The sequence below is a fragment of the Sciurus carolinensis genome, chromosome 13 (genome assembly GCF_902686445.1).
Source record: "Sciurus carolinensis chromosome 13, mSciCar1.2, whole genome shotgun sequence".
NCBI lineage: Eukaryota > Metazoa > Chordata > Mammalia > Rodentia > Sciuridae > Sciurus > Sciurus carolinensis.
The window spans coordinates 501,666-1,056,091 of NC_062225.1; the positions used below are offsets into that span (position 1 = coordinate 501,666).

The window sequence follows — 554,426 nt, forward strand, 5'->3', positions numbered from 1 at the left end:
CCTCCCCTGCAGGGCCTCCCCTGGAGACCCCATGGCCAGCACAGGGCAGAGGGCACTTCCTTTTTCTTTTTGTACCCGATTTTTTTCTCACCCCTGCTCATTTCTTGGCTTTTTGGACAATGTCACCCAGCATCTCTAACCTGAGGTGTCCCAGGCGTTCCGTGGGTGTTGGTTAATGAAACCACTGAGCAAACTGGACTTGCAGAGCGGATCCGGCCACCCAGCAGGCCTCGCCCGCCGTGAGTCCACCACGTAGGTGCAGGCTGGAGGTACCCTGGAGGGCATCTATTCCAGGGCCTTCAAATTTGAGTAATATTTACAGCTGCTTTAAACAGGAAGGAAAAAAAAAGACTCATGAAACCCCCCATGAAACCCCCCAGACGATGCTTGTTGGCTTGAGTCTCTTGTTCACCAGTTTGAGAAAAACTCACATAAGAAAGTCTTACTCCATGAAAACGCTGTGACTTTTTCCTGCAAGTCAGAAGACTTGTCCTTAGAAGTGGATGAGGAAAACTTTCTTGAGATCACCATCGCGATGAAATCAGGAAATTAAAAATCGCTCTTGGAACTCAGCTTGCTGCAGGCCCCCAGGGGTCCCCCCGGCTGTCCTTTTACCCAGGCTTCCTGGGGCAGAGGGCCTGGCGTCCGAGCTCAGCTCTGCCCGGGTGTGGCCTGGGCCGCTGGCCTTGGCAGGGGCAGCAAGCACAGCTTCTTACACCCCTACACCATCCCAGCTCCAGATCACAGCGTGGTTTTCCCTTTTCACTCAGTGATTCTGTCCCACGGACCACAGAACGCTGCTCTAAGAGAGCGGGATGCTTGGGAGGGGAAGAGGAGCCACAGTCTCCCAGTTCCTCCTGCCCTTGTTGACCTTACCTGTCTGGCTCCCACCTCTCTCAGCAGCAGACTAGCTAATGGTTGTTACTCCCAGGCTCCCCATGCCCTGGGCTGCAGCTTAAGCTGCTGCAAGACTCCAAAAAAGAATTCTCAAACCAACCAGCCTTTGAGCTCTTGGAATGGGAAGGCCAGGCTAAGTCAGGGTATCTGGAAAGGCCTGGTGGCCACGTAGCTGACAGCAGTCTCCCCAGACCTAGAGTCCAGGAGGCCTCCTGTCTGGTCTCAAGGTAAGTCGCACCTCCCCAGAAGGTCAGCCTGACCGTGGTGATCCTGCAGAACAACTGCCTGCAGCCTTCACTGCAGCTGGGGGTGGGGGCCGTGGGCTGCCCCTGGGCACTAGGAGGGCCGTGAGTGCCTGTGGGGTATGCATGCCCACTGAACCCTCCGCCCTTCCTACCCCAGCACAGGCTCCCCCTCGCAACGGCTAAGGCATAGATCAGTTTGATGGAATCAGAGGCGTCCAGCTAGCCGGATATGTCTGCAAGGGGGTTTCTAGAAAAGATTAGCATTCGAATCAGTAGAGTGAAAAAGATCTGCTCTCACAATGTGGGCATCGTCCAGTTGTCCAGGGCCAGAGGGAACAGAAAAGCAGAGGACTCCTCTTCTTAGCTGGGACGTGCGTCGTCTGCCTTGGCGTCTGGGTCCCTGATGTCTGGACTGCAGGACTTACGCTAACACCAAGTTCTCAGGTCCCTGGTTCTTGTGCCTTTGGTCTTGGACTGAATCTCCAGGGTCTCCTTGCACTCTCGCTATACATACGTGTGTTGTGTGTTAAGACGCTCACGCCTGGGCTGCCTCTCTGGAGAACCTTGACTAACAGGACCCCAGGGCGCCCCTGCACGACCCCCCCGGAGCTTACTCCCTGGACTGGGCAGAAAGCAAACCCTGGCTTACCTGCTGCCCTTTTGCATGTTCAGGGACTTGGGTGTCTTAGTTAACCACCTCCCCCAAGGATGATTTCTCCCCTTCAGTCCAGTTTGCATCATTGATTGTTATTGATTGATTGATGGATGGCGGTGCTGGGGATTGAGCCAGGCAAGCGTGCTACTGCTGAGCCACATCCCCGCCCCCGGCACGATTTGCCTCAGAGGGGAGCTTCAGTCGCTGTCTGACCTCAAGCACTCTCTCTGGCTGTGCTCTTACAGGACAGGTAGCAGGAGCAGGCTGGTGGCCTGGACAGACAGTCAGGGGCAGATAAGCGGCTGGCCGGAGGCTCCCAGCTAGGTCCAGTCTCAGAGCCTGCGACCTTCCCACCTCCCACAGAAGCACTCGGTGCAGGCCGGGGACACAGGGTTCCTTCGCAAAGGAGTGGTAAGCCGCGTCTGTGAGGACGATCCGGATTTGGGGTTGCGGGAGCTGCCTCTGAGCGGGGGGCCTGTCTCCTGGAAGTCCCCAGGAGGGGTGCAGCACAGCATTCGGTGACAGGTAGTGTCTGCCTGTGAGAAGCTTGTGTGGCCTGACGGCGGGGGCTGACCTCAGAGCCATGACACGCCTCTGTCAGTGCCCCGCCCCTGTCTCCGCCCCGCTGGCCCCCGGTTCAGCCGTTCCCTCCCCAGGGGCGAGCCCAGAATCCATCTCTCCTGAGTCTCAGCCGCAGGTCACCAGCAACCCGGCAGCTTGCGCCCCACCTGCACTGGGCCCTGCCGTGTCCTAGGCCTGTGGACAGCACCCACCCCGCTGCGTCCCCTCAGGCCACCCCTCTAAGGCTCGCCAGGGCCTATTGCCCCTGAGCACAGACCCACGTCCCTGTTGTCCCCACCTCACCACCACTCCTGCCAAGCCCCCTTTGAGGGGTCTCGGGCCCTTGCTGGTCCTCTCCCAATACACCACACAGGTCAGGGAGGATCCGAGTCCCGAGTTCTCCCTCTGAAAACATCACCAGTGGATCGCGTGGCTGTGACAGCCGTGTGTATCCCGTAGACCCACATCTGGGTGTCAGTGTCAGCAGGTGTTAATACCGGGCTCAAAGGCCTCGTGGCCACAAAGTGGAAGAATCACCATGTTCCGTGGAGCAGTCGGAGAGGTGGCTTCAACTCCGCCCCAGACCGCGGCTAACGCGCCTTCGAGATGACTGTCGAGTCAGTGAGGCAGCGGTGCGTGGCCTGGACGTGCAGGAAGCCGTAAAACCACAGTAATTTGCTGGAAATTACTGGACCAAAATGCTTTTTGCTCCTAACACTTTGATTTAGGTGGTTTGTTTGTTTATACCAAAAGGCAAACAGACTCTTGTAAGTGGAAAAAGACAGTGTTATTGACACCATCAAGACAGAATTTTAGAAAACACTGACTTGCTTTCTAATCGTTTTATTGACTTGTGTTTTTTCCACAGCAAAACCTGGTAAGCCTCCGTGGAGCAGGCGGCCGTTCGCTGGCCTGCCTGTGCCACGGCCCCTTCACCTAGGAAATGAGGCTGCCCTGCGTGACGCCTGCACCCTGGCCCCCCGAAGGTAGGTGGCATGAGTGGCACACTGATTCCCAAAGGCATGGTTCCTGGGCCAGGGGCAGTCACGTGACCTCAGCCCGGCCAATCAGAGCTTTCTGTAGGAGCTGTCTCTTTGGAACAGGGAAAGCATCCCTGTTTCCTTTCTGGTTACTCTGTAAGGATATAAAGCTGGGATTGCTCATGTTCATGTCCCCTACACGATGAAGGAGCCAGAACAGCCAGCAAGGAGACCAGAATAGGAAGAGTTGTAGCAAAGCATAAACCCTGATCCAGCCAAACCTGAGGCCACTCTCTGCCTCCCCTCTCTGCAGTCTCTCCCCCTGAGCCATGTATTTCCCTGTGTGCCTTGGCCACTTTGAAGAGGTTTGACTGGTACATCTTGTAGGCAGAAGCTGTCTCTAGGATGGATTTGTGTCCTGGGCACCTAGGGTGAGCACAGGGAGGGTTTAATGAAGACCTGCTGGTGGATTATGTGAGACCATTATCTGAACCAAAGTTCACTGGTTCGTTTCCTCAACATCTCCAGTGCAGGCATGCAAATGCCCCGGAGCAGACCCACGTCACATGCGGGCATCTCCCAGACCCGAGTGGTGTTCCCGGGCCAGGGGCGTGGATATGTGTGCGGGCACACGCACACACACACAATCAAGTGCTACTTTCTGAAACAGAGAAATTCTTCAAAGATGGAATCGCCCCAAGCCAAGCTCCTTGGGGGATACATCTCGCATCGTGTCCAAGACGGGAAGAGACAGCAGCTGGTTTTGTTCCAGGGGCTGCGCTTTGTGTTGTGATGCATTTCCTTTCATTCGCTTCCCAGGAAACCCATCGGATCCACGTTACTGCCCGTTGTGCAGAGGGAGCTGGAGGAGCAGTGGGTCAAGGCCAGGCATCTGTGACCCCGCCCGGCCCCAGGCTCCTAGTACCAGGCTGCCTCCTTGTGGACCGTCGGTGCTCCGACAGTCCTGTCGGAAGCAAGCCAGGCCACGGCCACTGGTTTCTGGGATCATTAAAGGTGCTTGGCTGGGTATCCAAGATGGGCCAACCCATCTTCTCGGGGCTCACTTGCTTGGAGGCAGAGGACCCCTGTTCATGGGCGGAAGACAGCTCTGGTGACCTTGGGACTCGTTAGCTGAGCTCGGACAGGAAGGCAGCATCAGGTATGGCGGGAAGACCAGGTCATAAAGGGTCAGAGGGCAGAGGCTAAGATGGAGGGCCAGAGGGCCCAGTGGTTTGACGAAGCCCTAACCGCAGCCTAGGGCTGTGTGGGCCCCTGACAGTGTCCCTCTTGTTGCTGGGGGCCATGGAGCCTCACTGATCCTATCCTGAGCACAGCACAACTGCTCAGTAACTGAGATTTATAGCGCAGTGGCAGAAGAAGTGGCCTTCAACGCACCACCCGCCCCTCAACCTCACAAAATACCCAGGGAGAGGAAGAAAATAACCAGATCTTGCAGCAACTCTGAAAACCAAGGCCAGGCTCTTGGTGCGCCGATGACCTGCCAGTAGACGCCAGGCAACACAGCGTCATGAGAGACACCCAGGCCACAGTGCCTGCCCAGCCCCGCCTCCAACGCTGGCTGTGGGAAGCAGGTTGGGCCCTTCTGTCCAGTTCCGTCCCTGGCAGGGGAAACAGAGCTGGCATCTAACTGACCCCATGTCCCTTGGGTGCCCCGTGCGCTCTGTGCACGTGTTACCAATGTGCGCTTCCTCTCCTTCACACCCCAGTTTCGGGAGGCGAGGCCCCAGGTGCAGGAAACGTGGTGGTGGGTGAGGGCTGCGTGTGAGTTGGGGATAGAACCGGGGAAGCAAGTTGCACAGAGCACATCCCAGAACCCAGCTCCAGGCACAGAGAACAGTCTGGAGAGCCCCACAGGAGCCTGCAGGAATTCAGCAAGGGACGCTCTATCGCCCAGAGGAGCAGGAAGGGACAGACAGGGCGTCCCGGGGCTGCCACGTTCCTGCAGATCCCTTGGCAAAGGGAGGATCAGACATGGAGCGAAGAAATCAAGCAGCAGATGTTGGAGAGAAAGCAAGCACCACACAAAACCTGGCCAAGAGCCACCGCCCTCAGAGGCTCTGTGATGACACGCGTGTGCTGGATGTGAGTGAAGAGAAACGGAGGGAGATTCACACAAACAGCGATGAATGGGGGACACGGTCTTGGGAAGGATCGGAAAACCTCCAAGGACCAGAAGAAAACGCCAAGGAAGAGACCACGATCCCATGTTGGCCACTGGCAAGCGGCATGTTCCACACGCTGCAGGTGCACCCCACCTCCCAGCTGGCACTGACCGAGCTGGCCACTGACCACCCCACTATTAAACCCAGCCGGCCAACCCTGGGCGACTGACACAGGTCACAACCGCGGGCTCTGTTGACGTGCGCCATTGCTACACTTCTTCACCATGAAGCTTTGCTTTGATCATAGGCGACTGTGGGAGTTTCCAGGGGTGAGTCAGACATGCAGCCAGGCCACAGACAGCGGTGCCACCGGCCCTGCGGGCAGCCGAGTCCCTGCCTGGAATAAGCCTCTGTTCCCACGCAGACAAGCTCCTGTCTCCTCCATGACAGACAGGCTCCAAAGAATCAACCTGAGATGGGGCTGCTTGGTCCTCCGAGGACGGGTGTTTGATAGGACCTCGGTGTTCATAGCTGCCTCTGGGACATCACTACAGACCCCGTGGACAGGAATATATGAACTACTCTGTGCCCGTAAAACTTATAACCTAAATGAAATGGACCCATTCCTTGGAGGGCGGTCTACTCACACAAAAGGAAACAGACCATCTGAACAGGTCTTTAGCAAGTGAAGAAACTGAACCAATAAGTACTAAGCTACCAAGACCAGGAGTGCCCAGTCCAAATGGGTTTATCGGTGAATTCTACCAAATATTTAAGGAAAAAATTATACCAATTTTCTATAATCTCTTCACAAGACAGAAGTAGAGGGAATATTTTCTAACTCAGTCTGCGAGGCCAGAATCAATGTAATAACAAAAACATTAAAAGAAAATAAAACTATAAACTAATACCTCCCATTAATATAGATGCAAAGATCCTCCACAAAATATTAACTAATTGAATTTAATAAAGTATGAAAATATTATACATCATGGCCATAGCATGTATGCAACGCTAATTTAACATTCAAAAGTCACTTAATGCAATCCATTACATCAACACGCTAAAGAAGAAAAAGGACGTGATTCCATCAGTAGATGAGGAAAAAGCATTTCACAAATTTCAACACCTATTCATGGTAAGACCTCTCAGCAAAATAGGAATAAAGGGGAACTTCCTCAATTTGATAAAAGACATGTACAAGCACCATACAATTATATCACACTTAATGTGAGAAACCACTGGTATCACCTACCAACCCCATACAACCATCATACGGAAGAGGGAAGCTTTTCTTAGGATCAGAAACAAGGTAAGGATGTCTCTTCTACTCTTTTTCCATACTGTACTGGAAGTTCCAGATGATTCAACAAGACAAGAAATATAAATACAAGAGGTATACATAGTGGGAAGGAAGAAATAAAACTGTCTTTGTTTGCAGACTACAGGAGCATCTACAAATAAAATCCAAAAGAATAACAAAAAAAAATCTCCTGGGACTAATAAGTGATGGTATCAAGGTTGCAGGATATGAAGTTCATATATAAAAGTCAGTAGCTTTCCTTTATACTGGTAATGAACAAAAGAAATCTGAAATCAAAAACATTACTATTTGCATTAGCACTCCCCCAAAATGAAATCCTTAGGTATAAACCTATAAAAATACGTACAGGATCTATATAAGCAAAGCTACAAAATTCCAATTAAAGATATCAAATAGCCAGGTGTGGTGGCACATGCCTGTAATCCCAGTGGCTCGGGAGGCTGAGGCAGGAGAATTGCAGGTTCAAAGCCAGCCTCAGCAAAAGTGAGGTGCTGCTAAGCAACTTGGTGAGACCTGTCTCTAAATAAATACAAAATAGGGCTGGGGATGTGGCTCAGTGGTCAAGTGCCCCTGAGTTCAATCCCTGGCACCCCCCAATGTATATATGTTATATATACACATCAAAGAACTAAGCACACGGAGAGATGGTCCATGCTCATGGGTAGAAAGACCCCATTGTTAAGATGTCAGTTCTTCCCAACTTGACCTATAGACTAATGCAATTCAAAAATTTGAGCAAGTTACTTTGGACATTAACAAACTAATTCTAAAGTTTTTATGGAGGGGTAAAAATCCAGAAGAACCAACTCAACACTGAAGAAGAAAGTCAAAAGACTGACCCTACACAACTTGAGGAATTAAAGTAAGGCTACAGTGATCAAAACAGTGTAAAAATGATAAAAAAGAATCGGAAAATAGAGCGATGACTAGAATACAGAGACCAAAGGTAGGCACCTGAGCGTGGCTATGCGTGTTAAGTGAAGGAGCAAGGGCAATATAATGGAGTAAACCCCGTCCGTTCGACTAATAGTGCTGGGACAACAAAAAACTTAATCTAGATACAGATTTCGGTCTTTCATGAGAGTTAACTTCTAATGGATCGTAGATCAAAATGTAAAGTGCAAAATCATAAACTCCTGTAACGTGGGGGAAAGGCTCTGTGGCCTTGGGAATGGCGATGACTCTTTAGTTACAACACCAAATGTGTACTCCATGGAAGAAAGAGTAAGTTGGGCTTCCTTAAAGCTAAAACATTCTGCTTTGTGAAAATCCACGTCGCGAGAACAAGAAGCCAAGCCACAGACCGAGGGAGAGTATTTGCCAAAGACATGTCTGATGAAAGACATAAAGAATGCTTAATATGCAGCAGTCAGAAAATAAACAAGCTGATTGAAAATTAGGAGGAGACCTGAGCAGATGCCTGGCCACAGGACATCCACGGAGGGTCAGTAAGTGGGTGAGAAGATGCACAACGTCATGTCCCCAGGGGACTGCGGTTGCAACACGGGGAGGCTCTGCTGCCCCATCCAGCACACCCACGGGCGCTGGCCAGGACCAGCTCCCCTTCACTGCCAGCCGGATTCCAGGGGGCTCACACTTGGGGGACGGGGATGAAGAGGTGGAGCGCAGAGGACTGTAGGGCAGAGAAACTACCCCACGAGATTCACTGAGATTCACTGATAATGATTCATGTTCAATGACACGGTTCTCAAACCCCGAGCATACACAGCCCAGGAGCCACCCCTACCATAGGTGTCGGCACTTGGGCCACGACGTGACGATGCAGGCTTACCTGTTGTACCGCGGGCCACCGTGGCGAGGGAAGTCTGGCCGGGGGAGAGGCGGGGGCGGCAGGAGGCGGGGAAATCTCTGCTTTCTCTTCAAGTGCTGGGTGCACCTGAAACTGCTTAAAGGAGACAAAGTGTGTCTGCGTGTTTTATGTAAACGACAATCGACTTTTAAAAATTTCTGAAGAGTTTTTTAGTTGTCAGCAGAGCTTTATTCATTCTTTTTTTTTTTTTTTAATTTTATTTTTATGCAGTGAGAATCGAACCCGGTGCCTCTCACGTGATGGGAAGCGCTCTACCACTGAGCCCTGACCCGGCCCCAAGAGTCAAGTCTCAGCAGAGGTGAGGTAGGGGCTGGGGCACTGCATGATCAGGTAAATACAGGGTAGGCCCGGTCTGCCCAGCGGCTTCCCTCGGTGGGCTTGACCACTGCATGATCAGGTAAATACAGGGTAGGCCCGGTCTGCCCAGCAACTTCCCTCGGTGGGCTTGACTCTGCTCCGTGACCTCGCCCTGCACGATGCCCCTGTCGGGCCCTCTCCCTGCCAGGGTGTCATGGGTGCTGCTGCAGAGCCTGACCCCGAGGTCGGTCCCTGTGCTGCCACTCATCCCAGTGGCTGTGGCCCTCCTCGTCCTCCGGCCTGCAGCGTTTCCAGGTGTGCGCCCTTGGCCCTGAGGTCGCGTTTGGGGCCCAGGGCTCCCTGCTGGGCTCTCACCCTCCCACGCCTGGCTGCCGTCTCAGTGAGCAGGAGCAGAGTGACGAGTGACCATGGCTCACAGGCCCCCAGGCCTCCCGCCTTCCCATGGGTGGTGGTGCGTGTGTATGTGTGTGCACACGTGTGCAGGGAACCGATACCCTCCGGCCCTGCCCTTGTGCACACCCCTCTCTGCCCTCCAGTGCTGACCTGCGCTAGGACAGCAGACAGCCTCCCTCTCAGCGCCATCTTGGTCCTGTGCTTCAGGATGTCTAGGTGGGAGGGACCACTCAGCTTGGTCACTTGGAAATAGAGGTAAGAGGGAGAGGGGGTGGGGGCAGGGCAAGAACGGGAGGAAAGCGTTTGCAGGCTTCCCACAGACGGCCCTGCCAGGTGGCTCAGGATGGCAGTGGTCAAGCTGGTGTGGCCTCCAGGAGGGCCTCACAGGGCAGCCTCCCAAACACAGCACTCTGTGCCTCTGTGCCCCCGGCCTCCGTTCTTCTTGCTTGGCCTTCAGGGACAGCAGTGACTTGGTGCTGCTTTCTGTGACTGCGAGCCCCGCAGGCTTCTCAGGCTGGGAGCTGGCTCTGGCTCCTGGCAGGGGGAGACGGTGCTGTGTGGGGAAGGCACTGCCTCCTCGGGCGCAGACCTGCAGACAGCCAGAGGCCCACACTGGCCTGACCACTGTGCAGAGTCCCCCGAGGGCGGCCGGTGACGTGGGCAGCTGGGCCTGGCCGGGGCCTGCGGGCAGAGTGGGTCCAGGAAGTGCCCCTGGGTCCATGTTTCGTCCCTGGTGAGCAGAGCTGCTGGTGCTGAGCTGTTCCCCGTCAGTCCTTCCTGTAGGATGTCCTGCCTCTCGGGCCCGGAGCTGTGCAGGCGGCCGCCATGGACTGGACCTCTGAGACTCTGAGCCAGAATAACCCTTTTCTCCTCCACAATCTTCCCGTCAGGTCTTTTGGTCACAGTGACAAAAAAGCTGGTGGAAACACCTGCCCTGCCGGGAGGCCGCAGGGCAACGGTCAGAGGCCCTGGCTTCCTTCTTTCTGGCCCGTTCTGTCAAAGTCCCTCTTCCCACCCTCCACCACTCCAGAGCAGTGGGAGCCAAGGGGGCTGCAGAGAAAGGGGTGACCCAGGCCGCGAAGCTCCAGAGCTTCCAGGGACCCCCTGGGCCGTGAGGCCGTGAACCCAGGCTCCCAGACGGCTCTCCCGGGACAGCAGGGCAGTGCCACGCACGCTGGGATGGGCGATGCACGTTGGGAGCAGTCAGATTCCTGGGCCAGGGATCCAGTGAGCTGCCCCGACCCACCACGCTCCTCAGAGATGCAGAGGGTGCTCCCCCACCACGCTCCTCAAGTGCAGCCAGTGCTCCCCCCCATGCTCCCTCAGGTGCAGCAGGTGCTCCACCCACCACGCTCCTCAGAGATGCAGAGGGTGCTCCCCCACCACGCTCCTCAGAGATGCAGAGGGTGCTCCCCCCACCACGCTCCTCAGAGATGCAGAGGGTGCTCCCCCACCACGCTCCTCAGAGATGCAGAGGGTGCTCCCCCCACCACGCTCCTCAGAGATGCAGAGGGTGCTCCCCCACCACGCTCCTCAGAGATGCAGAGGGTGCTCCCCCACCACGCTCCTCAGAGATGCAGAGGGTGCTCCCCCACCACGCTCCTCAGAGATGCAGAGGGTGCTCCCCACCATGCTCCCTCAGAGATGCAGAGGGTGCACCCCCACCACGCTCCTCAGAGATGAAGAGGGTGCTCCCCCACCACGCTCCTCAAGTGCAGCCAGTGCTCCCCCCCACGCTCCCTCAGGTGCAGCAGGTGCTCCGCCCACCACGCTCCCTCAGAGATGCAGAGGGTGCTCCCCCACCACGCTCTCTCAGGTGATGCCGGTGCTCCCCCCCATGCTCCCTCAGGTGCAACAGGTGCTCCCCGCACCATGCTCCCTCAGAGATGAAGAGGGTGCTCCCCCAACACGCTCCTCAGGTGCAGCCGGTGCTCCCCCCATGCTCCATCAGGTGCAGCAGGTGCTCCCCCACCACGCTCCCTGAGGTGCAGCAGGTGCTCCCCCACCGCGCTCCTCAGATATGCAGAGGGTGCACCCCACCACACTCCCTCAGGTGCAGCAGGTGCTCCCACACCATGCTCCCTCAGGTACAGCAGGTGCTCCCTCCCACGCTCACTCAGGTGCAGCAGGTGCTCCCCCACCACGCTCCCTCAGGTGCAGCAGGTGCTCCCCCACCACGCTCCTCAGAGATGCAGAGGGTGCTACCCACCACGCTCCTCAGAGATGCAGAGGGTGCTCCCCACCACACTCCCTCAGGTGCAGCAGGTGCTCCCACACCACGCTCCCTCCGGTGCAGCAGGTGCTCCCCTACCACGCTCCCTCAGGTGCAGCAGGTGCTCCCCCACCACGCTCCTCAAAGATGCAGAGGCTGCTCCCCCACCACACTCCTCAGAGATGCAGAGGGTGCTCCCCTACCACACTCCCTCAGGTGCATCAGGTGCTCCTCCCACCACACTCCTTCAGGTGCAGCAGGTACTCCCCTCACCACGCTCCCTCAGGTGCAGCAGGCTCCCCCCCCATGCTCCCTGAGGTGCAGCAGGTGCTGCCCCACCACGCTCCTTAGAGATGCAGAGGGTGCTCCCCCACCACGCTCCTCAGAGATGCAGAGGGTGCTCCCCTACCACACTCCCTCAGGTGCATCAGGTGCTCCTCCCACCACACTCCTTCAGGTGCAGCAGGTACTCCCCTCACCACGCTCCCTCAGGTGCAGCAGGCTCCCCCCCCATGCTCCCTGAGGTGCAGCAGGTGCTGCCCCACCACGCTCCTTAGAGATGCAGAGGGTGCTCCCCCACCACGCTCCTCAGAGATGCAGAGGGTGCTCCCCTCCACACTCCCTTAGGTTCAGCAGGTGCTCCCACCCACGCTCCCTCAGGTGCAGCAGGTGCTCCCCCACCACGCTCCCTCAGGTGCAACAGGTGCTCTGGTCCGTGCCTCCCCAGGCCTGCCAGACTTGCCCTACTCCACCTCTGCTGCATAGCTCTCCCCTGTGGTGATGGCCACGGGAGCCTGGGCACTGTGGTCCCGGTGATCTGGCGAGCCTGCAACTCCAGTGCCCGCCGCCTGCGCCCACACCTCGCCGCTCTCTTCCACGCAGCTTTCCCGGGATCTGCTCGTCCTTCCCCCTCCCCTACCTTTATTTCCCGCCTACATTGATACCCGTGTCCCTGAACAGAGGAACGGGCAGTCAACGCAGGTCTGGCAGTGCCTCCCTCTTCAGTGCAGACCCGGCAGTCCCGGGAGCGGACAGGACCTCCGGGGGCACCTGGGTGGCTTCGGAGCCCAGGCAGGTCTGGCGCGGCAGCAGGGCTCCAACAGCCCACGGTCCAGAGTCAGCGCTAGTGGCCCGTCGTGTGGGGAGCGTGGCTTGACTGGGGTCGGAGCAGAGGCCCAGCCTCCTGGGCCACCTGGGCAGACTCGGCATCCCTGACCTTGTGAGCGAGCTCTGGACTGGCGTCCAGCTCGCCCTTTACGGTCAGAGCTCTCCAGGCCTGGGTGCCCTGGTGCTGGAAGGAGCAGTTTATAAAAATCCCTGTTACGTGGAACTCTAAAGGATTGGGCAGGGGAGGGGTTCCTAAGAGGGTGGGAGACAGCAGGACTCTCTCAGCAATAGAGTGTTGGTGGGGCTCCTGTAAGGGGAACTTCCGCCCAGCGCGGGCGGAGCTCAGGGAAAGCACTAGCTCCTGCAAGGTCCCGGGTTCACCCCAGCACAAACCCAGCAGCAGGCGAGGTCTCAGGCAGGATTCTCTCTCCTTCTCTCTCTCTCTCTCTCTCTCTCTCTAAGTCAATTTTCTCTCAAAGTCAATCTGTCTCTCTCAAAGTCAATTTTCTTTATTTTAGTGTTTTAACTCTTAATAAAAAAAAAAAAAAAAAAAAAAGAAAGAAAAAAGAGCAGGAACCAAGAGAAAAAGCACCCATAAGCTGCTATGCTTTGAATCACAGCAGGATCTCAAAAAATTCCTCTTTTGGACTGCTTCGATTCTGGCTCGCAGAGTTAACGCCACCTAGTTCATAGTCTATCCTTTCCTAACCTTATAACTGCTTATAAAGATACATCGTTTTAAAAACACATAGTGTTACACCCGCATCATAGAATATACTACCGGCAAAAGGAGCAAGCTATTGGTACCATGTGGACTTCAAGGGCAACCTGGCCCATGGAAAGAGCCAATCTCCACGGTCACATGCCTCGTTATCCCAATTTTACAGCATCTCAAAAATGGCAAAACTGCAGACTCGTGCAGCCGGGGCGTGCAGTAGCAAGGGATTCTTTGTGAGACAGTGTGCTCTTGGCTCTGGTGGTGGTTACAGGGATTTGTGTCTGGGAGACAGTGGTGTAGACGTGCACACCCAAGTTAACACGTGCAAAAGTCCACAGAATCTGAGCAATTTCCACGACCTGGTGAGAGTTGTAAGAATGCCAGTTCCCTGGTTTTCATATTCTACTACAGATGCATGAGATTTTGCCACTGGGGAAAACTGAATGAAGGGCACACTCTTTACTGAACTATTTGGGAAACTTCCTCTGAATATATAATTATTCCAAAATTAAAAATCAAAAAAATAGGGGCTGGGGAGATAGCTCAGTTAGTGAGTGCTTGCCTTGTAAGCTCAAGGCCCTGGGTTTGATCCCCAGTACCGTAAAAAAAAAAAAAAAAAAAAAAAAAAAAAAGAATTAAAGAAATAGAGTTCTGGGCTGGGAAGATAGCTCAGTTGGTAGAGTGCTTGCCTTGCAAACACAAAGCCCTGGGTTCGATCCCCAGCACCGCAAAAAAAAAAAAAAAAAAAAAAAAAAAAAAAAAAAAGAAATAGAGTTCTTTTTTAAATCTAAACGGAAAAATCTATATACTTTGGTAACCTTCTCTTTCCAGATCAGTATCTCTGGTCTTATATCATTCTTTTAACACCAAAATAGGACAGTAGATAAATCATTTATCCACTTATGTTTGTGTGTTTGATTTTGGTCCTGGGGATTGAACCCGGGGGCACTTAGCCACTGGGCCACATCCCCCGCCCTTTTTATTTCATTTTTTATTTTGAGACAGGTTCTCACTAAGTTGCTCAGGGCCAAAGTCGCTGAGGCTGGCTTTGAATTTGGATGCTCCTGAGCTGCTGGGATTACAGTCGTGTGCCACAGTGCCCGGCTAGCTACACGTCTTGATGAGCTTCCAGATTGTTTTCAGTGTCAAAAGAAGACCACGGTCAACACGAATGTTGATAGATGCTGCTGTTGGTGACACTCTGCACGGCTGCTTTGATTTCCGGCGTTTCCTGCAGCGGGGTGCAGGCTCCAGGGGCGTGTACAGGGCGGGCCTGAACACGGCCCAGGTGCACTGTCTCAGGCTCTGGGCTCTGCCTGGAGGAGAAGCCTCACTGTCCTGGCACGCTCTTCCCCCTGGCCCTGCACGAGCCGTGGGTGAAAGCGTTTCTGGTCTTGCTCTACTTTGATCTGCTCAGGAGGCGAGAATTCCGATCTCTCTGTGGCCCCCAGCGTCATGGCTCCTGTGAGCTGCGTTGTCTTGGCTCTGCCCCTCACCTGTCACTGAGCACCAGCCCTAAGATGCCAGGGGTTGTTGAGCTGCTTTGCCTCCCGTCCTCAGCACACAGGTTCTGGGGTTCACTCAAGTATTCTGAGAAAGGCGGTGTTAGCGTTTGAATCTGGGATGTCTTGAGAACCCGTGTTCCCCGGAGGTGAGGGGGCAGAGGCCCGGGGTGGGGAGGCTTGGGGTCACTGGTTGTCTTAGCTTTCCCGCTGCAGTGACTTAAATGATCTGAGCAGCACAATCGCAGAGGAGGAAGAGTTTTTTTCAGAGGTCACTGTCCACAGAAGGCCAGCTCCATTCCTCGGGGCTCCAGGTAAGGCAGGGCATCGTGGTGGAAGAGGGTGGCAGAGGGAGGCAGCTCGCTGGATGGTCAGGAAGCAGAGACCCCACTTGCCAGATTCAACTCTGTACCCAAAGCCACGCCCCCATGACCACTCCCTCCAGCCACACCCAGAGCCTCCAGCTGCCTGAGTTAATCCCGTCAGGGGATCATTCACTGATCAGTCTAAGACTCACCACCCAATCATTTCTCCTCTGAACTTCCTGCATTGCTTTTGGGGGACACCTCACATCCAAACCACAACACTGGTGCTGCCCATGAGGCAGAGTGTACCCCAGCCCGCCCTCTTTCCCTCCTTGCTCCCTGGCTGCAAGGCAGGTGGCTTCGCTCCCCTGCTCCCTGCCCTCAAGTGCTGCCTGGCCAACGCCTGGAGCAACCCCACCCTGCTCATGGACTGAAACTTCCACAGCTGGGCCAGACAAACCTTTCTTCTTTATAAGTTGCTTATCACAGACATTCGTTATAGTAATGAAAAACGAACACAGATAAATAGGTGAATACTGTTTTCTATTTAACCGTTTATCTTTTTCTTATGGACTTACAGACAATTTTGCTACAATGGTGTTATGGGGCGCAACTTAAGAACAGACTGACCACCACTGAGAAGTCCAAATTTGAGAGTCTTTATTAAGCTGGCCAGCTGACTGACTCACACAACACCCCAAAAATGGCTATTGGGAGAACAGCCCCAACCACAGGGTTGTAGGGGTTCTTATACCAAAAATCACATCAATCATAAGTGTCTGTTGCTATGATTCAAAATTACAAACTAACATCATGAGATCATCAACAGAGGGGGAAGTGGGTCAAAATGACCCTTACCTAGGTACTTAGGAGTCAAAAGAGAGCAATTTTTCTTTACATAGGAATTATCATTCTGTATTGTTAAACATGTCACACTAAGTAACTGATGATGGGCACAGAGGCGGGGTGTTCCCATGGGAGAAGCTTATGTCCTACATAACATGGAGTCTCAGAGCAAAATGGAGTCTGTTTAGTCATTTCCCTTAGAGTCTGGCCTATAACATTCTCATGGAGCCAGATCTGTCAGCCCATCACAATGGGAATATCAGTATTAATTCTTTGTACTGCAAATACTCACTCCCGTTGTTTATCTTTTAAAAGATTTGCCGATCCTTTCATTATGTATAATTACAATGCACAATTGTAATTAGAATGCATGGAAAAGTATCTATTTGCTTACTGAGAAGGCAATAGGATCACAGGGTACCGGTAGGCAACCTGTGGGTAGGCCGTGCTCGGAAGAGCACTCTTCCTCCCCGCTGCCTCTGCGCCTGCCTCTGGTCCCCAGCACCTGTTGGATGGTTGGATTCTTTTGGAATTTTCTGGCTCTTCTTCGCTTACTCAAATTTATGTCACCAAATCTGTTCATGGCGTCCTCTGTATTTCAGAACATGCCCAGATGCTCAACAAGCCCGTCGCTGACCCTTAAGACCTCTCCCGCCTGGCCGTTGCCGATGGCTCCCTGTGTGTCTCCTGACGCGTCCCTGTCTTCACTGTGTCACTGGCTCCCTGTGTGTCTCCTGACACGTCCCTGTCTTCACTGTGTCACTGGCTCCCTGTGTGTCTCCTGACACGTCCCTGTCTTCACTGTGTCACTGGCTCCCTGTGTGTCTCCTGACACGTCCCTGTCTTCACTGTGTCACTGTGCGTTAGCCAGGCCCAGTACTGCCCTGCGCGGATCCTCGCTGGTTTCCCAGCAGGTCCTCAGGGTCAGCCTGGGTGGGCTCAGGACCTCAGCCAACACACTCTGCTCCTGTCCCAAGTCTAAGTCCACCGTCAGTCCCGGGGTCCTTGTCACCCGAGAGCCAGCAGATGGTCCACTTCCAAATCCCTGGGACCGCTCCTGGCACCAGCTGTCCTTCGGTTCCCATCCTGAGATGGAGCAGGGCACAGAGAGGGTCTTCGTGTTTACGAGGGCCGTGCAGACGGCGTGAGGAAGGCAGGGCCGCGGCCTCCCAGGCCCGGGCACGTTGCCCCCTCAGAGTTGCTGTGGAACTGCAGACCGAATCGAGGGGGCTGTGTCCACTGGTGGTTGATGTGTGAGGGCTGCTCCCACCAAGGGCACTCCACTGCCAGGGCAGTCCCCAGGGAACCTGGTCAGCAAACAGCCCTTCCAGCAGCTGTGGATGGGTGTGTCCGCCCAGGGCGGCCACGGGGAGCGCGTGGCCCGAGGCAAGGCCTCTGGGTCTGTGTCACCAGAAGGCCAGTCCCTGCTGCCTCATACCTACAGCATCTCCTCCTGTGCCTTGGGGACTCTGGAACTCGTCTCCGCACACCCCTCTGTAACTTCTGCGGAGCCTCAGGAGGGTAGATAGGGCTCCTGGGACCTCTTGTTCCCGACATGTCCATCACCCATCATTCCTTTGGCCCCCACTGCTCAAGGGCATGGGACTCTCTGGCACGGTGCCACAGTGTCCTCGAGAAAGAGGGGACGGAGCTCCTGGGCTCAGTCCTCCCCGCTCACGCCATCTCCGTGTGTGCTGTCCAGTCAGCAGCCATGCCCAGGAAGGGGAACGTTAGTTTAAATGAATGCAAACTCTTGCTTCCAGGGGCGTTTCTGTGTGTGTGTGTGTGTGTGTGTGTGTGTGTGTGTGTGTGTAGTTGCTGCCCTTCCTTGGGACTCTTGAAAAGAGAAGGGAGTCGGTCACACAGTGACTTTCTAAGTGTCTGTGAGAATCCAATTCCTCTTGATCATGCTGGAAGCTCTTGAAATGGGTGAAGCACACTGGATCTTCTTGTTATGCAGCCCGCACGTCTTCACCAAATGGAGCTGTTTACAATCCCCACCAGACAGGACCTGCTCCGGCAGGCGGAAGGCTGAGGAAGGGGGCCTGGTCTTATCCCGTGGCTGTTGGGAGGGCACATCAGCTAGGAACCAACTGGGCTGGGAGGCTGGGGGTGGTGGGGCTCTGGGTCCTGGCCCAGCTAGGGGGCGTCTGGCACAGCCTCAGGACGGGTCTCTCGGGTCTCTCGGGACTGAGTCACCTCGCTGAGCTGCGGGTTTCCTTCTCTTTCTGCTCTTGCACCGGGGTGGGGATGCGGGACTCAGAATTCAGAGATGATAGGCAGAGGAGATGAAAGGAGCAGAAAAGACCCGCCTCCCCACCCGGTGGCTTTGCTCCTAGGAGGAGGCCATCGTGAGGGAAAGCGTCCATGAGACCCTGCTCGCTCCTGCTACTGAAGGCCGAGGCGCACAGGCTCCTCAAAATGCCCGGTGCCTCTCGCGTGGGTGTGTGCGTGTGTGTACACGGTGCTGGGGCTCAGACCCAGGGACTCAAGTGTGTGAGCAAACGCTCTGCTTCATCCCCAGCCCTCACAGTATCTTTTAGCTATAAAGATAACATTTGATCAGTCTGGGAAACGTGGAAAATATAGACAAATAGGAAGAAAAGGAGAAAAATCGGTCCTAACCAGAGATAAGCACCGTGTCCACATCCTTCTGGTTTGGTGTACACACGCCCACTTTTTATTATTCTAACTTAATCGGGAATATACCATAGACACATTTTTGTCCTTTTTTTCTTTTTACATTCCACCTTGAGTACATTTCTATTGCATTAAAATCATTTTAAATGTCTCTTACACCAGCACATAATCTTCTGTCTTAAAAACGCACTGTGATTTATCTACCACCCCCCAGGGGCGACGTTGAACAATTCTCTTCCTCTCTTGTGAATATCCCGGCAGTGACAATCAGTGGCATCTGCTTCTGTGGCTTCCTAAGATGGAACTCCAGGTGGAAGGGCAGAGACCTCCGGAAGTACTGGGTGCCTGGACTCCGCCCACTAACCTGCACCTATAGACCAGCCACGCTCTTTCCTACCAGAAGCGGCATCCCACACAAATCAAAGGAGACCCCTTCCTAGTGTCCTGACTCGTGAGGTGGTTGTGAGAGTGTCACTTACCCATTCGTCATTTTTCAGCTCCAGACTCACCCTTTACGCCTGCTCCATCAAAGCAGGGCTGGGACCTTCGACTACTCTTCCTTCCCCAGTGAGGCACTGCAGGAGCACAGTTCTGCTCTGGGGTCCAGGGCCCTGCTTTCTAAGCAGTGGCTTCTCTGCCCCAGGCTCTGGTGGCACGCAGAGGCTGGCAGCGTCCCTGGCACCCAGTGGCAGTTTTGCAGTGCAGAGGCTCCAGCAACTCCTATGTGCCGCTTGCCCAGCTCTTGGGGCTGGTCTCCAGCAGGTTCTGCAGGCCCAGACCTCAGCAACTCTGCTGTCCTGCTGTCCACGGAGCCTGAGTTGTGGCTGCTCCGTGCATGTCTGCCATTCCTATGCGCTTGGGAATGATCTTTGCTTTTTACTAGTGCATCCCTTGTGGCTCAAACCATTAATTTAACTAACTCTTAGTATTAAACTTTCCCTGTTCAAATCACTGTGTGGTTTCTCTCTTCTGCTTGGACCCAGACTGATCCAGAGCCCTAAGTTCAAAGATCTCTCCCACGGGGTATTCCTCTTTTCCACTTAGCACCAGGGGCATCTGGGACAATCTCCAGCCACGACCTTGGGTGGTTAGTGACCTTGTGCACAAATAAGGATCGTTTATTTCCCCTTTCCTGTTATTATCAAAAGCCACCAGCAGTGAACCTGCCCAATTTGTCCAGTGTATTAAAACATCAAGGATAACCACGATTCTGCTCTGTTCAGTGTAAAAGAATCCCTTGGTTAGTAAGTCATAATAAACTCCTGCTTCTCTGCTTGCTGGACTTCACACACCTGCTTCAAGATCCAGACCACGAGCTGCTGTTACCAGTGGTCCTGAAGTTCTCTTCCTGACCCTGTGGTGCTTGGCCGTTGGCCCTGAGCCAGGCTGGCCCTGCATCTGCCACCCTCCTGTGGACTCCTGTTGAGAGGGCACAGTGTCCATTTCACTTTTATGCTGACTCACAGTAAGTGGTAACTGACGGAGGCTACGTCAGCAACGGCTCACGTCCTGAAATCCTCACTCCTTTTCCACTGGTAAACATGCCTGGGAACACTGCCACCTGGTAAAGTCACCTGGAGGCAGGTGGTTTTCAGACTTCTCTCTCATCAGAGGCCTGGGGAGGACCCACAGGATGGTTCTCATCCAGCTGGTCTGGGGCGGGGATTCCAAATCCACAGTTTTAGCAGGACCCTGGGCAAAGCCGAAGCTGCTGGCCGGGACCACACTTGGGACCATGAGGCTAGCGCACGGCTGTCCACCTGGAACGCCCACATCCACTCTGCAGTCCTGAGATGCACCCCGGCTCCTACAGCTCCCACCCCAGGGCACCACCTGTCACCGTCCCAGAGCCCCGGACGCTTCCACGTACCTTCCGGGTTCTCTTAATCTTAATTTTACACCCAGGTCACAAACCCCTGGGGCACTAGTGGCGCCAGGTGTCCTGCTGTCAGGTTTGACCCTCTCAGGGCTGGACGGGATAGTTTCTGCCCCCCTGCCTGCCTGAACGTGGGCTGAGGTGCCAGCCGGGCAGCACCAGGACTGTCCTGCCATGCCAGCTGCCGTGGGCTTCGGCTGGCATGGCCCACCTGCTCCTGGCGCCTTCCGCTCTCACGGTCTGGACGCAGCCACCGCACCTCCGCCCTCCCACAGACCTGCTGGCCAGCAGATCTTCCAGGGCCCTGAACCCTCGCCCCGCTGCTCTTGGGGCCTTTCTGCCAGCTACCCCAGAGGGCAAGCCTGTTCCTGGTGGGGTCGCCCAGGAGGTCCCTTCTCAGGCCTTCCCCTGGGAGCACGGCTCTCCAGGGGGAGAGCGAGTGGCCCAGGCTCTCTTCTCAGGGAGGATGGCAGGATGCAGGCTTCAGGGAGTCGGGGCAGCTGTCAGCCTGGGTTGGGTTGTGGGTGTAGCCCCTGCTCCCACTCTGCATTCCTGTGTGACTCAGGCAAGTTGCTCACTGTCTCTGGAGGCTTGGGAAATCCCAGGCCTCTGGTGGAGACACAGCAAGAAGGCCACGTAGGGCTCTTTCCACCAGCCTGGTGCACAGCGTCGCTGTTGGTTACTACAGTGGCGTTCGGATCGACCGATGTCCACTTGAGTTTGCGTTCTGTCGTCAGAACCACAGCACAGGTCTGCAGTTAGCAGGAAAGTGGGGTGGCTGGGGAGCACAGAGCCGTCTGAGGGTCGGGGGACAAATCAAATTTAGGGGAAACGGTGCGACAGTTTTGCACCCACTGTTTTAGATGATCCTTAGAGTAAAGGAAGCCACGGAGCTGCCACAGGTGGGAAGGGGGTGCAGGGAGGCCAAGCCACTGCCCAGGGAGCATAGCCGGGGTGGACCCTAGATCAGAAGGCTGTGCCAACAGAGCTCCCCAGCCCCTGCTGGAAGCCAGGGCAGAAGGAAGCTCGAGGTGAAGGGTACCTGGGCAAGACCCAAGGGACTCAGAAAGGAGAGGGCTGGTCTCAGGGGATACTGTCCCCTGTGGGCTGCCCCTGGGGGCTCCCCTGGAGCCTGCGACAGAGGCCAAGTCCCTAAGCCCGCACAACCCTGTGCCCTGGAAATCATATCCAAGCCTGCCTGCCTGGGACGCATACCAACTGTTTCTCAAGACTGGCTGCAACTGGACTTGTCACTTCACTGAGGCAAAGGCTAGTGGCCTAATGAGAAGTGCCTGGGTTTGTGTCTAGCCAGCTCACCAGCTCTGCCACTAACCAGCTTTGCCACTAACCAGTCCTGCCACTAACCAGTCCTGCCACTAACCAGCTCTGCCACTAACCAGTCCTGCCACTAACCAGCTTTGCCACTAACCAGTCCTGCCACTAACCAGTCCTGCCACTTACCAGCCCTGCCACTAACCAGCTCTGTCACTAACCAGACCTGTCACTAACAAGACCTGTCACTAACAAGACCTGCCATTAACCAGCTCTGTCACTAACCAGCTCTGCCACTAACCAGTCCTGCCACTAACCAGACCTGTCACTACTAGCCCTGCCACTAACCAGTCCTGTCACTAACCAGTCCTGCCTCTAACCAATCCTGCCACTAACCAGCTCTGCCACTAACCAGTCCTGCCACTTACCAGCCCTGCCACTAACCAGACTTGCCACTAACCAGACTTGCCACTAACCAGACCTGCCACTAACCAGACCTGCCACTTACGAGACCTGCCACTAACCAGCCCTGTCACTAACCAGCCCTGCCACTTACGAGACCTGCCACTTACCAGACCTGCCACTAACCAGCTCTGTCTCTAACCAGTCCTGCCATTAACCAGACTTGCCACTAACCAACTCTGTCACTAACCAGACCTGCCACTAAGCAGCTCTGTCACTAAACAGTCCTGCCACCAACCAGCTCAGTCACTAACCAGACCTGCCGCTAACAAGACCTGCCATTAACCAGCTCTGTCACTAACCAGCTCTGCCACTAACCAGTCCTGTCACTAACCAGTCCTGCCTCTAACCAATCCTGCCACTAACCAGCTCTGCCACTAACCAGTCCTGCCACTAACCAGTCCTGCCACTAACCAGCCCTGTCACTACCAGTCCTGCCACTAACCAGCCCTGACTCTAACCAGTCCTGCCACTAACCAGCCCTGACTCTAACCAGTCCTGCCACTAACCAGCCCTGTCACTACCAGCCCTGGGGCCTGGAGCAAGCCACTGAGCTGTCTGCCTCAGCCTCCTCGTCTGCAGAGTGGGGAGAGGACAGTATTCACCTCCTGGGACTCTCTTGACATGATGGGTTGTATCTGAGAGGCCTCAGCACGGAGTCTGACCACAGGACGCACAGATCAGCGTGTCCAGCGGGTCAGCCTCTCCTCGGCCTGGACCTCGAGGAGTCATTGCTGTCCCTGGGCAGCAGCAGCCTCCTCTGCAGGGACAGCAGAGCCCTTGGCTAGAGCTCTCAGACGTCCTCCGCTCCTGACATCCGTGGCCAGCTGTGGGGCTCCCGACCACCCTTGGAGACATGCTACACTATCCCATTTCCCAGCGGGGACACTGAGGCTCGGAGGTGAGGGGTGTGGGTCACAGGACTGTGGTGAATCAAGTCCAGGAAACAGGGGTCTTTCTTCACTGTCCCATGATAAATCCTGTGGGTAAAAGGGCTCCCCAAGGCCTGGCCTGGGGGCAGGAGCTCGCCAGGAAAGGACCCGTGCCAGGACCCTGTGCCAGGTGCTGCCTGCCTCTCCCCACCTCCTCCTCCAGCTCAGGACTCCATGGGGCCCTTCCCTCTGTGCCCTGAGGGATGGGTTCTGGACTCCGTGGACACCCGGATCTGCGATGGCCACGTCCCTTATCTAAAATGGCACAGTGTTCCATAGGCCCTACACACGTCCTCCGGGTGGCTCACCAGACTAATGTGAGGTAAGCTGCATGACACGGCGGGGAGCCTGTGCAGGTCTGTGCCGAGGCGACTTCCTTCCAAACAGTCTACCCGGTCACTGGGGGCTGTGGATGGAGCCGCGGAGACGCGGCCCGTGTCTCTTTCCCTCTCTGCACTCAAGGGCAACACCTGGCTGTCAGATAAAACAGGCGGCCCCTGAAGCACAGCCTCTCCTTGGGCGATCCTTCCACCTGGAAGGCTCTGGACCTCCACTCCACTCATTCACGTAAGAATCGCAACGGTTTTTATCTCCCAAGGGTGGAGGCTGCGTGAGGAGGAGCCTGGGGCACTCGGCAGGAGCCATGTCTGTCTCTGCAGATCTTCCCACCACTGCGTGTTGCTTCTCCGGCTGAGCCGTGTCCGAAGCCCGAGCCGTCTTCAGCTCTGTGGTTTCTCCTTTCGTTGTCCGTGCACGTGTCTTATCTGCCCGTCTTTGTTACTTTCTAGCTCTTTGACCTTGGTCGCGCTGCGAGGCTGAGATGCAGCAATGCTTATAAAAAGCGCTCAGCATGGCGCCCGCATGGCGCTCAGTGGACAGCAGCGTTCATCTCGGCGACATCGTCAATCTCTGTTATCACAGCCCCAAACGCCACTGGCCTCCTGGTTGTGTCCCCAGCACCCGGTTTGGCAACAAAACTCTGCTCGCCCGTGAGTGCTCCCCACAGACTTGGCCCTGGCATCAACTGCTGTAGCGGTGTGGAGCCCACCCCGGCCGGGACCCCGCACGGAGCTGGCAAGGCACCGTCAGAGGCCGCCTGTGGCTGCTGCCTCAAACCCCTGGCGCTGCCCGCACGACGGAGAGTCCCACCCTGCCTTGCAGACCAGGCAGAGAGCTCTGGCCACGGAGCACATGGCTGCAAAGGCAGGTCCAGGCGGGGCCTGAAGACCCTGGTCCTGGATGCGTGGGCCTCCATAACCATGACCATAAGTCAGGCAGTTTAAAAAAATGGATTCTGTCTTAGTTCTGTAGGCCAGAACTCCAAAATAAGGTGCTGGTTACTGCTGAGGTTCTGAGGGAGGATCTGTTCAGGCCCCCGTGCAGCTGCTGGTGATGGACTGGGGCCTGAGGGCGTTGCTCCAACCTGCCCCCCTCAAACGGGGCCTCTTCCCTATGCGTCTTCCCCCCACTCCTCCCCTCCCCCTCCCCTCCTCCCCCTCCCCTCCTCCCCCTCCCCTCCCCCTCCCCTCCTCCTCCTCCTCCTTCTTCTTCTTCTTCTTCTTCTTCTTCTCTCTCTCTCTCTCTCTCTCTCTCGCAGCTGGGGATCAAACATGGAACCTCATGCATGCTAGGCGAGCTCTCTACCATTAAGCTACACCCAGGTCCTCCTTCCTCTTCCTGTAGGGACACCAATCTCAGGAATTAGGGCCCAGCCCAGCCTAATCACCTTAATTACATTTCAAAACACTCTATTTCCAAATAAGTTCACATTCTGGGGTTCTGGTGGGTGTGTATTTGCAGGGGAGGTGAGTCAACCCACTCACTCCCTTGCCTCCCAACCCACCAGTGGGGTTGCTGCTGTCCGTGGGTTATGACCCCAGACCCTCTCAGGGGAGAGAGAGATACATGGTCTACAGGCTGAGACTGGACTTAGGTTTAATTGGGGCATCTTTGTTAGGCTGGAACGTCATGTTCTAACTGACCCAGTAAAGAAGGGAGGGCAGAGAGAGGTACTAGGGACAAAGCAATAAAAGAAACATGGTGTGATGTACTTGGTCTTGGCCTCAGACGTTCCCACACAAACCTCCCAGTGCCGACCGAAAGGCCCGGGTGGTCTTTGAGAACATGATGAATAGTACTGAGGGATGGGTTTTGGTTTTGTTTTTGGCACCAGGAATTGAATCCAGGGGTACTTAACCACTGAGCCACATCCCCAGCCCTTTTAAATTTTTATTTAGAAACAGGGTCTCTCACTAGGTTGCTGAGGCTCTTTGAACTTATGATCCTCCTGCCTCAGCCTCCCAAGCCACTGGGATTACAGGCATGGGTCCCCACACCCAGCTAGGGATGGCTTTTAAGCTCCCAAAGGCAGAGGTAGAGGCAGCCTCCTGAAGACCGCCTCCCTCTGACACCTGGCAGATTCTGCTTTGGGGTAGCTAGTTCCGGGTTCACAGATGGCACCTTCTCCCTGCACCTTCATGGAGGGAGGGGGAGTTGAAGGGGTCCCCTGGGCTTTCTTTAAAGGGCTCCACTCTCATGACCTGACACCATCAGCCTGGGGGGAGGTTGCAGCATGAACCTGTGGGGACAGAGATGCTCAGACCACAGCAGGCAGCCCTGGGGTAAAATGAACAGGGGGTCTCGGCTTGCAAGACGACTGATCACTGGGTGTTTGAGATGCTGCCTGAATGTTTGAGGCTCAGAGCAAAGGCCTCTGACCCCCGCGCTTCCTGACCCAGACCTCATTTCAAGCACCCCACCTGCTACCCAGGGCAGCATGCTCATAGTTTTGATTATTGCCTCAGCGTGGGGCAAAAAAAAACCAAAAAAAAACCAAAAACCAGTCACCCTAGCCTGAGAATGGGTCAGCCCTTCGTCCACGTCCACAGCTGAGCACCCGGGTGGTGCCAGCTCTGGGCCTTGACAGGGCTGCAGGGGTGCGTGTTGCCCCACCCCAGGGAGCTCTGTCTCACAAATGTCTGGCCACAGTGGGGACTAGCCAAGGGGTCTCGGAGGAAGGACAGACATGTGCGTGCGTGGCTGGAGGTCCAGAGACTTCTAGAAGAAAGTCAGCCCGTCCAGGAAGAAGACACAACGCGTTGGCCTGGTAGGGAAAGGTAGGCGAACTCCCGCAGCCAGACGCCGCAGAGATGGGGCAGAGCCGCGCCAGCTTCACCAGGAGGAGGAGCTAGGGGCCTGCCCAGCCCGCAGGGGAGAGGCCAGGAACCGACCTTGGGCCTGGCCTGGGGAAGGCTGGGGGCAGAGAGGAGGGGCGGCTGGGGACAGAGAGGAGGGGCGGCTGGGGACAGAGAGGAGGGAAGGCCGGGGGCAGGCACACAGGCCTGGCTCTGCCACCCCACACCCTTGCTGCTGCTTCCTGGACACGGGGTCCCTCCTCCCCGGGCTGCTCCTCACCCTGGACCTTCCCTGTGTTTCTGGCACGTTGTGGACTCGACTGATAGGCCCTGAATTGATCCCAAGTGTGTCCCATCAGCTCAGGTCCCTTCCAGCACCGAGTCCCCAGTCCCGCCCCACAGGGCCACCTGAACCTCGGTGATAAAACCACAGTGCATTGACCGTGGGGGCAGGACCCCTTGGCAGGGCTGGTTGGAAAGCAGATCTCAGGCTGCACCCCGCAGGGTTATCTTTTGACTTTCATGGGTCCTGGGCTTGTCTACATTTTACCATTTTACCACGGCATTGCTTTAAAAGAACGCGGTCCAGGCCTTCTCACTCTGACGTCTCCACGACCTTCTCACTCTGCCCGTGCCTCCCGTGCCTGGCCTGCCACCCTGGGCGCTAGCACAGGGAGGGGAGCACACTGTCACACAGACAGCACCTAGAGGAAGAGAAGATCATGTTTTCAGAAGTGATCCCAAACACAAAAGAGCAAGAGCAGGTCCCGGGAGGCAGCCTTGGGGATCCCGGGGCCAGGCAAGCCTACGGCACCCCAGGGGACGGTGGGTGGTGGGGCTGCCGTTGGTAGGAACGTCTCTGGAGTGGGAGGTAGAGGCAGAACAGAGGTGGAGGGACCAGACACGCCCCCGGCGATGTCAGGCTTGGCTGGGACCCTGGGGCACAGGGCCCTCAAAGAGGCACAGGAGGGCTGGGGAGATAGCTCAGCTGGTAGAGTGTTTGCCTCGAAAGCACAAGGCCCTGAGTTCGATCCCCCGTACCGCAAAAAAAAAAAAAAAAAAAAAAAAAAAAGAGGCACAGGAGAGCTTGGGATCCACCCCCAGCAACGTCGCCCACGCACAGACATAACCCACACTTGCACAATCCTGTGGGGTTAGCGAAGGTGCGTGGAGGCCAGGTCCCCTCTCCCCTCCAGGGCTGCTTCCTGTTCTCTGGAAAGGGGATGCGGCCTGTCCCTCGTCCCCTGCAGTCCCCTTCTCCTGACCAGCCTGGAACACCCAGCAGCTCTGAGGGCACATCAGAGTCAGCAAGCTGGCCAGGACCCAACCCTGAGCCCAGGCTCCTATGTCCATGCACACTCCAGAGCGCCCTGGCGGCACTGCCCACTGTGTCATTGGGCCTTGGTGGTCCCCAGTCACCCACTTTAATAAGCCCTAAAGTAAAAACGTGAGAAGCAGCTTTCTGGGCATTTTCTCTGGGCCCTGGAGCTGGGTTCACATCATTCTCCTCTGAGGCCAACTATCCAGAGCACAGCTCTTCAGTGCAGGGTCAGCCAGCACCCAGCACATCTGCAGGGCCTCCTGGGCAGGGTCAGCTAGCACCCAGCACAGCAGCACGGCCTCCTGGGTGGGGTCAGCCAGCACCCAGCACATCTGCAGGGCCCTCCTGGGTGGGGTCAGTTAGCACCCAGCATATCTGCAGGGCCCTCCTGGGTGGGGTCAGCCAGCACCCAGCACATCTGCAGGGCCCTCCTGGGTGGGGTCAGTTAGCACCCAGCACAGCAGCACGGCCTCCTGGGTGGGGTCAGCCAGCACCCAGCACATCTGCAGGGCCCTCCTGGGTGGGGTCAGCCAGCACCCAGCATATCTGCAGGGCCCTCCTGGGTGGGGTCAGCCAGCACCCAGCATATCTGCAGGGCCCTCCTGGGTGGGGTCAGCCAGCACCCAACACATCTGCAGGGCATCCTGGGTGGGGTCAACCACACCCAGCACATCTGCAGGGCCTCCTGGGTGGGGTCATTTAGCACCCAGCACTTCTGCAGGGCCCTCCTGGGTGGGGTCAGCCAGCACCCAACACATCTGCAGGGCATCCTGGGTGGGGTCAACCACACCCAGCACATTTGCAGGGCCTCCTGGGTGGGGTCAGTTAGCACCCAGCACATCTGCAGGGCCCTCCTGGGTGGGGTCAGTTAGCACCCAGCACATCTGCAGGGCTCTCCTGGGTGGGGTCAGCCAGCACCCAGCACATCTGCAGGGCCTCCTGGGCGGGGTCAACCAGCACCCAGCACAGCAACAGGGCCTCCTGGGCAGGGTCAACCAGCACTCAGCACATCTGCAGGGCCCTCCTGGGCGGGGTCAGCCAGCACCCAGCACAGCAGCAGGGCCCTCCTGGGCGGGGTCAGCCAGCACCCAGCACATCTGCAGGGCCTCCTGGGTGGGGTCAGCCAGCACCCAGCACATCTGCAGGGCCCTCCTGGGCGGGGTCAGCCAGCACCCAGCACAGCAGCATGGCCTCCTGGGTGGGGTCAGCCAGTACCCAGCACATCTGCAGGCCCTCCTGGGTGGGGTCAGCCAGCACCCAGCACAGCAGCAGGGCCTCCTGGGTGGGGTCAGCCAGCACCCAGCACATCTGCAGGGCCCTCCTGGGTGGGGTCAGCCAGCACCCAGCACATCTGCAGGGCCCTCCTGGGTGGGGTCAGCCAGCACCCAGCACAGCAGCAGGGCATCCTGGGTGGGGTCAGTTAGCACCCAGCATAGCAGCAGGGCCCTCCTGGGCGGGGTCAGCCAGCACTCAGCATAGCAGCAGGGCCTCCTGGGTGGGCTCAGCCAGCACCCAGCACATCTGCAGGCCCTCCTGGGTGGGGTCAGTTAGCACCCAGCACAGCAGCAGGGCCTCCTGGGCGGGGTCAGCCAGCACCCAGCACTTCTGCAGGGCCCTCCTGGGCGGGGTCAGTTAGCACCCAGCACAGCAGCAGGGCCCTCCTGGGTGGGGTCAGTTAGCACCCAGCACATCTGCAGGGCCCTCCTGGGCGGGGTCAGCCAGCACCCAGCACAGCAGCAGGGCCCTCCTGGGTGGGGTCAGTTAGCACCCAGCACATCTGCAGGGCCCTCCTGGGCGGGGTCAGCCAGCACCCAGCACAGCAGCAGGGCCCTCCTGGGTGGGCTCAGCCAGCACAACAGCAAGGCCTCCCAGGTTTGGCCACACAGCACCCACATCAGTTCCACCATAAACTAGAGTTTATGGTGGCCACTCACCCAGCTCCACAGAAGCATGTAGAGAAGGAAGAAGCTGCAATTGATTCCAAATTAAATTAACTAGAAAAAGCTGAAACCCTAGCTCTCTCATCTAGCAGTCAGAGAAAAACCAGAATTCAAGCTTCACACACTCAGCTGGCTCAGTCTCAGTGTTGACCTTGTCTTTGAAATAACCATTTAACTAAATCAATTAAAAGATAAAAGCAAAAGATGATTTTGTAAAATAACGGTCCCTGGTTATTGAATGGAAAGTATATAAACAGCAGTGTAAATAAACGTGCTTATGTGAAATACATACTCACACTGGTATTTATGTGTGATATTGTGCTATATAAAATATCTTTTCTGAATCATGTATGTAGGTGCTACTCATGTTTATTCTGTACACACACACACACACACACACACAGGTTCTGGACCTGTACACTCTCTTCACTTAGTAACCTAGACTTTCCTTTCTGTGTTGCTGGGCGGGAGCCCAGGGCCTCTGCCAGAGCCACACCCTCAGCCCTCAGGTCCCTGAGGATGCTGTCACTTTGCTTCTGTGGCTGGGAAGCACTGAGACTCAGGGAGCGATTCCTCTGTCCACCTGGTGCCACCTGCACCCCGGTCCCCCCTGTTCACCTCACTGAGTTTTAGCTTATCATGTAAACAGCCTGTGGAGATGGCCATTTTGTGGATAAGCACACGGAGATTCTGAGTGCTAGTTGATTACTAATTCCTCAGGGATGAACTCTTCTTTCTGGAGAAACCTCAGTCCCCTCTCGAAGGCAGGGCGCGACAGGTTTCCTCTGGTCTGGACCCTGGCTGCACCAGGTTTGCAGAGAAAGGCTTGTTTTTCCAGACTTCTCAGCCAGTTCTGCTGAACAATGGTGTTGCAGAGAAGTGTGAACTTCCTGGAGTTTCTCAGTGGGCTGCTACCCATCCACACCCTCCGGGCCTGGGGAAGGAGGGTGAGCTGGGAGGGTTTTGTGGGATAATAGAGGAGCCCTCGGATGGTTGCCATGGGGGCTGCAGTCGCTCTGGAAGGATGCAGGAAGCTCCAGAGGCTGGGGCAGGAGCAGGCTGGGGGAGAAGCCGCATCGCTCTGCTCTGGGCTTGATACGTGCTCCGGGGAAACACGGTTCTCTTCTGGGGGCTGCCAAACTGGGGGAACGTAAGCCTGGGACCATCTTGTCTTTGGCCTTCTGTGTGGCCAGTGTAAATATCAGACAGGCAGAGAGAGAAGAGGAAAGGAGATAACCAAGGCGATTTGGGTGAAGTATTCCAGAGTAAAGAGACAGGCAAGCCCTGCGAGCTTGCCTCACGTTTTCATTTATTCAGCAAGGTTATATGGAATGCCTGTCAGATGCCTGCCAAGCGCCACGAGCGAGGAACCAGAAACCAAAGAGACCCCACCACGTTTCCCCAGTCCACTGGGATTGAAGGATGTGCGAGCAGAGACCAGCCGTTGCGGCCCTGCGTGTTCCAAGAGCAACACTCCTGGAGAAGCCAGTGGAGAGTGGACGGGGTTTGCTCTAGACAGGGTCTCATGCAATGTGCCAGAGGCCAGCGAGATGAGAGAAGCATCCTCCTGGCCCTGAGCATGGCCAGGATAAGGCCCAGGTGGACGCTGCGTGCCGTGTGACCTGGGACAGGGTCATGGTGGCAAGCAGTCCCTGGAGCCTCTCACTGAGCCCTCGGCAGTCTCAGGAAGTAGGAAGGGCACAGGCCATCCGTCTTCACAGCTGGAACAGAAACCTGAAGCTCGGGGAGGTTGCGCCTGGCTGATCTTAGGAAGCCTGGCCCGGAGGGGCCAGGGTAGGGCCCGCCTGGGACCCCAGGCAGGCCTCGCTGCACAGTCTTCTCCGAGACCTTGTTTGTGGCGGCAGCGTCCAGGCCTGCCCCTGCCCCACCTGCCTGCTTCCTGCGGGTGCTGTGACGGCCGAGCCACGTGTGCGTCCGGCTGTGACAGAGGGGCCGGCTTCTCCTGCAGCAGGCCTTTGTTAGATCAGAGGTGGTGAGTGATGACACACGTCCGTCCCCTCGTCCCCTGGATTCCAGGTCATGCTGAGACTCCTACCTCGTCCTCACTCTTTCCCACTTTACATCTTCCGTCCTGACTGCCTCCCTGTGGACGTAAACCTGCAGCACCGGAGGAGACAGGAGACTCCCAGAAGCAACTGGTCAGCTCCCACAGCGGCATGAGGTCAAATCTTGTAACAGAGAACATACAGAGAGGGTGGGTGGGTGGGTGGCTGGGTGGGTGGACCGACGGATGGACAGACAGAGAGAGAGAACGACCCTCTAGTGGCCTTTCTTCTCTGGTTGATACATTCTATGTACTTCTACTGACTACATGTCCCTCTGTCCCCGCTCAGAGGAAAAGGATGTCAAATTTAGTCTTTCTCATTCTTATTTTTGTTCTGTGTGTTTGTCCATGAAGAACACACAATACTGATTCCTGGATCCTCATTTACTTTAATGATCAATTAAACAATGGCCCAAGCCCCTGCTTCCTTGACTATGATTCCCAGCTCATTCTAGCCCCACAGAGTATCTTCTGAAGTAGTCTCAGGGGTCCCAGAGGAAGTCCTCACATGAACCCACATACCCTTCTGTCCACTAAGGTTCACTGCAGCATAGCAGCACCTTCCTGTCTTGTTCCTAAGATGAGGAGAGCGTTACCACAGCCACTACCAGTGGTGCCCTCAAAGATCACAAGCATTGTGCCAAAGAAGTCACCTCTCTAGCTCCTGGCTCACTTGACCCTGTGCCCAAGTCAATTTGGGTCCCACCTGCAGAGATTGAGGAAGCCCTTTCCTCTGTCCCCAATACCACACATCTTTACCTCAGTCCCAAAGCAGCCCAGCTGGTGGTGCCCAGGGTCCCCACGCAGTCCCTCACTGAATAGGCCCTTCCACTTGTTCCCACGAGCCCCAGGCTTGTGAGCAACACGCCTCCGTCCACCAAACCCCACCCCACCCCATCAGCACGCAGGAGGCAACCTCTCAGGCAGAGACCCTTCTCCGACCGACCGTCCACTGCCAGACGCCACCTGCACACACTCACACCTTATTAAAGAGAACCAGAGAGACGGACGGAGGGGAGGCTGGAGTCCCCAGCTGCAGGGGCTCTTCCCAGCGGGCTCCTCAGGCTGGGTCCACGTGACAGCAATGCCCACCTCTTCCCCAGGAACGACGTGCGCACAGGCTCTCCACCTGGAGGGAAGGACAGTCGTCCTGGTCATCTTGGTCAAGTCGCAGTTGTGTTCCCACCAGGGTCCCCTGTGAAGTGAGGTGCTGGGTGAACCCAACCGGACCCCGCCCTGAGTGGGCGGCCAGAGCTTGGGCTCCAGCCCCAGGCTTCTTCCGACTCTCGGGCGATGGCTCACTCCTTCACCCCACGCGGGTGCCTTCCCTGAGAATTCCAGACCCGCCCCCACAGCTGCCCCCATTGCTCAGAGGCCGGGCCTGCCTTCCCACCACCGGCTCCTGGACCCCAGCTCTGCTTCCTGCTCTTGGGTTCTTGCGGCTCCTCTGGGCTCTGGGCAGGGCGGTGCCTCTCTGAGTCTAACTGGCCCCCAGCCTGACGGTATGGACCCCTCGGTCCATGCTGGTCTGGTGGTCTTGAGGACTTGGACCACCTCATTCAACGGCCTCACCCAGTACCCGTTTGATAGGAGGTGGCCCTGACAGCTGGACCATCCCTCACCGACGTCTCTCAGCAGTGGCCTGGCCAGGGACACACATTTATTTCTCAGGACTCTTCCTTGCAAGCACTAGAGGCTCACCCTGTGCCCAAAGGAGGGATGTGCTGGGGACACTTAGGTAACACAGGAAAGGCAGCAAGGTCACCAGCCAGAGTTGGGAACCGAGGAGAACTCTGCCATCATCCCTCCCTTCTCTCCTGTCTGCGTGTCGACTTAAATTCCTCCGATCCTGGTGATCTTCCACACGAGTAGGACAGGGAGAGCAACAGCCTCGGAGTCAGACCTTCCCCTCTGAGCGGGATTCTTACAGTTCCCGGCTGCAACTGGGAAACTCCCGGGGACGGGATCTGGTGGACTTGCCTGAGTCAGATACCCACCAGCCATGGCCAGAGACGCGTCAACAGCCAGACTGGACCACTCCGGCCCCCCCTCGGACATCCAGTTGAGCCCTTGAGCCCCACCCTCAGACATCTAGGCTTGACCTCTGCCCTTAAACACTTGGGTCCTTCCCCCCGAGTCAGGCAACCACGCTATGCAATACATACCTCATTGTGATGACCACTGACCGTGGCAGGGACCACTGACCATGGCTTAAATAGCAGACGGAATAAAGAAGTGTCCCATTCCTGTCTGCCTGAGAGTCGGCCTCCTGGTGTCCAGGCTTCTGCACACGGCCCTGAGCAGCGGGAATGGGGTTGGTGGCCTCTGGCATTGCCCACGCAGACCCTTCCGTCGACCTCTGTTCTGCTCCACCGTTTCATCTCCACCACTTCCCCTAACACAGGAGGGGAAGTCTGCAGTGTGTTTGGGTGGTAGGGGTCCCTCTGTCTCCTGGCTGCTCGGTACAACCCGCTCTCCAACCTGCTGGGCAGACTCCAAAGCTCCCGCTCACCCAGATCCAAGAGCAGGGGCCGTGCAGCCGGCCCGCACGAGGCTGCTCCCAGGCCGCCTTGCTGGGTGGCTCCTGCTCTCCTGGCTCAGAGCCAGGCGCCACCCTGTGGAAGGCGCACTGAAAACGTCAGTCTCCTGGCTCAGCTGGGTCTGGAGAGGCCCTGTGGCCTCAGGGGACCAGAGGCCAGTGCAGCTGGGAGGGTCCTGAGGCGCCTCAACAGGAGGCAAGATGTGGGTCAGGTGACGTTCAGAGGTACCCCGGCCAGGGCCAGGGTGCAAGGATTAGTTTGTTCCTCCTTTCCTGCCCACACACTTGAGGTGCCCCAGTTGTCAGTGCCCATGTGTGGGTTTTCTAGGTGTTAGAGACCCAGCGAGCACCTGAGACATGGTCTGAAGCCTGTCTGTCTCAGGCCAACTCGGGCACCACGGGCTTTTCACTGTCCTCCTCCCCTCCTCCTCCTCCTCCTCCCTTACTCCTCCTCTCCCTCCTCCTCCTTCTCCCCTCCTCTTCCTTCCTCTTCTCTCCCTCCTCCTCCCCTCTCATCCTCCTCCTTCCCTCTCCTCCTCCTCCTCCCTCTTCTCTCCTCCTCTTGCCCCTCCTCCTTGGCAGGTGGCATGATGTTATTTCAAGGAAGTCCAGAGCTATGGGATGGGGAAGTTGGTAGGAGCTAAAATTCCCCAAAGAAGAAATCCACATGGCCAATCAGCAGAGAGAGACCTCCACCAAACACAATGGGTAATGCAAATGAAATATAATAAAATATGTGGGTGAGTGTTGAGGTTTTGTGAGGACTGACACTTGTGGGGGTCCTCCAAGCTGTAACCTCAACATTAAATATGAATGTGAACATTTTCGGGAATGAGAACAGAAATCACAACAAATGACACATTTTAAAAAGCTGAAAACTACTACCAATGTCACTAATGCCAATAAAAATAGCACAGTAGTTCTGTCTAATAGTCCTTTAACACACGTCCCCTACACTTTCTGGTTTTGTGTGTTTTCATCCTATCTTCCTTTGACAGGAATCTTGTATTGCCATTTGCCTGTGGAGATGGGACTATAATGCAGCATTGCATCCTAGTGTGTTGGCATTTCTCGTTACTTAGAGTTGGAGTCATGACGCACGTGACTCCACAGGTGGATTAGCTGTCCCTTTTTCATTGTAGTTTTGTTTTGCACCCACGACCTTACAGAAGCTAGGCTCTACCACAGCCCACCTCCGCCCTGACCTGCTCTTTGTAATTCACTACGGGTCTGTATTTCATACACTCAGGAATGCTATATATTCCATATCATGCCCATCAAGAAAGCAAAGAGAAGCTACAGTGTATTTGCAATGGCCTGCACTACATTTGGAATATGTTCCTGAAAGAGGAGAACCGTTCTGATCAGGCACTGATGAGAAGCAACCTCCACCCAGACTGTCCAGGTCTGACCGCTGGGAGAACAGTCACCCAGGAGACTCGGGCTCTTAGATTTCAATCCTGCTTTCTCTTCCACTTTCCCATCAGTTCAGGGACAAGGCTGCGGGACACGATCATGTCAGGATGCCGTCTTTAGCTCTGCAGCTTTGTGTCATGAAGCTGGGTGAGTCTGGCCCCTCTGGCCACTCAGATGACGGTCAGCACAGTGAGAAGTGTGTCGCAGAGTTTAAACAACAGCTTAGTTGCAAATTTTAATTAAAATGTTCTACTTTTGCACATGTCACGTACACATATAATCACGTGACCATACAGCGGGGGTCTCAGCCAGGGCCTTAACTAAGCACCTAAAGCTTTACCTTCATCTCTGAGTGTACCTGGACCTTACGCTGAGTTTCTGTGTTGATGTTCATGTTCAAGGCAAAGGTCCGTTTGCCATCAAAATTCTTCATTTGGCCCTGAGTGGACCAACACAGTCAGTTCTTCCAACAGAGTGGATCAGATCTCTTCATATTTTTGTGCATTTCCAGTTGGAACATTGAAAGCCCTTAGGATCGTGTTGTACAAAGAATGCGAACACGTGAGCCCTAGGGCCACACGCAGGGCGGCCACTCAGGAAGCGGGTGCCCCACACATCAGCACAGGGTACCTTCCCACCAGGCCATGATCCCGCCGCTGTTTCCCAGCCCCACTCCCCCCCAGGGTACCCGGAGTTAAATTCCAGGGGATTATTCATCGTATGGTGAGACCCACACCACTATGCGAAGTACATTCAATTTTCAAAAATTGAGGCAACATTTTTAAAAACTTTTTTGTGAATATTATTTAGCATTAGACATCAAAAACCCTAAAAAATAAAAAAAGTGCACACCCCCAAACATTCAGTTTCTGGGAGTTTATCCTGACAAAATCATCATATACTAAAATAAATAGCTACTGATATGTTCATTGCTAGGTTATTTTTATTTATTTTTTATTTTTTTGTGGTGCTGGGGATTGAACCCAAGGCCTCGTGCTTGTGAGGCGAGCACTCTACCAACTGAGCTATCTCCCCAGCCCTAGGTTATTTTTTAATTGGTAGAATTTGGAAATAGAGTCAGATGTGTGGTACATACCTATAATCCCAGTGATTTGGGAGGCTAAGGAAGGAGGACTGGAAGTTCAAGGCCTCAGCAATTTAGTGAGACTGTGTCTCAAAATGGGGTTGTGGCTCAGAGGCAAAATGACCCCTGAGTTCAACCTCCTATACCTCTCCCAGGGTGAGAAAAAAGAAACAGAAAGAAGAAGGAAAGAGGTTAAAAATAAGGATGAGGACGTAGCTCAGAGAGAGATGCTTGCCTAGCATCTGCAAGGCCTTGGGTTCAACCCCCAGTGCCACCAAAATCAAGTAAAACACATAAAAAATGGAGCTGCCCCCAGGTCTACTGGTAGGACCCGATTAACTGAATCCCAACAGAGTCAGGAACTAAACAACACACGGATCGAGATGGCAACGTAAAGGATTGTGCGAGGTCTGCTACAGGAGAAAAAGCAAATGCTCCTGAGGACATGAACGAAAATCCGAGTGAATGACAACAGGGAACCCGCGCTTGGATAGAAGGATGAAGCCCGGCTGCCGCCAGTTCTCAGTCACTCTACAGATTCAGCTCCATTCCGACTGAAAGTAGCAATCAGAATGTTCTGAAGTGACGTGACTCCAAAGCCTTCCAAAAGTACAGCCGGCAAGAGTCACCAAAAAGGCTGGGAAGTGAAGCACCACACCCACTAAGCGGCAAGACGCGTTCCTACGCACACCGTGCCAACGCGCCAGGAGCTCCTGAGAGGAGGTTCAGAAGGGAGCCCAGGCACAGAGGCTGAAGTTAGGAGCAGAGTGCAGGCCAGGGGCCTTCAGACCAGGGAGAGGCGGCCTCAGGACAGCCAGCTGACGTCTACACTAAAACAGATCCCAAGGGCATGAAAACAGAACCACAAAAGCAGGAAACTTGAGGGGATTTAAGAACATCTAAAACCTAAAAAAAAAAAAAGAAAAGAAAAATCGTGCGACTTTAGGGTGGGAAAGGCCCGTGCAGAACACCCCCTTGTAATCCCTATAATCATGCAAATACAACCACAGGGAGTTCCGACAGGAAGAGATGCCACAGACGGTCTGAAGAGGGAGACGACAAGCTGAGACGTCCCAGAGCCCCTGACGGACAAGCAGCTCGCTCTCCGTGTTCAAGCGTCACCCGTAAGTCAAGGGGGGCCAGACCAACGAGAACGGGTACCCACAGTCACAGAGCGTGGCGTCGCATCGTGACGAGGTTCTGCAGAGGCAGACCCTGTACCACCACCTTCTCCGCTGCCAGTGTGAGGATGGGCAGGGTTGGCACAGCCCCACCACGGCCCGGACGCAGGGCCTCCTCAGCCAGAGAGTCCCTCGCGCCCTTCTCCGTGGATCCGTCCCCTCCCCTGACGCCTGGGACCACAGACGCCCTCCTGGCCACGGCGGCCATGTCGCTCTAGTGTCACAAGGTGGGGTCCCGAGGGAGACGCTCACGGAGGCCCTTGAGCTCGCTCATCTATGGCCACTCCTCCCAGACGCTTGTTCCTTCCCCTGCTGTCTGGCGTCGCTTGGAGGGGGACGGGAGAGGAGGCCCCAGGGACTGAAGTGGAGCACCTTACCGTCCAGACGAGGGTGACCGTCAGAAGGAGCCCCTCTACTAGTACGACTCTAATGCTCTAATAAAGGCACACGAAGAAGTCACTTGTACCTGTAGAGACCCGCCAGGGGACTTTTCGGAAGTCGTCGTACCACTGTGCATGCCCGCCCTGGTGCTTCTGCTGTCGCCATGCGTGCCTGAGCTGGAGGAGCCCCGTGGTCTGGAAGGCTGAGTTCATTCCCTGGCCCGAGTTTTCCAGGGTCAAGGACAACGCAGAGGCCCCGTGGGCAGATTCTGAGAGCAACAGTTGCACTGAGAGACAGAGAGAGACAGAGAGAGGGAGAGACAAAAAGAGAGAAAGAGAGAGAGAGAGAGCGCTGCTTTGGAGGTTTCGTCCATGGGGATTGGCCTGCCGCTTGGGGGCCTGTACGGAGGCCGCACTTCAGGGTAGAGCAAGTGGCAAGACAAGGCCCTCACACGAGGCAGGACGCAAAACAGGGGAGCAAGGGCTGGCTCCTGCTGTCCCCCCGGGCAGCCCCCGTGGCCCTAGGAGCCCCAGACCCTCCCTCAGGCTCGACACCACTCTGGGAACAAGCCTCTTAACACAGGGGCCTGCAGGGGACAGTCTGGACCCGCAGCAGCGGCTGAGCTCCAGCTTCTCCCGCTCCTGCCAGAACCTAGGGCAGACTTCTGACTTCTCCCCTGTGTGCAGAGACGCCTTGGGGTCCCCGATTCCATTGCCCTAATGGCGGATGAGGCCAAGCACCTCTCCACGCACTTTTTGTGTTGCCGTCTGTATTTTCCCCGGCGAAACGCCTGTTCAAGCGTGACAGGATCTAAGGACCTGGTCTTCTTTCTCGGTCGGGTCTGGGTCTCTCTGGGTCGACTGATTTTGACTGCTGGACTCACCATCTCTGCCAGGCTGATGAGTCTGGCTGTGTGCTACGCGTTGGCTTAGCCCATCTTTCCGCTGTCATGACAGGACACCACAGACTGGCTCCCTTGTTTGAAAAGAAAAAGCGTTTCTCGGAGCTCTGGAAGTTGGGCAGCCCAAGGCTGAGGGGCCACATCTGGGGCAGGGCTTCCTGTGGCGTGGTAACAGCAAGGGCATCGCCTGCTTAGAGCAAGGGGACGGGCCAGAGGAAGCAGAGGGAGCCAGGTTCCTGTGGCTGACCCTCCTGGCTGCCCCGCCTCCCAAAGCAGCGACATGCAGGTAAATTTCCACATGCCTTCCAGAGGGGCCACTCAAGCCAGAGCAGAGCTGTGATGTTATTGTGGGTGCTCAGTTTTTAAGGTGTTAGAATTATCCACCCCCCAGCTCCCACCGCTGCTGCCCAAGCACATTTAAGTTGCTTAGGATCAGGTTGAGCCTTTTGAGGCTGCTTGATTTCAAATTTTAAGGCAGGTCAATGTCTCGTTTAGGACTAATTTAACCTCACAAGTAAGAAGTCCTGAGACTCTGTGAGACACTTTGTGTGTAAGAGGTCTCTCTGTTTCGGCTGGTGTGAAGATGACCAGCCCTGTGTGGGCTCCAAGAGCTTTGTGGCCTCCTGGAATTTCACTGTGCGCCTGCTCAGGACGGAATCAGTTCCCCTAAAGACGCTGCCCTCTGAGGTCCCTTCCTGCTGGCACTCCATCCCGCAGGCTCTACCACCTTAGTTTCCCTGAGCCCTGGATTATTATTATTATTTAACTATATTTTTAGTTGTAGATGGACACATTACCTTTATTTTACTTACTTTTATGTGGTGCTGAGGATTGAACGCAGTGCCTCACGTGTGCAAGGCAAGCACTCTACCCCTGAGCCACAACCCTGACCCTCTGAGCCCTGGCTTCTGCCTCCCCGATTCTGTGGTTGCTGGGCTCTGGGTTCTCCACCTGCTTTGGGATAGAGAGTGGGACATTATAAGACTCCTTATTTATTTTTCCCTGGTTTTCTAGTTGTTTACAATAGAAGGGCATTTCCTGTGGCAATTAATGCTTCATGGATGAAAACAGAAGTTTTAGTCCTGTTTTCCATTTGGCCCAGTTTGTCTGGTAACCCCACCCCCATGAGCCAATCAGGTAGGACAGAGTCACAATTCCTAAGGTTGGAATGTGGGAGAATCAGTTCCCAGTAAAAAACGAAGAGCTCTTTCAGAAGTGGGAAGGGCGGGCGTGGGGGTGGCAGAAACAGAAGAGATGCCTGGTTAACAGGAGTCCACACGAAAAGGATCTCAGCGTGAAGCAAGACACAGGGCTGGAGGAGCCCCGTGGTCTGGAAGGCTGAGTTCATTCCCTGGACCGAGTTTTCCAGGGTCAAGGACAACGCAGAGGCCCCGCGTGCAGATTCTAAGAGCAACAGTTGCACTGAGAGACAGAGAGAGACAGAGAGAGGGAGAGACAGAGAGAGAGAGAGAGAGAGAAACAGAGAGAGAGAGAGAGAGAGAGAGAGAGCGAGCTGCAAGAAGCATCACGCTGTCCTCCTCCCCCTGCCCCTGCCCGTCAGCCCTGGGCTGTGGAACGAGCCCTCTCCCACCTCTTGAGAGAGATCTGGGGCTGGTCCACCCTTCCAGACGTCCACACCTTTTAACCCCATGAAGAGTTTTATTTTGCTAATTGAAATGTTTAGTTCTGTGCAACAGTCAGACCTAATTCCATGTGAAGCCGAGTGCTCGGGAAGGAAGCTGCAAGGGTCCATCTGCGTCTTCTGTCTTCCCCAGGCCCTCTTGAACCTCAGGCCCCATCCCGGGACGGCTGCGAGCACCTTCTGACCTCTCCAGGGAGTGGAGGGAGGGCCTGGGGTGGTCTCAGGAGGTCCCCGGGCTGCCTGCTCTCGGGGCCTGGCTTTGCTGCTCTCTCTGCTCAGTCACCGTCCAGAACTTTTACTGCAGGGCCTTGTTTTAACTCCATCACCTCGAGTGAGGTATGGTGAGGCCAGACGCACACCAAGAGGGAGAAACAAGTGTTATGGTGTTGTTCTCCTCCCAGATCCCTGGGGAGGCCACAGCGCGTGCCAGGTCACAGACCGAGGGAGAAAGGGAGGCGTCTGGCAAACAGCACACTTGTGGTTTGGGAGGGCAAGAAAGCGGAGGAGCGGCAGGGCTCAGGACCCGCTAAGTGAGGACTCCAGGGGCTCTGGCAGGGCTGCCTCCTGCGTCTGGTCCTTGACCCTAGGGCGTCCAGGGTGGCTGCACAGTGGCCTGAAGCGTGAGAGCCTGATAAGAAGGGAACTAACCAGCCTCCAGCCAGGACCTTGAAATGGAGTCAAGCAGCATTAAAACCCCACGTCCGGGTGTGCTGTGGCCCCTGGAGACCCCTTGCCGCGGAGGACGCCAGGGTGTGCGAGGTCTGCCTCCCGCCTTGCTCTGGCATGTGCGCAGACACACCTTCCACCACACTGGAGGGCTCTTTCCGGCCTTCTCTGCCGAGGTCTGAGGACACCTCGCTCTTCCGGAAGCCCGCTTGGGCAGAATTCCTTTAGAGAAGGCTCACACGAGGTCTCTCCTGTGCCTGTCACATCTGCCGCTGGTTCATACATGGCATGAGCATCAGCAAAAGAGAACAGGCCCCGAGAGGACCAGAGAGGTCCCAGGCTGCAGGAGGGTGGGAAGCACGGCCAAGCTGAGGGTGAGGACAAAGCTCGCCTGTGTACCAGAGGTCCATGCAGGCCCACCACGGGGTGAGCTCCAGGCTCCCGACTGGAGGGCAAAATCGAAGGGGCACCACGAAATTCAGTGGTCAAGATAAATACTATTTAATGCGATATTCTTAAAGTACATTAAAATGTTTATATTGGGTATAAAATTTCCCTTTTGCCTGAGCCGCACGGCCAGGTGGGGCTCCCGCAGCAGCAACCTCCAGCTCTCCAGCCCTTCAGCGGAGGCTTGAAGAGACTAAGGCCAGCGGTGAGGCCTGGGGAGCTCGGTCGCGGGAGGACCATGCGCCCGCGGCGAACAGAGCTAGAGGGACAACTGGGGACCCATCGTGGCGATGAGGGTGTGGGCAGCGCCCGGATGGTGTAGGGACTCTGGAATCGACCAGGGAGACCCAAGCCTAGGGTTGTTCCTTGGCCTGTGGGGGCGGATGGAGCGGCCGGGTCTGGGTACCGGCAGCCGGTCCCTCCCGAGGCTGCGCATTATCCGCTGGGGATGACAGAACCCCATCACGACAGGTGCGGATGGACTCCCGAGGACCCTGTCCGCGACACCGAGGGCTGGTGCCGGGGCGCGAGGACCCGCCGGACTCCGCGGGGGCCGGGGCGACGGGGCGGGGCGGGGCCGCGGCGCTACCCGCGCGCCGCCCAATCGCCGCGGGCCCGGAGCCCCGGGGGCTGGGGCGCCGCCGGACGTGCCGCGGCTGCGCCGACTGCGCCAGCGCCGGGCGGGCAGGGCGCGCTCAGTCTGGCGGCGGCGGCCGTGCGCGCACTGACGTGCCGAGCGCCGCTCCGCCCGCACCGAGCCGCGCCGCCACCGGGCCGCGCCGCCGCCCGCCATGGTGTCGTGGATCATCTCCAGGCTGGTGGTGTAAGTGCCTTCGCCCCCGCCGCCCGGCCGCGCGCCCCCGCAGCGCCGGCCCGCCGCGCTATTAATACCCGGCGCCGCTAAATTTAGCAGGTGGGGAAGCTGCCCGGGCGCCTGCGGCCGGCGGGGTCGCCGGGCCGGGGCGCGGGGCTCCGGGCTGCGCCTCGCCGCGCCCCGGCCGCTTTGTTCCCGGCGGACAGATTGGCAGAGGCCCCGAGGGGCGCGCCGCGGTGACACGCGTCCCCGCGGGGACAGATGCTGGGGTCGCTGGGCGCCCGCCGGCGCCACGCTTTTGTCGGGTGGAAAGGACCGACGAAGCCAGAGGGGCGCTGCCCGGAGGGTCCGCGCGGAGACTGGGGAGACGGAGACGGAGGCGGGGCCCTCCAGGTCGAAAAATCCTCCTTTTTAGGTTTCTCAGATCGACAGCGGCGAAGGCAGGCGGGACACAGGAGGACGCTATGGATGGGGTAGACACCTGCGTCCCCAGGTCTGATTTCCACGCAGGGGGTTGGGAGCCGGGGCAGGCATCTTCAGGAATGCTCGGGAAATTTCCAGGTGACAGACAGCCCCCAGGGCGGTGGCAATGACACCTCGAGCAGGAGAGGAGCAGGAGAGCAGAGTCATCTGGGGCGAGGCCCGTGAAGTCCTTGGGGATGGGCGGGGGACGTTTTTATCCTAACCTTCCCGCCTGGGGCAGGACAGATGTGCCTGCCACCTGCTCAGGGGAGCCAGGGCTGGCATGGGTCTGGGGTGGCCTGAGGGGAACCGGCCTGGGCCTTTTCTTTGTCTGAGCAAGAGGGGACCGCAGGATTGTGCCTCATCACTCCCAGGGTTCGACATATTCCTCTTCCCTTTCTTCCCTGATTTCCAGAGCAGCAGAAGCCCTTCCCAGCATTGTCTCCCAGCACCCTGCTGCTGCCTGCCAAAGCTGGTGCCCTGGCCCTGCCCCTGGTCAGTCCAGGAAGGCCCCTCCACAGCTGTCGCCAACGGTTAGGGCTTGGGCTGTTCCTTGAGAGGGCATGTTAAATATTTAGAAGATTACTGCGGGCAGAGCGAGCATGAATAACCCAGGAAAGCACCCCAGCGCCACGCCTCAGGCCGGACCAAAGCCCTTCTTGCCTTCAGGGTGCACTGTGATCTTTGCTTTTACCAGTGGCTTCGGGAGGGAAGGGTGGGGCCGGAGAGGATAGTGGGACTGACTGGTGCTCTCTATAGGTCCACTGGGCTGGGGTGAGGCTGGTCCAGGGACACATGATCACCTCAGTTTTATTAACACACCCTGCCCCCAAAGGGGGCAGTTGAGCAGAGTGAAAAGCAGAAGCAAGGATTTGGGAAGGCGTCTCAATGACTTTCTAAAACAATTACACTCTGCAGAACCGGACTTCAGAGAATTTGAATGACCCTGAGTACTGCCCCTCGGGTCAACATGCAGCCTGTAGCCCAGGGGAGAGTTGGAAGGATTTGGGTTGTTGGTCCCACGGTCAACTCCAAAAGGTCAAGACGGATATCACCTATCCCCCAGGCCCGATTCACCATTTAAGCCCAACATGAAGTACGAATTTTTAGCATCCCTTTTAACAAGCAGTAACACCTGTCTTACCTGAGTAATGCCTGTTTGTTGCAGGGTAATTAGAAAATACAGATGAGTAGACTGGAGGTCATGCACAATGGCACCACAGAGATAACTAATAATAATTTTGGGAGGCATATTCTTTAAGAAGTTTGCCCTTATGCATATATGCCCACGTGTTAACTTTACAGTTCAAGGGAATGGGTGATTAACCCAGTGCTCTGTATACCTAGAGGAATCTTAGGCAGGGGACGGATATTGTGTTTGTACTGAGAAAACCCTTGGCTCAAATCCCATTTCTGCCTCTTGCCTGTGGTCCGGGGTCACAGCCTGGATCACGACAGAGCTCAGTTCACAAGCAGATTAACCTCATGTTGCAGTGATTTCAGTGACACATGATGTGTGGATTCCCAGCAGCCCGGTCAATGGTGACCTGAGTCAATGGTGACTCCTCCTGTCCTCCTGAGTACACCACCAGAGGGTGGAAGAACTCTGGAAGGGGCTCTTCCCACTGGACTCCCTGAGACATGGTGGCCCTAGTATGTGGGCTCTGGGCTCCAAGCCCTGGTTTAACTGCTAATGGAACCACTGGTCTAGTCCGCCCAGCTTCTCTGTCAGGCTGGCACGGGAAGGAATGTCCCTTGCTCAGAGACAGCTGAGCAGGTGAGGAGCACAGGCTCCATGCCCCCTCCACTTGGAGCCCGTGGTGGGTGGGCGTGCTGAACTGCACTCTCTCCAGCTCCTGGGCCCCTGGCAGGAGGGCAACCTGTGATTTTGTCTCTAGATCCCATTTCCTGTAAGCAGTCTTTTCAAGGTTGTGTGAACCTTTGTCACATCAAAGAACATTAAGGAAGCCCCATCCCTGTTCTGAGGATGGAGAGGGAGGGCCTTCCTGCCTTTGTGGTCCTAGGCATCCCCCCAGGGCAGACAGCCGCACTGGCCGAGTGTCGGAGGGCAGCAGTTGTGGCTTGTTTCCCTCTTCAGCCCCGGCCCCTCCCAGGGCTATTTTTGAGGCACCTGTGCCACCCAGCAAAGGTTGGTTGCCTTAAAGAGATCAGAGGCTCTCGGGATAAGCAGGGACACCCCTGGTGCTGTCCCCTGCAGGTGGGTCCCTGGGCAGGCACTGTGACAGGCCCGTGCCCACTGGGCAAAGCTCCTGGCGTGGCATCAGTCTGCGATTCTCCTTTCTGGCCAGCTACCATTCTCCTTGGCTCACCTCGGGAAGAGTTAATGAAGAGATGTGCAATGTCAGGTGGACCACTGGACAGACAGCCGATGTCTGTGGGCGGACACGAGGCCCAGGCGTGCCCTGTGCCTGTGTAAAATACTTTGTTTTCTTTACAGACAACTCAAGGCCTAAGCTTGATGAGTTTCACACAGGGGAGAACATGTTCGCACACACCCTGAGGGCGGGGGACACAGACGTTCTGTGACTTGGGAGAATGTGCCCTTTTGTAGCATTTATTCCAAGAATCAAGTGTTACTTGGTTGCCCCTGGACCAAGCTTTGGCCAAGGTCCAGGTGGTTGGCTGAACGGAGTCAGAGCTCCCCAGTCCACAGGGGGTTGGAAGACCAAACCCCGTTCACTGTGTAGGAAGACTGTCTGACTTCCACACAATTTTCTGAATAACTGATGGCTATGCAGGAAAAGAATCACTTCCACCCTGCACACCTTTAAAACGTCAGTCTTAGGAAGGCGCAGTGCGATGCTCGGACCGAGTCTTCGCTTAACGGCTGGCGCTCACGACCCAGGACAGGCTGTGGAGAGATGTGTGCGCCTCCTGGCTCAGGATGTGAACGTGGCGGAGGGGAAGGAATGGGGCGTGTCCTCAAGATGCTCCCCACCTGCTGCAAAGCGAGTGGGAGACCTGGAGGACCACCCGCCCTGAAACATGAGCCCGCCTCTCTTTGGAGGCTGCTTTTTAAAAGTGGAATGTGGCAGACGGCCCTGTGGAGGGTTCTGGCTGGCAGGGGCGCGTCTCCTGGCCCTGCAGGGTGGCCCGCTGTGGGAGCTGGGTCAGGAAGAGGGAAGACGCTGGCATGAGCGCACAGGACCCTGGCGCCATGGCCCTTACCCGTCAAAACCTCCCGCCCGCCCGTCCACCCAGGACCTGGTGCTGACCAGCACCAGGGGTCCTGCTGTATAGCTGGTGCTCCTCCAGGCCCGCTTTGCCCCACCTGGCCCTGGCTGCACCACACCTATTCAAAAACAGGAGGTGTCCTCAGGGAGTGACAGATGCCAGCCTGGGCTTCGCTGCTGTCCAGCTGCCTGTCTCTGCCGCCTGCTTCGGTTTCTCCCCGCTGTGTCTTACTGGAGGTGAGGCTGACAAGGAGGTCTCCCCTGCTGGCTACCGGTCTTCCCTCCTTCCTTCTAAAGAGTGTCTTCTTTGGGGGGTGGAAGGGCCCTGGGAAGTGAGGGGAGGGGAGATGGGCCCTCATCGCTGCCTCTGAGCTGCTTACCATGCACTGGGGACAGCTGGGCAGTGCGGTGGCTGTAGCCCGTGGAAGTTCACTGCCAAGGGCGAGTCTCGCACGTGCCCTGGTCACCAGCTGCCAACAAGAGCCGCGGGCGTCTGCGTCTGGGCTCCGAGCGTGCCCTCCTCTACTGAGGGATTGGGCCTGGATAAGTGCACCATTCATCCCAGACTTTCAGATCTTGACTGTCTTCACCCAGAAGTACGTTGTTGGCCCCTCGGAGTTTTTAGTGACTCCCTAGAAATATAGAGAAAAAGGAAATGCCAAATGAAAATGTTTGGTGCATGGTGGAGGTGCTGGAGGAACCCCAGGGCCGCGGGGGCAGCCCTGCAGCCCGGCGCGGCCTCACGGAGCAAGCGTGACACCGGGCGTGTCAGCGGGAGCTGGGGAGCACCAGGCTGGCCGGGCCCGCGGGGCGGGAAGGAGCCCTTGCACCCTGCAGGCAAGGTGGCATTCCCGCGGCGGCTCAGCGTGGGCCTTCCCGGCCTGGCCTGTTCCCAGTCAGGAGGAGGCTGCCCCGCTGTGAGAGGTACAGGTAACGACCAGGGCACCCACTGCCTGGTCCCGTCCCTTCCGGCCGTCCTGCTGACCAGGCCCTCAGACACCCAGGTGCCCTGTGGCAGCACAGGGAGCCGTCCAGCCCTGCTCCGTGCGCCACCTCCTTCCTCCCGGGAATCGTGGCTCCACCGAGCTCCCCTCTCCTTTGCCCTCCGCCAGCGACGGCACAGTTCCTGTCCACGGTGTTCCTGTGTGCGTTTGCTTGTGTTCTTTCCGCCTCCTGGATGGCGCGGTGGACGGTGCTCCAGAGCAGAGCGGTCCTGTCCTCTTCCGCCAGCACACCCACCGGCCGCTCCCTCTCTGTGGGGGCGCAGGAGGTGCTCGGGCCCAGGGCGCACTTCCCTGGACACAGACGGGCCCAGAGGTGGGCATGTGACCAGGCTGAGCCAGCAGAGCCTCCCCCAGGCCTCCTTGATCTGGAACTGGGAGAGCAGCCACACCCGTGGGGCGGGCCTGGCGTTGGACAGACTGAGGGGCACTGGCATCCGTGGAGCCCAGTGCCTGCGTGGAGAGAGCGGGGAACAGAGGCCGCAGAGGGGCGTGGGGAGGAGGAGGAGGGCTGAACCCTTGCCACAGGGCTGGGTGGACGGCTGGGTGGCATGTGACCCCAGCTGGTGGCTCAGAACAGGGGCTCCTGTTGTGCTCAGCGCTCTCTGCCCACCCTGGGCTGACCGGAGCCCCTGCTGACCCTCACTCTCAGGGTGTGGCTGCCACATTGGACCCAGTGGACTGCCGTGGTGAGAGAAATGGTCTGGAGCGCCTCCACGGGAAAGCGGTAGCCTGTCCCCTCTGCCCCGGCCGTGCCTGAACCTGGGCAGCGGAGGGTCACGCTCTCACCTGAGCGTCATGAACCGCGGGAACCAGAAGTGGGCAGGAAGGACTCCCAGCCCCCCACCAGCTCCGGGGTCCTTGGTGGGGCGCGGCTCCCCTGTGCCAGGTCCTGCACGTCCTGAACCCTCTACCTCAGACGTCGCTGGCCCCTCACCCAGCTCCGGGGTCCTTGGTGGGGCGCGGCTCCCCTGTGCCAGGTCCTGCACGTCCTGAACCCTCTACCTCAGACGTCGCTGGCCCTCGCCCAGCTCCGGGGTCCTTGGTGGGGCGCGGCTCCCCTGTGCCAGGTCCTGCACGTCCTGAACCCTCTACCTCAGACGTTGCTGGCCCTCGCCCAGCTCTGGGGTCCTTGGTGGGGCGCGGCTCCCCTGTGCCAGGTCCTGCTCGTCCTGAACCCTCTACCTCAGACGTCGCTGGCCCCTCACCCAGCTCCGGGGTCCTTGGTGGGGCGCGGCTCCCCTGTGCCAGGTCCTGCACATCCTGAACCCTCTACCTTAGACGTCGTTGGCCTCCTCGCCCAGCTCCGGGGTCCTTGGTGGGGCGCGGCTCCCCTGTGCCAGGTCCTGCACGTCCTGAACCCTCTACCTCAGACGTCGTTGGCCTCCTCGCCCAGCTCCGGGGTCCTTGGTGGGGCGCGGCTCCCCTGTGCCAGGTCCTGCACGTCCTGAACCCTCTACCTTAGACGTCGTTGGCCTCCTCGCCCAGCTCCGGGGTCCTTGGTGGGGCGCGGCTCCCCTGTGCCAGGTCCTGCACATCCTGAACCCTCTACCTTAGACGTCGTTGGCCTCCTCGCCCAGCTCCGGGGTCCTTGGTGGGGCGCGGCTCCCCTGTGCCAGGTCCTGCACGTCCTGAACCCTCTACCTCAGACGTCGCTGGCCCTCGCCCAGCTCTGGGGTCCTTGGTTGGGCGCGGCTCCCCTGTGCCAGGTCCTGCACGTCCTGAACCCTCTACCTCAGACGTCGCTGGCCCCTCACCCAGCTCCGGGGTCCTTGGTGGGGCGCGGCTCCCCTGTGCCAGGTCCTGCACGTCCTGAACCCTCTACCTCAGACGTCGCTGGCCTCCTCGCCCAGCTCCGGGGTCCTGGTGGGGCGCGGCTCCCCTGTGCCAGGTCCTGCACGTCCTGAACCCTCTACCTCAGACGTCGTTGGCCTCCTCGCCCAGCTCCGGGGTCCTTGGTGGGGCGCGGCTTCCCTGTGCCAGGTCCTGCACGTCCTGAACCCTCTACCTCAGACGTCGTTGGCCTCCTCGCCCAGCTCCGGGGTCCTTGGTGGGGCGCGGCTCCCCTGTGCCAGGTCCTGCTCGTCCTGAACCCTCTACCTTAGACGTCGCTGGCCTCCTCGCCCAGCTCTGGGTCCTTGGTGGGGCGCGGCTCCCCTGTGCCAGGTCCTGCTCGTCCTGAACCCTCTACCTCAGACGTCGTTGGCCTCCTCGCCCCCGCCTCCTTTCCTTTGTTATTTGGTAGGTCAAACAAGGAGGAGGCTTTGTGTGTTTTTTGGGTTTTTAAAAACCTGTTCTTTTTCGTTATCCCTGACAGTAGGATGTATTTTGGCAAATTATACGTCCGTAGGGCGTGGCTTCTTCTATTTAGGAGCCCATTCCGTGGCACCTTAATTTCGAGGCGGCTTCGGGGATCGTGGGAATGCGTGCCATTCCGTGTCTGAGCGCTGAGCCGTGCCCTGATCTCCTCTGCCTGTCCTCTGTCCTCTGTCCTCTGTGTGTCTCCGGCTACCTTTCTGCACCAGGCCTCCTGTGGTCTCCTAACTGGAGGAAGAGTTCTTTCCTCTGGGTCACTTCGTGCCTGGTGATATGGTGGTCTGTGCGTTTACTCCCCTGTGGGCCCTGTTTCTTTGTCTCCCTCTTTTCCGTGTGCAGTAGGTGCCTAATGTGTGCATGTTGGATCCTGAGTGAGTCACAGACTCCCTACTCAGGGTGTGGTCTGGACACAGGCCTCGTCACCCTGGAGGCCTTAGGAGTGCCCAGTTCCAGGCCCCAGTAAGACCTGAGGCGATCCCCACGCTGCCGGCGGGTGTGTTGGAGTTGGGGTACAGGTCGCCTCCCTGTGTGGGTGCCCACGTTGGCTGTAGAGCTGGGGCCGCCCCCATGCCTCTCCTCTGTGCTAGGCGGTGCTCATGCGCTGGCCCCGAGTCCTGACCTCTCTGGGAGATCTGAGTGACGTGATTCCACAGGGGCTCAGGGACCAGCCGGGTGCCTTGCGGCTGCCCAGTAGAACCCCGGTTTGTCACACTGGGCTTGGGGCTGGCAAGGTGGTGCCTGGCAGGCCTGCTGGGGGCTGGCGGCTCAGTGCTGAGGAGAGTGGGGGCAGCCCGCCTGGAGAGAGGCAGGACATGGCCGGCTGGTTCTGGACTCTTGGTGGGTTTTCCGGAACCTGCAGCTCAGAGCCCGTGGTCCACAGGACTCCCTCCTGAGCAGCCGGGCTCAGGCCACCTGTGGGCACTGTGGGCAGGCCCGTGTGCTGCGTGGTCCTCTCGGAAGTCAGCTCTACCTTCAAAACACCTCCAACCAGCCATGGCTCACATCTCCCCGGCGACCACACCGCAGCCCCGGATACTCCTCTGGACCATCCAGAACTCTCCGTTGTCCCCGCTTCTGTTCCTGCCCGCCCGTGATTCACGTAAAATGTGCTAGGGTGTGGATGTGGCTGGTGTGCCCCAGGCCTTGTGGGAGAAGTGGTCCACAGTGTGTGGTATTGGGCCTTCTGGGGGCCCTTCAGCCGGGTTGGGGGCAGACCTGTCCTCTGAGTTCCCTGGCACATGACCTCTGCCTTCCCTGTCGCACACCGTTGCCATTCATCATGAGGTCACATGGCCAAGGGGCCCTCGCCCAAACCCGTGCAATGCTATTTGTACTTTCAGCCTCCAAACTCTGAGCTCTGCAAACCTCTTTCCTTTTAATGTGAGCCTGCCTGCCTCAGGTATTTTGTTATAGTAATAGAAACACACATGTAAGATGGGTCGCCTCTTTCCCCTGCTGTTTAATAACTGTCTGTAACCCTCCCACCCCATGGAGAACACAGCACAGTTCCTTACCATTCTCAACAGTCTGGCTCCTGCCCATCTGACCTCACCATGGGCTGCCCTTCAGCTCAGCCTCCTTGCTCTTCTGTGAAAGAGAACACGTCCGCCCTGGCTTCTCCCTCTGCCCACAGCTCTGCCCTGGGTTGTCCACGCCCTTCTCTGTCCAGTTAGGGCTCTGCTCAGGCCCCCTCTTCCGGAGGGTTCTTTCATGATCACCCTCGCAGAAACCCCCCTTCCCATCACCCTCTCCCGGGTCATTCCTGGAATTGTGTTTTTGATTAGCTTGTTCACAGTCTCTCTCTCCTCCAGCACTCGGTCTCCATGACTTTCCACCATCCTCTTGTGCTCAGGTATTTTCCCAGTGTCTGAAGCAGTCCTGCACACATAGTAGGTCTTTAAAAATATTTGCTGAATGAATATGGTTCCATAGTCCCTTTGGGGTGAGAAGATCATTTTCAACCCCCAGTTTTACAGAAATTGATCTGTGATGGTGGCAAGGAGTTTAATCCCTTTAAGCCTTGGTTTTCTCATCTGTAAAATGAAAGATTTGATTTCTGTTCCTGGAAATATGTAAAAGTAAATAGTCTGAAAACCCTTCCTAAAGCTGGATTTAGAACTTCTAAAGATCTTGGAGGAACTATATCAATAGCCCAGGGATCTAACGACTGGTCAAGATCGCAGCCCGATCAGCTAGTCCCAGATTGAGGGCCACGGCTCCACTTTCTTTCCACATTAAAAGAATGTTTTAATGTGGACAAAAAGAGACTTGTGTTTTGTGGCCAGGTGAGTGGACCAGTGGGTCACTAGAAGGCACATTTTTGGCATGACAGAAGGAAAGTTTTCCATTAATAGGCGCTCACAGTGCCCAGGCTGCCTTAGGAGCAGGACCTTCCGATCCTGAAACTTGAGGTCTTGAATACCTCCTTCATCAGGTGGAGGAAGAGAGAAGAGTGACTGGGAAGTTTTTCTGTCTCACTGGTTAGGACTCCGTCCCTGCCCAGGAGTGATGATGGATGGATCCGCTCATTGCTGGGTTGATGGTTCATTGATTTTCATCCTTTGACCATTTGCTATGTGCCGGGCCTACGCTGGGCGCCGGGGATATGAAGATGGATGGGTTAGGGTTCCATCTCGAGAGCCAGCCCGTGGCAGTGGGACCTGAACTCAAGGGCACCTCCTGCCTGACCAGGGCTCTTTCCAGGGAGGTTTTTTGGAGCTGGCTGCCCGTGACTTCCCTGGTGTTGGTGGAGTGCCAGGAGGCAGGGGAACAGGGGCATCTGACGTGTGAAGGGCTTAGGCCACTGCAGCGTCCCCCTGCCTGGGGACCTCAGGAAAGAATGGAGGGCGGGGAGGGGCAGGCTGTGCAGAGATGGGCGAGGCGGGGACCCCCACCTCTGGCTGGTCTGCCGTGCTGTGGGCTGTGATCTGGACGGTCCTGGAGACCAACACTCCGCAGCAATCTTTGGGGTCAACACCAAGGTGTTGGCCAGGCGGCTCCCCAGTCCCGGGGAGACCGTTCCTCCCGCTTCCTGAGTCAGCGGCAGGCCTCGGCCTGTGGCTGCAGTGCTCAGTCTCTGCCTGAGATCACAGGGCTTCTCCAGCCTGCGTCTCCCTCTCCCCTCCGCTTCAGACACTCGCGTCCCACCTGAGGAAGCCGAGGCTCCAGACCCTTGGTCCAGTCTGCTTCGCCTGAGGAGGTGACGCCTGCAGACCTGGGTTGGGACCTGGCGCTCTCTGGGGCATTGCTCAGCCTTCCCCACCCGCGGTTGCCGGTCCTGTTGTCGGGAAGGTGAGGGGAACCCATCTAAGAACAGCCTGCGAGGGAGGCGGGGGAGCGGGTGGTGCCCTCTCGTCTCCTGCCTCCCCCTCTGGGCTCTCCTTGGTTTGTGAAGATTCGCTTTTGAATCAGGCAGAAGGGTTGGAGCACAGTGGATGAGGGCGCAGCAGATGGCCTGGTTTAAGAGAAGGTTACCCCTGGCCACGGCGGCGCACGGCCATCACCAGAGACAGGGGACTGAGGCAGGAGGGTTCCAAGTTCCAGGCCTGCCTGAGCAACTCAGCAAGACCCTGTCCCAAAATTTAAAAAAAGGGGGGACTAGGGATACTAACTCAGTAATCAGCACCCCTGGGTTCAGTCCTCAGTACCAAAAGACGAACACGTGTACGTAACCTTCATTGTATGAACGATTGCAGTTATCCTTCAGACCCTCTGTGCGGGATGGAACCCAGGGCTGCTTAGCCTGAGCCACCTCCCCAGGCCTTTTTATATTTTACTCGGGATCCTCCTCATCCGCCCCGGAGCTGCTGGGATGGCAGGTGTGCCCTGGCGCTCGGCTCCACTGAACTCTGATGGACACTTGGGTGTTTCTGGGCTCTCCTTTTCCCCTTTGCTCTTGGCAAGAGTGGTGGGCTCTCACGCGTGCTCCGGGCTGGGCCGGCTGGGCAGGCTGGGCGTGGGGCCTCTGCTCCCTCCCTTGGCTGCGTGGCCCGGGTCCTGCTTGCACAGAGGAGCAGGCTGTGCCCGGACTCTGCCTGCGCCCGCTGTCAACATGTCCCTACACAGTACCAGGCCCACTTGGTCCCCATGGCCTCAGAAGTTCCTGACGCCCGGCTGCCTTTCTGGGTGCCCCTGCGGTGGCCGTCCTGGCGCGGAGGGTGACTTTGGTGTGCCTCGTCTTTGCCAGCACTTGGTGTAGTCCCACGGGCATTTCTGCCAGTCTGGAGGTACGGGCAGAGCTTCACCATGGCTCTAGTCTGCATGTCCCTGGAGGCTGATGAGGCTGAGCGTCTTTCCTGTTCTTGGCCACCCTTCCTCTGTGAAGTGCCCGTTGCCTCTTGCCAGTGTCCCTCCGTCCTGTCTTGGTGATCTGGAGCAGGTCTGTGAATATGCTGGATGTGACTACTGTCACCTCCACGGTCTGTGGCTGGTTTTCTCGTTTTCTTTATGTGTATTTTTTATTTTAATTTTTAAGCCTTTTTTTTAGTTGTGGATGGACACAATACCTTTCTTTGATTTATTATTTCTTTGTGGTGCTGAGGATGGAACCCAGGGCCTCACAGGTGCCAGGCTAGTGCTCTGCGCTGTGCCCCAGCCCAGCCCCGTGTGGCGTACTTCGATATTGATGCGGTTTGTCAATTCTCCGCTGACACTCTGCCCTTGGTGCTGGGAAGCCTTCCCTCCCTGGAACCCTGAGGTCGTCCTCCAGTGTTGCTCCTGGTGACTTTGTCGCTTTCCTATTCACATTTAATTTCCTGGCCCATCTGGAGCTGGTTTTTATAAAGGACGTGAAGCCACAGCCCAGATTTCTTCCTTTGCCAGCAGCACCTTGCGAGCGAGTTCTCGCTCGACACCCGCAGTGCCTGCCCTGTCTCCAGGCAAGTGGCCTGCCTGGGTCTGTTCCTTCTGCTCATGCTGCAGTGGCCTGCCTGGCCCGCACCAGCACCTGTCCTGGTCACCGTGCGCTCGGGGAGGGCTCCGTGTCCTGTGTAGAGTTGGTGGTGAATTCTGTACTTCAACACACACACGATTTAAGAACCTGTTGGTCTTTTGATTGGAATAGCCTGGAATGTACAGAACAACAGAAAATTGATGGGGGGGTATTCCAATCCACATGGTATCTGCTTCCACCTATGCAAGTCTTCTCCAGTGACCTCCCGGAAGACTCGGGGCCCTAACGTCATCCAGGCCTGCCTTGGACTCGTGCTCTGGCCCGTGCCTTCGGCAGTGCCGTTGATGCAGGATCCTAAGAGTTCCGTCCCACTCTCCCTGTTGGACAGCGGCCTCCCCAGGCCTTGAGTTCTCTGGGTTTCACAGTCACTCTGACTAGGGTGGCGCCCTGTGTGTCTCTGCAGTCACGCCCGCTGTCCTGCCCCAGGGCCCAGCTCCTGGAGACTGCAGACCCTCGTTCCTAGTTTAGAGGGAAGTCTTCCGTGTCCTCCCGTGGTGTGGCTGCTGGGGACTTTCAGGAGTGTGCTTTGTCACTTGAGAGCTTTGGTTTGTGAAGCTTCTATAACGAATGGTGTCGTGCTGAGTGCTTCTTGTGAGATTGCAATTCAGAGGCAAACTGCTGATTAACCTCACAGTTAACCTCACCGCCCAGCTTCCCTGGTGGACTCTGCAGTGGTCTGTGTAGATTGGGTGCTTTCTGAACAGAACTTTCCAGGTCAATCATCAGGGGCATCTCGAGTTGATTTTTATAAATGACGTGAAGCAGAAGTCCACAATTTGTGTTCTTTTTTTTTTCCATGTGAAAAATCAATTGTCCAATTTATAATGAGTTCCTTTATTTCAGAACTGTTTATGATTTCTTTTTCTATGGGAAGATTTTAGACTACGAATTCAGTTTCTTTAATGGCTGTAGATTTCCTCTTTCTTCTTGTGTCCATATCATTTTAGGACTTGTTTGACCACTGTTTCAAGGTTGCTGACATCTGACAAAGCTGCCTCTGCATGCGGCCGCTTCTCCTTCCAGCTCACAGCAGACCCGGGCTGGATGTTCTTCCTCTGTCTTCCAAGCCGCGTCTTTCCTCGTGCTGAAGTCTTTCTCTGTCCCTGCTGCGCCACAGATGCTTCTCTGACCCGCCGCTGAGCATGCCCAGGGTGTTTAGATTTCTCCTGTTGTATGTCAGAAGTCCTCCTCACCCAGTCCCGCACAGCTCGGCCATATCATGCTGCCTCTTCTTGTACATTTTAAATCCACTCCCATTCTTCATTCTCAACGTGCTTGTGTTGTATTGGAGTCGCATCTTTCTGGCATCCTAAGCAGTTTCTGAAGGGCAACGCGGCATCTCCTTCCTGCTTCTGTGTGTGTGTGTGTGTGTGTGTGTGTGTGTGTGTGTGTGAGATGCTGGGGATGGAACTCGGCGTGCATGCCAGGGGGTGCTCTGCCCCTGAGCTGCACCCCCAGCCCCGAGATCGAGGTGCACTGTGTGTTTTGTACGTTCTTTCCCACTGTGAGCGGGCATTCCTCAGGACTTCCTCCCGAGGGGCCCTCTGAGGCCCGGCCTGAAGTGAGCTCTTCCAGAGGAGTCGTGCCTCAGCTTCTGCTGGGTGTCCAGGGACACCTCCCGTACTGCACCTCTGCAAAGCAAATCCCTAAAAAAGATCTTTTAAAAAAAATCTGACCGCTGGGGCCTCGTGAGTTTGGGCTGCTCACTTGGCGAGGGCAGACTGCTGCTTCCAGATTCTCAGGGAAGTGTCTTCTGTCCACCTGCTGTGGGCGCAAAAGAGTGGACCTCTCTTTCCTGGGCCTCGAGGCAGCTGGTGGGCTCTTCTCTCGTCCCCCGCTGCGGGTGGTGTGGTTCTTTGAGCACTGGTTCCCGAGAGCTGCTCTAACAAGGCGCCACAGACTGGGGAGGCCAGTGTGGGCGTGTGGCAGGGCCACGCCCTCCCAGGGCCCTGGGGTGTCCGGGCCTTGGCTTTGCTTGGGGGTTGCCAGCCGGCTGGCCTTCCCTGGCCCTCTGCTGAGGACACCATCACATCCTCCTGGGTCTGTGTCTCCTGCCCCTCTGCTAAGGACACCAGTCACGCTGGGTTTCAGCCTGACCCGACGACTTGACTTCAGGCGGTCACGTCTGTCAGGACCCTGCTTCCAAGCGAGTCCCACGCACAGGCGCTGGGGGCGGGACTTCGGCGTGTCTTCTCAAGGGACACAGTCGGATGCACAACAGGTCCGACTGTGCAGAGGGACGTCCTGAGCCAGCACCGCCCCAGGCGGCCTCTCCTCATGAACCGGGAGTTCACCAGGACGGTACATCCCAGCCCCAGACCTGCCGAAAGATGGACCCGCGCATCTGGGTATTGATCCGCCCTCCCGACTTCCTGCCAGCCGCCGCTTAGAGGAGCGCAGCCTGAGGTTCAGCTCGGCGGCCCAGCAGGTGCCTGGGCGTGCTCTTCCGGGCTCCCCTGGACCTGGCTTGGCTTCTGGGCCCCCTGCTGTTGATGTGGTGTGTTTGATTTTTCACATCGGCTCCATTTTCAAGTTTGAAGACCTCTGGCTGTCACGGGAAGTCGGCGGCATGGCACCGCGAGCACCGGATCGTTCTTAGCCCGCCGTGTGCTGTCTTCCGTGTGCACAGTCTCTGTGGACGTCTGGAAGCAGGCTGCAGACCTGGGCCCCACCCGCACACTTCAGCATGTCACTCAAGGACGGGTCACCCAAGAACCTGGGGTGCTCTGGCCTGTTGTTCTCATGACCCCTTTACGGTCCTAAAAAATCTGGTGACCCCCCAAAACTTTTGTTGATGTGGCTTATCCCTTTTCAGTGCTTACCACATTGAAACCGAAGATGGAGACATTTCCAGATGTGTACTTACTAGTTGAAAATAATAGAAACCTATTATGCAAATAGAAATGTATTTTATGAAAAATAGTTACATTTTCCAGAACAAAAAAGCGTGGCAGGAAGAGGACTTGGTACCTGTCTGCAGGTCTCTCCGGTCAAGGTCAAGTGCAGCGGGGCCTCTGCAGCCCGACTGGTGAAGGTCGGTCTGTATTATGCTTGGCTGGACCTCGTACCCACGTGTGCTCCTGTGACGGAGGCTGTTGGCTCTCTGCGTTAGGTGCAGATTTAAACGTTGGCGTATTTGTTACACAGCAGCAAAAATAAAGCTCCTTGGCGTTACTTGATCTCATCAGAGAAGCCTTCCAGGGTTGGCACGTGGCCACGTTCACGATGGTGGACATGGATTTTTTAAACTCAGTTTTTGCTTGAAATCGTTAAAACAACACTGGTCATTTTCTTGGACACTAGGTATTGCTCATTTTCTTTAAAATCCCTGCTGATAGCCTTGGTGTGCGGGCGTTCACGTGACAGAGGTGTCCCGGGAAGCCTGGTGGCTCGGCGCAGGCTCGGTGACGCCCTGCTTTTCCTGGTGTGCTGCACGCGGCCTCGTGTGCATTTCTCGACTCGTCCCAGGTGGCAGAGACGCCGCCCCCAGGGCCGGAGGTCCAAGTGTGACTCACTTGCACTGCTGAAGCCCTTCTCCAACGGGAGCGGTTCTTCCCGAGTCACAGGGAGAGCCGGGGCGGCAGGCCCAGTCGGGGTGCTGTGCTGGTGGCGGGTCCACCCCACTGATTCTGTACCCCGCCGTGCAGACTCAACACAGCAGGCAGAGGTCCTGGGCCCCTGTGGGGTTGCTCTGACCTCTCAGAGGGGTCGCGGCACCCTCGGGGGTCTGTGGGTCCTAGTCTAAGGGCCACTCGCTGTCGGGGACCATCAAAAACCACTTCTTCACCTAAGAAAGTCCTCCAAGCCCACCCCGCCCGACACGCGGTCTGTGCTCAGACTTCTCGTATCTAAATTCCTTCCCTGTCGTTTCTCCCCGTGTGTTTGGATCCAGCTAAATTCACATACCGTATTTGGCTCAGCCTGACCAACTGGGTCAGGCGTCCTGGGACTAGGCTCAGGTGTGGCGCGAGTACCACAGAGCTGCCCCTGCAGGGGACGGGCTGCCTCGCAGGTGGTGACGTACACGTGGCCACGTGGCAGAAGAGTCACGTACCTTCTTTGTGTGTGTGTTTATTTATTTATGGCACCGGGGGTGCTTAGCCACTGAGCCTCATCCCTGCCCTTTTTGTATTTTATTTTGAGACAGAGTCTCACTGAGTCGCTTAGGGCCTCGCTAAGTTGCTGAGGCTGGCCTTGAACTTAGTGAGGCTGGCCTCGCTAAGTTGCTGAGGCTGGCCTTGTGCCCAAAGGCTCGAGACCCCACAAAGACCACCAGAGACCACGATCAATGCAAGCAACAAAGAGTCATTTATTAGCAAGCTCGAGCCTGGTCCTCTGCGTCCTCAACCGGTGATGCTAAGAGGCCCCCAGCCCTCGTTAGCAGGGTTTATATAATGAAAGGCAAGCAGTTATACAGTGTTCTTCCTAATTGGTTAACATATACAATTGTAAAGCATGTTATCTTAAGTTCTGAGTCACCCTGACCTCCGAGAGGAGGGTTGTCCTTAGCAAGGTTTGCTCTTGGGTCAGCCCCCCTGGCCTTCACAGATAAGATGAGAGACGGAAAATTCTTTGCCACTTTCAGGAGGCTGGGGGCAGTTTGGGGAAGTCTGTGTTTATACAGGTGCGGGCTCCCTCTATCTTTCACTTGCGGTCCTCCTGCTTCAGCCTCCTGAGCTGCTGTGATTACAGGCATGTGCTACCACCCCAGCTGCACCTTCTTTAGATCCACGATTTTTAGTTGCTTTCAGTGCAAGGGTAAGTCAGGGTATCTTGTGTAATGCGTTGGAAATCATCGTCTCCTTTGGATCCTTCGTTTTTGAGATTTTCAGACATGTCAGAATTTCATTTTAAGTATGACTTGTGCAACTTACATATCTAGACTGTTCTGGCCTCACCCAGCACCTCAGGGTGGGCTCCAGAGCAGCAGGTGGTCTGGTGGTCCACATAAGGCTGGAAGCCCTCGTGGGTAGGAGAAGGCGCCAGCACTTCCACCGGCTCCAGACTCCACCCTCGTGTCCTGCGGAAGGTGGCCCTGTCCTAGAGGGAGCCCCTCTCCTGTGGAAGAGAGCGCTTCCTCCACAGATGCCCCGCAGGCTCTTCCTGCGTGCCCACTAACCTCGGCCACTGAGGACCCACCAGGATCTGGGTACATGGTCAGCTTCTCCAGGCACAGGCCCCCAGGGGACTGGGCAGGGACACAGAGAGTGTTTGAGTCCCTTTACCAAGATGAAAGCCAGCTGGATGGGGAGTGGCCACTACTGCAGACTCCGTCCACCCCCACGGCTTTCCTGGCCACAGTAACGTGGAACGCTAACTGAGCAGCTGCGGGTGGCAGGCCCGTGTCCTGACAATCTTGGTCATTCGGCAGTTGCACCCAGTTGTCCTGCTCCAAGGAGCTGTGGCCACCACCCAGGGGAGCAGGTGGGGCCGTGGCTGCGTGGTTTCTCACGTGGGGCTCGACCATGCCTGCGTCACAGCTGCCTATGAGAGGGACCTGGTGCCGGGTGCAGATGAGCGTGACCGTCAGCAGCGTCACTGGCCCAGGACCAGGAGGGACTCGGCGTGTGGCTTCAGGTCCCAGTTCCACCTCCAGTGAGCTGGGACACCGTGGGCACAGGACTGTGCTTCCCAGAGCCTCGTGGAGCTGGGGGCTGCACCCCTAGCAGGCGAGCCCCCATGGCTCACACCATCCCACCATCTACACCTCCAGAAGAGCCAGCTGCTTCGAGCGAGGCAGACCCTCGGGACACCGCAAGCTTTGAGGCTTATGAGGAGGAGCTGGAGGGGACAGGAGAATACGGAGGAGGCTCTGGTCCTGCCCTGCTGTGCACACCCCAGCGGGAAAGAGCAGCTGAGGAGTGCAGGATTGACTTCCACCCACACAGGAGAATGGATTGAAGGCACCTTCGGGGATGCCCTGGTCCAGCTACCTTTGCAACAGGTTAGCTCTGTGGCTAGGCTTCCTGTCCTGGCCACGGGGTGCTCACCATCCAGCTCAGCCCACCTGCCGCCTTGTCTCAGGAGAGGCCGGGATCCATACCCTGTGGCCAGCCCGGGCAGCCCCACCCCGCAGCACCCTCCTGGGAGTGACAGGCTCAGCACTTTCCTGGAGGTACTCATCCAATTTAAGCTGGCTCTGGGCAGGGACCTGGTTTCCCTGCAGGGCGCAGATGCCAAGGCAGCAGAGCCCATGCCCAGGGCTGGCAGCAGGGTGAGGTCAGCTGTGGTTCTGCATGCCCAGCCCTGGGCGAGGAGCTGTGGAACTGGATGAAGTTGCTCCATGTGGGAGCTCCGATCCCGGAAGGAGAATCTGGAGAAGTGTCCTGGGCAGGGAGACACTGGGCTGATCTTTGCTTCGTTAGCACTTCCTTCGTTAGCACTCCACTTGGAAGTTTGCAGACTGTCTCTTGTGCATCGTGGGATCCAGGGTCACAAGTGTGGTGGCTCCTGGGCTGAAACCAGCCTGAAGATGCCCGCCTGGCTTGCAATGTTTTAGATTTGAATAGTTACCAACGTTAAGCTGGGAGATGTGGCACCTAAATCCAGATCTCTGGCTTCCCCTGCAGAATCTGGCCGACCTGGCACTGCAGGATGGTTCCTGCAGGGCACCATCAACAGGGCTGGGGGCCGGCTCCCCGGGGTGCCTGCTCCCCAACCACTCGGCCCTGCCAGGCCCAGGGGGTGTCGGCTGCTGCTGGTCACCATGTCTCACCTTCTGCCTGGTCTCTCTGTCACTGGCCCAGAGCTGGCTCTGCATTTCCAGAGCAGCCTGGGAGGCAGGTATTCCTGACTCTGTTCTGCCACTGAGGTGACTGTTATGGTTTGGATATGAGGTGTCCCCCAAAAGATCACGCGTGAGACAATGCAAGAGCGCTCAGAGGAGAACTGATGGGGTTGTGAGAGTCTTAACCCAGTCGGTGAATTGATCCCCTGGTGGGATTAACCGAGTGGTAACTGAAGTGGTGGGTGTGGCTATGGGGTGTATATTTTGTATCTGGAGAGTGGATTCTCTCTGCTTCCTGATCACCGTGGTGGGAACTGCTTCCTTCTGCCACCCTCTACCGCCATGATGTCCTGCCTCAACTCAAGCCCCGAGGAATGGAGCCAGCCTTCTGTGGACTAAGACCTCTGAAACCGTGAGCCCTCAAATAAACCTTTTCCCTTCTACAATTGTGCTGGTTGAGTCCTTGTAGTCACAGCATCGAAAAAACTGACTGAAACAGTGACCACAGCTCAAACTGGCTTCAAGGTGTTATGCAGGGCAACAGTCCTGGCTCTGCCACCTGAGGGCTCTGTGGCCTTGGGTGAGTGACTTGTCCTGTCTGGGTGCCCGTCTTCCTACTCACACCTTGAAGGGGTTGGGTGCTCGCTGTCACGTTGCTCAGCACGAGAATGGACGGAGTCCAGCAAGCCCGGGGAGGAGAGTGGAGGGCGTGGGTGACGAGCAGCAGAGCAGAGAGGCCCAGCACTCCCGAAAGGGTCTCTGACACTTGCTTTATCTGTTTGCTTTGCTGTGATATAAACTCTTCTCCCAGAACTTTCCATGAAATTGGTTGTTTGCACTAAGGGGGAAAAAAAAGAAAAGGTTAAATGCTCACCGTGCTTCCCACCTGGGCTGAGCCTGTCCCTCTCCCCCTGCAGCATGAAGGGAGGTGCCTGCGGGTCACCAGACCTGTGCCTCATTCCCCTGACCCAAAGGCACACTTCGCTCTGTTTGCATTAATAAAAGTAAGCTGGACTCTGGACGTGGACCTGCAGTGTACAGCGGCAGTTGCGTGGGCGGTCAGTGTACCTGGTTTCACGTGACCCTGGCGGTGGCCCCGTGGGGTGGGTGGTACCCTTGCCATTCTGTAGCGTGCAGTCTGAGTTTAGAACAGGTCGGGAATGTGTCCAGCCCTTAAACACGGAGCCGGGAACCCAGTGTGTCTGATTTCGCAGTCTTTGCGATCTCCTTGCCTGAGTGGTGCTACCAGGTCCTGTGCCCCTGCAGCAGGAGGAGTCCTGGAATGCAGGAGGACGCGGGCCCGACCGGCTGGGCCCATGGCGGGAAGGGCAGGGGTTGTTCTCCGGCCAGGGAGGCACGACTGGGCGGTGTGAGCAGCGGGCCAGTCCTGCCAGTTTGAAGGACCAGGTGGGCTTGAGAACTCCTGTAAGGTCGTCTTGGAGTGGGCGAGAAAGGCAGATCAGATCAAAGCAGAGCTTTGTGTTTAGGCAGAAGCCGGCCAGTGAGGAGGCGAGGCGGGAAGCCCTGCGTCTGTGTCAAACCTGAGGCGACGAGAGTTGAGTTGATCCAGAGTCTTGGCAGAAGGAATGGGCAGAGGCTGAGCCGGCAAGCGAGCAGAACAGAAATAATCGGCAGGACTGGAACCACGGAAGCGTGGATGGGAAGGAATGTTGGAGCCTGGAGTCCCGTGGTGCCCCTGTGCAGGGCGTCTCCCGCGACGACGTCCTGACAGCTGCAGTGGAGAGCGGAAGGGCACCCCCTGCCTTCGTCCTGAAGCTGGCGACCGCCCTGGCCGGGACGGTGCCCCAGTTCACGTCCACCGAGTCTCAGAATGTGCCCTTATTTGGAAATAAGGTCTTTGCAAGTGTGTATCAAGTTAGGACGCGTTCACCCTGGATGGGGTGTCCCTGATCCAGTGGCTGCGTCCCCCTAAGAAGGAAATTGGGGCTCTGTCTGAGACATGCGGAGAGCACCTGGGACATCGAGGCAGATTGGAGGGAGGCCGTCCTGGCCAGGGGAGGCTCCCCGCCTCTGGAGGAACCTGGCCCTGCTGCCACCTGGTTCAGACACCTGAAGAAGTGTAGAGTAAGTGTCTGTTGTTCAGAGCCACCAAGTTTGTGGTACTGACCCGGGAAACAAACGCAGCAGCCCTTACCTTGAAATGCCCAAGGGCCCTGCTGGCCTTCCTATCGCAAGGGGGGACGAGGGCCCCCGGTAGGCTGGTCCTTACAGAACCACCGCAGCCCCAGGATTCGCTTTCCTGCCTGGTGCTCACAGGCCTCTTAATGACTGTCTAGAATTTTGCCTTGGCATCCAGGACCTTCATAATGGATCCCAGCACTGTTCCCAGACTGGCTCTGCCGAGTGTCAGCTTCCCGCGCCTTGACGGGGGCGCCACTGCCCCTTCCTGATGGCCATTCCCTGCGTCCCTCCCAGCTCTATCCACCCACCTCTGCTGCCTACCTTTCCTCCCCTGGGCCCTCCTGGTTAATGTGGATCCTTTGTTCTGCAGCCTCCGCACACCGATAGCACCAGGTGCTGAGCACCATCCTACAGTACTCTGGAGGCGGTCTGTGCTTTTGTATTTCCTAACTCATTGATTAATTTTTAAAATTTCTCCAATGTTTATGTCTTGCCTCTTGGGCTCTTGGCTTGGTTCCCCGAGGGCAGACAGCCTGCCGCTGGCGTCCCCTTCTTATCTATACTCGGTGTGCATTGTGATTACTTAACAGATGAAGATAAGAGAGAAGCTGTTAAGCAGTAATGCAGGATAATTTTCCTGGTCTGGGAAAGATTAGAAAGGGAGGTTAGCTGGGCACAGTGGTGCACACCTGTCCTTCCAGCTACTTGGGAGGCTGAGACAGGAGGATCACAAGTTCAAGGCCAGCCTGGGCAACTTAGTGAGAACCTGTCAAAATAAGTAAGTAAATAAACAAATACATAAGCAGGACTGAAGCTCAGTGGTGGGGTGCCCCCGTGTTCATCTCCAGAACCCCACCCCCAGAGAAAGCAGAAAGGAACTTGAAGTAGCCCCTGTCGACCTTTGGAGTAGACGGTGTCTTCGTGTCCGTCCCTGGAGCACAGATTCTCGTCCTTCTGGTCCTTCCGGGCTGCCCTCTGGGATGCGACAGCAGAGTGGTTGAGCACCTTCCCAGCGCCCGGCTCTGGGATGAGTCCCGGGGACTCTTGTTCTCATGAGCACTGGTCCTGTTGGAGGTGAGGCCAGGAGTGGCGGTCACTTCCTGACCGGCTTCCTGTGCCCTTGTCCTGGCGGCAGAGTGCGGTCAGACCTGCAGGTCAGGAGGGGCTCTGGCAACCGCAGCTGCTGCGGGTGAGGGACTGTGGGGAGTCTGTGGGGCCAGGCCTGAGATGGGCCCGCCGTCCCAGATCCTAGGCTGGCTGACGACTTGTCTCCCTCCTGTTCCTGTGGCCACCCATGCCGACATCTCAGGAGCGGGACCCGAGCCCTGGGACAGGAGCACTGAGCACGGAGCCCCCTTCGGCTCCCGTCGTTGTTTTAAGTGTACGTTTTATACGCGCCCACGAATCGGCACGTGTGTAGAAACAGGAAGGATCATCTCCTTTTCCACCCTGCCTCCCCTGCAGGGACCACGCAGGGAATCGCCCGGGGCTGGTTCTCCGGGTGGATTAATTCACAGAAATCCGACACTGATTACGCGTTAAGAATTCTGTATTCCACTTGCCCCCTTGGCAGGGCCCTAGCAGCGGTTTTGTGTGTTTCGTGACTGTCTTGCTTCTGGAGCGTACATGAACTGAACCGGTGCTTCACCACTGAGCTGCACCCGGGCCTCATGCCTTGTCTGGTCTTCTGACTGGTCGGGATGCGTCATAGGCATGCAGACGCCCTTTATTTATCCACAAGGATGGTGGAATCATCATTTGAATTTCACGAAACACCAAATACGATCCACCCAAGACTCCAACGATGCGGACGCTGGTTTCTTACCAGGCTGAACAGACTGAAAACTGGCACTCGTGTGCATAGTGACAGGTGGCATTTAAAACGAGTTCGGTCGTACCTCTCCATCCTTCTTTGAATCTGTTCCCGTCCCATCCGTGAAGAGTGTGAAGAGGGTTGGATCTCGACTGGAAATCATTCTTCTATCCACAAGCAAAGGCCCGACGTGGGTGACGGGCGGTGCCCTGCCCTGGACCTCAGCATGTCCCACCTACTGAGTGACACCTGGGTGTCTGTGTTAAGGAGTCCGTGCCCTGGGCTGTGCCCGGCTGGGTGGGCACACGCTCTGCCCAGGGTTATAACTGAATTCCTGCTCAGGCGGCCGCGCCCTTCAACCTTCCCACAGGTGCTTTCAAAGGGGCAGGACCGTTTGTCTCCACGGCATGGTTGTCATTATTCTCCCTTGGGACCAAGGCCATGACAGGTGGTCCGGTGCCACCCGCTGAGCTGACGGGCGAGAGGGCTGGGCTCAGCCTCAGCCCATGCTGCGCGGCTCTTGGCCGTTCCGTACGTGCCCTCTTCTCAGGGACGGCCCTGCCGTGTAACCTCCTCTTGCGACTCCTCGGCTCTTGGGTAATACAGCCTCCCCAGGGTCCCTGCGTCTGTGTCCATGGGTGCATGCCGTCTAGCCTGGGGCTGTGCAGGGGAGTGCTGGGCCACCTCGAGGTCGTCCGCCACGCCGCTGGCAGCATCTTGGGCTCGTCGGGGCCCATTTCCAGGACCATCAGCAAGGACTTCACATTCCACCACCTTTTCCGGTGGTCACTGGGAGGGGTGTTGATCAGTGAGGTGTGGTCCCAGGGGAAGTCGTTCCCCAGAAGCTGGCTGCCCTTTCTGACTCCAGTTCCGACCACCTCTTGGGATTGTTGGCTTCCGTCTCTCCCTCTCCTGAGGACGGTAGGGTTGTCCTTTTCCCATCTTCAGCCTGGACAGCTGGTGCTGCAGCAGCAGATCTTTCTTCTGCTATCTCATCTTGCCGGGTGAGAACAGTCGCCTGTGGATATTCAGCCACGCAGGCCTCCTGTGTAACAGTTGGGGTTAGGAGGATCCAGTGCACAGGGCCCAGGAGCTTCTTCCTGGGTTTGGTTGCTTATTAAAAGAAACAGCCCGTTCCACACTGTTCTGTCTTCAGCCCTTCAATACGGCAGTACTGTCAATACGGCAGCCACTGCGTTAGCGGCAGCAACGGCAAGGAAAATGCTCCCTGCTGGTGATTTTGCATCACGTCTGCTCTTCACATTCACACTGAAAATACATTCCTGAGAGTCGCAGCAGAAGTGACGGACTCTGTGCGGGTGGGGTGGGCCGTCTTAGCCGGCATTGCTCAGCTCCACCCCCTTTTCCTGCTCTCTGAAGAGAGACTCACCGTGCTCTTCACCCCAGGAAGCTACTGGTCCTCCAGACCCGGCTGGGCCTCTCTCGATCTGCTGCTGGGGATCCTTCGCTGTGACATCGTCCGCAGCCCGGCCCAGTGGACAGGAGGTTTTCCGTTGTCAGTAGATACCTGGTCCTGTCTTCGACAAGCTTGGTGAAGAGTCTAACTGGACCCTACCCGGTTGACTTTGCCGTTTCCTTTCTGGAAATGTTTCCTGTCACCGTCTTCGTTAGGGGTTTGAGCTCTGACCCCAGCTGCTGTTGGTTCCTGATCAGCATCTTCCTCCCCAAACAACTGGTCTAACAGGTACTTTGCCCACACCGTGTAATGGCTGGGTTCTGAAGGTGTGGGTTGGCTGAGGAAGGCGTGCACAACCCTCAGGCACTCCCTCCTCGGTGGCAGCTGCTGGTCCAGGGTCGCCTGCACCCCACTCAGTCAGAGGGACATCAGCTGCCAGACACATCCTCCTCACGTGGCTGCAGCTCTGTTGTCTACTGCATCAAAACGTGGAGATTTTCACCTTCTCGTTGGGACTCACGATGCCCTCGTGGTGAGCTACGAGGTCAGCTTTCGGGTGAACCCGGCGCACTCTGCTTGGTGACCGTGACTTTGATCTCCCCACGTGTTTCTGCCTGCCTGTTGAGCTCGCTGACCTCGATGGTGTCCGGATCAGTCAGAGGAAGTGAGCGAGTCCTTCCTTCCCGCCAGCCTTCCTGGGCCGTCGGCCGCCCTGCCCACTCACCAGAACGCACTCTGTGCCCTGCTTGCTCCCCTCCTGCGTCCAGGACACCTGAAGACACCTGAGGCTCATGTCCAAGCTGCAGGTGGAATCTCCAGTCCCAGGTGGATGGAGAAGCTGGTGAGCACGAGGTTCTCAGAGCCGCCTGTGCCTCCAGCACCCAGCCAGCCCGCCGCTCCCTGGGCCGCCCGAGAGCCCCGACAGAGGCAGAGGTCTTATTTTCCATTTTGAAACAGGCTCTTGCTCATTTCTTAGGGCCTCACCAAGGTGCCGAGACGGGCCTCGAACGCGGGATCCTCCCACCCGGCCCCAGTCGCTGGGATCACAGGCGTGCGCCCTGCTAGAGTGGCCGAGGTCATCTGGTAGCCTGACTCAGGTGTCCGCCCAGTCCTGTGGGTGTGAGTGAACCACAGGTGAGCAGGGGGACGTTAGATTCCAGCATCGGCTTGTTAGCCACTGCGTCTTTTCTGACGGGCGCGTGCGGCCGCTGGAGGGCTCTTGCTTCACGCGGGATTCCATGGAGTTGTGGATAAACAAAGGAGCCTGTTGCCCTTCACACAGAGCTGGTTTGCCCCCTGCCCACCCGTGCTGCTTCCGGCCGTGGAGAGGCCTGTGGGAGCTTCGCCAGGTCTTCTGCCGAGACCCGAGACTGGACAGGTGACGGACGGGTGGGGATAAAGGCGTGTCCTGTTGGTGCTGAGGTCGGGGAGCAGGCCCGCCCTGCCCCGCTGTGGCTCAGGTGTCCCCGCCGGGCCAGGGAGGCCCTTGTGCTCCCTGGGTCAGGCTCCAGGAGCGCTTCTGCGGCGCAGTGACGCGGGGTCCTCCAGGTGGATGAGCAAGACGAGGTCCCAGGTGGGCAGCTGGGACCGGTCACCACCATCGCTCTTCCCAGCAACACCTGGGCAGTGGGGGCCAGCGGTCTTGCGCAGACGTTGGCCTGCGTCCTGGGCTGGGGAGGGAGGTTGCCTGGCAGAAGAGGAGGGACTGATCTGGGAGGCAGCAAGCGTGCAGGGTGCCTGGGCGAGGTTGGGATGCACGGAGCGAGTGGGCCGGGTGGGGTCCGGGCAGCCAAGCCAGGAGTCCAGAGGACACCGGCCTTCTGTGCAGTCACCCAGCAGCTAAGCGCGGAAGACGCCGTGACCTTAAGAAGCTGTGAGAGGAAGGGAAGGCGGCTGGACAGGTGGTTTTTCTAATGGCCTGGCAGGTCCACCCGAGCACTTACCCAGGAGAGATGAAGGCGTGTCTCGGCGTCCCATCCGTGATGGTCAAGGGCGGGAGCGCCAGTGGCCTGAGGAGAGAGCCGCCAGGGGAGGGCTCTGGCAGTGATGGGCAGGTGGCCCCGGTGGGTCAGTGGGGGAAGGAAGCGGTCGGGGGCTCTCACGGTCCTCCAGGAGGGACAGGAGAGAGCCAGGGCTGTGGAGGAAGAGGGCTGGCTCCACAGAGAAGGGACCACGGAGGGAGTTCACCGTGTGGAGCCTGCTGGACGGAGGTGCCCAGGGACAGAGCCGGGGTCGCACCAGACGGGAGTCAGGCGGGTGCCCTAGCTGGACAGGGCAGTGGCTTCTATGGGGGTCCCTGTGCCCAGGGACAGAGCCGGGGTTGCACCAGATAGGAGGCAGACGGGTGCCCCAGCTGGACAGGGCAGTGGTTTCCATGGGCGTCCCCAGTCACACCAGACGGGAGGCAGACGGGTGCCCCAGCTGGACGGGGCAGTGGTTTCCATGGGGGTCCCTGTGCCCAGGGACAGAGCTGGGGTCACACCAGACGGGAGGCAGGCAGGTGCCCCAGCTGGACAGGGCAGCAGCTTCCATGGGGATCCCGGGCCCAGCTTAGACCTGTGGAATGGCACCTTGGGTGCCCAGGGGCCTACTCCGTAGCTCTCCTGGTGGGCTGCACGCACCCTCCAGGACCAGCCGTGGAGACTGGAGGGCTGGCTGGAGGTGAGGGCATGGGCTCCGAGGGCTGCTGCAGATGGGGGCCAGCGTCCAGGAGGAGACCAGTGGGCAGACGGCAGGAGTACCCTGGGAGAGGACGTGGGTGAAGGTGGACGAGGCTGGGGACTCCGTGGGCTGCCTCGGGGAGCAGCACTGACCTGCTCGCCAGCCTGGGGCCACTCCTGGGACCCGAGGGCCGGGGACAGAGCCGCCCAGCCACCCAGGACGGCTCTCAGGTCTGTCGCACTGCCTGCCCCTTTTCATTCATTTGGCCAGGATCCGCTCAGCCTCTGACCCTGGGCCTGCTTTAGGTCCCGCGACGAGCTATGGAAGACGGGCGGCCCACAGAGTGTGCCCGGCTGTCCAGCTTCTCTCCCTCCTGTTGCTCTGCCGTAGCACAAAGTGCCGACCCCGTCAGTCCTGCGCTCTGCAGGCGTCCTCCTCTGCTTTGGGGAGCGTGTCCGGTGGCCGCCTCATAGCTACTGAAGTCTGAGTGACCTGCGGTCGCTCAGCCCTGCCTCTGCCTTCCTGGGGTGGGGCGTCCAGGAGGCAGGAGACCGTCTTGGGCCCCACTTGTCCACAGCGCCTCTGGCTGGAGGCTAGTCCCTGGCACTGGCCCTGGCGGGGTGGGAGGTGGGCCTCGTGGGAGGCTCGCCCCAGGACCGCTCTCCTTCCGTGCTTGCTGTGTGGGCTGTGGGAGGAAATGGTGTTTGCTCGCTTGTCCAATAATGGAGCCCGTGCGGGGCCGTGTGTGGGGCTGTGCGCTGGCCCCTACGTGCCCTGTGCCCAGCAGAGCTGGGGGCAGGATTGAATCCCTGCTAATCTTTTGGGGTGCAGCCCGCCTCTCCCCAAGAGTCTGTGATCACACTGGGAGCAGCCTGTAGGTGGGCGCCTGGGCCCGAGGGCGCGTTCTGGCCCGGGGACAGAGCCGCTGCTGCCTCCCCTCCCACCGATGCCTTTCGGCTGGGGAAGACCTGCTTCTCTGAGCCCCCACACGTCGTCTGCCGGTCCCTCCATTCATTCCTATTCTCTGCATCCCTGCTCTGTGCACCTGCTGGTCACCTGCACCTGGGCTCAGTGAGGTCCAGGGTGGCCCCACTGCCCCTGAGTCGCACCAGTGATGGGTGGAGGGCCAAAGGCAGCCATGGTCAGCAGGGCGGGAGAGAAAGGAAAGGACTGAAAAAGTGGAAATCACTCTTAATTCCACGGCTCAAAGGCAGGTCGGGGCCCTTGGGACGTTCTGACCACAAGTGTTTCGTGTGGTTGAAGTCGCCGTGTCTTACTTTTCCCCTTAACATTAACATATTAATACTTTTCTTGTCCACAAGAGTTACAAATAAGATTCTAGTGACCTTTTCACGTTCTATGACCAACAGTAATTTAGACGATAGTCCATCTTTGACATAAAAATACCATGGAAAATATTTGTCCCCTGATCTCTGTTTGCCTCTGACGATTTCTTTTGGATGGATTCCCAGGAGCGCAGTTACTGAGGGAAGGCAGTGCTGTCGGGGTCCGAGAACGAAGGCGCCTGCCTCCGAGACCTCCGCCAACCCCCTCCCCCCGCGTGGGCGGAGTCTGTGCGTGTGGCTGGGCCTGGAGCCCACTGAGCCTTGCCCAGCCCGGGTCTGTGGATCGAGAGGACAGGGCAGTGAAGAGCTCAGCAGTGCCGGCCTCAACCTGGAGGAAGCGGCAGCTTTTCTCCTGCCAGAGCAGGTGGGGAGGAGGGCCTGTCGCGCTGCAGCCGGAGGCCTTGGGTGAGAGGGCCAGCTACTGCCCGGCCAGCTACTGCCCAGCCACCTTTCCGAGCAGGACTGGGGTCAGCGCCTCCTGCAGCCGCCGGCAGCCTGCTGGTAGCCACAGGTCCACGCACGGGAGCCTGGGCTCTGGAAGCCAGGCTGGGTTTCGAAGCCCCCTGGGAATTAGAGCAAAGGGGTGGGTGAAGCTCTGACTGCCGACCCCGTCAGGAGACCTCGCTGTGCGCTCGCTCCATGAGCCTCCTGGCCACATAAACCCGCAGCAAGTGTGGCTCTGAGGCTGAGCACTGCCCACCGTTGGCTGGGAGCCCTGCTGGCCTCTTGGATGTGCACGTCTGTCCAGGCACCAGCATCTGTCCGGGTACTGAGGATGCCCTTGCTCAGTCTTGCTGATGCTGGTGTCTATGGACTGGGTGCCTTCAGAGGACGTTTGGAAAATACAGTGAGCCCCGATCAAGTTTTATTTCTCGCTGATCACATAGTGACGCTTTTCACGAATCATGTTTCAGAGTGGACGCTACATTGTCACTCAGTAAATTAAAAAATGAGCTGAGCTCACGTGAGTGAGATCAGAGAGGAAGTCATAGCTGCTGAGCATCGTCCTGCTGGTCCGTTTAAAACTCTGGCTTCATTTAGTCCTTGAAGTGGAATTGCAGCTGTTCCTTGTTTTCGGAGATAAGACTGAAACCTGGAGAAGTTTAATGACGTCACGTCCTAAAGCCAGTATGTGGTAGAAATGAGGTAGGGCTCTGCCTCCAGAGCTGGCCTGCCCGTAGGCAGCCGGCTCTCCCCCACTGCCAACTCGCTCTCGGGCGGGTCTGTGGCCCTGGAAGCCTGCCGCCAAGCTGCCATCTGCTGAGCACACTGGGAGCTGGCCCCAAGGGACTCAGAGAGGAGGGGTGGACAGCACCCAGCCTCCCTGGTCTCAGGGCTTCTGCAGGGAAATAGAGAAAGGTCATTCTGGCTGCTGAGGTCAAGTTTGAACTGGACGAAGGTGTGAAACCTCCCGGTGGCAGAGTTAGGTCGGGAGAATGGAGAGCTCCTGAGTGGCCCCTGGCGGGCTGGCCTGCTGGGTGATGGCCGTTCCTGTATCAGCAGGAGTCCATCCTCCTCCTGGGCTGAGTGTCTGCTGGGGTGGGCCTGCTGGCCTTCTAGTGGCCACATCGGTCTGGTCCTGGGTGCTGCGTCCACTGCAGATGCTTCTGTGTGCTCTCCAGGTGCAGGGGAAAGAGGGGAGCGACAGACGCAAGGGTGCACTGGTGCACCAAGTGGGGGGCAGTTCCCGTAAGCCCACAGTCAGTACTGGTGCACCAAGTGGGGGGCAGTTCCCGTAAGCCCACAGTCAGTACTGGTGCACCAAGTGGGGGGCAGGCCCCGTAAGCCCACAGTCAGTCCTGGTGCACCTAGTGGGGGGCAGTTCCCGTAAGCCCACAGTCAGTACTGGTGCACCAAGTGGGGGGCAGTTCCCGTAAGCCCACAGTCAGTACTGGTGCACCAAGTGGGGGGCAGGCCCCGTAAGCCCACAGTCAGTCCTGGTGCACCTAGTGGGGGGCAGTTCCCGTAAGCCCACAGTCAGTACTGGTGCACCAAGTGGGGGGCAGTTCCCGTAAGCCCACAGTCAGTACTGGTGCACCAAGTGGGGGGCAGGCCCCGTAAGCCCACAGTCAGTCCTGGTGCACCAAGTGGGGGGCAGGCCCCACAAGCCCACAGTCAGTACTGGTGCACCAAGTGGGGGCAGGCCCTGTAAGCCCACAGTCAGTCCTGGTGCACCAAGTGGGGGGCAGGCCCTGTAAGCCCACAGTCAGTACTGGTGCACCAAGTGGGGGGCAGGCCCTGTAAGCCCACAGTCAGTACTGGTGCACCAAGTGGGGGGCAGTTCCCGTAAGCCCACAGTCAGTACTGGTGCACCAAGTGGGGGGCAGGCCCCGTAAGCCCACAGTCAGTACTGGTGCACCAAGTGGGGGGCAGGCCCCGTAAGCCCACAGTCAGTACTGGTGCACCAAGTGGGGGGCAGGCCCCGTAAGCCCACAGTCAGTCCTGGTGCACCAAGTGGGGGGCAGGCCCCGTAAGCCCACAGTCAGTACTGGTGCACCAAGTGGGGGGCAGGCCCTGTAAGCCCACAGTCAGTACTGGTGCACCAAGTGGGGGGCAGTTCCCGTAAGCCCACAGTCAGTACTGGTGCACCAAGTGGGGGGCAGGCCCCGTAAGCCCACAGTCAGTCCTGGTGCACCAAGTGGGGGGCAGGCCCCGTAAGCCCACAGTCAGTACTGGTGCACCAAGTGGGGGGCAGGCCCTGTAAGCCCACAGTCAGTACTGGTGCACCAAGTGGGGGGCAGGCCCCGTAAGCCCACAGTCAGTCCTGGTGCACCAAGTGGGGGGCAGGCCCCGTAAGCCCACAGTCAGTACTGGTGCACCAAGTGGGGGGCAGGCCCTGCAAATCCACAGTCAGTACTGGTGCACCAAGTGGGGGGCAGGCCCCGTAAGCCCACAGTCAGTCCTGGTGCACCAAGTGGGGGGCAGTTCCCATAAGCCCACAGTCAGTCCTGGTGCACCAAGTGGGGGGCAGGCCCCGTAAGCCCACAGTCAGTCCTGGTGCACCAAGTGGGGGGCAGGCCCCGTAAGCCCACAGTCAGTCCTGGTGCACCAAGTGGGGGGCAGTTCCCGTAAGCCCACAGTCAGTACTGGTGCACCAAGTGGGGGGCAGTTCCCGTAAGCCCACAGTCAGTCCTGGTGCACCAAGTGGGGGGCAGTTCCCGTAAGCCCACAGTCAGTACTGGTGCACCAAGTGGGGGGCAGTTCCCGTAAGCCCACAGTCAGTCCTGGTGCACCAAGTGGGGGGCAGTTCCCGTAAGCCCACAGTCAGTACTGGTGCACCAAGTGGGGGGCAGTTCCCGTAAGCCCACAGTCAGTCCTGGTGCACCAAGTGGGGGGCAGTTCCCGTAAGCCCACAGTCAGTACTGGTGCACCAAGTGGGGGGCAGTTCCCGTAAGCCCACAGTCAGTACTGGTGCATCAAGTGGGGGGCAGTTCCCGTAAGCCCACAGTCAGTCCTGGTGCACCAAGTGGGGGGCAGTTCCCGTAAGCCCACAGTCAGTACTGGTGCATCAAGTGGGGGGCAGGCCCCGTAAGCCCACAGTCAGTACTGGTGCACCAAGTGGGGGGCAGGCCCCACAAGCCCACAGTCAGTACTGGTGCACCAAGTGGGGGGCAGGCCCCACAAGCCCACAGTCAGTACTGGTGCACCAAGTGGGGGGCAGGCCCCACAAGCCCACAGTCAGTACTGGTGCACCAAGTGGGGGGCAGGCCCCGTAAGCCCACAGTCAGTCCTGGTGCACCAAGTGGGGGGCAGTTCCCGTAAGCCCACAGTCAGTACTGGTGCATCAAGTGGGGGGCAGGCCCCGTAAGCCCACAGTCAGTACTGGTGCACCAAGTGGGGGGCAGGCCCCACAAGCCCACAGTCAGTACTGGTGCACCAAGTGGGGGGCAGGCCCCACAAGCCCACAGTCAGTACTGGTGCACCAAGTGGGGGGCAGGCCCCACAAGCCCACAGTCAGTACTGGTGCACCAAGTGGGGGGCAGGCCCCACAAGCCCACAGTCAGTCCTGGTGCACCAAGTGGGGGGCAGGCCCCGTAAGCCCTCAGTCAGTCCTGGTGCACCAAGTGGGGGGCAGGCCCCGTAAGCCCACAGTCAGTCCTGGTGCACCAAGTGGGGGGCAGGCCCCGTAAGCCCACAGTCAGTCCTGGTGCACCAAGTGGGGGGCAGTTCCCGTAAGCCCACAGTCAGTACTGGTGCACCAAGTGGGGGGCAGTTCCCGTAAGCCCACAGTCAGTCCTGGTGCACCAAGTGGGGGGCAGTTCCCGTAAGCCCACAGTCAGTACTGGTGCACCAAGTGGGGGGCAGTTCCCGTAAGCCCACAGTCAGTACTGGTGCATCAAGTGGGGGGCAGTTCCCGTAAGCCCACAGTCAGTCCTGGTGCACCAAGTGGGGGGCAGTTCCCGTAAGCCCACAGTCAGTACTGGTGCATCAAGTTGGGGGGCAGGCCCCGTAAGCCCACAGTCAGTACTGGTGCACCAAGTGGGGGGCAGGCCCCACAAGCCCACAGTCAGTACTGGTGCACCAAGTGGGGGGCAGGCCCCACAAGCCCACAGTCAGTACTGGTGCACCAAGTGGGGGGCAGGCCCCGTAAGCCCACAGTCAGTACTGGTGCACCAAGTGGGGGGCAGTTCCTGTAAGCCCACAGTCAGTACTGGTGCACCAAGTGGGGGGCAGGCCCTGTAAGCCCACAGTCAGTCCTGGTGCACCAAGTGGGGGGCAGGCCCCGTAAGCCCACAGTCAGTCCTGGTGCACCAAGTGGGGGGCAGGCCCCGTAAGCCCACAGTCAGTCCTGGTGCACCAAGTGGGGGGCAGGGCCTGTAAGCCCACAGTCAGTACTGGTGCACCAAGTGGGGGGCAGGCCCTGTAAGCCCACAGTCAGTCCTGGTGCACCAAGTGGGGGGCAGGCCCTGTAAGCCCACAGTCAGTACTGGTGCACCAAGTGGGGGCAGGCCCCGTAAGCCCACAGTCAGTCCTGGTGCACCTAGTGGGGGGCAGTTCCCGTAAGCCCACAGTCAGTACTGGTGCACCAAGTGGGGGGCAGGCCCCGTAAGCCCACAGTCAGTCCTGGTGCACCTAGTGGGGGGCAGTTCCCGTAAGCCCACAGTCAGTCCTGGTGCACCTAGTGGGGGGCAGTTCCCGTAAGCCCACAGTCAGTACTGGTGCACCAAGTGGGGGGCAGGCCCCGTAAGCCCACAGTCAGTACTGGTGCACCAAGTGGGGGGCAGTTCCCATAAGCCCACAGTCAGTACTGGTGCACCAAGTGGGGGCAGGCCCCGTAAGCCCACAGTCAGTACTGGTGCACCAAGTGGGGGCAGGCCCCGTAAGCCCACAGTCAGTACTGGTGCACCAAGTGGGGGGCAGGCCCCGTAAGCCCACAGTCAGTACTGGTGCACCAAGTGGGGGGCAGTTCCCATAAGCCCACAGTCAGTCCTGGTGCACCAAGTGGGGGGCAGTTCCCGTAAGCCCACAGTCAGTACTGGTGCATCAAGTGGGGGGCAGGCCCCGTAAGCCCACAGTCGGTACTGGTGCACCAAGTGGGGGCAGGTCCCGTAAGCCCACAGTCAGTCCTGGTGCACCAAGTGGGGGGCAGGCCCTGTAAGCCCACAGTCAGTCCTGGTGCACCAAGTGGGGGGCAGGCCCTGTAAGCCCACAGTCAGTACTGGTGCACCAAGTGGGGGCAGGCCCCGTAAGCCCACAGTCAGTACTGGTGCACCAAGTAGGGGGCAGGCCCCGTAAGCCCACAGTCAGTACTGGTGCACCAAGTGGGGGGCAGTTCCCATAAGCCCACAGTCAGTACTGGTGCACCAAGTGGGGGCAGTTCCCGTAAGCCCACAGTCAGTACTGGTGCACCAAGTGGGGGGCAGGCCCCACAAGCCCGCAGTTGAACCTCGGTTATGGCTTTGGGTGGAATTGTGAGTTCTCTTGGTTTTTGTATTTCCTGTTTGATTTTTTCTGCAGTAAGCGTAAATGAAATACGTTTATGTTAGCTCCGAGCATCTAAACCCGACGGTTGGCTTTGCCTAGGGCAGTATTTAGTGGATGGCTACTCTGAGTGGCCGTGGGCCCTGGAACATGCAGTCCCACGTGGAGGGACAGTGTGACTGCAGGGTCAGGAGGCTGTGTTAGGTGCCAGGCGGGGAGAGGCACGTGTGTGGCACCGCCCGACGGGCAGCCCTGGACCCGGTGCAGCAGAGTGGTTCTCACTGGGGCTGCCTTGTCCTCGGGACATCTGGGGACGTGTTTGTTGCCACTAAATGGGCACAGGAGTGCGATTGGCCTGGAACGGCTGTGAGCATCCACACGCGCTCCACAGGGAGCCGCCTGACCCAGGGCACTGGAAGCACATGGGGGCTTTGTCAGGCCACGCCCAGGGAACGGGGCTGAGCGTGGTGGAAAACTCGGGTGGACGGGGGATTAGCCGAGGGCACAGCAGCTCAGTGGTTAAGCACCCAGCGCAGCCGATGTCGGAGGCCTCTGGTTTCGGGACCAGCCGTCTGGACACGGCTCTGGGCACTGGGGCTGGCGGTTTCTCAAGCGGTGGGCTTCCTCACTGGAACGGTGTCGCTGCGCCGGGCCTGGCTCTGCTCTTCGGCAGCCACGGAGGCCCACACGCCGGGCTTCCTGTTTGCCTCCTCTCCATCCACTCTTTGTTTCCCACCATCCAGAGGAAAGCTCCGTCAGCACTCTGCCCTGCTGACCCCGGATTCCCGTCTGCTGGTGACAAAGGACGCAGGACGCGTGATCCCACTGACCACTTTGCTTCCTTCAGTGATCCGTGACGCTTCCTGTGACCACTGTGGGGCCGCTGTGTTCTGTCTTCCATAGTTTGTGGGGTCTTGGCGCCGTCTCGGGGTGCAGCGTGCAATGTGGAGGGTCCAGTTCATGCCCCGCAACCTTCCTGTGGTGGAAGCTGCTGCAGAGGCCAGGGCTGCACCCAGGGCACCTGCTCTTGGGGAGACCCCGCCCCCACCCTGCCATGCTGTCCCCTTCACTGTGTGCACCCCCACAGCACCTCACTGGGCTGCCACCGCACCCCAGGCCCGTGTCCCCCGTCCCAGATCCAGTGTCCCTGTCCACCACACCTGGGACCCGAGTGTTTTAGAGTTAGGATTTTTTTGGATTTGGGGACATTTGCACATATATAATGTGTCTTGGGGTTAGGACTCAAGTCTAAAGACAGATCCACTTATGTTTTGTAGACACTTATACCCGTAGCCCGGGGCACCTTTCTTCTTTGGTCCCAGGGATGAACTGGGGTGCTTCACCACAGAGCTGCATCCTCGACACGGTTTGTTTTTTATTTAGAGACAAGGTCTCGCCAGGTGGCTGAGGCTGGCCTTGAACTTGCCGTCCTCCACCCCGGCCTCCGGAGTCACTGGGATCACAGACGGGCCACCATTGTTAGCTCCTCTGCACTTTGTGGCGACCCATCCTGTGAGGCCAGATGCCCCTGTGGCCAGAGTCACGTGGTGCTCAAGGAGTTCTGGACCCTGGTGCTTTTCAGGCTTCCAGATTAGGGTCCTGGGCCGGCAGTGGGCAGGGGAGACGTCTTCTGAATGAAAGAATGAGGGGTGAGGGGTCCAGGTGCAGGGAGGGGTGTGAGGGCCCAGGATCACCCTGCCGTTGGGGTCAGGACTGAACCTAGGACCCTGACCCCTGCTGCCCTCCCCGTGCCACATGTCCCTTCCATGCCAGGGACCCAGGCCCTGACCAGGCTCTGCCCTCTGAGCCCCTCCTGTTCTTTGCTCCCCAAACCAACCAACCAACCTAAAACTGCCTTGCCCTTCGGTGCCTGCTGCTGGTGGCCACAGGGCTGCTGGGTCACCTAATGGCAGGGACCGCGGGCGATGTCAGCCGGGCCCCCAGGTGTCCCCAGTGGTGTCTGAGCCCAGGCATTGCTTGGCTGGCCAGGCAGGATGGGCTGGGAGGCGGGATGCCCCCTGGTGCTGAAGTTCAGGACAGACACATACAGCAGAGGGCATGACGTGGGCTTTTGGTCCCTCTGTTTTGGGAGGGACCTGGGCTGGACCTCTAGTGTCCTCGGGACACCCCAGAGCCTTCTGGAAAGAGGCCCCTCCTCCCGATGGCAGACAGCAGAACCAAGGGTGGGGGGTGCTTTCTGATTCCTTGGAGACCGTGGTGCCCGCCCGCACCTGCAGAAGTGTCCAGTGGAAACTTCGTCCCCTCTTCTGCCCAGTCCTGCAGGCAGTGGCTGTCCTGGCCTCCAGTCCCGTGGCTTTTCTGGGTCTTAACAGGTACGGCGCTGACCCAGCCCCACGCAGGACGGGTCGAAAGCTCCCTCCGTGGCTCCCGTGTCGATGCCCACTGACCGTGGGCACCGTAGCCAGCGTCTGCTGGGAGCCTCCTCAGGAGGAAGAACTTGGCAGGCCTCTGCTGCATTTCCAAACTACTGTACCTTCCCACCCCCACCTGCGGGGACAGCAATGAGCTTCTGGGCAGCTGTCCAGGGTCCAGGTCTGGTCAGCAGCGTGGCGGGCCGCCTGGGCCCCCGAGTTCCGTGGTCTCCAAGGCTGTCCCTCGTTCTGTGTGTGACTGAGGGCTCAGAGGCTTCACAGCCAGGCAGGAAGGAGGCCACGTCCCCTTCACACGCGCCAGCCGCCCTGGGGGCAGGGAGAGCCTGGCTCGTGGGCAGGTGGAAGGAGATCAGGTGATGGTGGAGCAGGCCCCGGGGGGTGCTGTGAGCCTGTGCGTCGGATGGGCACCGGGCAAAGGCTGGCACTCCGCGGGAAGTCCCGGGGGCAGGTAGAGCGGCTCAGGTGACCGTTCTCAGCCTGATCAGGTGGGTGTGTGTCCGGTGACCTCACGTTCTCTGCGGGGCTCACACTCATCATCGTGATGCGTCGTGTCCAGTCAGGGTCAAGACATCTGAGGTTTAGTCCCAGGCTGGGTCTGGAGCCTGGTGGCCCAGGACTTGCCACGTGACCTGGCCCGGCCGTTTCTCTGCCCACTTCCGTTTCCGTCCCGGGCAGTGGATTGGCGTCGGCGAGTGCCCCGGAGCTCCTGCACGTGCCACACCCGCAGGCTGCCCGCGCCGTGGCGATGCGTCAAGGACACTTTCCAAAGGCGGCTCCCTGGTGACGGGCAGCCTCGCTGGGTCGTCCCTACGCCACCTGAGCTGTTCTGCAGCTTCTGGCCCCTGTGCCCAACAGGGCTTCTGACGTTCTCGGCGCTTCCTCCTTCCTCTTGACCTAGTTCTTTCTATTCTCAGATTTGCAAAAGCAAATGGCACAGTCTCTTTTGGTGGCAGTGGAGCCTCTATTTTCTCAACAAAGCAAGCTGTTTGTTTTATTTTAACCTCTTAAACAGTATTCCAACATACTTTCTAGATCAGTCCCCAGGACTGTTGTTCAGAGTATGAAAAACAATACTCTTCAGACTGGGCCTCTCCTTGTCTCTGGGGCTAGGGCTGCACCCAGCACCCCCGGAGCCGGGACCTGGGCCGCTGGCTGCGTCCTCCCAGGGACACGGGGCCTCCTACGGCTTCTGCAGGGCCCCTGCCCCCCACCACTGTGCCCCGCGGCCCCTGGGTCCCAGCTCAGGAGGAGGCTCTGGAGGACGCTGGCCAGCACCCTCCGCAGTATCCGCTGTTTGCCGATGTCCTGCCCTCGCTGAGTTAGGACGTGCTGGAAATGCTCTCGTGACCTGAGGGGACCTGGCGCTGTCCCAGCTGGCTTGCTTCTCCTGGGGCCTTGGGGCCCAGTCAGGGTGGCATCTCTCTCGTAGGCCATCTTTCCTCCTCCCAAGCAGGTGAGAGGCGTCCCTGATCTGGGCTAAGCTGCTTTCCTCTAACTCCTCCCTCCCCTGGGGTCAGGTGCCAGCCCCATTGTCAGCGTCCCTGATGTTTCTGCTGACAGCCAGTGTCCTGAATCCCGCAGTTACTTACAAGCTGCACAGTTATTTATAACCAGTCTACCGCAGGCCCTTTGTACAAAAATACACAAGATATGAGGAACATTTCTTCCTTTCCTTCTTTTGTGCTGGGGTTGGAACCCAGGGCCTCACGCTTACTGAGCACGGACTGTTCCCCTGGGCCACACTCCCAGGCCCAGTCTTGAAGGATGTTTCGTTACTGGGGATTGAACCCAGGGTCACTCTACCACTGAGCTACATCCCCAGCCCTTTTTATTTTTATTTTTTTTTAATTTTGAGGCAGGGTCTTGCTCTTTCCGAGGCTGGCCTCAAACTTGTGATCCTCCTGCCTCAGCCTCCTTATGTGCCACTGCACCTGGCCAAAGCCACTTTGGAGAGAACGTGATAGATAGCCATTCTTGCTCTGCACAGCCGGCACCATTTTTCAACTCTTGGCATCGCCTGTCAATCTGTGCTTCCCGGCGATGTGGCTTTGCAGTTCCGTGTGCGCTCCTGTGCGCCCAGCCTCAGGACTTTTGCACCTGTGCAGTTGTGCTCAGAAATTCTCCTGTGGGTCTGATACTTGCCGACTCCATGCCTGCTTCCCCAGGTGAGCAGGAGACCACTCCAGAGCCGTGTGCTCGTAAGTGGAACCGCTCAGGGCTTGTCCTGCCGGGCGTGGCCGACTTCCCTCAGCGTGACGTCCCTGTGGCCATCCACAGTGCCCCAGGGTCAGAGTCCCTCCCTCCTTACGCTGAAGGACGTCATGCCCGCACATACCACCCTCCTGTGCACGGGCGACTCCAGCAGCTTCCACCTCTTGCTGCCGTGGGCAGAGCCGCTGTGGGTCAACCTGTCCTGCCCCCTGACGTGGCTGAGCTAGCGGACGAGGTTGTCAGTCCTGCAGCCCCCCAGCCGGGTGCAGCGCGAGGGAGACAGCCTCAGGGTCCAGGTGAGGGTGGGAGGACCTGGTTCCCCTCTGGGCAGGTGTGTCTGGGGGAGCCTGAGCCGCGGACCCACATCTCGGCTGCAGGAGCAGCTGCAGAGGGAGCCACACGGCCTTGGGCCTCAGGTGCCTACGGTGAAGCTGGCCTCCGAGAGGCAGGGGGCGTTGCAGCCTGGGAGCCAGGAGGGCGCCGAAGGCCCGGCACCCAGGTTCCCGCGTCCCATTAGCCTCCGTCCTGTCTGCCTGGACCGGCTTGCTGTGGTCAGAGAGGCCGCGCCATGACCTGTGTAGATGGGGCTGCGGGGTCCTGGTGGCAGGGGCTGTTGTCTGTGTTGGCCGCTCTCCTTGGGCTGCCTCCTCCCTGCCAGACGGCTCTGGCCTGGCTCTCGGGCCGCTCGAGGCCAGGCTGTGGAGCCCTCTCTTCTTCCTCCCGCGGTGTCTTTGGGGTTCACGAGCAGGGTTTCCTGGGGACCGAGGCTTGTATAGTGGGGGGTCAGAAAAAAATCATGCAAACATCTTATTTTTGGCAGAGCTGGGATCAATGCGCAGAGGCTAATAGGCAGGTGCTGTCCACCGAGCGGCCCCCGGGCCGGCGAGGTCCTGGGGTCCCCTTGCCTGGAGGGCCTGACGCTCTGCTTCCCCACTCCTCTGTGGTGCTCTGCGCACTCCTCCTTTCTCTTTCCCCACTTTAATAATAGGGCACGGTTTGTACACGGCGGCATTCGTGCCTCTGCCATGTGTGCTGTGAGCCCCGACGGGTGAGCGTGGTGGTCAGCGCTGCCTCGGTGTGAGCGTGCCCAGGCCCGGCCCTCCCCACGGCCCATGCCCCTGGCCAGCTCTCCAGACCCACCTCTGGCGGCTCCCCTTTCCACCTGTCCTTGCCTCTCGGATGAGGCCCCAGAGCCCACTCCCCTGCCTTCCCCGGGTCCTTTGGTTCCCTCCAACAGTCCGTGCACACGGTGCGGACCTGCAGCTGGCTGTCCCCAGGGGTCGACACCGCCAGTCCCTGCATGTGGGAGCCACGGGGACACCAGCTGAGCAGAGAAGGCCCCAGAAGACCCCCAAGGCCCGTCCACACACTGGCACAGACAGGAAGACCTGTCCATCCTTCCCTCTCCCCACACATGCCTTCTGGGGCGGGGGGCTCTCAGCTCTGGGAGGGGGCAGCAGGGACTCTGAGCCAGGTGGCCCCAGACGGTCCCTGAGCACCAGTCTGTCCTCTTCAGCAGGACCATGCTGCCTGTTGTTGGTCAGTGTTGTATTTTCTGTGTGTGTGGCTGCCTTCTCTCCAGGACCCAAGCACACAGTAGGGCTCAACAAATAATCACTGAGTGGACAATGTTTTATGGTTAAAAGAATTGACATTTGAAGCCAGTTGCAATGACTCACGCCTACGATCCCAGCGCTCAGGAGGCTGAGGCAGGAGGATCGCAAGTTCAAAGCCAACCTCAGGAACTTAGTAAGGCCCTAAGAGACGTAGTGAGACCCTGTCTCAAAATAAAACATTAAAAGGGCTGAGATTTGGCTCAGTGGTTATGCATCCCTGGGTTCAATCCTTGGTCCCCCCCAAAAAAGAAAAAGCTAGATTGGCACTTCTGTAGGGAAATAGGAACAGGAACAAGTAGCTGCCATTCCCCTTGCTTAATATCCGCAGCGGCTGCTGGACACCGGCGCTCATGGTCTCCCCGCGAGACGGGCGCCAGGCAGTGGGAACGTGCCCACGTGCCGGCAGCGCGTCAGACGAGCGGGTTCGCTCTCCAGTCTGACGTCCACCCCAGCCTCTTTCTGTCCCACGCCATCACGCTGAGTCCCTGAAGAACAGAAATCTCTGTGATTCAAACTAAAACAAAAACACAAGGAGCCAGACGTCTGGGCAGGATCTGAGTGGGCTGGATGGTGGCGCTCGGCACGGGGTTGGAGACGTTCAGGAAGCGGGTTCCCCCTCACGCCACACTGCTGGTTTCCTAATTGGGTTCAGGAGCCTTTCCACAGTCCAGCTGAAATCGGCTCTTCACAGTAGGTACTGCACACAGTCTAAGTGGGCAATGAAAACCCTGCTCTGAGCTCAGGGAGGCCGCGTGGGCTGGGATGACGGAGGCCTTGGAGGCCAGGTCCACATCTCTCTCGGGGGTGGACAGGCCTGGCTGGCGAAAGTAATCCCCGTCCTCTCGGGGTCCTCGCAGGTCAAGTGAGCAGGTGAGCAGTGTGACGCTCACGAAGGCGCCTCCCGGCCAGAGCTGAGTAGATGTCCCTCGTCCCTGCTCTGCAGGGAGCAGGCCCTTGGGGACAAGACTGACTGAAGGTCAGAGGCCCACGGACGCCCGGACCAAGGGGAGGAGGGTGTGGCTCGTTTGTCCCACCGAGATCAGCTCCTCCGAGAGGGGCTTCTTTGTGTGCTTGGACCCTGAGATGATCGGTCACCTGGCGTCACTAAGTGCGTGTGCAGGGCCAGGGAGAGGGTCCCTGCCTCGGCTGGACCGTGTTCACGCAGGGACCCCCCGTGGGCAGTGGCCGGCAGGCAGTGCGTCCTGGTGGGGCAGAGATGGCCAGTGGACTCAGGCAGAACGGGTTCAAGCCAGGCCCTCCTCTGACTGATCGTGAAACTCGTGATTTCACTTGACCTTCCCACGTCTCGAGGAAGGTCGAGGTGCTGGCCTGCGGATGTGTCCATGCGGTTCCTTGTGCCCTGGGGGCCTCAGTGTGTGGACGGTAGCTCCTCAGTCATCCTGATGTGGTCTCGGGGCAGATGCACAGGGGTCCTGTCCTGCTTTCCTCTCCTCCCCGCTAGCCTGTTAGAAGGTAGCAGAAGCCCAAGGCCGACCTGTGGCCACCAGGGCGCCGGCGCTCCGCTGTGCCTGGGGAACCTGGGGAACCTGGGTGGCGTGCCAGACCCAGCGGCTCCGCCCTGCAGCGCTTCCCAGCGGGTTCCCCGCCCCGGCAACGGCGTGTCCTTCCAGGGCGTGGGCATCAGGGGACCTTGCGATGCAGGTGGGTTTCCCGTCACACCTGGGGCCGCTGGCACCCAAGCGCGCTGCTTGCCCAGAGCCCAGAGGCCCAGGCCCAGGCCTTGGCCATTTGGAGACGCGGAGCTCACTGTGGGCGGCGGCTCCTGCAGACGCTGTGTCCATGGGGCAGGCATGTTGAGAGAGTCGGGAAGTCCTCCCAGGTGGATGAGTGTCTGTGGAGTGCTGACCACGGGCTCCCTGCGGAGCGTCTCAGCGCGGCACCCGCGTGCCAGCCCTCTCCACGCCTCCCGCCAGGGACAGCCAGTTCTGAAGCAGAAACCCACCGCGTGCAATCACACCACATGTGGCTCGTCGGCCCCTGATGCCTGCGCCCTGGGCACGGCTCCTGGACACCACGAGCAGCCAGCAGGACACCTGAGGGGCCAGGGAGCCAGTGAGGCACAGTGGGCAGGGTCTCCATGGCGAGGAGGCCTGGAAGAAACGGGGAGACCAGACTGTGCTCATGACCGTGCCGGCGCCTCTCCCAGTCAACATGAGGCTTCAGGAGCACCCGAGGCCACAGGAGGTCCCAGGGAGAATCCCCGAGGCCACAGGAGGTCCCCAGGGAGAATCCCCGAGGCCACAGGAGGTCCCCAGGGAGAATCCCCGAGGCCACAGGAGGTCCCCAGGGAGAATCCCCGAGGCCACAGGAGGTCCCCAGGGAGTGTCCCCGAGGGCACAGGAGGTCCCCAGGGAGAATCCCCGAGGCCACAGGAGGTCCCCAGGGAGAGTCCCCGAGGCCACAGGAGGTCCCCAGGGAGAATCCCCGAGGCCACAGGAGGTCCCCAGGGAGAATCCCCGAGGCCACAGGAGGTCCCCAGGGAGAATCCCCGAGGCCACAGGAGGTCCCCAGGGAGAATCCCCGAGGCCACAGGAGGTCCCCAGGGAGCGTCCCCGAGGCCACAGGAGGTCCCCAGGGAGAATCCCCGAGGCCACAGGAGGTCCCAGGGAGTGTCCCCGAGGCCACAGGAGGTCCCCAGGGAGTGTCCCCGAGGTCACATGAGGTCCCCAGGGAGAATCCCCGAGGTCACAGGAGGTCCCCAGGGAGCGTCCCCAAGGGCACAGGAGGTCCCCAGGGAGAATCCCCGAGGCCACAGGAGGTCCCAGGGAGAATCCCCGAGGCCACAGGAGGTCCCCAGGGAGAATCCCCGAGGCCACAGGAGGTCCCCAGGGAGAATCCCCGAGGCCACAGGAGGTCCCCAGGGAGAATCCCCGAGGCCACAGGAGGTCCCCAGGGAGAATCCCCGAGGCCACAGGAGGTCCCCAGGGAGAATCCCCGAGGCCACAGGAGGTCCCCAGGGAGAATCCCCGAGGCCACAGGAGGTCCCCAGGGAGTGTCCCCGAGGGCACAGGAGGTCCCCAGGGAGAATCCCCGAGGCCACAGGAGGTCCCCAGGGAGAGTCCCCGAGGCCACAGGAGGTCCCCAGGGAGAATCCCCGAGGTCACAGGAGGTCCCCAGGGAGCGTCCCCAAGGGCACAGGAGGTCCCCAGGGAGAATCCCCGAGGCCACAGGAGGTCCCAGGGAGAATCCCCGAGGCCACAGGAGGTCCCCAGGGAGAATCCCCGAGGCCACAGGAGGTCCCCAGGGAGAATCCCCGAGGCCACAGGAGGTCCCAGGGAGCGTCCCCGAGGCCACAGGAGGTCCCAGGGAGCGTCCCCGAGGCCACAGGAGGTCCCCAGGGAGAATCCCCGAGGCCACAGGAGGTCCCCAGGGAGCGTCCCCGAGGCCACAGGAGGTCCCCAGGGAGAATCCCCGAGGCCACAGGAGGTCCCCAGGGAGAATCCCCGAGGCCACAGGAGGTCCCAGGGAGAATCCCCGAGGTCACAGGAGGTCCCCAGGGAGAATCCCCGAGGCCACAGGAGGTCCCAGGGAGAATCCCCGAGGCCACAGGAGGTCCCCAGGGAGAATCCCCGAGGCCACAGGAGGTCCCCAGGGAGAATCCCCGAGGCCACAGGAGGTCCCCAGGGAGAATCCCCGAGGCCACAGGAGGTCCCAGGGAGCGTCCCCGAGGCCACAGGAGGTCCCCAGGGAGAATCCCCGAGGCCACAGGAGGTCCCCAGGGAGAATCCCCGAGGCCACAGGAGGTCCCAGGGAGAATCCCCGAGGTCACAGGAGGTCCCAGGGAGCGTCCCCGAGGCCACAGGAGGTCCCAGGGAGCGTCCCCGAGGCCACAGGAGGTCCCCAGGGAGAATCCCCGAGGCCACAGGAGGTCCCAGGGAGCGTCCCCGAGGCCACAGGAGGTCCCAGGGAGTGTCCCCGAGGCCACAGGAGGTCCCCAGGGAGAATCCCCGAGGTCACAGGAGGTCCCAGGGAGCGTCCCCGAGGCCACAGGAGGTCCCAGGGAGTGTCCCCGAGGCCACAGGAGGTCCCCAGGGAGAATCCCCGAGGCCACAGGAGGTCCCAGGGAGAATCCCCGAGGCCACAGGAGGTCCCAGGGAGTGTCCCCGAGGCCACAGGAGGTCCCCAGGGAGAATCCCCGAGGCCACAGGAGGTCCCCAGGGAGAATCCCCGAGGCCACAGGAGGTCCCAGGGAGCGTCCCCGAGGCCACAGGAGGTCCCCAGGGAGAATCCCCGAGGCCACAGGAGGTCCCCAGGGAGAATCCCCGAGGCCACAGGAGGTCCCCAGGGAGAATCCCCGAGGCCACAGGAGGTCCCCAGGGAGAATCCCCGAGGCCACAGGAGGTCCCCAGGGAGCGTCCCCGAGGCCACAGGAGGTCCCCAGGGAGAATCCCCGAGGCCACAGGAGGTCCCAGGGAGCGTCCCCGAGGCCACAGGAGGTCCCAGGGAGCGTCCCCGAGGCCACAGGAGGTCCCCAGGGAGAATCCCCGAGGCCACAGGAGGTCCCAGGGAGAATCCCCGAGGTCACAGGAGGTCCCCAGGGAGAATCCCCGAGGTCACAGGAGGTCCCCAGGGAGAATCCCCGAGGCCACAGGAGGTCCCAGGGAGAATCCCCGAGGTCACAGGAGGTCCCAGGGAGAATCCCCGAGGCCACAGGAGGTCCCCAGGGAGAATCCCCGAGGCCACAGGAGGTCCCAGGGAGCGTCCCCGAGGCCACAGGAGGTCCCAGGGAGAATCCCCGAGGTCACAGGAGGTCCCAGGGAGAATCCCCGAGGCCACAGGAGGTCCCAGGGAGAATCCCCGAGGCCACAGGAGGTCCCCAGGGAGCGTCCCCGAGGTCACAGGAGGTCCCCAGGGAGCGTCCCCGAGGCCACAGGAGGTCCCAGGGAGCTTGACAAGGCTCATCCAACAGTAGGAAAGGGCCAAAATCGCCAAGAGAGTTTTAAGAGTGTTCGGATTTTTTCTGAAGCCAGGTTATTCATGCCACGGGAGTCCTTGAGACTCTGCGGTAGAGCTGAGGGTCAGGCTGAGCTGGAAATGACACCTGTGTGTACAGGACGCTGCAGAGGACGGGACACATGGCGGCCAGGGGCAGGCCTCGGCAAGCGTGCCTGGGGCCATCCGGGTGCCTACAAGAAGGACTCCTGACTCACATCACATGTGAATTCCAGATGAATAAAAATCCAGTAGTGAAGAAGCAAAAGTTAAAACTCTTATAAGAAAATATATGTGGAGCCAGGCACTGTAATCCCAGTGACTCAGGAGGCTGAGGCAGGAGGATTGAAAGTTCAAGGCCAGCCTCAGCAACTCAGCAAGATCTTGTCTCAAAAAAAAAAGAGGGGGAAGGTATAGGGGTGGGGCTGAGCATGTGGCCCAGTGGTTAAACGCCCCTGGATTCAATCCCTGTTATGGAAAAAAACAAAAAAATCCAGGCCTGGTGGCACCCTCCTGTAATCCCAGCAGCTCACGAGGCTGAGGCAGGAGGATCTCAAATTCAAAGCCAGCCTGGGCAACTTGGCAAGAGCCTGTCTCAAAATGAAAAATAAAGAGGACTGTGGATGTACTCAGTGCTTAAGCATCCCTGGGTTCCGTCCCCAAACCAAAAATAAACAAGTAAATTAAAAAATAAAATAAACGAGGTGAGCAGACGTTCTTAGTAAGATACTTCTCAAAAGAGCAATATAAATACGCAATTTAAACATTCCTATACAACACAAGGTATCACAAACCAAGTCAAAAGCGTTCGGTTGGTGAACGACTTTTGCAGAGCATTGTCTGCAGAGGATTGACCCTGAAGTTCACTAAGAATCCTAAAGATCCCTGCGAGGATGACAAGGGAAGGGTATCGCCAGCCGGCAAGCAACCCCAGTGGCCCACGGGCGCAAAGGTCCGTCGACTTCCCTTGGTGACGAGGAGGTGCAAACCCGGCTCCAGTCTGCACCCATCAAACTGGCAAAGCGTCTCAGGCCCGACCGGACCAGCGTGGCGAGAGTGGGGGCGTCAGCATGTTCCCTCCACATGGTGACCCAGCTGTTCCACGCTGCCAGTGCCCGCAGGACCGTGCCAGCCGTGCACGAGGAGACCTGCATGAGGATGTCAGTCACGGCGCCCTGTGCCCTGGGGAGCCTTGGAAAGAACTGACCTGAGCTGCAGTGTCAGAGCCAGGTGGACACAGGGCTCAAGGATGGGCTAGGACGGCAGTCCCAACAGGGTCACACTGCCTCGGAGCGTCCCGCGAGTCCGTCCCGTGTGGCTCCCGCGCGGCTCCAACAGGGAGAGCCTGTCTTCTATGCATAGCTCGTGTAGTTAGCCCACGATGTCCCATCACCCTGGATGTGACAGCTGTCGACGTGTAGGACCCCTATAAATTGTTCAGTTTAAGTTATTACAAGTGTCCTATGTATAGGATTGATGGCACATAAGGGGTTTAATAAAATACGGTACAAATGACCAACCAAACTCACAACAGTGGAGACTCTCGGGGCAGGGAAAACGACTGCAGCAGGAAGGTGTGCGTGAGGGACTTCAAACGTCTCTCATATTTCAAAAGGTTTTTTCCATATTGAAAATAAACGTAGCACATCTATGGGAATGCCAAAAGGAACTCAGAAACCAAGGAGCATTCTTCTGTTAGAATAGAGAGAAAAAGCTGGGCGTGGTGGTGCACACCTGCCATCCTAGTGACTCAGGAGGCTGAGGCACGAGGATCACAACTTTGAGGCCAGCCTCAGCAATTTAACAAGACCCTAAGCAACTTAGCAAGACCCTGACTCCAAATAAAAAGTAAAAGTGCTGGGGATGTGGCTGGGTGGTTAGGCATCCCTGGTTCTGTCCCTCGGAACAACAGCAAAACGTGCAGCAGCAGAGGCAGTCTGGGAGACTCACGTCCATCAAAGTGATAAAAACTGATTCTTAAGCTTTTCCAAAAGCCCTTGGGGAATAGTAATTATAAATTATTTAGTTTATCATTAAGACAGAAAGCACGAAACATACTCAGTGTCAGTCTTCATTGCTTTGGATGCCTTCATGAGCTGGAAGACCTCCATGCAAACGCATTTCTTGCACGCATGCCATTTTTTTTAAACTTCCGAACCATAACACGCGTACCTGGAGTCCAGAGACCACGTGTGTACCTGCATGTTCCCGTGCGTCCACAGACCGTGCGTGTAGTGCATGGTCGCCAGTCATAACCGGCGCGCAGAGGAGGACGTTGAGCGCAGGACTGGATGCTGCCCAGCTCGGGCTTGGACCGTCAGTGAAGGGCGTCTGAGCTTCCCCGTCGCGCGGTGGAGAGCGAGCCCACCCACGGTCAGCCCGCACAAGGGAGCTGACCTTGCCCCGCTGCCCAGGGCCACAGGCTAAGAGCATCCAGAAAGGTCTAAGGGAGGCGTGAGCAGACTTCCCGGCCGTGGGTTTTTTCCCTTTGGTTTCCTGAGACAGGTCTTAAAGGGTCAGTGGGCTTCATCAGGGAAAGCAGACAGGTCCAGGGGTCGGGGAAGGTCATGCGCTGGGGTGGTGGCTCAGCTGCTGCCGGGGTCCTGAGCCCCAGGGCTGCGTGTGGAGAGGACCTTGGCAGGACGCGGGTCTGGGGGACGGAGGCTCCAGTGCCCCTGGCTGGGACTTGCAGAGCAGATTAGGAGGAACTGGCGCTGGGTCCCAAGCTCCTTCCCCAGGGAGGTGATGTGCCAGTCGTTACCGAGACCGAAGTGCAGGTTGTCTGTGTGGGACCCGGGCAGGGCTGCCGGCTACCAGCTCTTGGCAGGAGGGCCCTGCGGCCCTGCCTGGGGGAGGCCAGCCTGGCAGACACGTGATGACCAGACGGGAGCAGCGTGGTACCTCCCAGAGTGGGCGGTGCTGTGCCTAAGCTTGGCTGAGTCGTCTCCGCAGCGGGCCTCCATCATGCGGCTGAGGCCTCTGACTCCAGGTCGCGACGTCCCGGATGGTGCGGCTGCGCCCTGGAGCGTTGGGCAGGGCCCGCCTGCTTAAGGAGCACGTCCCCCGTGCCAGCCCTGGTTTGTGGCACTTGCCACCAAACACCGAACAGGCCCTCGCAGTGTTCTGGACAGGGCGCGGCAGCCGGGCCGGGATCAGCGGGCGGGTGGCCGCAGGGTCTCGCCGGCGCTGTCTTGCTGCTCCCGCGTCCTCCCCGTGTGGCTGGGGTGGAACGCAGGGCCTCATGCACGCCAGCCAAGTGCTCTACCGCTGAGCCGCTCCTCCACGCTTTTATCTTCTTATTTTGAGACAGGGCCTCACTCAGTTGCTGAGGCCGGCCTTGAACTTGTGGCGCGCCTGCCTCAGCCTCCGAGTTGCTGGGATTTCAGGGTGTGCCTGGTGGCCCCCAAGCCTGGCTTGCTTCTGCATCTCAAGCACAGGGGTCAAGGCGGGTGGGATGCGCTGTAGACAAAGACGTTGACCCGATTTCGGTCACAGTCGGAAGGCTGCAGGATCAGAGGTCAGGTCAGAGTGGGCGGGCTTTGCGGGGCTTCAGAGGGGGCCGGCAGCAGGAGGGAAAGGCGGCCGTTGCTTTCAGGGACCTTGGCTGCCGGGCTGGACCCCAGACCACAAGCTGAAGGAAGTGGGCTGGATCGGCAGGGTTCCAGGGACAACCCTGGTCAGTAGGAGAGCTGCAGGGCAGGGGCAAGAGTGACCTGTCCCCCCGTGGCCCTTCTGTGCCCTGGAGAAGGGCTCCGGCTCCGGGCAGACTTCCCGCCAGACAGGAAGCGTGAGAATCTCATGGCTCCTCTCTCCTCTCCCCCCAGGCTCATATTCGGCACCCTCTACCCTGCGTACTATTCCTACAAGGCTGTGAAGTCCAAGGACATTAAGGAGTATGTAAGTAGGCTGCTCGCTCTGCAGGCGTGGCCAGGGGAGCTGGGTGGACTGGCTGCCCTGGGGTGGGCCCTGGACAGGCAGAGGCTTCTCTGGAGCGGGTCCGTCTGGGCCTTGTGGGTTCCCTGAGGAAGGGGCTGTTCAGCCAGAGGACATGCGCCTGGAACCACACCCAGGCCTGAGTGACCCCCTGATCTCAGCCCCGTTTCCTTGTTGGGACTGACTGGACCCTTGGACCAGCACTGGGATGGCCGGACACGAGTCCCTCAGACCTGGTGTCTTCAGGCTCCGGGGCTCCTACCCGTCCACTGGACACCCGCCCACCCTGAGGTTTAAGCCCTGTTGCCGCCTCCCTCTTTGAGAGCAGCTGCTGTTCGCCATCCCGGGTGGTGGTGCCCGGCACCTCGCAGAGCGCGAGCAGTGGAGAGGCCGGGAGGAGCCCGCCTGGGTGGAGCGTGGTGTTTCCCTGGGCACTGCCCCGGACGAGCCGGCTCCCTTCCGCAGCACTGCTAAGCCCCCCGACTGAGGCAGGCACGCGTGGTGGTGAGAGAAGGTGCCGCTGCCCCGGGGGCACACCCAGGCCCGTGCACAGGATGTGGGCTTGGGCCTGCGGAGCCTGGGTCAAGGCCTGGCTCGCTGACCCAGGATGCCACGCGAGACCAGTGCTCACCTCAGGGTCCTCCCTGGGCAGGGGGGGTGACAACAGCTCTCTTTTACGCAGATGTCCCGGCAGTTTGATGGAGGTAAGGAAAGCATCCAGAGTGGGCGCAAGGTCCTTGTGGGCTCCCCAGGAGCCTCAACCCAGAGGCCAGCCCCTCCCGGCCTCTCTCCAGGTCCCCAGCACGCCTCACCTGGCTTGGCACTACTGCCCCTAAGCAGGGGCCCCGAGGGGCAGGTCCTCCTCTGCAGAGTGTCCCTGGGCTGCGGGGAAGGTCTCGGCGAGCCACTGGATAGCAGTGACCCTGCGGCACAGGACCTCGGCGGCCTGGCCTGGGCAAGCCTCGCAGCCTCTTCCCGCCTGGCCCTCCCTCAAGGGCAGCGCACCAGGGAGGGACTTGTGGGTCAGTGTGGGCAGGGATGACCCTCTGCTTCCTTGAAGGGCAGAAGTGCCCCCAGCAGAGCTCCACCCCGGTGCACGGCTGCGAGCTCACAAGACCCCAGGCCTGGAGTGGGACCCCTTAGCTTGGGGTGGACACTGGTGCAGCCACCGTGGTGTCCACCAGGGAAGCCCAGGTCAGAGGGCTCTGGGCGAGGCTGGGCGAAGGAGAGCAGGTGTCTGGCTCCCTTCTCTGCTCCTCGTGTCCACGCCGCCTGCCAGGGTCACACACTGTCCCCTCCTCGTGTCCACGCCGCCTGCCGTGGTCACACACTGTCCTCTCACTTGCGTTGCTCTCGTCACAGTGTCACTCAGGCAGAGGTACCCGCACTCGTGCCCGCGCACCTGCCCCTCCCCATGGCCCTGTGTGCGGGCAGGGGCCCGGGTCCTCTGCACCCTCCCTGGACGCCCTCGCAGGTGCGCCCGGTGGCCCTGTCCCCAGCTGCCCGGCCTCCCCAGCCCCTCCTGCTCCTGCTGCCAGGCTCGGCAGCCCCTCCATTCCCCTGCAGGGCTCCGTGGCCGCCTCCTCCCTGCCATGGCAGGTCGCCAGGAACTGGTGGCGTGAAGTGGTGCCCGCGCGTCATCTGGTTCCGCGGGGCAGCAGCCTCTGGCCGGGCTGCGTCGGGGGTGCGGCCCCGTGGCAGGCTCTGCAGGAGACCGGTCAGCCTCCTGTGGCTCCTGAGGCTGCTCCTCCTTGGAGCCAGCCTCTCCCTAGACAGCAGGAGGCTTCTCCTCTTCCAGGGACCCAGGAGGCCCTTCCCTCAGGGAGCCCTGGCACCCCCTCAGCCCGTGCGCCACCCGGGGCTGGGGGCCTGTGCGTCCTTGGGGAGCCATGTGCTCCTGACTGCTCGGCTGCTGAGGAGCCGGCACCCTCTGTGGGAAGGAGAGGCCACGTGGAAAGAGGTACAATCCCCACGTTACGCAGAGCGCAGGGAGGGAGAGGGTGCAGACCAGCTGCGGTCGCCCCCGACACTGGCCAGGAGATCATCACGTTTAAGTCTAGGGAGCAAATCTAATTTTTAAAGGGCAAATCATGACTCTGACAGATAAAAATAAATAAATAAATAACCAGGCTGGGCACAGTGGCCATGCTGGTCATCCTAGGAGCTCAGGAGGCTGAGCAGGAGGATCAGGAGTTCAAAGCCAGCCACAGCCACGGTCCCTGTCTCTAAATAAAATAAAAATAGGGCAGGGGGGTGGCTGAGTGCTGAGTGCCCTTGAGGTCAATCCCTGGTACCAAAAAAGAAAAAAATTTAAAAATAAACACATGCTGAAGCTTTTCCTTAACTCGCTAATTAGTGAAGGAAGCGGTAAGGGGTAACCGTAGCTCAGAGGGGCCCCAGCTAACGGATCAGCTAGCAGGATCAGACCCCTGCAGAATCCAGCTGCTCCGGGGGACCCCCGACACCCACTCCTCCTGGGTTTCCCTGGCCCTTCCCTGCTCTGGCTCCTGCTCATGCCCGGGTGACCTCCGTTCTCTTGGGTAGAGGCTCCCTCTGCAGTGTTGCTGCCCAAACCTGCACTTCCGAGTACGGGAGGCTCCACCAGGTTCTGCAATGGCCCACGTTCACCTCCATCAGGGACAGTGCAGGGGCCCCCAGAGGACCCCGGCTCCTCCCACCCAGTTCCCCGATGGTCAGGATGGTCACCTCGAAGCCGGCAGGTCCCCTGCACCTGTCTCCTGCTGAGCGCCTCAAGGTGACGGTGAGGCCTCTGCTTCTGTCTCACGAAATCATTTCGTGTCCCTGGTGGAAGCAGCCATCTCTCGGGTAACAAAACCCTTAAAAAGCGGTTTGTGTGTGAGGGCGAGGATGTGACGGGTGGGTTGGGCCACAGCAGGCCCGAGTGAGCAGTGCAGACGCCGGCCCTGGTCCAGCAGGCCCAGACTGGGTGGCACACTCTGCGCTTTGAAGGCGCTCGGAGGCGATGCCCGTGGCATGGCTCCATGGACCACAGTGAGCCGCAAGGAGCTGGCCTTCACTGGCTTCTTCCTGAGCCTCAGGTCCTGGCTGGGAGGCAGGCTGTGTGTCAGCCGCGGGGTCAGGGAAGAAACGTATCCCCAGGATAGCACACCCACCCCAGGAGGGGCCGGCTCCTGGCTCTCCTCCCGAGCCCCCAGGCTGGGCAGCATGGGGGGGGCCAGCAGCCTCAGGGCTCCCCAGAGTCTCCTGTGCTCCGAGGGAGGCCCTTGGTGAGAAGCAGTGTGTGAGGTACACCCCAGGAGAGGAGCCCTCCGGAGCCCCGGCTGGCTGTGTGGCTTCCAGAATTGAGGGAGGGGGCAGGTATTCCTGTGTCCATCAGGACCACGTTCTGTGCGGCCCCTGTGCTGGGAAGGGCCCTGGGCACGGCCCTCTCCCGGGGCTGGCAGCTTGTCTGGGGCTGTGGCCAGGCAGCACTGGGGAGAGGGATCCCGTCCCTGAGCCCTCGAGCTGCCCCTGTCACTTCCTCTGGGCCTCTTGGTGCCGGTCCAGCAGGTGCCTGCGGTGAAGCCTGAGGGAGGTTCCCAGAGCCCCCTGCGGGGGCCTGGGGTGGCTGAGCATGGACGCCCTCCCTCTCCAGGCCCCTGGCTCGTCCCAGACCCCCTCCATCACCCCACCTCGCCTCCCCCGAGCCTCCTCACCCCGCCACCGCTCACCTGGGCTTTAAAGCACAGGGGCCTGTCGTCCTCGGGGTGGGAGACACAGACAGACGGGTCTCAGCCCTCGGTGCCCAGGAGCAGGAGCACAGCACGCTGGGGGCGGGGGCGCTGGGGGAGCAGAGCCAGGCGGGAGGGGACGGGGCAACAGCCCAAGGCTCCGTGGGAAGGGAAAGGCCGGCGGGGGAAGCAGGCCAGGGCTGGGTGGCAGGGGCCAGCAGGCTCTGCCTGCCTGACGGTGGTGCTTGGCCCGGCGGCCGTGGCTGGGCACACGGGCTCCACCGTGACCGCCCATGAGAGGCAGACTAGAGGGTGGCCCTGGACTGGCTCTCCTGCGTGGAGGGTGCACACCGGGACAAGTCTTGCTACTGCTGCGCACCGGCTGACCTGGGAGGGTGACTCCCGTCCTCAGTCGGTGAGACCGCAGACGCCGAGCACCAGGAGTACGGAGCCGGCCCGTGTGGCTCATGCCCCAGGCACGGTGCACACGCACCGCCTTCCTGGGTGAGCGCACGGTCCAGTGGTGCCTGCAGGGAGGTCCCACTGCCAAGCCTCCCAGGACCCCACCAGAGAACAGCGTTTGTGTGACCTCCCGCCAGTTGGTGGTGCAGGCTCATCTGTAAACCAGGCTCAGACGTTTTTCTTTCTTGGCACAGAGAAGCTCTGTGAGTCCAAAGCAGGCCCAGATGCAAGAGGAGCGTGACAGGTTTGGGGAACCCCAGTCTGTCCAGTGGGAGGACAGTGGGGGTGAGCAGGGGCTGCAGAGGGCGCCAAGGCGGCCGCCTCCACAGCAGGGTCCACGGAGTGGGGGTCCCCGCCAGCCGCCTGCTCCCTGCTGCACCTTGAGGATGTTCGCCGTCTCTCCCAACTCCTGGTGCTGCCCCAGCCCCGGCCACTCCAGAGCCGCCCGGTGTTGCCTCTCCCTTCAGCCCAGCTCCCTCTCTGGCTTCTGGCTGATAGCCCATCAGAGTCCTCCCCTGTCAGGCAGGGAGGTTTGAGTAGAGTCCTGCAGGCCTGGGAGAGTCCTGTTTCAAACCCTGGAGGGAAGTAGCTGCCTCATGAGTCCTCAGAAGCTCCAGGGGAAAGTTCTTTCCCGGTTATCGAGAGGAGCGTGGTCTCCATCTCTGAGGCACCATCATTACCTGGACCTCATTGGGCTCTGTAGTCTTAGAGGAGCATGGTCTCCATCTCTGAGGCACCATCATTACCTCGATCTCACTGGGCTCCTGTGGTCTTAGAGGAGCATGGTCTCCATCTCTGAGGCACCATCATTACCTCGATCTCACTGGGCTCCTGTGGTCTTAGAGGAGCATGGTCTCCATCTCTGAGGCACCATCATTACCTCGATCTCACTGGGCTCCTGTGGTCTTAGAGGAGCATGGTCTCCATCTCTGAGGCACCATCATTACCTCGACCTCATTGGGCTCTGTGGTCTTAGAGGAGCGTGGTCTCCATCTCTGAGGCACCATCATTACCCTGACCTGACTGGGCTCCTGTGGTCTTAGAGGAGCGTGGTCTCCATCTCTGAGGCACCATCATTACCTGGACCTCATTGGGCTCTGTGGTCTTAGAGGAGCGTGGTCTCCATCTCTGAGGCACCATCATTACCTCGATCTCACTGGGCTCCTGTGGTCTTAGAGGAGCATGGTCTCCATCACTGAGGCACCATCATTACCCTGACCTGACTGGGCTCCTGTGGTCTTAGAGGAGCGTGGTCTCCATCTCTGAGGCACCATCATTACCCTGACCTGACTGGGCTCCTGTGGTCTTAGAGGAGCGTGGTCTCCATCTCTGAGGCACCATCATTACCCTGACCTGACTGGGCTCCTGTGGTCTTAGAGGAGCGTGGTCTCCATCTCTGAGGCACCATCATTACCCTGACCTGACTGGGCTCCTGTGGTCTTAGAGGAGCGTGGTCTCCATCTCTGAGGCACCATCATTACCTGGACCTCATTGGGCTCTGTGGTCTTAGAGGAGCATGGTCTCCATCTCTGAGGCACCATCATTACCTGGACCTCATTGGGCTCTGTGGTCTTAGAGGAGCATGGTCTCCATCTCTGAGGCACCGCCGTTGCCTGACCTCTCTGGCCTCTGTGTGTCCCCCTCGGGTCCTGCTTGGTGGAAGCATCTTAAAGTGAAGGAGTGCATCATGGAAGCTTCTCCAGGCTGACACAGCCCCCCGCCGTGGCTTCCTCCTCTCTGTCTATGGGCTCAGCCTTCCTGCTCTGGTCTTTCTTCGGTGGGCCTGCTGGGCCTCCCTGTATGTTCTCTGGACCCTCAGCCACCTGGAGCCTCCCTACGTTGGCTTTCTTTACTGTCCTTTTCAGCGGTACTGTGGCCATCAGTCACTGGTGCCCAGGCTTCGGCAGGTCCCTGTCTTCCCAGCCTGTACAGCCGTGCACAGGGGGCTCTCGTGGGAAGCAAGGGTTGCCTCCCAGGCTGTCTTTTCTTCTCAAAAGTCCATCTAGGAAGCGTCTCCCAAGTATGCCCGTCCCTTCTCCGTGTTGGGTGCCATCCTTCTTCCCATCCACAACGCCAACACGAAGATCCCGTTCACCCAGCACCTGCTGCGTGCCGGGAGCTGGACGATACATGATCCCGTGCCACAAGAACATGACCCGCCCTGAGGAGCCTGCAGAGGACGGGAGAGCAGAGCAGCGAGCAGGCACCTCCACCGTGGTGCCCTGGGCATTGGATGGGTCACCAGGGGCACCAGGGAGGCGGAGGAGGACACCTGGATTTCAGGCACTTCAGGAGGCCAGGACTGGAGGCTGAGGGCCCAGGGCTGTGGTCCAGAGGCAGAAGAAGGCACCTTCAGGGGATGGCAAGTGGGTCAGAGGGCGAGGGCGAGGAGGGAGCTTTGAGGACGACAGCTGGGGTCCCTGCCGTGCTTTTCAGGGTGGACCCCAGGAATTTGGGTTTTTCACGACCAGGAACCATTGAAGGCGAAGCTGGCCAGAGAACGGCCCCTTTGGAATCAGATCACCGTGCCTGGTGTGAGGAGGACAGGTGGGAAGGAGGCCGAGGTCCGGAGAGGAGCGCGAGTGGCAGTGTGGTGTAGACAGGACTGAAGTGACCCCAAGGGACGGGGAGAAGGCGGGGTCATGACGAGCTGGAGGCAGAAGGGACGGAACTGGAGCGTCTCCCTGTGGGGGCGGCTGGTCTAGAGAGCCCCCAGCGAGGGGCGGAGAGCCCGAGAGGTGGCCAGCCAGGCAGAGGGATGCTGGGCGGTTTGGCCTTCGGGGCGTCTTGGGGTGACCCTTTGCTCCTGCTGAGACGTCCAGTCAGGCCGAGGTAATCAGCGGTCCCTGACACCCCCTGAAGCATTAGGGAGTGGAAACCCGGTGCTCAGAGGTGCCATGTGCCCAGCAGGTGGGGACAGCCAGCCGACCGCAGGGCGGATGAGCTGGAGAAGGCCGCACTGACCACCGTCCAGGAAGGGACAGTTGCTTTGGTTTCTCTTTGGAGTTTCTAGGTGTCCTCACTGGACTTCCCTTTGATAGGTCAGCTGTGCTCCCGAGTGACTCGGGAGGGCTCTGGAAGTGGCCTTGTCACCGGTCCCCTTGCTGCAGGGGAGGCAAGGCCAGGTGTGCCCGCGGTCTCCCGCGACCCTGCCCTCCTGTCTGGAGGGGCCCTGTCAGTTCTCCTGGTCCTGCAGAGCCTCGTGTCCCCGTCTGGAAGGATGGCTCTCCCTCCCGCAGCGACACCTTCCCTCTGTCTCCTCGTGTGGCGCTGGCGAGGACTCCCCAGTGACGGCCCGAGGGGGCAGGAGAGCAGGCCTCTGCCTGGTCCCTGGCTCCTGCGTGGCCTCCCCGTCAGGAGAGGGGCTTGGTGCAGGGCTGCCTGCCTCTGTCCAGGTGGGCGGTCCCCTCCCTGCTTTGCCGAGCGCCTTCCTCCCGGGTGCTGCTCAGTGGCTGTGCTGGGTGTTCCGTGCGCTTCACCTTCGTCCCTTGCTGCTGGGATGGAGCCCAGGGCCTCAGCCTGCCGTGCGCTGGCTGGGCCTCCGTGTCACAGCCCCGGCCCGACTGTTGACCCAGCTCCTTGACAGATGGGGGCCCTGTGGACGGGTCCTTTCCTTTACTTTCTTCCCATCTTTGTAAAAGCTGTGTCTCTGACACCAGTCATCTCGGGCTCCGTCTGTGGACACTTCTCATCCCCGTGGACCATGTTTTCCTATCGCTTTGCCCGTGTGGCCCTTTACTGTACTGACTCTGTGTAGGACACACAGTAGGAACACAGCTGTCCTGCCCTCCTGTGAAGAGTGAGTTGTGTCCAGCAGGCTGTTCAGCTCTGCCTGGTCACGCCACTCTGTGGAGGGACGTTTCAGTTTTGCTTTGTCCGAGGGCTGATATCCTGGTGCCGAGGTGTAAATTTCATTCCTAGGTGTGGCCCTCGTGTCTCCGTGGACTCCCCAATACTTCCTAGGCCCTCTCATGTGGCAGGACTTGAACTCCGAGCACTGATTCCCTGCAGGGACTAGCAACAGAATTCCTGCTCGACTCCTGCTTTCCAGTTGTTTTGTTTGTTTAATGCAAAGATAAACATCTTGGAGTCCTGTTGGCTCTGTGCCCTTCAGGAGCCAGCCAAGGATTCAAAGGGACATCACATGTAGACTTGGGGGCCTGCCCCTTTAGGCTTCCCCGTCTCTGGGGTTTTCTCTTCTCAACTTCTAGCAATTCTGGTCTCCACCTCCACTCTCCAGTTCCTCCAATGGATGAGACTGGATTTCTGCTCACATCCTCTGCCTCAGTCTGGGATTGTTCTTGGGTGTTCTGACTGGATCGACCCTTGTGCGGCTTGTTCAGAGTTGGACTCTCCGCTCTCTGTCTGTTCCTCCAGGGGTCGGACTCCTTCTGCTCTCTGCCTGTTCCTCCAGGGGTTGGACTCCTGCTCTCTGCCTGTTCCTCCAGGGGTTCGACTCCTGCTCTCTGCCTGTTCCTCCAAGGGTCGGACTCCTTCTGCTCTCTGCCTGTTCCTCCAGGGGTTGGACTCCTGCTCTCTGCCTGTTCCTCCAGGGGTCGGACTCCTTCTGCTCTCTGCCTGTTCCTCCAGGGGTTGGACTCCTTCTACTCTCTGCCTGTTCCTCCAGGTGTCAGACTCCTTCTGCTCTCTGCCTGTTCCTCCAGGGGTCGGACTCCTCCTGCTCTCTATCTGTTCCTCCAGGGGTTGGATTCCTGCTCTCTGCCTGTTCCTCCAGGGGTCGGACTCCTTCTGCTCTCTGCCTGTTCCTCCAGGGGTTGGACTCCTGCTCTCTGCCTGTTCCTCCAAGGGTCGGACTCCTTCTGCTCTCTGCCTGTTCCTCCAGGGGTTGGACTCCTTCTACTCTCTGCCTGTTCCTCCAGGGGTCGGACTCCTGCTCTCTGCCTGTTCCTCCAGGGGTCGGACTCCTTCTGCTCTCTGCCTGTTCCTCCAGGGGTTGGACTCCTTCTACTCTCTGCCTGTTCCTCCAAGGGTCGGACTCCTTCTGCTCTCTGCCTGTTCCTCCAGGGGTCGGACTCCTTCTGCTCTCTGCCTGTTCCTCCAGGGGTCGGACTCCTCCTGCTCTCTATCTGTTCCTCCAGGGGTTGGATTCCTTCTGTTCTCTGTCTGTTCCTCCAGGGGTCGGACTCCTTCTGCTCTCTGCCTGTTCCTCCAGGGGTCGGACTCTTTCTGCTCTCTGCCTGTTCCTCCAGGGGTTGGACTCCTGCTCTCTATCTGTTCCTCCAGGGGTTGGACTCTTTCTGCTCTCTGCCTGTTCCTCCAGGGGTCGGACTCCTCCTGCTCTCTATCTGTTCCTCCAGGGGTTGGATTCCTTCTGTTCTCTGCCTGTTCCTCCAGGGTTTGGACTCCTGCTCTCTATCTGTTCCTCCAGGGGTTGAACTCCTTCTGCTCTCTGCCTGTTCCTCCAGGGGTCGGACTCCTTCTGCTCTCTATCTGTTCCTCCAGGGGTTGGATTCCTTCTGTTCTCTGTCTGTTCCTCCAGGGGTCGGACTCTTTCTGCTCTCTGCCTGTTCCTCCAGGGGTTGGACTCCTGCTCTCTATCTGTTCCTCCAGGGGTTGGACTCCTTCTGCTCTCTGCCTGTTCCTCCAGGGGTCGGACTCCTCCTGCTCTCTATCTGTTCCTCCAGGGGTTGGATTCCTTCTGTTCTCTGCCTGTTCCTCCAGGGTTTGGACTCCTGCTCTCTGCCTGTTCCTCCAGGGGTTGGACTCTTTCTGCTCTCTGCCTGTTCCTCCAGGGGTCGGACTCCTTCTGCTCTCTGCCTGTTCCTCCAGGGGTCGGACTCCTCCTGCTCTCTATCTGTTCCTCCAGGGGTTGGATTCCTTCTGTTCTCTGCCTGTTCCTCCAGGGGTCGGACTCCTTCTGCTCTCTGCCTGTTCCTCCAGGGGTTGGACTCTTTCTGCTCTCTGTCTGTTCCTCCAGGGGCTGGACTCCTTCTGCTCTCTGCCTTTTCCTCCAGGGGCTGGACTCCTTCTGCTCTCTGCCTGTTCCTCCAGGGGCTGGACTCCTTCTGCTCTCTGCCTGTTCCTCCAGGGGCTGGACTCCTTCTGCTCTCTGCCTGTTCCTCCAGGGGCTGGACTCCTTCTGCTCTCTGCCTGTTCCTCCAGGGGCTGGACTCCTTCTGCTCTCTGCCTGTTCCTCCAGGGGTCGGACTCCTCCTGCTCTCTATCTGTTCCTCCAGGGGTTGGATTCCTTCTGTTCTCTGCCTGTTCCTCCAGGGGTTGGACTCCTGCTCTCTGCCTGTTCCTCCAGGGGTTCGACTCCTGCTCTCTGCCTGTTCCTCCAAGGGTCGGACTCCTTCTGCTCTCTGCCTGTTCCTCCAGGGGTTGGACTCCTGCTCTCTGCCTGTTCCTCCAGGGGTCGGACTCCTTCTGCTCTCTGCCTGTTCCTCCAGGGGTTGGACTCCTTCTACTCTCTGCCTGTTCCTCCAGGTGTCAGACTCCTTCTGCTCTCTGCCTGTTCCTCCAGGGGTCGGACTCCTCCTGCTCTCTATCTGTTCCTCCAGGGGTTGGATTCCTGCTCTCTGCCTGTTCCTCCAGGGGTCGGACTCCTTCTGCTCTCTGCCTGTTCCTCCAGGGGTTGGACTCCTGCTCTCTGCCTGTTCCTCCAAGGGTCGGACTCCTTCTGCTCTCTGCCTGTTCCTCCAGGGGTTGGACTCCTTCTACTCTCTGCCTGTTCCTCCAGGGGTCGGACTCCTGCTCTCTGCCTGTTCCTCCAGGGGTCGGACTCCTTCTGCTCTCTGCCTGTTCCTCCAGGGGTTGGACTCCTTCTACTCTCTGCCTGTTCCTCCAAGGGTCGGACTCCTTCTGCTCTCTGCCTGTTCCTCCAGGGGCTGGACTCCTTCTGCTCTCTGCCTGTTCCTCCAGGGGTCGGACTCCTTCTGCTCTCTGCCTGTTCCTCCAAGGGTCGGACTCCTTCTGCTCTCTGCCTGTTCCTCCAGGGGCTGGACTCCTTCTGCTCTCTGCCTGTTCCTCCAGGGGCTGGACTCCTTCTGCTCTCTGCCTGTTTCATTGCTGTCTCTTACCTTCAAATAGTTGTTTTGAAGTATTTGCTTATGAGTTAGGACTCATCACTGCTGTCAGGAGGTCTACTCAGCCCAAGCCATTCGGCAAGACTGAAGGGAAAGGAGGGGACCAATAGTGTGGACTTTTTCCTGAAGCCTGGTCGACTTTAACAGGGCACAGTTGATGGTGCACTCGGGAGGTCAGGGCCTGGTGACTGCTGGGCTGGCCAGGGAGGGGGAGCCAGGAGGCAATGGATACACTTAGGGGACATTTGCAGGAGCTCAAGAGAGAGGTGATGAAGGTCCTCATTAGGGGAGAGGGAAAGGACACCACCAGGGAGGGACTTAAACAACGGTTCAGTCCTGCAGGTGGCCAGTCCTGTGACCTGCCCTTGAGAGAGGGTTCTTAAGTGACCCCTGAGGATTACTGCATTCCCCCCAGACTCTGGCTGGCACAAGATCATCCTGGGACCTCACCCTGGAGGCTGTGGTGTTGACCCACCTGATGTCCTGGCACAACAGCTGGGCTGACGCTTGGGCACTCCGGGTCTCTCCCTGCTCACCTGAGGCTGCTAGAGGCCACCAGGGTCTAATGGTCGGGTCTGACCTTGAGCCTGGTCGGCTGAGGCGCAGCCTGTATGCTTCCAGTCCAGTATGCGGCGTAGGGCGGGGCAGGAGCGGGGAGCCTGGGGTGGGAGGGTGCAGAACATCCGGGCGGCCAGCAGACCTGCCGAAACCCTCTCTCCTAGCTCTGTGCTTTCTCTCCGCAGGTCAAATGGATGATGTACTGGATCATATTTGCACTTTTCACCACGGCAGAGACCTTCACGGACATCTTCCTTTGCTGGTAAGAAATGCAGAAATGGGGGCGTTTCCCAGGACGATTTGGCAGGTGTCGGGGAGGGGAGGGAGGGCTGAACCCCAAAACCTTGGCTCAGGCCAGAGGTACAGGTGCAGGGGTGTTAGCTGGATCACTTTTGGTAACTGGGTCTATGAAAGTTGTTCTGCAAGTAAACAGATCTTGAATGGCCTTGAAGAGCAGGCAGCGTTCAAGGCTCCAGGGTTATGGGCAGTCCAGGCCCAGCTCCCCCAATTAATGAGGTTGGTAAAGAAGCATTTATATGTCCAAAGAAAAGGAAAACAAGGAACAGCTGGACGCGGTGGTCCCACGGCCCAGGAGGCCGAGGTAGGCTGATTGCATTCTGCCACTAATGTCCTTTGATGGACGTTCAAGTTGGTTCCTACTTTTTCTCTTGTGAGCAGTACAGCTGTGCCTAGCAATGGAATGATTGAAAGTCGTTTGTTCTTTGTATGGATAAGTTGTATCTCAGGTGAAGAGGTTGTGAATGGTCCCTAGTATCCTGCTTAGTCACAGGACTGAGTGCACCCACGCGTGCATGTGTGTTGGTTGTATTGTGGGCAGGGCATGGTGGTGCACGCCTGTCATCCCAGTGACTTGGGAGGTGGGCAGGAGGGTCTCAGGTTCAAGGTCATCCTCGGCAACTTACGCCCTAAGCAATTGAGAGAGGCCTTGTCTCAAAGTGAAAGATAGAACTGGGGACGTACGTAGCTCAGTGGCAAGGCATTCCTGGTTCAATCCCCAGCATCGAGAACAAAACAAAACCAAAAAGTAGCATGAAAGAGACATGAACCAGGGCTCTTCCTCCAACTCGGAATCCCAGGGTTGGTTTTGCATTCGCTATTATACGAATCTTCTACCATGACCAAGTATCATCAGAGAAATAGATGAATAAAGAATTCTTTTAGAGAAGAACAAGCTGTTACTCGAAGAGGACGTGTGAACTTGCCCTCGGGCTGTCGTGGGCCGGGGACAGGCCTGCGGGGCACCTCTCTGTTTGGGGTCAGTGGCCTGGAGCTGCGGGGCAGGAGCCTGATTTCCTGGTTCAGGATGCTCGTGCCACCTGCTCTGAGCCAGAGGGCCCAGCGGGCTCCTGAGAATTGCGACTGGGCCTCCTCCGTGGAGGCCGAGCTGGTGACGCCATCCCTCGTCCCCCAGGTGCAAAGGCGGGCTCTGGGGCTTGGGCGGTGTGCAGAGCTGCATCAGGGAGACCCGTCTGATCCACAGCGATGAGGCTGACGGGCCCCGGGCACTGGGTGCTGGAGCTCGCCCTTTCCCCGGGCACTGGGTGCTGGAGCTCGCCCTTTCCCAGGGCACTGGGTGCTGGAGCTCGCCCTTTCCCAGGGCACTGGGTGCTGGAGCTCGCCCTTTCCCCGGGCACTGGGTGCTGGAGCTCGCCCTTTCCCCGGGCACTGGGTGCTGGAGCTCGCCCTTTCCCCGGGCACTGGGTGCTGGAGCTCGCCCTTTCCCCGGGCACTGGGTGCTGGAGCTCGCCCTTTCCCCGGGCACTGGGTGCTGGAGCTCGCCCTTTCCCAGGGCACTGGGTGCTGGAGCTCGCCCTTTCCCCGGGCACTGGGTGCTGGAGCTCGCCCTTTCCCAGGGCACTGGGTGCTGGAGCTCGCCCTTTCCCCGGGCACTGGGTGCTGGAGCTCGCCCTTTCCCAGGGCACTGGGTGCTGGAGCTCGCCCTTTCCCCGGGCACTGGGTGCTGGAGCTCGCCCTTTCCCCGGGCACTGGGTGCTGGAGCTCGCCCTTTCCCAGGGCACTGGGTGCTGGAGATCGCCCTTTCCCAGGGCACTGGGTGCTGGAGCTCGCCCTTTCCCCGGGCACTGGGTGCTGGAGCTCGCCCTTTCCCCGGGCACTGGGTGCTGGAGCTCGCCCTTTCCCAGGGCACTGGGTGCTGGAGCTCGCCCTTTCCCAGGGCACTGGGTGCTGGAGCTCGCCCTTTCCCAGGGCACTGGGTGCTGGAGCTCGCCCTTTCCCCGGGCACTGGGTGCTGGAGATCGCCCTTTCCCCGGGCACTGGGTTGGGCACTGGGTCTCAGGGTCTCACGCCTCCCGAGTGCTCAGCGACCACTTTTGCATTTGATCTGATTTTTATTTTGAAGGCACCTCAGTTCCCTAGTGCCGCCATTGCAGAGCAACCCTTGGAATCTTGTTCCAGGTTAGCAGGCCAGGTCAAATCGACCGCCCAGGACCTCACGGGGCCTCATGGAGGTGTGGGCTGGCCTGGGCTGTCGGGATACCCCGCGCGGCTGGTTCTGATTGTCGGGGCCCCTTCCTGTGGTTGGAGGGCTTGATGTCACCACCCCTTCCTCTCCATCCCAGGGGCCTGGAGCCACCCCTTCTTTGAACCTGTCTTCTGCAGAGGGAGCTCTGCCTCTGTTCTAGACCTCCTTACGAGGGCCACCCCAATAATCTAGGAGGACCAGCCTCCTTTCTTAAAGTCAGCCAGACGGTAACCTTCATTTCATCTGCGGAGTCCCTTTGCCCTGGAAGGAGTATTCAAGGGAGTGAAACGGGGGAGACAAGGTCTTGGGCCCGTGAGGAGGAGGAGGGCAGGAGGGGTCCGTGCCGCCCCTCAGCCCCTCGGCCCTGTCGCAGAGGCCCCACCGTGAATCTCCCGTGCTTTCTTCTAGAATGCTCTGCATACACAAGTCACGTATTCAGACCGTTATGTTCCATGGTCAGCCTCCTGGAAGACAGCGACCCCTCCAGGGTGTGGAACTGTGGGGGAGACCACAGCTGCCCCGTGTCCCCAGTGCTGTGCCTGTGCCTGGGCTGAGGGCACAAGTGTGGGCGCCTCTGTGCTCCTGGGTCCTCGGGGTCCCCACAGGACGAGCAGGCTGGACCGTGGGGCAGGCCGGAGCAGGCGTGGGTGGGGGCGTTGTTGGCAGAGCCTCTAGGAAGCCCAGGGTCCAAGGGGCTCCGCCTGGTCCTGATTCCAGAGGCCACCGTGCCCCTCCCACCCCCACGGCAGAGAGACCCGGGGCTCACCAGGGCCGGCGCACTTTGTGAAGGTCAGACAGTGCGTTGAGCCGTCACCGCGCTCCTAACAGACCCGGCGTGGCCTGGCCACGTTCTAGTGCGACTTCCACTGATAGGCTCAGCGGACAGGCTGGACCCAGCCCGGGGTCCTTGGGCCTCCAGGATCCAGACACTACGGAGACTACCTCTGAGAACTGAAGGAAAAGAAGACAGTTGTCGGGAGGTGGTTGGAGTGACCCACAACATGGAAGAAGAGCCGGAAGACCGAGCTTTGGAAGGGGAGGAGCTGGGGCATCTCAGTGACCCTGGCATGGAATCTGTCCACTGCCTGTTACCCCTCATCACTGTTCATGTCCACACTGAGGGCCTCCCTGTTCCAGATTTTACTCTCCTGTGATAGAGTTACTTAGTACTTACTACTCAGTACCACCTCAGTAGTACCTAGTACATGGTACTCAATACTACCTTAGTAGTACTTAGTCCTTAGCTGTGCTCTGGAGATCACTTAGCATGAGCAGGACCACAGGGACCTGCCCACTGTGTCTAATGGTGGGAGCAGACAGGGGAGAGTTTCTAGGTAATAGAGATAAACAGTAAGGAAAACCTTGAGCGGGGAGGATGTTGGGAGCCACCAAAGCAAATGGGGGCAGGCGGAGCTCTGGCCCCCACCCCAGCGCCTGTGTGCTCCATGGGTCGCCTCCCTTGGCGATGCCACCCCAGGGCGGGCGCGTCCATCCTGCTCCGCACACCTTCAACCTGCAGCTTTTCAGCGGGGTTCTCCCAAACGAATCCCTCCTAAGCAGGTCTCTTCCGCAGACCAGTGGGCCAGGCGGGAAGCTGGAGAGGTGGACGGGGAGCTAGGGACGGCTCATGGCGGCTGAGTCTGCAGATGCTGGTTGTGCTACCAAAACACTCGAAAGAGCCTGCTTTTAACAAGGGTCCCAGGGAGGCAGGAAAGGGCTGTGGTGGCTCCCTTCTGTGTTCTGGGTACCTCTGCAGCCTTTCCAGCCAAGGAACAAACCACGTGTGTAGTTCTACACCCAGCTGATGTCCCCTGCCCCAGAGACCTGCAGCCAAGCGCCATCACCCCGTGAGCAGGGGCACACAGCTCAGCACCGCCTCATACGGTCCAGAGCTACCTGGGAGCAGTGCCCGACGGGCAGGGCTGCTGGCCACTGCAAAGCCTGCTCTGAATTAGTCCCTGGAGAGGTCCTGTTGGCCTGACAAGATGAGGCCTGGGAAATGAGCCCAGAAGATTAGGAGATTGGCAGGGAGGGTTTCAAAGGCCATGTCAGTGCAGAGGGGATACACCCGAAAAAACCAAAGCAGAGAATACATGGGGCCCGAGCAGCCCAGGAGGGCTGTGCAGGGTCCTGCATGCAGCTCATCCCACAAGCCCTAATGGCACAGCCTGGGGCGGAGGCTCTTAGGTTGGCCGTACCCCATGAGGCTGTGGGAATCAGGTGCTCTTCCCACAGCTGCATGAGGGGCCTCCTCTGACCACAAAGCACACGCAGCAGTCCCTGTTCTGGGCATTTGTGCTGCACACGCGTCCACGTCCTGTGTAAAGAGGCACACACCAGCCGGGCATGGTGGCGCAGGCCTGTGATCCCGGGGACTCGGGAGGCTGAGGCAGGAGGATCACAAGTTCCAGGCCAGCCTGGGCAACTTAGTAAGACCCTGTCTCAAAATAAAACTAGGGCTGGGGATGCGGCTCAGAGACCAAGTGCTCTGGGTTCAATCCTAGTACAAAAAAATGAAGCACGGGGGGCTTGCTTGTAGCTTCCTGCGTAGCCAAAGATTGCCACCCAAGAATGTCCCTCACGGGGGCCGTGGAGACTGTGCTGTGTGAGACAGGGCCAGGGCCTCTGTCGTGGAGGGGGCCCCGTGGAGGCTGCTGGGCTCGTGGAGGCCAGGCAAGGAGTCCGTGGCACCTAGGATTGCGTTTGCCCAGCCCCTGCCTCTGGAAAGGTGCACCAGCAGGGGATCTTTTTACCTAGGAAGGGGCGAGGGTGGAGGGGTCGGATGGGAGGGAGACTCTTGGCTGCACAGGCAGGGCCGTGGGCATTGTGGTAACTTAGCGCCTGCCTGACCTACTTTTTGAAGGTGCGTCTTTTACATAATGAATAAGAGAGTGCGGCAGATGCCCTCGGGCTGTCTGTGCACCTGGTGGTGATGCCTCAGCTTGCCAGGCTCCTTGCTTTCCCTGGGGGCTGGCGAGGACTTGTTTTCAAAACAAAAGTTCCTCCGTGATTAATCACCAGGGCACTCCTGGCGGGAGACGTGGCAGATGTGGGAGAACCATGGCTGTTCCTTCAAAGCCTCTTTTCTTGCAGTGAAACATGGAGCAGTCCTGCCAGCAGTGAGCCCCCTAGTTGCTGAGGGAATAGTCTGGAAGACCTTATAGAAAGCAGAGGGGCCCAGACCTTGGTGAGGAAAGGAGAAGGCAGAGCTGCAGATCTGGGGGTTCTGTGTGAGCACAGAGGGACCTAAGATGACTTGTTAGAGATCCTTCTTTTTTTCGTTGGTCATGGTGGTGCACGCCTATAATCCCAGCATCTCGGGAGGCTGAGGCAGGAGGATCCCAAGTTCCAGGCCAGCCTGAGCAACTTAGCAAGACCCTGTCTCAAAATAAAACTAGGGCTGGGGTGTGGCTCGGGGCAGAGCGCTTGCCTGGCATGTAGAGGCCCTGGGTTCAATCACTGCTACTGCAAAATAGAATTCAAAGTAGTGCTCTCTTTCCCTTTGGCTCCCTGCCTGAGCCGAGTGCCTGGGGTGGACTTCCTTTCTGAGCCCTCAGACTGGCACAGGTGTTCCAACGCAGCATCGTTGTCAGGACACGCGGATTGTTCCGGTCAAGTGTGGCAAGCTGCACAGACATGGAAGTGCTGCCGGGCAGGAAGAAGTCAGTTCTGCTCTCAGAGCCCAGAAACAGGAGAGCAGCCGCCCCACCAGGGCACAGGGAGGCCGAGGGAGGGACAGGGCCCGGAGGCTGAGCTGCAGCCTGCCCAGGGAGGGGCGGGGCGGCAGGCTGGGCACGCGGGTGCTGGGTGTCTGTGGGACAAATAAATGAACGGGCTCGAGGGTATCAGGAGGCAAACTCCAGAAGAGTGTCTTACCTGCACCCCGACCTCTTCTCTGCTTTGACACCAAAAAACTCAAGATCCCTTCGCCTGCCGTGGACCCGGGCAGGGTGGGCACTCTCCTTCCCTGTGCCTCCTGGGCCTGGAGAGCCTGTCGCCTCCTCCTGTGCTTGTGCCCTCTTGAGTGCAGAGTGGGCCTCTGGGTGCCAGACCCGGCCGGGCGTTCTCTGCCCGCGGGCTGCAGCCTCCAGGAGGGTGCCCTGCAGGGTGTGCCCTGCTGCCGGCAGGGCCGCAGGCCACAGAGGGCAGCCCCTTCCTGGGTTGCTCAGGCAGCAGCAGAAGACATGATCCTGCTCCCAGGAGGCTGCGCGGCGGGCGGGGGGCAGGCCTTCTGTGGGCGGAGGAGGGAGGGACTGGGGCCTGGCCTGCCCGGCTGAGGTGTCCACGTGCCCAGCTGGGTTTGCTGGGGACCTAACGAGACCCGCACCCTCTCTTCTCAGGTTCCCGTTCTACTACGAACTGAAAATCGCTTTTGTAGCCTGGCTGCTGTCCCCCTACACCAAAGGCTCCAGCCTGCTGTACAGGAAGTTCGTGCACCCCACACTGTCCTCGAAAGAGAAGGTAACTGAGGCCGCTTCCGGAGAGAGCGGAGGTCACCGTCAGCACGAGAGGCTGGCCACGTCATCGCAGGAGACCCCGCGGAGGGTGCTTAGTGTCCCACCAGTTGTTCCCGCTAGTCTTCTCAAATTTCGCGTATTTATTATCACTTAATCGTACCAGATGTGGGGTGCAGCATGAGAATTCAACACCCGAACCCGGTCTGTAAGGGTCGGCCCGGTGAGCGTGACCCCTGCGGGTCCGAGCCTTCCCGCCCCTCTCCGAGTTCTTCCTACACGTACCAGTCGTGGGGAGCACCAGCCTTTACTCCGGCCTGTGCTTCTGAACCCCGGCCCTGCCTCCTCCTCCCCCACCGCCCCGTCCCTCCTCCGCATTCAGGTGAACGCGGTCAGCACCCACATGGGAGGGAGAACTCGCGTCTGGCTTATCTCGCTGACGTCCGTGCCCCGGTGCCACCTGCTTTGCCCCAGCCGATAGGACGCATTCTCTCTGATGGCCGCATGGTAGTCCGCGTGCGCGAGGACCGCAGTCTCTTCCTCCGTTCGTCCGTGGGTGGCATCCAGGCTGGTCCCATAGCTTAGCTTCTGTGAGCAACAGAGTGGGGGACAGAAGCCGTGTGACCATCTCCCAGGCACAGAACGCCCTGCAGCGTCCGCAGACCTTCACGCTGACAGCGCAGCAGGCTGGGCGAGGAAGGAGCGCACTCTTCACGAGAAGGGCCATCTGAGCAGACCCACGGGCAGCGTCCTATGAGGGGGCAGGCCGAGGGCCTTTCCCCTGAGACCCGGGACGGGACGAGGCGCTCCCTCGCCCGGACCCCACAGTGCTGGCGGTCAGAGCCAGGGTAGGGGGAGGACAGGGCAGGGGCCGGAGGGCCCGGCATGTGCAGCCGAGCTGAGTGCACACAGGGACGCTCTGCAAGGAGAGAAATCGTGAAAGCAACTTTTCTTTCTCCCTCCCTTCCTTCCTTCCTTCCTTCCTCCCTCCCTCCCTCCCTCCCTCCCTCCCTCCCTCCCTCTCAAGGAATCAAACCCAGGGGCGCCAGGGTCTCACTGAGTTGCTCAGGGCCTCGCTAAGTTGCTGAGGCTGGCCTTGAACTTGTGATCCTCCTGCCTCAGTCTCCTGAGTCACTGGGATTGCAGGCGGGAGCCACTGCGCCCAGCTCATTTTTTTAAAAGTATATTTTTGTACATGTTAGAAATAGTGGTGAAACACTGTAAAAGATGCTATTTATCATTCTGGATTGCAAAGCATTTCCATAAATTAAAACAAAAGAAATAAAACATCCGCTCACAGTCCAGCTGTCAGGCTGAACTTCCCCCCTTGGTCTTGGTTGACCTGCTCTTTCTGCAGCTAGATTGTGATGTAACTGTTTACAATTTTACCTAGAATCATTTAAAACATACTTGTAAAACATAAACTGGGTGTAGTGAGACCCCACCTAAAGACAGACAAAACAAACCTCTTAACGTGAGCAAAAATATCCATATTCTGAGATCTTAGATGTGTTCTCACATAATCCACGTCCCGGTGGTCTTAAAGGTGCCCGCAGGGGCAGAACTATTCCTTGCCACGGTTTAGGTCAGCTCTTCTTTTCCTGGTAGAGACCATTCTGCAGTGAACACCACCAGGCATAGGGTGGAGTTCCTTTCTTCATCTTAGAGTAAGATCCCAAGAGCAGGATTATTGGGTACAAAGAGTCCAACATTGTGTAATTCATTAGTTGTATTATTTTCTAACCTGGTGGTGTAGAATAGACCAGGCGCCTTGGCAAACACCTGTAATCCTAGCAACTTGGGAGGCTGAGGCAGGAGGATCAAAAGTTCAAGGCCAACTTCCACAACTTCAGGAGACCCTGTCTCAAAATAAAAAATAGAAAGGCTGGGGAGGCGGCTCAGTGGTAGAGTGCCCCTGGTTCTATTTTCAGCACCACAAAAATAAACCAGGATCCTTGTGTGTGGCTGGGAGTGTCACTCTCTACAGCCTCTGGAAGGGGAGGCTCTGAGAGGGGGCTCGGCAGCGGTGGGTCGGGCTGCCTGGGACGTTTCTGGGAAGCTCTTTAGGAGTGGGCACTGTTTCTCTGTCTGCAAAGGTGATTCAAGGCCTGGGTCCTGCTCTTCCTCCTTGCCTCCCCCAGAGCTGGGCCTCCGCTTCAGTTAGCCTCATCAAAGCACCGGGGACTGCCCCTTATGAGCCCGAGTCACTTCCAGAGGGCTGGGGGACTTCCTGGGAGCCTGGACAGGGAGTCCAGCTGGCCGCTGTCCCTCCTCCTCCCTCCAGCAAAGGGGCACGCTGTGTGCTGGGCCTCGAGCAGACTGAGGCCAGGTGTCAGCATGGCGCTGAGCTCTGAAATGAGCCCCTGAGCCTCAGGCAACCAGAGCGAGCCGGGAGCCAGCGAGCGCCCGACGGTGCCGCCCGAGGCTGCTGTGCAGAGGCCAGCCCTCCCTGGCCTCCTGGAGGACACGGGAGTCTTCCCGTGTCTGCTTTTACTCCAGGGTCTGGAAAACAGCCTCCTTGTCCACAGAAGGACCCTTCTTTCTGCCTCCCAGTCCCTCCCGTCCACACGCGTGGGCCATGACTGGCTGTAGACCTAAACAGCAGGGCAGACAACGGACCCGCACGGGCCCCCCAGGGACAGGGAGGCGACTCTTGCCACCCGCCAAGCCCAGCTTGGTGCCGGGTGCTTGGCAGGAATGGCCTCGGCCAGCCCTCCTGAGCCGTGAGCTCCGTGTCGCGATTGTCCCCTTCCCGGATGACCGTAGAGGCCCAGCAGCCACGGTCTGCAGCCAGCGGGCGCAGCACTCGGGGAGGCTGACCTGGAGGCCCGTGCTCTGCCCAGGTTCTGGCATGGCTTCTGGAGCGGCCACGTGCAGGGCGGCAGGAAGCAGGGGCTCCGGGGTCCGGCCTGCTGGGTCAGCACCTCGCTGGCTCCCGGGGGTCCCCGGCCTGCACAGCACCCTCGGGGCGCGGCTCCGGCCGCAGCCTGGGGGGCAGGTGTGCGGCAGGCGCTCAGGCCCTCTGCTTCCCTCTACAGGAGATCGACGACTGCCTGGTGCAAGCGAAGGACCGCAGCTACGACGCCCTGGTGCACTTCGGGAAGCGCGGCCTGAACGTGGCGGCCACCGCCGCCGTCATGGCTGCCTCCAAGGTACCGCTGACCCGGCCCTCGGCTGCACGGGCGTCTCGGGCCCAGGCGGCCCTGCGCGGCCCCACCCTCCCGGGGTGTCGGGGTGCTCGTCTTTTTAATCAGGGAACATGGTGACTCCCTGTGCGCACGCATGCATGTGTGCAGTATCCAGGCCTGGGCGCTCCCGCCGGCCAGGGTGAGGGCCTCCCCTGCTTGGAGCGGAGGCCTGGAGGCGGAGGCGGGACGGGGGGCACATCCCTGCACCCCGGCTGACTCCACATGGACAAGCGCACAGACCACCTGGGCCAGGGGTCGGCCTCAGGCTCGACCAGCAAATGCAGGAGGGGAGCCCAGGGTCCCAGGGTGAGTGGCGCGGCCCCAGCCTGGAGGGCGCCAGGGCCTGGCCGGGAGGAAGCCGGGGGAGGGGCCGCCCCATGGTGGGGTGGGGGTGTCTCCAGGACCCGCCTGCTGTCCTTCCGGCCCTTTCCAGGACCCGCCCCCTGTGCCGCCGCGGTGCCCTCTGCAGGAGCCTCTGCTCCCGCCGGCTCCTCTCTCATCACGCTCTCTTGGTCACTGTGTCGGTCGCTCTTTTTGTCCTCAGACCTGGACAACTGATTGGTCAGACCTGTCCTCTTGGAGTGAATTTGCAGGTGGCCCCAGCGTCCTGGGCGACAGCCCCTTCCCTGGAGCCCAGATGGGGCTCGGGGCCTGCGGCAGCTGGTGGTGGGAAGGGAGGCTGCTGTGGGGTCTGGGGAGACTCCGTGGCTGGGAGGTGCCGTGTCAGCAGAGGGAGGTTCTGCGTCCTCCCTGGGGTGGCAGGACTGGGCTCTGGACGCCTGGCCCACACGCTGTGGTCCGTGGGGTCTGAGCGGAGAGCAGGATGGCGGCAGGTCTGAGGCTGGGCTGGCCCTGGCCCTGGTGGGCCCGTGGCACCGGCCGTGGTTCTTTCTCAAGCCCCTTCTGCCTGGGGCCAAGGAGAGCAGCAGCCGGGCGGAGGCCGGGGAGGAGAAGGCAGAGGGGGCTGCTCAGAGGCCCAGCTCCTATGGCGTGGGAAGGCCCCTGCCCACCGCCGGGACCCTGGGGCGCCTGCCCACCCTCTGCCAGGACTGCCCACACCGCGACGGACGCACGAGCTGCTTGGCAAGGGGTGCTCCAGGCGACGCCCCAGGAGACCCGTCGGACCGCGGAAGGCACTGAGCCCGGGAGCTTTCCATCCGCCGTGCCGCTGGCTACGCTCTTGTTTTTAAGCTGAAAGAAAAGAGAACGAGGAATCGCTAAGTTCTGAACTATCGGAACGGCCTCACGCCAGGTCGCACGAGCCCTCTCCGGGCGCCTCTCCCCGCTTCGCCGCCTCTGAAGTCAGAGGGAAGACGGGCAGCTCTGCCCAGTTCAGAGCGGGAGCTTGGTGCGCCGGCGGGGGGGCGCCGGGTCACACGCCACTCGGCTGCTCACCTGTGAACCGTTGTGCTGGTCACTTCCCGGGACCGTCCTTCCCCGGGTCTGCCTCTAGCCGGAGTTGCCAGAGCCTCATGCCACCCTGGCGGGTCACCGCTGCCCCCAGACCACCAGGGAAGCCCAGGCCCCAGGCTTCCCCAGCCGGGCAGCATGTCTGGAACTCAGCTCCGGGGAGAACTGCTCGTCGTGGGATCCGTCCAGGTGGGCTGACGCAGCGAGGGGATTTGGTTTCAGAGGAGAACGCGTTCTGCTTTGTGGGAGCTTCGCTGTTTCTCTAAATATAAATATCTGGAGAGAAGAAAACATCTCTCTTCCAAAAATAAGGCCCTCTGCTTTTGAAACAGATGTGTACTTTAAAAAAACATAGTAAGATCCAAAAATCCAGTCGGGCTGGGGTGCACTCAGTGTTTCCATAGCAACAGTGGTCACACCGGGCAGGGTCAGAGGATGGTGACTCACCAGCAGGTCCAAACCTGGCTTTCGTGACCAAACCACCTCGGAAGCTTTGTTTTCCATTCTTTAATAGGTTCTCAGATGCGCTGAGTCAGAACCTCAGGCCGTGGGCCCAGGGGCTCTGTCTAACAAGTGCCCCAGGTGGTCTCTAAGTGGCCAGCACACAGGTGACTAGGGTCAGACAGTCCCTTCTGCACCTTTCCTAGGAGGAGGCTTACCTCCTCCAAGTCGACCTTGGGAACGAGGGCAGCAGTGTGTCTGTGTGTGTGTGTGTGTCTGTGTGTCTGTGTGTGTGTGTCTGTGTGTGTGTCTCTGTGTGTGTCTGTGTGTGTGTCTGTGTGTGTCTGTGTGTGTGTCTGTGTGTGTGTGTCTGTGTGTGTCTGTGTGTGTGTGTGTCTGTGTTTCTGTGTCTGTGTGTGTATGTCTGTGTCTGTGTGTGTGTGTCTGTATCTGTCTGTGTGTCTTTGTATGTGTCTGTGTCTGCGTGTGTCTGTGTCTCTGTGTGTGTGTGTATGTCTGTGTGTGTGTCTGTGTGTGTCTGTGTGTCTGTGTGTGTGTCTGTGTGTGTCTGTGTCTGTGTGTGTGTGTCTGTGTGTGTGTGTGTGCGTGCGTGCATCTGTGTGTGTGTGTCTGTGTCTGTGTGTGTGTATGTCTGTGTGTGTATGTCTGTGTGTGTGTCTGTGTGTGTCTGTGTGTCTGTGTGTGTGTCTGTGTGTGTCTGTGTCTGTGTGTGTGTGTGTCTGTGTCTGTGTGTGTGTGTGTGCGTGCGTGCATGTGTGTGTGTGTGTCTGTGTCTGTGTGTGTGTATGTCTGTGTGTGTGTGTCTGTGTGTGTGTATCTGTGTGTCTTTGTGTGTGTCTGTGTGTATGTCTGTGTGTGTGTCTGTGTGTATGTCTGTGTGTCTGTCTGTCTTTGTGTGTGTCTGTGTGTGTGTGTCTGTCTGTCTGTCTGTGTGTCTGTGTCTGTGTGTGTCTGTGTGTGTGTGTGTCTGTGTGTCTGTGTGTGTGTGTCTGTGTGTCTGTGTGTGTCTGTGTCTGTGTGTGTGTGTCTGTGTATGTCTGTGTGTCTGTCTGTCTGTCTTTGTGTGTGTGTGTGTGTGTGTGTCTGTGTGTGTGTGTCTGTGTGTCTGTGTGTGTGTGTCTGTGTGTCTGTGTGTGTCTGTGTGTGTGTGTCTGTGTATGTCTGTGTGTGTGTCTGTCTTTGTGTGTGTCTGTGTGTGTGTGTCTGTGTCTGTGTGTGTGTGTCTGTGTGTGTGTGTGTATGTCTGTGTCTGTGTGTGTGTCTGTGTGTCTTTGTGTGTGTCTGTGTGTGTGTGTCTGTGTCTGCATGTGTCTGTGTCTGTGTGTGTCTGTGTGTGTGTGTGTGTGTGTCTGTGTGTCTGTGTGTGTAATGGCAGTTGAGAAATACTGCCTGTCACTTAATGTCGGGGACACACCCAGAAGCCCATCAGAAGGCCTGCGAGCCTGCTGCACACCCAGGCTGCATGGCAGGTGCTTCTCAAGGTGAGGGGCTCTGGCTTCTCTGTTTCTTGGTTAGAAAGTAAGCAGGATCAGAACAGTCCGTTCATGGTCTGGTGCTTTGCACCCCATGCCGCTCCTCAAGCCTCGTCGGTGGATCTGAAGTGACCCCTTTGGTTCCTCCAGTTCTGCTCTGCCCGTACGGCAGCCACATGCCACATCTGGCTACATAAATTTAAATTAATTAAAATCAACCCTAGAATTCAATTCCTCTGTCCTAAGGCATGCGCCCCCTTCTAGAGTCCTCAGTACGGCACATCACGTTCTGTCGCTGGAGGGATTTCTACAGGGCAGGACTGCCCCAAGCCCTCTGTTGACACTCGTGGGTTCTCCTCTCTTTCTTTTTTAGGGGGGTGGTTCCAGGGATTGGACTCGGGGGCACTCGACCACTGAGCTGCATCCCTACCCCTATTTTGTATTTTATTTAGAGACAGGGTCTCACTGAGTTGCTTAGCACCTCACCTTTGGTGACGCTGGCTTTGAACTCGTGATCCTCCTGCCTCAGCCTCCCAAGCCCCTGGGATTACAGGTGTGGCCACCATGCCCAACTCTCCTCTGTCTTATATCAACCCTGTACCTGTAGCTGCTTTGTCTTTAACAGGACACCCCCAAACCTTACCCACTGAGTTCCTTGGACCTCTCTTTATAAGGTTCACCAGGAAAATGGAGGTAGAAACTCAGCTGTAGGGGCACCATGCTATGGCCCTCAAGTGACCTCCCCAGGTTCACCCCATTTCCAACTCTATCACCAAACTCAGGCACTTTGCCTGCAATTATGGTCAGCAGCCACCAGGGGGTGGCCAAGCAGCTGAACAGCTAGGCCTGAACCACTAGGAGATAAATTACCATGTTTTCCCTCTTTTAAAAAAACTCACTCAATTTTGCCCTAAAAAAATAGAGAATAGTTCAATATAAATAGAAGAGAAAAAAACCCTCCCTCCCTCTTGTCCCACCTTTTATCCATCAGTGCTTTATCTAAACCTCTAGCTTGAATAAAGTGCTGCTTTCAAACCACAGTGAAAACTTATTCTTGGGGTCAGTCCGGGAAGCGCATGTGCCCGTGATCTGGGGCTCCGACTGACCCTGTCTACAGTCAATCAGAGGCAGGCAGTGAGTCCCATTCCCCTGTGCAGCCTGGCTTAGAGTCACTGCCCAGGCGGGAGAGGCACCAAGGGCTGTCAGTCCAGGACCGCACCCCCTTTCTCTGGCTGCCCACCTGTGCGGCTGGACCCGTGGGGCCAGCTCCTGGAGCCTGCCTGTCCCTTCCCTCAGAGGAGCGCTCCCCAGCGGCCGTGCCAGCTCATATGGCGAAGCCCTTCTTGTTTCAGCCAGGACTGTGGGACAGCGGGCCAACGTTTAGAATTCACCACGGCAACCAGCTTTAAACAGCACGCGTCTGAGGGTTGTGGACAACCTGCCCAAGGCGCCTGGAAGGGCCCCTCCCTCCAGCCCCTCTCTGTGCTCACCCCAGCTCCCGTGAGTCTCCGAGGGACCCCGGAGGCTCCCTGGACGCTCCCTTCCCTCCCTCCATGGTGGAAAGACCTGCATCTCAGCCAGGCGGGAGGCCCGGGAGGCACCAGCTGCGACCCGACATGCTGGCCCCTGGGTTCCGAGCGGCTTCGAGGGTCAAGTCTGCCTGCACGGCCCTGGTGAAGAGCCTGACTGACCCATGAGGTCCCGAAGATGGCCTGACTCCCACCAGGGGTGGGCCACATGGCCGCTGCTCTCCAGCGCCCGCCGCTCCCGGGCTCCTCACGGTGGGGTGGACTCTCTGCCCTCACTCGCGCCCACATCCTGGCACGCCCCCTGCTTGTCCTGCCTTTGGTGACCACCAGACGCCTGGCAGCCCTGCCGGTTCCTCTGCTTGGGGCTCGGCCTCAGCACTCTCAGTGGACACTCCTCATCCCAAGTCTGCCCTGCCCAGGCCTGCCTTTCTGATGACCGTGTGGTCACCATCTCTTGGCCCCCACTCCAGGTCTCGGCAACCCGTGATGCCACCCCTTCCCCATTTGCTCCTCAGGTCCCAGCCATTTGACCTCCTTGTCCTCCTCTGGCCTTCCTCCTCCTCTGCCTCCCTCAGCTGGGGCCAGTGCAGCAGCCGCTCAGAGGTCCACTGCCCTTCCCGCTTCCCGTCCGTGGCTGCCTCTCCCCGCTTGGAGTTCGTGGTGCTGTGCCCACAGCACTGCCTCCCCTGTTCTGGAAGCGGCCACTGGGCACTGCTTGTGGGCACTGCTAGTGGGCGGCGTCCCCTCGCCCCGCCTGCGCTCTGCTGCTCCTGCAGGCCTGCTCTGCTTCTGAGGTCCTGCCCACCCTCAAGGGTGGGTTCGCCTCCGTGGACTCCCCTGTCCCCAGGTGGAGCTGGCTCTCCCACCCCGTCCTCTCCCATGTGGTCACTTACCGCTGGTCCTGCCCGCGCTGAGAGGTACCCATGAGCACTGAAGGAGGAAGGGTCTCCGTGTTCTTAGCTGCCCCCAGTAGAGCACCAGGTGTCCCCAGGGTGGGCTTCAAGACAGCACCCTGGCTCCTGGCCAGTACCAGTTGGCTGTGACCTCCTCGCCGTGGACAAGCACTGGCCCTGGGCAGCAGCAAGGTGGACTGGGCAGGGTGGCCATTCCCGCTCTCGTCCCTCCCACGTGCCCTGCCTTCCTGGTGGGCTTTCCTGCCAGGGCTTCCTCCTCCTGCTGGACAGCCCCAGGATGGGCCCTGGAGGGCCCCGCCATCCGCCCACAGAGCAGGAAGGCCAGGGGGCGGCTGTGCAGGATGGGGCCTCAGCGCCCAGCACGGCCTCTGCTCAGGGAGGCAGCTGGGCTCTTCAGCAAGGTCCCCCCGCTCCTGACTGCCACGCTGGCCTCACAGCAAGGCCCCTGGTTCCCTGCCCAGCCCACCCGACACTGAGCAGCGGGCCTTGCAGAGCCCCGAGAGACCACTGCTGGCCAGTGAGGATCTCAGCCTCAGCTACAGTCCTGGGCTCTGCAGGGCCGCCCCACCCCTTCTGATCCCTCTCTGTGGACACCAGAAGGAGCTCGAGGGTGCGTCCACACACCCAAGGACCTGGCCAGGGCCCTGCAGCTCCCAACCTCCAGGCAGCTCCCAACCTCGAGTCCTGGGCCTCCAGACAGCTCCCAACCTCGAGTCCTGGGCCTCCAGGCAGCTCCCAACCTCCAGGCCAGGGCCCCAGGCAGCTCCCAACCTCGAGGCCAGAGCCCCACAGCTCCCAACCTCGAGGCCAGGGCCCCAGGCAGCTCCCAACCTCGAGGCCAGAGCCCCAGGCAGCTCCCAACCTCCAGGCCAGGGCCCCAGGCAGCTCCCAACCTGGAGGCAAGCGTAGGCAGCATTTCAATGCAGAGTTAAAGAACCGGGACCACAGATTTGCCTCCATAAGGTGCAGTTTCCGTGAAGCTCCGTGGTGGGCGAGTGTGCTTGTGACAGGTGGCCGTAGCTGCACTCTTCTCTAGGGGATGGACGGGGTGTCCCGCGGCTCCTGTGCTGCCCCTCCCCACTTCTCACCTCCACCTGCCCCTTCCATACCCCAGGGAGAGAGATCTGCGCTCACTCCCTCTAGATGAGCTGGCCAGGCAGAGCGTCCAGCAGGTGGCCCTGCGCAGTGGGCAGGGGGCTGCGGGCTCTGGCCTTGTGTGCTGCCCTGTCATCCTGCTCTTCCCTCCTTGGGGCTCCACGGGCACCGGGTCCCCACGCCGCCCACCAGCCTTCAGGGTTTGGTTGGCCTGCTGCTGTCACAGCACTTCCCAGAGGGAGGCCAGGAAAGCCAATCCTTCCCGATGTCCACTGCCAGCTGCAGGCTGAGCAGAAGAGGAGGAAGACCTTGGGCTAGTCCTGTGCCCCTGCAGGTCCAGAATGTTCTAAGATCCAGCTGTCCTCACACAGCCCACTGCCCGTACCCAGGGGCCAGCTCAGGTTTTGTCAAAGACCAAGCCTGGCCACTGGAACCCGCTCCTGCCCGCTGCCCGCACCAAGGTCTCCTCTTCCAGGTGGGCCGATGCAGTGTCCCCAGCATGCCTGGAGCTTCCACGTCCACGCCCCAGCCTGGCCACCCCTCCTGCAGAGGCCTCCCCTGAGTGCCCAGTGTCCAGCCAGCGGTACACCCTCCTGCCCTGGACTGCCCCTTGTTCCCATGCTCGTTCATGTCCCACACCCAGCTGGAGCTGACCTCCTTGGGCAGACCTGCCTGGCTCCCACCCTGCCCCTCTGCAGGACCACACAGAGCCCAGCATCCCAGCAGGGCTGAGGGGGCGGCTTGGGGAGACAGTGACCAGCCTGGGCATCCAGGGGGCTGAGGGGGTGGCTCAGGGAGCCAGTGACCAGCCTGGGCATCCAGGGGGCTGAGGGAGTGGCTCAGGAGCCATGAGTGAAGGAAGGAGGCAGCTGGTGGCTTCTGGCCACTGGGAGCGTGGCCTGTGCGTGGCCGCGGCTGCTGCTTTATGCGTGTCCCTTCCCCTTTATCAGGTGGCTCGACTCTTTCACCTTGTCTCCTCTCTGGACGTCAGGGAAGGGCAGGTAACCCCGCTGAGAGGTGTGACTAACCCAAACTGATCCAGCCGGGGCGAGGCCCGCCTCTGGGCCTGGTCCGGGTCAGCTGCTGCCCCCGCCCCCAGTGTGCGGTGCTGCTAGCCGGTTGCTCTGACCCTGATTAACCAGCCCCGCGTTCCTCCTGGTGCCTGAGAGCGAGCGGCGGCCTGCTGCAGCTGCGGTGGCCCTTCCCTGCTGTGTCCTGCGGTGGCCCTTCCCTGCTGTGTCCTGCGGTGGCCCTTCCCTGCCATGCCATCTTCCCGTTTCTCCCTGAGCAAGGCCTGGCCACCTCGCGGCGGGGGAGGCGCCGGCCTGGCTCTGCAGGCGGGGGTGCCACACTGCAGGGGGCCTGGCAGGCCCGTGGCTGCGTCCGCTGAGCGGCGGGTGCCCCTCCTGCGCGGAGGGGTCCCCTGGGAAGAGCCGCCTCATGGGGGCTCTGTCCCTCCCTCTTGGTCCTGCCTTAAAGTTCACTTTGCTGGATGAGGTGCCCGTCAGCCTCCGCCAAGCCCGCCTCCAGAGAGGGCAGTGGGCGCTGCCGAGTTGAAGGGAAGGCACGTCCCGGCCGATTCCGAAGGGACCACGGGGCACTGGAGAGAGGCCCCTCCCCTGCTGCCCACTGGCGGGCACCTCCGCTGGTCAGCGCTCCCGGCCCCTCGGAGGTGGGTGAGGCGGTGCTGCCAGGGGCCACAGGGCCTGAGAAACTTGCTCCTCTTCCCACTGGCCCCATCTCACCCAGCCGGCCCAGGCCAGCGGAGGGCAGGCCCCCAGGACCCCGGCCTGCCCCACGCCCCCGCCGCTCGGGTGCACTCCTGTGGCCACGCCCCAGGCCCCTCCGCAGCAGGCCGTCGGGGACCTGCCGGCGCCACACCTCTCTGCGGGCAGCCCGGGAGAGTGGGACGACCCCGTCTGTCCAAGTCTGCCGCAGCCGTGCTGGAGGGCAGCCAACGCAGCCTCCGGGCTAGGGGGCCGCAGGCGGCGACGGAAGCGGCCGGCTGCGGTGAGAGCCGCCCGGACCCCCTGCACCGAGCCTCGAGTGCCACTGGGGGGAGAGCGGGCACAGCGCTCCTTCCGCTGAGGGGCAGGCGGCCACGCAGACACTCCGCCAAAGGACACCGGGCAGCTTCCTGCCGCCACTCCTCACGCCCGTCCGTCACCTGGGTCCTCCGGCCACGGGCTGCTGGCGGAGGGCGCTGCTCCTGGCGCCTTCTCGTGGGCTGCTGGTACCGCAGGCCGCTCTGAGCCGCCACCCTCTCCCGGGGAGGCGCTCCCGACCGCAGACTCCGGTGCCTTCCTTGGACTCTCAGGCCACAGGGAGCCCCGGCAGGCACGCGCAGCTCTCAGCAGGGCCCGTCTCAGGTGGCGCAGCGCCTTGGGACGGTCGGAAGGAAGCCCTGGACAGGAGGCCGGGGCAGTCACGCTGTCTGTTCCCCTGGCCGGTTCTGTCGAGACTCTGGTGGGTGGCCCCGAGTCCCCTTGTCCTGAGACGTGGGCTCAGGCACCTGGACTGCTCTCGGAGGCAGAGAGCGAGGACGGCCGCCTCCTGACCCTCGGGAAGAGAAGACGCCCCTCCCAGAAGCCCGGGGCAGAGCGGCACCAGGCGCCGCAGGCAGCCTGGCCGTGCACCTCGCCTCCAGTTTCAGGAACAGGGCCAGAGACGTCCGGGGAAGCCTGGGTGGAAGAGCCCGAAGCACCGCAGGCCTCCCAGCTGCGCGTGGACACCAGTGTGGCTTGCTGGACCTCGGGAGGATGCTTTGAGCCCTTCCAGACCGTGGAGATCTGGAGTCACTGTCCCACAGCAGGGAGTCCAGTTCTGCAGAATAGCCAAGGACTACTGGTTCTCCCAGAAGACAACATCCAGAACGTCAAGACAGCTGAGGGGCAGGCTGTGCGGGCACCATAGGAGGTGAACGGGAAAGAGGCTCTGAGCGGAGGCCCAGCAGGGCCAGGAGGCTCTGAGCGGAGGCCCAGCAGGGCCAGGAGGCTATGAGTGGAGGTCCAGCAGGGCCAGGAGGCCATGAGTGGAGGCCCAGCAGGGCCAGGAGGCTATGAGTGGAGGCCCAGCAGGGCCAGGAGGCTCTGAGCCGAGGCCCAGTAGGGCCAGGAGGCCCTGAGCAGAGAGGCCTAGCAGGACCAGGAGGCTATGAGTGGAGGCCCAGCAGGACCAGGAGGCCCTGAGCGGGGGCCCAGCAGGACCAGGAGGTTATGAGTGGAGGCCCAGCAGGACCAGGAGGCCCTGAGCAGAGAGGCCCAGCAGGACCAGGAGGCCCTGAGCGGGGGCCCAGCAGGACCAGGAGGCCCTGAGCGGGGTCCAGCAGGGCCAGGAGGCTCCGAGAGAGGTGGAGGTCCCCGCCGACTCCGCCGGCTGTGGTGTCAGGGCTGGTTTGTTTTCAGGACTTTCTGTGACGCTCTGGTCTCCTTTGGCAGGGGCCAGGTGGGTGCCGAGCCGTTCCCGGCCTCTGTACCCTCGCCCTGCCCATCAGCACCGTCAGTCTTCATCATGCGGTGACACTGACTGGACGGCTGGCTCCTGGGAGAGCAGGTGGACACGGGGCGCCCATGCTGCTCCCTTCAGGTCTGCGCACGTGCAGGAGCTGGCGGCCACGCCGATGGAGTCTGCCCGGGCCGTTGGTGTGGGCTTGGGGTCATGAAGCCCCCGTCCTCTGGCCGGAAGCGGTCTTCTTCTCCGATGTCCACAGCGACGCCGGCGCCTCCGGGAGCAGCAGCAGGGCTGGGGATGTAGCTCAGCTGGTAGAGCACTCGCCTCGCAAGCACAAGGCCCGGGCTCGATACCCAGCACCGCGGGAAAAAAAAAAAAAAAAAATGGAGGGAGCAGCAGCTCGCTGGCGTCCTGAACAGCCTCTGCGGGGTCTCTGCGGGGGTGTCCAAGGGCGTGATTCCATGGAGTCCTCGCAGCGCCCGGCGAGGGCCTGAGAGGAGAGGCGGGCGTCCATCTGTGGCCGGTGCAGTGGGGTGTGCGCCCGCCTCCCAGGGCCCATCTCTTCCGGGGCTCGGATACGGCTCTTGGTTTTGCACTTTCCTCTTACATTTTGTCAGAAATGGAGCTGCGTTTTTGCTCCTTCCCAGTAACACCTGCCGCAGGGCGTGGCGGTAGAAAGTGCCCAATAAGGGCTGCTCGGCGGGAGGAGCATCAGGAGAGAGCGCATGCCCTCCGGCCTGCCGAGTGCGCTCAGGCTTGGTCAGTGGAATGTGGCTCACACTTTCTGGAATCAGTCTCGTCCTCCAAATTCTAAACGGCAGGGGTGGTGCCGTGGTCCGCGCTCGCCTGGCATGTTCCATTGCCAGCACTGCACAAATAAAGAAATACATCGTACGTGTCGTAAACACGTTTCTGAGTCAGCTCATCATGGCTGGCTGGCTTCAGGTCTGGGAGGGATGTCGCGGGGGGCGGGCGCAGCCTCGTGGTCTTGGAAGAGCCTGCCTCCCGCCACTCTAGAGCAGCCGAGGCTGCCAGGGTGGTGCTGGCTGCTCCCCGGTGTTCTCCCGCACGGTGTGGCTTGTGTGTGCATGTGGCTGTAAGCACTGACTCTGTGAGTGCTCTTCTTTGGGTCGTTGTGGTTCCAGCGCCTGGTGTTTGTGCTCTGGTGCGTTGGGAGCTGCTGTTTCACCTTCTAAAGCACCTTCACTGTGTCCACCCTGACGCCTCTTCCAGACCTTCGGCCGGTCCCGTCCTGCCCTCCTGCGCTGGCGCCCTTATCCTGTCTGCAGCTGCGACTCCAGCAAATCGCCGTGCTTCGTTGGTCTAATTCCATTGCCATGATTTTTTACTAAGTAAATGAAAAAACTAGCCAGGCACAGAGGTGCAGGCCTGTAATCCCAGCGACGCAAGAGGCTGAGGCAGGTTCAAAGCCAGCCTCAGCCACTTAGTGAGGCCCTAAACCGCTTAGCAAAACCCTGTCCCTAAGTAAAAAATAAAAGGAACTGGGGACGTGCCTCAGTGGTCAAGGGCCCCTGGGTTCCCTCCATTGTCCAAATAAAATACCTCCGCTTTCCTTGTCCCTGTTCCCACCACTGCTGGGCGCACCAGGCTGTCCACACATGGTTCTGAGCTGCCCGAGTTCACCGGCTGGTCCAGCAGTTACGGCCCATTTCTCGGCCTCCTGCCAGCCCTGCCCCACCCCAGGTCTCCTTCCCCAAGTGGAGCTCAGCTGGGTGAGGCTGCACCCCATGGTGGGCACCTCACTGTCCACCGTGGAGACGCCCCTCCCAGGCAGCCAGGGCCCCTCCCACCAGTATGATGATTTATCCCGATTTCTTAAGCCAAATAATAATTTCCCTCCCAGGGTTCATTCTGTGGCTCCTTCACAGCAGGAAAGGGTTACAGTGAGTGGGTTTTAAAAAAATATATTATTTTCCCTCCCTGATTCATTACCTTTTGGGTATTTTATGAAGCTCAAATGCACAGCATAAATAAACGTGCCTTATAAACAGTAACAGCTGCACAGAAAAAAGAAATGGGTGTCCTCAAGCATTAAAAAACATGGTCTGTATTCGATTTCCTTTGGAAAGACTGAGGACTGTGCACGTGGAAGTTAGGTTCTGGTTTTCTTGTGTGTTGAGAACAAGGAAACGTAGCCGTATATGGACTTTCGCTCGTGTGAAGCCCAGGAGGCTGCCCGCGGCCTCTAGCCAGCAGACCCTGAGGTGCGGCCCCTCGCAGGGTCTGCCCAGCCCCCAGCTCTACATGAGGGTCTGCAGAGGGCAGGAGCCTGGAGACGAGCCTGCGGAGCCCAGAGCAGGCAGGACGAGCGAGGTGGACCCTCCCGTGTCCAGCACTGCCCTCTGCAGGGTCCACCCAACCTCACGTCCACCTCGTGGCCCTGGGGTTGGGTCTCCTGGCCTCTGTCGCCTCTGCTCCCTCCACTGCCCAGCCGTGTCCTCTGCTCCCACCACTGCCCAGCCGTGTCCAGGCTCTGACGGGTGTCCCCCTGTTGTGCCCAGGGACAGGGCGCCTTGTCAGAGAGACTCCGGAGCTTCAGCATGCAGGACCTCACCACCATCAGGGGCGACGGTGCCCCCGCTCCCTCCGGCCCCCCGCCGCCCGGGCCTGGGCGGGCCAGCGGCAAACACGGCCAGCCCAAGATGTCCCGGAGCGCGTCCGAGAGCGCCAGCAGCTCAGGTAGGCCGCCCGCCTCCCCTGGTCCCCGCCTGGGCCCCCTGCACTGAGAGGCCTGGTCCACTGCGTGCTGTGCACCCTGGCCTGGCCCTGCCACCAGCAGAGCTGTCCTGCAGACTGTGCCAGGCCAGCCAAGGGGCAGCGCCACTCACCACGCCAGGAAGTGGTCGCCTGCACCATCTGACTGCCCAGAGATTAGGGGTGAGGTGGTAGTGCCGATCGGAGGCCACAGAGAGGTCTCTCCTCCCTGGCCCCAGGCTCCTACGCCTCACCTGTGCTGAGCACCTGAGCACCTCCGCCCGGCCCTGGGCCGCAGCCCTCTTCCCGGGTCAGTTCCGCCCCTGACTCTGCTGTCTCTGCTCATCCCTGACCACGCGTCCACCTGCAGGCCCCTGCCCCTGTTCCACACAGCTGCCTCCACGGACTAGCTGGCTGTCAGCTCCCGCATGAGGCTGCCCGCGGGGGACTCCTGGGGCTTGTTCAACAGGCGGAGTCCAGGCCCAGCCCTGGGGTCTCAGTGGTCTGCGGTGAAAGGTGCTGTGTGGGACCCTGGCATCCGACCTGTCCACCTGGGCTTCAGGCTCCTGGACGGCAGGGCATGGACCTGGGTTTTCCAGATGTTCTTGGGAGCTGATGGTCGCCTGGGCTCTCAGCACAAGGTGGACGTGGGTGTAGGGACGGTGCTGGGTCAGCGCCTCCTCCCCTCCCTGGCCTAAGGGGCAGGAGTGGGCCTTTCTTTGGAAATCTGTGGCCCCAGCTTCTGACCCACTGGACACTGCCCACATGTGACCCAGAGGCCAGAGCAGGGCCCCCGTCCTCTCTGAACCTCAGACTCCTGTCTGTATGCAGGAAGACACCCTGTGGGGGCTGTCATGGGACCAGCCAGGTGGAGTGCTTAGGACATGCCTGGGAGCAGTGTGTGGAGGCCATCGCTACCCATCTTACCCGGGAGAGCGCTCTGTAATGCTGGACTCTGGTAGGAGTCCTGCTGTGGTAGGAGGTGTGTCTGTGGCCCTGAAACCCCTTTTCCTTTAGAGTCCCCCTGGCCATGGTAGAGGAGACCACGTAGAAGCCGGCCCAGAGAGGTCATGCACCGTGCCAGTGCACAGGACCAGACGCTGGGCCTCCTGCCTAGAACGCCCCCAGGTCATGCAGAGCCGTCTCAGAACTGTGAGAGCCTTGGGTGTCTAAAGGGACATGGTGTCTCCAGGTCTCCAGCGTGCTCCCGGCGTGGGGACCGTTTGCTGGGGAGATGGTCTGCCGCCCTTGGCACCCCAGTGGCTGGAGCACGCTGTGCTGAGACAGCCTGTCCTCGCCGCCCTCCCTCGGCCTCTGCACCTGTGGTGGGGGCCGGGGAGGGAGGTACTGACCCAGCAGTGAGACCAGTGGTGCTGACCCAGCTGTTGTGGGGCCTAAAATAAAAGCCTTCTCAGTGAGGACAGAGGGCAGGTGGCCCAGGCCCGGTGGAGGGGCAGGACTCGGCTGGCTCCTCCTGGGCTGTGCGGACCCCGTGAGCAGGGTACGCGTCTCAGAACAGTGCCCAGGGCCCTCCGAGGACGCGAGGACTCGGTCATGGGCAGGATTCCCTCAGCTTCTCCTTTTCACGAGGGCCAGATGACCTGGATTGGGCGGCTGTGCCTCAGGACTGAGAGGGGAGGAAGGTCGTTGGCAAGCCGTGGCCAGGGGCAGGAGTTGAGGACTCCTGGGGGCGAGCCAGGGAGGCTGAGGCAGGAGAGCCACGAGTTCAAGGCCAGCCTCAGCAACTTAGCGAGGCCCTAAGCACCTCAGTGAGACCCTGACTCTCAATAAAATACAAAACAGGGCTGGGGATGTGGCTCAGGGCGGAGTGCCCCAGGGATCCTTCCCTGGTACAAAAAAAAAAAGTGTGCTGTGCCAAGTGGCCGGCTTGCAAAGACGTGGGGGGAAGGCCAGGGAGGTCTAGGATGGAGGCCGAGCAGGCCCAAGTCAGGAGGCAGGGAGCCCCACGGACCCTGAGACCCTGGAAATGAGAAGAAAGAGCTCCTCAGCCTCTGCGTCTTGAGAGCGAAGCGGCCACGGCGGGAGGCAGATGGCCCCGCGTCGCCGACAGGCAGGCTCCTGGCGGGGGTGCCTCCCTCGGTGGCCACCCCAGCACAGGCGCCCAGTGCGCTGCACGTGGGCCCCACCTGGGCTCCGAGGAGGACGCGTTGCCACCCCCGGATGGAGAGGGATGGGCCGCCCTGCTCGCACACCCGGGCCGGGACTGCCAGGCAGCCACCCGCCTCCCAGCCGTGTGGCGTTCAGGCCCTCGAAGCGCCAGGGCAGGCAGGACTGAGGTTGCCCTCCCCACAGAGTGGACGGGAGGGACGTGGTCACCATGCACGGACTGCCTAGCACTGGCACCAGGAAGGATGCACAGGGAGTGGGAAGAATGGATCTGGAGTTGGCACGTCCTTAGGGAGCACCCACCCTGTGCCAAGACCCCGCGGGCACCAACACCCGTGCAGAGACGCCAAGCACTCAGGGTCCAAGGCTGGCCTGGGGCGGTGTCCAGAGGACTTCTGCTCCGGATGGCCTGGAGCAGGAGGCTCTGGGAGTGGGTGGTGGGTTTTCCCAGAGGAAACTGGAGCCAGGCGAGGGGTGCTCAGGAGCACCCCTTCCACGTGGTGTCTCGGCAGACACCTGCTCCCGGGAAGCTCCGTGCGGAACGCGCTGGGTTCCCACGCCGGGGCCTCCCTGGTGCTGGGGCTGGTCCTGGGGCCTCGCTGATGGAGCCCCGTTCCCACAGTGTGCACCTGCTGCTCCACCTGCAGGACGCGGAAAGGTGAGTACACAGCGCTGCTCAGCCTGCCGGCGCCTCGGGAGGCCACGCTAACCAGGAGCAGCTGCCACCCGGGCTCCCTTCCAGCTGCAGGACCGGGGCCGGGTCACTCGGCACCACGCAGGCACTGTGCTTCCCCGATGCGGCCCCTCGGGGCTGCGGTCCCAGGGCGGCCAGGCCCCGTCCTCTGCAGGTTTGAGCTGGAGGATCATGCCCACCTGGCCTCTAGTGACCGTGGGCTGGAGGCCTGTGCTCCTTCCCACCTGGGCCTCTCCAGGGCCGCTTGAGCGTCCTCGTAGCACGGTGGATGATGACCCAGAGCGAGGGACCGCAGAGGGAGGGTAGGCGGGAAGCCACCTACCTTTTATGACCCAGCCTTTGAAGTTGCACCTGCCACTTCTCATTCTTTTTGTTGGAAGTGAGTCATCAAGTCCATCCCACATCTGAGGGCAGGATTAACCTCCAGGCCTTGAGGAAAGGAGTCACACAGCCAGGAACTGTGGCACACGCCTACAGGCCCAGCAACCTGGGAGGCTGAGGCAGGAAGGATGCAGGTTCGAGGCCAGCCTCAGCAACTTAGTGAGGCCCTGTCTCAAATGAAATGAAAAGGGCTGGATGGGCTCCGTGGTAGAGCTCCCTGGGTCCAGTCACTAGTACCAAAAACAAAGAGGTGTGCGGCCATTTCTCAATCACCACATGGTCATGCATCCCTGTACTCTGGGAAGTAAGGGCCCAGGAACTTGACAAGACCCCCAGGGGGTAGTCCTGATGCAGCCAAGGGAGCCCTGGTCCTGCTTCGCCACTTACTAGCTGTGCAACTTTCTGTAAATCACCTAACTACTCTGTGCCTTAGTTTCCTCATCTTAAGATGGATACGAAGGTCCCTGCTTCTCCAGCCCACTGCCCTGTTGTGAAACAGCTGTGAAAGTCTTTCCAAGGGTATTGTTAGCACCCTGTCCTAGAGCAGCCAGGAGACTCCAGGGAGGGCAGACCAGTCTGGGCCTCTTAGTGCTGGACAGGGACGCCTGCTGCTGCCTGCACGGAGTGCGAGTGACCGCTTGGTGGCCGGGTTGTTCTCCCGTGCCCTGCTCCTGTTTGCCTGGCCTTAATGGAACATGCCGGGGCCAGAGAGTGCTGGACTGACCAGGCCCTGCGCCCCTCCTGCCTCCCAGGGAGGAGCTGGCTTGGCTCAGGAGGCCGGAGGCACCGGCCTGCAGCCTGCCGAGGGGAAGGCAGGCAGGTGGCCCTGTTGCTGTCCGCTGGTCTCTGGGTCGCAGTCCAGCCCCAGCGGGACTCTGTAAGGCGGTGGGTTGGCCTCGACGGCCCTGGGTCCTGGCAGCTGACGGCAGTGGCAGCGGGCGGTCCTGGGGAGGTTCTCGGGCACCCGAGGCAGAGGGTGAGAGGAGACCTCAGGCTCACGGACCCTGTCCTCCTGGTCCCCTGAAGTGGTGTCCCCTGGGGGCCGCTGGGCCGGAGCCTGGGGGCTCAGGCGTTCCCGGGCACGTGGGGGCCCTAGGACCCCTGGGCAGAAAGGGCAACCTCCTAAGAGCTGCGACTGCAGGTCTTAGTGCAGGACGGGGCGTCTCGTCCTGGGGCCGCACCAGCTGCCCCGGAGCGCAAGGTGGCGCATCTCAGGTTCCAGAACGGTCCCTCCTGCGGTTCCCCTCCCGCCCCTGCAGCCAGCTCCCCTCCCCGTCCCTGGGCCCTGATGGACGCCGACCTGTGCTCGGGATGGCTGCCCACGCGCAGGCGGAGGACCCTCAGATGAAGCACGTGGGACGTGGTTTAGGTGGACCTTCTCGCCTGCTCGGCACGGCGGTGGGGAGGGCGTGGCGGGGCGCCGGCCGCGGGAGCTGTGAGCGCGTGGCTCTCGCCCCCAGCGCCTCCTAACCTGTCTTCTCTCCCTCGGTGGCGGTGGCGGCGGTGGGCGTGGATGTAAGTGTCGGGCCTGCCCTGGGCGTGTCTTTGGTGTGTGCCGCTAACGTGTGCCCCTAACGTGTGCCGCTAACGTGTGCCGTGTGGGCTGCTCGCTAACCTGGGTTCTGCTGCTCTGTGGGGTGGGCGGCCCAGGGCTGGCATGGCCTTTAAAGTGCGCGGACTCGGCCTGTCCCCTTCCAGCCCCCATGGACAGAAGAGGCCAACCTGCTGGGAGTGCTGGCCGGTCACTGGCACAGACGGGCAGCCAGGCCACATGCCCATTCCCCTGCCAGCCGTGGGCCTCCAGGCAGCCACTCTGTGGGCTCAGCTCCGGAGATTCGGAGTGGCCGTGGCCATCGCCCGGCTTGGGAGGCCGCTCGCACACGAGCTCTCTCTGGGCCATCGGGCACAAGGGTGTGCCCAGTAACAGCCTCTCGGGCCGCTGCCAGCGCTGAGGACTGCCGGCCACGTGTTCTGCGCCAACCTGCAGGACAGGATCACTGAGGGGACACACTGCAGTATCCTGCCGGGCCACTCAGCCTCTCCCCATGCTCCTCCCTGTTCCCAAATGATCTGATTGTGGAAATGCATGTGACGCAGAAAATCAAAGTAAGAGAAAAGACGCTTGGTGAGCAGGATGGCCAGGGACCAGCAGGAAGTTGAAGGTGTGGCCATCAGCGGGGTGTGGCCAAGGTCCCTGTTGCTCCTCACTCTGTAAGGAGGAAGGACAGGCTTGGAGGATAGGTGCGCAGGACACTTGCCCTCCGAGGCCCGGAGGGAAGAGTATCACCAACACTCTTGGCAGAAACAGCTAAGGACTCGGTGGCCAGGGGGCGCTTGCTTCTGGGGGCTGCTTCCGCCCCCAGCTACCCACACCAGCCTCCCTTGCTCCCAGACTCGGCTCAGCTGGGCACTGGTTTTCTATTCCTGCTTGGATGGCTGGGCACACCTGCCCTCCTCGGGGCTGTAGGGACGCTCTTTCTGACCCCTAGCCCTGGTTCAAGGGTGCAGTGTGGAGAGGGTGCGGGAAGCCCTTTCGCCTCCCTCTCGAGGTGGTCATTACTATTTTGGTAATGTGTGAGTTCACTGTTCGGCCTCAGTGCATCCAGGCCAGGAGAATGGCCGACTTGGGAGATGCCCTGGGATCTTGAGGGGACTCTGGGCCACCTTCAATACCCACAGCCTTCAGTACCGGAAATGCCCTGGAGTAGGATGTAGAGGGAACCGCACGTGTGTTGCAGAGGCATGGACTCAGCCGTGTCAGGCCCAGGCCCAGGATGTGGGTTCCCCCTGGAGCGGAGCTGCTTCTGCAGGCCTGCCTTGCCCTGGGGCTTTGGGCCCTGGGTTGTGCTGCCTGGTGTTCCTCCTGCCAGTCAGGAGGTATGTGGGTCCAGAGCGGATGGGTGCTGAGCTCTGACTTGGGACCAGCACGTCATCTCCGAGACCATGCAAGGGTTCACGCAGTTCAGTGGGCGTGCACAGGGCTCAGAGGGAGTGAGGGAGGACCGGTGTGGCCACACGCCTCAGGACGCTGTCTGCTGGGCTGAGCTGTGAGCTGACGTGAGAGCCAGGCTGTGTAGCACCAGCTGCCTGGTATGGACCCTAAGCCTTTGCGGTCTCTGGTGGGGAAGCCCGTGGAGGGTCAGTCTTCTGGAAGTCTCTCCCAGACCATGGGTGTCCATGTTCAAGGTCCTGCGTCTAGCTGGATTTGGGCAGGGCAAAGGACCAGAGTGCAGAGTAAACAGGCAGAAGGAGGCACAGACGGAAAAACGCAGGGAGGTGGATGCTCTCAGGCCCTCCCTAAGGCGCAGCCTGGCAGATGGCCCTCTCAGTTCCCCTGGGCGAGGCCTGGGTGAGGCAGCCATGCTCTGCTGCTGCCCCCTGCTGGCCACGTGGGAGTCCACGTGAGGACTCAGCTGAGGGTCCTGGTGCAGCCAGGCCCTCACGTGTTAGGAGGCGCTCAGGTTTCTATCTGCAGACCACAGGGCGTTGGACCAGATGGGCCGAGGCCTGTAGCTCTGCCTTCTGTGATTCTGGGCAAAAACAGTGTATGCAGCCTAGAAAACTGAGTCTGGATGTAGGTGAGCGGGGTGGCGGAGAAGGGTCTGCATCGCAAGTCCGTGCAGCCTGCTGGTAGCATGGAATGGACTGCAGCACCAGTGAGGAGCTGCGGGGCATCTGCCGAGGAACCTTGCTGGCCCCTGCCCCACAGCGGCTACACTCAGATTCTCCCCCCTGGGCTCCTCTGCCTTTCTAGGCTGGGCCTTGGGAGTGAGGCTCTGCGTGGGTTACCCTGCGGCTTCCGGGAGAGCTGCCTGCACACGTGCAGCGCAGTGTCAACGCTGTCCTGTGTGTGACGGGGGCAGCGGGCTCCCCCAGCCGCCCCACTGTCCCGTCTAGAGCACAGCCTTCTCCAGCCAGCGGGGGCCGCGCCGAGGGTCTGGACGGCGGGGAAGCGCCGTGCCTGCCTCCTTCTTGGCGGGTGCGCTCTGAGCCTGCGGCTGTCCTGTGCACGGTGCCTGGGGTCTTGCAGGTGTCCAGACCCGGCCGCGGCTGTCCTAACAGGTCTGGCGTGTGGTGCTGCGTGCCTAACCCCAGCCTGCCCACCCGCCCACGCTGACCCTCCCTGCTGCCCTTTCTCCTCCGTGTAGATTGTACATGGACATTAAGTGGTTGAGGGAGATGTGGCTGAGGGTGGTGTGAAGGCCTGGGAGCCCCACCGGGTCCAGAACCCACTGGCGTTCTCTGACGACGAGGAGGAGGACCTGCTGGATTTCATGTACAAGTATAAAGCACCGAAAAGGACGGATTCGCCCCTGGAGGTACCGGGCGGCGCGGGCTGCGGGCTGGAGCGTGGGTTTGCCTAGGCGCTCTGCCTGGAGACCTGGGGGGTCCGGCGGTGGCATCCTGTGGGGTACCCAACACCTCCTGGTGCTGGGCTAGCAAGATCTTCCTTCAGCAAACTGTTGGGCACCCAGGCTGGGTGGCGTGGGAGACCCTGCTAATCTTATTAGAAATGAGAAAGGTGGCAATAGGTTTTGATTTTTTTCCCATTAATGCCAGCAATTATTCACCTAAGATGATGTGTGACTGAAAGGCAACCTAAATCCGTCTTTTGGGAAAGGAGAACTCGGAACGTGCTGTCTGACGTACTTATAAAAAAGCTTCTCCCCGCCATCTCCAGGACACAGCGTGTGCCGGGTGCAGAGCCACTGTCTGTGGCCTGGTCTCAGGGCCCAGCCCTTCAGACTAGCAAAGCCAACACTGTCCGCACGGGGCACGGCTGGCTGCAGATGTAGACAGGGTGTGGGCAGCGGGAGGGCCTTGTTCTGAGACGTGGTGGGGACTCGGGCAAGGCCAGCAGAATCAGGGACCCCAGAGACTTCCTCCCTGCCCCGCGCAGTCTTCTTTCCAGTTCCCCATTGCTGAGTCCTGAGGTCAGGGTGGAGGTGTTGCGATGCCCCCCACAAGCACAGTGGCCTGGTGTCCCAGCCACCCCAGAAGTGTACTTGGGCCACCTTCACGTGCAGGATCCACCATGCTCCTTCCAGGACAGGCACGCCTGGGTCGGGTTTTGGAGAGACTGGGCGCCCTGCCCGGGCCGGGCCTTATGCTGAGCCTCCCTGGGGGGCCCCAGCTGTGCTCCTTCGGTCTTGTGGTCTGCAGCTCGCAGCCCGCTCCACTGCTTACCAACTGCCCAGACAGGCCTTAGAAAACAGGGTCACCACCTGCTGGGCTGTGGCCAGCAGTGGTTGGTGAGCGTCCCAGGGCACTGTGGCCTGAGGATGGGCGGGAGGCCGCACCTGCTCTGGTCCATTCACTCCCTCCTGCTGGGCACTGAACTGGACCTGGCCTGTCCCCAGGAAGGGAGGAGGCTGGGCAGACCCCTCCCCCACCCCAGACACCAGGGTGCAGAGCCCTCTTGTGGGCATGGGCAGCACCCTGAGGACAGAGGTGGCGAGGGCCCAGGGAAGCCTCAGCAAGGTGGCTTTTGAGGTGGGCTCAGGGGCTGGTCAGAAGGTGCGAGGACGCCGCGGGGACATGCGCAGGCATGGGGGCTGAGGGTGCCCCACCCTATGCTCTGCAGGAGGGGTCTTCCCTGTCCTTTCCCAGCAACTGTGGCCTTGTCCATGGAAGGAGGGCCCCTTGAGAGCCACCTGCGGGCTGGGTGACCCTTGGTCTAGTCCCTTTGCCTGTGTGCTGTGGTCTGTGGGGCGCCGGCCGGCTTTGCTTCCAGAGCGGGAACTGGGCACTCAGGCCTGTCCCAAGAGACGCAAGGCCAGTTCCCAAGGGAAGTGCAGAAGCGGCAGAGCCCAGAGCTGGAGGGGCGTCTGCCGAGTCACTGTCCCTGTCCGAAGCGCTGCTGCAGGCGGGCACAGGACTGCCCTCTGCCCCAGGGACTGGCTCCCACGGGGAGCCGCCTGTGGGAGGCGGGGCCTTCTGGCGGGCTCAGCCTGGGGGTGGGTGCGTGGAGACCCAGGGAGACCCCTCTGCCCGCTGCCCACGCTCCTGCTGACGTCCTGCATGGCTCGCGGGCCGTGCCACACGGAGGGTGTCTTCTGTTTTCTCTGCCAGGCACCGCCTAGACTCCTTCGATCTCGCTTCAGGAAGAAAAGTACCTCATCCTCGGCCACCGAAACCACGTGAGTGAGATGAGCCATCAGCCGCGGACCCACAGAGCGAGTCTCCTCTGCCTTAAAGAGCTGGTCCCACTCGGCTCCGCCTCTCCGCGCACTCCGCCTCCACGGATCTTTCTCTTTTCCCCTTTTCTTCTCTCCTTCTCTTTGTTTTGCTGGGGAGAGGCTGGAGGGAAGGGTGGTAGCAGGGTGGCCGTCACGCCCTCTGAGGTGGGTGCATCTCCACCACAGGTGGGCGCTGCAGACAGCAGCGTGCTTCCTGTGCTGCCCGGTGTACATTTGTCATTTGTCTGTTGCACACTTAGTTTTTAGTCCTGTAAATGCAAACGAAGCAATTTTTTTAAAGATTTTTTTTTTGTTCTTGGTACTACTACTTTGGACTCTGATGTACATATTTATGGCTTTTGGCTTAATATAATGAACTTGCAAGGGCTGCCAGAGGTTCCAATAAGTGAGAAAACTGCAAAAACAATTGTAAAAAAAAACCCGATCCTAGATAACGTCTCCGATGTGCTTACAAAGCTTGCAAATCCAGCTGCAGCCAAGCTTCCCTCTTCCTGCAGGAAGATGGCGTCCTCGCCATGACGGAGACGCAGCAGGGGGGAGCAGGCCGGGAGGGCCAGGCAAAGCTCCAGGCCAGGGAGGGTCGCGGGAGCTAGGCCCCTGCTCAGGCCAGGGCAGGGCTCGCCGGGCGAGTCTCCTCGGTACCGCACTTTGCAGAGCTGCCTGAAGGACTTTGAGTGTCTCAAAAGTGCTTCTCCCTCGCAGCCGCCCGGCCCATGCTGCAGCAGATCTCCCCGGGCAGGGCGCCTCCCATCTGAGCACCTTTGGAGAACATGAAGCAGAAACAAGCAAACAAAACAGAGAAGCCGAAGCGTGCTAGGTTTCAGATATGCTCCAGCAGCCGAGACGGGCCAGCCCATGGTGGCTCCAGGAAGGGTCAGAGGCCGAGGGCTCGGGGACCAGCCCTGCTGCCCAGATCCCGGCAGCCATCCTGCCGTCCGCCCCCTTCCCCACCTGCTGCATGAGTGGAGTGGACCGCTCACGGGGGAGTCCGGCTCTGAGAGGACTCCCTGCTTAGACTGGGGAGTCTGAGGGGCAGTGTGGTCCCAGGAGCCGAGAGCTGAGCCACACGTAGGACTAGCGTATTGTGCGTAGTTGGTGTTCCCGTGTACTGCATGCCATGACCCCATGCCAGCACCCATGCGTTTGGATCGTGTTTGTGCGTAGATCTGCCCTCAGGACTAGAGTAGTGTCGTCTGCCACTCTGAGCTGTCCACCGGCTGTAAACAGGCCCAGTTAGGAACCACCCCTCCCCGGCCCTGCAAACAGGTGTCCATCTCACAAAGGGGCGTAGTGGAGGCTGACTGGCCGGATACACACAGCAGTCCCTTCGTCCGGCAGGCCCTCTGACAGCAATTATGAAGTTTATAAGGATCTAGGAAAATCAGCCTGAAGGTGGTTTCCTGGCGGAGAGGTCAGAGGCCTCCTGCTGTCTGTGGCCCACTCCCACCAATGCCCAACCTGCTAGAGAAGACAGAGAACCCCCAGAGTCCAGAGAGGAACAGGTCTGGGCATACCCAGCGTCGTCAGAAACAAGTGCAAAAAGCTCGGGTGAAACAGCTCTCTAGCAATTGTTTTTTAATTTTGCCAAAATAATAAATGGCTCTAGCAATGGTTATGTCATGTTTCTGTGGTTCTACAATGGACGGTGGTGACCGTGCAGAGGATCAGTCTGCGCTCACGTACCCTTTTCATCCAGGTCGGGTGCACGGGCACCCGTTGCTGCCCCAGCGCAGCCTGCTTTCCTCCAACTGCTGACCAGGGAGGGGCTCTCTCAAGACACTCATGCACATGTGCTTTTGGCAAAATGTGTCTCCTGACGCGACAGCTGTTTGTGTGAATGTGAATGCCGCTCAGTGCACGAGCGGCGTGTTGTCTGGAGGACGCCACCGGACAACTTCAAGGCACTGACTTACAGACAGGCTGTTTACTGGTCACTAGCTCGAAAGTCTGTGACTGCCCCGTCATGGTGTTCAGCGCACTGGCTCGCACACCTGCTGCTTCTGAGAGGTTGAGCCAGGTCTCCTGCCTCACTGCTGAGCCTCGTCACTCTCCCTCCCTGCCACTGGCCCCCGACGCGTGTACTCTGTGGAACCTCCCTGTGTCTGTGCAGTGTGTGTGTCCACCACCACCCTCATGAGCCCTCCCCCTCGCCTCCCACAGCACTTGAGTGGCAGGGGATGTACTTCACCCGGTCACTGCACACGGAAGGAGCCGGCGCTCTGAAAAGTGACTGCTCCCTCCAGCTCTTCCTGCAGTCGTGACAGAACCATCTGCAATTGGACTGAACTGGACTGGACTGGACGGTGCACTGGAGGGATGTAAATGACAGTATTCCAAAGGCTGATGTTCTGCTGTTTTGTTATGATGCTTGATACACATCTTGAATAAAGTCTTAACATCTTTCTTTTAAGAAACATCTTTGTAATGTTGGGCTTATGAGGAAAGGGGGAATGATTTTCTTTAAATGTGGAAGGGCTAGGCATGGTGGCACATGCCTGGGATTCCAGCAACTCAGGAGGCTGAGACAGAAGGATTGCAAATTTGAGGCCAGCTTCAGCAACTTCGTGAGAACTTGTCTCCAAGTAAAAAATAAAAAATAAATGTTTTTTTGGTACTGGGATTAAACCCAGGGGTGCTTTCACCCCTGAGATGCATCCCCAACCGTTCTGATAGGATCTTGCTAAATTGCTGAGGCTGACCTTGAACTTGCAATCCTCCTATCTTAGCCTACTAAGTTACTGGGATTACAGGCATGTACTGCTGCAACCAATTCAAAAATTTTAAAAAGGGCTGGGGTATGCTCCTGGGTTCAACCCCAGTACCACACATGTGCAAGCGTGTGCACGCACACAGAAACACACATGCACACGGAATATAACAGGATTAGAGCAGAATGCTCAACCACCAGCTGACCTGGACACTTGGCCCCATGCAAACTGTATAGGATTATAGGAGGAAGAAAATTAAGTGATATGTTTGCAAAACCATATAATCTCTCTAAAAGCATGTTTTATGTTCTAAAGATCATCAGTAGAAACTGGGGAGCTGTGAAGATAGAGTAGCTCCTGTGCAGGCAGGTGCAATTCTGCAAAGACTTTGGGTCTGTTGCTCTCCTCCTGAGTGCTTGTCCATCTGCAGACAGGGCAGTGCATGCACAGGGCACTGGGTGGGGTAGCGGTGCCTCAGCCCTGCCACGGCCCCCCTTACACAAGAACAGGCAGGCTGGAGCCTCCCTGGGTGGGCACCAAGACTTGACAACATCACAGTAAGCACAGGGCCACTTTCTTTGGCTTTACAGTCCCACGGCCTACCTGTCTGACACAAGACTGCTCGTTTGGCAAGAGGCAGCAGAAAAGCAGCAGGTTCAGAGGACAGAAGGGAGGAGGTGGGGATGGAAGAGCTAGAAATCCGTTCAGTTTTTCATTGAGCCAGATCCAGTGTCAACAAATTAGTCAGGTGAACGGTCAACAGATAACAGGACAGCAAAGTTATGTCACAGATGAGCTAGGTGCAGTGGCCACACCTGTCATCCCAGCAGCTTGAGAGGCTAAGGCAGGAGGGTTGTGAGTTCAGAACCAGCCTCAGCAACTGAGCAAGGCTCCAAGCATCTCAGTGAGACCCTGTCTTTAAATAAAGTATGTATGTATGGGGACGTGGCTCAGGGGTTAAATGCCCCTGGGCTCAATCCCTGGTGCCCAAATAAACAAACAAATGAAATTTCAAAGATGAACTGGGCAGGGTGCAGTGGCCACTCCTGTAATCTCAGTTACTCAGAAGCTGAGGCAGGAGAGCAAGTTCAAGTCCAACCTGGCCTGTCTCAAAATAAAAAGGGCTGGAGATGCAGCTCAGGGATAGAGTGACTGCCTAGCATACAAAGCAAAAAAAGCTTAAGTAATAGTGTTACAAAATATTTAGTATTTGCAGTGCTACATCAGTAACTTGCTGGCTTAGACAAGAATGTCCTTATGCTATCAGAAGACGGAGAGAGAGGACACCGGGAGTCTGACTCGGGTCTTAGGGTCATCAGTGACACCTCTGGGTGACTGATTCAGCACCACACTTTCCTCTGATTTAAACCAGGAGTCCTGGCATCTCCTCTGTAAGGCCGGCATGCAGTTCAGCAGCCTTGTGGGTTTGTGCCTGGTCTTATAAATACGCTGGGACACGGTAAGTGTCCAGAAAGACTAAACTGTCCACGCACCTTCTAAATTACAAACACACTTGAGTATCACTTTGAGTATCACTTAACAAGAGCTGTTTTATTATCCAAACTCTAAAATCGTTTTGATAAGCCCTCCTACCCACAGACCAGTGTCTCCTACACTGGCCTGTCCCCCTCAGCCCATCTCTGGATGCTGAGGCCCTGCCTGCCAGTCCTCCTCTCCCCCCGCTGTCCCTGGCCTGGAGGAGCCCAGGGGCCCTGATACCCTGCAGCAGAGACCCCAGGCGTCCAAGTTCACGTCCCCCGTGGAGGCTGTGGGAAAGGTCCTGCTCCCCAGCTTCTTAGACACCGATCACACCGCCCATGTCAGCCGGTCCCACCAGACACACACGGCCCTCTGGCTTCAGAAGCCGTCTGCTGCCCCTTTCTATTTAATGAACACACACAGGCTCGGAGACCCCATCCTCCTGTTGGACGCGCCACCTCATTCTGACACGAGGAGCCTGTCTCAGCCCCGGAGGAAGGGGTCTGACGGCGACCCGCTCCTGAACTGACAGTGGCTTCCAGCCCACGGCGCTTCTGAGACGTCTCCCAGATGACTGACGGGAGAGCTGAGGGCCACTACCCGCCCTCTCCACAGAAACCGTGCTTCACCCACTGGGTCGTTTCTGAAATTACTTTCCCCCCTTAGAGTCTACAATGCGTTTCTGGAATATTCTGGGAAAAGCTTACTTTTTTTTTGGTCCTGGAGATTGGACCCAGGGGCACTTAACCACTGAGCCATAACTCCATCCTTTTTTATTTTGAGACAGGGTCTTGCTGAGTTGCTTAGGGCCTCACCAAGTTGCTGAGGCTGACTTTGAACTTGCCACCCTCCTGCCTCAGCCTCCTGTGCTGCTGGGATTACCACCACACCCGGCTGAAGAGTTCACGCTTATGAATGAAAACATGAAATCTCAAGAGGACAAACTGACTTTTGAGATATTTGTCCTTTTGTCTTGTACAGCGCCCCTGTCTCAGGAAGGCAGCTCACACTGAAAGGCTATGCCCTTACTCTTGTCCTGCTCCAACGAACGACATGAGAACCCCGTGAATAGTGAGCCGGGGTGCTGGACGTTAGGCATGCTGCCACACTGCATGCACCTCTCAGCAAAACTGCTCCTGTCACCAGTTTCTGCTCCCAGTGAAGCAGCAGACACCCAAGTGGGTTGGGGGGCTCCTGACCTAGGAGGGGCCATTCGCTACACCAGAGGTGACCCCAATGAGACCTGGGGTACATAGGAGCTAACCGGCTGGTGTCTCCTGGCAGGTGGACAGGACAGGAGCTGAGATCAGGACGTAGAGGACCTTAAGGGCGCAAGCTGCCATCGCTGCAAGGGGACGGGAGCCGTGTGTAAGCAGAAGCCGTGACCGGGAGAGCAGGTGAGCGAGGAGATGGCGGATGTGCCTGCAGAGCAGCAGCCTCCCTCCCTGGCTCGAGGCCCAGGAGCGCTGTTGACACCTGCTCCTGAGGCAGGGGCGGGGGTGTCCCACCTCGTCCTTACATAGGGTCACACTGCCTGCACTCTCCACTGGTGCCAGTCTTCTGAGGTTTCCCTCGCTTTAAACCGTGCAGCTAGACAAGCCTAACTGGAACAACTAGTGAAGCCACCACCAACGCGAGAGGCCACGCGCAACTCGGAGCTCAGTTCTCTGGCCAAATCCGGGCACGTGTAATCCATTAAGCTTTACGGCTTAAGTTTAATGTTGGTATTGTATGTTCATCAGTACAATTTACTTCAAGTCTTATGTTCTTCATTTTGCAAGGACATCACGAGTACAAAGAGAACCCTCTGTGACTGGGAAGCCCAAGACTCTGCTCTAGACCTTGAGGTTGGTTCGATCGTGATACTTCTGATAGGGGTCGTCAACGTACCAGTTCCGCCTCTTCCAGAAGGACGTTGTCATCTTATCCAAGAGTTTACTCTGGGTTTTATTGCAGAACACGAATTCCCTCAAGCGTCTTTTTCTTGCAGCCGTCTTTTTCCATAATTTTTTTTTATAACCAGCCTGCGAGATAATATTACAGAAATATTTGAAGCATTACATCATGTAGGAAACAACAGATCATCTTCACAACTCATGGTTTATGGACCCAATGGGAACAAACCCAGGCTGCCACAGAGGCTGGGACGCGGGGGAAACGTAGCTAGTGGGGAGTGGGTAGAGAAAGCATTTGTAGTTTGAAAAAACATACATATTAATAGATAATTTAATGTTCCAGAAAAAGATGATTTAAATTAAAATCACAGAAAGTAGGCTGGGCAGGGTGATGCACACTTGTAATCCCAGCAACTCGAGATCCTGAGGCAGGAGGATCACAAGCTCAAGGCTAGCATGGGCAACTTAGCCAGACCCTGTTTCAAAATAGAAAATAAAAAGGGCTGAGGAGGTGGCTCAGTGGTACAGCACTCCTGGTTCAATCCCCAGTACTGAGAGAGAGAGACAGAGAAAAGAGAAACAAATAAATGCTGGAAACTTTTTAGGCAATTTCTAGGTTCAGAAATGGAAGGAGGGAATAAACAATAAGCACCAGCAACACCTGGGTGGAACTCTGCCACAGAAAACACTTCTTCTGTGTTAGTGTAAATTAATCAATGCAGGTTTTTTGTTGTCCTCTTTTAACTTGGTTTGAACCAGGCTGGTGGTACACATGTGTAATTCCAGCATTTCGGGAGGCTGAGGCAGAAGGATCAATCTCAAGTTTGAGACCAGCCTCAGTAATTTAGTGAGGCCCTAAACAACTTAGTGAGATCCTATCTGGAAATAAAAAATAAAAATGGCTTGGGATGTGGGATGTGGCTCAGTGGTAGAGCACCCCTGGGTTTAATCCCCAGTACCAAAAGAAAAGAAAAAAAAAGCTTGGTGAAGCACATGGTATACTTTTTGGGGCACTGAACTGGAACAAGGTGTTACGACTGAAGAGTTCAATCAGGTCCTTTACAGTAACATGAGGGTTCTAGAGCCCAATAAAAGGGACACAGAAAGGAAGGCAAGGAAAGCCATCCATTCTATCCAGGGCCAGCTGAGGGCCCGGAGATCTTTAACTGGTATGATCACAAAGGAGAGCAAGTGTCCAATGACTCCAAATTCACAAACTCAACCATCAGAACTTTGGTTCAGCTACTTATGGATAATGTGAGCAGCTGATGGTGTAGGAAACCACCTACCCCGTGCCGTTTCACTGGAAAAGTGGGTTGAGCGTTCCGATCAACTGTTTATCGACAAACCTAGGAGTGCTTCTGAAAGGGGGGTAACCTGTCACCCTTGCAAACGAGGGGGCCTGCCCCACTGCAAGTGCTCTCGCCAGGGTGGACAATACTGTTAGGAAGGCAGGGGCTTCTCCCCTGGGTCACTGCAGAGGCCTGTCAGGCTCACAGCTGGAAGAGGTCCAGGTAAGATGGGGGGACACAGTGTGGAGAGGCAGGACTCTGCATCGTGACTACTTACACTCCTTCAATGAGGCAACTAGATGAAGACTCACCTTTCTCCTCAGCCAAAGGCCAGAATGAAGTCGAAGAAACCGATAGATGACAGCTTTCACAGTCTTCCTCTTGCCTTTCTGGGTACTGCAGTAGGTCAGGGTTCTGACAGGAGGCTTCAGGATGCTGGCGAGCAAAGGGGTCACTCTAAAATACATTTAAAAAAATGACTAAGCAGACTGATTAAAGGATAATGTCTATTTCTACACAGCACTTAGGGGGCGAGTGAGGCTGCTCCCTTTGAATGGAGGAGAACTTTTAACATACAATAGTATTCCAAATGATTCCTTGGTGTAAATGAGAATAGCAACCATCAGCTGGGCCCAGTGGCTACTACTCGGTAAGAACACAAGTTCTAAGCTAGCCTGGGCCACTAAGCCAGAACTGTATCAAAATAAACAGGACTGGGGATGTAGCTCAGTGGTAGGGCACCCCTGGGTTCAATCCCCAGTGCTACAAAAATTAAATTAGAAAAGAGTATCAACCCCCGCCAACTGCCAGCCTTTTTCTAAACTCCACCCCTGCTGGAGACGGAGCAGGGGTGGAGTTTGTGTAGCATGTGCAAGGCCCTGGGTTCAATCTCCAGCACCAACAATAAATAAAGCCTTGGCCCCTATGAAAGAATTTACCCTACTGTATTTTAATTACCTGATTTCTAATCCAACTGCCCAACAGATATAAACTCCTTGAGGACTTCTACTCATCTTTGTCCTTTCTGCCAAGTACAGTGCTGGGCACCCACAAGTGCCTACTTGCTGACTAAAAAAAGCACACACAGCACCTCCTCATAGGCTGAGCCTCTTGCACAGCCTCTGCTTTGCCTGATGCTCCCATCAGGAAATCACATGAGCATCAGAAGGGTGCTCTGGAGCTGGGGATGTGGCCTTGGGTTCCATTCCATCCCAGGTATGAATATTTTAAAAATTTTCATGCACCATGTTTACTGAACACACTCTACCTATTAAGGACTGTAACATGCCCACATGTCAGGTTTCCAACAAGTCTGGGAGCAGAGGAAACGACTGGTGTCTGAATACAACTGAAACGTCCGGTGGACAATGCAGAATTAACACAGGCATTCTGGACACAGTTTCTGTAGGCTGAGGATGCCAAAATATTCAGGGACCGTAGGATTCCTGTAAAGATAGAGAAGCACATGTGCTTAATATGATACTCCAAAACAAACATCAAGACATTTAAAATTAATACATCAAAGCGGCCAAGTGTTAAACATGATTAGTGTTCTGAGCATCAACTCACCCAGGGAGGTTTTTATCAACTACTGAGGTATAACTTACATATCATGAAATCAACCAATTTTATGTGTTCAAGTCAAAGATTTTGAGAAGTTAGAGAACTGTACAACTGTCATCCTGATCCAGGCTGATGCATCCTAGCTCTATGTCCAGTACTAGAGGACAAGGCAAGTGGAGGACTAATTCCCACCCCAAGATCTTACGACCTGGGGAGAGGACTCCCACGCCAGTGCCATGGCAGACCAGAGTGGAAAGAACAGAGTGCAAGAGGAGGACGGTGACGAGAGCAGAAGAGGCACCAGAGCTTCCTCTCAGAAGTGCACAGGCCTGCTGGCTGTGGTGGCCTGCTACTCAGGAGGCTGAAGTAGGAGGATGTCAGCAACTTAGCGAGACCCTGTCTCAAAATAAAAAATTTAAAAAGGGGTGGAAATGCAGCTCAGTGATAAAAAGTGAACCTGGGTTCAGTTTCCAGTACCAAAAGGGGGAAAAAAAAAATCCTTTGAGGAGGAGGAACAAATTTCAGGCAGGATGAACTTTAGCAAAGGCTTGGGGGTGGGAGCAAATGTAGGGGAGGGGACCAGATCTGTGGTGAGGCTGGATACCGCTGGCCAGACTGCAGCAGAGCGGGCTGGGGACAAGTGTTGGGGAATGAGGCAAAGCGGGTCAGAAGGCAGGATGGAGAGCACAGAGATGTGTCGGTGGACGCTGTCCTCTTTACCAGTCCTTCCCATGTGGCCACTGTGCAAATGAGAACCACTCTAAACTCTGACTGCACTTGTCCACTATAAAAGTTCATCAAATTGTACACACAAGACTAGTAACTTTATATTAGGCAAATTCTACCTCATTCAAGTTGCTTTCTAAAATAGCTCCACCTGAGTCTGAGGTTAGGCCGGGACTCAGAACTACTGCCTGTTGTCCACTGCACTGATCTCACCTGAGAAACAGGCTAAGTGGGGCAGAAGGGAGAGCTAGACTCAGACTGGTCCATGTTTCAGCTCTATTACTTACTTGCAGTGTCACTATGGGCAAGTTACTTAACTCCCTGTCCCCAGTTTCCTCGAATTTAAGTTATGTTTACTATGGAGTGATAATGAGAATTAAATGAGATAAAACATTACAGTGCTTGGAGAAGTGGTTGGCATAAGAATACATAATGGGGCTGGGGATGAGGCTCAGTGATATAGCACTTATCTAGCATATGTGAGGCCCTGAGTTCAATTCCCAGCACTGCCAAAAAACATTAATGACTGCTAGGAGCTGAGGAGTCTGGTGTGGCGGGGCATGCCTTTAATCTCAGCTCCTTGGGAGGCTGAGGTAGGAGGGTTGCAAGTTCAAGGCCAGCCTGGGCAAATAGCCAGACCGTCTCAAAAAAGTGGGATGGGTTAGCAGGTGTAACTCAGTGGTAGAGGGCTCACCTACCAGTGCAAGGCCCTGGGTTAAATCCCCAGCATAACAAAGGGAAAAAAAAAGGAGAAAAAACACATGTCAGCCTTAGAGAAGATACTGGGCACACATAAACAAAAAAGAATACACATATCCAGAACACATGAGGAACTGCTATAAATCAGTGAGAAATCCAATAGAAAAATGAGCAAAATATTTAAGTGAATATTTCATAAAAGAAATTTAAAGGGCACTACACATGTGTAAACATACTAAGGCTCATTACTAATCAGAGAAACACATTTAATTTCAGTGACATACCCCTACACTCCCATCAGATCGACAAAAACCTGTAAGTCTGACGATACTGAGTGTTGGTGAGGATGGGGAGCCTCTTACCCACTACTGGGTAATCCTAAGCACATCACGCTGGAAAACATTTGGCAGCATCTGGCAGCGCTGAGTATACTACTCTGACCCAGAAGTTCCGCAGCTAGCTTTACACTCACACACACACACACAGATACCCTTAGAAACACACTTGCACTCGTGCACCAGGACACAAGATCAATCAGCCTTGCACATAAGGCGCCCAAACTGGAACCGCCCGAGTACCTGCCAACAGTAGAATGGAGGATTATGAACAGTCACATAAAGGAATGGACAGCACGGGCTACACGCGACACGGATAAGCCAGGCACTGGAGGATGTGCTGTGCAGTTCAAGACGAGGGGCACATACAGATGCTGGAGCCACCGGGAAAGGCAGGCAAGGCAGGCAAGGCCAGCCCGGTGAACGCGCAGAGCGTCCACCCGGCGGAAGCGGGCACTGCGGGTCGCGCGGGGAGGCCAAGGGCAGCGCGAGCGGGCGTGGCACAACAGGCCTGCAGGAGCCCAGGGGCCGCTCGGGCACCTCAGGAGGTGGTCCCTCGCGGGACTGCCCTCTGCGCACGCGCGCGTCCACTGCGGGGCAACTCCGCGCGGCGCCTCGTCCCGACCTTCGGGGCAGCGGCTCCCCCGCGTGCGGGCTGGTCGGCGGGGACGGGTGCGGCCTCGCCCTCCCCCCGCCCGCCCGCGGCCCGCAGCCGCACCGGGCGCCCGAGCCGCGGCGACCCTGCAGCGGCCGTCTGCGCCCGTGCCGCCCGTTCGCACCGTGTTCGGGGAGCGCGGGGACGCGGACTCTCCGCTCAGCCTCCGGACTACAAGCCCGCCCCGTCCCACCGGCCCCTCTGCGAAAGCAATAGCGCTGCACGCCGCTCTCACCGACCCGAAGCGGCTCTCACGGCGCCCGCGAAAACGAAGGCGGCCATGTTGCCGCGCTCGCTACGGCGGCCGCGCTGGTCCTGAAGGGGCCGGAGCACAGGGCACCGAAAAGCGGCCGTGCCGAGTAGGAGGAGCTCAGAATGAGGGCGTGGCTAGCGCCGCCTCTGCGCAGTGCTGCTCAGGCGGTCCTCCAGCCTCCTCCCCAGCAGCTTCCACTACAGGAGTGATGACAGGTAATGGAAAGATCTATTTAAAGCACCCAACATATTGAAACAACTTTCTTCTTTTATTGAGCTTATTTTGGAGAATAATACTTTTTAACCTTCTAAAACTGGAAGATATCAGGACAAATGAGTGGAAAAAAATAGCAATATGATGAAAAATCTTTGTGGAAAAAAAATGCATGGCAGCTGTAATCAAATAAATGTAAATATCCTAGACATATTGCAGACACATTTTTTGGTTTTGTTTTGGGTGCTGGAGATTGAATCCTGGTCTCTCTCTACCAGAACTATAACCTCAGAACCCTATGTATTTTTAAAAAATCAGTAATATTCACATGCTATTTTACAATAGCATCTCAGCTCTGCTTGAATAATCCTACATTCCTTATTTTTCCCTGAAAATTAGTAATCTTATATACTTTTCCGATATTATTCATTCAAATGGGGAGAATCGGCAGTGAAATCCTATTCCGTTAGATCTCTGTAAGAAACTTCCAGAGATAGTCCATGCATACACAACATTTATTGACTGGTTGAAATGGGTTAAAGATCAAACACCTGGGCTCAAGGAGTTCACAATAAGGACACAAGTACAGAACATAATTAAGACAAGGCTCACTGGGGTAGATCACGGAGAGGTGGGAGGTTTCTGGCTGGAGTGATCTGGAATGAGGAGGTACACTAAGTTGGACCTTAAAGGAGGAGGATATTAACTAAGGCATGGACATTCTAGGCAATCAGAACAGTAAGAACCAAGGTGAAACGAGGTGTCACGAAAGACACAGTATTCACTTAGAGGAGTAGCTCTTTTAAGGTTGGTCTCAGAACCCTTTTATCCTCTTAAAAGTTACTGAGGAGCAAGGTATGGTATTCTGTACTTGTAGTTTCAGCTACTTGGGAGGCTGAGGCAGGAGCATCACAGCTTTTGAGTGTAAGACCAGCCTGGGCAACAGAGCACAATCCAATTAAAAAAAAAAAAATTCCAAAGATCCTTTACGTATATGGATTATAACTAACAGTATTTATGGTATTGAAAATTAAAATTGAGAAATATTAAACTTATTGTGTCAATTTCATATGGCTGCCCTAACAAGTTGCCACAAACAGTGGCTTAAATGACAAGAATTTATTATAGTTCTGTGGTAAGAAGTCCAAAATGAGTTTCACAGGATTATAAAATTAATGTATGCCAGACACCAATCTCTTGGTGTTTCTAGTCCCCCCCAAAAAAAATATATATATATATATATTGGGGAGCCCTGGGGATCAAACCAGGGCTGATTTGCTACTGAGCTACATTCTCAGCTTTATTTTTTTTTATCTCAAGACAGAGTCTTACTAAATTGCTGAGGTTGGCCCTGAACTTTGCAATTCTCGTGCCTCAGCTTCCCTGGGATTAGTCTCTGAGATTGCAGTTGTGCACCACAGAGGCCAGCAAGAGATTCTTTTTTTTTTTTTTTTTTTTTTGCAGTACTGGGGATTGAACTCAGGGCCTTGTGTTTGCGAGGCAAGCACTCTACCAACTGAGCTATCTCCCCAGCCCCAAGAGATTCTTCTTAATCAGATCACAAAATCCTTTTGTCATGTAAGATAACATATTCCAGAGGAAAAAGTAAACATCTTGGAGGGACCATTATTCTGCTTATCATGCTTAGTAATTTATTTAAAAATGATAAGCCAGGCATATTGGCACACAAAATACCTACATATGCTGAAAATTAGTCTGACATCCATAAAGGCTTTATGAATTGGAAAAGTCACTGCATTGTTTTTATTATTTTTACAGTACTGGGGATTGAACCTAGAGAATCTTACATGTTAGGCAAGTGCTCTACCACCATGCAAGATCCCAATCCTTCCTCATTCTTTCTTTTAATATTACTTTGAGACACAGGGTCTGACTAAATTGTCCAGGTGGGCCTCCACCTTTCCAGGATTACTTCTGCCTCGGCTTCCCAAGCAGCTGAGATTAGACATGTGTCCTACAGTGCTGGCTCACTGCATGCTTTTAAGTAGAGACAGGATGATTTAAAATTTCAAATTTAGTAGAGTCCTGATAACATTTTTTATGGCAAAAAAAAAAAAAAAAAAGAACAAAACACCACAACTCGCACATGGAAGGTGAGGATTAAGGATTTGATATAATGAGGAATTAGGAAAGTAATTTTTAGGGTTGAGAGCTTGAAGCCCAAGAGGTTGCTAAAGATATCCGGGTACGAGGTGTGGCTGTGACTGCACAGGGCTGCAGGCGTACGTCTGTGCTCACTGGCACTGGGAGGTCCAAGGGCGCGTGTTAGAAAGTCGCCGACTGGCATCATCCTGCAAGGCAGGGGGGTCTCCGTAGGCCTCCGGGCGATGACATCTGAACCCGGGTGTCCTGTGATTACTAAATCACCTGAAAAGCAGGAACATACAGTCACACTCGTCTCCTCTAGGTGATTTTCAAACCAATGCGTTTCGAAGGAGGCCGGCAGCGCGGTCCACCTCTGTAAATCACCCAGCGAGGACCCGCGTGTGCCTGGCGCACACAGTGGCAGATACGCCAAGCCCTCTGTTTCCACGACACCGGGCTGCGGTAAGAGCAGCGTGCTGCGCGGGATCCCTAACTCGCGCCCGGCGGAACGGTCTGCACGGCCGTCCAGAACCGCGGCCAGCAGGCTCTCCAGCCCGGGGGCGCGCGGCCGTAGCGCCGCCCAGAAGCGAGCCGACTCCATTGTCTACGCAACTCGGCCGAGTCGCCTCCTTCCCATGGAACCTCCAGCTGCAGGGAGGGCCGGGCTGCTCCTGGCTTTAGCTCTGCCGAGAGGCACAGCCGCCAGCTCGGGCGCGCCACCCCGGCCCGCGGGCCGCCTCACCCAGTAACCCCGGCTCGGGCGGCGGGACTGCGCCGAGCGCTACCCGGAAGGAGAACCCGCCCTTCCGCCGCAGGAGGGGGCGAGCGGCGGGCCGCGCGTGCGCAGTGGCGCGGGCTGCCCGGCGCGGCGGAGCGGTCGCGGGCACGCACGCACGCACGCACGCACGCACGCAGTGCTTCTCTCGCGCCGCCGCGGCCGCTCCCGCGTACACCGGCACCGCCGTCCACTGAGCCGGGATGCTGCGGGCCTGTCAGCTGTCTGGCGTGGGCGCCGCCGCCCAGGTGAGCGCGGGCTCCCCGAGCGCGCGTGGGAAGCGACTCGGGGCGGCGGCGGAGAGCGGGCCGGGCGCCGCCGGGCGGGCGGGGGCGTGCGCGGGGACCGCAGGACGCCGGGACGGTCGCCGCCGCGGGGCGGGACGGGCAGGCTCCGAGGCCGGCGCCGGTTGGGCGCGGCGGGCCCCGAGGTGAAGGTCGGGCGGAGAACTACAGCTCCCGGCGGGCCGCGCGGGCTGCCGGCCGCATCCGTACGCGGAGGGGTCTGCGCTGCCCGGAGCCCCGCGTCCCGGGGTCAAGGCTGTAATTAGCGGGGGGACGCGTGGTGTCCGAGAGCACCTCCAGCTCTTCCTGCTCCGCAGAGGCAGTTCTTCTTGATGGGGTGTTACCCTGGTCCTTGGGGAGGAAGGACAGAAGCCATGACCTTGTGCTCATTTGGAGAGTACCTTGGCGGTCTGCGCCTCCAGGCGCTGGGACGACTGTGACTGACGCCCAGGGAGCCCGGGCGCTCAGTTTTGTTGTTTGCTTTCTTTTTAGTTTTGCATAAATTAGTAACTTTCTAAAATTGACAATAAGAAACCCATTTTCATTGCTTACGTTTTTCAGAACATTGTTATTTTTTTGGCAGAATGTTGTATTGCAAAAATAGATATTGCGACTCGTGTAGTAATCGAATAAAATCCCTAGCTTTAGTGAGTTAGAGATCATAAAAGTCAAGTTTTGTTTTTCTTTTCTGGTTTGCTTCTCTCCCTATTCATTGCTGGGGTAAAAGAAGCAGCCTCTTCCACAGGGAAGTGGGGCCTTATTAGTTTTCTATTGCTACATGACAAGTATCACAAGTTTAGTTGCTTAAAACAACACCCATTGGTTACCTGACAGTCTGTAGCCTCCAAGTCTGGTTGTGAATGATCTGGATTCTTAGAGTCACACAAGCTGCAATCAGAACTGTTGGCCATGTGGTGGTTCTTATTTGGAGATCAGGGTATTTTTCCAGGCTTATGCAATTTATTGGCAAAATTAAGTCCCTTGCAGCTCTGGAAGTAAAGACATCCCTTTTCTTGTTACCTCTTGCCAGACAGTGCCCTCAACTCCTAGAGGCTGCCAGCAATTTCTTGCCATGAGGACTCTGTAGGCCATTCAGTAACATGCGCATTTGCTTTCTTGCAGGCTACCAGGAGCTTGTCTCTTTGACTTCAGAGTCTCCTATTTCCGTGTCTTTGCTCTTTAGACCTAGTTTAAAAGGCTTACATGATCAGGCTGGCTCCACCTGGATAACTTTCCTTGCAGTTAATTCAAAATCAACTTTTTGGGATCCCAGTGGGAAATAAGAAAACTAATTCAAACTTCAGAGTAAAATATACATACATTCGTAGCTCTCAACAAAGATTTCTGATCTTCTTGAAATTGCTATCTTATAAAATTCTTTAGTTTATTCTTGCCAGCTCCTCAATCATTTTATAACATTTGATAGTGTAACTTTGTGTAACTCTGCACTTTGGCTTCTCTTAGGTACTCACTTGGGTCCCATCTTACCCTTTATCTCCTTGGTTTCTTTTCCTGAGTCTGCTTCTGTTTTGGACCTTTAAGTACACCCTACTCCTTCTAGTTATATACTCTTACTAAGGATGCCATTAACTCTCAGAACTTTAATCCCTAAGCAAATGACTCTCCACCCTCCTCCTTTTTAGCTTTTTATTCAGATTTCTGAAGTTTCATTGAATTTTATCAGTTTATCCATATTATTCCACTTCATCAAGCCTCATCTTAAATGTCTTTCTGCTTTTGCTTTTACTGTTCCCTGCTGGATCAATTCTTTTTTAATGTGGGATGCTTTGCCACTGAACTACCTCCCCCAGTTCTTTCCTATTTTTTACTTATTTATTTATTTTATTTTAAATAATTTGTTAGTTGTCAATGGACCTTTGTTTGTTTATATGCAGAGCGGAGAATTGAACCCAGTGCCTCACACATGCTAGGCAAGCATTCTACCACTGAGCCACAACCCCTGCCCCTTTATTTTGAGACAGGGTCTTAGTAAGTTGCCAGACTGGTCTTGAACGTACCATCTTCCTGCCTTAACCTCCTGAGTCACTAGGATTACAGGCCTGTGCCACCACGCCAGCTAGAGTGAGTCCTTAACATAGTGGCTATCGTGGCTTTAGCAGACATAGCCAGGTGTGGTGGCACAGGCCTGTAATCCCAGCTACTGAGGAGACTGAGGAAGGGAGGTTGCAGGTTCCAAGCTAGTTTGGGTAACTTAAGGAGACTCTGTCTCAAAATAAAAATTTTTTAAAGGACTGGAGGTTTACCCCAGTTGATAGCACCTGTGGCTTCAGTCCCCACTACCACAAGTGAACAACAAAGAAAATCATGTCATGTCCTTCAGTGACATCCCATTACATCTGGGTAAAATCTAGTTTCTCTACCTCTCCCACCAGGCCCTTCGAGATCCGGCTTTTTTTCATATTCCATTGTTTCTACTCTGCCTCACTCTCTTCAGCCTATGCCTCTTTTTGTTTGGTGTTTCTTTGGCCCCAAACTTCCCATGCATCTTTGCTTAGCTCACTCCTATTGTGCACGTATTTTCTCAAATATGACCTTTACTTCAGAGAAATCTTTGTTATGAGATAGACTTAGGAGCTCAGCGGGTTGGCACAAGCCTGTAATCCCAACCACTCAGGAGGCTGAGGCAGGAGCATTGCAAGTACAAGGCCAACCTAGACAACTTAGTGAGACCCTGTCCCAGAATAAAATAAAAAAGAGCTGGGGCTGTTGCTCAGTGGTAGAGTGCCCCTGAGTTCAATCTCCAGTACTGCAAAAAAAAAAAAAAAAAAAAAAAAAAAAAAAAAAAAAAAGACTTATGACCACTCTTTTTACCCTTACCCTACTTTGTTTTACTTTGTAGCTCTTAGCACTACCTGACATCATAATATGTATTTGTTGTGTGTTTCCTACATTTAAAATGCAGTTTCCACAAAGGTACTATGAGCTATATCCCCAGACCCTAGTACTAGTAGATTCTTAATAAATAAATATCTTTGACATGTTTGAGTGAAAAAAAGAAATGTGATTCATGAATTTTCTTAATCTCCATAAGTGGGCGTAACCTCCTTTTAAATCTCCCATAGAGTTTGTAACCTCTGATGGTGTATGAGGTTCTCCAGAGAAACAGAACCAATAGGATATGTGAGTGTGTTATTTCTTTATTTATGATAAGGATTGGGTTCATGTAGATGTGGAGGTTGGCAGGTCCACAATCTGCAGTGCAGGCTGATGGACTGGAGACCCAGGAGAGCCAGTGGTGCAGTTTCAGCTGAAGGCCACCAATTTAAATGTTAATCTTTTCTAAAAACACCTGTCAACTTGACCCACAATTAACCATCACAGATGGTACCTACCTTATTCTATAAGTCTGGACTCATCCTTGAATTCCTTACATGTGGGTATTCAGGAAAAATGAATTGTTCTCTTTTTTTTTCCAGAAATGAACGGGTCCTTACTGAGTTTATTTCCCAGTTCCAACCCTTGCTTTTCACTCTTAGTTGCAGTAGCTTTTGGAGGTGGGCCTTCGCCTACACCTCTCACCAACTGCAGACATGGGAGTGGTTCCTTGCACATGAGGTCTTCTCTTGTACCTAAAAGAAGAGGGAGGAACATTATTGTCCTTCAGGTCAGCTAAACCAGCTTCTTTAACTGAGACCAGGTTCAGCAGTCTGATTTGGGGGTAAGAATTGCCTAGAGTGGAGGTGCTAGAAAGGGTTCTGCAGATGGTGCAGCCTCTTGGCCCAGACAGATACTGGAGTCCTTGAAGTTATTCCTCATTTTCATATTCCTAGATCATTGGCTTTCAAACCATTTTTAAATACATCTTATATAATTTAGTACACCTGAGTGAGAATATATAAAATACTCATGCAGAGTAACTGAAGAATTGTTACATTTATTCTTTTCGTTCTCTCATCAAGATCTAAACTATTTAAAAACTTGATAAATCACAATTTTGGTTTGCTTTTAAAGATAATTTCAAAAAATCATAGATGTTCATAGACCTTTATTTTATCCATTGATTTATATGTTGTGCTGAGAGTCAAACTCAGTGCCTCACACATGCTAGGCAAGCACTCTACCACTGAGCCACAACCCCAGCCCCTAAGATTGTTTTGTTTAAAATGACACATTTCAGAATTAACCAAAGTAAATTTCTATTACAGATAAGTAAAGAGTAAACCACAGTGCATCTCCCTCAACCTAGAGTGCACATTCATTCTTTTGCAGTGCTGATTAGCATCTACCATTGCCATAACTGAAAAGTAGTTTTTCTCCTAGACATAGAATATGTTTATACTAAGAGATAATGTTGCTTCAGTTTCAATCTCAGTGAATTTTTTAATGGATATACTTTTTAATCTTAATGGATGATTCTTATAAAGTATTTTAAGTTAACCATAGTAAAAGTTATGTTGTATATTAATCTGTATACCAAGTATGCAAGGGACCGATAACTTCTGGGTGCTGTTTGTTTGGGTGGAAGGAGTCCCTATGACAAGATACACCAAATTGTCAATTACGGCAACCAACAGGAAACCTGAAACCTGCAGTTAGGGTTCATACAAAGTCTGTTTTATTAAAGGTTCCACGTCCAGCTTGTAATGTTGCACTGTGGTTTTTTTATATATGTTCACTTCAGTTTGGTAGAGCTAAGGAATAGATGGTCCCTGCAAGAACATTACTAGGGAATTATATGTTTTCTCTTCCTTTTCAGTTTGTTTTTTTGTTAAAATCATGTCTCTGCAGGTCAGAAACAGCAGTGATAATTTTATAACTTGTTACAGAGTTATATGTCAAGGCATATTCTTTGAAACAGTATTGTTCTTTCTATATCCTAGATAATTACTAATAAAAAGGAAATCAAGAACTAAAAAGTAGCCAGTATTTTTGTGTTAACATAAGATGTTTACAAATAAAAAGAAACTATAACTATGCTTAAGAGAGTGCTCTGGAGGCCAGCCTTATATTTGGCAATGACTTCTTAGATGTGACACCAAAAGCACAAGCAATAAAGGAAATAGAAGATAAATCAGCTGTCATCAAAATTTTGAATTCTGTGCACCAAGGGACACTCGAGTAAAAAGAATGAGAAAAATACTTTTAAATTATGTATCTGATTAGAGTCTAGTGTTCAGAATATGCGAAAGAACTCCTACAACGTAACCACAAAAAGACAAACCAAATAAAAAGCAGGTAAAGACTGGGCGCAGTTGCTCATGCCTGTAATCCCAGCAGCTCAGGAGACTGAGGCAAGAGTAGTGCAAGTTCAAGGCCAGCCTCAGCAACTTAGTAAGATCTGACTCAAAATACAAAATAAAAAGGTCTGGAGGTATAGCTCAGAGGTAAGGTGTCTCTGGGCTCAATTCTCAGTACCAAGGGGGAAAAAAAATGTTAAGGTAAAATGATTTCTGTTCATTTTTCAGATAGAAGTGAAACCACTTTTTGTCACCATTTCGGGTTTCTTTTGGCCATAAAAGACTTGTTTTTCACATTTTATTCTTTTAAGTCAGGGTGCATTTTATAACTTACAGTGTGTCATTTAGTAGAAAGCATTTTTTCTTTCATAGCAGTACATAAAACACATTTTTTGTCTTCATGATTTATGGAAAAGAACTTAAAATTTAAGGTGAACTTTAAAAAAAACAAGAATATCCACAAAAATTCTGAAAAAATAGTACAAGAGGACTACCAGATATAAGCTTAATTCTAAGATGTTCTTGTTAAAAGTTTGCTGTTGGTATATAAATAGGTAGATCAGTGGGACAGAATAGGCAGTCATGGGGGTAGGAGAATTTAGGTTGAAACCAGCCTGGACTGGGCACCTTGGGCTACCATCATGGACGTGGAGGAGCACGGAGGCAGTGCTGACCTCCTGGTGCTGCTGACCCCAGCCACAGTGACCGCTGCCATGCACCTTAAGCATTGGCAGGACCAGCAGAGGCTTCAGGGTAGACCCATGAGAGGCAGGATCTCAAAAAGAGACCGTTCCCCTTTAGGAGGAGCAGATTATTTTGACTGAGCAATGTGAAGTAGAAAGATGATGTTGTTGGTAAAGAGATCTCAGAAAATGTGACTTGAAAGGATGTGACCTGTGGACAGAGCGGCCGCACTGGGAGCTGATGTGCCTGTGTTTGTGGTGAGCAGCTTATGAGATCTTCAACAGTTTCTTTTTGGTCATTGTCCTTTTAAACTGGGTCAGATAAAGGACAGTGGATCATATGTTCTAATACTGATGTAAAAATCCCTATGTCTGGACTCTTTCCAGTGGCTACCTAACTTTGCGTTTGTAGTTAAGAGACACTTGTTCTAGGACCAGGTCCTTTGCTTTTTCTGGCTAGCGTATGGAATGGCTCAACAATTCCTTTTATTTCAGAGAGAGAGGAAAAAAATCAGTGTGTCTCAGTCACTTCTGTGGGCAAATGCTCTTTTGTAGTTTCTTCTGTCCATGTTGTGCTGGTAGAAGCGCCTTTAAGGTTGGTGTCCAGGGCTTTTTTTCCCTTGTTATGCAGTTTGCTCAAACTGTCATACACAATACTTTTTGTGTGCATTTTGTGGGGAGGCTGGGGGATCGAACCCAGGGCCTTGCACCTACTAGGCAAGTGCTTTACCACTGACCCCATCCCCGGCCCTAATGCAAAAAACTTACAGATGCAGACTGCAAGCTGAGGGAGAGTGTAGCGTTAAGGAATATCCCCTGAATGTTGGGAATGTTGGTTCGAATTGATGACTACACCGGAAAAGCACTCTGACCCTTTGAGCAGGAAGAGGTGAATAGTAACACCACCCTGGTAGACTGGTCTCTGACCCTGTGAGCAGTAATAGAGGTGAATAGTAACACCACCCTGGTAGACTGGTGTCTGACCCTGTGAGCAGTAATAGGGGTGAATAGTAACACTACCCTGGTAGACTGGTCTCTGACCCTGTGAGCAGTAATAGGGGTGAATAGTAACACCACCCTGGTAGACTGGTCTCTGACCCTGTGAGAAGTAATAGAGGTGAATAGTAACACCACCCTGGTAGACTGGTCTCTGACCCTGTGAGCAGGAAGAGGGGTGAATAGTAACACCACCCTGGTAGACTGGTCTCTGACCCTGTAAGCAGTAAGAGGTGAATAGTAACACCACCCTGGTAGACTGGTCTCTGACCCTGTGAGCAGTAATACAGGTGAATAGTAACACCACCCTGGTAGACTGGTCTCTGACCCTGTGAGCAGTAATACAGGTGAATAGTAACACCACCCTGGTAGACTGGTCTCTGACCCTGTAAGCAGTAAGAGGTGAATAGTAACACCACCCTGGTAGACTGGTCTCTGACCCTGTGAGCAGGAAGAGGTGAATAGTAACACCACCCTGGTAGACTGGTCTCTGACCCTGTGAGCAGTAATACAGGTGAATAGTAACACCACCCTGGTAGACTGGTCTCTGACCCTGTGAGCAGGAAGAGGTGAATAGTAACACCACCCTGGTAGACTGGTCTCTGACCCTGTGAGCAGTAATACTGGTGAATAGTAACACTACCCTGGTAGACTGGTCTCTGACCCTGTGAGCAGTAATAGGGGTGAATAGTAACACCACCCTGGTAGACTGGTCTCTGACCCTGTGAGCAGTAATACTGGTGAATAGTAACACCACCCTGGTAGACTGGTCTCTGACCCTGTGAGCAGTAATAGAGGTGAATAGTAACACCACCCTGGTAGACTGGTCTCTGACCCTGTGAGCAGTAATACTGGTGAATAGTAACACCACCCTGGTAGACTGGTCTCTGACCCTGTGAGCAGTAATACAGGTGAATAGTAACACCACCCTGGTAGGCTGGTCTCTGACCCTGTGAGCAGTAATACAGGTGAATAGTAACACCACCCTGGTAGACTGGTCTCTGACCCTGTGAGCAGTAATAGAGGTGAATAGTAACACCACCCTGGTAGACTGGTCTCTGACCCTGTGAGCAGTAATAGGGGTGAATAGTAACACCACCCTGGTAGACTGGTCTCTGACCCTGTGAGCAGTAATAGAGGTGAATAGTAACACCACCCTGGTAGACTGGTCTCTGACCCTGTGAGCAGTAATAGGGGTGAATAGTAACACCACCCTGGTAGACTGGTCTCTGACCCTGTGAGCAGGAAGAGGTGAAATGTAACACCACCCTGGTAGACTGGTCTCTGACCCTGTGAGCAGTAATAGAGGTGAATAGTAACACTACCCTGGTAGACTGGTCTCTGACCCTGTGAGCAGTAATACTGGTGAATAGTAACACCACCCTGGTAGACTGGTCTCTGACCCTGTGAGCAGTAATACTGGTGAATAGTAACACCACCCTGGTAGACTGGTCTCTGACCCTGTGAGCAGTAATAGAGGTGAATAGTAACACCACCCTGGTAGACTGGTCTCTGACCCTGTGAGCAGTAATACTGGTGAATAGTAACACCACCCTGGTAGACTGGTCTCTGACCCTGTGAGCAGTAATACAGGTGAATAGTAACACCACCCTGGTAGGCTGGTCTCTGACCCTGTGAGCAGTAATACAGGTGAATAGTAACACCACCCTGGTAGACTGGTCTCTGACCCTGTGAGCAGTAATAGAGGTGAATAGTAACACCACCCTGGTAGACTGGTCTCTGACCCTGTGAGCAGTAATAGGGGTGAATAGTAACACCACCCTGGTAGACTGGTCTCTGACCCTGTGAGCAGTAATAGAGGTGAATAGTAACACCACCCTGGTAGACTGGTCTCTGACCCTGTGAGCAGTAATAGGGGTGAATAGTAACACCACCCTGGTAGACTGGTCTCTGACCCTGTGAGCAGTAATAGGGGTGAATAGTAACACCACCCTGGTAGGCTGGTCTCTGACCCTGTGAGCAGTAATAGAGGTGAATAGTAACACCACCCTGGTAGACTGGTCTCTGACCCTGTGAGCAGTAATACAGGTGAATAGTAACACCACCCTGGTAGACTGGTCTCTGACCCTGTGAGCAGTAAGAGGTGAATAGTAACACCACCCTGGTAGACTGGTCTCTGACCCTGTGAGCAGTAATACAGGTGAATAGTAACACCACCCTGGTAGACTGGTCTCTGACCCTGTGAGCAGTAATACTGGTGAATAGTAACACCACCCTGGTAGACTGGTCTCTGACCCTGTGAGCAGTAATAGAGGTGAATAGTAACACCACCCTGGTAGACTGGTCTCTGACCCTGTGAGGAAGAAGAGGGTGAATAGTAACACCACCCTGGTAGACTGGTCTCTGACCCTGTGAGCAGTAATAGAGGTGAATAGTAACACCACCCTGGTAGACTGGTCTCTGACCCTGTGAGCAGTAATACTGGTGAATAGTAACACCACCCTGGTAGACTGGTCTCTGACCCTGTGAGCAGTAATAGAGGTGAATAGTAACACCACCCTGGTAGACTGGTCTCTGACCCTGTGAGGAAGAAGAGGGTGAATAGTAACACCACCCTGGTAGACTGGTCTCTGACCCTGTGAGCAGTAATACAGGTGAATAGTAACACCACCCTGGTAGACTGGTCTCTGACCCTGTGAGCAGTAATAGAGGTGAATAGTAACACCACCCTGGTAGACTGGTCTCTGACCCTGTGAGCAGTAATACAGGTGAATAGTAACACCACCCTGGTAGACTGGTCTCTGACCCTGTGAGCAGTAATAGAGGTGAATAGTAACACCACCCTGGTAGACTGGTCTCTGACCCTGTGAGCAGTAATAGGGGTGAATAGTAACACCACCCTGGTAGACTGGTCTCTGACCCTGTGAGCAGTAATAGAGGTGAATAGTAACACCACCCTGGTAGACTGGTCTCTGACCCTGTGAGCAGGAAGAGGGGTGAATAGTAACACCACCCTGGTAGACTGGTCTCTGACCCTGTGAGCAGTAATAGAGGTGAATAGTAACACCACCCTGGTAGACTGGTCTCTCACCCTGTGAGCAGTAATACTGGTGAACAGTAACACTACCCTGGTAGACTGGTCTCTGACCCTGTGAGCAGTAATAGAGGTGAATAGTAACACCACCCTGGTAGACTGGTCTCTGACCCTGTGAAGAGGAAGAGGGTGAATAGTAACACCACCCTGGTAGACTGGTCTCTGACCCTGTGAGCAGTAATACAGGTGAATAGTAACACCACCCTGGTAGACTGGTCTCTGACCCTGTGAGCAGGAAGAGGGGTGAATAGTAACACCACCCTGGTAGACTGGTTTCTGACAGTGTGAGCAGGAAGAGGGTGAATAGTAACACCACCCTGGTAGACTGTTCTCTGACCCTGTGAGCAGTAATAGAGGTGAATAGTAACACCACCCTGGTAGACTGGTCTCTGACCCTGTGAGCAGTAATTGGGGTGAATAGTAACACTACCCTGGTAGACTGGTCTCTGACCCGTGAGCAGTAATAGAGGTGAATAGTAACACCACCCTGGTAGGCTGGTCTCTGACCCTGTGAGCAGTAATTGGGGTGAATAGTAACACTACCCTGGTAGACTCGTCTCTGACCCGTGAGCAGTAATAGAGGTGAATAGTAACACCACCCTGGTAGACTGTTGATTCGCATTCCAGTGAATCACTAGAACATCTACCTTGGAGGAGTGGGAGGAGGATGAGGGAATTGATGGTGAACTTAGAGGATGGGGCTTCCAGGGGCCAGTGACCAGAGCAGGAATCTCTTTGGCCGTGAGGAAGGAACTGTGTCGTGAGTAGAGGAGCGGCTGTCCTACTTCTGTGACAAGTGCCAAAAATAGGCAGTGACCAATAAGGAGCGCCTAGTTTTCTTTGAATTGTCAGTTCCTATGTGCGGGTTTTTTTTTTCAACCTGTGAAAGAAACCAGGAGTGTAAGATAGACCTAAATAAGAAACTAATTCTTAATATTTTTTATCTTTATATATTGTATGTCTGTATCATATTTGATCAAGTACAAATTTATATAAACAGACACATCTGCCCTAATTAAAATTGTTTTCAACCTCTTATCACATTGTTTGAAATTTTTGCATATATATATATATTTTTTTTTTTTTTTTTTTTTTTTGTGGTGCTGGGGATTGAACCCAGGTCCTTATGCTTGCAAGGCAAGCACTCTACCAACTGAGCTGTATCCCTAGCCCCATAATTTTTTTTGAAATGAGATCTTACTGTATTTCCCAGGCTGAACTCAAACTGCTGGGTTCAAGTGGTCCTCCCAGTCAACCTCTTGAATAATTGGAATCATAGGTACATTCCATCTCATCTGATTTAAATTTAATTTTTCTTTTTTCTTTCTTTCTTTCTTTCTTTCTTTCTTTTTTTTTTTTTTTTTTTTTTTTTTTTGTGCTGGAGATTGAACCCAGGGGCACTTAACCACTGAGGCACATCCCTAACCCTTTTTTATATTTTACATAGAATAGGATCTCATTGTTACATAGGGCCTCACTGTTGTGGAGGCTGGCTTTGAACAAGTAATCCTCCTGCCTCAGCCTCCCAACTGGGATTTATAGGCGGGTACCACCACACTTGGCTAATTTTAAGTTCTTGATGGTAACCCAGTAAAAATTACAATGTTGTGTGTGTGTGTGTGTGTGTGTGTGTGTACATAAATACATATGCACATACACACAGGTGTATATATACATCCGTATTTTCTTCTAACAGGTTCTGTTTCTCTTGATGTAGAATTACAGTAGATTGCAGAAATCTTAAACGTTCACTTTCTGAAGTTTGATAAATGGGAACACTTGAATAAACATGTATCTTTTGGGGCTGGGGAGATAGCTCAGTTGGTAGAGTGCTGGTTCAATCCCCAGCCCAAGGCCCTGGGTTCGATCCCCAGCACCGCAAAAAAAAAAAGTATCTTTTGGGGGACACAATTCAACCCACAAGCTGTAGAACCCTTAGATAGTAAAAAACAGTAGCAACACTCCTGAGTTTCCTCAGGCCCCTTCCCGGTTACTCTGTCTCCACACCCATAGGCAACTACTTGTGTTTCTTTCTGCCATCGATTGCTTTTGCCTGCTCTGTACCTAACATCCATTTCCTTGAATGAACCTTCACGCAGGATGGTGACCGTCATGGCATGGTCTGTGTAAGTGGGGAAGCTGGGAGACTCAGGTGGGTATGTGTGCAGGAAGTGTCTGGATAACAGGCCATAGCGTCACTGCCTTGGGCGAGGGGACCTGGTGCTGTGGAACAAGCGCAGTCGAGACTTGTCATGTTTAAAGCTCTTGAATTTTTATTTGGAATTTCAGATTTTAACTTGCTACTAGTAACCATTAACTTCAGCCAAATAAAAGGGAGGGTAGACAGTCAAGGCAAAAGAATGTGGAAGATGGATTTTAGAACAGGCTGCAAACTGTCGATGTAAGTTAGGGTGTTCTCAGACTCGAGCTTTGAATTTAGCTGGTATTTCCTGGAGTGGCTGTGGTCAAGAAGCTTGCTGCTTGCTGTTCCAGGTAGCCACTTAGACACTGCCACCAGCACCTTGACTTTTGACCCCAAGGCCTGTTTGTACCCAGAGATTAAAAAATACAGCCTTACACCAGACAGCCTCAGCGGTCTCCTGATGTCTCCTTCCTAAGCCACACTTGGAGTTACTAACTTAGAAGGTATAGCAGTTGGTTTCCTACCACCTGCTTTGTCGAACAGAAGGAAGATGCCCCTGTCTGTTAAAAGCAGTTCAAGATGTTTTGAATTCCACACTTTAGGTACTAATAGAAATACTTTTAAATATTAATTCCATAATGCTTTATGTTTTAAATTGTGTTCTTTTCAATATGTGTTAATACAGTAGTTTAGCTGTTTATGTTTAGGCAGTTGTAAATTGTAACTGGAGTCATTTCATGTATGTCCTGTGATCACGTGATCTATTTTCTAATAACTAAAAATACTTTAAGAGGGAAGTTTGTGTTTTTCTGGTATTCCTTAGGTATAATTTCTTTTTTCCTTAATATTTTAAGAGATGGGTCTTGCTATGTTGTCCAGGATTGTCTCCAACTGGTGGGCTCAAGCAGATTTTAATTTAATACAATCCTCTTGCCTCAGCGCCCCCATGTAGATGGGACTGGTGCATGCAGTCAAGCCCGCCTCTTAGACGCTATTTTATTAAGGAACCTAGAGAAAGCATTTCGCTCCTGACTTGTTGCAATCTGATTTTTCCAAATGGTATTAAAAAAAGACTGAAGAGTGAAGGGTGTAACCCAGTGGTAGAGTGTTTGCTTAGCATGTGTGAGCCCCTGGGTTCAATCCCTAGCACCTCAAAAACCCATTTTTTAAAAATATATCAATGCAATTAGTTTGAAATTTCAAATTGAAAGGTGTGAATAGTTTTAAGTTTATCAACACCTTCCCCAAATAGTATTTAGATGCTAATTCGTTTGCTAAATGTAAGGAATTATCCATAGATTGTTAAGAAACACTTAGGTTTGTGTTTTACTTTGATTAAAACAAACCAGGAATCCTAGCCCTGATCATTTGTTTTGAGTAGAGATAGATTTATTATATGCAGAGAAATGTCCTTGAACATTTACACATTAGTTAAATTTGCTTTTCTGAACACTGTTGGCTTTTAGTTGAGTGATACACCAGGATAAGGCCTCTAGGGAATTGACTGGCTACATAGTTAGCTTAGAGATGGGAAACTGGTTTTTCTAGATGAAATAAACTAAACTTGAATCTCTCCCTTCAGTGGTGTTTCTAAAACCATGGTACCGTGTTTTTAGTGAGACTGGGGAATGATATTTCAGAAGTCTAAATTAAGTTTACAAATCAAGAATAGATGTTATGCTATTTAGTTTTTCTTGCCCATTAAGAAAGCATATGGCAAATCTCAATGTGTTCAAAAAGTAATTACTATACATACATTTAAAAGTGTTAATTGGTCAGACTGATAATGTCTTTTTAAAATATTTAAAATTTTTTTTTTTTCTTCTGGAACTGGAGATTGAACCCAGGGGCTCTCTACCACTGAGCTATATTCCCAGCACCCTTTCCGCTTTTAATTTTTAATTTTTGTTTTTTTGGTGCTGGGGATTGAACCTAGAACTACATTTGCCACTGAGCCACATCCCTAGCTCTTTTTGTGTTTTTATTTCGAGACAGGGTCTCACTAATTTGCCTAGGCTGGCCTCTGACTTTTGATCCTCCTTCCTCAGACTTTGGAGTAGTTGGATTACAGGAATGTGCCACTGTGCCTGGCTTAAGAGTAATTTTACATGAGCTCTGGGCTGTAAGAAGCACCACTGTTTTTAAGAATCTAGAAATGTTGGGTTGGGGTGGTGGCTTAGTGGCAGAGCGCTTGCCTAGCATGTGTGAGGCACTGGGTTCGATCCTCAGCACCACATGAAAATAAATAAAGGCTTTCTGTCCATCTATAGCTACCAAAATAATTTTTTAAAAAATGTAGAAATGTGTTTCATTGCAAATTGATTTTTCCCCTTTTTGTGGTACCGGGGGATTGAATCCAGGGGCCTTCTACCACTGATCCATATCCCCAGCTCTTTTTATTTCTCATTTTGAGACAGAATATTGCTGAGTTGCTGAGGCTGGCTTCGAATTTGTGATCCTCCGACCTTAGCCTCCCAAGTGACTGGAATTTTGGGCATGCACCACTGTGCCTGCAGCAAATTGATTTTTGAAAATAAAATAATACTTTGTTAAGTGAAGATATTTGTGATGAAAGTATCATTTCTGTATTACAACCCTGACGGCTTCCCAGCACCTTTGACTGTCTTCAAACGGTGATGTTTTCTCTTTCAGACCTGTCTCTGTGGAAAGCTTGTCCTCCGTCCCTTGCGACCATGCCGTAGATACTCGACCTCCAGCAGTTCTGGGTATGTGGTTCGCTTCCTGGAAACCTGACTTTCTACTGTGTGCTACTAAGTGGTGTGTGTGTTTCTTTGAATATGGGAATAGCTCTTAAAACCTTTTATTAAGGAACACAGTCCTCCCCGCTTACCCATGGTTTCAGTTACCTGTGGTGGTCAGCTGAGATAGCATCTCACATCATCACAAGGTTGGGCTCAGAAGGTCAGATACTTTGAGCGAAAGAGACCATATTCACGTAACCTCCTTTTTAGTATATTGTTAGAATTCTTCTATTTTATTATTAGTTACTGTTGTCCTCTTACTGTGCCTAATTGATAAATTGAGCTTCATCATAGATACATATGTTTAGAAAAAAAACAGGATATATAGGTTTGTGACTGTCTGCTACTTCAGGCATCCACTGGTGGTCTTGAAATGTGTCTCCCCCGAATAAGGGAGACTTCTGTACATACACTGACACGTGGCTGTAATATTTCTGGAATACCTTCTGGAACATTCTTTGTCTGTAGGTGAACATTTGCTAACGATGTTCCTTTGAGATGGAGGTAGTTGGAAGCATCAGGACAGACCCCCCCACCCCCAGGCTGCCTTCCATGCCATAGCCATAGGCTCACACCCTGGGTACAGCGTGTTGTAACATAGAAAAAAATGTGTTAGCTCTGTTAGATATTTTGTCCTCTTATGTTTGTAAAGGGTTTACTTTACTTACACAAGTGCTTAATTAAGGAAGAGGAACTTTAAAAGTTATTAGTTCTTTTTAGGGAAGCCAAAGGAAATAACGTGAACACCTTGAGTTTTAAGTGTTAAAAAGATAGATTGCTTCCTTCTTTCTGTCATAGATATTGTCTTTTTTAGTTAGCAATAAATAAATGTGATTCTGTCGTGAACATGTTACAAATAAATCAGGAAGCTGGGTGTGGCGGCGCTTGCTGGTAATCCCAGGAACTGGGAGGCTGAGGCAGGAGTCACAAGTTTGAGACTAGTCTCAGACATGTAGGGAGACCCTGTCTCAAAAATAAAAGGACTTGGGGTGTAGCTCAGTGGTAAACCACCCTTAGGTTCTATTCCCAGGAGCAAAAAAATCTCCAAAACCCAGGAAGAGGTGATGTGTGGCTGCCGTGGTGAATCAGGGACGGAGGAGTCGAGGGCAGAGGTCTGGAGACTCCTTCACTGCAGCAGCGCCGAGGAATAATCCCTGTGTGTTTCCCATTTCTTCACCTAGGTTGACTGCTGGCAAAATCGCTGGAGCTGGCCTTTTGTTTGTTGGTGGTGGTGTTGGTGGTACTATCTTATATGCCAAGTGGGATTCCCACTTCCGAGAAAGTGTAGAGAAAACCATACCTTACTCAGACAGACTCTTTGAGATGGTTCTTGGTTCTGCACCTTATAATGTTCCATTGCCAAAGAAGCCGGTAAGAGTTTTAAACACTATTTCAGTGTGTCACGTGGAATACATTTATAAAGCAAGCTGTTTTCATCTTGAAAATATTGTGTGTGTAATTCAGTGCAGCTGCCAGGTGCATGCTAGTGCTCTTTAGACTGAGGTGATAGCAGTCTGTACAGGTGAGCTCTAGCCTTTGGAGTCCACGGGTGCTGTCCAGCGTGTACCTTGAGGAAGAGTGCTGCGCTTACACACAGGTGAGAGGGGAGCCTGCATGGCAGAGGTGACGGCATGGGTGTGGTGGTCGGGCAGCCCTTATCCATGCAGCTCTCAGGCTCTTAACTTGGAACACGAAAAGCATAGTGGAGACCGGTCACCATACAGAACCCACTGGTATGCTCAGCAGCGGATCCTTTCAGACCCTAAAACAAAGTCACAGAATTTTCTGCTACATGCTGATCAGTTGACAGGAATAATTTCCAGTGTGCTGCATATTCTTTAGAGTTTCACCCCTTTTTACTCACAGTCTTGACTTTTTAAAAAACTCATTTTAAATATTTCTTCATTGAAACACATTTTCTTGTTTAAATACACACACACACACACACACACAAGCATGGATTTTTGGTGTTTGGTATTAGGCATTTTTATATACTGTGAGCTGGATGTGGCTGATCAATTCTTTCTGAGAAACTGTGTGGACTTCTGTCTCCAGTATCTAGCATGGTCTTGACAAAACCTTAACAAAGATTATATTTGGAAAAACAGATATTCTCTGATTTCCTCCCCATTCCCACCCCAACTCCATTTTTTCAAAATATTCCTGGCTAGTCTTTTCCATCACTTATTCTTTCATAGTAACTTTAAAATGTTCATGATTGAGGGAGACAAGGTCTATTTTAAGCTAAAGCGCCCAGGAGAATACCTGGGGGCAGTTCCAGGAGCATGGGGTCAGGTGAACAGTTGAGAGCAGTGTGCTTTTCTTGCTCAACCTGACTTCAGGGATCATTGAAGATGAAAGCCCTCTCTCTAGATGACTTTGGGCTCTTGTCACTCTGCTTAGCTGTCTGCAGAGTATTGCCACTTGATGGCTGGGTGTGTCTACACTGCACTGCCTCAAGACACACATTCCTCATCATTTTTTTTTTGTTTTTCCTTTTTTTTTTTTGATGGTCCTGAGGATTAAACCCAGACCTTGGGTGTGCTAAGCTCTGTCACTGAGCTGCACTCCAGCCCCCTGATTTGCCTTTTTGAATTAAGGATAGTCCCAGGCTATCAGGTTGCTGGATTAGAATTCTCTTCATCACTGCCATGTTCTCTTAAATCTCCTGTCTTGTTTAATATTCTTTTTCTTGCTTCCCCACCCCAATCTGGCCTTTATAACTTTATATCCAAATGATCTTCTGAACTAGACCTGCTGATCTCTCCACACAGTCTTTCCCATCTTCCTCCCAGTCTCCACCCGCTAGATCCTCCTGGAAGAATCTAGGCTGTCCTCATATCGATACCAGAGAGCCTCATAAAATGAGCAGTATCACATTTCATGATTCCACGTTCATGTGGAATGTTCACACGTTTTCTGTTCTTTAACCACAGACTGAGTAAGGAGCACGCAGCCAGGGGTGGTTACCTGTCAGCCAGAGCTGGCCATCCGGGTCCTTCGCTGCTCCGTCAGTGGTTCTCGCCAGCGCGGGGAGTGCCACGCAGCACCCTGGTGGTCTGGTCTTACTTGCCTTTCCAGTTGTCTGTCTGAATGGTCCTCGTGTAAGCCCTTAGTTTTGCGCCAGTTGGTCTTACAAAAAGGCCCTGTGTTTCCCACTCCTCCGCCTGGTGAAGCGGTACTCATACTCCAGGCCCTGTTGTAGGGGCCCTCGTTAAAGCAGAGAAACAGAAGTCCCGAGAACCTGCGCCCCTTTCCCCAGGGCATCTTCCACCACAGTGGCTTCATTTCTCTGCCTGCCAACAGTCTTCAAGGCCTCTGTCCTTTGCTGCACAAGCCTACCTGTATCTTCTCTTCATCTAAATTATCATAGTATTAGCGTTTTTATTTTTTAAACGTTTATTCAGCATTTTCTACTATTGTACATTGTTATCAATTTGTTGCTTTCAAAAACTATGCATTTTATTTAATCCTTGTAGTACGAGCATGATAATTTACTAAAAATCTTGGTAGATATGGAATAGGACTTACCTAAAGAATACATGTTATATTTTTTTGTGGACCTTAATACCCAAAAATGTCATTTCTCTCAGATATATGAATTTCATTCAAATTTCTTTTAAATATGTATATATTTGAGAGAAGTTCTTTTATCATGCACACACACAGCTCTAGTAAGAATTCTAATGGATTCTTTTAGTAGGTAGGGAAGCAGGCAAGATGATTTTAGTTTGATCCCCAGTACTGCCAAAAATAAATAAATAAATAAGAAAAATTATTTAAAAATTCATATGGATGAAATAATGATGTTTAAGACTAGCCAAGAACATTTTGGAAAAGTATGGGGGGTAAGGAGGGGTCAGAGGACACTTTTCCAAATATTGATTTTGATATAGTGCTCCTTTAATAAAATAAGGTTCTGGCACAGAATAGAAATTAGAGGAGCCGGATGCAATGGCACACACCCTAATCACAGCTGCTCAGAATTCTGAGGCCGGAGGATTCCAAGTTCGAGGCCAGCCTGAACAACTTAGACTCTGACACAAAATAAAAAATAAAAATGTGGGCTGGGGATATGGCTCTGTTGGTAGAGTACACAGGCCCTGGGTTCAATCCCTAGCACAGCAAAAAAAAAAAAAAAACAACGCTTGGGGGTGTGGGTCAGTGGTAGAGCACCCCCAGGTACAATACCAGGTACAGGGAAGTGGGGGAACAATAACAACAGCAGCACTTGCCCAGCATGCATGAGGCCCTGGGTTGGATCCCCAGGATCACAGAAAAACAAACAGACCCTCAGCAAATGCTGCTCTTCAGTTATGCGGACAAGGATGTTCATTGCTGTGTTGTCTGTAGAGCCAAAATAAAACAGGAAATAATTGAATGTCTGTGAGTACAGTAGTAGACCAAATTGGGAGATAGCCTTCCTTTAGGATAGTATGCAACTAAAGATTCCTTGATCTGGAAGAGAATGTCTGTGGTATTTTTTTAAGTTAAAAAATCAGGTTACATGTTAATTTTTATAATACAACCATATTTTGATTTAAGTAAGTAAAGAAATATGTGGTTGAGTGGGAGGATAGATTTCAGGCTGCTTTCATTGACTGCCCAAGAGAGCTGGAAGGGAAAGGTTCAGTGGAGAGACAATGTTTTTATATTGTTGAAAACATTTAATTATATATGTGATTATATATATGTAGTTACACATTATACACACATAATTTTGCTTTAATTTATTACTTGGCAGATAAGCAGGGCATTTGCTTAATTATGGTTTCCATAGAGTTCTTGGTACATTTAGAAAACTAAAGTTAAAATTTGATAGTCATGAGACTCAAGACATTTAAACCTACAGTTACCTAAATTCATAATTTTAACTACTATCTTTGACTCTGAAATGTGCCATTTTGGCCCAGAGCTTGTTGCTGAGTTTCTGTATTCTGTAGCTTTAACCCGGTGCCCCTTTAGACATTTTTACATCAAGTAATTCAAATTCCAAAACAAATTCAATACCTTCAACTTTTGTACTTTGCATCCTTGTCCCAGATAGAACTGAAAGAGCTCAATAAACCCTTTCTCCATACTTATTTACTAATACCAACCTCTCCTGCTATTTTTGGCTCTAAAATATTTAAAAAAAATTTTTTCTTATAATAAAAATAATACCTAACAAAAGCTGGAAAATACAGTAAAACTGCAAGAAATATGATCACTCATGATTTTACTCTGCAGTACATACACTACTGTGAGTTTCTGCTACTCTTTATTTTTCTAAATGTAAAGTTTTATAGGTGGTTTTTTTTTCACTTATTAAAATATGATATAATGATTTCTTTAAAATTTAGCATTATATAACTTTTTTTCAGTCTTGCCATTTGGTCCTCAAACTATTTTAAATGGTGACAAAATATTTACTTTTCTTAAATTTTAACTGTCACAGGTTGCATTCAATATCACATCATTTTAAAAACATTATTATAAAAGTTATTTTAACCAGACTTTTCTAAAATGAATAGTTTACTTTGGGCTATTAAAAAATGATGGCCATTTCCATGCTTAAAAACCTCCAAGATGGAACAACAGGGACCTGATTTAACTCTCCTTTTGAAAAATCTATAAAACTTGACAAAATATAAATTAATTATAACATATATAAAGCACTTTTTTTTTGGTTCATCCCCAACCCTTTTTTTTTTAAATATTTTTAATTGTCAATGCACAAGTAAAATTGTTTATTTTACTTATTTATATGTGGTGCTGAGATTCGAACCCAGTGCCTCACACATGCTAGGCAAGCGCTCTACAACTGAGCTACAACTCCAGCCCTGCAGCCCTTTTATATATTTTATTTAGAGACAGGGTCTTGCTGAGTTTCTTAGGTCCTTGCTAAATTGCTGAGGCTAACTTTGATCTTGTGATCCTCCTGCCTCAGCTTCCCAAGCTGCTGGGATTACAGGCATGTGCCACCGCGCCTGGCATAAAGCACTTTTGTGTTTTATATAAAACACATTTTCAAACTCTGACCACCAACAGGATAGTTGTGCCAGAAGGAAATTGGAGGTGATCTCTAGGACCGCCTGCCCTTGGTGCCTGTGGAGTGTCTGCAGACTAGCACAGGGGATAGACCCACGCAAAATCTGGTGGCCCAGAAGGTAGAGCAGGTGGAGCTGCGTCCAGGGAGGTCAGGGTGAGTGCAGCTTAGAGAGTGGAGCACTAGACAGGACAGAGCCACCAGAGAGTGAGCGGATACCTGCTGAGAAGCTGTGAGCACTCAGCAAGCATTCAGCAGGCTGCTGCTCGGTACTCATGGACGGAGGCAGTCGCTGACCCGGGAAAGAGGCGTCCAATTGTTGTAGGAAGCGCCAGGTCCCAGTGGCTTCACTGCGACCTCAGCCAGGCTGGTTTTGGAGGTTCTAGTCCATGACCAGTTGGGCCTGTGGCTTCTGAGCCCGAGATGAAGGAGTGTGTGATAGCAGAGCAGCTCGCCTCATGGCGGGGACAGCAGGGACGGCGGGGACGCGGGGAGGGAAGAGGATGAGCTGGAGAGGCAAGTGAAAACCACTGGTGTATCTTGACATTAGTTTGCTTTTTACAGTGAGTGTGTGTTTCGTAATTTCAAAAGCAACTTTTTTCTTTGCAGCATTGGGGCAAAAATGACATTTTAAATAAAAACAAAATGGCTATATTTCTAGTTGATAAAAACAGATATATTTCTAGTGATGCGATTCAGGACTACTTCTGTTAAGTAGTCATCTTGGGAATGTACAAGACTCATTGCCAGAAAGTAGGACAACATAGGTGGTCAATAAAAGCATTACTTACTCAGTAATTTTCCCTAGCAAGTCCTCTGCAGTCCTCTTAATGAACAGTGCCTTAAACTGAAGTTGGGCAGTAACTGTGAGAGGAGAGCAGGCCTCGCTTACAGTTCAGCCATGCACCTTTGTGTGTAGTCTCAGGACTCCTAGAGAAGAAAGAAATGGCCAGTTTTAATTTTTATTCCATGCCTCTAATGGGTTGTTCATTTCTGAGGGGTGTGCGCACAAGACACCGTGTTGCGATTCAGGACGGCAGTGGGAGTATCTTGGTGTGGTGCGTGTGGAAGCAGTGGTGTGGGGGAGGGAGGCCAAGTGGACCCATCAGCTCTCAGAAGCTGCCTTCGGTGTTGCTAAAATACAGGCTACGGATGATGGCTCCTCTTAGTGTGGTTAATAAAGCATACACTGCAAATGTTGGTAACTTTATTTTAAAGGCCTGAAAGATTTGACTTTAAATATTACTCTGTGCTACCATTTTTTAAAACAGTATTACATCTTAAATGTGTAATGTTTTCATTTTCAAGATTCAGTCCGGCCCTCTAAAAATCTCTAGTGTGTCAGAGGTCACGGAAGAATCCAGACAGCCTGCCTCACGGCTCCAGAAGCAGAAGGAAGACGCTCCAGCCTCAGCAGCAGGTACTCATGTTACAACTTCCTCGGAATCCATAGGTTAGGAGGGGTTTCAGTGCATCCGGACCTAGAGGCAGGAGGAGGGCCCTGCCCCGAAGGACTCAGGGCCCCAGCTCACATCCTGGAAAGCAGTGTTCACGCCTGTCCTTTCGGTGGGGCACAAAATTGGGTGTGACTGTGAACAACTATTGAGCAATAATTGTCTTGTCTACAGCGACTTTATTTTTCCTTTTTCCTTTCCCCCTCTGACTCCTATTTTTTCCGTTTGGATTTTAGGATTTATTCTCTCTTTATATCTTCTTTTTCTTCCTCACAAGTTTAAATCCTATCTTCTTATGATTAAAGTGTTGTTTTTTTTGTTTTTGTTTTGGTCCTGGGGATTGAACCTAGGGCTGGTCAACCACTGAGCCGTATCCCAGCCCTTTTATTTTTTATTTTGAGACAGGGTCTCACTAACTTGCGTAGGGCCTTCTAAGTTGTTGAGGCTGACTTTGAACTTGCAGCCCTCCTGCTCAGCCCCCTGAGCCACTGGGATTAAAGGCAGACACCACTGTGCCTGGTGTGAAAGTGTTTTCTACAATCCCTGCAGATACTTCCTGCCTTCAGGGTTTACCAGTAATCCTGTCTTAGCGTACAGGCTGGTGATTGTTCAGCACACTCTTGAACTTCTTGTTTCTCTTTGGTCACTCCTGTCCATGACTGGTCACCTGACTTCCATTCCCAAACATTCACTGAGTGCCTGTTGCGTGTCAGACATTCTTCTACGTACTAGGGTCATAGCAGTGAACACAGCAGTTCAGAATTTCTGCTGGTATTTTGGTGGGATGAGGGGGGAGATCATGGGAAACTACACAGGTAGAACGTATTGAGTGTCATGATGCTGGGAGGGAGTGTTGCCATTTTAAATGGAGTGGGTAAGGAGGCCTGACCTGGAGTTGTCGGTGTCCTTGAGCAGAGACTAGGAGTGAAGGGAGGCTGGTGGGGAAGGCAGCCCTGCAGCAGGATTCCTTAACGTCAGGGCCCAGCATCTCAGGGAAGAGCAACTGAGGCCGGAGTGGAGTGAGAAGGGAGAGCAGCCCACGTAGGCCAAGGGCGGAGGGCCCCGGGGTGGCCTGGAGCCTCCCTGTGCAGCTTGTTTCCTATGCTGAGTGCGGGGAGGCACTGGAGCTGCCCAGCCAGGGAGTGACATCCGACTGTGAATAGGGCCTCGCTGGCTGTTTGAGCAGATAAGGGGCCCAGGGCAGAAGGGTGGAGACCAGTTAATGGGCTGTGTCTCCTAAGTGGGCTTTCCCCCATTTCATTTCTACAGTACATATTTTTCTCTTTGTTTATGAATTTTCAGGCCCTTGATTTCGTAACCTTCCTTTTTTAAAAATGTCATTTCTGGTGTGAGTTTTTGTTTTAGACTGAGTTCTTTTTCTCTCACAGACCTACTGTCCACTGGGATGTTTCTTCTTTGTGTTTAAAACTGCCATCTTGTTCTTGCTCACACCTCTTCCTTTATCTCTGCCACTCTTGGGCGCCATCTCACATGCTCTGGTTCATGCTTTCCTGTCTTTCACTGCAGGTGTTCTTTCCCTGTTACTCTTTCTCCACGTTGTATAGCCCTGGTGTCCTCTCCTGTGTGTGAGGGTCAGCACTGTCACGCCAAGTCTTGCACCAGAGTAAGGGGGGAATGCAGATGGATGCTGGCAAGACTTCCCTTCTGTGTTCCTACCCTTTCTCAATTGTGTGTGTGTGTGTGTGTGTGTGTGTGTGTGTGTGTGAGAGACTCACATGTGGCAGTAAGATGTGTTGTGTTTTAAGGAGCCAGATGCGAAGTGAGCAGTAATGGTCATAGCTTTCTATGATACCATGAATAATATATATTTATAGCATCTACAGAGGCAGCTCAAATTATTTCTGCAGCAGGTGATACTCTTTCCGTCCCAGCCCCTGCGGTTCAGCATGAGGAATCTGTAAAAACTGATCGCCCTGAAATTGGTGAAGGAAAACCCACACCTGAAACCTCAGGTAGTTTAATTATTTATATTTCTTGTATTGTAGATGGTATGCTTATCAGAACTACTTAATGCCTAGGCAACACCTGGACACTCTGTAAATATACATTTATACTGCTTTTAAGTCTTCAGATTTGCTTATGAAATTTTCAGAGTTTGTAAGTCCAAATAAATCTTTGAAAATAAAGAAGTGAGCAACGGAGCTCTTATTTCTCCATCTTGGAACTGCTGAGATGGTGATGTGGTCTTAGAATTCTTAGCAGCAGCATGCCATGCTGGACTGAGAGGTTGTGTCCCTGTTAGCCGTTGTGTGCAATCTGTCTGAAACTCGATCTCCTCTTATTTACTTCTGCTGCAAGAGGAAGCACCCTCATCCTCTGTAAGGGAGCGACCACCCGAAGAAGTCGCCGCTCGCCTGGCTCAGCAGGAAGAGCAGGAGCAAGTTGAGATTGAGTGTATGTAGAGCGACGGCCTCTGGGGCCCCGGGTCGCCTCCTTGTGCCGCGAGCGCCAGCACCGGCTGGCCGTCACTCCCCAGCTGTGCTTCCCATTGCTCTCTCCTCCCCACCTTGCTCTCTCCTCCCCACCTGTTCATTGTTTGTGTTCCTCGGAGCTGCTTTCACCCAGGTGGTGGACACTCCAGGTAGTGCCTGCACTTGCTCCACTTGTTCTGATTGTTAGTGCCCAAGGTCCTTTTGTTTTCAGTACTGGTGATTCAACCTCAGGGGCACTTCATCACTGAGCTGCATCTCCAACCTTTTTTATTTATTTTGAGGTGGAGTCTCGCAGAGTTGCCCAGGCTGACTTAGAACTTGGGATCCCCCCACCTCAGCCTCCTGGGGAGCAGGGACTATAGGCCTGTGCCTCCATGTCCTGTCCTGAGGATTCTTTATACTCTGGGGAATAGTAGTTGATCATTTATTTTAGCAGGTTAAACTCGTAATTTTATTTGTCATCCAGCCTCTGGACTCTCACTGTTCACACTGCCTTCTGGGTGGGCCACTACTGGGAATTGAACTGAAGGGTGCTGTACCACTGAGCTATATCCCCAGCTCTTTTTTTTTAACAGGAGGATAAGTTATTTTAATAGATTGTCATAACCACAAGGGTAAATACCAGCTTACCATGTATCTTTGTTCAATGTTTTTATTAGTGCATTATAGCGGGGTTCATTTTGACATCATACGTGCATGGAATCGTGCTCCACTGAAGTCCCTGGTTGCTGCTGCTCCCCTCCTCTTCCCTCACCTGCTCCCCTTCTCTGGTCTCCTGGTCTTCCTTCTTCTACTTCTTGTTGTTTTTAATTGGTGCTTTACAGATAAACATAAAGGTGAAATTCACTGTGGTGTGTTCATGTATGTATGTAGCATAATTTGCTCAGTTTCATTCTGCAGTTCCTCCCTTTTCTCCTCCCTCTTCTCTTCCCTCCTCCTGCCCCTTCAATCTTCTTCCTCTGCTTCACTTTTCTCACCTCTGTTTTCTTGAGATCTGCCCCGCTGCCTGTTTCCCCCTTATTTTGCTCTAGCTTCTGCCTATAAGAAAAATGAGTCAACTTTTGACTGAGTCTGGCTTATTTTACTCAGCATGGTGTTCTTCAGTTTCATCCATTTACCGCAGGTATCAGAATATCATTCTTCATGACTGAGTGAAACTCCTTTGTGTATATATACCACATTTTCTTTATCATCTGTTGATGGACTTGTTCCATTTGCTGTTGTGAATTGCACTGCTGTAAACATTGATGTGACTGTATCATTATAGTACCCTGATTTTAGCCCAGTGTTTTGAGGAATCTCCTATACTGCTTTCCAAAGTGGTTGTACTGATCTGCAGTCCTACCAACAATGCACCTTTTTCCACATGACCTTGCGGGCATTTATTATTATTTGTATTCTTGATGACTGCCTCTCTAACTGGGTGAGATGAAATTTCAGTGTAGTTTTGATTTGCATTTCCCTGATTGCTAGAGATGAACAGTTTTTCTGTTTGTTAGGCATTTGTATTTCTTCTTTTGAGAAATATCTGTTTCTTTTGTTCATTTCTTTATTTTTTTTGTGATAAGTTTTTTGAGTTCTTCGCATATTCTGAATATTAATCCTCTGTTGGAGGAGCAGCTGTCAAAGATTTTCTCCCATTCTGTAGGCTCTCTCTTCCTGCCCTTGTTTCCCTTGCAGTGCAGAAGCCTTTTAATTTGATGCCATCCCACTTACTGATTCTTGGTTTGATTTCTTGAGCTTAGGGGCTTGCTGAAGAGGTGGCAGCAGCGCCAGTGTATTGGAGTGTTGACCGCACATTTTCTTCTAGCAGTTGCAGTTTCTGGTCTAAATCCTAGGTCTCTGATCCACTTTGGTTTGATTTCTGTGCAGGACGAGAAATAGAAATGCAGTTTCATTCTTCTACGTACGATAATCTGATTTCCCCAGCACCATTTGTTTAAAAGGCTGTCCGTCTCCAGCGTATGTTCTTGATCCTTTGTCAAGGATCAGGTGGCTGCAAGGTTGTGGGTTTGTCTCTTCTCTTCTGTTCCCTTGGTCTCCATGTCTGTTTGGTGCAGTACCATGCTGCTTTTGTTACTGTAGCTCTGCAGTATACTTTGAGATCAGGTATTGTGATGTCTTCAGTGTTGCTCTTCTTGCTCTGTATTACTTTGGTTGTTCTGAGTCTTTTATTCTTCTAAATGAAATTTAGGACTGTTTTTCTATTTCTGTGAAGAGCATTTGGTATTTTGATGGGAGTACACTGAATCTGTATAACTGTTTTAAAGGTAGTATGGCCATTTTGACAATATTAATTCTGCCTATCCAAGAACATGGGAGGTCTTTCAGTCTTCTAAGGTCTTCTTTAGTTTCTTTCTTGAATGCTCTTCATTGTTAAATTTTGAGAGACTTTGGTAAATTGCTGAGGCTGACTTTAAACTTGTGATCCTCCTGCCTCAGCCTCCTGAGTCCCTGGTATTATAGGTGTGTGGCTCTGCGCCTGGTTCACTCTGTCACACTCAGGTCTGACACTGGTGAGACATGGGGTGTTCTGCATGTCTCTGGCTTTTAACTTAATTATAAATTGTTTTAATTCTTCGTTGTTCTCGAGAGTGTTTAAAAGGTAAGAGCTACCTGAGATGTGTTTCCTGCCTGTTCAGAGCTGCCCCGTGGGTGTCCGTGGAGACTGGAGTGTGCAGCTCTCTCTGTGCTGAAGAGAGAAGGGTTTCTCGCTCTGAGGGCAGATGCCGGAGCGTCTTGGTTCTGCAGGCAAACCACTGTTTGTCCCTTTCTGCCTGCCTCTCTGCTGTGGTGCTGGTTCCGCCCGCTCTGGAGGGTGCAGTGGGAAGCATGGGGAGGGAGAGGGCCTTACTTGGGTTCAGGTTTGGGTTTAGGTTGTTTCTTATGCATTCTTCTGAGCTCTCGGCTGTGACATGGATAGTTAAGGACATGACATAAATTGCTTTTCAATAAGTGAAATGCTTCAGCACTTTTCCCCCCACTTGGCTGAGAGTTTTAAAATTCACGTTTCTTCAGTTCTTGGTTTTCTCCCTGTATCACGTGGGCATCTCGACTCAAGATGTCTTCTGCTTTATCTTCTCCTTTATTATTATTTTTTTTGGTCCAGTCTTTCCTACCTTCTGTTTTGGGGCAAAGTGAAAGCGCTGCAGATCTTGACCCTCAGCTGCCTCCCAGCCTTGCTTGCGCTCCGTGCTCCTGCCTCTGCAGGGGCTTCAACTGGTGAGCCTGGGTGCCCACCTGGAGCCCCGCCAGCCATCTTTCCTTCACTTCACCCTGGAGCCTCTCCACCTGCGGAGGCCCCGCTTGGGCCTCTGGGCTCCTGCTCCCACCTGTGTTCACGTCCTCTGCCGAGCAGCTGTGCTCTGGTCCTCTCCGCTGGCTCTTGTTATGGAGGTGGTCTTCTCATTGCCTTTCTCCTTCCCAGGGCTGTGTGTCCCATTCAGTACTGGATCATCCCTTTACTTTTGGAGTATGAATCTTGAAGTTTCTCTGGTGTTTTCGAGGCAGCCTATACCGATGTGACCTATGTAGCTGGCAGCCCTTCAGTGTTGCTGTCTGCCGTTTCTTGCGCTCTTTTGCAGAAAGTCACTGTCCATTGCAACCTGCCTTTCGTTTTTTGTTTGCATATACATACGTATATATGCACCCCCACACCCCGCCGCCCCATGCACACTTTTTTTATTCTCCTATTTCTTTCATCTTGAATCCTGGCAATATTATCCCTGGATTTCCCTTGCTAAGGGATTGGAAATGGGCACCTCTTTTTCCCAGTGAGTCTATATAGTTATTTAAAATGAGGATCACTGGTGGTGATGTTGATTAATGGCCTTTATAAATGTGTTATTTCCTCTTTATTTACATTTGCAAAGTGTTAGCTTTGTTTAAGCAAATTCTTTCTTTAAAAAATCCCCAGTTTTGCTTGGAAAAAACTCACATATTCATAAAAATAAAAATAGGGTAATAAATCCTGATAGATTAATCATCCAGATTAAATTATTATCAGTATTTCACTGGACATATTTTTGGTACTAGGGATTGAACTTGGGGGTGCTGTTCCTCTGAGCAACACCTCTGGCCCTTTTCATGTTTACATTTTGAGACAGGATCTTGCTGAATTGCTCTGGTTGGCCTCAGACTTGTGATTCTCCTGCCTCAGTATTGCAGGTAGCTGGGATCACACCACCACGGGTGCCTACTTTACCATACTTTTTAAGTGAACTTTGAACCTAGAATTTGGGTCCTGTGTATATTTTATTTTGTTTTTACATGTTTTGGGGAGTACAGCAGAAGACTTTGTAGGGAAAGAGGGAATATTTAAAGTCATTAACAGGAAAGGACTCATTTCTAACGGATCTCTTTTTCTCCAGCTCTAGCCAGGAGCTTAGAAGAGGCTCTGAGCCACACTGCTTCCGTCGCTCTGCAGGCCGTAGCGGCCCAGAACGCTGCCGTCCAGGCTGTGAACGCACACGCCAGCACCCTGAAGGCAGCCATGGACAGCGCTGAGGTGAGCAGGAGGGTCAGCAGGGACACTGAGTTCTGGACTTCCTCTTGTGAGCAGGCACGGTCTGGAAAGATAGTCTTTAAAAACAAACGTAGAAGAGCCTTTACATTTTTCAATTAGTTTTATGTATGGTGCTTTATTTTTATCTCATAATCCTGATATGGTCTAGTTCAGATTTGCTTTAAGACTTTTTCTTGGTGTTGGGGAGTGAACCCAGGGTTGTCCTACCACTAAACTTGATCCCCACATCCTTTTTTTTTTTTTTTTTTTTTTTTTGGAGATTGGGTCTCTCTAGGTTGCCAGGCTGTACTTGAACTTGCCTCAGAGTCATTAGGATTACAGGCTTGTACCACCACACCTAGCTTGTTTTTATATCTTAATAGCGCTTGAACATCGTTACTTCTTTTGCTTCAAAATTGCCATCCATCTCTTTAAACAAATTTTTTTTCAGGATACTTTTAGATCGACATGCAATTTAAAAAAAATAATGGAGTATGTACCTCAAACACCTCTTGAATGTTTATGCTGATTATTTAACTTGCACTAAGCACTTCAGAGAATAAAGCAGTAAGCTGTAAGCCTTAGCTGGACATGGTGGCACACACCTATAATCCCAGGGGCCCAGGAGACTGAGGCAGGAGGGTCACAAGTTCGAGGCCAGCCTCAGCATGTTAGTGCAACCCTGTCTCAAAGTAAAAAATAAAAAAGAAGCCTGAGATGTAGCTCAGTGTTCACTTGCCCCTACATTCAATTCCTAATACCACCCCCCAAAAGAAAAAAACCCTATAAATCTCAAGGGTGAAGATCATGCATGATGTGTAAAGTCACACTGCCACCATAACTGTGTGGATATTTAAACATTTAAGCATGCTTTACATTGTTTCAGTGATATGTACCTCCAGTGAGTTAAATTAGGCTTCTGATATTAATTGCTGGAAACTATAACCTTTGAAAACTTAAGAGAAAATTGCATTTTATTTGAAGTTCAAGGAAAAATATAAATAGCAGAATTTGATCAGTTAGCACAGTAGAGACAACACAGGCTATTTAATATGATATTTATACAGGTGTGGGAAGGCTTGACATTCCATGGTATTGAATTGGGTTCCAGCCCAGGGACAAATAAACTTCAGAAGAACCAGCTGGAGGAACTGGGGTTGTAGCTCAGTGGTAGAGCACTTGCCTAGGATGTGTGAGGCACTGGGTTCGATTCTCAGTACCACATAAAAATAAATAAAATAAAGGTATTGTGTCTATCTACAACTAAAAAAAAATTAAAAAAAAAAAAAAAAGAAGAACCAGCTGGAACCTTTAAATGCTTATTACCACTTTGGTGTAAGGTGACATCGGATGGTGTTTCTTCTTTCCAGTAGTGCATGTGGTTTAGACAGCATAAAAATCTGTTACAGTCAAGATTTTACTACTAAAGCACTTCTTTTAGTAGCAATTAACCAAGATTAGTGAGTGTTATCTGTTATAAAACAACCAAAAAAATGTATGGCCACTTTTTTCCCTAAATATTAAAGGTGGATTTAAATCCGTTTCTTCTAGTAAAAGAAGCTGCAGGTGCACATGGCGTCCAAAAAATATGCCAAATTACTTTCTCAAAGCTGTGTTTGGAACACTTCAACTTGACTTGACTGTGATGGGGTGGCTTCTCCTGGGACCTCTAACAGGAATGTCTCCGACAAGAAGGGCATGGTTTGACCCCCAGACGTATCATGGACATTGCATGTTTAACAAATCTATCTAGTGTTAGGAAGAGTTATTTTAATATAAGGCCAGGTCCTTCTAACAGCGTGTGCTAGAGTCTTGGAAAATTCAGTACCAACAAGATGTCCACACAGCCTGTACCAGCATCTTTTGTTTATAGTGTTGGGGGTGTAAACTGAGGCTCAGTGCTCTATCAGTGACCAGTACTGTGCCCCAGCCCGAGTGTCTATTCTTGATCTATGTTTGTGAGGTGGCTAAAAGTGGGAATTCACTGAAAACATCAGCTTCATTATTCACATCACAGCATTTAATTTGCTTTGTCACTTCCTTGTAACAGTTTATCTAGAACTTTTTTTTCTTTTTTTTAAATGGCGAAGGTGGTTTTGGTGGCATACACTTGTAATCCCAGCTACTTGGGAGACTGAAATGGGAGGATCAGAAATTCCAGGCCAGCTTGGGCAACTTAGCAAGACCCTGTATCAAAATAAGAAATAAAAAGGACTGGGGATGCAACTCAGTGGTGGAATGACCCTGAGTTCAGTTCCCAGTGCCATAAATAATAAATAGAGACATAAAGAAAAAAAGTACCAAATAGTTCTTCCAGTACTATTATTTATTTAAATATTAAATAAACAATATAATACTTATAGCAGAAGTCTTAACCTGGGGTTGTGTCTGGGGATAGAATTTAGTGACTTGTTGAATCTGGAACATTTTTCTTTTCCCTAGCCTCAAATTAAAATTTAGAACCATTTTCTTCAAGTACAAATATTTACAAAAAACTGCTGTAGTTTTAGTTTTCATTTTGTGTCACTAATAGAAAGCATTTTTCATATTGCATTATAATACTTGCAGTTTTTTAAAAATATTTCTGCTTATCACTACTTCTAAATTAGGATGATTCTTCTACCACTAGATCTTAGTAACTATTTCACAAAATTTGCAACAATTTTATGATTATATTTCAGTGTAGTTGAGTTCCTTTGTGAACATTTTGTAGTTTGAAGGACTGAAAAATGTTATTCCAAGATTCTCTTTAGGCTGTCCTTGCGATCCAGGGCACTGAAAAACAGTTAACCCTGCCTTTAAGGATTGGCCTCCACGTTGGTTGTTGATGATGGATATAACTTTAAAATGGAAACCAGATCGGACGTCATGGGGGGAACGTGGAGAGCAGAACTGATGGAGTGAGAGTTCTGAGCGACAGAAGCCCAGGGTGTCCCTTTGCCAGCCCTCTCTGAGAGCAGAGGTGGAGAGGCACGTGAGCGTCCAGGTGCAGATGCCTCTGAGTTGGCAGTGCTTCTCAGGCAGGCACGCCCTGCGCGGATGGCCTGCGCTTGGCTATCGAGGCAGCTCCATCATTCTCCTAGGCGACGTGTCGTACCTGTGGGTGATTTAGGGTGCTTCTGTTCACCTCCAGGCTCCCACCACGGTGTCAGGAGGGTAGTCTAGAAGATGATTTTGCTTCACACCTGCATGCGATGCATGCAGTTTAAACTGTAGGCATTTGGAAAGAGAGGGAAAAATTGAGTTGCTCATTTGAGGAGAACTTCAAATAGTTCAGATAGTTCCCAGCAGCATTCTGCTCATCACGAATGTGCTGCCGATTGTGGGGGACAGAGGCCGTCACCAGTCCACACCACCATGGTCTGGGTTGCCTTGGGCCTCAGTGTGAGGAGCTTGCTGCACTGAGTGTGATTATAGATTTTTTTCAAAAATATGCCATTACCCCTAAATATAAACCAATTTTGCTGAAAGTAGCAGCAGTTACTTCCAAAGCTGAAAGTGAAGGAGGGTGGGGGCATATGTTGGATCTGCCAAAGGGATTTCCCAGGAAGTGTGTGTGTGCGCGCGCACACACATACACTTGGAATTGAACCCAGCGCCTTGCATATACTCTCTACTATAGAGCACCCCCAAAGCCCCTTTTAAAAACATATAAATCACAGTCGGGCGCATCGGTGCATGCTTATAATTCCAGTGGCTCACAAGACTGAGGCAGGAGGGTCGCAAGTTCAAAGCCAGCCTCAACAACTTAGTTTCTCAAAATAAAATATATAAAAAGAACTGGGGAAATGGCTCAGTAATTGAGAGGCCCCCGGCCCCAGTAAAAAAAAAAAAAGATATATAAAAAAAACATAAAATTAAATTTACCTCGTGGAGGTTTTTTTTTTTTTTTTTTTTTTTTTAATTATAAAGAATCATTAATTGCACCTTACAATTTAAGGAGTGACATTCTTTTAAATATTGTTTTTGAGTCATAAGGATCCTACAAATGTACAAATTTTCTACTTCTTACACAGTGATTTTGTTAGTCAGACCTGCAATTAAGAAAATGTTAAGTACTGGCACCTTATTAATGATTTTAAAATTCATGAGCAATTCATGAAAAGGTCTGGTTCATATTTCTTTTGAGAATTTAATGGAAAAATCTCTCTCTTTGGAAAATAGTTGTATGCATTGGGGTGTAAACTTTTTTGTTTTGGGGGGTTTTTGTTTATACACAATTTTGTGGAAGGACAGTTGATGGTGGGTGGTTATGAATCTTTTGTGCCTAACTGAGGCCTGGATTGAGCTCCTACTGTGTTGAAATATTGCATGTAACTACTAAGTGTGTGTCTGATGTCACACACTTCTGCATTTCATCTCGTTGGCTTGTCCGTGACAGGCCCAGCAAGCAGTCATGTGTTTGTAATCAGCACGTTCTGTTCAGATTGCAGGTGAGAAGAAGTCTGCTCAGTGGCGCACGGTGGAGGGCGCCCTGAAGGAGCGCAGAAAGGCTGTGGATGAAGCTGCCGATGCCCTTCTCAAAGCCAAGTAATGACTGTGGACGTGGACAAGGGTTCGGGCCTCCTGGAGGCTTTCTTTGGGCTGGGCTATTGCTACCCTCTGCCTAGAATAAAGAGGAGGCAGAGAAACCTTCCTCCTCCTTCTCTGCTTGATCTGAACCTGTATGATCAGGAACACCAAGGTTTAAGAGGAGAGAAAATAAAAACAGAATTAAGCTAAAATAAATTTGGCAGAAATTGCTATACAGGATCCATAAAAGCAGGTTTGCTGTGGATTTTGCTTAGTGGATATGTCTCTACACATTTCCTGAGGTTCTGGACTTAGAAAGTGGGTCACAGTCTGCTTGCCCTAATATGGGAGCACTGACTGTATCTTCTGCCACCCTGACCTTGACTGAGGTGTTTTCAGCACTAGGTGGGAAAGGGGTCTCTGCCTATTGACCATAAAAAGCATCAAGTAATTTTTTTTTTCAAATTGTATTTCTTAGACTTTTAACAAATGTATATTGTGTTGTCTTCAGAGCTCTTTGATAAAGTTGGTAAGAAATGATACTAAACTTTGTTTCAGAGAGGAGTTGGAAAAGATGAAAAGTGTCATTGAAAAGGCAAAGAGGAAAGAGATCGCTGGGGCCAAGCCTCACATAACAGCTGCAGAGGGGAAGCTTCACAGTGTGATAGTCGAGCTGGATAACGTGGTAAAAAAGGTGTGCTTCTTAAGTCTTCAATATAGTTCTTCAATCAAAATATTTCAGGATTTCAGGAAAACAATAAGATTCCTACTGTCTCTTCCTCTGCCCCTGCAAAGACTGATATTACTATTTTATTTTATTTACTATTTCAGTTACTGGGGTTGAACCCAGGGTCTTAAATATGCTGGACAAGTGCTCTACCACTGTGCTACATCCCTGGTCCTTTTTATTTTTTATTTTGAAACAAGGTCTTGCTAAATCGCCCAGGCTGCCCTCAAATGCCAGAGTTGCTAGAATCAGAAGATGTGTATCATGTAGTTGTTAGTGTGTTTGAGAACCTGTTTTGAATACAAAGTAGATTATTCAGTGTTATTGACACTTTCTTTAATAAGTCATGTTTTTGGTCTCCAGTTGTGGCCACTTGGGTAAGCTTTGATCTTGGGGCAGATCTTGGGCTGGGGCTGCACCTAGGTGACCTGTGTAGTAGTTGCAGGACCTAGAGAAAGGGGGCAGAGGGGAAAATAAGATGGGAAGGGGCCTGTTCCCTGGCATTGGAATGGAGTTGGAAGGAAACAGACAAGATTCGGTTTCCTCTTCCTGAGCTTCAGGTCTGTGTTTTGGGTACACATTCCCAACCAGGCATAAGTTACTTCCTTTTCTTAGAGTGATTGTGGTACTCCTTGTTCCATTTAACCTGTTATACCCCTGGCTTGTGTTCAGGTCCAAGCTGCTCAGTCTGAGGCCAAGGTTGTATCTCAGTACCATGAGCTGGTGGTCCAAGCCCGGGATGACTTCAGACGAGAGCTGGACAGTATTACTCCAGACGTCCTTCCTGGGTGGAAAGGATTGAGTAAGTACCACTGAAGTGTGGGTCTCTTTTCTTTCTGACTTTAGCACTCATCATCTCATCTCCATTCACGGAACCTTCACTTCTCTGGCACATCTCATGGGTGTACAGTCTGTCACTTCAGCCTGTCACCACAGATGGCACAGAGTGCCAGCCCGTGTTTAATTCCATGATGTTATAACCTTGACTCTGCTAAAATACTGTGCATACCTGGGGTTATTCAGACCTTTGGAACTTCAAAGGTATCTGTAATGAATTTCTTGAAGCAAACCCTGTGACCACTCTGTGATAATAGCACGGTGTTGAGACTTCATCTGGGGCCCTAATTCTTCCTAGGGAAGGAAACCGACCGTCTGGTTGTCCACTTGGAAATTTCAGGCTGCCGGGGCAAAGGTCTAGTAAAATGTGAAGACATTAAAGTGTGGTCCTCAGCCCAGAGGACACTGGGCAGTGTCTGCAGACACTGATGTTCTAGCCTCTGGGGGGTGAGGGCCCTTGGTGCTACAGAGGGCTTTCTGGCTCAGAATGTCACTGCTGCCAAGGTGGAGACCTGTGCTCGAGAGCTGCTAGGCTTCTGGAAAGCAAAGGTCCCTGCAGCGCAGTCTCTGGATTATGTAGTTCTTGAGCAACCTTTATTTAATTTTTAAAACACACATTCACTCATGGCAAAAGCTAAAAGACACACTTGGCATTCGTGCATTTGCTTTTCACTGCTGCCCATGGCCACGCATTTCTCCTCTGAGGGCAGTTGGTTACTGATTCCCTGTGTCCCTGCAGAGCCCCGTGGACTCCTCCCTGGGGCCGACGTGTTAGGGCTGCATGCCTGTCAGCACGTTTGTGAGGAACTGTTTTGCCCTCATGCTCCCGATTCTCCGAGTGAGGTGCCCAGTAGTATCTGGTCTGTCCAGCATGTCTGCGTTCTCTGTAACTGGACAGTGCCAGGCACATGCGGCCATGCTGTCGAGCAGTATTCTGTGTCCCAAGCACTCCACCTGTATTAGCTCATTACTAAGGTTCACAACACCTGTGAGGTACAAGTTGCTACGACCCCATCGTATAGATGAGAAGACGGAGACAGTGGGAGGCTAAGTAATTTGGCCCTGGGTTTGTGCTGCCCAGTAGCCACACTGTCCTCTGCCTGAGTGGTTTGTATTGGCAGCATGGGCACCCTCTTGGCCTTGGAAGAGCCATGTGCTCATCCCGGAAAGACTGAGGGCACGGCGCCAAGGAGGCCAGGTGAAGCTGCTGCAGTGACCTGTGGGCAGAGTGCCCGGCTCCTGCTCTGCTTCCCAGGGCCCCTCCTGTGGCCAGCGGGAGCCGCCGGGGGAGGTGAGCTTGCTCTCCTGACCAGCGCTGCAGCTTCAGCTCAGGTGTGCTCCAGGAGAGGCACGGCTGAGCCTGCCTGGCGGGGCCGCTGCCACGTCAGCACGGTCTCTGATACAGACGTCAGGAGACCACTGCAGAGTCCTTCACACACACGAAGCTCAGGAGCATGAGAGCCAAGCCCTGTGTTACCCAAGGAGGCGCGTACCAGGGCAGTGCCAGGAGGAGCTGCAGACCCACAGCGAGGCCTGTGGCACGGGAGGCAGGCAGTGCGCAGTGGCGGCCCACGCCAGCCTGGCCTGTGTCCTGGGTTGAACCCAGCACTCGCCGTCGTCTTACTGTTTATATTGAGGCAGCCGGTGTTTGAGGCCCCTGCCCTCAAGGCAGTGAACTAGCGTGCTTGCAGCTGTGTCGGTGGCATGTGGAGTCTGGCCGAGTCGCGCCGTGTCCAGCTTGGCCAGTCCTTCCCACAGCACTGGGGCAGACCCTTGTTTCTTTGGTTGAACTCCAGAGTAAGCAGTTGACTTCCAGATGAAGAACGGTCCTCAAGAAGCTGGCCCTGAGCGGCTGTCCTGAGACGGGCTGCTGCTCTGGTCCAGGGCTTGCCCTTGGTACTTTGGCCTTGGTGGGGACAACATTCAGACCTCAGAATGTTATTTTTTTCTCCTTACCCTCAAATTGGGCAGCCATATTTTTTGTGTTTTTATTTTTTTGCACAGGGTAAATGTAAGGTTATTTTGAGTTCAGTGTTTAAAACCGTCTAAAGAGAAAAAAAATCAATTTCTTGAGTATTTGGAAGGTTAGTCCTGGTTCTGAGAACAGCCAGGACTGTGGCTTACTGTAACACTCTGAACTAATGCACATGAGAGGGGTAAAGAAAGCTGTGATTTCTGTGATAAGTTGATCACTTTGGTCAAATAGAAATGAGTCCCTTAAGACCAAGATTAATTTTAATATCAGTGATTGTCTTGTTTCTAAAGTGTTACAATTTATTACATTTCTTTTTTTCAAATGGTTTTTCTTTTTCTTTGTAGGTATTTCTGACCTAGGTGAGTAATTACATGTATTTTATGTTTAAAGGCATTTATTTTGAATCTTAGAAGACTGAAGTCTTTTGGTTGTGAATATTGTTGAGTCATCTAAGTAATATAAAGTAAAATCATGTTACGTGTGATAAATCTGAGTTGGGTGTTTTGGGCAACCACTTGTTCTCGGGAATAAACGTGTAATTGGAAACTAGAGATGTGAGGGGTGCATGTGTGTGTGTGTACGTGTGTGTGTGTGTGTGTTTTCTTATGCTTAAATTCTTGTTTTGGAGAATTCCAGTGTTTAAAAGCAGGGAGAAAGGTCCAGCAAACCCGACAGACCCACACCTTGACTTCAGCAGTCTTCAGCCCCAGGCCAGTTTGGTCTCAGTGTCCCCCCGACCCCAGTTTATGTCAGAGCACACCCAGGAGTCAGATCCTTTCACTTGTAAGACCTTCAGTGTTTTTAAGAGCATGGTTTCCATGACAGTGTCCCACCTGAAGCTTGATTCCATACGTCATCAGGTGTCTACTCACTGTTCACACGTCCTGACTGCTTCAGACGGTGGATTTTTATAGTTTTTCATTCAAATCAGCATGAAAGGGAGTTCCACACATTGAGTTTATTCAGTAAATCTCTTGATGCTTTTTTGCCTCTCAGTTTATTACTGAGTCATTTATCGTATAGAATCTCCTGCATTTTGTATTTTATTGTTGGAGTTCTAACTCCTAACCTGTGGCACATTTTGCACACCTGTGGAGAGTGAAATTGAAAAAAAACCCCAAACTATCAAAGCCCAGAACTATATGGATTTAAACCTAAATGAGAATCTCGAGTCCTGCATATTTTTAAAAGCTCCACAAGCAATTCTGTGACCAGCTCTGGTGCAGACTATGTTCCTGGATAAATTGTGTTTAGGTAAAGGAACCAAAACTTGTGGAGGATTTTGATTTGGCTGGGGTTTGTAGAGCGGTCCCTACGGGGATGCCGTTAGGAGCGGTGGTGGCCACGCACGAGAGGCAGTGCGGCAGTGGCGGTCCACGTCAGCCTGACCTGTGGTCCTGGGTTGAACCCGGGCACTCAGCCGGAGCCCTCCTCCTCAGAGCCCCTGCCCTGTCTTTTTCTTTTTCATCTTGAGACAGGGTCTTGCTGAGTTGCCGGGTGACCTCAGACGTACCATCTTCCTCTCTCAGGAGGATCACAGGGATCTGCCACCACACCTGGCAAGCTTTATGTTTAGAAGCAAACTTACAGTAAATTGGAAAGCCAACTTCGAGTTAGTTGAGACTTGAAGAACTGCTGTGGGCTCTGGAACAGGGCTACTCACTCTGTACCTAAGCTCACCTGAGTTCTTGCAGTTTAGAACCTCAGTTTTGGACGCTGGCTATCACTTTCTGGTCAGGAGAATTTAAATCTCTTCATGTTGGCTACATTTTGTCTTTCCTTACAGCTGTAAAATTATAGCCAAGTGAAGCAAATGCCCTTGCAGTCATGTATAATGTTGGTGGAATCATTAACTCTGATGTGGTTGTCTGTTTAGCTGACAAGCTGACTACTGATGACCTGAACTCTCTGATCGCGCATGCACATCGTCGCATTGACCAGCTAAATAGAGAGCTAGCAGAGCAGAAAGCTACAGAGAAGCAGCATATTGCATTAGCCTTGGAGAAACAGAAGCTGGAAGAAAAGCGGGCATTTGATTCTGCAGTGGCGAAAGCATTAGAACATCACAGAAGCGAGATACAGGCTGAACAGGACAGAAAGGTAGAGTCATGAGACTCACTCCTAACAGTAAGTGTGTCCAACCAGGCCGTGCTCTGGAGGCCACACTGCCCGTCACTCGGTGTGAGCTGTGCCTGTCTGTCCTCTGTGGAGCTTTGGCCCTTGCTCTTCTGGTCAGAACTTCCAGGAAGGACTGACCTGGCAGGGTTCCTGTATGTTGAGCAGATACGAAGGTGTGACTGCTGATAGCTGCTTCCACCCAGGTTCACTTGGTTCATCCTTCCCAGCATTCAGTCCCTGAAGCAGAATTCGGACTGCATATTTTTCTGCAGTATCGTTAGTGGTTGGTGGTTCACAGTGCCAGAGCTCCGAGCTGTCCTTTCAGGCACACCACATGCTGACTGACAGCATGACAACTCATCCCACCTTTGAAGCCCGCTCTTCCTGGCTGTAGAGCCCCCACTCCAGCTTTCTCCCACTTGCTGGCTGGTTGGCCTGTGCGCTGCCCCGTGCTCTGTCTCATCCTGGGCTGGAAGTCTGAATGCTCTATACCACATAACTGCTCCTGGCCAGCAGCCTGCTTCCTGTCCCCAGCTGAGTTTCAGTCCTTCAGCTGCTCAGAACACCTGCCCCCAGCGCCTCAGCATGCTTCTCTAAAGGCCAGCGCCCAGCTTGGCTGTTCTCCCACGACTCACATCCCGTCCACTGACAGATCCTCCTGGTCCTCCTCCAGGGTGGAGCCCAGCCTGTCCACTTGCTCTGTGTCACTCCCACTTTGTCCAGTTGGTCTTAACAGGTTTCCCTGGCTTCATACCCATCTTCCATGTCTGTTTACCTAGGCAAGTGGTCCTTGTGAAACAGTCCAGTCAGTACCACACTGCTGAAAGGCCTTCACTGGCTGCCCACTCCATTTAGTCGCGGTCTGGATTCTTTCTGTGGCACTGGGGGTCGAATCCAGGACCTGGTGTGTGGGGGGCAAGCACTCTGAGCCACACTGCAGCTGCAGAGTGCCCGTTGCTAGATCAGGCGCACCCTGCATGCACTTCACTGCCATGCTGGCTCCCAGGCTTGTTTCCTGCTCTCCGCCCGCTGCGTCTGATGGCCCTGGTTCTGAACTTGGAGTGGTTTCCACAGCAAGGCCCTTCCCGGCCAGCTTCCATCAGCAGCACAGTCTCTGGGCTGGTTTCTGCCCTGCTGCCCTGTGTGACCCAGTTGAGTGGGAGGAGGGGGAGCTGCTGTAGACCCGTCCTCGTGTGCTCACTCACCTGGAGAGGACCCCGACTGAGCAGGCACGCTGTTCCTGAGGGCTTGATCGCTGTCTGCTCCTCTGTCAAGGGGCGTGTGTGAGAATCGTGTCTGCCCTGTGCAGGGCATCCCGTGTGCACTCCGCTGGTGCTGCAATGCCTGGAGGGGTTCTCGGTTTCGTATACTGTCCCTGAGAAAAGCTCTGAATTCAAGGTGATTGGTGCTAGATAATTTGTAATACGATTCTTGGCTGATCGTTAGGCAAGACCGTATAGACTTTTCATATTTTTGGTTTTTTGATATGACCTGTGTTAAGTCTAACTTGATTTGAAAATCAGCAGTTCAAGAACATTTTTCTTTGTTGAGAAGAAATTGTTTCTTGGTGCTGGCAGTGTGACTCAGTGGTGCAGTGCTTGCTGAGCAGCATGAAGCCCTGGGTTCCACCCCTAGTACCCTTCAAAAAAAAGAAGAAATTATTTTCAAGATACTAACTGTATTTATGACCTTCAGGGTAGGCATTACTACTCATGACTGAGAAAACGGAGAGTCCAAGATTTCCCCAAGGCTGTGGTGCGGTGAGCCTTGGTCCCAAGTCTGTGTAGCTAACTTCTGAGTTCTGGTATTCCTCACTTGTCAGGGAGGAAATAACTTTTTTTATGGGGCAGCCTGGTTAGAAGGAAGCACAGGTTTCAAGGCCATACAGACTCCTGTTGGGATCTTGTGCTGCCAGGTTGTGTGGCCTTGCTTGAGTGGCTTTGCAGTGTGCAGCCTGGGAACCATGCAGCAAGGAGAATAAGGAATGTGCTCATGGGCCTGGCCGGGGGTCGGGGCTGGAGCTGCTGTGTCACGGTTCTCACTGGTCCTTCGATTTCCTAACGGCTGCTGTGTAGAACTGAGAACTAATCATTGCCCTGTTTGGCCTCACAGGTAGAGGAAGTCAGAGATGCTATGGAGAATGAAATGAGGACCCAGCTCCGCCGCCAGGCGGCTGCCCACACTGACCACTTGCGAGATGTCCTTAAGGTGCAGGAACAAGAGCTGAAGTATGAATTTGAGCAGGTGAGGCCCTTGGAGAAGCACGGGCTCCCGCGGCCCCTTCAAGTCTGGGTGGTATTGGGTGGAACCCAGAGCCCAGCCTTGCTGCACCGGTGCTCTGCCCTCCTCTCCTGGTGCTGTTCCCAGGGTGCCCAGGGGAGAGCCTGTGTGGCTGCCTTGGTGGGCCGTGCACATCTGCAGAACTGTTGCTCACAGAGCAAGCCTGTGTGTGTCACGTGGTCTGTTCGTGGATCTTTGCGGTGTGCAGGGTGGTCACAGGGCCTCTGGGGTGCACATAGCCTGTACCTCCTGCCTGCTGTCCACACACTCTGAGCGTACGCTTGCTCAGACTTGGTGAGCAAGAGGCTTCCCAGACAGATGTGATCTGGACATCACTGCAGAGTATCAGGATGCCTCCAAACACAATCTCTGCTCCACCACTCACTTACCGGAACCTTAGCTTATTTTGTCTTCTAAGAGGGAATGAGGTGTTCTAAGTAAGGAAATCTAGAAAACGAATTTGTGCCAAGATACGGTGTTTTAAATTCCTTTTTTTTTCCTGGAGAAAAATGAATGCATAACGTCTTAGGGGTCAGGATGTGATCAGTCGTCACTGCAGTGCCATTGTCCACCTTCAAGTTGGCAGTCTGTCTCTCCCTGGAACACCCTCCTCTCTGCCCCTGGTCTGCTCTCTCTCGCACTGAGTCCCACGAGGAGTCGGTGCAGAGCCACGCATCCGGCCTGTTGGCGACTGGGGCAGATGGGGCGTTGCTGGAGACCAGTCTCTAGCTGGATGCCGCGCCTTGGGCAGCAGTGCTCTTCCGAGACTCCTTGTGTTTCATTTCAGGACCTGTCTGAGAAACTCTCTGAACAAGAACTGGAGTTCCGTCGACTCAGTCAAGAGCAGGTCGACAACTTCACTCTGGACATAAACACGGCCTACGCCAGACTGAGAGGACTCGAGCAGGCTGTGCAGAGTGAGCAAGTCCCTGCTGCCCCCGGTCTGTCTCAGTGCGGCTTCCTGGGTGGTGTCCTGTTAAGGGCAGCATGCTGACACTGAAGTCACGCTCCTGGGTCGTACTTATTTCCTGGAAAACTGGCCCCAGATTTGAGGCGTGTTTAATGGAGGTCTGTTAGAAATAAAGGCATGGGGGGTGCTGGAAATGAAATCTGAAGGACTGGCGTGACAGGCATGAGACCTGCTCTTTCAGGCAGTCTCGCCCACACTCTTGCCATCTCTGTGCCTGGTGGTGAAGGCCAGTGTGGACCATGCACCCCTCCCTGGGCACTGGAGGTTTTCTGTAGGTGATGTGCTGAATCTCCTGAGTGGACACGAGTTATGCTGAGGCCTCCAGGTCACATTCAGAGGGACGTATGCTGGTGGTGAGAGTCCTGATGAAATAGATTGCTTTGGGAATGTAATAGAATCTCATTTTGTCATATAAAAAAAAAAAAAAAAAGCAAAGCACAGTACTTGGGGAGCTTCCAGATGCAGTCTTACCTGGTGAGGTCACCTGGAAGTCTTCCCCTGTCACAAACTGGGGCTTAAACCCAGGGATGCTCCACCCGTGAGCTCCACCCCAGTCCTTTTTATATTTTATTTTGAGGCAGGATTTCCCTAAATACCCAGGCTGGCCTTGAACTTGCGATCCTCCTACTTCAGCCTCCCAAGTAGCTGGGATGACAGGCGTAAAATCTTCCATGTTTTTTGCAGCAAATTTCTGGTGACCTTAAAATGAATCCTGCCCTAGTTTGAATACCATGTTGCTTTTCAGCCACTAAACATGGAGACCTCTGAATTAGCCTGCAAGCGAGTGACTCGTGTGCTGTCTGACAGTGCACTGTCCCTGGGACCCCAGGGTGGGGAAGAGACGGGGCTTGCCCTCCTCCTGCTGCCCGCGTGCACTGGCCTGCTGTGAGTGCATCGAGGTGTTCTTTGCCTTTGTTCCCTCGCAGGCCATGCGGTTGCTGAGGAAGAAGCCAGAAGAGCCCACCAGCTCTGGCTTTCGGTGGAGGCCTTAAAGTACAGCATGAAGACCTCTTCTGCGGACACACCCACCATCCCACTGGGCACTGCAGTGGAGGCCATCAAAGTCAACTGCTCCGATAATGAATTTGCCCAAGCCTTAACTGCAGCCATCCCCCCAGAGTCCCTGACCAGAGGGGTCTACAGTGAAGAGACCCTGAGGGCTCGTTTCTACACTGTCCAGAAACAAGCCCGCAGAGTGGCGATGGTTGATGAGACCAGAAATAGCTTGTACCAGTACTTCCTGTCCTACCTGCAGTCGCTGCTCCTGTTCCCTCCCCAGCAGCTGAAGCCTCCAGCAGAGCTCTACCCTGAGGACATGAGCACCTTTAAATTGCTCTCCTATGCCTCCTATTGCATTGAGCATGGCGACCTGGAGCTGGCGGCCAAGTTTGTCAATCAGCTGAAAGGGGAGTCCCGACGGGTGGCCCAGGACTGGCTGAAGGAAGCCCGAATGACCCTAGAGACAAAGCAGATAGTGGAGATCCTGACGGCGTACGCCAGTGCCGTGGGAATAGGAACCACTCAGGTGCAGCAGGAGTGAGGCCTGGAGTCAGGCAAGGGCACGGGCACCGTTCGCGCGGGAGACCAGCAGCCATAGGCCAAGGGTTTGCAGCGAGGGCCCCCGATTGTCTAAAACCTGCTCCGAGCCCTGCTCCGAGCCCTGGCGCCTGTGGCACCCACCCTCGTTCCACTCTATCATGTCACTGAACTCCAGGAGTGCTTCCTTGCGACTTGTGTAACATGTCCTATTTTTCAGGTTTTACTGATCAGGCTTGTGAGCCAGTCCAATGATGTTTGTGATCCTTACTATTGATTCTGCCCTTGGAGCAAACTGAATAAAGCAACACAGTGAATACCCAGCCTCCCATCCTTTCTAAAAGTGCCACTGCTGGTTTGTTGTGTGCAGAGGACTCTCAGGAGGAGCAGCCAGAACTGGGAGCCCTGGTCTCAGTCACGACCAGACCAAGACCTGCTTTTATTGGCTTTGAAGTTTTAGTAAACTGATCACTGCTGGTCCAACTCGAAAGAGTGACGTATAGGCCAGATGCCAGTGTGTTTATAATTGGGGACGTATCTTTGTTGTGATTCCAGCTTTTGATTGCCACCTGCAGGAGAAGCACGTTCATTCCCTCCCAGGACCCAGTGTGCACGCACTGGTGTGTATCCACACATGAAGCAGTTCTCCAGCCACAGCTCACATTCCTCCCTGTGCTGTGACTTCACCAGGGTGGGCCTGGTGAGCCTGGAGTCTTAGCAAAAGGATCAAGTAATTTTGTTTCATCTGGATCACCCTTAGACCCAGAGAATTCTGCTTCCCCTTGCTAAAGATGGGGACGATGGCCATATTGGATAATCACTGTTTTCCTACCATTTGACGTAGCTTTTACTCCCTAAAGACTAATACTGCTACGTAAAAATACAGCCATCCCCCCCGCAACTGCTACTATTTATTAGAGCTTATGTATTCATAAACTTATTGAGGCATTTTTATCCAAGTAACAAATCTGCAAATTATTGGTGGAGGGGTGCTGCTTATACTTCGGCTGGTGTTCACCAGCTCTCTGCATAGCACTGACCTTGTCTTCAATTTTGGGATAGGCCTAGATTGATGTTAACATTCCTTATATTGCATCCAAAATATTCCTTATATTCTTAATTCAAAACAGCATCCAATTTCAGATCAGGACTCCTGGCTTTGTGGCATGCCCTTTGAAGGTGGCCGCCTCCTGGAGACCCACCTGGAGCAGTTTCTGTCAAAAGGTTATTCCAAGGTCAGCTTTCTTTCCCCTTTGGAATAGTGTGAAACTATAAATGCATCAACTTGCAAAGCTCAGCTTACCTATCACATTTGAACTTTCTGAAATTTCTTCTTTACTCAAGAAAATATGGCTTTTAAGGAAATCTTTTCTTGTTGCCCTGAAAAACTGCTTTCAGATGTGTTTATCTGAGCATGTCAGAAGCAAGCAATGCTGAGGGGCGAGGTCGGGTCTCCAAGTAAAGCGCCCACCACTGACTTCACACGGTTCCTTTAACAAAGCAGTGTGGCTGGGAAGGACTCTGCTTGGCCTGGGTTCTTCGCTGTTTGGGGAGGAGGCAATCAAGGGTCAAGGCTGGGAGGTGGGAGAGCTGGGCAGGAAGTACAGGCCAGCCTCACTGCCCAATCCCTTTGGAACTGCTGGTGGTGCCACTCCAGGCAGCCCCACTTGTCTCTGCTGAGCCCTAGCCAGCGCACCCTGCTGCCCTCATCCCAGCGTGAGCGCAGCTTCCCAACGCAGCACTGAAAACCACTCTGGTCTCTGAAGTCCAGCATCCATCGCGAACATGCCAGCGTGTGACTTTAGTCTTTCTAAAAGCGCACTACTTCTGTGTTCCTTTGTGTTGACTCAAACCCCTCTGCTTTCTCTTAACTGATTCTCTAGAGAGAACAGTCTCAAGTCCCAAATGAGTGCAGAACAGGAACATGCGAGTTAACGCAAAGGAGAAGACAGCCGATCTTCCCCAGGTCCAGTCGTTGCCCTTCACCTGACCTCAGGTCTATGCTTCTTTCTGCTCGATGATCTAGAGACGGAAAAAAGGGGGTCACCTGCCAGTGCATGTGAGGTGACGCGGCTCCTCCAGCCTTTTGGGTGGGAGTCTTTCTTCTACCACTGAGCTGCATCCCCACCCCTTAGAGACAGTGACTTGCTAAGTTGCTGAGGATATCAAACCTGTGATCCTCCTGCCTATCCCGACATCTACATGCCTGGCTCTGCTTGTTGGTTTTGTTGAAGGCTGTGGAAGAGCGGCAAGGCCCCTTGTTTTGGAGACTGCATTGGTACCAGTGGTGACATTTAGGTTGTCATGAAGTTTAGTCCACTTGGACATTCATATAGCTCTGGAAAACACCCCTGGGCTTGATCCCTGGCAGTACTTTCTCTGTAGCGTTCGTTCATGGCTGGGCAGGTTCAGCTGGACCAGCAGGCTGTTTGCTTGCTGTGCAGACCTTGGATACCATCCTTTTGACTAACCCATGTCCTAGCATGTGGCTGGACACCAGCCAATTCACCATTCTCTGGCAAAATTCCACCTCACCTTGAAAGTCACTTAGATGAGTCTGAAATGGCTCTGTCCACCCACGCTCCTAGACAATCTCAGCACATCCTGTTTGTTTAGACTGTTGCTTGTGACCACCAAGAAGTGCATATTTCTACCTTGAAAACCTGCACAAGTAGGTCTTCATGTGCTTACATCCCACAACTGCACGTGATGGACTTTCTGACCCACTGATTGTGCTTCACCCACCAAAACTGAGTTCAGTTCCTGCGTCTGAAAGGACACACTGTCCCTGTGTAGACTGGGTACACAGCCAGTGACGGGCACTCACACCTTTCCTGGTCACGTGCTTGATAATGTTTGTATGGTGGCCAAGATCAATGAATTTTCTGTCGCCGTGGCACTCATTAACATCCATTCACTAGGTCTCAAGTGGGACTTAAAGCCATTGGAACCTTCTGATGCCGCCAAGTCTTACACTTGCACACTCTGAGCTGTAGGAAGACATTAGTCCTCCAACGTCCTGCTGAGCCAGACATCTGCTACCTTCTAACATGCATGCACTGATGTGATTCCGAGGCAGCACCAAAGCCCACCCTGTTCGCTCGTGAGGCTCTGGAGCACTTGCTGGGAAGCTGCGTCAGGGTCCCAGCTTCACAGAAGGCTGTGTCCTCACTTCTGACACGATTGCTTACTGCTGTGAACACACGCCCAGTGGCTCTGCGTTCGCTAAAAGCAGCACATCTCCTTTAAATGCTGAGATTTTTAAGCACAAGGCCCTGAGTTCGATCCCCAGTACCGCAAAAAAAAAAAAAAAAATGCTGAGATTTTTCTGAACTCAATTCTGGTTCTAACTGGATCTGAATCACAACTTAAAATTTCCCCTCCACATAAGCTCATTGAGATGTACTGTTTTAACTTAGAAATGTTTCCTGTAACTCAGAAATGTTTTATTAATACTCTTCTGCTAGAGTGGGTCTTTAAAAAAGGAGGGGTCCTGTAGCACCCAGAAGCCACTTACTCTAAAACAAGTGCCTTTTAGGGAAGCAGTGTGATGTGTCAGTGTAGACAGAAAGCCACCAGAAAAGCTCACCTTTAGAACTTGGTAGGAATGAGCAGGGGTGGGGACCAGTGGGGATCAAACACGGGACAGGATTAGAGTAAGACAACTGAAAGCGCCGCTGGGACCAGGACCCAGAACCGGGAGGGTGCTGACTCTGCAAAGGCAAGCGTCTCGTCCCGACAGCAGCGGCCAAGGGCTGGAGAGGTGAACACAAGTCGGACAGTGACACTTGTCCTTCAGGCCTTGAGGTTTCTCAGAGTTCAAGGTGGTCCTTGCCCAGAGTGGGGGTGTGACATGTCTGAAGCACAAAATCAGAAGCTACTGAGCTGCAAGTACAGCCTGGTCAGTCCAGGAGGATCTGCAAAGCTCAGGGCGGGGAGCGTGCAGGAGGCCGGGTAGAGAGGCAGGCCACACAGCTGAGGACTCCAGAAAACCGCCAGGAGCCAGGAGTCGGCCACCTGCAGGTGCTAATGAGTAGCCAGACCAAGGCCGGTCCAGTTAGCAGGCTTCCAGGCCACCAGCTTTCCCCTGAACCTCAAATCAGCATGGTGCCTTCTACCCGTTTCCAAATCTGCTTCTCAGCTAATCACACCGGAATCCCCCACCCTGTGACCCTCGATTAAGAGGCTGTAAGACTTGGGAGCCAGACACAGGTTCTCAGGAAGGGTGTGGGTCCTGGTGGAGGTAGGTGCCCCTGAGCAGCCTGGCAAGCAGCACCAACCGCTATAAGCGGGCACTGCCTGTCACCACCAGCCTCCACTGAGCCACACTCCCGGCCCTCACACTCCTGGTTGTGCTGTGAAAGAAGAGGGCAAAGGCAATAGGACACGCACAAACACGTGTACTGACCACTGTATTTACTTTGTCTCCCCCGCTGCCCTGCCCTCAGTGCTGGGGACTGGACCTAGGAGCACTCTGCCTCTGCCCTTCAGCCCCAGCCCTATTTCGTTTTGAGACAGATCTAGCCAAGCTGCTCAGCAAGCGGCTGCGTCTTTCAGTCCTGTCCCCGCCTCCCCAGCAGCTGGGATTGCAGGCGTGCACCGCACACCCAACCGGTCTTTTCACCAGCTACACAGCCTGAAGCTAATATAGAACTAACCACACCCAACCACTCCTGAAACTGGAAAGCTACCGGGCCACGTCCGTACCGCGTGCAAGGCTCGTTATTAGCCTGTCCCTAGGTCCCAGGAAGTCCCAGCATCAGATGCGCAGGGCTCGGGTGTGCCAGGAAGCAGGGAGGCAGGAGCTGCGGGTGAGCCTCCCCAGGTGAGGCACGGCGCCTGGCCTCGCCTCGCAGGAGCCCTGGCCACATCCATGTCCTCGTTTCCTTTGTGCCACGGCGAGGGCTCCAGCAGCCTTGGTGAGGCCGCTGGGCTTTCACCTGCCCTCGCGGCTGTCGCCGTCGCCATCACTGTCGCCGTCGCTATCGCTGTCGCTGCTCGCTGCAGACAGGCCATCCAGGGCCTCCCTGTGAGGAGAGAAGCGAGGTCGCACTGCAGAGCGGCCGATGCTCCCCGTGTGACCGCCTCGGTTCTGGTCAGCAGGCACCTGCAGCTGCTGCACCCCAGCACACCAAGAGTAAGAGAAGCGCAAGCCCAGCCACAGGCTCCCCGACTTCACAACAAAGGAGACAGCACTGAATCGTGCACCCTGGCCTCAGAGAGGGAAGATGAAAGCAAGCTGCACACGTCTCCGCGCGGAGGACAGGGCTGCTCCTCCAGGCCCCACTTACTTTTGTTCTGCGTTGACTGCAAAGCCTGCCTTCACTCTCTGGATGAGATCCTCACAGATGGGTAAACTGAAGGCACTTGCCAGCCTCACCACCTCCAGGGCCTGCGCAGGGCTGCTGGACGCTTCAGCACTGTCCATGAACTCGTTCAGCAACTCATTTCTGTAAAGGTAGGCCAGATGTGCACCTGAACTCCAACCCTTCAAGGACCCGCAGCGGTAGCTCTGGCGGCAAGTCTGGTGAAGCCAAAGCTTGGTGACACACGCGCCCCCACTGCCTTCGCAGGAGCACGTACTCCTAGGACAAAGCTGTGGTCACAGAGCATGGAGAAAAGCCCCTGCCTACCCAGAACGTGGGCCTCACATGACCAGCCCGCCACCCCCTCAGGCCTGCGGGGCTCACTCCATCCGTGCCAGCAGAGGCCTGCTCCTCAACTCACCTGGGGATCTTATTATGCCTCCTGAAAAGCCCCAGCATCTTCCTGTGCAAGAGAAGACCAGAGACGTGAGCACCAGCAGGGACAGAAGGCAGAGGGATGGCTCTCAGCCCTGCAGATACCTCAGGGTCACCTCGGGCACTAAGCTGCCTCCCCAACCCACCCCACATTCCAGGTTCCTCAGTCAGATCTGAGACATGACCAGTGCTGAGGACGGCTGCGTCACGTCCTCCAGGGAGGGAACGCATCCTACGGGCTGGACCGCCGTGCTCGGCTGGTTGTGCAGAGCAGGCTCAGATCGAGGCAAGTCTCGTGTAAGTGCGTGCCATCAGCCTGCCACGTGCAGACGGAGGCAAAGCACACACACTCAGCTCCCATGACTCAGCTGAGGTCCGTACCCCTGCGCCAATCATCACGGCCTGCACCCTGCCCACACACCACCCAGCACATCACGTCTCCTCTCTGTCCCCAGCAGCACTGGTGTGCGAGAGAGGAAGCCACACACCTGAGATTCAGGAGGCACCTTCCTGCAGACAGATACAACCACATTCTGGACCTGCCATCCTACGCTCGAATCGAGGAATGCACACGGACCACTGCCACCTTACTGAACTCAGGGACCAATCGCCCTTGTGCCCAACACAAAACACAGCAGATCCACCCGACTGCAGCCACCCTATCAACAGCCTGCTATCAACGTTCCTGCTTCTGAAGAAATGGACACCCTTAACCCCAGGAAGCGACAGCACGGCGGCATGCAGTACGGACCGTGTGTCAAGGCCGGCTTCCGGTGCGTTTCCACGAGTCCCAGCACACAGCCCACCTTTGAAGGTAGAGGATGGGGGTGGAAGAAGCACTTGCAAGTGGTATTCCAATAACCCGAGTGACCAAGATGCATGTGTCTGATCACTCTTTTCCATTATGTGCACAGACAAGCAAGGACTTACCTGCCCACAGATACAGAAAGCACAACGGTCAGAAATAGAAAATTCTTGGCCCACCTGATCTCTGACTGGAACCTGTAAGTTCCCATCACAAACTCCCAAGTTCTAGTTTGGCCCCTGATAAAATGTGTGCGATCTAAGTACAATCGCTTCTCACATATGCCTGTGGCCCTTACCAGGCTTCCTGGGTCCTCCCAGCCCGTAAGAAGAGGATGGCCACACAGTTGAGGGTGTTTGCGGGCCAGTCGGGAGCAGTCTGCCTGGCTTCCTGGCTCTCATAGGTGGACTTGATGTCAGCAGCGCAGTCAGCAAACACTGTCTGAAGCTGAAAGGCTGAGAGTCAGCAGAACTGCCCCCATGGTCCCACATTTAAATTCAGAATCAGACTCATTACAATTTCTGAGTGATGGGTTTTCTTGGCTAATCTTAACAAGTGTATTGCACGTAAGAAATAGAGTAAAAAGAAAAAGGGCCTGGCCTGGGGTAGATCATTCGATTAGCCAGATCGTTCCGGTTCAACTATGAATTTTCTTTGTAGAGGGAAACATTAAAAAAGACACTCCCACTGCTGCTGTGGGCTAGGAAAGAGAATAACTTTAGGAAGGGTGCTCTACCAACAGCAACGTGTCTACATACACCTTTACCTCCAAAAAGGACCTCAGTACCAAGGACAAAGCCGCTAGTACCCATCTAATAAGGTTAACGAAGCTTGAGCTTCAAGACAGTCTTACCTCTGCTGGGTGCTTATCCCTCGCCATGAGCATCAGGATTTCTTCTCTTAGGTTGCTGCGGTAAGCGTGACCATATTCTTTACTATCTTAAAACAGAAGAAAGAACCTAAGAGTAATCACCAAAATGGCTTTTTGGCTGAGCTTTGTCCACTTCAGCTCTTACTTTCATGGTGGGTAGAAAAATAGGTTGCTGACATCACCTATTCCAGGTTTATCCCAGAGTTCCAGAAAACCACACGATTCATGGAAGAACAGTAAGAGCAGTTAAAACCAACACCCGTTTCCAGCCCAGTGTTAAGCCCGGCACACGCACTGCATCTGGTGGTCACCAGTTCCTTGTGGTGAGCTGCTGTCCTACAGCACTTGAGATTTTCAGTGTTCTCCCAAACAGTCATCAAAGCAGTCTTGTGAAGGAGCAGAGCAGAACTGGCTCACAGCTTCTCACACAAAACAAGGCAGAGAGAAACTGGCTTCACACTAACAGAGTAGCCAGCCAGCAGAAGAGACAGAGAATGTCTGTCTCGTCTTGCAGCTAATTTACACACATGGAGCAGACCAAGCACACATCGACAGCCAGGCTGTTGACGGAAACGTGATCACCGCTGCCTCTGGTCAACCTGGCACAGTGGAGCAGCACAGGCCTCGAGGTCAGAGACCTGCCCTGGATTTAGTCAGCCACGCAATGAGCAACAGCTGCACAAGCCTGAGCCTGCTCCCACTCACAGGCTACTCTCAACACAGCTGCACTTTCTTTATCCGTTATGCAATGTAAGCAAGTGACCTTGAAACAGACATCAAAGGTATTCAATTCAGCCATAATAGAAGTTTCTACCCCTAACATAAGGTTAACATCTTTTTTTTTTGGGTGCTGGGGATCGAACCCAGGGCCTTGTACTTACAAGGCAAGCACTCTACCGACTGAGCTATCTCCCCAGCCCAGGTTAACATCTTAATCGAAACACAGGCCACTGAAGTAAGATGGGCCTGGACACAAAGCTGACACTGACCTTTCCAAATCTGAGGAATTATTTCTAGCCGATTGGCCACATCCAATGCTTGCAGAAGATCTATCAGCACTTGGGAATGGGGAAAGAACACCTAATTAAGAGAAGTACACTGATCAGTAAAGATACCTGCAAGTTCATCTGCAACAACAGGACAGTAATGAACCATCTTACTGAAGGTATCAGGTCCTTGTACCACTTCAAGGTGACATCGATTTGTTCCATGAGACAAAGCAAACTGAAAAACTTGGAACTGTGAATGGAGAAAAAAGTATATTTAATCTAAAATCTCTACATCTAACTATAGGTTATGATTAGTGAAATTAAAGAAGAGGTACATAATGACATGCTAAGCAGTCTTAAATATTTACAACACTGTGAAGTGTGACCTCCCAATTAACACCTGGTTACCCGTAACTGCCTCTTCAGTGTACTAACTCTCAGGCCCTGGCAAGCAGACACTGAGAATCACACACACTGAAAGCATAGTGTATGGAGATCTGGACACAAGGAAGCAATCCTCAACACTGTCAGCAGGATACCCCCTTAAGTTTGTGCCCCGGGGAGCCATGTGACCTGTTTTTTTTTTTTTTTTTACATGGTATGGGGATTGAACCAGGACCTCATGTGTGTTGGACAAGCACGCTACAGTGAGCTACATCCCTGCTCTTATTCAGATACTTGTTTACTTTTGGTACCAGGGGTTATACCCAAAGGTGCTTGATCACTGAGCTTCTTCCCTGGCCCTTTTTAAATTTAGGACAGGTTCTTGCTAAGTTGCTGAGCTGGCTTCTATCTTGTGATCCCCATGCCTCAGCCACATCCCCAGCTCTTTTTAAAGTTTCACTCTGAGACAACGGCAGAGTTGCCTAGGCTGGCACAAACCTGCCATCTTCCTGCCCAGGCCTCCTGAGCAGCTGGGGTCACAGGCACCCCCACGCCTGGCGTACATTCATGCTGTCATCTGCCTGAAAGCAGAACAATACTGTAGGCTCTCTGGGCTCTAGTTTAAGTGTTTATGTATGTATGTATGTACACACGTACTTGTGTTGCTGAGGATCAAACCCAGTGCCTCACACGTTAGGCAAGGACTCTACCACCAAGCCCCAGCCCCAGTATCTTGACATTTAAATAAAAACAAGGCACTGGGAGAAAATCTTTAGGAAATTCTCACTACAATAAATTTTTAAAAATATAAAAGGCATAAAGTAAAACAACAATGGATTTTAAAGTGTTACAAAGAAAGTAGAATCTTAAAGCATACACTTGAGACTTCCAGATCTGGCACCTTAGCCACCGCTTTAATTTCTAAGCACTCAATTCACATGTTCTATGAAATAATGGGCATGCTGCCTAAAACCTCCCACTTGCAGAACCTACTAATTAAAATAAAGAACGCATTTCCCATACTTACTAATAGAAATTACGACGAAGATCAGGTCCAATAAATTTCCGGTTATCCCCTGTGTTTAAAAGGCCATGTACTTCATAAGCAAGTTCAAGATCCTTGAGAGATGAGCACTGAAAATTTGCAAGCAGTATTAATGACACTTTATAAGGCAAACAGTGGCACAGAGAAGCACAATTCCCTCTGGAAATGCTTATACCAACCTAATTTACTGACTGACTATAAATTGGGAGAAAAATATATCCTAAATTCCGTGCATTTTATTCAAAATTATTCTAATTTACCTTTGGAAACAAACCCTACAAAAGACACCTGGAGCACTCAGTCCAACACCACTGTACTTGCAAAGCCCACATGAAGTAATTCCAAACCACCCAAGGATAGTGGCGGCTCTTTCCTGCTGTGAATCCTGACTGCTGTCAATACACACCACCACGAAACAAGGTCTGAGTGTGCATACACTTAAGAACCCAGAGGAAAATGGCAGGACAGACACTGAACGGACACACGAGGATCCTTAGGAAGTAGGATGACTACTCATCCTAAAGCCACGTGAACTTTTTCCTGATTAACAAGACAAAAAGAGAAACCAAAATAAAAATCAATTTTTACCAATTTAAAAAGTTAACTGAGGGGTTGTGGCTCAGTGATAGAGCACTTGCCTAGCATGTGTGAGGCACTGGGTTTGTTCCTCAGCAACATATTAAAAAAATAAACAAAAATAAAGGTATGGTGTCCATCTATTAAAAAAAAAAAAAAAAAAGTTAACTGAGAGGCAAATGTGAAATTCTCCAAAAACTTATCTCAACAGAGGCATCATGTGAGTTAAAGTACAGACTCTGGAGAAAGAAGAAAAACAGAAGCAAAGACCTGAGGAGAAGAGGCTGGGAGAGCCCCCACTCCCAGTCAGGGAAGTTACAGCAGAAGAATGGAGCTAAGCAAGGACTGGTACTCACCACGTTCATGGCCGACTGAAAGAACATATCTGAAAGTCAGAGTTCACAGGAGCTTTGGTTACAAGGAGTAAAACATGTCTTCAGGTTGGTAACATTAATAAAACTCCTAACAACTAAGCAGGTTGTGTGCCAGATGAAGTTAACAGGACAAACTGAGGCTGGGAAGCTGATGAGGTCACCACGCAAACCTGGCCCTTGCCACAGGCAACCAGCGTCGAGAATGTCTGTCTGCAGAAGGGGACAACCAGCGATGTCTATACGTACCATCATCAAGGTCCCTTGGAGAAAAAGCCTTCCCTGCTATTTCATTCATTATGTCATAGATGATGAGCGACGGTGCTTTTGCAGAGCTTCCTATGGAACAGGAAAGTGAAGGGTCTTACCCTGAGTCTGCGTCCTATGCCACCACTGAGCTCACAGCAGCTTGTGCAAAAGGGCTGCCCCCTTCCTGCACCAGGAGTCTCAGGCCTGGCCAGAGCTGAGCCAGGTGGAAGGCCTGCTATAGGAACTGCTGCCCTGAGCAGCACAATGCTCCCAAGACCAGAGTCCATCTCTGTCCACAAGTTCAGCCAGACTCTCTCTCAGCCCTTCACAAGCAGCTCAGACACTCCTTAAAGTGGAGCAAACACCTGTGCACACACCCCTCCCCAACCTGACGTACCAGGAAAGGTCAACTGCAGAAGTAACAGATGAGCAGTTCTTTTTTTTTTTTTTTTTTTTGGCGGTGCTGGGGATCGAACCCAGGGCCTTGTGCTCGCAAGGCAAGCACTCTACCAACTGAGCTATAACCCCAGTCCGCTAGATGGGCAATTCTTAATCACACGAGCTCAGTATCAACAGGTCAAAACATCCACCTACGGCAATTCTGGACATTCCCTACCTCTCCACCCCTGATCAAAACACCTGCAGTACGTGCAGAGCTGTCTTGCTCTGTCTCCCTGAAGCACATCACCACTGGCTACCACTCCTGTTTAATGGTTACACAGCTTTCTATTTCATGTGTACTTCTTCCTATTTCGGGGGTTCTCCCTTGGGTAAACATCTAGGAATTAGTCCTGCAGAAAGCCCTTGATGCACATATGACAAGTCAACACTCCCACCCCACCGCGGCCACAGCTGTCATTCAGGAAATCCTAGTACCACTGACGCAGGTTAGCAACCAGGCCAGGTCACACACGATGGCACAGAGAAGTAGACAGGCTCACAACACTGGCTTCACTAAGGTCTCATCACGGTTGAGTGGAACTCTAGAGGACACACATGCCATGGAAATTCGTTTATCTGTTGCCAAGATAAAGTCAGCTGCCTGTCTGGTTTTTCTTTTTCTTAAATTTTTTTAGCTGTAAGTGGACAAAATACCTTCACTTCATTCATTTCATGTAGTGCTGAGGTTTGAACCCAGGGTCTCGCACATGCTAGGCGAGCACTCTCCACAGAGCCACACCCAGCCCCAGGTTCGGTTCTTTTCTTAAAGACAAAGCCTGCCTGTGGTTGGGGTGTGTAGACTTTGTAAAATGTGCCCTCCAAACCGGAGGACGAGGTTCCTTCCTGTGGCACTAGGAGGAATGACTAGAGCTGTCCTCTGAGCGCAAGAGCTCCTTCCCAGGCTGGGGACAAGTGAGTGAGCAGTGAACAACGGCTCAGTGCCCCCCGTGCACCTTCCTGCACAGGACAAGACACGTCACCACCTTGTGCTGTCACTCCTTTCTGACAGGGCTGGTAACTGAATGGTAGAGCTCAAATTCAACTGAGTGTCCAAGTGCATCCACAGAGCATAGCTCCTAAAGGAGCTGACCTAAAACAGGTGACAAACGGAGTTCTGTCACAGAACTTTAAGTTTTTCCTTTAATTAATTAGCCACATGTGGCTACTGGGTCTTGTATTAGGCACACAGCTCTAGAGATCAGAAGGAACTTCAAACTCAAAACCCTCTGCCCTTTCCTCTTCATGTTCCAACAACACAAGCATGTGACAAACCTATCCCCTCCCACTCGGATCTCACCTCACAAATCACAAGGTTATCACCCTCAGGAGTAACTTCTTACTCATGCTACAGGTGTTAACCTGTGAATTCTCTTACTTCACACGCAGAGAAGGTAATCTGCAACAACTAATTACACAAACTCAGGGAGCTGATAGATGTTCTACACAAATTAAAATAACAACAGATTATCATACATACCTTGTGGGTAGAACACCTGGATGATGTGGTGGTATGTCGCAAGCGAGGGTTCTGAAATTATTGGGTGGATGGAAAAAATAAGGAATAAAGTAAAAACACAGCTGTTCAGAATAGAGCTCACGGCGTTCACATGGCGTTAACACCCGAGGATTCCTGTTCCTTTAAACAGGCATTTCCCAGCTCATCTAATTCGCGGTAAGGTGGAAAATCCCCGGAGACTGCATCCCCTCCCACTACCTCTCACCAACCGGAGCCCCATGAAGAGCAGAGCAGAAAGAAGCCGGCGATGGCAGGTGCCCTTCAACAGGGCCCCTCGTGAACACACACCAGGCCAACAGGCACACAGAGGCACCTTGTCACCAGAAAATGTCCACCGTGGAAACCAGAACTAACTCAGAGTGACCAACTGTCAGCAGCACCCCAAATACTAAAATGACATTGTAATTTGCTATAAAGGATACAAAGATGAAGGCGAGTTTAGTGTCCTTGGGCATCTATGGAAATGGTCCAGAACCCCCTCCAGTACCCAGACCCTCAGAGGCTCAAGGTCCCCTGAAACCCATGGCTCTGAAGGGGAACGTGCACATGCCACCAAGTGTGTCACAGGGCAGGAAGAGGCCCAGGGGAGCAGCCCACACAGGGACACACAGATGGGCTTCTGTGCGCAGTCTCCGCCTTCAGGCAGGACTCCAGGATGCACCCTCACCTATCCCCATGGCCTTCATCTCACGCAAGGTCTGCAAGGCAGGCACTCTTCCAAGTGCATAGAACCTCCGGAGATGCTTCAGAATGGTGTTGAAAGTCTGCAGGTTTGGTCGGACCTTCTGCGCAGCCATGTGTTTCAGCAGGTCCTAGGAGAATCAGAAGCAGGAAGTACTTTTATGCTTGGGTGGATAATTTGCCAATAAACTGCATTTCATACAAAAGGAGAGAAAAACAGCTTTCTGGCTGTGTCTGTAGCAGGTCAGTAACCACATGCAACTTACGTGACAGGAAAGTCTCAATAGCTATACACCACTTTTGTAGCAACAACACAGCAGTAAGTAAGTGGCACAGCTATCCTGAAGGCCTGCTGTGTACTCTGGTGGAGAACTTCAGCAGGAAAGCAGCAGGCAGACACCTGCCGCCTGCGCAGGCCTTCAGAGGAACCAGCACTGCTCCTTACCAGTATGTTGTTCCACTTCTCCTCAAACTTCTCATTCGCCACCAGTGCACTTGCTTCAATCAGTGCATTGAAGGTATGAACATCAGCTGGAAAGGAAAACACACAACTGGACCTCTTCAGCTGCTTCCATCAATGGCACAGAGGAAGGCGGAAGGCAGGCCCGTGACTGAGGCAAGATCCAATGACTTCACACAGGCTCTTGGGAGAAGAAAAGGAGAGTGACAGGAAGAGATGTCAACTCACCTTGGAGCCTGTTATTTAATAACTCGGTGTACAAGTTTAACGCCTGTGCATGTGCTCGGTGCTGGAGGGAAGGGAAAAAGAAGGGTCATCAGCTCCATCTGTCATAGGATGCCTGTGCACCTACTGTTCAAGGTCGGGACTGTAGCAGTGAACACATCAGACCAGCCCCCCTTCCCCGAGGCGCACACTCAGGCTCTGCCTGGAGACTTTGAGCTGTCAAGTCTGAGGGCAAGGGAGGCACACTACCACGTCCAGTGGGCAGAGGCTGGGAGCTACTAAAACACCCCACAACGCAGAGGACAGCCCCCATGATAATCTGACCCAAAACGTTAGCACAGGTTGAGCACTCGTGATCTGAAATCTGGAAAAGTGCAAAGACCAAAACCTTCTGGCACTCACAATGCTGCAGGGGGAAAATTCCACACTCAACCTCACGTGACATGGCGCAGACAAAACAGTTCCAGAAAAACACTGCGTAAAATGACCTTCATGCTATGTGCACAGAGAGTGTATGTGAAACACAGATGAACTTTGTGTTCACACCAGGGCCCACTCTCAAGGCAGTCATTAGATAGATGCAAATATTCCAAATCCTAAGGCCTTCTGGAACACTCACTCTGGTCCCACGCATTCTGCATAAGATGTAAACCTGTAGTTCTGTGCATGAGAAACCCGACCCAGTGAACTCTGAAGAGAAACCTAAATAAAGCAAGAGTACCTTCACCATTCCTCGGATCATTGTGCAGTAGGAACGTGCGCTCTTCTCAGGCATTAGAGCAAAGATTCTCTCAGCATTGTTTCCGGCTCTAGACACGGAGATCCAACTTCAGCCAGGGCCGCAGGGCAGCCCTTGAACAGCTGCCTGCAGGCACCGATAGTTCACAACCTCCAGGCCGTACCCAGTCTCAAATGATCCCAACACCCATAGCAGAGGATGCGGCACCCCCGCCTTGAACATGGGGAAAACCAAGACTTGAGGGAGGACCCTAAAAATGCCACCCAGGGCTTTGCAGACACAAAAGGCAAACCCTGCGGTAAGTGCCATCCACCCCACCCTCCTCACATCCTCAGACGGACCACAACGAAGGGCTCCTGCTGAGCCTTGTCACATCCTAGCACATGCACACTTCTCTCTCCTTTAGTAAAAAGAGAGAGAGAGCACTTAGCACGAATTACCCGAGGATGTGTGCACTCAGATCCTAAGTCCATGCTCTGAACCATTCGGAATCATCAAGACCCTAAGAAATCTAACCTGTCCTCTTCTGAACTAATTGCTTCAGAAAGAAGTCTGATGTTATGGCACTTTCCCTCTCCGGACACCCAAACCAAACATCTTTGTTTTGCTCAGACCCCCCTACTTGATTTGTGTAGACTCTCAAACGTAGTTAAGCGTTACACACCTTTTCTTCATAACTGTGAACACATTTACTTGGTCAGTAGTCTTAATTTGGCACCATATTCTAGCATCTGCATTTTTAGTCAATAAAAGCTTCACATCTTTCAGAATTAGGAGTACTTATCCCCAGGTAGCACTGCTGAGACCACAAAAGGAACCCAACAGCCAGGCTGAGTTAAATGGGGAAATCTAAACAAGACGCCCTGAACGGCCCGTGCCACAGGCTGAAGGTGAGGCCTTACAAAAGAGAAAGGTCTAAACCACACGCACATGACTCTACCCTTACTACCCAGCGAAAGCAAACCCTATCTTAGGGCAGCAGCAGATCACATCCTGTTAGGGGAACCATGATGCAAGGTTCTGACTGTGCGACCTACTTCCAAGCGACTCCAGCCTGAGGACCAGCCTTCACACCGGGTCTTCTGTTCTTTTCCTCTGTGGCCTCTTCCTGGAACGAAGCATCAAAAGAAATGGGATGTGAGACACCAGAAAGCACTTTCCCAGGCACGGCACTTAGAAGGCGACAGGAGGGCTGCAGTTGTGCTCAGTGGTAGAGCGCCTGCCTGGCATGTTCTCTAGCACTTACCTGGGTTCAATACTCAGCACCACACGTAAAAATAAAATCAAACAGAAGATCCATTGACAACTAAGAATATATTTACAAAGTTTTTATAAATGGCAACAGGAACTCAGGAAAAAAAGGAAAACTAGATCCAGAGGAGGCAAGAGAAACCCAGCAAAACACTTATGCCCAGACATGTAACCAAGCAGGGCCACGGAGGAAGTGAGATGGCTCTTAAAGAACGTGATGCCTGAAAACAAAAAGGAGGAGGGGGTGCAGGGGATGAAGCTCAGTTGGCAGAGTACCTGCCTCCCATGCACAAGGCCCTGGGTTCAATCCCCTGCACCACACACACAAAGAAAAGAAAAAGAACATGATGCCTGGAGACAAGATGGAGTCAATGTCCCACAGGCCGAGAGAGAAACTAGAAAACAAACCACCACAGGGTACAGCCTCCTCAGAGGTCTCACCAGGCTTGACCTATCAAGAGGCACTGCTCACGATTAGGGCGCAAGCAAGAAAGGTGCACAGACCCAAATCCTGCCCTCTGCTTGCAAGGCAGGCTCTGGATACCACACTGCCCAGAGCTGCCTGGGCTGAGGAGGAGACTGGAAGCAGGGTGGACTTAGAGCCCACTGCAGTGGACTGCAGAACACAGGTCACATTAACAAATAACCTCCACTTACCGCAGGAAAACCAGGAAGAAAGGCGCACACACCCCCATCACCCAGAGAGAAACCCTTTTACAAGAACACACAGGTTGAGTATCCCTTTATCCAAAATCCCTGGGACCAGAAGTCCTTCAAATTTAAGATCTTTTCCATTTTAAGATATGTACATATACATAATGAGATATCTTGAGAATACACTTTAGACACCTCACATAAAGGTGATTTTATACAGTATTTCTAGTGTGCCTGGTTCTGACTCCAAATAGTCCCATGTGGAACTTTCCACCAGCGGCATTCAGAAAAGTTCAGATTTTGGAGCATCTGGCTTTGAAAACTTGGATTAGGGATTCCAGACTAGGGATGTTCAACCTGTACACTGCTGTATCTGTTCCCCCTTAGGTGGTCAATCCTTCACATTCAAACCGATCTGCATGAGTGGTCTCGAGAATGAAGAGACACCCACCAGAGTTCCACCACACACTACTGGACATCTAGATTACGTTCAGCACCGTAGCAGTTACAGGTAGGAAAACCACAGTAAGAACAATGTCATCTATGTTTCTGCTTACTTGAATCACAGGGTCCTGGGGATCTACTTCCAGAAGAGAAGCTCCTGGGTTTTGAGAGGCTATTCACCTGAGGCAGCCCTCCACACAATCCCAACACCCTTCTCTCCCTGCTCTTTCATACACGGATGTTTGAGGGTGCCAGAGCCATGAGGTCTTTCCCATGTTTTCACCATGACTGACAGAAGGGCCACAGCCCACATTTACGCTCAAAGCTTTGCCTGAAGATGTGGTAGGTGAAGACAAAATATTTCAAAGAAGGGGACTAGGGCTAAAATAATTGTATGCGTTTCCCCCCCCATAATGGGAAATGAACCCAGGGTCTTACACATGCCAGGCAAAGTGCTCTCCACTGAGTTACACCCCAGTCCTTTGTATTCTGCTTTGAAGACAGTGCTTGCTAAGTGCTGGGTCTGGCCTCAAATTGTGCCCCCTTGCCTCAGTCTCTGGAGCAGCTGGAATTACAGCGTGCACCACAGCATCGCTTTCCTTTCACTTTCTATCAAGGCCGTTTCAGGATGAATAGCAAACCACGCCATGCCTCAGTACAGATCTCATACTGCCACGCTGACATGAAGCACAAGAAACTGTCCAATTTTGAGAAGGTATTACTTCCAAAAGAAACTTTAAAAAGAAAAAATAAAAAACACGGTCAAAAGCTGTTACCAATTCTTCTGACTTCTCAGTTTGTTGAAAATAAAAATCAGCTGGAGGCTCTTGATCACCATAGTAACACAATAAATCCAAGAGACTATTGGTTGTTTCAATAGAGACAGCAGTTTCTGTGGGAGAAAAAGAGGGAAAGAAACCTTCAGATACCCCAAAACTGAAGTCTGTGAGACTATGATCCTCTACTTTTTCTGTTAGTGGTGCTTTCTTGGCTATATACTTAATATCGCTACCACCTTACCAATTTTTGAATATGTATCAACTTAAACACCTAGATTGATAAGGGAGCAACAAAATCCCAATTAACCATGAAGTCTAACATAAAAGTTTAAAAGACAAGATGAAGGCTGAGCTTGAGTCCACATATCTTATGCACTCATATCCTTGGAGAAACTGCCCCATGGTCTTAACAATCACTTCCAACAGAAGAACACTGCAAGTCACCGCTAGTTACCCTGGCCCAGACCTAAGTGCACAAAGGCAACAGAATTACTCCACCACAAAGCTGGCCCAGAACTACTAGCATAACTGCCTAATTAGAATAGCCTTTTAAAAACTGTTGTTCATTTGAACCTCAGCACTGCTCCCAATTTTTTTTTTAAATAAAAACTGTTGTTCAAAATGTTAGATACTCCCATTTTGGCACTTGTTAAAAAGGGAGAAAAAAAAATACGAGGTAATTTTTACTAGTTTAAAAGAAAAGTAATTCAAGTTTCTAACAAAACACACTGAAAGATATAAAACTGCCCCGTAAGAAACTGAAAAGTGCAGAAGAGGCAGGCACGGGTCAAGGAGCACGCTTTCATCCTAGCGCTGTGCAGCCACGGAACAGAGGCTTCGGAGCAGTTTCTCCCTTATGAAATCACCATGAAGCCCTGCAGCTCACAAGGCGTCAGAGAATGAAGGTACACAAAAGGCCTAGCAGACTGACAATAAACTCTCTACACTCCTTCCCTGATATGACGGCTATTAATGAGGTTCAGTCCTGACACGCCATCTTTAAAAAGTGCTTCCTGAACATGCACACACACCTAGGCCAGTGTGTGTGAAACTAGAAAAAGACAAGCCTTCACACCAGGAACTCCACCCAGACTCCTGACAGGTGCTGCTCTCAAAATCATCAGCAGCAGCACATCTGAGGCTTAGCAGGCTACAAACAGATTCCTGGACACAGAGTTATGCAAATGTTGGTGTTCAGATGTGCACCAACTGACTTCACCCATTTTGCATCTCTTTTTTATGCTAAATCTCCAAACGGTACTTCAGATTCTAAAAGCACCAACTTGGACATACTGTGTACAGCCTCATGTAGCGCCATCTGTGAGGCTCTCCAGGTGTGTCTCCCTGGAGGTCCGTCAGTTCTAACTCAGAGTGCACAGGCCTGTAGACCTACAGTCTCTGAGGAAATGAGCAACTTTCTCAGGGTCACAGAATCATTAAGGTCAGAGCTAGCACCAGTATCAAGGTCTCTGATCCCAGCTCAGTGCTCTTTCAGGTATTTGTCAGTTGTATGTGGTCCTGCCTTCCATACACAAGAGTACAGGAAAATGGAATATAGCATGTTCACACCTTGTTAAAGAGGGACGCCAAGAAGAACGGCCAAATCATTGCTCCACGTGCTACAATACAAGAGCACAAGCCAACAAGGCTGAAGCTCAACTGCCTCTCGTTTTAGAGCACAGCCAGAGAAGAATGTGAAGTACCGTTTGTTGAACTATGAAAACAAATGACAGACACAGCCACCAAGCAGAGGCCACAGGCACTCAACACCAACTGGCTCAGGCCACTGTGACCCGTATCCCTAGAGCAGCTTTAACCCAACAGTGTCACCTGCTTGCAAGAGCTGATCAAACATGTCCACCGCTGCCTTCACTTTCTTGAGCTTGATCCGTTCCTTCAGGGCAGCTTCGCTTACATCTTCGATCTGAGGTTCAAAGTACTCTGGCATTAAACACTGGGAAAACAAGATGGTGAACGTTACCATAACAGGCAGACAGGACAGCCACATAGGACAAAAGCACGTTCCTGCACCAGGTGTTAGCCACCACCCTAACATGCATACCTTACTTGGAAACCCAACTAAAGCCACAAAGGACAGAAACAAAACCTTTTCTCCACTCCAAAACAGACTGTTCAGCCACTGCCTACCTAAGATTTAAAAACACTCAAGCGTAAGCATTCCTGAGGACCCCTACCTACTGCCAACTAAGCTGCCCAACTTAAAGCTATCTTAACCACATTTTTCCCTGCTAGAACCTTCTTTCTCCTTTAGGCACAACCTTGGTTTAAGATGTCAGAGTATATCTAGTTTCCACAGGCAGAAAACTTTCATCCTGGGTGCTGCTTTTCTTCTAAACATTCAATACTCACTTCCCCTCCTTCACCAATCAGCTCAAATTCTTTTGAATGGGTAGGTACTACTGTATCTCAGGCACTCACGCTCTAGTGATACAGAGGTGGAAGAGGCATTTTCTACTTGCAGTCTAATCAAGAAACAGATGCAGGGCTGGGGACGCAGTTCAGAGGTGGAAAGTTTGCACAGGGCCCTGTTCAACCCCAGCACTAGCAACAAACAAACAAAATACAATACAATGTGAATGGTACTGCCCACCACACAGGCAGGGGACTCTTGGAAGGCATCACACAAGAGTGGTCCCAGAGTTGAGCTAAGCTCCTTGTTGCAAGAAAAAGCAACAAGACACAGGAGGAGTGTCAGTCCAAGACAAAGGGAAAGGGTGGGCCACAAGTAATCATTCCGTGGCCGCCACTGCCCTGCCGAGGACCTCAATGTTCTCACCTAACAATCACACTGGCTTTCTGATCTGTCACTAGGAGTCACAGCATGAGGACGGGCAGGCCGTGTTTGGGTCTGAGTTGTGGGAAGCAGGGTGATGTGAGGTGAGGGAACAGTTAGACAAGATGACTCTTCAGGTGAGTTCTCTACTCATGAACTTAGGAGGGCAGGGGTACCTCCGTCTTGCTCCCCACTGTGCTGACACTGAGCACACAGCTAGCACACAGCAGGCCCTGCATAAATGCTCACTCCATAGCTACAGGACAAAAAGGTTGTAGAAAACACGACACCCCGAGCACAGGGGTCTGGGCTGGATGTGCAAGAGGCCTAGAAGAGCCTGACAGCTGCTGCCACAGAAGAGCATAAACAGAGAGACACGGGCCTGAGTGCAGAACCCGAGACACCCACGCCTAAGGAGCACAGAGTCTCAGAGTCTCAGAGGTAAGCATCACAGAAGGCAGAGCACAGACACAGCAGGATGAAGAGCAAACGCACACAAAAGGCAGTGTGCATTTAAAGAGTACTACGTCAAAAAGGCAACTACCCTCCTTACCGGTATATGAGGTTCAGCTATGTCCTTCTGAAAATATTCGGGATGTGAATTAATAATAAACTTTGCTGCGTTCTCCCCAGACTTCTTTGCCAACAAAAATGAACGCTATATTAGAAAAAAAAAAAAAAAAAAAGGACATAAATTGGCATTTGTATGTAATTTAGACTCACGCAAGTTCAAAGGAACATTCCCAGCAATTACTCTCCCCCTACAAGAAAATGCACCAAGACACAGAATCCTAATGAGACACTCGAGGACAGCACCCCACGTATCCACCTACTTCCCTGGGAGGACGTGACTTCAGGTTTAGAAAACACCTTGAAGTGCACAAAAACCAACACAGCCACACTGAGGAGTGTGTGAAAAAGTTTCACACGAAAAACCAAAACCAAAACTCTCTCCAGAGGAAAAACATCAGAATCTTTCTGATGAAAGTAGTGAAAGATTTATAAAGTCCACCAATTTATTAGTATCTACAAATTTTTCAAAGGTTTCTACAACTAAATTATACATGTACTCTTTTACACAAACCAATAAAATAAAAAAATAGCACCAGAGAAGTTGGATGAAAACACTCACCGACTCCACAGAAGATGTTGGTATGAGGTAAGGGTCATCTTGAAATGCGGAGGGGACAGCTGTGGGGTCCTGGGGAAAAGACACAGACACCTTTCCAGCTAGACTGTTAACGGAGACCTGTTACAACACTGTGGCACACACCTGTAATCCCAGGGACTCAGGAGGCCAAAGCAGGAGGGCTGAAAATTCCAGGTCAGCTTGAGCAATTGAGCAGGAGCCTCTCTCAAAATAAAAATCAAAAAGGGCTAGGAGTGTAGCTCAGTGGCACCCAGGGTGGGGGGGCTCGTCAGCGTCAAGGCTAGGAGTGTAGCTCAGTGGCACCCAGGGTGGGGGAGTGGGCTCGTCAGTGTCAACGTTCATAATTTCTGTACAAGAAGTTTTAATTAAATATTCACACATACGCAGGAATATGTACACATGGGTATATATTAATACACACGTCTACAGAGGGACAGAAGTCACACACGCAAACAAACACCTACACTGTTCTGTCAGCTCTGCAAGACTTGCCTACAATTATGTACACCTTAAAGCAAATAAAGGCTCAAACCCCAGGGTCACTTGTTAAGATTGAGTCTACTGTCATTGGGACCACTGCTGTTGTAACTTCTGGTAAGGATCCTCTGCGTTACATAATTCTGCCACGGACTTTGTGGAACAGGATTTCCTTCACAGTGTGGTCACTACCCACCTACGCTTAACTCCATCCACAAGTTCCCTCCTCGAAATGCAAGAAACCACTGGGCCCTCTCTGCTGTGGGCAGAGCAGTTTCTCCGTGTTGTACTTCTTAAAGCTGCTCCCGGGCCCTGAGCAAAGGCGACCTTCCAGCACAGAGGTCCCCACTCAGAGATGATGCAGAATTACCTCCTCTACTGTTCTCCTCAGCTGATCCTACTTGGGTTTTCTGGGGCTTCGTTCACAGTGAAAGCCCAACCTGAATTCTGTGACTCTCCTCGCTGTGCCCTGTGCCTTAGAGTCTCCTGGGCCAGGACTTCCCTGAGGCTCTTAGGGAAAATGGCTTTTCCTGGGGCCTGGAGGCAGGTTTTTTCCTTCCAGGCCCAGCTTTCTGCAGTCACTGTGAAGGCCCCGACCCCAGGCAAGGCTCATTTCACCTGTTCTGCTACTCACTGCCAAGCTGCAGTTATGGGACAGGCACACTCATTCTCAGAGCTGACATACGCCACAAGTTGTGGTTACCAAACCACCACCCCTCAGCGACAGGCACTTCAACAAGCTCTACCAGTGATTAAAACTCACTGGTGTGGAGCTGGAGTACAGTTCAGTAGTACACCTGCCCTGCATGCCCAAGGCCCTGTGTTCAAGTTCTAGCACCTTAAAAAAATTCCTGGTATGATGTAAAAAGTCAGACAAAAGACATGCAGCTAAGTCAAGATTTTAACACAGTAAATAGCCTGATCAATCATTGTTATAGCCTTAAGTTTTCCCACATTTCAAATGGAGGGAGTGGTTTAATTTTTAAATAACTTTCTGAATTTGCAATAGTTTAATTCTGAATAATGAACATTAAATGTGTTAACAGCCATGTTAAAACCTAGAAGTCCTACTTACCCTGTTCACTGTGGATGCAAGCGCCTGAAGAATAGCCACTTTATCCCTATGAAAGAAACAGATGAACCCTAGTCAGGGCTCTTGACATGAAGTGATGAGTGATTCTACTCTCAGGCACCTCAGCCAGTAACAGTTCAGGCCTGGCCTGGAGCCCAGACCTCCCTCTTAAGATGCTAGCTACAAGATGAGGTGATGTCTACTTGCTATGCCTGCAGGTGATCAGCACATGCTCCTCCTTGCTGCCTGCGCTCACCCAGGGCTAGCAACGTGCACTGTCGTGTCCTAACACCATCTTGCTGACTTTCTCCTATGTATTTCTCCTATGCATTTTGATCGCAGCTTTCAGGACCTCTTGTCTTTACTACCCAACTGATGGCTTTCCCTCAGCTCACAGGAGAAGAAACCACAGGCTCCATCTGCATCTATGGAGTCAGAGCTCCCCAGATGCACAGAGGGTGGCCAAATGCATCCCTACCGAATTCCCAGGTGACTCGGTGCACCTGGTGTGGAGTAGCTCTCCACCACACATGACCCAGTGGAGAGAACTGCAGGCCAGCTGTCCTCAGCACCTGTCACTCAGCTACTGGAAAAGGTTAACTGGCACCAAGGGCAATGAGATAATTTGGTTTCAATTCTATTTTTAACTCTTTTGTTATATTTAATGTGGTTCACTTCCAAGAGAATTATAGTAAATTCATCAAACAAGGAGTACTTTTTCTAAATAAAGTTTAACCTAACATTTGTAAGAACATAAGTCACCTAAGACAAAAGAGTAAGAGCCAGGCTTGATGGTGCATGCCTGTAATCCCAGAAGATCAGGAGGCAAACCAGTCTTGGCAACTTAGCAAGGCCTTAAGCAACTCAGTGAGACACCAACTCTCAATAAAAGACAAAAAAGGACTGGGGATGTGGCTCAGTGGTTAAGCGCCCCTGTATTCAATCCCCAATCACTCCTTGTCCCCCAGAGTAGAAAATTTTACATTACATAAAAGCTAAGTAATTCCCTGATCACATAACCTCCACCAGATTTTCCATCCATTTAAAGTCACATGTATATAATTCCCACAAATGATAAAGAAACATTCTCTCAACTCTCAGCACTCCTTAACTAAACTTTACATTAGCATAATTAAGTCTCATCAAGTTAGCACCTCTTCCTAACACACTGAACAAATGGCAGTGAAAACAGTGACAGATTATCACTAGTTCTTTTTAAAAAGGGTTGTTTTTAGAAGTCATCACAATGAACATATTATCTTTGAAAAGTAATCTGGGTTTACAAGTTAAGCTAAGTACTTGGTGTCACTTTCTGACCCCACCCACCATGAGGCTGGTATATTCCCAGGATTTTCATAGATATTTTTACACACACATATATCCATAAAAGAAAAACCATGTCACTCTGCATATGTGTTTATATAAGTTTGAATGTAGGGTGGGAGGGGCTAGCTTTAGGGGTAGGTTTAGGGTTAAGGTTAAGGAGGGGAGCAAGAATGGAGGAAGGAAGAACTGTATAGAGGGAAAAGAGGGGTGGGAGGGGTGGGAGGGGTGTGGGGGGAAGGAAAAATATAACAGAATGAATCAAACAACATTACCCTATGTAAACGTATGATTACACAAATGGTATGCCTTGACTCCATGTACAGAGAAACAACATGTATCCCATTTGTTTACAATTTAAAAAAAAAATAAGTTTGAATGTACTACTCACAGTATAACAGATCTAATTCATTCCTTTAAACATTATATCATGTGATGACCATTTTTTCCTATTCACTTACTAATCGATGGGCATGCAGGTTGTTTCTATTTGCAACTGTTCCCAAGTCATGGAGAATATTCTCATTCCTGTCTCTGGATGTACATGCACAAGTACCTCCTGAATGGCCAATCAGTATACACATTTTAAAATTTTGACTCAAAAAATTTCCCACCAGTCATTCCTATTTACTGGTCCATCAATAAATATATCCAGCTCTCATTTCTCTACATCCTTTCCTTACTAATCTAGAGGGTTTTAATTTACATTTCTTTTATGAGTCCAGTTGCCCATGCATTGATCGTAATTGGCTCCCACTCTCCCTAAAATAAGTGCACAATTCCAATAAACCTGTTCAGAACACTGCGTTTATCACGTCATATTCATATACAAAAACTCACCATTACTCCCAACAATTTATTAAAGACTTCTACAGCACCTGTGAGATCTAGGAAATCAGAGCCTTAAAATGCCTCCTCTCTGAATTCAGGCAACAGGGATCTGTAGTACCTCAGGAATCCTCCGGGTCTAAGAGCATGGGTTCCTGGCCTGGAAGCCAGAGCTCCGTCAGGGACTGAGGCACACCCTTGGTAAAGTGACACAGCATGGATTTGGGGCCTTGGGGGCCACAGGGTACTGTCTAAGCTACTCAGCTCTGCCAGTGTGGCACAGAAGCAGCCGAACAATAGGCACACAAGCGAGGCTGTGCTGCCCAAAAACTGTAACACGAATTTGAATCTCATGTAGTTTTTATTTTATACATCACCTTGTCTTTTTTAAGATAATCCGACCCATTTGGAGACATAAACATCTACATTTTCAACAGAAATCAACGTGCCAAGTGCAATATGACCCCTCTTGACATCACATCCCACGTTCCCTCCAGCTGTATGTGGTTACACAGTGATAAGACTACACGACATAAAATGAGCAGGTGGCTCAACCAGGCCGCAGCACACCTCAAAAGCTCCCCCTTTTGTACTTCCCGCGGTCCATTCCACAGAGGTGGAGGTAAGATGGGTAAAGTGCTTTGGACTTTAATGCCATCAGGGAACTGTCTCATTCGTGAATAACTACATTCCTTCTCTGACTCTCAGGCCAGAGCAGACAAATGAACCTGATTATACCTGTGTAATGAAATACTACACAGCCACTAAAAATTAAGAGCAGAGTATAAAAATTACATCTAACGGTTCAATTCTAAAGTCTAACGTATATGCACAGTTTATACAAAAATATAAAGTTACACTGCAATACACAAACCAGTTATTGCCCATTAGGATCTTTGTAAAAGGCACTGTTCGAAATGCTCTTTTAACCCTTTAGATTGGCACTGTCATTATCCACACTTCACTCTGGCAGGAAGACTGAGTAACATGTCTCTGAGCAGTGGGACTGTCAGTAATTCTGGTTCCTTTCTGTATGTTGGAGTTACTAGTCCATCCCCCTTTTGACCATAATCATTACTTTTGTAATTTAACAGTCTTTTTTTTTTTTTCCTATTAAATGAACCTGAGTCTGTAAGTTACACTCAGAATTCTAAGATCTATCTTTTTGAGGGGTCTTTAAGTGTATCCAATAAAATCATATTACAACAAGCATTTCTGTGAAGTTTTATTTCTTACATATTCAACAACTGCTGTGTAATTAGAAGAGAAAATCCGTTTAAGGATCTACCCAGTGCATAAAAGAGCTAACTTTTGTCCGTTTTCCCAATCATGTGAAAGAGAACTTACTTAAAAAAAGAAATTAGTCTAATATAGACACTCAGGATTAACGATCATTATGTAAATACTAGCTCAGTCAGAAGGTCTTGGATTGCTGAAGTGAATCTCATTCTGCACACTCCACCCATCTCCCTTTCTGTGCTTTAAACTCCCAGCTCTCGCCCCACTGGCTGCTCCCTCCAAGTGGACAATCCCACAGCACTTCCTGTCACTGACTCCTGAACTAACCCCAGGTTTCACTCGTGCTAAGTCACTTTGGAATGAACACCAACTGAATATTTACCAAGTTTTCTTCTTTGGAATGACGACTTCTTCAATTCCTTAATGAGAAAAAGAAAAAAAAATGAATCAGTTTTCTAATATTACAACTACAAGGGAATATAACATGTAGATTAAAAATCGGAATTATTTCAATAGTTTTCTTAAATCTACCTGTTACATCAATTCCTTCAACCTTTTGGAGGGCTGCACTCCCAGAATAAAATCTGTAAAAAAAAAATAAAAACCCGAAAGCTAATGCTCATCAATCAATCAGCTTACCCCCCCTTATGTGCATTCTGAGTCCAAATTTTCCAGTTATCACGGATCTAACAGACTGGATAATTCAATCTAGAGGTCAAGATATGCCAAGAAGACATGGCCTAATCAGCATGCAGCACCATTACTAGGGAATGGGTACAAGATACAGACACAAAATAGTCAAAATTATTTGAACCAGGAAATTACATCACAAAAAATTAGGAAAAAAAGATGGAAAATTTTAACATCATTGAACAATTTAAGCAGCTGGTTTGAAATACAAAGGATTTTAATCCTGGGGACTGAGAACCCTTTGGAGTTAAGAAGAACAATTTAGTGAGCTTGCCCTGATAGTAAAGGCCTATCTCTTTTGCAGCAATTACTGCAAAGCTAAGATCACCAATGACCTTATACTCCACTTCCTTCAATAGCAGCAATACATCAAATACATGGAGGCCTAATTTAGACTTGGAACTGCTGACCTCTTCCAAGAGGCTCAAAATTCTTCCTTACCCCAAACACGGAATCATTGACACGACTCAATTTTCAATGCCTTATTCATGGATAACTATATTTCTACTTTATTAACATACTAAAAAAATACAATTGACACCAGACAGCATACACAGTTACCTTAGATATTCCTTTTTTTTCCAGTATTGGGTTTTGAACTCAGGGGCTCTCTACCACAGTTACTACCCCAGTCCTTTCAATTTTTATTTTTCTTAAATCTGGGACAGGGTCTAAGTTGTCCGTGCTGGTCTGGAAACCACGACCCCTGCCTCAGCCTCATGAGTTGCAGGCACGTGCCACCTGGCCCAGCTTTATGTATTCCATCTTAAACAGCATCAGAACTATCCAGATGATTAAGCTAGGATAACATCAAAAACATACTTCCGGGCTGGGGAAATAGCTCAGTCGGTAGAGTGCTTGCCCTGCATGCACAAGGCCTGGGTTCGATCCCCAGCACCGCAAAAAAAAAAAAAAAAAAAAAAAAAAACCACACACACTTCCTCGTCTACTCTGTCCCGGGCGTCATTTGAAAACACCTCTGGGCACCACGGATGATTCAGAGAAGGGGCAACTCCTTCGAACCACGCTGTGTCTCAACAGGAATGCCACTGTCTTGACCATCGAAGCTGAGGGCAGGTGCTGCTGACCGGCGCAGACAATGGACAGGGCAATGTGCACACGAGCGTGAGCAGGCCTGTGCCGAGGCCGCCAGGCCTCCTCACCCCGGAACACCTGTGAGCGCTCCGCGTACCCCCGACCCGCAGAGCCGCAGAGGCGCCGGAGGTTCCCAGCGGGAGGGCGCGCAGCCTCACACCGGGCGGCAATGCAGACGCGCAGGACCCAGGACTGCCGAGCAACCGCAGCCCCGCGGGGCCGGGGCCGCGGGGCGCATGCGCACGCCGTCCACGCTGCCTCCGCGGCGGCCGGGAAAGCCGGGCTCGCTTGACCCTGGACGCCCTCGTGGATGCCCCGCGCCCTCTCACCTGCAGCCGCGTGCCGGCTGCCACACGCCCGCCCGCCGACCGCGCAGAGGCAGACGCAGGGCGCCGCAGACCTTCAGCCACCCCGCAGACGCCGCCGCGGTCGCCGCCATCCCGGCGTCTCGCAGAGCATACTGGGAAAGCGCTCCCTCCACCGGGCCGCGAGGCGGGAAGCGCGGCGGGGAGGGGGGCGCGTGCACGCGCGGCTGGAGAGGCCCGCCACAGAGCGGAGTCGATGCGCCTCCTTGGCCTCCGAGGCATTTTCTTAAAGTGCTGCCTCGACGTGTCGCGTGTCTTTGGCTGTTGTCAAGGAAAAAGAAGGAATCGGAGTCCGACGCTACTCTGCACCCGCGCCCCCAGCGGAGTGGTGCCGTCCGCGCAGACGCGCCGGAGCCCCCGCCCGCGCATGCGCAGCGAGAAGCGCATGGTGGCTGCGGGCCGGAGGCCGGGAGCGGGCCCGCGGGGGTGGCCGGAGCGTCGCGCTGGCGAAGATGTCGGGCCCCAGACACACGCCCTGGCGGCGGCTACAGGGCATTTCCTTCGGGATGTATTCGGCCGAGGAGCTCAGGTAGGCGGGCGCGGGGTGCGGGGCGGGCGGCCGAGCTCCGGCTCGGCCCCTGTCTGCTCAGGGGACCCTGCGAGTCTGGCTCGGCCCCCACGCGGGCCGGGACGCCGCGGCATTTTCCGCCTAGCCGCTGAGTCCCGGGGACTGTCTGGCTCCGGTCACCGTAGCGTCCGAAGCCTGGACCACACTCAGGGCCGCCTTCTTCCCCCTTCCTGACTGGACCCTTTCCGAACCCCTGCTTGGCTGGGGAGCGTCCGCGCTCTGCGGGGCCCCCCCTCGGCGCGAGGGGTTGAGTCGGGTCTGCTGCTCTCCTCGCTAAGACGTTGGTGTTCCTCCAGGTCCTGTTCTGTCACGGTTTTCCTTGTAAACGTTGTCCCCACACAGTGCCAAATCTTTCACGATTGAGACTCACAAGTTTAAGTCTCCAGCCCAAATATCTTTTCCTGATTAGTTACCTGAATCTCCATTTACTCGGCTATTTTCTGAGTAAGTATTTGAATTTCACAGAGATTTTAGACTCATGCATCAAAAGTTCTACATGCATTTCCTCCGCTCCAGCTGAGGAGGAATTTGCCTTTCCAAATGATCTACCTAGTCTAGCGGGAAACTGGAAACGGAAATAGTTTAAGCTACCTCTATCTGACATCTAATTTACTTATTGAACTCTTGCAACGTGTGACCTGCATATTTGTTGTCCTTCTTTTCATCCCTATTACCTCTGCCTTAGATCAGACACTTTCATCATGTTTTGAATTCTTTTCCTTCCACCTTCTGTCCACCCTTAGACCTATCCAATCCCTCCTTCACATCACAGTCAAAATTATTCTTTCAGAGTGTAAATGTAATCACACTACTGTTAACCTTGAAACCCGCCAAAGATTTTCTTAAAAAGCCACTCAGATAAAAGCTACTTTCTTAGCATAACCCACATAGACTCATGCATCATCCCTTTTCTAGCCCTCCTGATCCTCTTGGATACTGCAAAAACTGCTGTCATGTTTCATTGTCTGGACCTTTCTTCAAACTATTTCCTCTGCATGCAACATCTTTTTGCCAGAGGGACTTCTTTGTCCCCACCAAGCAAACACACCCAAAGGCTCTGTATAGTGCTTTCCGAGCTCTTTCCGCGTGCCCTAGTTAATTTCCATGCATGTTTATGTTTGATTCTTTCTCCAGCCTTGAGTTTCCTGTATGTCTCATTGCTTTCTTTTATCCTCCAGTCTGGTTGAATAAGTGGATCCCTGAGCTACAGGTCCCATCAGTAATAGTATGCTAGCCTAGAAATTCTAGTTCTTTCATCACCGTGAATGGATACAGTTTCATCCAAAAATGTTTTAGATTGCTTGTATTTTTCAACAGATAATTGTGGAGTTTCAGAGAACAGCATGAGCAAATTTACATCCCTCACTAAGATCATAGACCTTTTTGGATATGGAGTTGGATATAAAGCTACTGCAACTGTTTTACAATTGCTCCTCCTGCTCGGTCCCTCTACTTTCGCGCAACCAACATTTTGCTATGGTAGCTTTCCATCTCAGTCTCATTCCTTTTTTATCCTTAAGTCTGGTCGCATAAAAAGGGAAACAAACTCCTGAGCTGCAGGTATCATTGGTAACAGTGTGCTAGCCTAGAAATTCTAATTACATCACGTTATATTCTAACAGCTTTCTACTGGAGTAAATGCAAGTCCTTAACATTACCTGGAATGGTCATTCTGGTCTTCTGGACCCTGCCCTTACCTCTCTTTCAGTCACCCCAGTCTCCTATCCCAGAACACCCCAGTCACACACTGGCTTCAGAATGTTTGCGCTCTGCTGCTGCTTCCTGTAAAGCCCTCTGCTTGGGTGATTGCATTTGCTCCCTCATCTACCTTGAGCCTTTGCCCAGATATCTCTTTAGCATAGGCTCTTCTGGTCACAGGCCTACCCCTGCATTATTTTTCTTTCCCTCCCCTGCTTTATTTTTCTCTAGCATTTTCTGTTTCTCTCCTCCTATAAGCACAGGGATTGTCAGTTACCCTAGCGCCCAAACTTATATCTGGCACATAGTAAATACCCTGTAGATATTTGTTGAGTGGGTGGGTAGAGGACCTGTGCTCGTCACTTGGTGACCGAATTGTCCCTTGATTTCTTTTATCTCCTTAGGAAGCTAAGTGTTAAGTCTATTACGAACCCTCGGTACCTGGACAGCCTGGGGAACCCATCAGCAAACGGCCTGTATGACTTAGCTTTAGGCCCTGCGGATTCCAAAGAGGTGTGCTCCACTTGTGTGCAAGATTTCCACAACTGCTCCGGGCACCTGGGCCACATTGAGCTGCCGCTCACAGTGTACAACCCGCTCCTCTTCGATGTACGTGCTGCCTCAGGCACGTGGGTCTCAGGATTATGAGGGCTGCCTCTCCTTCTCAGGGTGTGTGGGAGGAGGTCATGGTTGATGCGCAAGTTCAGGCATTCTCTAGAAAGAGATAGAGCATATCGGGGAGCAAAATGCAACACAGGCCAAGGACACTTGGCCCTTTCATGACGTGCTTGGGACCAGAGGTGCTGTGGATTTTACTCTCGGATTTTGGAACATTTGCATATACGTGTTGAGACGTCTTGCCAGTGGAATCCAAGTCTGAATGTGAAGTTCATTCGGGTTTTATATATACCTTACACGTATAGCCTAAAGATAATTACATGCGGTATTCTAAAGTGCCTGCATTTTAATTGTGACTCTCACATGAGGTCAGGTGTGGAATTTCCCCCTCTGGTCTCATGTTGGTACTCAAAAAGTTTTGGATTTTTGAGCATTTTGGATTTGGGGTTTTTGAATTAGAGATGTTCAGTCTCTAACTTCATTTTACCTGTGGCCCTAAATAAACATATTTCAGTTTGATTCCAGTTGAGAGGAACCACAGCTTGACTCTATTCACATAAGGGGAAAATGTTCAGATTTACCCTTTGACTTTTGTTTCAGGGCCTTTTTGCCTTTCAAAAAGCTGGGTGGCTCTCCTGGTAACAGGGAACTTCAGTGGAAAGGCCTCTGAGCCCCCCGGTTAATCTTTAGGGTCTTGTTCAGTGGCAGGAGAAGCAAAGCCCCAGGAAGCCCAGGAGCTAGATGAAAAGGGTGCTGCTGTCTGTAGTCCTGCCTGTACGGAGTTAGCTCTGCACATCAGCTAACCCAACCTCCAGGAGTACTTTTTAAGCTACTGAGGTGGTGGCATACATGAACATAATTTACCTGTTCATCTGATAAGAAAATTTGTTGTTTTAGTTAAGTAGTTGAGATAAAAAAATAGTTCCCTACCTCAGACCATACATCTTAAAAAGTAAATTTCAAATTTTAATGGGTTAAAATGAAACCTTAAAAAAGGGAGGGGAATATTTAATTAGGATCAAAAAGGCCTTTATCCATATCTAGGCTGTTGTGGCATTCTTAAAGGAACATAATCTCATGAGCACCCTGGGAATCCTATCAACAATTTGTCTCGTTTTAATGTCTTGTGTCTTTTTATTCCCTCTTCAGAAACTCTACCTGCTGCTCCGAGGCTCCTGTTTAAACTGCCACATGCTGACTTGTCCCCGGGCCGTGGTTTACCTCTTGGTCTGCCAGCTGAGAGTTCTGGAAGTGGGGGCCTTACAAGCAGTGTACGAGCTAGAGCGAATCCTAAACCGGGTAGGTGGGAAGTGGTGGTCATGGGAATGTGGAAAGCCAAGTGGTGGGGACTGAGATGTTTACATGTTGTCCCTAATTGCCACCCTGCTAGTAACCAGAATGTGTGATCTTATAAATGGGTTCCAGGAGCTGGGTGTCAGAACCCGAGGCTATACCCGCAGTTGAAGAACAGTTAGTAAAAACAGAAGTGAGAGGCTGTCTGTCCATTAGTGAGCCATCTCCTCCCTGGACCCAGGAGCCTGTCAAGACCTACGTGTTGCTTTTGATCTTTACAGCCTGTAAACATTCTGATGTAGAAGATTCTTTTTCAGATAGTGAGTTTTTTTGTCCCACAGGATCTCTTAACATTCTTGTTTGTCTGGTTATTACCTCACTGGATTCACTTCTGGCAAGAAGACAGTCACCATGATGTAGGAGACTTTGTATTGTGTGGTTTTAGGGGATGCATGGTGTCAGGTTATTCAATTGTTGCTTGCACTCAGTTTGGTTATTTCCAGAATAAGGTGGGGATCTCTCTGTTGTAAACAGTGGGTTTTTTCTTTCATAATTTGTATTTATTAGAGAGTTTCTGGTACTATTATAAGTACCTTACCTTATTAAAAATTTTATTTTCTGCATTGGTATAGCAAAATACCATTAATTTTCATTTGAAGCAAACTGGGAAAATTGTCTCATCAATTTCAGTACTTTATCTGTAGCTACTTTTAGATTTTCAGGACAGTCCTATCATCTGCAAAAAGATGTTTTGTTCTCTGGCATACCTTGCTTCAGTGGCTGGTGTGTGCCACTGTGTTACATGGGCATCCTTGCCTGGTTTCTTGTCACAAACAAAAAACTTGGCCTTCCCTTCCTTCTCTTCTTGGTACTTCAGTTCTGAAGACATCAGGAGGGCAGAACAAAGTGACTTCCACAGAGGTGTGGCCCAGCGTGGAGGCAAGCACCCCAGTAAGGGGAGGACAGCCTTCAAGGGGCGGCATCTAGCACAGGGATGGGCCTGCAGAGCTGGGGGAGCCCTGTACCCTGTATGTGTGTGCAGCCCTGTGAGGGCGGCCAGGCTCAGACAGGGTGAGGGGGTGTTCGTTTGGAATAAAGGACACATGTGATATAAGGCCAAATTAGTGAGAGGTACCTATGTGCTGACCCCAAGCAGGGCACAGAAGAGGCCTGCAAAGAGGCTAGCCTGGCGTGGACATGAGAGCCTCCCCACAGGAGTGGGTGGAGGCAGCCATGGGAGAGGGTTGTGTACATGGAAAGGAAGGGCAGTGAGGGCCCCAGGTTTCACACTGTTGGAGAGAGCATCACGAGCGTGGGTGGGAGGACGGTTAGTCCTGCAGTGTTGGGACTAGACGCTTCCATGTGAAGAGCATGCATGTCTGTGCCAGTACGTGTGGTTTGACCCTAGGATGTGGTGGTGTGCACACATGCAGCACCACATCTGGCTTGCAAAGACCATTCCCTGCTGAAAGGGCTCTGAAGAGGTGGCGGCCCTGAGGCTGGGACGTCTCATACCAGAGAGCAAGATCGTGCTGGAGGACTGAAGGGAACATTTCCGAGGATACAAAGGCACACAGTGACTGAATCTGGGACAGTTCCAACCTTGAATGGAATAGGAGCCCATGAAACCCTTGCATTCTTACCAATATAAGCGAAAGAATGAGGGAATGGCCAAAGTTCAATCATAGGCTACTCACAGACTCCACCTCCATCTTCTCTGTGAATAACGGTTGGGAGGAAGAGTGGTTTCACAGTGGAGAAGCCTGGCAGTCCCTCACTTGGGTGGGGCAGGTTGAAATCACCCACCACCTCAAGATGCAAAGATGGGCCACCCGACCGATGCTGAGGAAACATGCCAACCCTAAATCGAGGGGCAGTGCGCAGAACTCGCCTTCAACCTACAGAAACCACAGTGCCTTCAGAGACTGAGAACTATTTAGAAAGAGATTCAAAAGTCATGACAAGAAACGTAACAGGTGGCTCAGAACTGGGTGTTTTTTGCCATAAGAGAATGTTGAGAACTGGCAAAACTGAAGTGGTGTCTGAGGATTAGGTGGTAGTCTTTCATTGATTTCAGTTTATAGTTTTGCAGGATTTATTATTTTTTGTTGGGGGGGTTACCAGGGATTGAACACAGGGGCACTTAATCACTGGACCACATCCCCAACCCTTTTTATTTTCTGTTTTGAGACAGGATCTAAGTTACTCAGGGTCTTGAAAGTTGCTGAGGCTGGCTTTGGACTCATAATCCTCCTGCCTCAACCTCCCAAGCTGCTGGGATTACAGGCGTGTGCCACCACATCTGGCTTTAAATTATTTTTTATTTGTGGATTATTTTGTTTTTTCTGGTGCTGGGGATCAAACCCAGAACACTTGCATGCTAGGCAAGCACTCTGCCACTGAACCACATTCGCAACCTTGATTTTTACTGTTTTTGATGATTATCTTTTGGTCAAATTAGAAAATGTCCTTGTTTATAGAAATGTTCAACCAAGTATTTGTAGGTGATAGAGTAGCAGGTCAGCAACTTACTTTCAAAAGGTTGAAGACAACTTGGAAAAACGTGCAACTTTTCTGTAAATTTAAGAGTGTTTCAAAATAAAATTATTCCAAAAAAAAAAAAGAGAAACCTTTCAACAGTGCACCAGTTAAGTATGGTGTTTGCTGAATTTGTACAGATTTTTTTTTTTTGGTCAGATTAAGGAAACTCAAAGGAGCTTTCTATTTCTACTTTTATTTTATTTTGCTATGATAGCCAAATTTTGAATTGTCACTGTTTCTTTATCTATTGAAGTTTTCTGATAGTTTGTCTCCTTTTAACTAAGTAACATGGTGAAATTACTTGATTCCTTTTCTAATGGTGATCTCCTGGGATAAACTCAGCTCAGCTTGTTCTTGTTATATTGCTTTTTAGATATGTTACTAGATTCGACTTCCTAATATTTTCCTTAGGATTTTTGCATCAGTAATCATGAGTGAGATTGATTTGTCAGTTTCCTTTCACATATTGGCCTTTTGAGTTTGGAAATGTAGATTTTCTCAGCCTTAAATGAGTTAAGGAATCTCTCTAAAATGCTCTGGGAGAGTTTGTCAAAGATTGGACACACTGTGTGTCAGCAAGATAGTGCTGGGCACTTCTCCTTAGCCGTGTCCTCACAGCCATCTCCACCTGACTGCAGAGCTGCAAAACAAGACCACAGCAGTGACTCTGAGAGCCACCTGACCTAGAAACTCAATGCCCCAAAAGGAATCAGCGTCTTTTCTTAGAGTTTTGTGGGTTGGGCTGCCAGGGATCCTCAAGGACATGCCTGGTTAAGGAGGTTCAGATGTGGCTTCCACTTTGTTTTTATAGATGGTCCAGAGGCAGTCTCACCAGTTAGGGTCATTTTTGCCCTCAGCAGTATTGCCTAGTAACACAAATGACATTTCCACTGTTAACCACATTTCCAGGGAAACAGAGCTAAAAAGTTAACCCGGGGTCAAATTTATCTGAGAGAGGTGGGTAGGAGGGAGGGAGAGAGATTTCTCGAACCTTTACTCTTACTTAAACCTTGCTCTAAGTAAGTAAGTTATATTTTTCTAGGAATTTGTTCATCTCATCCAAAGTTTTAAATTTATTGGCACAAAATTACTTGTATCTACTGTCTTGAAAATTTTTTTATAAAATACGCACACAAAAATGTGATCACATATATACCTATAGGTCATCTTCAAAATCAAGATATTGTCCACGTCCAGAAACGCTCTCTTCTTCCTTGTCCTTTTGTGGCTATTTTTGACTTTGTATGTGCTTTAGAAATCTGTCGGGAAATCTTGGAGGCCCTGGGTGCTGCTGCTTTCCTCCAGGGAAGCGGCTGATTCTGCTCCACATGTTTGACCTGCCGGTCTGGCACTATCACGGTTCCACTTCAGAACTGAAGGCTCCCCAGGCTGCCTCTGTGACTGAGGGCTGGTGGTTCCTCCGCCCTTTTGTCACCTCTTGCTGTGTGTGTGTGTTGCAGCTGGTGTCCTGTGGATGCCATCCTAGCACTGGCTCCGCTTTGGTGTGTCTCTTGCACCTTCTGAGGGCTTCAGAATTTGCTGAATTGGAAAATGTGCCCAGTGTTGTGATGTTGCAGCACCTGGAAGCCTCGTGGACACCTGTGTGGGTATCTTCCTCGGAGTTACAGAGTACATGTCCATGTGCTCCACCTGCAGCCGCAGCCCATGTTTGCTGTGACCTTGCCAGGTTTGTTTTCCCTTTGGTTTGTCCAGGCTGCTGCTCCTGTCCTGTCAGAACTTCAGAGGATCTACAGTTAAAGGCATTTCATCCGTCTTATCTGTTCTGAGGAGCCCAGGGCACCATTAGTGAGGCAGGGGTTCTCCTTTGGTATTTTGAACTGTCGCCTCACTGTTCTGGAAGTGCGGCATGGCAGCGCCGTTCCTTTGCTCCCTTCTCGCCGTCTCTTCGCCCTTGGAGAGGCTGCCCTGGCAGAGCCGCATGTCAGACTTGTATTTTCCTTACTCTGGTAATGCATTTTTTCTTTTTCTTTTCAGTTTCTGGAAGAAAATGCTGATCCTTCTGCCTTCGAAATTCAGGACGAGTTAGAGAAGTACACAACCAAGGTTCTGCAGAACAACCTCCTGGGGGCCCAGGGCACACACGTGAGTCGTTGCTGTGGCTCTTTCCCTGTGTCACGTGTTCTTAGCATTATCTGCTGTGGGCTCCCTGAGGTAGGCCTGGGTTTAAATTCCAAGGCCAACTCTTTGGAGGCCTATGACCTCGCAAGTTACGTCGCTACTCCTAGATGTCTGTTTTCCCATCTTTTTTGCCGGCTGCAGAGCAACACAAAGATAGGTGGGTGACGTTAGGTCATTTCGGTGTAGTGTTGGGCAGCACCCACTTTGAGAATGCGGCCTGTTCCCTTCTTTCCCTCCGGCAGGGCTTCCTTAACCACTGCTGCATCAGCCCCCTCCCTGTAGCACCGTGTAAGCTTTCACTTGGTCAGCGAGTGAGTGAACGGGGTGGTGGTCAGCTGCAGCACTCATCTGGAAATCTGATTCCCCTCATATGTAGGCATCCCACCAGAGGTTCTGATCTAGCTGGTCTGAGGCAGGGCCCACGTGAAGGTTATAGAGTGCCCAGGGTGTCTGTTGGCACTGGGCACAGAACCACTGTGGCTACGCCTTCCTTGGAGCCCAAGGCCGCCTGAAGTGGCAGCACCACAAATAGCATCTGCATCCAGGAAGGGTTGTTTTAAAAGTCAGAGCCCCTGGCCTTTGTTGAGTACTTCTGAGGTGTAAGGGTTGACCCAGGGCCTGGCTCATGCTAGACAGTGCCTTACCACTCTGCTACCACCCCAGCCATTGTGGGAAGTTCTTACTTAAGAAAGTAAGGTTGATTTCTTCTGGTTAGAAATGGTGAAAATGGCACTCTGAGGGCCTCTTTTTTTTTTTTTTTTTTTTTTTGGACAGGTGAAAAATGTGTGTGAGAGCAGGAGCAAACTCATTGCTTACTTCTGGAAGGCACACATGTCTGCTAAGCGATGTCCCCATTGCAAGTGAGTATTGGGCACCTGCTTTTCCCTCTCTGGGTGAGAAGTTGCTGGCTGGTCGCTCACAGCCATCATTGAGGGTCTCGTTGGGTTGGTTTTTCCTCCATCACTACTCTCCTCACATGCAGGACTGGGCGGTCAGTTATTCGAAAGGAGCACAACAGCAAGCTGACAATCACATTTCCATCCATGGTGCACAGGAAGTCTAGCCAGAAGGACGCTGAGCCCCTAGGTAAGCTGCTGGGGTCTAGAAGGGCTCCATGGCCATTTGGCTCATGTGTGGCCGTCACACATGTCCCACGTGTTCCTGATCCTCTTTGCCACGTGGTCCTCAGCCACATGTTGGTGGGCCAACTGAGGAACAGTGTCCTGGCCTCAGTGATCATTTTTCTGTAAGACTTTTGAATAAGAAATGCTGAATTTTACCTGGCAAATGTGTTGAAACATTTTAGTATTAAAATGTGCAGGAGAGAGTTCAGATACTCTTTTCTAGAAGGAGCTGAGTTGTTCTGAAGCGAGTGGCTCTTTTTCCACTGAGTACTCGCAGCTTTCTAACGCTGTGGATCACGAGGTCAGAACTGCTCTTCTTCACATACCCGTGCTTCCTTGAATTGCATTAACTGTTGAAATGTTTGGTTTTATTGGTATCAAAACTTTAAATGTGCAGGCTCCTTGACCCAGCAGTTCCATATCTGTGACTTTATCCTAAGAAATCAAAATACTCATAGCGTCGTTTAAATAGCTCAAAGTAGGCCATGGCTTAATGGCCCATTAATAGAGACTAGTTAAATAAATTGTGGTTTATCTATTGTTATCCAGGCTAGAGATGTCTCTGGAAGCTTCTGATGACATTTCTTCTGCAGACTGTAAAGAAACTAATCAGAGAATTAGAGATGGAAGGAAACAAGGTTTTAAAGTGTAGGAAAAGGCAAGAGGATGGGTGTGTTTTTCTTGAATTTTGTGGTCCTAGGGAATTGAACCCAGGGGCAGTTTACCACTCAACTACACCCTGGTTCTTTTTATTTTTTATTTTATTTTGAGAAAGGATCTTGCTAAGTTACCCAGGCTGGACTTAAACTTGGAACCCTCCTGCCTCAGCCTCGAGTCACTGGGATCACAGACACGGCCACTGTACCTGGCTGAGAGTCGGGCTTTTTGATGTCGGTTACTTCAGGGTATTTTCAATGGCCTGCGTGCGTCAGTGACTTCTTCAGTACGTGCAGTGAGCCAGACGCTGTGTCAGGTCTTAGGAGCACGGGCAAGGTGTGGTTCCTGCCCTGACTAAACCATGGAGGAGAAGTGGAGCAATGCTTAATTTCAGTGGACATATCTCAGAAAAGTTTGATAGTTTTGAAACTAGAAAATGACACTGCTTAGTTGTCTTTTGTTAGTCAGCTCATTGAGCTCATTGAGTTGTCTAAACCAGAGGGCAGGAAAATAATAAATAAAAGTGATAGGGCTCAGTGGTAGAGCACTGGCCTCGCATGCACAAGGCCCTGGATTCCATTCCTAGCAACCCCCCAACCCGCCACAATAAAAAGGTTGTGAATTTGACAGGAGAGTAGATAATGTTTTCTAGGTTTTATGAGCTAACTACGTTGTTTTCATTGCTTCAGATCATACTAAGGGGGACGTCCAGGGCTGGGAATGTCCTGTCCTAAAGGATGACTTGTGGTCAAGTTGCAGGCTTTGCAGAATAAGGGTAGAATTGGTTAATTGGCCCAACACTTGTCTATAATCCCAGCAATTTGGGAGGCTGAAGCAGGAGAATCACAAGTTCAAAGCCAGCCTCAGCAACTTAGTAAGACCCTAAATGACTTGGTGAGAAACTGTCTCAAAATAAAAAATAAGGGCTAGATTGGTTAAGTACTCCTGGGTTCAATCCCTGGTACCAAAAAAAAAAAGGATTGATAAATCCAATTACTGAAGGGGATTGGCACTGACTCGTTGTGCTTTGCTTTCCCCTCTTCTGCTGCAGGAATCGAGGAAGCTCAGATGGGAAGACGAGGGTACCTGACCCCCAGCAGCGCCCAGGAGCATCTCTTTTCCATTTGGAAGAATGAAGGTGCTTTTCCAGCTGCAGAGAGAGCCTCTGTCCTCTCCAATGGCCAGTTTCCTCAGCTTGTTGACCCTCCTTTTCATTTGGGTGTTTCAAGGTCGTGGTTATCACAGCTGTCCCCTGAAGTAGACCCTTAGGTTTGGGGCAAGTCTCAGGGCACTTTGAATTCGAAGCTGGGGACCCAACACCAAGAACTCAGGCAGGAGCGTAGCAGCCTAGTCGTCTCCTGGGAGCTACAGTGGGCCTCGCTTACGCAGTCCAGCGTGTTGTGGGAATCTCAGTGTCCCTCACCGCCTCCTCAGTGCCTGTTAGTGAATGTCCTTTTTTAAAGGTTTGGAATTCCTTTTGAGAATTAAGAATGATGAACTTTTTTTAAAAAATCAGAATATTCATACATTTCTGTTCCCTACAACAAGGAAAGCCCCACTCCCCTTGGAGTGTGGAGCAGAACCCGTGAGTGTATTCAGGCTCTCGGGCGCTGCTCTGGGACACCAGCCCACGTCTCAGAAGGACGGGCACTTACAGATGAACCATTCGGGGCATCAGGAAAAAACCCAAGTAACTGGCGATTGTGTGACAAGCCCTTGTTCGTTTCTTTCTTGTTCTCTGAGCCCTTTTTCACGTCACTAGGCACTTAATTCATCTTTGATCCACAGAAGATCCCTCTTGACACACCTTTGCACAGGCTCTTTTGTTTTAAGAATGCTTTGTTTTGCTTTTAATTACAGGTAACATTTTTGTAAATGGGGAGTGATAGATTCCTATGGGTTTTAGGTCAGAGAGTGCAGGGGAGAGGAAACCCGCTCAGCCCCGTCGGGTGTAGGGGAGAGGACACAAGTCTCCCAGCCTGCCCGCTCAACCCTGGTGTGCTGTTGCTTTGCATACGCCTGCCACACTGCCTGTGATACCCAGAGCCTGTCTCCTGTCGGGGTTTAGAAAGGAAAGGTGTGCTGGACCGCGTGCTTCCTCTATTCCAGCTTTCCTCTCCTTCCGGGGATTTGTGGCTGTCCTCCAGTGCCCTTACCTATAGGCCTAAGTGGTCTGTTTGGTTTGTGTATTTCAAACACAGGGTTTTTTCTGAATTACCTTTTCTCGGGACTGGATGATGTTGGCATGGAATCCAGATTCAACCCGAGTATGTTCTTTCTGGACTTCATGGTGGTGCCGCCCTCCAGGTAATGCCCTCCAGTTGTCTTGTTTCACCTGAGAAGCTTGGCCGAGGCGGGAATGAGGACTTGAGGAGGGCACGGGGGCATGTGCACAAGCCGTCAGGCAGCACTCTGCTGCAAGCCCTGCTGAGCATTCCTGGTCTTGTGGTCCCTGCAGGTATCGCCCTGTCAATCGCCTGGGGGACCAGATGTTTACCAACGGCCAGACAGTGAATTTGCAGGCTGTCATGAAGGATGTAGTTCTGATCCGGAAACTTCTGGCTTTGATGGCCCAAGAACAGAAGTTGCCCTGTGAGGTGGCAGCGCTTACCACAGATGAGGTCAGGACACAGGTGCTGATGTTGTAGATCCCACACTTGGTTCCAGCCCCTGCAGGGTGCAGTGCTGGCCAGATGTGCCCTGCAGCTGGCAGTACCCTTAGTGGAGCCCTGCGTTGGGGAACAAGCATAGGCTGAGCCCAGAAAGGTCTGGGCTTTAGTCTGCCTTCTGCCCCAGCCACCATGCCAGGTGCCCTGCAGTTAAGTCACTTCAATCCGTGTGTGGTCTGTGGTAGGTTCACACCTCACCTCTTTTGAGCCACCAGCTGCTGGCAGCTCCAGGAAAAGTAGCCTACTTCCCTCAGACTCAAAGACGTCCTCCTGGGTCACACGGCTGGGACTGTTTTGGGCTTCCTGGGGTCGGGAGGCAGTTTTACAGAGCAGGACTGTTTCAGCTGCTGTTTCCTGAGCCTGCTCAGCGCTGGGCCTTCGGTGGGTATGTTGACGAGTTAGCACTCAGCTTGCTGATGTCACTAAAGGACATCCCAGCCCAAGGGTGCTCTCTGGGTACAGCTAGACGTGGCCGGTCCAGCCTTGGGTAACAGGCTCTCGGCTGCCTGCCAGCTCAGCCTGTCGCAGGGTGGCACCACTGCCTCCTGGACCTCGTGCTCCGCTTGCCCAGACTTTCTTCTTGGAGGCTTCTTTCATGAGCCGTTGTACATATTTTAACACCTCACTGTAAGAGACCCCTGCTAACCACACACACTGGTCCAGTGTGGGAGGGAGACTGGGACCATCAGATCCAGTGACCAGGCTGAGAATTTCATCCTGGTGTCCCTTGAAAGTAGGGGCAAGCCTTTGTTGGGGGAAGAAGGCCTGGTCTCTGCAGGAACAGCATCCTCCCTGGTTCCAGGGTGTCTCCCTCTGACTGGTGGGCATGTTCTTGTTTCTTGCCCTGCTTCCCTTATTCCACTGCCTTGATGGGGGACGAGGCCATACTCACTTTACCAGCGACCTTGTGGCCCTGAGCCAGCAAATGTCTCAAGCGGTAAGTTAGGCTGACAGGTGACCGTGGGTCCTGTGCAGGGCCAGTTGTCCTCTGCAGAGACAACTGCCCCCCGTAACTAAAGGTGAGGCCCATTCTGCAGGGTCAGGCCCCTGCGCTGCAGGTTCTCATAGGGTTCTCTCCTATGGCTCTTGACCCACCTCCCCTGGCACATCCAAGGTTCCTCTCTCCTATACCCACACTGGAGGACATGGGATCTGTCTCCTGGGCCATGTACAGCCAGACGGGACCAGATGGTGGCCAGCCGCTGTCAGTAGATGGTGCTGTAGGGCAGCCTGTGCAGGGGAGGGAAAAGAGGAGAGACGGAACTGGGGCAGAAATATCCAGTGTCCAATACTTGAACACTCAGAGGCCTGGGGATCAGCCAACAGCGTAGCCCACTTAGAGACCTGCATCAGTTAGTGGTGTAGACCACTGTGTGGCAAAGTTTTCCTTTTAAGAAGTTGTTCTACCTACATTTTTTTTTTTTTTTTTTTGGGTGCTGGGGATCGAACCCAGGGCCTTGTGCTTACAAGGCAAGCACTCTACCGACTGAGCTATCTCCCCAGCCCCCTACCTACATTTTTATAAGTACATTGGGTCAAGCTTTTCTGAAACCATAAGCAAAACTGAAATTCCATATGTGACTTCATTGTGTGGCATTTTCCAAAGATATGTGGACGTGGGATGGAGTTAGGAGGTTCCCTGCCATAGGCTCCAGCTCTTACTGTGTCTAGTGGCTGCCCTGAGAGAGACGCCTGCACATACATTGAGTTCATTCCACTGCCAGGAGGGGGGCTGGTGAGTGTGTGCGGAGGCAATGTCCTGTGGATGCTCTTAGGGACAGGCTCATTCACGCTTCTCCACCAGCCCTCAGTTCAGAGGCACATCCAGGGCTCATCGTTGGTCAGGACAAGGGAGGAAAGAAGAATGCAATCAAGGCAGACCTTTTGGGTTTTCCCCCATTGTCCCTGTTTTCTTGGTCTTAATTTCCCAGGAAAAAGACTCTTCGATGGTTGTGGACCGATCCTTCTTAGGAACGCTGCCAGGCCAGTCTCTCACAGACAAACTGTACAACATGTGGGTTCGCCTTCAGAGCCACGTCAACATTGTGTTTGACAGCGAGATGGACAAACTCATGATGGAAAAGTACCCTGGCATCAGACAGGTGCGCAGGAGGTGGAGTCCCCTTGCTGACTGTGGTGAGTGATGTTGAGACGAGAAAGTAACGAATGGTGTTTGCTGTGGACTTCACTCTGTACAGATCCTGGAGAAGAAAGAGGGCCTGTTCCGAAAGCACATGATGGGCAAGCGGGTGGACTACGCGGCCCGCTCTGTCATCTGCCCGGACATGTACATCAACACCAACGAAATCGGAATTCCCATGGTGCGGGTTTTGGGAGGGGCTTGCTTACTGCTGGTGGGTGGCAGGCCGGCGTGTCAGGAGGGCTGCGGACGGCTGCAGGAGGGGGGAGTCACTCGGGTGGCACCCATCTCTTCCCCACGTGGAGAAAGCCTCGAAGGGACTGTGCTGCCACCTCGCAGGCCCCTGCCACACTTCCTACTCTGTGAGTCACAACAGGAGAGGAAGAGGGCAGGGAACTTCCTTCCCCGCAGGAGCACGGGCCTTTGGTGGAGGGCTCCAGAGGACAGGCGTGCCTGCCACCGGCCCCAGGCTGGTGTCGGGCTCCCCGCTCCCGCCCGCTTGTGTTCCTGGGTGAGCAGGCTTCCTCTTCTCACTTCCCCACCGTCCTCACGGCGGTGCTGTTAGCAGCAGCCCTTTGATCGACTTCCTTTTAATGGACCTCGAGGTCAGTAATGTGGAGATGGTTTAATTCCCTCCGTGGAGTCTCGTTTCTGCGCACGCCGCCCCTGCCTCGGAGGTGCTGGTGATGAGCAGAGCTGAGCCCAAGCATTCTCTCTCAGACACACCAGCTTCCTGGGCAGGGGGTAACGCACCAGGAGAGGAGAGGCGGGGAAGACTCAGTTCTGTGCCCCCTGCCTCACGGGCTTTGCAGCCAAAGGCTGACCAGGCAGCTCCTTCCCAACCCTGGCAGGAGAGGCTCAGGGCCTATGTGTCGCCCTCTTTGGACACAGGTCGGGGCTGCCCCCGCTGAACTGGACCTCGTGGTGCCTAGAGTCCCCAGCGTTGGGAGAGACTCTGCGATCTCACTTCTTCCTCCCAAGGGTTCTTTCTAGGCTTCTCTTTCCTAGATCTGGGTTCATTGGTAATGGCCTGTCCCCTGAGAAGGGACTCTGAGGTGACCCTCTGCATGCCTTGTACCTGCCCCACGTCTCAGGGCCATGGAGGCCTGGGAGTGTTACTCAGGGTGGCTATAAAGGGCAGGTGGACACCACGTCTCTTGGCCCCCATAGCACAGCCTTCCTGAGTAGCACTGCTGACAGGTGTCCAGCGCAGGGAGGTGAGATGCGCTTGGGCAGTGAGCTCGAGACAACCCCGCGCACTCCCTCTCCAAGCTGCCTTCCTGCAGTGAGACAGACGGTAGTACACAGATGGTCACACTGTCACTGTGGGAGGGTAGAGGCGGGGCTGTCCAGAAAGGCCCCTCTTAGAGGCCGTTAGAGAAGCTGCCTAGTCTCTGAAGCGTCAAAGGGGATTTCGACATCCCAGTATCCAGTAGCCCAGAGACTCAGGGACGCGCTTCTCCTGGGCCGGCTCAGAGCCTGGCCTTGCTGGAGGGCCCTGCCTTTCCTTGCGGGTCAGACTTGCAGATTGTTTTCACCTCAAGTGCCACCTTGCTTACAGTGGCCGCAGAACTGCCGAAGGAAGGGCTTCCGAGGCTGCGCCTGCTCTTAGGAAGTGCTGTGGTCAGTCAGAGCTGTGCTGGGGCCGGGGGCGGGCAGTGGTCCAGGGCAGGTATCTGCCGTCTGTCTCCAGTGAGGGTCTCGTGCCGTGGTCCCTTTGGGCACTTTGAGCTTATTGACATATGAGAGAAAGATAAAATTTAATGAATTGAAAAGCTGTAATAGATAAATTGTGGCATTTCTGTTAGCTTCTCAGACTGCTGGAAAAGGAGGCCACTGCATTCCTGTAAGGGAGTGAGTCTGGCAGGACAGCCCTAGAGCTCACAGACAGGACATGGCTTCAGTGGCCGAGGGTTGTCTGTACTTAGGAGACGGCTCCCCACATCTTGGGAGTATCATACAGCCTGTGGAGGCAGATTTTGGGCAGAACCTGTGACCTGAATTCTATGCTTGTTCCTGTTTTCTAGGTATTTGCAACAAAACTGACCTACCCTCAGCCAGTGACCCCCTGGAACGTTCAGGAACTGAGACAGGCAGTCATCAATGGTCCCAACGTGCACCCGGGAGCCTCCATGGTCATCAATGAAGACGGCAGTCGCACAGCCCTGAGCGCTGTGGATGGGAGCCAGCGCGAAGCTGTGGCCAAACAGCTCCTGACGCCAGCCACTGGAGCACCTAAGCCCCAGGGGACAAAAATTGTGAGTAGTGGGAAAGTTTGATTGGGGTCCAGCCATCTTCCCCATGCTGCCTTTCCCCGGCTACTCAAAGGGTGGTCCCGGGATCAGCAGCACCGCATCCCTGGAGCTCGTGGGAAGCATGTACTCCCTGTGCCGATCAGGAGCTTGGTGGGGCTCAGGCACCTTGGTGGGCTCTGCGGAGAGTTCTGCCTGCTGCAATTCAAGGAGTGCTCTGTGGGAAGGAGTCTTAGCTGCCGCCTCAGTGGTGCCTGCTCACAGTGCTGCCACCGTCCGTGTGCCACTGGAAAGAGTGCGATTGATGAGCCGGGCTGCTGAGGACATCGCACTGTGTCTGCCCAGTAAGAGCCGTCCTGCTTGGGGGGAGTCACTGGTGACCCCCTAGCCAGGACTACGCGCTGGGGACAGCCAGCTCAGTCTTCACCATCTCCGTGGTGTTGAGCAATGCTTCTTCGTGGAGCGACGGTGCTTTCGGGTTCTGTCTTTGAAGACTGGCTGGTGTATTGGCTGAAGATGAGGGCAGGGCTAAGGCTGGGAGGCACCTGGGCAAGAGAGACTGAGCTCTGGTGAGGCCGGACTACAGAAGAGCTGAGGAGGAAGGTTGGGCCCTATTCCTCTGTGAGGTGGGAAACTGGCCTCTTCCCCTGGGCCTCATGAAGGAGAAGGAAATGGCCAGGACAGCCTCGGCTCGCTCCCTGCCCAGCTGCAGAAGTAGGCCTTTGGCCCCAGGCCTGCAGGAGACTGACCTGGGCACTAGGGCCTGCTGAGTTTCACTGAGGTCTTTGTTTAGAGACAAGGAAAGGAAATGCCTTGGGTTTGTCTTGGCAGGGGAGTGCCGGTCCTCTGGGGCGTCTGTTTGGGTTGGCTGGTGCCTGCCAGACTGGCCAGCGTGCCTGCCCAGCTGCGCAGAGTTTGCTAGACCCAGATCCTAGATCCTGCCTGGGCTTTTGGGCCTCAGCCACAGGTCTGGGGTGCTGCTCCCTGGAGAAGCTAGAGGAAGAAGACTTGGCTGTGTGACGCAGTCAGTGGCCAGTGCCCTGGCCCACGCTCATGGGCACCCTGGGCTGAGGTCTCCTTGGCAACGGGGAAGGGAAGGCGGGAAGTCCCCTGGGAGCTGTGACGAGACAGGCTGCTAGGTACTTGAGGACTGCCTTTTGGTGTTCGGGGGTTTCCTCGTGCTTTCCGGAGCTGAGGAAACTGAGGCCAGCTGCCAGGAAGGCGGAGAGCATGAGGAAGCACCTTATTACCTCTAGGCCTCTCTGGAGCTCACCTTCCAGTGCAGCCTCATAAAGTGGATGACATGAGAGGACACAGGCTTGAGGTAGTCTGTTGTTTTCCCTGGCCTGTTGCTGTGACCTAGAGGAGATGCAGGGTAGGAGTGGGTTGTCACTGAGTCACCATGTTCCTCTGGGCTCCTACGGAGGGCCCTTCAGAATGCTTGAGGTGGAGGTGGGCACCATGATGCACACCTATAATCCTAGTGAATTGGGAGGTTGAGGCAGGGGGATTTCAACTTCAAGGCCAGCTTCAGCAACTTAGTGAGGCCCGTTTCCAAAATAAGTAAAAACGGTTGGGGATGTGGCTTAGTGGTAGAGTCCCTAGTTTTTTTGGTTTTTCTTGGCACTGGGGATTGAACCCAGGGGCTCTTGACCATTGAGCCACATCCCCAGCCTTTTATTGTATTTTATTTAGAGACAGGGTCTTGCTGAGTTGCTTAGTGCCTCGCTGAGTTGCGGAGGCTGGGTTTGAACTGGCAATCTTCCTGCCTCAGCCTCCTGAGCCTCTGGGATTACAGGCATGTGCCACTGCACCTGGCTTCATGCAGTTGTTTTCAAGTGTCGTCTACGGTCGTTATTTAGGGAGCCTGGTCGTTAACATGAGGGGTTAGAAGCCTTAGCAGGCGCTGGGGAAGTCAGAAGGCTGACTGGTGGTGGCTTGGGAAGTTGTCTTCAGAGCGTAAATCACGTGTGGTTTTGATCCTCTCGAGTCTGTCTCTGTTTTTCACTCTGCAAGACGTGGAGTTGTGAGGTGTAGCAGTCAGGGTATGGACCTGTGCCTTGCTATCCTTCCCACCGCTGTGGCTCAGGGAGGACCAGGCCCCCTTCCCTGTGTGCACAGAGCACGGTGGGCAGGCCGGGGTTTCAATCGCCCCGGCCTGCTGCTTGCATGCGACCTGCGCCTTTTCTTGCTGGGATGCGTCCCTGCTGGCCTCGCAGGCCCGTGTGTGCAAGCGCCTTCTCGTCGTCCCAGTGTTGGGCAGGCGTGCACGCTGGGACGTTCTGCCCCGCCCGGGCACCGCACTCTAGGCTTTGATGCCGAGGACGCTGCTCTGCATGCAGATAGGCAGCCTTGGTTGGCACCTCTGCTCGTCAGGCTGAAGCAGTGCCTTTCAAGTGGTCTAGTCGTGGTTTTCAAACAGCGTCCCACAAAACTGGCCGTTCATGCTCTTTCTATCTTCTCTGAGGTAGGGCCTCACTGCATCGCCCAGAGAGGTCTTAGACTCGAGCCCTTGATCTGCCGACTAGCTGGGACTGCAGGAACCATTTTACTGATTTTTCAAATGCAGAAAATGTTTGCAGGGGCATCTACCTGGGAATCAAGAACGCTGTCTTCCAGTCCTGGCTGTGCATGGCGAAGTTGGGCTAATTGTTCTAGAATGTGGAACCACCTTTAGAATAACACTCACATGCAGCCGTGCGGGGATTTCAGAGGACTACCGAACTCTTTCAGACCTGGGGATTTTGTGGTTCCATGCAGGAGTTCAGCCTTCAGGAATTGTGTTTGTTACTTTTTTAAGATGGATTCTCAGAGGAATGCAGGACTCTAGAAAGGGTGTGTGTCCCTGAAGAAGCAACAGCTACTAGACAGAGACTTGTGGCCTCACCTGTTCCTTGTGCCTCTGAGCACAGAGACAGGACTGGGGCTCAGCAGGGCTGGGACCAGTAAGCCAGAGCATTTCCCAGATATCCAGGGCTCTGCACCTTGCATTTAGGTACCTGGCACCTGCGGCAGGCAGCCCACTGGGCCCGAGGTGAGATGGGCCCCGAGGAGCAGGGAGGATGCATGGCTCCCCCGGCCCACCTGCTCTCTGCCCTGCCCCAGGTGTGCCGGCACGTGAGGAATGGGGACGTTCTCCTGCTGAACCGACAGCCCACCCTGCACAGGCCCTCCATTCAGGCCCACCACGCCCGCATCCTGCCGGGAGAGAAAGTCCTGCGGCTCCACTACGCCAACTGCAAGGCCTACAACGCCGACTTCGACGGGGACGAGATGAACGCCCACTTCCCCCAGAGCGAGCTAGGCCGGGCCGAGGCCCATGTCCTGGCCTGCACTGATCAGCAGTACCTGGTTCCCAAGGTAGGACTGGCCTCGAGGCCCTTCCCGAGTCACTGCCAGCAAGATGTGGCACTTTGGACCTGGGCCCCATGGGCAGCTCCAGGGCAGGGGCACACAGAACAGAGGGTCCTGGGTTCTTCCAGGGGGGTTCTCAGCCCTCCAGTTGCCTAAAGTAGGGAAAGGGTCTTAAAACGTAAGTCAGGAGAGAAACTGAGATTTCTAAGTGTCTGGCCATCCCAGAAAGCCAAGTCCAGTAGCTAGGTAGAAGGTCTTGTGTAGCAGACTGGTCTGGATTCTGCGACCTGCGGGCCCCTGGCAGGCATGGGCATCTGAAACGTGGTGGCACGGGTGACTTGGACCCTTTGAGTTCTGACAAGCATGAGTTTTTAGAGGCGACTTCACCCCAAGGGACTGGGCGAGTTCCCCTGGAGCCCTTGAGGGCATCTTCTGTGCTTCAAGGGCAGTCCCCTGGAGTCACAGCTCCCAGACAGACGTGGGAAGGAGGTGACCTCACCTGGCCATCCAGCTGGCTTACTGCAGGGTCCAGGAGTGCTCATGGGAGGTGCAGAGGAGACGAGCTGGATGCAGGAGAAGGGGTGGGGTTCTCCACGTGCCCAGAGGGCAGAGGCCTCATCAGGCACCGGCCACTGAGGTCACGGCAGACCCCAGTTACGCATCACTGCCTCGGGTTGGGGAGGACTTGAGAGAGTTGGGAGTAACGATACAACGCAGGGACCCGCCTTCGGGGCAGCACTGCCGAGTGCCGGCCTCTCACTCCACCTCCCGCAGCCAGGAGAGTCGGTGCCACTCGACCTAGGACCCCAGGAGGAGGAGGGAGAGGGAGCCTGGGCTGCGGGCAGAGGCCCAGGCCCTCGGGCACCTGCCCCCTGGGAGCTGCTTCTCCCGCAGATGGCCAGGAGCCCCAGGTCCCACCTCAATGCTGCGGCTTCACGCAGGACCCAGCTGAGTTTTGCTTTCCCTCTCTGCCCACCTTTGAGTGGAGGGAGGAGAGGCAGGAAGGTGCTGAGGGTCAGCTCAGTTTGCTGAGAAGCTGGAGCTAATGTGGAAACGAGCCGTTCCTTCCTGTCAGTAGCAGCCATAGGGTGGCCACAGCGGTGGCAGCAAGAAGCTGTGCATTGCCGACAGGCCGTGGGCCTCAGCCGCCTTGGGCCTTTGCACACTTTCCCTGCCAGCATCTCCACGCCTCACGAGGTGGGGCGCCAAGAGAGAAGCTCACCGGCCAGTGAAGAGGTCAGGACTCCAGTCCACTGCCCTTGTGCTGGCTGCACCCGAGCTTATCCCCTGCTGACAGCTGCGACCGGGCGAAGGCACAGAGCAGACGTGGCCCCTGGGGCTGCCGCAGCTCCGACTGGCAGTCCCATTTCATCCCAGGGTCTCTGCTGGGGAGTCGCAGGTGACTCTTTGCTGACGGAGACCCGTGGCCATCGCTACGTGGGGACTTGGTGTTCTGCAGCTCTGAGACCAGCGTACTGCAGTGTCTGCTCGATCCTAACTGAGCAAGGTGCAGAGCAGAGGAAGCTTCCTCTCACCTGTGTTCTCAGAGGGCAGGCTCCTCACCTGCTCGTGCCTGTGAGAGAACCCAGGCCATGAAGCTCGTCAGAAAGTTGATGTCCTGGTCCCGCGCAGCTGGCTTAATGAGGTCTTGTGGTGTCTGGCGCAGCCGCCACCCACCCTTACCCAAGCCGCTCACCTCTGCCAATGCACCAGCCCTCCACACCCACCATGCCACCCTTCAGCAGCTGGAAGGAAGGTGGGGCCTGGTGGACAGCAGAGGTTCCCATGACCCCATGAAAGAGCAGGGAGTGGGACTGACTGGCCAGAATCCCAGCATGAAAACTGGGAGCGCTGTGAACAGCATGGTGTGCTGGTAGCCGGGGGAGGGGTCTGAAGAGACCACGGCTGCAGGTCGCAGTGGCACGTTGGTCAGCGTCAGGAGTGGGGCGTCAGGCAGGCCCAGACTGGGGCTGGAGGGGCGGGAGTTGGTGGTCGGGCTCCCGAGAGAGCGGGGCAGAGCCCGTCATCACCGTGGCAGGAACACGCTGCGGGAGGGGCTCTCCGTCCAGGGAGCGCGTCCGGGCCTCTTCCACAGGCAGCTAGTCAGAGTGTTGGATTGGCTAGGATCACCCCATGGTTCGTAGTCAATGTGCTTGTGCTCATAAAAAAAGGGAGAGAGAATTAATTTCTTAAAGAGGAAAACTTGGAGAAGACTTGAGAGTTCTGTTCACTTTGTTTCTTTTGTCAGAAAACAAGCTTTTGATGCTTGATAACAAAATTCACTGGTTAGTATAACTACCAAGAGGTGGAATCCTCATTTTTGCTGAAGGTTATAAAAATTCAACAAGTCTGTGGTGACAAGGTCCTAAGATGACAAGTGGTAGTTTGATGAAACTAAGGAAGCTGATTTATTTTGGTCTTTTTTTCTCACGGTACCAGGGATCCAACCCAGAGCTCACGAGTGCCTGGTGGTTTTGCTCATTTTTACTGGTGTTTTTTCTTTTTCATTTATTTATTTTAGTTGTCGACGGACCTTGTTTTATCCATTTCTTTATATGTGGTGCTGCGAATCGAATCCGGTGCCTCGCACCTGTGAGGCAAGCGCCCCACCCCTGGGCCAGAACCCCAGCCCCTTATTGGTGTTTCTCGAGTTCCCTTTTTCCATCTTGAAGTTCTCGTCCTTAACTAATAGTACCAGATGGAAGTATGTTTTATTGTTGTCTGTATGTATCAGGCAGACTTTCAGGGTGTCTTTGTAAAAGTGAGAGGCGAATGGGACTTTGGCCATTCTTTTTCCAAGAAAACAACTGGACTTTGTTTATCTGGGTTTTTAGAGCATTATAATTAAACATAGCATTGGGTTCACTTTGAGAGAACCCTGCCCCTCCCTCCCCTGCTCTGTCCCCACCTCCACTGACCGGCTTCCACTCGTATTTCCCTGTTTGAGCGGCGTCTTCCACACACACATGCAGGTGGCATTCCTTGGTTACCTTTGCACGTGTGTGTTGGTTTCACCCCAGGTCCCCCGTCCTCCTGCTCCCTGTCTTCATGACACCCATCTCCTCTCCTGCCTCCGCTCCCCCATACTTCGCTCTGGCTTCCGCAGATGAGAGGCGACGCTTGGCTCCTGACTTCCTGCGTCTGGCTGCTTGGCTTAGTGTTGCCGGCATGTGCCACCATTTCGTGGAGAGTAACATTCCCCTTCTGATTGCTTGTGCCTTTTGAGGGCCAGCACTCTGTAGAGAGGTGGGTTTTTTGTTTTTGGTGCCAGGGATTAAACCCAGGAGCCCAGCCCTTCTTATATTTTATTTTGAGGCAGCTTCTTGCTGAGTTGCTTAGGGCCTCCATAGGTTGCTGAGACTGACTTTGAACTGGTGACCCTCCTGCCTCAGCGTCCTGATCTGCTGGACTTACAGGCGTGCACCACAGCACCCAGCTCTGTGGAAAGTTTTTAAACAAGTCTTCCTGACTTTTCTCTAGAAAATTCAAGATACAAAATACCCTACTTCCTAAACATTCTGACCAGAGACATCAATCTTAATGTCATTTTGCTGTGGTGTTAAGTGGAACAGGATTGCTGAGAACTCTCTGGAGTTTTGATTCAGAAATGTTTTTCCCTCTGTGCTAGAGCAGGAACCCAGGGGTTCACATGTGTTAGGCAAGCGTCCACCACTGACCTGCATCCTCGACCCTTTTCATCTTTTATTTTGATACAGGGCCTCATCAAGCTGCTGAGGCTGACCTCAGTCTTGCAATCCTCCTGCTTAAGCCTCCCAAGTCGCTGGGATTATAGGCGCATGCCACCGTATCCGTCTTTAATTTCATATTGAGACAGGTCTCTAAGTTGTCCAGTCTGACCTTGAACTTGTGGTATTTCTACCTCAACCTCACAGGTTTCTGGGATTCCAGGCGTGATCAACACACAGCTTCAGAGATGTTCTTGCTAATCCTAGATGAGATTTAAGAAACTCAGAATTATATGTAGACCTTTAGCAATAGCTGTAATCTGCATACCTCCCGAGAATTTGTGATTGTTGTATGGAAAGCCCTTTGAGTGATTTTCTAGTCATGTAAGAGTGGACAGACAGAGGCACTATAGTCATGTCCCACACGTAGCTCGTGATTATGTTCCCTAAAGGAAAAAAACAAGGAAGTCTGCGTCTGCCCCGAAGGACTGCAGATAAGTCCGATGCCTAAGACGCGCCTGGGTGTCCCCACACCCGACAGGCTGTCTTTGGCGCAGAGGTGGAGTGAAGCTCCCCTCGGCTGGCCCGTGGGCCTTCAGGGAAGGACCGTGAGCCCGGACCGCACCTTACTTCCCTGGTGGCTCTTCTACGGGACGAGTGCAGGGATTGACGGAGGCCAGCCTTTGACCTGGTGTGCCAGTTCTGTTCCTGTGGCTCCTCCATGGGCGAATCTGAGCTCCTTCAGCTGCAGTCACCAGTGTGGCCATGACACTCGGATCTAATGAATGATCAGATGAGAAGTCTTCACAGCGAAGCCCAGGTCTTCTCAGGTTCCTGTCCTCGTGGAGAAGTTTGTGGAGACTGCCTCTTCTAACAAGCCCAGGGAGTCTGACCTGAGCGTGCCTTCTGTGGTCATGAACACAGGCCTGACAGACACAGCCCGGGCCGCCGGGACTCACAAACACCGCGAGGCGAAGGTGCCCTTACGCTGAGGTCTCGTAAGGCCCTCGTTGGGCCCACCCTGAACCACGTGCAGCACCGTGGACAGTCAAGACCCTCTGACCCCTGCTTCTCTGCATGGCGACCCCAGCCACCCTGCAGCGCCCCCTTCTGCCCGTCCTCGTGGTGACCCGTCCTCTAATTGTCTTCCTGCCCGTAGGCTGCTCAGTGGTCACGTACTTCCTGTCTGGCTCTTCCGTATCATGCCTGAATGTCCGTTGGGTCCCTGGAGTAGCCCATGGGCCTGCGTGGGTGCAGTAGCTTCTCAACAAACACTTGTTGAATGGACGGCTAATTTGTAGGAGAACCAGGCCAGAAATGTGAAAAATACTGAAGCATAAAACCAAAGTATGAAAACAGGAATGCGCTGATACCACCAGACCGACTTCATGCATAAGTGCCAAAACTGCATGGCAACTAGACCCAGATGGGGCCAGGCCCAGAGGCCTGGGGAGCTGGGTGCACAGCAGTCTTCACGTAGGACAGTGGCCCCATGCCACAGCAGGAGCCCTCGGAGGCTGTGCTCAGGGCATGAGCTGGACAGGAGGGCCTGTGGGCTCTGTCCAGACTGGGAACCCCCCCTTGGCGTGGAACCCATCCTTGTCCTTGTGTGTTCGCAGGATGGACAGCCCTTGGCAGGGCTGATCCAGGACCACATGGTTTCAGGCGTGAACATGACCACCCGAGGCTGCTTCTTCACCCGGGAGCAGTACGTGGAGTTGCTGTACCGAGGGCTCACTGACAAAGCAGGGCGCGTGAAGCTCCTTCCTCCGGCCATCCTGAAGCCCTTTGCACTCTGGACAGGGAAGCAGGTGAGTGGGGGAAGCAGTGTGGGGAAGGACAGCCCCTCGTGGGAAAGGCGCCCTCCCAGAACAGGCAGGGACGTGCTGATCAGGAGCCACCTGAGACCGGGGTTCCACTCAGGGGTGGAGCGCTGGCCTCGCACGCAGCAGGCCCCAGCATACACCCCCGCATCGCAGACACACAGCAGAACCCCAAATTAGTCTGCTTTTCTGTTCGTTTGAGGTCCATCGACCTGTGGTTTCTGTCCTTGGTTTCTGTCCTTTGTTTCTGAACTGCTGTTGGTGTCCTCGTGATCCAAACATGATAGTGTTAGCTATGTGCTGCTGGCAACAATAGTGAGGTTTGTTGGGAAGTCATGGCAGCTTTGCTGATCCCATTGGATGCTTCATCTGATTGGATTCCCAGAACCAACTGCAATGGGTGGCCTGCTGGAGGGAGATAAGAATCTGAGGCTTAGTAAGTTAAATCACATGCCCCAGGCCTCGGTGACAGGACTGAGCCTCGTCCCAGACTTGCCAGGACTTGCCAGCTCCGGAGCGTCACACTGTACCTCCCTGGAGGTCACTGAGTCTCCTGGGCATGACGTTTGGGTGTGCCCTCCACTCTCGGGGCCTTTGGCTTCAGCCACTGGGCACCTCTGGCTCACCCACGTGTGCCTGGGTTCCTTCTCTGTAGAAAGGCTGTGGAGGGTGCTCTCAGGCCCCTCCTGCTCTCCAGGTCTTTGTCTGGGGACATGGGATCCCAGTTGGTGAGGTTCATCCTGGATGAACGTCACTTGGTCCTTGTTTTATGTTCTGTTGAATTCGGTTTGCTGCTGTTTAGTTCAGAGCTTGCTTTTATTGTGCTGTTCTAGTCCCCCCACCCTCTTCCCTTGGTGGATCTGGGGTTGATTGACAGCTGAATTTTATGTAATTTCTATTGTCCCTGCATAAGTTTCTTTTTCCTGTAGAAAATAGCATAGAGGGGTAGCAACTGCACTGCTGATGTACCTTAATTAGCAACAAGTTAACCCTAGGTCAGACCCCTGGGCTATTGTGCAAGCCCAAGACTAGGGCCTCTCCCCTCCTGGTCTTGATTCTGGTCATCTGGCTTCCTCACTTTAAGCACAGGAAGAGGCGTCAGATGGAGTGTTGGGAGGGCCCTGGGTGGAGCTAGGAGCCCCGAGTGGTGGTCTCCCCTTCCCCACCTCCTACCGGACGATGGGAGTTAGTCTTTAGAAAGGATGAGTTTGGGCAGCATATGCCTTCTCCCCGGCCTCAGGCCTCCCCAGCCTCCAGAACCAGAAGGAAATGAATTCCTGTTCTTTATAGATTACTCTGCCTGTGCTGTGTTGTAGGAGCACTGAATGGAGCAAGACATAAATAAGGGGCTCTTCGGGCTTCTGTCTCTTCTTGAGTAAGCTTTAGTAGTTGTTTTCAAGGATCTGTGTATCCCATCAAGTTGTTGATTCATAGGCATAAAGTTGGTCACGGTTTTTTATTACCCTTTTCTGTCTGTGGCGTGTGTACCAGTATCGTCTCTCTCATTCCCAACAGTGATGATGTATGTCTTTCTTTTTTCCTGATGTGTTTGCCTGGGGTCATCCGTTTTATTGCTTTAAAAGAACCAGTTTTTAGTTTCATTGATATTCTCTGGTCTTCTGTTTCCTAGTTCATTGATTTTACTCTGGTCTTCATTAACTTTCTTTTTTGCTTTGGGTTTAATCTGCTCTTTTTCTAGTTACTTCAGGTTGAAACTGAAGTCATTGATTTAAGACCCTTTTTCTAACTAAAGACATTTTGTGTATACATTTTCTCCTTTTGTTCTGCTTAAGAGGCATTTCACAAATTGTTAGGTTTTTTAATTTATCCACTTCAGAACACTTTCTAATTTCCCTTTGAATTTTTTGTTTGACCCATGAATTATTTGTAAGTACCTTACTTTGTTTTCAAATATTTAAGGACTTTCCGTATATCTCGGTTACTGAGTTCCAGTTCAATTCCTTTGTGGCCAAAGACCATACTTGGGATGACTTGAATCCTTTTAGATTTATTGAGACTGGACTCAAGGGGTTGAAAGAGGTCTGTCTTGGTACACAGTCGAGTTTACTGTGTGCTTGTTGATGGTGTCCTCCCTCGCCTGGTGTCCAGTGTCTTGAAAACTGTTGCATATTCACATTGCTGCTGCTGCTATTTCTGGGGAGGGTAAATTGGGTCACATTGCTCTGTCCTGACCAGTAACAGAAGCTGATTTAGCAGAATGGATGAGGAATTTTGCAGTTTAAAGATTTTTGTACAGTTCAACCTTTTCAGGACTTGGTAAATATTTTCTGTAAGGATCAGGCAGTACTTCTGTGGCCTTGCTGGCCACGGTCTAGGTTGCAGCTACTCAGGTCTGCCGCTGAGTCGTAAGGAAACTGAAGGACATGGCTGCAACCCAGCTCTGCTCTGTTTGCAGAAGTAGCTCATGGGTCGGAGCTGGCCTGAAGGCCATCGTTTGTGACTCCTGACCAGTTTGCCATTTGTGTGTGTTCCTCTGTTTTGTGTCTTTATTTTATAAGCCATCTGTATCTTGGAAGTCAGTGGATTTTTATGTAATTGTTGTCCTGAATTTAGTAGTATTTAGTTTAAAAATTAAGTAGTGTTTTCAAAATAGAACCAGTCGACAGAGAATACCTGTCTACGCCCACAGGTGCATTCGTTCCTTGTGACCATGAGTCTAGCCTAAGATGTCATCCAGAATGTGGAAAAGTTGCTGGGAAGAAGCCAATCACTCAGCATCGGGTCGAGTGAAGTACGGCACACCCACTTGCTGAGATGTTAGGTAGCTGCTACAAATCAGTGGTTTCTGAGAAGCGCCGTGGCGTGGTTTGAGGGAAGCAGCCGGCAGGACAGCCTGTTTGTGTGCACAGGACAGCAGAAGGAAAGTGCGGCCTGCGGAGGGCGGAGCAGGAGTGCTTTTGCCCGTGTTAGGGATCGCCTCTCTGTTTTTTAATATTTCTGGGTTCCGATGGTCACTTGTAGCAAAATTAGAAAACAGACTCAGGCTTTGTTCCGGCGCAGACTTTCTTCTGCTTTTCAGAGCCTCCTAGGTGGACGGACAGAGGTGTTGCAGCTGTTTCTTTGCAGGTGGGTGAGCAGGGCAAGAGCGTCTGGGCCTGGCCCCATGGGTCTGCGGAGTTAGGAAAGGAGAACTGGGTTTATTCTGCAGCCCCTGAAAAAGAAACCTCGGGCTCTTTCCCATTTGGTACAGCCCCACATGCTGCTGCTGCTTACAGGTCAGAGGTCCCCATCATTTGTTAAAAGAGCCCGCAGAGTCTGGGCGTGGTGGCCCGTAACCCTGTAACCAGCAGGAAGATGACAAGTCCGAGACCCTGGGCAACTGGGCAAGACCTGCCTCCCAATAAGACTGGCAGGAATGTAGAGGTAGCTCGGTGGCACTGTTACTGCACCCGGGCTGTTCCCAGTACCAGAACGGGAAGAAGGAGGAAGGAGCATTTGTAGTACTGCAGCCCTCCAGCAGGAGCTAGATAAAAGTGCAGTGGACCCTCGCTGGCCTTGGGTGAGAGTCACGGCCCCTTGGGGCTCCCCCAAGGCAGCCCGCAGAGCTATGCAGGCACAGCAGGTCCTCCCTCTGGCCACTCCTGTCGTCACGCACAGCAGGACGTCGGTGTCCCACGTGGGAATGTGCCACCCGCACCGTGCATCTTACTGTGGGGGACGTCTGGGGTGTCTTCAGCTGGCCCTTCTGACAGCTCCCACGGGAATCACTGTGTGCGTCCAGTTGAGCACATGTTGGGTCAAAGGCAGGCCAGGGAATGCAGCTGCTGCGTCTGAGGCGCCCCGCTTCAGCAGGCCACGAGACTCCCGGGCCCTTCTGCAGAACTCGGCTGGACTGCTGGGGGCTCGGGGGCTTGGGGGCTTGACCTCTTGATTAGCCACTGGACGGGGATCATGGCGTCTTCTTGTTTCTCCACGTGCTTCGAGGCCGTTTGGTTGTCATCTTTTGTGACGTGCCTATTTTCTGTTCTAGCTCATTGTTTTACTGTGGGTACAAGGTTTGTTGTCTTTGCTTTGTGGGGGTTTTGGTGGTAGAGGTTGAACTGAGGCCCTCTTACTTGCTAAGCCTGCACCCTGCCACTGAGCTGTACCCCAGACCCAGGGAAGAGATTTTAAAATACGCTACAGGGCTTGCAAGTACCTCCTGGATGCTAACTTTTCGCCTCACTCTGTTCTCTGGTGACGAGTCCTGATGGACGTCCACCAGTCCCTGACCTTTGCCTCCGTGGCTGCCTGCCTCTGCACAGTCATCTGGTGGCCTCGCTCAGCTCTGAAGGGAGGCAGCGTGGAGATCAGTTTCCCCCAGTGGGTGATTCAGTTGTTGAAAAGTCCATCAGCTGCTTTGCAGTGTCTCCTCGTCATGGCCTGAGCAGTGGCTCAGGTTCTATCCCAGGACTCCTCCTGTCCCGCTGGCCCTGTCTGTTCCCAGTACCATGCTGCCTCTGTCACTGCAGCTTGACATCACATCTGAATAAACGGACGTCACCGGCTTGCTCTTCAGCACCGTCTTGGCATTTCCATGCACGTCTCAGCTTGTGAGTTCACACGCGCGCACCTGCTAGGGTTTTGCATTTGTGCTGTGGTTTGAATGTGAACAAAGGCTGGGTGTTGAAGCTTGGTGCCCTAGGTGGTGGTGTCAGGAAATGCTGTCAGTGCCAGCTGCCACCTCCCAGCACCCACCAGCCCTGGCACCTCGTGCAGCGTGCTCTTGGGCCTTTCTCAAGCTGACCTGTGGTTGTCCCCGAGTGCACCTGCCTCCCCCGGTGCCCTGTGTGGAGCAGCTGCTGAACTAGTGCCTTCTTGGCCTCCCGTCAACAACTGCCTGCCGGGTGGGTGACCTGCGTGCAGACCCAGCGGGCAGGGGAGGGCTCCTGGCCTCCCAGTTCTGTCATTCATTCGGCCAGACCGCGGCTCTGGTCTTCCACTCTGTGACACACCAGTCAGGGTGTGCCTTGGGTCACCACAGTCACCCCACAGCAGGAGCTCCTGCACACGAGGACCCTCGCACCCTGAGCAGCCGCTCTGAGGTGTCGCCTCAGCCAGGGGCCCTGTGTTCTCTGAGGCTCCCCTGTTGCCTCCACGGCCAGAACCGGATAGTCCCAGAGGCGTTCACATCGGAGGCTTGCGCCTCTCCAACCAGATGCACGTCCCACACTAGTCACCAGGACTAGCGCCCACCGCAGTGGCGGAGGGAGGTGTCTGGGGAGTGGCTCAGTGCTCCCTGGGCGGAGGTGGCCCGGAGCCGCGCACAAGGTCCTGGTGGGAAGCATGTCCGAGCGCTCTGGAGGTCCGGGCTGCCTTGGTCCCGGGGTTCCCAGCCTCCGGAAGGCATGGAGCGCATTTCCGTTGCTCAGGAGCCTGGCTGTTGAGGGCATCTTGTTGGAGCAGTCCCCCTGGCCGAGGCACAGCGTGTCGCTCCTCGGCCTCAAACCTGCGGCGCTTTTCCTTCTCACTAAGCGACAGCTCTCGCCCTTCTGCTGAGGCCTCCCTGACCCCCTGGCTCACCTCGGCTGCTGCGCTCTGCTTGCCTGTCCTCCTCATGCCCTGGCAGGGCGGGCCTGTCCATCTGGCTCTTCTCCGTGCCTGGCCCTGGAGAGTGCTCAGCGCGTGACTTGCCTGGAGCCTGCGGCCGAGCCCTGTGCCCCGCAGCTGTTCCTCTGGGATGCGGGCTCCTGTGGGCGCTGCCCAGCACCAGGCTTTGCAGCCCTGCCCTCCTTGGTGCCTGCAGAGCGCTCTGTGAGGAGGATGCTCTGGGCCCAGGCAGGAGTCACTCAACCCGCCACCCCCTCGGCGACCCACGTCCTCAGGCCTGCTTCTCCCTCCCTCACACTTGGATTTTCCTGTTCAGGAGTTGGGTTCAAGTCCTGGGGCTGTCTGTGTCAAGGTGAACTCTGAGCAGAGCCTTCTTTTAATTTATTTTTATTGTAAACGAATGGGATACATGTCGTTTCTGTTTGTACATGGAGTAACAGCATACCATGTGCGTAATCATACATTTACATAGGGTAATGATGTTGATTCATTCTGTTACTTTTTCATTCCCCCCCACCCCTCCCACCCCTCTTTTTTTTCGATATAGTCCCTCCTTCCTCCGTTCTTGCCCCTCTCCCACCCCCCATTATGTGTCATCATCCGCTAATCAGCAATATCGTTCGTCCTTTGGTTTTTTGAGATTGGCTTATCTCACTTAGCATGATATTCTCCAGTTTCATCCATTTGCCTGCAAATGCCATAATTTTATTATTCTTTATAGCTGAGTAATATTCCATTTTATATATATATACACCACAGTTTCTTTATCCATTCATCAATTGAAGGACATCTAGGTTGGTTCCACAATCTGGCTATTGTGAACTGAGCAGCTATGAACATTGATGTGGCTGCATCTCTGTAGTATGCTGATTTTAAGTCCTTTGGTTATAGGCCAAGGAGTGGGATAGCTGGGTCAAATGGTGGGTCCATTCCAAGCTTTCTGAGGAATCTCCACACTGCTTTCCAGAGTGGCTGCACTAATTTACAACCCCACCAGCAATGTATTGAGTGTACCTTTTTCCCCACGTCCTCGCCAACACCTGTTGTTGCTTGTATTCTTGATAATCGCCATTCTAATTGGGATGAGATGGAATCTTAGGGTGGTTTTGATTGGCATTTCTCTTATTACTAGAGATGTTGAACATTTTTTCATATGTCTGTTGATTGCTTGTAGATCTTCTGTGAAGTGTCTGTTCATTTCCTTAGCCCATTTGTTGATTGGATTATTTGTATTCTTGGTGTAGAGTTTTTTGAGTTCTTTATATATTCTGGAAATTAGTGATCTATCTGAAGTATGAGTGGCAAAAATTTTCTCCCACTCTGTAGGCTCTCTTTTCGTATTGCTGATAGTTTCCTTTGCTGAGAGAAAGCTTTTTGGTTTGAATCTATCCCAGTTATTGATTCTTGCTTTAATTTCTTGTGCTATGGGAGTCCTGTTAAGGAAGTCTGATCCTAAGCCAACATGTTGAAGATTTGGACCTACTTTTTCTTCTATAAAATGAAGGATCTCTGGTCTGATTCTGAGGTCCTTGATCCATTTTGAGTTGAGTTTTGAGCAGGGTGAGAGATAGGGGTTTAGTTTCATTCTACTGCTTATGGATTTCCAGTTTTCCCAGCACCGTTTGTTGAAGAGGCTATCTTTTCTCCATTGCATATTTTTAGCCCCTTTGTCTAGTATGAGAAAATTGTATTTATTTGGGTTTGTGTCCATGTCCTCTATTCTATACCATTGATCTACTGTTTATTTTGGTACCAATACCTTGCCGTTTTTGTTACTATTGCTTTGTAGTATAGTTGAAGTTCTGGTATTGTAATACCCGCTGCTTCACTCTTCCTGCTAAGGTTTGCTTTAGCTATTCTGGGTTTCTTATTCTTCCAGATGAATTTCATGATTGCTTGCTCTATTTCTGTAAGGTACATCATTGGGATTTTAATTGGAATTGCATTGAATCTGTATAGCACTTTTGGTAGTATGGCCATTTTGACAATATCAATTCTGCCTATCCAAGAACATGGGAGATCTTTCCATCTTCTAAGGTCTTCCTCAATTTCTTTCTTCAGTGTTTTGAAGTTTTCATTGTAGAGATCTTTTACCTCTTTGGTTAGATTGATGCCCAAGTATTTTATTTTTTTTGAGGCTATTGCAAATGCAGTTGTTTTCCTCATTTCCCTTTCAGCTGTTTCATCACTTGCGTATAAAAATGCTTTAGATTTATGCGTGTTGATTTTATAGCCTGCTATTTTGCTGAATTCATTGATGAGATCTAAAAGTTTTCTGGAGGAGTTTTTGGTATCCTCTAAATGTAGAATCATGTCATCAGCAAACAGTGACAGCTTAAGTTTCTCTTTTCCTATTTGTTTCCCTCTAATTTCTTTAGTCTGTCTAATTGCTCTGGCTAGTATTTCAAGAATGATGTTGAATAGAAGTGGTGAAAGAGGACATCCCTGTCTTGTTCCTGTTTTTAAAGGGAATGGTTTCAGTTTTTCTCCATTAAGAATGATGTTGGCCATGGGCTTAGCAAAAATAGCCTTTACAATGTTCAGGTATGTTCCTGCTATCCCTATTTTTTCTAGTGTTTTGAGCATGAAGGGTGTTGTATTTTGTCAAACACTTTTCTGCGTCAATTGAAATAACCATATGATTCTTATCCTTAAGTCTATTGACATGATGGATTACGTTTATTGATTTACAGATGTTAAACCATCCTTGCATTCCAGGGATGAACCCCCACTTGATTGTGATGCACAATTTTCTTATTATGTTTTTGGATACGGTTTGCCAGTATTTTCTTAAGGATTTTTGCATCTATATTCATCAAAAAATATTGGTCTAAAATTTTCTTTCCTTGATGTGTCTTTGCCTGGTTTGGGTATGAGGGTGAGACTAGCTTCATAGAATGAGTTTGGTAGGGTACCCTCCTTTTCTATTTCCTGGAATACTTTGAGACGTATTGGAATGAGTTCTTCTTTGAAGACCTTGTAGAACTCGGCTGAGAATCCTTCTGGTCCTGGGCTTTTCTTGGATGGTAGGTTTTTGATGGCTTCTTCTATTTCATTGCTTGATTCATTAAATTGTGTATGTCCTCCTGGTTCAGTTTGGGAGGAGCATATGTCTCTAGAAATTTGTCAATGTCTTCAGTAGTTTCTATTTTGTTGGAATATAGGTTTTCAAAGTAGCTTCTCATTATGTTATATATCTCAGTGGTGTCTGTCGTGATATTTCCTTTTTCATCACGAATTATAGTAATTTGAGTTTTCTCTCTTCTCTTTGTTAGTGTAGCTAAGGGTTTGTCTATTTTGTTTACTTTTTCAAAGAACCAACTTTTTTGTCAATTTTTTGAATTGTTTCTTTTGTTTCAATTTCATTGATTTCAGCTCTGATTTTAATTATTTCCTTCTTCTACTACTTTTGCTGTTATTCTATTCTTCTCTTTCTGGGGCTTTGAGCTGTAATGTTAAGTCATTTAGTTGGCTTTTCATTCTTTTCTGGAATGCACTCCATGCAATAAATTTTCCTCTTAGTACCATTTTCATAGTGTCCCAAAGATTTTGATATGTTGTATTGACCTCTAAGAATTTTTTTATCTCCTCCCTGATGTTTTTTGTTATCCATGTTTCATTCAATAGTATATTATTTAGTCTCCAAGTGTTGGAGTAATTTCCCTTTTTTATTTTGTCATTGATCTCTACCCTCATTCCATTATGATCTGATAGAACACAAGGCAGTATCTCTATTTTTTTGCATTTCCTAAGGGCTGCTTTGTGGCATAACATGGTCTATTTTCAAGAAGGTTCCATGTGCTGCTGAGAAGAAAGTGAATCCGCTTGTTGATGGGTGGAATATTCTATATATTTCTATTAAGTCTAGGTTATTGATTGTGTCATTGAGTTCTATGGTTTCTTTCTTTGGTTTTTGTTTGGAAGATCTGTCCAGTGCTGACAGCAGTATGTTAAAGTTACCCAGAATTATTGTGTTGTGGTCTATTTGATTCCTGAAATTGAAAAGGATTTGTTTGATGTACAGGGATGCACCATTGTTTGGGGCATAAATATTTACGATCGTTATGTCTTCCTGATTTATGGTTCCCTTAAGCAGTATGAAATGTCCTTCTTTATCCCTTCTGACTAACTTTGGCTTGAAGTCTACTTTATCTGATATAAGGATGGAAACCCCCACTTTTTTACTGAGTCCATGTGCGTGGTAGGTTTTTTCCCATCCTTTCACCTTTAGTCTTTGGATGTGTTTTTCTATGAGATGAGTCTCTTACAGGCAGCATATTGTTGGGTTTTTCTTTTTAATCCACTGCGCCAGTCTATGTCTTTTCATTGATGAGTTTAGGTCATTAACATTCAGGGTTATTATTGAGATATGATTTGTATTCCCAGTCATTTGGCTTATTTTTGGTTTTTAAGTTGGCTTGGTTTCTCCTTTGATTGGTTTTCCTCTAAGGCAGTTCCTCCCTTTGCTGACCTACATTGTTGTTTTTCATTTCCTCCTCGTGGAATATTTTGTTGAGAACATTCTGTAACGCAGGCTTTCTATTTGTAAATTGTTTTAACTTTTGTTTATCATGGAATGATTTTATTTCATCTTCAAATCTGAAGGTTAGTTTTGCTGGGTGTAGGATTCTTGGTTGGCAACCGTGTTCTTTCAGAGCTTGAAATATGTTGTTCCAGGCCCTTCTAGCTTTTAGAGTCTGGGTTGAGAATTCTGCTGCTGTCCATATTGGGTTCCCCCATATGTAATCTGATGCTTTTCTCTCGTGGCCTTCAAAATCCTATCTTTATTTTGAATGTTAGGCATTTTCATTATAATGTGCCTTGGTGTGGATCTGTTGTGATTTTGTGCATTTGGTGGTCTGTAAGCCTCTTGTTTTTGATTTTCCATTTCATTCTTCAGGCTTGGGAAATTTTCTGCTATTATTTCATTGAATAGGTTGTTCATTCCTTTGGTTTGTATCTCTGTGCCTTCCTCAATCCCAATAATTCTTAAATTCGGTCTTTTCATGATGTCCCACAGTTCTTGGAGATTCTGTTCATGATTTCTTACCATCTTCTCTGTTGGGGCAACTTTATTTTCAAGATTAAATATTTTGTCTTCATTGTCTGAGGTTCTGTCTTCCAAGTGGTCTAGTCTTTTGGTGAAGCTTTCCATTGAGATTTTTATTTGGTTTATTGTTTCCTTCATTTCAAGGATTTCCATTTGGTTTTTTTTGAGAATCTCCATCTTTTTGTTGAAATGATCTTTTGCTTCCTGCAGTTGCTCTTTCAGCTTATTGGTATTATCATTCATTGCCTGCCTTTGCTCTCTTATCTCATCCTTTGCTTTGCGAATCATCTTAATCATGTATAATCTGAAGGCCTTTTCTGACATTTCTTCTACCATACTGTCATTGGATTCTATTCATATAGAATCTAGATTTGTTTGGATCATTTTCTTCCCTTGTTTTTTCATGTTGTTCATGTATCTTCCCCTCTAGCAGTGCAGATCTGGGGTATTGCAGATTTCCCCCCTATAGCCTTTTGTGGCCCTATAGGTTTCCTAAACCTTTTCTTTAAGGGGGAGACCAATATTATCAGTGCCCAATACAGACAGTATGCAATCCTAGATGAAATAGCTCCTATGAGGATATTAACAATATCATCATAATAAACAGAATGAGTTCAGTTATTTCGTCAGTATAACAAACAGATTTGCAATATGGTCTGCAGTTTCTAATGGAGGACAAAGAGAATGCAGAGGGATGTAGAATGTAGCTGTTAATGGGATAAGAAAAGAATATACAGAAATTCTAGATAATAGAGTGAGAATATAATCAAAAGAAATTGGTTGTTAGTGTGCAAAAAGGGAGAAAGAGACTCTGAGGGAACAGGTAAACAAAAGGAAAAGAGAGCAAGAAAAGTAAAGAAATAAAAACTTAAAATTGTTCAATAAGGAGAAAAAAGAAAATCTACAGTATAACAGTCATATAGTAATGAAACCTCCCAGAGTTCAGTAGCCTGGTGCATGAGAGGTACCTGACAATGAGCTTCAAGTCTCCAGCAGGAGTCTCAGGATGGGATTTGCCCCACCTAAAGATCGGAGGTCCGGCTTCCAGGATTATCCAAGATGGCAGCTCTAGCTTTGAAATGTGTTGGCAAATGGGGAGCTGCAGCACGGGGTGTGGACGTGGTTAGCAGGAGGTCCTGGAGGCGGGGTGCCATTGGTCAGACAGGGGTCCTGGAGGTGGGGTGTGTTTTGTGTGGTTGCAGGATCCTGAAGGCGTGGTGCAGTCAGTCGGTCTGGGGTCCCAGTGATAGGGCGCAGTCAGTCGGTCTGGGGGTCCTGGCAGCAGGGAGCAGTCAGTTGATGTGAGGGCCCCAGAGGCAGGGAGTGATCGGTCGGGCTGAGGGATCCTGGAGACGGGGCTCAGTCAGTCTAGCCAGGTGTCCTACGGGGCCTGGCTGTTGTCTCAAAATGGCAGCAGCCACGTGTAATCAAACCTGCAGGTACTGTAACAGGGAACTTCCAGGCAACAGCAGGCAGCTAGCACTCCACTGGCAATTGGCGAACAGTTTGCTAACTATTGTTGGACGATCGGGAGGTGAACCTCAGGCAGTGGGTGATGGATAGGTGTAAGGCAGGCGATGGAAGACGAGAGGCAGGCAAATGGCGGATGATAGGCATCTGACAGTGAGCAGTCTGCACTCAAAAAGGCGTCGATATGCTGTCAGACTGCAAATCATCACAGCAGACAAATGGCGTAAACAGCAGGGGATTGATAAGCAGCAAAAACTGCCTCACCAAGAAACAGCCTCTGCTTAAAACCGGAGTTACGGAGTGACAAGGAGCACAGCCTCCCTCTAGTCTGCCATCTTGGATCCCCCCTGAACAGAGCCTGCTTGGTGTGTCCTGGGCACTCCTGAGTGGCTGGTGAAGGTGGGCACCTGTCCTGTAGAGGTGGTCTTGCTCTACCTGAGAGTGGCAGGTGGGTGGGACCCAGCTCCTCCTGCCATGCTCTTGCTGTTCCCCCAGGTCGTGTCCACGCTGCTCATAAACGTAATCCCTGAGGGTTACGTCCCACTGAACTTGTCGGGAAAGGCGAAAGTCAGCGGGAAAGCTTGGGTGAAGGAGACTCCTCGGCCTGTTGCTGGACTTCACCCCGACTCCATGTGCGAATCCCAGGTAGGGCATCATTGCTGCCGTGGTGACTTCTTCTGGGCTGGGACAGAGATGGAGGCACGCTCACGGGGACTGGTGCGGTCTTCAGAAGAGGAGGCCTGTGCCCAGGGTGGCGTCTACTGCTGCTCTGGACAGAGTCCAGATTACTCTACGTCCGGCCTGCAGCGTGAACCCACTAGTTTGATTGAGCCATCTTGGAGATGCAGAGCCCTGTTTTCCCTCAAGATCAGAGTAGCTTGTGGAAATTGAATTGTGAGGCCCCAGCCCCTGGCTGCAAGCCTGCATGACCAGGTTCAGGAAGGCCTCCCAGGGTGGTGGAACCCGGCTGCCCCCACGCTGCTTGGAGAGAGCAGGTCAGCAGAAGCTGCCTGTGGCCACTGTGTGTCAGTGGTGGGCCTAATGGCGCTGCCTTGTGGAGCGAGCAGTCTTCCTATTTTAATTAGCGTCTTACACCTTAGCCTGTCTCTGTGAGGGGCAGACTGAGGCTGAGAGGAAGCTCACAGGCTCCTGTTCCGACTCCCAGGGTGCCATGTGGCAGCTCTGCCTCTGCCATTCACAAGGTCTTGCCCAAGCACACTGAGGAGTGTGTGTGCATGTGTGTGCGGTGTGTGGCGTGTGGTCCCTGAAGAAAACACCAGTTGCTGCTGGTGTGTCTGCCTCCTCCCTGGGGGACGGTGCCACCGCAGCCTGGCCTCTCCACAGGTGCTCATCCGGGAGGGCGAGCTGCTCTGCGGCGTGCTGGACAAGGCGCACTTCGGGAGCTCCGCCTACGGCCTGGTGCACTGCTGCTACGAGGTCTACGGGGGCGGGACCAGCGGCCAGGTCCTCACCTGCCTGGCCCGGCTCTTCACCGCCTACCTGCAGCTCTACAGAGGCTTCACCCTGGGTGAGCCGGCCACTCCTCCTGCCCTCGGCCCCTCCCCTACGGCTTCCTCCTGCTAGGCCACTTCCTACCCTCTGCCCCGCGTTCCCTGCATGCTCCTCCTAGACTCTCCAGGCCCTCTCCGCTCCCAGGGCTTCCTGTCACCAGGACTCCTGTGCCATCCCAGCATAGTAGTCACCTGCGCTTGTGGACTATGCTGGGCAGGTGGGTCTGCTGACCCTAGGACGGAGTGTTTCCTGGAAGCCAGGCGCACTGTTCTAGGGAGTCAGCTTTGACACAGGAAAGAGTGTTTCCCCATGTGCTGGGAGGGTGACATGCTGGGAGACAGGTGGTGGCATCGCTGTGGCGCAGGGGAGACTCCTCTTCCTGGCTTGCTCAGCTCCAGGGGCCCAGCCCTTGGCCTGCAGGGTCCAGCACTGTGCTTTGTGTTCTGCTCTTTAGTCCTGTCGGATTGTGGAGAGGCCTAAAATGTGCGTACCGTGTGCGCACAGACAGCAACTGTCTGCAAGGAAACACCTTAGTACAACTTGACGTGTATCTTTCTAGACTTTTTTCCAGTTCGGATATGTTCAGAAGAAGTGGACCCCTTACTACACACCGTTCTGTAGTCCATCCCCCACTGCTGCCATTCAGAGACTTCAAAATGATCTTTGGGGTCAGCTATTACAAATCCACACCCTTGTGTCTAGTCACTGCAGAGCATTCCTGTAGTGTGGGTGTTCACTTGTTTTTCAGTATTTGAGGGATGTTGGTTCCAAGCCATCTTCCTCATACCAGAATCCAGAGGTGCACTTTATATCAAACGGAGAGGTATTTCCCTATAACTACATACATCCTCCTAGACACTTGAAATCCTCTCTGAATTATGATACCAAATACTGCATAAATGCTGTGGCAGTGTTGACACTGTGTCTGCGGGAAGTGTCTGTACCTGTTCAGCCCAGGTGTGATTGTTTCTTTCCCAGCTACTTGTGGTCACAGCTGGTGGAGTCCATAAAAGAGATTCGGCGGCCCTATGGGGTGTTTTTGCAGTCCCTGTTACTGAGCGGCAGGCTGTTGAGCTTTCAGGCTAGTGTTGGATGTCTGGGCACATTCGTCCGGTTATTTTTTCAGAATGGGGACTGCAATTGCTGGTCTGCCTGGGGCTGAGGTACTCCTTCCCTGTCCCAATTCCTGTAAGAATCCCCATTTGTGTGGCCTGCAGGGACCCGTGGCAGGCCCACTTCTGGCTGCCGCTTCTAGGGAGAGTGAGTCTGTTCCCTGCCCACTGGTGTTCTTTTCACGCCTTTGGGTCTCCAGGCTGACCCATCAGGCTTTCCAGACCTCTGAGCCCACTGGGAGTGGTTGGCCAAGGGACTCTCAGGTCCTGTCGTACTTACAGGTAGAGGCAAAATGGTTGGTGAAGTGGGCAGGGTGCTCTGCCAGGCAAGCATTTTCTCAGGCCATGAGCCACGCGGGTGGACTTGAGAGAAGCCACCCAGCTCGGGTCCTCTTGCGGCTGCGGAGGGAGTGATCGTCCCAGCACAGGCTCAGACACAGCAGTTTGCCCACATACCACACTCACCACACCGGTGGCCCAGGACCATGGCTGCCCGGAGCCCGCGGGGGGAATACCTCCATCCGTCCCCTCTCCCCAGTCCCTAGCTGTTCATCCCAAACCTTCCTCGTCTCCACCTCTCAGGGAGCTACTAGGCAGCAGCAGTAGAGCTGGGGACTGTGAGCATAAATTAGGGCCTTGGGCCTGGCCTTACTTCCTGCCTCTGTGATCCTGGGCAGGCAGCTCAGGTCCGAGCCTGAGTCTTGTCGCCTGTGAAACAGAGGTGCTGAGATGTGGCCACCTGAGGTACCGTGTGCCCAGTGCTGCCTGTGTCTCTGGCCCTGACCCTGGCCCTGGCTCTGGCTCTGGCCCTGAACTGGAACAGCCCTGCGTTCTCAGGCTGGGTCCGTTCTGAGCATGACTGTTTTGCCTCGCAGGTGTGGAAGACATTTTAGTCAGACCAAAGGCGGACGCAGAGAGACGCAGGATCATTGAGGAATCCGCCCACTGTGGGCCCCAGGTAAGCGGGGCTGGGAGGCCAGGGCCTGCCCTTGGGGCAGAATGATCCCACACCCTCCTCACCCGGCTGCATCCCCAGCATGGTCTTTACTTCATTCAAGGCTGTTCGGGCTGCACTAAACCTGCCAGAAGCTGCATCACGTGCTGAGGTCCGAGGGAAGTGGCAGGATGCCCATCTGGGCAAGGACCAGAGGGATTTTAACACGATTGATCTGAAGTTCAAGGAGGAGGTGAACCGTTACAGCAATGAGATCAACAAGGTCAGCCTGCTGGTGCACGATCTTACCGCTGTTTTCAGTGATAATTAGCTTTCCAATTCCATTTTGGTTCTCACCAGGATCCCTTGGCGCAGAAGACTGTTTAAGAGCTTGCTGGTTGGGGTTTGAGGTGGGTTGGTGGGACCTGTTGCTCTGAAGAGCCCGGGACCCAGTCGGCTCTCTGGGAAGGCCCGATTGGTGTTGTGAAGGGATGGCGTGTGCAGTGCTTCTTCTGAAGTGACCGCCTGGAAGGGAGCTGAGGAAAGGGCTGCTGCGGGCGCATGTGCACCCCTGCTGCCCATGCAGCTGCGCCCAGGTCAAGTCCCGGCTGCTCGGTGCTCGCTATGTGACTATGGGCACATGACGGGCAGTCTGTGCCTGCTGCCTGGCCTGGAGGTGGGCGTGTGGGGAGTGCTGCCTCCTGGGTTGCTGGGGCTCGAGGGGCTTGGGCACAGGAAGCCACACCAGGCCTGCAGCTCCTGGGCCCCCACAGCGAGGAAGAGGTGGGGCCCACACCAGCTCAAGCCAGCCTTCTCTGTGGGCCTGTGGTGGGAGCCCCGTGCGTGAGAGAGGCGTGTTTTGGGGCACCTTCCAGCACCAGCAGGGTCAGTAGGCCCACCCCCGGGACCAACCCAGAGACTGGGGCCAGAGGACTTGTCCTCAGAAGTGGCTTCTGGTGCTTATTGTCCCTACCTCCTGTCCTTCAGTTTTTACCACCCAGGCTCTGCCCCTCCATGTTGGACTGGGTCTCTGGACCCCTGGCAGTGACCAGCAGTCTCAGGTCCCCCCGGCACCGTCCTCACCCCTCCTGTGGGGTTTGCTGGCTTTTGCCAGCTCTGGAGACACCGCCAGGCTCCCCACCTGATGCTCACATGGACACGGTGTGAGCTCTGGTGATTGGCCGGCTGCACGAGAACCTACGTCAGGCTCTGTTGAGCCGATTCTCAGGGCGTTGCCTTAATCACCAGCTGGTGGTGCTTTTCCATCTCCCTCTTTGTTGCTGTTTGACCAGTGAGTAGAGCCTGCCATTCCTGGCCAAGGAAGCAAGGCAGCGCCGAGGGCCAGGCTCAGCATGAGGGTGGAAGCCGACTGAGGCTTCCCCTACCTGCGTGGGGCTTGGCCTTGTGCCTGGAAGATGTCCTGGCTTGGTCTCCTCTGCCCCTGGGACCTCAGCAGGGTGGGGCCACTGACGGTGTTGCTTTGGTCCACAGGCATGCATGCCTCTTGGCCTGCACAGGCAGTTCCCGGAGAACAACCTGCAGATGATGGTGCAGTCGGGAGCCAAGGGGTCCACTGTGAACACCATGCAGGTGTGAGCGGAGGGCAGGCCACTGGGCGGGCCACTGGAAGCAGGCGGCTCCACACTCCATGTCGAAGTGGCAGGGCTGAGGGTCAAGGCATAGAGAAGTCACTGGCCACTGGCCACTGTCAGCCTGTGGTGTGGCGACAGGCGTAGACACGAGTGTGCAGGCAGTGGGCACCGTGCAGGTGAGACTGCACACGCAGACTCTCACTCACTGCCACATCTCAAGCCGAGTCCTCTTCCCAAACCTGAACACTTGTCGCAATCTCGGTGACCTTGAGAGGGCCCTACAGCGCCCCGTCACTGGGGAGTGACAAGCAGCAGAGGGAACTGGAACAGCCAAGGGCCCTCTAGAGAGCCCTGCCTGGGGGACACCCCGACACACTCTTGCCTGGAGTTCTCTTGGGGACTGCTGTTAGTGAGCACCTCGATCACCTGGATCTAAAATGTAGGGTCACAGAGTTACTTCTCCCTGGGGCCATGATTCCCATCAGGATCCCCAGGTCCCTCCCACGTACAATGTGACGATTCTGGTGTGGTGGCTTCCTTCCAAACCTCACCCCTCCACATCAGAGCCCAAATGTGAAGGTCCAGATCAGTCAGCCAAAGGAAGATGCAGCTGCTTGTGTCTTGAAGCAGAAGCTTCCCAGTTGGTTAGAAACCGCTTGATGGTTCTGGAGCCAGGCCGTCCCGCCCTGCTGGGATCAGGCGTGGTGTGATACGTCATCCTAAGATGACTTGGGTCTGCTTCCCCAGATCTCATGCCTGCTGGGCCAGATCGAGCTGGAAGGGCGGAGGCCCCCACTGATGGCGTCCGGCAAGTCACTGCCCTGCTTCGAGCCTTATGAGTTCACCCCCAGGGCTGGCGGCTTCGTCACCGGAAGGTTCCTCACCGGCATCAGGCCCCCTGTATGTGTTTGGGTTTTCTCTTTGGCCTTTTCCTCATTCCTCAGCTCAGCACTGAGGGACTCATGGTCCCCAGCTGCAGCTTTGATGGAGAGCGGCCATGACAACGTCAGGCTGCTTGCTGCTCACCCACTAGACTGAGGGCCCCCAAGACACGCCCCTGGAAGGGTCACCAGAGCTCAGCAGAGGCCACACCGGACAGGAGCCCATGAGGAGGTGCCCAGGAGAGCCAGGGCCCCACCCCACCTGCCACACAGCCTCTGTAAACCCCCAGCTGCCTAAAAGCTGGAGATGGGCGCACCTGACGCCCTGGGTGCCGTGATGCCACGGGAGCAGCGCACAGATTCATTTTACAGAGCCACCGGGCACCTCCCAGACTCCTTCACAGTGAAGAGGTTGCCGGCGGAGACGGGTGCCGAGCTCTGCTTCAGGGGGTTCTCCCAGAAGAGGAGGGTTCCTCCTCACACCTCGGTGGAACAGCTTTGGATCAGGGCCTCTCGTCTTCCTGTGTGTCTCTGAAAGGATGGCCCCCTCCAGACGGCCACGGCAGACCATAGTGCAGTGTGAGGTGTCCCAAGGCCATTGATGCTCCACTGGCTCTCCACTGGCAATCCGTGGCCTCCAGTGAGGGATGGTGGAGGCTCTTGTAGATTGGAATTGGAAAAATTCTGGCTGCAGCCCCTCAGCACGTGGGGAAGTCACCCTAGTGGCTGGCCACCACATTCCTTCACGTGGTGAAGCAGAAAGGAGCGCACCCAAGGGATGGGGTGGGTGAGCTTTCCCCACGTGCCTGTGCACGCACCTGCGTTTGCTGATGGCTGTGTGGCGAGGACTGACTCTGGGTTGCCGTCAGAAGCCTGGAAGAGGCCTCGCAGCCCTGTTCGCCTGTTGAAGTGAAAGGTAGACCGGGCGCCGGGGCCAATGGTGGCCCGGCACCCGTGCTGTTTCTGCAAAGCCGTGAAGAGGTTCCAGCCCGAGAGCGGCCCTGCAGGCTTCTGAGGATGGAGGCTGATGCTCAGGCCTCCATGCTGAGGGCGTTGGAGCCCTCAGGCACCATGGGCCAGGAGATGAGGGAAGGAGGGGCACCGTCAGCAAGTCTGCAGGGCAGCTGAGCGCAGGTGCAGCACCTGCAGCAGTCACTCTGCCCTTGGGACCTGGTCCCGCTCTTCCACAGGAGTTCTTCTTCCACTGCATGGCAGGGCGAGAGGGCCTGGTGGACACTGCCGTGAAGACCAGCCGCTCAGGCTACCTGCAGAGGTAAGAGCCCGTGCGCCCATGAGGCAGCCTACCCCTAGGCCCTGCGCCTCCACCTTCCTGGAGGAGTCTCCAGGTCGTAACAACCTGTCCACGTCCAGGGTGGCTGGACACGCTGGCAGGTCTCCTTCCCTGCAGATCTGCCATCCCCAGGGACGAGGATGCGGGCGAGGGTCTTGGGTGGGGTGAGCTGGGCCTGCCCGAGTCTGCAGTTGGCATCCCTTCAGGCGTAGGTGTCCCTTTGGGGTTCTCTGCCAGGCCTGCCCGCCTTCCCCTGCATGGAAAGGGAGCAGGCCATCCTGTCCCACCGTGTTGGGCGTGTGGAGTCCGAGCTCCAGCCTGAGGGTGACTTCAGGGAGCCAGCAGGTCAGGAGACAGAGCCTGCCTTCCCATGGCCCTGCCTTGGGGCACCCATGGGAGGCTCAGTGGGGAACCTTGTCATGGTTCTTGGTGCCCAGAGAACTGTGCTAGGAGAGCTGGGCAGGCAGGGGGATGGCAAGGTAACCCCCGTGTCTGGGGCTGCTGCAGCTGCGTCCAGGGCACTGCTGACCACCAGCGGGGCAGGGCTATGCCTTCGCTTCCCCCCTCTGCCTGCAGGATTCAGCCCTGCCCTTGGTTCTGCCTCCAGGCTTCTCCCACTTGGCCCCCCAGGCTGCAGGAGAGTGGAGTGGAAGTGGGGACGGGCCTAGGTAGCCGTGGGCCAGGACCCTGGGTGCAGAGGTAGCGGTGCCCAACCCCAGCTCCCTTGCTTCCCTGGGTGCAGGCGGCATGGCCACCCCTTCCGTGGGCGGTCACACCAAGTGTGCCCCAAGCCACTCAGAAACGCGCCAAGTCCAGGAAAACCAGGGGACGGACGGTCAAACAGCTCTGGTCCTGTTGGGTCCCACACGTGGGCAGGAGCCCCAAGGCCAGCCCAGGACGTCAGGGTGGGCTGGAGGAGGGCGCCAGGCCCTGACTGGGACAGAAGTGCAATAGCTGTTGCAGGCAGGCACTGACTGCCTGCTGGGTGCAGGGTTGCCAGCCCCCGAGCTGGCTCCGGGTCCCTGGTGGGCGCTGAGCTGGTGGCCTCGCAGGTGCATCATCAAGCACCTGGAGGGGCTGGTGGTCCAGTACGACCTGACGGTGCGCGACAGCGACGGCAGCGTGGTGCAGTTCCTCTACGGGGAGGACGGTCTGGACATCCCCAAGACGCAGTTCCTGCAGCCCAGGCAGTTTCCCTTCCTGGCCAGCAACTACCAGGTAGTGCCAGACCCAGGCCCAGGCCACGCGGCGGGCTCCCACCCAGGGTGCTGCCTCTGCAGCGTGGCCCTCAGAGGCCAGTGGGAGGGTGGCAAAGCACCCACTGGTGCCCTGACAGTGGGGTGTCAGAGCCCTCTGGGCTTGGGCCACTGAGAAGGCAGCGACGGCCACTGGCTGGAGCATGTCCTATGCTGGGCCCTGAACTATAGTGCACAGTGGATGCTGCCAGGTGCCTCCTCGCTGCAGCCTGGGGAGGTAGGCAGCACTCTGCCCACCTTGCAGCCGAGGCAACTGAGTGTGACCGGACAGTGTGGGGAAGAGCCGGCCGTGGCAGGAGGCCTGCCTGGCACTTGCTTCCATGCTGCCTGTGGCCCCTATTGCAGACCAGGAAACGGGAGCCGCCAGGACCTCTCCACCATCACCCAGCTGATGGCAGTGGAGAGTGCGGGGTCCTCTGCTGGCCCGTCCCAGTGCTTTGGCCACCCCCTACCCGTGCCGGTCCTTGCAAGACTCCCCTCCCTGTTCCTGGAGGGGCCCTCAGCCTGCCAGGCCCCTCCTGCACGCCCTCGGCTCCTGAGGCCACCGCCCGGCATCTGAGCGCACCAGGGGCCTGACGGGCGTGGTGCTCCGCCCCCCACAGCCCCTCCAGGGCTCCCCGCGCCCCTGGCCCCAGGAGGCTGGCTACAGGCCTTCTGCCTCCCGGTCGGCTCTCACCGTGCCCTGCCCTTGGTCTTCGTTCCCAGGTGATAATGAGGTCCAAGCATCTGCAGGAAGCCCTGTCCAGAGCAGACCCCGCGAAGGCTCTGGGCCACTTCAGGGCTCTCCGAAGGTGGCGCAGCAAGCATCCCCAAGGGCCGCAGAGGACGGGGGCCTTCCTGAGCTTCTCCCGGAAGATGCAGGGGGCGGTGAAAGCCCTGGGCCTGGCGGGCAGGACCCAGAATGGCCGCAGCGCAGAGGCCCAGCAGGTGACACTGGGAGCTGTGTCCCCAGCCAGGCTCTAGGCTCCATTAGGGCAGAGGGCAGGTCTGAGGGGACGTGAAGGTGACATCTGTCAGGACCATCAGGTCAGTCAGGGCAGAGGGTGGGACAGCTCCTGAGGGGACATGGAGGTAACATCTGTCAGGACCATCAGGTCAGGGCAGAGGGCAGGACAGCTCCTGAGGGGACATGGAGGTGACATCTGTGAGGACCATCAGGTCAGTCAGGGCAGAGGGCAGGACAGCTCCTGAGGGGACATGAAGGTGACATCTGTCAGGACCAAGTGCACTCTGGATGGTGAAGTGGGTGTCTGAGAGGTGTCCGTCAGGCTGAGGAACTTCTTGGGCTGTTGGGAGGTGGAGGTCACTCCTGGTGAGACCCACGGGTGGCCAGGAGTGTCCAGTGCTCCTCCCGCCTCTCCCGTCTGTGCTGGGCCTGCTGCGGCTGAGCACAACTGGGAGCAGAAGCAGGCGCTCTGGCGGTTGCCGTGGCCACTTGTCCTGGGTGGCCTAGGGCAGGCCTGGCCTTGCCTCACCTCCCCTGGGCATCGCACTGTCCTGTTGGCCGTCAGAAAGGAAGCTCAGTTGAATTCCTTGCCTGTGGCCAGCATGAAGGGCCCCTGGAGTCCTGGTCCTGCTGGGTGCCTGGACAGATGGGATGTCCTCCTTTTAAATGTCGAGGTGCTTTTGACCTCGGGCTGTCGGGTCCACCCCCTCGCCTGGACCCAGTGCCTGGGAACCGCGGAGGGCTGCCCACTCACGCGCCCTCCAGTGTAGCCAAGACCCAGCCTGCTTCCCTGCAGATGCTGCAGATGTGGCGCGAGCTGGACGAGAGGCGCCGGCAGAGGCTGCAGAAGAAGGCAGCCCCTTGCCCTGACCCCAGCCTGGCCGTCTGGCGGCCCGACATCTACTTGGCCTCTGTGTCGGAACGTTTTGAAAAGCAGGTGGATGACTTCAGCCAGGGATGGGCAGGAGCGCAGAAGCAGCACCAGAAGCTGGAGCTCTCGCCAGACAGGTGACGGCTGCTCTCCTTGCCTGGGGCCCGCGGGAGGGCCAGGCCGCAGGCAGAGGCAGGAGCAGGGGCCCCGCGGGGACAGAGGCCTGCAGAAGTGGCCTCTCCAGCTGGGTGGGGCAGGCGGCTGAGTCAGGGTCAGCCGCTTGCCGTTCTGCCGCCGCCCTCTCTGTGGCCCAGGGCCCTTGCCGCAGCTCCTCATGAGGGCTTGGATCTGGTGGCTCCAGTGGTCCTGTGAGCCTTGGCCCTCCAGGTCACCAAGGGACCAGGGAGGGAGAGGAAGGCCGCCCTTGGGCTGGGTGCTGGGAAGCCTGGCTGAGCCAGCACAGTGGGCCACAGCATCATCGGAGGAACACCAGGAGTGCCAGCCAGGACACCGTCCTGGGTTGTTCCCTCGAAGACTCCAAGTCTTCCCTGGGCAAGGCACCTGGCCAGGCTGCAGGGTCCAGGGGTGGCTCACACTGGCGGGGAGGTGGGACGCGGTGGGGCCTTCCGGGGCAGGCTTGCCCTGTGGAGTTGTTCCCCAGGCAGGCCAGGCTGCCCCGCTGCCTGTTGACTCTCCCTGAAAGGGCCAGACCCAGTTTCCTCCACCCCCGCTGCAGCTCAGGAGCTGTGGAAGGGCTCGCCTGGGATATGGCTGTGTGGCCTTCCCCCCCCCACCCCGCCCCGTACTCGGGCCTCCTCTGCTGAGCCCTGTTCTGTCTGCGCGTGGTAGGCAGTGTTGCTAGTTGCCGGTTGAAGGGCCAGTTGCATTGTGCAGTGTGGACACTTCCTGTGTGGTCTGAGCCTCTGAGTAGTGAAGAAGACGAGCCTCCCCCTGTGGCCTCCTGCACCTGCCGAAGCTCTCCAGGGTGTGCTCGTGGGAAACCAAGGGGAGTGAGTAATGGCCCAGAAATCCTCAGAGCCAAGGGGACCTCTGTCACTGGCCTGGGGTGGACGTGTACGTCCTTGTACACGTCAGGGGCTATGCCCCCAGCTGGAGGCCGACTGTGTGATTTGAGGACGTGGCCAGGTCAGCGGAATCTTTTACCTAGAAGAGCAAGTCCAGAAAGAGGTTTCCAGCATCACGGCCACTGCATGCCACTCCTGACCTCTGCTGCCCACCTCCAGGTTGAGGACCCTGCTGCAGCTCAAGTGGCAGCGCTCGCTGTGTGACCCGGGCGAGGCTGTGGGCCTGCTGGCCGCCCAGAGCATCGGGGAGCCCTCCACACAGATGACCCTCAACACCTTCCACTTCGCAGGCAGAGGCGAGATGAACGTCACCCTGGGCATACCAAGGTGTGGCCACCAGGGTGCAGGTCCGACCCTCCCCTGGGGAGAGCGTACTTAATGAGAGAGACTGAGCGCAGAAGAGACTGGGTCTCATCCACGTGGGAACCAGGGTTGGCATTGGGAGCTGGACTGGTTTCTGTGGCCAGATGGGTGCCTGAGTCTGTAGGCCCTGCTCTCGTCCTCTGCCACTCCTGCCTCAGAGGGTCTGTGAGACTGCACAGGGCCTTTTGCTGCCCAACTCCAGGAACCCCACCCAGACCCCGACCTGCTGGGTGCATGCAGGCACACGGCTGTAAGACGGCCACCGGGCAGGGGGAAAGCATGGGTCAGTCCAGCCTGCTGGGTGCCATGCTGCAGAGCGAAGGAGGCCGGACTCTGCAGAAGGCTGAGCTCCCTGCATCCCGTCCATTCAGTGAGCACCTGCTCCCTGCAAGAATCAGACTCAGCCCTGCCCTTAGGAGCTGGTGCTCCAAGAGGACTTTAACAGTCCTTTACTGCCTCACAGACAGGCTCTGGGATCTGGTCCGGCATCTTCCCCAATGAGACCTTAAGGCCTCCCCCATCCCAGCAGAACACTGATGTTTCTAGAAAAGGCTTCATGCAAACAAGGGGTCTGGTGATCTGCCATTTGCAGATGTGCCCTTTTTCTGTGACAGGTTGAGGGAGATTCTCATGGTGGCCAGCGCCAACATCAAGACACCCATGATGAGCGTGCCCGTACTCAACACCAAGAAAGCCCTGAAGAGAGTGAAGAGCCTGAGGAAGCAGCTCACCAGGGTGTGCTTAGCAGAGGTAACTGACTCGGCCCAGCTGCACCAGGTGGAGGCACCGTCCTGTGTCATCCTGTGCAGTCCCACCAGTGGGAAGAGGCTGCCTGCCAGGTGCTGAGCAGGACGAATCAAGCTTTCAAGGTGACCACCAGTCCAGAGTACCCCACCTGCCTGCAGGCGCAGTAAGGGTGCTGCCAGGCTGGCTCACCAGCTCACAGGAGCGCCTCTGGAGGTGGCTTCCCACCGTCCCCCAAGGGTCCATGCCGGCAGAGTGCCCTGGGGCTTCTGTGGAGTTTCGACCTGTGCCCCAGCTGTTGTCCTCCCACACCTGCCAGGTTTCCCGTGACCCATTTGCAGTGCTGCCCCCTGGGACCTGGACAGGTCAGGTTCTATCTGTCCATCTGGTTCTAGGTGTTGCAGAAAATCGATGTCCAGGAGTCCTTCTGTGTGGGAGACAAACAGAACAAATTCCGGGTGTACGAGCTGCGGTTCCAGTTCCTGCCACACGAGTGTTACAAGCAGGAAAAGTGTCTGAGGCCCGAGGACATCCTGCACTTCATGGAAACAAGGTCAGGGCTCCCGCGCCCTCGCTGGCCTTGACCCAAGAGTGGGCCTGACTCCAGGGAGGAAGTGTTCAGGAGAACAGGTCCCAGGGGGCAGCACTGCAAATGGGTCACGGGAAACCTGGCAGGTGTGGGAGGACAACAGCTGGGGCACGTAGTCTGGACCCTCGTCCCCAGTCTGGCTTGTGGGTGTGACCCATGTGACCTTGTTGACATACCAAGCCATTTCCTCTCCTGGGCTCAGGGTCCAGGAGCGTTGTCACCTCACTGTGGTGTTGAGGCGTGGAGCTATGTGCTGTGTGGAGGAACCTGTCACAGTGGGGCCTCTGTGGCCTGGCTGTTTGGTGGGCTGTGGCTGCACGCAGCGGGGAGGCCGTGAGCTCTGGGCAGATGTCTCGCTGCCCTGGAGCCCCACCTCTGTAACCGGGGCTGCTGCCGGTGTCGCAGATAAGTTCTGGCCCCTGCCAGGTAGGGGGCACGAATGTCCTTGGACATTTGAAAAGCGTAGGCCAGGCTCAGTGATAGAGTTTGATCTCCGGGACTGCAAAAGTAAGTGATGCACGGACCTGTTTATGGCAGATGGAGGAAAAGAGCCTAGGCCGGGAGGCTGAGCGTGCGGCCTCAGCTAGGCAGGCCCTGAAGCAGTGGGGAGGCCCACGCAGCCCAGGGTGTGAACCCATCCCAGCAGGTGGCTGTCACTTGCAGGTTCAGGCCAGGGTGGCCAGAGTTTGATTTAAAAACAAAAAGACTATCTCCTTTTAAAATTTTCTTGGTTACAAAGTTGTATGCTTTTACTTTTGTAAACAGCAACGACTAATTTGCTTATTTTACAAAGCCTGCCAGGCCTAAGCAGATCCTGTGTTGTGGCAGGACGTGGCCACTGGCCACAGCTGGACCTGTCCCAGGCATCCCAGCGCTACTCACGTGGGCAGGACCAGTGGCAAGCAGAGGAGCAAGCCCCTGCCCTCCACCGCCCACGCCCTCCCACACCCTGCCCCGAGCCAGGAGAGTGCTTCAGCCCTTTGCCTCCCTGTGTCCTGAAGGGGAGGCCAGCTGCAGGCCGGACCTGCACACTGGCCCTGCAGCATTCCAGGCAGTCAGGGTAACGATCTCGGGTGTGAACTCAGCCCTTTGGACAGGCCCTGGCCCGTGGCTCCTGCCCCGTGGTGCCCACCCTGGTGAGCTGGGTGCTCGTAGTGCCAGGCCTACAGCAGCAGCGTCCTCCGGTGGAGGGAGAGCAGGCTTGTTCCTTCAGGCACCAGCCGGCCAGCTTGCCGGTTAGCAGAGGAGCAGGTGTGACTGCGGGGCCTGAGCTGGCCTGGAGCCCTCTGCTGAGAAGTGGGACTTAGGAGCGCAGCCTGTGAGGGCAAGTGGGTGGGGGACAGGCCAGGCTGCAGCTCCTACGGACAGAACCTCTTAGAGTGGAAGGCTGGCCCCTTGTTTGTGTTGTTATTTCTTCTGGTAAGTGGCAGCCCTGCCTTGTTCAGAAGTGGAATGCTTTTTGAGCTCCGGGTTGTGCCTTGCTTGTGCACGTGAGAAGCTGTGATAATCAAGGCCACGAGCAGGCGCTCTGGTGACTCTGGCAGAAGGGCTCAACTCCCAGCCCGACCGTGGTGCGGCCTCGTGACGGTGTGGAGGGGCCAGCCTCTCCCCACCTCTCCCTGCCCCCTGCCCGCCCCTGCCTTGACTGCTTCCCTCCCCCTTCCCTTCCCACCCAGTTCTGGAATCATGAGATTCTTTTGACGTAGATTTGAGGGAAGAGAGAGCCGCTTCCCCAGCTGGTGCCCCAGCGGGAGATGTCTGAGCAGTGAACTTCCTGCTGCTACCTGTTGCTTTGAGTATCATGTGAACTGTCTGGAAGGCAGGCCTGAGAGGTGAAACAGAAAGAGCACCTGCTAGGAGTCGGCTGTAGGCTCTGGCCTCTGGTCCCGGCTGTGATCTGCCCCAGCCAGTGTCTCTGTCTTGGAGAGTCTGACTCCGCCAGCAGCAGGTGGTGGATCTGCTGCCAGGCGCTTTGGAAACTGCTGGAGGTCATGTTCCCGGTCTGTGATTATTTGTGGGGTGGGAGGTTCCTCTGCTGTCTGCCCCTCGGGTTCCCTTCTAGTTGCTCACTCTGACAAACAGCACGACCTCAGAAAGCTGCCGCCAGGTCCGTCGCTTCCCTTGCTCTGGGCAGAGTCACAGAAGGCAGGTCATTTGTACCTCCAGGGAAACGTGGCACTCTCTGAGCATGCTGTCCATGTGCTGACCAGATGGCCGTTGCACTCTCAGCTCAACCAGTCCTGGCCACCAGGTGGAAAGGATTCCTAGCCAGGGTCAGGGAGGCTTCTTAGGAGCTACAGCTCACTGCCACCCCACCAGCTGGTGGACAGGGAGCCAAGAACACCTGGGGTGGACACAGAGGGACACGGGGACTGAGCCAACGGCATTCTGGGCAGGTGGCTTCAGAGCTGTACGGTCAGCACAAATGAGACAGTCCAGGGCGCCTGAGGAGGCGGAGCAGTGACTGCCTGCTCTTCAGGTGGGGACTCTGGCCCGTCCTTGCACCCTTGCCTGCTGGCTAGCGCTGGACCAGCACGGCGGGCTCAGACTGGAGGCGGACCCCGGGTGCATGTTCAGGGCCAGCAGCCAGCGGTGTGCGCCCGTGACCTGATGAGAGCAGGAGACGGTGGTCAGGAAGCCGCCTGTGGGGAGAGGAGGGACCAGGCCGTGGGGACCTCTCAGTAGGTGACGTGGGTTCAGGGGAGTGTCCACCCTGGCCTGCTTCCAGCCTGCTGGCGTGACTGGTCACCGCTGCCCTGTGCGCTCTGCCTGGACCTGCCTTCTCGTGCTCTGAGAGGCTCCTTGGGCCTCGCGGGCCCCATTCTGGAGGTCCTTGGTTGCAGGGAGGTCCTAGCCCCTGGCTGGGCTCTTCACCGCAGCCGGCCCTGGCCTCCGGGTTAGATGAGCCAGCCTGAGGGCACCCTGGCACAGTGTCAGGCAGGGTCCTGCCGTAGTGCTGACACCCAGGGCTCCCGACCAGCGTGGCGAAGCTTGCGGAGCTGCCTCCTAGAGCCGGGCGCCACGCGGCAGGGCTCTTGTCCAGGCCGAGCCCCTCGGGCTTTGCGGCTAGTGACTTCTGACATGCCAGCTGCCACCCTGAGACGAGGGGCAAGTGAGCAGGTAGCAGAGGCTGGCTCCGTGCTGGGCACTGACCCTGTGGGAGTCCCTCGCAGCCTGCTGGGCAGCAAGGGGAGGGCAGACGTGCTGGTACTGACCGGGCCCACATGGCCGCCCTCACTTCAGGTTCTTTAAGCTCCTGATGGACGCCATCAGGAAGAAGAGCAGTAAGGAGTCCACCTTCAGGAGTGTGAACGCGCGGAGGGCCACGCAGCGGGACCTGGAAGGCGCCGGGGAGTCAGAGCCGAGGCGGGTGAGCGGGTCCCGGGGCCCTGTGGCCACACAGCTAGCCAGGGCTGGGCGACGTGGACTTGGTGCCCCCCAGGCCCCTTCCTGGTGGGCTGGTCCTCGGCATGTGACGGGCCTGGCCGCTCCAGGGAGCCCTGCACGGCTCTCAGCCTGAGGGTGGGCGTGAAGTCATGACCAGTACTGTGCCTTCGACTTGGGGCCAGCGGGGTCGACTGGCGAGGCCCTCTCTAAATGGAAAGAGCCAGGCGTAGCTCCCTGGTAGAGCACCCGGTTCAGCCCCCAGCACCACGAGAAAGCAGCCATGCAGACCTTCAAGTGGTACGTGTGGAGGTGGAGGCTGAGGCAAGCAGGTGTGGCCCCCAGAGCTTGACGGGGCCCGACAGGAGCGGGCAGCTGGCGGTCGGAAGCCAGTCAGTGGATCTCATCCCTCTCCTCACCCCCAAACCCAGGGCGAGCAGGAAGGGGAGGAGGAGGAGGAAGGGAACATCGTGAACGCTGAAGCCGAGGAGGGGGACGCTGACGCCTCTGATGCCAAACGCAGGCAGAAGCAAGAGGAAGAGGTGGGGACCCTGGCTGTGGCAGGGCGGCCACACCCGGTTGTGCTGGAACCCTCCAGAACGTGGGCCAGCTCTGCGGCAGGGCCGTCTCAGGTGCCCTGTGGGTCTGGCTGACCCTGGGCTTGAACAGACTCGGGACCCAGGGAAGCCTTGGCGGGAAGTAGGTGCCTCCCTTGTGCAGGGCAGTGTGGTGCCGCCCCTTCCCCAGCCAGTCCCACGGGCAGCCCCTGCAAGGTCCAGGGCAGGCCAGAGGACCAAGGGTGGCCTTCCCAGGTGGGAGCAGAGAAGGGGAGCGTGGGCAGTAGGCTGGGGGTGCCCTGGGGACAGCTGCGCACTGCTTTCCCAGGTGGACTACGAGAGTGAGGAGGAGGAGGAGCAGGAGGAGGAGGACGCGCAGGAGGAAGGGGACGCCCAGGCCCCAGAGCCAGACGAGGAGGTGGGCTCAGGCCCCGAGGAGGACTTGCCCCAGAGCCCTCCGCCTAGCCCAGGGCCCAAGGGAGCCGAGGCCGTGGAGCGCCGGGTCCAGGCGGTGCGCGAGGCCCACTCCTTCATCCAGGACTACCAGTACGACGCCGCGGAGAGCCTCTGGTGCCAGGTCAGCGTGGCGCCCGGCTGGGACTCCCACAGCAGGCAGCGGGGAGCTGGTGGCCACCAGGCCTCCTCCCAGGACCCCTTTGGAACTAATGGTGGCACAGACCCTCTGCCCCAAAGCACAGCCTGCAGGTGTCCCTCTGGTGGCTCGGGGTGACGTCTTCCCCCCGCATCACCTCGCTCAGGCCCCCAGATACCGAGGCCCACGCTACAGCTGTGGAGTCTCACTTCCGCCAGCAGCAGGCCCCTGGCCACTGCCCCGAGTGGTCAGGTGCCTCACCTTTAGAGGCGTCTGTCCTCCCTGGGGGCCAGCTGAGGGGTTCCCGGATGGTGGTGTTGGTGGCATGACGCGGGTGCCATGATGGCGGTCACTGAGAGGGCACAGGCGCAGCCGAGTGCCCTGAGCCCAGGCACTCCAGCGTCTGCCTGGAACGTGGGTGGCTGGACTCAGGCGCCCTCCCCGCCAGGCCGCACCTGCTCAGCTCTGCCCTTCCGCAGGTGACCGTGAGGCTCCCTCTCGGGAAGGCTAACTTTGACATGGGCTCCCTGCTCGAGTCCCTGGCCCACAGCGCCGTGGTCTACAGCGCCAGGGGCATCACCAGGTGCCTCCTGAACGAGACCACCACCAGCAGAGGCGAGAAGGAGCTGGTGCTGCACGCGGAGGGGACCAACCTCCCGGAGCTGTTCAAGTTCGCCGAGGTGCCGCCTCCCTTCCCCTCACTGCCTTCCTTCCCCTTGCCACCTCAGGCTCCCGGTCAGCCTGGCCACCTTGGGCCCGAGCTTCCCAGACCGGTCTGAGCACAGCCTTCTGACAGTCATTGTCAGGACCTTTGTGGCTCCAGGCACCTGGGTGCCCGCCTGGCCCTGCACTCCCGCCCGCCTGCTCACCAGGCACCAGGCTTCCCCACGGGAGACCGAGGGACTGGGGCCTCTGCCCTGCACACCCCTCCAGGGGTGTCCTGGTGCTTCCCGAGGTGAGTGGGAAGAGCCTGCGCTCCCCTGTCAGCCTCTGGGCTCCACCTGGAGGGACCAGGGCCTGTCTCTGCTTGTCTCCCGGGGCTATGCCCCCTCCAGCCTCAGGGCAGGACCCCCAGGGCCCCTGCAGGACAGCTCAGAGCCACAGACCCCTGGCCCAGGCTTGCAGACTACTGTGGCTGGCCTGTATGCCCTGTGCACCCTGTGAGGGAGGCCTGTGAGGGAGTCTTGGTAAAGGGCCTGTTAGAAGTGGTGAACAAGACTGTTCTCACTGAACCTGCCACAGGCAGGACCTGGCCAGCCTGCCTCCTCGTGACCGTCATGCCGCACTCGGCCGCCAGGCTCAGAGTGTGGTGGGCAGGTCAACATGCGGACCGGCGTGAGTCCCTCCTTCCTGTCCCCAGGTGCTGGATCTGCGCCGCCTCTACTCCAATGACATCCATGCCATGGCCAGCACGTACGGCATTGAGGCTGCCCTGCGGGTGATCGAGAAGGAGATCAAGGACGTGTTTGCTGTGTATGGTAGGAGCGTGGAGGAGGCCCTCAGGGCGCAGGCCTCAGCACGGGCAGCCAGCAGAGGGTCACATCGGGGCAGGCCCCAGTGCGGGTGCTCGTGTGCCATTGGACGGCCGGCCCTCGACCCTCAGCAGCGTCTCCTCCGGGAGCCCCCAGACCTGGTCCCACCCTGTCACCAGGGTACCCGCCCCCAGACGGTGGTTAGGTTTCGCATCCCATGCTGCTGGGAGGGAGCGGGAGGCAGGGAGCCCAGGGCAGCGCCCGGCCCCCAGGCCCCAGCTCTGACTGGGAGGCAGCCCAGCTAGCATCCCTGTCACCGCTTGGCCTCAGGCATTGCCGTCGACCCTCGCCATCTCTCCCTGGTTGCCGATTACATGTGCTTCGAGGGCATCTACAAGCCGCTGAACCGCCTTGGCATCCGGTCAAACTCCTCCCCTCTCCAGCAGATGACGTTTGAAACCAGTTTCCAGTTTCTGAAGCAGGCCACCATGATGGGTCAGTGCAGGGGTGGCCTCCCTCCGGCCACCTGGCCATCCCTTGGGGACCTTTCCACTGCACCTTGCATACAAGTGCAGGTTTGGGTCTATGGGGGGTAAAGGGGTGGCAGCAGATGGGACCGCCGCACATCGTCCTAAAGGCTTCTGCTGGAGAGACCCATAGCATGGGACCTCAACCTCAGGGACTCAGGATGGTCCTGGGCCTCACAGGGAGTCCCCGGGGCCCTCACCTCATCCCCAACTTCCCCTCAGCCCTCTGATACGGTTCGTGTCTCTCGCAGGATCCCACGACGAACTGAGGTCCCCTTCGGCCTGCCTCGTGGTTGGGAAGGTCGTCAAGGGTGGGACAGGCCTGTTTGAGCTCAAGCAGCCCCTGAGGTAGCAGTGGTCTGCACTGCGGGGCTGCCCACCAGGAGGCCTGGGTGCTGCTTGACTGGGCACTCGTGTGAGAGGACCAGAAGCTCCAGCTTCAGGGCAGAGACCGGCTCCAGAAAGCAGTGGCCGTTGGGCTGGGCGGCAGTCACGCTTGACCTGGCCTCCTGTGTGAGGATGGGAACAGGGTTCCTGGAGGGGCCAGGGCTTCCCTCCTGTTGGCAGCAGAATCCCAGACGAGCCCAGCCACTCGCTGGGAAGCTCCGTTTCTGTGCGCGCTCAGTTACTGCCGCAAGCGTCCTGGGGCCTCCTGAGGAGCAGGAGCAGGGAGGCTGCTCCCCTGGGGAGGGCGTCCCAGCACCTCCACCCAGGACTGCTGCTGGGCCAGGCAGGGTGGCACAGCCTCCCCCGACCCCGAGCCTGGCTGGGGCCCTGGTGCTGCTGCCGTGTGGCCAAGGGCCCTAGGCCAGGCTCTCCAGGACCAGCAGCTCACCCCACACAAGCCCGAGTTCCCCACGGGGGCCTCGACTTGCCAGCTGTGCCCCCAGCCTGGCGTGGGGAGGCCTGTGCCAGGCAGGCTGCCTGTCCCCGAGGCACAGTAGCAGGTACCCTGGCTGGGACTAAAGGGGCAGAGGCGTGTGCAGAGGCTTCGCTTTGTAAACCCCAGGCGGTTTCTGTTCTTGTCTCGCGGTGTTCCGGTTCAGGCTGAGTAATAAACATCCCAGACTCGGCTGTTCGGAGGAAGGAGAAACTCTTGTCATTTTACTCCCCCTGGCTCTGAGGCTCCTACATTCGAAATCAAGAACTCTGCAGCAGGAACTGCTTGGCATCAGACCTCAGGGCCCTCTTCCTGCTCTTGTCTGAGTGTGTCGGAGATCCAGCCCACCGCCTGCCCCTGCAGGGCCCCTTGCTGCCCTGGCCCTGTCCTGAGGGCAGGAGCTGCACTCCCGTGGCGTGGGAGGGCTGCTGGGTGTGGTCAGGTTCAAGGCGGGCCTTGCCGGGGGAAAGGGGCGCTGCTGGCCCTCAGACCTGCGGCGGGACCCAGACTGTGCCATCTGTGCCCACACTGGCAAACCTGCTGGACACCAGGACCCCACGCAGAGTCTGCCAGGTTCAGCAGGGCTTGGGCACACAGAGAAGGGTCCCTGCCCTGAAGATGCCCGGCCTGCTGGATTGAGAGGCTCCTCAGAGCAGACTTCAAGGTGACTTTGCAGCTGATGCCGCTGTGTGGTCAGCTTGGCCCAGACCTGGGCACCAGGTGCAGGAGCAGGTCTGCGGGTCAGCTGACTGCCAGCCGTCCACACCGAAGCAGACCCTGGCTCGTGCTGAGGCCCAGCCTGGTCCTTGGGAACCAGCTGGGTATGTCAGTGCTTCCGCTGATGGTGCTGCCCCGGCAGCGCGACGTGACAGTCTTGGGAGTGTCCTTGGGATAGGGAATGGTTGCTCTCGGGTGCATTTGAGTTTGGGGAAGAGCCACACGTGGGCTCAAGCCAAGCTAGAGCCACAAAGTCACTTAAAACAGGGAGACTGTCCAGTGGGGTTCACAAACGGGGCCAGCAGGGGAGTTCTTTGAGAACTCGGGTTGAGGCAGCTGCTGTTCCGGCACCCTCCTGGCCCTGCCTTGAGCCTGGGGCAACGTCCATACCCACTTTCCTGCTCACAGTAGTTCTCACTTGATCTTTCCTCTCTGCGTTCTCACCTAAATCACTGTCAGCACCCCTACAAATGTTCCCATGACTGCCCATCCTAAAGCAGGTGGACCTAAACAGGAGTGGATAAAGCACCTTTCCGGGTCCCGTCCAACACTGGAAAGCCCCTCCCAGGTCCATTTGTGTGGCCGGGGCAGAATCCAGAGGCTGGATAGTAGGCCAGGCCGATGGGTTTGCACAGTCCTGCAGGTGCACGGGTAGGGCGCCAGCGGCAGCATAGCTCTGCCGGGCTGAGGCCAGCCTCGGACGGCAGGCCAGAGACCACTGGACAGCCCTGGAGTCACACCACCATCAGGTCTCTGTGACCAGCCTGCTGTGGACCTGGCACTGGGTCACTTCCAGGGACCCTGCTCCCTGTCTCGCATGCATGGAGTGGACAGCTGGTTCGGGGATCCGTCCTGTCCCCGTGGGCTTGTTTTCAGTAGCCATTCCAGTGCTGTGCGGAGGTTTCTGCTCTGGCTTGATTCAGCCTGGGGCCCTTCTGTGGTGTGCGCCCACAGGCCACCTGAGGTTGGGGACCCACTAAGGAAGCATCAGCCTTAAGCTTTTAAGCTTGCGATTGACCCCCTGAGCCAAGTGGGGGTCTGGGGTCTGGAAGGTGCTCTTGAATAGGAGAGGCGCTCCCTGGGGGAGGGGGAGACGGTGGCCACAGTGGCTGCCCGCCACAGCTGGGGCACATGGGGGTGCTCGGTCCTCCTGCCCACCCCACACACAGCCTCTGCCCCCGCTGCCTCTCCTGCACACAAGCTCAGTCTCACCCAGGCTGCAGCATGCCCACCATAATTGGCTGGCACTGATCCCAGCAGCCCCAGCCCCTTTGCTCTGACCTCCAGCTCAGGCCAATGACCCTGTGGCCTCTGGGAAAATGTATTTTATACATGCATGTGGAGGGCTGTCCTCCTTCCTTTCCTGCAACATGTGCCCCTGACTGCCCTCTTGCTGCCAATGAGAAGACCAGAGATGGCGAGGGCAGACCTTGGGGCCCTGGCAGTTCCCACCTGGGGTCCACTCAGGTTCTCGTCAGATTCCAGAGCAGGACGCTGCCGTCACATGTGCTGTCCCCCGTTCCTAGGTTTAGGAGCCTGCAGGGTGCTGTTCCCTGGACGGAGCAGATGGGACACCCCTGGGAACACCCCTCCAGGGCTCTTGCTTGCGGTGGTCCAGCATCTGTCACTTGCAGCCAAATGTACTCATAACTCGTACTGGGGCCTCCACGGAGGATTCCAAGGGCACTCATCATGGAAACGCGTCCTCCTCCCCCCTCCCCTGAGTCCCTGTTACAGCTGCCCCTGCCCACGGCCGGGGCACGTCACAGACCCCCTCGTGCCTCCCAGCAGGGCTCACCTGCTCACCGCACCCCACCCAGCCACTGACCTGCTTCTGCTGCAGCACTCCAGCTGGGCTCCCCGTCCACCCTCAGCTCTCCAGTCTGGACTGTGACGTGTCCCTTCCCTCCCGCTGCAAGGCAGGTCATGACCTTCGCAACCTGAAGGAAGGTCCTGTCAGCCCTGCAGGCCGAGCTCAGCGCCACCTGGGGCCGTGGTCTCCCAGGCCCCCTTGTTCGGGGCATGCCCCTCAAGGTGTGGGCTGGCCCTCGGCCCCCCAGGCTGTCCGTCTGATGTGCCTGGCACGCAGTCCTCTCCACCACGTGGCAGTTTGCCAAGAAGGGAGCGTCTGCCGCCACTGTGTCTGGACTGACTGACCGGGCAGCACGCGGTGCAGTCAGCCATCTGAGCCGTTTTAGGTGGACAGTGCCATCGAGCAAACGCGCTGGCGTGCAGCCATCACCCCCGCCCACCTCCAGACTCAGGCTGAAGAACAGGAACTCGGTGGCCGTGGACACCACCCGGGTCCCTCCCCAGCCCGGGCTCCAGCGCTCTGCTTTCCCTCGTGCCCTCACCTGGGTGGAGTCTCCCAGCTCTTTTCCTTTTCTGAGACATAAAGGGCTTGCCTGCCAGGACCTAGTGGCCGTACCCATCACGTGTCCCTCCTGGTCAGCTTAGAGTCAACTGGTGAGGGAGCTGAGTCACATCTGCAGAGTCCTCTGCTGAGCCACCTACTGTGACCTAGCACTGAGGACAGCCCGACGTCCTCACGGGCTCTCGCTCTCCAGGGGAGGCCTCCACGGGGTCTGGCGGCAGGAGCAGCTCCGCCCCACGCGCCTCTGTGAGCGAGCTTCCGCTCCTGTGGCGCACTGGAGAGGACCTGCTGATGAGGGAAGCGCCTTCTCAGCCTGCGGGCTCGCAGGTCCTGGTGGTCATCAACCCACCCCATGGCTTTGGGCCGTGCAGAGGCCCCTCACGGTGCCCTGAGGTGGAGCAACAGCAGCCACCTCACGTCAGGAGGTGGACAGTGAGAGGAGGGCACACCAGTCCCTGGCCAAGGGCCTCCTGCAAGCCCAGAGATCCCACCACATCCCAGGGCAAAGCCACTGGGGCCACGCCTGTGGACGCCTACCCACCACCCCATGGCAGCCTGCGTCGCACTGCCTAACTGGGCCCCATGCCACCTGCTGACCTGCCCCGAGCTGTCATCCTGGCTGTCTGTCCCCTGCCCCCCAACCTTCCCAGCTTGAAACTTGCCGCCCTCTTCCCGCGCGGGACCCTGCCTCCTGGGCCCAGTCGGCCCTGCTCCCTCTGGTCCCAGCACAGCCTCTCGCAGGGAGGCCTCTGATCCTGGACGTCCTGCCCTCTAGCCAAGCACTCGCCTCCCGTGACAGTGTGACCCCTGGGACTCCTCCCTGCCTGTCTCCCCACATGAGGGCACAGCCCTCTGCACCGTCCACCACCTGACCCTTGGGGACTCTGGGCACTGAGGGCCCTGGCAGGCCGCAGGCCAGCTGAGTGAATGGGTGGGAAGCCTAAGCCAGTAGAGCCACAGCACAAGTGGCCCGAAGGTCTTCAGGGCAGAGGCCAAGCAAACCTGGGCAGCAGGGTCCCAGACCGTGTGCCCTGGACACAGGCGAGGCCTCGGGCGGAGGCAGCCGCAGTACAGGAGGCGCCTCCAGAGGGAGGAGCGCCCAGGCTGGAGTCTCCCCCACCTCCGCCCGCCGTCCCACGGGCTCCCCTCCACACCCTGGACTGCTTGCCCAGCGGCGTCCATGCCCCAGCCCCCTGCACAGGAGAGGTGGAGGACGGCAGTTCAGGGCGGGAAACCGCTCGCCCCTCTGCTCACTCAGTCTTGGGATCTACCTGCAGCCCCGGAGGCCAGGCATAGCCTCCAGCTGGGCATCCCTGAGCCCAGCTGCCTCCCAGGAGGCCTCTGCCTGCCCAGTGAGGAGGGAAGGATGGTTGTCTCCACCCCAACTCCGTGGGACCTCATCCTTCATGACCCTCCTCATCTACCACCGGTCTTGCCCCCGACGTGGACATGAGCTGGGCACAGGACGCCCTCTGCAAGCTGAGTCTGAGCCCCTCGGCGCCCCCAGCGGTTGAGCCCCGCCGGCTCCTGGCCACCACTGTCCAGGGCCCATCTTGCTTCCAGCCTCCAGGCTGGAAGAGGCTGGGTGTGCTTCTGCTGCCACTGTGCTGTGTCCTGGTCGGAAGTAGTTCTGTCCCCAGCAGGGCAGCTTGTCCCTGCCGTAGAGATGCCTGGTTTGGCCTGAACCCCAGGCCCCCAGTGTCTCCTGTGCAGGAGCTGCAGTGTGCCTCCTACTCTGGGCCTCGGCGGAGGCTGCCGTGCCGGGGACTGGGACGGTGAGATGCATATGCAGGTCCTGCCAGAAGCAGCCCCCATGCTCCCCCGGCCATCGGCCTCCTTCCCTCATAGGAGAGGGGTGTCCTGAGCCGGCCTCTCCCGCCCACAGGAAGTCCTACCAGCACTGATGTCTAAAGAGGGGCAGTTGGCCTCCAAGTGCTGCCTCCCAGGACCCTCCTTGTCCAGGGGCTCACCTGTGCATCCTGAGTCCTGGGCCCTGTGGCAGGGGCCACCGTCCTGTCTGCAGTTCACAGTCACCACGGAGGCTCAAGTGGAGGGGATGACAGAGATCTCCAAGGGGACTGTCAGAGGACAAGCTACTGGAGTCTTTCTGAGGAGGTACTGACGTCCCTCTCGTCAGGGCCCACCCATCACGTCGGGAAGGAAGAAGGGCCCAGCGGTGGCCGCCTGCCTCTGACCCCCGGGGCCCCGATGTCTCTGACTTGGGCCTGGTCTCAGCTCTGGGGGGCGGCTCTTGCAGCTCACCCTGGTCACTTCAAGCCCTTTGCTCTGTTCAGTGCCTCTGTCTCCAGAGTCATGGCCCCTGCTGGCTTCAGAGGGCCGGCGAGGCCCACGTCCGTGAGCAAGGCGAGCCCAGGGTGCCTCGCTCACTCATGGGCACCTCCTGCCGCCCGGCCTGCTGGCCCAGCAGTTCCAACGGTGGCTTTGTGGGGGCCGAGCAGGACAGCCCCCTCAGGATCCCCAGGCCCACCCGTGTCCACGGTGGCCAACCCCTCAGCCAGGACTCTGGGAAAGGCCAGCGAGAGGCCTTTCGTGCCCTTTGTTCTCAGAAAACTGTTTTCAGTCCTGGGATGGAACCAGGGTCCCACCATGCTGGGCAAGCCCGCCCCCACCAGCTGCCCCAGCCCCTCAGCCAACCTGTGTGGGCTCCCAATGACCTCTACACTTTCCTATTCTAGTTAAATTCTATTTAAATTCTTTTCATTTCTGGTTTGTGTTAAGTACTCAGAATCTAATGTTTAACCATTCTAGAATTTTCCCAGGGATAGAAAGAAACCTACAAGGTTGAGTATAACCAATCACCAGAGACCTGACTGCATAATGTTCCTCACCACAGCGTGAAAGGCAGGGCTTTGTCATACAGGATTCACGCTGCTGTGGTCGAAGCAACTGCAACTCAGATGTGACCTTCCAAATACTCAGCATGTGTGTGAGTGTGTGTGAGTGTATGCGTGCATGCATGTGTGTGAGTGTGCATGACTGTATGTGTGCATGCATGTGTGTGTGTGTGAGTGTGAGTATGTGTGTGTGGGTAACCACAGGTGCTTGAAGCCTTCTGAAGCAGTAGGACCCTGGAGCCTCCTATGTGGGCAAAGGGAGGCCGTGCCAGGGCGGTCAGAGCCCGTCAGATGGCAGCGGAGCCACACTGGCACCGCCTGGTGTTGGCTTAAGATTCCTGGTGGTTCCAGGAGTCCCGCAGACTTTGACTTGACCTTTGATCCCAGCCGCTACTTGAGACTAGAGGGCCCCATATTTGCCTGTGAAGAGGGAGGTGACCACACTGTGGTGTGATGGGACCAGGGAGCAAGTCCAGGTGATGGGGCCCTGGCGAGGGTGTGGCCCTGCCTGACACTACGGCTGCTGCAGCTCCTCTGGGACAGACTTGGCGGAGCTGCAGGCGGCGGCTCTCGGAGAAGCCCGTGCCCTCCAGACAGCGACCGGCGTGGTGACTGCTGGGCCAACTCTTCCTCCCCGACCCCCAAGGGCTGCTCCCAGGAGGGCGGGGGCCCAACAGGAGGAGTCGCCAGTCTCACTGCAGAGCGCCAGCTGGGGACAGTGCCAGGCACCCCTCACCCCAGGCCTGGGATCCCAGCTCTGGGAGGCTGAGGCAGGGGGACCCAAGTTCAAGGCCAGCCTGGGCAACTTAGTGAGGCCCTGTCTCTAAATACAGTGCCAAAAGGACTGGGCTGGGGGCTCCTCCGCGGCAGAGCACCCCTGGGTAATATCCTCCCCCAAAAAGCTACCCTTCAGTCCCCGGAGGGCCTCGGAGGAATGGGTGACGTGCATCGTGGAGAGATGGAGGGAGGCCAGCGAGGAGTGGGCAGCACTCCAGCAAGAGCAGCCCGGCTGTCCTGCCGCCTCCAGTAGGCACAGCGAGCCCAGGGTGCCTGGCGGCTCTCTGCCCTCCCAGCCCTGCGGGCACGCTGTCACGCTGAGGTGTAGGTCAGCTCTGCGGGGAGGGAGACGTGGCAGAGGCAGGGCAGGCCCCCACGGGCCCCAGGTCCAGTGCTCTGAGAGGCCCCTGTGTGTGCGGACTTTTGCCACCAAAATCCCGGGTCCCACAGAGATGCCCCTCCCCGTAGCCGCTCGAGGAGGCTCCCTTCTCAGGTGCGCGGCATTGGAAACAGGCGGGTCAGCCCGAGCCCACCGAGTCCCTTTAACCCACGTGGCCACCCTGAAATGCAGGTGGACCCCAGGACCAGCAGTGCTCCCTGCCTGACTCCACAAGCAGGCTGAGCTGGCCACAAGCACCTTCGGGGCCGGGGGGAGCCGGCCCTCAGCCGGAGCGCCCCCGGCGGCCAGCCCTCTGGGCACTGAGCAGATGTGTCGGCACCCCAGGGCCTGGCGGGACCCGCGCCGGAGGAGAGCTGGCCGGAAGCGGCTGCCCGGGACCTGTCAGCCCGAGCCAGGTTCTCCAGCCCTGCAACTCCTTCTCCAAATGCCAAGGACAGGGTGGCCTCGGGCCGCCCACAGCCCCTGCCCCAGCCCTGCAGTGGGGACGAGGATGGGCAGTCCCGGCCACACCCTGTCGGCCTCCCGACCTCGGAGCAGGAGGGTGAGGTGAGGTAACGTCTCCACCAGCCTCAGTGGCCGGGAGACGAAAGGAATCCCAGAAAAGCTGTTTAATCTAACGCAGGCCCGCGGCCTCGGCGGCTGCGTCGCACTCAGAATAACCAGTTTGTTTTTCTTGGACATTCCAGGAACTAACTGGCCACCCCTGGTTAAACCCAGCAGGAATGTCAGGGCCCCCGCTGGGGAGGGCTGCCTGGCCTCCGCCGGCCCCCTCCTTCCCCACCGGCTCCGCCGTGGGCGGCGGGGCTGCTCCGGTGACCTCTCCCTCAGCTGCCCAAGGCCCTGTGTCCCCTGCACCCAACAGGGTGCCCGGGTCCTGGGTGCAGGGCCGTCACAGACCCCTGGGCGCCACCCGCCGGCCTCAGGCCTCAGTGGCTGCACCGAGCCCTTGGGGTCAAATCCCTCCACCCGCCCAGCAAGGCCGGAAGATGGTCATCACTCTCTTTCCACAGAGGGCGAGGGAGGTCCGGGAGGTGACAGGGCTTGTCCAGGTCGCCAGCAGGGGCTCTCGTGCTCCCTGCTCTGGCCCTTTCCCGGCTCCCAGAGCCCATGGAGCTCAGGCCACTGGCTCCGAGGCAGGTGGCCTGCTGGCCGTGCTGGAGCCTCTGAGGACAGGCTGCTGCCGGCGGGAGAGGGGCTGGACCTCCCTTCTGCTGCGGGATTCCAATCCCGTGATTCTGGGGTCCACTGGGCTCCAGGCTCGTGACGGCCGACCGCGGGGAGTCGGGCCAGCAGCGGCAGCTCCTGCTGGGCGCCTGCTCCTGGGCCGGCCCCTCCCCTCGGCCGCTTCTCTGTGGCAGGGGTGGGAGGGCGGACTCCGGCCCTGGCTTTCTGGTTTGTTCTGCCTCAGGGTTTCCTCAGCTCGGCCCTGGTCAGGCCGCGGCGGGAGGGCCAGGGGCTGGGAGAAGAGAAGAGGACGGGCGGCCTGCGGCCAGCACCCACACAGGGCCCAGATGGCTTTGCTCCAGGGTCAGTCCCAGGGTCTGGCCTCCCACAGTGCAGAGCCTGCTCCGGGCACCTGCTGCCCGGCTGGAGGGCAGGGCTCTGCTGTCCAGCCTCGCAGGGGACAGTGGTGAACGGCTTCCCTCCCAGGGCTCAGGCCTCATTCCTGGGGCCGACCTTGGCTTCACAGGGAGGCAGTCAGGATCTGGGAGGGGCTGAGACCTTGGCCTCCCACCCCAGGCCAGGGAGAGGAGCTTCAGGCCCGGAAGGTGCTGGAAGGGGGTTCCCGAGAAGGGGCCTGCTCAGGGACAATGGGCTCAGTGTGGGAGCCTGGGCTCCAGGGAGGTTTCCATGGCGGCCAGAAGCTGAGTGACCACAGTCAATGGACACATTGTGTGGGACCTTGAGTCCGCCTCCCCCAGAAGGCTCCTGGCACGGTGCTCCGGGATGGCAGCCCTCCTCCCTCCAGATGGGACTCTGGACTCTGGGTCCAGGCGTGCAGTCTTCTGGGGGTGCCCACTGGAGAGGGACAGGTAGAGGACACCCGCCATTTCCCCCAAACCTGAGCTGACGAATCACCTCCCCATCTGCCGACTCCACAGCAGGAGTGACCAGCTCTGGTCCACGCCCAACCACTGGGCCACGAGGCCAGCCACGCTCTTGTCGTCAGCCTCAGTAGATGGTCAACGCAGCTGACCCTTGACTCAGGCAGCTAACGGCAAGTGCTGTCATGGACATACAAACCAGCGTGTTGGCGGTGGCCTGGGCTGCAGGAGAGCTGGCCAGAGCCAGGGCACGGGGCGGACGGCCTGGGCTGGGACCTGAGTGGGCTCTCGAGGGAGGGCTCTCGCCAGCAGCCGCAGCCCAGCCCAGGCTCCGCCCCACTGCCACCCTAGGTCGAGCAGTGCCCTGCCCCAGCATGAGGGCCACGTCCGTGGGGAGGGTGATGGTGTCCGGCAGAGGCCAGGCGTGGGTGCTAGGGTCCTGGCTTCCCGCCGCCCTGCTCTGCAGCAGTAACCGATTCCTGTGGTGGAAACAACTGATCAGCAGCACAGGACGCGTCGGGAGCCGTGTGCTCGGGCAGCTTCTGTGATCAGACAGATCTGAGAGGGAGGACTCGGGAATTCGGAGGAACCTGGAAACTGGACTGGGCTTCCCTTTCCCTGCACTTCTCCGGGGCTTGGAGAGTGTGTGGCACCTGCTCCTGGCTCATGAATCAGAGAAGTTCCTCCTAGGTCACAGCTGACCCCTCTGCCCACCTCGAGTCCCTCACGCAGAAGGAAGGAGAGGAGAGCAGAGGTTCCAGCCGAACAACCCAAGTGGGACTGTGCTGTGTGTCCCCTGGTAAGTCACTAACCTCTCTGAACTCCAGTTCTTTCTCTGTGATGTGTGGAGGACTGACAAGGATCAGGAGGGCCTGGTGCAGCGCCTGCAGGGGCTCCCCGTCTATCAGGGAGATTGCCTGGCGGCCCCCGGGAAGTGACCAACTTCAGACCTGACGGAACAAGAGAGGCTTAACCCAGTAGCTTTTCCTTGTCTTCTGATCTTCCCTGAATCCTGTGAAGCAGGTAGTGGTGACCCATTTCTCAGATGAGGAGACAGAGGCTCAGAGAGGCAATACTAGGACTGGCCCACTTCTGCACAACTTCTGCCCTTGGAGACCCTGGTGCTGGGGATGTTGTTCTCCAGACCAGACGGGCGGAACGTCAGAGGCCGGGCGCGGGGAGGGGGCTGCCCCTACCACAAAGCAGGGCAGGACTCTCAGTGCAGGACTTGGCGGGGTCAGAAAGAGAAGAGGGGAAGCAGGCTCCGGGACGAAGGCTGGGGTGGGCTCTGGCGCTGCTCGTGGGGTCGGGAGAAGGAAGCCCAGCAGCTGGGCAGATGGGCAGCCCCTCAGCCCTGGGTCTGGGCTGGCCTCCAAGAGGTCCTAAGCTGGGACAGGGGCCTGGACCTTCGTCCCCCACGTCGGCCAGTGCTGGGTTTGGGTCCTGGGTCCTGGAAGTGGTTCTGGGCACTACGCAGGCCATGTGGACGCATCTCCACTGCAGGCCACTCCCCTGGGTTCTAGAGGCCAGACCCCGAGAGGGGGGCCATGGCTGGCCTGGCCCACTCTGCTGGCCGCCAGGGTGGGCGGTTTGGGTGAGTCACAGAAGGTTCTTAAGCGGGCTTTCCGGGATTGCTTTGCGACCAGCCTGTGTGACTTGGTCCTCAGCGGAGGGTTGATCTGAATGGTGACAATGAAGGTCCTGTGGGATTCCCACCTGCCCGTTTCTGTGGCTCTGCGGTGAGGGAGTCGTGAGAGGCCAGGGAACCCAGGGAACCCGTAGTCCGGGAAAGGCCGTGCTGGGCCTGGTGGCCCTTGCTGTCCACTCCGGAAGGCGTCATCCCTCTAGCAGCAGGGAGGGACCTCACAGGGCAGCACAGGAGTGTCCGCTGGAGGAGAAAAGCAACCCTGATCCATGGCCGGAGCCCGGGAGTGGAGGCTGCCTTCGAGGGGAGAGTCTGGCCTGCAGGCAGCAGAGGCCTGCAGCAGAGGCCTGCAGCAGAGGCCTCCAGCAGAGATGGAGACCCTCTGGAGACTGGTCCTGTGGTGCCAGCCTGGGGGATGGCACACAGGGTCACTGAGCAGGGTCTGAAGATGCCCGCTCTTCAGGTGTGGCCCTTTAATGAAAGAAAGAAGTGCAATTTTCTCCTAAAGTCCCTTGCCTTTTAGTGGGGACCTGGGCCAATAAAGATGCTGGCTCTGGTGGCAGTTGAACCAGTTCCCCTAAAGCCGAGGGGAGCCTGGGCCCTGGGGCTTCCCCTGGGGCGGCCTTCACTTCCCATCTGGGCCTCTGTTTCCGCGCCCCACCAGCGCCCACGCCCTGTGCAGGGACTGTTTCAGATAAAGGTCTTCAGAAACAGCTTCCTCTTGACTCAGCGCGACCCTGGCCTCTTCCTGTCTGCAGCAGGGCATCCTGCCTGGGCACAGGGTCCCTTGGGGTGTGCTGGTCCCACAGGCTGGGCCCCCGCTGGCTCCTGCAGAACCCACAGAACATTGGTGGGTGGGGCAGAGCTGACCCGGCGTCCTGCTCCAGAACCTCCGAGATTGACAGCAGACCTCCGCGAGGTGGTTCCTTCTCAATCTTTCAACCGTGTCTTTGCTTATTTGTTTATTTGTTTGAGACAGGGCCTCACTAAGTTGCTGAGGCTGGCTTTGAACTTGCTGTCCTCCTGCCTCAGCCTCCTGAGCTGATGGGATCACAGGCGTACGCCACCACCCCTGGCTTCAACTTTTTATTACACACAGAGGTTTCTACACTGGAACAATCTCATTCCCATCACCCCTATTCAACTTAGTTTTTGAAGACTAATAAATTTGGTCCAAATTTGTGAAAATGTGATAGGCTAAACAAAAAAATTACCTAAAAAAACTATCAGGCCCAATCAAGAATGACATAATATCATTCATTTTCTTCTTTCAATGTTGTTGTTCAGGCCCTCGCTAAATTGCTGAGGCTGGCTCGAAGCTGAGCTCCTCCTGTCTCAGCCTCCTGTCTCACACCCACCTCCGAACGTTGCTCTTAAGAGCTGTATTATAGCCGCTGGTTCAGGACTCCCACTGCGTGCCTCAGTCCTTATAGTAGGCTTTAGAGTCAAGCTCTCTAAGCCTTTCCAAGTGTATCCAGAATATCCCACATCCTCAAGATAATGGGCACGGTACCTGTGTTGTGCGGTGCTGGGGTTGGACCCAGGGCCTTGATCGTGCGAGGCAAGCGCTCTGCCCACTGAGCTACAGCGCCAGCCCTGGGCGTAGTGTTTTTAAATGTCTGCTCTTTCCATCCTCTGGTGCAAGCTGCTCTGCGTCTGGGTGTTTTCAGGCCCCGGCGGGGTCTCGGGGAAGGAAGGCTGCCCCTCGGTCAGCTCTTCTCAGACGCACCTTCACCTCTATTTGGAGGGGAGCCCCGTGGGTTAGGAGCTGACTTCAGTCTTCCTAATGGAAATTGCCTGCGGAGACCCCCCACCCCCTGCAGCTTGGTCCACGGCCAGGCCTGCCCGGGGGGCCTTCAAGGCTGCCTCTGGAGACTTCAACAGGAAGCACGGTGCACGGTCCAGCTGGGCCTCCGGGACAGGCGGAGTCCAGACTGCCGGTGGCATCCTGCGGCTTCCAGGGCCATCTGAGATCAAACGCCTGTCAGGTCTGGCTCCCACTAGTTCCCTGGAGACGCGAGTGAGCGCTCGTGCGGTCCTGGAAGAATCCTGTGCTTGTTCCTTGCGTCTTCTCTCTCGTTTTTCATTCCAAAGCTGATTTCTCTCTTAAAACCTCCTCAGGCGGGCTGCAGGAGTCCTGGCGGAGTGCCTCTCCAGGAGGTTCTGCGGTCTCACCACTCGCGCCCCCAGCCTGGGGATCAGTCCCCGTGCGTGCTTTTAAAGACCCCGCCCCACAAGCAGAAGCCTCAGCGCGCCCCCAGGTGTGTGCGTGCCTGGTCTCCAGGCCGGGCCACGGGGACGGCTGGCACTGCGCCCCGCCTGGTGTCGGCCTAGGACCCGCCCGCCTCCTCTGCCCACGCCAGCTCCGGCTGACGCTCAGTGCCCAAGAGGGTGTCAGTGCGGGGACAGAGTCGCTAACCACGCTGTTTAGGGACTAGGGACGAGGAAACAGCCTGTGCATGCTCGGGACACGTGCAGATCTTTCCCCCGACGTTCCCAGCACGCGGCGGGCCGAGTGCAGCTGTGGACGGTGGCCGCGCGTGCGCTGCGTTCTCAGAACTCTGGGCGTGTCTGGGAACGGCCCGTGGTCCTGCTTTACCAGGACAGCGCAGCGCCTGGTTTCCCGGCGGCCCTGAGCAGCCTCAAGAACCTCGCAAAGGAGAGAATGGCACTTTCAGCTCGCTTTGCAAATGTGATGAAATATTCCAACAAACTAAGTGTGTCAATTAATGAAGTCGACGTGGCGCTCCACTCTGGGCTTTTAATTAAAAGGGATTCACTTTGATCACGCAGTTTTCTTTTTATATTTTGGAGCCATTACTTTTTTCCTGGAACTTAGACTTTTCCTGTGGGGGGAATGGCCAGTCAATAACAGGGCCCTTAGGGAGGCCAACCACTCCGCCACCGGCCAGGCCCTCTGTGGGCCCCACGAGCCGCAGCAGGGACGGGCCCGTGGGGACAGGGCAGGCGGCTTGGAGAAGGGGGCCGTCTCCCACTGTCCACCTGCGGGGCACCCAGAGAGCCCCAGGCCAGACCCCTGGGACCCCAGCTCCATGCAGCCCCAGCCGCTGTGACCACAGGGTAGAAGTCCTCCTCCTCGAGCTTCCCCTGTGGGGTGTGTGTGTGTGTGTGTGTGTGTGTGTGTGTGTGTGGCATACGTGTATGTGTGATGTGTGTGTGTGTTGTGTGTGTGTGGGGGGTTGTGTGTGTGTGTATGTGTGTGTGGCATGCATGTATGTGTGGCGTGTGTGTGGTGTGTGTGTGTGGGGTGTTGTGTGTGTGTGTGTGGCATGCGTGTATGTGTGGCGTGTGTGTGTGTTGTGTGTGGGGGTGTTGTGGGTGTGGTGTGTGTGTGTGATATGTGGTGTATGTGTATGATATGTGGTGTGTGTGTATGTGTGGTGTGTGTGTGTTTGTGTGTGTGGCATGTGGTGTGTGTATGGTGTGTGTGTGTGGTGTGGTGTGTGGTGTGTGTGTGGTGTGATGTGTGTGTGGTGTGATGTGTGTGTGTGTGTGTGTGTGGTGTCATGTGGGTGTGTGGTGTGTGCCTACACATACTGCACCTCCTGCTGCTGAGGGGGGGACCTCAAGCTCAAAATAGCATCAAGAGATGCAGTGTTAGGTACACATACACACACCACACACCACACACTACACACACCACACATACCACACACACCACACACCACACCACACACACACACATACCACACAAACACATACCACACACTACACACACCACACACACATACACTACACACATACACTACACACCACACAGATCACACACACTATACACACCACACACTACACACATCACACACACACCACGCATACACCACATACCACACACCACACACACACATACCACACGCACATACACTACAAACATCACACACATCACACGCACACACCACACACACACACCACACGCACATACACTACACACATCACACACATCACACGCACACACCACACACACATACCACACGCACATACACTACAAACATCACACACATCACACACACACCACACTACACACACCACATACTACACACATCTCACACACACACACACTACACAGACCACACACTACGCACATCACGCACACATCACACGCACACACCACACACACACACCACACGCACATACACTACACACATCACACACACACCACACACACTTACAAAGCCCTCATGCCAAGAACATGCAGGAAGCTGTGGCCACCTCTTGGGTGGTGACATGGCACCTGTGGCCTCTGCGTCCGTCTCTTGATTTTCGTGCTGGGTCCTGAAACACCAGCTCATTTAAAACGTGCCCCCAGAACTCCAGAGCACAGTCCTCAGGGAAGGCGAGGAGACCGGAGGCGCGGTGGGCAGGCTGCGTGGCGTTGGGCACGTCCCTCGGGCCTGCTCCCTCCGACCCTGGGGAGCGCCCGTCACTCACGCCAGACCCGGGGAGGCCTCGGGACACACTCAGGCTGCGTGACCCACAGCCCTCAAGACGTGTCTTCCCTTTCTCCATTTTAGGGACTCGACTTGCTGAGGGTTGTGGTGGGTGACCTACCAGCCTCTGTCCTTCTGCAAAGTGTGTAGCCTGCTGCTTTGGTAAAGCAGCAGATGACCAGAAGGCAAAGCTGGAGACTCTTCCCCAAAAGTCGGCGACCTTCATGGTGAAGGTCAGGCCTGACCTCCCAAGGCCATTGGCTGCTGGTGTCTCGTCCTGCCTTGGCGTCCCTGTGCCCAGCTGGAGGACCCGGCCTCCATCCAGCTGGAGCCCAGGGTGGGCCAGGACCCTGCCCGGCCGTGACTTGCCCTGCCTGGGCCTGGTCAGGGAAGAGTGGAGCGGGCGGCAGGTGGTCATTCCAAGCCCCCTCCGCACACGTTAGGAGAGTGCATTTCTCAGGATCGTTCCTACCCTGCACAGATTCATCCTGAGTAAGGGACTCCAGGAGCACTGTCCTGCCTGAGGGGCTCAAGCCCCGTCCCCCGTCTTCACGGCTGGGCTGGCCAGGCTGGGCTCCGTCCTGGCTGGACTGCGAGGCTGGTCCCTGCAGCTGGCGAGGGCGAGGAGGATGGCGGGGCAGAGAGGGCCAGCCAGGACACCTGCACACCCTCCCTTCAGGCTCACAAGCACTGACCCAAAGGCGCGGTCACTGGAAGCTTCCAGAAGTGAGCCCCAGTTCAGGCCCCCAGGAGTGGGCACTGCGGCGAGGCGGTCCTGCTCCGGGGAGGTCGTGATGTGCGGCCCTCTTCTGCGCCGCCCATCCTCCCCATGGGCAGCTCACCCAGGCCGTCCACAGGAGCCGTCTGGCCAGGCGTGGACAGGCACGTTGAGCAGTTCACAGTTCAGTGTGCACTTCAGTGTCCACCAGGAAACCACGACCAGTGGAGTGGAGCATGGGCAGCACCACTGGGCTAGCCCCTGAGGCTGCGCACAGCCCTGGTGGCCCACCCTGGTCCAGGGAGCTGCACATCCCAGCCAGGGGCTGCGGTCCTCGAGGGGATTGGCTGTGCAGCACAGTGGGGGCCTGCCCATGGGCAGGGCCTGGCCTGCTCGCAGGTGGACCTGGTGAGGGGACAGGCGCCTGAGGGCCCGTGCTGTCGGGGGCAGCGTGCCTAGGGTGGGGGTCTGCACCTGCCAGCAGTATCAGAGCCCCAAGAGCCCCTGGCCACCAGGCCCTGGAGAACACGGCCTCCAGAGAGCGGGGGAGAGGCTGGGAACAGGAGGCTGCAGCGCTGCCCACACCCTTTCTGACAGGAACCACGTTTCATGCCACACAGACCCACCACCAAGCTGGTGTCCACCCTCTGGATCTTGGCCCAGGGCCACCAGGGCCGACCAGGGTGTGGGATTAAGACCTGCAGGTTGGCAGCAGGCACCGCTTGGCACAGAGCGGGCACAGCAGAGATGTGGCCAGGAGCAGGGGCCCCAGGGAGGTGGGGGGCAGGGGGCAGGGTGGGGCCCCTCAGGGTGTGTGCACAGGCGGCAAATAGTGCGATCTGCCGCCGCCAGTGCGAGCAAGCTCTCGGTCCGGCGAGGGGCGACGGGGTTGGGAAGCAAGGACTGGCAGACAGGCCTCGAAGGTGGAGCTGGGAGAGGCGGCGCCGCTCTCTGAGGGAGACGCGGGTCTTTGTTCGCGCCTGTCTCACCAGGTGGAAGACGGTGCAGGCCTCGTTCTCCGTGTCAGGAAGCTGCAGAGCCAGGACGCCTGTGCAGCTTTCCCGCAGTTGCAGAGTGCGGTGTCAGGAGCTGGTGTGGCTCTCAGGAAAGCCACTGTTCAGTTACTGTGAGCGGCAGGAGCCCGGGAAGCGGAGCTGGGGAGCCCTTCCTTCCCGGAGCTGCGTGCCCGAGCTCAAGGTCAGCGCTGGCAGGACTCTGGCAGAGCCTCCTGCAGGGCACTGCCAGCAGCTGAGCCTCCTCCTCCTGCAGGGCACTGCCAGCAGCTGAGCCTCCTCCTCCTGCAGGGCACTGCCAGCAGCTGAGCCTCCCGTGCCCTCACAGAACATCCCCAGGCACCGGGCCTGCCGCAGCATGAGGCATCAGAGCCCGTTCCAGCCTCCCCTCCTCTGCCTCTGCTCTCCACAGGGCTCATTTGCCAACTCGGAGGCCAGGGCCAGATGGAGCAGGACGGCACCCTGTGGGAAAGAGCGAGGCCAGTGGTCAGGGCGCAGGTGTCCAGGCAGAAGAGGCCGCAGGGCAGCACAGAGACGACTGTGGTCCCCTCGGCTGTTCTGGTCTCACGCCCTGACACACGTGTGTCACACACCTGCACGACTTACTACCCGGGTGGATGTTACAGGACAAAAACCAAGAAGGGCGTTTTACGAAGGTCGTAAGAACTGAGCACAGAAAAGACCCCCTTCCTGCTCCCGGGCATGTCCACCCTGGGCACCTGCGAGGGGCCCGTGACCGACCGCCGCCTGCACTGGGGTCGGGCTGCTGTCTGGCCCAAGTGCCACTGTCAGGCAAGGTGGGCCTCCTGGAGGAGGCGCGGCGGCTGGTGCCCGTCGGCAGGCTCGGGGCCTTCTCCAGCGGGCCACCACTGTGGGGTCCGGGACTGGGCCTTGCGGGGCCAGCACCCCTCCCTCTGCCCTCAGGGACGACTCAGGGGCTTGTCCCTGCTGAGCCTCGGGTGCTGCTGCTGGAGTCCCCCAGCCCATGCGGTGAGGCTCCCTTCTCCTGCCCGTCCTCTCTCCTTCCCGACTCCCCCGCCTCTGGGGTCCGTTCTCAGATCAACCACGTGCTCCAGATCCGGCCCTGTCTCTGCGCCTCCTGGGAACCCAGTCCACCATGGGTTTGCTCTGCAGGGCCCCAGCTCCTGTGTGGAAGGCGCGGCCAGTGGGTGGTGCTGTCAGGAGGTGGTGTGCCGGCTGAGGGACGGCCTGGGTAGAGGAGCTGGCTCCCTGCGGCTGACTTGGAGGGTGTGTTCTGTCCCTGGGCCCTGGCCCTCTCTCGCCCTCTGCTTGGCTGCCAGGCGGTGGGCACCCTCCTCAGCCATGGTCCTGTGCCACGATGTTGTGTCACCATAGCCCAGAAACAATGGAACCAGCCGACAGGGACTGAGACCTCGGAAACCATGAGCCAAAGTAAACCTTTCCTCCCTCAAACTGATTTCTCAGGTGTTTTGTCACAGCAACCGAAGGCTGACTAACACACAGTTAGAACAAGGGGCGGTGTCAGGGGCATGGCTGTGTGGTGTGCATGGCTTCTCCCAGGCCCTGGCCAACGTTGCCTTCAGACGTGGTCTCCTCTCTGAGAAGTGCACCTTGGACCCCATGGACAGTTGCTTGGAGCTGCAGGAACTGACACCCATCTGCTAGGGGCAGGCCCTGACTGGGATCAGAGGGCTAAAGTGAACAGAGGCCCGGTCAGCAGAGGGCAGGGCGAGGAGAAGGCAGGGTCTGTCCAGGTGGTCCGACTCTCACGGGTGCTGTTCTTCATCAAGCATTAGGGCAAGAGGTGTGGAGCCTGCAGCTCTGGCTAGATTTTCCATGCAAACCCGGGCAAAAACCATTTGTTAGCCTGTGCGTCCTGATTCCTTTTATTTCACAGATGACGTGTCCACGCGTAGGACATGGATTTTTGGCACATGCACGCGTATTGTGGAAAGATGAAATCAAGCCCCACTCGCTCCCAGGAGGAGAGCGTTTAAAACCTGCTCTCCTAGGGACGTCCAGGGTGCTCACGTGAGCCACCGTCCCCGTGCTGCACGCTGGGCCTCCAGGACTCTTCCCTGAAACCAGAACTCTGTGCCCTTGACCAGCATCCCCACCTCCTCGGACAGCATTCCAGCCGCGGCTCTGGATTCAGTTCTTCAGGTTCCACATGTGAGACCAGGATGCTGGCCCTTCTGTAACCCCTCTTAGCCGAGTGTCCTCTAGGTGCATCTGTGTTGGTCATAAAGGTTGGAGGTCCCTTTTTTCTCTTTTTTTCAAGGCCGAATAGTATTCCATCGTGAGCACAAGTCACCTGTCTCTACCTATCTGCCTGTGGATGTGTCCTGATTTTCAAATTCCGACACTGGTAACTCCTGTGCCTGGGGAGCCTGGGGTGTGAGGGGCAGCGAGGCCTTGTCCCTTGGGAATCCAGTGCTGCTGTTCCTTCTCAGGGCATTTCTGAGCCTCTGGCCTCTGGCGGCCTTCCCTCGGGCTCCTTGGAGGGTTGGGACGTCTGGGCCTTGGGAACAGAGAACTGTTTCCTTTCTGGAATGTGACATTTAGAAACTCAGCACTTCCTGTTTGCATCTGGAGCATTTCTGGAAGCTTTGCAATCTTATTTAACAGCTTTCACGGCCTCTTGTCTCCACGTGATTTGAGTGTGCTCACCTCCCGCCAGGCACCTAGGAAGCGGTTTCTCTCCTGGAGGCTGTGGCCTGGGCAGCGAAGCCTCCTGGCAGAAGCTCCAGGGGCCTCCAGAGCCCACAGGTCCCTGTGGAGGCCTGGCTCCATGTCCCGACGTCCCCAGTGGACATGTCCCTGCACGTCCACCCTGTGCTGTGCAGACATGACTTCGGGTTTTTTAAGGACAGGTAATCTGTCCCCAGCCTCCCAGTGAAGCCCACCCTTGAAAGGCCCTGGGCGTGGGTGGGAGATGCAGCTGGACACCCGGCCCCCAGAAGGAGGCTGGGTTCTGCGGCACTGCTGCCCACCTGGGCTGCACACGTGTCCTGGTCCCACGGGGCAGCTCCAAGTCCAGTCTCCCCGAGGTGCTCTTTGTCCCTAGGCCCATTCTTTCACATGCTGGTGAGCGTCGGGCTGGGCTTCTGTGCTGTGCCTGTTCTGGGCTCCAGGTGGCCCACAGTGGGCCCAGGAGGCCAGCCTGGGAGTTGGCCTGCAGGGAGCCAGCCAGGCAGTGGTGGAGAGACCTGAGGTCGCCGTTCAGGGTCAGTCGCCGACACCTGCCGCAGGGCAGGAGGGCCGGAGGGAGGCTCAGCTTGCGCAGCAGGGCAGGGAGACGGCCTCTCCTGTCCCAGGGCTGAGGCAGGTGACATCTGCAGGAGGGAGCAAGCCCGGGGCCGCCTGGGGCTTTGTCCAAGGAAGAGGGTGACCTGGGAAAGCCCCAGGGTCAGACATGCTGGGCCACCCAGGAGGGACAGGGCGCAGGGCACGGGTGTGGGAAGAGGCCGGGCAGAGCCAGTGGCCACAGCTGAGCAGTGAGTCTCCGGGTTTGCAGGAGGTGAGAAGCCACAGGAGGGTTTGAATGAGGGCGGAAGCTGCTCTGAATCGAGTCTAAAACTTAAGAGTTGACTTCAGGCCCTTCAGAGGCCGCCGAGAGCGGGAGAGGCGCTGGCCGGGCACTCTGGAGGGGGCACAGGCCTGCAGGGCAGGCGCGAGGGGCCAGAGCAGCCAGGCTGCCAGGCTCTGCGAGCAGTGGGCCCCGCTGGGAAGCACAGGGCGCCATGGTGGGGCAGCGCAGGCAGCTGCCCGAGGGGTCGGGACAGCCGGGTGTTCGCGTCTGGGGTTTGGGCGACGTCCACCTGCACGGGTGAACCAGGAGAGGTCCAGGCCGGCAGTCAGAGAGGCCAGGAGGCAGAGGCTGGGGGAGTGGGTCCAGGCAGGGTGTGCCGGGAGGGTGGGTGGGCTTCCCGGCCAAGGACGCTGCCCACGGTCCGACGGTCAGCAGGGTGGGCTGCCTGGGGCCTGCAGGGGTGCAGTGGGAGGAGAGTCGGAGGCGCTGGGCGGGAGTCTCAGGAAGGCACAGGGAGAGGGCCTGACGTGGCAGGGGAGGGCACTGCTCCCAGGGCTGAGGCCGGGCCTCTTTCACTCCCCCTCCTGGAGAGGCAGCCTTTCTAACCAGTGCCACCTCACCAGGGCCCATGCACAAGGGACGCTTCTCCCCGTTACCCCAGGTTCTATTTGTGTCTGGAGGGCTGCTTTTTAAGCTGGACTTTAAAGTTTTGTTCACGAAAACACCACTCTTTTGCCATGAGGTCACGTCCCCTGGGGAGACTTACTAAATCTGCGTTCCAGTTTCTTTGCCTGTTCGGTCCGCCATGGTCAGGTGACCTTTAGAAACATGCAAACCAGCAGGCTGAGGTCAGCTCAAGCCATGGCCTCTTCCTCTGCAGTCATCTCCCACGAGATGAGGGAGGAGGAGAAGGAGGGAAGGAGAAAGACAGAGCAAAAAAGAAAAGGAAAGGAAGGGCAAAAGGAAAGAAGGAAGGGAGGGAGGGAGGAAGTATGAGAGGGGAGGAAGGAGGGAGGGAAGGAGGGGGGGAGGAGGGAGGGGAGGAGGGAGGGAGGGAGGGAGGGAGGGAGGAAAGCATGATAGGGGAGGAAGGAGGGAGGGGAGAGGGAGGGAGGGAGGGGGGAGGAGCATGAGACGGAAGGAAAGAAGGAGGGAGGGGAGGAGGGAGGGAGGGAGGGAGGAGGGAGGGGGAGGGAGGGAGGGAGGAAGTATGAGAGGGGAGGAGGGAGGGAGGAAGCATGAGAGGAAAGGAAGGAGGGAGGCAGGGAGGGAAGGAGGGAGGAGGGAGGCAGGGAGGGAGGGAGGCTAAGGATTCTGCCGGGACTGCTGGGAGCCAGCCTTTCCTGAGTGAGGATTTTCAGAGAAGCCCTTGGCTCATCTCCCACCACCTGTCCCTCATGTTTGCAGCCCTGGGGTCCAGAGCAGATCCAGTAAGCCTTTGCCCCCGTGGCTGTCATCTTCCCGCCCAGCGCTTGCCTCCTGTCCCTGGTCCTGAGAGGACACACCTGCCTGCTCTGTGCCTCCTAAGCTCTAACTGCCTCTTTTTCCTCCAGCACGTGTATTCCAAAGCTCTTGGGCTTTAATTAAATGCAACGCTGCTGCTAATGCGATGTGGAACTTGGTCTCCGCCAGCCACACGCTGGCACTGGACCCTGCTGGGCAGGGGCCAGACGTGGAGGGAGGTCCTCCTGCCAGTGCAGGTTGCTTAAGAGGGTCACTACCAGATGCAAGAATCCCAGAATGCATTTCCGGCTGTGTGGACGTGCAGTCTCTGCCCCTGGAGGGGTTGGGTCTGAACAGGCCCCACGCCCGGAGAGCGGCCACAGGAAGATGCGAGAGGCCAGGCTCCAGAGCCCTCAGAGCGCGTTCCCTAGCACCACCCCAGGACCAAAGCCCGTGGAGGTGGTGCTGAGGACGCTGCTGGCTCTGGAGGCCCAGGGAGGCCTTGCAAGAGGACCCGCGTCTTCCCAGCACCAGAGGAGGAAGAGAACGGCTCCCAGCTCGAGGCTCTGTGAGCGGCTGTCCACACCAGCACGGTGGACGGCCAGGTGTCCCCTGCACCTGCCCCGCCCTGGGGCCTGGGGACCACTGAAGCTTCTGCCAAGGGCTGAAGGCCAGGAGGAGACATGTTTTCACAGGAAGTATGAAGGAAGGCCAGTGGGAGGCCAGCTCGTCACACATGGATCCTGACCTTCTCTTGGTGTAGACGCGCTGGCCACTGAAGGGCTGATGGAACCCACAGATCTCTCCTCCAGACCCTGGGCCTGCCCGTGACCAGCAGTGGAGACTGGCACAGCCGGGAAGGCTGGTGGTCCTCCCTGAAGGCGAGCGCAGGGGAAGGAGGAGAGGCCTGGGGGCAGGGCGGGCTTCATACCCGGCTGCCAACGGGCATGGTGGGACGCAGGCGTTCAGCAGGCTGGAGGACCCACGCCAAGCCCGGCCGTGGGTTCTCCACGGAGGCAGCCTGAGGAGAGGGCTCTGGGAACCTGGGACCCTCCCTGCACTGGACAGGCTAGCAGAAAGGTGAGCCTGGGTCCGCTCACCTTTAACACCCAGGATCCCCGTGGAGAAACTGCCCCTGCCCAGGCCATGCCCAGCCCTCGCGGCAGGCCCGCTGCGGAAGGAGAGGGCTAATCAGCTCTGGGCTTTGGGGCTGAAAGTCCAACGGCACAGGCTCTGAGAGGCCCTCTGGCTACCTACCTGGTCACCTTGTCACCTCGAGTGGACCGCAATGGCAAGGGCCAGGAGGAAGCCACCGGGAGGGAGCGTGCTGGCTGCAGAGCAACGACACGTCCCTGCCGAGAGCAGGTCCCCGCAGAGGGGCCGCCTGCTAGCCACTCCTAAAGGTCCCTGCAGTTCCAGCAATGCCACACGCGTCCCCAACACAGGGACCTCAGGGGGACTCCAGGACCATCTGGAAACCATAGTGTCAGGGGCCGTCAGGCCGTCAGGCCCGCCCACCCTGGCCCCCGGCTGGCCGGCCGTGAAGGGCAGTGGCGGCAGTGGGTGGGATCTTATGGTCATTTTCAGCACAGACTGGTCTGAGGCCCTGTCCCTGAGGGCCCTCCGCCCTGCTCCTGGCCAGCCGGTCGTGCTGGGAAGAGATCCTCCGCACAGTCCTCCTAGAAGGGGAGCTTCCTGGATCGCCCCGGGAGCCCCTGGGAAAGGGACTTCCTATGTGGTCTCTCATCCAGGGCCTGACTCTGCCGCCTTTCCCAGGCCGACTCGGCAGGGAGAGGAAGGCAGAAGAGTGGGAAGATGCGCAGGAAGTAATGGAGGCGCCTGGTCTGTGGGCGACGGCTGAGAGCACCCCGCCAGAGCTGCGCGGAGGGCTGGGTCGTGGCTCTGTCGGGGAGCGCTTGCCTAGCTTGTGCCAGGTACCGGATTCGAGTCTCAGCACCGCATACGAATAAAAGAATAAAACAAAGGTCCATCAACATCTAAAAAATATTCAAAAAATAAAGATTAAAAGAAGAGCTGAGTGGAAAACCGCGTCAGTTCTGATCCCGATCTGCAGGACCCGGCTGGCCTTGCCTGACCGCTTCACTGCTGGCTGCAAGGCGTGAGGATGGAGGCCGGGGCCGAGCTCCGGTCGGTGCAGAGGGGCCCGCAGCCCTGCGGGCTCGCTCACACACAGCTCCTGGACGATGCTGCTCCATCCCTGAGGTGGAAGGCCGTGCTCTCTGCCGCACTCCGAGGAAACCCAGCCGCCAATGGGCTGCTACCAGCTCCCGAACCCCGGGGGTCCTCCCTGCAGCGCCTCTGGAGAAGCCCGAGGGGAGGGTGGGAAGCTCCAGCGTCTCTGCCCACCTGCGACTAGGGCAGCCACCGTGCCTCCGAGGACCTGCCTCCTCCTCGCAAGCTGGCGTCTGAGGCTGGCGCGGCCGTGCCCCACTCTACACGGGGAGTTGCTCCAGAGGTTCCTCTGCTGCCAGGTGCCAGGCCAGGGCTCAGCGGCAGCAGGCTCGGGAGGTCCGTGTGGACTCCTGTCATCCTCAGCCTAGAGCAGGGCCTGCGCCCGGCCAGCGGCAGCAGCAGCCCCAGCCAGCGCCACTCCCAGGAGGTGGGGCCCAGGCCTGGGGTCTTCCGGCCTCTGGAGAGGGAAGGCGCGTGCCCGGGTGAAAGCTTCCACACTGTTTCTCCACACGCGAGGCCTTTAAACGAAGAGACGGTGACAGCTGGGCCCCACGGCATGCGGGTCAGCGCTGACCGCTTGCAGGGCGTGCTTTTTGCCTTCACTTCATGGAGACACGCGGCCTAGCTCCTGCCAGGCACACTTTATTTACCTATTTGGTGGTGCTGGGGATTGAACCCAGGGGCTCCACCAGCGAGCTGCATCCCAGCCCTTTCCATGTTGTATCTGGAGACAGGGGCTCATTAAGTTGCCCAGGCTGGCCTTGGACTTGTGATCCTCCTGCCTCAGCCTGGTTGGCTGAGCTGAGTGCGTTATTACGTTTGCTTCTTCCCTTATCTGTTTAGGCATTCAGGGGTCCCTCTTAGGAATTTCAGAATGACTGTGGCTTCAGGATCCCCCTCCTGCACTGGATTCGGGTGATTGAAGGTCCACTCGGGTGTGCAGTGCCCTTCGTGTGGTAGCTGTGCACACCTGCCCGCACCCCAGCTGGGTCCCTTCGTGGGGTAGCTGTGCTCACCTGCCCGTTCTCCAGCTGGGTCCCTTCGTGTGGTAGCTGTGCACACCTGCCCGCACCCCAGCTGGGTCCCTTCGTGGGGTAGCTGTGCTCACCTGCCCGTTCTCCAGCTGGGTCCCTTCGTGTGGTAGCTGTGCTCACCTGCCCGCGCCCCAGCTGGGTCCCTTCGTGTGGGAGCTGTGCTCACCTGCCCGTTCTCCAGCTGGGTGCCTTTGTGCGGGAGCTGTGCTCACCTGCCCGTTCTCCAGCTGGGTGCCTTTGTGCGGGAGCTGTGCTCACCTGCCCTCGCGCCAGCTGGGTCCCTTCGTGTGGTAGCTGTGCTCACCTGCCCGTTCTCCAGCTGGGTCCCTTCATGTGGGAGCTGTGCACACCTGCCCGTTCTCCAGCTGGGTCCCTTCATGTGGGAGCTGTGCTCACCTGCCCGTTCTCCAGCTGGGTCCCTTCGTGTGGGAGCTGTGCTCACCTGCCCGTGCCCCAGCTGGGTCCCTTCGTGTGGGAGCTGTGCTCACCTGCCCGTCTCCCAGCTGGGTCCCTTCGTGTGGTAGCTGTGCTCACCTGCCCGTTCTCCAGCTGGGTCCCTTCGTGCGGGAGCTGTGCTCACCTGCCCGTTCTCCAGCTAGGGTCCCTTCGTGTGGGAGCTGTGCGCACCTGCCCGTTCTCCAGCTGGGTCCCTTCGTGTGGTAGCTGTGCGCACCTGCCCGTTCTCCAGCTGGGTCCCTTCGTGTGGGAGCTGTGCTCACCTGCCCGTTCTCCAGCTGGGTCCCTTCGTGTGGGAGCTGTGCTCACCTGCCCGTTCTCCAGCTGGGTCCCTTCGTGGGGTAGCTGTGCTCACCTGCCCGTTCTCCAGCTGGGTCCCTTCGTGCGGGAGCTGTGCTCACCTGCCCGTTCTCCAGCTGGGTCCCTTCGTGTGGTAGCTGTGCTCACCTGCCCGTTCTCCAGCTGGGTCCCTTCGTGTGGGAGCTGTGCGCACCTGCCTGTTCTCCAGCTGGGTCCCTTCGTGTGGTAGCTGTGCTCACCTGCCCGTTCTCCAGCTGGGTCCCTTCGTGCGGTAGCTGTGCTCACCTGCCCTCGCCCCAGCTGGGTCCCTTTGTGTGGTAGCTGTGCACACCTGCCCATTCTCCAGCTGGGTCTCTTGGGCGTGTAAACTGTGGGTGCAGAGACCCCTCATGGGTGTCTCTCCTGCCTCCTCCCACCAGAGACTATTTTCCCCACTCAAGATGAGTGTCACCCCAAAAAGCTCTCTTAAGTTGGCAGTACTGGATCATAACTTACACACGTGAAAGCCCACAGATCTTAATTTTAGGACGAGTTTTAGGAATGATGTTGTGCAGCTGCCACGTCTGTCCTGTGACATTTTCCCATGACCCGAAACCCGCCTCGGGCTCCTGGAGGGCCAGCTGCCACTCCCCACCCAGGCCGGCCATCTGCTCTCTGGCCTTGTGGCTTTGGCTTCTCGGAAGGTGGGGCGGACGCCTTCGGGCACTCCCCACGGCCCTCTTCAGACCCGCCTTGCTGAGGGGTCCTTCTTTCCTTACTGACCGTTGACTACCCAGTGTGTTCGACCCGCTCAGCTGTGTGTGGTCACTGGGTTTCCAGTTTCCTGGAACTCAAATCTCCCATAATGCAACACAGGAGCGTGGAAGGTTTGGTGGGGAGGAAAGGTGGCCTCCTCCCCAGTCTCCTCTGTGGTGGAGGCGAGGCCCGCCTAGCTCAGGGGCCAGATGTCTGTTCAGTAAGGGGCTTCATGGGACAGGCTTTGAGTCAACGACCCTCCCTGGGCAGCACAGGGACGGACCCGGCTGGGCTTCCATGACACTTCAAGGACAAACCCTGACATTGGGATTTCAGATGATCTTCAAGCACCATCAAGCATTATCCTTCGCTTGATTTTTTCCCTACTCTTTAAACATATAAAAACAATCATCCTCTGGGCACAGCGTGCACGCCTCCTGTCCCAGCAGCTTGAGAGGCTGACGTGGGAGGATGGCAGGTTCAAGGCCAGCCTGGGAACTTTAGGCAGACCCCGTCTCAAAAACAGAAAATAAAACGGCCTGGGGTGCAGCTCAGTGATGGAGCTCCGCAGGTTCAGTCCCCAGTACTGCAGAGAAAAAAGAAAGAAATCCCAACCCCAACAGGCCCAGGCGACTGCACTGGTGAATGGCATCCCCTTTCCCAGGACCCAGGATCTCCCTCCGAGCCTAGGACGTGAGTGACCATCTACAGCGCTAGCCACGAAGCTGGCAAGGGTAGCGGAGGCGGGGGGTGCCCGCCGTGGGAAGCAGACACGGACTCAAGGTGAGAAGGGAACAGTGAGCCGCCCTGGGAAAGAGGGAGGGCTGTGGGGCTGTCCGCTCCTCCCGCCTGAGGGGACCGCGCCAGCCCCCAGACACCCCAAGGCTGCTGTCGAGGGGGCCTGCGCTGGGGGCCGTGGCTGGCCCGTCCCTTCCTGGTCTTGCTGACTCATGGCAACGTCCTAAGAAGAGAAAGACCTCACCTGGCCACAGCACAGAGCAAGAACGAGAAGCCCCCCAGGCTACATTAAAGACCTACGGAAAAAAGGCCCAAAGCAGAATAAAAACTGTCAGCAAATTGACTCCAACCATGTTTTAAAAGGGTTCCACATGAAGATCGCAGAATAGTCTTAAGCAGAGACTCGATTAAGACAATTTGCTACATTAATAGATTGAAGGGGCAGAAAGATTCCTGCCACAGTAAGTGCTTCCGTAGATGGTTTGGTAACGTGCCCGTCCACTTCTGAGTACAAACGTGAAGTCCTCAGCAAGCTAGAGGCAGGAGGAAACGCTCTCGTCTTGATAAAAGTCTAACTGCCAAACACTGGTAGCAAGCACCTGCTCCACGGTGAACAATCAGACATTCCCCGGAAAAACAGGCACCAGACAGACCACTCATTTTCACTGTCCTGCTTTATTTAAGAGGCTGCCAACAATCCCAACCAACTCAGTAAGAGAAAGAAGAAACATGGACTCAAACATCCCCCTTTCTGCCCGGGACGGGGGCTGGGGACACACCACACCCGGAGTGGGCCAGTCCGTTTGTCTTCCCACGACTGAGCATTGAGGCCATGAGCTTTCTTCCACTGAGCAACGTCCCTGGCTCTTTTACTATATGTATATTTTTTTAGTTGTTGACGGATTTTTATTTTATTTCTTCATTTATACGCGGTGCTGAGAATCGAACCCAGTGCCTCACACACGCCAGGCAAGCGCTCTGCCCCTGAGCTGCAGCCCCAGCCCCCTGTCCCCAGCTCGCTCTTCTTAGAATTAGAGCATTATATTTACACATAGTCTGGGTCTCTTTTGGCATGATTATACTATGAGGAATTTGATTTCCATCCCCATACCCCTCTCTTTCCTCCCCTCCTACTCCTCTTTTCTTCTCCTCTCTGCTGATCTTCCTTCCTCTTCTTCTCCTTCTCCTTCTCCTCCTCCTCCTCCTCCTCCTCCTCCTCCTCCTCCTCCTTTTCCTCCTCCTCCTCCTCCTCCTCCTCCTCCTCCTCCTTTTCCTTCTCCTCCTCCTCCTCCTCCTCCTCCTCCTCCTCCTCCTCCTCGTCCTCCTCCTCCTCCTTTCTTCTTCTTTCGGTAGCAGGAATTGAACCCAGGGGTGCTTAACCATTGAGCGACAGCACCAGCCCTTTTTATATTTATTTAGAGACAGGGTCTCACTGAGTTGCTTAGGGCCTCGCCAACTTGCTGAGGCTGGCTTTGAACTTGCAGTCCTCCTGCTTCAGCCTCCTGAGCTGCTGGGATTACATGCCTGGCTATCTATCTATTTTTGATTGGTCCTCTCTACCAATACATGGAGGAGATATTCCCTTCGGCACCTCTGTGTATGCAGTCACCTGGCTCTGCTGTCTCTTTCCCTCCTTCCTTCCCTCCTGTCCGTTCTCCTTCCGCTCCACGGACCCTTCCTGTCTTTGTGATACACCATCCCCTCCCCCTCTGTCCTCTCCCCGTTATTCAGCTCAGGTTTCTACATATGAGAAAAAACATCTGACCCCCCTGGATTTTCTGAGACTGGCCTACTTCACTTAGCATGTTTTTCTCCATTTCCATCCTCTTATCAGCAAATGCCATTATTTCATTCTTCTTTATGCTGGTTCTTTCTTTTATATTTTATTTTGCGATAGGATCTCACTAAGTTTCCCAGGTTGGCCCCAAGTTTGTGATCCTCCTGCGTTGGCCTCCTGGGTTGCTGGGGTTTTGGTTGGGCACACCACACCTGGTGAAATGTCTACTTCAAATGGAGGAATTCTGTGGTGTGTGATAAAATTGCAATAATAACTTTTAAAATCCTCACTGTCAGCCACATGGTGGTCTACTTAGGAAATCAAGGAAATAAAGTCAAAGTTATGGAAAGTAAGAGCCTAGAAACGCGACCAAGTACAAAATTGACATAAAAATCACATTCCAAGATAACAAGAGCCAATTCCAAAGCATCACAGAAGAAGAATCCCACTTGTTGTACAGAGAAAGGTCAAACCCCTAATAACAGGCCCCCTGAGAACGCAGACTTAAGCTGAAAGCTGTCCACCTTTACCGATGGACATAGATCAGGTGTAAAACGCAGCTGTACGCACCTCCCGCCCTGCGCCCTGTTCAGAAATGCTGGCAGACTCCTTGGGAGGAGACCCCGGGTGTCAGAGGAAGCTTGGGTGTGACTGACTGGGGTTCCCCTGGACGGTCCTGAGTGCCTTGCACAAAACCTGTGAGCCACAGTCACTCGGCGAGCAGAGCTGGCCCTCCACCCCAGGGCTCGGCCTCCTTGGGTTCCACTAACCTCAAACGGGAGACACTAAAAACAAGCTGTGTCGGTGGGTGGGGTTGTGCATGCCTGCAATCCCAGCTGCTTGGTAGGCTGAGGCAGGAGGGTCTCTTGAGCCCAGGAGTGAAGGCCAGCCTGGGCAACACAGCAAGGCTCCACCTTAAAAAAAAAGGAGGAGGAGGAGGAGGAGGGGGAGGAGGAGGATGAAGGAAAGGAGGGGGAGGAGGGAAGAGGGGGAGGAGGAGGATGAAGGAAAGGAGGGGGAGGAGGGAAGAGGGGGAGGAGGGGGGAGGAGGGAGAGGAGGAGGGAGGGGGAGGGGAAGGAGGAGAGAGAGGAGGGGGAAGGAGGAGGGAGAGGAGGAGGGAGGAGGAGAGAGGAGGGGGAGGAGGAGGGGGAGGACGGGGAGGGGAGGGGAGGAGGAGGGAGGGGGAGGGAGGAGGAGGGGGAGGACGGGGAGGGGAGGGGAGGAGGGGGGAGGGGGAGGGCGATTGCACTGAACACTGCAGACTTTCTTGTCATTTCCTAAACTGTCCATTGCACAGCATTTGTGCCCTGAGGTACTGCTCGTGATTAGAGATGATTTAAAGTCCCGGGAGGGTTTCCGCAGGTCCAGGCAAGCGCCACGCCATTGCAGAAAGGGGCTTGGGCAGCTGGATCCTGGTCCACGCTGGGGGTCTCGGAGTCGATCCCCCACAGATCCCGAGGGAGGCCCTAGTGGGAATTCTTCACGGTAGTGCAGGCGCAGCCAGAACGCAGAGGCAAAGCTGGACTTGAGCCCGTGGTGGTGCTGACTGGCCGGGGTGGGGACCGCGGGGCACCTGCGGGGGCGCTTAGAGAGGGCTCCGAGCAGCAGCAGGGAAACGGGTCGCTCGGGACGGCAGGGGCTGCCTGCCTGGAGAGCAGACGCCGCGCGCCGGCTCCCCGTGCTCACCCTGCTGTCGGAGCTGGGGTGTCCCCTGAAGCCCGGGTGTCCCCTGCGTGGCTCCTGGATGGGCACCTTTAGAGGAGGGGTCTGGCGGGGTCTTCAGGAGGCCCGTGGGGGGAAGACCGGGACCGCAGCCGCACCTCGGCCTCTCCTTCACGTTCAGCCCCCAGGCGAGGGCTCTGCTCCACCTGCGTCCCCGCAGGCCCAAGGCCACGGGACCAACCAGGGCTGAACTGAACCTCCCAGACTGAGCAGAACCAGCCTTTTCTCTTCACAGCCGATCGTCCCAGGGTCTGTCCCAGTGAAGGGAAGCTCACTCACCGTCCCAGCACCCGACTCTGCACCGGCCTCGCTCCCTCTGTGCCATTTTCAGCTCACGCTCTGTCACTGTCTGGCCCACTGGTGGACGTGGGGGTGCTCAGCCTGAACGGCCCTTCGCCCCGTCCTGCCTGCTCCTCGCCCCCTGCGGCAGCGCCCGCCGCTCCCTCCTCTTCGCACGCAGAGTGCAGGCAGTCCCGGGAGTTCACCTGCCCCTGTCAACTACCAGCCTGTGCAGGACCCGCAGAGGACCTGGGTCGGCTCAGCGCTGGTTAGGGTGAGGCTGTGAGGAAGACAGGGGCCCCTCCAGGAAAAGCGCCCCTGGTTTTCAGGCGAAGCCCTGCTGCGTGGCGGGTCTAGGAGGGTGTCGGCCGGACTCCCCCTTTGTTTGCTCTGCCAGCGGCAGCACGTGCCTTCCAGGGGGCCGGCTGGCAGAGGAGAAAGCCACGCCGGTCACTTCTGCCCGCAGCTGCCCCCGCTGCTCTGTGCGGGGCCACATGGTTGTTGGACGTCCCTCACACCCTGGCCAGAGGACAGCAGGCCAGGTTTGGCCCCGCCTCCTAGGAGCTGGGAGAACTCCAGAAAACCCTTCTGTCCCTTCTGAGAAAAGGGAGGATGATCGTGCTCAGGGACCAGGCCTCTGGGGCTACTTGGAATCACAAGAAGACCGTCTGTAGAGGGACCTCCAATCCAAGCCCTTCCCGGGCGCCCGCCCGGCCCCGAGCTTCTTCCCCTTCCCTGTGTCTGAGTCCAAGCCTGGTCTAATCCCTGTTAGGACTGAGAGTCTGCTGCCCCAGCAGCTGCGCCCTGTCAGGTGCTGGCACAGACCGATGGAAAGAGCTTGGGATCTTTCTGACCCCAGGGAACCCTGGGCAGCTCCAGTCACTGTCACCAGCAAGGGATCCTGCAGGGTGCGCTTGCTCCCGGGCAGGACGCTGGTGTCCTCTCCTCGTGGGCTTTTGGCACTGAGGAGTCAGGCCTGCCCGTGGCCAGCAGTACCCAAACCCAGTCACAGGACAGGCCTTGCGAGCTTGGACACAAGGAGACCGTAACATGGCCTCATGCTCAAGGACCTCAGGTCCCCAGGATGTGAGTGTGGGACCCAGAGCCCTCGTGGAAGTCCCCCTAGCCATCCCTGCCACAAAATCCACCCACCGCTTTCCCAGGGACCCTGGGGTCTGGGCTTCCCCACGTGGCTGGACTTCCTTGCCGTCTTGCCTCCTAGACCACAGCTTGCTCCAGCTCGGGGCTGTGTCTTTTGCTTCCCAGCTGGAGACACGGCAGAGGCCCAGTGAGAACCTGTTGGTGGACAGCCCTCCAAGGCAGCTGGGGCCCTGGTCCTAACATAGCTCTCAGACACGGCACCCTGGAGTCCAAGGCCCTGGGGCACACATCAGAGGGTCAGAACCAACTCCACACAGCCGCCTGCGGAGCCGAGCAGGGCGTGGAGGGTCCCAGAGGGTCTCCACTCCCTCGCCTGCAGTTCTTTCTTTCCTTCAACCCTGGGTTCTCAGCTCTCCTCAGCACAGCAAGGTGTTTAAAGAGAAAGGGAGCTGGGCGTGGTGTGATAATCCCAGCAGCTTCAGAGGCTGAGGCAGGAGGACTGACAGTTCAAAGCCAGCCTCAGCAACAGTGAGGCCTTAAGCAACTCAGCAAACCTGTGTCTCTAAATAAAATATAAAATAGGCTGGCTGTGTGGCTCAGTGGTTACGTGCCCCTGCGTTCAATCCCCGGTACCAAAAAAGAGAGAGAGGAAGGGAAGAGGTAAGACAGGGTCCTCTCTCCAGATGGGGCAGACTCATATCTGGAGGAAGCACCAGTTGAAAGACTCAGTCAAGACCAAGGGCAGGTCACTTTTGGGGCAGGCGTGAAGCAACACAACTCCAAAGGAGGCCCGCGGGGAGCCGGCGATGGCTGGAGTCAGGTGACATCTCAGACTGACGGCAGCAGGTGCGGGCGGGGAGGCAGGCTCGGGCAGTGTCCCCGTGGCACCAGCCCGTCCCTGGGGCGAGCTCACAAGACGTGCGGCCTGTGAGTGGGCCAGCCTAGCCCAGCCCTTCCAGGACCTCTGTGGGGCTTACTGCCTGGACAGGAAGAGTGGCGCTGACCTCTCACCTTCTGCTGCCCTCGCCGGAGAGGAGAGGGAGGCCGTGGGTCTTGTGCTCACCACAAGCAACTGCGGTGGCCAGGGCCGTGCCAGACTGGCCAGCCTTGGCCACTCTTCTCTCCTGGGTTGCCAGGCCTGGACGCTGATTGGCAGTCGTGGATTCTGATGAGGGAAGGGGCAGGTCCCTGGAGGAAAAAGGAAGGACAGCGTTACAGAGGCGTGGGAATAGGCAAGGCCGCCGGGCTGGCCCTGGGGCCACCGTCCCCTTGGGAGCAGCTGGCACGGGCGGGGTGGGGGAGGCTCTGGGCAGAGGATGGGCCATGCTTTACCCAGCCTCAGGGAGAGGACACTCCGTGGCCCGGGCGTGGGTGGGCCCTGAAGGGCAGTTTGAGAATCTTCATTTTGGAAGGCGTGGAGGCGGTGAGGAAGCTGGGCCCCCTGGAGACCGTGTCCCTCCCAGGGTTAAACTGAGGCAGGCAGTGGCCTGAGGAATACGGCTCTCCTGGGGCGCGTGGCTTGCTGCCGGCTGGGGCCTTCCACTTCTCTCCGCTTCCCCGGGGGTTCTCTGGGGTCCTGGGGTCCAGCACGAGGAGGTCTGAATAGAATCTTCTAGACAGCAGGCAGCTGGCCAGCCTCCGACCAGCCAGAGCCGTGTGGAACCCCACCCGAGTCCTCCCTGTCTGCAAGAGCCAGCCCGATCTTGTGTCCCCTCCCGGGTGGTCAGCACCTCTGTCCAGCGGGGGAAACAGCTCAGTGGCACCACCTGCCCTTCTGCCCCCCACGCCCAGGCCCCACGCCAGTTCCTGATGTCTGTTTGCAGAGGCCAGGCCTCTGCTGGAACGGTCACTGGTCACCCCAGATCGGAGCAGATGGCCTGCTCTGCACCCCCGCCTCCCAGAGAGCCTGAGGCGTGTCCTCCAGCTGTGGGCCAGCGCCCGCCTCCCGCCTCCGGCCGGGGCTCCTAGCCCCTCTGCCCCCGCTCAGAGGGAGCCCTTTGCCTGTGCACAAGGCCAAAGGGGCAGTGCTTGTTGCTGAGTCAGACCCCACGGGCAAGTCCAGTTCAAGGACTTTGGCCAGGCATAGCCCTCTGCAGTCAGTCACCACTTAACAAAATGTGTGAAGACCAAACAGAACAGCGGCCCTAGGAGGAGGAGAAGGTGACCCCAGACAACCCCAGGCTCCGCGCACAAGCTCGGGGACCCCACGCCTCCCGCCCTGCAGAGCAGCGGCCATCCGAGGAGGCCAGGGAAGGCTGTGCTACGCCCCTCCCAGTGACCGCCTGCACCTGGTGGCCGTTAACTCAGAAAAGGTGAGGGGCAGTGGGGACTGAGAAAAGACAAACAGGAACACAGAGAGCCAGCGGGCCGCGGGTGCCGCGGGAGGAACCGTGACAGGGCTGGCTGCACAGCTTCCTTATGCAGGTTGCGTCCTCCAAGCTCACCTGTGAGAGCCTCTGGAGAGCAGGCAGGTCGAAGGTCACACACGGAGGACTGTAGTCACCTGCGGTGCTCGGCATCCTCTCTCCTGGGAGCCCGTGCCTGCAATTAAAGGGTAAAACTGACATCTCTGGCCAGGCCCAGCGGCTCATGCCTGTAATCCCAGTGCCTTGGGAGGCTGAGGCAGGAGGATCACAAGTTCAAAGCCAGCCTCAGCAATGGTGAGGCACTAAGCAACTCAGTGAGACCCTGTCTCTAAATAAAATACAAAATAGGGTTGGGGAGGTGGCTTAATAGTTGAGTGCCCCTGAGTTCAATTCCAGGTATGAAAGGAAAAAACAGCAAAAAACAAAAGATAGATGTTTTCCCAGAGAGCTCAAGGGCTGGCATTGCCATAGCAACTGGGAAATGTCAACCCTGCCCTCTGCCTGGGGACCGTCAGCCCTGCCCTCTGCCTAGGGACCGTCAACCCTGCCCTCTGCCTAGGGACCATGAACCCTGCCCTCTGCCTGGGGACCGTCAGCCCTGCCCTCTGCCTGGGGACTGTGAACCCTGCCCTCTGCCTGGGGACCGTCAGCCCTGCCCTCTGCCTGGGGACTGTGAACCCTGCCCTCTGCCTGGGGACCGTGAACCCTGCCCTCTGCCTGGGGACCGTCAGCCCTGCCCTCTGCCTGGGGACCATGAACCCTGCCCTCTGCCTGGGGACCATGAACCCTGCCCTCTGCCTGGGGACCATGAACCCTGCCCTCTGCCTGGGGACCATGAACCCTGCACTCTGCCTGGGGACCATGAACCCTGCACTCTGCCTGGGGACCGTGAACCCTGCCCTCTGCCTGGGGACCGTCAACCCTGCACTCTGCCTGGGGACCGTCAGCCCTGCCCTCTGCCTGGGGACCGTCAACCCTGCCCTCTGCCTGGGGACCGTCAGCCCTGCCCTCTGCCTGGGGACCGTCAGCCCTGCCCTCTGCCTGGGGACCGTCAACCCTGCACTCTGCCTGGGGACCATGAACCCTGCCCTCTGCCTGGGGACCATGAACCCTGCCCTCTGCCCGGGGACCATGAACCCTGCCCTCTGCCTGGGGACCGTGAACCCTGCCCTCTGCCTGGGGGAACCCAGCACAAGCGTATCCCATCCACATGGTAATCAGACTCCTTGATTCACATCGCTGGTCCCCACCAGGGGCCATGGGAAACCCTGGACAGGATCTTCCTGTGATTAGCAGGCAGGGTGGGCTGCCCGGCGGCCCTGCCTCCCGCCTGCACAGAGAGGTACGTCCGCCTCTGTCTCCTCACCACCTTCGCTATGGGTGGAGCTTTGCTGCAGCCTTTCTGTCCCTGCTGTCACTGGGCCCCAGGCATGTGAGGTGGTGTGGGTGGCAAGGCTAGTTTGGAATCCAAGGAAGGGAAAGCATCGCCCGAGGCTGGCGCAGCCTGGACCTGGCGCCCACAGGCCTTGTGGCTGGCGTTGGTTTTGGCACATGGCGCTGTGCTGGGCAGGGGCATGGGACGTCTCTCCATGGGAGAGCACTGGCTCTGTGTCTGGTTCTCTCCCAGAGGGGCCTCTTCTCCAACCCGCGTAGGAGCCTGCTCGTCTTACAGACCAGCCGCGGAGGCCCCTTCTCTGTCCCAGGTGGACGGCGCCACTGCAGGCATGAGCTAGCCAGGTCAGAGGGCAACACACGGGCTCTGAGTGCGAGGGACACCCTTGCTCTACAGAAAAGCCGATTCTGGAACTTCGTTTAGGCTTTGTGTACCAGTCTGTCAGACTTGTGGAAGGGTCTTGAGTTCTTTTTTCTCTCTTACTGTTTTTTATTTGTTCTGATTGAGTATGTGAGTAGAACGCACCACACATGAATGGAGAATGACCTCTCGTTCATCTGGCAGTGGTGACCTGCAATCACACCGGTCGTGAAATCATGTGTGCAGACAGGGTGATAAGGTCCTGTTCATTCTACTGTCCTTCCTGCCCCCTGCCTCGAGTTTCCCTAAATGGATGGTGGAGAGTCTGTGCAGGTGCAGAATCACTTGTTCGAATCATCACTATTGCTGACTTTTAGTGGAGAAGTCAGCTACCAGTTTGTCCTTCTGTTCTCTCTGCCCTTAGGATCTCTTTGTCTCTGGGGTCCTGCGATTTTACCATGAGGTCTAGACACAAATTTCCTCTTACTTTTGTGGCACCTGACTTGGTGGCTCTCTGCATCTGACAGTTTATAGTGCACCCTTCGAGCCAAGTTACCAACATGTGACAGAAACTCAAAATAACCGTGGTCTGAGGGAGAGATGATTCCTTCCTCAGGGTCGAGTGTCCCGTTGACGGCCCTGCCAGGGGAGCTGGAGGCCGGGCTCTCAGGAGGCAGCTCGCTGCCTCTACCCGCTTCTTCTCGGCCCCAAACGCCCACCTGCACTCCCTCCCTGCAGGCTGGCACGCTCAGCCTCTGGGGGACAGTCCACATGCCCATCCAGGGACTGTGTCAATGTGGAAGTCTGGACGGCAAGCAGCTCCTCCGCCCAGGTCCACCTGCAGCGTTTCACTTTCCAGAGGCCTGCCAGCAAACTGCAGCCCAAGATCTCCCCTCTGGGAAGAACGCCTGCCCCTGTCCTTAGCGGCGTGGGTCCCCTCCCTAGGCTGTTGCCTGTCCCCTGTCCTCGAGGGCAGAGGAAGGTCTGCTTCCGCAGCGGCTGCGTGGTGCGCACGGGGCCTCCAGCTGGTACAGGCCTGGCCGGAGGGCCAGGCTTGGGTGTGCTTGGCTGGACGGTCCCCCTGAACTGAATTGGCCCCTGAGCTTTGTGTTTCCTTTAGAACCCAGACGACTTCTCTGCCGGCAGAGCGCCCAGGTGGGAGTCCCTGCAGGCTGCCCCCGAAAGGAAGAGACCAAAGCTGGAATGGAGACGCCAGGAAGTGAGAGAGGCCAGTAAGGGAGGCCATCTGCGGAGACAAGCTGCGGGCTGCAGAGAGCGAGCCAGGCTGGGAGAGAAGCCAGGTGCACGGCAACCGGCAGGGCCAGGGTGGCCGCCCAGGCCCTCTGAGAGCACCGCCTGGCCGCGGCCCTGGGTCTTCCTCGCCCAGTCCCGCTCTGGACTGGGCACGTTCCTCTGGGCCACTGCATGCTGGGCATGGGTCACTAGCTTTTGACTTTACAGGGCTCAGGGCAAGAGTCTGCCTCAGAGGAGACTTTGACTTTGCGATGCTGAAGCTGGGGAGTCTGGGACTCCTGGGGACGGGCCGAGTGGACCTGCATTGTGACGTGGACATCGGTGTCCAGGGGCCGGGGTGGAGTGTTGGGGTTGGGTACGAGGTGTCTCCGGAAAGTTCCCGTCAGTGCAGGAATACTCAGGGCTGCGCTGGTTCGAGGGCGAGAGCCGAGGCCTGGCCAGTCCATGGTTCACGAGGCTGGGTGGTGAGTAGGCAGGTGGGGTGGCCGGAGGAGAGTCTGGGGTGCGCCCCGGAGGGCCCCTCTGCTTCTGGGCCGCCCCCCGCCATGAGCTGAGCCGCCGTCCTCCGCAGGGTCCTTCCGCCATGAGGTGCTGCCTCGCATGGCCAGAGCCACAGAGCCGGCCATCCACGGGCCAAGACCTCTGAAAATTGAGCCCAAGTCAACTTTCCCTCTGGTCGCTCCTGCTGGGCGTTCTGCTCACGGGGAGGAAAGACGGCCGGAGGTGAGGGCCCACCCGGTGCTGTAAGCCATGTTTCTCTGGGTGCTCTCCCCGGAGGTGAGGGCCCACCCGGTGCTGTAAGCCATGTTTCTCTGGGTGCTCTCCTAGCTGCCTGCTGCAGGGCGGAGTGCCCAGACCCCTTGGCCTCAAACGACAAGCATCCTATATACTTGTGAGGTTGTGGGTGAGGAATTTGGGCCGGTGGGCCCGTCCCTGCCCACCTGGCCTGAGGTCTCAGGTGGGAAAGACGGCCGTGGGCATTTGGAGAGCCGAGGGAAGCGGAGACTTCTTCATCACAGCTCTGATGTCTGGTCAGGGAGAGCGTGCAGGCCCCCTTCCCACAGCCCGTCCGCCTGGCCAGGCTTCCGGGCAGCTGGTGCCTGTGGGCAGTCAGACTTCTCGCCCAGGGCCCAGGGTGTTGAAAACAAGTGTTCAGACAGGGAAGACGGAAGCCGAGGCCTCTGTGGCCATCTTCAGACGCCTCGCGGTCTCCCCGGCCTGCATTCCCTGGGTGGGAGCCGTCACCAGCCTCCATGGCTCAGACAGTGAATGTAGCCGCGCCTGCGGAGGAGGCTCTGTCGGGAGCTGGCAGCTCGGCTTCAGTACCGCGCCTGGAGGGCCCAAGCTTCCGGGCCTCGGTGTCCACTTGGCCCTGCCAGCCAGTGTCAGAGGGGAACCCTGCAGATTGCTCTGTATTCCCAGAGCCGTGAGTAAGTGCTCGGCTGGTCCCGAGTGCCGCCAGCCGCCTGGTGAGCGTGTGGAGACCGCACATTGTGATACCGTTCACATTTCCTGCGCATTTCCCTGACCGTGGGTGACACCAGCCCGAGCCGGCTGGCCTGCGCCCTTCTGCAGAAGTGATCAGGTTAGGGATTTCAAGAAGAGATTGCACCCGCTGCCCGCTGGGCACTGAATGCTGGGACAAGTGTTCCTCTAAGAGAGGCAGCGAGAGATCAGACCCACCAAGGAGGACGGGGAGACGGGCCAGAGTGGACGGCGGAGTGGTGCGAGCCAAGCGCCAGCCCCACAGAGCCCAGAGAAGCCGACGGACACTCGTCCGGGAGCCCCCAAAGTCTCTTTAAAGATTTTTGGAGAAACCTGTGGCACTTGGAGCTACAGTCCCGGAATCGATCTCTCTGTGAAGAGGTTCTGGTGGGTTTTGCCATCTGCCCATTCCATGGCTCTTCAAGAGGCCACGTCCCCTTTCCTGCCACGTAGTCCAATGCATCTGTTGGCCATCAGCGCATCGTGCCCTCTCCCTCTCCCTGCTGGCCAAGGCTGTGGAGGCTCCCACGGGCTTGTTGGGCGTCTGTCTATCCTCTTTGGAGAAAAGTCTGTCCAGACCACTTGCCTACTAGAGACCTTGGGTGTCCTGTGTCATGGAGGGGTGGGCACCAGCCCTCGTCACGTACTGGTCTGCAGGGTCTCCCTCACTCCGAGGGTCGTCTCCGCACTTTCTGGATCGCCTGTGAGGGGCCAACGCCCTCGACTTTGAGTCTCCTCTGTGCGTGTTGCCCTCCGAGGCTCCTCCTGGGCTCCCGTGCCTGTCCTCTGAGGGCGCTGTGATGGTGGCGGACACAGTGCCCACGCGTGTGAGCCGCCTTCCGTGCGCGGTGTGGGGCAGGCTCCGGTCCCCAGCGCGAGTACCGCCGCCCGCAGCAACACCCTTGGTGGAGGCGACTCTTTTCCCTGCCGACTCACTTTGACACCTCGTTGAAGATCCGTGTGAGGACTTGCTGCTGGGCTCTGGGTGCTGTTCCGGGGACCCGTCTGTCTGTCTGTTCCGGCACCACACTGACCCCAGCTTTGTGGTTAGTTGTGAAATCGGGAAGTGCAAGTCTTCTGACCGTGTTCTTTTTTTTCAAGAAGGTTTTGGTGACATTGGTCAGAGGTGAACAGAATGTCCATTGCCTAAGAGGGCTCCTTCTCTGTAAGCCAGCTGTGGTTGACCACAGAATCTGCTCCCTCTGTTGCAACCAAAAGAAGGACGGTGGGGGTTCGGCATGGAGCCCTTTGCGCCTCCCTTTCCTCCGGGTGATGTTTGGCAATATCTGTAGACATTCCCCACTTAGTGCACTTCCCGTTTGGTACCAGGACGTCCTGTATTTTATTTACTAGATCCAGCAACCCTACCCCCTAAGTGCAGCCAAAGGCCAGGTCCCCTGCCTAGGCCAGAGCTGTACAGGTGTCACTTCCCACTCGCTCTGCCCTGGAATCCAGCCTCTGCCTGGCCACCTGTGCCTGTGCTGTGAGTGGCCGGGTCACCACTGTGGGGATTCACGGAAAGCCAGCTGCCCTGTGCGAGGGCCTGTCTCTCCCACTGTGTTTGCGTGAAATGTCCCCAACACTGGGTGGGTTTGTGGCATTGCGAGGCAACCCAAAGAGTGGCTAGCAGACCATGTCTGAAACCAGCCGGCAGGGATAGGTATGTGAGCAGCCGCTGCCCAGGACCCCAGGTGGCCGCAGGAGCTGCCCCGCCTGCCACCTCCCTCCCTCTCTGGGCGGGGTAGAGAGGGAGAGAAGAGAGACCCTGCTTCCCCGCAGCCACTGGCCGCCCAGGAAGAGCCCTGAGGTGGGAGGACAGGACCAGGAGGCCCCTGTGTGCGGTCTGTGCCGCAGCCGAAGCCCTCCCCACGGACGCGCTGGCCCTGCCCCCTCACAGGACTCTTTCTGTCCACCCTGGGCCTCCCTGGCTGCCCATGTGGAGGCTGATCTGACCTCACTTTTCAAAATAAGGTGTCTTTGTCTCCTCGTTCACCACAGCACGCCCAGCGCACAGGTCTGACTAAGACCAGGCTCCAGAAAGAACCAGAATCCTCGGGAGAGGCCGATCCCAGGACCAGGGTGGAGACACACAGCAGAGAGGAGCTTCTCGTAGTGTCCCCCCTGCTCCCCCTGCCGCCCAGCTGCAGAGGCCCTGGTCGAGGGGCGGATCCTGCTGGGCATGGTGTGAGGGCCCTGGCAGGCCAGGTGCCCCCTGGGTGCCCCATTCCTCGGCTACTCGGGGCTGGGCCAGCCGAGAGCCTGGAGTGCCCCTGGGGTCCGAGCGACCTGGGGCGTGGGCCCTGCCCTCAAGCTGACCGAGGGGCACAGCTGTGGAAAGGCAGTCGCCCGGGGCCTTCTGAACTCTGCACGCTTGGCCTGGAGTGCCTGCCTGCCAGGCTGGGTTGGTGAGTCTGTGCTGGACGGCCTTCCACACGGGTCTGCGTGAGGCCTGAGTGGTGTCCGCCCCCATGAACAGCTGCTCAGCTCGGCCTCCTCCCCCAGGCTCCCCCCAGCCCTGCCGCACCTGGCAGCCTCTTCTGCACCCTACGTTTCTCCTCGTTCACTGAGTCTGGGAGGCCCCCAGGAGGTCAGAGCAGGCGGCGTGTCCCTCGGGGCTCGGGAACAGGGACAGCCAGCTGTACGGAGTTTCAGTGTTTTACCCAGGTGCACGGAGACAAGAAACCCAGCACCCACGGACGCACAGACTCGGGGGGCTCGTCTGGGAGCGAAACCATTTACTCAAGGGTTAGAAACACTCATGTGAAACGGCTGGTAAGACCCGGAAAGTGGCCGTGATCGTCCGGCACCTCTGTGGCTCTCTGAGGACTCGACTAGCACAGCTGAATCCCCAGACGGGTGGGGTTCCTCCTTTCTCTCCTCTCGGGCAGAAGTGAGGGACAGGCGCCACTGTCCACGACAGTCAGCAACATTTCTTCTCCTTACGGAAATGGTTTGTCACTTAAGACGAGTTCGCTCCTAATTGTCCTTACCTCATGCAGAAACCGTGTCCCTTCTGTCAGGATAACCTCCCCTGATCACAGGGCCCCGTAATAGAGGAACTCCCTGTCTTTTGAGACATTTGGGGAACCACCCAGGTATCTCCCTTGTGACTTTAAGGACTTTCCAAAAGGAAGGGAAAAGGGGATATTATTAAGACCACCACCGGACTTCTCCTGGGGTTGATTTATAGGGGCTGCTGGGAACCTCCTTGCTCAGGAAAAAGACCCGAGAATGTGGGCTGCGAGGTCACAGTTCCTGTTCAGGGACTCTCTTATCTCAGACTCCAGCACGGATCTTTTTACAGGGAGAGGCTCTTGTTCTCCTGAGAATTCTGAATCCCTTTATGACAGGATTCAGGTGGGAATTACTTACTTTCCAGGAATAGAAGCATCCGAGAGATCTGGTTACAAAAAGAAATCTCGGGGATGTGGACCAAAGGACACTAAATCCCAATGTTAAACTTCCGCCTAAATCCCATGGTTAGACTTCTAAGCCTGATAAGGCTTAGAAATGCCCCTGGACGACAGGGTCCAACCCCATTTGCATCCCTGTATGGAGGCCATGTTTGTCTGATGAGTTACTTGTAGATTTCGAGACCTCTCAGTTAGTACCCTGTGTAACTCAGTTGACCGTTTCAGCAGATGTTTATAGAAACCCGACAAGAACTTCCTGGGGGAGGTCATCAAGGGCCCCTCTCTTCTCTCAGGGGATTTTGTGCTAGTAAAAACTATAAATCCAAGCAAGGAGCTCCATACTCCCAACTGGGAGGGTCCTTACCCAGTGACCATGTCCATCCCTTTGGCAGGACAAGACCCCTGGATATATCATACCCGCCTGAAGGCCTAGAGACCCCCTGTTGAGTCCACCCCAACGGAGGCTCCGCAGACCACTGCAGCTGTGAGCTCTTGCTGTTTAAACTAGCTAAGGGACATGTTTGGCTTTATCAGTCTTTTGATTGCAGTATCAGCGGCTGTACCGATTGCTATTGGGTTAGTAGCAACAGCTCCACAAAACAGGGTCCTATACGTAAGCTGCCCCTAGCTTTGACCTACGTGGGCACAACAACCCTCTTCTGGGTATTACTCTTGGTTCGTGCCAGGTTCAGCTCCAGCGAAGCCTCACTGTGACAAGACTGTGCACAGAGATAGGTTGCAGGAATCTTTCTCCTGGGAACCTGAACTCTGGGATGCCTCTAAGTCCATCCAGCAGTATGCACACCTCACTAGCTTGGACCTAGGACACTCAGAGGTGGACACAAGGTCACTTCACATGACATGTTTTTGCTAACTGGACTCTTCTGTGAAAGACTCCTGCGTGGGAGGACCCCGCCTTCCTGAGGCCTGAGGGTGAGCTTCCTTTAGAGTGGACATGGTGTCTGCTCTCACCTCGTTGGGCTGCAGCGCACCCCCTTCACGGCCGCTCTTCCTGCAGGCTCGGCTCTCTTCTTACTGTGTCCCTGGCCACAACTGCTCTGGTGATCCTGTCCTTAGTCGTGCCAAGGGGAGTGGCACCGTGAAGGAGCGGCAGGCCATTGTACGCACTGAGGCTGCTGCCGTCCGGGATGGCACCACGTGGGTGAACCAGGTGACAGTTCATCTGATGTGACAAAGTACAGCCTCCCCAATAGAGTCCCCAGATCTCGCGTAGATGTCACTCAAAATTATCAGAAACATCTATTACGTTTTAATTTCCCTGTTTTGAAACAGGATAATTGGAGCAAAAGAGCTTGGCGTGATACCTTGCTTGGTGGAGCTGGACCTGGTTTGGGTGCAGTGAATTCAATGGACCTTGACAGCATGGCCGGCAGGCTGCGCAGAGCTGGAGATTCGGCTCAAGCTTTGAGGGTTAGCGCTTGCTCGGCGGCTGCCCGTGATAATCCTGCCTGGCCGAGGTGCTCTTGACGGTGACAGGCATTTCCTGGCCTTGTGCTATCGCCCTACCTTTTTTAAAAAACGTTTCTGCTGTAAACGGACACACTATCTTTCTTTCTTTTCTTGCCTGGTGCTGAGAGTGGAAGCCAGTGCCCCACAGTGCCAGGCAAGTGCTCTAGCTGAGCCACGCCAGCCCAATGGGCCCACTTTCACTCGTCAAAATTCAGATACTGAAGTGAGCACGTTCTTCACCTGGACGGTAGAGCCCGTGCTCCCTGACACACATGTGCACTTTAGCACAGAAAGGGGGCGGACACGGTGTCACGTTCAGGATGTACTGCACTCAGGTCCCTGGCCCCCCGCGTGGCACGCAGCGCTCGATTCGCTTTGGCGACAGCACCCTGGCACCCCATCGACGGGTCAGGTCATCTTCAGCTTACGCCTTTGGTTCTACTTCCCCGTTTTGCTCTGCCTCCTGTGGTTGGTGCCCGTGAAGAGGAAGCCCATGTGACTGATTCCTGTCTGGACGTGTCCTGTGGGACCCAGGAGGGGCATGTGGTGGCTGAGCAGGCAGGTGAGTCACGTGCACATTCATGTGACCTCACTCTGTCCCGTGCGCGACCTCTCTATGCTCCGGGAAGTAAGGGCTCAGCGTGTCTGCTTAGGGGCTGATGATCGGTCTGACTTCGACTTCCTTAATCAAGCCGCTTCCGTCGCTGGGTGTTGGGACACCTCCAGGTCCCCCACTGGCAGGCGATGTCTTTTACCTTTCTCCTGATCAAGTGGATGATGTTACTTTAGCTTGGGCCCCAAAACTGTTACCTTTACCCCGTACGTGGATAACTTTACAACCCTTGATAGATGTCCCTAACCCAAGCACTGTAGTTAAAGATCTAACACGTAACTAACATCAGTTACACCAACACAAAACGCACGCTCAAATTACAGACCAGTCTGTGGTAACCCATGCTTCACATTTAGTAACTGCTGACACCAATCATGGCTGCGAGTTTGTTTCTTTCTCCAACCGCACGATATCTTTCTGCCGTTTGACCCTATCATCCTATTTGCTTTAATCTCACTTTGTCCGCGTCATCTTTATCTGTGTGTGAGGACTTAAAGAGCGGCCGTGCAGATGAACCCGCCATGTGCCTGCCAGCTTCCCCGAGGACCTCTGGACCGCCCTGGCCGCCCCCTCGCCACGCTCTCCTTGGGAGGACTCCGACTCAGGCTTCACAGCACCGCTCCAGCCGGAGAGCCGGAGTGCTGGTGGCCCAGCTCCAAGAGGCCCGAGGAGACGCAGAGGGCTGAGGCCGCCGGGCGAGAGGGCTGGTGCAGGGCCTGCACAAAGGAGCAGGGCAAGGTCTTCTGACGGGTCAACATCCCCCTGTCGAAAGCGCTCTGGACACAAGCGGGAACCCAATCCCACACCTCCCTACCCCTGCTCCTAAGCGGGAATCCATAGAAAAACTGAAACAGATGGGGACAGAGGGGGCACCCCTCAATAATGGTGAGGAGCGTGTGGCCGGAGGAGATGAGGAAAGAGGAAAGTCCAGAGACCATAAAAGCAACCTGTCAAGACTCCCCACCGACCCGCAGCTCCGGGGCCTTGTCCCCCAGGACCTGTCTATCTGCTGCCTTCGCCGTGAACCTGCGGCTGGCTGGCTTATTATCTCTGGGTCCTGCTCTTCAGTTCTTTTCTGAATGGAGACAGCGAACCCAGCAGCCCCAGACGGAAACAGAAAGCTCCCTCTTGCCCTCTCCCACCACCTCGCCATCCTGATTCCTAACACTCTTGATTTTGTGCCCTTTCCTGGGCGTGATGTGAAAGGAACAGCCCATGCGCCCCTCCCCCACTGCATCTGCAGGACCCTCTGCTGTCCTGTCGGAGCCCCTCCTTGCTGTGGGGAACACTGTCCCCTGCATGTACACCCCACCATGAGCTTATCTGCTCATCTGTTGGCAGGCACTTGGTTCTTCCAGTATCTGACTGTTGAGAATAAAGTCACGCCAGGTGCAGGAGTACACACCTGTAATCCCAGCAGCTCAGGAGGCTGAGGCAGGAGGATGTAGAGTTCAAGGCCAGCCTCAGCAACTTAGCAAAGCCCTAAGCAACTCAGTGAGACCCTGTCTAAATAAAATATAAAATGCGGCCCAGAGGTAAAGCACCTGGGTTCAATCCCTGGTACTGAAGAAACAAACAAAAATAACCTCATGGGAAGAGGGTGGTGTAGCTTTATCAGAAATGATCGGTGCTTGCTGAATCCATCAGCTCCTGGTAGGAGTCCCAGTGGGTTAACTGTGGACTGTACCCAGGAAAAAACTTCCTCACATTCCTAAGTGAAGTGGACTAAGCAAAGCAGCAATACTGAGATTTGCTGAAGGTTGTTTATGCCAAAAGGTTGACTAAACTTTCTGGAAATTTGCCTAAAGCTCAACCGACTGTTATTTAGCAGGCGACTTGCTGAGAATGTGAACCATGGAAAGGTTGCCTTTTGAAAAACTCATCTGAATTCTGAATTTTTGCCACTGTAAACTCAGTCTTACCCCTGCAAAAATAAACAGGATTTTCTGTGATTTGAGGGCCTCAGAGTCTGGACCCTGGCCTTCTTGGAATGCATCACTAAGCTGCATTGATCATTTCTGAAGGGAGGGGCACGTGGAGGTTTTCTCTTTGGGGGATGGGACAGGGCAGGTCTGGCCCTGCTGGGCCTCTGGGAATGGAGCAGAGGAAACGTCTGCTGGTCCCATGGGGAGAGGTCCCTGGAGACCCTGTTCCTCTTGGCAGGACCTCAGAGGAAGCCCTGTGGGGCGGCTGGTGTGGCTCCAGACAGGAACCGTGGCCTCAAAAGCTTTAGTGAGAGGCTGGGCCAGCCTGGCGACCACCTGGAGGGTGGGGTCATCAGGACCAGGAAGCAGACCAGCAGTGGTTGCAGGAACCGCAGTGGCAGGGGCTAAGGACCTCGGGGGACAATGGGCGACGCTGCCGTTCCCAGCACTGAGGACTGTCCTCTGCAGGAGCATGGTCACTGTTCACACCTGCAGACACTTCCTGTGCAGGAGCTCACTCAGCGCCTTCCCTGTGCCTGGGGGGCAGCTACCCACGGCTTGCAGGAAACCAGGGACCAGGCCAGGGTTCCAGCCCAGGCCCCCAACTCAAGGCCAAGGTTCTTTCTCTTATTTTGTGCACATGCTGGCTCTTCACACTGGTGGGGCAGCGGAGGAGTCCAGGAGGGATGAGAAGAGCATGAGAGGGCCAGCCATGCCAGCTTGCCTGAGTGACTCCATGGTGTAGAACAGCAGCTCTCAGGCTGTGCCTGCCCTGAATGACTCCATGGTGTAGAACAGCAGCTCTCAGGCTGTGCCTGCCCTGAGTGACTCCATGGTGTGTAGAACAGCAGCTCTCAGGCTGTGCCTGCCCTGAGTGACTCCATGGTGTAGAACAGCAGCTCTCAGGCTGTGCCTGCCCTGAGTGACTCCATGGTGTAGAACAGCAGCTCTCAGGCTGTGCCTACCCTGGTGACTCCATGGTGTCAGAACAGCAGCTCTCAGGCTGTGCCTGCCCTGGGTGACTCCATGGTGTAGAACAGCAGCTCTCAGGCTGTGCCTGCCCTGAGTGACTCCATGGTGTAGAACAGCAGCTCTCAGGCTGCGCCTGCCCTGAGTGACTCCATGGTGTAGAACAGCAGCTCTCAGGCTGTGCCTGCCCTGAGTGACTCCATGGTGTAGAACAGCAGCTCTCAGGCTGTGCCTACCCTGGTGACTCCATGGTGTCAGAACAGTAGCTCTCAGGCTGTGCCTGCCCTGAGTGACTCCATGGTGTAGAACAGCAGCTCTCAGGCTGTGCCTGCCCTGAGTGACTCCATGGTGTAGAACAGCAGCTCTCAGGCTGTGCCTACCCTGGTGACTCCATGGTGTCAGAACAGCAGCTCTCAGGCTGTGCCTGCCCTGGGTGACTCCATGGTGTAGAACAGCAGCTCTCAGGCTGTGCCTGCCCTGAGTGACTCCATGGTTTAGAACAGCAGCTCTCAGGCTGTGCCTGCCCTGAGTGACTCCATGGTGTAGAACAGCAACTCTCAGGCTGTGCCTGACCTGGCTGTCTCTATGGTGTAGAACAGCAGCTCTCAGGCTGTGCCTGCCCTGGTGACTCCATGGTGTAGAACAGCAGCTTTCAGGCTGTGCCTGCCCTGAGTGACTCCATGGTGTAGAACAGCAGCTCTCAGGCTGTGCCTGACCTGAGTGACTCCATGGTGTCAGAACAGTAGCTCTCAGGCTGTGCCTGCCCTGGGAGACTCCATGGTGTAGAAAAGCAGCTCTCAGGCTGCGCCTGCCCTGAGTGACTCCATGGTGTGCAGAACAGTAGCTCTCAGGTTGTGCCTGCCCTGAGTGACTCCATGGTGTGCAGAACAGCAGCTCTCGGGCCGTGCCTGCCCTGGTGACTCCATGGTGTAGAACAGCAGCTCTCAGGATATGCCTGCTCTGAGTGACTCCATGGTGTAGAACAGCAGTTCTCAGGTTGTGCCTGCCCTGGGTGACTCCATGGTGTAGAACAGCAGTTCTCAGGTTGTGCCTGCCCTGGGTGACTCCATGGTGTCAGAACAGTAGCTCTCAGGCTGTGCCTGCCCTGAGTGACTCCATGGTGTAGAACAGCAGCTCTCAGGCTGTGCCTGCCCTGAGTGACTCCATGGTGTAGAACAGCAGCTCTCAGGATATGCCTGCCCTGGGTGACTCCATGGTGTAGAACAGCAGCTCTCAGGCTGTGCCTGCCCTGGGTGACTCCATGGTGTGCAGAACAGTAGCTCTCAGGCTGTGCCTGTCCTGAGTGACTCCATGGTGTAGAACAGCAGCTCTCAGGTTGTGCCTGCCCTGGGTGACTCCATGGTGTCAGAACAGTAGCTCTTGGGCTGTGCCTGCCCTGAGTGACTCCATGGTGTTTTACAGCAACTCTCAGGCTGTGCCTGCCCTGAGTGACTCCATGGTGTGTAGAACAGCAACTCTTAGGCTGCGCCTGCCCTGAGTGACTCCATGGTGTTTTACAGCAGCTCTCAGGCTGTGCCTGCCCTGAGTGACTCCATGGTGTAGAACAGCAGCTCTCAGGCTGTGCCTGCCCTGAGTGACTCCATGGTGTAGAACAGCAGCTCTCAGGCTGTGCCTGCCCTGAGTGACTCCATGGTGTAGAACAGCAGCTCTCAGGCTGTGCCTGCCCTGAGTGACTCTATGGTTTATAGAACAGCTGTTTTCAGACTCTGGTAACTCTGAGTTACTCCATTTTGTAAAGCAGTAGTTTGCCATAAACAACTCCTTTTTGAGTACAAGCACCCAGGTAGGACTACTCTTTGTACAAATAACCACCCTCTGCCCATCACAACCTTGAAACACCAACTGATCAACAACATACATGTGCCAACTTATCGAACTAAATCAGTAGCAAGTGTGCACATGGACATTCCAGATGATATCAGGAACACCAGACTCACCTAAGACCCATAAAAGGAGGATTCCTCAAGACTGGACATGGCAGCACCCTGTCCCCGCCACCTGGTCACTCATCATGATCCTTGCCCATGAAAAATGCCACTGTGTCAAACCTCTGATTTCCTGTTCCATTGGGCTTCAGCAGGGGGCAGTTTCTCCTGCCCACGAAGACCCCCGCAGGACCCTCTCCAACGTGACCCCTGGAGCAGACCCTCCAAGATGGCACTCTGAAAGTGAAAGGGCCCACCTACGGTGACTGTCTCTGCTGGTGCCTGGCTCCGCATGCTGGGACTCTGCCCTTTGTAGCCCTGCCTTGGTCTTCCTGTGACCTTTGTGTCTGTTCATCATCGTGTGCCATCTGATGCGTGGCTTGGGTGTTTCAGGGGTCGAAATCAAGGCTGGAACGAGTGAACCTGGTTTCGACTGCAGGGTGACCCATGCTCTGATGCAGAGTTCAGAGTTCAGAGTTCAGAGTTCCGAGGGCCCCCTTCCCGTAGCTTACAGGCTGGTTCTCTTCAGCAAAGAGGAACCCAGGGGTCCACACCAGTGCCACGTGGTGGCAGAAGGACTCACGGGGGCTCTCAGTTCCTGAGGGGGGAAGCCGACTCCTGTGCTCACAGATTTGGGCAGAGGAGGACGGCGGCGGAGGAGGAGCAAGAAACGAGGGTGAGGTTTTGTGTTGACCTCTTGGAGGCCAGGCTGGGGCGCTGGGGATGGAAGCCAAGCGTTCAGAGAGGGGCCCCCAGAGAGCGGGGAGGCACAGGCTACAGGCAACTAGGGCCCCAGAGGAAAGAGGGACACCGCAGAGGCCACAGGCAGGCTGGGCAGCATGGACGCTCTCGCAACACCCTGTCACGGGGTCACCCGCAGGGCCTCGCCTCCTGGCAACGTGGGCTGCAGGTGGCTGGGCACTGGGGCTGCCCTGCCCCTCACAGCACCACGGCTCTGCTTGGCCAAGTACACCTGGCCTGCTCCAGGCCCTGGTGCCACCTGCGTGGTAGGACCTGCGGGCCTTGGCCGTCGGCCCCTCTGGATGGAACTCCAGTTACATGCTTCTGTCCAGCTCTGAAAGTCCCAGTGAGCATCAGCTCACACACCTGCACTCCCGTCCTCAGGTTCAAGGGGAGCTTCTCCGCCCCTGGGGTGGACCCTCTCGCAGGAGCAGATCCTTCACAGTCAGGAAGCAGGTCCAGCTGCCGCACAGTGACCACAAAATGCCAGCCGCAGTGACCCAGCGAGACGGCGCCTCGGGCTGCTTGGGCACGGACAAGGCCCTGCGTCCATCCTGCCGCCCTTCATGGAGCCATGGACGCAACGGCAGCTCCTCCAAGCCCTGGCACACAGCGATGTGCGGCAGGTGATGCGGCCTTCGGAGACTCCAATGGGGGATGACCGGGGCAGGAGCCCCGCGAGGGCTCTGCGGTCGGCTCTCGGTAACCGCAGACCCCCAAGCTCCTGGAAGCCCAGGGAAGAAGGTAACGCCAATGACCTAGACAGCGGCTGGTGGGGAGCTCTGTGTTCCAGGCCTGCGTGAAACAGTCGTGCGTGTGGTCTGCTCAGCTCGGGAGGACTGTGAAGCTGGACTCTGGTCGTTACTCTGGCTTTCCAGATTGCAGGGGAAGCTCAGTGTTAAGTCACTTGCTCAGGACCACCCAGTAAGTGGGGGAACTGGATTTGAACCCATATCCGTCTGACCCCAGGGCCCGAACTATTGATCCCACCCTATAATTCTCTCCAGCAGCCGCGTCGGGCACCCACTTCTGAGTGCTGCCAGCCTGCAGGGCCGTGGCCAGGCCTGCGTGGCCCTCCCAGGGTTGGCTGGAAAGCCTCGGAGCCGGGTCACTCCTCCGGTCCTTCCAGAGTGCTTGCTGGGCTGGTTTGCACTTGGTGCGACTGATTTAAAGTTTCCTTTCTTGTCTCCTAACGGCAGCGGCAGCGGGAGGGGAGGGAGCAGGCGTCGGGCAGGCCGCGGAGCAGAACCGCTGACCCGGTCATGGCGGATTCGCCTGGCAGCGGCCTGGAGGGGCCTGGCAGGACCCAGCCTGCGATCATCCGTTTTCCATTAACTCTTGGAACGCTCGCCTCCCTGGTTAGGATGGTGAGGAGGACGAGGTTGATTTTAAGATCCAGAATGTCGGGGCTGGAAGGGACCTCGGAATCTCCTCGTCCAGGCATTTTAAAACTCATTCTGCAAAGGAGTCCGACCCTGGGGTGCAGGCGAGGAAACCAAGGCCTGGAAATGAGCGTGATGTGTCCCGGGCCTGGTGGCTGTTTGCTGAGTCAGGTGCCCCAACCTGCACCCCAGCCGAGGGTGCCAGGCACGGCTCCTTCCCACGCAGCGCCAGGCCTGGGGACGCCCTCCTGCCCCGCGCAGGTGGGGTCCTCCGAGAGCCCCACGAGAACTGGCTCCGAGGGGCCCTCACACGGCACAGCCTGTGGGGCACTGGCACCAGGTCCAGCTGCTTCGGGGGGGTGGCCTGAGGACACGTGTCCGGTGGAAGCCCAGTTGCGTGGCGGAGGCCCCGACAGGAAGCAAACCGCATTTCGCACTGGGTGTCTGAGGGGTCTTTAGGGAGGGCGTTTGCAAAGGTGTGGGCAGGGGTCCCGGACACCAGCAAGGCAAGCCGGGCAGGCGTGGTTAGACAGTGGCCGCCTGACCAGGGCTGCCCTGGGTCACTGCAGGAGGGCAGCAGGGGTAACTCTCCCACCTCTGTCCTCCAGCCCTGTCCCCAGGGCTCTCACCCAGAACCCAAACCAGAGCCGGGCCGGGGATGGCATGCGGCCACAGCCGGCACCGTCTCTAAGACGGAGGGCAGTGGCTCACGCCCTGCAGGCTGGGGAGTCCGAGCTGAGGGCTGGCCTCCTGGCAGATCCACAAGGGCAGGAGAGAGGGGCAGGGAGAGGCAGGGAGCGCTGCGCTGGGCACCTCGCCCGGTCCTGACAGCGCCCAACACCTCGGTCACGTCAAGTGCCAATGAAAGGGAAGCCACAGCAGGGGGGCCGCAAGTCCCCAGCAGGGCCTCGCCCCGCGCAGCAGGGTCGCCCCAGCCTCCCAAGCACCCCGAGTTCTCGGGGCCCAAGGGGGTGGAGCGGGGGACGTGAGAGGAGGCGGAAACCAGGCCACAGCCGTTCAAACAGGGACGCGGCTCGGCCTGTCCTCCCGGAAGCCCTGGCTCTCGGAGGCCGGTAATGCAGGGAGAGGACCCGGCTGCCCCACTGCAGCATAGCCTCCCTCCTCCTCCTCCTCCTCCTCCTGCTCCTCCTCCTCCTCCGAGTTGCACGGGCCCTGCCCGAGGGACAGCCACCTGGGTGACAGTCACCTGAGTGACACCAGCCACCCCAGTGACACCAGCCACCCCAGTGACACCAGCCACCCCAGTGACACCAGCTACCCTAGTGACACCACCTACCCCAAGGACACCAGCCACCCCAGTGACAGCCACCCCAGTGACACAAGCCACCTGAGTGACACCAGCCACCCCTGTGACACCAGCCACCCAAGTGACATCAGCTACCCTAGTGACACCAGCCACCCAAGTGACATCAGCCACCCCAGGGACACCAGCCACCCCAGTGACACCAGCCACCCCAGTGACAGCCACCCCAGTGACACAAGCCACCTGAGTGACACCAGCCACCCCTGTGACACCAGCCACCCCAGTGACACAAGCCACCTGAGTGACACCAGCCACCCCAGTGACACAAGCCACCTCAGTGAACACCAGCCACCCGAGTGACATCAGCTACCCTAGTGACACCAGCCACCCGAGTGACATCAGCCACCCCAGTGACACCAGCCACCCCAGTGACACAAGCCACCTCAGTGAACACCAGCCACCCGAGTGACACCAGCCACCCCAGTGACACCAGCCACCCCAGTGACAGTCACCCCAGTGACACCAGCCACCCCAGTGACACCAGCCACCCCAGTGACACCAGCCACCCCAGTGACAGTCACCCCAGTGACACCAGCCACCCTAGTGATACCAGCCACCCCAGTGACAGCCACCCCAATGACACCAGCCACCCCAGTGACACCGACACCAGCTGTCCAGAGCAGGGCAGCTCTGGGTCAGGGCATGGTCCCCAGGACACCACCCCCACTGCCCAGGGCACGGTCCCCAGGAGACCACCCCCACTGCCCGCGTTTGCGGGGTCCCCGCCCCTCACTCTGGTCAGCTGGCCGCGCTGTCTCCACCTCCTCCGGTTCTGTCTGCCAGAGGACTCGGAGCTCAGGGAAGTGCGGGTGGCCTCAGTGCATCAGAGGACAGGAGGGAGGCCGAGCAGAGGCCAGGTCCTGAGCCAGGCACCGCCTCCAGCTGCCGGGGGCGAGGTCGAGAAGGGCCGGCCACCCGCCACAGGCTGTGTCACATGGTGAGCCCACCCCTCGTCTCAGGACTGCAGCCCCCACCCTGAGAGTGCCCGGGCCGCCACGACCCCCTTGTGCATACGAACTCGGGAGAGGTCCCGGGTCCTCCGTGAGTAAGGGGACCCAGGACAAAGGCCAGACTGTGCCGCTTGCCCGGCTATCCAGGCTGACACCATCCGGAGCAGCCTGGCCAGGGGTCCTCGTCCCAGGCTGCAGAGTTCTTCCTAGTGACAGCCAGGTGCACGTGGCACCTTTGGGGCAGTGTTCGGGACCAGCAGGAGCACTGAGCCAGCGAGTCCCGCGGACCCCGCACAGAGGGGGACGAGAAGGCAGAGGAGAGCAGGTCATCCTCACTCATTACCAACCCAGGGCCTGGGGGTTTAACGAAAGGAAACAGCCAGGTGCAGTGGCGGACACCTGTGATCCCAGCCACCCGGGAGGTTGAGGCCGGACCATCCGGAGTTCAAAGCCAGCCTCAGCCACAGCAAGGTGCTAAGCAACTCAGTGAAACCCTGTCTCTAAATAGAACACAAAATAGGGCTGGGGATGCGGCTCAGTGGTTCAGTGCCCCTGGGTTCGATCCCCAGTGCCTCCCCCACAGTAAAAAGGAAACGAAATCTTATTACCTAGTTATAACAATGGCCCTGCTGTTTCCAAGCGCCCACTTCTCGGCAGACATGAGAGCCGCCCATTTTAGCTCCAGTCCTCAAACCACATGCCCTGTGGATATCGCTGCCCACTGTGTGTCTCTGAATTCTCACAACCCACACTCAGAATGGACACAGGGTCAACCGACCCCTCACCTGCCCCCAGCACCTGCTGGCCTGTAGGGGATGCACCCTAATGGCGGCTGCACCCTCGTGACAACCTCTTCCTCATACGTGGCACTGCCTGATCCACCAACAGTTTACCTGGACTTCTTTGTATGCCACTCTCCCCCGGAAACTGAAAAATGTGTTCTTACCCAGCAACTCCCTGATTGGCCTGCTCATCCCCACCCCCTACTGTCTGGGATTGGTTAGCTGCAGTTCCGTGAAGGTGATCAGCTCGTGCCTGCCATTTAGTCCTATGGGACTCTCTCCCTCGTGGATTCCCCGTGCCTTGCTGACCTTTAAGCTGAGTGGTTCCCACCCAGCCCCCACCCTACATAAAAGCTGTGTAACTCCCTCAATAAACGAGTTCCTGCTGTGCTTCGTACGCTGACAGACCTCCCAGCTCTGGTGGGTTTCCATTGCTGCCGACACTCATCATCCTGCTCGGCCCCATATTCTCCTCAGGCGGGCCCTGTGGAGATACATTGGACCTTGTTGCTCGACAGGGAGCAACAACTGGTGCCCCGTGTGAGGATCACGAAGTCGCCGACAGGTCAATCGGACTGCGGGTGAGCGTACTCCCGTAAGATATGGGACAGTCCAGTTCCAAGTCTGACCCCTCCCTTGACTCCCTTAGGATCCTCCTTAGAAGTGGAGGATTAGAGATCTCAGATAGCCAGGCATTTCAGACCTGGAAGGCTCTCACTAAGGCAGCCCCTTGGCCACCTGAAGCAAACTTGTTTGGGAAACATGGGACAGAATTGAACAACTTCTCTGTAAGGCACAAGTTAATAAGGGAGATATCCCCCCTCTCAGGGGCTTTCCCCATTATTGCAGCCCTTAAAAGCTGTTTCCCACCGCGTCCTATCTGCAACCCAGATAAAGATAGGGGCCTCCCCAAAGGTGTTGGCTCTCCAAAGGACAGTTCTGAGGTCCTTCCACGCAAGGGTCAAGAGAAACTATCACAAGAGACAGAAACAGGCCCCCCTCTTGATCCCCTTGACGCAGCTCCATGGCCACCTAGGGAGGGAACACCCGTGTCCTTGAAGCCGTCCTCCCCCAAGTCCACTCCCTCTTCTCACCCTTTCCGGGCTTCTTCAGCCCCTCCTCCACCCTATCTGGATACAAAACTTATCTTGAGCACAGGGTCACTCCCTGCCCCTGCCTGGCCTTGCTGAAGCCTGCATTGGAATGTAAACTGCAGCAGTCTCAGCGGGGGAGCAACCTGAGACTTAAACTCCTGGGCTGCTACACAGAACTAACTCATTTTCCAGGATTCTTGTTTTGTCTTGTTTTTCTTTAATGCTGTATTTTTGAGCTCATGGCTTTTTTTTGATCAGTTCTATTTTTATCCAACTCTACAGTTATTTTTGAACATCTGTTACATTGCAATGGAGATTCACCTATAAAGTTACAAGGCCTTTGATTTTGTGTTATTTGTATGTCGTGCTGTCCGATGTCATGTTTTGTCTGTATCAAAACTGAGCGCTCCTAAAATTAAAATTTAAAAATGGATCCAAATATTTTTAATTCACGTGATTTAAAAAGGTTCAATTTAAATTGGGTAAACTAATAAAAGTGAAATGTCTTTAGAAATAACTTGCAAGTCTCTAGGTGGTCAAACTAATGAAATATTGATGTTAATAAAATGTCTAATATCAATTATTTCTAGAACTTTTCTTCAACAAGAAAAAGATGACAAATACTGTTCAGGACACTTTTCTAATATCTTACTAAAAACAAGGTTACTAAGAGTTATGTCCTAACAGGTACAATTCTATATACAAAGGGTTCTAAAGGTTTCAACTGTGTTTCAGTTAGAGTACTATAAACAACAAAGTATTTTATCTTGTTAAAATGGTGTAATTTATCTAAATTCAGAAATTTCATAAGGGTTGTTTCAGAATGTGAACAAAAAGGGGTCAACACATAGGAAAGAGAAAATAAAAGGCTCTAAAAATAGAACTATATTTAGTGAAGAAGAAAATCTTTCTGGATAAGAAAGTGTTATATAATGAAATACATGAGGGTCTAAGTAAGTGCTAAGAAAGTCTGTAAGTAAAGGGCAAATGTCAACAAGTTTGCATGTAACTAAGTTGGTTACAAGTATGTAAGACAATCAGTTAAAGCTGTTTAAGGTTTTTCTTAAAGTCAAATACTACTATACTGATATAAACCAAAGTTTAATTTGTATGTTAAATTGACAAGGATTTCTTACAGACATTAATTTACTCTTAACATTATATCTGTTAAGTTTCATTCTTTAGGACAATTAGTCTTGAAAATTGAGGTTTAAAAACTAAATTGGGTAATATAAAAGTGTCAAGGTAATTGTGAAATGGTCACTCTTTGTATATTAAATGTGTTCATATTTTCCAGGTATACAAGTTTTAAAGCAGGGAATTTATCAAGCTGCTATTCTCCAAACTAATCTTGTCTGTAATGGTAATTATAAACAGTAAATTTTATTGGGGATTTATTTCTATCATTTAATATTCTATTATAGAAGCTGTTATCAATAGGGTGTATGCAAAATTTGTTACTTTTCCCACCAAGATTGTTTTTACTTGAGGCTGATCCTTCCTTTCTCACGGTGTTCTCAGATGGGGGAAAAAGAGGAGCAGCAATAGTTATTTTTCCACCTTATATGCAGGGTGACGAAACCCCCAGGACATTAGTCCATGACATCCAAGGTTCAGCACACTTCAAAGAGCTCTATGCAATCGTTCTGGCATTAAGTGAGATACAAGAGCCTTTCAACCTGTTCACTGATAGCCTCTATGCTGCCAATCTGCTCCCTAACCTCCCCTGGTCATACATTAAGCTTGATGATAATCCCATCACCCCTTTAATGATCCAGGCAAGAAACCTATTAAAGTTGAGGACTAAACCTATATTCCTGCAGCACCTCCGGGGGCACCAATGCCTCCCAGGTATTTTATCTCGAGGCAATACAATTGCTGACTCCTTAGCATCTTCTCTGCAAAGCTATTCTTTTCAAGAGGAGGCTACCTCCTTTCATGAGCTCACTCATGTTAATTGGTGGGGCTTACACCACAGGTATCCCCAGGTCCCTATTAAGGAGCTAAAACGAATCACCTGGACCTGTAAATCTTGTTCGCCTTTTCTACAAGTACCTCCTTTGCAAGAAGCTGGAGTCAATCCCCGTGGGTTAACACCTAACCATCTGTGGCAAACAGATGTCACCCATTATGCTCCTTTTGGAAAGCTCAAATATGTCTTTGTAACCATTGATACTTTCTCACATACCTGCTGGGCCACAGCCCATGCCGGAGAAAAGACAAGACATGCTATCAATCATTTGCTACAATGTTTTGCAGTCCTCAGCCTAACTAAACAACTCAAAACTGACAATGGCCCTTGTTTCACCAGTAAATCATTCTCCACATTTGTAGAATGCTGGGGTATCCAGCATAATACCCTACAATCCACTGGTCAAGCAATTGTTGAACGACAAAACAGAACCCTAAAGACCCAGCTATTAAAACAAAAAGGGGGAGTATCATCCCCCCATGATCAATTAAGCATGGCACTATGCACTCTAAATATTTTAAATTTTTCCAAAAACGATCATCTCTCCCCTTTCCAGAAGCATTGGGCAACTGCAGTAAAATATCACAACATCAAAGTCCAATGGAAAGACCCTCTCACAGGGGCCTGGAGAGGTCCTGACCCTCTCATAACTGTTGGAAGGGGATTCGGATGTGTATTTCCTACTGGTGAGGACAAGCCCATTTGGGTCCCTGCAAAAAATATTAAATATCACCCCCCTCCAAATGATGCCCTCTCCTCACAAAATGATAATACTGACCCAAGGAGCTCCGCCTCTTGAGGTATGGTATTCTCTTGTCTTTAACAGGTATGAAAAGACCTTGTTGGACTCTTTGCCTCATCATCACCTGATTGTTCATCATCTCCCTGTTGGTGTTCATTAGTGCCACCATCATCCAAGCTTTCTTGGAGCACCTGGAGCTGTACCATAAGTATCAAAACCATACTAAACCCTAAGTCCCTCTGCTTACCATGGGATCTTTAGTAGCCCTTTGCTTCCTAACTGTAAGTACTATACTAGTTCAAGGAAACCCCCACCTCCCATGGAACCAAACCTGGATGGTCATCAACGTGGAAACCGGCGAAATAGCCAATGTCACCTCCTCAAATTTAGCCCCTCTAGGAACTTGGCTCCCTGACCTCCTTGTGGACTTGTGTGACTTTGTGGGGAATACATGGGACCCTTCAGATCAGGAACCCTTCCCAGGGTATGGGTGTTTAACTCCCAGGGGTTGCAGTAATACCAGAAGCCTAGGGTTCTATGTCTGCCCCGCTCACTCGAGAGACAGAAAGCAAATTGCCAAGTGTGGAGGCCCTGAAAGTGCCTACTGTAAAGCATGGGGTTGTGAATCTTCTGGGTGGATCCCGTGGACACCTCCCATCACTGGAGACCTAATCTCAATGGAAAGGGGTGGAAACATACAAGAAGTGGGACGAGGTTACTGCCAACAGAACGGTAAAAGGGTGAACTGTGGGCCATGTTATAACAAAGACCAATTAGGATATTCTGCCTTCCCAGTAGCTACCCCAGGGGGACGCTGCAACCCATTAGTCATAAAGTTCACCCCCATGGGAAAAAAGGCAAACTGGGAGGCTGGAAAAACCTGGGGACTAAGGTTTTACCACAGTGGGTATAATCCTGGACTAATCTTCACAATTAAGTTAGTCCAGAAACCCCTGAGCAAAACAGCATTGGGCCCCAACCACGTACTTAACCTGAGCAGACAATCTGTTCAGCAAGCTAGTACCCCAAAACCAAGCCTAACACATTTCTCAACCACATCTCCTAGCACCAAGACCTTGCTACTGAAGCCTACCACTCTCCCAACGGGAACCCTCGAGGACCCCCTAGTAGCTCTTCTAGAGCAATCCTACTTAGTCCTAAACAGCTCTAATCCCAATATAACTAAATCCTGTTGGCTGTGTTATGATACAGCCCCACCATATTATGAAGGCATAGCAACTCTAGGAAACTATCCCTCTTCCCACAACTCTAACAAATGTCGCTGGCAATCAAAGGTTCCCTAACCTTACAACAAGTCACTGGACAAGGGCTCTGTATAGGCTATATCCCTGCATCTCATCAATCTTTATGCAAGCAAACTGTGACACTAAGCAACTCAAGTCAGTATCTAATCCCCCAGCAGGACACTTGGTGGGCCTGTTCTACAGGACTCACACCATGTGCCCATACAGAAGTGATCAATAACTCCCATGGCTTTTGTGTGCTTCTTAGGTTAGTTCCCAGGCTATTATATCACTCAGATGAGGACTTCTATCTACGACTAAGAGGAAGCCCCCCCTAGGACTAAGAGGGAACCTCTTATGACCCTAACCCTAAGCATGATTCTGGGTATGGGACTCGTAGGAGCTGGAACAGGAACAGCTTCCTTGATAACTCAGAACCAACATTACTCTGATTTAAGAGCAGCTATTGATCTAGATATTGAGAAGCTAGAAAACTCCATTTCCCACCTTCAAGAATCCCTCACTTCCCTAGCTGAAGTAGTAATGCAAAACAGGAGGGAATTAGATTTAATTTTCCTACAGCAAGGAGGATTATGTGTAGCCCTAGGTGAAGAATGTTGCTTTTATGTTGACCATTCAGGCCTAGTTAAAGAATCTATGACTAAAGTTAGAGAAGCACTAGCCAAACGGAAGGAGGAGCGAGAAGCACAGCAAGGCTGGTTTGAATCATGGTTTAATTCCTCCCCTTGGTTAACCACCTTGATTTCTACCTTACTGGGGCCACTTATCATTTTATTCTTACTCTTAACCTTTGGCCCCTGCGTTCTAAATAGGCTAATAGCTTTTATCAAGGACCGTGTAAGCACAGTTCAACTAATGATGTTGAGGCAACAATACGTGAGAGCACCAGCCTCAGAGGATGGATATGCACAAAACCCAAATGAGCATGATTCCTCTTTATGAACAACATGTTAACAAGGTAGCTACTAAAGCGGGAGCCAAAATTGCTGGACTAGGCACCTCTCTTACCTTATATAATAAACCTTCACAACAATTAATAAATGATATGCAATAAGTAGCTGGTGCAATCTTAGACCTCCAGGCACAATTAGATTCCCTTGCAGCAGTAGTCCTACAACTTAGGAGAGGGTTTAATTTACTAACTGCCAGGGAAGGAGGGATATACTTGTTTCTTCAGGAGGAATGCTGCTGTTATGCCAATCGGTCCAGAATTGTCCATGACAAGATCAAGCAACTGCAAGAAAATCTGAAAAAATGGTGTACCGAGCTTCAATCTAGCTTCTTCTGGACGAGCTTACATGGCTGGCTCCCTTACTTACTTCCCTTGCTTGGTCCCCTTTTCCTTCTCCTTATAGCACCTACCTTTGGCCCCTACATTTTCAATAAGGTCATACAGTTCATACAGAAACGTTTGAAGGCAGTACAATTAATAAATGTTCAAGTACAATACCAATGGCTAGCCACTGGTTATGAGGAGGCATATAATGATAATGCAAGGTTAACCCCCGGAGACCCCTTGAGACAATGACGGGTAAGATCCCAGGTGCACTGGGACAACCTAAGACAGGCTCTTGATGTGGCTCCCCTCCCCCCTGAGCTGTTGAGGCGCTGTGGAGTATTCAGAGACGGGTAAGATCTCTAAAGAGGAGACAACCTAAGACAGAAGCTCCACCTTCCAACTGGCTCCAGGGGGGAGCTAATAAAACTAAAAGGGGGAATTGTAGGGGACGCACCCTAATGGTGGCTGCACCCTCGTGACAACCTCTTCCTCATACGTGGCACTGCCTGATCCACCAACAGTTTACCCGGACTTCTTTGTACTGCCACTCTCCCCCGGAAACTGAAAAATGTGTTCTTACCCAGCAACTCCCTGATTGGCCTGCTCATCTCCACTCCCTACTGTCTGGGATTGGTTAGCTGCAGTTCCGTGAAGGTGATCAGCTCGTGCCTGCCATTTAGTCCTATGGGACTCTCTCCCTCGTGGATTCCCCGTGCCTTGCTGACCTTTAAGCTGAGTGGTTCCCACCCAGCCCCCACCCTACATAAAAGCTGTGTAACTCCCTCAATAAACGAGTTCCTGCTGTGCTTCGTGCGCTGACAGACCTCCCAGCTCTGGTGGGTTTCCATTGCCGCTGACACTCATCATCCTGCTCGGCCCCATATTCTCCTCAGGTGAGCCCTGCGGAGATACATCGGACCTTGTTGCTCAACAGGGAGCAACACTGGCCGAATCCTGGTTTCCAAGTCATGTGATCACGATGACTCCAGATGGTCCTGCGGGGCTCACCATGGCGCCCACGGGTCTGCACCTGGCTGCGCACTGTTGACCCACGCGCTTCACATGGTGGGTGGGCCCGCTGACCCCACTCCCTTCCAACAGCACCCTCCGCAGAAACCTCCACCCCACTGACAGACCTGCCAGAGGCGTCCTTGGGGCTCAAGAGGGAAGAAAGCAGGAGTGGGAGGGAGGCTGCGAGGGCAACAGGCCAACGGGGCAGTGGGCTCAGCAGGGCCGCTCCCTTTTCCCAGCCACAGCCTGGACCCAGGCTGCACCCGCCAGCAACCCGGCCAGCAGCCTGGGTCTGTGGCCCAGGGAGCTAGGTGCCGAAGGCCTGGAGGTGGAGGCTGGCTCAGGAGATCACGGGGCCTGCTGGCCCGGGGAGCTGGGTGCCGAAGGCCTGGAGGTGGAGGCTGGCTCAGGAGATCACGGGGCCTGCTGGCCCGGGTGGTACCTGAGAAGCAATCATTCGCAGGCCCGAGTCCCGTGCTTACGGTGTCTGTGTTCACAGGATGCGGAGGCGGTGGGAGGCCAGGGAACAGGGTTGCTCAAGGCAGCCTCGGGCCCTTTGGTGGGGCGACAGGAGCCCTGACGGGAGTTGGCAGCAGGGTCCGCAGCCAGGACCCTGGGGCCGAGGTCCAGGCCCTGGACACGCAGCACAGCCCAGCTCCATGAGGAACAAGTCCCCTCTCCCCACCGGGGCTCGGTCCCCCTGCCGCCCCACGCCCAGTCACACACCATGGGGCCCGCGGGGAGGGCAGGCCTGAGCCGTGTCCCTGGCTCCGTCGAACACTAGAGGCGAAGGTCAGTCATCTGGTCAGCCTGGTAGAACTGGCTCCAGAAAATCTGATTTAGAAATAAGAGCGTCGCTGGTGCTGATCTCCTGGCCACTGCGTAGCTAGTGCCTGGCACAGCTCCTCCAAGAGACGGGGGCCGGGCTCCCCAAGAACGTGGGCCAGAGGGGGAAGGGAGCTGTGGGACTGGCTGGCTTCTCCCTCGAGGAACCGCGTCCTCGGTGAGAAGCTCGTGGGACCAGGGTGGCCACTGCCGGCTCTGGCTGTCCAGGCTGGGGCCCTCGGAGGAGCTCAGGGGTCTCGGGGGCAGGAGAGTGTGGCTACCCTCGGCGGCCTTGATACCGCATCTCCTAGCAGACAGGAGACCCAGAACGGGGTGCCGGCAGGGAGGGCGTGCAGAAGGGACCTAGAGACCTGTGAAAAGACACGGCCGAGGGACCCGGGGCGGGAGGACGCTCGGGGTCTGCAGCACTCCGGACTCAAGCTCCAGCCGAGAGAAGACAGCCACCCCCAGGAGCAGGGGCGGCCCCAGAAACCACCCCCAAGCCTCCTCCAGCGCCTCCCCGGCATGCGGAGGGGCCTGCGGACACCACCCCAGACAGCAGGGCAGGGCCGGGGGGGAGCAGGAGGGTCTGCCCGAAGCCCTGCGGCAGGTCTCTTCCACGTGTAGTAAGAACAGAGCTGCAGGTCAGAGCCCTGAGCAAACAGCCCTGATGCTGAGGGTGCAGCTAGAGCAGAGAGTTGAGTGATAAAAGGTGGGACTACCAGACATACAAATGACAGGATGGGTGATATGATGCCATGGCCTGCGTGAGCTTCCAGGGAGGGTGCTGGCTAAGGAGTCCCAAGATGCTTCCAGCATGGGCCCTCTGTCCCTGTGAGTGTCCACAGGACTCTGCTCTGAGCACTGGAGAGTGCCAGGAACAGTGAGGGTGCACTCAGATCATCCTCGTTCCGTAGTACGCGATGATCGTGAGCAACAGGAGAGTCCACCACGGACTGCTGGTCACCCACAGCTCTTCACGGGCCGTCCTCCCTCCCGAGGGCTCTGGAGAGCGTGGGCAGCCCACAGCTGCAGCAGCATTGTCTGTGCGGCCCGACCCCAAGCACTCCAATGTCCACCCAGGGGATGAGTCGCCGTGGGGTGTCCACACCATGCAGCTGGACGTGAACGATGAGAGCCACGCAGCAAGGCAGGCAGAACTCGCACCTCCACAGGGAGCGGAGGAAGCCAGGGAGAACCCGGGGCCCACCCTGACCCAGTCCCGTGCGCTGGGGACGGCGTCCGGAGAGTGTCTGGGCAGGAGGAGGGCGAGGGGCGGGCAGAAGGTGGGCATTGTGCCATCCCTGCGGGGGCCGCGGCGCGTTCACTGGGTAGCCCACCCTGCTGCACAGGCAGGACTTTTTTCAACTTTGGAAGGCTCTTAGATTTAAATTTCTTAAAAAAGTGTATGATTTAGAGAGAAAAATGCCAGGCTGTGATTTTTGCTCGCTGACGCTGTTAAAATGGTCACAGAGGATGAAGTTTCCCTCTGGGACCAGCAGAGCCGACATGGGCCCGTGGTCCAGCCCTGGCGCCTTCTGGCAGTCCCACAGCTCCCTTCCCCCTTGGCCCGCGTTCTTGGGGAGCCCGGCCCCCGTCTCTTGGAGGAGCTGTGCCAGGCACTAGCTACGCAGTGGCCAGGAGATCAGCACCAGTGACGCTCTTATTTCTAAATCAGATTTTCTGGAGCCAGTTCTACCAGGCTGACCAGATGACTGACCTTCGCCTCTAGTGTTCGACGGAGCCAGGGACACGGCTCAGGGCCTGCTCCTGGCTCGAGGGTGGTGGCTCATCGCTGTTCAGCTTCATGCCTGGCACGGGACACCTGGCAGGTCCAGAGATGCCCTAGCCATCGCAGCCCAGCAGGGTCTTGACCACAGGGCCTCCAGCTTCCCGGGTGGGACACAGAGCGTCCCTGTGTCCCTGCGTCGACACCACCACCTGGTTGGATACTTTGCAGAGGCAGCGGAGACCTGGGGCGGCCTTTCCTGCTGAACTCCCCCTCCACCCCGCCAGGGTTCCCGCGTCGCCCCCTCACCCTTCCAGAACTCCCGGGCCCTCAGGCCTCCCGGGAGGTTTGGGTGCACCCACACGGTGTTCGCTTGCCCTGCAATTAAATTTTTAATATTTTTGTGTTGCGACATTTAAAAGCGGGGAGACTTCACCCCCAGACCCTAATTCCCGGGATCGCTTGTGAGGGAAGACCTGGCCGCTCGGGGTGCCAGGGGCTGCGGCGGCCCCTCTCCGGGGTTCCAGCCTGCTTCTTTGCTCTCATGCCCCTTTATATGCCCTCAGTCTTGAAAGATGACGACCTACGCGAGGTGAGGCTGACAGCTATTGTCCCCCAGAGGGTGGCCGATGCCGTTTCCCTGTCTCCCGGCAGCTTTCAGCGCGATTGCCGCCTCTCTGCTTCTGTCCTTCCTCTCTGGCTGCTCCAAGGGTCTTCTTCTCGTCCACCTGTGTGTTCCACTGCTTGGCTGTGACAGGTCTGGGATTTCTGTTGATTTTCTGCCTCTGGCTTGCTGTGGCCCCTAAACCTGAAGACTGTGTCTTTCATCAAATCTGGGAAATGTTTAGTCATTACTTCTCCGGCTCTTGCCTCTATATCATTTTCCCTATTTTTTTATTTTTCTTTCTAAAAATCCCATCAGGCACGTGCAAGTTTTTTACTTATTCATGCTGACATGGCTCCCAGCTGCTGAGACACAGCCAACCCACTAATCCCCACCAGGAAGAGGCCACAGAGCCCGGGGCAGGGACCAGGGCAGGCCGGAGCATGCAGAGTGATGAGTGCCAGACTCGCATGCGGGTACAGGCTGGGCCCAGGGAGCCAGGACCGGGCAAGCCAGGGCTCGCCCATGATGCAGGGCTGCGGCCTAGCCTAGGCCAGGGTAGACCCTGCTCCACGTGGGGCCAGCCCCGAACCTCTCTGCATCCACAGCCCACCAACCTCATGGCCAGCAGCAGGGAAACGGAAGTGGGCACACCTGGAAGTGCAGTCTCAAGAGCTAACCAACAGTGTGGACCCAGGCTCTATAAACCCCAGGCTGGCACCCCCAGGGCAGCCCCTGGGACCTGCCCTGCCCCGTGAGAGCTCAGGCTCTTCCCACAGGAACAAGTCCTCTTCCTCCTCTGTAAATTTGACTGTGAATTTGTAAGACAAGAACCCAGGAAGAAGCTGGCCGTGAGCCGCTGGGGTCCGCTGCTACCCTGGGGGGCAGGGTAGTGGAGGAGAACTGGGCTTTGCCGGCAGGCATCCCCTGCTGGGTTAGCTCGAACTACCCAGCAAGTCAAGACAGAGACCCGCAGCTTATGCAGGACCCGCCCATCGTAGAAAGGGAGAAACTCTGCTCCCAATTCCGTCCTCCGAGGCTGCCCATCTCATTGCTACGTTCTGAGTTTTCTCTCCATGTTGCATTTGGAGAATTTCTTTGCATCTCTGCCTCATTGCCGATTATCCTGTGCATTGAGTTACTGTTGGTAGTCTCTTGCTTCTTATCTCCCTGGCGCACTTTCAATGTCTTTTTTTCTGGAATCACCATGAACGACCTGACTTTATTGGACCCCCCAAACTCCATTCTCTGAGTCTTTACTATTTCTGCTGACTCTACTGTACAGGGGCTTCTGCCCTTATGTGTATTGTGAAATTTTAGATTGCAAACTCAAATTCCTTGGATCCTGGGAGGAACTGCCTTAGGCTTAGGTGACTTGCTTTTTGCAGGTGCCCAAGGGAATACCAACCTGGGACCACAATAGTGTTTGGCTAGAAAGGTTTTTCTTTACACAGGTGCTATGAATTCCAGCCCCACACCTGCAGCAGTGTGGGCTTTGGGTTAGGAATTCATAGGGGAAACTTGTGTTGGTTCCACTCTGAGCTCACATGGGAATCTCGGTGCAAGTGGCTCTCTCTGGTACACTTTCCTTCTTCCCTTGGGAATCAGGGTCCACTGCCACCTCTGGAGTTCCTGCCCTCTGGGGCCCTGGGTGTGCACAGAGACCCCCAGGCCAGCCCCACACCTGGCTGTCGGCTGTCTCCTCCCAGTCCTTGCTGCCTGGCATTGGCAGAGGCTCCAGGGCAAACCCTGGCTGCTCTTGGCCTCTCTGGACCCGAGCTTTCTCTGTTTCTGCCTCAGAGAGGCTTCTTCCCACCCTCCTGGCTCAGCTTGGCTGTGCAACATTAGCCTTTAAGATTTTCCCAACATCTTAGGGATTTCGACTTGGCAGATTTTTCCAGAATCTAGCCCACGGAGCTGCCCACATTCCTGTCTTCATTTTCCGGCAGTTTCACGGAGTTTTCGCTCCTTCTCTTCCCTCTGCCTCCATAGTTTTTCCTTGTCTGCTGCATTGGCTGAATCCTACCGTGGCAGGCAGAACTCTAAGGTGTCTCCCAAATTCCCAGCTGCTGGTGCACCCACTACTTCCCCCACTCTTTAAGTGGAATGCTAACCTAGGTATCGCTGTGAAGGAAGTTGGCAGATGAAAGGTTCGTCCTAAATCAGCTGACTTTAAAGTAAGGAGATTGTCTGGGCCTCACCTCATCATGAGAAGATGTTACGAGCAGAGTTTTGTCTGACAGGTGGCAGAAGAGAAAGCCATAGAACCTGCTGCCTGAGAAGAAAGCAAACATCCACACTCTGAACTTCCTGTGGGGCCACATTATAAGGAAATAGGGGCAGCTCCCAGGAGTTAAGGGCCCCCTGCCAACAGCTAGCAAGGAAATGAGGGAGGAAATTAATTCTTCCAAAGGCCAGTGAGCTTGGATGAGGACCCTGGGGCCCAGATGGGAACCACAGCCCCGGTCACCACCTTGGTCTCAGTCCCAGGGAACCCCAAAGAGGCCAGTTATACCCACTCAAATTTCAACTGTGAGATAATACATTTGTGTTGCTTCAATTTTAATATGTGGTAACTTGTTACATAACAACAGAAAACGAATGCAGCCCCAAACTAAAATGCCTGTCTTGTCCTTGTAAACCAACTGGAATCAGCCCTCAAGGGCGGTCCTCCAACCGGGCCAGGCTTCCATGCCCCTCGTCGGCTGCTCTGGACCTTGGTCAATGGTCCTTCCCTCTGTCTTGCTGAGCTACTGCGTTGGCTCGTCTGATTGTTTCAAAGTGTCTTCTCTACAGCTAGGTCATTTGGTCCTGCCGGTGTCTTGAGTGGGCTCTGGAGTTTGACAGCCGCGTTCAAATCCTGACTTTGTGACCTCTTAGCCGCGTGACCTTGGGCAGGTCATTCCACCCTCTCTGCTTCTGAGTCTCAACTTCCTCACTGTAAGAGGACTGTGCCTCAAAGGGTGCAGAGAAGACAAATGAAATGACTTAAGTGAGCACTAGCCCAGGGCTGGAAAGAGGCTTCATGCGGTGAAGACAGGCGAGGGGTGATGGACAGGTCCTGCAGGCTGCCGAGTCCTCGGACAGCACCCCACAGCTGCAGAAGGATGGGTCACTGCGGCGTGGAGCTCGCTCAGCCGCGCCTCCCTCGCCAAGAGCCCCGCTCCTGGGCTCCCGGCAGCTCCTCCCTGCTGCTCCCTGGCGCTGATGGCTCACAGCAAACATTCCTAGAGAAACCTCAAGGGACTGACTTCCTTTGTGCCTGGGCAGCAGACGTCTGCTGTGTTGCTGCAGCTGGGCTCCAGTCCCTGGGGCCTGAGCAGGGGCAGCAGCTCAGGAGCAGCCAGATCGCACAGGAGGTGCAGCCGCCTCGGCAGGCCGGGGTCCCACAGGGAGGCCCGCACGAGCCGGGCGCCTCGCCCCTCACAGGCCCCTCTGCTGCCCTGGGCACCCCCTGGCCCCGCTCCTCCTCCGGGGCGCCTCTAGCATGTTCCTGCAGCTCCGGAGGCTCCAGGCCCTGGGGTAGGCACAGCTTCTTTCCGGGCTGGGCGCTTTGGGCAGGCAGAAAGAAAGGCCATCCCTCCCGGCCTGGGGCCTCAGTAGATGGCACCAATGAATCCCCTCACTTCCACTTACTGTAAAAGCAACACTGTCACAACACTGAATACGCTTGTTATAAAGGGGGAAACAGCTCGGGCATCCTCCCCAGCCTAACCCCCAACCGGGCTCATTTTTCCAAATGCCCATCCAATTTGGGGCTGCAAAATAGAAGGTGGCCTGTGACCGGTGGGGACACATCGTAACCCTTTTCAGGTGTCACACTAGACCTTCATATTGATCTCTTTTTCTTTCCACTGTAAAATTCCAGCCTTGCTCCCGGAATGTTCGAGGTTGGATCTTGGCAAAGCTGTAAGTGAAAGGAAGTTTGCTTTTTGGGCCCACCTGCGCCCCTTACTGATCTTTCTTCCCTGCTAGCCCCCAGAGCCTGAGTTCTCTTGCCCTCCCCCGACCCCCAGCTGCTCCTTGAGATTGTGCCACAGAAGGTGCTAACAGCACAGGTTCTATGTGTTCCTCCTGTAAGAGCAACACGTGCAGGTGGGGTGAGCACTGCAGATGAGCTTGGATCTGCACCTGGGACTCAGGGTTGCAGCAACAGAGGGAAGCGGGGAGGGGGGCTGGCCACACCCCTTTTCTCCAGTCTTTTTTTTTTTTTTTTTTGACCTTTATTTTCGTGTGGTGCTGAGGTACGCACTCTGCCACCGAGCCCCAGCCCCTTATCTTCGGTCTTCAGGGGAGGACCTGAACAGAGGGAGCCTGTCATACAGTAAAACACCCTAGGAAGGCCCCTGCGTGGTGGGCAGCACCCTGTCCTATACATCCCCCGGCTAGTAGGCACTGTGCAGCCCTCCGCTGTCCCGCCCGCCACCAGGGAGCACGCGCAACAGAACGTCCAAAACCTCTCCCCGGGTCATTCAGTTCCGGGGGCATGGGCAGCCCTGGCGCTAATGCTCATGTGTCCAAAATGGAAAATAAAAGAAAGCAAGAGAAGATCAACGCTGTGAGAGCATGCGAGTCAAGCTCTGCCTCTGCTGTGGCCTCCACGTCCCTTTCCTCCCAGGCTGTGCAGCCTCCGCTTCATCTCAGACTCTGCTGCACTGGTGATAGCTGCAGGTGAGTCCCAGGAACCCTGAGGTCTCAGGCACCTATCTAGGTAATAAACTAGCCAACAGGTACACAGGGCATCACTTGCACCCGAGGCTGGCTTGTTCAACCCACCGAGGCATCCATCCATTGCCTCCCATACCTGGAATGCATAGTGGCAGGATGGGCTACAGGACCGGTTTGATCTAGTAACTCAAAAATGTCATAAGGGAAAGGGTTTCTTTCTAACTCTCTCCTCTGCTTCCACAGTTTACTTTCTTTCTAGGGTCAGCTCTTCTTTTAGTCTGTATGGTTTAGCTATAAAGTGGCCCCCAGAGTTCCTGTGTTTCCCCAGAATTATTCAGTGGTGAAATGATCAGATTATGGGAGCTGTAACCTGTTCAGTTCCTCCTCATTTAAATGAATGGATGATAACTGTAGGCAGGTGGGGTGTGGCTGGAGGAACAGGTCTCTGGGGGTGCATCTTCCCTACGGCCCCTTCCCTTCTCCAGCCCTTTTCTCTTCCCCTGTCCTCCCTCTGCTTCCTGATCCTGCCATGAGCTGAGCAGCTTTTCTCCACGGGACCCTTCCACCATGATGTGCTGCCTCCCCTTGGGCCCAGAGCAATGGTCAACTATCTAAGGACTGAGACCTCTGAAACTGTGAGCCCCAAATAAATTCTCCTCCTCTAAGTTGTTCTTTTCAGGTATTTTGGTCACAGCGATGCAAAAACTAACTAAAAGAGAAATTGGTTTCAGGAGTGGGGTCATTGCTGAGATGAATCTGACCATGTGGTTCAGAACTTTTGGAACTGGTTTGTGGGAGGAATTTTGAAAAGCTTAGAGACGCAGACTGAGAAGAGCTTTAGAATTTGGTGAGCAGAGTATAATGGGTGAGTCTGGTGGGAACTCAGAAAGCCAGAATACTCACAGGAACGTGGACCGTGCTCATGAGTGTCAGAGGGAAATGAGGTGCGATTGCAAACTGGGCTAGAGGCCTCTCATGTCATTCTGGTAAAGAACCTGGCTTTGCCCATGTCCTGAGACTTTGTGTAGGGCTGAATTTAAAGGCAGTGGACTAATTGATCTGGTGGAGAAAATCTCAGGGCAGCACAGCATTCAGTCTGTGGTATGGATATTTGTAGCTACTTTTAGGTTTACTGTGACAATTAGGAGCAGAAAACATATCTAAACGATTTTTTAAAAACTTGCAGTTTGGTCAGAAAAGTGCATGCTGGGGCAATGAAGTGTGTTTTTTGAAGAGATCACAGTCCCTAAAGAGATACCAAGTAGTTTGCTCAGAGGGAATAGGAAATAGGATGTGAGAGCATCCCAAGAGTGTGCAAGACCACACTCAGGGAAGGTTCAAGGGTGTAGAGGGAAGATTGCTTCGTGAAGAGATCACGGAGGCACCCTGCTTGCACAGGGGTGACTAGGAAGTCGTTGGATTCATCACGCTGAGTTGCACAGGTATTCAGAAGACACTGCATCCAGGGTTCCAGGAGTCCTGGTACTGCACAAGCTGGTATTAAGCTTGGCATTGTCCACATGGTGCTGGTTCAGCTGCCCCCAAGAGGGCAACGTGCTGAAGCTGGACCTGGAATAGAGGCCCTGGGAGTAAGCGATGCCAGCAGTGTGGACTGTCTGCTGAGAAAAACTCGTGGCTGCCGAGGGAGCCAGGCTAGGAGAGAACCCAGGGAGGGCACGTCACGTGCCTTGTGTTCTAGATGCTGAACGGGAGCTACGGACAGAGTCCTGGGACCTGTGTAGTCTAGCTTGGTCCCACCCTTTCTTCCTACACCCCTCCCCCTCCCTTCTGGACTGGCACATTCATTCTGTGCCACTGTATACTGGATATAGGCGACTTGTTTTTATAGGTGCTCACTGTTTGTTTGCCTTGAGTGCCAGAGACTTTGGATTTGAACTGAACCTGTTGGGACGAAGGGACTCTTGGAGATGAACTCATGCATTCCGCATTGTGAAATGGACCTGAGCGCTTGGGGGCCAGGGATGGAATGTTGTGGTCTGCATCTGAGGTGTCCCCCAAGTTCCTGTGAAGGCCGGAATGTTCGACGCCGAAATGATTGGGTAATGAGAGCTGTGCCTAATCAGTCCATCCTAGTTTGGTGAGCTCGCTGGTAACTGCAGGCAGCGGACGTGGCTGAGGCGGTCTCTGGGGACGTGCCTGGAGCGTCATCTCCCCCGGCTGCTTCCTGGCTGGCATGATTAAAGTGGCACTCCTCCCGTGTGCCCTTCTGCCATGATGCGCTGCTCCCCTCAGGCCCAGGGCAGTGGACCAAGACCTCTGAAACCTGAGTCCCAAACTTCCCTCCTCTAGCTTGTTCCCATCGGGTATTTTGGTCACAGTGACAAAAAGCTGAATGAAACACAGTCCACATGGCTACCTCAGCAACGGCTCCGGAGCCCACTCACTGTTGATTCTGCTCCAGCAGGAAATGGAGGCCTCTCTCAGCCACCACCTAGTCAGCCCGAGATGTCCTGCGACTGGGTTGGTCGGGCTCCTGTGGTCACAGATGGTGCTCTCTGGGCGGCTTGGACAGCGAGTCTCAAGCTGGTCTCAGGACCCCTATTGTACTCCTGGAAATTACTGAAGATCTCAAAAGATCTTCTTAATGTAGCTTTTACCTCTTGAGGTTTTTCAGATTAGAAATTAAACCTGAGAAATTTTTACAGTCTTTATTAACTCACTAAAAATAATAAACCTGGGGTTTGGGGGCAGAGTTCAGCAGTAAAGCACTGGCCCTGGGGTCCAGCCCCAGCACCACTGAAAAAATAAATACAATAAACCCACCACATATTAACACAACAAACTGATCTTAAGATATGTTTTCCAAAACAAAGTATCAGTGAGAAGAATGTATTTTGTGTCCTTTTTAGACATATTTGCAAATCTCTTTTAAGTCTTGCTTAATCGAATACGGCTGGCTTTTCATATCTGCCTTCAATTTGCTGCAAATTGTTTTGGTAGAAGTATATGAAGAAAACCTGGCCTCACATCGATATGTAACGGGAGAGGACAGAGTATTTCGAGACCCTTTTAAGTCAATTGGATAGTCTTGATATAACACCACAAAAACTACACATCCCCTACAGATGGCTGCAAGAGGTAGTTTATTAATGGTTTGATGCTCTGTGGAATCTGAAACCTATCTATGAACTATGCTGTTAAATGTATGCACCCCTAAAATCCCAGCACCTCAGGAGGCTGAGGCAGGAGGATCTTGAGTTCCAAGCTAGCCTCAGCAACTTAGTGAGGCCCTAAGCAATTCAGTGAGACCCTGTCTCTAAATAAAATACAAAATAGGGCTGGGGATGTGGCTCAGTGGTTGAGTGCCCCTGGGTTCAATCCCTGGTAACAAAACAAAACAAAACAAAAAACCAAAACCAAAACAAAACACTGTGTGTGCCTTGTACTTTAAATGGTCTTTTCCCTTGTATGATTTTCTAACATCGTACAGGAGCCATTTGAAAGTAACAGGTCACTGAGCCACATTCCCTAAAATCACCACTGATTGCAACAGAAAAGCCCCTAAACACTGAGAGGCGGTCAAGCTCATGAGGATACAATTTTTCCAAAATTCTAAGTTTCTCTTCAAAGTCTGGATTTTTTCATCATTGGCAACAGTCAACTGGCTTCCTAAGACCACGGGTACACTAAGTGGTTTCTCAAGAAAGTATCTTCCAAGTTCCTAAATTAGATTAACCACAGTGTGGGGGTTTTTCTCAAGCAAAAACTGTGTTCCGAGAAGAAAAACAACTCATTCTGCGTGCCACACAGAGGGCGGGCACCAGATTCCCCTCCAACTGCCATCTCATGGCCCTCGCAGAAGGTGGTGTTTTGTCACATAAAACCTTCAGAGATGCGTGCTCAATGGCGGCTGACGGTCTTGGGGCCCTGCTTTGATGGTGCAGACGCCGGCAGCTTCGCTCACCTTTGCTTCTGCACCAGCTGTGTAAAGTACAAAACATCCTGGGTTGGCATGAGGCAGTTCTGATAAGTCAATTGGATAGTCTTGATATAACACCACAAAAACTACACATCCCCTACAGATGGCTGCAAGAGGTAGTTTATTAATGGTTTGATGCACTGTGGAATCTGAAACCTATCTATGAACTATGCTGTTAAATGTATGCACCCCTAAAATCCCAGCACCTCAGGAGGCTGAGGCAGTTGGATCTTGAGTTCCAAGCTAGCCTCAGCAACTTAGTGAGGCCCTAAGCAATTCAGTGAGACCCTGTCTCTAAATAAAATACTATCGCGCTCCCTCTGGCCGCAGAGAGAGACACGACAAACGTCTGAAGCTTTGGAAGTTTATTATGCACAGTCCCTCTCCTACACTTCTCTTACTCCCAGCTTCCGCGCACTCCCAGCTTCTCTTCTCTCAGCTTCTTCTCTCAGCTTCTTCTCTCAGCTTCTGCGCACTCCCAGCTTCTTCCGCCCTCAGCTTCTTCCGCCCCCAGCTTCTTCCGCCCTCAGCTTCTTCCGCCCTCAGCTTCTTCCGCCCCCAGCTTCTTCCGCCCCTTACTCCCCCACCCACCAAGCTTATATACACTTCAACCAATGGGGGGGGGGCACACGAGGTAAACCGCGGACAGCGGCAGGCATAGAATAGGTACACGAGGGGGGCATGCTCTAATCACATCGTTAACTAGCCAATCATTGGAATTCGCTGGTTGTTTACTGTATAGCTGGCCGCTTTTGGCTCAGCGTCAGGTGCCATCTTGACCGTGCCCAAGGCTGGGGGTCCTGGAAACCCCGACAAAATACATTCCCTAAAATCACCACTGATCGCAACAGAAAAGCCCCTAAACACTGAGAGGCGGTCAAGCTCATGAGGATACAATTTTTCCAAAATTCTAAGTTTCTCTTCAAAGTCTGGATTTTTTCATCATTGGCAACAGTCAACTGGCTAGCTTGGAACTCAAGATCCTCCTGCCTCAAGGTCCCTGAAGGTCCGCAGGGCTGCCAAGGGGCCCTCACACGGTGTTTTGCTTACACCCAGCAGAACTCACTTGTGGAACGAAGCGAGAGCAAACCTACCCAAGCAGCACCCAGTATCACAACAGGCGAGGCCGGGGGTTGCCTGCCGTCAGACTGACCCGAGTGGTAAGCCAAGGACATGGTAGCTGCCGTTCCAGATTTCTAGGCAGTCCTGCCTCTTTGCTCCTCTGAGACCAGCCACAGACCTGGCTGTGAGCTCTGAGCCACCAGTGAGGCTGAGATCTGGTGGCTGGTCCTATTTGGGGGTCTTTGGGGTAGGGCTCGTTTTGCTGTTGGAGTGAGTCAATCCCTCTCTCCTTGCCAGATGTGAGTGGGCAAGGTAGTGGGTGCTCCTCAGGGGTCCTGGGGGCCAGAACAGGAGGCAGCAGCTTCCCTTCCTTCTTTACCCTCCTTACACCGGTGCTTCCAAGTCAGGATACAGTGCGGCAGGCTCCCTGGGCCGCCAGGACCTGGGAGAGAAGCAGAGACAGCTGACCAAGCAGGCGGGCCTCAGCTGTCCTCCACAGAGGCAGGGGGCGGTGCTCAGCATTCTCACAGTGGCCACTGCCCAGGGCAGCTGCTCTGTCTGGCTGACTGGGGCCAACCTGCTGGCTTTAGCTGCCGGTGACAGCTTTTTCTCCATTTTTATTCTAACTGTTCCCAGCATCCTCACCTTAAGATGATCCAGAAATATTTTTACGGCACTCCCGCTTGGGAGGCCAAAAGCAGAGTCCTCCACCCTTCCTTCAGTGCCTTTGCACTTGACCTTGGTCACCCAGATAGTATATTTTCCAACAACCCTGCCCCACCAGAGGAAGAACAGAGATAGCTCCAAACCAGTTGCTCCTTACAGCTGTTCCAACAAGGCTCTGGGCTCATGCAAATGCGCTTGGTTCAGGGGCCAGGATCTTCCTTTTCATCTGAGAAGGGAATCAAAGGCACACAGCACCGGTGCTCTGAGTCTGTCACCCGAAGAGTAAGTTCCCTGCATTAGCTCCACCTGAGTCAACAAGTCTTGAGGTTCTGGATGCTGGGGACATAAAATGCACACAGGGCTGTGTTAGAGAAGTAACACGTCAGTCCTCTAAAGTTTTATTAATTCCAATTGAGGGGAGATCAGTCGAGTAGAACAGGGGAGGGGGAGAAGGGGAGGGAAAGGGGGAAATACTGGGAATGACATTGGCCAAATTAAATTGTTATATGGTGCACATGTACGAATACGTAACAGAGAATCCCATCATTATGTACAACTGTAAAACGCCCACAAAAAAGAAAATAAACGTTTCTAATTACTGAATGCTAAGACTAGTATTTGTGCTTTTAAAACCGGTATGGTCTTTCTTCTCCAGAATCCAGGGGGTCCGCAGGAGGTATGGAAATGAGCCCAGGTTCCGAGGCTGCGACGACCGGCGACTCGCTTGCGTTCTCTGGGCTTCGGCCACCCAGCTGGGGACACAGTAGCGTGGCGGTAACCCGCGCTCTCTCCGCCAGCACGTCCAGCGGCAGAAGGCGGGTCCCGGGACACACCCGCGGGCCCAGCGGCTGGCCGCGCAGACCCCAGAAGCTGGGGCGCGGGCGCGCACAGCGCGTGGCTGCGCGAAGCCCGGGCTTCCGCGGCTCAGCGACCGCCGGACCCCGGCAGCGCGCCTTCCGTCCGCGGCCGCTCACCCCTCGGCCGCAGCCCGGGCGCCGACACCCGGCCGGGCCGCGCGCGCCCCCCGCCGCCCCGCTCGGCCCGCGACGCCGCCCGCGTGCGGGTGGGGGCGGGGCGGGCCTGGGCCTCGCGCCCCATTGGCCGCCGCGGCCCCGTGACGCCGCCCCGCCCCTCGCGTCCGCGGGCCGCGGGCCGCCGTGAATGGGCGCGCGGCGCCGGGGCGGCGGGGGCGCGGGCCGGGGGCGGCGGCGCCCGCTCCTAGGATGCGCGCGGGGCGGCGGGCGGCGCAGCGGCCTTCCCTGCAGCCGCGGGCCCGGGCGGCGGCACCTGCCGGCCGAGGTACGTGCGCCGCGCTCCGGGCGCAGCGGGCCGGGCCGGGCCGGGCCGGGCCGGGCGGGGGGCGGCCTCCTGCCTCGCGGGTCCGGCCCGCGCTGCTTGCTGCCCGCGGGCGGCGTCGGCTCCGCGCTTCGCAGGAACCTGGCGGGGCGGCGGGCAGGGGTCGCGGGCCGGGGTCGCAGGCCGGGGTCGCAGGCCTGGGGTCGTGGCCGGGGCCGCGCAGACCCCGCCGCCACGCAGGTGTGGACGCGGCGGAGGCAGAGGCCGGCGGCGGGCGGCGGGTCCAGGTCCAGGTCCAGGTCCAGCCGCGGTGGCCTTTTGCCGCCGCTCTCCGCAGCGGCTTGGGCTACTTATTTGCTGGAAGCTTCGGAGCCGGCGGAGCCAGTTAACTCGCCTCCCCGGAGGGTGCGGGGCCCTCTGCGAGGCCGCCGGAGCCCCGAAGCCGCCTGCTGCCTGGTCGGGAAGGCGCGACGCGTGGGTCCGCAGCTGACCCTCCCTGCCCCCTCTGCGGCCAGCCCTGCGGAACAGACACGATTTGGCGACCTTTGGGGTTCTGGGAGTTTTGAGCAGGGACTTGACGGGACATGCCTTCTTTATGCGCCTTTTGCAAGGATTTCGGGGAGCGTCTTTCGGATCCCAGCCAATGGACAGGCGGGTACCTGCCGCTACCAACACCGCTGGTGACCTTGGCGGGCCCCCGGTGGGGCTAGAGCTCAGGTCTGCTGGGAGGCTTAGCCTGCGTGCCGAGGTTCCTCCCAGGCTCTGGCTCCTGGGTCTGCCCTTAGAATGCACTCAGGAGTGAAGGGGTTTCTGCAGAATCGCCAGCCGAGGTGGAGGACGGGTTTTTGTGTTCTTCTGCTTTACTTCATGTATGTGGACTTTGCTTCTTTACCTGTCGTTCATTTAAAAGGGAAAACAGTTTTGGGTGCTGTATCTGGCACCCACGAGGTGCCTGCCTCTGGTGGCAAAGTCTGGGCTGTGTGGGGGTCACAAAGAGAAAGGAGACTCATCTTTTGCCCTCTGGTGTTTAGCCAAGCCCTCCCTTTGGCTTACAACCTCTAATCCTCTTGAGCAGAAGGAAATGCTTCCCGAAACTGGGAAGAGGGGTCCATTTCTGCTGAAAGAAGGGCACAGGCTCCCACACAGGACAGGTGTGCTTTCTCCGTGTAACCCCGAAGGCCGATGGCTCAGAGGGGCATGCGACAGGCTCTTGTTAGCAGCAGGAAATCACCTGACTTCCATCCATTGTTTGGAGAGGAGGGCTGGCTGTGAACCGAGAGCTGTGTTCAGAATGCCATGTCTTTACACACGCGTGTCCGTGGCGCGGGTGCTGCTGCTGCTGTAGGATGAGCCGGCCCTTGGAGAGTCTTGGGGATTGGTGCTTCTTCCTCTGGGCAACAAAGGAAGTGGGTGAACTGAGACAGCGTGGGGTCCCGTGCCACGGTGGACTGGCCTGAATCAACCCCGAGAGCTCACCTTTATGGGTGATTCTTAGAGTTTTGGCACACACTGCAGACCATCCCGTATGATCAGAATAGATGGTGTGGCGAATGTGAAGGACATGCTCAAGGCAGATTAGAACAAACCCCTGTCCTCCCGTTAGCCTCCTGCATGCTTCCTGGCTTCCCACGTGGGCTATTCCTAGCAGGCAGGGAGGGTGGCAGATGGGAAGACGTTCCTCCTCTACAGGCTGGCGGCCTGTGGAGACAGGAGGGTTGAGATCACCCTGGAGGGCATGCCGTGTCTGTAGTCAAGCTGGGAAGCTTTGGCAGGAATGAAGCAACTGGGAATAGACACGCCGACACCCCACGTGCTGAGGCGGGATCAGCGTGGGTGGCTGAGTTAGCCAAGGCCTGCACAGGAGGAGCCGAGATCGCAGGCCTGGTGTGGAAGGTAGCCGTCAATACAGATGGTGGCACCGCCCTCCGGGAGACCCAGCTGAAGCACAGGTGCCACGGGGGCGATGAGCGGGGGCGGGAGGACACTGCAGACTGCAGGGAGGGGAGCTGGGTTTTGTTTCGTTTTGTTTTTAGGTCTAACATAGATACCAGAAAGGTGGACATACCCTAGTGTCCTGCCCAGTGAGTTCTCCATACTGAACCCACCCACACACTCGCATTCAGATCCAGAAATGGCTGACCAGGACCCCAGGACCTAGCTCCCTGCTCTCCCTCTAGCCTCTGCCTCCACAGGGTCAGCCCATCCCGCGTGCCTTCCCCATGCTTTGTGTAACTGGAATCCTGCAGCTCTGTCTGTAAGCACTAGGCGTCTGAGAGTCTCCCAGTGCAGCCTGTGGCTGTGGCGTGTTGGCACTCATTGCTGATGGAGGCCATTGGTGAACACGCAGGTACTCACGCACCTTGTGAGCCTTTGGACACCTCCCAGCATCTGACCTTTGATGGTGCAGCTGTGGCCACTCTGGTGTCTGACTTTGTTGGTGTGCATTTCCCATGTGCTAAGGTGTGGGATTGCTGGGTCCTGAGCTCCTTTCGGGGACTGCAGGCAAGGCTGTTGTCCAGTCCTGGGATGGCCACTCCGGGAGTTGCTCCCTATCAGACGGAGGAGGCAGTTCCCAGGGGACCGAGGAAAGATTAGTCTTCCTGGCTGTTCCAGGTCTGGAGAGGTACCGTCACCTCCAGCTGCAGCCTGCCCTTAGGTGGGACAGCAGGGTAGCTGCACACGGGGGGACTCTGCCCCAAGAGCCCCAGTGTTAGGAAAGAGTCTCCTGCAGAGCCACTTACTGGGGGCAGCTCCCACCCATCGTGTGCAACAAAGCTCGCCCTGCAACGGGTGGTACTGTATTTGGTGTCCTTATGACTTGCTCTGTCTACAGACCTGTGGTCTCTGCTGGGGAGTTCCCCCTGACCTAGAAGGACAGCCATTTCTTGTTGGGGCTTTTGAGCCCTACAAGACCCTTCTTTTCTGTTACAGCATGAAAAGGCATCAGGATGAAGTGGTCAGATGGCCCTGGGTCCTGTACCCACGAATCTGCCATTTCCACTTGAGTGTAAACATCTGGAATTAAAGCAACTAAATATCCTGTGGTAGAATTTGGTCGACTTGATAAAAAGGCCAGCTCTGGTGGGGCATCCCTACCTCTCTGATCTCTGAGGCTGTTTGCAAGTCTTGTCTTCGTAATGATTGACCTGTGTGTGTTGCCACCAGCAGGGATGGTCCTTCTGTGAAACCTGGAGGGCGGCCCACGTGGGTCTAGTTCTTTGGGCCCTTTCTGTCTTCACAGATATTTGTTCCGCTTTCTTAATCTAGACGCCAGCAGCAAGAGCATCGGGAGGGCCAGTGTGGCTGCCTCTACCTTCCTCTTGGCTTGTCATGTTTTGTGTTCAGGTTCTTGGTCATCCAGGGCTTCGTGGCTGGCGTGGGCTTCTTGCTTGTCCCTCCGCTAGGTCAGTGCCATCAATGGGAATAGCACCTGAGCTCCACCTGCAGTCTTTTTCTTTTTTTTTTTTTTTTTAATAGATGGACACAATACCTTTATTTCATTTTATTCACTTACTTATATGTGGTGCTGAGGATGGAACCTAGGGCCTCACACATGCTAGGCCAGCGCTCTGTCCCTGAGTCCCAGCCCCTGCCCACACCTGGAATCTTAAATGTCTTAGGAGCCACATTTAGAAAGTTAAAAAAGAAAGCTGCAGATCTGGGTGTGAATTTCCCAGGAAGAGGCAAGCTCCTGGACTCAGCACCTCACACTGCCTCATACTACGTAAATTATTGACGAGCTACTTTGTATTCTCTGTTCTTCAGACTAAGCCTTCAGAGCCTGCTTCCTCCTGCTGCAGAGGAATCCAGGTGGCCCGGGACAGACAGGGCAGGGTCCAGCCTGCCTGGTTGATTCTGGCCTGTCGCAGATGTGTGGGCACGTGAGCTCACTCCCAGCCCGCAGCTTGGTGCCATTGCTGCCCGTTACAAGGGAGGAGATGAGTCAGAGACAGCCAGGAGCTGAGATGCTCGGGGCAGCTGAGACGCCTTCGGGCACGCCTGGGGTGGCCAGGCGAGGGGGCGTGTCCCCCCCCCCCCCCCCCCCCCCCCCCGTGGAATCCCAACGGCTGGTCTGGTGCGCTGAGCGGCCCTGTCTGTCCAGGGGTGAGCCTGGCACCTTTCTGCCCTGCATCCACGAGGCAGCCTCCCCCATGTCCTACCCCACGAGAGGACCTCCCACCTGGGTCCAGCCGAGGAGGTCTCTCAAACCCCAGGTGCTGCTCCTTCTTACTCTCAGCACCCCGTGGTGGCTGCTGCCTGCTTTTCCAGCACCCTGCTGGCTTCCTGGGCCCTCCTGGCTGGGCCCTCCCGGAGCTCTGCGCTTGGACTTCTCCCTTTGTGCCTGCTGTCCCTCCCTGGGCTGAGCCGCCAGCTCCCCTCCCACTCTGATTCCCACTCAGACCACACAGAGACCTGCTTTCCTCAGACCTTCTGAAACGTCCCTATTGTAACCCTTGAACACTTACTCTGCCCAGCATGGAATAGGTCAAGAAAAAAAACCAGGTTGGGCACAGAGGTGGCCCCTGTGGCCCAGCTCTGAGGAGGCTGAGGTGAGAGGCTGGAGCCCAGGAGCGTGAGGCCAGCCTGGGCAACACAGTGAAACATCTCAGAAAAGAGAAGAGATCACATGACAGATGGGTAGATCCACTGTCCTGTTGTGAGAATGGGATTCTAGGAGTGTTTGGAGGAGGGGCTTATTGCACATACTCAGTGTCCTGTTAAAACTTGTGGATGATTAAACCCGCTCTGTGTGCCTGGGAGCCGGCCCAAATGCTGAGTTCCAGAACTTTTGGAGCAAAGATAAAAGGGCCATGTGATGGGTGTGAGAGGAAGTCACGTTTGTGGTCAGGCCTCTTGCAGGCCCGTGTGCACGTTGCTGCTTTTGGAAATATGAACATGTTCAGCTTGTGAGTTCCAGTGGGAAAGGGAAAGGCATCTTCCTGTCTCCCTCTCCTTCAGTCCCCAAACTGCCAGGTGCCCAAACCCTGGTTGTTCCTGGTCACATTCCTTGCAGGTCCTCTTCCAGGGCCTGGCTCCTCCTCACTTGGGTTTTTATCTGACGGCTCTGGATCTTTCATTCATTCCTACAGGACAAGTAGCACCTCTGAACACCATGGTTATTGCCAGGCTGCCTAGCAAGCCCTGCCTGACCCGTCCCCTGGCCAGCTGCTCCCCAAGGACTGATTCTGAGGTCCCTTTGGCAGTGTCTGCACCTTGCCAGCACCTGGTGGTGCCCTGGTGCCTGGCACCTGTCACTCTGGTTTCCTGCAGATGATGCCCGCCATCCATCCCTGTGCCCCGCTGTGCTGTGGCGGGGGCAGCCTTAATGCTGGAGCCCTTTCGGGCTGGTCACACAGCCACTTCTGTGGCTGCCCAGCCCCCGACTTCCACTCTCTCCCGTCAGATCCGACTCTTCAGCCCAGGGACTTGTCCCCTGCAGACCAAAGGGAAGCCTTCCACTGAAAAGCTACCTGGGGCTTGGTTACTTGGGGCCTTCGTGGGGCTGCGGTGGTTGTGCTCCTGTGGCAGACGGGGCAGACGGGGCGTGATAATGTGCTGGCACGCGGCCCCACGGGGAGCCCATTCGTGATTCCTGGCTGAGGCTCTGGGACTGGGGCGGGGGCCCTGGCCTGCTCCTCTGGCCTTCTGCTGCTGCTGGGCACTCAGACCTTTCTTGCTGGCCCTCGCTCTCAGCAGCCCCCGGCTCTGGCACCTTCCTCCTCCGCCTCTCCTGCTTGGCCGCCCTGGCCTTGCCGGCTCTGGCTCAGCCACTGCGTCCCTCCTGTGCCAGGGTGTCCGTGGCCCCGTGACCCTGGTAGGACCTCACCATCTCCTCCCACAGCTGCTGTTGGAGGCCCGCGCTTCTCTATCTCTTGCCACTCCCTGCAGCCGGGGCGTGGGGGTCCCCTAGCACTGCTGGGGCACCTCTGAACTGGCTGTCCTGAGGGCCATTCACATCACTCCTGGGCAAGGCCCCTGGTTCCCCCGATGGCCAGGGACCGCAGCCCCACTGTTTGATGTTTCCCAGAACTTTGAGTGTTGGGGTATTTTTGATTTTCCTGGCGGATTACTCATTGAAGGAGGAAAGGAACTGTGTCTTACTTCCTTTTGTATTCTCAGTTCCCGGTATGTGAGAAGTGCTTTGCTTATTAAATAATTGAAAGAATCATCGGGCGAACAAAACAAATCACACAGTGGCCCTGACGAGCCCTTTCTCTGGGGCTTCGTTGGAAACTCAGCCCGAGTGCCCCCAGCAGCCCCTGCTGGCTAGGATCTTCTCCCAGTTTCTGGAATGGCCCTCCTTAGGAGAGGCGGGAAGGAGGCTCCAGTGCCGAGACTCGTGGCAGGTGTCCCCTATGGGAGGGTAGCAGGACCTTTTAAATGGTCTTTCTTGTGTTTTGTGACGTCTCTAACTTCTGAAGAACTTTTTTTCATACATGTATAGACTTTTTAGTTATCAGTGGACCTTTATTTTATTTATTTATGTATATGTGGTGTGAGAATCAAACCCAGGCCAGGCAGGCGCTCACCAGTGAGCCGCAGCCAAGTCCAGGTGTCTGACTTTTTTTTTTTTTTTTTTTTTTGCGGTGGTGCTGGGGATTGAACCCAGGGTCTTAAGCACGCGAGGCAAGCGCTCTGCCAGCTGAGCCACATCCCCAGCCCCAGGTTACTAAGTGTTCTATGAGTTTTTAGACGTGTTTCTTGGATTGGGCCAGTTCCTGAACTAGGCCCTGCCAGTCTGAGGCGTGAGGAGTTCCTCTTTTTAAACTCGGCCCCCCGTGCTGTGCAGTGGACCTGCCCTATTGTCCCTGGAAGGCCGGGCATGGGTGTGACGTGGTGGCCGTCTTGCTGCCCCGGGATGCCTGTCCCTGGGAGGGCGGGGTCCAGCAGGCATGGAGCACCGGAGGGGAGCTGGCGTGCTCCTGACTCACGCACGCTGCCAGAGCAGACCTAGCGCCCATGTCTTCCCTTCTTCCTGCCAGGAGTGGACCCCTTCCAGTTGTTGGCATTCGGTCTGACAGGGGTCTTGTCCTCCCTCTCCACCACGGTCAGCCAGCCCTGGTTTGACCCTCAGGGCACTTGTCTGACCTCACACAGAGTCCTCCAGTGGGCTCCCAGAGGTACGGGCGTGATGGAGCAGGGTATCTCCTAGCCTCCCCGTGTCTCCCAGCCAGTCACCTGTCAGTTACTGGGGGAGACCTTGCTGGGTGGGGAGAAGCCCGGCCCGCCCCACCTCAACCACCGCGTCAGACCAGGTGCCACGGAGGGGGCGACTCAGCAGCACGTCCCTGTCCAGCACCGCGGGAAGGCATGGCCTCGCTCTGCCCTACTCCAGCCAGGAAGCCACGCCTCGAGCTGAATCACGGGAAGCAGCCGTGGACAACCCAGCTGGGGGACTGTCCACGAGTAGTACTCTCCAGAAGGACAAGGTCATAACAGATAAAGGAGCTGCTTCAGACGTGACAGTGAATGTCACATGTGGTCCTCGACCGCACCCTGGAACAAAAACGCCTGTCCTTGTTAGATTTGTTCTAAGGCTGTCAGTGAAACTAATAGAGACACTTGTTGAAGGTCTTTGTTAAATTCCAGTATTAAATCGACATTACTTCCTGAGTTCTGCCTCCGTGTTCTGGTGGCTTAGGGAATGTCCATTTTTTAGGGAATGTGAAATACTTAGGGTAGGTGTCACCGTGTTCCTGACTTCCTGCCAGGTGGCTCCGTGGGGCCCGTCCTATGCAGTGGGGCAGCGGGGCAGGCGTGGCTGGCAGTCGGGGAGGCTGCGGCCAGTTGAGTGTCTTCATGCTTTCCCCGCGGTTTTTATGTAAACAACATCGTTTCAGGAGGGAGTTTACGAGCCCCACAGTCTCGGGGTCCCAGTGCCGGGCATCCAGCATCAGAAGTGGGGTGGCCTCCTAGGTCTGCCCTCCCGTGGTCATGACCAGAGTGCTCTCCTGCCTCGTTCGGCACCCTCGAAGGGTGCTTTGCCTCCTCTGGCCTTGCAGGGCGGGGGCAGAAGGCTGCCCTCCTGTGGGTGCTCGAGGCCTGGGGTGTTCCTCCCAGCCGGCTGCTGCGCTGGCCCAAAGCCACTGCCCGGGGCGGCCCCCATCCTGGGCGGAGGCTTCCAGGACTGTGGCCTTCGGGGGCTCTGCAGCATGGGGGTCGAGTCTGGTCTGCACTCGCTGGTAAAGGACGGCGTGTCCCCCGCTGTGACCTCGGGTCGGTGCTCTGCGGAAGCCCCGCGTCCCCTGCTCTGCCTGGCACGGTGCTTTCCCAGCCCCCCCTTTTAAAGCAGCGTAGGCCGGCCTCCCTGCTTCTGGCTGGGTTCCCCCTGGAGAGGGGCAGCAGGCCCAGTCCTCCGGCTCAGGGAGGACCTCTGGTTGGGCCCCTGTAGGTCTGCGGGTGCTTCTGCTTACCAGGTCTGCAGGGTTCCCGTGACACCGCCCAGCCCAGGGAGCAGAGGGGACGCGAGCGCGGCGTGGCTGCTGGCCCTCTCTCTGCCCTCCCAGGCCCTGCCCAGGCTTCCCGACCCTCCTCTGCCTGTATTGTCACTCTGTGTCCCCGCTCTTTCCCCGCCTTCTGCTCATTCCTGCCCTCTTTCTTTTCCAAAGTGGCCCTGACGTGTTAGTGCCCACCGGACCACCTCGCTTTGTCCCTTTCCTCCTTGGAAAAGCTGGAGAGAGAGCCCATGCTCTGGGGAGTCTGGACCGTGGAAGCGTCCCTTCTAACACTGCTTCCACAGATCAGCAGTTCCTCTAGGGGTCAGGCAGCCGGCTGCTGAGCTTGCCAGCAGTTGAGCATCTGTCCTTGCTCTGTTCTTAGGCCCACAGAGGCAGCCGCCCCTCTCCCCGGCGTGGTGGGCAGCCCGATTGCGTTCGCCTGCCCTTGCTCCACAGGCACACGCGGTGCTCCTGACTGAAGAGGGTCCCAAGCCCTGTTCATCACCAGCCTGTGCAGCCGGGACCCTCTATCCAGGCCCAGCGATCATCCAGCATGGGCACTCCGGAGTCTGGGCCTCGTGCTGGCCATGGCAGATGGGTGCTGTGGAGCAGTGGCCAGCGGGAAGGCAGACACAGGGTTGGGGCTGGACGTGCCCTCTGAGGAGGCCACCAAGAAAGGCAGGTTTGTGTGGACACCAGGGAGTGGGGGGACGTCCTCTGAAGGGCATAGCATCAGAGTGGGCTGCGTGTGGACAGTGGTCACGGCCTCACAGTGGGCCTGGTGTGGACAGTGGTCATGGCCTCACAGTGGGCCTGGTGTGGACGGTGATCATGGCCTCACAGTGGGCCTGGTGTGGACGGTGATCATGGCCTCACAGTGGGCCTGGTGTGGACGGTGATCATGGCCTCACAGTGGGCCTGGTGTGGACAGTGGTCATGGCCTCACAGTGGACTGGCGTGTGGACGGTGATCATGGCCTCACAGTGGGCCTGGTGTGGACTATGGTCACGGCCTCACAGTGGGCCTGGTGTGGACTATGGTCATGGCCTCACAGTGGGCCTGGTGTGGACTATGGTCATGGCCTCACAGTGGACTGCGTGTGGACGGTGATCATGGCCTCACAGTGGGCCTGGTGTGGACTGTGGTCATGGCCTCACAGTGGGCCTGGTGTGGACTGTGGTCATGGCCTCACAGTGGGCCTGGTATGGACTATGGTCATGGCCTCACAGTGGGCCTGGTGTGGACAGTGGTCATGGCCTCACAGTGGGCCTGGTGTGGACTGTGGTCATGGCCTCACAGTGGGCCTGGTGTGGACGGTGATCATGGTCTCACAGTGGGCCTGGTGTGGACGGTGATCATGGCCTCACAGTGGGCCTGGTGTGGACGGTGATCATGGCCTCATGGCCTCACAGTGGGCCTGGTGTGGACAGTGGTCATGGCCTCACAGTGTGCTCCGTGTGGACTGTGTTCCCGGCATCACAGTGGGCTCTGTCCAGGTGGCCTGCATGTTCTCTGCTTCACGGGCACTCAGGGTGGACCTGCATCTGGACAGCAGCGTCTTCACTCTCCATCCGGAGGACAGGCACTCGCCATGCTCAGTGTCCGAGAGAGCCTGGAGACCCTTGGGCTGAAGTCTGCTGCCGACCCTGCGCTTCGCTGCTGGAGAGGGCTGGCTGGGAACAGGCCTCTACGCTGCCCCCGTGCCGGAGGGCTGCTTGCTGTTGGGCGTCCTCGCTTGGACCAACCAGCTGGGAGTGGGCTCTGCACACTCAGTGCCCTCCAGTGTTCTTGTGTGGCCAGGTGGGACGGTCCCTGGAGGGCGGGAGGCGGAGGCGTCTGTAACTCGGCTGAGCCTGGGGTGTCCTGGTGATGACGGCCGGGTCTCAGCAGCAGCGTCCTCACCAGCACCTTCTCTGTGGTTTTGATCTCGAGTGAAATTTCACACTCCTGACAGTCCAGAGACGCTGCCATCCCCAGAGACGGGTGGAAACAGCAGGCTGGCCCCTCGGTGGCGGGCTGGGCTGTCGGAGCGCTCTGCCTGGCTTGGCGAGCGGACTCGGGCCTGGTTGTGCCCGTTGGCTCGCGTGCCCCGGTGTGGGTGAGGACAGGACCACACGCTGCGATGAGTCGGGGCTTCTCGAGATGGCGCAAGCCAGACCGGCCGGGAAAAGATCAGGTACTGAAACTCAAGAGCGTCATCTCAACCCTTGATCTCAGTCTTGCTTCCCACCTGGTGGCCTGGCTAACTCTAGGAGGGGCAGTGTTGGAAGGTCAGGTTTGGGTGGTCTGGGAGCATTTGGGGGTGTCTGCAGACATTTTGGGTTGGCAGCACTGGAGGGGGGGTGGGGAACCGGATGCCACGGGCACCTGGCGGGTGGAGGCCAGGGTGCTGCCTGACAGCAGGACGGCCCGCCCGTGTCTCAGGAGTCCCAGAGGAGAGGCTGCAGGAGGCCCGCTGGGTGCTGGGAGCACGGGTCAGGGTTCTGGAGCGAGGATGGAGTCTGCCTGCTCCCGAGGGCCTGCCGTCTGGACTCCTCGGAGAGAACCGAGCGTGAGCTGGCGGCGAGCCGGGGGCCCTGCAGCTGGGTAGCTGTGGGGCTCCTGGCGGGATGCCGTGGGGTGCGCAGACGTCACCGTCCTATCGGGAGCAGGCAGGTGCCCCTGTGGTCTCAGGCGGGGCTGCTTGTCTCAGAGCCAAGGTTCCTGCCACAGAGCAGCCGCCTGGTGCTGCCTGAGGTCGCCCCGCCTCCCGCCTCCCACTTCCTGCCCGCCCACCATGCTCACCACGGCTGCTCTGGTCTGAGCTCCTTCCTAAGTCCCACAAGACAGCGTTTGGCCCCCTGTGCGCTCATCTCACTCAGCTCCTGGGCTCCGGGGGGTGGCTGTCCACCTCCCTCCCCAGGTGGCCTGTCCTGGGGCGAGGGTGGGCGAGGAGTCCCAGCTCGCGGAACCTGGGTGCCACCTCCGGGCCCAGCCGCTTTCATCCTGGTCCCTCAGGTGGGGCACTGCTGGCTGGGCGTCAGCCGCAGCCTGGGTGCAGCCCCTCTGCCACCCCACCCCCCGCCTCCCATGTCCTTTCCCTGGTGAGGGTCTCCTGAGAGCAGGGACGGGTCCACCCTTACACAGCACAGCACAGAGGATCGACGGAAACCAGCCTCGCGTGAGTGCAGGGCATCCTGCGGGCGTGTTGGGGGATGGTTCTGCTGCGGGCTGCTTTCCAGGTGCCGGAATTTCAGGCTCCTCCCGGTCACAGCTCTGTCTGCGCTTCCTTCTCCCTCTCGGGACTTAGTCAGCCACGGGGCCTCCGCTGTCTCTGGCTCTGGCAGCCCCCACTCTGGACCTGCCACCCTCCTGCTGACAGACCTGCCCTCTGGGGACGGGCCTCCAGCCTTGGGAGGCCCCAGCTGGCCTGCAGCTCATGGTCAAAGAAACGTAAGTGGCCGCTGTCCGGGGCCTCCAGGCAGGTGCCCATCCTTCCCGCCTCCCCCTCTCCTACCTGGAAGGTGGAGCAGAGCCACGTGTTGATGCTGGGGGAGCCCAAGACGGCAGGGGCTGGGGACACCCCGTCGCAGAGCCGCCTGGCCTGCTGTCCCCAGACTCGCTGTGCTGGGGAAGCAAGCCCAGGCTTGGCCCGCGGCCTTGCCGGTCAGGTGTCGGCACAGGCCCCGCTGACACTCCAGCCCCGGGGCCGCTGCCCCGTCCCTGCTCAGGATGTCCAGGCTGTCCCCGGTCACCTTCCTCCAGCCGCCGCCTCGCGCGCTCTCTCAGTCTCACAGCAGCGTGTGTCCGCCGCCCTTCCTGCCGCCCTGCTCCCCGGGTGTGTCTGTGGCGGGTGGGGTGCAGTGAGGTGCGCCTCCCGGGGCTCGGGAGGCCGTGCGCGGGTGGTCCCCCCGCAGACCTGTCCCGTGCTGCCCGTGGCGCGCACTCCCAGGAAGCCGCACGCTCGTCTCGAGTGGCTCACGTCCACTCTGTGAAAGGCCCGTGTCCCACAGAGACTGGGCGCGCTCCTCTGTGGGGTAGAAAGACGATCTTCCAAGATGAGACTCTTCTGCGGGAAAGCGGGAGGGCAGCGCGACGGGGAGGCTGTCGCCCAGTCTGCTGGCGAGGAGCGGGTCAGAGACGTGCGGGTGGCACCAAGGGAGCCTGAGGAGATGCGGTGGAAGCACGGGGCCGTGCCCGCGTCACCTGGAAACTGAGGGTCTGCGTGGTGAGCAGGTGCCATGCCGCTTAGCAGGCCCGGTAGAGCGCACGGCGGAGACCCCCTGTGTGGCGCCGGCTTTCTGTGGGAGGCCAGAGGCCTGTCACATCATACGGTGGGGACGGCGTGTCCCAAGGAGCTGAGGAAGACCAAGCTAAGCCGGCACGTCTGCAGCTCCTGTTAGTCCAGCCCAGCCACGTTCCCGTTATGCAAATTGAGTCGACTTTTGCTATTAATTGAATCGACAGAAAGATGGAGGGCCTGTGAGCAGGCACGGCCTGGGCCAGGGGCCGCTTGGGAGTGCAGACGGGTTTGTGACGCTCTGCTCTCCAGCTGGCGGTACCAGCCCTCCTCAGGGATGGGCCTCTGCTGTCCTCTGTTGGCCAGCGCTGTAGAAGCCCGGGAGGCTTTGCAGAAGTGGGCGGCCGTCTCTGCTGCCCAGCGGCTGGACCTGCTGCTTGGGTTCCTCTCCACAGACGTGTGTTTTCCGGCCCTGCAGACATGTGGTCCTTTCTTAACAAAGTTCCCTCTGGAGGTGGAGGGTCTCGGTTTCTGCTGCTCCACTCGATGCTCGACGTACGAGACGCCATCCCTGACAGTCTAGAAGTCTTTTGTTTGGGGGGTTTTCAAACATCTCCTGGCAGCATGGCTACCAATAATAGCTGGAGGATTCCCTCCATGAAAACGCTTGCTCTTTGAGACGCGAAGGTAGGAATGTGCAGGATTCCACAGTAGCGTGAAGAGCGCGAGGAGGGGTCGTCGCGTCCCTCACACACCCTGCTGGTGACAGGCAGGCGGCACTGCCTCCGAGGCCCGCCCTGTGGTTGTTTAGACGGGGCGGCGGTCTCCCTGCGTTCTGACCGTGTTGGTTCAGGTCACTGAGTTGGGCACAGGGCTCCAGCAGCAGCACAGCAAGCCTGGTGCCGTCTGCACGGCGGAACCTCTAGCGGCAGCCCCGCCGCGAGTGGAACAGTGCGATGGCGGGAGGAGAGGACCTGGGCTACCACGCAGTCCTGGCCGCTTTCCGAGGCTACCCCAGGGCGCCTGAAGCCATGGGCTGGAAGGAAGAGACGTGCCCAGGGTCCGAGGCCCCGTGGCTGCAGGGCCTCCTGCTTGGGCTCCCTCCACAGGGCCCCTTTGGGGACCACTGCATGGCTGCAGTTGGGCCACCTGTGCCTCTGGAAGGCACCCTGGCTGGCTGCCCTTTGTGATGTCCAGATGGTCCCTCGTAAAGCAGGAGTGAGGAGCACCGCCGAGGAGACTCCTCAGGAAGCTGAGGCCTGTGCCGAGTGGACACCTCCCAGGAGGCCCGCGTGTGCACCCGTGTCTGCCCGAGCTCGAGCGCTGCCTGGGGCCCCCAGGGTCTCCTGAAGATGCAGCCTCAGGTCAGCAGGCCTGGGGCAGGCCTGGTCGCCGCCGTGGGGGACAGCAGGCCTCTTTCCTGCTTTAACGCCTGTGAACTTTCAGCCTCAGCAGTACTGAGAGCTGCCCTTCCGGAGTGTCCCGTCCTGAGAGCAGGCCACAGGCAGGAGGCAGTTCTCCACGCGCAGTGCTTCTCGTGGCTGCTCAGTGTCCACCGTCCTGTGCTGGGGAGACGAAGGTGCATGGTGGGCGGCCGGCACTCGGCCTTCCAGATGGCAGGAGGTTTCAGCTGGTTGTGGTAAACAGAGGAGGAAGTGCCCCGATCGGCATCCTGTTAACAGATGACCCCACAAAGAAGGAAGGGCACAGAGCAGGCGCGAGGCCAAGGGCAACTCCCCAGGCACCCCGGGCTGCAGCAGCCCGTCACAGGGGTGTGACAGGCACGTTGGTCACAAGGAGTCACATGTGAGGGGAAACCAGACTCGAGGCATAAAGTGACCGCGTGGGAACGTGGATTACAGGGAGTCTCTGCAGCATCCCGGGGGTGGCTGCAGGCCTTTTGTGAGGTCCAGCCGGTCCCTCATAAAGCAGGAGAGGGGAGCCCTGCGAGACGGCGGGATGTCAGGGGTCAGTCCTCTTGTGGGCGACCCGGCTGGCCAGGGGTCTGCAGTTCAGAGGGTGAGTGCCTGGGGCCTTGGAGGAGGTCCCTCTCCAGGGACCAGGAGGGAGAGGGCTTGCTGTCTGGCAACCTGGGGTGGGAGTGGGGCTGCCGGGCGGCCGTGGCTGCAGCCCTCGGAGTCCGGGCAGGCAAGCCGCAGCACGCGTGTGCAGGAACTGTGGCAGGCCGGCTCCCGGCTCTTCCCTGTCGTGGCCATGGCGAGGCGCGTGCTCCTGGGTTGCTCCCGGCAGGTGGTAGATGCCCGTTCCACAGATGGCTCTGCGCTGCGGCCAGGGTGCTCCTCGGCTCGCTGCAGGGCGCTGGGCGCAGGCGGGGCCGGGCCTACGACCCTGGGCCCCTGCACAGCAGCTCCTCACCCCCTCAGCGCTGCCCTCCTGAATCAGGACGTGCTCGCGTCCAGCAGGAAGGCAGGGACTGTGTAGTGGTTGCCGGCAGAGGAGGGGCCTCCTCGGAGTCCGAAGGCCTGAAGCCCCTAGAGTAAGAGGGAAGCCGCAGCTGAGGGCAGGACGTCCCGGCCGTCCCTGGGCCAAGCCGCACCGTCAGGAAGCTGCGGAGGGCGTGGCTCCTGCCACGTGGACACCCGGCTCCTGGGCCCAGCGCTGGTGGACGCTGTGAGCTGCCATCGGAAGCCCGCCACGCTGGGGCACGGGGCCACTCCTCCCTGCCCTCACCAGCCCCACCCGCACAGCTGACCCAGCAGGGTGGCCCCTCTCCCCATGCTGTGATGGTCATGAACCCTGACTCGGAGGCTGGGCTGTGTGTGTGCTGGCCGTGGGCAGCAGGTCCCCATGCGTGGTGACCCCGCACCATGGGCCGCACTGTCGGAAACCCTGCCAGGGCCTCGGGAGCTCCAGCTGCTCTGTGAGACGGGCTGATGCTCCAGCAGAGGGTCACAGCTCTCAGCACCGCGCTCTGAAGCGCCTCGGCCGGAATGGCGCTCTGGAATCGGTCCTCTCGCTTCTGGGCTAGCGTCGGAGTGGAGAGGCTGTTCACAGTGGCGAGGAGAGAAGAGACACGTGGACGCTCGTCCGCGAGGAGAGAGGGAGAGGAGAGGAGAGACGTGGACGCTCGTCTGTGAGGAGAGAGGGAGAGGAGAGAAGAGACACGTGGACGCTCGTCTGTGAGGGGAGAGGAGAGGAGAGACACGTGGACGCTCGTCCGCGAGGAGAGAGGGAGAGGAGAGAGGAGACACGTGGACGCTCGTCCGCGAGGACAGAGGGAGAGGAGAGGAGAGACACGTGGACGCTGGTCCGCGAGGAGAGAGGGAGAGGAGAGGAGAGAGACGTGGACGCTCGTCCAGCGAGGAGAGAGGGAGAGGAGAGGAGAGAGACGTGGACGCTCGTCCAGCGAGGACAGAGGGAGAGGAGAGGAGAGACACGTGGACGCTCGTCTGTGAGGAGAGAGGGAGAGGAGAGGAGAGACACGTGGACGCTCGTCCAGCGAGGACAGAGGGAGAGGAGAGGAGAGACACGTGGACGCTCGTCTGGCTTCAGGGTGAAAGGTCTCCCTGAAGAAAACGGCAAGACACCCACAGGGAACGAGGAGAGCCGAGTGTGCCTTGAGCATGCGCACTCCGTGGAAGGCGAGCGTGGCCCGTCCTGAGCGAGCTGGTGCTGACCACACGGCCCATGCCTTCATCGCGCGGAGGCCACAGCCGCGGAGACCCCCCACGAGGCTCTCCCCACGTCCTAGGCGTCCCACGTCCCCTACTCTGTGTGACACAGAGCAGCTCTTGTGTGTCCTGCCTTAGTCGGCAGGAAGGACAGAGGGCAAGGGCCGGGTGGCAGGGGACGCCCAGGGCCTCCGCTCAGACCCCAGGGGCTCGCACCTGCGGACGAGGCCACCCTAGCCCCCAGGAGTCTGAAAGTGGAGGTTCTGGCCCTGGGCTCACGCACCCAGCTAAGAGCCCAGAGTCCAGCAGAGGAGCGGAGGGCCATTGCAGGGGTGCCCAGGGTCCAGCAGGGGAGGAGAGGGGAGGGGAGGGCCGCCTCGGGGTGCCCAGGGTCCAGCAGGGGAGAGGGAGGGGAGGGAAGGGCCACCTCAGGGTGCCCAGGGTCCAGCAGGGGAGGGGAGGGGGAGGGCCACCTCAGGGTGCCCAGGGTCCAGCAGGGGAGGGGAGGGGAGGGGAGGGCCACCTCAGGGTGCCCAGGGTCCAGCAGGGGAGGGGAGGGGAGGGGAGGGCCACCTCAGGGTGCCCAGGGTCCAGCAGGGGAGGGGAGGGGAGGGGAGGGCCACCTCAGGGTGCCCAGGGTCCAGCAGGGGAGGGGGAGGGGAGGGCCACCTCAGGGTGCCCAGGGTCCAGCAGGGGAGGGGAGGGAAGGGCCACCTCGGGGTGCCCAGGGTCCAGCAGGGGAGGGGAGGGGAGGGCCGCCTCAGGGGCACCGAAGCCCCGAGTTCACCTCAGGCAGCCGTCTAGAACTTGAGGGGCTGAGTGTAAAACTGGTTCGAGGGGGGTGCCTCAGGGCAGAGCGCTTGCCCGGCACGTTGCTAGGCCCTGGGTTCCGTCCCCAGCCTGGAGGAGGACACGGTGAGTGAACTCGCAGGCGTACCCAGGCGCGTGGGTGCACAGGGAGGTTTCTTCCCTTAGAAGACGCTTCCTGTCGAAGGGCAGTCATCTCTCTCTCCTCGCGTGGTAGCTTTTTTCTGTTTAATACTCTCTCTCTGGTACTGGGAATTGAACCCGGAGGCGCTCTGCCCGTCTTATTTTTTATTTGTGACCTTTTACTCGTGTGGTGGTTCATGCCTCTTATCCCAGGGACTCAGGAGGCTGAGGCAGGAGGACTGCAAGTTTGAGACCAGCCTCAGCAACTTAGTGAGACCCTGTCTCAAGGTGAACAGTGGGGGTGGGAAGCTGGGGCTGGGGCTCAGTGGTAGAGCACCCTGGGTTCAATCCCCAGTGTCTTGGAGGGAAAAAAAGTGAACTTTCAGATTCTGGAATAAAGGTAAACTCAGGTGCCATTGTAAGATCTGACTGGGGGAGCCCGGCGCCTTCCCTCCGTCCCCACTGTGGGGCCACCTGCGGAACTGTGGTGCCCGTCACGCTGGGAGGCTGACGCGGACACCAAGGCAGGACACGTCATGGCTGCAGGCCGTCCCCGAGGCCCCAGACACCGCTGACGAGTCCTCGCTTTCCAACGCTGTCACCGCGAGAGCTCGGGGTCGCGCCTGCAGCCGTGGTGTCCCCACGCGCCCCCCTCCTCCGGGGTCCAGGGGGCGCCTTCCTGAGTTTGTCAGGTCCCCCAGCACCGTCCAGCTAACGCTCCCCGTGCCCCGTCCCCTCTCCTCCAGCGATGCCAAGCGAGCATGAGGCTCTGAAGCCGAGGAGCGACAGCTCGAGGCCGTCCCTGCCATGGTGCAGCCGAGTCCAGGCCAGGATGCGGAGACCCAGCCTGCTGCTGAAGGACCTCCTCAAGTGAGTGCCCAGCCCAGGCCCGCGGCCGCGGTGGCCCAGGGAACCGGCGAGAGCCGCGCTCCGGGCCCGGGGACAGGGGACATGGGCCCCGGAGCCCGAACCAGGCCCTGCCCTCCGCCCTGTCCAGCAAGGCAGGCTCCTCTGGCTGTTTAGGTGGGCCTCCACGTGGGGACGCCGAGGCCCGGAGACGGCAGGACGGGGCGCTCCCACCAGCCCTGGAAGGTGGTGGCACCCGTGCGGGGGGACTCGCCAGGGGCTGCGGCAAGCGTAGAGACGCTGGCCGTCAGGCAGGGTCGCTGGAACACAGCCCTGGACTCGTTCAGGAGAAAGCTGAGAGGAGAGTGTGTGGACAGACGGTCAGACCCGTTCAGCCACTGGCAGCCTCTGCCCTCCCTCCACAGGGCTGACGGGAGAGGCCTGGGCGCCCGCAGGCAGGACCCAGGGGGCTGGGAGGGGACACCCAGGTCCCGAGACTCGACTCCGGACGCAGCGCAGGACTCGCAGGTCCTCCCCACCCGCGCCCAGGTCCCCTGTGCCTTGGGGAGCCCCGTGTGCGCCGCAGTCTCCTGTTTTCACACAGCAGTGGGGGGCTGCTGTGGCCGGCTCCTGCCCGCCAGCAGTGCTCAGTCCCAGGGCGGAAGTGAGGTGCGTGCCCAGCTGTTCTCAGGGAGTGTCCACCTGCAGCACCCCGTGGACGGGTGCCCTGGGTGCCGCCTAGAACCGCCCCTGGTCTGGAGCAGGGCTCGCGCCCGGCCACCCCCCTTGCCTGCCTTCTTAGGAGGCAGGTTACGTAAAGCCGGGTCTTAAACTAAAGGTCTGTTGTCCGACCTTTAGTTTGTCAGGGTCACGGGGAGTCGTTAACGCCGAGCGTCCTCCATCCACGCGCTGACCCATTCTCTTCTCCAGCCCCGAGTGTGCAAGGACGCGCCCGCGTGGGTCGCTCGTGTCTCTGAAAGCAGTCTTTAGGCAGCCGTGGGGTAACCTGGTGCTGCCGGCTCGGCGGCCTCGTTTCCGGTAGGTTCTCTAGAGTATCAGGAGCAGATTGTTTCTTCGTCCTCCTGTTTCACGTTCAGGACGGACAGTGTTCTAGAGAAAGGGAGACGCACAGGCTCGGATTCTGTGGCTCAGACCCAGTGCCTGCTCTCGTCTGGGCGGCTGCTCCGCCCTGTGGTCTGGATGTGTCGTGGCAGCTGGGGGCATCTTTTCTGCATCGGCTCATGACGAGGACCGTCACAGGGACCTGCTGGCCTTGAGGACGTGGCACCTCCACCAGGCGGCGGAGGTGGTGTCCTCCGGCCACACGGCGGGCGGTGCGCTCCCTGCTGGCCTCGGGCTCCCCGGCGATCGCCCGCGTCACTGCTGCCCGTCCTTCCAGGTGCTCCCTGCTTGTGCTCGGCGTGTGGCTGCTCTACGTCCTCAAGCTGAGCTACACCACGGACCAGTGCGGTGGCGGGAGGATGCCCCAGCCGGACCCCGAGCACACCAAGGTGGGCCTACTGCCCCGGCCGAGACCGTGATCAGAGTGCGACACAGGAAGCCCCGACACCCTCACCGCAGCTGGGGGCAGGGGCGGCAGGTCCACCAGGGGGCCAGTGCCGGCGTGGGGCTGCCCGGTGCCGCCCCATCACGACGCCCCAGTGTCCAGCAGGGTCCTGAAAGGATGTCTCGCTTCCTTCTGGTGCACACAGAGCATGGTCCTGTGTGCAGGCGAGAGGCCCAGCAGGAGCTGCCGGTCACCGGGATCCAGGGCGGTGGGGCAGGGTGTGGGACCGTGAGTGGGGCTGGCCAGGCGGGGAAGCCCTGTGAAGCGGCTCCCCTCGGCTCCCTCTGTCTGGTGCTCCTGACCCAGGACAGGCTGTCTGAGTCCCGGGATGGGGAGTGGCCCTGTGGTCCTGGCATCGGCCTGGTGGAGAGGTGCGTTCAGTGTGGGATTGTGTGGACACCTTGGCAGAGGAGGGTCTCGGGCCAGGGGCGACTTGGAGCACCCTGCACCACAAGCAGCACCTGTAGCCCTGCAGGGCGGGCCAGGTCCCCTAGCCACGTCCCGGTGCCCTGGGAGCCGGGCGTGCTCATGCTGTGGGAGAGGAAGAGAGCACCGAGCCATGGGCCTTCATTCTACGTTAAGACGTCCCTTGACGTGCCCCTGGTTCACAAGACCAGCAGCCCCTGGGACGCTCAGACGCATCGTCCGCTCAGATGTGAACTGCGCCTAGAGATGTCCGAGGAGAGTCGGGCACATCTGTGTGGGTCTAGGCTTATGGCTGCTCTGCAGGTTCTCCCTCAGTCTTCTCTGACCCTGTGCCCTGCCCCTGGGTTCAGAGTGAGCAGGTGCATAAGCACCCGCGCCCAGTCTCCCCTCCTCTGTGCTGCAGACCACCCTGGGAGGTGTGGGAGGTGAGAAACAGAAGCCTCCGCCAGGGTCCACCTCTAACCAGGGCAGCACTAGAGTCCCACAGCTCTGGACCCGCCAGCCCATGTCTGCCGGGCGGGTTTTCTCAGGAGTTGGTGATGGGCTCACTCCCTTGGAAGCCTGTGCTTCGACGAGTCTGTTCATAGGGTGTCGCCACCATGGCCGCGGCCTGGCTGGGGACAGTCTCCTTGACCCCTGGGTCAGTGCTCAGCTCGGCCCCCGCCCAGGCAGCTGGCTGTTTTCACTGTGGTGTTCTTTCTGTGACCTGGTCATTCAACTCGGTTGTTTTAAACGTGGGGACGGTCCAGAGGGAGCCTCTCTGGGTTAGTCAGGTGAGCCCTTCCGCCCTCCCTCCTCCTGAAACAGGACTTCCTGGCTTACAATGAGTATGCCACTCGCCTGAGTTCCTGAGGAGGAAGATCCTTAAAATCACAGAGTGGAAATGAAAGGGGAGACTTTGCCAAGGAAAAGTCTCTCAGTACCGTCAGTGGCTCTTCACGCTGGTTTTCCAGGGCAGGTTGCCACGGGCACCCGAGATGCCAGGCGGCTGCTTAGTTTTAATTGTGGGCAGCCTGGAAGACGCTGAGGAATGGGTGGACAGGCATCTCGTCCAGTCCCCTGCACCCGGGCCTGCCCTGCCCCCACCCAGGCACCCCACCCCGCAGCTGGCCTCCTTGCTCCAGCTCTGGAGCTGTCCGGCCATCTGTGGCAGAGCTCTCGCTCTCCACCGCAGCTCCGGGCCCCAGGCAGGCAGTGAGGCGTGGGAAGCCAGATGTTCAGGCAGTCCCAGCCCCTCACGCGTTGAGCTGGGGCGGGATGACAGGAGACGCTTGTCCCGGGGTCCAGTGGCGTTCAGAAGGCTTGCTGGCTCAGGACTGCTTCCTGCACCCGCCTGAGCCGGGCCAGGTGGCTCCAGCAGGGGCGGCCGCTGAGCCTGCGCGCTGCTCACAGCCAGGAACTCTGACCTGGAGCCCGAGGTGACCTCTGCCAGACGGACATGGAATAGCTCTCACTCCTTCCGTCCTGCCCGCGACTCTTCTCAGGGCCTCTCTCAGCACTTCTCAGATGTTCCCTCTACCCTGGGAGGTCTGCGGGGCCAGATGCTTGGGATGTCATCCTAATGGAAGATTTAGGCCTTTGGCTTCCGAAAGTCGCCATTTATGACCTTGAGACCTGGAGTCTAGAGAAGAGTCTACAGTATGGTGACCTGGCCATACTGGGGTGCCTGTTAGGTGCAAGGCCTCACCTCCTGGGCAAGCTGGGTCGGGGCGACCCTCCATTTGGGGTGCAGGGTGGTGGAGCCCCTTGCTCAGCATTGTCGAGTCCTCACAGAGCTGCCAATCCACGTGCAGACCGCTCTTCCCGGGAGTTGGGAGTGTGCTGTTTCTGTGGCAGGCTGCTGCTGCAGGAGCCGGCAGGACACCAGCGCAGACCTCTTCTGCTTATGCCACCTGGCTGCACAGCGGGAGATGCTGGTGGCCATCTTGCAAGATGCCACCAGGGCTGTGGGGTAAGCGGAGGCAGTGAACATGCGTGTCCGCGGCATCACCTCTGAGCCTCCAGGAATGCCTGTTCGACATGGACAGAGCCTCAGGATGCACATCACAGGCAACAGCAACTTTTTGAAGCTACATTTTTAAAAAATGTTTCTTCTGCAGTAATGTAGTTGTTTCTAAAAAGCTTATTTTGCAAAAATCAGACAATAAGTAGTAACTCTGTGAGGAAAACATAGTTGTCTGTGTCAGCTTTCCATCACGGTGTCAACATACCTGAGAAAAACAACTTCCAGGAGGACGCATTGACTGCTCACTGTTTCAGTGCTCAGTCCAATGGCTGGCTCCACGGCTCTGGGTCTCAGCTGAGGCCCGGCGTGGCGGGGGGAGGACCAAGCTCACATCCTGGTGGCTGAGAAGCAGAGCACACGAGGGGAAGGGCCAGGGACGAGATAGAGCCTTCCAGGGCATGTCCCCCGACCCCCGGCCTCTGCCCCTGGCCCCCGTCTGTGGAGCAGTCGGTGCCTGGTTGAGTCCAGATCCCTGGTGATGCAGGCACTTCCAGCAGTCCCACCTCCGGTGGGCTGCACAGGAGCAAGGACCCCTGAGGTCCCTGCAGACCTAAGCTGTATGGCTGGCTCAGCATCCAAACTCTGCTGCAGAAAGAGTCCTCATAAAACCACGCAGATGGAGTCAGAAGGCCCAACAGTCCCTGAACACAGACGTCCCGGGAGCACAGGCAGGGCAACGGCCGGGCAGGAGGTGCCCAGGAAGGCCTTGGGGTGGAAACCCGGCAGCACGGCAGGGAGATCCCGGAGGCCCCCCAGCCGGCAGCTCCAGGCCAGCTGGGAGCAGAGCAGAGGAGAGGGGCAGCGGTCACCCAGGGCTGGGGCTCCTGGCTCAGCAGCTGCTCCTGCTGACAAGCCACACAGGCCGTCAACAGGTCGCCGTCCCTGACAGCGAGTCAGGAAACTTGCCCTCCAGAATGCACACAGCTCATTGCCCCAGCTGGAAAGAAGCCTTTTTAAAAATTGTGGTACAAAGAAAACAAAGATTTTGCCCTCTGGACTTACTTTGTTGGTACTGGGGATTGAACTCAGGGGCACTTAGCCACTGAGCCACATCCCAGCCCATTTTATACTTTATTTAGAGGCTAAGTTGCTGAGGCTGGCTTTGAACACACAATCCTCCTGCCTCAGCCTCCCTAGCTGCTGGGACTACAGGCGTGGGCCCAGTCCTGACCATTTTTAAACATGCAGTTCAGCAGGCTTAGCCTGTTCCCCGGGAGAAGCAGCTGTTCAGCTCCTCTTGTCCCCGCAGGTCTGGCAGGCCTCCTGCCCTTCCTGCTGTGTGGCTGGGTAGGTCGCCTAGAGGAGTCATGTGTGTCCTTTTCCATGGGCTGCGTCCCTTGCGCCTGTCCTCGAACATCAGCTGTGCTGGCATGAGCCTCGGGCACCCCGGGGGTGGTGTCACCCGTGTCCTCTCCAGCTGGGCAGGAGCAGGGTCTGCAGAGCCCCTGCCCCTTCAGAGGGCAATAAAATACGCACCCTTGCCGCTCCCAGGGTGTCCCTGCCTGAGCACAGACGCGCCCAAACGGCACGTGTTCTGTGCTGAAAGGCGGCAGTGGCGGCAGCCCCCGCAGCCACGGTGGGCGCGGGGTCCCAGGGCTCCGGCTCAGCGCACGATTCCCTTGCAGAGGGCGCAGAGGTTCGCGCGGCGAGTCCTGCGGGAGGAGTGCCGGCCCGCCTTCGCCCGGACGGCCATGGCGCTGCTCTTCGAGCAGCGGTACAGCGCGGACCTGGCGCCCTTCCTGCAGAAGGCCCCCGACGCCCGCGGGGCCGAGTACGAGTACGACCCTCCCTTTGGGTTCCGCGCGTTCTCCGGCAAAGTGCAGAGCCTTCTGGAGACGCTGCCCGAGCACGGCCTGCCGGGACACTGGACGGCCGCGGCCTGCCGGCGCTGCGTGGTCATCGGCAGCGGAGGGATCCTGCACGGACTCGGGCTGGGCCCCGCCCTGAACCAGTTCGACGTTGTGATAAGGTACCTGGCTTTCCAGAGCCGGCCAGTGCGCGGGTGGGCGGCCTCAGGGGGTGGCCCGGGGAGCTGGGCGGGGTCTTGGTGTTTGAGAAGCCGGAAGGAAACAGGAGCTTCAGGGGGTCTGGAAGGACGGGCAGGGCAGGCGGGCAGCGGGCAGCAGCCGAGGCCCGGCCGGGTGGGGACGCCCGGCTGCCAGGCTGCCTGGGCTAGGCAGCAGAGCTGGCAGGTGCCAAGCACAGGCGCGCCCACCACCCCAGTCTCTGGCTCCGCTGTTTAAAACCCGGTTTCCTCCCGGGTGTAGCCGCGGAGAGCGCCTGCCTGCTGTGTGAGGCCCTGGGTTCCATCCCAGCACCAGGAAAAGAACAAATTTATTTTTCCAATTATACAAGTAAAATATATTTATTATTAAAATTCAGAAAAATGCAGATAGAAGGGAGAAAATCCCAGCCCCACAGTGCGAGAGCACTGTCAGGGTGCTTCCCAGAAGTTCAGAGGGATTGGTGGGTTTGGAGGTGTCTTTAAACTCGCTGTTGTGAATCGTTGCTGAGGCTGTTAAATTCTCAGCAGGTCTTTACACAGGGCATTCTGAGGACTCGGTTCTGTGGGGCACTTGGAGTCTTGCACTTTCCTTCATTGTGGGATGTTCTGCACGTCCTTGTCCCTGCGTCTCTGTGTCCATCAGATTTGGAGTCCTTTAAAGCAGGGTGGTGGGCTCCAAGACGTGTCTGTCCACAGGCCCTGGGTTCCCTGCAGTTAACCACCTGTCTCCACCTTCCAGCTGTGTGAAGCCCAGGCCTGGGGCAGCTGGGTCCTACCTCAGTTTGTCCAGCAGCTGCCGGTGGGTAGACTGAAGGCAGAAGAGAGGAGGGACAGGGCCTGGGCATAGAGGGCCGGGCTCAGGGTGTGGAGCATGCAGGCTTGGGGACAGAGGGAAGTGACTGAAGCTGACGCAGGCGGCTTCCTGAGAAGGAGGGCAGGACTTCCGCAGTCTGACAGGTGGTGCCAGGCACCCCAGCTTTCCAGTCTGGGGTCAGAGGCCTTAGTAGTATCACTGTCAGAAGTGGGTCGAGTGAGAAGTCTCTGGTTGGTGAGGGACAATGACGAAGTCTGTTTGGGACATTTGGACCCTGAAAGTGAACACGTGTTCCCATAGCACCCTATGGTTTGGGGCAAGTTTCTTAACTGCTCCGCACCCATTTCTTACCAGAAGCACCACAGGAACAGCCCAAGGGCTTCCCTCCCGCTCCCCAAGCCCAACAGTGACAGCCAGCCACATCCGTTTTATGGCTTTCCCTCTGTGCGCATGCCCCACATAAGACAAGGCCATTGTGAGTGGGAAACACTGTTAGGTCCCAAAGGCACTGAAGCCACCTGCCCTGCAAAGTGTCCCAGCCCAGCCACACGGCGCACAGGTGTGTGCTGTTTCCCACCGTCTTGAGGCTGCCTGGAGCCACGGCTCCCTGTCCAGCATCACGGCAGAGCTGTTGGCCTGGGAAGAGATCAAAATCCAAGTCGGGCCTCTGCCGTCTGCTGAGTCAGGGACCCCTTGGCACCACGCTTCTCTCCTGGACCCTTTGAAAGTCGCAGAGAGCAGCCCCGAGCCCTAGGCAATGCAGCGTGCTTGTCCTGAGAACAAGGCCACCCTGATCGGAAGTGGGACGTCAGCGTGTCCTGAGACCTCCCACAGCTCACCTGTGATCGCCAGGATGGCCTCTACCTTGGAAAGAGGACAGAAAACAAGAAGGGCGCTGCCAGCCCAGTCTTGGCATGCTGGGTCCTCACGTTGAGGGACGCGCTGCCATCCCAGGGACAGGTGTTGTGGAAGAGGAGCAGCCCAGGACAGAGGAGAGAAGTCAGATGCAGGTGTGATTAACACACAGGAAGAAACAAAGGCGCATCCTGAGCCTTCACGGCAGCGTGGCCCTGTGGCTGCTTCTGGGGGCTTCCTAGAGTCTCCCAGAAACGGCGCCTGGTGAAGGCCTCGGGAAGTGCCCGGAGCCCCACGCCTCCTTGGCCGCTGCGTGTGGGCGACTGCCCTTCTGACTGCCTTTTTGAAATTCTGGCCAGAACCATGAATGTTCTGAGCACAGTGGGAATCTTTAAGGAAACCTCACTGGCCCCCGGAGAGAGCCCAGGATGGAACGCGTTTGATGGCTTAGGGATTAGGGAGTGGAATCGCCAACGCTCGGGTTAGGTCTGGGTGCTTCCTTGTGAATGAAGCCGCAGTCATCAGACCATCCAAGGCAGCAGGTGGCACAGCCCACCCCAGCGCACCCTGGCCTTGGGCAATGTGGGAACGTGGCCTGGGATGTGGCTGGGGTGCCCTGCGGTGCGGCCAGTGGTCGTGGCTGCTTCGTTAACTGTCTTTCCTTTTGTTTGGATAGGTTAAACAGCGCGCCTGTTGAGGGGTATTCTGAGCATGTTGGAAATAAGACCAGTATACGGATGACCTATCCAGAGGGCGCACCACTGTCTGACGCCGACTATCATGCCACCGACCTGTTTGTTGCTGTTTTATTTAAGAGTGTTGATTTTAACTGGCTTCAAGCAATGGCGAAAAATGAAACCCTGGTAAGCCCCAGAAGCCCGCCGCTGAGGGGCGCTCAGGGGAAGGCTAAGGCGCCCGACCGTGTGTGAGGACTCTTGTTCTAGGCACGTTACAGTGCAGCACACACACTTGTGTTGACTGCCCAGCAACAGCCCCTCTCTGGAGACCCCACCACTGCCACGCAGCCCACCTCCAGGCTGTGGCGTTGCGCGGGAGCCACGGCTCAGCAGGAGCTTAACGTGGAACGAGCCAGCCATCTCGAGGTTGATTGCCCCTTCCCTGCACACTTGGACTTGGTGGCTTTTGCTTAGTTCCAGAAAGAGGGTCACTGGGGTCAGGGGGAGCATTTGAAGATCTTCAGGACTAGGTGCGGAATCCCAGCGATGTTCCCCGACTGCGGCGTCGGTGGTCCTTGGCTGGAGTGGGTCCTCACACTCCCGAGGGCAGACACAGAGATGACCCTGGGGTCCTAGTCCTTCTGTGAGCCTTTACTGTTGTCCGTGCGCTGCACCGAAGTGGATTTCAGAGCCCAGCGGTCGAGTGTGTGTGCACTTTCAGACTCGTGCACAGATGAACCATCCGTGAAGCTCGCGGGACACAGCAGACCTTCACGCAAGCTGCGGGAGGGAACTCCTGTCGCCCCACTGACTCCATGTGGTCTACCGCTCTGGGTTTCTGCTGGGTAGAAGTTCTAGTGGGAAACTGCAGCCAGAGGAGGGGGCTCACAGGCAGTTGCCAAGCAACTCCAGGGGCTGGGAAATACAGCTGGGGAGAGAGGACCCCGGGGGGCCTGCCCACTGGCCTTCCCTGGATGAGCAGTGGTCGCAGACCCCAGGTAGGCTTCCTGACCCCTGATCCCGTCTGTCCAGTGCACCCCCGTGCCTCGCTCCTTTCTGGCCTGGTTTTGAGTGGAGACACTGCAGCCGTGGATCTTCGGGAAGTGGCTGCAACATGCAGCACAGGCGGGCGGGTTGTAGGGGCATTTGCTCCCCATATGCTGGCGGGTGACCTTGCTTGTTCCCTAATGAGTGCTCACTTTCTTTCCTTAGCCATTTTGGGTGCGACTCTTCTTTTGGAAGCAGGTGGCAGAAAAAATTCCGCTGCAGCCCAGGCAGTTCAGGATTCTGAATCCAGTGCTCATCAAAGAGACGGCCTTCGACATCCTGCAGTTCGAGGAGCCTCGGTCCAGGCTCTGGGGCCGAGACAAGGTACTTCTGTTGCTGCTCAGTGAAGTGTCGCTCCTGTCCAAGGGGCGTGTGCTCAGGGTTCCGCGCCCCCCACTGTAAACCCAGGAGCCTCCCCAGAGGAGGGACTGCGCACCAGGGTGTGTGTGCTGTGCTGACTGGGTTGGCGTGGTCATCACTGCACCCGGGTGGGAAGGACGCGGCTCTGGCTGCAGGGCTGCTTTAGTGGCAGGACCCTGGGAGGCACTTGGCTACATAGAAAAGTTCTCCCCTTGAACCACTCAGGTTAGCCGACAGCCCTCTACAGTGATGGCGAATCAGCCTCCAAGCCGCGCTCCTCGTGGGCTGAGGTAGCCGGCGCGATCCGGGTCGCTGGACTGTGTGTTTAGAACTGTTCATGCTTGTGTGGAAATCGTTCTTAGACACAATTTAGCACGCATCGTAAACACGCCCCAGACATACAGAGCTCCTAATAAATCCCCAAGAAAGGGGGGTGCCAGGAAAGAATGGGCAAAACAAACAGGCATTCCCCAAAAGCAGGAATTAAAATGACCAGAGAGGGCGCGACGAAGCAGGCAGCATCACCCGTCACAGACGAGGCACAGGAGACCCCGAGGCGTTCCTGGCCACCTTCCCAGCGGAGCTGAGAAGGCTGGCATGTCTGCCGGGAAGGAGGGAGGAGAGCCGCAGTTCTCTGGAGGGCCGGCTCGCCAGGAGGCCTCTGAGTGTGAAGGTCTGCGGCCCAGCAAGTTTCCCCTGCACACGTCATCGTGGGCAAGCTGGAGGCTCTGCCCCAGCGTTGACAGCAACGGACCAAAACAGCCTAAGTGTGCAAGGGCTCCTTCAAATAGACCATGGCACAATCAGGCAACCTGTGGCCATCAAGAAGGAAAGGAACCTAATGGTCGTAAAAGCCTCCGAAATGTACTCAGCTAGACAATCAAGAGGTGCAGCACTTAGGTGACCCATTTCTGTTTAAATGTAAAAGTGTGTGTGCGTGCACGTGTGCGTGTGTGCTACAAACAAGCTTGGAGGTAGACCTGCACTGAAGAGTGTCCTCCTCTGGAGAGGACTCTGTAGGAGACTTTACCTCCTACTTTATACTCCACTTACTTTTTTTTGTTGTTTGTTTGTTTGTTTGGTTTTTGGTGCCAGGGATTGAACCCAGAGTTGCTTTACCACTGAGCCACATCCCCAGCTCTTTTTATCTATTTTGTTTAATTTTGAGACCAGGTCCCCCTAAGTTGCTCAGAGCCTCACTAAGTTGCTGAGACTGGCTTTGAACTTGGGATCCTCCTGCCTCACCTCCCGAGCCACTGGGATTACAGGTGTGCACCACCGCACCCAGTTCCATTTACTTTTTATTTGAATTGGATATTTGTTTTTATAATTGGTAAAATGGCATTTTCTTTGGATGAAGCCAGTACCTTAAAAGAGGACTTCTGATCTAGACCTGCAGTGTCAGAGCCTCCTCCCAGTCTGCCCTTCCAGCAGATGCGACGTTTGCCAGAAAAGGAGGCGTGATCTTAGAAGGCGTGTCGTATGTGATTTGGGGGCTACCAGTCATTTCCCAGGCTCTCCGAGAACGGGGCCTTACACACCCCACAAACACAACTGCACTCCTCCCCCAGGAGCACCGGCCACCTGGGCTGTCGCCCCAGCTACAGAGCAGGACAGCTCCCTTTGCCGGCCTTCCTATTGGTTTCCATTTCCTAACATGCAGGATGGCCCTGGGTTCCTTTGAGAGGTAGAGGCAGCCCATGCAGTTTTTAGTGAATGGTGACGGGGTCCTGTGTTCCCCGGCCCCGCCTAGATCGGTGAGTGCTGGAGAGAACCCTGTTCCCATTACAGAGTTGTTTCTGGAAGCCACAGGCCCAGCTCAGATGAGCCCTCGAGCAGGCAGCCCATCTGCACACGAGAACTCTATGCTGGGGCATGACGATCGAGCACCCCAGTCTGAAAATCCAAAACCTGAAAGATCCAAAACCCCAAACGTTTTGAGCCCCCCAAAACCCCCGCACCACAGGGTCGGGTCAGACCACGCGAGGCCACGGCCAGAAGCGGCTGTGCTAAAGGTGCTGTGTGAAGCTGCCTTCAGGCTGCATGTGAGGCGCACAGGAAACTGACAAATGTCGTGTGGGACTTGGATCCCAGCCCCAGACGTCTTACACATGTAAGGCACATGTCCAGGGTCCACACATACCCCACACGCTACAGCCCCAGCATGTCAGAAGGGACGCTCACCCCTGAGGGATGCCAGCCGCAGGGTCTGCCTGCTCCACGCTGGCTGTCTTCACCCAGAGCAGGGTGGAGAACTGGAAGCACAGAGCAGACTCAGTGCTGCAGGTGCCGTGCTCCACAGCCAGGAGGAGGGCAGCAGCTCAGGGGCTGCAGAAAGGCCTGGACCTTGGGCGTCCTAGGCCAGAGTTGAGAGGATCCACTCGAAGAGGAACAGGCACAAAGCTCTTGGTTCAGGTCTAAAGATGTGTTTGCCTAAACAGCGTGGGACGCAGCTGGATTAGCAGCTGGCTTAGCAGCTGGACGTGGTCTGGAAATGCTATTTGCCAAAAAGCAGACGGGCCTCAAGTGCAATGTAGGGCAGTGGGATAAATGAGGACCAGGAGGAGAGCCGATCCCGTAGAGGCTGCGGGGCGGGAGCCAGGCCCTGGGAGGGCCGGGCAGGTCCTGTGGCTGCCCGTGGATGTTGGCACATGAGGAGGAGGCGGGTGGCCCTGTGGTTCAGGGCACAGGTGCAGGGCGGAGCTGGGAAGGAACTCGCAGCCAGTACGAGGAGCCCTGTCAGTCGGGCGCCTCTCGAGGGAGCCTCGGGGGCATCCACAGACTGCACTTTGGAACCGGAGGCCCCGACCTCTGTGGGGAATTGCGCTGTCCAGGTCCGCGGTAGGCAAAGTGGGGTGAGGTCTCAGCCTGCAGCCCGGGCGGCCGGTGTGGCCCGGCATCCGGCCCCGCGGAGCCGCGGGCGGGGCCGCGGTGTAACGTACGCTGGTCTTGGCTCTTTCAGAACGTCCCCACGATGGGTGTGGTGGCCGTCATCCTGGCCACTCACCTGTGCGACGAGGTCAGCCTGGCGGGTTTCGGATACGATCTCAGCCGGCCCCGAACGCCCCTGCACTACTTCGACAGCCAGTGCATGGCCGCCATGAACTTGCAGACCATGCACAACGTGACCACGGAGACCAGGCTGCTCCTGAGGCTGGTCAAGGAGGGAGTGGTCACGGACCTCACCGGGGGCATCCACTGTGAGTTCTGAGCACGCAGACCTCGCCAGAGGGGCGACGGGACAAGAGGGCTGTGCCTTCTCCGTGAAGTTCGTCCTGCAATATTCGAAGAGCAGTTGGTATTCTTAACTCTTAACTTAAGACAAAAGATGCCCAGCTCTTCCCACTGTTTTCCCTATTTATTTGAAGTCAGTGTTTGTTTTTGCACAATGTTTTATAAGTTAAGTTCAAGAATGGAAAGACTTTTCAAAGAGAATTGTATGAAATGATGTTTCATTGTGTTTTTTAGAAAGTGATTTAGTCTGTAAACGCTCTGGCCATGTCGCCTGCGCGTCGAATACCAGGTCACGAGGTGAAGGAGGTCCTGCTCCTGAAGCCCTCGTGAGCGCCCCGCTCTGCTCCTCTGCTCTGGTGGAACGGCTCCCAGGAGGGTGTGCCAGGCCCTGGGCCGCTGCAGCCCCAGAGGCCGGGACAGTGCAGCCCCACTCTGTCGGCCCGTCCTCTGCACGAGACTCGAGAATCCCCGGAAGCTGTGCTGGGGGCCCTGGGGGAAGGGACCTGGGACTCAGCCCTGCCCTCTGAGTGCCGTCAAGCCGCCCAAGCTGCAGAGGCCCGGGCCCTCCCAGCAGCGGAGATGGTGCTGAGCCTTCTTGAGACTGTTTTCAGGGCCCTTCCAAAGCACTTAAGTTCTGTGAGATGTCTGCTGCTGAGGTGGCTTATGAAAACCAGGACAGAGCCTCTGTTTTCCCGTGTCGGGGGCGATACACCTTCTCAGGAACACTCACGTTTTCTGAAATGCTGAAATGAAATCTCCCAGTGTTATATTATTTCCTTATTAAATTTTTTTTTAAAAAGTTGTTTGAATGCTTACCTGGTAGCGTATACCAAGCAATGTGCTGGCCAGGAGAGGGAAAAAAAAAGGAATGAAAGCTGTTGCGGGCCAGTGGCTGAGCTCATTGGAGTGCTCGATTGCTTGTTTTCAGGAAATCAGTCTGAGTCTCCCTGAAGCTTTCTGGGGGGACCACACCTAGCAGAGCCCCTGGAGGCTGCAGCAGGAGGGACAAAGAGACGGGGTGCCTTTCCCACGGCTGCTCGGCCCCAGGCAGAAATTTTGGAGAGGTGGTGTGTGCTGCAGTGCCCCCCAGGCCCTGCGTGCTCTGGCTTCTCGCCTGGTCTCCGGGGTCAGGGGCCCACGCTCCTTGGCTCCGCCCCTTCCCTCTGCCCCTCCTGTGCAGGGCACAGAGGCGGGTCATGGCTCACGGCAGGGCCCCTTCCGCCCTGGGCTCTGGGCTCCCGCTCAGGCGCCACAGGCAACACAGCATTTCTGTAGTTTTATGGCTTTTCTTAAAAACCTGTGGATTCTGCATTCTACTCTGTAAGACACTGATCTCCTGAAAGAGTGTTTTAAACTTCTCACCAGGCTCTGAAGGTGATCCAGAGCTTCCTGGGGCCTGGCTGACCCTGCAGCCCCCAAGGCCTAGTTGGAAAAACCCAAATACTTATTTTTTTACAAGGCAGAATCAAAACCTCCCCAGACACCCTTCCTGGTGGCTGTGAGCTCAGCCTCCGCTGCCGGGCAGCTGCTGGGAAGCAACACCCAGGCTTCACCTGGGCACCTCCCAGCACCTGCCCCGCACATGCCTCTGTACAGTGCCTCCCTCTCGGCCGTGCATCCTCGCAGGCCGCAAATGGACCCTCAGTAAATAAGGCTGTTTGTAGGGCCGGGTCGCGGCTCAGCGGTGGACGGCTTGCCTAGCACGTGTGAGGCACCGGGTCCATCCTCAGCACTGCACAAAAATAAGTAAAATAAAGGTGTTTGTCCATCTACAACTAAAGAAAATCTACCCCAAAAAAGACTTGTTTCTGGGTCTGTGAACAGAGCCCCCAGGCTGCAAGGGTGGGCCTGAGGCCGTTGGGGGACTTCTGCCGCAGGCATCTTTGCTGGACGTCCCTGCCTTGCCCAGCGCTGCTCCCCTGCCCCCCTGCACACCCGCCCTGCTGGGAGCAGCCCAGGGGCCTCGGTGCTGCCCCCCTGCACACCCGCCCTGCTGGGAGCAGCCCAGGGGCCTCGGTGCTGCCCCCCTGCACACCCGCCCTGCTGGGAGCAGCCCAGGGGCCTCGGTGCTGCCCCCCTGCACACCCGCCCTGCTGGGAGCAGCCCAGGGGCCTCGGTGCTGCCCCCCTGCACACCCGCCCTGCTGGGAGCAGCCCAGGGGCCTCGGTGCTGCCCCCCTGCACACCCGCCCTGCTGGGAGCAGCCCAGGGGCCTCGGTGCTGCCCCCCTGCACACCCGCCTGCTGGGAGCAACCCTGGGGCTCGGTGCTGCCGCTCCTGCTACCTTCTCCACCAAATCAGTCCTCACTGCACACTCCACAGCAGGGAAGTGGCGGGGAGGTGACAGAAGTGACTGGGCGTTTCCTCCCCTCGGTGAGAAATGGCGAGTAAGCCACAGGAAAAGGAAACGAAGAAATGTGCTCTCAGCTGAGGCCGGAAACTAAAAATTATTTAATCTATTCAAAAGCAGCTTGCACATGGCTAGGAAACCAAGAGACTGGAGACTCGTCAATGGAGAACCTCAGCACCAACAAAACCTCAAGCAAAAGAATTTCTGGTCGACTTGGTCACATCACTGCTGGGAAGGAACCCGACAGCAACTCCACATCAGTGCCTCCCTCAGGCACAGACTCCAGCGTAGGCGGCCTCGAGGCACGAAGGAGAAGCAAGCTTCTAAGTGATCAAAAATCGGCATTTTGAGATTTAGTCACTAAATGCAAAATGAAATCAACAAAAGCAGACACGGTCGTAAGTAATTAAACTTCAGAGGTGGGGAGATGCCCCAAATAACAGCATCAGAAGGACTGAAATCTGTCAAAAGTCAACCTTCATTATGGAACGTAGAGTTCTCTGTGTTCCCCACCGAAGGTCTTATGGGGGAAACAGCAGTTAAGAGGCACTGAATCGGGGGCTGGGTCTGGGGCTCAGTGGTGCGGTGCTCGGCTAGCACATGGGAGGCACTGGGTTCAATCCTCAGCACCTCATGCAAAATAAAATAAAGGCATTGTGTCCATCTACAACTCAAGATACTTTAAAGAAGAAGCTCTGAATGAGAACGGGTCAACTCCAGTGGGAGATCATGGGTGAGATGAACGAAGAGCATGAACTGGAGCTTGCTATGGAGACTCCGGAGACAGCCTGAGGCCGCTGCTTCAACCACCGCCGTCGAAAAAGTCCGAACACGACCTGAGACCGGACAGAGGCGCAGCGACCGAGACAGCCTGCTGGGTGCCCTGGAAGGCTCTTGGGCTGACTTTCTCTCCATCTACCTTTTCTCTTAAGAGGACCAAGAACACTGGGTCTTAGGTACTTGACCGGACTCTGACTCCTCCTGTTGGAAAACCATCTTGGATTACAACAGGACTTGGTGGCAACATTTGTAAGGATGCTGGAAAGCACTGCTTTCCCAAGTCTCAAGTGGGTGAAGGTGCTGGAGAAGCTGCAGTGATGTCAGGTCTCTCAGGAGAATACTGCTTCTCTGACTTGTCAAGATCACTGTCACTCAAGCCGAAGCGCACACCCACAAGTGGCTGCACTGTAGTCTGCACTTCCCTTACATCACATGCAATCTCTACTCACCACGTGCAGCTCTCTGTTCACCACCTGCAACTCTCTGTTCACCACCTGCAGCTCTCTGTTTACCACTTGCAGCTCTCTACTCACCACCTGCAGCTCTCTATTCACCACCTGCAGCTCTCTATTCACCTGCAGCTCTCTACTCACCACCTGCAGCTCTCTACTCACCACCTGCAGCTCTCTATTCACCACCTACAGCTCTCTACTCACCACCTGCAGCTCTCTACTCACCACCTGCAGCTCTCTACTCACCACCTGCAGCTCTCTATTCACCACCTGCAGCTCTCTGTTCACCACCTGCAGCTCTCTGTTCACCACCTGCAGCTCTCTACTCACCACCTGCAGCTCTCTACTCACCACCTGCAGCTCTCTACTCACCACCTGCAGCTCTCTATTCACCACCTGCAGCTCTCTATTCACCACCTGCAGCTCTCTGTTCACCACGTGCAGCTCTCTACTCACCACCTGCAGCTCTCTACTCACCACCTGCAGCTCTCTACTCACCACCTGCAGCTCTCTACTCACCACCTGCAGCTCTCTACTCACCACCTGCAACTCTCTATTCACCACCTGCAGCTCTCTACTCACCACGTGCAGCTCTCTGTTCACCACGTGCAGCTCTCTACTCACCACCTGCAGCTCTCTATTCACCACCTGCAGCTCTCTACTCACCACCTGCAGCTCTCTATTCACCACCTGCAGCTCTCTACTCACCACCTGCAGCTCTCTATTCACCACCTGCAGCTCTCTACTCACCACCTGCAGCTCTCTATTCACCACCTGCAGCTCTACTCACCACCTGCAGCTCTCAGTTCACCTCGTGCAGCTCTCTACTCACCACCTGCAGCTCTCTATTCACCACCTGCAGCTCTCTGTTCACACCTGCAGCTCTCTATTCACCACCTGCAGCTCTCAGTTCACCTCGTGCAGCTCTCTATTCACCACCTGCAGCTCTTTGTTCACCACATGCAGCTCTCTATTCACCACCTGCAGCTCTCTGTTCACCACATGCAGCTCTCTATTCACCACCTGCAGCTCTCTGTTCACCACATGCAGCTCTCTATTCACCACCTGCAACTCTCTATTCCACCTGCAGCTCTCTTTTCACCACCTGCAGCTCTCTGTTCACCTCGTGCAGCTCTCTATTCACCACCTGCAGCTCTCTGTTCACCACGTGCAGCTCTCTACTCACCACCTGCAGCTCTCTATTCACCACCTGCAGCTCTCTACTCACCACCTGCAGCTCTCTATTCACCACCTGCAGCTCTCTACTCACCACCTGCAGCTCTCTATTCACCACCTGCAGCTCTCTACTCACCACCTGCAGCTCTCTATTCACCACCTGCAGCTCTACTCACCACCTGCAGCTCTCAGTTCACCTCGTGCAGCTCTCTACTCACCACCTGCAGCTCTCTATTCACCACCTGCAGCTCTCTGTTCACACCTGCAGCTCTCTATTCACCACCTGCAGCTCTCAGTTCACCTCGTGCAGCTCTCTATTCACCACCTGCAGCTCTCTGTTCACCACATGCAGCTCTCTATTCACCACCTGCAGCTCTCTGTTCACCACATGCAGCTCTCTATTCACCACCTGCAACTCTCTATTCCACCTGCAGCTCTCTTTTCACCACCTGCAGCTCTCTGTTCACCTCGTGCAGCTCTCTATTCACCACCTGCAGCTCTCTGTTCACCACGTGCAGCTCTCTACTCACCACCTGCAGCTCTCTATTCACCACCTGCAGCTCTCTACTCACCACCTGCAGCTCTCTATTCACCACCTGCAGCTCTCTACTCACCACCTGCAGCTCTCTATTCACCACCTGCAGCTCTACTCACCACCTGCAGCTCTCAGTTCACCTCGTGCAGCTCTCTACTCACCACCTGCAGCTCTCTATTCACCACCTGCAGCTCTCTGTTCACACCTGCAGCTCTCTATTCACCACCTGCAGCTCTCAGTTCACCTCGTGCAGCTCTCTATTCACCACCTGCAGCTCTTTGTTCACCACATGCAGCTCTCTATTCACCACCTGCAGCTCTCTGTTCACCACATGCAGCTCTCTATTCACCACCTGCAGCTCTCTGTTCACCACATGCAGCTCTCTATTCACCACCTGCAACTCTCTATTCCACCTGCAGCTCTCTTTTCACCACCTGCAGCTCTCTGTTCACCTCGTGCAGCTCTCTATTCACCACCTGCAGCTCTCTGTTCACCACGTGCAGCTCTCTACTCACCACCTGCAGCTCTCTACTCACCACCTGCAGCTCTCTATTCACCACCTGCAGCTCTCTACTCACCACCTGCAGCTCTCTACTCACCACCTGCAGCTCTCTATTCACCACCTGCAGCTCTCTATTCACCACGTGCAGCTCTCTGTTCACCACCTGCAGCTCTCTACTCACCACCTGCAGCTCTCTATTCACCACCTGCAGCTCTCTACTCACCACCTGCAGCTCTCTATTCACCACCTGCAGCTCTCTACTCACCACCTGCAGCTCTCTATTCACCACCTGCAGCTCTCTACTCACCACCTGCAGCTCTCTACTCACCACCTGCAGCTCTACTCACCACCTGCAGCTCTCAGTTCACCTCGTGCAGCTCTCTACTCACCACCTGCAGCTCTCTATTCACCACCTGCAGCTCTCTGTTCACACCTGCAGCTCTCTATTCACCACCTGCAGCTCTCAGTTCACCTCGTGCAGCTCTCTATTCACCACCTGCAGCTCTTTGTTCACCACATGCAGCTCTCTATTCACCACCTGCAGCTCTCTGTTCACCACATGCAGCTCTCTATTCACCACCTGCAGCTCTCTGTTCACCACATGCAGCTCTCTATTCACCACCTGCAACTCTCTATTCCACCTGCAGCTCTCTATTCACCACCTGCAGCTCTCTGTTCACCTCGTGCAGCTCTCTATTCACCACCTGCAGCTCTCTGTTCACCACGTGCAGCTCTCTACTCACCACCTGCAGCTCTCTACTCACCACCTGCAGCTCTCTATTCACCACCTGCAGCTCTCTACTCACCACCTGCAGCTCTCTACTCACCACCTGCAGCTCTACTCACCACCTGCAGCTCTCAGTTCACCTCGTGCAGCTCTCTACTCACCACCTGCAGCTCTCTATTCACCACCTGCAGCTCTCTATTCACCACCTGCAGCTCTCTATTCACCACCTGCAGCTCTCTACTCACCACCTGCAGCTCTCTATTCACCACCTGCAGCTCTCTACTCACCACCTGCAGCTCTCTACTCACCACCTGCAGCTCTACTCACCACCTGCAGCTCTCAGTTCACCTCGTGCAGCTCTCTACTCACCACCTGCAGCTCTCTATTCACCACCTGCAGCTCTCTGTTCACACCTGCAGCTCTCTATTCACCACCTGCAGCTCTCAGTTCACCTCGTGCAGCTCTCTATTCACCACCTGCAGCTCTTTGTTCACCACATGCAGCTCTCTATTCACCACCTGCAGCTCTCTACTCACCACATGCAGCTCTCTATTCACCACCTGCAGCTCTCTGTTCACCACATGCAGCTCTCTATTCACCACCTGCAACTCTCTATTCCACCTGCAGCTCTCTTTTCACCACCTGCAGCTCTCTGTTCACCTCGTGCAGCTCTCTATTCACCACGTGCAGCTCTCAGTTCACCACCTGCAGCTCTCTGTTCGCCACGTGCAGCTCTCTGTTCACCTCGTGCAGCTCTCTATTCAGCACGTGCAGCTCTCAGTTCACCACCTGCAGCTCTCTGTTCACCACGTGCAGCTCTCTGTTCACAGGTGCAGCTCTCTGTTCACCACGTGCAGCTCTCTGTTCACCACCTGCAGCTCTCTGTTCACCACGTGCAGCTCTCTATTCACCACCTGCAGCTCTCTGTTCACCACGTGCAGCTCTCTATCCATCACATCCAGGTCTTCTTCCCTTCTGACTTGAAGTAGTCAGTCTGGTCCTAGGAATAAGAGTAGGGAGGAGGACAGCAACAATCTGTGACAGTTCACAGGTACTGGAGAGTCAGTCCTCTGAGTTCTAAACGTGTACGGCTGAAAAACCTGTTAAAGGTCAGAGTAGCCTCTGCAGCCTCCCACGCTTCATAAGTGGAGCCTCAGTGGGGCCAGATCTTCCACATCGGGTCCTGCCCATGCGCCCAGGGGCCTCTCCCACCTGTCTTAGTGGTTTGACTTTCATGATGTGAATGATCAGACTTGACTAGTTCCCAATGCTGAGTGGTGATCATTTTAGCAGAAGGGAAACATGGCTGTTGGTGACCTGAGGCCGTGAACACGCAAATGCGCTTTCAGTTGTGACTCTCTCGAGGGCGCATGCCTCTTGAGTGTGGCGCTGCTCCTGATGCCTGAGGTCAGCAGCCAGGCAGGCTGTGTGCGGCCCATGCAGAAGACCAGTTTCCAGGAAGCTTGGAGAAGCCATCAGTAGGCGCCTGTGGCAGCGCACAGAGCCTGGGGGCCTGAAGCCGCATGGTACTGCGTACTCCACGTCCTTCCTGATCCACGGACACGCGAGGCACGAAGATTGGCACCACAATGCTAAGAGAGCATCATGACAGCAGCCATAATAGAAGCTACTTAGAATTCACAAGTTGCCTAATTCCCCTTTGCTATTTCTGACTGTGGTTGACCACAGGGAGCTGAGGCCACCGGAAGCAGAACCTGGCAGGAGAGGGGACGCCGCGCACCAGGAAGAGCAGCCCGCCCGTGTCCGCGCAGGAATCGGGTTCCCATGGACACCCGTGACGAGTGCATGGGAATCGTGAGGCCCTGACGTGAAGGACAGACCCGAATCTCCCGGCAACCCTGACAGTGGCCAAGGCCAGAAGGCGGCGACTGCGAGTAGCAGTGGACGAAGGCCCTGGCAGCTCTCTGTTCACAGGTGCAGCTCTCTGTTCACCACGTGCAGCTCTCTATTCACCACCTGCAGCTCTCTGTTCACCACGTGCAGCTCTCTATCCATCACATCCAGGCCTTCTTCCCTTCTGACTTGAAGTAGTCAGTCTGGTCCTAGGAATAAGAGTAGGGAGGAGGACAGCAACAATCTGTGACAGTTCACAGGTACTGGAGAGCCTGGCAGCAGGCTCTTCCCCACAGCGGGCCATTCTGAGCGGGGAGAGGCTGTCGCCAGGTGCCAGACCGCGCGCGGGTCACAAGGTCACCAGCTTGATGCTGGTTCCATTAAGCACCTACCACATGCCTTGCCCATTGAGTGTGGGGACTGTGTCTGGTTGTTTGATGTCCCGTTCTGATGGGATCCGAGGCTGGTCCAGGGGAGAGCTCTAGGTGGAGGCCCTGGGGAGGGAGGCTTCATGCCGGGAGGAGCCGGCGTGGGTCCTGAGGTGATCAGTGGGCACAGAGCCTCATCTGTCTGGTGGTCTGAGGGATGTTCTAAAAGAGCGTGGCCGTGTGGGAGCCGGACATGCCCCTGCACTTCAGAGGACCCAACTGACTGCTGAAGTTTTACGCAGGGGGCGCCCGGCCCACAGCACAGCCTAGAGGTCAAGACTCCAGCAGCGACAGAGGCACTGAGCGGTGCGCACGCGCTGGGTCGGGACGTGCTTCCCCGCATCACGAGCTCTTCTCCTTTGCCAGCCTCGTTTACACAACGAAGGTCATTTTTATGTGGTGGCGATCACCGCAGCCCTGGCCGGCCTTCGCAGACCAAGCCCTGCGGCGGTGGTCCTGGGCGGGAGCTGCCCTGAGCTGGCCACCCCCTCGGCCTTCCTCCTCGGGCTGCCGGACGGTGCCCCAGACTCACGGCAGGACAGCAGAAGTGCTTCCCCCAGGCCGGGGTGGAGGAGCCGCAGACTCCGTCCGTGTCTGGGGGCCCCCTTCCTGGTTCGCAGACCAGGTCTTGCCGGCGTGTCCTGCGTGGTGGGAGGGACGTGGGCACTCTCAGGGCCTGCTGCACAAGGGCGCTGACCCAGGGCTGCACCCTGGCGACCCAGGCGCCTCCCAGGCTCCCCCAACACCACGACACCTGGGATTCCTTTCAGCGTGTGGGTCTGTAGAGGCACACGCAGGCCACGCCTCACGCGGGCGCACACACACGTGAGCGAGCCAAGGGCCGTGGCCTCCAGCAGAAGGTCGAGAGGGGAGGAGGCTGAGACCTGCTCTGTGCACAGGCCTGGGGATCCTCCTGGAGACACACGCAGGGAGCACCCCACTGTGGCCTTTTCCTCCAGCCCTGCCTGTGCCTGTCCTCCAAGGAGGGCAGAGTGCCGGGCGATCCCAGGGTCAGCTAGGGAGAGGTCAGCAGGGCCAGACCTGTCGTGGCGCTAACCTCTGCAACTCTGCTGAGGCGGCCTCTGTGGCCTTCCGTGCCCTGGGCTCCGCTCGCCACCTGCTCTGGGGGCCGTGCTCGGTGGCTGGCGCTCCTCATCAGGAGGTGCTGTCTCCATCCCAGCAACCCGTGGGCCGCAGCCTGATTCTGCCTCCGGACAGGAGGCCCGCCGTGCTCAGGCTGTGAGCACCTCACTCTGGGGACTGGCTTTGTGTTGCAAGGCGTCCATCCCAAGGTGCTCAGCACCACTTCCAGCGGCTCCTGACCAACTGTCCCTCAGCCTGAAGCTACTTCCAGGCATGCCAGGTGGTCCCGGGCCTCTGCTCTGAGCTGGCCGACCTCCTGCGCGTGTCGTGAACAGCAGAGGCGAGTGTCTAGAATTTGGTTCCAATCAAGTTGGCTTTATTTGATAACTCGGGACAACACAAACCTTAATCTCTCTAATATCACACATCAATCAAATCGAATGGCAAATAAACACACCTCAATCAAATAGTCCACAGTCCTCTCTGCCTTGTCTGTTCCGATGACCCCGGATGCGACGTTATCTTAGTTGGAGAGCAGACGACGGCTGGTCTCGGAACTCCCTCCGGCTGGGGATCCAGGACGGGCAGGTCCCCGCTGACGCTGACCGTGAAGCTGTCAGAGCAGCGGAGTCTCGGCAGTCTCGGCGGGTGGATGGTCGATGGGGCTCACGAGCCTGGCTGACGTGGATTGGTCAGGAGGTCTGGGCTGAGCGAGGAGCCGTCTGAGAGGGGAGTGTACACACCCATCCTCTTGGCTTGTTTCCAGTTCTGGTCCACATGTGTCTCATCTCCTTGGTGCAGCGCTCTCGGGACACTCATGTCTTTTTTTTTTTTTTTGGCTTGCCGTCCACTAGGGGCTTGTCATTTATTCGTTAGACATCCAAGTCTGCTCCTTTCAGTCCATCCCAGGTCTCCAGGGTGCCCCCGAGTAATGCATGGGGTTCCATGGAGGCCTAAAATTAAATCTATGCATAAAGTACACACAAATGTGAAGGCACATGCACACATAAAATATCACAGCAATCATTACATCAGCCAATCTTTGTAGCATAATTGTTTCAAAATCACACTTAGTCAACATAGGATGGGAATAAATAGAGTAATGGGAGAAATTCCAATGTATCAGGCATAAAGTTGGTAAGTCCAAAAAGTCTATGATACCATTTAGATATTACAATTCTGTAGAGGGTATTTTGAGAAATTACAGACTGTAATGTGCATTGTTCCGGTTGTCCAATTGGAAGTATACATGTAGTTTTGTAAATATTGCTAAAAATAGAGAGAGAAGTTATATGTTAATACCAATGTTCAATTTCTAGCAGGGCCTCATTATCATAAGGGTCCTGTCTTACAAATGTCAATCTCTTGAGAGGCACATCAGTAAGTCCAGGGGTAGTAAAATAGATACACATAAGCTTCCATAAATATGTAACATAAGGCCATATTAGGTTTCTGGTAGCACATTCAAACAATGATGGGCTGTTTTTTAATGTGGTGTTTTCATTTGTTTCCCAAGGTAATCGGAAATCGTTACGTGATTGTAACTTCCATAATATTGGTCTTAGATCATAAAACCTATCCATTCTTGGCCATTGTTCTCCCATTCATCTATCAGCATATTCAAACCAAATCAAGGCACCTGAAGAGGCTTTCTTAGCCACATATGTACTAGTAAGTGTACCTAAATAAAAAGGAATAGTAAAGTTAATTCTACGTCTTTCCAACCTGACAATATCATCATCAGATATCATGTTGGCAGAATGGTTCCATATATGGTTAATAACAATATGTGTTGGTAACGGTGCTTGGATTGATAATGGTGAGTATCCTTGATCACATAGTGGGCACTCAGTCTCCCAGGGTGAAGTGATGGAAATCAGTTTCCTAATCAGGGGGAAATTGTGTGAGTAGTATTTCTGGGCTGCTATCACAAAAAATTTACTAACATGGAATTCATAACAGAGAGCGCAATGGTTGTGATGTCTTAACTGGTTCCTGTTGATGGTCCTAATAATACGATGCGATGGAACTCTGCGCACGAAAGATGATCTCCTTTTCCTGCTTCCTGAATTCATTGTTTGCAAATCATCTGCAACAAAAGAGTATGATTTTGAAGGTTAACAGAGCAATGATCAAGAAGGCAAGGATGTATATTGCTTCCTTGACCCAGTGCCAAGGTTCCATCATGTGATACAAGCCACGTCTCCTGTAAAGGTTCTCCTAAAGAAGTCGAGGAAAGAGCAGTCGCTATGAATGTTCCATTGTATGTGGTCTCTGGTGAGTATATTCTGTTGGACGATCATTTTCACATTGTCGGCTGTGTGTCGCAGTGTTTTTATCTCATGCACTATGTCCTTGTGTATCTGTTGTAAGGGTTTTTCATTTTGTTGGAATATCCAATTCAGTTTATCGATGGATTTTCGTACTGTATTGTATGTTTCTGATTCGGTGGTAGGCGTTTTGAAATCATGGTTAATTCCAAACCATTGTGTGGTTAGATATGTATGTTAATTGGGTTACTACTCCTTTCTGGAGACTATGGTGGAATACTTTCATAGCGTTCTGCGTATGTGGCAGCCTTCTGATATTGAGTAGTTGAACATGCCTGCCTTTGTGACATTTTGCCATACTGTGATGACATATGGTTTGTAGTGGTAAGTAAGTATTCTGTAATTCCCAAGGTCCTCTATTTTCGAGGGTCCTGTATACATAGAGATTCTGGAATATAATGGTGTGGAATTCAAGATATTAAAGGCAATGTAGGTATTCTTTCCTATAGGATATAAATCGGAAGTAGGTATAAACCAACTTTTCTTGTTTAACTCTGCCCAAATGAAGGTATCATGAGGGATAATCCATTGTCCTTCAATGTACTGTGGAGTGTTGTGAGTAAAGCCCCCCACCATGACTGTTGAAGTAGATATGTCCCATAGGTGTATTTCGCAGTGTCCATTTTCACAAAAGGATTCCTTAGAAGGATCTAAAACAGATACAGAGTATGGTGTTTCAAGTCCTTTTCCTGTAGAAATAGGTTGGTAATTTCCTGGTTTGCTTGTTGGAAGAGTGCCTGTACGTGCTGGCATTCTTGAGTTGTTTGTAGGTTTTTAACAGCTTCACTGAGTGCGTTCAAAGCGTCTCTTGTTGTGTCGTGATAGGCCATTAATTCTTTCCTGAGTATCTCCTGTTCCAGATGTAATTTCTGTAGTAAGGCAGGAGTTGAACGTAGTCCCTTGGAGACAGAGGCTACTGCTCTAGTTTGTTGTTCCGACAGTGACTTCAATGTGGTAATCTGTACTCGAATATCCACGACCATGGCACCTGCCATTGCAGCTCCAATGGCTGCTCCAGCAACGAAGGCGCCTGCTGCTGCAAATTGCAACGGTCTTCCGAGGTCTCTTGCTCCAGGTAGGTTGTGATATAGGTTGGGTGCCAGTGTCGAGGTATGAGCACACAATGGAGGATCCTGCTGTGTCACATGTCCCAGATCCAGATTCAGGAAAATGGGTGTTATCATGGGTTTAACCAGCAATCTAACTGGTTTGTATAAGATGGGTTGGAATGCAGGGGCACAGGTTACCTCAGGAGTTTGCCATGGGGCTCCTGCCTCCCAGTGTGGCCGTGCCCGCGAAGCCCTGCCTTGCTCTTCACCGGGACCCTCTGGTCTTTGGAGGAAGTGGCCGGACAGGGATTGTTGGAACCCCAGAGTGGGCCCCTGGCCCAGGAGTCCACTAACAAGACAGCACGTCCCACGGTCAAACCGCAGCGGGATACCCCTCAATCAACCGAGCCAGGATGGAAATGCAGGCTCAGGGTGGGCAAGGAGGTGGCAGTGGGGGAGAGAGAATCTGGAGCCTGGTGGTGGGGGCGGGGCTGAGCGGGCCCAACTTCCCCGAACATGATCCTGTGACTGAGGGGTGGGAACTGGAAGCAGAGACCCCGGAGGGCAGAGTCGACCTCAGGACAGCCACACCGCAGAGGCGGGGCCTGGGGGCTCTGCAGGCTGCCTCCTGAGCAGGGTCCTCCAGCCACCGTCCTAGGTCCTCCGGGATGACCAGGGAGAGCCAGGGCGAGGCCAGGAGGAGGGGGAGCCCCTACATGCTGAGGCCAGTCAGGCCTCCCCAGGCCTGGCTGCACACAGGGCCCAGCCCTGTCACCTTCGGCCGCAAGCGTGGTCCACAGCGCCTCCTGGTGTCCAGAGGCTTGTGCACAGCCCTCACCCCGCTGCCAGCGCCACCGCAGGGTCCTGACTGCCACTCCCCGGGGTCCTCCCTGTCCTTCCTGCGCCATCTGGATCTCTTTGACCGCCCCTCCCCCACATCCCTGCCCTTGACCTCTGGAAGCTCCTCCCGGGGACCATCTGTTCTGCTCACTGCTGTCTAATTCCCACGCCTGGGTCTGCAGTGGCCAGCCCAGCGTGCCCACCCCGCAGGACGTGCCTCCCCAGCTGGGTCGGCCCAGCCCGAGCCTGCGAGCTCGCAGCACGGAGATGTTTCCTCCACCTGATGGAGGGCGTCTACAGCAGGGCCACAACCAACGGGGAAAAGAGCAGGAGCAGGACAAGGATGTGTGCTCAGCCACGCCACCAGGGACTGTGCTGAGACGCTGCCAGGGCAGCTGGGCAAGGAGAGGGAAGGAGAGGAGCCAAGCAAATTGGAGAGGAAGAAGCACAGCTGCCCCATCTTCAGAGAAGGTGGGCTGGTACGTCAACAACCCCAAGGAGCCACCAGAAGTGATTAAACTAATGTGCAACAAGAAGCTGCCTCTACAGCAGCAGTGAGCAAACCAAAGGGAAGCTGGGAAACAGCCCCACTCACAAAGCACCAAAGAGAGTGGAACACTCAGGAGCACATTCAACAGCAAAGTGCGAAGACTTAGACCCGAAGACTACGCCACGTTACCGAAGACTCTTGAAAGACTTAAATGAATGGAAAGCATCCCATGTTCCTAAAGCAAAAGCCTCAATGCGGTTAAGCTGACCACACTCCTAAACTGACCCACAAATTCAGTGCACTCCCGGTAAAAGTTCCAGCTGCCTGTTTGCAGTAACAGACAAGCTACTCCAAAAGGGCATAAAGTCATGCAGGGACCCCAAATACCACGGGACCCCGAAGCAGAAAACCCAGGTGCACTTGCCAGTTGGAAAGGGACACTCCTCTGAGCAGCGTGGTAGACAGCTGCACCAGCCGCGCAGAACCAAGGCCAGACCCGGGCCCGCACATCTGCAGCTGATTAGGTCTCAGCGCGGGCGTCCCACCCCTGCAGAGAAGGAACAGATTCAACGAATGGTGCCGGACAACTGGGGTCCACATGCAAAAGGATGGGGGCAGATGGAGAGGTGGCACTGTGTGCACCCGGGACCTGCCCCAGGGCTAGAGATAGAGACCACAGGAGGAGCCCAGCGTCGTCCAGGGCCTTGGACTCCACGGTGCCTTCTCAGCTGCTCCAAAAAGCCTGAGCAACCAAAGAAAAAATAGATAAGCCCTAACTCAATACTTGTGCACTTCAAAGGACTCGATCAAGAGACTGAAAAGACAGAATGGAGAAGACATCTGCGAGTCACATCCGAGAGGGAGCTGGGTCTAGGGAATCTACAGCACCATGGCAGCAGGGGCCAGCCTTGGAACAGGGCGCCCGCGAAAGGACCAGCTGTCACTCGATTCCTGACGTGAGGTGTCTGGAACCAGTCAGTCCACAGGGAGGAGGGGCACTCCACACAGCTGCCACGGACGGGAGCCGGCAGGCAGCCCTGGCCAGGGTGCTGGGCTTGTTTTAGGAACAGAAATGGTCTACAGCTAATTGCAGTGATAGAAGCACAACCCATAAGATACCAGACCCCCTGGCTTTGCGCCCTTTAAAATGTTTCGTTGTTCGGGGTGAGAACCGCACCTCAGTAAAGCTGCCAGGAAGCCTCGTTCGTTCTCTTCATCCTTCTGAAGACTGAGCTGTCAGCTCCGTGGTCTTTTCAGCCCGGGACATCTCTTGGTGGCCGTTTCATGCTGCAGGCCAGGATTCAGGGACATGCAGCTTCCTCCAGCTGTGGCCAACAGTCCTGCCATGCACCCAGTTCCACCCTAGAACAGATGCAGCTGTCCTTTCTGCTGCTGGATGGAACCCTGCTCCCAAAACGTCCTGGAACCTCCATGATCACAGGCACCTAGTCCTGCAGCTGCCACGGCTCAGTGTAGCACAGCAGCCAGCAGAATGTGCTGGAAAGGGCCCCCCATCTGGTCAGATGTTGCTGGTCCCTCTGAGGCTAGTGACGTTGGCCTGTAGACTTTAAGAAGTACAAAATGTCATCGGAGGCCACATTGCCTCCTAGATCCAAAGAAGGGCTCCAGGCAGCCACTGTGTGGGCCCCCGAGCCCAAGGAAGCCCCTGATGTCCTCAGGACCGTCCCAGGCACCACACTCCCAGCCCCCCTCTCTCCTGGCTTCTGGAATCCTGTCTTCCCAGGGTGCTGAATCCTGGAGCCATGCCCTGGAGTCTGGTAGCTGCCTCGCTGCAGCCTGTACCTACAGAACTTCCTCCACGTGTCCCAGAGCCCATCTGCAGAGAGAGGGATCAAGAGAGAAGTTTGCACGGACAGTGTGCCCTGGGCATCTACCAGAGCTGCCGAGCAGGATCACCAGCAAAGCCAGCTGGCATTGTGGGGCTCCTCCCGATCCCCCTGTGGTGCACGGGCCTAGGACGCTTCTCTTCCTGAGGGTTACATGCACTTCAGTGCCCGGAACCTGCTCTTCCTCAGTGCCTTGGGCTGTTCCAGCTGCTCTAGCAAAACTCAGTCGAAGGCTGGCTCGACGGTGGTCTGTTCCATCACTGCTGATGGAACAGGTCCTGCGAGGCTGGTGTCTGGCCCGTGCTTGGGCCCTGGCGCCTGCCTTCTTGCTGTGCACTCACCCAGCGGGAGGGGAGTGCAGGTGTCTCTGGTCCTGCCTGCCCAGGCTGAAGCTGGCCCCTCCCAGCAGCTCTGCGTCCCCCAGGCCCTTCTCCTGGGCCAGCGTCCCTGAGTGCATTGCTGCTACTTCTGGTCTGAAGAGACTAATCTGGTAAACTAATTTTGAAAACAAATTTTTATTTTGCTTTCATTTTTTGGTTCTCTGGCACTCTACCTTTCTTTATTAAGATTCAAATTTCTGACCTATATCGTTTTCCTTTTCTCTGAAAAATTCCTTCTGATAGTCCTTGCAAAGCAGGTGCCTGGCCGCAAATACCCTCCGAGGCTCAGAGGCCTGATTTCTGCTTCACATTTGGAGGATAATTTCAGTAGGACTTCTGGGTGGTTCTTCCTTCAGCACTCAGACACTCTGATTCGCTCTCTCCTTGCCCGTCTCCTGGCAAGTCAGGTGGGACCATCACCCGATCTGCCCACCTGGCGCCCTCTGCCCCAGCTTCCGCCAGGACTTCCTGCTGCTGTCCACGGTCTTCTGCAGTTTGCGTATGACGAGTCTAGGTATAGAGTTTGGGAGTATTTACCCTGCTTGGCGTGACCTGAATTTCCTGCCTCTGTTGTGATTCAGTGTCTGTCATTAATTTTGCGAAATTCTCAGTCATTATTACCATTATTAGTTCAAATAATTCTCCTTTCCTTTCTCTCTTTCCTGTCCTCCTGGGACTCTCGTGCACGTGTCTTACGTGATTGTTATTGTAAAGTCTTTTCTCAGGTATTCTTCTGTCCGTTCCTTTTCTCTTTGCATTTCAGTGTGTGAGGGGCGGGTATTGGCACTCTTCTGTTTTTTTTTTTTTCTTTTTTTTGGGGGGGGGGGGGGGTGCTGGGGATCAAACCCAGGGCCTTGTGCTTACAAGGCAAGCACTCTACCAACTGAGCTTTCTCCTCCCCAGCCCCCCACTCTTCTGTTTTCCTGGTTCTTTCCCAGCCATCTCCAGGATATCAACGAGCCCGTGGGGGACACTCTTCGCTGCTGTTACAATGTTTTTTTAATTCCTGTGCTTTATCATACTTCCTTCTGCCTCCTTCCCAGCGTTTCCATGTCTGCTTCTGTCACCAAGTGGCCTTGTGTGCTGTCCACCCTTTGCATGAGAACCTTTTGCATGGCTCATTCTGTGTGTCAGCCTGAGCAGGCCATGGGAGGCCCCCGGAAACTTGGGTGAGCCATCAAGGAGTCTCCAGATATGGCTCTGTTTGAATACGGAAACGGGCCCACCCAGTTCACAAGGCCTGAAGAGGGCAGAGGTGGAGGAGGGAGAAGGGGCCCCTTGCCCTCCTCTGCTTCAGTTGTGCGTCTCCTCTCCACTTCAGCCTGTGGACTGGGTCTCACGTCACCAGCTCCCTGGTTGTGAGGCCACCAGGTGGGACAGTCAGCTGTAGGCCCTCTGAGCCTCCAGCATGCAGCAGGTGGAGGGTGCGAGCCACTTCCTCACAATGAGGAAATGCTGCTGGATCTGTTTCTCTGGAGACTGATGACTACAGAGTCCCAGCAGGACCAACCTTAGCCATTTTAAACTCCCCCTGTTGGTTCCAGGGTCTGTGACATCTGGCCTGGATACTGGGGCAGTCTCTCCCATTGTGATTTTTCTTGACTTTGAGCATGGCTTGCTATTTATTATTGGAAAGGAGCAGGATGAGCCAGTGTGGGTTCTAGCAGCTTCTGTCCCTGGCTTGACCTACCTCCCTTTGCCTGCTGGCCTCAGTAGTAGAGGGAGCTGGTAGGTGGCCTGAGCCATCCGTCTTCCGATGACTATGAATTACTAGCTGAGGTTCTAGGTCGGAGTTTCTGTCATCATGAGGGCTGGAGTCACGGCTTCTAAACATTTTGCATGATGAGTAAAAACAGTAAGTCCCCTGCGAGCTGTTCTCCGGGGAGGGGTGTGTGGCGAGGAGGGATGGCCTCTTCAGCAACCTGCAGGTGGGCTCAGGAAGGTATGAGATGAAGGTCCTCACTCGTTTGGGAAAGGAAAAAATGCCCTTGGAGTGTGGAAATAAAGTCATTACACAGATGGGCCTGTGGCCCAGCCTTAGGGGCAGAAGGCCACCTGTGCGCCCCAGGGACGATCTCAAAGAGGGTGGACAGTCTCAGACCTGGGGCTGAGCTTGGGCTCTGTGTGGAGGCTGGAGGTCAGTCTCTGGATGCCAGCATGTCACGGTTTTCTGCTCAAGCAGACAATCCTCAGTAATGACACTCCTTCTCCCGGTCCAGGCCCCGTGGACCAGGCCCTGTGGACCAGGCCCCGTGGACCAGGCCCTGTGGACCAGGCTCTGTGGACCAGGCTCTGTGGACCATGCTCTGTGGACCATGCTCTGTGGACCAGGCGCTGTGGACCAGGCCCCGTGGACCATGCTCTGTGGACCATGCTCTGTGGACCAGGCCCTGTGGACCAGGCTCTGTGGACCAGGCTCTGTGGACCAGGCCCCGTGGACCATGCTCTGTGGACCAGGCGCTGTGGACCAGGCTTTGTGGACCAGGCCCCGTGGACCATGCTCTGTGGACCATGCTCTGTGGACCAGGTCCCGTGGACCAGGCTCTGTGGACCAGGCCCCGTGGACCAGGCCCCGTGGACCAGGCTCTGTGGACCATGCTCTGTGGACCAGGCCCCGTGGACCAGGCTCTGTGGACCAGGCCCCGTGGACCATGCTCTGAGGACCAGGCCCTGTGGATCAGGCCCCGTGGACCAGGCTTTGTGGACCTGGCCCCGTGTGTCACCTTGCCCCACAACAGGCCTGTGGGGACATGAGTGCCCACTGTACAGAGGGAACTCTCTGCTGGCAAAGGGGAAATGACACCCTAGAGGCCAGGACCCAGTCCCAGGTGGGGCTCTCAGTACCACCACACCCCTGAGGGACTCCATTAGTGAGGGTGACAGGGAAAGGTGCCCACAGGGCAGCCACAGGCCCCGAGGACAGCCAGTCCCTGGATGGTGGGCTCTGGACAGAGCTGGGCAGGGATGGTGGTGTTGCTGGGAAGCATCGGCATGAACGTGAGGACTGAAAGAAATGCAGCATGGGAAGGACGTGGGAAGATGAGGAGGCGTGCCGACCGCAGGCAGGAGGTGGAGGAGGGAGACCGAGGAGGAAGGAGGCTGAGGCCTCACCCCAGCCCGGCAGCAGTGGGCGCGTGTGTCAGGGAACTGCACCTCAGTGTGCAGCGCAAGTGCAGGCCCACCTGTCAGGCAGCCCAGGAGGGCCCTCCCAACATGCCCAGGTCCTAGGGAGTCCGTGGGGAACAGCCAGTGCAAGGCCTACTGTGCGCCCAGTGTGGCCAGGGCTCTGGCCTCAGCGTCTGGCCTCCAAACACACATGTTGGAGCCTGGCCTCCAAGGTGGTGGCTCGAGGAGGCAGGGCCTGTGGCAGTGATCGGCCCTGAGGGCAGAGCTCTGAGGAGTGGGTCAGTGCCCAGGGCAGAGAGGCCCAGAGAGCTGCCAGCCCTACCACCTGGAGGGCGCAGAGCAGAAGGTGCCATCTGTGCCCAGAGGCAGGGCCTCACCAGAGCTGCACGTGCCTGAGCCCTGGGCCTCCCCCTGCACCACGAGAAATAAACGCTCTGCGTCTGCGAGGAAGCCAGCAGCTGCTGTTTTGTTACAGCAGCCTGAGCGGACTGAGACTCGCCGCCACTCTCAATCCTCCCAGCAACGCTGTGGGCAGGAATCAGCCCATTACAGACGAGGCTGCCGGGTGCTCGCCACCTGCGGGGTGATGGCGATGAGCTGCGGGTGAGGCGGGACCTCGGCTGTGCCTTCTTGCCCTGAGCCCGCAGACTGCCTGGCTTCTGGGGCAGGGCGGCACAGACCCACTCACCCCAGGGCTCCAGTGGGCCTGGCGGGGACCCAGCAGTAGATCTGGATCACACAGCGAGGGACAGTCTACAGAGGCCTGAGACGTCCAGGGAGACCCAAGAGTCCCCGCCATGAGTCACCAGACCCAGGCCACATTCGCGTGGGTACTAGCGATCCGAGAGGAGTCCTGAACATCTAGGGTAAAGTAATACTGTGTGTTTTTAATCATAAATTTTAAAAAATCCAAACTTTGTTGCAGCATTGATGAGAAATGGCAAAGACGGTGGGAATGGCCCTCGTGTTCGGCGATGACGGCCAGTTTGCGGCCCTGCCCTGGTGCTCAGCGCTTCTGCAGGAGGTAGGCACGGCTAACTAACAGGAAACGGGTGGGCACAGGGGCTGAGCAGCCCCCAGCGTCACGCAGCCAGCCAGTGTGGAGCAGGGGTGAGCTCTGACTTCGCGAGTGGCCATCAGAGCGCATAGTAGGTCATGTGGCTCCCACCCAATTTAGTAGACAGTGCCCAGTTGGAACTTCTGGGAAGCAAGGGAAACTGGGTATGGAGTGGTGGACGCGGGGTGGCGTCCCTGCTCTGTCTTGGAGCAGATTGTCAACTTGAGCAGTCGTGGGGAGTGGAGACCTGGGGACGGACGTCTATCCTGGACAGATCTTCACACAGGTCCAAAGAGGACACAATGGCCCCAGGAAGACAGCGGATCGGGCTGTGCACACCCCTCGTCAGCCTGTGCAAAGGCCCATGTCTGTACCACCACTCGGGTCTGAGAGCTGGGAGCCACCGAGGAGAGAAGGAGGCCCATGTCCAGCAGGGTCCAGCCAGCCACGTGGAAACCACTGTGGATGTTGGACAGAGGGGCCACACAGGGCATTGGGCCAAGCAGGTTAGAATTGCTGAAAGGACAACTGGAAGGGGAGGCCCTGCAGATGGAGCTGCCCAAGCCCAGGGAGAGGACAGCTCCCCTCTGCAGCCACCTCCAGGGCCACCTGGCAGAGGCTGCCCGCTAGCATGCCCAAGGAGGTAGGGGAGGCCCCGACCTGGGCCGGGGAGCCAGGGGCCGCAGGCCACCCAACCGTTGCCAGGGGAGCCCTGGAGTCAGAGAGAGCTCACCCCTTTCACCACCTCCTGCTGTGGAGCAGGCCACTCTCTCCCAGTGCTGGACGCAGGTGACCAGCATCCCTCACTGCGGTGGACGATGAGATGAACTCGTCAGGTGAAGCTCACCCAAATGTCGCTGTTAGCATTGACAGCTGTCGCTGTGAATTATTTCCTGCTGTCGGAGGGCGGTCTAGAAAGGACGGCTAGAGTTACTCGGGATGTAAGCTAATGCTCCTTTTATTAAAAGAGAAGTAACCTCGTTATCCTTAAACTGTTAGGTTCAGTCCACGGACCTTGTTATTCTGTTTATAAACGGGGAAAGAGAAGGACAGGGATCTTGAATTTCTTTAGCTAATGAGCTATTAACTCAACTTGGAGACACTGAGCTCACTAAAAATCATTTGCAAATATGATCAATTAAATTCCCTTAAACACTTTGAACTGCATTATAAATTTAATATATTACATTTCCTTCATAAGCACTTTAGTTATTGAACAGAGCAAACTTATGACCTTAACAAGTAAAATATCTTCAACTAATAAGTTTTATAAGTCTAAGAAACAAAATTCATCAACAGAGTGAAGCACCAGTATTCTTTAAAAACCCAGAGTTATTCATAGAAAGTGGAGTCGATTTTTCTTTCTTCCCACTTAAAGTCACAAGCCTCGATTCCACTCTGGCCAGCTGGACCGATTTCGCATGTCCGTCTTGACTGTTGCAGTATTTGAAGGTGCAGGTGCACAGGTAGTACCTCCACTTGAACTGGATCCCTTGGGCTTGTTTGGTCTTTGGCAAGTCGAACCCGCTTTCCCGGGTGGACGGGGCCCGGAGGACGCCCTCTCCTGCAGGCGGGAGTGCCACCCTCTGGGAGCTGGTGACACAGGCTGCAGGGCACCATGCCAATGCAGATCCAGTCGCCAGAGTCCAGAGGGCTGCAGTCGGACCCACCAGGCCCCTTCTGAGCTGCGGGCCCCCAGGCCTGTTCCTCGCTGGTACCGCGGACTTCGCAGCCCAGGCTCCCTGGCGTGCAGCCCCCACTCGGCTCTCCTAGCCCCTTCCCCTTTGGCTGGTTCTGTGGGGAGGTGGCATGCCACCTTCCTCAGGACCACCCTCACCCCGAGTCTGTGCAGGTGAGCTCCGCAGCCTGTCTCGCGGGCTCCAGCTTCAGTGCCAAGGTCACGCCAAGGATCCTGCGTTCCCCGCGGGCGTGAGATGCCGCCTGAGTTTAGGGGCAGCAGGTTGTCCTGAGACAATGGCGCTCGTTGTTCCTGCTCTGCTTTCCTCCCCTGCACAACCTGCCCTTCCTGCTTTATTTTCCTGAACCCTGAGTGATTTTTCAGGAACCAGGCAGGGGGCTGGGGGAGGAGGAAGGCTGGAGGGCGCAGGGCATGCCAGGGAGGGGGCAGCCTGGCCCGGCCCAGGGCTGCCGCGGGGAGAAGCCGCCCAGGCTGTGGGACATGAAGCCCACGGGGGAGGGCACACTGCAGACCTCCCCCTCCCCCCTGCAGCCTCTGGTCAGGCTCTGGGGGTCTGGCGCAGCCTCAGGAAGAGGCAGCCCCCTTTCCCACAGCCTGGGGCTGGGGTGTCAGTGGAAGTTGGCTCCTGGATCCCCTGCACTCCTGACCCACCCGGGGTGGGAGAGGCCCTGCAGGCCGGCTCTGGCTTGCCGAGGGCTGGGGGGCCCGAGCTGCTTCCTTCCATCCTCTGACCCGCGGGCTTCCGGTGGGCCCGGGGGCGCTGGGAGGGTCCCGGGAGGCGGAGGGCGCTGGGGGAAGGCAGAGTGTGAGGACCACCCTGGTCCTGCCCAGCGGTGGCCAGAGCCAGCCAGCCCGGCCAGCAGAGGGCGCTGCCCACCGTGCAGCTACAGGCCCCAGGGCCGCCAGCCTTCAGAGCCGCCAGCCTTCAGAGCCGCCAGCAAGATGTGGTGTCCAGCACCCGACCTGCTTCCAACGGAGCAGCCCAGACCCTGTCCCTCGGGTCTGCCCACGGTGGGCTCCAGTGGCATGTTCCGTTCCTCTGTCCCCTGGGGCTCCCCTCACAGGCCCTTCGCTCCCAGTGTTGTGCCCTGGAACCCGAGGGGGTCGCCCACCAGGCCCAGCGCACTACCAGCTTTCTGGGGGTCCCGCGTGGCACGGCACGCTCCACGGCCTCCTCCTGGGCTTGACCACTCCTGGGGGTTCAAAGCTACAGGTGGTTGGGGGTGTCCTCCACGGGCTCCTCACTATCCCTCCCTTCTCACGCTGGGGGCCGCGCCCAGAACATGACTCCCTCTGAAACCACCGATGCCCTGGCTCCCCCAGGTCCCAGGTGTTCCCAGGCCCCTTGTGTCCCCCGTGAGGAGACTGCGGCTCAGGACAGCTCAGTGACCGAGCCCTCGTGGAGCCCAGGGCCAGGACTCGTACCCAGCTCTCTGACTCAAGGGCCTTGTATGTCCACAGTTCCATGAGCCTCTCGGTGGGCACTGGGCTTCAGGCTGTCAGGGTCGAACAGGGTGGTGGCATTGCCCGGGCTCAGGTTGGTGCATAAGCACCACGGCAGCCGGGAGATATCAGGCGACTGGCCTGGGGCTGCTCGGCCGGGAGCTCAGGGCTGGAGGCACCTGCCCTCAGCTGCGACCTAGGAGCACAGCTCCTGGGAGGCCCTGATGTGGGCGTGGGCAGCAGGGAGCCTGGGCACACTTGCTGGCAGCCGAGGCTCGGGCCTGCGCAGAGCTGCTCCTTGGCCCCAGCCTCCTGTGGGAGCCTCCACAGCCTCTGTCCTGCAGCTGGGGGTTCTGATGGGAGAGAAACCCACACAGACCAAGGCAAAGGGGGTGCTGAGGCACGAGGTGCCAGCATGAGCCTCGGGGAGCCAGGGAGGCTGGCACGCGGAGGCAGAGGGAGCCCGGCAGGGGTGCTGGAGGGTACTGGCTGGGTGAAGCTGGGGAAGGACCGTGGGCTTTGTGCCAGGCCAAGTGGCGGGCAAATCTGGCACCGCCCCTCTGTCACAGCTCCAGCGCAGGCGTCCAGGACTGTGGAAAAGAGTGTGGGCATGTCTGTCAGGTGAGTGCCGGCCGCTCGCCAGTCAGGTGGGTCAGCTCCCGGCTCAAGGCCCTCGGTGGCCGCTGAGGGGCGCAGCACAGAGCCTACTGCAGGCAGCACTCGGCAGGGCTGTGCTGACACCGTGACCCCACGCCTACGACCCCGCCAGGTGCAGGTGCCCAGCGGCCCCTTCCTGCCTGTCTCCGGCCCTCACAGGAGCCCCCAGCGGCCACCGTTTTTCTGTTTCAGAGACCCAGGCCCCTGGGACCAGTTCCCGCAGCAGGAAGGCCTGGGCAGGCTGTGGACCTCTGGGGCAGCTGGGCGCAGCGCCGGCCTTGGGTGGACAGCTCAGGGCTGGTTCCCAGCGCAGCAATCCCGGCAGCAGGACACAGGGCTGCCTGTCCAGAGCGCGGGAGGGAGTCCCCGCCAGCCCCCTGGAACCGGAGCACAGACAGAAGTTGTGTACACAGGATTTTAGTATTTCCTCCCCGGCTCCAGCCCCAATTTGAGGGCCTGTAAAAGCTTGAATGGCGTCCAGTGCGGCGTGGTCTGCCTAAGCCCGGCTCCAGCTGAGTCAAAGCAGCCCACACAGGGACGGGCGCCTGGGGGGCGGGAGGGGCGGGGGACCCCTCCGAGGGGGGCGGGGGAGGGGCGCCTGTTAGCCGGCGGAGGCGGGGGAGGGGCCGCGGGAGGGGTGGGAGGAGAGCGGAGGCCCGGCTGCCGAGGAGCGAGGGGCGCTGGGGTGAGGGGACTTGGGGTGCCCAGGTCAGGCGCCACACCCACATCCAGGCTGCGCCCGGCCTTCCGGCCGGCCTGGCGGTCCCTGCTGCCGCTGAGCAAACCTCAGGGCCCTGGGTGCACTCCTGGGGCAGGGGAAGGCGCCGCTGGGCGAGCCTTCCTGCCCGAGCCTGGGAACCTCTCCCACTCCTTGGGGTGGGGCAGGCGCTCGCTGCAGATGGGAGGCTGGTCCAGACCCTCTGAGCGGGAGGTTTCCAGCCCTGATTTTTCAGCGTGCCCCCTGCGCCACCCTCCTGATGGAATCATCCGTTCCTGGTGAGCTGTGTGAGCGTGGTAGCTCGCTCACCCTCTCTGGGATGTAAAACCCAGGTGCCTTGGGGCTTCATCTTCTATGTGCCAGTTCCAGCTCTCAGTCTGAAGTTGCCAGAAGCCCAAGTTGCAGGAAGGCGCACCGCGGGGTGCAGGGAGGAAGGCGCCCTCTCCTGGGTCGCAGCCAGCCAGCGAGGGTGGAGTGCTCCAGGCCCTGGAAGACCCGGCCAGCTGGCCCCGGGCTGGGTGTGAGGGCCTGGGAAGCTGTGCACACACCTGTCTGGGGTCTGTCAGGGGCCTGCTGGGGCTGCTCCAGCTCAGAGCACCGGTCAGAGAGGGCCTGGGCCTCAGGTGGGGCCCCACAGCTGCTGGCCACACAGCCGCGCTTCAGCCTGGGAATCAGAAGCCCTGAACACCAGCTGTGTGTGCTTCCCAGCATGTGTGCGTTTGGAACCAGATCTGACCTCCGCGGAACTCATCAGGGACTTGAAGTGACACAGACCGTTAGCCTGCCTTTGTCCCTGTGGGAATAGTCGTGCATGGAGTTAATATTGATCCTGGTGCGTTTAATGACAGAGGCGCCGGGCCCTGCTGGAAGCGGGCTCCGCAATCAACCCCACAGCGCCATGACTTCTCAACCCTCCTTAAGTGAAACCAAGCTTCAACATCCTGGCCGCAGGGGTCTCGGGGAATAGCTGTGAACCCGCAGGAGCTGTGGAGGGGCAGTGCCAGGAGGTCCTGTGGCCTCTCCACCCAGCCCTCCACCCTGCTGGGAGCACTTGGGACCCGGGAGCGGTGTTGGTGTTCAAAGGCTCAGAGGCTGACGTGCAGCTGGTCCCCAGGGCTCATTTCCTTATGGGTGACCCGTGGGGATTTTGCTGTTGTCTTATTTTGAAATCATCATAGATTCACAGGATGATGCAAAGCAATGAACAGGGAGGTCCCGGCGCCACCTCGTCCCTCCCAGAGTCTCAAAGCGCCTTGACTGGGTGTCAAACCGGGGAAGGGGTGTGGGCACAACCCTGGGAGTGCGTCCCGATGTCCACCCTGAGGGTCCAGGCCATCCGTGTCTCCTTTTGTGGCTGTGCTTTTGGAACCAAGTCCCAGAGCTTTGCCTCGCTCCAGGCCCACAGGCTCTTCTCTGGTGCCTTTTCATGATGTGTTTTGAGTGAACGTTGGTTGGGGTTTTGCTTGTTTGCCTCTGGGCACCCAGTGGCTCAGAGGTGCGTTGAAGGTACCCAGGGTTTGCCTTGGAGGCCGGTTGTGGAGGAACAGCCCCTTCCCCAGTTACTCTGCGTCCTCGGCGCCCGCGCATCACATTCTGGGATGGGGCAGGGCCCTCGGGCCCCGGACTGGAGCATCTGGATGGCACAGAGGGACACTCTGGAATTCTGTCTCAACAGCCAGGTGGAGGGGGTCCCAGCGTGGGGGGCAGCGCCCCCGGGACCTGGGATGCACCTTTAAGGTGAACGGGAACAGGTTGGCGTCGAAGGCATGACACTCTCAGGTCTGTTTAGAAGAGGAAAGCACCAAGCGTCCCTCCACCTCTCACGTCGCGCCACAGAGCTTCTGACCCCCGCGTGCCGGTGGTCCGGCTCCCTCACACCCACCACGCCCTTCTGCAGCAGACACCCGCCAGCGCCCCTTCAGCCAAGGTCTGCAGAGGCCGGGCCCACAGGGTGAGGGCGTGCCTTCTGGTCGTGTCCTTCAGTGGCAGCGGAAGGGACCTCTGGTCTCTGGCTCCTTATGAGGGCACCTGTCCCCTTCACGTGCTCCACCCTCGTGGCCTGATCCCCTCCCAAGATCACTATGTTGGGGCTGAGGATTCAACCTAGGAATTGTGGGTGGGGACCCAAACACCGGCCCATGGCAGACTGTGAGCCGAGGCAGCTGGACCCACGCGAGGGATGGGGCATGCCTGACCCCATCGCGGCATACCAGGAGGCCCCGCTTTGCGGGGAAGTGCTGGCTGGTTAACGTGGACGCCTGCCTCTCCAGTGCTGACCCTGTGCTAAAGCCGTCAGGGCCTGACCCGTCTCCACGGCTGCTCCTCCATCCCCAGCACCCTGCCCTCATCCTCAGGATCCAAGATGGCGCACCGCACGCGCCTCCCATCACAGAGGGGGAAGGGAGGGAAGGCCCACCCATGCTCTAAGGGTCGGTGCCCACCACCTCGTCACACAGCGCCCAAAGTGTTTGCTTGAAATAAGGAAACATCAGCTCGGCTCTGTGGGGCCGGAGGTCGGCGGTGCCTCCGCACGTCCTCAGGACCACAGGTTCCTTGTGCTGGTGGCTCCTGGGCACCTGGGCCTCTCCATGGGGCGCAGAGTGGGGAAGCCCAGAGGCAGTGAGCAAGGAGGAGCCAGCTGCTATCCCTGCTGCTCTTCAGCCTCATTCCTCCGCCACATGCATCCACTTAGCACAAGCCAAGCACAGCCCATGCCTGAGACTGGGGTGCGAAGGCTCCACCATTGTTTTTCTTTTCCTGGTGCTGGGAACTGAACCAGGCCTTGTACGTGCTCGGCAAACCTCTGCCACTGAGCCACACCCCAGCCCTGCTACCTCATTTTACCATAGGACCTCACTAAGTTTCCCAGGCTGGCCTTGAAATTACCATCCTCCTGCCTCAGCCTCCCTGTCACTGGGATTACAGGTGTGCAGCTCCACACCCAGTAGAAGGCTCCACCCGAGTGAAAGGAGGGACATCACAGGAAGTGTGGCCGTGAGTGGGGCCACCAGGGGCCGCACAGGCGCCTCCGTGACTGCCACTCCACCGACAGCGCTCAGCCACCTGGCCACTCGTGACGTCTTGAGGACCTGGGTGCGCTGTCCTTGTGGGCCAGGTGCCCCTGAACATCTGCTACTGTGGGAGAGAATCTAGAAGTGGTGACGCTTCTGCCTCCACAGCAGGAAAAGTGCAGGCACTTGGGGGGGACAGGAGAACCCTGCAGAAGGCCCCTCGTCTCGGGAGAGGAAACGCACCTTCCATCGCTGACGTCCTTTAAGGCCCTTCAGACACCTGGCCCAGGGAAGGGTGTGGCTCAACGTCCATCCCCTTTGTGACATTCGCCTCGGGTCTCTCGGGGGTCTCTCGATGGGAAAGGGAGTTCCCAACCCAGCCACTCAGGTTCTCTCCCGGGGAACAACAGGCACCTCAGTGTCGTTTCCTGTTATCTTTGGGGATTTTTCCCAAAACAGACAAGGTGATAGAAGATATTCCCGGCCACCCTTTGTGGTCAGGCCGCCCCACAGCCGGTGCAGAGGAGGGGCGCCACCCTGGGCCCAAGCCGGGAGCGTGGCTGAGGCCCATGCCACACGCAGAGCGGGAGGAGCCAGCCGGGGCCAGACAGGTGCAGCAGCAGGAGACGCCAGGAAGGTTCAGCAAGGGCAGCCAGTGCGGAGGACCCTGCCAGGGACCCCCAGCCGCAGCCCCAGAGCAACACTGGGGGCCTCGCTGGCACGGGGCTCCCTCCAGGCAAGGGCCGCGGGGCTCAGATCCACGGGAGGCAGCTCCCTGGACAACTGGCCTAGAGGCACCGAAGGGGTCATAGGTGGCAGCCTTCCCACCGCCTGCCCTCCCCACCGCCCGCCCTCTTGGCCGTCCTGGCTGCCCTCTGCAGAGGCCCTTCCCCTGGCCACAGTCAGAAGGCCCCTCCTAACCCTGAATGCTTTTCCACCTGGCCTTCAGCAGGAGGGTTTTCCTAAGATTGTTTCTCAATATCCTTTAAAAAAAAGTGACACAATTTCATTGTAGAAAATACAGCGAACCCACAAGGAAAAGAAAAACACTCTCTTCCCAAACCCACCGAGACGGGACTCGTCAGCAGCTGACCAGGAGGCCGCCTGTTCCAGCGCCACCCTCCGGGGCTCACCCTAAGGGCCAGCAAGCCTGGACGCTGTGTGGAGGCTGATCGCCCCATGAGCTCATTAGGAAGGTCAGCCCTCCCCCCCAGGACACAGAGGTGGCAGAGGCGTGAAGAGGCCATTCACAGAAACTCAGGGCCAATGAAAAGATGAGGATTCACAATGGTGCCGTCCCCTCCCCCAGGAGCCGGGCAGCCTCAGCTGAGAAGGCGGCAGTCGGAAGCAGCAGGATCCGGACCTCTGGGGAGAGCCGCTGCTGACCAGTCAGAAACAGCAGGTTCACGAGGGGCAGAATCCCTCCAGCCCCACCCACAGCCCAGGAGGTGCGGCCACTCGCAGGACGTGCCCAGCGCCCTCTCTGCTCACAGCGCTGCCCTGCTGTGGGCCAGGCGTTCCCGAGGGAGCCCAGAGCCCTCCCAGAGGCTCTGGCCAGAAGTGGGCAGAGGCCCACTGTTACAGGACACAGGGGCCGAGCACCGTGGAGACAGGGGACCCATGCAGGGGCCTCACTTAGGGTGGCGGGCAGGGCCCCAGGAAGGTGGCACTGGAGCAAAGCAGGAAAGGAGGCCGAGAGCCCTGGGGTGTCCCAGGAAGATCTCCTGACCAGCTGGGTCTGAGGTTTCGAAGAAGCAGGCGAGGACAGGGCAGGGTGAGGAGGGACAGGGCAGGGTGAGGAGGGACAGGGCAGGGGTGAGGAGGGGCAGGGTGGGGGGGTGAGGAGGGACAGGGCAGGGTGAGGAGGGACAGGGCAGGGGTGAGGAGGGACAGGGCAGGGTGAGGAGGGACAGGGCAGGGGTGAGGAGGGACAGGGCAGGGTGAGGAGGGACAGGGCAGGGGTGAGGAGGGACAGGGTGGGGTGAGGAGGGACAGGGCAGGGGTGAGGAGGGACAGGGCAGGGTGAGGAGGGACAGGGCAGGGGTGAGGAGGGGCAGGGCAGGGTGAGGAGGGACAGGGCAGGGGTGAGGAGGGACAGGGCAGGGGTGAGGAGGGGCAGGGTGGGGGGCTGAGGAGGGGCAGGGGTGAGGAGGGACAGGGCAGGGGTGAGGAGGGACAGGGTGGGGTGAGGAGGGACAGGGCAGGGGTGAGGAGGGACAGGGTGGGGTGAGGAGGGACAGGGCAGGGGTGAGGAGGGACAGGGCGGGGTGAGGAGGGACAGGGCAGGGGTGAGGAGGGACAGGGCGGGGTGAGGAGGGACAGGGCAGGGGTGAGGAGGGACAGGGCAGGGTGAGGAGGGATAGGGCAGGGGTGAGGAGGGACAGGGCAGGGTGAGGAGGGGCAGGGCAGGGGGGTGAGGAGGGGCAGGGCAGGGGGGTGAGGAGGGGCGGGGCAGGGGGGTGAGGAGGGGCAGGGCAGGGGGGTGAGGAGGGGCGGGGCAGGGGGGTGAGGAGGGGCAGGGGGGGGTGAGGAGGGGCAGGGCAGGGGTGAGGAGGGGCGGGGCGGGGGTGTCTGGGGCAGGGTGGGGTGGAGCCCAGGGCCTGGGAGGCCTCCCAGAGGACTTGGCAATGCAGATCTGAATCCAGCACCTCTGGGCAGCGGATGGGGTGTGACCCCCCAGTAGGTGTGGAGAGAACCTCTGAGACCCCAGGACATGGCCAGAGGCAGACAGCTGAGAAGGAGCCACAGAAGTGTCCAAGGGTCCAGTGACCAGGGCCTGGAGCCCAGGAGGGGCCTGTGTGTAATGTCCAGGAGGACTGAGGAGGCGGACGAGCTGAAGGAGATGCCGAGACCCCGCCCTGGGGTAGGACCTCAGTCCTGGAGGGTGGGGTGCAGGGCCCGAGAGCCAGGAGAAGCCGTGAGGGCCAGCAGCTGCGCAGGCAGCTGTTTCTCAGAGAACAATGGGCTGCCCGGGTCCCCAGGCGGCCTCTCCCCCAGGCTGGGAGAGCAGGAGCAGATCCCAGAGCTCAGGAGTCTGCACAGCCGTGATCCTGAGGGCCTGCCCGAGGCAGCCCGGGCCACAGGGCTGGAGTGGGCTCCTTGGAACAGTGCTCAGGCCCAGAGGAGGAAGCCAGGCCCTGGACGAGGGCCCGGCCAGAGGAAGGCCACAGTCCTGGGAGGCGCCCAAGGGCCTGGGGAGAGGACAGGCCAGCTGAGGCCAGTGTGGACCGAGAAAAGCAGATGGGCCAGAGTGTCTCTTCCTTCCCAGTGCGGGTGGCGCCTGGCAGGGGAAGAGTCGCCTCGGTTTCTCACCCAGCCTGCAATGGAGGGCCCTGCCTAGAGACAGATCCCGGCAGCTGGGAGGCCTGGTCACTCCTGCCCACACGCCTCACAGAGGGAGAGACTGAGGCCAGAGAGTGCACAGCTTGCCCTGCGCCCCCATCCGTGAGCAGCCTCAGCACCCAAGGCAGCTGTGTCCAGAGGGCTCCTGGGCTGCCCCCCAGAATCCACGTGCAGGGGCCAGGCTGGAGGGCGGGCGGGAGAGCCGAGGAAGAATGGCCCAGGACAGAGGAGGAGGAGCCTATGGGGGAGGACGGTCCTGGGAGCAGACCGGCCAGGAGGCCAGGAAGACAGCTTCAGGGGACGCAGGTCTCAGGTGGCCCAGGACCAGCACCCGCCCACCCTGTGACGGGGACATTCTGCTGTAATGGCTCTGAAGAGCTGTGGTTGGAGCTGGCAGGCCTCCCCCGCCGCAGCGAGCTCCACCCCCATGGCTCCTCCAGCAGCCTGCTTCCCGCCTCGCTCCTGTGCAGGACCACCCCGGTGTGGGAGGGCAGGACCCTGGGGGCTCGCCCTGGGCAGAGGCCAGGAAGCCTCAGGGCCCAGGTAGCAGCAGGGTGGACAGGCCAGCACGTGTCCTGAGGGAGAAGGGTCCTGCAGCCCCCAGGGGTGGCGGTGAGGCCCGGGATCTGGGGAGGCGGCCTTGGCAGATCCCAAGGTGCACGTGCACTTACTTGTGGCTTCTCCAGAGACACTGTCGCTTCTGTTTCATTTAACGTTCCGGAAAGTCTTTGCTCCTTGGAATACTTGGGGCTCCAAGCTTGTCTCTCAGGAGAGTGGAGCCCTTCCAGTGGGCACAAGGTGGCCTCGGCTCACGCGCAGCAGAGTCTGCGGGCAGCTCTTCTCTGAGCCCGATCGCAGGTGTTCGGGCAGCAGAAGGCAGTCTGGGGACCCAGGGGCAACCCTGGAGCGGGGACCTCGGGGCCACTGCTTGTACTGAGACGTCTCCAAGGACGGCAGCCCTCCCCGCCGGAGCTGCCCAGGTGCCCTGCTTCCTGTGCACTGCAGGCCATGTCTGGGCATTTTCTCACCGGCCAGGACTGGGTGTCCAGCTCCAGGGCCACCCTGTCTGCCCCCAGGAAGGGGCTCTGAGGGAGGTGCAGAAGGGAGGGGGGAGGGCTTCCTCAGGACAGCCCGTCCAGGCCCTCCTGGGACCAGGGCCTCCAGCCAGCTGCTGCCCTCAGGCCTGGCTCCCGTCCAGGCCTGACCTCAAAGGCAGGACGGTAGTCCTGACAGACGGCACCAGTGCTGAGCTGCGGGTCTGCACGGTCCGTAGGACCCAGCGCCCGGCCGGTGGGATGTGGCGGGCGCCCTGCCCTGCCCTGCCCCTTCCCGGGCGGCCACGGAGCGCTTCCCCTCTCAGAGCTGCAGCCTCTGCTGGAGTTTGAAGGCTCCACTGCCTTCTGTCGGACCTGGGACCACCCTGTGGGTGAGAGACCCTGGCCCGTCCCAAGTCCGGACATCCTGTGGCTCCATCAGCCAGCGGGCCCAACTGTGTTCTGGGAACCCCTCCTGGTGACCCTCGAGGTCAGTGGAGACATGAAGAATGAGCGTTGGCCGTCAGCGGGCAGCTGGGCAAACGAGACAGGGCACGTCCACTCGGTGACTCACGGGCTGCAGAGGGATGCTACGTATGGGGGACCTGGAAGGCCCGCACCACAGAGAAGCACGAGGCACAGCGCCGTCCACACACAGGTGTCTCCCGGGCGATTCACGGAGGGAGGGCAGGACAGCGGGGGAGGAGGGCGGACGGGACCTGCTGCTCGGCGCGTGAAGTGGAAGAGGTGATGCTCACAGGACCCTGTGGCGGTATGTCCTGCTCCTGAGGCGGTGACACATGGCCAAACCGACGTGGCGCCATGTCTATTTTACCAAGACAGAAACTGCTCAGAAAGACGTTGAGCCCCAGTAAGCTCGAGAGACACCGAGTTCACAAAGTGAAGCGAGCGTCCTATTGCGGGGCTTCTCAGAGCCTTACAGAGGGAGTGCTCTGTGCGGGGGACCCCGCGGAGAGGACCTCGGACCTGTGACAGGGTCCAACTGTGTCCACTCAGCGCTCTCCCCAAAGCACGGCGTGGCTTCCCAGACACCAAATCTGTCAAACTCTTGCCCTCGTTTTTAATTTTAGAATAGAGGTCATAGCTACCCCAAAGTCGTCCCAAGAAAACTTGCTTTTTTGTTCTGTCTTCTCCAAAAATAGGAATTTCTCCATTTGGGGACTTGGCAACATCTTTCGTTCTTTATTTTAAAAAAAAGTGTGTGATAATGTGCGTGCACGTGAAAGAGTGTGGAGTGTGTGCGCGTGAGTGTGAGAGGGTGTGTGCGCGTGAGTGTGAGAGGGTGTGTGCGCGTGAGTGTGAGAGGGTGTGAGCCTGCCTGTGGCTCTGGCGGTGCTGGGCGGGAGGCAGGCTCTGTCTGCTCCTCCCTGCGGCTGCCCCTCTACTGCTCTGGACTGGTGCTGGTGCCACTCGCTGCCCAGGAACACTTGAGTCTCCCAGAGGCCTCAGCCACACTGTCCACTGGCCACTCTGGCCGCCCCCCAGCCGTCCACTGGCTGCTGCCCCTCACAGGCCTAGGTGTGGTGGCGACCAGGGAGGGTGTCAGAATGAAGAGGACAGGCTTTGAACACCCACGGGAGACCCACCTGGGGCAAGGCGCTGCCCAGAAATGCAGCTCAGGGAGAGGCCAGAGGGGAGCGGAGAGGGCGGACGTGCCCTGGGCCTCCGGCTGCCCCACGCCGTGGGCGTGAATGTTGGCAAAGCCCATGGAGAGCAGGACCCTCCACACACCTCCGCCTTGCACCAGGGGCCTCGGCAGTGGGCTCGGCGTCCCCTGCAGCAGAGGGCAGAGAGGGACAATCCACTGAGGGACGGGTACTCCGGGGAGTCTAAAGCCAGAGCTCTGGGGATGCCAGTCCCCGGTCCTCAGGGCCCTGGGCAGGTGCCCGCCCACTTCGCTTGGGACTCCACGTGGGCAGGTAGAGTTGCCTTGTTCGTATGAGAAAAGGAAGGCGAGCCCTAGGCCTGCGCCTCAGTTGCTGCGTCTCTGTCCTCCCGGTTCTGCGATGGAGGACACGGAGCTGCCCCGGGAGCCAGGGAGCCCGTCGGGACAGGAGGCAGAGGCCATGGCCGGGGGCGCCTAGAAGACCACCGCATGGGCCTCGGAGACAGGAGGCCAGGAGGCAGCCGCACAGCCCAGAGCACCAAAGGCACCCAGACCCCTGGGTCCCCGGCCACATCCCCACGGTGGGGCCCCAGGAGGCAGGAGACAGCATGGCAGCAGGAACTCACTGCCACACTGTGCAGCGGCCCATGCCTGGGAGGATTCGGCAGCAGGGGGCCCCTGGGCAGAAAGCCACCCTCCGCCCACAATGTCACAGCGGCATTGGCGTCTGCAGGGCCCGGGCTCAGGGGCAGGGCCGCCCAGGCGCAGGCAGAGTCTCCTAGGGAGCCACACCACCGTCCTCTGTGGAGGTGCATTCTCAAAGCCCAGCCACAGAGAGCCCAATGCCCTGCCGGAAGTTCTCCCTTTGACTTCTCCAAGGTCGCCTGGCTGGCCTTTCCGCCGGGTCTTGAAATTTGATACTTGGTAACATTTGTGGAAGAAAGAAAACCCCCAAATGAGTGAATTCCCATAGTTTCCATTCTTTAATTCATCATTCAACAGCAAAACCCAACACACACGCGTCGCAAGGTCGTTTTGAGGGTGGCCGAGTGTCCCGGAGTTCAATGCCTAGTAGCAAAGCAAGACCAAACAGCAAGGTCCTTTGGAGAATTTGGAGATGAATGAACCCAATCTTCTCCCTTAGGAATCCATTCTGCATCTGGAGATCAGACCTGCGTCCACAGATGGTAAACGCAGTACTTACCCATCTGGGTTCCCCAGGGAGCCTGGCTCAGGGGAGGCAGTCTGCTGGGTCCTGGGGACCAAAGGGGACACAGAGGAGGGTGAGAGCTGCAAGGCTCTGGGTAGGGCCCTCCGGGCCTCGCTGGGGCAGAAGGCGGCGTGGATGTGGGCGGCAGAGGGGGCCGTGCAGGAACCTCGGTACAGCCCCCTGGCTCTGGCTTTGAAAGACCAGGCTGTTACCTGGCTGCTGGCAGTGACCCTTCTGTGGTCAGGACGCTGCCAAGCCCTTGCCCAGCCCCTAGCAGGTGAGCATGGCTGACGCTGCAGACGCCTGTCCTGACCAAAGAAGCAAAACTGACGTCTGCCCAGGACTGGCCAGCCCTGGGCAGGAGGGGCCGAGCATGCCTGCGGCTGCCAGTACAGCCCCTATGGCCCCAGGGACCTGCCCAGCGGCCTCCCCTGGCTGGGACAAGGGCAAACAGTGAGGGCGGAGTCACCTGGGTAAGGCTGGGGCGCAGAGCTCGGGGTATGGCAAGGTAGGGGCAGGCGGGCCCCAGGGCAGGCGGGCCCGGAGTGCGCAGGGGTGGCCACCGGCTGCCGGATGCAGCCCTCTCTGGGACCTCCCGAGGCCCGACTGGACGCAGCACGGTGCGCCCGGCAGTGGGGCTCTAGGAAACTGGCCTGCGGGGCAGCTCCGCTCTGAGGCGGTCCTTTGTGGTTTTGTGGGCTGGGGGCAGAGGGCTGGGTGTCCCTGTGGGCGCCTGGGAAGGCTCTCGACCTGTGCGGCCTGTCCCCGATGACCACAGCAGAGGAACACACAGCATTCCCGCAGGAGGCCCTCGGGAGCAGCCGGACTTCCAGCAAAGGCCCTGCGGGGGCTGCACGCCAGCACCCGGCCCTCCGGCAGTCCTTCCCTGTGTCCTCCCTGCTTCCCCTCCCCTCCTGTGGGCTTTCACCGTCCCTGTCAGGCCATCCTGATCTGAAGACGGGCACGGGCACGCACCGGCCAGGCTCGCCGGGCCTCGGCTTCCTCGGCTCCTAAGTGGGGTGAGCCAAGGCCCTCCCGGAAGCTCCGAGGCCACCAGCGGGGTCCTCGCACTGGTCAGGCCTCCCGCCCTCTGGACACTGGTGGCTGAGGCCATGCAGGTCCTCTGCCCTGGGCACCCCACCCTCCCGGCCGCGGCGCCCACAGACTCCTCGGCACAAGCACGGCGGGAGTTTTCTTTACATGTTGGGTTTTACTTCAATTTGAAGCAGATGGCTGAGCACAGATGTGAGCCCGGGAGGCGCTGGCCCTGGCCTGGGCACCAGCCTGCACGGCCGTCACCCTGGTCCCGTCCTCCTCCGCCCTCCGGCCCAGCCCGCCACAGGGCACTGACCTCTGCGGGCCGCCACCTTGTCGCCCAGTGTGAGGGAACCCCGGGGAGGTGGCAAGGCCACCAGTGTGAGCCCTCCTAGGCAGGTGGCCGGGGGCGAGTCCCCAGCTGGGACATGCCACCTCCCACCCAAACCCTCCCTGGGTGTTCAGGTTCCAGAGGGAAACCTGGGGAGCAGGGCCAGAGGCTGGGTGGCCAGCTGGGGGGCAGCCAGGGGCAGAGACCTCGGGCAGCCTCCCTGCCTCCCTCTCAGTCCCAGGAAGGCTCCTCCTGCTCCTGCCAGCCCAGGACCAAGTGCTCTCTTGTCCACGGGCTCCTGGTGGGGTTGAGGCTCATCTTTGGCTTGAGATGGGTGGGCTCTGGCAACAGGAGGGCTTGAAGGCCACGGAGCCCCCGTGTGGCCTTCCGCTGCTGGGCTTCAACCCCATGGTGTCCGGCGTCTCTGTTGAATCTTTGGCAATGAACTTCTGCAGCCTTGCGCCGACCTCAGGACCTGAGGCAGAGGAGGGCGGGGTCTCCCGCAAGCAGAGGGCAAAGTGCGCGGTGACCGCGTGGCCAGGAGGGCGAGGCAGGCTGCCCAGCCTGGACGGCCCCAGGAGGCATGGTGGGCTGGGCCCCTGAATCCTGCAGAGACCTGGGGCTGGCCTGGGGCGTCCACCTTCTCGTCCTGGGAAGAGGCTGCGGCCGTGTCCCAGCTAGCCTGCCGTCACTCCTGGAAGACACGACCAGCCGTTAGAGGCACCCAGGGACCCACGCCAGGTGCCGAGGCCACAGGACTTGTGCTCAGTCCTCAGCCTGGGAGGGAATGGGGCCTCACGTGACCGGAAGGGGACTGCTCCTCGGGGCGAGTGTGGACTGGGTCTGGGCCAGGACGGAGCCCCGAGAGCACACCCTGCCCCTCCCCACTCTGGCCCGGCTGCCCTGAACGCAGCGTGTTGGTTTGGGCGGAAGGAGCCCGAGCCCCGGGTGCTCAGCACCAGCCGTGCCGCCCAGGATCCCAGGTCGGGCCTGCGCTGCCCAGCTGGTGGGGCTCCTCTGCAGGCCCCAGGGCAGAGGCCACACTGTTCAGACAGGGCATACATCAGGAGCCAAGTCACTTAACACCTCTGAGCCTCAGTCTCCTCGTCCATTAAACGCCTCGGCTGAGGCAGATGGAGAATTTTCCAACTTTCTTTAAGCAGTAGAGACAAAGCCTGGCCCGTGGAGCCCCAACACAGAGGGACGGAGTCCGGGGAGTGGGGGGCAGAGGGACAGAGTCGAGGAGGACCTGGAGCCCTACTGGGTCCCTCCAGTGAGGAGCTGGGCACCTGAGCACCCGCGGGCTTGCGTGGGAAGCGGCTGGGTCAGACCTCTGCTCCCTGCTGGCGCTGACCTCAGGTCTCCTCCCTGCAGCTGACCTCGGCACTGCTCTTGAGAAAATGGACCAGAGGGTGTGTCTCGCCACCAAGAAGGGACAGGAGGAAAGGTCAGGCTGCCTCTGGGCTGCAGGCCTCTGGGGAGGCCATGGCCGGCAGGAGTCCACTGGAACGGGGGAAAGGACACCCTGTGTCCCTCAGGGTACAGCTCGCCTGGCTAGAGTCCTGCGCAGCCAGCAAACCGCCAGGGGCCTGTGGTTGGCCTCCGCCAGCACCCAAGCGCTCGGCGAGTCTCAGGTCAGCGCCCAAGTGAGCACCGCGGGCTCAGGTCGTTAGTGCCGGCAGCCGGAAGCACCAGGCCGGAGCCCGGATCAGTGCTCGGCGGCCCTGCTGCCAGAGCCTGGGAGCAGAGAAAGAGCCGGGCGGGCCGGAGGCCCCGGAGGAATCTGCTCCCCATTCCGAGTCAGAGGAGGAGGCAGAAAGGAAAGCCGTGGGGATGGCTCGCTCGCCTCCAGCCCCGTGGTCTGGGCAGGAATGGGAGGCTGGCCAATGGGAGCCCTGGTGGACGCAGACCCCGCTGCAGCCAGGGCACCATGGGAGGGATGGGCCACCAGCCTGGGACCCGCATCACCAGCACGGCGTCCTCATCCACCCAGGAGCCTCGGTCAACCGGCGCGTGACCGGAGGAAGCCGGCGGGCCTCAGCCCCAGGACCTGTCTGCACGTCGCGGCTGGGGGACCTCGGCAGCCGCCCCCCTGTGCAGGGATGCCCTGCCGGCACAGCTTTGGGAACGCGGATCGGCTCGCCCAGGGCGAACTGCAGAGCACAGCCAGGGATCGGGGAGGCCCGGCCCCACGGACGGGCCCCACCTTGGGAAGTCGCAGGGCGTCAGCACAGGAAGGGCTCCGCAAAGTCCTGCCAGGAGGACATGCAGGAGGCCCTCAGCCCTCCTGGCACCATGGACGGACAGTGGGACCCGCAAAGCCACGCGGGGTCGACAGGCGCCCTCCTCCACTCACCAGGGGCAGCGCCCCGCCAGCCTGGCTGGGCCAGGGCACCCTCCACCTCCCTGGGCCTGTCCCTCCTCCATCAGGTGGACTTGGGCCGAGCTGCAGACACCTGTCCTGGGGAGGCCTGGTCACTGCCTGATGGCTGGAGCGTTGCGAAAGTAGTGCTGTCTGTGTGCTGCTGACCCCTGGCCACCCCGGGGTCACCGGTCTCTGGGTGTAAGTGTGTCGTTCCTCTCCACCTTCTGTGCCCCGCAGGGCAATGTCACCACTTTTCGGGCATTTAAAACCCATTTCACCTGCCTTCCAGGTCCCGACCTTCCAGCCCTGCCCTTCCACAATCCAGGTCACCCGACCTTCCAGCCCCGCCCTTCCACAATCCAGGTCACCCGACCTTCCAGCCCCGCCCTTCCACAATCCAGGTCCCCCGACCTTCCAGCCCCGCCCTTCCACAATCCAGGTCCCCCGACCTTCCAGCCCCGCCCTTCCACAATCCAGGTCACCCGACCTTCCAGCCCCGCCCTTCCACAATCCAGGTCCCCCGACCTTCCAGCCCCGCCCTTCCACAATCCAGGTCCCCCGACCTTCCAGCCCCGCCCTTCCACAGTCCAGGTCACCCGACCTTCCAGCCCCGCCCTTCCACAATCCAGGTCACCCGACCTTCCAGCCCTGCCCTTCCACAGTCCAGGTCACCCGACCTTCCAGCCCTGCCCTTCCACAATCCAGGTCCCCCGACCTTCCAGCCCTGCCCTTCCACAGTCCAGGTCCCCCGACCTTCCAGCCCTGCCCTTCCACAGTCCAGGTCACCCGACCTTCCAGCCCCGCCCTTCCACAATCCAGGTCACCTGACCTTCCAGCCCTGCCTCACCCTCAGGACACACTCAGCCCAGCCCCCCTGGCCTCGCCCTGGGTGCTTTCTGGCTGAAGCAGTCTGGGAACAACCCCGTGCGTGCTGGGGACACCCATGGCCTGGGCTCCTAGTTGAGCAGGCAGATCTCAAAGGACGTCGCAAGACTAAAACCCGATGGAAAAGTGGGGAGGCCGGGCAAGGGCAGGTCGCCATGGGCTCGGGGGCTCTCGCTGCTGCTCTGCTGGCAGCCTGCTGGGCGGACCCCAAGGCCCATGCAGGCGGGGAAGTGGCCCACTGCGGAGCTGCACCCAGGCCCTGAAGGCTTCTCCGGCTCCGTACCTGGGCCATCGTGGCCCCAGGCAGCTGTGGACCTGGGCAGGCTGGCCGGCCTCTCCCATCAGCCTCAGTTTCTCATCCTCAAAATGGGCACAACAGTAGCATCCACCTCCGGGGTCCGCTGTGGACACATGGATGACCATCGTCCCCCTGCAGGACCTGGTGTGCGGTGAGCAGCCTGGCTCGGGTTTCCACAGAACAGGCCCCTCCTTCACCAACCGGCCTTCCACCAAGTCTTTTAAAACATAAGTACAGTTTTAAGCTGGGCACGGGGACACACACCTGTAATCCCAGTGGCTCAGGAGGCTGAGGCAGGAGGACTGCGAATTCAAAGCCAGCCTCAGCAACTTAGCAAGGCCCTCAGCAACTCAGCAAGACCCTGTCTCAAAATAAAGACATAAAGCGCTGGGGATGTGGCTCAGGGGTTAAGCGCCCCTCAGTGGGTTCCATTCCCAGTAAAAAATAAATAAAACATAAACATGGGTTTTAAAAGGAGAGAGATGGTGCCCAGTAAGGGGTAAACTAAGTGTGGTATAGCCATACCATGGAATATTATTTGGCCATAAAAAGGAACAGGGCACTGATGCATGCTGCAGCATGGGCGAGCTGTAAACAGCACGCAGAGCAAGGACAGCCAGGACAAGCCATGCACACAGCCCTGTCCTCCTGGAGGGTGTAGGACGCCCCTCCTGGGGAGGGGTGGAAGTGTGGTGATGGACACACTGAAGGCCATCAAGCCATCTGCTCTCCATCGGGGCTCTCTGCTTTGCTTTTGCACAGTGCAGGAGGAACCCCGGCCTTGCACTGGCCAGGCAAGCTCTGACCACTGAGCCACACCCCGGCCCCCCGTGCCTCCATAAGCTGCTAGACAGGCACGCACACGGGTAGCGTGTGGCATACAGAGCAAGCAGAAGAGCAGAAGACCCGGGCCTCCGCAGCTCGCAGCAGGAGGCCCCCGCTCAGGCAGGGGTCAGTGGGATGGAGAGGCCTGGTCCCGAGCCCGAGTGGTTTCTTACATGCGCCTTAGCGTCCGACAGGTCTGTTCTCACATCCTCTGGGGCCAGCACCCGCAGGGGCCTGGGATTCCGGCCCCCAAACTTCCCAGGGCACAGAAACAGGCAGGCCCAGCCCCTGCCCAGGCCTCCCACCTGGCCTGGCCTGGACACCATGGGCAGCTGGAATTGGCTGCCCTTGCAGAGGGCAGGGACACGAGTGAATCGAGGACCACACAGTGTCCAGCCTGGGCAGCCTTGGAGGCCGGGCAGCTAAGATTTCCACAGTGCTGGCCAGAGCCTGAGCAACCTGGGGCATCCGCTTGGGGGTTCCATCTACTCAAGCAAGACCTACCCGGCCAGCGCTACGGGGTGGGCGGTCACAGCTGGAGGCTGGACGCTGCCCAGGGGCGGCCTGTGCCCAGCCTGAAGGAGGAGCTGGAAGCACCGAGGCCATCAGAGCTGGGGAGCCTGCCCATCCTCTGCGGGCAGAGGCCACTCCAGGGAGCACGCTGGCCAGGCACCTGACTGTGCCCGGGGCCCACAGGCCCGGGTCCCCTGCCCCAGGACCCGCCCGCAGTCGCACGGCTCACTGACTGAGGCCAAGGGACATGGTCAAAGCTCAGGGTAGACAGGGACACACGGAGAAACCCCAGCTGGAAGGCGCAGGTCCTCGGTCGGCGCTGGGCTGGGGGCCGCGGCTGGGCCCTCCGTGCTGGGAGTGGAGTGGGGCAGGGCCCCAGGCCACCGGCACCTGCACCTCCGCTGCCCAGGGGCAGGACGGCAGCGAGGGCCGCTCCAGCCCCACACCCGGCCCGAGCTGGGAGCGGGGTCCTGACTCCTCCCGCGTCCCTTCCTGCTGAATCTCTGCGGTGACTCCGAGGCCCCTCGCCTGCCCCGCCAGCCTCCAGGTCCTGGCGCCTGGGACAGAGCGAGCGGGCTGGGGCTCAGGCTGCCATTTCCTGAGGACGCCACGTGGCTCACTTCCTGGCGCACACGGACCTGCAGGGTCCCCCGCAGGCAGTGGGGACAGACCCTGGGCCGTCGGCGGGCCGAACGCTCAGGGTAAGGCGGCCCAGTCTGGTGTCCACTCTGTAAGTCACCAGCGGGGTGCACCCACGGTCCCTCTGCCCGCCATGCCAATGGCCAGCACCCTCCGGCAGCCCCTGCCATGTTGGCTGGCAGCTGTCCCTGGAGCCGCCTCGCCACGAAAGCTGCACCCGAGGCCACCGGCACCCCCCGTAGGACAGTCCAGCAGCTCAGACCTGGCCTTTGAGGTAGGGGACAAGGGGAGGCGGTGGCCAGCCCTGTGTCCCTGGTAACTAGCAGGCCCTGGAGGTGCGGGAGGACTCAGGACACCCACGGCACAAGCATTCTGCGACCAGAGCACGGTGCAGAGGCCAGAGCTGGCAGGGGACAAGGCTGGCGGGCCCGCAACGGTGCTGGCACTGAGCCACCGGCAAGGTGGGAAGACCAGCGCCTGTCGCATCGGCCCGCCCTCCAGGGTCAGCTGTTTCTCTCAGGTTCAAGGGCAGCAGCCCTTCTTCAGGGAAGACAAGCAGTACCTGTGCAGGACACACGCCTGGTGAGAAGTAACTCTTCTCACGGCCCCACTCGACTCTGGATGTCCCTTGAGGATGAAGTGCCGGTATCGTGGCAGCCACTGTGCAGTCAAGAGGCAGAGGGCGGAAGAGGCCTGAGGCCTCGGGTCCCAGACTTCTGCACCAAGAGGCGTGGCCCTGGTGGTCGGCTGCTGCCCCAGGTTCCCGTTACTCGGAACCATGGCTTTTCTTGCTAATTCAAGGGAACAAGAGACACGCAGGGTGCCCTGGGAAGTCTCCGGCCTTGCCTTCAGCACAAGGACGGTCACCCTAGCCGTGGGCCGCAGCAGGGCAAGAGTCGCCGTGCACTGAGTCCCTGGCGGGCAGTGCCACCTGCAGCGCACCACGCAAGAACCCCAGGGCGCCATCAGGACGCCCAGCGAGCTCGCAGGGGGCAGCGTCTCACGCCACGCTGCCCAGCGCACCCCGAGCCCCTCCAGGCTGGCTCGCAGCCGCCTGGGGAGGGAGCAGGGCAGGGTCAGCGAGGGCTTCCAGGAGGAGCTGCGCCTTCCAGAACCAGCAGGAGCTCGCCAGGCAGAGGCCCGACTGAGCACAGAGGCCCAAAATAGCCCCTTTGGGCAGGACCTCCAAGCGGCCTGAGGGTAAACTGGGACACGAGGAGTGACCAGCTGGGGCAGGGTGCTGGGGGACCATCCGGTGTCCCGAGGAGTCTGGCCCCGTCCCCTGGCTGTGGGGAACCCAGGGGTCCTGGCAGGGGATGAGGTGGGAGCCCTTCAGCAGAGGTTCGGATGGGCTCTGGGGGCCCCGTGGCCTGCATACTGGGCAGAGCAGGAAGGCCCTGCAGGAATGGACGGCTACCTGGCATTTAGAGGACTCGCCCTCTGGCCTGCGGGAGGACCGGGCAGCCGGCCTCCCACCACGCCCGGCTCCCTGGCTCCAGGCTCTGGGGCAGCAGCCCTGTCCTTTCACCACTGTGTCCCTGAAAACCTGAGGACCAGGACACAACTCCCTGTCCTAGGCCAGCCCCTCACTGCCCCAGGGGTCTGGAGGTTGCGGCCACTCCTCTCCCAGGTCCTGCTGGAGAAGGCCAGCTTCTCAGGCAGCAGGCGTAGAAGGCAGAGTGAGCTCACGGTCCACGTGCTCTGAGCCACTGACCCCTGGACAGCCGCAGGACCTGGCCAGACAGCCCCAAGGAGCAGACAGGGCCCATGAGGTTAGGACCCTGGGGCCAGGCCACCAGCCCCAGGGCACTGCTGAGACCCTATGCAGACCACGCCCAGCGGCCACTCAGGTCCCAGGGCAGCAAGACCCCGGGCCTGAAGTCGTGGTGAACATAAAGGTCGGACCTGCGGAGCTGCTGGGTCTCCAGGTGGACCGGGTGGCAGAGGGCGGGTGGGAGACGCTGGGCCTGCGCCCGGGCACTTCCTGCAGGCGGGGGTGGGGCTGGGCGAGAGGCAGGGAGGCGCTGCCCACCCACCTCAGGCCCCAGGACCTCCCACCTGGCGCCCGAGCCCCTCCTCACGGCTCCCGGCCTCTCTCCTTCCAACCTGGGGCCGGCTCCCAGCTGCCAGCCCTGCCCAGGACCCTGCGGCCAGGACAGGCGGCCCGGCTGCCCAGGAGGTGCCCAGGTTCCAGGCAGACGTCTCCAGAGCTGGCGCAGCGACGGCAGCCGGTTCTTAAAAAAGGCTGGGTGTCACGCTGCAGGCAGCTGCTCGGGGCCCGCGGGAGCCAGGGCGCCGGGAGCCCCGTCCACGCCCCGCCGCTTCCACCCACGGGCGCCCCTCCAGCCCAGGCCTGAGGACATCCCGGGCAGCGAGCAGCAGGACTGAGGAGGTGGCCTTGGCACCCGAGGAGGAAGAAGTCACACCTGGCGCGAGGAGAGGAGGCGGGAGGCGCCGGCTGGGCTCGGCCTCCCACAAAGGGCCTTTTGCCCGCTTCTCCCTGCCGCTCCCGACCAGCTGCTCGCGCTGCTGGATGCTGAGTGACGAGGCCCGGGACGGCTTTCTGGGAACAGATGGCCGGAGAGCCGGGGAATGTGCCAGCACAGGCCCGGGCGGGCGGCCAAGGCCGCGGCGGCGGAGGCCCGGGCTTCCAGCTCGCGTGCTTTCCCTGCCCTCTGCCCTCCGTGGCGCCAGCTCGCCTTCCCCGCCAGCGCTGGAACATCTGGAGTCTGGGCCGCGGGGGGCGGGGCCGTGTTCCGCGAGCTCCCAGCCCGGCAGCCGCCGCGCCGCTAATCAAAACCACAGGCCCCGCGCGAGCCAGGCCCCAGCTGCGGCCCAGGCCGCCACTGCCCGTGTCAGGCTGCCGGCCGCCCAGCCCAGGGTGCCGACCCCCCGCCCAGCGGCCGAGCCCCCGGCCCAGCCTCTGTGCCGCCTGGGCTGCTGGCATGAGAGTGGGCGTGTGCGGGGACCTCGGGGCACAGGCTGCCGTGGGGTGGGCAGCCTGCAGGGGACCGGCCGGCCACAGTGGGTCGGCCAGAGCCCAGGAGACCAACTGCCTCCAGCGGGGCCCAGGCCTGGCCTCACTGTCCCCGTCTTGTTCTCAGAGTCCCTTCTGTGCAAGGCGGGGGCACCTCCTGACGTGTGGGTAGTGCGACCGCAGGCCACCCCAGGAGACCCCAAGACAGCAGCGGACACACCACTCGGCCCGCGTCTGCTGACGGCGGAACGACGAGCCAACGCACACTCGAACCCGGGCGGGGCAAGGCAGCACACTGGCCCCACTAACAGGCAGGGCACGGTGAAGGTGCAGTGCCAGGGAGAGGGAGCCTCCACTCAGCACGCGGGCCTCACTGCCTCCTGGCTGGTCCACACCTGTTCCCCGAGGGCCCGCCCCTCCCTGGGCCCTGCCTGAAGCTCTCGTTGGACTGAAATCCTCGGAGACTCCCCAGCCCTTCTTGGCGAGGATCTCCTTCAAGCCTTCCCGTAATGTGGCAAGGAAGGTTTATGTACAGGTCCTGACTTCACAGATGAGACGCCTGGAATCAGAGAGGTCAGGTAACAGGCCCAGGTCACACAGCAAGAAGTGCCAGTGCTGAGACTCGAATCCAGGCGTCTGAACCCACAGCTCTGCCACTCACCACAATTTTGCAGAGGCCTCTCTAGTGCACATTCATGTCCCCTGAGCACAGCGGAGAACTGAACAGAAACAGGGCTCTGTCCACCACCCACAGGCAGCCGTCTCCCACATCCCGGGCCCGCTGCTACCGAGTCGGCGTGCAATCCTGGCTCAAGAGCTGCTCCTGGGTTCCATCTTCCCAGGAGGGGTGAGCTGGGGCCGCAGAGGGCTGCCCACATCTCCGAGACCACGGGACTCTGGGTCCCCACTCACACCCAGCACCTGGGGAGAAGGGTGGAGACCAGACCTGCAGCAGCCTCTACCCCTCAGTGGACCCCTGGGGAGGGTCCCGAGCAGCTCTGCTCAACTGAGCTCCTGGCCAAGCCCCCCGGCCCTCCAGCCAGACCACGGCTGCAGGCCGGGCTGTGCGTGGCACCTGTTTTATGGCCAGAGGGACAGGACGGTGGCCACCCGCCCCTCCTCAGCGGCGCTGAGAGCACGTGGAGTTGAGCTCAAGGACTCAGCCCATAGGGTCTGCAGAGGAGACCAGTCCCCTGCCCACCACATCCACCTGGGTTGCAGGCCCGCACCTGGCTGGCTGGGTGACCCGGGCACGCTCCCACACTCCCGCCTCCCGGCCTTGGTCCCGCCATCCCTGCTGGGAGGCTGGAGGGGGATCAGAGAGGTACATGGGGAAGCCCGGTTGGTCCCAGTCCCAGGTGTCCTGCCGTCTCTGCCTCCTCAGGGCAGTGGACCCCGTATGGGACCTCAGATCCACACGCATGGTCATGGCGACGCGAGAGAAGAGACAGGCCTGTCCCTAGGCAGAGAGGGGCTGAGGCCGGCAAGAGGCAGCCAGGCAGCCCACCCCGGGTCAGGGCCGTGGACAGCACCCCTGAGCAGCTCCTCGCCCTGCGGAAGCAGAGCCCGAGCTGGAGGGTGGGGACGAAGCCAGGGCAGGGCCCCTGGGGCTTCCGCCGCCCACACTCAGGGGACAGTCCACAGAGGGGCAGGGCCCAGGTTCAGTGCAGACGGTGCAGGCCCTCAGGCGACCTTGATGCCGACCCCTGGCTCCCGAAACCAACGTGCCACCAATCACCACCCGGCCGGTCCCCAGCACCAAACCTACAGCACCGAGGGCTCGGTCACGTCACCAAGGAGAGCAGCCAGGAATGGGAGACCTGGCGTGACCGAGCTGACCTGCTGCCCCCCAGCTGCAGGTGCCCACAGGCTGGGCACACACCTTGGGGCCCCAGACCCCAGGCCACTCACTGTCCAGCCCCGGCCTGCCCCGCCCCCGCCCAGGCCCAAGGGCAACTCCAGGGCAGGGACGTGGTGGCCATTCACCGCCAGGGCTCCAAGCATGCCACGGCGGGAAGGTGCCCTGGGCAGCCGGACACTGGACCTGTCCCACCCGAGGTCTGGCCAGGCCCAGAGGCCTGGAGAGCAGCTGGGTCAGGCTGTGGCCCATGGCGGGGGACACACACAGGCCCTTTCCTGCTGACACCCACCACTCTTCGGAGGGCCCTCCTCATCTGCAGGGTGGTCGGGAGCGTTCCCGACACCCCGTGGAGAACGCGGAGGCGGCAGAGGCTGGGAAGTGGATCCCAACCGCTAGGACCAAGGCCAGGACCACTGGGTGCAAGGAGCCACCACCCGCCACCCGGCCTCCTGGTGTGCACCGCGGCCTCTGAGTGTCCTAGACCTGAGGTGACGGCAGCATCTTCCCTCACTGGGTCACCCAGCCTCCTCCCACCCAGGACCCCACGGCTGCAGCCCAGGGACCGGGGCAGGGGAGGGGCGGGGCGAGAGGCGCTGCGGGTCCACAGCGCTGCGAGGTCTGAAGGCCAGGGCCGTGCCTGCGTTCCCTGGTCACTCTCCAGAGGAAAGGCGCGACGGCAGGGGCTTCCTCTCCCGCCCACCTGACGGGGCTCCTCTCCAGTCAGCCCACATTAAGTCACCCCGGGAATGCAACCTGCGTCACCTCCAGGGACGGCTACGGGGTGGCTGGGGGCCTGGGAGTCCCTGAGGGCTTCCCGGCTGGGGCCCAGAGGCCTCTGGAAACGTGGGGACTCCACAGGAGCCTGTCTGAAGGGCCTGGGGGCAGGACAGGTCAACAGAAGGACTCCTGAATGTTCCCAGGGCTGCTGGGCATCTCCTCTCTGACCCAGACAGACTGGGTCCACTCTCTGACCTCCTCCAGCACAGGGGGGCAGGATCCAGATGGCCAAGAGCCTGGGTCATCTGGGAAACCCGAGCTTGCCCACTGCCCTCCTCCTGCAGATTCCCCAACACATCACACCCTGCGCAGGCCGTTCCCTCTGCCTCAATGCTGTTCCCCACTGGTGGCCTGGTGGCCTCCTAGTTGACCCCACGGCCCAAACAGCACTACCACTAGCACTTGCTCCAGAGCTCCTGAGGGCAGGGTCCCCTCTCCCTGGCCTTCCCAGGCCCCCAGGACAGGCCACGCTGTGCCGTCCTCGCCAACCTGTGGCGGGTCTAACCGACTGTCCACGGAGCTGCACAGAAACCGTGACCGCACACTGGTCACCTCATAGCCTCCCAGCGTGGGCTGCACGGCCAGTCTCTAGACAGCATGGAGAGATATCACTGGCCTAAACGCACAGCCTCAGACACCCACAGGCCAAGTCACACTCCCAGAGTCGCAGTGACCTGCTGCGGGGACTCTCCTCCCAGCAACTGGCTTCCAGCAAGGCGGCCGGAAGCTCAGGACCGCACAACCGAGTCAGGAACTTGGGAGGTGCACCGCCTGCCTCACGTGGAGAGAGAGAAGGCGGCCTCGACGCCCGGGCCCCGCCCCCCGCCCCCGCCCCCCCGGCTCCGCCCCCGCCCCCCCACCCCCACCTCCCCGCGGCCTACCTTGCGCTTCTTGGCGCGCCCCTCGGCCTGCAGGGTGCGGGGTGCAGCGCTGCACACACTCGGAGAAGCTGAGGTTGCTGCGGTCGGCGCTGTAGTCCAGGTCGGCCAGGCGCGCCAGCGACAGGATGTAGTTGCAGGCGATCCTCAGGATGGCCAGTTTGGACAGCTTCTGCCCGTAGGAGTAGCACGGCACCTGGGGGCGCGGGCGGGTGAGAGGGCTGGCGCCGCTGCCCCCGGGTGCCACCCACCTTGGCCTGGCTCAGCAGAGGAGCTGACCTGGCTGTGCCTCTGAGCCTCTGCCCGACTCACCACCGTGCTGTGTATTGACTCAGGCGCTCATGAGTCCTGGGGTGCCTCTGCATCCCCATTTTGCAGGGGGGACACTGAGGCTTGGCACCTGCCCCCGCCAGTCTGAAGGGAAGCACTGCGGGTCCCCCAGACAGCTCTGGAGTCTCCCAGAGGACGGACGCCGTCCAGTGCTGACCTTCCATCCGTCCACTCCTCCAGTAAACTCATCTTTCTGGGCACTTGAAGACCCGATGATTAACGGCTTGACTCCCGCCCTCCAAGAACATGCTCAAGAGCAACAGTACAAGGTCAGAGCAGAGATGGACACCTGGGCATGGGGACATCCCGTGGCCAGTGCCCGTGCTCAGCAGGAAAGGCATGCGCGTGGCGTGATCACTTTCTCTTGGTGAACTCGCCCCCTGGACCTGGGATGCTGCCAGCCATGACAAAGCCAGGCGCACAGTGAACAGACAGCCCCCAACCGGCTGCGCACAGGTGTCAAGTCTCAGCACCGTCAGTGACTACTGACGGCAGAGGGGTCTGCCTGGGGAAGACGCAGGGCCTTGAGCTCCCACTGGGGCGTGGACAAGGGCGCACGTGTGTGCCGCGTGAGGGAAGAGCTGGAGACCCGGCAAGCTGAACAGAGGGCAGTGCGGGGGCGTCCCCACCCGGTGTCCAAACAGGGGACCTGCCAGTCCCACTGAGCATGGCTTCCCCAAAGGCTGGAAGGTCCCGCCCAGCATGGAGGCTCCCGCACCTCCATTCACCCGGCCCACAGCAGGGCCCAGCCAGGGAGGACTCTGTCCCTCGAGTGGTAACTGACAACATCTGGAGACACTGCTGCTGTCCCCACAGGGGCTGGTGGAGCTGGTGGGCAGGGGACCCCCAAACATGCACCTGGGGTGAAACGCCCACCACAAACGCCCTCTGCTCCAAACTCTCAGCAGTGCCGAGGATAAAGACCCCCACTCAGGCCCCAGGGGTGAAGCCCGAACAGGACGGTGGCCTCACGGGGACCGACTTCCAGCCCCGCACTGTCCAGGAGCACTCTGGCCCTCGCCTCGTCTGCGCACGCCAAGAAGGGCCCCACCCTCCGCCATGCTCTGATGGCACCGTCTGCGCTGATCTCCAGGCCTGGGGCTCTGGGGCTCAGTGCCCTGTGAGTCGGGGAGGCCGAGTCTGCAGAGCCCAGGTGCCCACACCAGGGCTGCCCGGACGAGGAGATGGGGGACCAGCGAACGCCCCTCCGTCTTCACCAGGTGGCCCCGGGATGCTCTGAACCGGGCTCGAAACCTTCCGTCCCTGACCAGGAAGAGCCACTGCATACAACTGGGGCCAATCTTGGCTCTGGCGTGGCCAAGTGCAGACTCTGGGCGAGTGGCATGACCGACCCCGCCTGGCTGAGTCCCCCTGCAGACAGGTCTGCCCTCGCAGGAGCAGGGCCATCGGGACCCCGCACAGAGTGAGGTCTGGCAGCCATCAGCAAGTCACCTCAGCTGGAGCCGCAGAAGGTCCCCAAGCGGCGCTGCCCAGAGGGTGAACAGCAGGACTCTGGAGCCTGGACGTGGTGGCGCTCGCCAGGCCGAGCCCCGGGGGACCCTGCAACGAGGAAACCCGGGTGGGGAGGGAGGCGACAGAGGGAAGGCCAACTCCCCGGCAGCCCCTCCCAGCCCTGGACGCAGCTCCAAGCCCATCCAAGAAAAGCTGGCAGAACAATGTGCTTTGCTTGTTCCCGGCCCGAGTCCAGAAAATCCGGCTTTATCAGCTTGAACAAATAAACAAGACCCGCAGTCCTGGGCAGGGAAGGGGTCCCCGGGGCCAGCCCGGCACCTCTGCTGCTCCTTACCCCCGGAGGTGGTGCCTGCCTGGGTCGTGGGGCGCGGGAGCAGCGGGGACCAGGCGCAGCCCTGTGACACAGCACTGTTCCCCCGGAGGCCACCCGGGAGCTTCCGTTACACAGCCCACTCTGCGCCCCGGGCCCCAGAGCAGCTGGGCTTCTGGGGGGGGATCCAAGTGCCGCAACCCAGGGTCACTGCTGGACCACAGAGCAACAGGTGAGGTCAAGGTCGATGCGGGGCCCATGCCAGGTGCTGGGCCAGCATGTTCCAGATTTGTCACTGCCACCTCGCCCTGTCCAGCTCAGGTCTAACCAGAAGAAAGCCCAACTTGAGCTCTGGTGATTCTGGCGGCTATTGACAGGTAGGATCACTCCATTCACAACCTGCCCCCAAATGAGACTGAAGTCCCACCTGCACACCGGGAAATGGATGAGACACTGGGCCCCTATCACCAGGTGAGGCCCAGCAGGGGCCCATGCCTATCTGACTGGCACCCAGAGCAGGCACCTGCCCGGGGTCACGGGCTTCCAGAGCCCGACGCCTCTGACGCCAGGCGCCAGTGGTCTTTTGGGTGCGTGCACTCAGTTCCTGGGGGACAGCACTCTCCCCAGGACCCTGCAGGTCCCTGACTGCTCAACAGTCCTTTCAGACGTCTGCCAACCTCCTGCACAGCCCCTGAGCAGCAACGCCAGCCACCAACCCAGGGCAAAGTGGTTGAGAGCTACTGCCCAGGGTCAGGCAGCCCGGGGCCAGGCGCTGGTCACTCCCAATCCTAGGCAATTAGCACGCCTGCTCTGTAAGTGTCCCCACCTGGACAGAGGAAAGACAGCCCTGCAGACAGGGAACAACAGGCAAGGAGGGGCAGGTGGGCTTGGCAGGCAGGCCCCTAGTGACTGGACACAGGAGGGGAGACCCCCGTCACCATCGCCCACCTGTGGAGCCCCTGCAAGCAGGCCTGTCCCCCACTGCCTGAAGGGGTGTCCCCCTCCCCCTGTGGAACTTGGAAGTGAGGGAGGTGCTGAGCTGAGGTCATTATCCCCAGGCCTTCTGGTACCACCCTGTGGTCACTCGGTAAGGACCCCTAGAGACTGCAGGGGCGGCAGGGGAGGTAGTCCAGGCCCCTGGCTTGGCCCCCCTTGGTGACTGAGGCAGCTCCTGAGGGTCCTGGCTGTGAGTGCTTGTTGCCATTCCTCCGTGAGGGAGAGTGGACATCTGCAGGCAGGCCAGGTGCCCAGCAGCGGGCACGGCTGGGAGCCCTAGGTCTGACAGGAGGCTCAGGCCCGGCCCTTCCTTTCCCGCGAAACAAGGCTGGCCTTTCCCTCCACTCTCCCACCTGGCTGCGGGCACGGCACCAGCCCGGCTGTGCACACATGGCCTTCAACTGGAGTGGGCTGGTCACACGGGCCTGACCTTCCCCAAACCCGCAGCCCAGGCCAAGGCCTCCCCTCCTCACTCTGCCTGCAGCCCCGAAGCCGACCGTGCTGGCGCCCTTCCTGGTTGGACGGGGAGCGCACCATAACAACCAGGAGCCCGTTGGGCCTCCCTGGGGCAGACGGAGGAGCAGAGCAGGGCACAGGCTCCGCAGGCCACGACCGTGGTGCCAAGGAGGCACCCGCTGAATTCTGGAGAAGGGCATGCCAGCGAGGAGCAGGTCACCTGGGATGGAGAGGCCGCCAGACCTGGCCACTCACGGAGCCTCCTGGCCGCGGTGGCCGCGGTGCAAGGGCGCAGGGTGGGGTGCAGGCAGCAGTGCCTGTTCACTAAGACCTGCACAGGCAAGTGCCCACTCGGGTCCGTGGAGGGAGCACCTGAGAACCGTCCGCACGGCCATCAGCAGTGAGTGGGGAGCCCTTGCTGCAGTCTGTCGGAGCCCAGAGAGGACAAGCGACTCACCCACAGCCACACAGGGAACATGCGGTGGAGGCCGGCTCCAAGGCCACCTGGACTCCCAGGCCAGTGCTCCTCCCACCGAAACAGGAAAATCAGAGCCCAGGTGGGGGTACGTCAGCCAAGGCCCCCCTTCCAGCAGAGCCACCTCCAAACTTCCCTGCCTTCAGGTCTGTTTCCGAAACTGGGTCTGAGCCTACTGACGGGGGCCCTGCCCACTGGACCAGTAAGGTGGCGGGTGCCCTGCAGGCAGGACCCCAAGGCCACGTAAGGAAGGAGCTCCTGAGGCCCAGGACTTCCTGTCAGGCCGGTGCTGGTGTGGTGGAGACACAGAGGGGGTGACCCAAGGAGCCTGGCTCTACTTCTGTCTCCTCAGACTACAGGGTGGTGTCCACCCCAGTCAAATGGTCTTTCTGGGAAGGTCAGAATGGCGGCCACAAGGAGAAGGGGCTTGTGCTCGCACATGCTTTGGGGACATGTAAGGAACACACACATGGGTGTGCACCACTACCTGTGTGTGCACGCACGCTTCCCGAGAGGGCACAGGCCACCGCTCTGCTGAGGGGCCGAACCTGATCCTCTACAGAGCTTCTCCAGGAGACCTGCAGGTGAGGAAGCCGGGTTCACACTCATCTCAGTCAGCCCAGGGCACTGTGCGCCTGGGAGGCCCTTGACCCTGACGGCTGGCCCTCGGTGCATTCCCGAAACCCTGCCATCTTCCCCAACCAACCAGGTGGTCCAGAGAAGTCTCCTTCCTTCTCCTGGCCTCCGCTTTCCTTCACATAAAATGGGCTGACCTGACAGGTAGTAAGATTGGATAAGATGGTAACTGCATATAGTGGCACACAACTGTGATCTCAGGAGGCTGAGGCAGGAGGATCACAAGTTCAAGACCAGCCTCAGCAACTTACTAAGACTCTGACTCAAAATAAAAAATAAAAAAGACTGGAGATGTAGCTCAGTGGAGGAGCACCCTGGGTTCAATCCCCAGTCCAAAAAAAAAAAAAAAAAAAAAAAAAAAATCAGATATGGTGGAATTTCTCATGGAAAAGAGTGCAAGGACAGGACCAAGGCAGGATACACGAGGGCATGGCTGTCCTCCCCCGGGGAAGAGGCCGCGGTGGGGGTAGGGCCTCGGGACACCCACTGACTTTTCACCGGGGTGGGACTCCGGGCTTGTGGCTTCTGGCTCAGGAGAGGCTTCCCAGCTGCAAGGTGGGCAGGCGGCAGCCCCGCCCTTCCACCCTGGGGAACAGACTGCAGGGCACCCGAGCCGCTGTTCTACCCAGGCACTCAGGCACAGAGCCCAGGACTGGCTGACAGCTCCACTGGCCACTGCCCAGGGTCCCAGCTGGTGTGCTCCGGGCGCTGGCCCCGCCTGGTCTGTGACAGCCACCTGACTCCCACCCCAGCTCACTGACCAAACATCTCTTGTGAACTCAAACAAGACCGGTTCAGAAGCCACAGAGCCCCTTTTCTACGGGAAGGTTCAGTGTCCTCTCCCTGGACCAATGCAGGCATCACCGTGCCCACAGGAGGAAGAGGAGAGTGTGATCCCAAAAGATGTTTCTGAAATGTTTTGTGGTTGGCTAAAGTCCAGAGAGATTGAATAACTTTCCTGGACTCAAACAGCAAGTCAGATTCAAAGCAAGCAAAAAACCTCACCCATGAAACAAGCCACATCCACCCAAGGCTTCCCATGATGGCGGTGGGGTCGGGAGACCTACCACCCCTTTCCTGCATCCCCCTTCTCAAGAAGAATGAGAAGCCTAGAGGACCAAGGCAGTATCAGCTTCGTCTGAAAGGGAAATGTGGGACTGCCGACTGTCCTCCACAGGCAGCTCTGGGCTAAGGTCTCCCCAGCTCTCAAGAGCACTCTCTGCTAAGGGCGCTGGTGCCCCAGACTCACCCAAACCTAGTTCCCAAGATCCCCTGAAGAGAACACGCAACCAGTCAGTGCCCTCTGCAAGCCTAGCTCCTCCAGGCCATGAAGGGCAGAGGCAGGAGGAAACTCCTGGAGGGGTCCCACCAGCAGTTCCTGAAGCTGCCCCTGGGGAGGGCAGCGGGGCTTGTGGCCCAGGTCCTAAGGACATCAGGCCAGGGTGTGGGCCCAGACGCAAGCCCTGCACACAGGACATTTCTGCTGAGAGCTAGAGGCTGACTCGGGGCTGCCGACCTCCCCGGTAACCAAGGACCGCACCCTGCACTGCTCTGGTCCTTGCCCACCAACGGAGGCCAAGACCCCAACCATGCCAACTTCCCGGAGGGGAAGGGTCGTCCTCCCCTACAGTGCAGGAGACAGATTCCCACATCCCCCAACTCTGTTCCCCACCACGCCAGGGCCATTCTGGGAGACCCATCCTTGCTCACAGAAGTGATCGCTGTGCCGGCTGAAGTCAGCTGCGGACAGGGTCACCAGTGAGCCAGGACGGTGGGCAAGGCATCTCCAACATCCACTTTGTGAACTAAGATCCGGACCAACGCTGATTGCCCAAGCCTGTTTGGGTTCCGGAACAGTTGCGGCTCAAACACACCCCTCGCTGCCAGCAACCCTCCGACCCCCACCCGCCCACTCCCCAGGGTCCACGGCGCCGGTGGCTGCGTAAGAGTGGGTACCTGCTTCCTGAGCGCTTCGAAGGCTGCGCTGATGGTGTGCACCCGCGTCCGCTCCCGGGCGTTCGCCAGGAGCCTCCGGGTCTGCTGCAGGGCTTTGATCTCCGAGGAGGCGGCGGTCGCTTCGCCAGGCCGTTTCCTAGGCGACGCAGAAGAATCTGGGTGGTTATTGTAAATTACGTGTGAAATTGAGGAGTAGGAACTTTCCCCTGGGCGCGTGGGGGGCGCAGGGCGCACCGAGGAGTCCGCAGGCGCCGAGGGCGCCGGGGGTGCTGGGGGTGCAGACGGTGCCGGGCGCGCAGGCGGTGCACAGAGCAAGATGCGGGGACGCAGGCCGGGCTCCCGAAAAGGCTGCGCCTCGGGACCCCCAGGTGCCTGGCCCTGGGGCACTGGAGGCGGCGGCGGCGGCGGCGGCGTGGGGAGTCCCGGCGCCACTGCGCCCAGAGCGAAGCCGCGTTTCCGCGCGTCAGAAACCTCGGGCGCTCGGGCGCCCCTGCGCTCCCCGCCAGTATCCGCGCCCCCACCTGGGGGAACGGCCGGCGCCACTGCGGCTGGCACCGGGTTGGGCACCGGGACCGGCTGCAGCCTCTGGGTCCGGTCCTGCAGCCCGTGGGTGGCGGCGGCGCGGGGCTCCGGAGCTTCCAAGTCCAATCGGAAAGTTTTATAGCCGTTCGCGCGCCGCGCCGGCTCCTTGCCTTTCCGCTTCAGCTTCTTGAGGCCGTTCAGCTCCTTCACGCACACGGTCTTCCACGGCCCGTCCTCGAGGACCGGGAGGTGCTTCATGGTGCGGGCAGCGCGCGAGACAGGGCGTGGGGCTCCCGGGACGCGCGCCCGCTGCGCTCGCCCTGCACGCCGCGCGGCTCTGCCCGGCGCCGCTCCGCGCCCGGAGTCGGTCGCGCTCCCCTCCCCCGCCGCCTCCCCGCCTCCCCCGCCCCTCGGGGCAGCTGCGCCGCCGGCTCCGCGAGGCCGCCGGGCCGCGCGTTCCCGGAGCGCTCAGAGTGTCCTCCCGAGCCGCGGCCGCCTGGCCGGCATTCTGCGGAACGCCCGCTGCGCTCCGTCTGTGTTTGTTTAGCCTCGGTTTATACAGAAGCCAGTTCGCGAGATCAGTGAGCGCCGCCCGGAGAGGAGGCAGCTCCCGCCGCCGCCCCAGCCCGCCGCGGGGCCGCGAGCGCCTCTAAAGAAACAGGAAGCATTTTTCAAAACAGCTGGGCTGCCGGCCGCCTCCTTTGTCCGCGCGCTCTCGGCCTCCCCCACCCCATCCCTCCTGCCAGACCTGCCTCCTCTGCGCGCCCTCCCCGCCCCCGCTCCCCGGGAGGACGGTCTGCTCCCGCACAAATACCCGGAGCACGTGGTCCTGCCCCAAGCCACCGCGGGGCTTCGCTGCCCTGGGGCGCTGGCGCTGGCCTCGCCTGAGCAAGAGGCAGTGCCGATCCTCCGACCCTCCGCACGCAGCATCCACCTCCCACTGAAATCCAGGAGCGCGACTTCAAGGGCGTCACTGTGGAGGGCAAGGGCTCCCCTGGCCCCACAACAACCCCTCCACCCCCCACTGCAGGGGAGCCAGCAGCAGAGAGGCTGGGGCATTGGGAAACTGAGGCCCAGAACCGAGCAGGAGTCAGAGAGAGGAGTGGGGAGCTTGGCTCTAGCCCCCCAGTCTTGGAGAGACCCTGAAGTGCTCTCACCCTGTTCCTGCAGCCCCCAGTTCTGCTCCTCTAGAAGGTAACTGGAGAGCATCCGGGTCTGTCACAGCCTTGCTGTGCAGAGGAGAAGCCCCGGACCCCCGGGAGGTGCTCCTTAGGTGATAGCCGTGCTGGTTGTTACTAACAACAGAGGGTTCAAACCCCAGCCCTGCCACTGAACTGAGTGACCTTGGAGAGCCTCGGCCTTTCTGTGCCTCCCTCTTCCCATCGGTAAGACAGGGGTCACAGTCACACTTGGTCCCGAGGTGGTGGAGATCAATGGAGCGTGCATGTGCAAAGCAGCCGCAGAGCCTGGCACCAGGTGAGTCTTGCACATGCTCTGTGACTGCAAAGGGCAGAGGCCCTCCTCTCAGACCCCCAGACCCCACAAAGAAGAGGTCCAACGGGGGCCCTCCGGTGTCTTGCCAGAAGCCACCTCCTCCCTCTGTCCTGCAAGACCAGCACAGGGCTGTCCCATGTCGAGCCTTCTCTGTGCCACTTCCTCCGACAGGTAGGTGGGTTTGGGAAGAAACCAAGTGTGCTCCAACTCGGGAGGACGCTGGGGGTGGGAGGAGGTGGACGGCAGGGTGGCACAGCCTGTGGGATCCTACCTATGCCAGGGCCTGGGCAGGTTCAGGGGCAGGACCATGGGGCTGGGCAGGACCCAGGCCGGGCCTTTCTCCACGTCAGGCCGTGACCAAGCAGGCGTTCCATCCGCAGAGGCCCTTCTGCCTGGAGGACCACACTTCAGTGCACTGAACTCTCAGGGCAGCTGGGAGAGAAGCTATCACCAAGGCGAGACCCTGTCACAAAAGGCTTGGGACACTCACGCTGATTCCCATCACACACCACGTGTCCTGGAGGGCACCCCTTCCCTGGACACCCACGTCTCCCTGCACGCCAGTCCGTCCCGGGGAGGAGCCTCATCCTGCCTCACCTCTGCGGAGCAGTTGTGCTCTGGCCCTGGCCGAGGGCTCCTTGCCCCGCCTCCTGTGTGTCCTTGCTTGCTGCTCTTGCTGGCCTCTGCGGGACTTGCTGGAGAGTGTGCATGTCACTTTCGCTGCTCTGCAGACCTGTTGGCTTCCTGCTGCGAGCCCTGATGTCCTGGCTCTTTACCTCTCCCTGTCTCTGTGAGTCAGCGCCCAGGAAACCTTTGCGGACAAGCAGGCATTGTATCCTTTACCCTCCTCTGTCTGGAGAGCCAGATCCCAGCTTGCTCTCTCTCCTGGTTCATTCAGCCACCCAGCAGTCATGGCGGAGGCCGAGCCCCTTTCCAGAACTACTGAGGTCCTCTCTGAGCTTCAGCTTCCTTCTCTGTAAGATGCAGACCATGGTAGTGTGCCCTAAGGCCAGTGGGGCATTAAAGAAGGTCATGCAGACAGCATTTAGAACGGAGTCTGAGGTCAAGTGCAGGTGGCTGGAGGGGTCCCAGGTTCTCGCAGCTGCCCAGGCCCCTTACAGTTGGGGTGCAGTTGTAGACTGGAACACCCTGGCCCTTTGGGGTGTTTGAGAAGCTTTCCCAAGACTGGCTGCCACTCCTCGAGAGACCAGCTTGTGTTCAGGAAAGTCACATCTTGGTTGACTGAGGGCTCCACCCAAGCTGATTTGAGCCCTTTTCTAACTGTCCCCAACAGAAACAACAGTGGCCTCCACCGGCCAGAAGGAGGGGACAGGATGGCAGTGGTGCTGGGCAGAGGTCCAGCAGGCTCCTGCCCCTTCACCTGCCACTCTCTGCTGGTCAAACGTGGGGCCTCGCGTTGGCTCGGGCCAGCCGGGGCGAGACCCTCACTGCCCCTTACCAGCTGCGTGGCTGCGCAGCCCTGACCTCTCTGAACCCCCTCTTGTCTGGGCGTTGTCCCCTTAGTCATGAGGTGAACCGGTGCGTGAGGGAACAGGGGACAAGTGCAAATGACCCAGCTGACGGGAAGGCCCCTGTCATCGCCACTCGCGCCTGCCGGGTGGTCCCGCTCCAGGTGCAGTCGGCTGTGCTCACACCTGCAGCAAGGTCAGCCTGTCCCCTCCCACAGCTGCCTTCTGCCTCTCTCACCTCCGTGAGAAATGCGGCAGAGACCAGCTGGCTGCGCCCCCTGGTGGTGCAAGGCGGGGCCACACACACTGCTGTCCCCACTGGGAACTCTGGCTGGTTCTGAACCCAGGAGTGGCCCTGTAATGACATGCATTCACAAACTCATAGAGCTTCCAGGACAAAGAGGCTCCAAGGCTCCTGGTGGCTCCCCAGCCTCTCGATGGACAGTGCAGACACCCCAAGGAAACCTTTCATGAAGGTGTCCCCCACTGAATTAGCTTTGTGCAGTTACTCTGAAGAGTCCAGAGGTACCATCTGGAGGTGAGCGGGGGGGCCACCTGTACAGGGCCTGGCCTCTTTGGCAGCCACGGTGAGCCTGGCTGGGCTTCTTGCTGTCAGGTCTGCACCGAAGCCACTAGCCAGCCCAGTGCCTCTCTGGCTCCCTCCAGGTCAGCCTTGGAGGTCAGGACACCCCAGGACAGTTGGCATCCCAGGCCCCAGGTCTTGGCCTCCAGAAGCCAGTGCCCTCCCTGTGCTGCAGGAGCCAGGACAGCGCTGACGTGACGTCCTGGGACTACCGTCTCCTCGGCTGGGCAGGATGAACCTCAGGTACTTGCTCGCGAAACTCTGCTTCCTCAATCCAGGGCTCCATTTCTGGCTGTTCAGATTGTTCCAGAATGGGTGTCCCTAGAGGAGGGAGGAGGAGTGGAGGTGGACGGCAGGGACTCCCGGGTGGATAAGCTAATAGGGATGGCGCTGGGAGCATGCTCAGGACAGTCTCAGGAGTGAGAAGGAAGGAGCCGGTTGACCTGTGGCCCCTGCAGCCTGCCCTCCTCCTGGCCCAACACCAGCACTGCCGCTAGCCAGCAGGACCCTGGGCCTCAGATGAGACCATCCAGGCTTGCTCTCCAGCCTTCCCCTCCTTCACCCCAGTGGCCATCCTAACATGGGGAATTTAGTCCCAGGGCTGAGACAGAGGGAGACCTGCTGGGTGCACATGGCCATGAGCACATGCTCTGCCCCTAGAGGAGCAGGTCCCCAGGCAGGGGCAGGGACAGTGCCTGGGGTGGGGCTCCGTCCCGGCTCTGGCCATCAGAGGAAGGGGAGAGGTCAGCAAGTGTCAGAGGAGGCTGGGGGACATCCCCACATGATTGGCCAGGGGTCCGCTCATTCCTCTGCTGACACCTCCCAGGGACTTCCTCTTTGCTCAGCTGTGGCGGGGCCGCCATGGACTCCCTGCCTCCCCGAATGCATGCAGAGGCTGGGTGGGACCTCCACTAGTGGGGCCTATGGAAGTCCTACCCTGCTCTGCCAAGACAGCTCAGCTGCCGTGTAAGGGTCCAGGCGATGCTGCTGGAGAGAGCAGCCAGGTGGAGGGACCCTGCGCTGGCTGTGTCTCCCAGACGCCTCCTGGTCTGAAGAACTGAGCGGCGGCAGAGGGTTCAAATCCACAGTGGTCCTTGGGGCAGACAGATCTTGAGCCAGCGCCAGGAGGGGCTGGGTAGCGCGAGCTTCCCACCATCAGCAGCCACGTGGGGAGGATAGGCAAGTCCCACCCCTCGGTCCAGCACCTGGGACTCCTCGGCACCCCTGTGGAACACCTGTGGACACTGGGGCCAGCGGTGGGCAGGGAGCCCTGCCCTGATGGAGCTGCTTTCTGGTGGGAGAAGGCTCAGAGCCCACCTCCAGGAGGCATGGGTCTCCTCAGAAGGGAAGACAGGCCTGCCCGGTGCAGAGCGAGACACCGCAGGAGGAGCAAGGGGACCTGGGGACCAGCCCACGGCAGGACACGGGCCCTCCTGGAAGACAGGGGCCCGCCCAGGCAGGCCGAGGCCACGGAGCCCCCTCCAGGCCTTCCCTGCCCTGTCACTCACCACCGAGGCAGCCTGAAAGCCCCCTCAGTACAGGCTTCACTTGGACGGGGAGCCATGCCTGGTGGGCGGAGCCTGCAGCCCCCCTGGTGGGAGGCGCCAGCTGCCCTGAGTCCAGGGGGGACAACTCCAGCCCCAGGGTGCACTGCCCAAGGAAGATGCCCGACAGCAGGCTTTGCTGGGGAGGACCCCAGGAGGACATGCAGCTGCCCTGGAGGCCATCGGATGCCCGCCCTGTCCTCTCCCAGATATTTCACTTTCCTCCAGAGTCCTGGTCCCACTGGCCTCTGATGGTCAGGCAGGAAGGCCAGGGACCTCCCCTATGCCCTTTGGGATTCTGTTTCAGTAAAACAGTATTATTACCCATCATAGCAACTTAATGCTGTTAATGGGAATGTTGTTTTGTGTTCCTTTATTAGTTTATTTTGGGTTTATAGCTCTGTAAGAATTCAAAGGCACAGTGGCACACGCCTGTCATCCCAGCAACTCCAGAGGCTGGACCGGGAGGATCGCGAGTCCAAAACCATCGTAAGCAACTTAGCAAGACCCTTCTCAAAAGCTGGAAGGAGCTGGGATGTGGCTCAGGGTAGAGGGCCTGTAAGTTCAACCCCGAGTTCCAAAAACAGAAAGAAAGAAAAGTGCCATTCCACTTCCAGGACTCTGGGCAGTGCCGCAGCTCGGGAGCCCTGGGCCAGACACTCTGCCGCTGCCCGCAGGCCAGTCTCTACCCTCCACCCTGCCCCACCCACCCATCACCTCCACTCTTACCGCCCTGCTGGCCTGGGCTCCCATCTAAATGGACAAGAGTTGGGAGGTGGAGCCCAGACCTCAAGTCCTCCCCAGCCTAGCAAACTGGGCTTTGCCGTAAGCCCCCTCAAGCCCCAGAGCACAGCAGTGGGGAAGAGAGAGACACCCACCCTTGGGAAAGGAGCCTCCCACCTGCCGAGCCTCCACAGGCAGGGAACCCGGGGGCAGGACAGACAGAGCCCGAGGAGCCCAGGGCCGGTCAGCAGGAGGCGGGAGCTGCAGAGCAAGCCAGGACTCATTAGCTGTGCTCTCGGGGACCCAGCTGTCGACAGCCTGAAGAGGCTGCGCTGACGCCTCTCCTGGGAGGGCCTCCCAGTCCCTGCAGATGTGGTGTGGCCAGATGCTGGCGAGAGGCGCCGTGATAACCGCTCCATCTTCTGTCTTAAGGACAGCCACCTCGGCTCCCCGAGGAGCGCATTCCTTCACTGTGAAGTCTTCCCTTCCATCTCCTCCCGGCCCTCAGAGAAGAGGAAGCAAACCCTCAGCTGCTGCTTCAGTGCAGGCCTCTCAAAAAGAAGAAAAAAAAAAACAAAACTGTTTTTACAGCTCTCTGCAAGAGTCCCGGCCATGGCGGCAGCCAGTGAACACGAGGGGCAGGCGCTGACGCCATGCACGTTTATTAGCACAGGGAGCCTTCACGAGGCCCCAGCACGAGGGCAGCCCCCAGGCCGTGCAGCGGGGGCAGCTGTGGCTCTGGTGGGCTCCAGGCCTGCAGACGCCTCATCTGCAACCCTAGCTCAGCACAGCTGGAGCGAGGCCCCCGGACAAGGGCTGTTTATCACGCAGGCCAAATCTCATCGGTCGGTGGGAGCGGCCTGGAGCCTGTGAGGCAAGGGTTCCCAGGCGGCATCCATCCCTTGGGACGAGGGCTGTAATCGATCAGCAAAGGGGCAGAGAATTCTCACCACGTCTGCCGCTCCCGCTGCAGCCCCACCTTCCCATTGTGCTGATGGGAAAGACTGAGACCCCAGACCCATTACAAGCAGGTTTCCCAGCCTTCTCGGGAACCTGGCTGCTGTTGGTAGCCGGCAGTGGGTCTGAATCTTGGGATGAAGATGTCCCAGCTGAAGACGTTTCCAGGAGGGAAAGGCAATGAGCTACTGGCTTGGTAACTTGGTTAACGGCTGTGCCCTGTAAATAACTGGTGGAGGTGGTTGTCTCGTAGCCTGGACCAGTCAGCTGAGCTAATGCAGGAGATGTGCAGGCCCAGGAACCCCAGGCCCGTCCACCCAACTGTAGTGGTCAGTCTGCTGAGAAAGGATCCATGCTGAAGCTCACTGAGTATTTGAGTGCTGGACAATAACACGCCCAAGAGGTCAATGGAGTGTCCTCATCAGATGGATCCCTGCACACCTGATTTCTGCCCAACAAGTGGCAGGTGGGGTCAGGCTGTTCTGGCCACGCTGGTATGCCCACCTCCTGCCCCTGCAGCCTGGCTCTCCACCCCCCAGCCAGTCCTTGCTTCCCCTGGCAGAGTCCTGCTGTGTGGCCGACACTGGAACAAGCTTCCTGACCCCCCACACTCCCCACACCCGTGCAGAAGCCCGCCCGAGGCCCTCCTCTCCCCCTGCTCCAGGGCCACGCGAGCCTCTCCTCACTTCCCAAGCGGGGAAGCAGAGGCCCGAACAAGGTGAAGGCCCACTGGAACTCACGTCGGGGGTGGTGAGATGCTGGGTCTCCTGACCCTGCCTCCCGCTGTGCGCTGTGCCCTGGGCGAGTCCATTCCGTCTGGGTCACCCGGTCTCACGCACGGCTCAGAGCAGCACGGACACCCTCTGAGGACCCCAGAAGTGGGGAGTCCCGAGGCAAAGGCTGGCAAAGAACTGGCAGGGGTGTGTGGGACAGGCAGGGTGCCCTTGGCAAGAGGGCCGGCGTGGGAGGACTGCCCTGGCAGCACTACTGGGGGCCCAGCCACCTCCCGGGGACAGTGCTGCGAGGCAGTCATCCCTCGGGGGCCCAATCCCTTGGCACGCTGGCCCTGGGAGGTGCGCCCGACGGGACGGGCCCCTCTGAGCCCATTCTCCTTCCAGGGAGGGTCCCCCAGGAGCTCCAGAGAGTGACCAGCAGGGGCGGAGAGCAGGCTCTGGAGTGGGGCGCCTCAGAGGCGGACCCTGGCGGGGGGTTCCACCAAGCCTCCTGGCCCCTCTGGGCCTCAGTCTCCTCCTCTGCCAAGCCAGGGCTGCAAGGACTGGCCCTCCTGGTGTGAGGAGGCAAAGGACTCTGCCCAGAAGGGCCCAGCACAGGCCCGAGCGCAGCCGCCAGGGCCCCAGGGCCAGAGCTCCTTTCCTTCCACAACAGCACACCGGCCTCTCCCAGGGCGTCCCCTGACCACCCGGCCCTGCGGCCACTCTGCTCTGGACGTCCAGGTGGCCTGCTTGTGCTCTACAGGGAAAGCCGACTCTCAAGGGGCCAGGAGCCCCCGGGGCGGGTGTCCACAGCCCGGCTCCCTCCAGCGAGCCCCTCTCGGAGCCAAACGCGGGTGGCTCAGGTCCCAGCCCCCCCACCGCCCGCCCCCGGCCGACGGGCCGGGCCCTTGTCTAGTTGGTCCCTGGTGCCGTCTCCACGGGCTCCGTGTGCATGAGGAAAGCCGAACACACACAGCCCAGAAAGCATGCAGTTGCTCCCGGGCTGGCTGCCAGCGATTGAGTGACCTGCAGCTTCCTCCCCAAATCACATTCCGCTGGCACAGATCTGGCCCCGCCTGACGCCAGCCTCCGAACTCGCCCCAGAGCAAACATTTCCAGTTGGCAGCTCGGCCTTGTTTTTCTGAGGCCCTAATTCAGTCCCCCTTTTAGAAAACAGAAAACAAAACGCACCACACGGACCTAAAATGAAACAAAGTACATCTTAAAGGAGGGGGCGGGGCGGCCTCTGCTCCAGGGCAGTGGGAAGTGGCCCTCGGGAAGCACTGCTCAGCACCCTGGGCCTGGCCCTGAGCGCCGGCTGCAAGGCCCTCTCTGCTCCCCTTAGTAGCCGCCGGGGGAGCCGGGAGGGCGAGGCGCTTGCAAGGAGAGGCTGCTGGGGTTACAGGGTCAGCGTGTGTTCCACAGGGGACATTAGAGGAAGAAAAACAAACAGGGCCATCCCGGCCGCGGGGCACGGGCAGGCTGTGTGTGTGTGTGTGTGTGTGTGTGCGCGTGCTAGGTGTGCGCGTGCTAGGTGTGCACGTGCCTGGGGCACCGCTGGGTTTGCACTCTTGAAATCAGAGCTTCTGGTGGGAAGATGTCCCGACCCAGGCCGGGGCGGCAGGGGCCGGGCCTGCCAGGAGGGCAGAGGCCAGCTGTCAGCACGGGGCGTGCGGTCAGGGTGTGTGGGACGGGGCTGAAGGTCACTCCGTCCTGGGGAGGAGGTGGGCTCCTCGACCTCATGAGGACGGGGGAGGACGGTGCAAACATGGAGGCCTGCCCACCTCAGCCTTGGGGGGCCGTGAGGCCACAGGGGCGCCCAGGAGGGGCAGTGGTTAGGAAGGGCTGGGTGTCCTCTTCCCCAAGAGGACAGAGGGCCAGTCAGCAGGCCCCAGAGTGAGGGCAGACGGCCAACCTGGCCAACCAGGGACCTGGTGGGCAGGGCTGCAGGGAACCTCCTGCTCAGGACCAAGGGCCAGGGTGTGGTGCTGGAGGAGCCAGGTGCACAGGGCCGGGACTGGGGGGTCCTGCCCTGCCGTGCCCTGGGTGCGCCATCAACCTCAGGGCCCAAGAGTGAGCAGGTCAGCACAGCTGGCCGCTGTGGGAGAGGGAGGGCCAGCGCTTTGAGCTCACAGGAAGACCATGACTGGTCCCCACTGTGCCAACTGACCACACAGAGGAGAGCCTGGCAGCTACAGGGACCCCAGAACTAATGAATTCCTAGGACGAGAGACCCTGGTGGATCCGCGGTGTCCCTAGTGCTCGGTGGGGACAGCTGAGGGTGAGGGAACAGGCCGAGAGGAAGGCCCAGTGTCCCCTGGGGTGGCACGACTCCTGTGCCCAGATCCCCTGGGTGTGGGCCTCTGCCTTCTTCTGTGGCTGGGCCAGGCTCCGTCCGGCCAGGCTACTGAGCAGGCTGGCTTTGGGACCCGCCCAGGGGATTCCCACAGGTCCGAGGTGCGGGGCTCCTGCCTGGACAAGGAGCCATGTTCCTTGCTCTTCCTGATCGCCTCCCTGCTGCAGCATCTGTGAGACCCCAGGAACCACAGGGCTTCCCACTTCTCCTCTATCAAGATCATCAAGGAAAGCAGTCCGCAGACCTTTCCAGGGAAGTGTTGGCTTTGACTCAGGACATTTCTTAACCCAAAGAAATGAGTCTCCAATGGTGGAAATTCTGGCCCAGAGGGCGCCAGAGGGAAAGGTTTTGAGAGCAGCTGGAAAGCTTTCCCATCAATCTTTCCAGATTCACTCTATCACTGGGCTGTCCCAAAGGCAGTTAAAAAAAAGCAACTCCGTTCATCCCTTTATCCACGGATTGGCAGAGCAGAGGCTGGTTCTCTGAGCATCCTCCAACGTCTGTTTATACTCACATTTCAAACTCATGGATCTTCACTGAAGCTGACGTGTTGCAGGGTTTTTCATGTTTGTTTTGGTTGCTTTTGACTTACAAACGATCCCTTTTCATCCGCCAAGAGCTCCTTTGAGCTGCACCTGAGCTGGGCTGGCAGGGCTCAGTCACTTCCTGAGACGGAACCTTCTGACTCCTCTTGTGTGTTTGCCACTCTGAACCTGGAAACAGAAATTCCCCAAGAAGGTTCTGTTCTCCTCAGTGAGAAAGATACTTAGAGACCACGTCAGGCACTTCAGGGCTCGAAGACGGCTTCTCCAAAAAGATCCTGACCGGCCCAGGGTCGATGGGGACGCAGCCCGCCCACTGCTGTGATTCCCCCAGAGCCGGCTCCTCGGCCTTCCACCCTCCCCAAAGACTGACCTCTGTGGCCATCCCCAGCGCCGCCCGCCCACTCTCTTGGAAGAGGACTTTGACGTGGGAGCCAGCACACAGGCGACGCCCGCTGAGCTGCTGCCCCCACCGGCGGCTCCTTCCTGTGGAGCCTGAGAGAAGCGGAGTCCACAGCGCTGGAGCACCCTGGGATTGCTGACCGAGTGGTCCTGCGTGCTCCCCAGGGTGTCTGTCCCAGCTGCGCACAGCAGAGACCAGAGGTGACGGGGAGCAGTGGCAAGAGCCACACAGGTGTGGGTGTGGAGGGTGCCGCTGCCACACACGGCGGGGACGAGGGGGACTGGCAGCTGGAGGCGGCCCCCGCTCCGGGCGCTCAGTGAGCTGGTCGCGGTTCCTGCCTCGCCCCGGGCCCACCCTCAGCTGGGCTCCCCTGAGACACCATAGCCTCTTGTGAAGGATGCACGTGGCCCTGCAGAGCCTTAGGACTGAAGGGCCCTGGCCCTGCTGCCCGCCCCTGCCTGGCAGTGGTGGGAACATACGTTGGCTGGACTCTGGGCCCGAGGTCCCACATGGCCGGCACGCCAGGCCCGCCGTGACCCTGGTGCACAGATGGGAGGTGGAGAAGCCTTGGACGGGTCAGGCCGCGGGGCCCTGGTGCTGCCTTCATGCTCATGGACTTGTGGCACCCCCTCCTCCTTGCCGGCCCTCTCCCTGGGCCTCAGGGTGCACTGTCCCCTCGGCCTCCTCCCTGCGGGCTGAGCGCTCTGCAGGAGAGCCATGGCCACTCTAGAGAAGCTGGAGCAAGTCCGTCCCTCAGGACCTCTCGGCTCAGCAGGCAGGGCCCCGCACCTGGGGGACCAGGGCAGGTGACCCTGTGGCCGCTCTCAGGTAGACGCCCATCTCGGGCCCACATACGGAGGAAGGGACGTCACAGGGGCACATGACAAGACACACAGGCACCTGTCCCCGCACACGGGCGGGGCACGGCCACCTGCGCGGGGTAGGAGTGGCAGGCAGCAGACCTGGGGGCGGGCAGGGGAGAGGGGAGCGCTCAGTCATGCTGCCTCCAGGCTGAACATCTGGCGGAGGGAACACTCCGCAGAACATCTGGATACGCGCTCTGTGTGTGCACAGCGGGATCTTGGCTGCATCTGCGAGTAGCTGGTGTGGGGTCTCCGTGAGTGTCTCGCCTCACATTTGGTCTTTCCTCTGCCTGTAACAGAAAACCAGACTCAAACTGGCTTAACCTTTAAAAGGGAAACGCTTAGCTCACGGGGCTGGGGGGCCAGAGACCAGGCCGCTCCGCAGCCGCCCGCCTCGCCCTGGGCGCCGTCTCTGTCCCTGCCGTCAGCTCCCTGGGGCACTGGCTCCCGTGGGAGGTCCCAACAGGGCCACCAGGACAGCAGTCCACGTCAGGAAAGTGGGGTCACCTCTGTCCCCACGTTGCTAGCAAAAGCTCTGACGTCTGCTCTGATGGGACGGGACTGGGCCGCGCTCCCTGAAGCAGCCTCTGTCACCAGGGTCGTGGAGTGCGCCCACCGGCGGCGTCACCCGCACCGTCCTGCGCTGGAGATGGGGCAGGTTCTCAGAGCTCTGTGACACGCTGGCGCGTGTGGAAGGAGGAAGCAGGGCCATGGCGGCCCTCTCCTCGGGTGAGGGGAGCGAGAAGCCCAGGCGTGGCCTTGAGGAAGGGTGTCCTCGGGTCACGGTGACCTGGACCTCCGTGACCCTAAGAGCGTGTGTGCCCTAGGCACCGGCTCGCCTCACCTAGGGCAGCCCCGCCTGCACAGAAGTCACCCCAAACTGCGTCGGCGCCCATCTACGAGCACCTCGGAGCTCCCAGGGCGGGGAGTGGCCCGCGGGGCCAGGGTGTGGGCGGGCAGAGGCAAGTAGGGCTGCAGGGGCTCCTCTTTCCCAAGGGCTGCGGGCAGAAGCCACAGGCCGCGGGGGCCTCTGCGGGGCCTCAGCAGGTGCATCTTGCGACACGTCTCGGGCAGCGCAGGCCTGGCTCCACTCCTGCCCATCAGCAGTGAGGCCAAACCCAGCGCACACTCGAGAAGAGGGAGCCGCCCGTGGACAGCGGGGTCAGACCCCTCCCAAGGCGCGAGGGAAGCCCTGGCAGATGGCGGAAGCCTTGTCCTCCTCCCAGGGGAGAAGAGGCTGCGGCTCTGGGGTGGGCACCAACAGAGAAGTAAGACTGGTCACCAGTGTCCCCCAGCCAGACCATCAGCCACTGCCCCTGGTGACAGGGCCCCTGCTCAGGATCCTGCTGCAACACACTCAGGAAATGGTCCCAGATGGTGAGAGGTGACCGGCCACCTCCCCATCCCCCGGGAAGGGGCGGCACTCACGCTCACCGGTGACCGGCTTAGGGAGGCGTGCCCGGGGTGGCCAGGACGAGGGGGCACCGTGGAGGGGTTCTGGGAAGCGCGCTGCCCAGGGCACTCCCTTTGAAGTCAGTTCTTGGAGGACATCATTCTTGAGGTCGAAGGAGAAGTGGTGAGACCCCCGGAGGCAGGGCTGGGGCCCGGCGTGGTGCGGCTGTTGGAGCTGCGATCCCAGGACCCTGTCCTCTGGACTTCTGGCTTTGGGGAGATGAAAAGTGCCCTTCTGGACCCTCCGGAGGGCTTCCTGCGGCCCCGGGCCGACTGCTGTGTGCGGCAGCTCACAGGTCTCACGCACCTCGTGAAGCAGACGCCTTCCTTCTTTGCTCCTGAAGGACACGACTCCATGTGGCTGTCCACCCTCAGGAGTCTGACTGGCCTTTCCCAGAGAGCTCACCAAGGAGTCCACAGCCCCTTCCAGTCTCAGTAGCAGACTCATCAGTCTCTGAAGGGGAAGGGCTCTGGCTGCTGGGTCACCCTGCGGTGTCCAGGAGTGTGGGGTCAGGTGCCCCCTCCAGCCCCACCCTGCTAAGAACGTCCCTCCCTCTTCATTTCCCTCTGCCCATATCCGTTGTCCCCTCCCCTCCCACTGGGATTTCTGCTCTGTAGAAGAGAGCTCAGGACAAAGGCTGCAGTCCCCAGCCGAGGACATTCCCTCCAGGGAGGTGGCGAGGGAGGTGGTGCCAGGCCTGTGCCCTTTCCCTCCCCATCTCCTGCCTGCTGCTGAAGTGGGCTGCTGTGTTCCGAGTGGGCATTTGGGTCACAGGGATGCGGGCAACACTCTGGGACCAGTGGGGAGAAGAGGAGCCTGTGTTCCCACACTGCCCCTGGTCCTCCTGCTTGAGGCAAGTGAAGCTTCCATCTTGGGGAGCCAAGATGGAATTTGGGGTTCAACGTAGCCCGCCTGTCCCTCTAGGGCTCGCCTCCGCTTCCCCCTGCCCTCCTCCTCCTCCCCTCCTCTCCTTCTCCTCCTCCTCCTCTCCTTCCTCTATCTTCCTCCCCCCCTTCCTCCCCCTCACCCCTTCCTCCCCCTCCCCCTCCTCCCCCTCCCCCCTTCCTCCCCCTCCCCCATCCTTCCCCTTCCTCCCCCTCCCCCTCCTCCCCTCCCCTCTCCTCCTCCCCTCCCCCTCCCCCTCCTCGTCCTCCACTCTCCTGTCCTCTCCTTCCACTTACCTTCTTTTCCTTCCATTCTCAAGTTCCCTCACCTGCCCTTTCCTGTCCCCCACCTGCCGGCCCTTTCTGGAGTGGCGGGTGTCAGCACAGCGGCCAGAGGCGTAGGTGGTCTTCCTGCTACCACACCTGTGAATGTGCTCCTGTCCCCCGAGCCCCTTCCCGGGAGGTGTTCCCACCCAGGGAGCCCCGCCATGTCCAGCTCTGTGCACTGAGGATGGCGTCCTGCAGGAGCGGGCAGAGAGCCAGCCAGGGCACCAACCCCAGGCTGCCTGTCCTGTGGCTGGACTTCCAGGCCCGGCTCCTCTCATGAGCCTGCGAGGACGTGGTGATGCGCAGCTCCTGACAGTTGCCTGGCTGTGCCCTTGGCCTCCCCAGAAGAGGGTGTGCCTAGCGGTCAGGGCAGCGGGGCCAGCCTGACTGCCTTCCTCCCACAGCCCCGGTGCAGCCTGCCCAGGGAGCCAAAGAGGGACTGGGAGGGTGCTCCTGGCAGGGCCTGTGAGGCCACTGTGCGGCCCGCGACTCCCCTCCAGCCCCGTCCCTGAGCCCTGTGCCAGCTCCTCCCTGATCGGCCCTCCCAGGCGGCAGGTGGTGGCGTGAGGACAGGCCCTGGCCAGGAGGTACGCGTCAGCTGCTCAGGGCTCCCCTCTCATCCCGCGGCCCCGTGGGGCAGCCCCAGCTCTCCACCTGGCTCAAGGGGGCTTAGCAGGCTCCAGGCTGAGCTCGCGAAGCCACACGCAGGGCACGGCGGCCCCGGGAGTGAGGCCTGACCAAGGGGAGGTGACCCGCCCAGTGGCTGCCACCCAGCGACAAGCCTCAGGGAAGGCCTGGAGGGCACTACTGGGCCCCGCCTGGCCACTGAGCCGGGCTCCCAGGTCTGAGCGGCTCCGTGACTGGAAGCTGGGCTGAAGAGGGGTCAGCAGGCCCCGTGCAGCCCGAGTGCCAGTCAGTCTCCGGAGCCTTCCATATGGAGTCAGGCGGCAGCTGCTGGAGGACGCCCGGCCAGCCTCCCGGGATGAGTGTCTCCTTCTGCAGGCAGGCTCAGGGCAGGCCCAGACAGACAGGCTCAAAGGCAGCTCCCCCAGCCGCCGTGGAGAGCAGCGGGGCAGGGCGACTGGCGGGGCCCAGGCTGCGCCAGGGCGGGGGAGGGTGTCAGGGAGACGCCAGAGAAAAGGGGGAGGCGAAGAGAGCGGCCCTCCCCACGCACCCCACCTCCCGCCTGTGCTTCCAGGTCTGTCCCTGCCGGAGTGCCCCTGAACACCGGGAGTCCCTTCCAGAGGACAGCTCAAGGGCCCTCCGAGGTCCAGCCCCTCCCCTCTGTGACCAGCCGCACCAGCTGGGAGGGCTGCAGGGCAGGGCTGGGTCTGGCTTGGCGTGCGGGTCGTGGGGCATGCAGACCTGCGGGCCCTGCCTGGTGTCCGGCCTGCTCACAAGTGGCAGTTGGACCCAGGCAAGTGGTTACTGAGAGAACAGAGCTGGGGAGTGGACCAGGGCCTTGGGCATGCGAGGCAAGCACGCTACCCACTGAGCTACATCTCCAGCCCTTGAGTGGGCACATCTAAGTAGGCCTCCATCAAGACACCACTGCAGGGCCTCTGTCCCCTCACTCTTACGTGGAGCCATGCGTCTGGCCTTCAGTGAGGGGGGAGAGGCGAGCAGTAGAGTCCTGGTCTCGTGGAACAAGTAATTGGAACAAGAGCACCAGGCTGGTTCCCGAGGCAGGAAGCCAACCAAGAGCGTGGCCTGGGGACCACCCCAGCCAGGGGCCCTGGGCCACATGGTGCCAGCAGGCTGCTCTCCAGTCAGCCCAGAGTCCCTTCTGCTCCAGGGACGTCTCTTACTTCTGTTGCTTCCAGTTCTAAAAGCCTGTGTGAGTGACAGAGCCCTGGAGGAACCCAGACCCGCCCATCAGTGTCTGGAAGGGACAGGAAGGGTCAGTGACAGGTCCACCTTAGGCCTGCTCACGAGAGGTTCTCACCCAGGGGCGCCCAGCTCAGAGGGCAGAGGAGCACGCACTTACGGCGAAGCTCAGTTGACGGGAACGCGGACCAGGAAGAACCCTCAGGGAAGCCCCGGCCAGGTTTCCAGCCGGCCTTCACCTGGGCTCCCAACTGCCCTGCCACGGGGTCAAGAAGCCAAGGACAGACATCACTGGCTTCCAGGACAGCCAACGACACTCTCAAGACTTCTTTTTATTTTTTGGAGGATCGAATTACAAACGAGAGTTTCCCTCGTTCTAAGAGAAGACTTTTTCCATATTTTAACATTTCTAAAACCTGAATGTGTTGATGTGGTTGTTTAATATGACTGTGTTTCTTGCTCCTCAAAAAAAGTAATAATAATAATAAAATGTCATTACCTCCTGGGCGCCTCTTGTGGTCATAGCCTCAGAACCATAAAACAAGCCAGCCACTTGGCTGGCTTTAGATGGAACCGTAAGTCACTTAAGACATTGTTTTTATGCTAAATCGTGCCAAAGAGCAGAAGGCCAAATGCACGTGATGTTTTAAGATAAAGAATGCGAGGCCGGAAACACGCTGTGCTGGTGGTGGGCCACTGCGGTGCCCGCCCTTGGTGATGTCCGCACCCCCGAGCTCCAGGTGGGCCTGCCACACACCTGTGTCCATGGTGCCCATGACAGGCACGCCCGACACTGCTGGGCTGCAGGGGCGAGCAGGACCTCGGCCGCAACTCAGGGCCCTCTGCCCCTGACCCAACCCCTTCCACTCTGGACCAGACTTGGAGGAGAGTAGACTCCAGGGACACAGGGGCCGTACCCCAGACCCATCTCAGACTTGCTCTCTGGGGAATGGGCTGCAGGTGGAGGAGACCCGGAGTCCTGCTGGGATAGACCAGTGGGGATGAGCCTAGGACCCTTCCCTCTTGTCTTTGGGGAAGGAAGCATCCGACTGGTCCAAGCCTCCTGACCCCTTGGGAGGAAGGACCGACTGCTGTAAGTCGGCCCCAGGGAACTCGGCAGGCTGGCTGTCTCTCCCCGACTTTGCCATCTCCGACCCCAACGCTAACCCTTCTTCCACTGTCTTCTTAGCCCAGGTAGGTCTGCTTCGGTCATCCCACCCCACCCAACCCAGAAGCAGACCTGCTGACCTACAGAGGAGCTGACCTCCTGGCTTCCAGAGGATCAGACCTCCTGACCTCCAGAGGAACTGACCTCCTGACCTCCAGGAGAGCTGACCTCCTGGCCTCCAGAGCTGACCTCCTGACCTCCAGAGAATCAGACCTGCTGACCTCCAGAGGAGATGACTCCTGACTTCCAGAAGAGCTGACCTCCTGGCCTCCAGAGGAGCTGGCCTCCTGACCCCCAGAGGAGCTGACCTGTTGGCCTCCAGAAGAGCTGACCTCTTGGCCTCCAGAGGATCAGACCTGCTGACCTCCACAAGAGCTGACCTCCTGGCCTCCAGAACATTTGACATGCTCTTGGCCACTAATGTTTTCCTCTGGAGCCTTTGCCTGACCTCCTAGACTGGAACCCCAGCTTCTTTTCTGCCTTGGCTCTTTTGCTGGTGGACTCCTGCAGACCGGCCAGGACCTTGGACCTCTTCTGAGCCTCTCGCCAGCTCACTCCACCGCTCTTCCTCCCACTCTGCTCCCCCGGAGCCTCAGACATCTGCCCGTGTGGCACTTCACACAGTGCTCCGTGGTTGTTGACCTAGGAGCCAGTCTCCTTTGGGACACCCAGGGTTTCTGGGTGGCCCAGGGCCCAGCAGCCTCCAGCAAACTGCCGGCAGGAGGCAGGTGTGTCTGTGCCTAACCTGGAGCCCTGGAGGAGATGGGACTGCTCCTGAGCGGGGCATGAGGTGGCAGGGCGACACCTGAGAGCCAGGACCACGTGAACCTGCCCATTGCTGATCGGGGCTTCAGGTTCTGCCGTGCCGGCGGCAGGCCCTGAGGATTCAGCAGCCTCATGCAGGCCTCTGCTGCCCCCGCGTGGCCTGGCCCAGGCTGAGCGGAGTCCCCAGGGCCCTGGCCTCCTGCTGCATGGCGGGCTCACAGCTGCCTGGGAGCACCTCCGCAGCCACCTCCATCACCTTCCCAGCATGATTCCTCACCTGCGAGCGGGGATGGTCACTCGGACCCTACTTCATAGGGCCTCTGCGGATTCAATGGTACGCGAGACTCATTCAGCAAGGGCAAGGGACTGGCCCATAGGAATGTCCCAAAGCAGGCCTGGCACAGTGGGGCACACCTGCAACCCCAGCCACTCAGGAGACTGAGGCAGGAAGACTGCAAGTTCAAGGCCAGCCTGGGCAACTTAGGAAGATCCTATCTTGAAATAAAAAATAAAAAGGGGCTGAGTGTAGCTCAGTGATAGAGTACCCTGGGCTCAATCCCAGCACCAAAAAAAAGCAACAGGTCTCTGCTCCCTGCGTGGTCTCACCTCCCGTCCGCCGCTCCTCCCTTCCGCTGGAGAGTGCTCCCTCACTGCCGTATTGTAGTTTTCGTCCATCCTTTGCTGGCCTTTGGCTCTGTTCAGGCTTAAGAGGGCGATACTGAAAGCTGACCGGGGGCTTCCAGCGCGTCAGGCTGAACCCCACGTTCAACTCCCACCCCCTGCAGCACCACCCACATTACAGGAGAGACAGAAAACACAGTGCGGGAGACGCCCCGCCAGGCATGCTCGAGGCCCTGGGCTCCGCCTGCGCACAGAGTGTGTGTGTGTGTGTGTGTGTGTGTGTGTGTGTGCGCGTGCGCGCGTGTCCCACAAAATGACAGGGAGATCACGCAAGGGGCACTGGACTTTGGAAGCTGGAATCCAGAGGATGAGATGGATGAGTAGGGGTGGGTATCACTCTCCAGGCAGAGCCGACGCCCCCGGTGGGGAGAGCTGAGAACCCTCTGGAATTCTCAGCAGCCCCTGGAGGCCCTACTAGGGTTGAGGCTGGGGGCTTGAGTAGGAAGGACAGGGAGAGATATGGGAGGTCAGGGCTCCCCGGGGCCCCTTCCTGCTCTCTGGGCCTCAGGCTGAGGTCGGCTGTGCACTGAGGAGTGACTCCAAGAGATAAGAGGCTCTGCGGAAGCTGGCCCCTGAGCTCAATGTCTCCACACTGGACCTCAGAGGGCCAGCCCCGACCTCCACCGCCGAGTGCAGATGAGAACACAGCTCTGCGGAGGCCGAGTCCCCAGGAGGAGAGTAAATGTCCTGGACATCAGGCTTTCCCTCACGGGGCCAGCTCGCCTGCCTGGACTGCAGAGGGGCAAGCCCCACCCCAATCCCACTCTGAGAGCCAGTTGCCCAGGGCCAGGAGACACCTGCAGAGCACCTGTCACTGGAGCAGAGACAGACAAGATCAGGACAGGCGAGGTGCATGGGAGAGTCACCTGCCACGGAAGTTAACAGTATCAACCTGATGCCTTGAGAGAGGGAGGAGAGCTACTGTATCCTTCGAATAGGAACAAGATGCCTTAAAAAACAGGCCCACGGAGGGAGCGTTACAAAGCTTTTAACCAGGAGTGGTACTCGCCTGTAATCCCAGCTACTCTGGAAACTGCGGCAGGAGGATGGCGAGTTCAAAGCCAGCCTCAGCAAGAGGCCCTAAGCAACTTAGCAAGACCCTGCCTCAAAATAAAAATAAAGGGCTGGAGATGTAGCTCAGTGGTCCAGCCCCCGGGTTCAATCCCAAGGACCAAAAAAGAAAAAAAAAAAAAAAAAAAAAAAAAAAAAGAAAAAAGTAAAAAATAAAAACAGCCATGAAAAACTCAACAGGAAGTGTGGAAGAAAAAATTCAGGAAATTTCCCCAGGAGTAGGAAAAATAAAAACAAGGGACAGTCAAAGCCTTCCCAGGACTGGTGCCTACCCTCCACAGGGGACTCACCGCAGGTCTGAGGGGCCTGGACTCTGTCCACCCTCAGGCCTCCCCTCCAGTGTCGGCCTGCTCCATAGCCGTCCTCTTGCCTGCCCGGGACCTGACTTGCTCTCCTGAGCTTCCTGGACCCTTGGGGCCCACCCCTAGGCCGTTGTCCCAGTGTGGGAGATGGGCTTCCACAGGACCACCGGCCTGAATCTCAGAGCTGTGCAAACCCCACGTCTGATCACAGCGCCAGCAACTGCGTGCAGAGAACTGGAGAACCTGTCATGGGGCAGGACCCGTGCTCAGGCGCTCTGGGCTGGCAACTCGCTTACCACGAGAGCTCAGCTGGAGATGCCTCCTTCTCAGGGACTGTCCTCCAACAGGTCGGCGTTGGGGTCTGTCTATCAAGGTTCATGGCTGAAGACAGTGGAATCCTCTCTAGTTGGGAGGAAGGGATGGCGTAAGAATTACCAGGAAGGTGGAGAAAACAGGCTTCAGGTGGCTTCCAGAAAACTCCTAGAGGCGGCTGCTGACCTGGCCTGGTGTGGAGCTGGCCCTCCTGCCGACTCCCGAGACCCAGTGCCCTGGCGTCCCTGTGCTAGTGAAATTACTGCCCGGCCCCCGCTGCTTCACTGCTCATGGAATCAGATCCTGAGCACGCCTGGCCATGACCCTAACCCTGAGTGGCCAGAGAGGTGGGAAGTACGGATCTCCAGATTCCGCCTGGGGAGGGTGAGAGCCACAGGTGGGAACTGGTTTTAGTCAGCTTTTTTGCTGCTGTAACCGAAAGACCTGACAGAGCAATTTTAGGAGGAAAAGTTTATTTGGGGGTTCATGGACTCAGAGATCTCAGTCCATCAATGGCCGGCTCCATTCCCTGGGGCCCAAGGTGATGCAGAACATCAGGCGGAAGGGTGTGGTCGAGGAGCAGCTCAGGACATGGAGCCAGGAAGCAGACGAGAGCTCTACTCATCAGATACCAAGTATATACCCTTCCTCAGCCACACCCTGCCTGCCTGTAGTGACGCTGTCAATCCCTCTCGGGGTTAATCCACTGATGGAATCAAGGCCGTCATAACCCAATCATTTCACCTTTGAACGTTCTTGCGTTCTCTCATCTCGAGCTTGGGGGACACTGCACACCTAAACCGTAATAGAACTGAATGGGTGTTCAATAGCACGGCCAGCCACAGATGACCACATCTTCCCAGAGTGACCGATGTGCTGGGGGACTGGTCCCACTGGCATCTGACCACCTGGGTCCAACAGCGTCCCCTTAGGAGTGTGGGAGGCTGACCTGGAGGGTGGAAGACGAGGGTGCTTTGGCAGGAGCTTGCTCTGGGAACCCCGGTGTGGCCCAGGGGGCGGAGGCTCTGCTCTCGGCCTCAACCAGGTTAGCTCAGAAACTGAGGCCACTTCCAGAAGCTGAACACAGGTTGGCAGAGAACTGCTGTGAACCCCATGACAGAGCCTGGGTTTATACTGTTAAGCCACTGTGCTCCTTTCACTCGTAATTTAATTTTATTGCATTTTCTAAAGCATTGGAAGAGGACATTTGGAACTTGTTAAGACCTGGTCCTTCAGCCACGGAGCTTGAGTAACCATACCTTCAGGAGAGTGCACAGAGCCACTGCTGACCGCCCTGGACCAGTCCATCCTCATCCTGCTTCAGAAGCCAGGAGTCACCCACAGCCCATCTAATGTCCCCTGTCCACTAGAGCTAGCCAGCGGCAGTTCTGAAATTCATCTCTGAGAGGACTTTAACACAGTCACCTCCCCTCTGCAGATATCAAGAACAAGCTTCAGAGACCTTACACTAGCAACCGCAGCCGGGCTGCTGGCTGGCCCCCTGCCCCTCTCCTGTTCCCAGCCAGACTCAGAAGGACAGGCACGGGATCGTGTTGCTGAGGGACGGGGAGGAGGGGTGTGCTAAACGAGGCTGGAGGAAATGCACACAGGTAAAAAGAACAAACTCTGGTCTGAAGGCCTGGGAACCAGGGGTCCAAACCCACAGGCTGAGGAGCGTCCATTTCCAAGGTGTTGATCACAGTCTGTATTTGGTGACACCCAAGCTTTTCTCTGCAGCCAAACCTCTTTACCAAATTTGAAGTTGGCATGATCCAGGTGCCATGCTGGAACAGGTCCCACCCCAACCTGCCCCTCCAGCCCCTCTCTCAGCTCATCTCACAACCGGGACCCCAGCCACCCCAACGCACTTGACTCTGGGGTCACCACCCCTTCCCTCTCCTCCTCTTCTCTGCACGCCTCTCCTCAGTAAGACCTCCACTCCACTCCTCTTCCAAAACAGACCTCCAGTTCACCCATGCCTCTTCACTCTCACGGCCTCTGGTGGTCATACTGGGGTCCAGGCTTCCTCGGGACACAGAGGGATGGCTCTTTCCCAGCCCACTCAAAGCCAGGCTCAGCTGCAGGGCTTGTTTGGCCAATAGCGTGTGAAAGGAAATGACTCCTGTCCCTCCCGGTGGGGACTCATGAGAGCCAATACACTCGCCTCCTTTGCTCCTGCCATGGAGATTAGAAATCTGTCCAAAGGATGCCCTGCCACCTGGATCCCTGGTGCTAAAGAGAGCAGAGCCGTCTGCTGACCAGGAAAGAGCTGACATTTGCTCAGTTAGGCTGTTGAGATGGGGGCTGTTTGTTACTGCAGCACAACCTGCCCATCCTGTCTGAGTCAGCCCAGCTCCACAATAGCCGGCTACTTCCTCTCTCCTCCCTCCACAGAGCAGAGTAGCCTCTGCAGGATGGAAATCGGAACCCAGCACTCCCTCCTTAAATCCCCGCAGTACCGGGGGCTGAACTTGGAATATCCAAACTCCCTCCTGTGACCCCAAAGGCGGTGCCACCTGGGCTGCCCGTCACCTGTGGTCTCACCTGGCTCCGTGCTCGTTCAGCCTGCCCTCCAGTCCTGGCTGGTCAGGGTCCTGCACCTGCCCACCTCAGGGCTCTGGCGCCTGCTGCCCTCCGCCTGGCACAGCTGGGGCCCGTCCCCAGCTGGCAGGGCGCCTGCTCCAAGGCCCTGGACATGGCGCCCTACTCCAGCTGTTTCCTGGTTACTGTCACCACCTGTCGGAGTCGCTTTCCCTCGTGTCTGTTCACTGCAGCGAGCTCTTGGGGCCGCGCCAGCCCTCTGAACACCGAGTTGGGGATGGCTGAGCTCGTGGGTGGCTGTGAAGGGCAACTTCAAATGGAGGTTGGGGGCCAGGAGCACACTGACCAGCTGCCTTCAGCTGCCAGCCCAGGCTGCTCTCCACGGAGCCTCCGAGATGCTGGGGTCCTCGGACAGCCCATCCTGAAGTGGAGCCGCCGGGCTGAGCAGCGGGCAGCGCGCTGGCAGGAAGGACAGCCATGCTGCGTCACGGAGAGAGCACTTGGCCCGCCGTCCAGAACAGTCCAAGGTCAAGGCGGGGCGTTCTCCCTGCAGAGGGGGGACCTGGGAGGCTCCACGGCCGGATTTCCTTGTGCTTTCTCCTGGGGTGACTGACGCGGGTCTGGAGCTCCCGGACCCCAACAGCTGCTGGGGACAGAGGGTGGCGTCAGCTTCCTCACAGGCAGGACTCTGCTGCCCAGGGGCTGAGGGCTCTCCCAAGGTCACATGGAGAATGGAATCCAAACCCGAGCCCAGCCCGGGTTCAGGGTCCTGTCATCAGAACGCACCCAGACTTAACGGGGCTCGCGGTCACACCTCTCCCTACATCCACTCCAACCCTGTCACTCTGGGCTCCAGCTGCGGCCCTGGACTCAGCAGGCCCTGGACTTGAGGAGGCCTGAGCAGCCTCTTAGTGGCCTCCCCTGGTCTCCTCGGGGCAGGCGCTCACCCGCCTCTATCCTGGCCCCTCGACCGCCTGGCTTACTCTCCAGACCCACCGCTGGCCCCACTAGGCCCCTGTGCTCACCCCACAGAGCAACCCTCTAGCAGGGAACAGGGAGGCTGAGGACCCGAAGCCTCCCTCTGCTTGGAGGTTCCTGCAGCCCAGGGAGGAGGAAGTGGGGGAGCCACCTTGAGGCACCAGGCACCTCGAGGGGACCAGGGGCTCCTGTCAATTTGATTTCAGCCACCCAAGAGGGCACAAGAGTCAGGAGAGAATGAAAGGCAGACTTCTCAGTGAGAAACGGCGCTTGTCTTTAAGGACATCCAGCAGAGCCAAGTGACAGCTGGTGGAACATCTCACAGACAGACAGCCCTGCGAAGAGCCGCCCAGATGTCAGCCCTGCCAAGGCCCCAGGCCCCGCCCGAGCAGGGCCCTCCCGCTGTGGCCACAGTGCTGTCAGCATCTGTTCCTCTCTGGGAATGGCCTGCTGTGGGGGTTTTCTGATTCTGGTTGGGAGCAGGAATTCTGGGAAGTTTGAAATTGTTTCTCTTCGGGAGTTGGAGCCTCGTGGCACTTGCTCCTTCCTGGAGTCCACAAGGTTGGAGGATTGGCTTGGGTCTCCATTACCGAGGCCAGACGGAGGCAGGCACGCTCCCGCCGCCAGCCCGCCATCAGAGTGCTGGCCTTATTTTAAGCAACCTGTCAGTTCGGAGACCAGGACAAGGCCGTCTTGCTCACGTCTTGGCAGGACGGGAGGTGCTCACAGACCTCTGCGGGGCCGTTCTCCGCGCTGGCCGCTCCTGGGTCTTGCAGGTCTGTGCTTTCGCCCACCCTACTCGGCTGCATCTGTGCTTCCTAGACCGGCTCTCCTGCTTCTCCTACTGAATCGGGTGTGGCCTCTAAGAACCCATTCCTGGTGCCGCAGGCTGTTCATAGACATGCTGGGGACCCAGCCTTCTCTGAGCCTCCGATAGCTCCTGCACACAGAGGACCTTCAAACAGGAGGCCAGTGATAGTTACCAGTGGTTTTGTGTCCTTTTTTTTGTTGTTTTGTTTTTCAATACTGGGAGATTGAACCCAGGGTGCTCTACCACTGAGCTATACCCCCAGTCTTTTTTGTTTTATTTTGTGACAGGATCTCACTAAGTTGCCTATTTTGGCCTCAAACTTGCAATCCTCCTGCCCCAGCCTCCTCAATCGCTAGGATGACGGGCATGTGCACCATGCCTGGCTCCAAGTGTATTTGACCACCTCAGAGGATCATGTCCACTAGACTAGACACCTCTCTGGTCCTGCCCCCCTTTCAGCTATAGCTCCCTGGCCAAAGCTGGGCCTCAAGTCAGCTCATCCCCACCACTGCCTCTCCTCTGTTGGGCCGGGATTGTGCCCGGAATCTTCCTCCTGCTCCCAGCTTCACAGGGAGTCTCTGGTCCAGGACCAAGAAGGCAGGGTGAGCGGAAGCCACTAGACTCAGGTGTTGGGCAAACACAGGGTGGCTCGTCAGAGGCAAAACCTCAGCTACCGTCCCGCCCAGGCCTCCACTGGGTCTTCAAGATGCAGAACAGCTGCTGACCCACCCTGACCAGCGCCGCTGTCCTGGGGTCTCTGGTCTCTCTGGCTCTGGGCTCCAGTTCCGCCAGCCTCACCCGATCCTCCTTTCTCGGTGCCCCTGCTCAGCACAGTGCTCAGCAGGAACGCGTCCCTGGCTCCCAGGCCTTGCTGTGGCTGGGCTTGCTGTGGACGTCCTGCAGCCTTGCCACGATCAGACGTGGGACAGGATTCTCGACGTTCCCAGTCCCGTTTCCTCTGCCCCTCAGAAGCGGGCCTGCCTGGTGACCTCGACAAAGCAAAAGACAGGTACTACCATCAGCGTGGCGGATGTGGCTGCCGGACACCTGGAGGGCCCTTCCATTATCCCCCCGGGACTCGGGGGCTGACTTCACACCCGCCTGCCCCCTCAGAAGGAAGACGCTGGGCGCCTCCTCTCATCCACCTCCCCCACCATCCTGGACTTGTCCTCTGACTGAGACTCCTTAACCCACAGATCAGAGGCCAGGGGTGCGGTCGCCGCAATGTGTCAATTGCTACGACGCAAAACGCCCCAAGCCACATGCTGGACACTGGACTTGGATCAGGTCTGTTTCCGGGGTGAGAGGTCAAGCTGCTGAAGTCCCGGCTCAGGGGCTCCGTGGGGCCTTCCCCACCTGGCCTCTCCACAGGGGAGGGAGGCCGTGCTCAGCCCTGCAGGGGCTGGGATCACTTGGGGAGCTTGTAGAGTTGAGCTCCGCCCGAGCAGCCCTGGCTCAGACGCCCTTAGACAGCACCCTGCTGGGACCATGGCCCCGGCTCTTCCTCTGACACCTGTGCCCTTGGAGGGACCCGACAGGGTAGAGAGGAGGGTGCTTCCCTGTGGGAAGAAGTCAGGCTTTCCCTACACTTTGACCTGCACAGTCTCAACAATACCTGCTGCTCTGTCTCCTCTTGGCTTGTGAACGCGTGTGTGGGTGTGAGAAAAACCAACACTCTGCAGAGCAGGGCAGAGCCAGCCCAGGCCTGGGAACCCTGGGAGAGAAGCTGCCGGAAGGCTGGACGGCCTGGGGGGCTGGGCGGTGCTGGTAAGGTCGGAGGGTGGGAAAGCCGGGAAAGTTCCAGAAGACAGACAGGTGGGTCTGAGCGCCACGTCCACCTCCACCTGAGCCCCCGGTGCAGGTGGTACCAGAGCGGCCCCTGAGAGGCCAGCGGCTCCACTGACAGACACGAGCAACCCACTCTGCACCGGGAGGCCCCTAGAGGCCGTTCCCAGGGCCCAGGGCCCGAGACCGGGAAACAGCAGCCTCCACCACGTGGACCTCCGCCGCGATCTCCAACTCCCCAGCCCTGAGCAAGCGCCATGGTCTGTCACTGGCCCCAAAGCCCTGGTGACCTGGGAGTGACCCGGAGCTCTGCCCGACCCTCAGGGACGCACACACACACCTAGGCATGGCCATGGAACTTTTCATCAACATTAAAGTTCTCTGTTCTCCAAGTTGATCTTGATCAAAAGCGGCCTCCTGGAAAAATCACACTTCAGAAGACAGATTGTCTTCATGGAAAATTCCAAGTTATGAAATTCCACTCTGCTCCTGGTATGGATATGCTGTCTCCCAAATTGGAAGAGCCAGTTGTGGTGATGCAGGCCAGTAATCCCAGTGACTCTGGAGGCTGAGGCAGGAGGATTGAAAATTTGAGGCCAGCCTTAGCAACTTGCCAAGGCACAAAGCAACTTGGCCAGACCCAGTCTCAAAATTAAAATGAATAAATAAAAAGGGCTGGGATGTGGCTCAGTGGTTAAGCACCCCTGGGTTCAATTCTCGGTACCAAGAAAATGTCACCAAATTGAATTCCCCTTCTTCCCACTGTCTCCTAGACCCTCCCTGGGTCCCAACTTTAGGAAGCCTCCTTGACCCCTCCCCACCCTGCTTCTGCCTGCCCTTCTGTGCCTCCCTGGTTTCTGGGGTTTACCAGGAAGCAGAGGGACTCGCCCACAGGCACCGGGGCCTGCCTCACCTGGCCACCAGCCCTGGGGAACCCGCCAGTCTGGGCTAGCCACACTGTCCCCCTGGATCCAGGGCTGGGACCAGGGTCTGTGCACAGCGGGACGCACACGCTCTCCCTAGAGATCACAGCCTCGGGTGGGAGACAGCCCAGGGAGGGGAGTGTGGAGGCCATGAGCCGCAGTGGCCAGCCCAGAGGCCAGCAAGGGGCCTGAGCCTGGGCAGAGCCTGCTGTTCCCAAACCTCCCATCCTGGTCCTTCTGGGAGCGGGTGGAATGCGACCCCCTCCTGGCCTGACGCCCTCGGGCCCGAAGCCTCCTTCTGGGAACCGCTGGGCCGGCTGGCTCCCTCCGGCTCCCGCCCTTCCCCTGCGCCTGCTCTGGACACCAAGAGGCTGGCCCAGGAGCGGGCGGGGCACCTCCTCTCCCGAGCCCCCACCTCCAGCCTCGCCCACGCCTCTTCAGCGGGCAGCCGGGTCCTGCGCGGGCCAGTGTTTGAGGAGGCGTGGAGGGAGCTCTTGAAAGCAGAGTCAACAGTGGTTTCCTCCTGCTCCTGCTGGCCCTTGTTCCTCAGGGCCGGAGAGCCCCTTGCCCGGCCCGCCTTGACCTCGACAGGAGGGGCTGCAGGGCGCTCTCCCCCGCCCGCCTCTGGCCCTGGAGCGAGAGCCGTCAAGGCAGCAGCCAGGGCCCTCGGCTGGCCAGAGCGCACGGCCCTGGCGCCCAGCTGCACCGGACACCGCACTGCCTGCCTCTCCTGCCCACGGCCCACGCCTCCCCGGGCGGCTCCTGGGCTCAGCAGGGCCCCGGCTTCTCCTCTAGGACGGCAGGGGCCTCAGGGAGGCCAGAACAATGCGGGCCCCTCATCCAGGCCGACCCGTCCGCTGGCTGCTGGACTTCCCTTCTGAGAACACCACGGCCCTCATTCTAACAGAGGCGCGCCACCTCTGAGTCAGCCTGACCCTGGGCAGAGCAGTGACGCGCCCTCCCCAGCGCCTGGCAAGTCCTCCAGGAAGGGGCCTGGCTTCCTTCTGCCCTGGACCAAGGCTCCCGGCTCCACCCAACGGGGGCTGCAGGGAGAGACCCCGGAATAAGTCATCGCCGCCCACAGCCACGTCCACCTAGGCCCAGGAGGGCAGGGCCGGTTCACAGTCACACAGCAAGGCCCGGAGTCCTCTGCCCGTCCATGGCCTCTTTTTTTCATTTTTTTAAAAATTATTATCATTATTTTTTTTATTTTTACAGACACATTTTGATTCATTGCACACAAATGGGGCACAGCTTTTCATTTCTGTGGTTGTGCACAATGTGGATTCACACCAGTCATGTAATCACACATGTACATAGGGTAACACTGCCTCAGTCTACTATCTTTCTATCCCCCACCCGCTCCCACCCCATTTCCCTCTACGCCATCCAAAGTTCCTCCATTCTTCTCTTATCCCCAACACTCCCCCTTATTATATATTGTCATGCACTTATCAGAGAAAACATTCACCTTTGGTTTTTTGGACTTGGTTTATTTCACTTAGCATGATATTCTCCAACTCCATCCATTTACCAGCAAATATCATAATTTTACTCTTCTTTATGGCTGAGTAGTAGTCCATTGTGTATATATACCACAGTTTCTTTATCCATTGGTCAATTGAAGGGCATCATGGTTGGTTCCACAATCTAGCTATTGTGAATTGAGCCGTTATGAACATTGATGTGGCTGCATCACTGTAGTATGCTGATTTTAAGTCCTTTGGGTATAAACCGAGGAGTGGGATAGCTGGGTCAAATGGTGGGTCCCCATTCCAAGTTTTCTGAGGAATCTCCATACTGCTTTCCAGAGTGGCTGCACCAATGTGCAACTCCACCAGCAATGTATGCATGTGCCTTTTCCCCCACATCCCCGCCGACACTTATTATTGCTTGTGTTCTTGATGATAGCCATTCTAATTGAAATTAGATGAAATCTTAGGGTGGTTTTAATTTGCATTTCTCTAATTACTAGGGATGATGAGCACTTTGTCATGTATTTGTTGATCACCTGTATATTTTCTTCTGTAAAGTGTCTGCCCATTTCCTTAGCCCATTTATTGATTGGGTTCTTTGTATTTTGGGTATAAAGTTTTTTAAGTTCTTTATAAACTTTGGAGATGAGTGCTCTGCCTGAAGTGTGTGTGGAAAAGATTTTTCTCCCACTCTGTAGACTCTCTCTTCATATTGTTGATTGTTTCCTTTGCTGAGAAAAAGCTTTGAATCCATCCCATTTATTGATTCTTGCGTTTGTTGCTTGTGCTTTGGGGGTCTTGTCAATGAAGTCTGGTCCTAAGTCAATTTGATGGAGATTCAGGCCTACTTTTTCTTCTATTTGGTGAAGGGTCTCAGGTCCAATTCCTAGATCCTTGATCCATTTTGAGTTGAGTTTTGTGCAGGGTGAGAGATAGGGGTTTAGTTCCATTTTACTGCATATGGATTTCCAGTTTTGCCAGCACCATTTGTTAAAGAGGCCATCTTTCTCCATTGTGAGTTTTTGGCACCCTTGTCTAGTATGAGGTTACTGTACTTATGTGGGCATGTCTCTGTGTCTTCCATCCTTACCATTGGTCTATTCTGGTGACAACACCTTGCCATTTTTGTTACTGTTGCTCTATAGTAGAGTTTAAGGTCTGGCATTGTGATACCTCCTGCATCCCTCTTCCTGCCCAGGATTGCTTTGGCTATTCTGGGTCTTTTGTTCTTCCAGATGAATTTCATGATTGCTTTTTCTATTGCTATGAGGATTGTCATAGGGATTTTAATTGGAATTGTGTTAAATCTGTATAGCACCTTTGGGAATATGGCCATTTTGATAATATTATTTCTACCTATCTAAGAACATGGGAGATCTTTCCATCTTCTAAGGTTTTCTTTAATTTCTTTCTCTAGTGTTCTGTAATTTTCATTGTAGAGGTCTTCACCTCTTTTTTTAGATTGATTCCCAAGTATTATGTATTTTTTGAGGCTATTGTGAATGGAGTGGTTTTCCTCATTTTTCTTTCAGAGGATTCATCACTTATGAATTGAAATGCATTAGATTTATGTGTATTGATTTTATATCCTACTACTTTGCTGAATTCATTTATTAGTTCTAGAAGTTTTCTGGTGGAATTTTTTTGATTCTCTAAATACAGAATCTTGTCATCGGCAAATAGTGACAGCTTGAGTTCCTCTTTTCCTATTTGTATCCCTTTAATTTCTTTGTTTGTCTAATTGCTCTGGCTAGTGTTTCAAGGACAATGTTGAATAGAAGTGGTGAAAGAGGACATCCCTGTCTTGTTCCAGTTTTTAGAGGAAATGCTTTCAGTTTTCTCCATTAAGAATGATGTTGGCCATGGGTTTAGCATAGATAACCTGTAAAATGTTGAGGTATGTTCCTACTATTCCTATTTTTTCTAGTGTTTTGAGCATGAAGGGGTGTTGTATTTTATCAAACACTTTCTCTGCATCTATTAAAATAATCATGTGATTCTTAACCTTAAGTCTATTTATGTGATGAATTACATTTATTGATTTCCGGATGTTGAACCAACCTTGCATTCCCAGGATAAACCCCACTTGATTGTGGTGCACTATCTTTTTAATATGTTTTTGTTTGCGATTTGCCAGAATTTTGTAAAGGATTTTTGCATCTATGTTCATCAGAGATATTGGTCTAAAGTTTTCTTTCCTTGATGCATCTTTATCTGGTTTTGGTATCAAGTGATACTAGCTTCACAGAATAACTTTGGAATGGTTCCCTCCTTTTCTATTTCATGAAATACTTTGAGGAGTATTGGTATTAGTTCTTCTTTGAAGATCTTGTAGAACTTGGCTGAGAATCCATCTGGTCCCAGACTTTTCTTGGTTGGTAGGCTTTTGATGGCTTCTTCTATTTCATTGCTTGAAATTGATCTGTTTAAATTGTGTATGTCCTCCTGATTCAGTTTGAGAGGATCATATGTCTAGAAATTTGTCGATGTCTTTGAGATTTTCTATTTTGTTGGAATATAGATTTTCAAAGTAGCTTATAATTATGTTATGTATCTCAATGGTGTCTGTCGTGATATTTCCTTTTTCATCATGAATTTTAGAAATTTGAGTTTTCTCTCTTCTTCTCTTGGTTAGTGTGGCTAGGGGTTCATCCATTTTGTTTACTTTTTCAAAGACCCAACTTTGTTTTGTCAATTTTTTGAATTGTTTCTTTGTTCCAATTTCATTGATTTCAGCTCTGATTTTAATTTTTTCCTGTCTTCTACTGCTTTTGGTGTTGTTCTGTTCTTCTTTTTCTAGGGTTTTGAGCTGTAATGTTAGGTCATTTAGTTGTTGACCTTTTATTCTTTTCTTGAATGTGCTCCATGCAATGAATTTTCCTCTTAGTACCACTTTCATAGTGTCTCAGAGATTTTGATATGTTGTATCATCATTCTCATTGACCTCTAAGGAATTTTTTATCTCCCCCCTCATGTCTTCTGTTATTCATGCTTCATTCAATAGCATATTATTTAGTCTCCAGGTGTTGGAGTAGTTTCTGTTTTTCATTTTATCATTGATTTCTAATTTCATTCCAATATGATCTGAAAGAATACAAGGTAGTGTCTCTATTTTTTGTATTTACTAAGGGCTGCTTTGTGGCCTAACACAATGTTATATAGAAGGAACTGTTTTATAGAAGGATCCATGTGCTGCTGAGAAGAGAGTGTATCCACTTGTTGATGGATGGAATATTCTATGTATGTGTGTTAAGTCTAAGTTATTGATAGTGTTATTGAGTTCTATTGCTTATTTGTTCAGTTTTTGTTTTGGAAGATCTATCCAGTGGTGTCAGTGGTGTGCTAAAGGATGTTCTGTAGTGCAGGCTTTCTATTCGTAAATTCTTTCAGGTTTTGTTGATCATGGAAGGCTTTTATTTTGTCCTCAAATCTGAAGGGTCTGGGCTGAGAAATCTGCTGATATCCGTATTGGTTTCCCCTTATATGTAATTTGATGCTTTTCTCTCGCAACCTTTAAAATCCTATCTTTATTTTGTATGAGATATTTTTCATTTGTAATTTTGTGCACCTGGTGTTTTGTAAGTCTCCTGTATTTGATTTTCCATTTCATGTTTCAGGTTTGAGAAATTTTCTGATATTATTTCATTGAACAGGTTGTTCATTCCTTTGGTTTGTATCTCTGTGCCTTAATCAATCACAATAATTCTTAAATTTGGTCTTCTTATAAAATTCCATAGTTCTTGGAGGTTCTGTTCATGATTTCTTACCATCTTCTCAGTTTGGTGGACTTTATTTTCAAGATTAAATATTTTGTCTGGGATTCTATCTTCCTATTCTGGGACCCCACGTTGTGCTGTCCCATCGTCTGAGCCTCCGCCACCAGCATGGTCTCCTCGTCCTCGGGCTCCATGACGCAGGGTCCTGGGGTCACGATGTGGCCGTGGGTGGGAGGCTGCCCACCTGCTCCTGGTCATTGGAAGAGGTGGCGAGACTGGCTGGACCCTGAGCCGTGATTGTTCCCTCTGTGGTCAGGGAGCGTGGAGAGGAGGGAGCTGCAGAATCTGTTTCTCACACTTGCACCCCCCGCCGGCCATGGGCTGGATCTCCTGTTTCCGTGGAGCCTTCCATGTGTGTCACCTGGGCTTCGAAGGAAAGAGGAGCTTTCCTCCCTCCTCGATTCCTTGTTCAATCATCTTTACTGCTGTGAAGTGGCGACTCTGTCCCCAGTTCTGTGGGTGGCAATCCGTGACGGGGGTTATTGATCCTGTTACTCACACTGTCTCAGACCTGAGCATCGGGAGCCCCTTGCTGTGGCTCCTGTGTCCTCTGGTAGTGTCCCCTGGTTTTTGAGTGACTTCTCTGACACTGCCAAGTCTTCCCAGCTCACTTTTCCTTTCCTGTCACCAGCAGAGAATCAGCCATGTGCCCCAGGAACTCGGCCGCCTGGTAGAGAAAGATCCTCAGAGACCAAGATCGGGCGGGGGGCTAACAGGTTCAGAGCACCAGGAGCCCCTGACGTTCGGTGGCTCTCAAAGGACACGGTCAGGAGATACATGCCTTTGTCCCTCAATAGCCTTGGGGACCAGGTCTAGGACACCTGTAAAGACCCAGATCCCCAGACGACCACGTTCCCAGTAGAAAACGGCGGGGTCTTCGCCTGTGACCTACGCACATCCTCCACTCTTCAAGGATCTCCAGAGGGCCTCTGGTGCCTCCCGCAGGTGAGTTCTACGTAAGGAGCTGTCCCACTGGTTCTCAGGGTCCTGGCCAGGAGCACAGTCTGTGCCTGCAGGGCAGACGCGGCCGAGCAGACCCAACCACATGGTCACCCGTGAGAGGCCAGAGCCTGAGGGTGGAGCCCAGGAGGCGCAGCAGGGGTCACATGCTGCCGCCCAGCCGCATGGATTCAGTGTAGGGCTCAGCGCACAGCATTTGTTTTGCTTTTTAGAACTTTCTGGAAACGTTCCCCAATCATCTCATTCTGTGGCGGCTGAATTCACAGGTGCTGAGTCTCTGGGGTGGAAGGCTGCCCCGCGGCCGGCCGGCCTCCTTGTCCGCACACCTCTTCCACGGGGGCGTCCACACACTCCCTGGCCGCTACCCACCGCGTCCCGGGACTTCCAGAGCCCCTGGGAGCGTCTGTGCCTGCAGCAGGACAGGCCAAGGGTGCGCCGCGGTCTGGAGGAGAAGCCAAGGGCTGAGGGAATCGGGCTTCCTGACCCTCACCGTCCCTGTCTGCTCTGGCTCTAGGGCAGTGGAGGGAGCAGAGGACACACGCAGGGGAGCGGAGAGGGCACACAGGTCCCAGGGCTGAGGGGACCAGCCACGCTGAGGCTCAGCCCTCATTCAGGCCAACAGAGCCGTCTCCCCAGCAGGTGGCAGCAGGCGCCCTGGGCCCCACAGGGCAGGGACGTCCACCCGCAGGACAAGGACAACGGTGGAGTCCACAAGAAAGCCTGCGCGAAGCTAAGGTCACTTGAGAGGACCCGCAGGGAGTCCTGCCTGCCACGCCCCGGCCTGCAGGCGCCCGCTCTGCGGGTGGTGAGGCTCCGTCCCAGCCCTTGGAAGGTCATCCCTGGCTGGGAAGGGCACAAGCTGGACGGGACTTCCTGGACTAGGAGCAGGGCCGGTGCTGGGGCGGAACCGCCGGCTCTTCAAGCTCCGGACGCCCCCGCCTGGCCCTGGGCCGGGGCAGGACCCGGACCCCAGTGCACGCTGACCACCCGCGGCTGAGAAGCAGGAGTCCCGGTCCTCAGAGGTCAAGGCAGGCCCACTCCGCACCACTCGGAAGGGGCAGGAGGACAGGCCCACGGCGGCATCTGCCAGTCCAGCCAAGGGAATAAGACTTGGCGGACAAGTGGCCGCGCTGCCTCACCAGCCCTGCCCCCGTGAGCCACAGGAGAGGACAGGACCCGGCCACCACGGCATCCTGGAAATCTGCCGGTGGCTCCCTGGCCCTCAGCTACCGTCTGGCAAGCAAACCCCCAGCTCCAAATCCTGCCAGCGAAATGTGCTCCTAGCTGGACGCACCACGCGCCGGCCCGCGACCTCTGTCCCTCCCTCCCGCCGTCGCCCTCCTCCCTGTGGGGCTTTACCTGGAGCCCGCGGTGTAGAAGCCCCAGTATCCATCCTCCCGCTCCTGAACCACAGGGTCCTCGAGTCTCCCTCCTGCTCCCGGCTCCCCCCCACCCCTGCCGAGTCCCCCAGCAACCAGTCAGCTTGGGGTCAAAGGTTGGCGAGTTGGGCTTCTTTCCTGGGAATTTGGCTTTGGCATCCCGGGGGTTACACCCATCTGTGCTGCGGGTTCCTACAGGAGCTCGGGTCCCTCCACCCCAGGGCAGTGTGGCCATGGCTGCTTTCCTTGTCTGAAGTTAGCCTGGGTCAGGTCTGCTGCTGGCCCTCAGGGAGGCGGGCTGGGAAGCCAGCTGGTCCTGAGAAAGAACCTCCTTTCCCCTCCGGGGAAACCGCCCGACCCTGGCCATCTGGAGGACGAATGTCCCAAGATGCTTCGACAAAAAGAAAAGCCCATATGCCCTGGCGGCCCAGCCACGGCCGCCGTAACCTGGGTAAGGCCCTGGGGAGCCGCGCCCTCGGCACAGCGGGCCCTGCGTGGGGAGGAGGCGCTTCAGGGGCAATGGGGGAGCCTGGCGCCCACGCACACCCCACGTGGGCACGGCACTGTCCCGCCACTCCTCAGGGACAGGTGCCCAGGTTATTCGCCCCAGGTGACCAGGGACCCCAACCCCCCTTTCTTGGGAGCATGCCAGCACCGTCGGCCGTGGAGAGACCAGGCCGCCCATTCAAACACCAGACTGTCCAGGCCGTCCCTACTTCCCTCCCAGCCTCCACCGCTGACCTCAGTCACTGTGTGTGGGGTCCCAGGTCACAGGGCCTGGCCCGCCAGGGCCCTCTCTCCTGCCCCAGAACTGCAGCTGCCCGAGAGCGTCCGCCCCGCTGCCGGCACACTGCACGAGCCACACTCCCAGCCCTTTTTATTCCAAGACAGAGTCTCCCGACGCTCCCAGGCTGACCTCAAACTCGCCATCCTCCTGCCTCAGCCTCCTGCGTTGCTGGGATGACGGGGCGCTCCGCCGCGCCCTGCCTGAACATCATTTTAAAACAACTCTTTTCATTCTCTGGCAATTGACCTAAGTGCAGAGAGCAAATGAAGAAATATTTACTCAAGAATATTGACTGAAACTCTCTGAGAACTGCAAAGAGTCTGTGGTATTTGGACAGCCGGGGTGGGGGCGCCCCCACGGGCCCACCAGCGGTCAGGGTTCTCCCAGCGCCCAGGCATGTCCTCCTGCAGGGGTGGCCTTGCCATCTTGCCCAGCTACCTGCCGAGGAGGCAGCTCCAGGAGAGGACAGCCCTCCAGCCCCACCGTGGAACTGAGGCACCCGGAAGGCAGGGGTGGGGTTCCCTCAGGAGGGACAAGAGGGGAGACCAGTGCCACCCCCTGCGCTGGCACTCGGCTCTGCAGAGAGGAGCCCTGCCTGCTCTCCAGCACGAGGCAGTTTCAGGGAAGCCATGGGGAGGAGCCTGACAGACCCGAAGGGGGAACGCGTGGGTGGAGGCGGCACGAAGGGCTTCTCAGTGGGCACCAGAGGCCTGGGGTGGGGCTCGCTGCGACTGGCGTCCCGCTCCTGCTCCCGCGGCGGCTAGAGCAGGTCGCACCAGAGCCGGGCCAGAGCCACTCTTACCGGGCGGCACACCGGCTCCTTCCTCTTCTGCCGGTGGCCACCTGTCCTCAGCTCCTACAGAAGCCCAGCCCCTGGAAGGACTCTTCCTGCCCAGTCAGGAGCCCCCAGCTCCCGGCCTCCCGCCCACACAGAGGCGAAGGTGTCTAGGTCTGTAGGATTACGATTCCTAGACCCCAGGGACGTCCTTCGGCCTCCGGGTCCACAGGTTCGTTGGAGATGGGGACTACGCTGTCGGCCGCGAGTTTGCTGGAAAAAAATGGGGCCAAAGAGCTGTGAAGAGGCCCCCGGAAGTCCTCCGGCCCCACCTAGGGCTGTGGCTCCCGCCACAAAGCCTGTTAAACCCCGGGGTTGCTGGGGGAAAAGAGAACCCAGAGCCTGGGGGCTGCAGGGACTGCACTGGGCGGGCAGCCAGCCACACGCAACCAGTCCAGCGCAGAGCAGCGAGGGTCCATGGGGTGGGGCAGGGCGGCTTGGAACTCAAACTGCGAAGCAGCCAGGTATCATCCATCAGGTTTGACAGCCTCCAAACAGTGGAGACTGAAGGAGAGGCCAAGGAAGGCATGAGGACGATCCTCACACAGGAAGGAGGCAGATGGAAAGTCTGGAATTGAGAAGTATGATCACTGAACGGAAAAGTTCACCGGAGCCCACACCTGGGATCCCATCAACTCAGGAGGCTGAAGCAGGAGGATCGAGAGTTTGAGGCCAGCCCAGGCAACTTAGCAAGACCCTGTCTCAAAATAACAATAATAATAATAATGATAGTAATAATAAAAATGATGATGAAAAGGGCTAGGGATGCAACTCTGTGATAGAGACCCTGGGTTCAATCTCTAGTATCACAAAAAAAAAAAAAAAAAAAAAATTAAATCATGGAGAAGCCCAACAGTAGATCTGATCACTTTTTTCTTTTTTTGGTACTAGGGATTGAACCTAGGGGCACTTAACCACTGAGCCACATCCCAGTCCTTTTTATTTTTTATTTTGAGACCAAGACCAAGGCCTCCCTAAGTTGCTGAGGCTGGCCTCAAACTGTGCTCCTCCTGCCTCAGCCTCCTGAGTTGATGGGATTACAGGTATGTGCACCACCGAGCCCCCAAAAATAAATATGAACAAAAGAAATAATTATCAAACTGAAGATAGATTATGTTACCCGAATAATAGAGAAAATAGAATGGAGAGAACTGAACAGAGCCTCAGAGAACCACAGGGCCACACAGCCTCCAGAGTGCACCAAACGGACATGCCAGTGGAAAGGAGAAAACAGCAGAGAGAAAAACAAATAAGGAAAACTTCCCATATTTTGTGAAAAACAACCTACACACCCAGGAAGCTCAATGAATTCCAGCTAGGACGGCTGAAAGAAGACCCACAGATAGACATGTCAGGGCAAAATGCTAAAAGCCAAAGACCCAAAGAAAAACCTGAAAGCAGCAAAAGAAAAGCAACTCACCATTTGCAAGGGAGCCCAGTGACATGAAGAGCTGGCTCCTATGGATAGCAGGCTCCTTGGGAGACTTCATTCACCCTAAAACAAGTCCTGATGAACTGACCAGGATAGAAATAACATAATGGAATAAAACTAGAAATCGGTAACAGGAACAAATTGGAAGCCCCCAAACATGTGGAAACAAAATAGCTCACTCCTGAACACTAAGCAAAAAATGAAAAGGGTGATTAGAAAATGCTTTTGAGGCAAATGGAAATGAAGGCATCCCATACCAAAACTTATAGGGTGCAGCCAAATCTGCCTAGAGGCACATTTATAGCTCTCAGTGCCTACACTGAACAAGATCTCAACTCTTCCTCTTGGGAACCTGAATTTTTACTTTAAGACACTGGGAAAAGAAGAACAAGTTAAACCTAAAGCAGAAGGAAGGAAATAAAAAAGGTAGAGCAAAGATCGAAGAAATAAAGAATAGAAAGCAAAATCTGAGAAAAAGCGATGAAACGGAAAGCTGGCTCTCTGGGACCAGAAGAATTAACACCAAGGTTGCACAAGCTCTTCTAAACACTGGTAGGATGCCCTGGTGCCCAGCCGGATGAGGGCATCAGGAGGAAGCTGCAGCGGTGCCTCTCACGGGCACGGACGCAGAAGTCGTAGCAGCCGGTAGGAAGGGTCAATGCCACCCCGAGGGGGACTTACCCAGGGACGCGGGGTGCGCTCACCTCCAAAAACCAGTCAACGGCGTTCACCAGGTAAACAAAACAAAACATTACAAAGGACACGGCCTTGGGCTGAGGTGCGGCTCAGCGCAGATCACCTGCCTGGCATGCGTGAGAGCCCGGGTTCCGTCCAGCACCTCAGCAAAGAGGACCAAACAAACTGACAGACGAAGACTAGTCAACTGGAGCTGGGGAGCGGGAGGAAAGGGAGAGATTCCGTTTTGCAAGGAGAGAGTCCGGAGCTCTGGCTCTCAGCTGTGAGCGAACAGAAGCTGCAGCACTCACTCGAAGAGGGTCAAGGCGCGCCTTCCGTGTTACGTGGGTTCCATTCTGCTCTTGCTGGGGATGGAGGCCAGGGCCTCGCAGAGACCCGGCAAGCACTCTACCACTGAGCTACACCCCCACAATAAAAACTCAGCGTCTCTGGAAACCGTGTGGCTCAGCCCGTGACCGCACGAGGCTTTCCTGAGGCCTCCCTGGGACTCCTCTGCGCGCTGGGGCACTGGGCCTGCCTCCTGCCTTGCCACAGAATTCCGGGCAGGCCCTTGAGGCCCGAATTCATAAAACCCGCAGCGTTTGGGGCCGGGCGAAGCTGGGGCAGAGCAGGCTTAGCCCTCGCTCCTCCCGACCCTGGAACGGCAGTAGTGACTCTCACTTCTTCATGAAAGGGAGCCTCAGAGGCCAGGGTGCAGCCGGCCCCGGTCGCCCCAATCCCGTGCACTGACACAAGCCAGCTCCGCCACCCGCTCAGCCTGGCCCTGTGGCAGCTCAGCCACGGCCCGAGATCAGCAGCGGCAAGGTGGGCCAGGTGTGTCCTGGACCAGGTCATCCCTGGGGTCCGTCTCCAGCACAGCTGGTGCAACACCACCAGCCGGTGCCAGCAGGGTTGGGGGTCAGAGGGAGGCTGGCCTGAGGGCGCCGTTGAGTAGGACCTTCCGTCCCTGCCCTGGTCACCAGGGTCCTCGGGGAGCCACCAAGAGAGCAAGAAACGGAAGCATCACGAGGAGACGCGACTGGTGGTGCGGCTGTTGACACTGGCCCATGGAAGGGCCAGCCCGTAGCCAGAGAACTCTCCGGAGCCACCAGGGCGGCGGCCTGGGGCAGCAGGAGCCCCGGTGAAGACGTGCGCAGGAAAAGGCGCAGGGAGGGACCTGAGGGGCCGGCAGGTAGAAGGCAGCTGACCTCAGACTGCAGGTTCCCAGGCGCGGCTTGTCTCCGCCTGCTCTTGCTGCTGGCCGCGCCGACACTGGGGACTAGCCCAGAAGGGACTTGGTCCGGAGCTGCGTGGGGAGTGGCAGGTGTTCTCTGGGTGACACCCGTAAGGAATGAAGGCGCTGATGGCCCAGCGTGCCACCCGTCCCCCCAAGCCCACCCCGCCAGGCTGTGTTCTCCTGAGGGCAGACCGCGGGGGCTGGCGCCCCCGGGGGACAGGGAATCGAACCCACGCACACAGGATGAGAAGAACAGGCTCCCGCTCTCCTTTTCTTTTCCCTTTCCTTCCTTCTTCCTTCTTCTCCTTCCTGCATTCCTCTGTAGGCCCTTCCTTCCTTCTGACGTTGGTCAGATGATGTGGGCTGCATATAACAGAAATCTGCCTGGAAATTGCATGAGCAGAGCAAGAAGGGCTTGGGGTCCGTCAGTTGGATCAGCGGCTTGATCACATCAGGGTCTGAGTTGCTTCTCTGTGCTTCTCCTGTTTCACCCCTCTTGGGGTAAAATGGCTGCAGTGCCTCCAACATCACACATTCACACAGGACGTCACAAAGGAGGAGAAAGAGTCGTTTCTTCCCACCTGAAGGGAAACGTTTCCCAGCATGTCCCCACTCTGCTGCCTCCAGCAGAGCTGGTTGGCAGGGTCCAGAGTGCAAAGCATTTACTGGCAAAGGGCAATGGCTTGGTCTAATCCTGGACCTCTCTGGTCTGAGCACAGGTCAGCTCCCTGTAGAGCCAGATCCTGAGCAAAACCTGGGCTCTGTCAGCAAAATCAGCTGGTTGGCAGCCTGAAAGTTGGCGAGGAAGGGAGCAGGTGCTGGCTGCCTGCAAGGAGCATCCAGCTAGAGTGGGAGAGAGGACGGTCCCTGCGGGGATGAGCCGAGCCTTCGCCAGGGCCTGAGGGCAGGGGCACCTGACCAGCATTGGGAGAGGACGTCTGGGCACTGAGGCCATGTCACCCTTGGGCCACTCTCTCCAAAGCCTGCTCTGCACTGATGCTCCTGGGCTTTGACTGAGGTCACAGAACACGCAGCACAGACCCCCAGCTGGGCCTGCTGCCCGCACGGCTCCACGTGGGTCCGCAAGGCTGGACTCATGTCAAGGCTGGTGGAGCAAGAAATGCGGGGGGGCTGGGCTGGGGTCCTGGTGCAGCAGGAGGACGTGGGGGGGTTGGGGTCCTGGTGCAGCAGGAGGACGTGGGGGGGCTGGGCTGGGGTCCTGGTGCAGCAGGAGGACGTGGGGGGGGGGTCTGGCTGGGGTCCTGGTGCAGCAGGAGGACGTGGCGGGACTGGGCTGGGGTCCTGGTGCAGCAGGAGGACGTGGGGGGGCTGGGCTGGGGTCCTGGTGCAGCAGGAGGACGTGGGGGGGCTGGGCTGGGGTCCTGCTGCAGCAGGAGGACGTGGGGGGGCTGGGCTGGGGTCCTGGTGCAGCAGGAGGACGTGGGGGGGCTGGGCTGGGGTCCTGGTGCAGCAGGAGGACGTGGGGGGGCTGGGCTGGGGTCCTGGTGCAGCAGGAGGACGTGGGGGGGCTGGGCTGGGGTCCTGCTGCAGCAGGAGGACGTGGGGGGGCTGGGCTGGGGTCCTGGTGCAGCAGGAGGACGTGGGGGGGCTGGGCTGGGGTCCTGGTGGAGAGAGAACGTGGTAGGCTGGGCTGGGGTCCTCGGGGGACCCCCCTTGAGCTGCCCATAAAGCACCCTGGCTGGCTCCCGGCCACAGGAGGATCTTCATCACCACTGGGGTCCACGGGTCTGAAACCAGACGGGCAGCTCTGAGGAGCCCCTTTCTTCTTGCTGGACCAGGTCTTCCGCTGCCGTCCTTGCGCTCCTCAGCTGTGGTCCTGTCCCCGAGTCTCCCCGTCATTGTCACCTGCCACTCATCCGATGTCCTTCTTTTGGGACACCGGGCCTTGGATCAGGGCCCCCTGACCACCTCGTGAGCTGGTTACATCTGCAAAGCCTCACTTCCAGATAAGGTCCCTTCCACACACTCCTGGGGACGTGGTCCCACGGGTGAACGTGGCAGTGGGTGTGCAGGGAGGGTCAAACCACCCGGCCAGCTGGTCCACAGAGAGCCAGCTAAGCTTGGGGAGACTCGCAAGAGGGTCTCGGGGCCCATGGGCTGCTCAGAGGTTGGCAGGCACCAGGGCAGGGCTGGCTCTCCCCTGCCAGCAGCAGCCATCGGGACCTGCTGCTATGAGTGGGCTCCAGCTGCCTCCCCCAGCCCGGGGACACCTCCCAGCCAGTGCCAGGCCTCTCCGCCAGGCCCTCACTGGAGAGGGCCCCTGGCCTGGAGCACGTCCCCCGTCCCACCAGGCCACTTGGCACCTGCGTCTCCAAGCCCTGCTCAGCGGCCCTGTCCCTGAAGGCTCTGTCCTCGCCAGGTCTGGGCGGTGCCCACTCCGGCTGCTCGGACCTCCAGCTACCCCACCCTGGAGGCTTCTGTTCGGTTTTGCTTTTGTGGCTCTGAGGGTGGAACACAGGGCTCTGAGGTCTGCGTACTGGGAGTCGAACCCCAGCCCGTCGCATTTCTTATTTTGAGACAGGGCCTCACTTGAGTTGCTGAAGCTGGCCTTGAACTTGCAATCCTCATGCCTCAGCCTCCAGAGTGGCTGGGACAACTGGTGTGGCCACCACTCTTGGCTCCCCATAGATTCGAGTTCACCAGGGCAGTGACCACTGTCCTCCCAACTCCCAGCTCATTTTAATCACCGACTGAATGAGCAGGAGTCCTTCATAAACTGACTTTCTTGCCGGGCCTGCCTCCCTCCCATCCTCTAGAGAAGTCCTCAAGACAGACCCGAGGACAAGCCTGCGCTCAGGAGGGCTCTCCTGGGGCCCTGGGTTGGCGTTCGCCTTGGACGTCCCCGGGCTGCTCCGGAGACGACACTCACACAAACTCCAGGGCGGGAGCGTGCTGAGCGAGGGCCAGGGCCCAGGTCCTCAGGGAAGGGCGGCCTGACACCTGGTGATGGTGCAAGAGAGACTCTGGGGGGATCGGCATCAGCACTTCCCTGCGCTTGTCTCAACCGCCCCTGGGAGCCTCGCGTTGCCCCCAAAACAGGATCTGCGTCCACACCCCAGCGGGCGCCCCCCGACCGCTCACACCCACCCACACCCCAGCGGGCGCCCCCAACCGCTCACACCCACCCACACCCCAGCGGGCGTCCCCCGGCCGCTCACACCCACCCACACCCCAGCGGGCGCCCCCTGACCCCTCACACCCACCCACACCCCAGCGGGCGCCCCCTGGCCCCTCACACCCACCCACACCCCAGCGGGCGCCCCCTGGCCCCTCACACCCACCCACACCCCAGCGGGCACAGGGCCCCTCACACCCACCCACACCCCAGCGGGCGCCCCCTGGCCCCTCACACCCACCCACACCCCAGCGGGCACAGGGCCCCAACCTTCCTTCTCTTTCCGTTGACGACTTTGCTTCACTGTTTCTTTTCTCATTTGCAGTGAGAAACAGGCCTTCAGCCGCCTGGAGACAGGTCCGTGCACAGGCCCCAGCCCAGCCTGCACTGCGGGCCGGTGGCGTTGAGGGCGCCCCTGTGCGCGGGAGCCTGGCACAGCCAGCAGGCGGGCAGCCCTAGCCTCCTACAGAGTTGGACGGAAGCCGCGGGCTCACCACCTGTCCGACGTGGCTCTGCCCACTCAGGTCCGTGTTGGATTTTGTTTATTTTGAGTCTGGGTGAGGGGCTGGGGCCAGGCTCTCTAAGGGCTGCCGTCCACCCCACCCAACCCACCAGGGATCACGGCCCGGTACAGGCACGTTGAGGTCCCAGCGTCCTGGGGCTTCTGTAAGTCCCAGGTCCCCAGCCTGGCTCACCTCCTGTGGTGGCAGCTGTCTGTCATGTGACACAGACTCAGGGCCAACAGACACGGCAGGACCCTCGGGTGACCTGGCGCCCAGCCTCATCACGCTGCTCCTGCCTCGCCTGCCACCCCAGCACCTGGGCTTCCGGCTCCCTCTGCCATGGAGGGCCCAGCAGCACTGGGGAGGCCGAGGTGGCCAGGGTGGGGGGCTCCCTCATCCAGGGAGGGCCCAGCAGCACTGGGGAGGGGGTGGAGGGGGCCGAGGTGGCCAGGGCGGGGGTCCCTCGTCCAGGGAGGGCCCAGTAGCACTGGGGAGGGGGTGGAGGGGGCCGAGGTGGCCAGGGCGGGGGGCTCCCTCGTCCAGGGAGGGCCCAGTAGCACTGGGGAGGGGGTGGAGGGGGCCGAGGTGGCCAGGGCGGGGGGCTCCCTCGTCCAGGGAGGGCCCAGCAGCACTGGGGAGGGGACCGAGGTGGCCAGGGCGGGGGCCTCCCTCGTCCAGGGAGGGCCCAGCAGCACTCAGGTGGTGCCCCCTGCCCTGCAGGTCTCCTGTCCACGTGTGCCCTGCCTGGTGGGACCCAGCAGGAGCGACCTGCAGCCTCAGAGGACAGTTCCCCCTGCCCCGCAGCAGTGCCCAGCCCCCAGCCTGGAGGGGCCCAGGGACAGCCTTGTCTGAGGGCCTTCGGGGCCCGCGCCACAGCCCAGGCCCATCTCAGACTCGGCCCCCTTTCTCTGGTCTCATGGAAACGCTCCTCTGCCCAGCGCCAACCACCTGTGCAGAACGGGGGAGCGGCTCTAGGGCGGAGGGAAGGAGGGGAGAGGGAGGTGGCCCCACAACGTGCCTTCCTTCCGCACTTACCCTGGATGGAGAGCCAGGCAGGAAGCTCTCGAGAACATTGCTCAAGAGGAGGCCAGGTGGGACTGGGAGGGGGCCACCCTGGCCTCTCCCACCCTGCCTCAGCTTCCACCACAGTCCAGGGAGGCAGGCCAGGCGGGAGGCTCGAAGGCCCCTGTCTGGAGGGGGCTGCGTCTGGGCCAGGGGCAAAGGGAGCAGCCATTGGCCATGAGGGGGGCGGGGCGGCAGGCGTGTCCTGCTGGGAAGAGGCTGACCAGGCCTGGAGGGCTCTCCAGGGTGCCTCGCTCTGCCCCCACGCCTGCCCCAACCCTCTCCCCAGCTATAAGAGCTGGCCCGAGCAGGGTGCCCAGTGGCAGGGGCCATGGCCAAGCCACGCCTGCTGCTGTGGCTGCTGCTGCCCACACTCTGTGACCCCAGCGCTGGTGAGTCCCCTGCCTTCCTCTCAGAGGCCCCTACAGCGCCCTGAGCCTTGGCATCCAGGTCCCTCCATGATCCTCACTAAAGACAGGTCAGTCAGCTGAGGCCCAGGCAGCCCCAGGCTGTGCCCAGGTCACAGCTGGTGGTACTGCAGCTGGGGACCTATCGGCCATGGAGTCCAGCAAAATCCAGTGTGAGAAAGTGGGCGAATTCCGGGGCCAGTGGACCCTGGGTCCTGACCACGGTTGCTCTGGCCTCAGCTGTGACCGCCTGGACCGCCTCGTCCCTGGCCTGTGCCCAGGGCCCCACGTTCTGGTGTCAAAGCCTGGAGCAAGCCCTGCAGTGCAAGGCCCTGGGACACTGCCTGCAGGAAGTCTGGGGGCACGCGGGAGCCGTGAGTGCCACCCACAGAGGGCTGGGGTCCTCGAGCGGGGCCGGGTGGGCTTGCGGGAACTGGAGCCCCAAGAGGTGATGGGATGTGAGGGGTGGGATGAGACGGAATGGGGAGGATGACCAAGACTGGGGTGCAGAGGGTGGCTGGGACAGAGGGGATGGGCGGGCGGATGATAGACGGACAGACGGACAGATGGATGATGGACCTGACGGGTGGGACTGGGTAGGACGGGTGCGTGGGTAACGGGAAGCTGCCTGAGCCTCACTCCCTGGGGCCGGGAGCACGGGCCCCTCCGGTGCCCACCTTGGGACTCCTCCCCAGGATGACCTGTGCCAAGAGTGTGAGGACATCGTCAACATCCTCACAAAGATGACCAAGGAGAACCTTTTCCAGGTGACGAGGCCCAGATCCTGGAGGAATGTGAGATGACAGGCAGCTCAGAGGCTTTCCAGGCTGAGGGTGAGGCCACGCTCCCCCGGCCAGGCCGAGCCATGGCACGGAGCGTGGCCACGGCCAGAGATGGCCTTTCCTGGGTGGAAAGAGGCCCTCCACGTGCCCAGCTGCTTCACTCCTGGGCACGCTCCATCCCAGTGCCCTGGGAGAAGTGGGGTCAGTCTGCCCTGGAGGTGGCCATGTGTCGAGGGGTGCGAGCCAGTCGACCTTCCGCCCCTTCTGCAGAACACCCTTCGGAAGTTCCTGGAGCGTGAGTGTGCCCGCCTCCCCTTGAAGCTGCTCGTGCCCCAGTGCCGCCAAGTCCTGGATGACTACTTCCCCCTGGTCATCGACTACTTCCAGAGCCAGATCGTGAGCGCCCAGACCCCCACCCTCCTGCTGTGCCATGGCCCCCGGCCACCTCGGCCAGTCACCCCCCCAGAGCACCCCGGCTGACTGCAACGGCCCCACGCACCCCAGATAGACAGACAGAGACAGGGAGCCCGCCACATCCCAGCCAGACACGCACACGCACGGGCCCCGGAGCCCAGGCGCCTCGGCCCGGCGGGGGAGGGCGTCCTGCTCAGTGCACAGCGGCCGCACGCCTGCCCTCAGCCCGCTCACGCTCGGCTCTCACCTGTGAGCTCACGCTCACTCGCAGGGGGTCCCAGCCAGCCCCACGCACCCCGCTCCCCAGCATCTCACCCGAGCCTGGGCCAGCCTGAGGGCAGGGGTGCCCTCCCGGCCTAACAGCCCCTGGCCACACTGTGCCCAGACCCCAAAGGCCATCTGCCAGCACCTGGGCCTGTGCCGGCGCAGGCAGCCCCCGCAGGCGCCCGGGATGCCAGAGCCTCCGCCTGACCCTCTGCTGGACCCTCTGCCAGACGGGCTGGCCCTCCCCATGCTGGCAGGGGCCCTCCCGGACAGGCTCGGGCCTCACACGCAGGTGAGGGAGGCCAGCAGGGCAGCGGGCCTGAGCCCAGGGCACTTGGACCCGGAGGGGCCACCAGGAACACAGGGCCGCTCCAGGCGGGCGGCCGGAGGGCGGGAGGGGAGCGCTGGGCAGCGGGAGCTGGGCCGGGAGGGTGCCGCCCCAGTCCACCTCCGGCTCTCCCCAGGCGCTCTCCCAGCCGCGCTTCCCCATCCCGCTGCCCTTCTGCTGGCTCTGCAGGACTCTGATGAAGCGGGTGCAAGCCATGATCCCCAAGGTGAGGCGCCTGGGCCTCGCGAGGGCCCCATCTCGGCCCCCAGGACCCAGCAGCAGCTGGGGGAGGCGGGAGCCCAGGCTCTGGCCCCGTGTGCCCAGCGCCTTGCCAGGCGGCACTGTGGGAGCAGGACGAGGCCGGCCTCATCCAGCGGCTCATCTGACCACAGAGGGCCCAGCTGTCTGTAGAGGACGCGGCGGCCTCACCACAGCTTTCCCAGAGAGGCTCCCCTCCTGCCACGTCCAGCCCAGAATCTTCCAGATCTGCAGAGGCCTCTGCCCTCTGGCGCCACCAGCCCCTCACAGATGGGATCCTGCAGGCTCTCTGGTCACTGAGAACTTCCTGTTGTCCCCGGGCTTGGCTGCAGGGCTGGAGGACAAACTGGGCGTGGTCCACCTAGACCCCGTTAGGCCAAGTCGAGAAAGCAAGCCTCTGGGGCTGGGGCTTGGCTCCGAGCAGGAGCCCGGCATGGGGGCCCTGGGTTTGACCCCGGGACCCCTGAAGGAAACCCTGGAGAAGGAAGGCAGCTGGCTCTGTTCCCAGGGGCCAGCGCCAAGGCCGCGTGTGGGGCGGGAGAGCACCTCGCTCCTGCTGCTGGCGTCCAGTCAGGAGGGAGGAAGGCCCCGGCCAGTGGGCTGCCTGGCTGTGACAGCAGGGACAGCTGGCTCACTGGCGTGGTGGTCAGGAGCAGGTGGGCTTGCGGATGACAGGTGACCACAGGACTGCCACACCTTCCTGGCCCTCGGGCTGGGCTGCCCAGTCTGTGCCCAGGAGGGACGAGCAGGCCTGCTGGGAGCAGCTGGTCTCCTCTGGGGCTCCTGAGGGGCAGGTTGGCCAAATGCAGGGCCATCTGCCATCCAGGGTCCCTGTGGGGAAGGGGAGAGAAGGCGTGGCATCCGCTCCCAGCTGGCCAGGCAGCAACCCTGGCGCTGTCTCCCCTCTGGCGAGCCACACCCCGTCCAGTGAGTGGGTGGAACCTGAGTCCAGGGCGGCTGCTGGTGGCTGCTCGCACCCCTGCCCCGTGCACCCCTGAACCGCCCCTCGCGTCCGCACCTGCAGTCCCTCTCCCTGGAGGCAGGACATGTGCAGGCAGGGCCCCTGGCACCAGGAGGCCCACACTGCCCTCCCTTGGCCTGCCCCAGGGCGTGCTGGCCGTGGCTGTGGCCCAGGTGTGCCACGTGGTGCCCCTGGTGGTGGGCGGCATCTGCCAATGCCTCGCCAAGCAGTACACCATCCTCCTGCTGGACGCGCTGCTGGGCCGCATGCTGCCCCAGCTGGTCTGTGGCCTGGTCCTCCGGTGCTCTGGAGAGGAAGGCGCTGGCCCAGGTGAGCCCTCTGCCCGCTCCGCGTGGCTGCCCGCCACCTCTGGTGCAGGCAGGGCAGGAGCCGGCCCTTCCGCACAGACCTGCCTGCTCTCTCCAGCCCTCCCCACGCTGGGCTCCCTGCCTGAGGAGTGGCTGCCCCCGGACTCCCAGTGTCAGCTCTGCGTGTCGGTGACCTCCCGGGCCCAGAACAGCAGCGAGCAGGCCAGGCCACAGGCTATGCGCCAGGCCTGCCTCAGTTCCTGGCTGGACAGGAAGAAGGTAGGAGGTGCCGGCTGGTGCAGGGCACGGCAGAGCAGGCTTCCAGGGATGTGGGACCCAGGGCCTGTCCACCTTGGACAGCTGAGCCCAGAAAGCTTTGCAGCCAAAGACAGGACAGGCAGGACTGGAACCCAGCCAGGCAGACGGGACGTGGGTTGAAAACAGCAGACGGCTCAGACCAGAGCTGCTGAGGGTCAGGAGTCTTCTCTGGAAAACAAGGCCGTGACTCCGAGGACCCGCAGGCCCCTGCCTGGGCTAAGTGCTAGGCAAGTCCTGGTAGGCCCAGGAGGGCCTTGACGAGGGAGGCCTGTGCTGCCCTCCCTCAGCCCTGCCCCAGGGAGTGCTGGCTGCTGGGGAGGCCCAGCCCTGCCACACGGTGCTCAGGATACCCCGGCAGTGGGCAGCATTTGCCAGGGCCTGGTAGATTCCAGATGAGCCAGGCAAGAATGGAGCTGGCAGAGGACCCCGCCACCTCAGGGTCCTGGCCTTGCCACGCTTCCCTCGGGGCAGCTCAGCTGGGGCTCTTCAAAGTGAGGCGCTGTCCTGAGCCACTGGCCTGGGTGCACAGCTGCCCTGCAGAAACCCTCCAGTGCCTGCTCAGCCCTGCTCCGCCTACAGTCAGAGCTGCTGGGTGGCGGGAGCGGAGCCGGGGCCCGGGCCAGGGCCAGAGGGCGCCACAGGCCTGGTGACCCCACTGTCTGTCTGTCCCCAGTGCGAGCAGTTTGTGGAGCAGCACGTGCCGCAGCTGCTGGCCCTGGGGCCCGGGGGCTGGGATGCCCGCGCTGCCTGCCAGGTACCTGCCCCTGCACTGGCCCGGAGTTCCTGCAGCCCGAGCCCCCAGGGCCCCCGCGCTCCTGCCAGGCAGCCGGTGTGCCGCCCAGGACGAGGCTCCATGTTCTCAGGCGAACAGCCTTGGTCTCCAAGAGGCTGAGAAGGCAGTCGGGGCAGGGCGGCCCCAGCATGGCTGAGGCCACTTGTGGGGTGGGCTGTGTTCACTCGCCAGTGGCTGGGTGGGGGTCCCAGGGGGTCCTGCAACCCGCTGCCTCATCTCCCGGCCTGCAGGCAGGTGGCTCAGGGAGTGGCCTGGTCCACTAGTCACACCAACGGGGACACTAGGAGGCAGGGGCAGCGCTGCCTTCTAGGGGCCCCCGTGCCCTGGAGCCAGGAGTGGGGCACTGAGGTCCAATGCTGTCCCCGGCAGGCCCTGGGTCTGTGTGCCACCACGTTCAGCCCTCTCCAGTGTCTCCAAAGCCCCCACTTCTGAGGAGACGCAGCCTCCAGGTAAGTCGGCCTGAGTGGGAGGGGTAAGGGCAGGCGCTGTCCGGGGCAGGCCCCACCAGGACGGGCCCCTCAGGCTGGCCACCCCTCTTCTCAGAGCCCTCACCCCTTGCTCTGAGCCAGGGTCCTCAGGACCTGATGTGTTCAGGTCCAGACACAGGGTCCCAACCGCAGGGGAGGTCAGCTTTGCCTCCGCAAGCTGCTGCCCCTCAGAGCCAGGACCACCGTGGCCAGCTGAGTCCACCCCGAGGTCCCTCCTCCCCCGCACCAGCCTGTCCCAAGTCAGAAGTAGTACGGGGTGGAGGGTGGGCCAGCGACCTTGAGAGCCAGCTGGGCCCGCCTGGCAGTCCTCCCCGCCCAGCATGGTCCTTCGTGCATTTCATGGCTCACTGAGAACATGGGGCCTGTGGCTAGGCGAGGGCTGCCGCTGAGGCCACACAGCAAGGCCCACCCTCCTCCAGGAGCAGGAGCCCACCTGCCCTGGAGCCTGGACGTCATGTGCACCTGGGGCTGGGGGAGCCTCTGCCACAGGGGCCAGATTAAAGTATCCCCCCACCAATGACGGCCAGGCACCCTGGGGCAAGGGCTGCCCGAGACAGGAAGGGGCATTGCCCAGGGCCACCACTCGGACAGGAAGAGGCCTGGCTGCAGCCCGGCTCTGCCGTCCACTGTGGTGGACCCCCTCCTCTGGGACAAGGAGGAAGCAGGTGAGGGGCTCTGACCACCAAGGCATGGCTCTGGCCCTGTCGCTTGCCAGCTGCCCTCACTGGAAAGAAGTCTTGCTCACATGGGCCTTCCTGCAGGGTGGACCACCAGCCAGGGAGGCCCGGCCCAGCCGCTGCCCAACGCCAGCGCCACTGCGGGTTCAGCGAGGCCAGCAAGCACAGCGTCCTCCAGACAAGGTCTGCAGAGGGTGCTTCCGACCCGCACAGCCACCAGCGCCACGCCAGTGGGCACCACTCAGGGCCAGGCTGAAGAGGACAGCGTTGAGGCTGGGCCAGCCCACACTGACCCCTACATGCTCAAGACCAGCTTCTTGTCTGCTAACACTTCTAAGTCCAAAATTCAGAATAAAAATGGGAACATAACTTACACCGATAAACACAGGAAATCCTTACACGAGGCTCTTTCAGAACAATCCAGAAATCCCTGGTGAGGGCATGGTGACAGGTGAGCGGGCACACGCCCCTCAACGGGCGCTCTGCTGGAGCTGCTGCTTTGTTAGGACGGGGACCTCTGGGGCCGGTGTGCAGCTGGAGTGGCTGGAGCCAGCCCGAATACGTGCAGCCCTGGGATCCAGCCACACAGCACGACCCGGCAGAGGACACAATGTTCTTATTTTTTTTAACGTGGTGCTGAGGATCAGACCAGCGCCTCCCACGTGCTAGGCAGGCGCTCTGCCCCTGAGCTTCGGCCCAGCCCTCTTTCACCTTCCTGTAAGAGCTTCCCGGCTTTTGCCTCAAGTTGTCTCGGCTGTGATTTTTCTGCTCAAGGCTCAGCTGCTGCGTGGCCTTGCCGTAACACTGCCAGTGAAGACAGCCCTGTGCACTGGCCCAGCCCGGCGCTGTCCTCACGCTGCTCCAGGGTTGCAGCCCCAGCTGGAGGGGCCGCCAGACTGCCCTCTCCCCATGGGCAAGCAGACCCCATCTCCTGCCTTTCCAGCAGCCTCAGCCTGGCCTCCGCCTATGCCCTCCCTCTCCAAGGAGCCCAGGTGCTGCAGGAGCTGAGGGTGGCTCAGGGCCGTGGACCCCGCGGCAGGACACACGCTCGGTGCTCTCTGGGTCTTTCTCTGCCCCTGCTCCACCTCCAGCTCCGAGCACCAGGCAAGCTCTGCACTTCCGGCCCTCGGGCCAGGGAGCAGACACAGCCTCTGCATCTGACCTCCCACGCAGACTGTGGTATGTTCAGAGCAAACACGACTCCCACCACAAAACCAGGCCTGCGGGAGGGAAGTGCTGGACCCAGCCGCAGCAGCAGCAGCTTGGCTGAGAAGCTGAAGAGCAGAGCCTGAGGGCAGAGTATTAGTAGGGTTTCCCAAAACAAGAGAGCAAGCCAAGAGAGCGAGCCCCGGTCTGGCGACCAAGTTCAGGCTCACTCTGGAGACCAGGGGTGGACTGGTCAGTAGGAGGAGAGAAGTTACAGGAAATGGCTTCCCCTGAGACTGAGGTCCCTGAGAGGTATTCAGACCCTGTGCCCCCCAGGAGGGAAAGACCAGGGAGGATCAGTGCCCAGCAGCAGGGCCCGACATCCACTTTCTGGGAGCACACAGCTGAGGACACCACCAGGCGCCAGCAGGCTGTATAGCTAAGCAGGCCACACCGAGGGCCCAAGAAGTAGCTAGATTGGTTCCGGATAGACTGCGGGTCACAGTGAGCCCGTGGCTAGGGACAAAACAGACAGACTTCATGGTTCGTGACAAGAGCAGAAATCAGACACAGGAAAGAATGCTGCCACAAGATGAGGCTCAGGCAAGACCAGTGAGGCCTCAGTGGGGCAGAGACCAGAGCACATCCGGACACCTCAACCCGTCCGTCATCCCCAGAGAGAGGGGAAGGAGGTCTCGGGTCAGTTACCAACAGAGGCCGGGCCTTAAACACGCAGGAGCTGAGACCCTTCCAAATGGACATGGTGTTCTGGGGGCTTACAGGCCGGGGCCCCGCTACTGAGTTGAACACCTTTGTCTGTGATGAATACCAGGTCTATGCGATCACCTACCCCCACACACTGGTAACCCCCACCACACCCATCTGAGCAGAGGCCATGACGGCTCTCCCTGGAAGGCTGTCCCTGACTCTTAGGTGGCATATTGGGAGCGTGCAGACGGACAAAAATCACGTGTTCAATAGGCCGGCACAGAGAGCCCAGATGCAGTACTAATGCATTTGCCCAACGAGAGCAGGCGAGCACCTCCCAAGTGGCTTGCCATTCCCTGGGCTGGCACTCATGGGAACCTAGGAGTCTAGTTGGGAAAACTGGCATCAACCCAGGAATCACAGGGGTAAAAAGGAATTCTTTAGGTCAATCAGGGCCCATCTGAGATATGCCTGGCAGGAAGCGGGTATGGAGGCCGTGGAGCAGCAAGCAGCAGCAGCACGGGGCGAGGGAGGCCTGCCCGTCTGCTAACCGACCTCCCAGGTCACTGAGCACAGGCATGGCCAAGAGGCAGCACCACGCAGCTCCGGATTTCCAGCTTCACTCTACAAGTCAAGAAAATGCCCCTAGTGGGAGCCCAGGGCGAGGGGAGCGCTGGCTTGCTTAGCCGTTTTGAACGAGTTCTGGCTCTAAGTGTGGATGAGCTGGGCAGAAGTGCAGGGGTCTGCCTGGAGCAGAAGGGGGTGGCAGAGGCCCTGCGGTAGCCGGCAGGACTTGGAGAATGGTCGCGGGCTGCGACCGACTTCTTCACACGATCCTCGTCCCGGAGGCAGCATCCTGCTGCACGCCACCCTGCGGGGAGTTCAGCGGCCAAGCTGCTCCCGACAGCTGGGAGTCCTGGCCCGGGGGCCCGTGGCTCCTTGGCCTCTGGACCAGCTCGTTTTCTATTTTCGTCTTCTCAGTACTGAAGATGGAAGCCAGGGTGCTCTATCACTGGGCTGCATCCCAAGCCCTTCTTTTATTTTGACACAGCGTCTTACACGTTGCTAAGACTGGCCTTGAACTTGCCGCCTCCTGCCTCAGCCTCCAGAGTGGCTGGGATCACAGGCCTGTGCCGCTGCACCTGGCTGTGTATTTCCTTCCATTTGCGTGTTGTACGTACAGGATGATTGACATGCTGACCATTTTTAACAGTTCTTCCCATCTTTATGTATCTACGAATCGCTGGACATTAACTTTATAGCCTGATCTTCAGATAACTGGTCTCACGTTGGGAACAGGTGAAGGCTGCTCACCCATGAGAGGGCAGGTGTGATCTGTTAGGCAGAAACCCGGAGCATCCATCTTTGCTGTGCAGGAACTCAAGTTCATGCAGCGTGTGTGTGGAGGCTGAGCTGCCCCAGGACTGAGTCAGTCACCAGTTCACTGCCCCTCAACTTCCTCTGTGCCTCTGTAACCCTCTGGGCTTCCGTGAAGTGGGTGGAGAAGTCGACAAGGAGGCTTCATCAGAAGCAGGCTCCGCAGGGACCCTCAGCAAGGACGCCTTGGAGGGCAGACCCCTGCGATGCTGGCAGAATGTCCGGCCACAGCGCCTGGGGCACAGCGGCCCCCACTGCTCCCCTCCTGGGACAGTCCTGTTAGCGCACCTTAGAGGGGACACCCGCAACTCGTTCTCAAGGTGCCACAAAGCAGAATTCCATTGTCTTGAGGGGCACGTGTTCCATCACTGAGCCACACTCAGCCCCAGGGCACATTCTGAATGGATTCTTAACTGGCCTCGGCGTGGGTGCTGCCCCGCGAGAAGCAGAGGCTACTCCTGCGTCTGCTGCTCCCCCACTGCACTCACGCTCACTCCTGGCCACCCCTGAGGACCCAACCTGCCGCCATTAGGAATCACTGGAACGACATCTGCCCCATCAGATCATGAGGTGGCCTCACTCTCCCTACGGGATGCGCACAAAGCTGGCCCACTCAGACAGGGTGGCCGAGAATGACAAGTGGGCAGGCGTTCAAAAGATACTTAAAAGTACGACTGACCAGACGTGGGGACAGATGAGGCGACTCCTAAGCCAGCTCCAGTGACCTCACTGGGTGAATGGTGCATCTTTACCCAGAACCCGGGGCAAAGGGTTAAGTCTGAGAGAAAAACTCACAAGCTCGGTTTTGATGTTGAGTGTGAGCTGACTTCAACACCCAAAACTACATCAAGCAGGCAGATGGCTCTACAGCTAAGAACTGAGTGAGGTGCCGTGGTCCACACTTGTAAGTCCAGCTATTAGGGAGGCTGAGGCAGGAGGACTGAGTTTGAGGCCAGTTTGGACAACTTTTTTCCTTAAAAAAAAACAAAACAACCTTAGAGAATTCTTGGGCTACAGTTTGTTCATGGATCATACTCCCAACCATCATGACAAGTGAGGCCCCAGGCAGAGCTGAAATGGCCCAGGGAACGTGAACGACGAGAAGAGAGGGCCTGGGGGGTCCTGAGGAATGCCCGCTCTTAACAGATGGGCCTAGATGAGCCTGCCACAGGAACCCCAAAGCTGCCAGTGAGGCAGAGGAAGGGCGGCCTCGCAGGGCCTGCTGCGGCTGGCTGGCGCCCACAGCTGCATGAAAGGCTCCCTGCTCCCCGGGGCCTGGCACAGGGCTCAGATCCAGGCTGCCCGGCCGCCGCCCACTGCTCCCGGCTGGCAGTCCCTACTCGCGGGCGCCCCCGGCCTGGCCGCAGCCAGCAGTTCTCCCTCCCGGAGCCGCACTGTGGTCTGAACCTCCCCGCCCTCCTGGGGCAAGCACAGTAACAACTCAAAGCTTTCGGTCAGACGATCCCAACTGACACCACCCAGGAGCCGACAGAAGAGACAAGGACGGGGTCCAGCAGCTGACAGGCTGCAGCAGGGCAGCCAGCGAAGACCAAGGAGGAAAGTACGACTTTCACTTTGCCGGCAGCCTCGGTGGAGCACACAAAACGCAACTGGTTTAAAAACAGAGAAAATTTAATCCATTCCAAAAAACGCACTGGGCCCTGAAGGGAACCACAAACCACCTCCTGAGAGGAGGGGCCGCCACTGGCTCCACTGTCTCCTCCCAGGATCGCAGGCTCAGGGTCGGGGAGGACTCTTCCCACCTTTGGAGGCACCCAGCTACCCAAGGAGCCGGCCGCTGCCGCTGGTGGGGACCGGACGGGCGGGAGGGAGGCCAGGCAGAGGGCTCCTTGACACTCCAGTGCAGCCGGAGCCCATCAAGGCTGGCCTGGCCCCCAGGAGCCGCAGCCAGTCCGCTGGGCTCCGTTGGATCCTATTTACTATGCTCGGTCGGAGTCCTCGGGAGGGAAGCTGGCACCTCAAGCCCCCTGCTGGTTGGTTTCCTCAGTATCCCGCCGCTTCCAAATCTGTCCCAGAGGAAAACGTGAACTGGGATTAGCGGACGGCTCTCGGTCATCAGGGCTTCCCACGTGCCTCTTCCCTGCCAGGCAACAGCAACCTGCACCCACCTGGGTCGGCTCCGTGTCTGAAAGTGACTCAGGGCTCATTCCCTCACCCCATTCCCCACCCTCTCCTTTCTTAGCTCCCGTTCAAAGTTCCTTTCTAAAACAGGACGCACAGAGGGCTGGGAGCTAGCTCAAGGGCACAGCATGTTTCACATACCAAAGGCCCTGGGCTCGATCCCTAGCCCCAAATAACCCCCCAGACCAAAAGATGCATGGCCAAGTCTCAACTTTGGAGGAAGCCACTGAGGAGACAAAGTCACCTCTGGGACCGTCTCCCTCTTCTCTACAAAGCTATGGCTCTTCACATTTCAGTCTTCCTTCCTCATTTAACTAGGGCAGTTACAAAGGAAGACTCTGCCCCTCAGGCACTCCTCCACGGGAGGACACGGTGAAAAACCACCACCAGTGCTCAGAGAAAGCGCAAGGGCCACAAAAACTGCTGGCTGGCTGTGCTAGGGGCCCGGGGCAGAGCTCGGGGACAATTTCCAGCTGGCCTCCCTGAGGGCGACTCTTCCTCCTGGAAACCTGACCTCGTCTCTGCAAACAGCCTTTGCTCACGTAGATTCCAATGCTCCCCCACTCTCCTCTTCTGCAAGACTGACTGACCTCCAGGACCATGCAATCTGGCCACTGCTCACTCGGAACCCCAAGGCTCTCTCAGTCCACACCCACCTGAATGTAGGCCTCCGACAGCGTGATCATCTGGGGCAGGATGTCCGTCACCTGCAGGTCTTGCAGCTCATACCACTTCCCAGTGCCCTATGGACAGAAGGCCGAGTCAGTGCAGAAGGAAGGGACCACGGCTCAGAGCCACAGGACCCCCACCAGAGACACAGGGAAGAGGGTGCGTGGCCTGGCAGGACTCAGCTGCCATGCCACAGCAGCCACTCAACTCCTGCGAGGAGGCGTGAGGTGCAGCAGAGGCTCACAGGCCCTGCACACCTGCTAAGAAGCTGGGAGGACACCAGAGCAGCGGGAGAGGTCTCTTCCCATGGAGGTACCAGAGCAGACACTCGGGTAGGAGGGGTTGGTGCTGGCTACCAGGAGCAGCTCCTCGCCCTTCTGGAGCCTCACCCCAGAGAGCAGCAGCAAATGTGGTCAGGGAGCTGTTTCTGGTGGCCTCTGCTCACCACGAAGGCCTGCAGAGCCAGCCCTGCCAGCACGGACCGCCTCACCACACACCTCCACGCCTCCCTACCAAGGAAGCACCTCTGGCAGCCCACCTGCCTCGCCCTCCACACCTGACAGAGGCCAGCAGTACAGAAGACACACTGAGGACCTTCTGGATATTCCAAGAATGGAGAGAGAGGACATAAAGCAAGGAAACCCAGGGCCCTGGCCATGACATGTGCTCTGAGGTCAAAGACCTGGGTGCAAATTCCAGCTGTGCCGACTTCAGATGCTCAGTGCTGAGCCTCAGTTTCCTCACCTGCACAGACACCCAGCTTGCAGATGTTGAGGACAGAAATGAGACGATACAGGGTAAGCCCTGGGTGCACCCCCGGCAGAGACAAGCACCTGATAAAAAAGCTAGTCATTGCTGAACCCACATCCAAGAGGCTCATCTCCATGCGACACCAGACGATCTCAGCTCAGGTTGTTTTCAGTCTGAGATGCTCACAAACCTGTGAGTTCAGAGGGTTCTTCTGACCCAGTGCGCCTCACGAAGTCTGATTTCATGCAAACCAGAGTCTGCTGAATGCAGATGCTGACTCAGTGGGCTGGGGGAGGCTGAGACCCTGCAATCTCACTGCACTCAGAAGACGCCAACGCCAGGGCCGAAGACCCATCTGCCTGGTGGGGCTCTGGTGTGGACCCTCCCAGGGACCTGCACCACCATGCCGCTCTCCACCTCCAGTAGTCAGTCTCGTAACCTTGACAACAAGTTTTGGACCAGATTCCCTGTGACAGGGGCGTCCTGTGCACTGTGGGACCTACACAGCATAACTGGCCTGGTCCCGGTGATGCGCCTCGTCCCTGGGTGAGCCCAGGCCTCAGGGTTTTAGAAAGGTCCCCAGTGTGCGCACTGCCCTAAAGCAAGGACCGACGGCCCCACCGCTTGAGCCCTGAGGACAGGTGAGGAAGGGCAGACTGAAGGAGCTGCCCTCCGCCATGCCCAAGGAGCAGCAGCTATTTCTGCCAGAGGGTGGAGGCCACTCACGTGGTGCAGCACGTGGATCCGGTAGGAGCCCTCGGAGGGCTTGCCGTCGTGCACGATGTTGGCAATGAGGTCGTAGGTGGTATTCCTGTGCACTGCCTGGACCTCTTCAGACAAGTATTCCCTCAGATCCACGTTCCTGCGGTGATGAAGACAAGGCAGAACTTCAGAGCATGGCTGCAAAGTCAGAGCACTGTCCACACAAGTGGTCGCAAGGCTGCTGACCCATTTCAGGACCCCAGTTGTGGGCAGGTTTCGAGAGCCCTGGATGTCTAGGTCGCCTGCATCATAAAACTTGCCAACAAGGACAGGCTGTGAAGGAAAAGCAGCTTTCAGGTCAGGCCTGACTCAGCCCGAGGTGACCGAGATCCCTGGCTGCAGCTCAGCACCAGCCCCAGGGCCACAATGGACAAGGGTGAGGGTCGCGTCTCCTCCAGGAGGGCGAGGAGGCGTGAGACAGCAGGGTGAGCCGCCCACCTGGGATGCAGCTGCAGCCGCAGGATTCAAGGAGCACCGCAATGTGGCCAGACCATGTGGGATGGGCGTTGCCACCGTCACCCAGGTCGCCCAGGGCCATCTCAGTGTGACACTCAGTAGAGGTCAAGACTTTCTAGCCACTTTGAGACCTCACGTCCTTGTTTTTCCTCTAGTCAAGTAAGTGGCAAAAAGGTTGCAGTACCTGCCAAAGTCGCTTCAGCACAAAAGGGAATGTGCTCAGGTTTTCAGACCAGGAAGCACACCTGAGGCCAGGCAGGAGGAGCCAAATCCAGGGGCTGCGGCCACTCTGCCCCTTCTGCCAGCAGCACCTCCCCTCCGGCACCTGCACCCCCACTGCACCCAGCTCTCCCTCCTCTACACGACCCACACCTTGGCCACCCAGGGCTTCAAGCTTCTCCATCCTAAATGCCAAAAGAAACTGACTAGGTTCCTCCCACTGGAGCTCCAAGACCCTGGATTTGGTGGAGAGCATTCTTGATAAGCCTAGAATAAGACTTTACCCTGGGCTTTGTGCTGAATTCCATCCGCTGAAGTACAAGTGTATACTCACTGCAAACTGAACACTGTAATAAATGCTCACTGTCAGCGGCACAGTGCACACCTGCAATCCCAGCAACTGGCACAGCTGAGGCGGGAGATTTCCAGTTCAGGTCAGCCTCACAACTCAATGAGACCTTCAGCAACTTAGCAAGTCCCTTTCTCAAAAGAGTTTTTAAAAAGGACTGGGGCTGTAGGTCAGCATTAAAGTGCTCAGTGCCCCCAGCCAAAATGCGTGTTGTCAATTACTAAGAACTTTCAAGTGGTTTAATAGGACAGTCAGCATGAATACTTCCTCTGTGTGTGGTATTGGCAAGTGAACCCAGGGCGTGTTATCACCGAGCTACGTCACAGTCTTTTCTAGTATTTATTTTGAGAGAGGGTCTCACTAAGTTGCTGAGACCAGTCCTGAACCGGTGATCCTTCTGCCTCATCCTCCCAAGTCACTATATCACAGGTGTGCACCACTGTGCCCAGCAGTTAACATGAATATTAAGAGAACATGCTAACTACATAATTTTAGGGGAAATGTATTATTTTGGAACCTGCAAAATATTCATAAAAATAACATGAGGCACAAATAAGATGACCTCACCTTTCTAATCTCTGCAAGATCATCTGATGTGCCACCACTCGTCACAGGGAACACAACAGTACCATCTCTGAAGGACCCATGAGGAACCGCTAATGGTGGTCACGTCCAGTGACTGTTTTGAGATGCTGGGGACTGAACCCAGGGCCTCCCACATACTCAGCAAGAGCTCTCCATCCCCAGCCTGTCATGTCCAGTTACGTTTCTTCCTCTGAATTTAGTGTATTCACAGTTCAATAACACCAAGAGATTTTAAAAGTAAAATCAGCAATAAACAGGACTGCAGCTTTGTCCTGTTTATTTCATGAAGTTTCTCTGTGCAGCAGAGTAGTTTCTAATGACTGACAGCACCCAATATACTACACAGTCAGCCTGCAGAAGTGCTCCTTATGAAACCTAACTTCAACAGGAATCCTAAGAATGTCCGTGAGCCAGACATCACCCGCCTACAGGCTGCTGAGGCTGACCTCCCGGGGTGTTTCTGCTCTGCTTGATCAGCTGTCTGGAGCTGGGTGAAGGAGTACCAGGAAGTCCCAGCAGTGCTTCCTCTCAAATTTCAGAATGGAACCAGACTGTCCAGATTCATTCTGTTTTAGAAAATGGACAAAGGAGCAAAGTACACCTCCCACTCAGACAATAGTCACATGTGGAAAACAGCTTCCTGTGGACTAATTAACTGAACAGTAAACTTTAAACCTGCATGCAAAACATCCACCCACATGATCCTCCAACAGAGAATGTGCCACAAATAAACAAGGGGAAGACCGAGGCACAAGAGAAGGGTCCTTTCCCAAAGCAGGGACATCTGGGTCATCCACACCCTATTGTTCTGTACTTACAGCAAGTGAAGTAATTAAAGAACGGGATTCCAGAACTTTCCACAAGCAGTGATGTCCCCTAGATGGCTGACTAGCTAGGAAGCCATCTTTCCTTCACTTCTCCAGAGCAAACCTTCTGAAGGGTAAACTGCTGAAATCAGTTACAAAATGCAAATGCAACTGGCAGGAAAATGGACATGCTGCAGGCCCACCATGAAGGACAGCGGGCAGAGGCTTCCATGAGGCTGAGCAGACTGAGCAGAGCAGCTGTCCATGGTCTTCCCTTGGGCTACCCACGGTCAAGATCACACCTCACTACCAGGAATAGGCTGGTGACTGTGGCGGGTGAGAGACCAGCTCTGAAAAAAAAACCCAAATCCACAGAATTCCAAAGGAAGTGCCCCTGTGGTCCCACTGGAGACAGCAGAGAGCTGCTTCAGGTACCCCACTGATTCCACTTGTCACGCAAACAAGATAGGAGTGAAGAACAGGAAGAAAAAGGTGGGAAGAGGAAAAGACTCGTAATTCTCGTTAGGAAGTTATCCCAGCAGGGTGCGGTGGCCGACACTCACAATCCCAGCAGCTCAGAGGCTGAGGCAGGAGGAGAGCAAGTTCAAGGTTAGCCTAGCCACTTAGCAAGAACCTGTCTCACAGTAATTTTCTTTCTTTTTTTTATTTGGGGGTGGGTGAGCAGTACTAGGGATTGAACCCAGGTGTACTGTACCAATGAGCTACATCCCCATCCCTTCTCATTTTGAGACAGGGTCTCACAAGATTGCTGGGAGTCTCACCGAGTTGCTAAGGCTGGCCTCAAACTTGCAATCCCTGTCTCAGCCTCCCGCCTCCCGAGTCTCTCGAATTACAGGCATGTGCCCTGCTAAAAATAATTTTTTTTTAAAAAAAAAAAGGACTGGGGATATGGCTCAGTGGTACAGAGCTTGCCTGGCATGCATAAGGCCCTGGTTCAATCTCCAGCAAAGACAGGCAGGGGGACGGATGGAAGGAAGGAATTAATTCTCCTGTAGTCCTCTTTCGTGGATCATGGAATCCAGAGAAACTAAAATGTCAGGACCCATCCAGCCCAAGTCTCACATTTTGTGAATGAGAATACAGGTAGAAAATAGGCAAATGCCTCTCCAGGGTCACCACTAGGACAACCCAGAGCTCAGGCCTCTCAATTTTAGACATTCTCTTAAAAACACTACACAGAACTAAGAACTAGAACTATTTTCAAAGGAAAAAACTGGCAGTGCTGGTGAAATGGAAGAGGATGGAGGGAGAAAGAACAAGGAGATAAGCCTCTGTCCATTAACAGCTCCCCAGCTCCTCTGTGGAAGTTTAAAAAAATAAAGACCAGGAAGGGAAGATGAGAAGGGCCCCACAGCTAAACACAGCAGGCCCCCCAAAACCCTAACCCTCCCTAGAGCTCTCCAAAACAGCCGCTCAGACACACTGGTCCCCGCGGCCCCGCCCAGGCCCCTCGGGCCTTCTGCAGAGTGAGAAACACCACCTCTTGACCACTGAAGCCTCCGGAAGGGTACCGCCCAAGGCCTCTTTCCAAGTTAGAAGGCAGCACACTGGAAGCATTTGGTGGAGGTCCACCCGCCCGCCCTCGGCGCCCACGGAAGCAAAGGGGGCTGCCTGCAGGCAGACATCTTGGGGTCCCCGGAATATCTGCTTCCTCCAGCCAAACCCCAACTCAGCAGCACAGCCAGGCTCCACTGCTTGCGACCCCAACACAGAAAGTCCCACAGCAGTGACGGTGCAAAGGCGCAGAAAGAACCCAGCCTCAGGGCGGCCGGGCAGGCGGGGCTCACGTGATGGGGAAGTTGACGATGGTGGGGTTCTTCTCCACAAAGAAGTTGTTCTTGGTGAAGCGCTTGATACAGAAGATCAGATACGGGGGCAGCCTGGTAAGCTGGAAGCGCTTCAGGAAGTTCTCCTTGTAAGTCTTGTATTCCTAGGAGGGAATCGCCACGTTAGCGCCAGAGGTCTGCAGGTGCTGGTGTAGGAACTGCTGTGATTTTTGGTCCTTTTGGTACCAGGGACTGAACGAGGGGCCCTTAACCACTGAGACATCCCAGCCCCCCCCCCTTTTTTTTTTGGTACTGGGGACTGAACTTGGGGCACTCGACCACTGAGCCACATCCCCAGCCTTACTTTGTACTTTATTTAGAGACAGGGTCTCACTGAGTTGTTTAGGGCCTCCCTAAGTTGCTGAGGCTGGATTTGAACTCCAGATCCTTCTGCCTCAGCCTCCCGAGCCAATGGGTATGTTGTTTTTTAAAGACATAATACGCCTCCTACCCGGACTTCATACCTGGCTGAGGCCAACAATTCTGCTGAGTGGGACTAAAAAGACCCGACTGCAGGCTATTTTGGTCAGTGTATGATCACTGTCAACTACAACCACAACGATGTGTCGCCAGCCTCTCTAGGAAAGCAAAGCTGCCAGAGGAAAGGAAGACCTGCTGAAAGCTGAAAGAACTCTAGGCCAGGCTTGCTTGGCTCAAAGGCAGGCAGGCCCTCCTGCCCTTCCCACGGTGGGCAAGCCTTCCAGCAGAGGGGGCTACCATCTCCCCACACTCCTCCTTCCTCCAAGGTCCCCAAACGGGCTGGGTGTGGCTCGGTGACAGAGTGTGCGTTTATCAAGCAAGAGGCCCAGTTCCATCCCCAGCACCAAAAAAAGTCCCTGACTTGTGGTCCAAGCAGTCTGCCAGGCCTATTTTTAAGGTCTTAGTGCACCTGGGGAGGAGGAATGGCAAAGGAGTGGGCATCTGCCCAGCCCGAGGGCTTAAAAGCTGGAGAACATGAGATGGGTGCAGAGGTGCACATGGCACCTTCTCCAGAAGACTACAACAGAAGCCAAAATTCGAAGAGGAGGGATGGAAGAGGAGGTGGAAGGAAGAGGAAGCACATATAAATTCCTTCAGTCCCTGCAGACAGTGCCTCCCATCTCAATTTAAGATGTGACTCTTCTTTTCCTGGCATTGGGGATAAAACCCCAGATGATCTAACATTGAGCTAGTCCCCAGCTCATTTTTAATTTCATTTTATTTTGAGACAGGGTCTTTCTTGTTAAGCTGCTGAGGTTGGCTTCATACCTGTGATCCTCCTACCTCAGACTCCCGAGTAGCTAGGATTACAGGCCTTGCCACAAGAACCCAGGGTTCAAACCCTAGCACTGCCAAACTTTAAGAGAAGAGAAACTCAGCAAAGGAAACTATCAGCAATGTGAAGAGAGAGCCTACAGAGTGGGAGAAAATCTTTGCCACTCATACTTCAGATAGAGCACTAATCTCCAGAATCTATAAAGAACTCAAAAAACTCTACACCAAGAATGCAAATAACCCAATCAACAAATGGGCTAAGGATATGAATAGACACTTCACAGAAGATCTACAAGCAATCAACAAACATATGGAAAAATGTTCACCATCTTTAGTAATAAGAGAAATGCAAATCAAAACTACACTAAGATTCCATCTCACCCCAATTAGAATGTCTATTATCAAGAATACTAGCAACAATAGGTGTTGGAGAGCATGTGGGGAAAAAGGTACACTCATACATTGCTGGTGGGGCTGCAAATTAGTGCAGCCACTCTGGAAAGCAGTGTGGAGATTCCTTAGAAAACTTGGAATGGAACCACCACTGGACCCAGCTAGCCCATTCCTCGGCCTATACTTAAAGGACTTAAAATCAGCATACTTCAGAGATACAGTCACATCAATGTTCATAGCTGCTCAATTCACAATAGCCAGACTGTGGAACCAACCTAGATGTCCTTCAATTGATGAATGGATAAAGAAACTGTGGTATATATATACAATGGAATATTATTCAGTCATAAAGAATAATAAAATTATGGCATTTGCAGGTAAATGGATGAAATTGGAGAATATCATGCTAAGTAAGATAAGCCAATCTCAAAAATCCAAAGGACGAATGATCTCACTGATAAGCGGATGATGACACATAACGGGGGGTGGGAGGGGTGCAAGAATGGAGGAAGGAGGAACTGTACAGAGGGAAAAGAGGGGTGGGAGGGGTGGGGGGAAAGGAAAAAATAACAGAATGATTTAAACACCATTACCCTATGTAAACGTATGATTATGCAAATGGTATGCTGTTACTCCATGTATAAACAGAAACAACATGTATCCCATTTGTTTACAATAAAAATAAATTTTAAAAATTAAAAAAATAAATTAAAAAAAAAAAAAAAAAAAGAGAAGAGAAAAGACAGATGCCAAGAATGGTGGTATTCAGCTGTTAACCCTGGTCACTTCTAGTTGTTAGGATTTTATGTTTGTTACTTTTATTTACATTTTTCCACATTGCTTGAATGTTTCATAGTGATCACTTATCATTCTCTTTTTTTTTTTTGGGGTACCCAGAACTGAACTCAGGGGCATTCAACCACTGAGCCACATCCTCAGCCCTTTCCTGTATTTTATTTAGAGACAGGGTCTCACTGAGTTGCTTAGTGCCTCAATAAGTTGCTGAGGCTGGCTTTGAACTCACAATCCTGCTGCCTCAGCCTCCTGAGCCTCTGGGATTACAGGCAAGCACCATTGCACCTGGCTTCACCTATCATTCTCATAGAATAGGATAAAATTAAATTTTTTGCAATAAAAACTTAAAATAACTTTAATGTTACATATATTTCCCACAATTAAAAGTAAGTTAGGGGGCTGGTTTTGTGGCTCAGTGGTAAAGCACTTGCCTGGCATGGGTGAGGCCCTGGGTTTGATTCTCAGCACTGCATATAAATAAATAAGATAAAGATCCACTGACAACTAAAATAGTTTTTAAAAAATGTTATAAAATAATTTCTAAAAACTTAAAAAAGTATCATGTTTAAAGGACACTATTAATGAAGTGCAACAGGCAGGGTGTGAAGGTGCACTCCTGTAATTCCAGCAACTCAGAGGCCGAGGCAGGAGGATCACAAGTCTGAGGCCAGCTTCAGCAACTGAGCAAAAATGAAAAACAAAAGTGCTCAGGGTGTAGCTCAGCAGTAAAGCACTTGCAAGGCCCGGAGTTCAAACCCCTACAAACACTACCAAAAAACAAAAAAAAGGAAGAAGAACCGAAGAAAATATTTGCAAATCATGTTTCTGATAAGAGAATTATACGTGGAATACATAGCGCTCTTGCTAATCAGCAGGACAGATCTGTAACTCAATTTTTCAACAAAGGATCTGAAAGGACATTTCACAAAGATGATACATACATGGACAATAAACACGGGAAAAGATGTTCGCCATTCGTAGGAGGGAAACACGACCACCCGACACCCTCCAGGTGGCTGTGATCAGTGGCAGGCGGTGGCAAGGGCTGGTGCAGACATGGACACTGAAGCCACGGAGGTGACGGTGGGAATGCAGGAGAGAGCTCCGCAGCGCCTGACAGCCAGTCTGCAGCTGCTACCCGACCAGCAATGCCATCCTTGACGTGTGCCCAAGGGAAAGGAAAACACGTCCACATAAAAACCTGTGGACCAGTGTCGACATCAGCACTGATCCTCAGTCAAGGGTGAAGACCAGGCCTGACGCCCGTCAGCTGATGAACACACAAAAGACAGCATGTTCACTTGATGGAATATAATTTGGCCATAAAAAAGAAAGAAGTCCTTGCTGGCGGCACACGCCTAGAATCCCAGTGGCTTGGGGGCTGAGGCGCTAAGCAACTCAGTGAGACCCCATCTCTAAATAAAATACAAAACAGGGCTAGGGATGGGGCTCAGGGGTCGACTGCCCCTGAATTCAATCCCCAGTGCCCCCTGCAAAAAAAAAAAAAAGATTGAAGTCCTGACACATGCCACAGCATGCATGCAGCCACTCCCCAGATGAAGATTTAGGATACCAAGAACAAGCTTCAAGCCGGGCGTGATGGCGCATGCCTGTCATCCCAATTGCTCAGCAGGCAAATGGTGGTCAAGACCAGCCTCAGCAACTTAGGTAGACCTGTCTCGGCAGGGCTAGGGACACGGCTCAGCAGTAGCACACTTGCCTAGCATGCTTATAGCCCAAGGTTCAACCCCCAGCACCACAAAAAAGGAGAAACGAGCACCTCTGGGTTCAGCCCCAGCACTAGGAAAGAAAAAGGAAACCACATTACGTCATCGCTATTCATCGATCAGTTAAAATAAGAACAAACCTAAATCGATACTGAAGTTTCACGGGAATCTTGATATTACTTAAGCTTAAGGAACAGTGCTCATCAGCAGCACAGAACCTGTCTCAAAACCTGAAAAGGGCTGGGGATGCAGCTCAGTGACAGCACGCCCCTGGGTCCAACCGGATGGCGTGCTTCCCTGCGGCTGCGTTTCTCCAACGCATCTGCGGCAGGCAGCTAGAAGGGACGGACGAGGCGCGAGAGGGGAACCGCGAGGCAAGACCGAGGCTCCCGGGAGTCGGGGGCTCTGAGACACGCTTCCTAACCAACGCAGCACATCCGAGCGGACACTCAAGTGTGAGAGACGGCGGGCAGGGCACGGCAGGGAGGGCACTGCCCAGGGCGCCCGGCCGGGAGGAGGGAGGAGGCGAGGCGGTCAGGAGGGCCAGGGCCAGGCGGGCAGCGCAGGAATGGCGAGGCTACCTTCTCAGTGATGCCGTTGAACTTGGCCAGGATGTTGAAGAGCGGCACCTGGGGGATGATGAGCTGCTCCTTCTCGTCCTTGTAGAGCGGGGCGGTGGGCAGGTCCAGCGTCAGGTACATGAACGTGGACTCCACCATGGCCTCCTGGTACTCGTCGTTGTGCAGCAGCTGCTCCTTCTCCTCTGCGGGCTGTGGATGAGTGACAGCAACAGGAGGGCAGGTGTGGCAGCAGGACACAGGCCACCGGGACAGCGCCGAGACGGCTGCCGGGGCCTGGCAGGTCCCAGAGCTGCAGCCCCCAGTGACGCCGGTTCAAGAACCAACCCACGGCGTTCACCCATAACCCGTAAGCCGCTTGGGAGGCTGAGGCAGGAGGATCGCAAGTTCAAGGCCAGCCTGAACTTAGCAAGACCCTGTCTCAAAACAAAACAGCTAGGGGTGCAGCTTAGTGGCTACCCTGGATTCCAGCCCAGTAGCAAACAAACAAAACAGTCTCTTCTGTGTATTCTGCTTATAAACTGACCATCTAGAAGTCTCTGGGATGGTCTGGGAAGCATGGCTGAGCCTTCGCAGTGGTCGGGCCCCTCGCACCAGCATGTCCAGAGCCCACAGCCACCCACAGGGGCCTGAGGAGCTGCTCTGGGCAGCTCTACCCTCCAAGTCCCCTAGGCAACACCATCAGTCCTAGACGGCCCCACCCACTCACCAGATCAGGGTGGGGAAGCTTCTTGGTGAAGATCCGCATGGACCCCTGGAAAACATCAGTCACTATCGCTGTGCAAACAAAAGGCAAAGCACAAACATGGTGAGCCTGGAAAGCATGACAGAAACATCCCCAACCTGAGACAAAGCACAGCTTCCGGCCCCAAACCCAAAGAAGCCTCCTACACAGAAGCGTCCCTCAGAAACACGTACCACTGCGGTACATTTACGACGTGTGGAAGGGATCACATTGTGTCTTCTCCAAAGGCACTGGGACCCTCCAAAACAGGGCCTGGCCCATGAGAGAAACATGCACGACAACAATGAACAATCCACGGAGCCTGAAGATTCATGACTCACAAAAATTCACAAGCAACCAGGCACAGTGGTGCGTCCACATTAGTCCTGCGACCTGGGAGGCTGAGGCAGCAGGACTGCAAGTTTGAGACCAGCCTCAGCAACTTAGTGGGACCCTGTCTCCAAGTGAAAAATAGGGCTGGGGCTGTAGCTCAGTGGCAGAGTGCATGCCTAGCCTGTGTGAGGCGCTGGGTTCAATCCGAAGCACCACAACAAAATAAATAAAATAAGAGCATGCTGTCCATATACAACTAAAAGAGAAAAATTTTTAAATAAATAAATAATAATAAAAAAATAAAAAGGCTGGGGATGTAGCATGGTAGGGGAGTACCCTTGGATTCAATTCCCAGAACAGAATGTGTGTGTGTTTGTATGTGTGTGTATGTTTTCACAAGCACACGGGGCCCAACCAAGGAACTGCCCATAACTATATGCTGCCCACAAAGGGAATAATGTCCACCAACACTGGACACCAAAGCAAAAGCAAAACCACAGACTAAGAGATGGACGAGAACGGGACCAAAGCAATGAGAGCGCGCACACTGGGTCCTAGAAGCCTGCCTGGACACAGGTGAGAATGGAGAAAGTAGGCCAGGCTGAAGACACCAGGGCAGGCAGCCCACAAGGGCCCTCAGAAATCAGAAGTCAAGAAGATGCACTGGGCCTCTACACGCTGCCCAGCTCTGCAGCCCATGAGCTGATAGCTGCGCTGGGTGCCCCTAAGCCAGTGAGGACGATGAGGGACAGAGGGACTCTAAGTCCGGGATCCTAGCAGGTCAGCCTCCTGCCTCAGTGCAGACCCCGCATGAGGAACTAGCTGCTAGGTGGCTCCAACCTGCAACTCAAACGCCAGGCCACCACCCCGCACTGGCAGGAGCCTGGAGGGCCACAGGGCACTGCCCAGCATGTTGAAACTGGAACAGGAGTTCGAGGCACTATTATACCCATTTCTGTTTTGTTAAAAGAAAATTTAACTGACATGTAATAATTGTACAGGGTAACATTCCAATACATGTATACAACACGTAATGATCAAATCAGGGCAACTGGTGCAACCAGCACCTCGAACGTTTGTCATTTCTGTGTTAAGAACATTCCAAACCCTCCACTACCTACTTCCACCCCTACAGTGACCGCTGCTGACCAGCTGTCCTGCCGTGCTGCCCTCCTGCACAGCTGCACCCTCACTCACCTGCCCGGCCGCCACTCTGCTCTCTACCACAAGACCGACTACCTCAGCTCCCACACCAGGGGTGACGTTCAGGAGTCGTCTTCCACCTAACGTGTCTTCCAGGCATTTCTGCCACTGGAATGACTGTAGCTCAGTGGCAGGACACCTGCCTAACAAGCGTGAAACCTGGGTTCGATCCCCAGCACCACAAAAAAAAAAATTCCACTGGGAATAACAACCATATTCTAACAAAAGTAAATAAATAAATAAATGGACAGGAGCTAAAGTCAAGAAGAAAATTTAATCTGTTATACAATACATCCCAACACTCTTCCGGTAAAGAGACAGTCTAGAACAAGAGGACAGGAGGTTATGAAGTTGTTTAAAGATGGGCCAGCAGAGAAAAAAACCTCTTTTATAAGCAATGAGACTTACTCTTCTTTTTCTTCTTTGTGCCCCCCAGGGCTGAGTGCAGAGCATTCAGAAACCAAGACAAGAAGTCAACTCCGTCTCCTGGAGAAAAAGAGGCAAGGAACATGTGGAAGCTGGAAACAAGAAAGGAATCCCCAAGCAGCTGGCCACCCTGCAGTCCTGCTACCCTCTTCCAGAAGAGAGAGGCCCTCGAGCACGATGCTCCTGCAAGCTACAAACACCAGGCTCCAAGAGTTAGTAACTTCTGCCTCTTTGGGAATAAACCACGGGGCATCTGCTCAATATATATTAGCACCCCAACATGAGTCTTCATTCCCTATGGCCCCAAGCCCCCAAGGAGCCTGGGCCCACTCCTTCCCTGCTTACCTACAGTGCCTGACTTCTTTCCTTAAATGGCTGAGACTCTTAAAAGCCACTGAGTCACTCCTAGGGCTGCTGTCAATGTGCATGTGGAGGTCTTCACTGACCCCCACCTTTGACAGGACATAATCCCAACTCCTTAGAGTGGCACACAAACCAGGAAATTTGGCCCTTCCTTCCCTGCCTACACCTCAGCTCTCCACTGACCCCAGAATCCCAGCTCCAGGCATGTGCATGCAGTCTGCCCAGGTCCCACACCTCCATGCTTCTACCCAGAACGTCCACCCACAGCCTGCCCCCGGCCCTGTGGCCTCAGCTTCCCTCCCACATATGCAGCTGGGAGTCCCTGCTCTGTGCTCCCTCCCAGCATGCACTTTGCGTTCTCTTATGGCAGCACCTAACATCCTGTGATCACCTTTTTACACAACTACTTTCCCTCTAGCCTGGGTGCTCCTGGAAAAGAAATACCATGTTTCTTATCCCTGTGGCTCCAAAGTCTAGCACCACAAATGCATGCTGAACAAACTGATGTGGACACTAGCAACCACCTGAGATCTAGAACTAAGAGTTAGTGTCCACTTTACCCACAAGGCAAAGACAACTTGAGCCCAAAGAGATGAGAGCAACCAGAGGTTCATCAGAGGAGCCATGCAGGAGACAGTGAGAAGTACAGGTGGCAGGAACTTGGCAAGGGCTTCAGCACTGCCCAGCCTCCTGGCTTCCCGACACCACACAGTCCATTTCACCAAACAAGACAGGCTTTCTGCTCAGCTTCTGGGACACTGAGCAGAAAGGAGTAAGGGACCACCAAGCTACTCACTTATGGCTATCATCAAGATTCACCACAAAGCAGAAATGCATTTGTTCCTCAAACTAGCTTTGTTGTCAAGTCAGAGAAGCGTGGATGACTTCCTCACCTCGAGTGTCTGCCGTGGTGCTGGGGATGGAAGCCATCGCAAACACTCGGCAGGCACGCCACCACAGAGCCACAGCCCAGCCCCGCTCCTTACCTTGCCTGGTGATCTGAAATGTCTTCCTGCTGCAGAGGACCACAGCCTGGAGCATCTCGTGGGGAGAGACGTGTGCCTTGAAATTGCGAGGGTTCCAAAGCTTTCTCATCAGCTCTCCAAAACGCTGGACCAACAAGAACATGATGTCCCCTGGGGGACGCTTGATGTTCTTGTAATTGTCTTCTTCGAGGAAGTAGTTTCGGAGAGGAGGAACGTTAGACAGAGCCTGGAAGTCACACACTCCGGTCAGTCCAAAGCCCCTCTGCACAAGTCAAGTCCTTCCAGTCAACATTCCTCTGCTAGGGCCCTGCAAGGGGCCTGGACAGCCCCAGAGGAAATACCCTTCACAGTAAGTTTCAGAACACAGTTCTGCAGACACTTGGTAGATATGGACATCACAGATGAGTTAATAAAAAGGTATTTGAATCCCTATCTACTGCCACTCAGTACTTTCCTTTCTTACTCCAATTAAACCTGTGTAGATACTGAAACTCAAGGCACTAATGGCTAGAAACCACGTTCTCTTTCATCAACTACCGGAACACCAGCCCCACTTCTCGACACCATGTTAAATAACATGAATTTGTCAGGATGAACCCAACTACAACATATAGCTATAAAGCTCTGATAAAAACAATTGGAGAAAAAAAATAAGGTAGGAAAATCATCAAAAAAATTTGATGCTTCCCTAATAAAACCATGCAATTTCACATAAAAGTGAATGTACTCTGTTATAATGAAAAATGGCCAAACATTTAAAACAAAAATAAATCTGACCTCATTAGGCAAAAGCTTTAGGAAGAAAGGCATGGTCACTGGTCTCAGCTCAGAACTGGGAGGGAGACCACGGAACAGACATCAAATAAAAGCAGAGCATAGACTCACTGTAGGGCGCCTATCATCCGCCATTTGCCTGCCTCTTGCCTGTCCATCGCCTGCCTTACACCTATCCATCACCCACCACCCGAGCTTCACCTCCCGATCCTCTGACAACAGTCAGCAAACTGATCGACGACCACCACTGGAGCGCCAGCTGCCTGCTGCTGCCTGGAAGTTCACTGTGACAGTACCTGCAGGTTTGAGTACATGTGGCTGCCGCCATTTTGAGACAACAGCCAGGCCCCATAGGACCCCTGGCCAGACCGACTGAGTCCCGTCTCCAGGATCCCTCACACCAAACAATCACTCCCTGTCTCCGGGGCCCTCACATCAACTGACTGCTCCCTGCCGCCAGGACCCCCAAACCAACTGACTGCGCCCTATCACCGGGACCCCAGACCAACTGATTGCACCCGGCCTCCAGGATCCTGCAACCACACCAAACACACCCGACCTCCAGGACCCCTACCTGACAAACCACAGCCCGCCCCCAAGACCTCCGCCGACCATGTCCACACCCCAAGCTGCAGCTCCCCATTTCCCAACACATTTGGAAGCCAGAGCAGCCATCTTGGATAATCCTGGAAGCCATAGCTCCGATCTTTAGGTGGGACAAATCCCATCCTGAGACGAATGCTGGAGACTTGAAGCTCATTGTCAGGTACCTCTCATGCATCAGGCTACTGAACTCTGAGAGTTTCATTACTATATGACTGTTATACTGTAGATTTTCTTTTTTCTCCTTATTGAAAAATTTTAAGTTTTTATTTCTTTACTTTTCTTGCTCTCTTTTCCTTTTGTTTACCTGTCGCCTCAGAGTCTCTTTCTCCCTTATTGCATGCTAACAACCAATCTTTTGATTATACTCTCACCCTTTCTATTATCTAGAACTTCTGTATATTCTTTTCTTATCCCATTAACAGCTACATCCTACATCCCTCTGCATCCTCTTTGTCCTCCATTAGAAACTGCAGGCCTTATTGCAAAACTGTTATGCTGAAGATAATAACTGAACTCATTCTGTTTATTTTGACAATATTGTTATTGTCCTCATAGGAGCTATTTGGTCTAGGATTGCACACTGTTTGAATTGGGCACTGATAATATTAATCTCCCCCTTAAAGAAAAGGTTTAGAAAACCTATAGGGCCCTATCAGCCTATAGGGGGAATCTGCACTGCTAGAGGGGAAGATACATGAACAACATGAAAAAAACAAGGGAAGAAAATGATCCAAACAAATCTAGATTCTATATGAATAGAATCCAATGACAGTATGGTAGAAGAAATGTCAGAAAAGGACTTCAGATTATACATGATTAAGATGATTTGCGAAGCAAAGGATGAGATAAGAGAGCAAAGGCAGGCAATGAATGATAATACCAATAAGCTGAAAGAGCACCTGCAGGAAGCGAAAGATCATTTCAACAAAGAGATATTCTCAAAAAAAATCAAATGGAAATCCTTGAAATGAAGGAAACAATAAACCAAATAAAAAACTCAATGGAAAACATCACCAAAAGACTAGACCACTTGAAAGACAGAACCTCAGACAATGAAGACAAAATATTTAATCTTGAAAATAAAGTTGCCCAAACAGAAAGATGGTAAGAAATCATGAACAGAATCTCCAAGAACCATGGGACATCGTGAAAAGACCAAATTTAAGAATTATCAGGATTGAGGAAGGCACAGAGATACAAACCAAAGGAATGAACAACCTATTCAATGAAATAATAGCAGAAAATTTCCCAAGCCTGAAGAATGAAATGGAAAATCAATTACAAGAGGCTTACAGAACACCAAATACACAAAATCACAACAGAACCACACCAAGGCACATTATAATGAAAATGCCTAACATTCAAAATAAAGATAGGATTTTGAAGGCCACGAGAGAAAAGCATCAGATTACATATCGGGCAGAACCAATACGGATAGCAGCCGACTTCTCAACTCAGACTCTTAAAAGCTACCAGAGCCTGGAACAACATATTTCAAGCTCTGAAAGAACATGGTTGCCAAACAAGAATCCTATACCCAGCAAAACTGACCTTCAGATTTGAAGATAAAATAAAATCCTTCCATGATAAACAAAAGTTAGAAGAATTTATAAATAGAAAGCCTGCGCTACAGAATGTTCTCAACAAAATATTCCATGAGGAGGAAATGAAAAACAACAATGTAGGTCAGCAAAGGGAAGAACTACCTTAAAGAAAAATCCACTCAAAGGAGAAACCAAGCCAGTTAAAAACCAAAAATAATCACAAATGACTAGGAATACAATCATATCTCAATAATAACCCTGAACGTTAATGGCCTAAACTCATCAATCAAAAGACATAGACTGGCAGAATGGATTAAAAAGAAAGACCCAACAATATGCTGCCTGCAAGAGACTCATCTCATGGAAAAAGACATCCAAAGACTGAAGGTGAAAGGATGGGAAAAAAAACCCTACCATGCACATGGACTCAATAAGAAAGCAGGGGTTTCCATCCTTATATCAGATAAAGAGGACTTCAAGCCAAAGTTAGTCAGAAGGGATAAAGAAGGACATTTCATACTGCTTAAGGGAAGCATAAATCAGGAAGACATAACGATCATAAATATTTATGCCCCAAACAATGGCACATCCCTGTACATCAAACAAATCCTTCTCAATTTCAGGATAAAATAGATCACAACACAATAATTCTGGGTGACTTTAACACAACCGCTGTCACCACTGGATAGATCTTCCAAACAAAAAACAAACAAAGGAACCAGAGAACTCAATAACAAAACCAATAACCTAGACTTAATAGACATTTATAGATTATTCCATACATCATGAGCGAATTCACTTTCTTCTCAGCAACACATGGAACCTTCTCGAAAATAGACCATATGTTATGCCACAAAGCAGCCCTTAGGAAATGCAAAAAAATAGAGATACTGCCTTGTATTCTATCAGATCATAATGGAATGAGAGTAGAAATCAATGATAAAATAAAAAACAGAAATTACTCCAACACCTGGAGACTAATACGCTATTGAATGAAACAAGGATAACAGAAAACATCAGGGAGGAGGTTAAAAAATTCTTAGAGGTCAATGAGAACAACAACACAACATATCAAAATTTCTGGGACACTATGAAGCAGTACTAAGAGGAAAATTCATTGCATGGAGCGCATTCAAGAAAAGAATAAAGCAACTAAAGGACCTAAAGCTCAAAGCCCTAGAAAAAGAAGAACAATATAACAGCAAAAGTAGTAGACAACAGGAAATATTAAAATCAGAGCTGAAATCAATGAAATTGAAACAAAACAAACAATTCAAAAAACTGACAAAGCAAAAAGTTGGTTCTTTGAAAAAGTAAACAAAATAGACAAACCCTTGCCACACTAACAAAGAGAAGGAGAGAGAAAACTCAAATTACTAAAATTCGTAATGAAAAAGGAAATATCATGACAGACACCACTGAGATACAAAACATAATGAGAAGCTACTTTGAAAATCTGTATTCCTACAAAATAGAAACTACCGAAGACATTGACAAATTTCTAGAGACCTATGCTCCTCCCAAACTGAACCAGGAGGACATACGCAATTTAAAACAGATCAATATCGAGCAATGAAATAGAAGAAACCATTAAAACCTACCATCCAAGAAAAGCCCAGGACCAGACAGATTCTCAGATAAGTTCTACAGGACTTTGAAAGGAGAACTCATTCCAATACTTCTCAAAGTATTCCAGGAAATAGAAAAGGAGGGTACCCTACCAAACTCATTCTATGAAGCTAATATCACCCTCATACCCAAACCAGGCAAAGACTCATCAAGGACAGAAAATTTTAGACCAATATCCTTGATGAATTAGATGCAAAGATCCTTAACAAAATACTGGCAAATCGTATCCAAAAACATATTAAGAATATCGTGCACCATGATCAAGTGGGGTTCATCCCTGGAATGCAAGGATGGTTTAACATCCGTAAATCAATAAACGTAATCCATCATGTCAATAGACTTAAGGATAAGAATCATATGGTTATTTCCATTGACGCAGAAAAAGTATTCGACAAAATACAACAGCCCTTCATGCTCAAAACAATAGAAAAAATAGGGATAGTAGGAACATACTGAACATTGTAAAGGCTATTCATATTAAGCCCATGGCCAACATCATTGTTAATGGAGAAAAACTGAAACCATTCCCTTTAAAAATGGGAACAAGACAGGGATGTCCTCTTTCACCACTTCTATTCAACACTGTCCTCGAAACTCTAGCCAGAGCAATTAGGCAGACTAAAGAAATTAAAGGGATACAAATAGGAAAAGAGGAACTTAAGCTGTCACAATTTACTGATGACATGATTCTATATTTAGAGGATCCAAAAAACTCCTCCAGAAAACTTCTAGACCTCATCAATGAATTCAGCAAAATAGCAGCATATAAAATCAACATGCAGGGCTGGGGATATAGCTCAGTTGGTAGAGTGCTTGCCTTGCAAGCACAAGGCCCTGGGTTCAATCCCCAGCACTGCAAAAAAAAAAAAAAAAAAAAAAAAAAAAAAAAAAAAAAAAAAAATCAACACACATAAATCTAAAGCATTTTTATACACAAGTGATGAAACATCTGAAAGGGAAATGAGGAAAACAACTCCATTTGCAATAGCCTCAAAAAAAATAAAATACTTGGAAATCAATCTAACCAAAGAGGTAAAAGATCTCTACAATGAAAACTACAAAACACTAAAGAAAGAAATTGAGGAAGACCTTAGAAGATGGAAAGATCTCCCATGTTCTTAGATAGGCAGAATTAATATTATCAAAATGGCCATACTACCAAAAGTGCTATACGGATTCAATGCAATCCAATTAAAATCCCAATGATGTATCTCACAGAAATAGAGCAAGCAATCATGAAATTCATCTGGAAGAATAAGAAACCCAGAATAGCTAAAGCAAACCTTAAGAGTGAAGCAGGGGGTATCGCAATACCAGAACTTCAACTACACTACAAAGCAATAGTAACAAAAACAGCATGGTATTGGTACCAAAATAGACAGATAGATCAATAAATATGCAATGGAGAAAAGATAGCTTCTTCAACAAATGGTGCTGGGAAAACTGGAAATCCATATGCAGCAGAATGAAACTAAACCCCTCTCTCTCACCCTGCACAAAACTCAACTCAAAATGGATCAAGGACCTTGGAATCAGACCAGAGACCCTTCATCTTATAAACGAAAAAGTAGGTCCAAATCTTCAACATGTCGGCTTACAATCAGACTTCCTCAACAGGACTCCCATAGCACAAGAAATAAAAGCAAGAATCAATAACTGGAATATATTCAAACTAAAAAGCTTTCTCTCAGCAAAGGAAACTATCAGCAATGTGAAGAGAGAGCCTACAGAGTGGGAGAAAATTTTTGTCACTCATACTTCAGATAGAGCACTAATTTCCAGAATACATAAAGAACTCAAAAAACTCTACACCAAGAATACAAATAATCCAATCAACAAATGGGCTAAAGAAATGAACAGACACTTCACAGAAGATCTACAAGCAATCAACAGATATATGAAAAATGTTCAACATCTCTAGTAATAAGAGAAATGCAAATTAAAACTATCCTAAGATTCCATCTCACTCAAATTAGAATGGTAATTATCAGAATAAAAGCAACAATAGGTGTTGGAGAGCATGTGGGGAAAAAGGTACACTCATACATTGCTGGTGGGGCTGCAAATTAGTGCAACCACTCTGGAAAGCAGTGTGGAGAGTCCTCAGAAACTTGGAATGGAACCACCATTTGACCCAGCTATCCCACTCCTTGGCCTATACCTAAAGGACTTAAAATCAGCATACTTCAGAGATAAAGCCACATCAATGTTCATAGCTGCTCAATTCACAATAGCCAGATTGTGGAACCAACCTAGATGCCCTTCAATTGATGAATGGATAAAGAAACTGTGATATATATATATATATATATATATATATATATATATATATATACACACACACACACACACACACACACACACACACAATGGAATATTATTCAGTCATAAAGAATAATAAAATTATGGCATTTGCAGGCAAATGGATGAAACTGGAGAATATCATGCTAAGTTAGAAAGCCAATCTCAAAAAACCAAAGGACGAATGATCTTACTGATTAGCGGATGATGACACATAATGGGAGTGGGCGGGGGGCAAGAATGGAGGAAGGAGGGATTATATATAGAGAAAGAGAGATGGGAGGGGTGGGGGGGAAGGAAAAATAACAGAATGAATCAAACACCATTACCCTGTGTAGATGTATGATTACGCAAATGGTATGCCGTTATTCCATGTACAAAAAGAAACAACATGTATCCCATTTGTTTACAATAAAAATAAATTTTAAAAAATAAATAATAAAAGCAGAGCATACATACCCCTGGATCCTTCCCAACGGGTCACAAGTTTCTCACCATCACTGGGGTATCCAGAGCATGTTTCATTGGTGAGCCACTTAGGAAGGAGGACAGAAGGTTTCTGAAACTGCAATAGGTCCAGGTACCTCCAGGGAAGCACCTCCGACCTGGACAGCACCTTAACCCCAGGGGGTCAGGACCGCCCCAGAGCATAGCTCAGTTAAAGGAACAGGGACCTGATGTTCAGGCAGCAATTACTAAAAGGGAGAACTACTCTCAGAAAGCGGGGAGTACAGATAAGGCTTGCCCCAATTCTCGGTCATTCACCTGAGTACACTTAATGACAGGCAGCCTCAGGGAGAGATGAGCTGGCCTCCAGGGGGACTGCGGGTTTCCTCGACTGCCTTAGTGGGAACAACACCACAGAGGCCCTGTTCACCTCATATTTTAACCAATAGAGACTTTTCCATGAGAACTAAGATTCGGAAAGCCTGGACTAACCATCCTATCTATGCCCAAATCCTACTCATCCTGCCTACGACAGTTTTCAAACTCATGAGACGTTGTAGGAGGAGTAGTCTTAAACCTCTCTCCACTTAAGAAAGTGACCTTTCCTAGCCGGGCACAGTGGCGTACACCTGTAACCCAGCAACTCAGGATGCTGAGGCAGGAGGATTGCAAGTTCTATCAGTCTCAGCAACAGTGAGGTGCTAAGCAACTCAGTGAGACCCTGTCTCTAAATAAAATTAAAAATAGGGCTGGGGATGCAGCTCAGTGGTCAAGGGCCCCCAAGTTCAATCCCCAGTACCAAAAAAAAAAAACAAAAAACCTTTCCAGGAACTTGTTATCACAAGAACCAACACAAATATAATGGACAGGCCTTGACAATTCTTTTACATGTTTTTTTTTTTCCATTTTTAATTTGTTCTTGTTAGTTATACATGACAGTAGAGTTGTATTTTAACATAACATACATACGTGGAGCGTAACTTCCCATTCTTGCGGTTGTATACAATGTGGAGTTTCAGTTTGCTGTATTTCCATTCCACCCCCTCCTTCCCCTACTCCACTCTTCCATACAGTCTTTATGGTAAAAATACCATTGAAAAGTCAGCTTTCTGCTTCCCAGCTGCCACTGAGCTGAGCAGCCTTGCACCATGATGTCTGCCGTGGAGCCAGCTGACAGACTGAATTCTCTGAAAGCTTTACGACTGATAAAGAAGGGTGGGTGCTAATCAATTATAACTGCTTTCAGGATCTCATCCAGGAATAGGAAGACAGTGACAGATAAATCCCTTCAGTGCCGGGCGCAGCTGCACACGGCTGTGATGCCAGTGGCTCAGGAGGCTGACTGGACAAGAGTATTTCAAGTTCAAGGCCAGCCTCAGCAACTTGGCAAGGCCTTAAGCCACTTAGCAAGACCCTGTCTCTAAGTAAATTTAAAGAAGGGCTGGGGATGTGGCTCAGTGGTTAAGTGCCCTGGGATCCAACCAAAAACAGAACCAAAAACAAAAAAAAACCACTCTTCAATGCAAAGGATTATATGGCCGAATTCCTCACTGGGAATGATTTGGTGACAACAAAAAAGGCTTTGATCCCAGGGACACAGGTATCAGGAAAAGAACAAACCAAGGGATATTTCTGATGTTGAGTTACCTAATCTCAGGATACTAAAGGAAAAAAACAAAATGGCCCCAGGCTTTTGAACCCCTGACTTTTCCAAGAACAAATCATGCAAATCACATTCCACCTGGCTGAAACACAAGTCACACCGCTGAGCTGGAGAGACCCCCACCTTGAGCGCCTTCGACTGACCTCCACATTTCTTGTCAGAACTCGGTCCCTTTCCTGATTTTATTTCTGAGAGGAAAATCACTTGGGGAGGGGAGGCTGGCAGGGGGAACGGAGAGCCATAATTAGAGTTTAACAGTTCTGAATTATATTTTAGAAAGATTTTCGAAAACACCACTTATGACAGTGTTGGACAAGGAATAAACACCTGTTCCCTACTTTTGGGGCCCTTTCTGGGGAACAGTCACATGGCACTGAATTGTAGCACCCTGAGCTAAGCGTATTCCCTCTAAGATAAGAACTCCATTCCTTTCTTTTACCAAGATATTGCTTCCTGAAAAGAATTTAAATGGTCGTATTTTAAAATGCTTTTAAATACTACATCAATTATTTTAAATTTCTGCTTATCACCAACATTTTACAAAACTGTTTTGGATTTCAAATTGTACTAGGTCTTAAAACAGACATGAAGACCAATGAAGACACAAGAGAGAAACCAACAAAAATAAAGTTATCTCATACTAGACAAAGGCGCCCTAAACATACATTAAAGAAAAGACAGCCTCTTTAACAAAAGGTGCTGGGAAAACTGGAAATCCATATGTAGAAATGAAATTAAACCCCTATCCTCACCCTGCACAAAACTCAAAGTAGATCAAGGACCTAGGCATTAGACCAGGGACAACTAGAAGAAAATGTAGGCCCAACTCTCTATCATGTCAGTTTAGGAACTGAATTCCTCAACAAGACTCCTAAAGCACAGAAGTAAAATCAAGAATCAATAAATGGGCTGGGCGTGGTGGCACATGCCTGTAATCCTAGCGGCTCGGGAGGCTGAGGCAGGAGAAGCATGAGTTCAAAGCCAGCGTCAGCAAAGGTGAGATACTAAGCAACTCAGTGAGACCCTGTCTCTACATATAATGCAAAAATAGGGCTGGGGATGTGGCTCAGTGGTCAAGTGCCCCTGAGTTCAATCCCCGGTACATACGTACATACGCACACACAAATCAATAAATGGGATGGTATTGAACTAAAAAGTTTCTCACAGCAAAGGAAAAAAATCAAGAACATGAAGAGAGTCTACTGAATGGGAGAAAAATCTTAACCACCAGCACCTCAGATAAGAGTACTAATCTCCAAGACAAAGAACTCAAAAAACTTAACACCAAAAAGACAAATAACCAAACAATAAATGGGCAAAGGAACTGAACAGAAAAAGAATATGATCTCTCAACAAATATATGAAAACATGTTCAACATCTCTAGCAATTAGAGAAATGCAAATCAAAACTAATTGAGATTTCATCTCACCCCAGTCAGAATGGTAATTATCAAATACAAGTAACAAATGTTTTCGAGGATGTGGGGAAAAGGCACACTCATACATTGCTGGTGGAACTGCAAATTAGTGCAATCACTCTGGAAAGCAGTGTGGATTCCTCAGAAGACTTGGAATGGAATCACCATTTAACTTAGTAATCCCACTCCTTGACATATACCCAAAGGACTTAAAATCATCATACTATAGTGACTCAGCCACATCAATGTTTATAGCAACTCAATTCACAATAGCTAAACTATGGAATCAGCCTAGGTGTCCTTCAACAGATGAATGAATAAAGAAATTGTGATACATACACACAATGGACTATTAGTCATAGAGAATGAAATTATGATATTTGAGAGTAAACAGGATGGAACTGGAGACTACCATACTAAGTGAAATAAGTCAATTCCAAAAATCCAAAGGCTCAATGTTCTCTCTGATGCGCAGATGCTAACACATAATGGGGGAGAGGAAGATAGAAGCTTAATGAATTAGCAAAGGGGAATGAATGGAAGCAGGGGATGGAAATAGGAAAGACAGTAGAATTTTTCACACATAACTTCCTTATGTTCACATATGAATACACGACTGGTGAAACTCCTCTTCGTGTACAACCACACTAACGGTAAGTTATACTCCACGTATGTATAATATGTCAAAATACATTCCAAAGTCATGTATAATAAAAAAACCCTCCTAGGTCTCATCCTGTTCCCATATAAATCACCACAGGACGTAACCACGGGCTGGATCACAGCGCAGCTCTTTAGCAGGAAGCACTGCACCCGGCAGCACGGGCAGCGCGCACACGGGAGGAAGGTCCCCTCCGCCTGGCATGGCAGAGGCTGCGCAGGCCTCTCCGCACTGCACCCATCTCTCTCGCAGCATCTGCTATGTTACACAGTTTGTCCTTTAAGGTTCAGGCATTTCCTAATTGAAAATGTCACAACTTTTTTAAGTTGTCAGTTATTTTATGTAAAATTACATATTTATGTAAAAATTAATAAAGTATTTTATAAAGTAAAAAAAAAAAAAAAAACCTTAAAGGCCAAGTAAAAACTGCAAGAAAATACTAGCAATTTAGCAACATACACAACAAAAACAAACGACAGTTTTCATAAAGCAGAAAAAGAGTACGTAAGAACCATTCACTTAAATAAATATAGATGAATACACACACACACACGATGTTGGAAATGATCCATAACACCTAAGTTAAAATAAAGATACCTATAAAATAGAAAAAAAATTTGTTTTCAATGCTAATGGTGACAACACAAGATGAAAGAACACGCTGGGATTGTGGATGGATTTATAGATAGTCATAAAATGCTTATGATCTGGGGATGCAGCTCAGTGGTAGAGTGCTCACCTAGCATGAGCAAAGCCCTGGGTTTGATCTCCAGTACCATAGGGGGAAAAAATGATTATCATCTGGAATCCAGGTCCTACGAACACTAGTATAAGAATGGGTGACAGCTGTATCAGTTCCAACTCAATAAAAAAGAATGACACGTGATCATGAAGGATGCTGCAGAAGGGCCAGGGATATGGGTCAGCAGTGGAGTCCCTGCCGCAAGCAAGAGGCCCTGAGTTGGACCACTAAAAATCAAAAGAAACAAAGTATAAAAGAGACATATACATATTATGTTGATTCATAAATATGTGCAATTTAAAATTACAGAAAATAAATATAATAAAATGTAAGTGTCACAAAAAGTGAAAACAGGTAAAAAGACAGGGGCAGCAAGGCCCTGGGTTCAATTCCTCAGCACCACCCTGCCCGGGAGGGGGATGTGTGTGTAAGATTCCAGGTAAGAAGATTCTGCAGGGCTGGGCTGGGGCTCAGTGCAGAGCACTTGTCTGCACTTGTGAGGCCCTGGGTTCCATCCTCAGCAACACATTAAAAATAGATAAATAAAATAAAGATATTGTGTCCACCTACAACTAAAAAAAAAAAGAAGATGGGGGGTGAGGGTGAGAGAAGAAGGGAGGAACTTTGGGTCAGGTAGAAGGAAATGAGACGGGGAGGGGAGGGCAAGGAAAGGTGTGGAAGGAGACAGACTTCGTCACCCTCCGTGCATGTCATTACACGAATGGTGTGAGCCTACATAGAACACGACCACAGAAACAAAAGTCGTACCCCAATTTTGTACAGTGAATCAAAATGCAGTCTGTAAACACAAAAATCAAAAATCAAAAACAGGAAAAAAAAAAAAAAAGATACTGCAGCACTGCTAACAAGAAACAACGTGAGCTATGTTAAATTTTATGGCAAAATAAATCATGATGGTACCACACCACAAAAATATGATGCATATACACATTTAGAAAAAGTTCTATTTCTTTGTTTCGTAAGTATTTTTAGTTGTAGATGGACATAACTTTATTTTTTATGTGACACTGAGGAGCGAACTCAGTACTTCATATGCCAGGCAAGTGCTCCATCACTGAGCAACAATCCCAGCCCTCTATTTTTCATTTTGGGAACTGGGGATTGAACATGGGGTACTTTACACTGAACTACATCTCCAGTCCTTCTTATTTTTTTATTTTGAGACAGGGTCTAAGTTGCTGAAGGTCTCCTTGTGTTGCTAAGGCTGGCCTCAAAATTTGTGATCCTCCCCCTCAGCCTCCTTAGTCACAAGAGTTCTAAACTATATAGGACAGAACACTAGGAGGGAAAGGAATAAAGCTTTTACTTTATAATTTATATACTTTCCTTTGGATAATCCTGCTTATGTTTGTAATTTTTTTAATCAATTTTTTCTTGAAGTGAGATTCTGCTTAACAACATTTTCTCGGGCTGGGGATATAGCTCACTTGGTAGAGTGCTTGCCTTGCATGCACAAGGCCCTGAGTTCAATCCCCAGCACCACAAAAAAAAAAAAAAAAAAAAAAAAAAAAAAAAAAAAAAAAATTTCTAATTTTTCTATAATGTGCATACATAACTTATGTAATTAAAAAAAACGTTTTTTGAAATAAGACATCAGCCCAGGGCTGGGGTTGTGGCTCAATAGTAGAGCACTTGCCTAGCATGTGTGAGGCACTGGGTTCAATTCTCAGTACCACATACAAATAAAATAAAGGTCCATCAACACTAAAAAAAAAAAAAAAAAAAAGACATCAGCCCACAAAGTGAGCATCTACACCATAAAAAAGAAATATGCCTGATGCAGAGGCACACACCTATAATCCCAGAAACTTGGGATGCTGGCAGGAGAATCACAAGTTCAAGGCCAGTCTGGGCAATTTAGAGAGACCCTGTCTCAAAATAAAAAATAAAAAGGGCTGCAGGTGTAGCTCAGTGAGAGTGTGCCCCTGGGTTCAATACTCAGCACAGGGGAAGGAAATTCTCGTCTGGCACTGTCCCGCAACATGGATGCTACCCCTCCTTCCCTAGCAACTCCAGAGGCCAGCAGCCTAGCTCAGCATTTGGCAGCAACCCTCTAAGTAGATACAGGAAAATTTGGCTTACTGTAGAACAAATACTCAAGCACAGCCCTCAGTCAAACCAGTATGGGGGTACCCTGTGACTGTACCCCACAATAATTTCTCGGTGGACCCTCAGCTGCTTCTGTTACCCTCTCTTCCTTGGCCTTCCTATGGTGATCCTACCTGAAGGACAGCATTGGCATAGTCATTGGCCTTTATGTTATTCAGTCCCACGATTCCCGGCAGGTAAGTGGTACCATCATATGCCCGGGACAATTTGGCTTGCTTGTCCAAGTTTGCAATTTGCTGCTTTGTGAAAGTGGGCTTCAACACATACTGCAAAGCAAAAGAAAATTCTAAGTGTTTTTGAAATACAAACAGAGTTCATAAGACATATCCAAAACAGTGATTTCTACCAAAAACCAAAAATGCTTTGGTTACAAACCCAAAAAGACCCTTAGTCTATAAGAATGAAGATGAACATGGTACAGATCCTCTCCACACTGCTGGGCTACAAGGGGTTCTCAGTGTCCCAAATCACTGAATCCCACGTCTTTCTTCAGACCTCAGGTTTGATCTCTCCAAGATAAATGACTGTCAGACACTGCAGGACACTCAGATCTCTGAAGACAGCAGGAGTCTGAGACTTGAGTGGACCCTCGCCCAGTTCAGCTAGTGTACCTAGCTTAGGAGCAGGCATCTCCTCCCCTCAGGCAGGCCTGGGGACTCTAGGACTCCCTGGGAGTGGAGGGCAGGGTCAGAGTACTCCCAGTCAGAGTTACAGACTGGATGGAGGTCACTGTGAGCTCATTTTGGAGCCTCAAATTTATCCCAGTTTTTCCCTCTGTCCAGAATCTTTCCTGATCATAGGTGAGGTAATTGCCAAGGAACCCTGAATTGGCTCACAAAAGAATCTGCCCCAGCTGGGTGTAACTGAGCAGCCTGTAAGTCCAGCGACACAGAAAACCTAAGGCAGGAGGAACGCCAACTTCAAGGCCAGCCTCAGCCATTTAGTATGACTGTGTCTCAAAATTTTAAAAATGGCTGGTGTAGCAACTCAGTGGTAGAAGACCTGCCTAGCACACGGGAGGCTCAGGGTTCAATCCCCAGAACCACACACACCAATCTGCCCCGACAGTCCCCTGGACACACACCGTGATATCCTCCAGGGAGGAGTCAATGATCTCATAGTTGTCTGGGAGGCAGTAGAACTTGAGGGTGTGCAGGTTGAGGAAGACATGGTGGCTAAACTGGACGCTGTGGATGTAGGCATGAGACTTCAGACCTCGGCCTGTGGGGAAGGACAAAAGACTGTAAGAGAAGGGCAGACACAAGACAGACGGACAAGATCCGCTCCTCCTCCTGTTATTTTGTACTGAAACACGTTAAAAGCAGCAAAAACAAAGTATTACACCATTCATAAACGAGTCTCCACATGAACCTCTCTAATCACAAAGATTAGCAAGAAACAAAGCACGTTAGTTACTTCACTCCCTGATGGCACGAAGATAGGGGTGAGGGAACTAATATCAATACAAAACACACACGCATGCACGAGCTAGTATCCTGTGTGTCAAAAATTGGGACTATCTACAATCACACCTCACATGTATGTAGGTAAACACACACGCCCTGAGATGGTCCACTGTTGGGAGCTATGCCATGCAGACTGCGCTGGGATGGCGCCTGGCAGCCAGCCAGAGGCTGCTTTGATCACATCGGGGTGAGGAGGTTGATTAACATAAGCACACCCAGGTGATTTGTCATTGGCCGTATCCAATTAAGTCCACGCACACAAAGCGTGCACGGGTGTTCCCGAGTGCTCCTGACCGTGCCTGCTCATTTTGACCTTTACCATGATTAGGCAGCTAGCTTCTCGCCTAATCTTTGCATAATTGGCGTCAGCCCTACCCTTCACCTCCTGGAGGGGATATAAGCCGGCTCTCCTTGAGCGCTGGGTTCGAAGTTTGAGGCCCCAGGTTTGAGGTTAGAGGTTCCAGTTTCGAGGTTCCAGTCCCCGGGTTTCCTGAATCTACAATAAACTGTTCCGAATTCAGAAGCCTCGCTATTCGTTTATCTCCCGCACCAAACTGACTCAGCTGGACAGCGTCAGTCCACCACCACTCGGTCCTTAATTTCCAAGTGTCCACATTCAGAACAATCCCGTTCCTATGGACTTCAGCTCATGCTGCCACTCCTGTCTAGGATCTGTCTCCCTTAGGCCGTTTGGAACCTGCATGTCCTGTCAGTGCAAGTTCTCTCTCACCTCCTCCATGAACTCCACATAAACACCCCCGTCAACACTGACCTTGCAATTTTCAGCTCCTACTGTCCTTATTTTCATTCACTGACACACAGTCCAGCAGGAATCTTTTTGATCTTATAGGATGGTCTTATAGGATGTACCAACTGTTGTCAACCCAGATGTCTCACAAGCTCCTTATAAGAGCAAAGACTACACTTTACACTATATGAATCATCTGCTATACTACGTACACAGTATTACTTAGTCTGAATGAGGTGAAATACATTTTCAGAAAAGAACAGAACATAAAAAAATCCTTAGAACAAAAGTAGTGCTGGGGGCATGGCTCAGTGAGAGAGTGCTCATCCACCAGCACGTGCAAGGCCCTGGTTCCACCTCCGGCATTACACACAGAGAAGAAGAAAGAAAGGTATGAGTATAGAAAACATTAGAGGGTCAGAAACCCAAAGTCTTTGAGCACTTCGTCTCTACAGGACTAGTTCTCTCTCCCTCTTAGGTGTATTCAGGTTCTCCCCAGAGACCCTTTTATTGGTTTTCTAAGAGTACTCCAATGTCCTGGAAGGAAGAAGAATTAAAAGACATGACTGCCAAGAACAACTTGCTTTCTTTAAAAAAAGAAGACCTGCAGATAGCTCTGAAAATACTCACTCACCTTGAAAGTACTTGCCACACACCAGGCAGGCATATGCATTGATATGTGAAAGGGAGATAGAGCACAGTTTCTCAAAGTCAAAGTCCAACACACTCCTAAAAGAATCAAAACAACACAGAAGACCACATAATCAATAAGATCAATGTCTAGAAGGAACCCAAACAGCTGTGTTGGCTCCAAGTCTAAGAGGGAACCAAAAGCAGCTGTGTTCCTTCCAGATTCCAAGTCCCCCAGTATCCTCCAGAGAACGTTTTAACAATCATGTGTAACTTGTAGAGAGGATTAATCATTCTCCATCTCCAGCTACCATGCCCCAAGGCAGGGTGGACGAGGCCCATGAGCCTCTTTCTTCACAGATGTAGTGTACACTTATCCATGGGTTCTGCACTGGTGGATTCAACCAACCATACATCAAGAGTATTTGGGAAAAACCAAAAACTACATCTGTACTAATCAAGTACAGACTTTTTTCTCTGTCGTTATTTCATAATCAATATAGGATGGCAACGATTTATACAGCATTTATATTATATCAGTGATTATTAGTAACCTAGGATAATTTAGAGTATACAGAAGGATATGCATAGATTACATGCAAACACCATAGCATTTTATTTTATTTAAGGGACTTGATTATCCACAGTTTGATATTCATGGGGATTCTTAGCACCAACCCTCCAGGAATACCAAGGGATGACTATATTTGTAGCCCGTCAAGAACCCTTCATTACCATCACTTTCTCTAAAGGGAAAGATAGATGTAGGACTATAATAGGGGTCCCAACAGCATTCTGGGAGGTGAGAGGATATAAACAGATTGAATACACCATTTTATAAGAGAAAAAATTATTTTTGTCCATAAAAATAAGGGGGAAACCTGAAGCATTTTAAGGGAATACCTACAACAAGATTATTTATTCAAGTGTCAAGTGACAGCATATGAATACTGGACAGAAAGGGACAAAAAACCTCTACCTCCACCAAACCCACAAGTGACAAGGGATTTCTATAATAAATTGTTAATGATCCTGTATAGCACAGCTGTAACTACTGACATGTAAATACTGACAATTTTATATGTGTGTGTGGTACTGGGGATTGAACCTGGGGCACTTTACCACTGAATGACACCCTCAACCCTTTTCATATTTTATTTTCAGATAGGGTCTTCCAAGGCTGATCTCAATTTTGCCATCCTCTGTCTCCGCCTCCCAAATAACTAGGACGTCAGGTGTATGCCACTATGCCTGGGAGTAAATATTTTAAGTTTGCTACTATGAATTCTGTTGAATCTTTAGCATCTAGAACAGTACCTAGTATACAGAAGTGCTCAATAAATATTTATTACTGTTATTTTAGGTACTCTATATATCCCCTTATTTCAAAAACAACAAATTAAGAATGAACTAAAAGCTCTTTATGTGTATGCCCACCTTAAAAAAAAAAAAAAAAAAAAAAGAATTCTGCCACTCTAAAGAACAAAGATGAACTGGGTGCAGTGGCTCAGACCTGTAATCCCAGCAACTTGGGAGGCTGAGGCATTAGGACTGCTAAATTCAAGGTGAGACTCAGCAACTTAGTGAGCCCCACAGTGACTCAGCAAGACCCTGTCTCAAACTAAAAAAAATAAAAATAAAAAGGATAAGGGATGTACCTCAGTGTAGAGTGCCCCAGGTTCATTCTCCAGTAGACACCCCCCACAAAAAAAGAGGTTAAAGAACACTGCAAGAAGCACAATTTTATTGGCAGAAAGCTTTAAAAGGAGTAAGGTGGTAGACATGTTGTTCGATGTACAAAACAAAGAATTTTCCATGTAAATCCCTTTTTTTTTTTCTTTAAACTATCCTCAGTATCTATCTCCTACTGACCTGTTAATGGTATCCAGGTATGGGCAGTGGCGGCTCCTCCGATCCTCAGAATCCACTCGGCCATTCTTTGCTAAAAGGAAAATCATTGCAGGCTTTGAAAATGCCAACCCTGTACTCAGGATCAACTACCAGTACTAAGAATCAAAAAGGAAAAAACTAACCCAGATGAACTCCTAATTTCTCATATGGCAAAACGTCTTTTTAAAAGTCCACTAAGGGAAGACGCCAGAAGCTGGGAGAAGGTACTTGGTACGTATGTAACCAACAAGATCCACTTATGGCTGGAGTTGTGGCTCAGTGGTGGAGCGCTCGCCTGGCACGTGGTTCGATCCTCAGCACCACGTAAAAATAAATAAGGAAAAGACTGTATCCGTCTACAACTAAAAAGTATTTTCAAAAGATCACTTGCATAAATTCAGGGGACGCTGAAAACCTAAGGAACCACGTCGCGAGAGTAAGGTGAAGTGCGCGCACGGCCCAGGCGCAATTGAGGGCGAGCGTGGCCAGCCCGGGCGCACGGCCCGTGAGCCGCGCCGCAGACCGCACCCTTCCCGCACGTGGGCAGGCCGGCGTGCGGGCTCGCGACGCTGCGGGGGGCACTCCGCGCTGGGCCCCCGGCAGCCCGGACAGCGCACCGCGCCAGTCCCAGGAGCTCCCGCAGGGCCGCGCAAGGGGAGCCGGTGCACGGGGGGCTGCCCTGCAAGAGCCCAGGGCTGACGGCGCTCAGAGCGGGTGGGACGAGCTCCCTTCTGCTGTCCCCTGCGCCCACGTCCTTGGCTGGACGGTCCGAGCCAGGGCCGGCCTACGGCCCGGTGCGCGCAGAACCCCGGGGGCCCGACGGAGGGCCTAAGCGGTCCACCGTGAGAGCCGGACACAGCCACTCAGGCCGCGCCGACCCGTCGGACGGCAGGAGGCCCGGCGGGGCCCCAGGCCGCGGGGTCCGGTAGCTCCGGAAGCCCTGGGCGCGGCGCCTGGGGCCGGACCCTCGCTCAGGGGCGGCGGCCGCCACGCTGCCCTACACCCGCTGGGCCGGCGCGGTCTTCGCCGCCGCAGAACCCGGCCCCGTGCGCGGCAGGGGAACCCCAGGCCGCCCGGATGGCGCCCACCCGCCCGGCCCCGCGCACCTCGCACCTCCCGCTCGGGCTCCGAGTCCTCGTCGGCCTCGCGCTCACGCTTCACCCGCGGCGCCGGGACGACGGGCGCCGGGACCTCGCGCGCGCTCGCCGGCTCGACCTCGCGCTTGGCGCGCACCGGGCTGCCCCGGAAGCCGGCCGCCTCGGGCTCCCGCTCGCGCTCGCGCTCCCGCTTTGAGCGCCCCGAGCTGCCCCGCGCCTCGGACTCGCGCTTCCCGCGGGCCGAACCCCGCGACTCTCGCTTAGACCGGCTGGACATGGCCACCGCCGGTCGAGCGACGCGCGCAGGCGCCTGGACCCCGGTGCGCGGCGTACGGCCAATCAGGATCCTCCGCTGCGGGCGAGCGCGACGCGCTCTACGAGTCGCGGCCGGGACAATTCCCGCGGCCGGAAGCGCAGGCGCTACTGAGTGCGGAGCCGACAATCCCCTGCCTCGGGACCGGTGGGCTCTCCTGGCTTAAAGAGACAGGGACGTCTCGCCGGTACTGCGTTTTCTGGATACTTGGAACCAGATTTCTTCAAGACACTTTGTGCCTTGAAACCGCAATCGGAGGTTGTCTCCCTCAGTCTCCTCGCCTCGGAGGCTGAGGTCCCTTCTTAGCCCCTCCGCGCGGGAGCCTGGCGGCTCAGTTCTGCACTTAGAGGGTTCGTGGTATCGAGAAACTGCGAACGCCCTGTCAGGGGTGACCCCAGGACCCCACGCCGGGCCGTCTCGAGCTCGATGGCTCGTATGGGGACGCTCGGGTCTCCCAGGTGCTGAGCCCAGCCGTGTCGCCTGCCTGAACTGGTCCACTCCGTGCAGTTGACCAGGTGCTGTCCCTCTGACGCTTGCGTCTTGCTAAATACTGACATGCGCGTGCAAAGCCTTCACCGCAGTCGAGAGAGGGACCCTGTCCAGTCCAGAGCGTCCTCGTGCCCCAGGGAGCCCCACGCCGCCCGCTGACCTGCCGTCCCCTAGAGTGGCTGCGCTCCCGAGTGTGACACCAGGGCCCACTGCGCTCGCTCTCCAGCGAGGCTCCTAACGCCCGGCACCTGTCTTCGGGGACCCGGGCCTGTGCCTGGTGGTCCAGGGGCAGAGCCTGCGCGTTTCTCTCCTTGGGCGGAGACGGGCCACGGTCCCTGTTCTAAACGTGAACTCCTGGTTGTGACTTTTTAAACGAGGGCGAGCACCACACGCGCTCAGGCCTTCAAGCCCGCCCCGCAGACAGGAGAGCCGAGCGCAGTGCTGCCTCAGGCCTGAGCGCGGCGGGGTGGGGAGTGGCCCCAGGATGGAAAACTGGCGATGTAATGTCACAGCACGTGCGACAGGAAGACTGACGTGGAGGGGCGCCCACGCGGGCGTCCTTTTTCTGAATTTCCCCTTTTTCCTGCACGGGGACTGGACTCGGAGCCTCGCCGAGCTAGGCAAGCGCCCTATCACCAAGCCCGCCTCCCTCGCTCACGTCGCAAGGAAAACAAAGCCCCTGCGCAGCCGCGGGGGCCCAGCCCCGGCCGCCTGCGCTCCGCGCGGTGCGCCAGGCCTCAGGACCGGAAGTCGGGCCTCCAGCCGGAAGTCAGACTGGGGCCGGAAGTCGGGCCTCGGGCGAGGGCTCCGGGCCGCGGCGGGGCCGTTAGGCGAGGGCTGCCGCGAGGCCGCGGCGGGGCGGCGGCGGCTCCGCACCGCGGGCTCCAGATGGAGGCGGCGCCGGTCCCCGGGCCGGGGCTCTGCTGCAAGCCCGGCGGGCGGCTGGACATGAGCCACGGCTTCGTGCACCACATCCGACGGAACCAGATCGCTCGGTACCGCCCCGCCCCGCCGCCGCCCCGCGCTCGGCCCGGCCCGGCGCGCGGGCCCTGACTCCCGCCCGGCTCCCCGCAGGGACGACTACGACAAGAAGGTGAAGCAGGCCAGGGAGAAGGCGAGGAGGCGGCACACGCCCGCGCCCACGCGGCCGCGCAAGCCCGACCTGCAGGTGTACCTGCCGCGGCGCCGAGGTGAGCAGCCGGCCGGCCCGCCGCGCCCGCCTGCGCCTGCGCGCAGAGCCTCCGGGCGACCCGGCGAGGAGTCTGCCCACCGCGGGCCCACCGAGTTGTGTGCGAGCATCCCCGCTGCCTGGCGGAGACAGCCCGGCACAAGTACAAGCGACCAGGACGTAATTATAGAGGGATCCAGGAAAACGGCTCTTTGCCTAGCCTCCCTGCGACGTGCAGAGCACAGTAACTGACCTGTGGCACTGAGTTTGCTAAGCGTTGTTGAAGACGCTTTTAGATCGTGTGTGTATGCGTTCTTTGAATACGAGTTAGAACTCTTAACGTTTCCGGGTCATTATTAGGCAACAGGCATAAAAAGTAAACTTGCCCAAGATCCCAGAGCTCTTAAACAGCAAAGCCTGGATCTGAACCCAGGCACAGCTCTATCCACTCTTCCACTACCTTCCAGTCTTATTTGCAGGACAAATGTGTAATGTGCACCTATTTTGTAACAAGACTGTGCCAGTCCAGAGCAGGGAGGCAAAAAGAAATAAACCTCCTGGTTGGTAGCACACCATACACACACATGCACCCAGTTAAGTCCATCAGAAGATCAGGACTTAACTCAGTATGTTTCCCTGCATCGTCTCTGTGGTCAGGGGCTTCAGCAGCATCCCCGTCTTCCCTCTCACTCTGGTTCATCCTTACAGATGGTTCTACCCACCCGGGCAACCCAGACTGTGAGGAGTCCGGTGAAAGCAGCAGTAGTGGTGGCTCCGAGCTGGAGCCTTCTGGCCACCAGCTCTTCTGCTTAGAATACGAGGCGGACAATGGAGAGGTCACGTCAGTTATCGTGTATCAGGTACGCCTCATGGAAACAGCTGCAGCCTGAAGGTCCCGGGCTGTGCTAGAAATCACTGCCAGAGCCGGCACCACTGTTTGCCTCAGGGCCAGTGCGAAGACTGCCCCACATGACAGCACAGAACTGCCAGGCGGTGCTCGAGAGCACAACTCAGTCCTGCCTCAGTGACTGTCAGTGGGGAGAACAGGGAGGACTTGTGACCCCCAGTTGAGAATCACTACTGCAGGGGACACCTGAGAAATGACAGGCACTGCCCAGAAGCCTTGAGCCAAATGGAGTTCTGTGAGAGTGTTTGTCTGGGGACAGGGAAGGTTGCCTTTCTGAAAGAAACCAGGCCCTGAGCTTCCTGACTCTTCCTCCACGTAGGACGATGACCCAGGAAGGGTGAGTGAGGAAGTGTCAGCACACACGCCTCTGGATCTACCCATGCGAGAGGCCCTCAAGTTGCGTATCCAGGAGGAGATTGCAAAGCGCCAGAGCCGACCCTGACCAGGTTGAAGTCATTCTCTCCAGGCCAGAATCACTGCACTCGGAAGAATTCCGACTAGTGAGCCCACCCCTGGTTTGGGGATGCCAGAACTTGTCTGTCTGATCTTGAGACCCTTATGAGCTGCTACATCCACAAGGGTGTTGCAGGGCTACACTTAGCCCACCTCCCTTGCAGCGATTCTTGTCTCTTGGCTCATTTGCCTGGCCAACTCTTGGAATTTTTTGAGAATTTTGTTTAGATAATTCTGGTGCTCTGGAAGCAGAGACCTCAGGGAGAGCCAGGGTTTATAAAGCCTTTTGCCAATATGCTGCTGTCTCACTGAGGTCATACGCCTGGCCAGCCACTCTGTGAGCCGTGTTTGTTGCTTTACAGTTCTTTTCTTTCATGTTTCTGCTCAATTTCCACCCATAGTTTCCTAGGCCCCTCTCTGCCCCCTTTTAGGTTTTTCTCTTTTCTTCATCTTTTTGCCTTAGATGGAATCCATCAGTTCCTTCCACCCTACCCCTTGATGTGACTGTGCACCTCCTCAGCTAAGGATTTGGAGGTGATAACTGCTTTTCTATCAAGTTCTCCAAGTTTTTCTGGCACCAGTAATACGGGAGAGACTGCTTTGGTTTTGAGGCCTGTCTCCTTCCCCTTGCATGACTTCTTCCACATTCCTTCCATGCTCCACTGCTTTGCACTGTCTAGATGGGACACCTAGGAAGAAAATGCTGGAGTTAAACTCTTAGGATATCTCACAGTGAAACCTGCTTGGCATGGGCTAAGCAATCCCAGCTTTTGATCCATCCCCAGCTGTGAATAGACTAAAGGGAAATTGTCAAGACAAGGTATTAAGTCCAGAACAGTTTTGAACATATGTGCAAAGTGAAAGCATTAGTTTGGAGCCCCAGTTGAGAAGAAGTAAATGAGCCCCCCTTGCCTGCCCCATGCTTATTCCTTTCCTACCTCCAAAGAGTGTGGAACTGAGTATGTCTGAGATTCTTGTAGATCCCAGGAATAGCACCTAGAGAATTTTTATTTTTCAGAATGGTCCCAGGAATCAAATCCAGGTCCTCTTGCAAGCCAGACAGCACTCTACTGCAGAGGTACATCCTAACACAGGGTTGGACTGAGAGGACGGGGTGCCACTCAGTGGTAGGTGACTGCCTCCCTGCACAGGCCCTGGGATCAGTCCCCAGCACCACACTGGGAGTGGGGGTGTGGTGGCACGGCTAAGATCTGAAGTATACAAGACATCCTGTGCACCCAAGTTCCAAAGCACCTCAGTTTCCCAGCACATCAGTCTGAAATCAGCTGAACGAGGAGTGGGCGTGAGCCTGCGAGCACTGAGACTCCCTGAAGCCAAAGCCCCCTGCCCCAGGGGTTTCTGTGTAGCAGGGTCTCAAGATCAGTCTGACTTCCATCTCAACCGCTTTTCCCTTAAAGAACACCTGAGGGTACTGTTGGTTTGTGTCCTCTGCCCCTGGAAACTGACCCTTTGAAAATGGGCAAGGCAGCTCCTTCAGCTGCACCATGACCACATTACCCCTGGGCCACAGCTGGCAGCGCCAGGAGCACTGAGAGCCAGTGAGGGGTGAGTGAGAAGCCTGTGCTCCAGACCCACGTTGCTGGCCCAGGGTTAAGTGCCTTCAGCCTGCAGTCCCAGGCTCAGTTCTGCTTTTAGAGGAGAAAGTCCCTGACCTCTACTTATGCCTCTAGCTAGAAAGTGCCTTTGAACCTGGAAGGTCAGCTACCCTCCAGCTCCTCCTGGGCCAGGAGGGCCCTGCCAGACTCTGCCCACTTCTTCCTGCAGGAAAAGGACCAGTCTTTTTAGTCTTCCAACTTTTCAACTGATCTGTGACTTGAAACATGGGCTCTCACTGGAACTCTGGCTTCCTAATTGAGGCAGGGGGGTCAGCTCACAGCTGGATTACCTATTTCCTGGCTTTATAATAGAACATAGGAAGAGGGTTCCAAGAGGACTTGGGGGGCAGGGCACCTGAAACTTTAGCCTCCATTCCTGCTCTTGAGGGAAGAGGTAAAAGAAGGCAGTGTTTAGTAATTGCCTGCTGTGTCCTTTTATGCGTTTGCCGTGTGATCCTCACAAAGGCCCCTCGGGCCTTTAGAAACTTCTTAATTTTAATCCTATTTTCTTGAGGCACTTTGTTTATCAAGGGCATGTATTTCCCACCCATGAAAGTATTCTAACACATGTATGACTCTCAGTGTGACTAAATAAAGTGCTGCCTGTACTTCAGTGAGAGGTGGTCCTTCAGAGCTGCCTCAGCTCAGCCCCACTGCTTGCCATCACCCTTCATCTGGGGCCAGGATGGTGCCATCCAGCCTTAGACCTGCCTCCAGACAGCTTGCACCTGCGTCAGACACTGGTGCTTCGCCCTCAGGGAGCATGGCCACCGCATCTCTTGCAGGTTCTTGGGCTGTCCGGAAGAGGACCACCCTCTGCTGTGCAGTGCAGGGGCAGCAGCCTTAGGCTGAATGAAACCTCAGCAGGCTACTTCAGGAGGAGTACGCATTTGACTAGTTGTGTTCTTGGTGTCTTAAAGAAAAATGTGGTGGGCATCTCTTGTCCATTTGGTATGGAGTGTCCCTCCCTCTGTTCTTAACTGAGGTTAAGACTGAATTTTAAGGCTTCTGTTTCCTGGCCACAAAGGGTGGTCACTAATAGGCAGAGGCTGGCATGCAAGGTCTCGGTACTGTGCAGAGGTGAACAGTGAAGCTTCAGTCCTAGCCCCCTGGTAAGCCCGGGGACCTTTGAATGCGGCGCAAGAGAAGAGAGGGCCGTGTGTGCATGAGCTGGGAACCCCAGCCCCTCCAGCCAGTGGGGCCAGCACTGCTGAAGGGACACCACCAGCTGGAGATGAGCACACAGTGTGGGAGCAGGCTCTTTGGGGGGCGGCAGGTGCCCAGCTTGCTGTAAATTTGGCAGGATCCATGAACTCAGGGTGCTGGGTCCCCTGATGGCTCACAATTTAAATGAGACCTTTGCTTATGGAAAGAGGAGTAAGGATGGGTTCCTCTCCTACCTCTGAACTTTTTGGGAGAATCATCATGGAGTGCTGACACATATTTGAAAGTTTAACTCCCCCAAATTCCTGTCTAGGAATCACATGACCAAGAAGCCATAGGGCCCACCCCAGGTTTCTCTAGTTGAAGTGAGGCTAGGAGTGAGAACTGCGGGTGAATGGCTCCCCTGCCTACTGGGAGCCGGCAGAGCAAGGCAGGCTGCACTGGCAGGGTCGCAGTGCCCAGTGCAGAAAAGCCGTGGTTCTGTCTTCTGGTTCTCAGCGTTTGCGCTGATGTGGGTGAGCAAAGCAGTGTGCAAACTATTTGAAAGTCCCAGATGGAAGACACTTCAAAAGCTGTATTTTTTTAACCAATAAACTGTTTACAACACTTTTATCAAGAGGTATGAGTCACTTGTGTATGTGGGGAAGTGGACATTAATTCCTGCCCTGTAGTCGTTGGACCACAGAAGCTGCACTGGAATCATCTCTTGCTTTGCCTGCTTTAAGAGCTGTCCTGGTTGGAGCACAACAGCTCGACTCGGCACTAGCCGTGGAAGGGACTGAAAACATCTGGTCTCCCTACCAGGTGCCCAGAAGGAGCTCCTCTGTAGTAGGAGCTCTAGCTGGAACTCACTCAATTGTAGGAGCACTCAGAGTGTCATGTGAAGCCTAAAAGTGCCTTCAGTGTCACAACTCTGTGCTGATGCCTCATACCCCACGTCATGTTAGAACAGCTGGTTGAGTCTGAGGAGACCTTTCAGCCTGGCGACTGGACAGGGGTACAGAAAGGAGCATAGTAAGTGTTGAAAACCACCAAGCTGGGCAGGGATGATGGCCACACTTGTAACCCAGCAACCTGGGAGGCTGAGACAGGAGGATCACAAGTTCAAGGCCAGCCTGGACAGCTTGGTGAGACGCTGTCTCAAAAAATGAAGGATTGGCTTTAATGCCCAGTGCTGCTAAATAAATAAATAGAGGCAGACACCCCTTTGCCCTTGGGACTAGACAAAGGTGGGCTGATTTTATGTCCCCTGGTTCATTCTGCCAGGTTTTTGGGTGGTTTTGTTTTTCCCAGTTTTTGAATCGAGGGCCTTCCACCACTGAGCTACATTGCCAGCCCTTTTATTTTATTTTGAGACAGGGTCTCACTAAGTTGCCCAGGCTGGTCTCAAACTTGGGATCCTTCAGAGTCAGGAGGACCATAGGCCAGCACGGCCACATCTGCCACAGTCACACTAGTTTTTGTTTTGCTTTACAGCCATACCTTTGTTTTTTTCTTCCAATACCAGGGATTGAATCCAGGGGCACATAACCGCTGAGCCACATGCCCTCTTTGTTTTATTTTGAGACAGGATCTCACTAAGTTGCTCAGAGCCTCGCTAAACTGTTGAGGCTGTCTTTGAACTTGCCATCCTCCTGCCTCAGCCTCTCTAGTGCTGGGATTACAGGCTTGCGCCACTGCACCTGGCTACAGCCATGCTTCTTGACCCTGCTTTAACTCCTACTCCTAATGTGAGCAGAAAAAGGAGTCCGCATGTGCACCTTCTTTGGGGGTAGGTTCCATTTCTACCCCCAATGGGGTCCAAAAAGGTTTCTCTTGGCCAGTGCAGATTGCTCTGCTGTTTCCTGCATTCCGCGGCCCTGTTTGTGCACATAACCTTTGCCTCACCGTGAGGCCCTCTCGCCCTGACCGCGGGCGCGTCCGGTCGGGCTGGCTAATGATCTGCCCCAGCGGTCTCCCAGGACTGTCCTCACAAGCTGGGCTGCCTTTAGGCAGACCCGGGCGCACTCGTGGTATGTGAGGCGAGCATTCCTGCCTCTTCAGTCATGAGAAGAATGTCCTTGGCCTCTAAGTTATGGTGACGCCGGTGGACAACGCGGCCCCGCCCGCCCCCTCCCCGCTCGGCGGGGTCTCACCTCGCCCTCCAGCCTAGCGCACCTGGCCAGCGGCACCCTCAGCACCCTGCACGACGCCTAATGGGCTCGCTGAGAACGGGCGCCTTTGGCCTCTGCCACCTTCCTTCAAGGGATGGCGACGGGCGACGGCTGGACGCGGCGACTCTGGCCAGCACTCTGTGTACTCGCACGTCCGAGAATAGAGCAGGTGATGAAACCGCGCCGCCGCGCGGCCTGCGCGGACCCCGGCCCGGGCGCGCGGCGGCTCGGGAGTTGTAGTCCGGGCGGCGCGGACTCCAGGTCCCGGCGGGCGGCGCGGCGCGGAGGGGCGCGGGGCGGGGCCGCCGGCCCTTTAAACGCGCGGGGCTGCTCCGGGGGCCGCAGCCCAGGACCGCGCCACGAGGGTTGCGGGGCGCGGCGGCCGGCGCGCGCGGTGCGTAGCCCTCCCGGGCGGGCCCTGGGTCCCGGCGCGGCCCGCGGGCGAGGGAGGGCGACCCCTCGCAGAGGCCGGGCCCGCGGGTGCCCGAGGGGTGCGCGGCGCGGCGGGGCGCAGCCCAAAGTTGGGACGCCGCGGGCGCAGCGGCTCGGGGCGAGGCGCCGCCGCCTGCCTCCCCCGCCCGGGCGCCGACCCCGGACCCCGGACTCTGACCTGTCTCCCCACAGGCCGGGGCAGCTGATGTTCCTGGCCGAGGTCGCTCCAGGTAGCCGGGCCCGCCCCCTCCTCCCCGCCTGCCTCCCGTCCTCCCCCTGCTCCACCACCCTGGCTCCCCTCCCTCATGACCGCCTGGATCCTCCTTCCTGTCAGCCTGTCCGCTTTCTCCATCACGGGCATATGGACTGTGTAAGTAGAGGGCTGGGCGCGGGAGACGGGCACACACCACGTCCCTCGTCCTGTGGCAGGCTCCGGGCTGGTGCCAGGGTCACTCTGGCTGTCTCCACAGCCTGGCCGGGTGCCTGGGCACACAGCCCCTTGGACGAGCTGGCACCACTGCCGTTCTGCCCGGGAACTGACCGACAGGCTGCAGCCAGGGCAGTTTCCAGAGGGTTTCCAGCCGGGCCGTGCGCAGCTCTGTGCAGTCGCCACTCGGCCGGTGGCCGGTACCCGGCCCGGGCCCCCCGCAAGGCCAAGAGCCTGGATGGGCAGCAGTCGAGATGGAAGAGGCTGGGCGGGGAGGGACCTGGCCCCAGGGTGACAGTCTGCTCCCACAGGTATGCCATGGCCGTGATGAACCGCCACGTGTGCCCCGTGGAGAACTGGTATGGAGGCTCTGCAGGCAGCCTCGCTCTAAAGCTCCCTTCATCTGTCCCCTCCTGGGTCCTCTGCTGCGTGAGCCGGGCCAGGCCCTGGGCCTCGCTGCTCTCCTGACGTTGGGCCCAGGCACGGCTTCCTGCCCGTCTGCCCGCCTTCCACCGTCCCTTCACCCCTCTGGCTTCTGCTTCAGGCAGGCTCTGGGGAGCAGGTTCTGGTGCCCTGCTGGGGAGGTCCGGGAGAGGGTCCTCTTCGAGGCCTGGGGCACCCCCTCCCCAGTCTACTCAGTGTCCTGCCTGCCAGGTCCTACAATGAGTCCTGCTCTCCTGACCCTGCTGAGCAAGGGGGCCCCAAGACCTGCTGCACTTTGGACGATGTCCCCCTCATCAGGTAAGTCAATGAGACCTCGGGTCCTCCCAGACTTCCAGAAGGCCCTTAAACAAAGGCCCGTCCCAGGTCACAGGAGTAATCGTCTTACTAAGGGCTACTTAATACCGCTTGCTGGTTGCTAGGAGCTGGGCTCTGCAGAGGGCTTTGTATGTGATGTCCTTTAATTCTCCCAGAAGGGAGGCCGCTGTTTTTCTATTGTATGTGAGGAAACTGAGGCCCAGTGTTATTGGTCCAGGTCATGGAGCTAGTAAGTGGAGGCAGCTGGACGTAAGCTTACACCCCGATTGCCCGGCCAGCAGCAGGCCTCAGCAGGGACTCAGGCCTGCCAGCACTCCAGGGCACCCCTTATCTTCTCTACACACGGCTCTGTGGGGGCTCAGTCTGGAGACAGCTGTGTGAGGCTCACCAGCCCTTCCCATAAATCAGTGCTGTGCCCACTGAGGAACCGGCAGACGCAGGAAGCAGGGGACGGAACAGGGCCTGCTAATGCTGCTGCCTCATGCTCTCCTTGCCTCCCACAGCAAATGCGGCACGTATCCCCCCGAGAGCTGCCTCTTCAGCCTCATTGGGAATGTGGGTGCTTTCATGGGTGAGTGGTACTCTGGGCCCCACCTCACCAGCACAGTCAGCCCCCACACTTCAGGAAGGACCTCCAAGGGGTCGGCTGAGGGGCAACTGCTCTCCTGTTCCTTGGGGACCAAAAACCAGCTTCCACACGGCCACCCGAGCTACTTGCCAGTCCCTGCCTAAGGAAACCTAGTTCACCATCTGCCTGTCAGTCCCCTTTGGGCCCTCAGAGGGCAGGAGCACTGGAAGAAGGGAGCCGCTAGGAGGCCGGGAGGGGACAGGACTGGCCGGAGGTGCCAGGCTGGCCCCAGCCATGTCTCCTCCCCCAGTGGCCCTGATCTGCCTCCTGCGGTATGGGCAGCTTCTGGAGCAGAGCCGGCACTCCTGGGTAAACACCACAGCACTCATCACAGGCTGTACCAACGCCGCAGGCCTCGTGGTGGTTGGCAACTTTCAGGTGCCCCCCAACACCCTTTGGACTTCCCCCAGTAGGGCCTGGGGGAGGGGGAGGAGGGGCCTGCAGGTTGGCACACACTTGTAATCCTGGCAGCAGCTTGGGAGGCTAAGGCAGGAGGATTTCCAGTTTGAGGCCAGCCTCAGGCAACTTAGTGAGACCCTGTCTCAAAAAGTAAGGGCTGGGATGTAGCTCAGTGGTAGACGCCCTGGGTTCAGTGGGGACCTCACAGTGGGCCTCTGCCTTGCCAGGTGGATCACGCCAAGCCTCTGCACTACGTGGGAGCGGGTGTGGCCTTCCCTGCAGGGCTGCTCTTCGTCTGCCTGCACTGTGCCCTCTCCTACCATGGGGCCACCACCCCCCTGGACCTGGTGGTGGCCTACCTGCGCAGCGTGCTGGCTGCCATCGCCTTCATCAGCCTGGTCCTCAGTATCCTTCCAGGATGGGCTGCCCAGGAACTCATCATCTGGCTCCTTTCTCCCGCTAGATGGGGGTGGGCCTAGGTTCCAGCCCACAGGGCCTCTGGGGTCGTTGGCTACCTCCAGGGAGGCCTGGCCCCTGACTGCAGAAAGGTGCTGCCAGGCCCGCACAGCCTCAGAACCCTTCCTTAGCCGTGTCCAGGTGGCGTCTTCTTCGTCCACGAGAGCTCCCAGCTGCAGCACGGGGCGGCCCTGTGTGAGTGGGTGTTCGTCATCGACATCCTCATTTTCTATGGCACCTTCAGCTACGAGTTTGGGGCAGTGTCCTCAGACACGCTGGTGGCTGCTCTGCAGCCTGCCCCTGGCCGGGCCTGCAAGTCCTCGGGGAGCAGCAGCACCTCCACCCACCTCAACTGCGCCCCCGAGAGCATCGCCATGATCTGAGACCCGGAGGGTGGCTGGCCCGCCTCCGCGGCACCCCGCCCCTTATCTTCTTTGCGTTTATTTTGTACCAAAAACCATTTTCAGAAAGTATTCTGTTGGGATCTGGGCGTCCTCCCTCCTGGAGAAGGGGCCACCCCACGCCTGCCCGTGCCGCCTGGCACAGTGCTGCTGGTGTGAACCCAGCCCGGTCCTCACTCCCCAGCCAGCCCTCAGGTGCCTTCTCCCAGTGCTGGAGCCAGACTACTGGGGTTTCCTGCTGCAGGAATTGGGGGCTGGGACAGCAGGGGATGCAAGCCTGGGGGCAGGAAGAGCCCACCCCTGGGCCCACCAAGCTGCACTGGGGTCTTCACTCTGCCCCTCACTTCCTTTAGGGCAAATAACACAGCAGAACCACATGGGTATTTTAGTACTTTTTTATATCTATTAAAAGAATTCTAATTTGCATGTTTGTAGTCTCTTCTGGAGTCAGGGAGAGCCTAATCCAGGATGGTTTTCCTTAAACAAGGAATGGGAGGAAACCCCTGGCCCCAGGGAGAGCCCCAAGTGTCCACAGCTCTTTAAGAGCAGGACAGCCAGGAACCAAGGATGCCAGACACTATGCAAAGACCCACAAGGGCTTGAAACCCTTCCTGCGCCTCTAAACTATGAAGTACCAACCTGGCCTGGCAGTCTACTTCCTTCCCCCACTCAGTCTGGTGTGAACTTTGATTCCACAGTAAGGGGATATGGGGAGGGGGGTACAGAGCAACTTTTAAACGTTAAAAGCAATTTTCTCTCTGGTGCTAAAGAACACTCCAGGATTCCAAGGTTAACTGAAGGTTCCAAGGTTAACTAGAAATCGCAGGGGGGAAGGGAGGTGCAGGTTAGTTTATCAGCTTTAAATAGCTGTGAGGTACCAGGCCCTGGCACACTGTGCCTTCCAGCCAGCAACATGGGCCAAGCCCTGGGTGCCCAGTGGCCAGGCCCTTTACCTGGGCTCCACCACCCTGAGTCCAGACAGGCCACCGGGGCAGGAAACAGCCTGGCACCTTGTGCTGTTCAGCACCACCTTACCCAGAGCAGCAGGGACTAGTGGAGGACGCAAGCCCCTCCCCCAGCCTGTGAGCGACACAGTCGCAGGGTGGGCAAAGACATGTTTAATGAGGGGTCAAGGTGCCAGGGAGACGCTGTGGGGGGCTGGCACTCAGCCCAGCGGCCTCACGTGTACATGGCCCCATGGAGGTTCTCCAGCCGGTGCTGCTGCTGCTGCTTTCGAGCCTGGAAGAGAGAGAAGGCAGGCAGCGCCCAGCCTGAAGACCCGGGCGAGGGACGGGGCAGCTATCACAGGGATGGATCTCACTTCGGGGCCCTAGCTTCTGCTCTGTTGAGACTCCTGCCCTTACAATCACTGGGAAAATGGCCAAAGCCAGGGAGTCCGGAGGCCTAGCCAACCAGGCCTGCTGAGGTGGAAAATGAACGAAGTGGGTCCAGCCCAGGGGGCCAGGAGCAGCCCACCCCTCGACCACCAGCTCCCACCTTATCCCGTCTGTGCTCCTCATAAGTGGCGTCATCAGTGGGCAGCTCATGGCGGCACAGGGGGCAGGAATTTGTCTGGGAAAAGTAGGTTATATTTCAGCACAAGTCTGGTCACAAGCTAATCACCCTCCCTGGCCCCCATCCCCACCCCTCCTCCACCCTTCTTTGACCTCAGAAAGAAGCCTGAGAACTGAGGATAGGAGGGAAGAAGCAGTACCTTGCTCAGCCAGGGCAGAATGCAGTTGGAATGGAAGAGGTGACGGCAAGGCATCTCAATGACAGTCTCCTGCTCCTCAAATTCCAAAAGACACACGGGGCACTTGAGCTCTTGAGGAGGGAGTGCTGATCAGGAGAGCTGCTACAGGCCCCACCACCCAGCTCCCACTCCTGAAGGGCACGCCTGCCCATTGGGGCGGGCCTGGAACACTGAAGGGCCAGGCCACAGTCTGCAGACCTGCCCGGACAGCAGAAGGATGTGGTGTCCTCACCAGCCTGAGAGCCGCTGACGACAGTCCTGGGGAGGCTCTCCACCGCAGCCTTGGCAGCTGGCGGAGGCAGGTGGTGATCCCAGTCTACCACCAGTCCCAAGTCTTCAAGATCCATCCTATTGAAGAGAGACCTGGGAGGAGGCTGCAAGGTCAGAATCAAGAAAAACCACACTTCCTCTTGGCCCCCAAAGTCACTGAGGACTAACACATAAATACCTTGCCCAGCCTGGCACCCAGGCGCCAGCTAACCTGTAACTAGCAATTCAGGAGGCTGACACAGGAGAATGGCACGATCAAGTCCAGCCTTAGCAATTTAGCAAGACCTTGTACCAAAGAGAGAGGAGCTGGGGATGTAGTTGGGTGGTAGAGTGTTCGTCCAACATCTCCATGAGAGCCTGGGATCTATCCCCAGCACCAAAAATATACCAAAAAAATGTGCCCCGGTACCAAAAAGTGTGTTTGTGTGTGTGCGTGTGTACTCACCCAAAATTTTAAAAATAAAAAGGGCCAGGCGCGGTGGTGCATGCCTGCAATCCCAGACCCGGGAGGCTAAGGCAGGTGGATCGCAAGTTCAACTTAGTGAGGCCCTAAGCAATTTAGCAAGACCCTGCCTCAAAGTGAAAAATAGAAAGGGCAGGGGGCGTAGCGAGTGGTTAAGCGACCCTGGTTCAATTCCCAGCCAGCAGTAATAGCAGCTACCCCGTACACAGCAGGTGCTCGCTATCAGATGAAAGGCGCAGCGGGGGCTGGTCTGCAGCTGCTAGCGAGCACCCGGCACTTCGGGGGAGTAGCGCTGGCCACGCACGGATGGCCCGGGGCGCCCGGGGCCGCGCCGCGGTGGGCCGGGCCGGCTCCTGCGGCCCCGCCGCCCCTGGACCGGCAGCCTCGGTGCCCCGCCTCCCCGCAGCCCCGCCCGGCCGAGCCCGCGCCCACCTTGCCAGCTCCAGCAGCATGTTGGTTCGGGCGTCCTGCTCGCGATCCAACGACTCGCAGTCGTGCTCGTCGAAGTAGGACGCCATGGCCGCCGCGGTCTGACACAGCCCGCAGACCTGCGGATCGCGGCCCCAGGTGCTGGCCAATAAGCTGGCCAGCTGAGAGAGGGCAGCCAATCAGGAACTGGAAGGGCGGGCCTAGTGGCTTGCTGAAGCGCAGAAAGCGGAAGTACTGATGCTGCCGCCTCTCATTGGTAGGATAAGTCAGGTGACGAGGACTACGGCCAATGGGACCGGAGGAAGAGGGAATTCCCGGGAATTTCAGGCGCGGCCGCAGTTGTGGAGGCGTGAGGGCGGTTGCGGCCTCTACCTGGCTGTGGCTGCGCGGCTTCGACGTGCGGGTGCTGAAATCTACGTATGCTCGCTGCTGGGACAGGAGCTCCCGCGCTTCCGACGTATTCGCATGGCGCTGAGCGCGTGGGGAGCTGCGCGCGAGGCTGTGGATCTTAGCCATTGCGCAGCCTCTTCCCCGGCTTCTGAGCTAAATAGGTGCTTTGCACCCCTTTATCAGTACCCCCCTGAGGAGCAGGTAGCGTTAGGGAATAACACCCAAGGCTGCTTTCGAACTAGCCGGTCGGCAGAGGGGCCTGTGTCCCTTCTGCCGGTGATTCTAAGGCGAGCTGAGAATCATTGCA

General features: G+C 56.3%; 12 protein-coding genes, 5 long non-coding RNA genes and 1 other non-coding gene across 48 annotated transcripts; 9 read left to right on the forward strand and 9 right to left on the reverse strand.

Moving 5' to 3' along the window:
- The first annotated feature begins 42,562 nt into the window (after positions 1-42,562).
- On the forward strand, positions 42,563-138,550 carry Reep1 (receptor accessory protein 1). 5 transcript variants are annotated; one of them, XM_047522817.1, is made up of 11 exons: positions 42,563-42,739; positions 91,680-91,752; positions 103,732-103,808; positions 110,390-110,510; positions 113,542-113,655; positions 121,524-121,574; positions 126,546-126,723; positions 129,488-129,523; positions 134,108-134,259; positions 136,013-136,080; positions 136,843-138,550. In XM_047522817.1, exons 1-11 carry the CDS (start codon positions 42,708-42,710, stop codon positions 136,955-136,957), a joined length of 1,017 nt encoding a protein of 338 aa, XP_047378773.1. In that variant the 5' UTR covers positions 42,563-42,707; the 3' UTR covers positions 136,958-138,550. The 5 variants fall into 5 exon arrangements, with proteins under 5 accessions (XP_047378773.1, XP_047378776.1, XP_047378775.1 ...); XM_047522820.1 differs by having other exon boundaries at positions 138,301-138,550; XM_047522821.1 differs by having other exon boundaries at positions 42,667-42,739; positions 91,680-91,748.
- On the reverse strand, positions 137,701-147,862 carry Mrpl35 (mitochondrial ribosomal protein L35). The gene is made up of 4 exons (XM_047522822.1): positions 147,732-147,862; positions 144,782-144,959; positions 143,826-143,970; positions 137,701-142,351 (listed from the first exon to the last, which is right to left on the reverse strand). Exons 1-4 carry the CDS (start codon positions 147,772-147,774, stop codon positions 142,163-142,165), a joined length of 555 nt encoding a protein of 184 aa, XP_047378778.1. The 5' UTR covers positions 147,775-147,862; the 3' UTR covers positions 137,701-142,162.
- A 3,063-nt stretch (positions 147,863-150,925) lies between these two features.
- Immt (inner membrane mitochondrial protein) lies at positions 150,926-195,673 on the forward strand. 10 transcript variants are annotated; one of them, XM_047522804.1, is made up of 15 exons: positions 150,933-151,087; positions 165,851-165,924; positions 167,142-167,331; positions 173,297-173,408; positions 175,278-175,415; positions 175,762-175,857; positions 180,266-180,402; positions 184,826-184,929; positions 185,470-185,605; positions 186,311-186,440; positions 188,795-188,809; positions 190,327-190,550; positions 192,681-192,812; positions 193,636-193,765; positions 194,745-195,673. In XM_047522804.1, exons 1-15 carry the CDS (start codon positions 151,043-151,045, stop codon positions 195,356-195,358), a joined length of 2,277 nt encoding a protein of 758 aa, XP_047378760.1. In that variant the 5' UTR covers positions 150,933-151,042; the 3' UTR covers positions 195,359-195,673. The 10 variants fall into 10 exon arrangements, with proteins under 10 accessions (XP_047378770.1, XP_047378760.1, XP_047378761.1 ...); XM_047522805.1 differs by having other exon boundaries at positions 175,311-175,415; XM_047522807.1 differs by having other exon boundaries at positions 175,314-175,415.
- A 3,110-nt stretch (positions 195,674-198,783) lies between these two features.
- Ptcd3 (pentatricopeptide repeat domain 3) lies at positions 198,784-224,722 on the reverse strand. 2 transcript variants are annotated; one of them, XR_007104682.1, is made up of 25 exons: positions 224,573-224,722; positions 222,990-223,042; positions 222,841-222,877; positions 219,072-219,117; positions 217,502-217,570; positions 216,923-217,027; positions 215,406-215,529; positions 213,573-213,688; positions 211,485-211,555; positions 210,430-210,517; positions 209,712-209,772; positions 209,469-209,554; positions 209,010-209,154; positions 208,304-208,354; positions 206,386-206,475; positions 206,122-206,150; positions 205,172-205,278; positions 203,932-204,010; positions 203,761-203,851; positions 202,754-202,839; positions 202,199-202,347; positions 201,082-201,123; positions 200,646-200,804; positions 200,062-200,381; positions 198,784-199,211 (listed from the first exon to the last, which is right to left on the reverse strand). XR_007104682.1 is itself a non-coding variant. In XM_047522815.1 (24 exons), exons 1-24 carry the CDS (start codon positions 224,680-224,682, stop codon positions 200,291-200,293), a joined length of 2,085 nt encoding a protein of 694 aa, XP_047378771.1. In that variant the 5' UTR covers positions 224,683-224,722; the 3' UTR covers positions 198,784-200,290. The 2 variants fall into 2 exon arrangements, 1 of the variants encoding a protein (XP_047378771.1); XM_047522815.1 differs by having other exon boundaries at positions 198,784-200,381.
- On the reverse strand, positions 201,367-201,500 carry LOC124963756 (small nucleolar RNA SNORD94). Its single transcript, XR_007104797.1, has one exon. It is a non-coding gene; the product is annotated as a small nucleolar RNA SNORD94 (small nucleolar RNA).
- Positions 224,723-224,959: 237 nt separating the features above from the next.
- Positions 224,960-284,124, forward strand: Polr1a (RNA polymerase I subunit A). Its single transcript, XM_047522803.1, has 34 exons — positions 224,960-225,137; positions 227,279-227,483; positions 228,642-228,791; positions 233,322-233,429; positions 234,240-234,325; positions 234,448-234,551; positions 236,298-236,384; positions 237,448-237,553; positions 237,705-237,867; positions 239,847-240,017; positions 240,114-240,236; positions 242,083-242,313; positions 245,413-245,667; positions 250,967-251,158; positions 263,736-263,885; positions 264,585-264,768; positions 266,740-266,822; positions 266,923-267,081; positions 268,290-268,388; positions 269,138-269,290; positions 270,462-270,544; positions 271,615-271,780; positions 272,524-272,745; positions 273,561-273,772; positions 274,880-275,047; positions 275,698-275,833; positions 276,223-276,380; positions 279,660-279,786; positions 280,232-280,342; positions 280,686-280,934; positions 281,429-281,629; positions 282,310-282,427; positions 282,752-282,916; positions 283,200-284,124. Exons 1-34 carry the CDS (start codon positions 225,061-225,063, stop codon positions 283,298-283,300), a joined length of 5,103 nt encoding a protein of 1,700 aa, XP_047378759.1. The 5' UTR covers positions 224,960-225,060; the 3' UTR covers positions 283,301-284,124.
- On the reverse strand, positions 280,369-287,083 carry LOC124963226 (uncharacterized). Its single transcript, XR_007104683.1, has 3 exons — positions 286,900-287,083; positions 286,374-286,485; positions 280,369-284,021 (listed from the first exon to the last, which is right to left on the reverse strand). It is a non-coding gene; the product is annotated as an uncharacterized LOC124963226 (long non-coding RNA).
- A 15,454-nt stretch (positions 287,084-302,537) lies between these two features.
- Positions 302,538-303,122, forward strand: LOC124963400 (uncharacterized). Its single transcript, XR_007104728.1, has 2 exons — positions 302,538-302,971; positions 303,081-303,122. It is a non-coding gene; the product is annotated as an uncharacterized LOC124963400 (long non-coding RNA).
- A 15,061-nt stretch (positions 303,123-318,183) lies between these two features.
- On the forward strand, positions 318,184-335,014 carry LOC124963709 (uncharacterized). Of its 9 annotated transcripts, none has more exons than XR_007104781.1 (7): positions 318,184-318,422; positions 318,535-318,770; positions 326,774-326,957; positions 327,068-327,314; positions 327,400-327,859; positions 328,336-328,413; positions 328,953-330,432. It is a non-coding gene; the product is annotated as an uncharacterized LOC124963709 (long non-coding RNA). The 9 variants fall into 9 exon arrangements; XR_007104780.1 differs by having other exon boundaries at positions 327,400-327,812; XR_007104776.1 differs by having other exon boundaries at positions 327,400-327,539; positions 327,675-328,413.
- Positions 335,015-358,300: 23,286 nt separating this feature from the next.
- LOC124963256 (uncharacterized) lies at positions 358,301-360,400 on the reverse strand. Its single transcript, XR_007104693.1, has 3 exons — positions 359,940-360,400; positions 359,498-359,676; positions 358,301-359,116 (listed from the first exon to the last, which is right to left on the reverse strand). It is a non-coding gene; the product is annotated as an uncharacterized LOC124963256 (long non-coding RNA).
- Positions 360,401-360,495: 95 nt separating this feature from the next.
- Positions 360,496-392,494, forward strand: St3gal5 (ST3 beta-galactoside alpha-2,3-sialyltransferase 5). Of its 6 annotated transcripts, none has more exons than XM_047522287.1 (7): positions 360,496-360,639; positions 378,602-378,725; positions 380,101-380,212; positions 384,325-384,668; positions 387,050-387,236; positions 388,263-388,421; positions 391,420-392,494. In XM_047522287.1, exons 1-7 carry the CDS (start codon positions 360,564-360,566, stop codon positions 391,666-391,668), a joined length of 1,251 nt encoding a protein of 416 aa, XP_047378243.1. In that variant the 5' UTR covers positions 360,496-360,563; the 3' UTR covers positions 391,669-392,494. The 6 variants fall into 6 exon arrangements, with proteins under 6 accessions (XP_047378243.1, XP_047378246.1, XP_047378244.1 ...); XM_047522288.1 differs by lacking the exon at positions 360,496-360,639 and adding an exon at positions 371,229-371,250; XM_047522289.1 differs by lacking the exon at positions 360,496-360,639 and adding an exon at positions 371,894-372,234.
- Positions 392,495-428,576: 36,082 nt separating this feature from the next.
- Positions 428,577-448,357, reverse strand: Atoh8 (atonal bHLH transcription factor 8). The gene is made up of 3 exons (XM_047522672.1): positions 447,454-448,357; positions 440,825-441,017; positions 428,577-429,497 (listed from the first exon to the last, which is right to left on the reverse strand). Exons 1-3 carry the CDS (start codon positions 448,231-448,233, stop codon positions 429,481-429,483), a joined length of 990 nt encoding a protein of 329 aa, XP_047378628.1. The 5' UTR covers positions 448,234-448,357; the 3' UTR covers positions 428,577-429,480.
- A 34,735-nt stretch (positions 448,358-483,092) lies between these two features.
- On the reverse strand, positions 483,093-488,088 carry LOC124963208 (uncharacterized). Its single transcript, XR_007104680.1, has 3 exons — positions 487,081-488,088; positions 486,083-486,983; positions 483,093-485,230 (listed from the first exon to the last, which is right to left on the reverse strand). It is a non-coding gene; the product is annotated as an uncharacterized LOC124963208 (long non-coding RNA).
- Positions 488,089-492,939: 4,851 nt separating this feature from the next.
- Positions 492,940-499,075, forward strand: Sftpb (surfactant protein B). 2 transcript variants are annotated; one of them, XM_047522779.1, is made up of 11 exons: positions 492,940-493,099; positions 493,355-493,488; positions 493,810-493,881; positions 494,167-494,292; positions 494,696-494,866; positions 495,039-495,128; positions 496,268-496,451; positions 496,548-496,708; positions 497,421-497,501; positions 497,910-497,989; positions 498,790-499,075. In XM_047522779.1, exons 1-10 carry the CDS (start codon positions 493,039-493,041, stop codon positions 497,970-497,972), a joined length of 1,143 nt encoding a protein of 380 aa, XP_047378735.1. In that variant the 5' UTR covers positions 492,940-493,038; the 3' UTR covers positions 497,973-497,989; positions 498,790-499,075. The 2 variants fall into 2 exon arrangements, with proteins under 2 accessions (XP_047378735.1, XP_047378736.1); XM_047522780.1 differs by having other exon boundaries at positions 496,352-496,451.
- Positions 499,076-503,538: 4,463 nt separating this feature from the next.
- Positions 503,539-539,357, reverse strand: Usp39 (ubiquitin specific peptidase 39). Its single transcript, XM_047522778.1, has 13 exons — positions 539,059-539,357; positions 537,935-538,004; positions 536,067-536,161; positions 534,303-534,439; positions 533,332-533,484; positions 519,304-519,529; positions 517,937-518,014; positions 515,978-516,045; positions 515,272-515,460; positions 510,483-510,625; positions 506,224-506,359; positions 504,735-504,821; positions 503,539-503,963 (listed from the first exon to the last, which is right to left on the reverse strand). Exons 1-13 carry the CDS (start codon positions 539,324-539,326, stop codon positions 503,916-503,918), a joined length of 1,698 nt encoding a protein of 565 aa, XP_047378734.1. The 5' UTR covers positions 539,327-539,357; the 3' UTR covers positions 503,539-503,915.
- A 952-nt stretch (positions 539,358-540,309) lies between these two features.
- On the forward strand, positions 540,310-545,771 carry C13H2orf68 (chromosome 13 C2orf68 homolog). Its single transcript, XM_047522781.1, has 4 exons — positions 540,310-540,846; positions 540,926-541,041; positions 541,728-541,879; positions 542,246-545,771. The coding sequence occupies exons 1-4, from the start codon at positions 540,740-540,742 to the stop codon at positions 542,366-542,368; spliced, it is 498 nt and encodes a 165-aa protein (XP_047378737.1). The 5' UTR covers positions 540,310-540,739; the 3' UTR covers positions 542,369-545,771.
- Positions 545,772-547,199: 1,428 nt separating this feature from the next.
- Positions 547,200-551,240, forward strand: Tmem150a (transmembrane protein 150A). 3 transcript variants are annotated; one of them, XM_047523298.1, is made up of 8 exons: positions 547,200-547,481; positions 547,937-547,974; positions 548,483-548,530; positions 548,826-548,912; positions 549,434-549,501; positions 549,809-549,936; positions 550,185-550,362; positions 550,555-551,240. In XM_047523298.1, exons 1-8 carry the CDS (start codon positions 547,407-547,409, stop codon positions 550,794-550,796), a joined length of 864 nt encoding a protein of 287 aa, XP_047379254.1. In that variant the 5' UTR covers positions 547,200-547,406; the 3' UTR covers positions 550,797-551,240. The 3 variants fall into 3 exon arrangements, with proteins under 3 accessions (XP_047379254.1, XP_047379255.1, XP_047379256.1); XM_047523299.1 differs by lacking the exon at positions 547,200-547,481 and adding an exon at positions 547,609-547,706 and having other exon boundaries at positions 547,937-548,114; XM_047523300.1 differs by lacking the exon at positions 547,200-547,481 and having other exon boundaries at positions 547,654-548,114.
- A 672-nt stretch (positions 551,241-551,912) lies between these two features.
- Rnf181 (ring finger protein 181) lies at positions 551,913-553,862 on the reverse strand. Its single transcript, XM_047523301.1, has 5 exons — positions 553,733-553,862; positions 552,800-552,930; positions 552,529-552,638; positions 552,312-552,386; positions 551,913-552,053 (listed from the first exon to the last, which is right to left on the reverse strand). The coding sequence occupies exons 1-5, from the start codon at positions 553,816-553,818 to the stop codon at positions 551,994-551,996; spliced, it is 462 nt and encodes a 153-aa protein (XP_047379257.1). The 5' UTR covers positions 553,819-553,862; the 3' UTR covers positions 551,913-551,993.
- Positions 553,863-554,426: the final 564 nt, after the last annotated feature.

Bases quoted from the DNA above. Each gene is read 5' to 3' on its own strand.
- St3gal5 (XM_047522287.1), top strand. From the start codon at position 360,564: ATGCGCGCGGGGCGGCGGGCGGCGCAGCGGCCTTCCCTGCAGCCGCGG. The intron at 384,669-387,049 runs GTACCTGGCTTT...TTGTTTGGATAG, and splicing joins CAGTTCGACGTTGTGATAAG to GTTAAACAGCGCGCCTGTTG. The intron at 388,422-391,419 runs GTACTTCTGTTG...TGGCTCTTTCAG, and splicing joins GGCTCTGGGGCCGAGACAAG to AACGTCCCCACGATGGGTGT.
- Usp39 (XM_047522778.1), bottom strand. From the start codon at position 539,326: ATGTCCAGCCGGTCTAAGCGAGAGTCGCGGGGTTCGGCCCGCGGGAAG. The intron at 519,530-533,331 runs GTAGGATCACCA...TGTGACTTCCAG, and splicing joins ATGCCAATGCTGTCCTTCAG to GCTCTGTCTAACGTTCCTCC. The intron at 510,626-515,271 runs GTAGCCTCGCCA...ATTCCCTCCTAG, and splicing joins TCAACGGCATCACTGAGAAG to GAATACAAGACTTACAAGGA.
- Atoh8 (XM_047522672.1), bottom strand. From the start codon at position 448,233: ATGAAGCACCTCCCGGTCCTCGAGGACGGGCCGTGGAAGACCGTGTGC. The intron at 441,018-447,453 runs GTACCCACTCTT...CCGCGCCCCCAG, and splicing joins TCGAAGCGCTCAGGAAGCAG to GTGCCGTGCTACTCCTACGG.
- Ptcd3 (XM_047522815.1), bottom strand. From the start codon at position 224,682: ATGGCGGCGACCGCGGCGGCGTCTGCGGGGTGGCTGAAGGTCTGCGGC. The intron at 215,530-216,922 runs GTAAGGAGGGTA...TTGTTTTCCCAG, and splicing joins TAGCTGAACCTCATATACCG to TGTTTAATGCCAGAGTACTT. The intron at 210,518-211,484 runs GTAGGTCGCACA...CTCCGTGTCTAG, and splicing joins CAGGCTGGAGTCGCTTGGAA to AGCCGGAAACAATGCTGAGA.
- Polr1a (XM_047522803.1), top strand. From the start codon at position 225,061: ATGTCGGGCCCCAGACACACGCCCTGGCGGCGGCTACAGGGCATTTCC. The intron at 251,159-263,735 runs GTGAGTGGGGGA...CTGTTCCCCCAG, and splicing joins CACTCTGGACAGGGAAGCAG to GTCGTGTCCACGCTGCTCAT. The intron at 275,834-276,222 runs GTAACTGACTCG...ATCTGGTTCTAG, and splicing joins CCAGGGTGTGCTTAGCAGAG to GTGTTGCAGAAAATCGATGT.
- Reep1 (XM_047522817.1), top strand. From the start codon at position 42,708: ATGGTGTCGTGGATCATCTCCAGGCTGGTGGT. The intron at 91,753-103,731 runs GTAAGTAGGCTG...TTCTCTCCGCAG, and splicing joins CCAAGGACATTAAGGAGTAT to GTCAAATGGATGATGTACTG. The intron at 136,081-136,842 runs GTGAGTGAGATG...TCTCCCTCGCAG, and splicing joins TCCTCGGCCACCGAAACCAC to CCGCCCGGCCCATGCTGCAG.
- C13H2orf68 (XM_047522781.1), top strand. From the start codon at position 540,740: ATGGAGGCGGCGCCGGTCCCCGGGCCGGGGCTCTGCTGCAAGCCCGGC. The intron at 541,042-541,727 runs GTGAGCAGCCGG...TCATCCTTACAG, and splicing joins GTACCTGCCGCGGCGCCGAG to ATGGTTCTACCCACCCGGGC. The intron at 541,880-542,245 runs GTACGCCTCATG...TCCTCCACGTAG, and splicing joins CGTCAGTTATCGTGTATCAG to GACGATGACCCAGGAAGGGT.
- Rnf181 (XM_047523301.1), bottom strand. From the start codon at position 553,818: ATGGCGTCCTACTTCGACGAGCACGACTGCGAGTCGTTGGATCGCGAG. The intron at 552,639-552,799 runs GTGAGGACACCA...TCCCTCCTCAAG, and splicing joins CGTCAGCGGCTCTCAGGCTG to AGCTCAAGTGCCCCGTGTGT. The intron at 552,387-552,528 runs GTACTGCTTCTT...TACTTTTCCCAG, and splicing joins TTCTGCCCTGGCTGAGCAAG to ACAAATTCCTGCCCCCTGTG.
- Mrpl35 (XM_047522822.1), bottom strand. From the start codon at position 147,774: ATGGCCGCCTTCGTTTTCGCGGGCGCCGTGAGAGCCGCTTCGG. The intron at 144,960-147,731 runs GTCGGTGAGAGC...CTATCTTTACAG, and splicing joins CGCCGTGAGAGCCGCTTCGG to GAATCCTACGGTCCCTGAAT. The intron at 143,971-144,781 runs GTAGAGTGTGTT...AATGTATTTTAG, and splicing joins CATGTTACAGTCCTTAATAG to AGTGACCCCTTTGCTCGCCA.
- Tmem150a (XM_047523298.1), top strand. From the start codon at position 547,407: ATGGCGACGGGCGACGGCTGGACGCGGCGACTCTGGCCAGCACTCTGT. The intron at 548,913-549,433 runs GTAAGTCAATGA...TGCCTCCCACAG, and splicing joins GACGATGTCCCCCTCATCAG to CAAATGCGGCACGTATCCCC. The intron at 549,937-550,184 runs GTGCCCCCCAAC...CTGCCTTGCCAG, and splicing joins TGGTGGTTGGCAACTTTCAG to GTGGATCACGCCAAGCCTCT.
- Immt (XM_047522804.1), top strand. From the start codon at position 151,043: ATGCTGCGGGCCTGTCAGCTGTCTGGCGTGGGCGCCGCCGCCCAG. The intron at 180,403-184,825 runs GTGAGCAGGAGG...CGTTCTGTTCAG, and splicing joins CAGCCATGGACAGCGCTGAG to ATTGCAGGTGAGAAGAAGTC. The intron at 184,930-185,469 runs GTAATGACTGTG...ACTTTGTTTCAG, and splicing joins GATGCCCTTCTCAAAGCCAA to AGAGGAGTTGGAAAAGATGA.
- Sftpb (XM_047522779.1), top strand. From the start codon at position 493,039: ATGGCCAAGCCACGCCTGCTGCTGTGGCTGCTGCTGCCCACACTCTGT. The intron at 495,129-496,267 runs GTGAGGCGCCTG...GGCCTGCCCCAG, and splicing joins TGCAAGCCATGATCCCCAAG to GGCGTGCTGGCCGTGGCTGT. The intron at 496,709-497,420 runs GTAGGAGGTGCC...GTCTGTCCCCAG, and splicing joins CCTGGCTGGACAGGAAGAAG to TGCGAGCAGTTTGTGGAGCA.